The 554,554-nt window shown below is 37.4% G+C and overlaps 4 protein-coding genes and 2 pseudogenes across 6 annotated transcripts; 3 read left to right on the forward strand and 3 right to left on the reverse strand.

The window, feature by feature from the left end:
• Positions 1-25,829: 25,829 nt before the first annotated feature.
• LOC129078853 (proteolipid protein 2-like) lies at positions 25,830-26,240 on the reverse strand. Its single transcript, XM_054583830.1, has one exon. It carries the CDS (start codon positions 26,238-26,240, stop codon positions 25,830-25,832), a length of 411 nt encoding a protein of 136 aa, XP_054439805.1.
• A 55,423-nt stretch (positions 26,241-81,663) lies between these two features.
• LOC129078808 (rho-related GTP-binding protein RhoN-like) lies at positions 81,664-84,125 on the forward strand (annotated as a pseudogene).
• A 33,192-nt stretch (positions 84,126-117,317) lies between these two features.
• On the reverse strand, positions 117,318-117,869 carry LOC129078630 (60S ribosomal protein L23a-like; annotated as a pseudogene).
• A 16,888-nt stretch (positions 117,870-134,757) lies between these two features.
• On the forward strand, positions 134,758-424,558 carry GREB1L (GREB1 like retinoic acid receptor coactivator). The gene is made up of 35 exons (XM_054583433.1): positions 134,758-134,910; positions 275,566-275,664; positions 304,395-304,554; positions 304,758-304,955; positions 313,926-314,102; positions 328,657-328,833; positions 331,032-331,154; positions 351,250-351,378; positions 354,386-354,502; positions 355,046-355,165; positions 356,211-356,348; positions 357,984-358,169; positions 362,318-362,644; positions 363,681-363,809; positions 364,376-364,510; positions 366,822-367,019; positions 381,688-381,868; positions 384,609-384,801; positions 391,169-391,302; positions 394,149-394,488; positions 394,932-394,955; positions 398,497-398,612; positions 399,318-399,562; positions 401,896-402,476; positions 402,686-402,788; positions 405,268-405,423; positions 405,710-405,849; positions 407,636-407,797; positions 407,936-408,140; positions 413,721-413,886; positions 414,792-415,019; positions 415,930-416,071; positions 419,643-419,843; positions 421,647-421,785; positions 422,890-424,558. The coding sequence occupies exons 3-35, from the start codon at positions 304,398-304,400 to the stop codon at positions 423,051-423,053; spliced, it is 5,931 nt and encodes a 1,976-aa protein (XP_054439408.1). The 5' UTR covers positions 134,758-134,910; positions 275,566-275,664; positions 304,395-304,397; the 3' UTR covers positions 423,054-424,558.
• A 4,406-nt stretch (positions 424,559-428,964) lies between these two features.
• On the reverse strand, positions 428,965-498,497 carry ESCO1 (establishment of sister chromatid cohesion N-acetyltransferase 1). 2 transcript variants are annotated; one of them, XM_054583434.1, is made up of 13 exons: positions 498,299-498,497; positions 498,085-498,227; positions 486,808-486,912; positions 474,243-474,342; positions 471,879-473,999; positions 467,103-467,220; positions 465,743-465,803; positions 463,845-463,959; positions 461,004-461,135; positions 438,934-439,023; positions 436,520-436,663; positions 434,551-434,738; positions 428,965-430,292 (listed from the first exon to the last, which is right to left on the reverse strand). In XM_054583434.1, exons 5-13 carry the CDS (start codon positions 473,409-473,411, stop codon positions 430,145-430,147), a joined length of 2,529 nt encoding a protein of 842 aa, XP_054439409.1. In that variant the 5' UTR covers positions 473,412-473,999; positions 474,243-474,342; positions 486,808-486,912; positions 498,085-498,227; positions 498,299-498,497; the 3' UTR covers positions 428,965-430,144. The 2 variants fall into 2 exon arrangements, with proteins under 2 accessions (XP_054439409.1, XP_054439410.1); XM_054583435.1 differs by lacking the exon at positions 498,085-498,227.
• Positions 498,498-498,630: 133 nt separating this feature from the next.
• On the forward strand, positions 498,631-525,162 carry SNRPD1 (small nuclear ribonucleoprotein D1 polypeptide). 2 transcript variants are annotated; one of them, XM_054583437.1, is made up of 5 exons: positions 498,631-498,822; positions 499,155-499,213; positions 514,029-514,105; positions 519,822-520,013; positions 522,234-525,162. In XM_054583437.1, exons 3-5 carry the CDS (start codon positions 514,036-514,038, stop codon positions 522,308-522,310), a joined length of 339 nt encoding a protein of 112 aa, XP_054439412.1. In that variant the 5' UTR covers positions 498,631-498,822; positions 499,155-499,213; positions 514,029-514,035; the 3' UTR covers positions 522,311-525,162. The 2 variants fall into 2 exon arrangements, with proteins under 2 accessions (XP_054439412.1, XP_054439411.1); XM_054583436.1 differs by lacking the exons at positions 498,631-498,822; positions 499,155-499,213 and adding an exon at positions 508,221-508,377 and having other exon boundaries at positions 522,234-525,161.
• The last annotated feature ends 29,392 nt before the right edge of the window (positions 525,163-554,554 follow it).

The following is a 554,554-nucleotide window of genomic DNA, read 5'->3' on the forward strand; positions in this document are numbered from 1 at the left end:
AGAAGCCGACCGAGTGCAGCAAACGGCAGGCGGCAGAGCCCTTGCTTTGGCAGGCTTTGAGGAGCCACTCAGAGCTCCAGGGCTGCTGTGGAGGTCGGGGCGGGGGTGGAGCTCTAGCTGCCTCTGGTCGCGTCCCAGCAGCTGCCTCAGCTCTGCTATGCAATCATCCAGAGAATTCTGACAGAAAAGGGTGCTTGTTACTGTTTTTTGGAGATAAGGGCCCCCCCCCCTTTTTTTTTAAGTCAAGATGCTTTTTCGCAAGCAGGCACCGACATTTTAGCATCAGCAGGGTTTGGTTTTCAACAGTATTTAATAATCGGTCCTCCGTAAACCCCACAATATTTAACCCGTCTGCATTCCACGGGAAAATTAGAAAGCAAATCAGTACTCTGCCCTCCTAAGCTGAGCATGTATGTTAAGGGAGCATTAAAATATAACCACAGAAACTATAGTCAATGAAAGTCATTCTCAATTTATTTTTTTTAAAAAAAGAAAATAATCTCAGAAAAAAATCACTATTTTTAAGTTATTTGTACTAGTTATCCCGCACCATCAACACTACCTTTGTAGTTCTTTTCTTGATGTGTAATACTCCCTTTTCAATTTCAAAACGTTCAGTGAAACAGAATTGTGAATTTACCAGAGCTAATGTACAACATGAAAATAGTAGATATTTCCTCCCTAATTTAATTGCTTCATTGACTGTGGTGTGAAAGGGTGAAAGACTTGTTACTCAATCTGCTGATAAAGTAATGTTCTTCATTGCTTTCAGTAGGAAGTCTACCTTTATTTTTAATCAATGTTAGTTTTTTGCTCATAGGTCAAATTAAGCATTGCTAGAAATAGAAAACGTGGATGCTTTACATCACACTGGAAATGCTAAAGACGAACCAATTTTCTTTCTATATAAAAAGCACTGGATGGCATCTGAACAGTCCGGCAAACTTCTGATGTGAGTCAGAGGTTAGGAAATGTTACATTGTTTGAAAAACTATTCTATTTTCATTTTATTATATACAAAAAAATACTTAGATAGAAAATCCACAGTGTAAATCAAGATAGGAAGTTCACAAGAATCATATCAAAGACAACAACTAGACAATATTCAGGTATTTCATTAAATGCTTTTGCAGTGACTTTTCTTGGCCTCCGGTATTTTAAGCCAGTCATGTGAATTAAATTTATTTTTAAGCATAGGGCTTAAAATAAATCTGGCAGTTGCCCTAAAATTTCCTAAGCCCTGCTCGTGCTTTTTTATTACCATTTTTAGGTATTCTTAGGAATTTTGTTGTTTCACAGAGACTAACATGATGTTTCTGTTTCAACACATATGAAAAAGTGCGGGTAATTAATACATGAGTAACACTGATAAATATAATTGGGACTGAAAACCAATCTGCCAGAGCAGCTAGAAATATATGTGGGGTCAACATATTTTACTTATCTGTAAGGTTAATCCAATAATTGTAACCCCCACTAGTTGTCTTTTACCATAATGTAGATGGACTCTTTATCAATGTTTTGTAATTTTTAAATGAAAGTCCTTACCTTTAATAGGGTAGAATTATATGGCATTAAATTTCCTTCTAACTTTAAAATTTTATTGTCTAATTGAGACTATTTGAGATTACCCTTATAGGAGGTCTGTCCAAAAAGTATCCATCTATGCACTATAAAAAATAGAGACATTTACTGAAGACAAGACAAGAGACACATTGTACATAAGACAATGATGCCTCAGTCCCCTTCAAAGTAGGCACCTTGGGACCTCACAACTTCTCCCAATCACCATCAGCTGCCTTTCATATTTTCCTGTGTCTCCTCTGCAGTCTGAAATCTCTTTCCTTTCAAAGGTGATTTTAGTTTTGGGAAAAGCCAGAAGTTGCAGAGCACCAAATCTGGGCTGTAGCGGGGGCTGAGTCACCTGGATGATTTGATGTTTTGCCAAAACACTGCACTGTACATGATGCATGAGTGGGTGTGTCGTGATGAAGTTGTCAATCACCAGTTGCCCATAGCTGCAGCTGTTTGCATTATATTGCATCTCTCAACCAATGAAGGACATTGAAGTAGTACTCCTTATTAATTGTTTTGCTGGGGGTAGGAGGATGCATACTCATGATGGACAAAACCTTCCCAATCAAAAAACATAGCTAACATGGTCTTGATCTTGCAGAGACTTTGCTGAGTCTTCCTTGGGTGAGGAGATCCAGGAGACATCTATTGGGACAACTGGGCCTTCGTTTCTCGATCATAGCTGTACACCCATCATTCATCTCCAGTTATGACCTTCTTGAGGAAATCTGGTTCATTGGTAGCAGTTTGAATCAAGTCATTAGCAACTGCAATACATTGTTTCTTCTGCTCTAGTAGCAGAAGCAGTGAAACAGATTTTGCTAGGACACATTTCATGCCAAGATCCATTTCATGCCAACATCCTGCATCAAAATCTCGGACACAGTAGTTTTTGGAACTCCCAGATCAGCTTCTCGTAATCACAATATCTGTCACTGACCTTTGTTGATTGCAGCCCCTTATAGGTTCTCAGGTGTTCTGCTTGTTGCAGGCCTTCACATCATGGGTCACTTTCAACAGATTCTTGACTATGTTTGAAGCATTTGTGCCACAGTTTTATTTGTGCTACACTCATTATGTTGTCCCTGAAAAACTTCGAAATCATCCAAATAGTTTCTGTGGAAGAACATTAAAGCTTAATGCAAAATTTGGTGCAGATTCATTGCTCTATGTACTCAGTCATTTTGAATGTAACGGCCACACAGTATACATGCTATGTCAATGGCGTTTACTACCCATCCTGACTAGGACAGTGAAGTCATCATTGTTCATGCATGTGCATTGCAGTCCACTCTCCTTGGCTGCAAGGTTACATCAATGTCACTCAAGCTGTTCTCATTAACAATGGCTGGACTTTTTCTGGACAGACCTCGTATATTAAGATCCTAAATCAATTTCAAAATACTGATATACATTTATGTATATGTATAATAAAATATATTAATTATACATGCTGAGTGCTTATCATGTGCTAGGGACTATTCCATGTACTTTATACGTGTTATTTATTAAAACTTCAAAAGAACTCTGCTATGATTATACCTACATCATAAATGGGGAAACTGAGGTACAGCGAGGTTAGATTTATTTAGGTTAAAGGCTTTTTAACTCAAGGTTATGACAACCCAGATTGGAATAGAGGCAGCCTGATTCCAGAGTCCCCGTTTGTAACTGCTGAGTATTCTAACACTATCCAATCTTAACACAATAACAAGTATTTCATAATTATATTATTTGCATTAGCACAGATTTATTTTTTAGCTTATATATATATATTATTGATTATGCTGTTACACTTGTCCCATTTTTTTCTCCCCTTTGTCCTCTGCCCAGAGCCCCCATTCGCTCCAGCAGTCCTCACCTTAGTTCATGTCCGTGGATCATACATATGCTCTATGGCTTCTCCATTTCCTAACTATTCTTAACCTCCCCCTATCTATTTCGTACCTACCATTTATGCTTCTTAATCCCTGTACCTTTTCCCCCATTCTCCCCCCTCCCATTCTCCCCGATAACCCTCCATGTGATCTCCATTTCTGTGATTCTGTTCCTGTTCTAGTTGTTTACTCAGTTTGTTTTTGTTTTTTTTTAGGTTCAGTTGTTGATACTTGTGAGTTTGTTGTCATTTTACTGTTCATAGTTTTGATGTTCTTTTTCTTAGGTAAGCCCATTTAACATTTCATATAATAAGGGCTTGGTGATGATGAACTCCTTTAAGTTGACCTTGTCTGGGAAGCACTTTATCTGCCCTTCCATTCTAAATGATAGCTTTGCTGGATAGAGTAATCTTGGATGTAGGTCCTTGCCTTTCATAACTTTAAATACTTCTTTCCAGCCCCCTCTTGCCTGCAAGTTTTCTTATGAGAAATCAGCTGATAATCTTATGGGAACTCCTGTGTAGGTAATGCTCTCTTCTCCTCTTGCTCCTTTTAAGATTCTCTCCTTATTGTTAATCTTAGATAATGTAATTATGATATGCCTTGGTGTGTGCTTCCTTGGGTCCAACTTCTTTGGGACTCTCTGAGCTTCCTGAATCCCCCAGAAGTTTAATTCTTTGGCCAGATTGGGGAAGTTCTCCTTCATTATTTTTTTCAGGTAAGTTTTCAATTTCTTGCTCTTCCTCTTTTCCTTCTGCACCCCTATGATTCAGATGTTGGAATGTTTAAAGTCCCAGTTAGAGGTTCCTAAGCCTCTCATCATTTTTTTAAAAAGATTTTATTTATTTATTTAGACAGAGGGGAAGGGAGGAAGAGAAGGAGAGAAACATCAATGTGTGATTGCCTCTTGTGTGCCCCTCCCTGGGGACCTGGCCCACAACCCAGGCATGTGCCCTGACTGGAAGTTGAACCAGCGACCCTTTGGTTTGCAGGTTGGCACTCAGTCCACTGAGCCAACCAGCCAGGGCCTCTCCTCATTTTTCTGAATTCTTGTTTCTTCATTCGGTTCTGGTTGAATGTTTATCTCTTCCTTCTGCTCCAAGTCATTGATCTGAGTCCTGGTGTCCTTCCCTTTACTGTTGGTTCCTTGTATATTTTGCTTTATTTCACTTTGCATAGCCTTCACTTTTTCCTCCATTTTGTGACCATACCCAACCATCTCTGTGAGCATCCTGATTACCAGTGTTTTGAACTCTGCATCTGATAGGTTGGTTATCTCTTCATTGCTTAGTTCTATTTTTGGAGTTTTAATCTGTTCTTTCATTTGGGCCATATTTCTTTGTCTCAGTGTGCCTGTTATGTTGGAAGGGGTGGAGACTTAGGTATTTGCCAGGGCAGGGCAACCCGTCATTGTGTTGTGATGCTGTCTGTGGGGGAGGGGTCAGAGAGGGAACAATGCTGCTTGCTCAGCTCTCTGTTGGCTTTCAGTCACTTCCCCTGCTACCTACAAGCTAATTAGGTCCTTCTGGTGCTGATTCCTGGGTGGGTGTGTTTGTGTAAGTTCTAGGACCCTGTGGATCTCTCCAATGAACTCTCCTGTGAGGTTGGGAGTTTCTACCGCTGCCATATCCTCCACAGATTTTTACAGCCAAAGGTTTTGAGACTTTCTTTTCCCACACTGGAACCCTGGGCTACATAGTCTGTCTCGTTCCCCAGCTGTTCCTCCTGGTTTATCCACATGCAAATGTGGGACCACCCAGTCTGCCAGCTGCCACCTCATCTACCTGGTCCTCCAGCCACCACCTGGCCATGTGTCCTTTCTGCCCTGGCTGCCCATCTCCACCCCTTCTACAGGTCTGGATGAATGTTTCTTTTTTAACTCCTTGGTTGTTGGACTTCCATACAGTTCAATTTCCTGGCAGTTCTGGTTATTTTTTGTTTTTAAATTAGTTGTTGTCCTTTCATTTGTGCAAGGAGGCAAAGTATATCTACTTATGCCTCCATCTTGGCCAGAAGTTGTCCAATTTAGCACAGACAAATGATTCTATGTAAAAGAGGGAATTATAAAATTTGCAATGTGATCAGTATCATTACAGTCCCTAGAGAAGGATGTAAAATGATCTTAGTAAGGCTCAGAATATAAAGGACCTTGACAATGTTCAGCAACAGTGGCTTGACTAGGGGTTCCCAAATAGTAGGTCCAAGGACCAGTGGCAGTTACTGATAGAGTTTCCCTTACCTGCACTAAAATGAGAAGAATAAAGACATGATACTGTATGTTTTCATAAAGTAAGCATTTCTAATTTAAGATTGTCCTTCAGTCTAAAATTCTCTTTATTACTTTTAAAAAGTAATTAAATATACTTTACTTTAAGAAGCAAGAGTAATAGTAAATGGTACAGCTTCTATTGTTCTTACAAATTTAAAAATTACAAAGTTGGCAACTCTGCAAATATATGAAGTTAGTCATACCTTAATTTTTCTCATTTTTGGAATTCAAACATCTGGAAATGTTTAGATGAGACTCATTCTAGGACCTAATGAAGAGACTGCAGTGCTGAAAGAATTTAAATGAGGCATATTTGGGAGAGATCATGGAAAAATCTGAAAGATTTGGGCATAGATTTGGGTATAGTGAAAGACAATTAAGATAAGCATTCTTTTGCTTTTGATTATTTGGTAGGAAATAGACTCAATTTAATGTCTATGGAAATTATTTCATTGATGTAGCTAATCTCTAAAGATGCCCTCAATGAACCATGTCTCCCAATTTTCATGCCCTTGTAGAATTCCCTTCTATGCTGAATATTGGCTGGGGCTAATAACCTGCTTTAACCAATAGAATGTAGCAAAAATGGCACTGTGCCAGTGTCAGGCCTAAACTTTGAGAGTTAGCCTGGCAACTAACAGTTTAGTGTTCTGGGAAGTCCAACTAAATTGAGATCACCCTGGTATGAGGAAACCAGAGCTAACTAACTACATGAAGAGATCACATGAAAGACAACTGAGAAATCCAGCAGACCTTGAAAATAGAGACTCCAGATTTATGACCCAAGTTATGCCATTCCAGCAGCACCTAGCCATTAAAAACATTCTAGATGGTGCTGTGCAGAACAGAAGCAAGCTAATCCTTCCAAGCACTATTGACACAGCAGATTCATGAACAAATAATAAGAGAATTGCTACTTCAAGCCATTAAGTTTTGGGGTAGTTTCTCTGCAGTAGATAACCAAAGCAGTTGGATTTCATGAAACGAATTATTCATATATATTTAACTACATATATATACATATATATATATATGGAGTACCTTTTATACTTTTTAATATTAACCACTATAGAAGAATGCTGTCCACAATGGAGCATTGTAAAGGAATGTCAAATTAACTCATGTTTACTTACTGTCTTTACTTCAACAAAACCTTTTTATAAAAGAAATGTAAATCTTTTTAAACAAATTAAGGAATGCTTCCAGATTTTAAAATTATTATAAAGTTGTCATATCCCCATATAAACATCTTACCTGGTTTTTTATATTTTTCAATTTAATGCATAAGCATATCTATTCTGTCTAAAAATATATACCAAAAGTTCTGTTTCATACTGTAAATTGCATATCAATTATAATTCAGTGCTATAAATTGCCTGTAATTTTAAAAATGCACTGAAAGGAAAAGGAACCAACAGAAACAAGAGGGAAGGGGGAGTGGGGAAAAGGAAAGGAAGGGGAAAGTCAAGGAACATATAGCAAGGACTCATGGACAAAACCAAAGGGGAAGAGCTGAGGGAGGGAGGAAGAGAGGGGGCAAGGGAAAGTGGTAGGGGGTAGGCAGAGACAAATGTATTTGAAAAAATAAATAAATAAATAAAAATACTAAAAAAAATGCATACCACGAATGTGTTAAGAATGTGATGTGGCCTAGTTTCTGTAGAAACTTTAGTTAATATTTCTGAGAAAGTATGATATATATTTTAATATAATATTCCAAAAGGACATTAAATTTTTTTAATGTAGAACAATTTTACTTGATTCTGAACAACTTTAGTAAAGTGGAAGTTGTGAAAATTTAGGTTCATTTCTCTTTTAAGAGGTTGGCTTTATATGATTAATATTTACCTCAACGTAATGTATATGTACTTATTTTTCTATATCTAAGGAGTAAATCAGATAGAATACGTTCCTTTAACTCTTTTGAAGGACACTTGAGCTTGGGAGTCGGTCTATATTGACATTTTGGATGTACTACATCCTTGGTGTCACTCAGGGAGAGCTGGGGATGTATTATAGCAAGGAAAAGTATAGGGTCATCTGTGAGCACAGAGTGCCCTTAGGGCCTTCTCCTGACTCAGCCTGCTGTTCTTCCATTCAACTACAAAAATACTTGCACTGACCCTAAAAACAGAATGGAGAAACAGATTTCTGTAAAAGAACTACTTCCCTGCTCTATGCGATTATCATCTTGGGGACCCTCTTGTTACCACACTAACATATCCAGTCATGAACATGACTGATGTTACAGTTTAGTCCAAGGGTGGAGACTGTTATATTTGTGACCCCCCTGAGATGGGGGCCATGACAACAGTAAGAGAGGAAAGCACAGATCAAGAACCTAATAACAGATACACATAGTTGGTCACATACCTCTCTTATTTTTGCAACAGCTTCCTATTCAAATTTTCCCCTACTACCCAGCACCACCCCACTGAATCCAAGAGTGCTTTCTGGCTCATTGTTTTTAGGTTCTTATATCTTCCTTTTTAGGGCCCTTAAACTGGTGAATTGCCTTTTTGGGCAGGGACTATCTATTCACCCAATATTTTCTTCTCTTTATATTATTCATTACAACTTTTATCACACTTTTCAGTCCAACTTTAAGACTCTATACCAAACACCCGGAAACAGAAAAATGTCTGTCTCTGACATTTCACCATTTCCCCCTTCCCTTCTATCATTCAAACAACTCCTGGATTATGACATCTTCCGCAAAATCTCTGTAACTGGAAGAGAGGCACTGACCCTGTCACCAAACTCAAAGGCTTTGCTGCTTGGGGTACTCTATTCAAAGATGAGACATGGTTATTATAAGGTAGTTTTATTTACTCACAGCAAGTAAAGGAACAGGGGATTCAAACCCAAAGCTCTGCCTCCCCAAAAGGAGGCCTACCTATTGCTTATATATACTATTTGGTCAATTACATGTTGATTTCAATTGGATGTACTTACTGGGTTGCTTTCCCATAAAACTCATCCTGTTACAGCTGTTCTGCAAAATACTGTACTACATTTTAACATTTAGCAAGAAGCATTTAGTAAGAATGCCCCAGACCTTGAGACCCTTGTCCTATCTAACAGTTCCTCCCTGAGATTTTTCACTCCTCATTCTTGAGGGAATAGAGACAAGGGTCAGACAAGGGTTCAGCTTCCTGGGGAACATGAATGGAGTACGTCTTTGAGTTAGAAGTTCTCTAACTAGTTCAAAGTTCTCTGGCTGCCTGATGTATGAAAGCTTTTGGGTCCCCTAGGTTCTAGGGCTCCTGAGAACAGAAGTGCATAAAGAGAGCACTATTCTAATGAGACCTGTGCCATAAGGGTTGAGGCAGAAGCAGGGGGAAAATCGAGGAGGCAGAGATCCTGCCACTCATGAACTCACACTCTGGTTGGGATCTAATGAGCAAGCTGGCCCAGGGTGACAGCCTCCCTAAGGACAAAGATGCCAGCAAGGAAGAGAAAGGGGAAGGTGTTCTCACCTTCGAATTTTCTTCCCATATGATCCAGGACACCAAGCCATGGTTTTTATTCAGCAATCACTTATTGAGCTGCTAGGCCTATCCAGGACTTTGAAGGACAGGTAGGACCTAGTCAGGAAGTGACTGTGAAAGGTCAAACCCAGTGGATGAAGCACAGCTATCCCAAAAAGATACCAGATATCATGCTACACAATGTCCAGTGTCCCATGGTTTCTCAAGCACAAGGATGTGGCCGAGTAAAAACTATACCTCATAAGGCACCTAGGATTGGGAAAGGAGGACAGCTCAGGAGAAGTCCTGCCATGGCCCTCTGCCTTACTTTCGTGGGTCAGTACACCACAGAAAACACCTCCCCATGATGGCAGGGTGCACTCTCAGGAAATGCAAACTCTGTGTGTGTATAATACAAATTCTGTGTATGTGTACATGTATGCACACACACATAGGAGGCAGGTAAGGCCAAATGTGAAGCCACACTCCAGGCCCACACAGCACAAGGTCCTCTGTGATTAGACATCCTGTTTGACATCATCCCCTGGTTAGCTAGCTATTGAATACATAGCTGCAATTCAGAAACTAAAGCCCTTCTGAAAATCAGGATAAAGGGAGAAAGCACCACTCACAACCTCTTTGTTCCCTAAACCCACAGCCCAGTAGGCAGAGGGGTGAGCCTTGAGATGAGCAGATCATCTGAGCTCTATATAACCCACAGTCTCTATCTTTCACAGACTGTCTTCTCCACCCCATCAACAGTTTGGAAACACTAGGAGCTCAAGACTGAAAGTGAAGACAGGAAACAGCTGCAGGCAAAAGTTGTAGTGGAACAGGAGAAAAAAGGAGAGTCAGAGAGGCCATGAGGGGCTGCTCACATGAGGCACTACGTGGCCTTACCTCTTCTCTCTAGGCACAGACAGCCATACTAGCAGAGTCACCTCCTACTGCAGTTACAGATCCTGGCTCTTCCTGGCCCTCTGGCTTCTGGACTTCTAGAGAAGATGGGCTGAGAAGACCTCCCCAAGCCTTTCCCCCATGTCCTAGACAAGTGAGACTGTGAAAGGCAGAGGACAGGCCCAGGATACCTGGTTTAACAGCTTGGCTCACATGCCACAATTCAGACCCAGTCTGCTAAAAAGAAGGTTCTGGGTGGTGTGGCCTCCCTGCACCTGTCTCCCTTGTAGCTCACACCTTAGCAGTGCAGTATTCTGTTCCTAAGCTTCCATGGCTGACTCTGCCTATGACAAAACATGGGGCTGCTCCACTTCGCTGCTTCCCCAGCAGGGCAAGTGCCCAAGTCAGCCCATTCCACTCCCAGTTAGCAGATTCCAGAACTATAGGGACTTGTGCCCAGGCTGAGTGGGGGCCACTCCCCAAGGAGGGGACATAGCTTAAAAGCACCTTGACCTCACTGTGGATGCAGAGAGCAAGCTCTCTCACCTGGACCTGCTATGCCACCCCCAGCCACCCCATAGCTTTGGAGGAGAGAGGGACAACTTGTCCTATCTAACAATCCCTCATACCTACCCATCAACATATAAATATTACCCATATGCACTCTACATATTTCTTTGCTAATAACCATAACACTTCACCCCTTTTTGTTTGCAGATAGTGTACTCTGCTAGTTGAATTTACATATTTGTTTCTGTTCTTTTCATTGCTGCTTCATACATGCCCTAGTACATAAACTAGGACTTTAAAAGCAACAATTATGTTTTTTTTGTTTCATTATAAAAATAGTATGCTTATTTTTAAATGTTTGAAAAAAAGGAAAAGTAAGACAGCAAAAATCACCTATATTCCCACCCCTTACTATTGAGAAACTCCAAGTTTTCCTTCTATTTTTTCCCTTGCAAATAATTGTTTGTTTTACACGCTGTGTGTACAATTCTTGATACTGTTTTTTTCAGCTTACATAATCATAGAAATATTTTTCCTGAAACATAAATTTTAACACCTGCATAATATTCCATTCCAGTTGTTTACCATAGTTTATTTAACCATTACTCTCTTCATCCTATGAATATTGTTCCTATAAACATTTTTATGCATAAGGTGTTTTCTTAATTGAGAATTCTCTCCTCAGAAATGATTCTCAGAACTGGGTCAAAGCATCTTAAACATTCTTGATATCTTTTGCCTAATAGTTTTTAAAAATAGAAATCAAGTTTACATTCCCACTATGAATGTTTATGTCCCTTTTTATCATCCTCTTGCCAGCACTGGATGTATTCGTATCATTATTAGCATTATAATACAACTATAGTTATGCAATATGATTTAATATCAGAAAAGCTATTCCTCCATTGTTAGTTTCCTTTTAAAATAAGTTCCTAAGCTATTCTAAACAGGTATTTTTACATATGATTTATTAGAGTAACTTCAAGTACCTCCCCACTTTTCTCCATTCCATTGACATTTAAACTGAAAACATTTTAAATGTATATTTTAATTGGGAAAGAAAGTCTTTATGATATTCCATCTTCCCAATAAAAATTAGTAACTTATTAAAAATTAAAAAATATATACTTGAAAAAGTTTTACAGATTTTTCTCACCCAGGCCACATATATTTCTCACTGAAATTATTTCTGGGTATTCTAAAACTTTGGTTGCTGTCCTGAATAGGAACTTTGTTTTGATTATTTCATGGTTATTGATATAAAGGAATATTATTGACTATGATATATTTATTATCTTTTCCCCAGACATTTTACAAAGCTGCTATTGGGTCTATAAAATGTTCTTATTTGTTCTGAAATTCTTAAATATGTATTGATAACTACCATGTTTCATTGAGTGTAAAACATCATTGTTATTAATTATAAGATACATAATTATTTACATAGTAACAAAAGGAGGGAACATTAGCAAACTGTGAAAAGTCATTGATTCTAGGATTTACCTTGATTTTTTAAAGATTAAAATGTGAAAATGGGCAGATCATAGATTTGATTAAATATCATACTTTCCAGGTAATGATAATTTGGTTTCTTTCTCACCAATAGATGTGATTACACCTCACATCTATTTCAGGCCTCAGTGTCTTAGCCAGAGCATTAGAGCTAGTAGATGACAGGCATCCTTGTCCTTTGTCAGTTTTCCACAGAGATAACTCATCTTTAAGCATGGCATTAACTTTTGACTAAAATGAACACTCTTTATCATGTTAAGTCATTATCTTTTGACTCAGTAATGTATTGACCTCAGTCAAATACTTACTTTATTTCCACATGTGCTTCTTTTTAGTTAACATTTTTCTTAAATTGTATCACTTTTTAATTGTAAATTTAATTTAAAAAGAAACTTTTTCTCATTATAGAATATAGATAAACAGAATCACTTCCCATAAATAAAAGTTAACCATAAAAATAAATAACACAAAACAATGTTAAAAAATTATGTTTACTTACCTTTGCTTATTTAAGGCTCTGATGCCAACCCTTTCTTATTTAAAATTTTTTATGAGAGTTGGGGGTGGGGCTGGGTGGGCCAGGGAAAAGTGCTGATGGGAAAGTGGAGACAAATATATTTGAACAATAAAAACAATTTTTAAATAAATAAAAATTTTTTTAAAGGACATTAGTAAGTTAGACAAGTGTGAAAGATATATACTGGTTCACCAAACTGAATTCTCTGCTAGAAGTAATTAGAGTACAAGGAGAAGTGAAATAGAATAATCTCTACAGTTAAAACTATGTCTGAGTCATGTAAAATTATCCAGTTTTTTTAAAACTGTTAGGAATGTGTTTCATATATCACATGCTTTTTTGGTATATGTTGAGGTTATAATATAGCTTTGATTTTATGTAATTATTGATATATGTATCATATAAATAAAATTTCTAATATTATGTTACCCCGTAGTCATGGAGATAAACACATGCACACACACATTCATTCAATATACAGTTGAATTCTTTTACTTAAGACTTTGATTTTCCTATTTTATTTATAACTGTATTGCCAAGGTTTTAGGCATTTTGTTATGGTTGTTGAGCAAAACAGAAACTGACATAAGCTGATTTAAGCAAGAGCAGAAAGTCTTAACTAGATGTCAAGAGGGACTGAAACCAGGGGTTGAGAACCTCTGATGAACCAGTAATACTCTCTTAGTCTTTCCAGGCCTGAAGAGTCCTCATCTATGCTTCTTTGTGGGTCTATTTTATACTTTTCCTTGCGTTTGTGAACTAATTTTTTCAACTTTACTCTGCACATAAGCCAAATATAGTAACTTCAGTATCATATACATACAATGACTTGAAGTATTAAAAGAGGTTGAAAGGCATCTTTTGTTCCAATCCACGCTTTACATAATTACTTTTTGAATGGTTAATACATGTATAGGACATATGCATATGAATCCAAAAGGTATAATATGGTATCCAGTGAAAAATAATGCTTCCCCCCATCTTTGTCCTCAGGCCTCTTAGTTCCTTAACACAAAAGGCAAGAGCTATTCAGTTTCTTGTATTCCTTCCATAACACACAATCATTCATGTTACTATATAGATTTTATTCAACCATGCTTTTTTTTCACCTTTCCTAACAATATGTCTTGAAGATTGTCCTGTATCAGTGAATGTAGAAGTCTCATTCTTTTTAGCAACTACAGAGTAGTTCATTTTTTGTATGCACAACAATTTAACCAGAACACTGCTAATGGACATAGAAGTTGGTGAGAGTCTTTGCTATTAAAATGTTGCATTAAATACTTTTATGCATACGTTTCTCCTGAGTTATTTATTCTTATTATTCTCTTTGTTGAATGGTTTATTTATTCAATAATTAATTTTTTTTAAAAGAAGGAGCTCATAGGTACCATGGTTTTCATTCATTTTTTTAAAATTTCTACTTAATCATTGTTTTTGCTTACTAAATTTTTCTATACTATAATCTTGGGCTTATTTTTCCTTTTGCTTCGGCAATGACTTGGATTTTGGAATAAAGAATTCTTGTTTTTAGCCTACTAGTCGTTACCTTTAAACATAAACAATGTTAAATATAAATTTTTATGATTATTAATTTAAGAAATACAATTATAACTATTGAAAACTTTCTGCTTGGATGAGAAACAGCACATTTTCTGCCCAGCTTTATATTCTTGCTTCTTTTTTCTTTCAAGTTTTAAAATCTTACCTTCAGGTTTGTAACTAAATTATAACTAATATTCAGATTTATTTCTGTATGTTTAATTTTTTTTCAAATTTTATTTTTCAACTACAGTTTACATTCAATATTATTTGTGTTGGTTCAGGTATACAGCATACTGGCTAGACAATCATATACTTTACAAAGTGATTCCCCCTAATATTTCAGGTACCCATTTATAGTTAGAATATTTTTGACTTTATTCTCTATTCTATACCTTACATTCCCAGGGCTATTTTGTATCTGCCAATAAGTACTTCTTAATCCTTTCACCTTCTTTACCCAGCCCCACAACCCCTCTTCTCTCAGGCAACCATCAATCTTTTCTCTTTATCTATAGTCTGTTTCTATTTTGTTTGTTCATTTATTTTCTTCTTTAGATTTCCCATATAAGTGAAATCATATGCTATTTGTCTTTCTCTGTCTGACTTATTTCACTTAGAATAATAACCTCTAGGTCCATACATGTTGTCGCAAAAGGTAAGATCTCATTATTTTTTGTAACCAAGTAATATTCCATTGTATATACATACCACCACTTTTTTATCCATGAGTGGATAAAAAAGTGGTGGTATGTATATATGCTTGGTTTGGCACTTGGGTTGCTTCCATAGTTTGGTTCTTGTAAATAATGCTGCAATAAACATAGGGGTGCATGTATTCCTTTGAATTAGTGTTAGGTGTTTCTTTGTGTATTTACCCAGCAGCAGAATCACTGGGTTATAAAAAATTCTATTTTTAATTTTTTTGAGTAATCACCATCTGTGTTTTTTTAATCCTCACTTGAGAATATGTTTTGTATTGATTTTAAAAACAGGGAGGGAGGAATGGGGGGAGGAGGGGAGAGAGAGAGAGAGAAACATTGCTTGGTTGCTTCCCTTACAAGCCCAACTGAGGATTGAACCATGAAATAGGTATGAGCCCTGACCAAGAATCAAACCCGCAACCTTTAGTTATACAACCTAGATGCTCCAACCAACTGAGTTACCTGGCCAGGGCTGTTTCTTTTAATTTCTATATTTGCTTCCAGTTCTTATAGAGAATTTGTTTTCTTAAACTTTAATTTTTACTTTTTTCTGAGTGGCCTGAAGTAAAACCTTAAATAATTTTAAAATGAGGAACACTTAGGCAAGATCTAGCATATGTCTAAGAATTTCTGTTGTCCTCATACATCAATGACAACATGGATAAATGTGTATTTGACTCACAAATTTTGCACTAAAAATTTATTGGATTTACTCTATTATCTTTTTTAGACTTGGTGCTACTGGAATAAAGTAGAAGACAAAGCTGTGTTTTGCTACTTTACAGGCAACATTTTCTTGTATAGCTCATCTAGGATTATTTGTATCTTCTGAAATTCAAACACTTCACCGGGATAATCCTACTGGTGGATCTTTTGTTATAATTCTTTTTTTTCCTGAAAGAGGGTACTCAAGAGTCACGTCTTTTTTCACCTCAGAAAATTTTTCTTGTACTACATCAATTTATTGTCTATGTTCCACTTATCTCATTTTTATTGTTTTGAAACATCTTTTCTCAATACTCAAGATCTCATCTTTGTCCACCTTATTTCTCTTTATGAGCGGGAACCCCCCCAAAACCAGACTTACCTTCTGGAGGGCAGGCCTCTTATAGTATAGCCTTGCCCTCTAGATGAGTGTTTTAGGGACCCATCTGTATCAGTGTACCAGCTGGTGTTGTCGTGAGAGACTGCATTCAGATTTAGTGAATTTTTTTTGAAGACTCATTTAACTCATTTACCCATTTCATGATGGGTGATTTATGAGCATACCTCAAAAAAAAAAGGCATGACCCCCATGCACCACCCTCCCTATTCACTGGATCTTGCCCTGAGTGACCTTTTTTGTTTCCCTGGATGAAAAAAGGCCTTGAAGGGAAACATTTTGCCCATGTAGAAGAGGTGAAACAAAAACTGTCAGAAGCACTAAAATGCATCAAAATCAATAAGTTCAGAACTGTTCTGAGCAGTGGAAAAATGTCTTGATAGATGTATTGCACCAAACGGAGAATACTTTGAAAGTGACTGAAGTTTAAACATGTAAGAATAATACACAATTTTTAATAAATAAATTTTGTTTTTTGGGTACCCCCTCATATTTTTCTTTGTCTTTTTCTTCTACATTTTGGAACACTTCTCAAATTTGTCTTCTCAAACACTGATCTGATTTTTTGCACTGAGAAGTCACCTATATCCAGCCTCCAGAATGGATTTTATCTGAGTTACTGCATTTTAAAATTGTGGTTTCCTTAACCTGTTTTCTTTAAGACTTTTCCTAACCTGTTTTCATCTCAGTCTACTTTTGTTTTAATTTAGCCTGTTTTCTTTTTTTAACAGCCCATTCATTATCAGGGACACAAATTTTTTTAAAAATACTTCATTATTTATTTTTTAAAGAGAGGGGAAGAGGGGAAGAAAGAGAGGGAAAGAAACATCAATGCTAGAGAGAAATATCAAGCAGATCAGTTGCCTCTTACACATTCCCCAACCAGGGACTGAACTTGCCACCCAGGCATCTACTTTGACCAAGAATTGAACCAATGACCTTTTACTTTGTGGGAGGATGCCCAAATGAGCCACATGGGTCAGAGCAGAAGCACAGGTTTTTTAAAAATATAACTTGTATCTAGTAAAATACACAAACCTTAATGTACAACTCAATGGAGTTTTACATATGTATACACCCAGTGAACACTCCCAAATAGTTCCTCATTCCCTCTTCCCATAAATCCTTCAGTAAGGTTAGTCAGTATTCTGATTTCAATCACCATAGATTAGTTCTATATGTTTTAGAATTTCATAGAAATAGAATCACACAATATATACTCCTTTGTGACTGACTTTGTTGATTTTTGTAGATTTGGGGGGCATTTTTTATTGTAAAATATACATAATATAAATTTACTATTTTAACCATTTTAAATCTACAATAAAGTATCATTAAGAATACTCACATTGTTGTGCAATCATCACCACCACCTATCTTCAGAACTTTCTAACTTCCCAAATGGAAATTTTGTGCCCATTAAACACCAACTTGCCATTCCTTGCTCCACTCAACCCCTGGAACCACTATTTTACTTTTGGTGTCTATGAATTTGACTATTCTAGGTACCTCATATAAATGGAATCATATAATACTTGTTCTTTTGTGTCTGGTTCATTTCACTTAGCATAATGTCTTCAAGTCATCCATTGTTGTGGCATATGTAAGGATGATATTCTTTTTTAAGGCTAAATATTTCACTGGACATGTATACCACATTTGTTCATCTATTCAGCAGTCATTGAAAATGTAGATTTTTAAAAAACAATCTTTCTAAAATTTCTTCCTGTTCCCGTAGTAAATTAGCATTAAATGAAGGTTTTTTTTTTAAGTTCTTAGATTATTTTTCTTGTCTTATGCCACAGAAATTTACTCCATAGGTCCCACTTCCTTTCCCCCTCCCCCTATTCTCAACTTTGGGTTGATAGAAAAGTATCTAGGCCTGGAGTTTGAAAACAGATAAGGTTCTGAGTTTTGCCATTTAGGTCCCTTACCATTTAATTTAGGCACTGATGGACTCTCTTTCTTTAATACTCTGTGATTTGATATGTACGAACCATATTTTAGTTTTTATTGCTTAACAGACATTTGTCTTATATAGTTCCTTTGACATGAGATAGAATCACTCCCTGATTCTCTGTTTAGAAGAGAATTTTTAAACCTAGAGACTTTAACTGAATACTCTTCTTTAATTACATTGAGTGGTGCATGACAACCCCTCCCCTGGCTTTCACCATTTTTAGGATTTCTCTATTTCTACCTCACCTGAAGTTTTTTACCTTTAAGAGGACTATATATTTCAAGGTCTCCATTCTCTTTATCCTGTCCTTATTGTGTATGGGAATTAGAGAAACGGAATTGGTTAAGAGGGACTGTTAATGACAGGCAGGTGCACTCTGACCATTCAGAAATCTGCTTCTATACAGTGAAGGCTATGGCTGCTTTGCTTTCTCATTAGTGAAGCCCTGTGATACTACAGGCAGTCAGCGAGGAGGGAGAGGTGTGATACCAAGTTCTTCTTACCTGTTTTCCAGCTATGCTTTCCTAATATAAAAAATGCCCCATGACTCAGATGTCAATTTTGTTTCTTAATTTAGTGCTATTGAAAATGTAATAGAAATACTTCCAGAAATCTCCTTTATAATTGACTTTTATCCTTTATTTCAGGATCGTTGTGCATTTTTATCATTTTGTACTACTACATGGATGTTGGGAGAAGAACTATTAAATACTATTATTACTGAACCATCATAATGTGTAGGACCAAGATTATTTAACTTACTTTTTGTATAACCAGGGTGTTACAAGACACCCAAGAAAGAGCCTCTTCCCCAACTAGCCTGATACCTTAAATGTTAAGAACTTGCTATTCTCAAGAGCCTTGTAAAAGACAAATATTCTCCAAGGAGGTAAAACAGGTCACCATCATCTTGGTTTGAAAACTCTGATGACCGCTAATGTTGCATTTTCCATATAAGCACTTTAAATTAGGGGAACAGAAACATTTTACTGCTCTGAACCTTTCTTAGCGCCCCAGGCAATTCCTGAAAAGTCCTCAGTATTTCCTATCTAGAGTATCTCAGCTGTTTTACAAGCATCAGAGGAGAAAAGTTGGAAAGCGCTATCGCATATGACTTTTGCTGATCAATCCCAGATCCCACTGTAAACTGGTGGCTTTCTATGATTTTTTTAAAGCAATGTAAATCTTAACTGTTATGAGATCTTATGATACAGTCTAATATGAAAAGCGAAAGTGAGAGCTCTAATTGAGGAAGGAAGTAGCACCAGAGTCCAGCCACTTCAAACTACTTTTGGCCCCTGAAAGAGCTTTATGGAATGCATAGAGCTTGGAGTGGCATAATTTCTAAATCACTACCCTATGTGAGCAACTATATGCCAAGAAACTGGATAATCTGGACAAAATGAATACATTCCTAGAAGCATACAATCTTCCAAAACTAAATCAGGAAAAATCAAGAGAATCTGAATAGACAGATTACACTTTGTGAAATTGAAACAATAATCAAAAAACTCCCCAAAATCAAAAGCCCTGGACCAGATGGCTTCACAGGTGAACTTTACCAAACATTCTGAGAAGAACTAACACCTCTCCTTCTCAAACTATTTCATAAAATTCAAGAGGAGGCAAGGCTCCCAAACTCACTGTATGAGGCCAACATTATTCTAATTCAAAACCAGATAAAGACACTATGAAGAAAGAAAATTATAGACCAGGAGTTTCTGGTCAAGATGGTAAGGTAGGCAGACATGGCTTGCCTCTTTGCACAACCACATCAAAATTTCTACTAAAACATAGAACAACCATCACACAAAAATGTCAGAAATTGAGTTGAATGGAAGCCTGACAACTATGGAATTGAAGAAATCACCTCCACCCAGACTGGTAGGAGGGGTATGGACATGGGATGGGCTGGCCCCACACCCATCTGGATAAAAATTCAGGAGGAATTTCTTAGGAGTGAGGAGTCCCAGACCCATACCAGTTTTACAGTGCCAGAAAGATAAGACCACATAACTTCTGGCTGCAAAAACCAGAGGGGATTGAGTGGATGGAGGAGGCTGCTAGAGCCCCTAGGAGTTCCTCTTGGAGAATCCACACACAGACACCTACCTAGACTTGCTCCTTCTGAGCTCCAGCACTAGGGTGGCAGCTTGAAGGGCACCAGTGTTATACAGGGAGAGACTGAAGTGTCTGGCATCAAGGCGAGCAGAGGCCGTTGTCCCTTGGCTGAGCCCTTCCCACCACAGATATGGCTAAGCTAGTGCCATATCTGAAACTCCATCAACCTGGCTACCACTGTGTGACCCGCCTTGGACATCCACAAAGGCTATACCCCACCCAACTTATGAGCCTACAGAAGATGCTTTTCCATCAAAATGGCTGGTCTTGGCTCCTAAATCCTATCAAACAAACAATAGCTGGCTTCAGTGAGCCCTATCAGGCAGCCGGATTAGCATCACTGCTTGGCTTCATCTGGGAATCTCCAAGCCCAACACAAGTAACAGCCATCGCAGATTGCTTTATAGCTAAGGCAGAGTGCCCTGGGAAAAATACAGGTGGGGGCTGACCGTGGCCTATACCACCTGGGAGGAAACACCAGGGCCAGCACACCCAGTGGACAGCTACAGACCATGATGGAGCACCACCACCCTACTCCTGCACAGCTGATCCTCCATGGAGGACAGAGGTTGGTGGTCAGTGGTCAGAGCCATTCCTTGCAGATGACTGGCCTGGGTAAACCCCTCCCATTGACCTGCCAACAACAATGAAGGCTCAACTACAAGAGGAGGGTGTACTCAGCCCACATGAAGGGTGCACCTTGAGTTCCAGCTTGGGTGATAGGGGAAGCTGTGCCATTGGACCCTACAGGATACCTATTATATTAGGCCACACTACCAAGACATGGAATCATAGCAGCTCTACCTAATAACATAGAAACAAACACAGGGAGGCTGCCAAAACGAGGAGACAAAGAAACATGGCAAATGAAAGAATAGATCAAAACTGTAGAAAAAGAGCTAAACAAAATGGAGATAAGCAATCTATCAGATGCAGAGTTCAAAACACTGTTTATAAGGATACTCGAGTAACTTAGTGAAGACCTTGGCAGTTTAAAAAAGACCCAGTCAGAAATGAAGGATACACTAATTGAAATAAAGAACAATTTACAGGGACAACAAGAGTAGAGCAGATGAAGCCAGGAATCAAATCATCATTTGGAATTAAGGAAGCAAAAACAACCAATCAGAACAACAAGAAAAAAAAGAATCCAAGAAAATTAAGGTAGTATAAACAACCTCTGGGACAACTTTAACAGGTCCAACATTTGCCTCATGGGGCGCCAGAAGGAAAAGGGAAAGAGCAAGACATTGGAGATATATCTGAACAAATAGTGAAAGAAAACTTCCTTAATTTGGTGAAGGAAATAGACATGAAAGTTAAGGAAGTGCAGAGAGTCCCAATTATGATGGATGCAAAGAGGCCCACTCTAAGACACATCATTATTAAAAGGCCAAGGGTTAAAGATAAAGAGAGGCTCTTAAAAGCAAGAGAAAAAAAGTTAGTTACTAGAAGGTTGCCATATGGGAGGGGGAAGGAGAGAATGGGTGAAGAGGTGAGAGGATTAAGAAGTACAAATAGGTAGTTACAGAATAGCCATGGGATTGTAAGGTACAGTATAGGAAATAGAGTAGCCAAAGAACTTATACTCGTGATCCATGGACATGAACAATGGTGGGGGGATTGCCTGAGGGAGTAGGGGGCGCTGGGTGGATTTGGCAAAAGGGGAAAATTCAGGACAACTGTAATAGCAAAATGAGTAAAATATAATTTAATAAATGAAGTAAAATTTAAAAAACTAAAAAGAATATACAGATGATGTATTCTAAAATTGTACTCCTGAAACCTATATAATTTTATCAACCAATGTCACTCTAATACATTCAATTTAAAAAGTTAAAAAAAAAGGGAGGTAGGCAGAGACAAATGTATTTGAAAAAATTAATTAATTTTAAAAATTAAAAAAAAAATAAATAAATAACATCAATAAACATTAAAAAAAAGAAAAAAAGAAAAAGTTAAAAAAAAAACAAAATTAGGAGTCAATATCCTGATGAATATAGATGCTAAAATCCGCAAAAAATATTAGCAAACTGAATACAGCAATGCATCAAAAAGTTCATACACAATGATCGGTTGGGATTTATTCCAGGAATGCAAAGTTGGCACAACATTCACAAATGAATAAATGTAATATACCACATAAATGAAATGAAGGATAAAAACCACACAATCATATCAATAGATACAGAAAAAGCATTTGATAAAATCCAGCGGATATCCATTTATGATCAAAACTCTCAGCCAAGTTGAATTAGAGGGAACATACTTAAACATAATAAAGGTCATATATGACAAACTCACTCCAGCATTATACTATGGGCAAAATCTACAAGCATTCCTCTTAAGATTGGGAACAAGACAGGGATGTCTGCTTTCACTTCTCTTTTTCAACATAGTACTAGAAGTTGTAGCCACACCAATCAGACAAGAACAGAAATAAAAGGCATCCAAACTGGAAAGGAAGTAGTATAACCATCTCTATTTGCAGATGACATGATACTGTATATAGAGAATCCCAAAGATTCCACCATGAAACTACAAGAATTGATAAATGAATTCAGCAAAGTAGCAGGATACAAAATAAATAACCAGAAATCAGTTACATTTTTATATACCAATAACAAACTAACAGAAAGGAGAATAAAGAAAACAACCCCATTCACAATTGCTACAAAAAGAATAAAATACCTAGGAATAAACCTAACCAAGGATAAAAGACCTGTGCTCGGAAAAGTGTAAGACACTAAAGAAAAAAGATGAAGAAGATACAAATAAATGGAAGCACATACTGTGTTCATGGATAGGAAGAATTAACATTAAACTGTCCTACTACCCAAAGCAATCTAGAGGTTCAATGCAATTCCTATCAAGGTTCCAGTGACGTGTTTCATGGAACTAGAACAAATACTTCAAAAATTTATGTGGAACCACAAAAGGCCCTGCATAAGCAACAGTGACCCTGAGAAAGAACAAAGTTGGCAGAATCACGCAACTTAATATCAAACTGTACTACAAGGCCATAATAATCAGAACACCCTGATAGTGGCATAAATACAGACAAATAGATCAATGGAACAGAATAGAGGGCCCAGAAATAAATCCACATCTTTATAGCCAATTAATACTTGACAGAGGAAGCAAGCACATACAATGAGCTACAGATAGTTTAGTCAATAAATGGTGTAGGGAGAATTGAACAGATACTTGCAAAAAAAAAAAAAAGAAAGAAAGAAAGAAAGAAACTAGGCCACCTTCTTACACCCAACACAAAAATAAATTCAAAATGAATCAAAGTCTTAAATATTAAACCCAAAATCATAAAAATCCTAGAAGAAAACAAAGACAACAGAATCTTGGACATTGCCTGTAGCAATTTTTTATTGGATATATCTCCCCAGACAAGGAAAGCAAAAGAAAAAATAAACAAATGGGACTATATTAAACTAAAATGTTTTTGCACAGAAAAGGGAATCATCAACAAAATAAAAAGACAACCCACAGAATAGGAGAACATATTCGTCAATGATACATCTGATAAGGGGTTAATAGCCAAAATTTACAAAGTACTTCCAAAATTCAACATCAAAAAACCAAACAACTCAATTAAAAAATGGGAGAAGGACCTGAATAGACACTTCTCCAAAGAGGAAATACAGACTACCAATAGACATATGAGAAGATGCTCAATGTCACTAATCACCAGAGAAATGCAAACTAAAACCACGATGATATACTACCTGTCAGAATGGCTATCATCAGTAAATCAACAAATTACAAGTGCTAGCAAAGATGTGGACAAAGGGGGACACTTTTGCACTGTTGGCAGGAATGCAGACTGGTGGAAAGCAGTATGAAGATACTTCAAAAAATTAAAAATGTACCTGCCTTTTGACCCAGTGACCTCACTTCCTGGAATATATACAAAGGAACCCAAAACACTAATTTGAAAGAACAAAAGCACCCCTATGTTCATTGCAGCATTATGTACAATCTCCAAGATATAGAAGTAGTCCAAGTATCTATCAATAGATGAGTGGATAAAACAAGTATGGGACATTTACATAATGGAATTCTACTCAGCTGTAAATATGAAGAAAATTTTACCCTTTGCAACAGTATGGATGGACCTGGAGAACATTGTGCTACATGAAATAAGCCAGTCAGAGAAAGACAAATACCATATGATTCCACTCATATGTGGGATCTAATGAAAAAACTGAACTAACAAGCAAGACAGAGACAGACTCATCGATGGAGAGCAGACAACAGCTAGTGTCGGTGGAGGTTAGGGGGTGGAGGTATTGAGCAAAAAGGGAAAAGGACTCTTGGATTGGACAGCAGTGTGGTGATTGCTGGGGAGGATATAAGGGGACTAAATGGTAATGGAAAAAAAAACAATAAAGATTAAATAAAAAAGAAAAGTTAAAATAAATAAATCACTATCCTAGACATTAACAAAGGATATTTGTGCAAGGCTGAGGAAGAGTATGAGAAAGGGCATCAAGATATCTCAACATAACTGGAATGTTTCAGCTTTCTCTTCAGGTAGTTATTTTAAGGATAATCTTTATTGTTGTTGTGTAATCTTAGCATTGTTTCCCAATCTTACTCCAGGCAACAACTGAGGGGTGTTCCATTAGACTGTGTGATCTTTAAGACCTCTATTTATAGTTTTACAAAATCCTTTGAAAGTTTTTCCTTACATCAAATATTGAGACATGGTTTCCAATTGTGACAAAGAAAGAATATATAGACTATCTCTTCTCTGTTACAACTAAAACCTCTGGGGAAAACACACACACACACACACATACACACACACACTACCTGAGCACAGTTTTAGTAAAGTCAGGCCAATTGTGAACTGGAATCAAAACTTTAAAAAGCAACATATTTGAGAATGAGTTTTCCAATTATTACCTTCTTTTTTCCTATGACTTTGCCCCAAAGGCAGGTTCCAAGTGCACAACTGCTCAGCAGCAGTCATACAGGCAGTTAAAACTCTAAAAGAAACCTCATATTTTTGCACAGAAAAACTGAGAAATAGGTACTCTGTAGAGCAGAGAGTGTAGGAGGAATTCTGGAGAGAAGTGAGCTGAAGGACAAGATGTCTCAATTGACCATGTAAGAAATTAGACAAGTCCCCAGTTTACCCTTGAGTTGCATATGTATGGGACAGACCAAAGCAGCATAGCAAAAGTTTTGAGAATTGAACTAAGTATTAAACTACCAACCAGGTCTCAGACTTACCTCTTAGAGATGCATATGTTGAACAGACCCAAAACAATATCAACAAGGTTTAAAAACTGAACTGAGGTTGGAACCACTGCCCACAAAAAGTAATTTTTTTTTTTGCTCTAACAATTAGCTCATTATTTATCCCTCCACTGGACCACCTCCCACACTGGGGAGGTTATTTGCAATGGGGTTATAAGCTGGAGCCTAAAGTCTGAAATCAGAGGTGCCTTCCTCATTCATTTTGGGCTTAGGTTGGGGCACTGTTGAGGCAGAATTAGTGTCTTCCTTTGGATACTGTGGAATGGGACTTAGGTACAACCATAAAGGTGGCCAGGAGGGCTGATTGCCAGGCTGGAAGACAATTTCTCCCAATAAAGGCATTTTTATCTAGATAGAGAGCTGGGAGTTGGCTGTAAATATTATAGGAGTGGGAGGAGTTAATTCAATGGAAGAGTTGAAGGTTGCAGAGAGAAATGAAGGGAATTCACTATACTGGGCCATCTGCAGGGTCAGTAGAGGCTGCTGTATGTATTTACTGTCTCAAGGGGAAGGTGACATAGACATCATAGCGAAAGAGGCATGTAGCAATTAGGCCCAATACCCCTTCAGTGATTTTGGAGTGGTTTTCTTTCTCAACAAGGACAGAAAAGGAGGTGATCAGGTAGATAATTGCTGCTGTGAAGGTTTGGAAGAAATCACTCCAGGGCCAGCTGATGAATGGTATCTTGGTGTGCAGGCCACTCGAGTACATGACAAAGAAGAAAAAAGCAAGATTCATCTCAACCCCCAGCAGAGAGGAGTATCCTAGTGCTGAGGCATTGAAGCAGATCAGAATCACCAGGCAGAATATAATAGCAAATAGAAGAATTCCCTTTTGGGTACATGAGAAGTTGGTGCAGGTGGCCCAGCCGCTGGAGACTGAGACATGCTGGGGATCCGCCATGGTGTCAGCCAGAGTCCTTGGGGGGCGCAGAGGATCTGCTCACTTGCTGGCAGGTTTGAGGATGCTGCGTACTCCGATGTTCTTCCTGCTGTCTAGAAAATGATGATAAGAACTTAGAGTCTGAAGCTTACCGGTTTGATTACCTGCTAAAGCAGTAATAATAACATTAATGATAATAATAACCTCCCTTTGAAAATTTTAACAGGATTCATGTCTACAAAATTTAGTATTCAAAAAGTTTATAAAACTATCCAAAATTACTTAATAATTAAAGGACAAGGAAAATGTGACAATCAGGAGAAAAGAAAATCAACAGATATCAAACCCAAGAAGACACAGATGTTGAAATTATAAGACAAAGACTTTAAAGCAGATACTAAAATAAACTCCATGAGGTAAAGATAAACACACATGAAATAAGTGGGAAGATAAAAGTTCTTAGCAAAGATATTAAATTTTAGAAAAAAACAAAATTGTATTAAAACATATGCTCTACTGAATGAGCTCAATAGTAGAATGAAAATGACAGAGAAAAGAGTCAGGGAACTTGGAGAGAGATTAACAGAAATTATTCAATTTGAAAAACAAGAAAAAGGATTGAAAAAACTGAATGGAACTTCAGGGAGTCATAAAACTACATCAAAAATCTAACATTTATAACAATAAAGAAATTGGTGCAGAAAATAATTGCTCAAGAGATATTTGAGGAAACAATGGCTGAACTTTCCAAATTTAGTGAAAGACATTAACTTGAATATTCAAGAACTTCAATGAAAGTAAAGCAGAATAAATACAAAGAAAACCACATCCAGACACATTATAATCAAACTACTGAAAACTAAAAGTAAAGAAAAAAAGTCTTGGGTAGGGTCCAAGTTGGTGGTATAGGAAGACGCTGAATTCACCTTCTACCATGAACACAACAAATGTACACCTACATATAAAGCAGTTTCTTCTGAGGAACAACTGAGGGAGGGCTGATTGAACAGCTTCTGCACAATAAATGAAATAAGGACCACATAGAGAAAGGTTGGAGAGATGGAGACAACATAATAATGAGAACCTTACCCTCCCTGAGTCCTGCAGTAGGGAGGGAAATTGTTGAGGGGCCCATGCACAGACTCACCAGCCCTGGGCACAGTAAAATTTATAAAAATATAAAAACAAACTCCATTAGTTTAAAGGGCACCTAGACTATATATAAAGGATATCAATTTACTAACCCTACAGTGTTTGCCAAAGAAATGGGGAACTGCTGGGATTATCTCCAGGATCAGAGGTGCTAGCAAACATCATGTTTTATGTTCTCTTACCACTTTAACAGCATAGGTGGGAGCACTATTCAGGTATTTGAACTGCCTTGACAAAGCTGCATGAGTCCTAAGCCTCTGGCACAAACCTACTTCAGCAGTTTCCCCCAAGGTTGCCCTAGCATTTCATTTCCCAGGACTCGCTGGCCTGTGCACACCACAGCTGCAGCAATTCTCCCAGGCTGTCCCTAATGTGGAGTGCCCTGAAACCCCTTAACTATGACTGGTCAAGCTCTGGTTATCTCACCATTGCAGTCCCAGTGCTGAGCACCCTTGGACTCACTGACCACTATTGCTCCAGCTTCATCTGAAACCATTTGACAGGTTTGTCAAAGCTGTCTGGCACAAATAGTCTACATAGGAGTTACTGCTCTGCAGGTCACTCTCAAGACTGGGAAAGGTAGCTGTTTTGCCTCATTCATAGAAACAAATACATAAAGTCAAACAAAATGAGGAGACAAAGGAATATGTTCCAAACAAAAGAATAAGATAAAACCTCGTAAAAGCCCTAATGAAACAAGTATATGCAATTTACCCAATAAATAGTTCAAAGTAATGGTTATAAACATATTCACTGAATGCAGAAGAGTGGAGGAACACAGTGAGAACTTAATAAAAAACATATAAGAAAGAATCAATTAGAGTTGAAAAATACCATAACTGAAACAAAAAAAAGCTAGAGGGAATCAACAGAAGATTAGGTGATACAGAAGAACACATCAGTGACTGATAAGATATAACAGTGGAAATGACTCAATTAGAACAGCAAAAATAAAAAGGAATTTTAAAATGAGGTTAGTTTAAGGGACCTTTAGGACAACATCAAGCATACTAACATTTGCATTATAGGGGTCCCAAAGGAAAAGAGAGAGAGAAAGGGGCAGGAAACTTATATGAAGAAATAATGGCTGAAAATTTCCTTAACCTGAGAAAGGAAACAGACACCCAAGTCTAGGAAGCACAAGAGTCTCAAACAAGAAGAGCTCCAAAATAACCACACCAAGACATATTATAATTTAAATGACAGAAGTTAAAGATAGAGAGTCTCAAAGGTAGCAGAGCAAAACAACTAGTTACATACACGAGAAACAGTAATTTAATTAGCTGATTTTTTCAGCAGAAACTTTGCAGGCCAGAAGAAGGTGGCAGGGTACATTCAAAGTACTGAAAGAGAAGGTATCAATTAGAACTGAAGGACAGATTGAGTTCCCAGATAAACAAAAACTGAAGGAGTTCATCACCAATAAAAAGTCCTTAAAAGAGATGTTAAAGGATCTTCTGTAAGTGAAAAATAAAAGAACATAACTAGAAATTATAAAATATATGGCCATGGCCATGTGGGTCAGTTTGTTGAAGTGTCTTCCCATACACCAAAATGTTGCAGGCTTGATTCCCAGGCAGGGAACACATATAACTTGGGTTTTGATCTCCGGTAGGGCACATATGGGAGGCAACTGATCAATGTATCTCTCCCTCCCTCCCTCCCTCTTTCCCTCCCTTCCTCTCTATAGATTATGTTTTAAAAAAATCTATAAACATATCCTTAGGTGAGGATTAAAAATAAATAAATAAAATATATGAAAAAATCTCACTGGTAAATAGAAATATATAGTAAAGGCAGTGGATCAGCTATTTTATAAGGTAGTATAAAGGTTAAAAGATAAAAGTAATAAAATCAGTTATAACTACAAGAAGTAGTCGGGAGATACACAAAACAAAAAGATGTAAAATATGATATCAAAAACGTAAAGTGTGAAGGAGTGGAGTAAAAAATGTCATGCTCCTAGAATGTGACCTAACTTAAGCAATAACCAGCTTTACATAAACTGCTACATATATAGGTCGATATATATCAACCTCATGGTAACCACAAACAAAAAACCTACTTTAGATACACAAAAATAAAGGGAAGGGAACACGAACATAAAGAAAACCATCAGAAGGCAAAAGACCAAGAGGAGAAGAAAGGAACAGAGAGCTACAAAACAACCGAAAAACAATTAACAAAATGGCAATAAGTACATACCTATCAATAATTAATTTAAGTGTAAATAGACTAAATGCTCCAATCAAAAGACATAGTGTGGCTGAATGGATAAAGAAAACAAAGTCTAATCTATATGGCACCTGCAAGAGACTCACTTCAGACCTAACAACACCTAGAGACTGAAAGTGAGGAGATGAAAAAGGATATTTCATACAAAGAAAAACAAAAAGAAATCTAAGATAACAATGCTCATATCATAAAAATTAGACTTTCAAATGAAAGCTGTAACCAAAGATAAAGAAGGGCATTATATAATGATAAGGGGCTAATCCAGAAAAAAGATATAATATTCATAAATACTTATACACTTAATAGAGGAACACCTAAATATATAAACCAATTATTAACAGACATATAGGGAAAATTGACAGTATTACAGTAATAGTAGGGGACTTTAATACCCCATTTACCTCAATAGATAGATCATCCAGACAGAATATCAAGGGGGAAACATTGGCCTTAAACAACACATTACATCGGATTCACTTAACAGATATATACAGAACATTTTATCAAAAAAGTGCAGAATAGACATTCTTTTCAACTGTATATGGAACATTCTCCAAGATAGGTCACATGTTTGTCTGCAAAACAAGTCTCAGTAAATTCAAGAAAATTGAAATTATATCAAGCATCATTTCTAACCACAACAGTATGAAACTAGAAATCAATTACAAGACTAGAACTGGGAAAAATACTAACACAATGAGACTAAATTACATGCTACTGAAAAACCAATGGGTCAATGAATACATTAAAGAAGAAATTAAAAGATACCTTCAGACAAAAGAAAATGGAAACACAACTTTCTAAAATCTATGGGATGCAGCAAAAATAATTCAAAAGGGACATCCATAACAATACAGGTCTATCTCAAGAATTAAGCTAACAAAAAATTCCCAAATAATCTAACTTTACTCCTAAAGGAACTAGAAAAAGAAGAACAAGCAAATCCCAAAGTCCATAGAAGGAAGAAAATAATAAAGATCAAAGGAAAAAATAAATGAAATAGACAATATAATAAAAAAATGAAAAGATCAGCCCTGGCTGGTGTGGATCAGTGGATTGAGTGCTGGCCTGTGAACCAAAAGGTCGTTGGTTCAACTGGCAGTTAGGGCACATGCCTGGGTTGTGGGCCAGGTCCCCAGTAGGGGGAGCTCAAAAGGCAACCACGCATTAATGTTTCTCTCCATCTCTTTCTCCCTCCTTTCCCCTCTCTAAAAATAAAAATTAAAAAAATCTTTAAAAAGAAGTTAATATCTTCACTGTGACAGTTAAAAAAAATCAATAAATATAAAAACTGGTGCTTTGAAAAGATAAACAAGGTATAAATTCAATAAAAAGATAAACAAAATAGGTAAACCTTTAGCCAGACTCATCATGAGAAAAGAGAGAGGACACAAAAATCAAATAAAAAATAAAGAGGAGAAGCTGCAACTGACACCACAAAAATACAAAGGATTATAAGAGACTACTACAAACAATTGTACAACAATAAATTTTTTAAAAATAACCTAGAAGAAATAGATAAATTCCTATAAACACACAACCTTCCAAGACTGAATCATGAAGAAATAGAAAATTTGAATAGATCATTTATAAGTAATGAAATTGAATCAGTAATTTAAAAAATTCCAAAAATCAAAAGTTCAGGGTGAAATGGCTGCAGAGATGAATTCTACCAAACATTTAAAGAAGAGTTAATATCTATCTTTCTCAAGTTATTCCAAAAAAATTGAAAAGGAAGAAATGCTTTTAAACTCACTTTATGAAGTCAGCATTATCCTGATACCAAAATCAGACAAAGACACCCAGGAAGAAAAGAAAAGAAAAGAAAAGAAAAGAAAAGAAAAGAAAAGAAAAGAAAAGAAAAGAAAAGAAAGAAAGAAAGAAAGAAAGAAAGAAAGAAAGGAAGGAAGGAAGGAAGGAAGGAAGGAAGGAAGGAAGGAAGGAAGGAAGAGGGAGGGAGGGAGGGAGGAAGGGAAGAAGGAAGGAAGGAAGGAAGGAAGGAAGGGAAAGGAAAGTACCAGTCAATATCCCTGATGGACATAGATGCAAAAATCCTCAACAAAGTATTAGAAAACTTAATTCAACAACACAATAAAAGGATTATACAACATGATCAAATGGAATTTATTCCAGGGATGAAAGGGCAATTCAATCAATGTGATACACCACACTAACAAAATGAAGGATAAAAATCGTATGATCATCTCAATAAATGCAGTAAAAGCATTTAACAACTAAATATCCAGTTATGATATTTAAAAAAAGCTCTCAACAAAAAAGGTATGGAAAGAATGTATCTCAACATAATTAAGGCAATATTTGACAAACCCACAGCTAACATCACACTAAATGGTGAAGAACTGAAAGCTTTTCTTCTAAGATCAGGAACAAGACAAGCATTCTCACTCTAGCCACTTTTTTAAAAAAGATTTTATTTACCTGTCTTTACAGAAGGGAAGGGAGGGAGAAAGAGAGAGGGAGAAACATCAATTTGCGGTTGCCTCTCACATGTCCCCTCTTGGGGACTTGACCTGCAACCCAGGCATGTGCCCTGACTGGGAATCAAACCAGAAGCCCTTTGGCCCACAAGCCAGTGCTCAATCCATTGAGCCACAACAGCCAGGGCTCACTCTTGCCACTTTTATTCAACACTGTATTGGAAATCCTAGCCACAGCAATTAGGCAAGAAAAAGAAATAAAAGATCCAAATTGGAAAGAAAGAAGTAAAAGTGTCTTTATTTGCAGATGGCATAATACTATATAGAGAAAATCCTAAAGAATGTAATAAAAAACTATCAAGACTAATAAATGAATTCAGTAAAGTTTCAGAATACAAAATTAATATCCAGAAATTGGTTGGGTTTCTATACACTAATAATAAGGTATCAGAAAGAGATATTAAGAAAACAATCACATTTACAATTGCATCAAAAAGAATAAAATACTTAGAAATAAATTTAACCAAGCAGATGAACCTGTACTCTAAACATTGTAAGACATTGCTGAAAAAAATTGAAGGTGACACACATAAGTGGAAAGGTATATTGTTCTCATGGATTGGATGAATTACTATTGTTAAAATATCCATATGACCTAAAGCAATCTACGGATTTCATGCAATCCCCTTCAAAATACTAGTAGAATTTTTCACAAAATTAAAACAAAGAATCTTAAAATTTAAATGGAACCACAAAAACCTTGAGTAGCCAAAGCAATCTTGAGGAAGAAGAAGAACCTGAAGGTATCATGCTCCTTGGTTTCAAAATATAATACATCATTATAGTAATCAAAATAGTATGGTACTGGCACAAAAAAAAGAAACATAGATCAATGGAACACAGTAGAGAGTCTAGAAATAAACCCATGCATTTATGAGGGGGGACCCAAAAAGCTAAGAATTTATTTTTAAAAATTGTATATTTATTCTTACATGTTTAAACTTCAGTCAGCTTCAAAGTACTCTCTATTTGATGCAATATACCTATCAAGACAATTTTCCACTGCTCAAAACAGTTTTTGAATTCGTCAATTTTGATGGCTTTTAGTGCTTCTGCTGTTTTTTGTTTCACCTTTTCCAAAACATTTCATTTTGAGGACTTCTTTTCATCCAGGGAAACAAAAAAAAAGTCACCTGGGCAAGATCAGGTGAATAGGGAGGGTGGGGTATGAGGATGACACCATTTTTGGTCAAAAACTGCTGAATACTCAGCATGGTATGGACAGGTGTGCTTGTAAAAAACCCATCATGAAATGGGCAAACACATTGAAAAAGTCTTCAAAAATAATTTACTGAAGCCAAATACAGCCTTTAACAACACCAGCTGGTACACTGATACAGATGGGTTCTTAGAATATGCACCTAGCTGGGGAAGCCTATACTACAAGGGGCCCACCATCTAGAAGATAATTTTTTTGGTGTGTCCCCGATATGGTCAATTTACCTATGATAAAGGAGACAAGAATATAAAATGAGGAAAGAATAGTATTTTCAATAAATTGTGTTGGGAAAAGTGGACAGATAATGCAAAAAACCCCCAAACTGGATCATTATCTTATACCATATACAAAAATAAATTAAAAATGGATTAAAGACTTGAATGCAAGACCTAAAATGATACAATTTCTAGAAAAAAACATAAGCAGAAAGCTCTTTGAAATAGTCTTAGCAATAATTTTTTGGACCAGCCTCTTCAGGCAAAGGCAACAAAAGCAAAAACAAACAAATGGGATTATATCAAACTAAAAGCTTTTGCACATCAAAGGAAACTATCAACAAAACAAAAATACAGCCTCCTGAATGAGAAGATATTTGCAAATCATATATCTGGTAAGGGGTCAAAATCCAAAATATATAAAGACTTTATACGATTTAATATCTAAAAGAAAAACAAAACCCAACAGCCCAATTAAAAAATAGACATTAGACTTGAATAGATATTTTTCCAAAGAAAATATACAGATGTACTACAGGTACGTAAAAAGATACTAAACATCACAAATCGTTAGAAAAACACAAATCTTTCTGAGACTATAATGAGATACCACTCCATGCCTGTCAGAATGGCTATTATCAAAAAGATAAAAAATAAAATGTAAAATGGTGTAGTCACTACAGAAAACATTATGAATCTTCCTCAAAAATAAAAAATAGAAGTACCGCAAACCCCAACAATGCCACTTCTGTGTATTTATTTGTAGAAAACAAAAACACTATCATATTTTGCTGTGTATAATGTGCACTTTTTTTGCCCAAGTTTTTGAGGGAAAAATAAGGATGCACATTATACATGGGCAGTGCCTGAAATACCTTGCATCTGTTCTTGTGTTCTGTAATTATTTGCTACATAAAATTTCTTGTACCATAATAGGTTCAAAAATAAGCGCTAAAATTCCTTTATAATGCAAAAAACAAGTATCCAAATATAAATAAACAAAACATTGAATTAAAAAATTTAAGAAAAATATTTTTTCCTTGAAAGTTTGGGCCAAAAATGTGGGTATTCGTTATGCACTGGAGCACATTATACAAGGCAAAATATGGTAATTTGAAAAGATATACACATACTTATGTCTATTGCAGCATTATTTACAACAACCAAGATAGAGAAACACTAAGTGTCCATCAATAGATGAATGGATAAAGAAGATGTGATATATAGATAAAGATATAGATATAGATATAGATATAGATATGTCACTACTGAGCCATAAAAAAGAATGAAATTTTTCTATTTTCAACAAAAGAGATGGACTCAGATGGTATTATACTAAGTAAAATAAGTCAGACAAATACAAATGCCACATGATTTCACTTATATGTGGAATCTAAAAATAACCAAATAAATGAAATAAAACAAAACAGAAACAGACTCGCAGGTACTGGACAAAAAGTGCTGGTTACCAGAGAAGAGAGAGGTTATAAGATGAGCAAAATAGGTAATGGGGATAAGAGCTAAAAAATTCCAGTTTTAAAGTAACTCATGGAGTTACTTTAAATGGAATACATAGTCAATGATATCATAACAACTTTGTATAATAATAGATGATAACTAGACTTACCATGAGAATCATTTTGTAATGTATATAAATATCAAATCACTGTGATTGGTAGTCATCTGAAACTAATAGATATTGTATGTCAACTGTGCCTCAAAAATTTTTTTAAGAATGAAAAATTCTTAAAAACAGCTCCGAAAAATTGACACATCACATATAGGAGAACAATGATGTTAATAATGATCGTGGACTCCTCAGCAGAAACCATGGAGGGCGGAGGACAATAGAACATTTTTTAAATAATAGGAAAGGATTGTCAACCTAGCATTCGATATCCAGCAAAAATATCCTGCAGGAATGAGGAAGAAATAAAGAAATTCTCACGGGGCATTTGAGATCTTGCCCCCTGGCATATGTCATCAGTTTGGCTCAAATAAAGTTTTATATAAAATTTGAAAACAACAGCAAAAGAGAAATCCTCAGATGAAGGTAAACAAAGAGAAGACATATATATCTAAAAGAAATGCTAAAGAAGTTATTCAGACTGAAGGAGAATAATATCAGGTTAAACTTGGAATTTTACGAATGAAAGAACAAAATCAATAATATCTGTGAAAATATAAAAGACTGTGTTTTTGTTTAAGGTTCTTTAAAATATGTTTGATTGTTGAGAAAAATTTTAACATTGTGTCTGATGGATTTTCAATGCATGTTGGTTGACTAAAAGTGACCATTATAACATAGAGGGATGTAAGGGACTTACATGGTTGTAAAGCTTCTATGGGATACTTAAATAGCAAAACATTACTGTAAGTAGACTATGACATGTTAAATATTATATTATCATTTCCAAAGAAGAGGTCTTCAACTTGGGGTGACTCTGCCCACCAGGGGACAATTGATAATGTCTGGAGACAATTTTGACTGCCATAATTGGGGGAGAGATGCAACTGGCATTTAGTAGATAGGGGTCAAATGTTGCTAAACACTTATTCCTAAATATTAGGTTATTCCTAAATATTTCACAGGGCAGCTGTCTAGAACAAAGAATTATCTGGTCTGAAATATCAGTAGTATTGAGGTTGTGAAAATTTTTCCTAGAACAATGAAAGAGAGCCAAGAAGCAATAAAGTAGAATAAACTATACAAAAGAAGACGGGAAGGGGGAAAGAGAGGAACAAAAAAGCAGACAGAACACACACAAAATACATAGCAAAATAACAGAAAATCAACGTAGTCATATTGGATTAAAAAATCTACATGCTGGTGTCAAGAAATCCAGTTTAAATATAAGAACTTAGGTTAAGAATAAAAGAATGGGAAGATATGAACCATGCAAACAAAGCTGGAGGGCTATTTTAATATGACAGAGTAGACCTTAGGAAAAGGAATAGTATTAGGGATACAAAAGACATTACAGATTTATAAAATGGTAATTTAACCAAGAAGGCATAACACATCCAAATGGGTATCCACCTAACAAGAGACTTTAAATTCTCTGTTTATTTTATTTCTTTTTATTGTATTATTGCACTGGATTGGCCCTTCAGTACAGTATTGGAGAGGAGCAATGTCAGTGGACAGCCTTTGCTTATACCTGGTCATAGGGGAAAGCATTCATTCTTTCACCATTATGTTAGTTACAGGTGCCCTCTATTAAAATCTGAAAATTTCTTTCTATTCTTGGTTTGATGAGCTTTTTAAAAATTCAAATATAGATGCTTTTTTGGCATCTGTTAAGATGGTTGTATTGTTTTTCTTTTTTATTCTGTTGATATGGTAAATTATATAAATTTAAAAATTTTAAACAAACATTTAACTCCTTGGATAAACCTCCAATTTATCATGAAGTATTATCCTTTTTATATATTACTAGATTCACTTTGCTACCATTTTTAAACGGTTTTTTTTTTTTTTTTTTGGTGTGTGTGTTATGTTTATGTTCTTTTTCTTTCCTCTTTTTATCTTTTTCTTTTTTGTTTGTGTTACAGTCATGGTAATGCTAGCCTCATAAATGAGCTGGGACGAGGTTTTTTTCTCTAGAATTTTTTGGTAGAGTTTGTGTAGAATTGTTATAGTATCTTTAAGTGTTTGGTATAACTCACTAGTATAACCTGGAGTTTTCTTTGTTGGAAGTTTTAAGCCATAAATTCCATTTCTTTTGTACATATTCAGGTTGTTCATCTCTTCTTGAGGGAGCTGTTAAGTAGTGTCTTTCAAAGAATTGTTCTATTTCATCTGTTATTGTATTTCTGGGAATTAATTTTTTTATTATACAGGGTGAGACAAAAGTTGGTTTAAGTTGTTCATGTAGAAAACAATAGCATAATTAATAAATAATAATATAATAATAAACTGTGTTTTGTGTACTCTCAACTGTAACCTACTTTTGCCCCACCCTGTATTTCCCTATTTTTTCTGGAATGTTTGTAGTGTTTCTAATGAGGCCTCTCTTTCATTCCTAATATCAATAGTTTGTATTTTCTGTCCTTTTTCTTGGCCTGTTTGGCCAGAGGTTTATAAAATTTATTGATCTTTTCAAGGAATCAGCTTTTTGTTTCATTGTTTTTTTCTATTATTTTTCTGTTTTCAACTTTATTGATTTCCATTCTTTATTAATTTCTTCTACTTATTTTGCATTTAATTTGCCCCACTTCTTCTAGATTCTTAAGTTGAAAACTTAGGCTATTGATTTTAGATCTCTTTTCTTTTCTAATATAAAATATTCAGTTCTTTACATTTTCTTTTAAGTACAGGCTACATTCCACAAATTTTTATATGTTGTATTTTCATTTGGTTCAACATATTATCTAATTTCCCCTATGATTTCCTCTTTGGTACATGGCTTATTTAGAAATGTGCTGTTTAATTGCAAAATACTTGAGGATTTTCCTGCTATTTTTCGTTTTGTTAATCAGTTCTGTTCTGGTCAGATAATATACTGTGTATGTTTTTTCTCCCAAATATATTTTTAAATTTTTTATTTTTAAATTATGTTTATTCTATTACAGTTGTCTCAGTTTTTCCCCCTTTGCCTTCCTCCACTCATCCCACTGCTCCCTCCTCTCCTACAGTCAATTATCACTTTGTTGTCTATGTCAATGGGTCATTCATACATGTTCTTTGTTTAATCCCTTCCCCATCCTCTCAGATCACTTTCAGCCTGTTCCATGTTTCCATGCCTGTGGTTCATTTTGTTCATTAGTTTATTCTGTTGAATAGATTCTGCATATAGGTGATATCATATGATATTTGTCTTTCCTCACTGGCTTATTTCACTTGGCATAATATTCTCCAGTTCCATCCATGTTGTTGCAAAAGGTAGGAATTCCCTTTCTTTCTTTCTTTCTTTCTTTCTTTCATTCTTTCATTCTTTCTTACTTTCATGTAGATTAATTTTATTTATTTACTTTTTGAAATGTCAAAATCCATTATAAAATATTAAAAAATTTAAATCCATTATAATAAAGTCTCAGCAATTAAAACAACGGCACTGGAATAATCAAGTACATCAATGAAATCAAGTGAGCATTCTAGAAACAAACATATATATCTGTCTAACAATGTATTATATGATTAAATTTATATTTCAAATCAATGGGGAAAATAAGGCTTATTCAACAAATAAGGTGCATGGACCACAATTACTTGAAATAAAACAAATATAGAGCCCTATTTCACACATTATAGAAAAAATATTCAGGTGAGTTAAAAACCAATATGTAAAAGCTAAGGAGTTTTAGGAGAAAAATGCAAAATAATATTTTCCTTACCCTGAAGTAACATATTCAAACCCAGAAGCTATAAAGTAAAATATTGAAAATATGGTTGTCTCCTTCAGCTGTTAATCTAGTCACTCTGCACTCAACAGGCCAGCTTAGACACCATGGGTCGAGGCAGAATCCCTGCTGGGTGCAGGGTTATTGTGTCCTCTCATGCTGCTGCCACTCAGAGGAGTGGTCTGCCTGAGCAAGATGGCTGCTGCTGTATAGGGGAGAGTATGGGATCCCGCCAGCTACTCTCCCCCTTCTCTTCCCAAAGCCTCCTTCCCCAGTCTCTCCTCGGGCGTCTCCAGCCCACTCTGCCCCGACCTTTGCCAGAGACCAGGATAAGTGGCTGCAAAGAAAAATTTATGCCTTGGCCCTTTAAACGACTCTGCGTCTCCAGTGCCCATCTCTGTCAGAGAACAACCCTGCCACTTTTTGCAGCTGGATGTTATCTGTGTACTTTCTGAGTTCTTGTGCTGTAGGCTGGAGATCCCCACTTATGGTTTACACCGCGCTCTTCTCAGAGGGATCCAACTGGCCATTTCAATATCCTTCTGGTGTTGCCGCCTGTGGGCGCTCCACCCACCTTTCCGGTCTGTACCTCACTCCTTACCAGTTAGGTTGTGCTAAAGCTGATTCTTCTGTCTGTCCAAGGTTATAAGGCTCCTCTCTTGCTGTTGTTCAGTTGTCCGTTCCAGGTGATTTCTCCATAATTTAGCTGTAATTCCAGATTGGTCTTGGGAGAAGGTCAGTGTGACTTACATTTGCTCTTCCGCCATCTTGATTCTCCTCCCCCAATTAATTTTTTATTGTAGTAAAATATACATAACATGAAATTTACCATTTTAAACATTTTTAAATGTACATTTCAGTGGCTTTAAGCACATTCGCAATGTTGTGTAACTATCACCATTAGCTATCTCTAGAACTTTTTCATCATCCTAAATAGAAACTCTTCTCCCATTAAACAATAACTTCCCTTTCTCCCAGACCCCATTGACGTCTATTCAACTTTCTGTCTCTATAAATATACCTTTTCTGTGTATGGTTTTAATACTCTAATCTTGTTAAGATTTGTTCTGTGGTCCAGACTGTGGTCTATCTTGGTAAATGTTTCATATACATTTGAAAAATTTGTATATTCTGCTGATGGTAGAATAAATATTGTATAAATGTAACTATGGTCAGGTTGGCTGATAATATTATATTTTTATACAATGTAGATTTTTAAATTAAAATGTTCCACTGATTTCTGAGAAAGAAGTAGTGATGTATCCATGTATAAATTTGGATTTTCCCTTTAGTTCTATTAATTTTCCCTTTAATTCTATTAGTTTCTGCTTCATATACATTAAGCCCTATTGTTAGGTACATACATAGTTAGGATTGTTACATCTTTTTGATGAATTACCCACTTATAATTATATAATGTCTCAATCCATGCTGATATGCTTTTTTTTCCCACACTGCAATATAAGCCTTTCAGTTTTATGAACTGGAAGTATTCCATTTCACACTCCCCAGTCACATATCTTAATCTAATTTTGTCAGAAAACTACAGTAGTTTACATGTTTCTAAAAACAGAACTATTTGAAACAGAGAATCCTAAAGGCAGCAAGGGAGAAAGAGGTAGTAACATATAAGGGAGCCCCGGCATGGCTAGCAGCTGACTTCTCAACAGGAACACTGCAACCCCAAAGGGAATGGCAAGAACTATTCCAAGTCTGAAAAGCAGAGGCCTGCAGCCAAGACTGCTCTACTCAGCAAGGCTCACAATTAAAATGGAAGGTGAAATAAGGCGTTTCCCAGAAAAGGAAGGCTAAAAGAATACACCTCCGCCAAACCAGCATTGCAAGATATGCTAAAGGGACTGCTTTAAGAAGATGAAGAAAAAGAGTCTGTGAATACCCAGTTCCTCTCACAGTCACCAATACTTGATATTACCAATATTTTTAATACTTAGTAATCTGATCGTGACAATGATGTGTTATTTTAATTGTTACTTTATTATTTGTTAAAACGAACCCAGTTTTTGTATATTTCTTGCCTATTTCTATTTTTTAAAAAAAAGCTTTAAATGACTTTTTGATATTCTTTATCCATTTTCTGATTAAATGTTTGTAGAGTTTTATCCCTAAAAAACACACAATTAACCCTTTTTTAGATGTGTTGCAAATACTTTCCTATTCTAGTCCTTGTCCTTTAACTTTTTTACATGAATATTACTGTATAGTCTTAAATGTTTAATATAGTCGTATTGTCAATATTTCACTTTATAGCTTCTGGGTTTGAATATGTCACTTCAGGGTAAGGAAAATATTATTTTGCATTTTCTCCTAAAACTCCTTAGCTTTTACATATTGGTTTTTAACTCACCTGAATATTTTTTCTATAATGTGTGAAATAGGGCTCTATATTTGTTTTATTTCAAGTAATTGTGGTCCATGCACCTTATTTGTTGAATAAGCCTTATTTTCCCCAATGACTTGAAATATCAATTTAATCATATATTACTTTGTTAGAAAGATATATACGTTTGTTTCTAGAATGCTCATTTTATTTCATCAATCTACCTGATTATTTCTGTGCAGGTGTCATGATTGCTGAGACTTTATTATAATGGATTTAAATTTTTTAATATTTTATAATGGATTTTGACATCTCAAAAATAAATAAATAAAATCAATCTGCATTTAAAAGAAAGAAAGAAAGAACTCCTACCTTTTGCAACAACATGGATGGAACTGGAGAATATTATGCCAAGTGAAATAAGCCAGTGAGTGAAAGACAAATATCATATGATATCACCTATAAGCGGACTCTATTCAACAAAATAAACTAACGAACAAAATGAACCACAGGCATGCAAATGTGGAGCAGGCTGAAAGTGACCAGAGGGGATGGGGAAGGAGGACAATGGTAAAAAGAAGAAGAAGGGACTAAACAAATAACATATGTGAATGACCCATGGACAGCAACAACAGAGTGGGAATTGACTGGGGGAGTGGGGGGGGGGGCGGGGTGTGATGGGTGGAGGAAGGCAAAGGGGGAAAGACTGAGACAACTGTAATAGAATAAACAGGATTTAAAAATAAATTATAAATAAATACAACAAAATAATTTTCAATGTAATTCACCATATCCACAGATTTTTTCAAGTATGTGTCATTGACCATCAATACAGAAAAATCAATTGTATTTTTATATGCTAGCAATAAAAATTTTTAATTTAAGAAACAAAAGAAAATACTGAATATATAGAAAGTAACACATTTGCATGTTGTTGATAGCTAAACAAAAAACCAAATGAATACATTTTAAGCAATGCTTTTAATGAAATGTAAGCAGCAAATACAGTAGTTATGTCAACTTCTATTTTAGTAACATGTTTAAAACAGATTACAAATCTCCTAGTAATGATGTAGTCATAGTTCTTTAAAAAAATTTTTCTCTTCAGCTCTTGCTTCTGAAAGACAATGTATTTGTAGAAACCAGAGAGGTATTATTTTGTTGGCAAAGTATGTGAATTTTGACTTGCAGTAAGCTCACTGAAATGCATTTAATTTTCTAAAGGACAGTTCTATACAAGGTTAAATGTGAGGTTTAAATGAAGTTTTAAAGTCCTGCAAAACATTTCCTAAGAGCTCCCATCTCACTTGCATTTTACTTCTGCTTCTCTGTGGTCACTACTACTGTGCAAGAAGCAATTTTGCAAGCATTTAAATGGCTGTAAGCCATGTATGAGTCAATTAGATTGCCTATTTTTTAAATCTCTCTAACAGTTTATAGAACAGACTAACCCCTGTCCTCTCACTGTATCAGGCCTGGATTCTGCCCTTTTGAGGAAGAACACAGTAGAATAACAAAAAAAAAAGGCATCTCAATGAGATCAGGGCACAAAATTAGTATCTAATTCTTCTCTCTCTCCTTCTTTTCAAAATGACATACAAACACCTCTTGAGATCTATTTGAAACACACATGCAAAACTTCAAAAGCAGCAATTCTTTAGGAACAAGGTCCAACAGATTCTCCCATCACTAATACCACTGCCAGCCCCTTTTTCTTCTAAATTTGTTTGTTTTTGATTGACTAAACCATGTTGCTTATCAAAACTGCAAATAACTTGCCATGAGAAACCCACTTTTCGTGAATACAGGTCTCTATAGCCAGAAGAGAAAGTCAGTGACATGAAACATAGTCTGCTCAATATCACTCTAGGCCAGTATTTAATAAAGCTAAATATAATAGACTAATGAAAAGAGTGATATGGGTAATACCAAAAAAAAGGAGGTAGAAGAAAAGGTTGTCTTGCTGTTGGGGGCAGCAGACTTGCCTTCCTTCCTCTTTTCTTCCTTCCTCTGTCCTTCATTCCTGTGTGCTGATGAAGCTAATGTTAGCATTAGTTTTTATCCCTCAGTGCAGGGCAGATACCTAGGCCACTGATGATGAGAAGTGGACTAATAACGTGTTGAAAAAAACTCAACCTAGAGTTTCTGCTTAATGTGTATGCATCATAAGACTGCTTGGCATGCCTTGATAAGATCATTAAATGCTATTTTATTCAACATGTGTGTCCTGTATTAGGTAATACCACAATTGATACTGGCCATTAGCTGCATAGGGGCAGGGATTGGACCTCTTTTTGCTTATCATTACAGCCCTAGAATCCAACAGAGCATGGCATAGAATAGGCATTCAGCAAATGTTGAGGGATGAAGTAGCTTTGGTTTACTTTTTTCTGAGCATTTACAAATGTAAATACAGAAAGAAAACAGCATTGAAATACCCATGCTAAAACAATTACCCTCACCCAAACATACCATGCTCTCTATCTACATCTTTCTTGATTCTGACCCATGGTTACTCAGAGTAGGTTTCTTTTACCAAACACTTTTACCTGTGGATTCCTACTTGTCCCTCAGGTTCTGTTGGAGGAATACACTCTTGTAATGCTTGGGCAGACTCCTGTTTTGTGATTTTTCGTTGTATACACAGTGCACAGCATCTTGTATAAACTGTTCTCTTAATGGCATTGCGATTGCTTCTTGACCTAAATTTCTTAATCGTGCAAAACATTTCTCTTCATCATTGTAGCCCCAATGTCCATTGAATGAAAATCATTTCCTTTTATATCCCAAAAGGAAAGTCAGTTACCTAATTAAGCAATTAGCATATAATGTGAGGCATCTTATACTAGAAATATGATGCAGTGAGGCCCATGCAAGTACAAAGGAAGAGATGGGTATTTATTTCTGGAGGTTTGGATTAGGCCATATAAAGGAGGCAACATTTGACCTGGCCTTGGGACATAAGGAGTTCACCAAGTAAAAATCTATAAGTGACAACATTATAAGCAAAACCAAGAAAATTTTAAGGTACACAGTGTGGCACTGGAGTTCTTCTTATAGTCAAACTGGAGTGACAGAAACCAGATTTATCCTATCTTCTGATCCAAATGAAAAACCAGACAAAATATATGAAATTATGGTTTTAAGATATTATACACAAGAAACAAAGGACAGTGATGGATGCAAGATGGGGAACAAGTAAGATGAGACCTATGGTTGTTCCAGCTTACCTAGAGAGAGTTACTAGGTCACGGCTCAGGGACAAGGAACCCAGAGACCTAAGGAGATTCACCCTGGAGCCATCAGCTAAACACTGATTAACATATGCGTGAGGCTGGGGAAACAATAATCTGGGATTGAAAGGAATAATCCATGGAGTTAATCCATTGGTGGAAATGGCTCCTTTTCCCACAGCCAGAGTGGAAAACTTTTTTTTAATTTTTAAATCCTGTTTATTCTATTACAGTTGTCTCAGTCTTTCCCCCTTTGCCTTCCTCCACCCATCACACCCCGCCCCCCCCCCCACTCCCCCAGTCAATTCCCACTCTGTTGTTGCTGTCCATGGGTCATTCACATATGTTATTTGTTTAGTCCCTTCTTCTTCTTTTTACCATTGTCCTCCTTCCCCATCCCCTCTGGTCACTTTCAGCCTGCTCCACATTTGCATGCCTGTGGTTCATTTTGTTCGTTAGTTTATTTTGTTGAATAGAGTCCGCTTATAGGTGATATCATATGATATTTGTCTTTCACTCACTGGCTTATTTCACTTGGCATAATATTCTCCAGTTCCATCCATGTTGTTGCAAAAGGTAGGAGTTCTTTCTTTCTTTCTTTTAAATGCAGATTGATTTTATTTATTTATTTTTGAGATGTCAAAATCCATTATAAAATATTAAAAAATTTAAATCCATTATAAAGTCTCAGCAATCATGACACCTGCACAGAAATAATCAGGTAGATTGATGAAATAAAATGAGCATTCTAGAAACAAACGTATATATCTTTCTAACAAAGTAATATATGATTAAATTGATATTTCAAGTCATTGGGGAAAATAAGGCTTATTCAACAAATAAGGTGCATGGACCACAATTACTTGAAATAAAACAAATATAGAGCCCTATTTCACACATTATAGAAAAAATATTCAGGTGAGTTAAAAACCAATATGTAAAAGCTAAGGAGTTTTAGGAGAAAATGCAAAATAATATTTTCCTTACCCTGAAGTGACATATTCAAACCCAGAAGCTATAAAGTGAAATATTGACAATACGACTATATTAAACATTTAAGACTATACAGTAATATTCATGTAAAAAAAGTTAAAGGACAAGGACTAGAATAGGAAAGTATTTGCAACACATCTAAAAAAGGGTTAATTGTGTGTTTTTTAGGGATAAAACTCTACAAACATTTAATCAGAAAATGGATAAAGAATATCAAAAAGTCATTTAAAGCTTTTTTTTAAAAAATAGAAATAGGCAAGAAATATACAAAAACTGGGTTCGTTTTAACAAATAATAAAGTAACAATTAAAATAACACATCATTGTCACGATCAGATTACTAAGTATTAAAAATATTGGTAATATCAAGTATTGGTGACTGTGAGAGGAACTGGGTATTCACAGACTCTTTTTCTTCATCTTCTTAAAGCAGTCCCTTTAGCATATCTTGCAATGCTGGTTTGGCGGAGGTGTATTCTTTTAGCCTTCCTTTTCTGGGAAACGCCTTATTTCACCTTCCATTTTAATTGTGAGCCTTGCTGAGTAGAGCAGTCTTGGCTGCAGGCCTCTGCTTTTCAGACTTGGAATAGTTCTTGCCATTCCCTTTGGGGTTGCAGTGTTCCTGTTGAGAAGTCAGCTGCTAGCCATGCTGGGGCTCCCTTATATGTTACTACCTCTTTCTCCCTTGCTGCCTTTAGGATTCTCTGTTTCAAATAGTTCTGTTTTTAGAAACATGTAAACTACTGTAGTTTTCTGACAAAATTAGATTAAGATATGTGACTGGGGAGTGTGAAATGGAATACTTCCAGTTCATAAAACTGAAAGGCTTATATTGCAGTGTGGGAAAAAAAAGCATATCAGCATGGATTGAGACATTATATAATTATAAGTGGGTAATTCATCAAAAAGATGTAACAATCCTAACTATGTATGTACCTAACAATAGGGCTTAATGTATATGAAGCAGAAACTAATAGAATTAAAGGGAAAATTAATAGAACTAAAGGGAAAATCCAAATTTATACATGGATACATCACTACTTCTTTCTCAGAAATCAGTGGAACAATTTAATTTAAAAATCTACATTGTATAAAAATATAATATTATCAGCCAACCTGACCATAGTTACATTTATACAATATTTATTCTACCATCAGCAGAATATACAAATTTTTCAAATGTATATGAAACATTTACCAAGATAGACCACAGTCTGGACCACAGAACAAATCTTAACAAGATTAGAGTATTAAAACCATACACAGAAAAGGTATATTTATAGAGACAGAAAGTTGAATAGACGTCAATGGGGTCTGGGAGAAAGGGAAGTTATTGTTTAATGGGAGAAGAGTTTCTATTTAGGATGATGAAAAAGTTCTAGAGATAGCTAATGGTGATAGTTACACAACATTGCGAATGTGCTTAAAGCCACTGAAATGTACATTTAAAAATGTTTAAAATGGTAAATTTCATGTTATGTATATTTTACTACAATAAAAAATTAATTGGGGGAGGAGAATCAAGATGGCGGAAGAGCAAATGTAAGTCACACTGACCTTCTCCCAAGACCAATCTGGAATTACAGCTAAATTATGGAGAAATCACCTGGAACGGACAACTGAACAACAGCAAGAGAGGAGCCTTATAACCTTGGACAGACAGAAGAATCAGCTTTAGCACAACCTAACTGGTAAGGAGTGAGGTACAGACCGGAAAGGTGGGTGGAGCGCCCACAGGCGGCAACACCAGAAGGATATTGAAATGGCCAGTTGGATCCCTCTGAGAAGAGCGCGGTGTAAACCATAAGTGGGGATCTCCAGCCTACAGCACAAGAACTCAGAAAGTACACAGATAACATCCAGCTGCAAAAAGTGGCAGGGTTGTTCTCTGACAGAGATGGGCACTGGAGACGCAGAGTCGTTTAAAGGGCCAAGGCATAAATTTTTCTTTGCAGCCACTTATCCTGGTCTCTGGCAAAGGTCGGGGCAGAGTGGGCTGGAGACGCCCGAGGAGAGACTGGGGAAGGAGGCTTTGGGAAGAGAAGGGGGAGAGTAGCTGGCGGGATCCCATACTCTCCCCTATACAGCAGCAGCCATCTTGCTCAGGCAGACCACTCCTCTGAGTGGCAGCAGCATGAGAGGACACAATAACCCTGCACCCAGCAGGGATTCTGCCTCGACCCATGGTGTCTAAGCTGGCCTGTTGAGTGCAGAGTGACTAGATTAACAGCTGAAGGAGACAACCATATTTTCAATATTTTACTTTATAGCTTCTGGGTTTGAATATGTTACTTCAGGGTAAGGAAAATATTATTTTGCATTTTTCTCCTAAAACTCCTTAGCTTTTACATATTGGTTTTTAACTCACCTGAATATTTTTTCTATAATGTGTGAAATAGGGCTCTATATTTGTTTTATTTCAAGTAATTGTGGTCCATGCACCTTATTTGTTGAATAAGCCTTATTTTCCCCATTGATTTGAAATATAAATTTAATCATATAATACATTGTTAGACAGATATATATGTTTGTTTCTAGAATGCTCACTTGATTTCATTGATGTACTTGATTATTCCAGTGCCGTTGTTTTAATTGCTGAGACTTTATTATAATGGATTTAAATTTTTTAATATTTTATAATGGATTTTGACATTTCAAAAAGTAAATAAAATCAATCTGCACTTAAAAAAACAAAGAAAGGTTAAACCATTCTAAAGGAATAAAAGTTTCATTTAAATATTACATTTATTTTATGTAATCATTAAAATTATATATATGTAGGGTAGATTGATAGATAGGTAGATAGATAGATAGATAGATAGATACATAGAGTCTGTGCTAGCCTCCAAGAACTTACCCTAAATGCTATGCCATAGTTAGTTCCAATCATTTGAGATTATCTGTGGGGCTCATCCATACTTTGACCTTTTTTTCAAATCAAAACATCTCAATCATTGTAGAATTTAAGGATTATAAATAAAATATGTGCAAAAAGAAAGCTACAACCTTCACTACTGGGATATGTCATAACATCTTTCCCCCAGTCTTAAAACGTAGAGCCAGAGGTGAAATGAAGTTTGGAGAAAATACTGAATTTCTTTACCCAAAGAACTCAGGGGGAACAGGACTGTGAGTCATGGTTTTAGCCACTGCCACCATACTTTTAAATGCTTCCTTTAGAAGAGCCAATTAAAAAAAGAAACTTATGTCTAGCTCATCTAGGCAAAGAATAAATTTAAGTAAACTTAACTCCTACATTGCTGTTCTTTAAGCTTCCAAACTCTAGCTGCTTGGCATGATGATTTAATTTCTCCTCCATTCCCAGGTTTATGTATACAGGCCTAGTTTTGCTCTGAAACAGAAAGGCTGTCACTTTGAGTTTTATGAGTAAGCTCTTTACCTGTGTTGACAGAGCTCCACAGGGCAGGCCAGGCAAATGAATGTGCTTGTTGCTAAGACACAAGGCTGTTTCCAGGGCAGCAGGACATTGCTATTTGCTATTCTCTTGACTAGTAGCACTATACCTGTTCCTTAAGAAATATGTTTGTTTTCCTTCATTATAAAGCAAACACTTAATGAGAAATATAATAACTGCTTGGCTGCAATTTCTCTGTAGATTTCAAGGAGGAATACAATACACCAAATAAAATTTGATTTATGAAAGGGGGATTCACATATCCATACAAGCTAAGTCTTCATATGTGATAACATGTTTATATAATTGTTTGAGCCACTGTTATATTTATAGTCCACTGTGTGCCACAGAAGATGTGAGGTAATAATGCATATTCTTCTGAGGTCACCCCAAGATTTGTCCTACATGTGTTCATGAGGTGATTATCTTTGTATGAGTTGTTCAAAAACTACACATGATGCCTTTCTGTGGAACTCCCCTTTTTTCTTCTCCTATTAGCATCTAGTTATCACCAACAATGCCATTACTGCTGTCTATTACTGTTAACCAGGACTGGGATTAGGGTGTCTAGGCACAAAATTTAATGAAGTCCTCACAGTTAAGGTCATGCAAAGGGCCCTGCTGCCAACATTTACCCAAAGGTGGTAAATACTTGAGTCAAGGATGCCAAGATCAAGAGTAAGTCTCCTGTTACTGATGAAATTCCAAGAGTCCTTAATGTTACCAAACTACAAAAGGGGTTCAGCTACTCATTGCCACAAAGGGCAAACTTAAGAGGCAGAGGCTTATGAGAAAGGAAAAAGGGAAAAAGGTTTTTGTTTAGATGCTGAATGATCTGGGAGAATGGGGGAATTGCCCGTCTCAAACTCACCTCCTTTGCAAAAACCAGCCCAAACACAGCTGTTCTCAGCAAGAACAATACCAAAGCAAGCACCCAGAGTTCCTGCTCCATTTTAAAGTACCATCCTTTGGAGCCTGAAGACGGCTGCTAAGTGGTCATCCAGGTAGCTTAGTTTATTACTAGATGCTGTCCAGCTTCAGGCTCCCTTCTGGAGGCTGCCTGTGGAGCTTCAGCATCCATGCCATGCAGCTTCTAGGGCTGCTAAGGCCACAGGGCCCATGGAGAGGACAGGCCAGTGCACCATCCAGGTGCAGGTCCCAAGCAGCAAGAGATGAGCAAGAGATAGTTTCTTTGCACCCCTGGGACTCTATTTGTTTTGGGCTTGGGACAGGCTAGATGCTTTTTCAGAATGACCAATTAACTTCCCAAATTTTTGTGTTTTGGGTGAGTCCACCTCCCAACCAATCCCTTCTTTCCTCAGGCTAGACTGATGGACCACTTTGGTCTAGCACCTCTCCCAGCCACCGTTCTGTCTTCTATGATGCATGTGCCTGCCTTCCTCTGGTCCCACACCGTCTATCTGCTATTTTTTTACTTAATATTTGTTTATTTTCTATTATAAAAATTGTAACTAAATAATTTCATGCTTATTAAATAAAATTAAGCCACCAAGAAAAAGGAAACACAGGAAAACAAGAATTTATAAAAATCTGTCCATGTTAACATTTTGATGTGGTTTTTTTCTATACAGAGGTTTCCAAAAATATTTTTAAATCATTGTACAAATACCATTCTGTATGCTTTACTTTGTACTCAATTAACAAATTTTTAAAAATTTAATTTTTTAATAATATTCCATAGGTTAGATAGTATCAATTATCCTTTATCCAAATATCTTGCTAGCCCTGTGCACACTCAGTGTAAAAACCTCCCCTTGCTGCCATCACGGCTGATGGAGAAGACTCATGTGGTGCTCTGTCAACTTTGCACCTCCCATGCATGCAATAAGTCCTTGTGTGCAGTAAGTTGCCTGCACCCAAGGCCCTCTGGCAGTGTGATGGAACAAAAGGCCTATGTAAAGAGACCCTGGGAATCCCACCACCCCTCAGGCAGTGCCAGGGGAAGGTCCTCCAGAAGGGGCGAGTCATCTGAAGCCAGGAGCAGGACCTCCACAATGACAGATCGTCAGCAAGGCACATGGTTCAGTTACTTGGTAGCAGGGTCTCACAGTCCTGAGGAAGTACAGCCTGGCACTGTGGAACTCAGTGTTCCCACCATGGTCCTGAGCAGCTTGCAAAGAATTCTTTGTCCAGCTGCCTGCTTTCATTACTCGAACCTCCAACATCTGTCCCCAAAGAGCATAGCTTGGTGCACAAGAGGCTCCCAGGTCCCATTACCATGTCCTAGCTCTATCACCCTTGGCAGCCTCTCCTGTTTCCTGCCCTCAGCCTGCTTCCAGCAATCTGGACAGGCTAGATTGTCTGTAAGTATCATAATCTCTTAACTCAGTTTTAACTACCTTCTGCACCATCTCCCCAGTACCCTAAGACTAAAGCATAAGTCTGTGGCAACTGGGCTGGAGAACCAATTAAATGACTGGCACTGCCTCATTCAGAACCATCCCTCTCCTCCAACACTGGCAGCCCAAAGAGGATTCTTGGTCCTCCATGTAAAAAAACTTCTGTGGGCCAGAAACTGTACCTTGAATCATGATTACATATTCATTTACCTTGAATTCTAGGTGAATAAGATTCAGATTCAAGATGAATCTTCAACATAATATAAGGTTTGCTTTTTGGAAAGCAGCTTCACTTGATACAGTATCTACCTAATGTGGCAATAAAAGCTATTGATGGACTTCCGGTCAAGATGGCAGCATAGGCAGACATGGCTCACCTCTTTGCACAACCACATCAAAATTACAACTAAAATATAGAAAAACCATCACTCACAACCATCAGAAATAGAGTTGAAAGGAAGTCTGACAACTACAGAATTAAAGAAAATACATCCATACAGTCTGGTAGGAGAGGTACAGATGTGGAATGAGCTAGTGTCACACTCATGTGTGGTGGATGAAAATTTGGGACAGATATCTCAGGAGCAAGTAGTCCCCAACACACACCAGGCCCCTAAGCTCAGGGTTCCAGTGCCAAGAAGATAAGTCCCCACAACTTCTGGCTGCAAAAACCAGCAGGGACTGAGTCATCTAAAAGAACCCACACATGGACTCACCTACACAGACTCACTCCCTCTGAGCTCCAGCACAGGGGTAGCAGCTTGAAAGGTACCAGTGGTATATAGGAATAAACTGAAGTGTCTGGCATCAAGGTGAGCAGAGGCCATTGTCCCTTTTTTAAACTGTTCCCCTGCAGAGTTGGCAAGCTAGTGCCATATCTGAGACTCTATCAACTGAGCTAACACTGTTTGACTTGCACTGGAAATCCCCAGAGACTGTCAACCCAACCTACGGGCCCAGCTACGCTGCTTTTCCATATGAATAGCTGGTCTTGGCTCAAGCTTCACAAATTCCTAAATCCTATCAAATAAGCAACAGCTGGCTTCAGTGAGCCCAGGCCTGGCACTAGACTAGCAGCAGCCAGCCTAGACTTACAGCTTGGCATTGCCTAGGAATCTCCAAGTCCAGCACAAGCGGCAGCCATCTCAGATTGCTTTATAGCTCAGGCACGGTGGCCCCGGTATAACATAAGTGGGGGCTGACCTTGGTCTTCACCACCCAGGAAACCCCAGAGCCAGTGTATCCAGTGGGCCGATACAGACCACACTGGAGCACCATCGCCTTGCCCCTGCACAGCTGATCCTCCATGGAAGGTGGAGGTTGGTGGTTAAGTGGTCACAGCCAATACTTGCAGCTGACTGGAATTACTGGCCAATGGTCATCCCTTCCCATTGATCTGTCAACAGCAATCAAAGCTCAACTATAAGAGGAGAGTATACTTATCCCACACAAAGGGCATATCCCAAGTATCCAGCATTGGCAATAGGGGAGACTGTGCCACTGGATCCTTACAGGACACTTACTACATTAGGCCATACAACCAAGACACAGTCAAAGCAGCTCTACTTAATACATAGAAACAAACAGGGCTGCCAAAATGAGGAGACAAAGAACATGGGCCAACTGAAAGAACAGATCAAAACCCCAGAAAAAGAGCTAAACGAAATGGAGATAAGCAGTCCAGAAGATGCAGAGTTCAAAACACTGTTTACAGGGATGCTCAAGGAACTTAGTGAGGACCTCAACAGCACAAAAAAGATCAAGTCAGAAATGAAGGATACACTAATTGAAATAAAGACCAATTTACAGGGAAACAATAGTAGAGTGGATGAAGCCAAGGTTGAAATCAATGATTTGGAACATAAGGAAGCAAAAAACAACCAATCAGAAAAACAAGAAAAAAAAGGAATCTAAAAAAATGAGGATAGTATAAGCAGCCTCTGGGACAACTTCAAGAGGTCCAACATTCACATGATAGGGGTGCTAGAAGGAGAAGAGAAAGAGCAAGAAATTGTAAATCTATTTGAAAAAATAATGAAAGAAAACTTCCCCAATTTGGTGAAGTAAATAGACATGCAAGTCCAGGAAGCACAGAGAATCCCAAACAACATGGATGCAAAGAGGCCCACTCCAAAACACATCATAATGAAAATGCCAAAGGTTAAACACAAAGAGACAATCTTAAAAGCAGCAAGAGAAAAAAAGTTAGTTACATAAAGGGGAGTTACCAAAAGACTGTAAGCTGATTTCTCAAAAGAAACTTTGCAGGCTAGAAGGGATTGACAAGAAACACTCAAAGTCATGGAAAGCAAGGACCTACAGCAAGATTATTCTACCCAGAAAAGCTATCATTGAGAATCAAAGGGCAGATAAAGAGCTTCCCAGACAAGAAAAAACTAAAGAAGTTCATCATCACCAAATCATTATTGTATGAAATATTAAAGGGTCTTATTTAAGAAAAAGAAGGCAAAAATACATATCTATTAACAACTGAATCTAAAAAACAAACTAAGCAAACAAGAATGGAGACGGAATCATGGATATGGAGAGCATTTTGATGGTTGCCAGATGGGAGGGGGATTGGGGGAACGGGTGAAGGGATGAGGGGATGAAGAAGTACAAACAGGTTGTTTCAGAATAGCCATGGGGTTGTAAAGTACAGTATAGGAAATGGAGTGGCCAAAAAATATATACACATGACCCACGGACAGGAACAAGGTGTACGGATTGCTTGAAGGAGTGGTGGTTGCCGGGTGGAGGGAGCAAAAAGGAAAAAATCAGGACAACTCTAATAGCACAATCAATAAAATATAAATTAAAAAGAAAATAGCTCCTCAAAAAGTTAAATGTAGAATTACCACATGATCCAATAATTCCACTTCTAGTATACGAGCAAAAGAATTGAAAGCAGGTACTACAACAGATTCTTTGTACAACAATGTTCACAACAGCATTATCCACAATAGACAAAAGGTGGAAACAATCTAAATCTATTGACATGTGACTGGATAAACAAAATATTGTACATACATACAATAAAATATTCAACCTAAAAAAATGAAATTCTGATATATACTACAATATAAATAAATATTGAAACCATTATGCTAAGTAAAATAAAACAGGCAGAAAGGGATAAATATTGTGTGATCTACTTCAATGAGGACCTAGAAAAAGCAAAATCCAAGAGGCTGAGCGGGGTGGGAGGTATTGGGAGACATTGTTTAATGGGTACAGAATTTCTGTTTGGAATGACAACATAGGTCTGAAAATGAATAGTGATAATGGTTGCACTGTGCATGTACTTAATGTCACTGAACTGTACACTTAACTGTTAAAATAGTGAATTTTGTTATGTATATTTTACTACAATAAAAAGATCAACTAAAAAAAACCTACTGATTATTGGGATATTGATTAGGTAACTGAGAGTTTGACCCAGTTGACAAGATTATATAGCCAAACAGAAGAGATTGCAAAGATATGATGATTACTGTAGCTACAGAACTATTTCAGAAAGAAATGATTCTCCTCCTTTCAGAGGGTCACTGCAGTGCCTGAAAACAGAGCTCAAAGAGCTTCCCTTCTCCTTGCCCAGTCAGTTCATCTTTTAAATGTTTTATTTTGTGGATTTTCTTGGCTTTTCTTACTTCGCTTCAATCAGGGGCAAGACTTGCCTAAAGACATCTGGACTCCTTTCTCAATTCAAATAAGAGGCCCCATGGCTTGTCAAGGACGTATAAAAAGGAAGTGAACACTGTCCTTACAATAAGGGTTTATCCATCTGAGCAGTTAATGCTGTTCCATCTGACTTTGACTTGACCCAAGATTTGTACTTGCTCCAAATACATGACTACCTAAACCAATGACATTCTAATTTACTTTCTAATGATCTGTTGTTGATACTATACTACTCCAATTTGCCTCATTTTGATGTAACCAACATTATGATCAGATCCCTTCCCCTTTTAAAAAACATGAAATGATTTCCTACTGCAGAGGTAAACAAACTATCGCTAGTGGAGCAAATTCAGCCTTCTGTTTTTGTACGGCTTATGAACTAAGAATGGTTTTAACACACGAATATTTGTAATTCATTTGTTGGTAGGGACACTAACTTTGAACACCAATTAAGAAAAATATGATCCCCCAAAAGTATTCCACATAGTAGACCCATATTACAAAATAGTTCTTTCCCCTCCTCCCTGCTCCTCCTCCCCTTCCTCTTCTCCTTCTTCTTTCTTCTTTCTCTTTCTTCCTCCCTCCCTCTCTCCCTCTCTCCCTCCTTCCCTCTCTCCCTCTCTCCCTCACTCCCTCACTCCCTCTCTCCCTCTCTCCCTCTCTTTCTTTCTTTCTTTCTTTCTTTCTTTCTTTTTCTTTCCTTCCGCTCTTTCTTTTCTTTTTTCTTCTTCTCCTTCCTCCCCTTCCTCTCCTCCTCCTACCCCTCTCCCTCCTCCTCCTCCTCCTCCTCCTCCTCCTTCTCCTTCCCCTTCTTCTTCTTCTTATTCCCCTTCCCCTTCCATTTCCCCTTCCCCTTCCCCTTCCCCCCCCTCCTCCTTCTTCTTCTCCTTCTTCTCCTCCTCCTCCTCCTCCTTCCCCTCCTCCTCCTCCTCCTTCTTCCCCTCCTCCTCCTCCTCCTTCTTCCCCTCCTCCTCCTCCTCCTCCTTCTTCCCCTCCTCCTCCTCCTCCTTCTTCCCCTCCTCCTCCTCCTCCTCCTCCTTCTCCTTCTTCTTCTTCATATATTTTGAACCCCATTAGGGAAATTTGTTTTGTCTCTTGTTGTATAAGTACTACTTAAAAAATACCCTTGATTTTGCCTTTTGAACTGCAAAGCCTAAAACATCTGCTATCTGGATATCTATAGAAAAAGTTTGCTGACCTGTGCTTTATTTAGCATATTCAGAGTAAATTCATTTCTTTTAACCTGACCAGAGTAAAGGTCAGGACCTCATCCTCTGTATGGTCCCAACCTATGCTTTCACTGATCTATTTATTATTCTACATTTTCCTGCCTGTTCTCTTTGTGCGTTCTCTTCCCCTGAATGCCCTTCTTCTTCTGTCTCTTGATACTGAAGTCCTCCCTTTTCTATGAGGTTTTCCAGAGTTTCCACTGTCAAATTATATATTCTCTTCATCTGTTCTATTGCATGATATATCTCAGGTATAATCAGTCCTCAGTTAATTAGGGTAATAAGACTATATGTGTGGTGCTCTGGCTGGGTATCTCAGTTGGTTAGAGCATCGTCCTGATATGCCAAGATTGTGGGTTTGATCTCTGATTAGGGCATGTACAAGAAACAACAAATGAATGCATAAATAAGTGGAACAACAAACTGATGTTTCTCTCTTCTACCCCCTCTAAAATCAATAAATAAAATTAATCAAAAATACTGTGTATTTAGGGCAAGAGTGGAGGAGGAGATAATACAAGCTGTCATTGTCAAAATATGATTTGAAGTAAATTTAATGTAATCTTATTTAGCTATAATTACATCTGGTGAACAGAGAGTACATTTATTACTTGCTTTTCCAGCAGCTATTCACCCATCTTGTTACCACAGCCTGATTTCCAGTCTCAGGCCACATGATCTTAGAGGAGCTCTACCCTTGGTCTATGGTAAACTACATGACCTTGGGTTAAGGCAATAAGTGCATTACATACCCTTTGCCAAAGTGGTGGGGGTGGATATATGACCAAGGCTGATCCAGAGTGTATCTTGGGATCTTTCTTGGAATACTTGGAATTACAAATAACAAGTGGAAATATACAGCTCTAGGGCAACCACCTTGCAACAATAAAGTCAGAGTAAAGGAAGTGGAGCCAGAATTGGAGAGAGAAAAAAAGAAACCAGGTAACATTTTTTGGTCCTCTATACCCAGCCACATGTGAAACTACAGTTAACTATAGACCTTAAATTTAGCTAGCTATTTAATTGCTTTTTAAAAATATTATTCTGTATTAGTTTCAGATGTATACCATATAGCATAGTTTAATTCCCTTTCTTGACTAACTAGTGTGGGTGGGGTTTTGGTAACTAGGAATGCTAAAATCCAGATAAAAGAGTATTTATCAGTTTGTAAATGTCATTCAAAAGTATGACAAGAATAAAGATACAGTTGTCTGGATAAGAACATACTGCCAATACATCATGTGGGGTGTTGACTGTGGTACTTGTGCTTCCAACTGTTCTATTACTGCCATTTTTGTCTTTCTACTGAGCAAACTTCCAATGTCATGAAAAGATGACAAAATAAATTTATTGTTTAAATTATAAACAAATGAATTATTTGACCCTCATTCCATATGAAATTCAAGATACATTTAATTGAAAAGGGATGGGTTGTTACTAAGTTGGCATAACATGGCAAGTACTATAGTTTATAACAACATATAAAAGTTTTCACTGATTCATCACTATGTTCATGCTTTTTTAAAATAAGATTTTATTTATTTATCTTTAGAGAGAGAGGGAAGGGAGGAAGAAAGGAAGGGAGAAAGAGAGGGAAAGAAACATTGCAGTGTGAGTTGTGTGAGAGATACATCAACCAGGCGGTTGGGATCCTCTCCATACCACAGGCATGTGTCCTGACTGGGAATCAAACCTGCGACTTTTTGGTTCGTAGGCTGGCACCCAATCCACTGAACCACACCAGCACGGACTATTTTCATGCTTTTAAAATATAGATATTCATTCACACACGTGTGTGTGTATGTACATCTACATTGACCATTTTTGATATTAAAACTGGTTTAAGCCACTGCTGACTTACTGAGAATTAATTGTATTGTATAGACTGGCCATAGGTAGGTGATACATGAGAATAAAGGAAAATACTCTTAAAACTAGAACTTCTTCCAGCCATAATGCAATAACAGAGACTAGATTTACCCTTCTACTTTAAATAGCTGGAAAATTGGGTAAAATATATAAAACAATGTTTTTCAGATGTTAGACAATAGGGAGCACAAGACTGCAGCCCTTGAGATAAGGGAGCAATTTAGATCAAAGTCCAAAGAGCACCCTAGCTCACAGGCCACAAAGCACGGAGGAGAAACAAAAAAATCAAGCCAAATTGCTTCACTGGATTGAGGAGCCAGAGCTGAGAGTTTGAGGAGGCCAAAGTAACTACCTCATGACTAACTCTGATGCTTTGAGTGAGGCAAAGCATCAGAGGAGAGAGAGCTACATACAAATCACCATTGCTCTCAGAGATTTTGCAGAGAAGTCCTCTGGAATTTTATGCTGAGTGTGAGGAAACTATGAAGCTGAGCATAGAACTACAGGAAAGCGGCAGGAAGAAAAATCCCTAGAGGGTTATTTGAACAGGGCTGAGAATAGTTCATGTTCCCACAGGCACTGGGTAAAGAAAGTCCTCAGAAGGGCACTGAGCAAAAGACAGTAATTTGTGTCTCATTGCATCAAAAGGAATAAAGGCTGGGCAAAAAGGGGAAAGATAAAGAGGATGGTAGCATTTTAAAACATATTGTTGTACTTACTCAAAGTATTCTTTCCCCTTTTCCATAGGATATTTTCCACTCTAAAAGGAGAAAAATATAAGGGGGTCTACTTAAACATCCCATTTATAGCATAAAAAAATTAAATTCTTCCCAGAAACTGAAAGATCTACCAAAAGGACACACCTTGTCTCAATCAGATATCAAAACACACATAGAAAAACTCATAAAAAACCACTTCAAATATAAATTGTTCTGACCCAAAATTTTTTGGAGAAAAAATAAAACCAAGAAAACATGACTGTTTTTATGTAAACTAAATTTAAAAATAGGGGATAACTGTGGGCAAAAGTCTTTTGAAAAAGATGGAATTACTTCTGCCACCAAAAACAAACAGATCTTGTCCTGAAGTAGTAAAGAGATGAAAAATGTGTGCTAACATTGCCTGAAATTTACATAGAATACCAATCACCTAGAATGACATTATAGTCATGAATTCTTTGACAGTCATCTTTCTCTTGTGTTTTAACTTCGAACAATTTTTGATACACTACTTTTCTATTCCCCCACCCTCCCCCTTACCACTCTGCTTTCTTCTATTTAGAGAGAAACAAACCTACCTTATTAAAATAATTATCAGAACTTTGAAAATGTCCCCTAGTAAAGCTGGAGAAAAGAATTGAAGGGAAGCTTAGTAAAATAAATTGGGAAGATCCACGTCACAGAAATTGATCCAAATGCTTTCATCCTTAGCAACACTACCTACCTGAGCCTTGTTTGCCAAGAATCTTACTCTGCACTAGTGTTCTCTGCATTCAGACTCCCCACACATTTATTACCAGTTCCTTACCTTTTAGCAGAATAAACATGGCTGACATCAGACTCCTTTGCCTTATTCTATCTTGTGTATTTCTGGTTCTTTACTCCCTCAAATTTTTTTTTAAAGGGCAAAACCCATGGTAAAGTTGCTAAAGTTTTGGCAGGATTCAGGTTGAAATTAGGGGGAAAAATAGGATAACTAGGACTATTCTATTCCATTTTAATATAGTTTGAATTACATTTTCCTTAATAGCACTTACTCAACTTTCCCATTTATTTACAAGGGTTTAATTATGTTATGTACTATGACTTAGAATAATGAGACAAGGAATATGTTAGAGTTCACTTTCACATCAGTTTGCCTTTGTGTCATTTTGTCTTCTCTCTTGCTCCATAGAATTATTAAGTAAATGAAGTTGCTATAAATTTTGCATATTGTACATCAAAATATTAAAAGTAAAGGCTAAAGCTATCAAGGTTTTAAAAAAATGGTGCCCTGGATGGTGTAGTTCAGTTGACTGGAGCTCTGTCCTGTAACTGAAAGATTGCAGGTTCAATTCCCATCAGGGCACATACCTACATTGTGGGTTCTATCCCCAGTCTAGGCACGTATGGGAAGCAATCAATGTTTCTCTCTCTCCCTTCCTCTCTATCTAAAAAGAAATGAAACAATGTCTTTGGGTGAGGATAAAAAACAAACAAATAAAAACAAAACAAAACAAAACCCCTAGAACTTAAGTTTAAAATAAAGACTATTTTAATGTTGCTGTGTTGATTCAAGTATATTTAGTAACTTAGCCTCTTGGCTTAAATGTAGTTACATGTGCGCACATGCGTGTGTGTATGCTTTTATTGATTTTACAGAGAGAGGAAGGGGGAGAGAGAGAGAGAGAAAGAATCATGGGTGTAAGAGAGAAAAACATTGATCAGTTGCCTCCTGTAGGGCCCCAACTGAGGATCGAACCCACAACCTAGATCTGTGCCCTGACCGGGAATCAAACCCACAACTTTTTGGTGTAGAGGATGACATTCCAACTAACTGAATCACCCAGCCGGGGCATGTAGTTATATATTTTGATACCTCATGTCAACTATCCAATAAACTATAGTCATTGAATTCTTTGATAAATCCATGATCTGACTATGTGCACATCACACCATGCAGGCAGGAATAATCTTATATGCAGTTAGGTGACCCTACTTCATGGTATATTTAAGGAGTTCCAGAAAATGTAGCCTTTTTTGAGTACCTTCTCCATGCCTGAAATCCCATTATTCTACTATTAAGTAGTACCAATACTAGTAGTAGCAGTAGTATTAGTAGTAGAAGTGGTGATTACATATTAAGCAACTACTGTGTGAAAAATTGATGCTTCTTACACATTTTATAATTTAACCTAAAAATTTTAAAAGGCAGGGATTATTTACCCCCAATTTATAGACAAGGGAAGTTAAATTCAGGGATATTAAATAACTAGCTCAAGCTTACTCAACCAATGAGGGACAAAGCTGGGATTTCAGCACGTATCTGGCAATCCAAAACTCTTTCCACTGATTCATCTAGCCTTACAATGGTTAGAATGTCCTTCTGTCATCTAAAGATGGAAACAGGTAGTTTGTAGATAAATGCAACTTGCAGGTGTGTTAAACTTAGCCTTCAAACAGTAGAGTCCAATTTTTTTAAACTGAAAGATTTCTCACAGAAATCTGAATTGTAAACAAAATGTCAGAAGACCTTGGAATACTGGAGCCCACACACCCACTTGTCAACAGTGGGCAGGAGCTGGGTGCCTTCTTTGAGAGAGGCCTGGGTTCTCCTATGTCTTGGTCCCATCATCTCCCTGTTTTCCTAAACTGTAACCTGCTTTGCTCATTTACATCATCTGTTCAGCCCCTGTGACATTTGATTTGATTACCACTGCTTTTGGTTTAGGCTTGGATCCCCTAATTACCTCCATGAAGGAATATGTAAAGTTATATTTGCCATTTGTATTTCATTGGGAATATATCTGATATATTCCTGAGGACAGAAAGGAACAGACTGTTGGAATTATGGAAAGGATGAGGACATGAACTAAGGGAAGGGGAGATTGTTGATGTCAAATATAGATTGTCTCTTTCACAAATCTGCCAGAAACTATTAGTACAAGGAAGAGCATTTTTCTTACTGAAACCACTTGTCTATGACAGCTCAAGCACAGAGTTCCTGCCTAGACTGCCCATTCCTGATGGAGCCATGCCTCCAAATCCTCCTCATTCACATTACTAATAATCATGAAATATTACATTAGTAATAATTCCTTCATTTATACATCACCTTACAATTTGAATACACTTTTACCTTCATAGATCAATTAATTTGGTTCTCACAACAACTATGGAGGTAGGCAGGTAGACATTATTACTCCCATACTTCAGGTGAGGAAAACAAATCTCAGGGAGGTAGCTTGTCTAAGATAACACAGCTAGTAAATGATGGGGCCAGGACTAGAACCTGGTTTTCTAACAAGGAGCCTGGCTGCCCTTTTGCATTTTACCTTATTGCCTGCCCTGCCTCCTCCCTAGCAGCATAATGACCATTTCCTCTCTTAAAAAATTAGCCTGGTAGAGATTAATTATACCTATAACATTTATTTGCCTTGTTTTTCCAAGATTTTGTACCATTATTATCTAAAGAACCTCAACCATGAGACATTTTTCTTGGCACTGCACTACTTTTCTCAGGTCATTATCCAAAAGATGAAAAGCACTTGTGTTAAGCTTTGAGAATTCTTGGCTACACATCCTCAATAAGATTATTTCTGGTCTTAAAAACGTTCTGCAAATTGAGTTTACTGCTTAAAAGGTTGAGGTCTGTTTTTGTTTTTATTTTTTTTCAAAGCTTGTCTCTATCCCAGTAAGATTTTCAGATGAACTCAAATGAAAAAGGGAAATACGTTGGCAACACAGCATGTTATACCATAGTGTATCACATGCAAGCCACATGAAAGCAGTTTAATTTCCTTTGGTATCTTGTATGGAAGGGAAAGTCAATATCATTTGCTCTTTGAGGCTTTGGTTCCATTCCACATGACAGGCTCATCAACACACTGAAAAGTGATCTGAGCTATGTTATCACTGGAGAGGGGTGGCTCAAGCATTAATCAAAACATATGAGCATATGTTAGAAGGAAAGAAAACAGATTTCTCGCAGAACATTAGATGAATGCAGTATGCAGGAAAAGTTTTATGATAACTTTAGACTATTCTATCAGAAATTCTATTATAATTTTTCAGTTTGGCATTTTACAATTTAGGAGAAATAGGGAAAAACTTGAAAATATGGAGTAAAAAGTAAAGACTAAAATAGAATTTAGAAAGAGGTTGAGGAGATGGAATGTTAGGGAAGTTTGAAAGTCAATTGAAATGAATTCAAAATAAATAGTCACTATAATTAGGAGTCCTCTCCACAAAAAATTCCTAGCTTGAATTATTTGGTCTATGAACTTTGTGACAATAAAAGTGACTGGCTGCTTCACATTAAAGTAATATTTAAACATAGTTTTAGAAATTATGCTGCTAAATACTAGTTATTGATCAGACTTGGGGTCTATTACTTAGGGTCTGCTACCAGTGATAAATAGTGGAAGACTGTTTCCCACCCTCTAAAGAAACAGTTACTTTGCTTTTTATGCTTGACTTATAACATAAAACCACCTCTAATTTTATACTGAAGAAGTCTGCTCTTACAATCTGAAGTAAAGAGCATGTGGTTACATTAAAATTTTCTTCCATATACTGGGAGAAGATCCAAAATTCTGTTCCAGCATACTGGACTTAAAAACATTTCTACCTTTGAGGAAAGAATAAACAAGTGGGACCTCATCAAAATAAGAAGCTTCTGCACGGCTAACGAAAACATCAGCAAAATGAAAAGGGAGCCAACCATATGGGAAAATATATTCGCTAATGATACATCAGATAGAGGTTTGATCTTCAAGATATATAAAGAACTCACTCAACTCCACTCCAAGAAGACAAACGATCCAATCAAAAAATGGGCAAAGGACCTGGGCAGACGCTTTTCCAAGAAGGAGATACAGAGGGCCCAGAGATATTTGAAAGGATGCTCGGCATCACTAGCCATCAGAGAAATGCAGATCAAAACTACCATGAGGTACCACCTCACACCGGTCAGAATGGCCATCATAAACAGATCCACAAACAACAGGTGCTGGCGAGGCTGCGGAGGAAAGGGAACCCTAGTCCACTGTTGGTGGGAATGCAGACTGGTGCAGCCATTGTGGAAAGCAGTGTAGAATTTCCTCAAAAAGCTGAAAATGGAACTGCCTTTTGATCCAGTGATTCCCCTGCTAGGGCTATACCCTAAGAACACCAAAACGCCAACACAAAAGAACCCATGCACCCCAATGTTCATTGCAGCACAATTTACAATAGCCAAGTGTCAGAAGCAACCTAAATGCCCATCAGTAGATGATTGGATCAAAAAACTATGGTACATATACACAATGGAATACTACGCAGCAGAAAGAAAAAAAGAACTACTAACCTTTGGGACAGCATGGATGGAACGGGAGAGCATTATGCTAAGCAAAATAAGCCAGGGGGCGAAAGACAAATACCATATGATCTCACCTATAAGTGGAACCTAACCAACAATACAAAGATGCAAGGAAAATAAGACCAGCAACACTGAAAGGAAAAGAAATCAACAGAGACAAGAGGGAAGGAGGGAGCGGGGGCGGGGACAAGGAAGGGAAAGGGCAAGTCAAGGAACATATAGCAAGGACTCATGGACAAAACCAAAGGGGAAGAGCTGAGGGGAGAAAGGAGGGAGGGGGCAAGGGAAAGTGGTGGGGGGTTGGCAGAGACAAATGTATTTGAAAAAATAAATTAAAATAAAATAAAAAAACAACAACAAACATTTCTACCTTTGAAATTCAAAAAGGCTAAATGCATTCTGTATATAGGATCACAGTCATTGTCATCTCCAATGCCTTTTTTGACTCAGTGGCTGAATTCTCACTATATCACATTGACAGTAAAACAATGTTTGAGGGTCCAACAGAACATTTTGAAATACCAGCACTGCAGGAACTGCTTATTTGGCAGATGTGAATAATAAATAATAAAGGCAATAAACAATAACTGCATGAGAATCTATGGCTTGTCTCTGACACAGAAGTGAGAGCTGGCACTGTTTGAGGCCAGGGTAGCTAGTATTGAAATGCCAGATCTGTTACTAAGAGCTGGCACTGTTTGAGGCCAGGGTAGCTAGTATTGAAATGCCAGATCTGTTACTAAGAATGCCAAAACTAATTTCTTGAAGAATTAGATTAATTTTTAAGTAAATACTTAGGAAATGTAAAGTAGTATCTATCAAGAGCCATGGTTATATAATGAAGTTTTTTAATGGATAAAAATTTTATTTTATTTTTTCAATCATTTTTTATTTTTCAATTACAGTTGACATTCAATATTATATTAGTTTCAGGTATACACCATAGTGATTAGACATTATATAACTTACTAATTGATCTTCCTGATAAATCTTATACCCATCTGACACCATACATAGAATATTATTGACTATATTACCTATGCTGCACCTTACATCCCCATGATTATTCTGTTACTAACAATTTGTACATCTAAATCCCTTCAACTTTTTCATCTATTCCCTAAACCCCACTCCCATCCGGCAGCGATCAAAATGTTCTCTGTATCTATGAGTCTGTTTCTGTTCTGCTTGTTTATTTGATTTTAGATTCAATTAGTGACACATATATATATAGTAGTTTTATTTTTCATATTTTTAATTTTTCTTCTTCTCCCCCTCCTCCTCCTTCTTCATCTCCGTCTTCTTGTGGAAGACGCTTAGCATTACATGTAATACTGGTTTGAGGGTGATAAACTCCTTTGGATTTTTCTTATCTGGGAAGCTCTTTATCTGTCCTTTGATTCTAAATGATAGTTTTGCTGAGTAGAGTATCTTGGTTGTAGGTTACTGCTTTTCATCACTTTGAATATTCCTTGCCAATTCTTTCTGGCCTGCAAACTTTCTGTTGAGAAATCAGCTGACAGTTTTATCAGAACTCCCTTGTAAGTGACTAACTGCTTTTCTCTTGCTACTTTTAAAAGACTTTCTTTGTCTATGACTTTGGCATTTTAATTATAATGTGTCTTGGTGTGGGATTCTTTGGGTTCATCTTGTTTGGGACTCTCTGTGCTTCCTGTACTTGTATGTCTATTGCCTTTACCAAGTTAGAAAAGTTTTTCTTCATTATTTTTTCAAATTTGTTTTCAATTTATTGCTCTCTCTCTTCTCCTTCCAGCACTCCCATAATGCAAATGTTGATATGCTTGAAGTTGTCCCAGAAGTTTCTTACATTATCTTCATATTTTTGGACTCTATTTTTCATTTTGCTGTTCTGATTGGGTGTTTTTTTGCTTCCTTATATTCCAAATTGTTGATTGGATTCTTGGCTTCATCCATCTACTGCTGATTCTCTATAAATTATTCTTCATTTCAGTTAGTGTATCCATCATTTTTCACTGGTTCTTCTTTGTTTCTGTGGGTTTTTTTTCACCCTGCTGAAGTTCTAACTAAGTTCCTTGAGCATCCTTATAACCGTTGTTTTGAACTTTATATCTGGTAGTTTGCTTGTGTTCATTTCATTTAGTTCTTTTTCTGGAGATTTTCTGTTCTTTCACTTGAGGCCTGATTCTTTGCCTCCACATTTTGGCTGCTTCCTTATGTTTGTTTCTATGTATTAAGCAAACCTGCTATGTCTCCTGGACTTGGTAGAGTGGCCTTGTGTAATAGGTGTCCTGTAGGGCCTTGTTACACAGCCTCCCCAGGCACTCCATCTGGGTACTGCCAGTGTGCCCCTATATAGGTTGTGTGCATTGTTCTGTTGTAGTTGAGCCTTGATTACTGTTGGTCTCACTGGGAGAGATTGACCGCCCAGGCCAATCAGCTGTGAGGACTGGGTACAGCTACAGACTAGGAGATGCTGTGCAGGAGTTGACCTTATAGAGTAGCACTGGCTTCAGTGGGGCTATGGTGATCACTGAGTCCACCACTTGAGTGTGTTACTCAGGGAGGTGGTAGGGGTGTAGTCCAGTGTGTTCTGAAGCTGTGCAATGGGTGCACTAGCTTTGGGGCCTCCAAAAAGGTGCAAAGTCAGCCACTAGCTGTGCCCTGCTTGGAGGCAGCCACATGAGCTACAGAGTTATCTGTAGCTGGCTGCTACTTGTGTTGGGCTTAGAGGTTCCCAGGTGAGGCCAAGCTGTGAACCAAGGTAGGCTACCATTAGTACCAATTCTGAGGACTCTTACTAAGAGGTAGGGGGTATGCAGAGGCCAGATGCTACTTGTTTGAGAGATTTTAGGAAAATCTAAATATGAAGCAAGAGAAACCAGTCGTATGGAAAAGCCATTGGAAATGGTTTAGATGGGCCTGCAAGTTGAGTGGGGCAAGGTCTCAAGGAATCACCAGGGTGGGGCAAACAGTGTGAGCTCTACCTGTTGGCTCTGTAGAGGGTGGGGGAGTCTCAGAAAAGGAACAATGGCCTCTGCCAGCACTTTTTCTGTCAGAAAGCTGTTCCCCCAGCTCTTGCCCTGATGCCAAACAATTCAGTTCCTCCCTGTATGTCCCTGGTTCCTTTCAAGATGTTGCCCCAGCACTGGAGCTCAGAGGGAATGAGTCCAAGTAAGCCCATGAGCGAGCCATTAAGAGGAACTGCCTGGGATTTGAGCAGCCTTCCATCTCAGTCAGCTACAGTTCCTGCTGATTTTCACAGCCAGAACTTTTAGGGACTTGTCTTCCTGACACTAGAACCCTGGGATGGGGGTTCTTGTATGGAGCTGGGACCCCTTGCTCCTCAGAGAGGGCCTCAACAACCAAGATATCCTTCCTGATTGTAAACCTCCACACATGGGTGTGGGGCCAGCCCATTCTGCATCTCCACCTCTCTTACCAGTCTCAGTGTGGCTTCTTTTTAAATCTCCATTTGTAGGACTTCCATTCAGCTAGATTTCAGGCAGTTTTGAATAATGGTTTTTCTGTAGATTAGCTGTATTTTTGATGTGGTTGTGGGAAAATTTGAGTACAGTGTTTACCTATGCTGCCCTTTTGACCAGAAGTCCTCAACAACCAGATGAAGAGACATAGGGCAATGTCATGAACAAAGGAATATCTTTCTTCATGGGGTTTGGGGCCTGGCTCAGAGGCACATGAAAGCATTCTAGTTCACCAACCTGGAAACTCCAATAAAGTTTTTTAAAAATCTTGCAATATCTGGTTTATAAAAAATAACAATTCAGAGAGAAAAGGCCAAGATTCATCAGCCCATCATTAGACTGATACTTTCACAATAAGAAAAACAATGATAGATTATTATCATGGGTGGAATAAAATTTTGCATCATCAGGAAGTTTATTTTTATTTCTGGTCAGGATGGAGGTATAGGTAGACATGCTTTGCCTCCTCACAGGAATTACAACCAGATATCAAAACAACACGCAGAACTGTCAGAAAATCAGCTGTATTGAAGAAGCCACATTCACCCAGATGGGTAGGGGGGAAGAGTTGTGGAGACAGGCAGAGAGTCAGTGCGGTGTGGAGAGGCAGCAGCGGCAGCAGCAACAGAATGGATGGTCCCACATTCACATATGGTGGGTAAAAATCAGGAGGGATACCTGGAGAATGAGCAATCTCAACCCCAGGCCATACTGCACAGCCCAAGGTTCCAGCTCCAGGAAGGTAAATCCCCTTTACCTTTGACTGTAAAGACCAGTGGGGGTTGGAGTGGCAGAAGAAACTGCCAGATTTTCACTGTGAAGGGCCTGCATGCACTTAGAACATACACAAACTCACCCACTCTGAGTTTCACTACCAGGGCAGCAGCTGGGAGGGCACTGGTCCCATATGGGAAGTGGGTGAAGTAACTGGAAATGGGACAAGTGCTGGGCAAATCTCCAGAAGCCAGGCAGCAGCATTGCCCACTCTTTGAGCCCTCCCCCCACACAGAGCCACAAAGCAGTGAAGTGGGTTGCCCTGCCTTGGCAATTACCTAGGGCTCTGCCCTACACAGTTTACAGGTGCCTTTTCTACATAAGCCACATGACTAAAACGGAGAGTAAAAGTAGTTCTACCTCTTACATAAAACAAATACAAGGAAGCTGCCAAATTGAGGAGACAAAGAAATATGGCCCAAATTAAAGAACAGAACAAAACCCCAGAAAAATAACTAAATGCAATGGAGATAGCCAATCTATCAGATGCAGAGTTCAAAACACTGATGATCAGGATGCTCAAAGAACTCATTGAGTACGGCAACAACATATAGGAAGCAATGAAAGTTACACTAAGTAAAATAAAGAAAAATCCACAGGGAACCAATAGGAACCAACCTGGAAGGAGGCCAGGATTCAAATCAATGATTTGGAACATAAGGAAGAAGTAAGCATTCAACCAGAACAGTAAGAAGAAAAACAGAATTCAAAAAAATAAGGATAAGCTTAGGAACCTCTGGGACAACCTTAAATGTACCAGCATCTGAATCATAGTGGTATCAGAAGGATAAGAGGAAGAGCAAGAAACTGAAAAGTTACTTGAAAAAATGAAAGATAACTTGCCTAATTTGGTGAAGGAAATAGATATACAAGTCCAGGAAGCATAGAGAGTCCCAAACAAGTCAGATCCAAAGAAGACCACACCAAGGCACCTCATAATTAAAATGCCAAAGGTTAAATGTAAAAAGAAAATCTTAAAAGCAGCCAGAGAAAAGCAGAGAGTTACCTACAAAGGAGTTCCAGTAAGAATATCAGCTGATTTCTCAAAAGAAACTTTGCATGCTAGAAGGGCCTGGAAAGTATTCCAAGTGATGAAAAGCAAGGACCTACAACTTAAATTACTTTATCCAGCAAAGATATGATTTAGAATTCAAGGGCAGATAAAGTGTTTCTCAGACAAGGTAAAGCTAAAGGAGCTCATCATCACCAAGCCATTATTATATGAAATGTTAAAGGGACTTATTTAAGAAAAAGAAGATAAAAACCATGAACACTAAAAAGGCAACAAATTCACAACTATCAACAACTGAATCTAAAAAAATAAAACAAACTAAGCAGACAACCAGAACAGGAACAGAATCATAGGTATGAAGATCATTTGGAGGGTTATCAGCTGGGAGGGGGAAAAGAGAGAATGGGGGAAATGGTGCAGAGATTAAGAAGCCTAATTGGTAGGTACAAAGTTGACAGGGGGATGCTAAGAATAATATAGGAAATGGAGAAGCCAAAGAACTTACATGCATGACCCATGGACATGAACTAAGAGGGGATTGCAGGAGGGAAGGGAGTAACAGATATGGTCAGGGGCAAAGGGGAAAAAAGTGGGGTAACTGTAATAACATAACCAGTAAGTATTTAAATATACTTAAAAAAAAAAAGGCTGACTCCACTGTATTGCACTTTGGAAATCCTGCTCTGACCGCAGAGGAAGCTCCTTTAGACTGATTCTTCCCCCTGGGAGAAGCCCTCCTACTCTGTCCTCTACCGAGGCTCCAGACCTGGCTCCTGGGAGGGCCTTTCTCCATTCTCCATTTCTCTATTCTCATGGAAGTGAACATCACAAATACACGATCAAGAAATAAAATATGAACAGCACCCCAGACGCCCTCTTTATGTTCTAATATCACCTCCTCTTTGAAGGTTTAAAAACACTATTCTGACTTCTATTGCCATAGCTTCCTTTTACCAGTTTTTGAACTTTATACAAATAGAGTGCTGAAGTCTGCCTTTAAAAAAGAATTTTATTTTTTATATAGAATGACAATCACCAACTTTTAATTTTTTGTACACTTTAATCCTTATGTCCTTCAGGATTTGTGCATAAAGGCATCTGCTGGCATGTTCTTGGGGAACCACTATCTGTATACTCCGTGACATCTAGCTTACTCATTCTTCAAGATCCAAATCAAAGAAAATATGTAAATATAAGAATTCTCTTTATAGTATTACCTATCATAATAGAAAGTTGAAAATAAACCTAAATGTCCTACATTAGAGGCCTAATTAAATGAGAGGTGATATTTTCTTATTCTAGAATACTATATAGCCATTTTTATTGTTTTTGATAGTTAATGATATGGGAAATATTCATGATGTACTGTTGACTGAAAAGAATGGACAACAAAACTATATATACTTGTACTATATGAACTTAATTAATAAACCTGCACACAAAGAAAGTACTGCAGAAAGTTAACAGTGGTTTTCCCAGGGTGGTAAAGCATTAAGTGAGTTTTGTTTTCTTTTAGAGACTTCTAAATTTTGAAAATTCTCCATAATGAATTTGTTACTTAAATAATTAATGAGAAAGACAATAAATAATATTATAAATTTGAATGGATCCAGCTCAAATGTTTCCTCACTGAGACCTCACCAACATGTATTTTCTGTTCCCTCTCCATGTTCACATAACACTCAGTATTTATTACCTCTGATCATTCTCCACTCTCATCCAAAAAAAAGTAAGTCTTATGACCCAGCAATTCCTCTCCTAGATACCTAAGAGAAATAAAAACATATAACCTTTCAAAAATTTGTACATAAATGTTCATAGTAGCATTTATTTATAATAGCCAAAATCTTGGGCAAAACCCAGATATCCATCAACTGATAAACAGGTAAATAAGCGGTGGTATATTCTTACAATGGATGATAGGCAAAACATTGTATTACTATAACTACATCCTAATCCCCAGAATTTGTGAATATTTTATATTATATGCCACGTGGGGGATGAAAACAGCAGATAAAATTATGATTGCTAACCAGCTGACCTTAAAACGAAGAGATTATTTTGGATTATCCATGTGGCCTCAATGTAACCACAAGGGTCCATAAAAGTGGAAGGAGGCAGAAGAAAACATTGGTGTTATGCAATGTGAGCAAAGCCTGCTGTCATTGGCTTTGAAGACTGAGGAAGAAAACCACTAGCCAAGGAATACAGACAGCCAGCCCATAGAAGCTGAAAAAAGCAAGAAAACTGATTCTCCTGTAGTGCTTCTTGAAAGGAATGCATCCTGACACCACCTTGATTTTAACCCATGACCCCAGGCTTTTGACCTACAGAACTGTAAGATAATAAATTTGCATTGTTTTAAGCCTCTGAGTATGTTAAATTGTTATAGCAGCAATAGAAAACTAAAACAAAAAGAATATTATTCAACAATAAAAAGGAAAATACTGATACATGATACAAAATAGATAAACTTTAAAAACATTAAGCTAAGTGAATGAATCTAGTCACAAAAGATCACATATTGCATGATTCCATTTACATGAAATGTCCAGAATAGGCAAATCTATACAGACAGAAAGACTAGTTGTTGTGTAAAGCTGGAGGTAGGGTATGGTTGGGTGTGACTGTTAACAAGTACAGAGTTTCTTTTTTGAGTGATGAAATGTTTTAACCTTGATTGTGATGATGGTTAGCACAATTCAGTGAATGTGTTAAAACCTGTAATGTTATGTGAATTATATCTCAATAAAGTACATATATAAACACATATATATGAAAATATAAGTACGTATGTGTTCTCTGGTGAAAAGCCTTCAATGGTTTGCATAAAAGACAAACACTTAGGAACAGTACACATGGCCCTTCATTATCTGGCCTTGGTTCATCCCAGCCAAATCTCTTGCTGCTTTCCAATGTGTACCCAAGGATCCAGACATACTAAATGATTTGCAGTTTCCCTGATATTTGTACCTTTGCAAAAGTTGCTTTCCTGCCTAAAATTCCCTTATCCCTCTTCTTCCTTTTAGTTTTACAGAACTCAGTTTAAATTTCATCTACAAGGAGATTTTCCCATACCATCCCACAAGGTTAGGTTAGGTACCCTTTGGTAATTTCTTTGTTTGTCAGTGTCCTCTACTAGACTATAAACCCTTAAAATCTTATGTCTTAGTCTTAATAGCTAGTATAGGGTCTGGCACATGCTGGCAGTAAATTCATTAAAAAATACTTATAGATGAATTAATGTCTCAATAAGAGTACTCCCTGTATTGTAATGCTTTTTTATCCTTACCTCTTTGATAGATTGTGAGCACTTCACTCATTCATCTCTGTATTCTTCATGCAACACAATTCCAAGTATATAATAGATACTTGATGATAGAATGGATGAATGGATATTATATATAGTCATTTTTAGGCACCTTAACAAATTTATCAGATGTGACTACCCAGAACACAGTTAAACCTTAAGTATGGTATTTTTTTGCTTTTATAAAGATACATTTTAATGACTTTCTGAAAGCCACAAAAATGTGTTTTTAAAAAATGTATATGCTGCAAGTGTGATTTAAATATATAGAAACGCCAATAATTTAGTTTACCTAATTTATAAAGGAAAATTTTATTCTATAGAAAAATATGGTTTGCAAAGTAGTAGGCTCAAGTTGATTAAAACTCATATATAGTTCAAGTATTAGAATTTAACAATTGAACATCTTTGCCCAAAAGACAACTAATTCAAAACAATCTGTCTTTGTTTGTAGGATATGATCAGATCCTCAGCAGCAAATAAAATTCACTGGCCCATTATACTAACACAAAGGCTGTTAGAATGTGCATGCCTGGTGAGTATTAAGCACTGCCATTCAGGGGTTGGGTATAATGGTGTTTTATAAAGTCAATCAGTCTTTATTACAGAAGCAATAACAAATACTTTCACAGGAATAATCTCCATGCTCATCACATCACAGAGAGTTCGTGTAATTCAAATCCGAATAGCCACATTTGAACAATCAAATGTATTTTCCATATGAGATAATAAAATGTTAATTTTGACAGCACTGCAAGAACAGTTGACTCAAGAAGCCTTGTGGGAAATAATATTATATACCCATTTACAGATGAGGAAACCAGGGCACAGAAATGCTAAATGACTCGCTCAAGGGCACATTAGTAAAGAGTAGCAAATTCCAACTAGTACCAAAGTGATTTGGCTTTAAATCCAGGGTTCTTCTCACTGTATCATGCTGCCTACATCTTTTCAAGACATGCATTGTCTTGAAATGTCATATGAATTGAAGAGATTATAAAAAGGGTATGTGGACACGCCTCCCCACCTCACATCCATTGATTTAGAACCCAGTGACTGATCATCTAACTTAATGATATCAGGTGTCAGAGTAAATGGGCAGTCTCTATGCGTGGACTTCACAGACATTTCTTCCTGACCTCATGGACTGAATCAGGCTTCTTTTCCTCCTTGAATGGCAGTGGCGCAGCTCAGAAGTCAGTGATAGGGGCTAAAAGTGTGTGTTGTCTAGAAAAAAAAAATGTTGTTCTTCCTGACTTTTTAGACTGGCTAAATTCATTCCAGCTTTCATAGCACATGTGCTAATTTACTGAATACTTACTGTGACCGGTCATTTAGTAAGAATTTTACACATTTTACTTTATCCCCACAATAATTCAGTGAACCATGTACCATTCTTTCCATCTCATTTTATAGATGAAGAAACTACAACAGAAGGGAAGTTAAGTAATTTAATTTGCTCAAGATCAGGAGGTACCAAGAGCTGGATGCAGAATTAAATTTTAGAAAGTAAGACTCTAGACCCCAAGGTATTTACCCCCTTGTCTTTGAACGTGAACACCTTTGAGGCAGATCTGTGAAAAAATCCCACCATCATACCTCCAATCATTGGACCCAACATTTAAGACCTCCACAAGGATTTTGTGTGGTTTCAACCTAATAGGTTACAAACAAATAACAAAAGTAAAATATATATTTTGGACTTACATTTTTTCCTAATATTTAACACAATAACAGAATATCATTCAGCAATAAAAATAAATGGACGACTGACATATGCAACAGCACAAATAAGTCTAAAAATCATAAGTGTACTAAGTGAAAGAAACCAGATTCAGAAGACTCCTTAGTGTATGATTTTATTTTTATGATATTCTAGAAAAGATAAAACTATAGGAAACGAAAGATACATCAGTGGTTACTCATGGCTAGGAGTAGAGAGAGGGCCTAACTGCAGCAGAGAACACAGAACTTTTGGAGATGATGAGAATACTGTTTTACATATGTCAAAGTTACAATGATGTGCACCTCCAAGGGTGAATTTACTGCACATAAATTATAACTCTGTAAACCCAACTTTAAATAATAAGTGAATAAATACATTCTATAAAGCAGTGTTTTTCAAATCTCCATTAGTAAGACATAAACCATCAGTGAGCTGTGAACTCCATTTACTGGGTTGTGGTTGGCATTAAAAAAAAATGAATAAATCCCTGTCTGAGTAGCTCAGTTGGTTAGAGCATCATCTCAAAATGCCAAGGTTGCAGGTTTGATCCCCAGTCAGGGCACATACAAGAATCAACCAATGAATGCATAAATAAGTGGGACAACAAATATCTCTCTTCTCTCTCTTTCTCTAAAAAAATTAAACTATATTAAAAATAAATAAAAATAAATAAAAATAAAAAAGTGAAATAGAATAGAATAGAAAATATCAGAGTCACCTCATACAATACAAGAAATTTTGCTAATGACACATTGGCTTCAGGAAATTAATATATCAGGAAAACAGAAACCATTGCCAGTATAATTTTAACAGAGAAAATTTAATACAGGAACTGGTTACACAAATGCTGAAAAAATTGAGAAGCCAAATAGGGGAAGGTGAGGCAACCCAGAGGTCAGCAATGGCAGAAATCACTAATATCTTTAGATTGGAGGGATATAGGGAGGTGACAGTGTTGCTGCATCTGAGAGCTGGGATTGCCCAGCAGGAGATCACAGTGGGGCCTTTTGACTGGAACTGGAACCAGAGAGGAGACTCAGTCATTGTCAAAGACGCACACAGGTAGAGAAAGATGGGAAGAATCACCTTAGCTTTTTTCATTTCTCCATTCTCTGGTGTCATAGAGGGTCGCACATGGGTGGACCTAGACAGTAGTTGATTAACAGAATCTGGGAGCCTCAGAAACACAGCCTCTCGGGATCTGCAGAGGAAGAGCAGGGAATGGATTTGAGAGCCAACAGGCTATGGGCAGGCACAGCTGTGAAGTAAACGCTATCTCTTTTTTTTTTTAACTTTATTTTCATTTATTTATTTTTAAAAAATTAATTTATTTTTCCAAACATTTGTCTCTGCCTTCCCCCCACCACTTTCCCCTGTCCCCCTCCCCTCTCTCCCTCTCTCAGTTCTTCCCCACTTTGGCTTTGTCCATGAGTCCTTGCTATATGTTCCTTGACTTGCCCCTTCCCTTCCTTTTCCCCTGCCCACCCCTCCCTCCTTCCCTCTTGTCTCTGTCGGTTTCTTTTCCTTTCAGTGTTGCTGGTCTTATTTTCCTTACATCTTTGTTTTGTTGGTTAGGTTCCGCTTATAGGTGAGATGATACAATATTTGTCTTTCGCCCCGTGGCTTATTTCACTTAGCATAATGCTCTCCAGTTCCATCCATGCTGTCGCGAAGGTTAGTAGTTCTTTTTTTCTTTCTGCTACGTAGTATTCCATTGTGTAAATGTACCACAGTTTTTTGATCCAATCATCTACTGATGGGCATTTAGGCTGCTTCTAGCACTTGGCTATTGTAAATTGTGCTGCAATGAACATTGGGGTGCATAGGTTCTTTTGTATTGGTGTTTTGGGATTCTTAGGGTATAGTCCCAGCAGGGGAATCACTGGATCAAAAGGCAGTTCCATTTTCAGCCTTCTGAGGAAATTCCACACTGCTTTTCACAGTGGCTGCACCAGTCTGCATTCCCACCAACAGTGGACTAGGGTTCCCTTTTCTCCACGGCCTCGCCAGCACCTGTTGTTTGTTAATCTGTTTATGATGGCCATTCTGACCGGTGTGAGGTGGTACCTCATGGTGGTTTTGATCTGCATTTCTCTGATGGCTAGTGATGCCGAGCATCCTTTCAAATATCTCTGGGCCCTCTGTATCTCCTTCTTGGAAAAGTGTCTGCCCAGGTCCTTTGCCTATTTTTTGATTGGATCATTTGTCTTCTTGGAGTGGAGTTGTGGGAGTTCTACCCACATGACTCCATAATACCCAAAAATGTCCATACTACCCAAAGCAATTTATAGATTCTATGCAATCCCTATTAAAATACCAATGATGTATTTCACAGAAATAGAACAGACATTTCAAAAATTTATATGGAACCATAAATGACCCCAAATGGCTGCAGCAATTTTGAGAAAGAAAAACAAAGTAGGAGGGATCACAATACTGGACATCAAACTATATTACAAAGCCGCTATACTCAAAACAATCTGGTACTGGCACAAGAACAGACCCATAGACCAGTGGAACAGAATAGAAAGCCCAGAAATAAGCCCATGTCTCTATGGGCAACTAATATTTGATAAAAGGGACAGAAGCATAAAGTGGAGTAATAATAGCCTCTTCAACAAATGGTGTTGGGAGAGCTGGACGGCTACATGCAAAAATTGAAATTGGATCATCAGCTGACACCATACACAAAAGTAAACTCAAGATGCATAAAAGACTTAAATATAAGTCGCAACACCATGAAAGTCCTAGAGGAGAACATTGGCAGGAAACTCTCAGATATCCCACGCAGCCATTTTTTTACCGATATGTCTCCTAAAGAAAGGGGCATAAAGGAAAGAATAAACAAGTAGGAGCTCATCAAAATAAGAAGCTCTGCACGGCTAAAGAAAACATCAGCAAAATGAAAAGGGAGCCAACCATATGGGAAAATACATTCGCTAATGATACATCAGATAGAGGTCTGATCTCCAAGATATATAAAGAACTCACTCGACTCCACTCCAAGATGACAAACGATCCAATAAAAAAAATGGGCAAAGGACCTGGGCAGACGCTTTTCCAAGGAGGAGATACAGAGGGCCCAGAGATATTTGAAAGGATGCTCGGCATCACTAGCCATCAGAGAAATGCAGATCAAAACCACCATGAGGTACCACCTCACACCGGTCAGAATGGCCATCATAAACAGATTAACAAACAACAGGTGCTAGCGAGGCTGTGGAGAAAAGGGAACCCTAGTCCACTGTTGGTGGGAATGCAGACTGGTGCAGCCACTGTGAAAGGCAGTGTGGAATTTCCTGAAAAAGCTAAAAATGGAACTGCCTTTTGATCCAGTGATTCCCCTGCTGGGACTATACCCTAAGAATCCCAAAACGTCAATACAAAAGAACCTATGCACCCCAATGTTCATAGCAGCACAATTTACAATAGCCAAGTGTCAGAAGCAACCTAAATGCCCATCAGTAGATGATTGGATCAAAAAACTATGGTACATATACACAATGGAATACTACGTAGCAGAAAGAAAAAAAGAACTACTAACCTTCGCGACAGCATGGATGGAACTGGAGAGCATTACGCTAAGCAAAATAAGCCAGGGGGCGAAAGACAAATACCATATGATCTCACCTATAAGTGGAACCTAACCAACAATACAAAGACGCAAGGAAAATAAGACCAGCAACACTGAAAGGAAAAGAAATCAACAGAGACAAGAGGGAAGGAGGGAGGGGGGGCGGGGACAAGGAAGGGAAGGGGCAAGTCAAGGAACATATAGCAAGGACTTATGGACAAAACCAAAGGGGAAGAGCTGAGAGAGGAAAGGAAGGAGGGGGCAAGGGAAAGTGGTGGGGGGAAGGCAGAGACAAATGTATTTGAAAAAAAAATTAAACAAAGCAAAATAAACAAAAAATAATAATAAAATAAAATAAAACCTCCAAAAAGAAAAAAGAAAAAGAAAAAGAAAACATCAGCAAAATGAAAAGGGAGCCAACTGTATGGGAAAATATATTTGCTAATGACACATCAGATAGAAGTTTGATCTCCAAAATACATGAAGTAAAAGCTATTTCTTACTGAAGGTCAGATTCTAAAAGGGTTAAAAGGCATTGCATTGTTTTAGAGGGCAAAACTATTCTATTTTATGCTATTCTCTCTATATAAAATAAAATAAATAAAATAAAATAAAACTTTTGACCATTAGAGGATGCCAGATTTCCCCCATTTGATGTGCTTGTAGAAGGCAGTTTGAACAAGAGGTTCAGATTGTGAGACAAACCCACTTCTCTAATTAATTTTGGAGTAGTCGTACATAGGTTTCTTAGTAGAGAAGATAAAATTCCTAGAAGATGTATGTGAAATTTAGGCTGGAAACAAGAGCAGGATAGAAATATACAGTGGCAAATATATAAGCAAAGGAACTAAATGCTTCTCTCTGATAGCATACAAGGAAAATAACTTGTTAAAATTGATAAGCAGGGTATCAAATTGTCCCTGTCAGCAGCTACTTGTGTGACAGCTCTATAAAACTGCCTGGGTCCACAAGGAACAGCAGCCAAAATTTATTAATATCACCTTATTCTTAACTCTGATGATGATTTACTTCCTCTAGTTCCAAAGATTTGACCTTGAATCATTTGAGGTTTCTGATCTCAAGAAATGGCTTTCAAGGCTCTCTCATTGAATCAAACTTAACACTCAATCCCTTGTGCCTAAAAAATGGCAGTGCCTACTTTTGGACTTTTCCATCTGTACCAATTGTGCAGGAACAATGTACTTCATTTTTGTGTTGTTTTCTTCAGTTATTTAAAAAAAACAGTTTTAGTGATACTGTTCTAAACTCGTTTAAACCATTATCAAAAGTTCTTTTTAAAGACAATAAATATTTGTTGGATGAACACATGTTTGGATGGACAGATGGATAGATGGATGAAAGTATAAAGGCAATGTGAGTGAATCTTAGTTCTAAGTTTCAGCCAGGCTGCTAGGGAGTCCTCCAGCCAGTTTCCTGGTTCTGATTGACGTGTAGTTTAAAGACCACCAAAACACCACTGCGCTGCCATCTAGTGGTAGCTTAACCTACTTGTATGAAAAGTATTGGAGAGAAATAACTTTGAGTGCAAAACCAAAGTATTGTAATTCTTTTTCTAATTCCAGCTGTTTATGATTGCCTCTCCTCATCTGGCTATCTTTGGTAGTAGTTGTTTTTCATCTTGATTGTTTAACATATGTACAAAGAACATTCACAGGATTATATAAATAGATGTCACTAGCTCAGGCACCGTATGGTAGGGTAGGTCTTCCTTTGTACAATAAATGTTAAACGTCTGTGTGTATTTTGAGACAGTCAATGGGCCCATGGTTTTTTTTAAAATGTGATAACCAGTTTTTTTTAAGAGAAAGCATGATAGTAATTTTATTGCTTCTATACTTTCGTTTCAATTAGACAACTCCCTCAAAGAACATGCTTTTTTTCCCCCCTGTGCAAACACTAATGTCTTCGTTGGTAAAAAGCCATTTATTTCAGAATATAAATATGTAAAAATAAAACAGCTGAGTTTATAAAACCAGGAGTATAAAATAGGACTTTATGCAATAATAAACTGTACTGTATAATAAAGTTACCTTGGTTAAAGGGATTTGAGATTGAGACAAGCTAGCTTGACTTGTTAGAAAGTATCTCCATCAAGGATCTTATGTTTACTCTCAGTGGGATGTTTGGGGGCTGTCAAACATGTACACAGGCATATTTCTACATTTGAATGAAGCTCAAGGGTCCTGTGGGAAAAGAGTTGAACTCTCTTCATAATGGGATGGACTCAGGGATGAGAGAAATATCACAGGAGCCAGATAATGAAGAAAGCAAAAGTCTCTAGGGGAATCCTCATGATCATTAAAGAAGTCTGAGCTGGATAGGTAGCTCAGCTGGTTACAGCATCATCCTGACACGCCAAAGTTGTGGGTTTGATCCTCGGTCTGGGCACATACAATAATCAACCAATGAATTCATAAATAAGTGGAACAACAAATATCTCTCTCTCTCTCTCTCTCTCTCTCATATTAATAAAACATTTTAAAAAATAAGTCTGCAGGGTGGGCCAGGCTTGCATCAATCTATTCAGGGCTTCAACTGATTAGATGAGGCCCACCCACATTATGAAAGACAACCTGCTTTACTTAAAGTCCACCACTTTAAGTGTTAATCTGATCCAAAAATACCCTTACAAAAACACCCAGAATAATTTTTGATCAAGTATCCTTGTTTAGACACCCTGCATCCTAGCCTAGTTTATACACAATATTAACCATCACATGTGCCTTGGTGTGGGCCTGTTTTTATCCACTGAGTTGTGCTTTCAATGGGCTCTAAATTTGTAAACTCATGGGCTTCAGACTTAAGAAATTTTATTGAATCTTTTCTTTGAACACTGTCTTACATATTTTCTTTGTTCTATATTTCTGGAGCTCCTATTATTCGGATTTTAGACTTTTTAGCTGGGCCTCCAATGTTTCTGTCTGCTTTTCTTGTTTTTCATTTGCTTGTCTTTACCTTGTTTTCTGCAGTTTTAAATTTTTGCTTTCATATTTTTAGTTTCTAGAGATTTTTTTTCTTTGCAAGAACTCTTTTAAAAAAATAGTATCCTGTTCTTATTTCATGTGGCAATGTTTTTCCTTATCTCTCTCAGGATATTAAAGGCAGCATTTTTTTAAAAGTATTTTTTTCTTTTGCAAGGTTTGTTTCCTCCAAGTTGTTTGGGGATTTTTTTTCCTGTTTATTTCTTTGGTTTCTTTTTTCATATGGGAGACTTACCTTAGATGTATGGTACTTCTTGGTTGTTTTCATATTCTTAAAAGTAGGGGAGGGGAAAGGGAGCATGCTTTGAATGTGATCTTCACAATGGGGTGAGCTGGTCAGATCATGTAGTTGGGAACCTCCACTGTCAGTATGTTTAGGCTTGTTTTATTGGGCTGGTCAAATTCCTGAAATAAAACTCTTCTGATCTCCTTTCTTAAGGACAGGGCTTCTGGTTGCTGATTTGGAGAACAGGCCAAGGTGTGTCAGGATATAGATGTAGATGTTTCCTTAATCTCTGTTTTCAGTACTATATACCCTACTTTTAGTTATGCCTAGTGTCCCCTGTTTAATCTCTCCTGAGAGTAAACCTCCACAGTCTCAGCAGATTCTTGCCAGTAGCACAGCTGTAGAGTGGGAAAGAGACTTGGGGTTCATTTATTTTAACAGACTCTCAACCAATTGTCCTATTTGCAGCTTCTACCCACTCCACGTCCATACTTTCACATGATGCCACTATCTGAGCCCAATGGAGACTGTGGTGGAAATTGGAATGGGTATAGTTTTCTCTGCTGATGACCTAAGATTCTATTTTTGGGTGATTTGCTATGCCATTTATCATCCCAATATGTTTTCTAGCTTCAAAATCTTGCTTCTATTGCTCATTTCCCTTTTCTTTCCATCCTTGTGGATTTATGCCTTTATGACAATTATTTCATTCTTGTTTCAGTGGGAGTGGTGAGGAGGAGCAAACGTAGATGCCCAAGTGTAATCCACTATCGTTAATTTAAAGGACTTCTGTGGGACCTTTAAAAATAATTTCTGTTTATGAACTTTCTATTCATTTAAAAATTCTTTAAATATTTTTAAAGTACGCATATTGAGTGGAGTTTTTTTGGTAGTCTAACATTAACTTTGTGTTTATTATTTCTTTCATTGTTTCCAAACTTAAGAAATCTTTTTTCTATCTTAAGATTAGGTAAATATTTACTTAGATCTGTCCTAAGTAAAATTGTCAAGTAGCCATGGGTTTTGTTTTGTTTTGTTTTGTTTTTTGGCACCAGCTCCCAATCTCCTATTAGTGATGATATCCTAACCTTCCTTCTGGAGTAACCCCAATGCCTTTCAAAACCCCTATGATGACATCTGTTCACTCACATTCTCAGCTAAGGCCTTTTTTTTCCTTCCATGGAAGCTCCCTGTACTTAGGCCTTTCCCAGTTCCTTCCATTCTTCAAAACTTACCTGTCCAGGGTCATATCATACTTTGCTCTTTCTTAGCTAACAAAAGATGCCCAGAACTGTTTTAGAGGAACTTTACATTCATTATTGATTTAAGTCTTACAACAACCCTGTGTAATAGATATCACTAGTCCCATTTCATAGATTAATAAATTGAGACTACAGAGATTAAGCCTCTCTTTTTCAAGATCTCTAGGTTGGTAAGTCAAAGAAGATTTATATTATAGTTTTTAACTTCTGATACACTCTCCTTACACTAGAAAATATTTACTGTGCTAACTCACACAATGAAACAAAAAAAAATTAATGACTACTTTTAAGACAATATCTTAACCTAAATAGTGAGTCTAATAGTGAAGTTTTCAGATACCACAAAATTTTAAGCAGTGAGGCCTTTCACTGCTATTTAGGGTTACCTTTCTCCTCCCATCCAGCCCAACAGAAAGCAGCCACGATTTGGCATTTTTAACATTGTAGCTTAAGATTATAAAAATAAAGCCATCTATGACCATGAAAAGTTCTGTGGGAGCTATGTTATAAACTACAACACTCAGCTGAGAAAGACTAGTTTTTAAGCACTGTATTTAGATATGTTGATGGGTTACTAGACACATACTTGAGACCATTCTCCATTTCACCCCTGTGTTTTTCAATTCAAAGAAGGATTTTTATTCTTCAAGGAAACAAATGATATCAAAATCACAAGGCATCTTTGATTATTTCCATCTAAGGTTATATAAACACACAGTATTTATATTTAATACACATTTTTTATCCTTACTGGGCTAAATCGCTTTCCAAGAAAGAACAGCACAGTATTTTTTAGATCTTCTCCAGAGGTTCAGTATTATTTTTCCTCTAACCCAGAGCATTCAGCTCTTCATCTCTGACACCAAGTTGTGCAGATTCCTCAGTTTCTCCACACACAGACACACAATACACATTAAAGGAATACTATGTGCATGATATGTAACATAAAAATAGTAAGGCAATAATCCTCTCTTCTAAGAGCTCAGGGCCGAGAGCAGCGATTTCCAAACGGTGTGCCGCAAGAATTTTTAAGGGGCTGGGAGACAGGGCAGAAGGGGAGCCTGGGCCGGTGGGTGTTCAGTGCTGCCCACAAGGTGCTGGTGTGGGGGTGGTGCAGGGGCAACAGGCACGTAGCCCGGACCCTGAGAGGGCAGAGTGACTGCTGCAAGATCATGGCTGGGGAGACGGAGGGCTGCTGCAGGTGTTTGCCATGAGACACTTCATGTTCCTCTTAATGAGACAACGTATGAACCCTGGCCTATACTGATTTATACGCTGTGCTCATCTGCTTCGACACCAGCGAATCTGAAACACTGGACGTTGTCCTCAAAAAGTAGCAGGGGGAGACTTAGGAGTTTTGCTTCAATGACAAGGTTGCGCTGATTGGCTGTAAACTGGACATTTGGATGGATCTTGCCACACTGAGGGAACAGTCCCAGCAGTGGGTCACCCCTGTTACACGCGAGCAGAGCACTGCGCTGGCCAAGCAGGTGGGGGTCATGTCCTACCTGGAGTGCTTCTCCCGGTCCTCTGAGCGCATCATCGGCGATGTCCTCCATGTGGCCACAGTGGCCTCACTTGCTCGTGGCCAAACATAGCTGGGCCATACCGACTCTGCCGGGGACTGCTGCGATCCCCTCAGCTGGCAGGGCAGCTAGGCTGGAAGGGGAAGGAAAGCAAGATACACAGGGATGGAGACAAGAGTCGCAAACTCATGTGAGAGGACAGGGAGGGGCAGAGTGTCAGGAGGGGTGGTGAGGGCACAACTGTTCCCCGGCCTGCACCCTGGCTTCCTGACCTCCGGACTTTGGCTAGGACTTCAGCGCGGGCTGAGCGAGCAATTCTAGTCAAGGGGCCCAGAGGCAGAGGGTGCCACCCTTCATCCCTTCCTCTCCACAGGAAGTTGAGGGGGCTAGCAGGGCAGGCACCTGGGCCAGGAGCTGCGCTGGGCGGAGGGACGCTGGCATCAAGTAGTGACCTTGGTTGAATCTCAGTATATGAAGGGTGCCTTCCCTCCCTACCCCTTAGTCCTCATATCCTGGGCCTGGCTTCCTTCCCTAAGGGAAGTGGCCGTTTGGTGACCTTCCCTTTTCCTCTCCTTTCACTTCTACAGCTGCTTTCACTCATCCTAACCTCTGGGCAACAGGCACTAAATTAAAAAGCAAGATGAGAAGACCCTCCCCAAATATATCTGCCAGTTCTAGCGCCTTCCTCTCTTCCCCCAACAGTCCCCAAATAAAGCCCATGTTTGCGGAAACAATTTTTTTTAATGTAATATCAGACTATTTAGTCTGGAGCACTGACATCTTTTCCCTTAAATTGTCAAATTAAAAAATGACAACAGCCAACACAATAACCATCTGGTGTGGCTGAAGCAAAATTATACCTATTTTTTTTTGTCAGATCAACAAAAGATATAAAATATTTTTTGTTGTGCTGCAGAATTTTAGTTATTAGTTTATGTGTGCCATGAGATGAAAAAGTTTGAAAGTCATTGGTCTAGAGAAGAGATACATACAATATACAATAAGAGTATAAGAAAAAATGTTTAAATCTATTCCTATAGGGAGAAGAATATGAATTTTCTCTTTTATTCTTCTAGACGGAGAATGGAGGTTTCAGACATTTCCTCCCTGACCTCCTCTTCCCCCACCGAAACCCTAAATTTCCTCATAACCCTGCCGTCTCTTCTCAACAGATGGCATCCAGGCAGTTTTTCAGGCCAAAAACTTCTGCTACTTCTCTTCATGTTCATGTCTCTCCCTTTTTCTCTGCCCCAAATCCAATCTATCAGCAGGTACTGTCAGTTCTAGCTCTAAAATACATTCAGCATCCCACCAGTTCCCTTTCTGACTGCTACTACGCTCATTTAAGTACATCATTTCTCACTTAGACTGCTGCAATCCTTCCTGCATGGACTGTTTCCATTTTTGCTCTATGATAATCTCTTCTTCACAGAGCAATCAGAGAGTTTGTTTGTTTGTTTGTTTGTTTATCCTCATCCAATGACATACTTAAAGAGGGGAAGGGAGGGAGAGAAAGAGGGAGAGAAACAGATGTGGCTTGGTTGGTTGCAGCGTTGTTCAGGGAACCTAAAGGTCACAGGTTCGATTTCTGGTCAGGATGCATACCTGGGTTGCAGGTTTGATCTCCAATCAGTGTTTCTCCCTGCCCACTCCCCATGTCCCTTCCTCTGTCTCTAAAAACAATGAAAAAAATGTCCTTGGGTGAGATTAAATTAGAAAATATGTAAGTAAAAGTGCGCACTACCTTCTGTTTCAGTCATAATGTAGTAACAGGGTCTGTATTTACCTTCCCCCATAACTAGAAAACTGGGCAGAACACTATATTTAACAGCCGCTTTCAGATATTGGACAACCGGCATCACAGGACTGTTACCACTGAGAAAGGTAACAACAAGGTGAAACCTATGATTGTTCCTAGTTACCTGAGGTAGTTTCCAGGCTTCGTGCAGGCAGCAGGAACCCAGACGTATCTCAGAAGTCTTACTGAATGGAACACACAGAGATGAGAGCTTAGGGAGGCCAAAGCAGCTAGAGTTTGTAGAGCATAATTTTTTGAAGAGACTTTATTTTCACATCAAATGATCTTGGTACTACTTCACAAATTAACTAACTATATAAGTTTGGATCTATTTCACAACTTTTAGTTTTAGTTCCCTTTATTTATCAATCATTATATTATTACCACAGTCTTAATTACTATCACTTTATACAGTCTTGTGATAAGGTAGTACATGGCTTCAGCTTTGTTCTTTTCCAAGACTGCTGTTATAGGTCTTTTGCATTTACAGAAAAATTTTAGGGTCAGCTTGTCAATTTCTAGAAAAAAACTTGTTAGAATTTTAGTTGAAATTGTGTTGAATTTACAGATCATTCTTGGAAGACTATTAATCTTAACAAGATAATGTTTTCTAATCTATGATCATGATATAATTTTTCATTTATTAAGACTTTCTTTGATATCTCTTACAATGTTTTGTATTTACCACTGTCAAAGTCTTGAACAATTTTTATAAATGTACTCTTAACTAGTTTTTACCTTTGATGATATTGTAAATGGTATAAAATTTCACTTTCCAATTATATGTCAGTAAACAGAAATATAATTGATTTTTGGATGCCAAAATTATATTGGCCTTGTTAAATTTGCTTATTAAAGCTATTAGTCTTTTTATACATTTATTTTAATGTTCCTTTATAAACAATCATATCATCTGGGAATAAAGACAATTTAATTCTTTCTTTCTATTATTTAGTTCCATTGTGGTCAAGGAACATACTCTGTAAAATTTCAATATTTTTAATATTTCATGAGACTTGTTTTATGGCTTAGCATGTGACCATGTTTGTGAATCTTGGAGAGGAACTTTAAAGATGTTTTATCTATTACCTTCTGGTATCCATTGTTTCTCATGAAATATAATTTTGGTGAAGAAATACATCACACTCATGTATCATTGTTCCTCTGTATGTAATGTTTTTCTCTGAATGCTCTTTAAAATTTTTGTTTTAATTTTTTTGTATTTTCCATTACCATTTAGTCCCCTTGTACACTCCTCCCCCCGGCAATCACCACACTGTTGTCCACATCCAAGAGTCCTTTTTCCTTTTTGCTTAATCCCTTCAACCTTCTAGGCTCCCCCTCCCACTGCTATCCTTTGCTCTCCATCTGTGACTCTGTCTCTATTTTGCATGTTAGTTCACTTTGTTCATTAGATTCCACATATGAGTGACATCATATGGTATTTGTCTTTCTCTGGCTGGCTTATGTCACAGAGCACAATGTTCTCCAGGTGCATCTATACTGTTGCAAAGGGTAAAATTTTCTTCTTTTTTATGGCCAAGTAGAATTTCATTGTGTACATGTCCCATAGTTGTTTTATCCACTCATTTATTGATGGACATTTGGGCGTCGTCCGTATCTTGGCGATTATAAATAATGCTGCAATGAACATAGGGGTGCTGATGTTCTTTTGAATTAGTGTTTTGGGTTCCTTTGGATATATTCCAGGAAGTGGGGTTGCTGGGTCAAAAGGCAGATACATTTTTAATTTTTTGAAGTATCTCCATACTGCTTCCACAGTGGCTGCAGCAGTCTGCATTCCCACCAACAGGGCACTAAGGGTTCCCCTTTCTCCACATCCTCGCCAGCACTCGCTGTTTGTTGCTTTACTGATGATAGCCATTCCAACAGGTGTGAGATAGTATCTCACTGTGGTTTTAACTTGCATTTCTATGATGATTAGTGACTTTGAGCATCTTTTCATATGTCTATAGGCCATCTGTATGTCCTTTTTGGATAAATGTCTATTCAGGTCCTTTGCCCATTATTTAATTGAGTTGTTTGTTTTATTGGTGTTGACTTTTGTAAGTTCTTTATAAATTTTGGATAGTAATGCCTTATCAGATGTATCATTGGTGACTATGTTCTCTCATTCTGTGGGTTGTCTTTTTATTTTGTTGATGATTTCCTTTGCTGTGCAAAAATATTTTAGTTTAATGAAGTCTCATTTGTTTATTTTTTCTTTTGTTTCCCTTGCCTGGGGAGATATATTGGATATATATAAATTTTTTATATGTCCAATAAAATTTATATATATCCAATAAAATATATAATATAAATTAATATATATATACCCAGTAAAAAATTTTTATGGGCAATGTCTGAGATTCTGCTGCCTGTGTTTTCTTCTAGGATTTTTATGGTTTTGGGTCTAACATTTAAGTCTTTGATCCATTTTGAATTTATTCATGTGTGTGGTGTAAGGAGGTGGTCTAGTTTCATTTTTCTGCACTTTTCTGTCCAATTCTCCTAATACCATTTATTGAATAAATTATCTTTAGTCCATTGTATGTGCTTGCTTCCTGTGTCTAGTGTTAATTGACTATAAAGATGTGGGTTTATTTCTGGGCTGTCTATTCTGTTCCATTGATTTATGTGCCTGTATTTTTACAACTACAACCTGTTTTGATTACTATGGCCTTAAAATATAGTTTGATATTAGGTAGCGTGATTTGGCCACCTTTGTTCTTCTTTCTCAGGTTAGTTGTTGCTATGCAGGGCCTTTTGTGGTTCCATATAAATTTTTGAAATATTTGTTCTAGTTCTCTGAAATACATCATTGGAATCTTGATGGGAATTGCATTGAATCTGTAGATTGCTTTGGGTAGTGTGGACATTTTAATGATGTTAATTCTTCCTATCCATGAACACAGTATGTGCTTCCACTTATTTGTATCTTTTTCGATCTCTTTCTTCAGTGTTTTATAATTTTCTGAGTACAGGTCTTTTACATTCTTGGTTAGGTTTATCCCTAGGTATTTTATTCTTTTTGTAGCAATTGTGAATGGGATTTTTTTTTTTTAAATTTCCCTTTCTGTTAGTTTGTTATTGGCATCTAAAAATGCAACTGACTTCTGGATTTTAATTTTGTATCCTGATACTTTGTTAAATTCATTTATCAGTTCTAGTAGTTTCTTGGTGGGGATCTTTCAGGTTCTCTATGTATAGGGTCATGTCTCTGCAAATACAGACAGTTATACTACTTCCTTTTCAATTTGGATGTCTTTTACTTCTTCTTATCTGATTGCTGTGCCTGGGACTTCCAGTATATGCTGAATAGGAGAGGTGAAAGCTGGCATCCCTGTCTTGTTCCCAATCTTAAGGGAGATGCTTATAGTTTATGCCCATTGAGTTTGATGTTGGCAGTGAGCTTGTCATATATTGCTTTTATTATGTTTAGGTATGTTCCCTCTATCACCACTTTGCTGAGAGTGTTGATCATAAATTGGTGCTGGATTTTATCAAAAGCTTTCCCTGCATCTATTGATATGATCATGTGGTTTTTATCCTTCGCGTTGAACCACATTTATAGATTTGTGAATGTTGTTATTAAACCCTGCATTCCTGGAATAAATCCCACTTGATCATAGTGTATGATCTTTTTGACGCATTGCTGTATTCAGTTTGCTAATATTTTGTTGAAGATTTTAGCATCTATGTTTGTCAGAGATATTGGCCTATAATTTTCTTCCTATGTAGTGTCTTTATCTGGTTTTGGAATTAGGAGATTGCTGGCTTTGTTAAATGAGTTTGGAACCCTTCCCTCCTCTTGGATTTTATGAAATAGTTTGAGAAGGAGTGTTAGTTATTATTGGAATGTTTGGTAAAATTCTCCTGTGAAACTATATGGCCCAGGGCTTTTGTTTGTTGGGGTTTTTTAAATTACAGTTTTAGTTTAATTAGGTGTAATCTATCTATTCAGAGTCTCTGTTTCTTCCTGATATAATTTTGGAAGATTGCATGTTTCCAGGAATTTATCCATTTTGTCCAGGTTATCCAGTTTTTTGGCAAATAATTGTTCCTAATATTTTCTTACAATCCTTTTTATTTCTTCGTTGTCAGTTGTTATTTCTCCTCTATAATTTCTGATTTTATTTACTTGGGTCCTTTCTCTTTTTTTCTTGATGAGCCTGTTTAATGGTTTGTCATTCTTGTTTGTATCAAATCAATTGTATCCTTCATTTCCTCTTGCTTCTTGTTGATAGTTTCTATGTCCTTTTTCATTCTGATATAGTTTACAGTAAGTTCCTTGTAGTTTCCCTGTAGTTTTTCTTAATTCTCTCTGAGCTCACTGAGCTCTTTGAGCTTCCTTAGAACAGTTATTTTGAACTCAATATCTGATAGTTTATTTGCCTCTATTTCATCTATTTCTCTTTCTGGGGAGTCCTTCTTTTCCTTCAACCGGGGGGGGCGGTGGTATTTCTTTGTATTCCCATTATTTGTGAGACTCTTCTTTTTTGCTTCTGCTTCTTAAATTGATCTGTCTTGATTTCCTGACTTTGTGGTGTGAACTTCTATGGTAGGAGACCACTGTTTTTACTTTTTGGATCTGCCTCTGATGATGTCAGATATTGTCCCTGTGTGACCTTAGGCTGTCTGTTCAAGACTTCCAGGAATCTACTGTCTATGTCTCTCCTTCAGCTGTTAATCTAGTCACTCTGCTCTCAGCAGACCGGCTTAGATAGTTCAGGGAGGGGAGGAGTCCCTCCTGGAGGCAGGGTTATCGTGTACTCTCATGCTGCTGCGGCTTAGGGGAGTGGTCTGCCTGAGCAAGATGGATGCTGTCTTATGGGGGATGAGTCAGCACTGAGATCTCACCAGCTACTCTCTCAGTTCTCTCCCCAAAGCCTCTTTCCCCAGTCTCTGCTCAGGTGGCTCCAGCCCACTCTGCCCCGACTTTTACCAGAGCTCAGGGTATGTGACTACCAATAAAATTATATGCATTAGCCCTTAAATGGCTCTTTATGTTTCCAACCGCCTGCCTCTGGCAGAGAGCAACCCTGCTGCTTTTCACAGCTGGCTTTTTTCTGTGTACTTTCTGGGCTCTGGTGCTGTAGGCTGAAGATCCCTGTTTATGGTTTAGACCTCGCTCTTCTCAAGGGGATCCAACTGGCTATTTCAATATCATTCTGGTGCTGCTGCCCATGGGTGCCCTGCCCACCTTCTTGAGTCTCTACTGCACTCCTTACTAGATTGCGCTAAAATTGATTTTTCTGTCTATCTAATGTTAAAAGGTTCCTCTCTATTGTTCAGCTGTTTGTTTCAGGTGATTTCTCCACAATTTAGTTGTAATTCCAGATGGTCCTGGGAGGAGGTCAGTGTGACTTCCACTCACTCCTCCGCCATCTTGATTCCTAAGTCTATTTGTCAGATATAAGAACTGATACCCCAGCTTATTTTTTCTTTTCCATTTGCATGAAATATCTTTTTCCAACCCTTCATTTTTAGTCTGTGTGTATCTTTTGATCTCAGATGGGTCTTGGAGGCAGCATATATGTGGGTCTTGTTTTCTTATCCATTCATTTACACTCTGTCTTTTGGTTCAAGTATTTTTACATTTAAGGTGATTATTGATATGTATGTATATAATGCCATTTTATTGTTAGACTATTTTACTCTGGTTCCTCCCCCCTTCTCTTTTTCTTCTTCTTCTTATTAAAGCAAGCCCATTAAGATTTGTTGCAGTACTGGTTTGGTGTTAAACTTCTTTAGCTTTTTCTTGTCTGGGAAGCTCCCCACTTTTCCCTTGATTTTAAATGATAGCCTTGCTGCATAAATTAGCCTTGGCTGTAAGTCCTTGCTTTTCAGCACCTTGAGTATTTCATGCCACTCCCTTCTAGCCTGAAATGTTTCTGTTGAGTAATCAAATGTCAACTTAAATAGTACTTCCTTGTAGGTTACTACCTGCTTTTCTTTTGCAGCTTTTAGGATTCTCTCCTTGTCTTTAAGCCTTGTCATTTTACTTATGATGTATCTTAATGTAGGCCTCTTTGAGACTAATTTGTTTGGGCCTCTCTGGGCTTCCTGTACTTGTGTGTCTTTTTCCTTCACCAGATTAAGGAGGGTTTTGGTCATTTCTTCAAATATATTCTCAATCTCTTGCTTGCTCCCTTCTCCTTTTGGTATTCCGAATATGCAGTTGTTGTTCCGTTTCATGTTTTCCAACATGTTCCTTAAGCTCTCCTCATTTTTTTAAATTCTTTTTTCCTTATGCTGCTCTGCCTGGGTGTCTTTTTTCTACCTTGTCTTCCAAAACACTGATTTGATTTTCTGCTTCATCTAACCCACTGCTTATTCCTTCCAGTGTATTACTTATTTCAGATATTGCATTCTTTATTTCTGACTGGTTCTTTTTTATGGTTTCTATGTCTTTTTCCATGCTGTTTAGTATCCTTATAATCATTACTCTAAACTCTCTATCTGATAAATTGCTTGCCTCCATTTCATCTAGTTTTTCTGGAGAATTCACTTATTCTTTCTTTTGGGGTTTCTTTCTTTGTCTTTCCAGTTTGGCTGCTTCTTTGTATTTTCTTTCTTAGTTGTTAAACTAGTCAGCCATTAAACTGATTGGTTGTTAATCAAATCAAACTGTTACCAGCAGCCTGGCTTAAGCACCACAAAGTGGGACAAAGTAATTCCTGCTTTGGGGGGTGGGGTATTGCTTCTTCTCAGGCTGATGCCATTCAGAGAGGAGTGCTCTGCTTGAGAGACATGGTTCCTGTAGTATGAGGAATGACTCAGCACAGGCATCCTGGTAGCTGTTCCTTCAGTTCTCTCCCCAGAGCCACCAACCCCAGACTCTCCTCAAGCATCTCCAGTCCACTCTGCCCTCCCTTTGCTGGAGCTCAGGATAAGTGGCTGCAAATAAAATTCTGTGCATTAGCCCTTTAAGAGGCTCTCTGCATCTCCAGCCATCCTTCCATGGTAGACAGAAACTCTGCTGCTTTTCACAGCTGGATGTTATCTGGGTTCCTTTCTGGCTCTGGTGATATAGGCTAAGGAGTCCAGTTTGGCATTTAGACCCCACACTTCTCAGAGGGAACACCCTGGCCACTGAAATATCTCTCAAAATCTTCAGCTACCTGCCCATGTGAGCCCAGCCAGTCCTCTTGCATCTCCTCTGCACTCCCTACTAGTCACATTGTGGTGAAGTGATTTCTTCTGTCTGTCTGTGGTTATAAGGCTTCTCTACAGCTAGTGTTCAGTTGGTTATTCTGGGTGATTTTTCTACAATTTAGTTGTAATTCCAGATTGTTCCATGGAGGAGGTTGGTGTAGCTTCCACTTACTCCTCCACCATCTTCAATCCTCCTCTTTCATTGTTTTTTGTCTAAATGTTTTCAATACAATTTCTCTTTTTTTATCCTCACCTGGGGATATAAGGGGGACCCCCCAAAAAACTGGAATTATATTCTGGAGGGGCAAGCCCCTTGTAATACAGGCTTTCCCTGCTAGATGGATATTATAGGAATCCATCTGTATCACTGTACCAGCTGGCATTGTTGGAAGAGGCTCTGTTAGGCTCCAGTGAATTATTTTTTAAGACTCTTTGAGGTCTTCCAGCCAAGATAGAGGCATGGGTAGATATGCTACATTTCCTCACACAACCAAAAGAAGGACAACAAATTTAAAAACAAAAAATCAACCAGAACTGCCAGAAAATTGAGCTTTATGGAAGTCCGACAATCAAGGAGTTGAAGTAACATTCATCCAGACTGGTAGGAGAAGTTGAGATGGGCAGCCGGTGTGGAGAGGATGCTGGCAAGGTGGTGGCTGGTAGGCCAAGTTGTCCCATATTCAGGTGCGGATAAACTAGGAGGAACAACTGAGGAGTGAGACAGACTGTGCAACCCAGGGTTCCAGCATGCAAAATAAAGTCTCAAAAAAGGAGAGTCTGTTGGAGGAACCCATGGGGTCCTAGAATGTACACAAACCCATCCACCCAGAAATGAGCACCAGAGAGATTCAATTCACTTGTGGGTAGCAGAGGAAGTGACTGAAAGCCAGCAAGGGCCAAGCAGGCAGCATTGTTCCCTCTCAGGCCCCTTCTCCACAGATAGCATCACAACACAGTAAAGTGGGTTGCCCCGCCATGGCAAATACCTAAAGTTCCACCCCTTACAACCTAGCAGGTGCACCGAGACAAAAAAACATGGCCCAAATGAAAGGACAGATCAAAACTTCGGAAAAAGAACTAAGCAACCAGGAGATAACGAACCTATCAGATGCAGAATTCTAAACACTGGTAATCAGGATACTCACAGAAATGGTTGAGTATGGATGCAAAATAAAGGAAGAAGTGAAGACTATACAAAGTGAAATAAAGAAAAGTATACAGGGAACCAACAGTGAAGGGACTCAAATCAACAATTGAGAGCAGAAGAAAGAGATGACCATTCAACCAGAACAGAATGAAGAAACAAGAATTCAGAAGAATGAGGAGAGGCTTAGGAACCTCTGGGACAACTTCAAATGTTCCAACATGTGAATCATAGTGGTATCAGAAGGAGAAGAGGAAGAGCAAGAAATTTAAAACTTATTTGAAAAAATAATGAAGGAGAACTTCCCCAGTCTGGCCAAAGAAATAGACTTCCAGGAGATGCAGGAAGCTGGGAGAGTCCCAAAGAAGTTAGACCCAAGGAAGCACACACCAAGGCACATCGTACTTAAGTTACCCAAGATTAAAGATAAGGAGAGAATCTTAAAAGCAGCAAGAGGCAGGGAAATAGTCACCTACAAAGGAGTTCCCATAAGACTATCAGCTGATTTCTCAAAAGAAACCTTACAGGCAAGAAGGGGCTGGCAAGAAGTATTCAAAATCATGAAAGGCAAGGACCTATATGCAAGATTACACTATCCAGCAGAGCTATAATTTGGAATGGAAGGGCAGGTAAAGTGCTCCACAGATAAGGTCAAGTTAAAGATGTTCATCATCACCAAGCCCTAATTATGTGAAATGTTAAAGGGACTTACCTAAGGAAAAAAAATCAAAACTATGAACAGTAAAATGACAATATATTTACAACTGTCAATGACTGAACTTAAAAAACAACAAAAACAGACTAAACAAACAAGTAGAATAGGAACAGAGTCACACAAATGGAGATCACATGGAGGGATATCAGTGAAGAGGGGGAAAGGAGAAAATGGGGGAAAAGGTAAGGGAATAAGAAGTATAATTGGTAAGTTCAAAATAGAAAGGGGGGAGTTAAGAATAGTATAGGAAATGGAGTAGCCAAAGAACTTATATGTACAACCCATGGACATGAACTAAGGATGACGGGGGGTGCTGCAGAGAAGGGCTGCACAGGGAAGAAGGGGATAAAGGGGAGAAAAAAGAATGAGACAACTGTAATAGTATATCAATAAAATATTCTTAAAAAATAAAAATTTTAAAAAATTAAAAGACCTTGGTGTGATTAAAAAAAAAAAAAGACTCACTGAACATGTCTGCTTATTCAATGATGGGTGATTTACTACTACACCTGCCAACACTGCATTGAGTGTTCAGCAGTTTTAGACCAAAAACAACATGACCCCCCATACCCCACGCTCCCTATTTACCTGATCTTGCCTGAGCAACTTCTTTTTGTTTCCCCAGATGAAAAAAGCCCTCAAAAGGAAACATTTTTCCAATGTGGAATAGATGAAACAAAAAACAGCAGAAGCACTAAATTAAGGCATTAATATTGATGAATTCAAAACCTGTTTTGAACATTGGGAAAAAGTATTGATAGGTGTATTGCATCAAACGGAGAGTACTTTGAAGGTGACTGAAGTTTAAACATTTAAGAATAAACACAGAATTTTTTATAAATAAATTCCATTTTTTTTGGTGGTCTCTCCCTGTATGTTTATGATTTTTAGAGAGAGAGAAAGGGTAGGGGGAAGAGAGAGAGAGAGAGAGAAACATCAGTAGGTAGCCTCCTATACTCACCCAGCCCAAGGATCAAAACTGCAACTTAGGTATGTGCCCTGAGAAGGAATTGAACCTGCAGTCTTTTCGGTGTATGGGATGATGCTCCAACCAACAGAGACACTTGGCAAAAGCTCAATATAATTTCTTTATTTTAGTTTTTGGTAGCTGGACTATAATGTACCTAGTAGTGACTTTCTTGTATTTATATTGCTTGGCATATGTTGATCTTCTTGGATAGGTAAGTAAATTATTTCCACAAATTTGTGAAAATTTCAACTATTGTTTTCAGTTTTTTTTGTTCCATTCTCTTTCTCTTTTCATTTTTGGATTCAAATTCCACTTGTGTTACATCAGTTACAATGTCCCACAGATTTCTGAGGCTCTGTCCTTCATTTGCAATCTCATTTCCCTTCCTTTTCCAGAATGTAATGGTGTTTCTTCAAGCTCATCGATTGTGGTGGTCATGAGAATTTCCTCTCAGGCCACAAGCTACCAGAAGCATAATTGACTGAGGATCTGAGTGCCATACCATGAAACCACCACTATGTTTGTGCTAAGGGCTACTGACAGTGGAACACCGAGAGTGGCAGAGGTTCGAAGGAATCCTCTGATGGCTCACTTTGTCTTGGCGACTCCTTATTGGCCTTTCTGAACTTTCCTTAGACTAGATGACACCTAACTTTTCTTCCTTCTCTCTTTCACTCCAGGTCAAACTTGCAGTGTGATGTGATGGCTATAAAAAGCATTTCCCTAAGTAAAAGCCTTTTACATTTAATCCAGCCTTAGTGTCTGCTTTGAGGGGACTTCTGGAATAGCACAGGTAAAATCAAGAGTGGTCTAAGAAAATAGGTAATAAGACAAAAACTTGAGACTGGCTCACCCACCACCTGACAGGCAATTAGGATGTGATTCTTTTGGCAGATGAAACAAGGGTGGTCCATGGCACAAGACAGTAACTAAACTGCTGAATATTTTAATGGTGGTGAATTGGGAAAATGTATCAAAGAGAAATGTTGTGAAAGGGTTGACAGCATACACATACATAGAGACTGTGCTGCATTTACATTGAGGGTAAACTGCCATTAATGGTGGCAGAGAACTAAGGAAATCCTGCTCCTGGGTGACACAGGACTCCTCTGATGGGACTTTTAATCAAAGACTCTCCATTGTCTTTTCCAGCCCATCCTTAGATTGATGAACAGTTCATCCATTATCTTCCTTCCCTTTCTCCTTCATTTTGGGGCAGACCGGCATCACAGTCTGATGGCTCTCCCAGCCTTCTCCAGCTCCTTCCCCATTTTTTTCTCACAAGTGTTTCCTATAATAACATTCTTGCACATTTTAATCCTCTCTTGATGTCTACTCGTCAACAACCCAGATGAACATACTGATCCTTCCACTATCTCAAATGGCTGTTAAGCTATTGTTAAGCTATTAAAAGCAGTCCAGGACAGGTGCTTCTGTAGTTCTCACATGTTGTCTGTCTGCTGGCTCACCTCACTGGTGTGGCCCAGACCTGCAATTCTCCACCTTCTCCTGCCTGCTTCTTCAGGTTTCTCACTCCTGGATAGATGTATGTTTAGGTTCAGGATGAAGAGCACCAACTGCTTTAGGCAGGACACCCTAAAATAAAATGACTTTCAAGAAGCTTTTTCCAGTGATAAGATGTTTCTTTCATGGGCTTTCATAGTCTTTGCTTGTATTATAGCATCTACATTCTTCCTCATATCTAAGCTATTTAATTACTAAAGTATGAGTCTTTTGAAGGAAACAATCTTTCCATGTGATTCTCAGAGGGATGCTTAATACACATATGACTTTGTCTTTACTGTTATCATGGTGTGCCATAACCCAGGGTGACCAATCAGAATATGTCATCATTCTGGACATAGTGATGTTTTAAGCAACAGACACATGATTAAAGTCAAGCTGATCAGAGTTCTTTTAGGGAGGTATAATGAGACACTGAAGGGAAGGAGAGGTTTTTCCCCCCCTCTGTTGTCATTAGTTTTACATTCAAATTCATCTCACAATTATTTTTTGCCTCCACATGAAAATTAACTCAACACATGACAATGTATTTTCTACACATGGAGAGAGACCACTGAAGACATGGCATTTGGATTTAGCTGGGCCTGGAGAATCCATCCCCTGAGACTTCAAGTTACATGGTAATATGGTGAGGAAGTCTTTTTACTCATGCTAGTTTATGTAAAGTTCTTATTTTATTTATTTTTTGCTGAATGGCTCTATTTAATACAGTAAATAAATATAACATGTATTCATTTGGTACTACAATAATATTTGTATAGCTTAAAAAGCAACCTCTGCATATTGATCCTTTTTGAAAATAAATGGATCCTTTCTTTCTTATATATTCTAAAACAAATCCAACTCCAAATTTTTCTTTTTTTCACTAAGCATTAGTGATGCCCTTTATATCCATGCTCTTATTTCATACTGTATAACCTTCCTGGGAAATCCTATCCACTCTCATTTTTTCAGCAACTACCTCTAAGCTGATAATTCTCTCCTCAAAGAATCAAGAATGGGAAATCCAATTACCTGTTTGCATTGACACATCATTATTTCCCGTGCACCTCAAAATTAACATGTCATCTTCCCTATTAACTATATTCTTTTTCTTATAATTTAAAAGTATTAATCGATGAACATACAATTTATCTGACCTCTAAAAGGTGACATCATTGACTCTTTCTTTACCATTTAACTTCCATACACAATCAAGCCATGAAGCCCAATTATTGATTTTGTGTTCCAATTATTTATTGAACCTATTTTCTCTTCTTACAGTTACCATCATCTACTTCAATAACATCCAATTTAGTATCTACCCCCCATGCACTTCCATAGCTCTATATGAATCACAAGGCTGTGTCCAGGGTGGCTTCTCATTATGTACAATAGAAAGTACAAACTGTGCTTGATCTTAGCTTTGCCTCCTTCTTCTGCTTCCCTTCTACTCACCGTCCCTTCTTTTATGTGGGTGCAATTGAAATTGCCCCACAATCTCATTCATTACTTAGTTTTCTACTTTGACTCATGCTGCTTTTGTTTGTTTGGTTGGTTGATTTGGTGTGGTTTTGGACAGAAATGCTCTTCCCATCCTGTCATCTGTGATTTTTCCCCTTTTCCTATCAGTTCAGGAGGTAGTTACTTCAGGATTCTACTCCTCAATTTCTGAAACCAGACGAGAGACCCTGAACTCTCAAAAATATATGCACCTATTTTCAATCATTACTATGGCTACCACAGTGGCCTTTTTCATTTGTCTCCCTCACATTTCATTTCTAGGCTATATTCAATATCTGTAGGTAGGGTAAATTAATAAAAAGTGTTACAGATACTCCCAATGAACACTAGAGGTCACTGTTATCTTTTTTTGAACCAAAAGTATATTAAACTCAGTTTTAAAATACCGTCTTTTTTTTTCTGGTTAAATCTTGGAATTAAAAAAAATTTTCTTGCCCTAAGATTTTTTTTAACAAAAATAACTTTTTTAGACTTATGCAGGTTCAACAATGGTTAAATTCCCGAACAAAAACTACTATAGTTTATTTTTTTTCAATCTACCAAATGATGTTTTGAGTTAGCCTTACATTGCCAGCCCAACAAATAGTTGCTGACTGTCTAAAACAATTGATTTTAAAATGTATGTAATTAATAGTATGTAAGTAATTGTACTTATTTGAAAAGTCATGGAACTTGGGGGAAGGGCTGAAAAAATATAAATATTTTTTCTAATCTTCACAAAAAATAAACTTGCAGCGAGTAGTATTTTATCATTTATTATGATTATCTGTAGAACTTTCAAAGCATTAAATAATTTAAGAGTTGTAAAGAATACACCAAAAAAAATTAGAATACGATTTCAAAGGCAAAGACTTCATGGTGCTTTAATTTTTTTTAGTATTTTAAATTGTCTTATACACAGGAAGAGTCACATAATACTAACTTTTATTTTTCTTTTCAGACCTCTCAGTTTACTAGCTTCGTAACTAGCTCCTATCTAATTATTCTAACTTAAAATTTGGTGGTCATCTTTGATTTTTCCTTTTAACAAAGTCTATTGGTTCCGTCTCCAAAATACACCGTCAATCGATATACTACTCTCTTTCTCCTCTGCCACTACCGTGGTCCAACCTACTGCCCGTCTTGACCACAACAGCCTTCTTACTGGTCTTCCTGCCCAGACTGCTGAGCCCTGGATCCCTCTGCTCTTTGGGGGGGAAAAAACAAACACCATTCGAAATCTACTCTGTATAGAGCCCTGAGAAACAGCCCCAGGTAGAAACTCCTTGAAAATTTGAACTAATCTAAGAAAGTTTGTATGCTGATAAGAACTATGAAATACTTTAGGTGACTAATCCTAGGAACACCACAGAGCTAGCTAAGTCAGTGCTTCAAGAAGAAAATTTGTTGCTACCTTTCCATTACAGAAGATGTTACTAGCAATGTTCTGTTCTTTCTTGGATTCTAAATGATCAGAACTGCCAAAATGGGGTTATCTATATTAGTCAAGGAACACTGAGTCTTGAAAATATTTCTCTTGTGGTAAAAATGCTTTTTGTTATACCATGAATGCAGCTTCTGAAAATAATTTAAAATTTTATCTTCTTATTTCAATCAAACAGTTCAACCATTTTGTTGGAGAATATTTGTTTGACAAGCCTCCACTTTCAAGGTCATTTATAGTGACTGAGTTAGAAACAGAGCAACATTTCATTTCTTTCCTTGAAGAGGGGTAATTTCTTTCATACAATTTACAAAGTACAATATAAGGTAGGCCAATCTATTAAATTTTTCTGGAAATTTATTTTTGGCTTTATTTAGCAGATCAAGCCTTGAGCCTGAAACTGAACAAAATTTGTATTTTGTTGCCTAATCTGACAGAGAAACCAAGAATTATATTTTAAAGGATTGGAGTGAAGTGTTCCTGTCATCTTTATTTTTCCTTTGTCTCTTAGAATTTTCTGATCCTAGTTATTTTTTTTACCATGTTCTTTGATTTAATATCTTCTGTCATTCTCAGCTTATCACAGAGAAGGAACATTAAGTACATAAAACTATATGAAAATAACATTTAAGCACCCTTTTAATGCATTGAATATTTTGTTTCTGAATTAAAATTAACTTGTTTTCTAATATTTGTGTAAAACTATTTTTAAGAAGCTTTTATCCTAGTAAAATGGTGGAAACAACCCTGCAAACAAATAAACAAAAAGTTGGGGTAGCAATACCTTTATCAGACAAAATGACTTTAAAACAAAGGCTATAACATGAGACAAAGAAGGACCTAACAATTCCACTTCTGAATATTTAGCCAAAGAAACTCAAAACACTAATTTGAAAAGACATATGCATCCCTATGTTCATTGCATCATTGTTTACAATGAAGCAACATAAGTGTTCATCAGTAGACAAATGGATAAAGAAAAGATGGTACATATATACAATGGAATATTACTGAGACATAAAAAAAGAATGATCTTGCTCTTTGCAACAACAAGAATGGATCTACAGGGAATTATGCTAAGTGAAATAAGTGAGACAGAGAAAGCCAAATACCATATGATTTCACTTACATGTGGAATCTATGAAACAAAAAAATGAACAAACAAAACAGAAGCAAACAGATACACAGAGAACATTTTGATGGTTGCCAGATAGAAGGGGAGTTGGGGATAGATGAAAAGGGGGAAGGAATTAAGATGTGCAAATTACCAGTTATAAAAACATTCATGGGGATGTAAATTACCGCACAGGGGATATAGTCAATACTATTGTAATAACTATGTATGGTGTTAGATGGGTACAAGATTTATCAATGTGATCACTTCATCAGTTATATTTCTAATCACTATGTTGTACACCTAAAACTAATATAATATTGTATGTCAAGTGTAATTGAAAAATAAAAACATTATTTAAAAAAATTATCCTTATTCCAAAAAAATATTTTTTTAAGATTGGATGAAGGACATAAGGAACAATTGTCCAGGTTATGGTAGCCTACATTATAAATAGGAGTCCTACCTTAGATATTTCTTCCCTTCCCTGTTTTAGTATGTTTCTTATAATATCAGTTACTATTTATTAAACATATTCTATGTGCCAGTTGCTGAACTGGACACTTTCTGTGTTTTCTTATTTAACTTATTTAGTCTTTGTATCAACCCTTTGAGTTAGGTATTATGATCCTGTTTTACAGCTTAGAAAACTGAGGTCAGAAATATTAAGTAACTGAATTCAAAGTATGTTTGTTTGTTTGTTTGTTTTTAACCACCCTATAATTTCTTTTATGTCTTTTACCAGAAATATTCCCAAGTAGATAATCACACAAATAACTTCAGGTGTTTAGGAGATTTTGAATTGTAGGCATTTCTGTCATTTTCAATGAGTTAGTCTAAAATGCAGTAAAACATAAGCTAAGTGGACAGTTTTAGAAAGGATTTACTAGATTGTCTTTAAAAATACAAAACCAGACAAGACATACGCACCATTTCTCAAAATTAACCTGAGAGATTAGGTACCCTTTTTAGTAATAGAAAGTCCCTACCCATTATCTACATTCTGTGTCTATGATAAGTGATATAAAAGCCAAAATCTGGTAAAGCATTCAATTTTCATTGTGAAGTAGAAAAGAATTCTGTAGATGTCTAAGAACCCAACAAACCTTGAATTTTGTTAGTCCTCTGCTCAGACTACCAGAGAAAAGTCTGGAAATTTACACTATAGGAGCAGCACCTCTAACCCCAAAATAGACTAAATGCTAAGGGACGGGTGATCACCAGGGAAGTAAGTGGTCTATGTGTTAAGGCCCAAAGAGGTGCTATACTGATTAATGATCAGGTCAGTTTATGACTGTAGCTATTTTCTTTAAAAAAAAAATAAACATTAATGTACTAGCAATAGTTAATTCATTATTTTGCTTTGCAGGACTTTACCCTTAATTTCTGTTATTCTCTGGGCCTGCTTAATTTGTTTAATAAATATTGGATATTAGATGAAAGTTTATTGAAGAATGAGATAATGTTCATTTAAACTGTGACCAGAATTATAGAAACATATAACTCAGTTTTTCATCCCTTATTTTATCCCCAGGGAAAATATTAAAATTATATTTATGGTTGATCACCAAAAATATCTTTACCATATTAGCTGTGATATTCAGTCATAATCCTTCTTCCCAAAAAACCACACAAACAAAACAAAAAACTCACTAAACACTTGAAAACTAGGTGACACACAAAAGGAAATTAATTTTTGTCCTGATTATAACTTTAATTTAGAATTTAAAATTATGCATTCTAAAGGCAAGATCTAAAGAACTTGCAATAACTATTTTGTGGTTCTAATGAGAGCAAACTAAAAACACTACAAACCATCTAAGTAAGAATGAAAGAATAGAACATGTAAAACTATAGGCCTTTAAGAAGTTAGAAGATTTAAGAGGGGAAAATGTATAGGCTTAAAAATAATGGTTGAAGCACTATTAAAGCTACTGAATGAAGATTTAACTTTCCCTTCCTCCCCTCACCAAGCATGGTAGTGCTATTGAGGGAAGTAACACCTATTTAAAGGATGTTAAGAAAGTAAAATTTTGTTTTGTTTCACACACTAGCCTAACATTGCAGCATGAGGTCAGTCAGGTGACACCTTTTGTAATTACGGTAGCAGATGCTGGTCTGTACTGAGTCCCAAGAGAATTTCAGTCTCAGGGCTTAAAATCTTGGCTTCCCTTTGATATGGAGGTCTTGAGAAACCTCTCCCCTTTTCCCAAACTCTTCCTCTCACTGCTCCTGTTCCACAATTCAGGTTCAGCAAAAACCCGTTAAGCTTTTTTCTAATTCTCTCCTTTAATCAACCTTATTTCTTCCAATTTCATACTTCTTTCTTTGTATTTATTTTTTATTGTATTATTCTCCTTTACCCATGTTCTCTTTTATTCTTATTTCCCAATAATTTTTTAGTCAACATTTAATTGTTTAGTAGTTACAGAGTATGTCTTACATTTAAAAGAGAATGAGTCATTTCTCATTCATATTACTTATGTAATAGTTATGTCATTGGAGCCTATTTAAAATTATAGCTCAGTCTCAGTCTGCTTTTTAACTTTATTTGGACAGCCTTTAGCTATTTGTTTAAAGCTATTTTATTTTTTTAATTGCTTTCCTAATGTATGACTTTTTAATGTTGAGGTTTATTGATTAAAGTATATTTATGTCACTTTTATTTGAAAACAAACTCAATGAACATATAAGTAATTTTCTTAAATGGCAGCCAACAGAGAATATACACCATAGTAACACTTGAAAATAAAAGCAACAATATAAAAGGGAAACAAACCTAAGTACTTAAAGTACCTAGTAAAGTAATAAGTACTTACCTGAAGGGACTATGGCTTCCAAAGATTGAGTATGCACTCAGCTGATTTGAATTTGAAAATGAATCATACTTTGAACCTGACCCCAGCCTCATACTCTACTGCCTCATCCTTTTACAAAGCTCAAGTATTCTAAAAGTAACAGTGACATAAAAACCAAGGCTAAAGTATTACCTGATAATTTCTAGGGTTCTTTGTGCTACTAGGATGTTTCCTCCAGGTACGAAGACCCCTTATAGACATAGGTGTTGTTATGATCATGATCTCTCCTTTTCTAGTAACTACAGATTGTTCATAAAATTTTGATACTTAGAGATATTTAGAGAACCACTTTATGGTTTCTGAGTGAACATTATGTTCCTAATAGCATACCCTAGAATCATTCTTTCATTCATTCCATTAGTGTGCCCTGATATAGAGGTGCGTGTGATACAAATGTGAAGGAGACACCACAATCCCTGATTTTACAGAAGAATTCATTTTGACCCTCACCTGCTTAACATCCATAAGGGACTTTGATCACTTTTCTGCTAGAGAATCCAACTAGAATGAGCTTGATTTATGCTTGCAAATGCACTGTCAAGATTTTGAACCCTTTGTACCCATTCAGGTTCTTTTGAGTACTACTCCCACAAAACAGTCATTTTGATGGTTCATCCTTTCCTTCAGAAAATTCACCTTATGAGGCAAAAACATACAATGGGGTAAAGATAGTCTATGCAATAAATGGTGTTGTGAAAATTGGACAGATACGTGAAGAAAAATGAAACTAGACTACAAGAATAAAATCAAAATGGATTAAAGACTTAAATGTCAGACTCAAAACCATAAAAATGCTAGAAGAAAACATAGGCAGCAAAATCTTGGACATTGCTGTGGCAGTCTTTTATCGGATATATCTCCCCAGGCAAGGGAAACGTAAAAATAAACAAATAGGACTTCATTAAAATGTTTTTGCACAGCAAAGGAAACAACCAACAAAATGACAAGACAACCCATGGAATGGGAGAATATATTTACCAATGACACATATGATAAGCTGTTAATATCCAAAATTTGTAAGAACTTATTAAAACTCAACACCAAAAAAACCAAACAAATCAATTAAAAAATAGGCAAAGGACCTGAACAGACACTTCTCCAAAGAGGACATACAGGTGGCCAGTAGACATATGAAAAGATGCTCAACATCACCAATCATCAGAAAAATGCAAATAAAAAACACAATGAGATACTGTCTTACAAGTGTCAGAATGGCTATCATCAATAAAGCAACAAACAACAAGTGCTGGTGAGGATGTGACAGAAGGGGAGTCCTAGTGCACTGTTGGTGGGAATGCAGACTGGTGCAGCCACTGTGGAAAACAGTATGGTGATATTTCAAAAAATTAAAAAATGATCTGAATTTTGACTCAGCAATCCCACTTCCGGGAATATATCTGAAGGAACTGAAAACACTAATTCAAAAAAACATAAGCACCCGTATGTTCATTGCAGCATTATTTACAATCACCAAGACATGGAAGCAGCCCAAGTGTCCATCAGTAGATGAGTGGATAAAACAACTGTGGGACACTTACACAAAGGAATACTACTTGGTCATAAAAAAGAAGAAAATTTTACCCTTTGCAACAGTATGGATGGATGGACCTGGAGAACATTTTTCTAAGTGAAATAAGCCAGTTTGAAAGACAAACACCATATGGTTCCACTCATATGTGGAATCTAACCAAAAAAACTGAACTAGCAAGCAAAACAGAGACAGACTCAATGATGAAGAGCAGAGGACAGCTATTAGCAGAAGGAGGTTAGGGGGTGGATGGATTGAGCAAAAAAGTAAAAGAAGTCATGGACATGGGCAACAGTGTGGTGATTGCTGTGGGGGGGAGTATATGGGGACTAAAAGATAATGTAAAAAATGCAATAAAAAGATTAAAAAGAATAAAAAAATAAAAGTAGAAAAAAAGACCTAGGGTAGCTAACTGGATAATGAAACAAGACCCCATATATATGCTATTTACAAGAGACCCACTTCAGGTCGAAACACACAGAGACTGAAAGTAAAGGAATGGAAAAAGCCATTTCATGCAAATGAAAATATCTTTTAAAAGCTGGGGAAGCAATGCTTATATCAGACAAAATAGACTTTAAAACAAAGACTATAAGAGACAAAGAAGGATATTACATAATGATTAAAAGTTCAATCCAACAAGAGAATATAACACTTGTTATATATTTATGCATATAATATAGGAGCACCTAAATATATAAAGTGAATATTGATGGACATAAAGGGAGAGAATAAAAATAATACAGCCATAATAGAGGATATTAACACTCCAGTGATATCATGGATAGATCTTCCAGACAGAATATCAACAAGGAACCAGTGACCTTAAATGATGCACTAGACCAGATGGATTTAACTGATATTTCCAGAGCATTTAACCCCAAGGCATCAGAGTATACATTCTTCTCAAAAGCACATGGGACATTTTCCAGGACCACATGTTAGGCAACAAAACAAGTCTCAATAAATTTAAAAACAGTAACATTTTTCTTCAATCACAATGGTATGAAAATAGAAAGCAATCAAAAGAAAAAACTGAAATACAAAAAAGGACATGGAGGCCAAATAACATGTTACTCAATAATTAATGGGTGGTTAGTGAGATCAAGGAAGAAATAAAAGATACCTTGAGACAAAAGAAAGTGAAAACACAACAACCTCAAGTCTATGGGATGCAGTAAAATCAGTCCTAAAAAAGAAATTCATAACATTACAGGTCAACCTCAAGAAATAAGAAAAATCTCAAATATCAATCTATTCTTATACCTAAATAAAATGAAAAAGAATAGCAACAACCCTGGCCAGTATGGCTCAGTTGGTTGGAGCCTTGTTCTGTAAACTGAAAGGTCACAAGTTTAAGTCCCAGTCAGAGCATATACCTAGGTGTGGTCCCCTGTTTGAGCACATTCAGGAGTCAACCAATTGACGTTTCTCTCACATCAGTTTTTCTCTCTCTGGCTTTCTCCCTTCCTCTCTCTCTGGAATCAATGGCTATATCCTCACGTGAGGATTAAAAAAAAAAAAAAAGAACAACAACAAATCCCCAATTTGGTAGAAAGGAGGAAATAATAAAGAACAGAGAGGAAATAAACAAAATAGAGTATAAAAAATACAAAACATCAATAAAACCATGAGCTGGTTCTTAGAAAATATAAATAAGATTAGTAAACATTTAACCAGACTCATCAAGCAAAACAAAGAGAGAACTAAAATAAAGTCATATGTGAAAGGGAAGTGACAACTGACACCACAAATATACAAAGGATTATATGAAAATATTATGAACAACTAAATGCTAACAAATTGGACAATGTGGAAGAAATGGATAAATGTCTAGAAACATACACAGAAAATCTGAACAGACCTATTACAGCTAATGAAATTGAAGCAGTAATCAAAACAGCTTTCAAACGAACAGGAGTCCTAGACCAGATGGCTTCACAGGTACCAAACCTTCAAAGAAGAAATAACACCCATCCTTTTCAAGCTATTCCAAAAAATTCTAGAGGAGGGAAGACTCCCAAGCACATTGTACTTGGCTGTCACCATCCTAATTCCAAAACCAAATAAAGACACTACAAAGAAAAAAAATTATAGGTCAAAATTCCTGATGGACAGAGATGCAAAAATCCTTAAAAAAAAAAATTAGCAAACCAAATCCAGCGAAACAGTAAAATGATCATCCACCGTGATCAAGTGGGATTTATTGCTGGGATGCAAAATTAGTACAATATCTGCAAATCAATGAATGCAATACACTACATTAAAAGTTAAGGATTAAAATCATATAATCCTATCAATAGGTGCAGGAAAAGCATTTGTCAAATCCAGCACTGATTTATGATAAAAACTCTCAGCAAAGTGGGAATAAAGGGGATATACCTCAACATAATAAAGGCCATATGTGACAAACCTGCAGCTAATATCATACTCAATGGTAAAAAAAAAAAAAAATTATAGCATTTCTCTTAAGATCAGGAACAAGGCAGGGATGTCCACTTTCTCCACTTTTACTGATTATAGTACTGGAAGTCCTAGCCACAGCATTCAGACAAGAAGAAGAAATAAAAAGCAGCCAAACTGGAAAGGAAGAAGTAAAACTCCTTCTTTGCAGATGACATGATATTGTATATAGCAAATGTGGTGTTGGGAAAATTGGACAGGTACATGCAAAACAAAACAAAACAAAAGTAGACCACCTTCTTACACCATATACATGAAAAAATTCAAAATGGATTAATAACTTAAATGGAAGACATAGACCATAAAACTCCTAGAAGAAAACATAGGTAGTAAACTCTCAGACATTTTTTTAATCCTCACCTGAGAATATGCTTATTGGGGAATGAAGGGAGAAAGAGAAAGAAATGTTGATGTGAGTGAGAGACATCGACTGGTTGCTTTTCGTACACAGCCAAACTGGGACTGAACCCACAACCTAGGCAGGTGCCCTAACTGGGAATCGAACCTATGACCTTTTGGTTTGTGGGACAATGCCTAACCAACTGAGCCACACCAGCCAGGGCTCAGACATTTTTCACAGCAATATTTTTTTCTGTTATATCTCCTTGAGCAAGGGCACAAAAAGATAAATAAATGGGACTATATCAAAATAAAAAGTTTTTGCACCACAAAGGAAACTATGGAGAAAAAGGAAAGATGACCTATTTAATGGAAGAAGATATTTGCCAATGATACATCTGATAAGGGGTTTATATCCAAAATTTATAAAGAACTCATACAACTCAACATCAAAACAAAACAATGCAATTAAAAAAATGGGCAGAGGACCTGAATATCTACTTCTCCAAAGAGGACATACAGCTGGCCAATAGGCATTGAAAAGATGCTCAACATCACTAATCATCAGAGAAATACACATTAAAACCACAATGAGAAACTACCTTACACCTGTCAGAATGGCTACATCAATAACTCAATAAATAACAAGTGTTGGCAGCATGTAGAGAAAAGGGAACCCTCATGCACTGTGGGTGACAATATAGATTGGTGCGGCCACTATGGCAAACAGTATGGAAGTTCCTCAAATAATTAAAAATGGAACTGCCTTATGACCCAGCAATTTCACTTCTGGATATATGTCCAAAGAAACCCAAAACATGAATTCAAAAGAGTATATGCACTGCCCTGTTCATTGCAGTGTTATTTACAATAGCCAAGATATGGAAGCAACACTAGTGCCAATCAATAGACAAGTGGATATAAAAGTTGTGGTACATATACACAATAGAATATTACTCTGCCATAAAGGGATGAAATATTACAGTTTGCAACAACATGGGTGAACCTAAAAGGTATTATGCTAAGTAAAATAAATCATACAGAGACAGACATATGATTTCACTTATATGTGGAATCTACAGAGCAAAATAAACAAAGAAAATAGAAACAGATTCATAGAGACAAAGATCAGACTGATGGTTGCCAAAGGTGAGGGGGTTGGGTGATTGCTGGAAAATGTGAAAGGATTAAGAACTACAAATTGGTAGTCACACAATAATCACAGGGATAAAAGTACAGCATAGGTAATATAGTTGATAATATTGTAATAACTATGTATGGCGTCAGGTGGTACTTGAAATCTAGGGAGCAGCATTTCATAAAGTATGTGATTATCTAACCACTATGCTATACATCTGAAACTAATATAAGATAATATTTAATATAAACTGTAACTGAAAAATAAAATTAAAAAATAAAATAAAATAAAAAGTTTCTGTGATTGGCTCAGGAGTAAGTATATGACACTCTCCAGGCCAAGGAGAGTCAGCCTTGGGTCTTTTTCCAGAAAAATGTAGAAAAAAATATGCATCCTTCCTGCCAAATTTACTCAATTATTTAGATGCAAGTGCCCAAGTTGCTACTGGCTTCATTTGCTAATACTCGTACTTTGCCTGAACTCATTCTGTCAGACAAAATCAGAACCAAGAAATGAAGAGAGATTGGTGACATTTGTGATGACATTAAGCACCTAGGTTCAAATATGCTTCTAAATCCCACTCTTCCCATGGGCTCTTTACAATAAGTAAAATAATTTCCTTCTTTAAGCTAATTTGAACTGGGGTTCTGTCACTGTGACCAAAATAATTCTCACTAATGCAGAGAGTAAAGGTAGAGAGGATCAGGAGTACAGGACATAGTTAACCTGTTCTCAAGGAAATAATAATCTGCTTTGGAAAGGAGACACAAGCCAGCACATATAAAAATAAGGCAGACAATTAAATGCTAAATTATATGGTACAGACACTAAATGTTAAGTAACTTTCACAAACGCAGAGATCAACTTTCTCTGAAGTACCTGGGAGAGGAGGTAATGGAGAAGGTAGATGCTGAGTAAGCTTTAAAGGATAGGTAGGAATTTGAATAAGGGAAAAGGTCAAGGGAGGGAATTCCAGGAAGAAAAAGCCTGAAAGCAAAACACTGAGCAAAAGTGCATGTTGAGAATAGGGGAAATAAAGACATCAGCTAAATTGAAGAGGAGATGTAGTGTTAGAGGTCACTGAAAGTAAAGATGGGACCTGATTTTGGAGGCCTTGAATGTCCAGCAGAAAATTTGCAGTTTTGGGGACAGGCATTAGGGAAGCACTATACAAATTTGAATGGGTGATTGAATATTAAACAGAAACATTAATCTGACAATGTGAATGATGGGTAGATTGGGAATTATAAGAGACTAAAGTCAGTGTGACTAGTTATGGTTAAAACATAATAGATTTGTCAATTTATTATTATTTCTTAATTTGTTTTAAAATAATTTTGGCTCCCAAGAATGATGAGATGATGAAAAGGAAAGCATAATCAAGTTATTTTTGAAGTCCTTAGTCAGTGGTATAACCAGTTCACATTAAAAAACCAACTGAAATGAAATGTAGTCTTGGAGAACATGAGCACATCAAGCATTTGTACCAAGATCAGAATGTTCTAAAGCTTATTAACTAGTTGGAGATATATATATGCTACAAATCACCATGATTTACTTGGCTCCCAGTATGCCTACATCAACCAGTTAAAGCCAGCAATAGTCCTTATAAAGAATTTCCAACAGAGAAAATGCAAAAGCAAATAATTTTTTAAAAAGCATGTTTAACCGTTGTCTCTGAAATATCTCCCATCCATGGTTGCCTTTCAATTTCCACAAATCCCATTTAAGTCCAGGGCGTCCTACCTCTGCCCTGAGTTATTGAATTGTGTTCCTTCGTATTTCCTTGTCATCTTTGTTCCCTCTTTACAGCGTAACTCATTGTATTGCTGTCAGATAATCTCCCTAAATAACAGCTCATACAGTATCAGTCCCCTGCTCAAAGAACTTCATTTCCCATTGCCTTCCAAAAGCTTTCAAGGGGTATTCAAGGTCATCCAAAGGTCTGTCCTCAACTTCCCTCCCCAGCCTTATTTCGCAACCTATCCTGCTTGCACTGCACATTGCATCAAATTAGATCACGCTTTCCTCGTGGACAAGATCACAGCTTTTCTGCTCTGTCTGCCCTTGTCACACAATCCCTTTACCTGGAAGGCTCACCACAAGGTAGGTGCTAAAATCCCTCATTTTCTTCCAGACTTAAATAAAATCTTTATGGAAAATTATTTATCTTTAAAGCCTGTACCTTTTTTCCCTTCATAGTTCCCAGAGTTTTCTATTTTAACCTTTCAGAGCACATGTCACATTTAGTCTCATATGTGATAGTTGAGTATCTCTCTTCTCCCAACTTGAAAATAAGCAATTTGAGAGACCAGATCTTGTTTATTTTTTAATCCCCCATAGCACCAGTATAAACTTTGTTTATACTTTTGTCAGTATTTACATGTATGTAGTTTAAAGATATCAAGAGTTCTATAAGGCGTATTGAGAAAAGTAGTTACCCCCTCATTACTTCCCCTCATATCTAATAATTTTGCTATTTATCTCTATTTACCTAAATAATACACTTATCCTGCTATTTTATGATTTATCAATTTTAAACATTATGAATGGAACCCCATTATGAAGGAATACAATTTAGCTATCACCCTGCCCCCAAATACCCACAACATATTTAGATTCTTCCCATCCCCTATCCTCCCAATATAGTTACATTGTAATATTTGTTAGATTCATATTAAGCATACATATATAATAAACAGATAGGACTCCTGGCCAAGATCGCAGCATAGGTAGATACACTGTGCCTCCTTGCACAACCAAAAATACAATAACAAATTTAAAAACAAAAAAATCCCAGACTGCCAGAAAATTGAACTGTATGGAAGTCTGACAACCAAGGAGCTAAAGAAGAAACATTCATCCAGTCTGGTAGGAGGGGCGGAGACGGGCAGCTGGGGTAGAGAGGACGTGCAGCAAGGTGGCAGCTGGCAGACTGGGTGGTCCCACATTCGTGTGTGGATAAACCGGGAGGAACAGTTGGGGAGTGAGACAGGCTGTGCAACCCAGGGTTCCAGTGTGGGAAAAGAAAGCCTCAAAACCTCTCGCTGTAAAAATATGTGGGGGGTTGCTGAGGTGGGAAAAACTCCCAGCCCCACAGAAGAGTCCGTTGGAGAGACCCACCAGGGCCTAGAACGTACACAAACCTACCCCCCAGGAAATCAGCTCCAGAAGGGCCCAATTTGCTTATGGGTAGAGGGGGAAGTGACTGAAAGCCAGTGGAGAGCTGAGCAAGTGGCTTGCTCTCTCTCATACCCCTCCCCCACAGAGAGCGCCACAACTCAGGGACCTGGGTTGCCCAGCCCTGGTAAATACCTAAGGCTCTGCCCCTTCCAACATAACAGGCATGCTGAGACAAAGAAATATGGCCCAAATGAAAGAACAGATCAAAGCTCCAAAAATAGAACTAAGCAATGAACAGATAGCCAACCTATCAGATGCACAATTCGAAACACCAGTAATCTGGATGCTCACAGAATTGGTTGAGTATGGTCACAAAATGGAGGAAAAAGCGAAGGCTACGCAAAGAGAAATAAAGAAAAGTATACAGGGAACCAACAGTAAAAGGAAGGAAGTAAAAGGACTCAAATCAATGACTGGGAGCAGAAGGAAGAGATAAACATTCAACCAGAACAGAATGAAGAAACAAGAATTCAGAAGAATGAGGAGAGGCTTAGGAACCTCTGGGACAACTTCAAATGTTCCAACATGTGAATCATAGTGGTATCAGAAGGAGAAGAGGAAGAGCAAGAAATTTAAAACTTATTTGAAAAAATAATGAAGGAGAACTTCCCCAGTCTGGCCAAAGAAATAGACCTCCAGGAGATGCAGGAAGATGGGAGAGTCCCAAAGAAGTTGGACCCAAGGAAGCACACACCAAGGCACATCGTACTTGAGTTACCCAAGATTAAAGATAAGGAGAGAATCTTAAAAGCAGCAAGAGGCAGGGAAATAGTCACCTACAAAGGAGTTCCCATAAGACTATCAGCTGATTTCTCAAAAGAAACCTTACAGGCAAGAAGGGGCTGGCAAGAAGTCTTCAAGGTCATGAAAGGCAAAGACCTACATCCAATATTACTCTATCCAGCAAAGTTATCATTTAGAATGGAAAGACAGGTAAAGTGTTTCCCAGATAAGGACAAGTTAAAGGAGTTCATCATCACCAAACCCTTATTATATGAAATGTGAAAGGGACTTATCTAAGAAAAAGAAGATCAAAAACTATGAACAGTAAATTGACAACAAACTCACAGCTATCAATAGCTGAATCTATAAAACAAAAACAAAAACAAGCTAAGCAAACAACTATAACAGGAACAGAATCATGAAGTGGAGATCAGAGGGGAGGTGGAGGGGGAAGAATGGGGGGAAAGGTACAGGAATAAGCAACATAAATAGTAGGTACAAAATAGGCAGGGGGAGGTTAAGAATATATACTAAATGGAGAAGCCAAAGAACTTGTATGTATGACCCGTGGACATGCACTAAGGGCGGGGGGTGGGGAATGCTGGTAGGAGAGTGGGTGCAGGATGGGGGGAGGAATAAAGGGCAGAAAAAGAAATGGGACAACTATAATAGCACAATCAATAAAATACATTTTAAAAAAGAGAGAACAGTATGGAGGTTCCCAGAAAGTTACAAATAGAATTATGGTATGACCCAGCAATTGAACTTCAGAGTATTTATCTGAAGAAAATGACAATACTCATTTAAAAAGATATATACATTCTCATGCTTATTGCAGTGTTATTTTAAATAGTCAAGCTATGGAAGCAACCTAAGTGTCCATGGATAGATGGAATATTACAGAGCCATAAAAGGAATAAAATTTTGCCATTGTGACACTACAGATGGACTCAATAAAACATCTAGCACATAGTGACCATTTTTTTATTTGTTCACAAGCTATATGCATATAACAAATAACTTTAAAGCTAGTAAGCCAAATAATTTCTCTGACCAATAACTGGGGAATGGAGAATTGAACAAATTTAGTGGTCAAAAAATAGACCACTAAAATAAAATGATATTAAAGGTAATTTTTAAAAAAACAATAGCCCAATAATTTAAAGTGTGTTATTCCTCATAAAAGGGCCGTCCAGAGAAATTCCAGCCATTGTTAATATAATGAGAATGGTTTGTGTGACATTAAAGTAGCCTGGCAGCTAAGGAGAGTGGACTGGAATGCGCACGCATGAACAATGAAGACTTTACTGTACTAGTCAGTGGGGGTGGTAGATGCTGTTGAGTGAGTATGTGTACTATGTGGCTATTGCATTCAAAATGACTGAGCGAGTAAGAGCAACAGATCTGCATCAAATTGTGCATTAAGCTTGAAAATTCCTCCATGGAAACCATTCAGATTCAGAAGGCTGCAGCTATGGGCAACTGGTGATTGACAGTTTCATCAGACAACATGCCCACTCATGCATCATGTCTTGTGCAGAGTTTTTTGGCAAAACATCAAATGAGCCAGGTGACTCAGGCCAGCTACAGCCCAGATTTGACACCCTGAGATTTCTGGCTTTTCCCAACTCAGTTCACCTTTGAAAGGGAAGAGATTTCAGATCATTGATGAGATTTAGGAAAATACGACAGGGCAGCTGATGGTGATTGGGAGAACTGTGTGAGGTCCCACAGTGCCTACTTTGAAGGGAACAGAGGCATCATTGTCCTATGTACAATGTTTCTTGTATCTTGTATCTTCTTCAAAAAATGTCTCTATTTTTCATATTATATGGCTGGATACCTTCTGGGCAGCCCTCATATATGTTACGCCTTACAGAATTCAGAAATTGGGGCATCTCAAAGAAGTAACAAAATGATGTTGCCTAAAACTGTAATGGACAGTCTACTTCCTTTGCCTCAAATCTTGTCCCATTTTCTTCATTAAGTCTTTTTTTATGACTAAAACTCCCAGTACTTTCTTCCTTCAACAAATTTCTGTTGCAGTTAAAGTTCCATGCCCTCAAGTTAGCACTGAATCATATAAACCACCTTGTATTGTTCACAGTTGTTTTCAATGTTACTCTTTAATTTAAATTGTAAATCCCTTGAAGGGGAAAACTTACAAGCCTCTGTGCATCTTCTATTACCCAACAGTGTCTATAGCAGTGCAGAGACAACAGTACTCCCACACAGAACACACATTGATTTGTTTGTGGGCAAAAACAATGAGTTAACCTGACAATATTGGTCCATATCAACTCAAGATGTATATGTAACAAAAGTTGTCATTCCTAGGAACAGGAAAATGTCCCATTTTGTGGATACTGGGTTTGTTTAAGTCTTTTTAGTACAGTGCTTGTCTTCTAACCAAAGTTGGCCTAGATCATCACTGACGGGGAGGATAAGAAGTATCTTTTTATTTATTTTCAGCATCTCTGAGGTCTTGCCATAAAACAGACTAAAACATGATTAGCACTACTTTCACTCTAAGATCAGCTTTGTTTTGAGAAAGGCAATTTAACTGAGTGTTGAAAAAGCCACTGACCTAGTCATTTGTGAGTCATTCAGAAGTATTTCTTGAGACTCTATCATGTGTCTAAGGTAACTCAAGAGAAAAGTAAGAATTAGTTCTAGCAGTCTAGGAGCTTGTAGTGTGTTAGGAAGACAAGATATACAGGGAAGGTAAGTAACAATGGAAGGCAGAATTTGATAACATGTGGATCAGAAAAGGGCAAAATCACTGTGAATGAGAGTTTTCAGGGAAAACTTTTTAGGGTAATGGAAAACCTACTGAACCTTGAAAAACCTGTTTACAGTGATATTTTCATAGCTAGGTTATTAACAGGTAATATATCCCACTCCAAATAATTTAATTTTTGTCAGATGCCTAATTACTTGATTTACATAAACCAATTTAAGAGCAGGAAAGAGTGGAGTATATAGTATTTTTCACCAAGAGTTTAGCTGCAGAATCCAAGACAAGTTTAGATTGCTTTTGCCTATAATCACTGACAGTTCAAAGCAAAATTTCAATAGGAAGAAATAATTGAAGTTTATTTTTAAGTAAAAATATGATATAGCTTGCCTACCTAAGAGTCTCTCTAAGTAAATAAAGGACTGTTTCCTTAAGCAAATCAGTTTACCTCTGGGCCCTCACTTTCTATAAAAATGAGGGGATTGGTCTAGAGCATTGTTTCCCAAAGAGGTTCTGCAAAATGTTAATGGATATTATGCAAAAAAGGGCATCATGATCCTGTAAATTTCAGAAACATTGGATTAAACAAAGTTATAATGGGTTCTTATCATAGAATTCTTGCATACTTTAATATGATTATTTGAATAATGTCTTTTCAAGATGAGGGTAGAACATATACTATTTCTCAAACTTATCTGACTTATAGAATAACTTTTTAAGGAAATGTCATGTAGGACTGTATTCTGAAAACTAAATTTTGGGAAATAAAGAATGCCTTTTCTGGCTAAAACAATGCTATAATTCTCCATTTATGCATTAAATATATATTTGTAGATCTATATGAAACCTAATTATTTTGTTAGTGCTAATTTCACTTGGAATTGATAAGAACCATATGATATTTATATACTGCAAACTTAAAGAACTTGCTCATTTTTTCCCGCTCATGTAGCCCAAACCAAATTGCAGTTATGACTAAGTCTGTATTATACTAATACATTGACATGGTGCCAAGTACATAATTTAAGATCAATAATTTATCTTTTGGTATTAATTTTATAGTTTCTTTTTTTTTTAGTATAAAATTTTTATATTTAGAATTAGCCAGCTGGACTCAGTTTAGATGATCCCAATTTTGTTGGCAACATCCAAAGCATCATAGTCTGGAGCCAGTCGAACATACGCCTTCTTCTCCCCATCAGGCCTGATCAAGGTGTTGACCTTGGCCACATCAATGTCATACAGCTTCTTCACAGCCTGTTTGATCTGGTGCTTGTTGGCCTTGACATCCACAATGAACACAAGTGTATTATTGTCTTCTATTTTCTTCATTGCTGACTCTGTAGTCAGGGGGAACTTGATGATGGCATAGTGGTCAAGCTTGTTTCTCCTGGGAGCGCTCTTCCGAGGATATTTAGGCTGCCTTCGGAGCCACAGTGTATTAGGCCTCCGGAAGGTGGGAGATGTGCGGATCTTCTTTTTTTTTGTGGCTGTGGCCGCCTTTTAGCACTGCTTTCTTTGCTTTCAAAGCCTTTGCCTTGGCTTCGGCTTTGGGAGGGGCAGGGGCTTCCTTCTTAGGTTTCGGCACCATCTTCATTGAAAAGGGTTTTCTTAATTTTATAGTTTCTTGATTCTTTAGTGTTTTCTCCAAAGATGCTTCTTTAAATGTAATTTTTGTGCTTAAATTTTTCTATTAAATAGGTTCTGTTTGATATATAGTGGAGAACTATTTGATTAAAATAATAAAGTTTAAGAAAAGTTACTTTTTATTAAATACGATCTGGAGCTTTATTTAATTATGATTTTGCCATCTGATAACTACTGGAGATTTTTTTAAAAAGGAGCAAAAGAAAAAAAGAAAAAAGGAAAAAGCCAAGTCACATTTGTTTGTTTGTTTCAAGAATCTGCAAACACTCACTTCCACATTAGAAAAAAACTTCCCCTGCACTGAGATGTCATAGCCTCTGAGATTTTGTAAGACCCCTGCTGATTGACCCTACCCTTGACCTTAGCTCCAAAGCCCAGTTCCATTCTGGCATGCTGGTGTAGAGAATTTATTTATTTTAACAGTTGGGAGCCAGAATTCCAGGAATATTCTTACAAAAGCCTCAAGATGTATTTACTAAATCTTCAACTCCACATGACTGGGAAGCCTCCACTAATATGTAAAGTGGATGATAGTGAATGGTTGCTGTCAAAGGCTCCATAGATATAGGTCAGCCCTAAGGAATAGGACCTAGAGGGGTGTGAAGAGTTTTTTTCAGAAATGGCCTTTTTGATCAAGGAAAACATGAAAATAGGCATATTTTAATAGCAGAAATCTTCTAGTAAAAAAAGAGAAGCTCCTCTAAGTAGTTCAGGTAATATTTATCAAAGCAGGGAAGCAGTCTTAGGACCAGTTAGAAGAGCTATAAAACTGAGTAGACCTCATCTATCCATCCATCTGCTGAATATTTATTTTGCTCCTTTTCTATGCCAGTCACAGCTCTAGGTGCTGAAGATAAAGCATGGAAAGAAAACCAAAAGATCTTGCTCTCATATACTGCACAGTGTGGTGGAGAAGACAGATAATATGTAAATAAATGAATAATAGAATATAGATAGTAAAAGGTTCCTTAAGAAAAAAAAGCAATGTAAAAAAAAAAAAAGCAGTGTAAACCAGTGATGAGAATGTTATTTATTTTTATGTATTTATGTATTTTTTATGAGAAAGTTTATTTAGAAAATCACAGACATAGAAGTGAGCTATAAGGGCTCACTTACAAGTGGGCTCAGAAAACAAGTTAAAGAGGCAAAAGAAGAGCCCTTGGAACTTAGAAAAGAGAGAGGGGGCAGAGTGCCTGGGGAAGGGGGTGGGGAAAGTGCCCGCGTGCTCCACAGAGGGTCCCTGAGGTTGTTCTTCTAGACAGATTCTCTGAGAAAATGCTATTTAAACAGAGAACTAAAAAACATTAAGAAGTAAAGTGTGTTGCCTTCTGAGTGAACAGATTTCCGGGTAGAGTCAACTGGAATGGAAAAGATCCTGAGGCAGGGCAGGAGTGGGCTTGAAGGAACACCAGGGAGGGGAATGAGTATAAACTGGAGAATGCAATTGGAGCTAAGGGGGAAAGAAATACTATGGTAGGAACTAAAGTAGAAGAGATAGGCTGTACTCAGGCAGAATCACTTAGGCCTTAGACCTACCAAAGAGATTGGTTTTTATTGTGAGTAACACAGGAGAGCCAACTGAGGTTTTTTGATAGGAGGCTGAGGTGGTGAGCCTCAAATTTTAAAAGGCGATAGCCTTGACTACTTTGTGGAATATAGAGTGGGGCAGGAGTCGGGGTGTGGTGGGGCAGAGTTTGGGCTGGGAGAAGGCTGGTGCATGGAAACTGGGAGGCTACTGTCATTGTCCAGGGTCTCAAAACAAGGTGGTAACAGTGCAGGAGTTAGAAGTGGTCAGACTTAGACATATTATTAAGGCAGAGTCAAGATTTCTTGATGGATTGAATGTGGGGTATTAAAGAATAATCAGAATCAAGGATGAATCCAGATTTTGACACTGAGTTATATGGGTGTTTTAGCTAATAGAAAAATGAGCAAAGTTTTATGGCAGCACATTGGACAAGCACTTATTTTTGACTGGGCTTATCAAAAAGAATAAATGAGCACTAAAGTTTGAATAACCTTGTTTCACTTAATGGGCACAAATTTAGGGAGGCCCTCACTCTCAGAGTGGTGGAAACTCAGCGTCAGCACTGCAGACTGAGTGCTTCCTTACATTTTGCAACCTAGGAGTCTTGTTTGCCTCATGCCTAGGACCAGTTCTGGTACTCAAAGAAGAGGTAAGAGCATTTAGGCTAAAGGGACAAAAGACATATAATAGGCCCACTAAAATATTGCTATTATTCTCTGGAAAGAGAAGCTAAAGATGTTAGGAAACCAGAGAGGCTTCTAGGCCCTTAGGCCCAAGCAGCTCCTTATCCTCTCCTCTTATTTATTTATTTGTTTTTGGCAGGCCTCAAGGGCAGCCTTCTTGCCTTTCTTTTTCTTTTTTTACAGGAAAAGATACAATATTTATTATTTCTTTTCTTTTTGGAGTTAATCGATTTTAAATATATATTTTAATGATTATGCTATTACAAGTTGTCCCATATTTTTTCTCCCTTTTATTCCCCTCCACCCTACACTTCTACATCCCCCAGCATTCCCCCACTTAGTTCATGTCTATGGGTCGTACATATAAGTTGTTTGGCTTCTCCATTTCCTATACTATTCTTAACCTCTCCCTACTTATTTTGTACCTACTATTTATGTTGCTTATTCCCTTTACCTTTTTTCCCATTCTTCCCCCTCTTCCTCCTCTTTGTTTTACTATTCATAGTTTTTTATCTCTTTTTTCTTAGTTAAGTCCTTTTAACATTTCATATAATTAAGGCTTGGTGATGATGAACTCCTTTAACTTGTCCTTATCTGGGAAACACTTTACCTGTCTTTCCATTCTAAATGATAACTTTGCTGGATAGAGTAATATTGGATGTAGGTCTTTGCCTTTCATGACCTTGAAGACTTCTTGCCAGCCCCTTCTTGCCTGTAAGGTTTCTTTTGAGAAATCAGCTGATAGTCTTATGGGAACTCCTTTGTAGGTGACTATTTCCCTGCCTCTTGCTGCTTTTAAGATTCTCTCCTTATCTTTAATCTTGGGTAACTCAAGTACGATGTGCCTTGGTGTGTGCTTCCTTGGGTCCAACTTCTTTGGGACTCTCCCATCTTCCTGCATCTCCTGGAGGTCTATTTCTTTGGCCAGACTGGGGAAGTTCTCCTTCATTATTTTTTCAAATAAGTTTTAAATTTCTTGCTCTTCCTCTTCTCCTTCTGATACCACTATGATTCACATGTTGGAACATTTGAAGTTGTCCCAGAGGTTCCTAAGCCTCTCCTCATTCTTCTGAATTCTTGTTTCTTCATTCTGTTCTGGTTGAATGTTTATCTCTTCCTTCTGCTCCCAGTCATTGATTTGAGTCCTTTTACTTCCTTCCTTTTACTGTTGGTTCCCTGTATACTTTTCTTTATTTCTCTTTGCGTAGCCTTCGCTTTTTCCTCCATTTTGTGACCATACTCAACCAATTCTGTGAGCATCCAGATTACTGGTGTTTCGAATTGTGCATCTGATAGGTTGGCTATCTGTTCATTGCTTAGTTCTATTTTTGGAGCTTTGATCTGTTCTTTCATTTGGGCCATATTTCTTTGTCTCAGCATGCCTGTTATGTTGGAAGGGGCAGAGCCTTAGGTATTTACCAGGGCTGGGCAACCCAGGTCCCTGAGTTGTGGCGCTCTCTGTGGGGGAGGGGTATGAGAGAGAGCAAGCCACTTGCTCAGCTCTCCACTGGCTTTCAGTCACTTCCCCCTCTACCCATAAGCAAATTGGGCCCTTCTGGAGCTGATTCCCTGGGGGGTGGGTTTTTGTACATTCTAGGACCAGGTGGGTCTCTCCAATGGACTCTTCTGTGAGGCTTGGAGTTTTTCCTGCAGCCGCAACCTCTAGAATTTTTGAGGCTTTCTTTTCTCACATCGGAACCCTGGATCGTCGGGTCTGTCTCACTCCCCAGCTGTTCCTCCAGATTATCCACACACAAATATGGGACCATCCAATCTGCCACCCAGTCCTCTAGTTGCTGCCTTGCAGCTTGTCCTCTCTACCCGGGCTGCCCATCTTCGCCCCTTCTACCAGTCTGGATGAATGTTTCACCTTTAACTCCTTGGTTGTCGGACTTCCATACAGTTTGATATGCTGGCAGTTCTGGTTATTTTTTGTTTTTAAATTTGTTGTTGTCCTTCTTTTGGTTGTGTGAGGAGGCAAAGTGTATCTACCTATGCTACAATCTTGGCTGGAAGTCCCCTTGCCTTTCTTTTTTTTAATATTGCCATTGTCTTTGCATTCTTCTGTCATTTCTTCCTCCAGAAAACTGGCTATAAAGAGAAGCATAGTTTTCATAAATTCCTTCTAGTTCAAATGCACAAAAGAAAACAATTTGGCCCTTATATTTTATGGTGTTTACCATTCATCACTAAAAATCTAATAAACATAGAAAAATTACAAAGTTCAGAAATTCCTAAATCCAAAATATAGAATAGTCCTACAACTTAATAGTAAAATACCAAATAATACAATTAGAAAATGAGCAGAAGTTTTCAATAGATATTTTCCCAAAAAGGGCAGAGATGGCCAACAGGTACATGACAAGATGCTCAACATCTCTAATCATCAGAGAAATGCAAATCAAAACCACAGTGAGGTATCACCCTCACCTGTTAGAATGACTGTTATAAAAAAGATAAGAGACAACAAGTGCTGATGAAGATGTGGAGAAAAAGGAACACTTGTACACTGTTGGTAGGAATGTAAATTGGTGCAGCTACTATGGAAAACAGTATGGAGATTCCTCAAAAAATTAAAAATAGAAATACCATATGATCTAGCAATTACACTTATGGGTATTTATCCCAAGAAAATAAAATCACTAACTCAAAAATATATATATACCCCTCCATGTTTACTGTAGCATTATTTATAATAGCCAAAGTACAAATACAAACTAAGTGCCCATTGATGGATGAATAAAGAAAATGTGATACACCCACACAGGCATGCACACACACACATACACACAGATATGGATATTATTAGGCCATCAAAAGGAATGTAATTTTGCCATTTGTGACAAAATTAATGGACCTTAATGGCATTATGCTAAGTGAAATAAGTCAAACAGAGAAAGACAAATACTGTATATATTAAATCTAAGAAAACAACAACAACAACACCCAAGCTCATACATACAAAAAATAGATTGGTAGTTGCTAAAGGCAGGGAATGGGGGGATGGTGGTGGAAAGAATGGGTGAAGGGAGTCAAAAGGTACAAATATCCAGGGATAAGATAAATAAGTCATGGGGATATAACATAGAGCATAGTGATTATAGTTAATAATACTGTATTGCATATTTGAGAGTTGATAAGAGAATAGATCTTAAAAATTCTTATCACAAGAAAAAATTCTGTAACTATTTATGGTGATGGTTGTTAACTAGACTTATTGTGGTGATCATTTCACAACATATATAAATATAGAATCATTATGTTGTATACATGAAACAAATGTAATGTTGTATGTCCATTATACCTCACTAAAAAAATGTACTGGCTAAAAAAATTCTTTAAAGTTATTAAAAGTCTTAACTGCACCTGAGGTGGTCAGAGATATGAAGCCTCTTGAGAAACTTCTATATTAGCTTGCACAGGTTGCCAGAGCAAAGTACCATAAACTGGGTGGCTTAAATAACAGAAATTTATTGTCTTACAGTTCTGGAGGCTGAAAGTCCAAATGAAGGTATCAGTGGGGTTGGTTCTTTCTAAGGGATATTGGGGAAAATCTGTTCTATGACTTTCTCTTAGTTTTTGGTGGTTTGTTAGAAATTTTTGGTGTTCTTTGGCTTGCAGACATATTCCTCAATCTTTGCCTTTATCTTCACCTAGTGTTTCACCATTGTGCTTGTCTGTGTCCAGACTTTGCTTTTTATGAAAATTTCAGTCATATTAAACTAGAGGCCCACCCTATTCCAGCCTGACTTCATTCTAACTTAACTAATTACATCTGCAAAAACCCTATTTCCAAATAAGGTCACATTCTCAGGTACTGGGGGTTAGGATTTTGACAAACGCATTTTGGCAGGACATAATTCAACCGACAACAACCACCCTCTGTGATTTTTTTATTCCTGAGGGTATATCATCAAATCTCCACTCCTTCACTTCTGGTCAAGATAGAGGCATAGATAAACACACTTCACCTACTCATGCAACCACAGAAAGAATTACAACTAGACCCCAAAACAAATAACATCCAGAACCGTCAGAAAATCAAGCTGTATGGAAGTCCAACAACCAAGGATTTAAAGAAGCCATATTTATCCAAATGGGTAGGAGGGGTGGAGACATGGAGATGGATGGAGAGGCATGAAGAGGAGGTAGTGGTGGAACAGACTCTTCCACATTCACATGTGGTAGATGAAAACCTGGAGCAATACTTGGGAGTGAGTGATCCGAGCCCAGGCCAGGCTAAACAAACCAGGGTTTCAGTGCCAGGAAGATAAATCCCCATAACTTCTGGCTGTAAAAATCAGTGGGGATTGGAGCAGCATAAGAAACTCCCAGATTTTCAGGAAATTCTGACTAAAGCACCTGTGTGGACTTAAAACATATTCAGACCCACCCCCTCTGGGATTCAGCACCAGGGCAACAGCTGGAAGGGTACCAGTCCCGTATTGGAAGTGGGTGAAGTGACTGGAAAAGGGCAGGTGCTGGGCAAACCTTCAGAAGCCAGGAAACAGCACTGTTCCCTCTCCAAGCCTTTATTCCATTCAGAGACACAAAGTGGTGAAATGGGTTGCCCCACACTGGCAATTACCTAAGGCTCCATGCCCCAAGTGCCTTTTCTACAACAGGCCATGCTACTAAGACAGAGAGTCAAAACAGCTCTACCTAACGCACAGAACAAACACAGGGAGGCTGCCAAATTGAGGAGACAAAGAAGTATGGCCCAAATGAAAGAACAGAACAAAATCCCAGAAAAAGAACAAAATGAAACAGAGATAACCAACCTACCAGATGCAGAGTTCAAACACTAGTGATCAGGATGATCAGAGAACTCACTGAGTATGGCAACAAAATTAAAAAGACCCAGGCACAAATGAATGTTACACTAGGTGAAATAAAGAAAAATCTACAGGGAACCAACAGTGGAGGGGACGAAGCCAGGATACAAATAAATGATTTGGAACATAAGGAAGAAAGACGCATTCAATCAGAACAGCAAGAAGAAAAAAGAATTTAAGAAAACGAGGAGATTATAATGTGCCTCTGGGGCATCTCCAAATGTACCAACATCCAAATCATAGGGATATCAGGAAGAGAAGAGGAAGAGCAAGAAATTGAAAATTTATTTGAAAAAATAATGAAAGAAAACTTCCCTAATCTGATAAGGGTAGACATACAGGTTCAGGATGCACAGAGAGTCCCAAACAAGTTGGACCCAAAGAGGACCACACCAAGTGATACATAATAATTAAAATGCCAAAGGTAAAAGATAAAGAGATACTCTTAAAAGCAGCAAGAGAAAAGAAGTTACTTACCTACAGGAGAGTTCCCATAAGACTGTCAGATGATTTCTCTAAAGAAACTTTGCAGGCAAGAAGGGCCTGGCAAGAAGTATTCAAAGTGATGAAGAGCAAGGATCTACAATCTAGATTATTTTATCCAACAGAGATATCATTTAGAATGGAAGGGCAGATAAAGTGCTTTCCAGACAAGGTAAAGCTAAAGGAGTTCATTATCACCAAGCCATTATTACATAACATGTTAAAGGGGCTTATTTAAGAAAAAGAAGATCAAAATTATGAACATTAAAATGGCAACAAATTCACAACTGTCAACAACTGAATCTAAAAAAAAGTACTCAAACAGCCAGAACAAGAATAGAATCATAGATATGGAGATAATTTAGGGGGTTATTAGCTGGTAGGGACCGGGGAGATTAGTGGAAAAGGTGTAGGGATTAAGAAGCATAATTTGTAGGTACAAAATAGACAAAGACATGTTAAGAATAGTATAGGGAATGGAGAAGCCAAAGAACTTAAATGCATGACCCATGGACATGAACTAAGCAGGGGTGGGTATTACTGGAGGGAAGTAGGGTACCAGTTGAGGAGGGGCAAAGGGAGAAAAATTGGGAAAACTGTAATAGCATAATCAATAAAGTATATTAAAAAAGAAAAACAATCTCCTCTCCTTGAACACATAAGCCTAACGACTTAGCCTCTGTAAGAGGTAAGATGAAAAGAGCAGAGAAGTGATTGTAGTTCATAGGGAAAAGAGCCTGTGACATGGAAGCTTTGCTGAGTATAACATTATCTTCTTGAATGCCAAAAACTGAAAGAAGATGTTCCTATGGGGAAAGGATATATCAAACTTGATGAGAGAGCATAATGCCAAAAACTAAATCCAAACCACAGCTGGGACTGCCAAAATTCATCTTTTTTTCCTTTACCTTTTCTTATCACTCCACACCATTTTTCAGCAAATGAAAGTAACTTCAAACAAAGGTAAGTAATGATTTAAAAATATCATTGTGGAACCTGTGTGTATTAAATAAAAAGGAGAAAATAAACATAAGCAAAAAGGTAAAAGGAAAAATAACCCAGAAAACCTATCAAAGGAAACAGATAAAAAATTCCAACAACTATTTCTGTATAATCTCAAATAAATCATAGATTCATGATCTTTCTACTAAAAGTATCTACAAAGAAATGCAAGCATTTAAAAGAAGATATTATAGAACAACCTAAAGAGCTTAAAAGCAAGTTAGCATAATGTTCTCCAGGTTCATCCATGTTGTAGCATGTGTCAGAATTTTTTTCTTTGTAAGGCAGAATAACATTCTATTCCGTGGATATACCACCTGTTTTTTATCTATTCATCTGGGAATGGACATTTGAGTTGTGTCCACTTTTTTACCACTATGGATAATGCTACTATGAACAACTATGTACAAGCTTTTGCATGAATATATGTTTTAAATTATCTTGGGTATATATCTAAGAGTGAAATTGTTAGGTCATCTTATAACTCTTTAACTTTTTGAGGAGCTGCCAGACTGTTTCCATAGTGGCTACAGCATTTTACATTTACATTCCTACCAGCAATGTGTAAAGGTTCAACTTCTCCATGTCTTTGCTAACATTTGTTATTATAGCTTTTAAGAAAACTTAGAGCCTTTAATAATATGGTAAACTATACACAACATAAAATTTTCCATTTTAACCATTTGTAAGGGTCCAGTTCTGTGGCATTGAATATATTCACATTGTTGTTCATTCATCACCACCATCCATCTCTAGAGTTTGTTTTTTTTTTTCATATTCCCAAACTGAAACTCTAACCCTAACCCTAACCCTAATAACTATACCCATTAAATAATAACTCCCCATCACTACCGCCTCTTCACTTTGGCCCTAGATCAACCACCATTCTGTCTCTATGAATTTGACCACTCTAGATACCCCATATAAATGAAATCAAATACTACTTGTCCTTTTGTGACTGGTTTATTTCACTTAGTATACTGTCTTCAAAGTTCATTGCAGCTGTTGCATGTGTCAGAATTTCCCTCCTTTTAATTTTTTAATTTTAATTTTAATTTATTTTTTAATTGTTCAATTACAGTCATCCCAATTTCCTCCCCATTGTTTTCTCCTGTCCCACTGCCCCCCTCACCATGCTCCCCTAGTCAATCCCTACCCCATTGTCCTTGTCCATGAGTACTTTATACATGTTCCTAGACTTGACCCTTCCCCTTCTTTTCCCTGTTATCCCCTTCATCCCTCCCCTCTGATCACTGTCAGTCTGTTCTTTATTTCCATGTCTCTGGTTCTGTTTTGCTCTTTTGTTTGTTTTGTTGATTAGGTTCCACTTATAGGTGAGATCATGTGGTGCTTGTCTTTCACCACCTGGCTTATTTCACTTAGCTTAATACTCTCCAGTTCAATCCGCACTGTTGCAAAGGGTAGGAGTTCCTTCTTTTTTTCTGCTGCATAGTATTCCATTGTGTAAATGTACCATAGTGTTTTGATCCACTCATTTATTGATGGGCACTTAGGCTGTTTCCAAATCTTGGCTATTGTAAATAATGCTGCTATGAATGTTGGGGTGCATATGTTCTTTTGAATTGGTATTTTGGGATTCTTAGGGTACAATCCCAGCAGTGAAATCACTGGATCAAAAGGCAGTTCCATTTTTAGTTTTTTGAGGAAATTCCATACTGTTTCCCACAGTGGCTGCACCAGTCTGCATTCTTACCAACAGTGCACAAGGGTTCCCTTTTTTCCACAGCCTCTCCAGTACTTGTTGTTTGTTGATTTGTTAATGATAGCCATTCTGACAGGTGTGAAGTGGTATCACATTGTGGTTTTCATTTGCATGTCTCTGATGGCTAGTAATTTGATCATCCTGTTCCATGTCTATGGGCCCTCTGTACGTCCTCCTTGGAGAAGAGTCTGTTCAGGTCCTTTGCCCATTTTTTAATTAGATTGTTTGTCAGAGTCATATGAATTCTTTATATATTTTGGAGATCAAACCTTTGTCCAAGGTATCATTAGCAAATATGTTTTCCTATACAGTTGGTTCCCTTTCTATTTTGCTGATGTTTTCTTTAGCCGTGCAGGAGCTTTTTCATTTGATGTAGTCCAATTTCTTTATTCCTTCCTTTATATACCTTGCCCTAGGGGACATATCAGTGAAAATATTGCTGTATGGGATATCTGAAATTGTTCTGCCTATGTTCTCCTCTAGGACTTATATGTGTTGCAGCTTACATTTAAGTCTTTTATCCATCTTGAGTTTGTTCCGGTGTATGGTGTAAGTTGTGGTCTAGTTTCATATTTTTGCATGTACCTGTTCAGATCAGAATTTCCCTCCTTATTAAAGCTGGGTGATATTTCATTGTATGTATCCTGGTATTTTCTGGGGGGTTTTGTTTGTTTGTTTTGCTAATTGTCATTCTAATTCATGTAAAGTGGTACATTATGGTTTTAATTTGGATTTCCTCAGTGGCTAATTATGTTGAGCACTTTTTTTGTGTGCTCATTGGCCATTTGTATATCTTCACTGGAGAAATGTCTATTCAAATCCTTTTCCTTTTTTCATTTGGACTATTTGCCTTGATTGTTAAGTTGTAAGAGTTTTTTTAATATATTCTGGATGATATCAGATATATGCTTTACAAATACTTTCTCCCATACTGCAGGTTGTGTTCTTACTTTCTTGATACTGTCCTTTGATACACAAAAGTTTTTAATTTTATGAGTTAATTTATCTAGTTTTTACTTTGTTGCTTATACTTTTGGTGTCACATTAAAAAATCATTACCTAACCCAGTATCAAGCAACTCTATAAGTTTTATAGTTTCAGCTCTTATATTACAGTAGCTGCCCCCACTCCCCGTATCTGTGGTTTCACCTTCCCCAGCCTCAGTTACCTACAGTCAACCACAGTCTGAAAATACTAAATGAAAAATTCCAGAAATAAATAATTTATAAAATTTTAAATTGCATGCTATTCTGAGTAGTGTGATAAAATCTTGCTCCTGTGTGCTCCATCCTATCAGGGATGTCAATCATCCCTTTGTCCAGCATATGCATGTTTTATACACTCCACACTCATCAGTCACTTAGTAGTCAACTAAGTTATCATATCAACTGTCACAATATTGCAGTGCTTGTTTTCAAGTAACCCTTATTTTACTTAATAATGACCCCAAAGCCATTCATGTAACTTTTATTACAGTATATTGTTATGACTATTCTATTTGTATTAGTTGTTGCTGTTAATTTCTTACTGTGCCTAATTTAGAAATTAAACTTTATCATAGGCATGTATGTACAGGAAAAAAATTAGTATTTATAGGGTTTGGTATTTTCTATGGTTTCAGGCATTCACTGGAGGTGGGGGTGTCTTGGAAAGTATATTCCCCAGAAAGGGGGAACTACTGTATATCTAAGATTCATTTTGAGTGAATTTTTGTATTCCCTGTAAGGTGGATGTCTGATTTCATTCTTTAGCTTGTGGATATCCACTGTCCCAGCACCATTTGTTGAAAAGACTATTCTCTCCCCACTGTATTGTTTTCACGCCCTTGTTGAAAATCAATTTACGATCGATGCATGGGTTTATTTCTGCATTATTGATTCTATTCCATTGACCTATATGCCTATCCTTATGCCAGTACCACACTGTGTTGATTACTGTAGCTTTGTAATGAGGTTTGAAATTGGGAAGCGCAGTCTCCTGACTTATTATTTCTTTTTATAGATTGTATTGACTATCCTGAGTCCTATGCATTTCCATACTATAGAATTTCCAAATTATAGAATCAGCTTGTTAATTTCTGAAAAGAACACATCTGGAGCTTTGATAGGAATTACATTGAATCTATTATCAATTTGGGGAGTATTGCCACCTTAACAATATTGTCTTCAACTCCAATAACACAGGGTGTGTTTCCATTTATTTAGGTCTTCTTTAGCTTCTTTCAATATGTTATAGTATACAAATACATATTAGTAGACCACAATATAGATGCTGTATATTACAATTATATTAATATGCAATATTTGTTCCATTTCGCTTCTAAAATGCCTGATGTATAAAAATTGGATCTCTGGGATCAACTTTAAAAAATCTTTTACCTTTCTTTTGTTATTTCTATTTATTTATCTTTTTGCTCTACACTCTGAAAGGACTCTTTGAGATGGTTTTATAATTCTTTAATTTAGTTTTATCATATCTTTTTCTATTAACTGCTTCAATAGTTCTTTTCAACTTAAATATTCATGTATTTTTTTAATTTCCAGGAGCATTGTGGTTCTCAAACTGCTCCATTTTCATGACAACCTGCCCTTTCTACTTTTTAAATTTCACTAAGAACATCAACAAGATTTATTTTATCCTTACCTGCGAACATTTTTTTCCCCATTACTTTCAGAGAGAGATGAAGGAACAGAGGAAGGGAGAGAAAGAAACAGTGACCCTAGAGAGAAGCATTAATTGACTGCCTCCCTAGGCTCCTAGACTGGGAATCCCACATGCCAAGATCAGAGATTGAACCTACAACCTAGATGTGTGCCCTGACTGAGAATCAAACCTGCAATCCCTTGGTTACTGGAAGATTCTCCAATCATCTGAGCCACACCAGCCAGGGAAAAATCAACAAGATTTAAAAAAAAAAAAATTTCTCCCATTTCCTGCATAAACCCCATTTTAGTGAGTAATATCTGCTCTAATTTTGTCCTCTTCTTTCAAATAATGGAATTTCTCTTTATGATTAGTGACATTTTAAAGAAAGATATTATTTTTATTTTTAGAGAGCGGGGAAGGGAGGGTGAAAGAGAGGGAGAGAAACATCCACGTGAGAAAGAAACATCAATCAGTTGCCTCTCCTATGCGCCCACCAGGGGACCGAACCCACCAATGTGCTTCAACTGGGAATTGAACTGGTGACCTTTTGTTTTGTGGGATGATGCCCAAGCAACTGAGCCACACCAGCCAGGTCTAGTAATATTTTTTATCTGTTCATATTTATAAGTGGAGATCTAGATCATTCAGCAATGGTAACTGGCCACCCATGTGGAATTAGAGAAGCCACTGTTCAGTTCCCTACAGTGGGTCTTATCTTCTGAGGATGGTGGTGATAGGTTGGAGGTTGGTTTTCCCTTTCAGTGAACTGGCTCTGAGTAGGGAAAGTTGTAGCCTGCCCCCCTCCTTTATAAGGGAGATAATGGTTGATGGTGCATGGGATGAGGCACCAAGCTTCAGACTTTAAGTTGAGAGAAAAAAAGAATAAAGTATTTTAAACTCTACTCAGGAAAGTACCTGAAACTCGGTGGAAGAAACCAAATATGGAATCTACTAAGTGTCTAAAGGAACTGTATGGCCAAACCCACAACAAGCCTGGCCTTTAAAAACCTTTAAATGTAAAAGAACTCTTAGGACCCCAAACTTGTACCAGCAGGAAATGGGCTCTGAAAATCACACTGTCTTCAAGGTGGGCTTTCTTCCCAATTCCACTTCAAATGTGGCTGTGGAAGATAATAAACAAGGAAGAGCTTCCCAGAGTGTGGAGCCAAGGGCCACAGAAATTTATGTCAAAGGGTGTTTATCCTTGAGAGCAGAAGCAGGATATAATCCTAGAATGTCCATTGATGACACAGAGGATCTTCACAATAACTACTTGGAAAGGTTTTATTATTTATAAGGACCTTAACTGCCAGGAGTCACATTTTTCACTGAACTTGGCTTCTAACTCAAGGTATCTTTGGAGAAGCATAATGGTAAAGGAATTACCATTATGGAAAAGAGTGGAAGGAAGGATATGTAGACAATGATAGCTGTTAATATTTTCTAGTGTGCTAGGCACAATGCATTGTCTTAATCCACATAGTTACTCCTTGAAGTTTGTACTATTATATTCTACAGATGGGGACACTAAGGTGGGGGTCAAGTAACTTCATCAAGGTTACATAATAAATAAGTCTTGGAGCCAGAATTCAAAACTGAGGTCTAGCTACAGAGTTTTTACTTTTAACCCTATCAAATTTGATAATCTGTTGGACATGATGAAGGATACATAAACCATGAAGGTGACACAAGGCATATACACAAATAAATTCAGGGCAAGGGAGTTTATTATCTAATAAAGGAGACATCAAAATGTTTCACTCTACCAGAATATAGTAGATTACTATCACTAACTTTTAACTGTGTTAGGGACTTGTTTACTAGTTCTCACTACACCATCTGGCTCACAGTAGGTGTTCAATAAATATTTGTTGATTGAATGAAGAATGAATACCAGAGTCCTGAAATATTAGTCTAAGGTCCTTGAGCAACTGTGTCAAATTTGCCTTCATATCTCCAGAGTCTAGTGTGCTTGGCACTCAGCAAATGGTCCTTGAACTAAAGTGAGAGAAAACTGCACTGTGGTTTTACAATACTTTAAGGCTACTCATTGTTCCCAGTTTTCATATCTTTAAAATGGAAGGTGTCCCTCTCCCTAACTATACAGACCTTGTGAAAGATTGGATTTTTTCAAAAGATTCTCAGCTGCTTTAACCTCTTGTGAGGTAAGTTTACGTTCACCAGATAAACTTGAAGTCTCAGGTTTCTACTGTTTTTTCCACATACATGGCCAGTTCCCATGGTAAGTTTGCCAGACAACATAGGATTCCTTTTTCATATGTTTAGTTATACTGCTAATCATCTGCACCTTTTATGCTGTAGTTACTGAAAAATCATATCAATTTCATTTACTAAACCTGTATTGTGAGCAAGATCCAGAATTGTGGGAATACAGCGGCAGTTGAGAAAGCCAGGTTTCCTGCTCTCGTCACCATAAAAGTGTTTCTATGTGTTTTGAAAGACTGTACAATAGGAATTCAATTGTAAAACAAACAAACAAAAAAACACATTTCTGCTCCTTATCCCCATAAGGAACAAACTGATCCTTTTCTTTTTAAATGGCACTTGAATATGTCTTCTTATTGGAGGAGTGAGAGAAGACAATCCAAATCACAAATAAATCACTTACTTTTGCTACTCACGACTGAACTATGTCTTCAGTTATTTTCTGGATTCCAACCTTCCAGTCAATTCCCTCTATATCTACCGAAAGAGAGGGGGGTGCATTTTGGTTCTTAAGAAAAACAAAACAAAACAAAACAGACAAAACAAGCATACGCAATGTACTGGCTTAGAGATCATAAGAGATCTATTTTAATTAAGGCTGTTTTTTAAGCTATAATTGACAAAAGATACAGTAACAATAGAATAACCAACCCGCAGAGGTAGCGTCCCCACTTTCAAGAACATGCTGAGTATATGGGGCTCTACTTGCCCCAAAGACACTAAAAACAGATCAGCTTTTTTTTTTTACCTGGATTCTTCCACCACACCCAGCATGGAGTTGTTTCTTTCAGAATATGGGCAATCCAGTGAAGGAGTCTAGTCGCTTATCTCTGGCAACAATGACAGTTTAAAAAAAAAAGTGAGAATGAGAAATGAGAAAAACCACCAGCTGTGAAAAGTGGAGCTAAATCTATCACTGTCGGGACGCAGACTCGCTCGAGAGCGTTTGTCCCTGCAGCACCCGTCGAGGTCCAGGGTCCCCTGGAAGGGACTGCCCGTTGGGGCGGAGGATCCCTTTTGGTTCGTGAAGTTCGGAATGAGCCGTGGCGAGCTGGCATCCTCCTCGAGCGCGGGACGGGCATGCTCAGCCAGGAGGTGCAAAAGTTGGCTCTGGCCGGGGCTCGTGGGGTGGTTTGGTTTTGTTCGCGTCCTTCCCGTGTACTAACCCCCTTAATGCAAAAGGCCAGGGTTTTTGACCCACCATTGCCCAGGCGGAGTACAGGCTTTGGGCTCTTTAGTCGCCGTCCTCTCAACAGAGAAAGCAACCGCTCAATGAGGCGACAGCATTCAAGAAAGGCGGAATCAACGAGAAAATAATTTTTCTTCTTGGCTGTGCGCGTCAGCCGCCCTGGGGGGCAATCTCACTTCAGAAAATTCCCTTCACACCCCGCCGTGGCCACACCCAACATTTGTGCCAAGCAGTTTGGAAATTGAGGCGTGCAAACAGTGGACTGAAGGAGCCACTGTATGGGTGAGGGCATTTTAGGAGGGGGCGGGGAAAGCAGCGTGCATCCACGACTCTCCAGGGCAAAGAAGCTCTAAAGGCAACTCGCGGGCGAGGAGGCTGCAAGAGGCCGAAGGACGGGGCGGGGGAGGAGATGCGGGAGTCCCCGCCGCAGAGGTTCGGGGGAAGCGGGAGGGGCAAGCACCTGAGGAATCCGCCTCCGGCCGCAGCGGCCGCCGCCTCGCTCCGCCCCGGGGAACTGAGCGCGCGGCCAGCACGCCTGCCAGAGAGACGCCAGCCACCGGCGGCGCTAGCACCTCGGAGGAGGGTAGCCTCGGCAGCGGAGGCGCAGTGCTGGGACCCGGACTGGGGGTGGGGAGACGAACCCCGGCCGAGACGAGGGCCACCCCCTAGTCCTCTGCCCTCGCGCCACTCCAGGGCCAGGTGAGCGGCTGCGGGGATTCTGGGGCGCGGGCGCGGGGAGGCAGGAGGTGAGAGGTCGCGAGCCGGGCGCGAGCTCACGCCTCTGCCCGGCAGGAGCTGCCCTTTGGCGGGCTGTGGACACCCTGCCTGCGCGGGGAAGCGCTGCGGCAGACTTTTTCTGGAGAGAAGGACTTAGGCAGGCGGAGCGGGGATGTGAGCGCGAGATTGTTTGTATGGCGAGGGCAGGCTCTGGTGCCAGCCCGGATCCGAACCCGTTCTCCCCGCCGCCTCGCGTCAGCTCCCTGAGGGGACCCAGCCCGTGCGGTCAGCGACTGGAGGCCAAAGGCCTGTCACCCCGAGCTCTCCTTGCTGCCTTTGTGGCGGGAGCGAGGAAGCCCGAGCGTGGGATGAAGGAGGCTGCGGCGCGGCTGGGAGCGCCGAGGAGGAGGTAGCCGGGGCGAGGAGCGGGGGGCGCCCTGGACCCGTCTCCCGGAGCCCGAGGCGTTGTGAGAGGCTCGTGGGGGCGGATGAGCGGACAGGTAGAGAGGCGCGGAGGTGACTTGAAGAGGATGGAGAGAGCTCAGCTGGGGAAAGTTGAGAGCGGCTAGCGGTGGCTGGGCGTTTGCTCAGTGTCCCTGGGTTTCTTTGCTCCACATTAAATGTCACTTCGTCACGAGCGCGCGCGCGTCTTCCGGCCATCACTTCCATTTTTCGGTGAGTGGCTAAGGACCACTCACTCTTTTTCTGAATGAGACACAAAGGGTTGTGTTGACAGCTGACCCTGACAGAAGTAGACAACGAAGTGAGTTGTGTGCCCTGGCGGGGCGAGGGTGTGATGATGAGGCGGTTTACTGAAGTAAATCAATTCCTTCAGTCTCTTGAGCTCCATTAAAAGAAATTCTGTATAGATTCAGTTAGTGAGCTCAGTTAAATCGAGCCCAAGTAAGGTCTAGAACACCATCTGCACGGAAACTGCGGCTGAGGTGGACGCGTCCTGGAGAAACTCTCAAGCATGTTCCTTTCCTCTGTGGATGTGACTGCTACAATCCTTACGCACCCCACCCCAGCCGTCTGTCCCCTGTTGAGAAGATAGGAAGCAAATTTTAATTTCTATGTTTCACGCCTTTAGAGTCTCTCCATCTCCTTAAGATGGAAAATCTCACATAAATCTCTTTTAAAAACCTAACCATTTCAATATAGGAAGAGATTTTCCGCAAAAAAGTTTTTGAATTAAATGGCTTCTTAGCACTTTTTTTTTGTTTTGTTTTGTTTTTGTTTTTTATACTTTAAATCCTGGAATTCTGCTTTGAATTTTGTGACTGTGTTGGTTCTTTCTCTTTCTAAATATATTTGTGGTTTTACAAATCGCAATACTGGAAACTTATTTAAGAGAGGAAAATAAATAATTATTTTATTGAAAATATTTAATAGAGTTGTATGCATGTGTTTAAGGGAATTTTTAACTTAATGTGTATTGAAAAGTAATATGCATAGAGTAAAAATTTCTAATTGCATAAAGTAAGCTTGGTCTCTCCTATACTCCCAATACCCTAGTCCTCCTCCCCAGAGGTCATCACTGTTGTCAACTTCTTGTATATCCTTCCATAAACTTCCTATTAAAATAGAATTACACTATGGAAATAAAAAAAAAGGAACTAAATAAAGAATGACCTATGTATTAATAATGATAGCTATTAATTTGATATCCACTCATGATGACATTAGAACCTTTTATTTGGCCTAAGGCAGACTTAGTACAGCTGAAGACCAGTTAGAATGCTAAAAATCTTAAGCAAGTATTTAGTAGAAAGCAGAACTATTAAACTATTATTCCACCCCACCCCCCATTGCCACTTCCTCTATACTTGGTTTTTATAACCTACGTTAATTTTTTCCCTCCATTTGGGAAATCTTTATTATATAAAGAATGAAAACTACAGTTTGTTCTAATGCAGTATATATCTGAAGATATTGGAAGGACATATGTATACTTCTGTTAATATGACATAATATAAAAATTTTAATGGTAAAGGAGAAATACGAAGGCCAAGTTTAAGACATTTATTCACATGTCTTAGTTCCAGATCTGGTTGGGAACTAAGTGAAGTCACTTTTTTAGAAATACTTTTGTTTCCTTCTCAGTTAAAGGATTCAAACTGCAGGGCTTCTAAAGTTCCTTCTAACTTCAAAATTCTGTGATTAAAATTGTAGTTTCTGTAGGTGTCCTAAGACTGGCAAGGATGACTCTCAGTTGGACCTGTGGGTATGAGACCGTAGAGCAAAAATATAAATTCCTGAATAGTAGATTCATAAAGAGGACGTTATTGATGTTTAAACCATATTCCTGTTCTTGTGAAATTGGTATTATTGGAGAACAGCTACTTTACTTTTCCACAAAATGTCTGTTTATGTTACTGAAAGAGGCCAAACCCTAGGCTAAATGGGTCTCCATGCATCATCTTGTATGGCTATGGAGAGTAAATTTTCTTCACAGCTAATGGTACCATTTTGGGGGAAATTACTCTTACAAAAATCTTACTTTTTTTTGGAAAAGTGGTGATAAAGTTCATTTACCTACTTCAACAGGACTTGATGTGACTTAATTAGTAATTCTGATAAGTATTTAGAATATAATATCCTTTATAGCTAAGATATTTTAGTTACTTTATACATATTCACTTAGAGATCATGTTATTAGCAGAAAACTTCTCTAATCTCTAAAACACCTGCAGCCACTGGGCTAATGGTGCATGGATGGGTGCAAGGAGCTGAAGAGTCATTGCAAGGTTATGACAGCAAAAAGAATTAGCTTATTTTAGTCACTATATATGATCTTAATTCAGGGATTTCAGAACACTGTAAGTAATGACTGCAAATATCATTGATGCTAAGACGGAGATCTCATACTTTAAATCTTCAGAATCACCAGTAAAGAATGTTATGTAATTATTTTGAATACATCTGTAATATAAATTATGGTAAAGTTTTAGAAATTGTTATTGGGATGATAGGAATATGAACTAGAAAAATAGAGTTGTAGGAGTGCTTAACCTTGTTGATAAAACTGACAAAAGAAAACTAAGTAATAGTAGTGAAATTCTAAAATGGAATAGTTTTTATTTTTTCCAGTTTTCTTCCCATCTTGACATATGAACATTATTTTTTTACAGATGTCTTATCATATTGCAGATACGTTTTTACTCTGATTTTCTTAAACATTTTGCTATAATTTACTTCATATTACTTGTAATTAGTTTCTCATACCATAATTTACTTAGCTCTTCCTCTATTTTGAGATATTTTTCCTAATATGTTAAAAATATGTAAGGACCATTCTCATGAATGTAACTTTCTTCTCATTCTTTTTAAAAACTTCCTTAGTATTGTTTCCCTAGAGACGCAGTATAGTGCAGTTGTAATTGGGTGGGCTCTGAAATAAAGGTTCAGAGTCCAAAACCTAACTTCATCATTTATTGGCAATATTGGGCACATAACTTATGTTCTCAGAGCTTTCTAATCTTTAAAATGGGTATAGTAATAACTCTCTACAAAGTTGTTAAGGTTAGAAAGCTGCAACACATGAAAACATATATAAATGTTAGCTTTAATTTTTATTAGTAATTTTTCCAATTTCTGGTAATAACCAAATTACTTTCCAAAAGGATTATATGAATTTATACTTCATTAACAATCTATGTGTGCGCTTGTTATTTTAAAACATTTATATTATTGTAGCTAATTTGTGTAATCAGTGTAAAATTGTATCCCTTTGTTTTGATTTGTATTTCTTTGGTCTTGTGAGAAGTGAGAGGAATTTTTTTTTCAGCCATATTGCTATACTTTTCTCCATGGACTGGTGGAAGCATCACCATCTCAGTCATTTTGAACTAAACTATAAGGTGAGCATACAGGACAGGTCCGTTTCAGAACCAAATTTTCTGATAGGTTCTTTCAAGTTAACTGTAGTTTTCTTGTATCCTCATAGTAATTTTTATAGTTATTATTTTTAATCTTAGAAAAGTAGCTGTTAAAATTAATAAATTTTATATATATATATAAATTCTATGTAAGTGGAGATGCAACCCTTTCTCTTTTCCCTTGAAGGGCTGACTTATAATTACCATAACTGTGATCACAATCTAGTGGACTTTTACTAGGAATACTTCTCAAAACTTGGGGGGAAAAATCAGAGAGAAAGTTTCATGATTTTAATCATGTTATCTTTTGGCTACAAATGGATAATGAAGTTAGCCTTCTTACTTGAGTTCTTACATAGTCAAGGTAATTTAGACTATACAAAAGCACACCCTTGTAACTTCTGGAGTTCCAGCAGCCCTGATATTTCTGGCAAACACACACCCAATGTGGATAACAGCAGCCCTTTGTGCTGCTGAGCCCCAGGAGGGCTCCCTATTGTGTACTTTCCTTCCCTCCCATTCTTGACTGACTGGCCATAGCAACTCTTCCAAGTCCAGATGTGAAGCTCCCACAGAGATTCCTCTCTTCTACCCAACTCTCTATTTACCCCTACCACCCACCACCCCTTTGACATATTTGCTTTTGTTTTATGTTGTAGAGAATTTACTATCTTTTCAAGGTAATGGTTTCAGATTTTATTTTTAATCTTTTTCTATGTTGGATGAGTGTCCCTACACTAGAGACTATAGGTCTGTTTAGCATAGATTAACACATAATCAGCGCTTGATAGAAGTTTGTTGCTGTGAACCATATGTTATATGGTCTTCTCTGTTCCTGGGCACAATTCTACTTTTATGGTACCAGCCTGGAGAAGCTAGCTCTACTTGTGTCCCTGATTGCTGTGTTTGCCTATATTACCAAGGTTAGGAGTTAATGAAATTTGTTTGTTCTGGCTCTTTTAGCTACTTCTGTGTTTAGGGGAGATTCTTAATTCCTGTACCTTACTTGTCTTCTGTAAAATGGGGTTAACAATTGCTGCTCTAATTATCAACATTCTGCACAGGATTGTTGTGAAAATAAAGTAAAATAATAAATGTTGGAAAAAGGGCTTACAAATTTATATTACATTGTCAAAATTATACATTATCACTATACTTTCAGGAGTGTCCATATCCTTGAACAAAATCTCATCTCATTGTGGAGCTTAAAGTTCTTGGGGCCCAACCCAACCCCTTCAGTCAGAAACTTCGGGGTTGTGACCTACCGATCTGCATTTTAACAACCCTTCTGATGCTGAACCACTGCTCAAGAGGGTGGGAAATATCAACAACAGCTAGAAAAGTCTTCTGCTAGTCGAAAGTTAGTTTTAAAATATCTAGTCATACCATAACATCAATTTTGAATGGTAAGTATGAAATAAAAGTTAACTATTCTTATTAGCTGCTATTTTATCTTTTAATCTCTTAAAATTTAATTCAGAGCAGGAATTGTAAAACTAGTTGCTTGTAGGGACCAACCAGGTAATCCGAATGAGTGAAGCAGGAACCCTGTCAAATAATAGGGGATGATGAGTTCTGGTGGACAACAAGTCTGAAGGTGGCAGAATTTCTAAGGCTCCACTGATGTTTGCCCAGTGGTGGTTTAGGTTACTGTTGCCAGATCATTTGATTTTTCAAGTGGAGCTGGAAATTTGTTTTTTAAATTAATTTAAATGTTGACAATAAAATTGAAATAAAAATATGGACCCAACATATCTGGATGCCAGGTAATTTTCAACCTCTCATTTGATAATCATGGGTGAGATATTTGCATTTAAATAACTATGACAGAAAAAATAAACTTGTTCAATATTATTAATAAAGAAATGCATATGAAAACTACACAAACATTTTTCAACTTTCAGGTTATAAACATTCAATAAATTGATAATATCTAGTGTTGGCAGCATGGTAAGGAAATGGTTATTTTTATACACTATAGAGTGAAGGCAGAAATAATTCCACTTTTCTGGAGAGCAATTTTGCATCATTTATCACGAGTTTAAATGTCTGTACCTGCCTTGTTCAGTATGCTATTTAAGTTAACATTACGAGGCCTGTCCATAAAAATTCCAACCATTATTAATATAATTAGAATAGTTTGTGTGACATTGACGTAACCTGACAGCCAAGGAGAGTGGACTGGAATGTGCATGCGTTCCAGAACACAGACAACTTCACTGTACTAGTTAGTGGGGGCAGTAGATGCTGTTGACTGAGTATGTATACTGTGTGGCTTTGCATTCAAAATGGCTAAGTGAGAAGAGCAACGAATCTGCATCAAATTTTGCGTTAAGCCTGGATGTTCCTCCACGGAAACTATTCAGATGATTCAGAAGGCTGCAGCTCTGGGCAACTGGTGATTGGCAGGTTCATCATGAGAATGTGCCTGCTCATGCATCACGTCTCATGCAGAGTTTTTTGGTGAAACATCAAATCACCCAGGTGACTCACCCCCCTACAGCCCAGATTTGGCACCCTGTGACTTCTGGCTTTTCCCAAAACTAAAATTACCTTTGAAAGGGAAGAGATTTCAGACCATTGATGAGATTTTGGAAAATACAAGAGGGTAGCCGATGGTAATTGGGAGAACTGTGTGAGGTCCCAGGGTGCCTACTTTGAAGGGAACTAAGGCATCATTATCCTATGTACAGCGTTTCTTATCTTACATCTTGTATGTTCTTCAATAAATGTCTCTATTTTTCATATTACATAGCTGGATACCTTCTGGACAAATCTCATATATACAACTAAAGATTCAGTTTCTCAGTTGCACTGGTCACATTTCAAGGGCTCAATAGCAGCATGTGGCTGGTGACTACCATATTCGACTGTGAAGGTACAGAACATTTCTATCATTAGAGAGTTCTATTGGACAGTACAAGCCTAAACCTTTGACACAGAAAATTGCCTTCTAGGAACGTATTAGAAAGAAAGAATTAGATAAAGTACAAAGGCATATAATAAAAACATCATCTGAAACATTTATAAGAGTAAAAATAGGAACTAAACATCATGTTTTTATTAAAAATTAAGTTTTAGTAAACATCCATGATATATTGTTAAGTGAAAATATTCTTACTGTAGAATCATTTTATTTATTTGAATAGATAGCTTAGGTACACAGAAATTAGAGGAACAATTTTTCTCTCTGATAAATGCATAGAAGTATAACAAAACTTTCCCTTTTGAGCCCACAGCTGTTCTCATATAGTAGAATAGGTTGAATTTCCCCCCAAAACGAGCAGAGACACTTACAGCTCTCAAAGCTGCATCAGTATACCTGGGTTTCTGTTAGAAATTCAGTATTTCAAGCCTCACTGAATCAGATCTCTAGCAGGGACCAGGAATCTGTGTATTAAGCTCTCTACTTACTGGCTATATCTATCATCTATCACTGAGTCTCTCAAGCTTAATTTGTTTTATCTTGGCCAAGTGAAATCCCCTTGAACTCTGTCCAGATAGTGTTCTAGGTATTTCAAATGCCGTAGTGAAGAAAATTAACAAAAATCTCTTGTCCTTATGGGAATCAAGCAGTAAAAAAAAGTAAAGTACATTATATTTTAGATAGTGAGAGGTGCTAGAGAGGAAAATTAAGCAGCAAGGGGAATTTGAAAATTAGATGGGAATTGAGATTTTCTACAAGGTGTCACTGACCAGTGATACTTGGGTGAAGACCTGAGTGCTGCAAGGGACCTAAACCACTGGAAGATTAGAGGAAGAAAGTTCCTGGCTGTTGTGAGGGGGTAACTAGGAGGCCAGTGCTGCAGCTGCAGAGGCAAGTGACTGGAGTGAGTAGGGGATTAGGCCAAAGAGGTAATCTAGATCTTTTGATTTCAAAATTCTTTGTTCTCTCTAGTATACCACACTCCTCGAATTCTTTGGTTAATCAGTTTGTAAATAGATCAGACATCCTTAAATTCACTGTTTTTCAGTGCAATCTTTCAACACCTGCCTTATTTGCCTGGGGTGCTTGTTAAATGCAGATTATTGGTCTCTTGACCTGCTGAACAAGTTTCTGGGGTGGAACCCTGGAATGTGCATTTTAACAATCTATCCAGGTGGTTTTTATGGACACAAAAGTCTTAGAACCACTCCTTAGAGTTATCATTATGTAAATTTAGCTTTTATAGAGCAGGTGTGCCTAAAATTGTCACCAAATTTTAAATTGTCACTGTCTGTAGAAGTCACCACTGTCTTTACATACTGTAAGTCACCACTGTCTTTACATACTGTAAAGAGAAGATATACTTGGTATAATGTTTCATTTAGTTCTTACATTTTAAATGGATTAAATTGACACTACTTACAGTAAGTTTGTGCATATATCTCTATTGGAGTATTCAGGGAACTGTAAAACTACTACCGTAATTCTTAACCAGAGGATGGGGGAACCTTTTCCCTTGAGGGTTCTGTCTCCCCCTCATCTGGTCTGTTCTGTTTTTTGGAAAGGACAACTTTAAATGTATTTGATTTTTTTTCTATCATGTGTTATATTTCTTCTTATCTCTCTTTTTACCTCTTGTTTTGTTTTTTTTTCTTCTTCCTCTTCACTTCTTCCTGAAATTTAACCACCCTAAGTTAAACACCATTAACTTTTTAGTGGACATTCTTTTATGCATTTCTATGAAGATTTATATATATTCACCAACACAAAAAATTTTACATAATGGAATCATATTTTTTTTTAAAAAACTGTAATCACATCTTTTAAAAAATTTAGGGAGCTTAAATTTCCTCTTTAACCTACCTTGTTACACCAACAATGTGGCCAATCTGCAATTTATTTTGTTATATCTTTTTCCATGATCATGTAACCTTACGTATATTGTATATTATCAGTATGTTATATATACTATCTTTTATATATATGTATATATAAAATATGATACATATATAAAATCATCTTTCTTTTTTTTCCTTAATAAATCACAAGAGATATACCTCTAAGAAAGCTGGTGTAGCTCTTAATTATTTTTTAATGACCACATAATATTCTGTAGTATACATATTCCACAGTTAAAGAAGTTATTACTTTATTGAAAGGCATCTGATATAACTAACCAAGAAAATAGAACTATATATTAAAGAACAAACATCTGATATATAATTTAAAACCATTTTTGTAAAGCTAAAAAGAGCCATAAACAAATACCATAGACAAATGACAGATTGGAAAAACAATCTCTGCATATGGAGAAAGAAGACTATCATTTCTGGCATATGAAGAAATCCTAACAAAATATTAAAATATTTTGTGAAACTTAATTTTAAAATATTTTGCAAATGATATGACTAGGTCATTCACAGACACACAGTTCCAACTAGTCGATAACTACCAAAAATACTTAGCCTTATTAGTTGTTCGAAAATGCAAGTTAAAAATAATAAAATATCACTTGACACCTACTTGATGTTAATATAGAACTTTAATGCATATTATATTTTTCAGAACCACTTTGTTTACTCTATGAAAATATATGCAGAAACTTATGAAAGTTATATTAAATCTATAAAGCAATTATTTCCAATGGTTTCTGGTTTGCTCAGAGAAGTTGAGGGAGATTGAGTTTTATTCCCTTTCAGACTCAGTTCATATGACAAAGGATGAGAACAAGGCTTTAAAAATTAAATTTTGATATCAATTCCATGACAGTTTTAAATTTAAAAGCATTTCCTTCCATTTGAAAGCAGAGATTGTTGAATTTTAGGGCTATAGAGCAACCTATCCCAAGAGGAAAACAATGCACCACAGGGTTTACTTGATTTCCCAAGGTCACCCAGCTAGTCCTGCGTGCTTTCTGGTTTATCATATTGTTAGTCAGTGTTTTCTAATACCTTTAATTGCAGCTAATACAGAGAAATATTTTTATAATATTTCAATTTTTCCATTTTCAAAAAAGTATTGAATATACAACATTTAGAGAGACTTTCTGTAATTTGTTTAGATTCAAGTAGAAATAGCATATGAAAACAATATACTTGTATAAAAGCAAAGAAACATCACTTACAATCTTATTACCCTTACAAAATTAGCTGTTTCCCCAATTTTGCTTCAAATATTTATCTACATGCATTAATGATTTTACATAGTAGTAATGTTTCTCTAATTTCCAAAATCTTTTGGTAACTTTGACCTTCAGTCCTTTTAATACAGCTGGTTGGCTTGACTCTGCCTTTTTTTCTTCTGACATTTTTTAATGCATGTTATTTTAAAGCCTTGAGTATTGCTTCATACGCATCTCCATACTTAAGAAAGTGCCTTCAATGGCTATCAATTGCCTACTTCAGCGTTTTCCAGAGGATGTTTCTCTAAATGTTAGTTTCCTGGTATAATGCTGTCAGCTGTATGAAATGGACCAAAAAAAAAAAAAATAAAGATGTTAAACAGTAATGAATTAATTATATGCCCAAAATGTCTGAGGGGAATGGAGGAAGTCAATTCAGATGCCACCAAGGACCCAGGTTCTTTTGGTCCTCTGACGTCCTCAGCTTGCTGGTGTTTGTCTTTCATCCTGTCTCTTCATTATCCCAACTTGTCAACACTCCCAAGCCTCACAAAGTTTTGACTAGAATCAGAAAAAAACGTTCTTTTTATTTAGACTAAACACTTTTTAGATGTCCCCAATCTCACTGGCCAGAATTTAACACACTGGCTGAAGCCAGCTACCAACAAGAAAAATAGATATGCCATGTGGAATAATCAAGGTTCACATGCTCTTAGGTGAGCATGCAAAAGCTCTGGAGTTATTACCTTTAAAGAAGAGAAGGAAATTGCTTGATTAGGCAACCAGCAGTGTGTGTCATGAAATCCAATTTCCTCAGTTCCCTTCAAGGCTCTTCAAAATCTGACCTCATGATAATCTAATACAAAACCTCCATTCTAGGCAAGCCAATCAGTTGCCTCTCCTCTTCTTGTGCATTTCAATATACAGCTTGGCTCACATTTCTCCTAGAGATTTCTTCATATTTTCTAGAGCTGGCTATGGCTATTTAAGTTAACACTAATTAAAATTAGATAAAATTAAAAATTCAGTTCCTCAGGTAAATTAGTTGAATTTCAAGAGCTTAATGGCCACATGTGGTTAGTGTACTAGATGGCACAGGTGTAGAATATTTCTGCTGCTGCAGAAAGTACATTCAACAGCATTGTACTGGGGACTCTTGAAAATTATACTTCTTATTTAACTCAGTTTTTGCTAAACTATGGGTCAGCTATATCAGAATCAACTGGAAATGATGTTTAAATACAGATTTTGAACCCTAGGAGTAGGCCCCAGACAACCCCAAAAGTTGAAGAACCACTGCTTTGAGGTCTAGTTTAGTTTATTTGCTTTAGGGAAATATATTAAATACTGGAGTTTTCCTTAATTTTCTCCTACTCCAAACTTATATAGCATTTATACTTTATATATCACAGTTTTAGAATTTCATTATAGATATTTATATTCTCTAATTATTTCAGAAAGCATTCCTCTGAATATTAGAGTATAAGCCCCTTGAGAGGAGGTACTATAGCGTTTTATAGTCTGTATTTTCCAAAGTGTCTAACAGAATGTTGAGCACATAGTGAATACAAAGTATTGACTGATCAATTACATTTGGCAGAATTGACAGTCTATTTAGTTGGCAGTTCTTTGAAAGTCATAATTCTGTGTGCAGAATTGGAAATAGAAGATGGATGATGGTAAGAGTATTTCCACAATATTTTTCCTCCATTTCATTTGTTGGAAATAAACCTGAAAATTCTGGTTAGATTTCTAATAAATATTACATGAAGATGTTCCCCATAAGGTTTAGATTTGCAGCATTTAAAACAATAGGCTATTTTACTACTTATTTTCTTTATTTTACTATTTTATTGAATTTTTTGGGTGACAATGGTTAATAAAATTATGTAGGTTTCAGGTGGGCAATTCTGTAGTACCATCTGTATATTGTACTGTGTTCACTACCCAAAGTCATGTCTCTTTCTATCACCATTAATCCCTCCTTCATCCTCTTGTACCTCCCCTCACCCTCCTTTCCCTTTGGTAATTAATGTACTGTTGTCTGTGTCTGTGAGTTTGTGTTTGTTTGTATAATCCCTTCACGTTTTTTACCCAACCCCACAACCCCACCTCCCCTCTGTCAGCTGTCAGCCTGTTCTCTATGAGTTTGTTTTTATTGTGTTAGTTTATTTTGCTCACCAGATTCCACATACTAGTGAAATCATATAGTACTTGTCCTTCTTTTATTGGCCTATTTCACTTAGCATAATGCTCTCTAGGTCTACCCATGCTGCTGTAAAGGGTAAGATTTCCTTCTTTTTATGGCCAAGTAGCATTCCATTGTGTAAATGAACCACAGCCTTTTTTATCCACTCATCTACTTATGGGCACTTGGGTTGCTTCCAAATCTTGACTATTGTAAATAATACTGCAATGAATATAGGGATGCAGATATATTTTTTCAAATTAGTGTTTCAGGTTTCTTCAGATACATTCCCAGAAGTGGAATCACTGGGTCATAAGGCATTTCCATTTTTAATTTTTTGAGATAACTCCATACTGCTTTCCACAGCGGCTGCACCAATCTGCATTTCCACCAACAGTGCATGAAGGATCCCTTTTCTCCACATCCTTGCCAACACTTGATTTATTGATGATAACCATTCTGACAGGTGTGAGGTGATATCTTATAGTGGTTTTAATTTGCGTTTCTCTGATGATTAGTGAGTTGAGCATTTTTTTCATGTCCATTGGCTATCTGTATGTTCTCTTTGGAGAAATGTCTATTTAGGTCCTTTCCCTATTTTTTAATTTCAAATGTGTTCTCCCATTCAGTGAGTTTTCCTTTCATTTTGTTGATGGTTTCCTTTGTTGTGAAAAACCTTTTTAGTTTGATGTAGTCCCATTTGTTTATTTTTTCTTTTGTTTTGAGGAGATACATCAGAAAGAATATTGCTATGGGGAATGTCTGAGATTTTACAGCCTTTGTTTTCTTCTAGGATTTTTATGGTTTTGAGTCTAACATTTAAGTAATGAACCCATTTTTATTTTCTGCATGTATCTGTCCAATTTTCCCAACATCGTTTATTGCATAGACTATTTTTTAACCCATTGTATGTGTTTGCTTCCTCTGTCAAGTATTAATTGACTATAAATGTGTGGGTTTATTTCTGGGCTATTCTGTTCCATTGATCTGTGTGTCTGTTTTTATACCAGTATCATGCTGTTTTGATTACTATGGCCTTGTATTATAGTTTGATATCAGGTAGCATTATTCCTTCAACTTTGTTCTTGTTTCTCAAGATTTCTGTGGTTGTTTGGGGTCTTTTGTGATTCCCAATAAATTTTTGGAATATTTGTTCTAGTTCTGTGAACTATACCATTAGTATCTTGATAAGGAATTGCATTGAATCTATAAATTGCTTTGTGTAATATGCACATTTTAATGATGTTAATTTTTCCTATCCATGAACACAGTATATATTTTCACTTATTTCCCTCTTCTTCAATTTCTTTCTTCTGTGTCTTATAATTTTCCAAGTACAGATCTTTTACACCCTTGATTAAATTTATTCCTAGGTATTTTATTACTTTTGATGCAATTGGAAACAGGATTGTTTTCTTAGTTTCTCTTTCTGATAATTCATGATTGGTGCATAAAAATGCAACTGGTTTCTAGATATTTATTTTGTATCCTGCTACTTTACTGAATTTATTGATCAGTTCTAGTACTTTTTTGGTAGAATATTTGGGTTCTCTATGTACAGTATCATGTCATCTGAAAATGATGACATTTTTACTTCTTTCTTTTCTATTTGGATGCCTTTCATTTCTTCTTCTTGTCTGATTGCTGTGGCTAGGATTTTCGGTACTGTGTTGAATAAGAGTGGTGAAAGTGGACATCCCTGTCTTGTTTCTGATACTAAGGCAAAGTAAATACTTTTAGTTTTTGACCATTAAGTATCATATTGATTGTGGGTTGGTCATATATGGCTTCTAGTCCCACTTTGCTCTGAGTTTTCATCATAAATAGGTGTTGGATTTTATGAAATGCTTTTTCTGTATCTATTGATATGATCATGTTGTTTTTATGCTTTGTTTTGTTTATGTGGTATGTCATGTTTATTGATTTCTGGATATTGTACCAACTTTGTGTCTTGGAATAAATCCTATTATGTAATGGCCTATGATCTGTTTAATGTATTTCTTGATCCAGTTTGCTAATATTTTTGGGGGGATTTTAGCATCTATGTTTATCAGGAATATCAGCGAATAGTTGTTTTTTTTTCTGTAGTGTTTTTATCTGGTTTTGGAATTAGGTTAAATGGCTATTTTAAAAGTGCTTTGATCTCTTGATTCTCTTGTGGAACATAAGTTAATCAAACCTCTGGAGCTTTAGCTGATAGAGAAACTTCCTGTTGCAACCGAACACTCCACCTGAATAAGGGTTTATTTCCAGGTAGCTGTTCTACCTACTTTGATGATATAATAATCACCTGATAATTGTTAGAGCAGGAGATTAAAGTCTTGGCATATTATAGAATTGCTAGAGCTATATCTTCACCAGTTGGAGCACAGTGAAGGACCAAGGTAGACTAATAATATAACTATTACCAATAATTGTAATATTAGTAACATATTATCAATAATAGTAATATTTGTAATAGTGGTAGTGTGAGTGGCAACATCATCTCACTTAGGACTAATGTAAGGAATGTTTCTCTTACATCCTCTTTTGTGTAATTTCACAAATTACGCAAGATTCCATGGATTGATGTGAAAACAAACAACTACATTTTCTGGTGGACTTATTACCTTATAACACAAAATCAATCTAATTTATTATTTAAGAAATAAAATTTCTACTGAACAGATGACTCTTTTCCTCTGAAGCTTTTGATATGTATTTTTACTCTAAGACAGTTGATTCATAATTTGATTCCAGAACAGTCACATTTCTAAAATCAACATACCAAGCACATGCTAAGTATAAAAGAGACCCTCAGGAAATGTTAGTTCTTTTTACTCATCAGACTTGTTAAATAACAGCTTTCAGATTTCACCAGAGAGTAACAATTAGTACTAAATTTTCATCTCTGAACTAATACTACCAAGTTCTTCTTTTTCTAGGAAAGATAGACGATGTAAAAAATCATGTTTCACCCCCTTGTTCATGTAAATGGGACAGTGTAATACTAGGTGTGATATTTTCATAGTATTCTTGGTCAAAAGATATATAAGGAATTTTTTTGATATTGGTAGGTATTAAATGGGCCATCTGCACAATCTACTTGAAGCTCTGTTGCAGGTTGGAAGTGTTGTGACTGGGTTATGGTATTTCCGATATTCTAAATGCTTGAAGTTTTTTGCCATCATAAAAACTCCTGAATCAGTGGTATGCCTTATCTCACGTTCTGCCTCCAGAGCAGAAACTGTGATAGAACAGTGTAATAATACATAGCATAGTTGCATATCTGGAATTTCAGAGAGAGTGTGTATATGTAAGGAAATCTGTGGATGCATAAAACTATAATGGTCTTTATGACTCATATGCTTCTCTGCCTAGTCCTTTCCTGCTATTTAATACTTTAATTTATAGCAGGAATTAATAATTTAATTTAATAACTTAGTGAAAATTAATGTATACTATTTTAAGCATTGTACATACATCATTTCTAATGTTCACAACAGTCTTGTAAAGTAGGTGTTATGATCCTCATTTTTTAAAATCCTCACCCAAGGATATATTTATTGATTTCAGAGAGAGAGGAAGGAGGGAGGGAGGGATAGACAGACAGAGACAGAGACAGAGACATCGGTGTGAGAGAGAAACATCGATTGGCTGCCACTCCAATGTGCCCTGACTGGGGACTGAACCTACAACCTAGGTATGTGCCCTGACCAGGATGGAACCCACAACCTTTCTGGAGCACTGGATGATGCTCCAACCAACTAACCCACTGAGCCAGGACTATGATTCTCATTTTTACAGCTAAGAAAATTAAGTTTCAGAAAGATTTAAGTAAATTTCACAAGAGCCCATAGGTAGTAAGCAGAGAAGTCAGAATTCAAACCTACAGGCTGGCTGATTGTAAAGCCTTTCTTTCTTCTTTCCTTTGTGTCATACTCTTGGGCACTTGTAAGTCAACTGGATTGCAAGATCTGAATGTCAGGAATTGTACCTTATTCTTTACTTGTATATTATCCAGCAAGATAACTTATGGCAAATGTTGCTGCTCTTGCTGAAGGTGGTATAGATAGGTGCTTTGTCGACTTTACTCATTACTCTATCTCCCCACCTAGGACAAGTACAGAGTTGCTCTTAAATAAGTACTTTTCAGTGAACGAACGAATGAATGAATGACCTCTTTACTTGTAGGGATTATTAGCTTCCTTCCATGCCTGTGGAATCTATCTGTAATTTAGGCCAAACTTCTTTCAGACTTAAGCCACTGACCCTAAGGGAGCTGGGAGAACGGGGGCAGGGCGGATAGATGGAACAACATAAGCTTATCACCACTCCTGGAGATACCAAGATGAGGCCCAGGTCCTTTGGAAGCTAGGTCAGTAGCATTATCTTTTGAATAAAGGATGCTAACGGGAAAAACAAATACTAAACAATTTTGTGGCAGAGGTAAAGGGAAATGCATTTTATTTTCTTCTTTTTGAGCAATATAAAATGATGTTTTTGTAATCCTTCATGTGTGTTCAGGTTATCATCAGATTTACTTACAAATTTACTTGCATAATTTAAGCATATGGGCTTTAAATTTACCAATAAATATATCTTAGTTAATAAAAAAAATAATTGAATGCCTATATTTCTAAGATATACTGCATAGTGACATAGAACCATGGAATTGATAGCCTAGAAAAGGTGTTTTGAAAAATGTAACAAATTTCTGGTACTGTATAAATGTTTTAATTCATTTTGTTCATTATATTTTAAATTGATAAGATGTCCAAAATCAAAACAGTGTGGGCTTACTTATGGATACTGTTACATGAGAGATTACCAGACATCTGTATGGTGTTTACCCTTGGGAAGCTAAAGTTCACGTATTGCAAACAGACACCATAATTCTATCCTAGAGTAAAGTTTGTGTTTAACCTGTACTGATTTTTTTTAAGGCTTTGAAGTAGTAATTGGCAATAGCAATTATAATATCAAACTGCTTCTTAGTTTTCTTTGGGATAAAAAGTAATCAGTGCATCAAATACATTTCACTTCCTTAAAAATTATTTTTCTTTTCATACTTTTCCTACTGAACAAGAAGTTTATATTCAGTGGGGAATAACAGAATTCTCCACTGGGCAGAAAATTAACAATAAAAGTCAACTTACTAAGTTTTTATCAAGTACCTATAATTAGAATGGTGCTGTGGAGAAAGGGAAAGGAAAATAAAGAACTGTCCTTGTTCACAGGGAAACCTCCAGTCTAGTTAAAACACAGTTATGTGGCTTGTGGTTTTGTAGATTTAGATCTAATTTTATTTAAACCATGTTCCTCAAATCATCACTAATGTAGTAAAAGATTCATATAACATAATATGTAAAGATGTCATTTGTTCTGTTACCAAATACCAAAATTAAAAAATAATTCAGTTGAACTGATATCTAATGGAGATTTAATATCCACTTCATTTTTTGAGCTAAGATACTTTTAACTTTGTTCATGAGGCACTGAATGTAAAATTTGAAACAGTGCTGGTAATGGTAAGGATATCATGGTATGAGCCTTAAGTTTGTTAGTAACATTTAATATACATCAAAGTATATGTCAATATACATCAAGCTATAAATAAAACAAACATTTGTGACATTTATATTTTGAGAGGGCATATTAATTTCATCACAATTCAACTCAGATCACCCCCCTTTTTTTTGACTCTTAGAGCAGAGACTAATTATAGTAAATAAGCTCCTTTTGAGATATTCTTTATGTGGTAAATTTAAGGTATGAGAAAATACAATTTAGACAGAAAGTGAATGAAAGCTTATTTTGACCTTCAGTGTGTTTAAAACACATTTATAGTCATATGAGATTACTTAGTTTCTACATTACTATCTTACTAATGTATATAAAAATAGTAAACATTTGAAGCATAGATCATAGAGCATTTTCTTATAAATGCAATTCACTCTTTAGACATTTAGATTTTCATCAGTGATGGCTATGCACACTCTGATTTGGCCCTTGATTCACATTTCTCATTATATACATTAATAAAAATAAGACTAATCAGTACATATTTATCATAAATATGTTGTCTTTTTACAATTTTTTATATAATTTAATTGAATTAAATTTTCTACTTGATTTGTGGACCACCAGAGAAAGGAAGATATATGTTAAGGAAAGAAAAATAAAAAGAGAAAAGGCTGGTATGATAACTAGAACTCAGAACTTATACAATAATATTTTAGCTTTAAAATCCGTTACTCCTTTATACTAGGGCTTAATAAAGAACAAGGTCATAATTTAGTCTGCTGAATTCTAATTCATTACATTTAGGTAATTTATTGTTGTTGTAAGATTTTGTTTTTATCTTATTTAAAAGCTGTTTTCTAAATTACATGCATGAAAAGTCTCTTCTGAGTCAACTTTCATTAGTAAAATTCTGTTTTGAACTATTTAGATTATGATTCCCTTAACTTTTATATTAAGTTAAATCATTAGCATATAAATCCTATTGCAATGATGTATAACTAAAACTGACTGATTAAAAATAATTGTGTAGTAACAATTTTCTCTCTCCTAAGAATTAGAGATTTAAATCTCTGAAAACACTAATGTGTGTGGGATGGTTATGACAGTCCAGCTTTCTTTGTGTGTGTGTTTCATTCAAATGTAAATTTATCCTAGTGACTCGAAAGATGAGCTCAGAAGGTAGAGAATTTTAATTTGAATAGTCATTTTCTTCTTTTTCATGAACATTGAAATAAAACCCTATTTTACACTAAAGGAAAAAAAAACATGTTAAACAGCCAGTATTTAACTACCTTATTTTAGATGCTCTTAATGCGTTGCTAATTTTTTCATATTAGCAAAATTTTTTCATATTATAAGAAAACATATATGCTATAACAACAGTTCACCAATTTCCAGTATGATGCTGAGTATTGTAGTACTATGTAAAAGAAGTCAGTAGTAGAAATGAGGTTGTAGAAATACATTTCAAATAACTAAATCTGAGATGTTAGAAAAATTACTAAATCTGAGATGTTTCCTTATACTGAGATGTTAGCAGAAGCATACTGACATATGTATCTCACCCGCATGCACATATCTGTATACTGTGTGTATATTTTAAACCAGTGCTTAAAACTTAGTCTGTACTGTAAATATAATTCAACTTCCAGGAACAATTTCTGAGGACAAGATTTTGAAAAAGTTTTCACATCACTATTCTGTTTCAGACAGAAGGTCAAGATTCAAAACTCTGTAATTTGGCTTCATTTTATACTCACTCATTGGCACTGTGTAAACTACCATGAATGTCCTCTTAACGGAGGTTACCTTGTGTTGACTTTAGCAGCTTTTTCTACTTCCCGACAATAAAACAGGCCATTTGTGTGAGGTGCTGTTGATTGCATATTTTGAAGTCATTTTTGTCTTTAGCAGTTGAATTACCAGCCTGTGATTATCTCTTGTAAAATAAACAAACAAATAGACAAAAATCTCTTTGATCTACCCTAACCTTTCTATATGTAAATTTAGGAAAAGTGGCATTGTAGCACGTCAATAAAGTGTACTTCTGCATTGACATTTCCAACAAAATTATTAAAAAGATTATAAAATTTACTAAAGGAATTGCTGTTTGTTGTTTGATAAAATTTACTTTGATAGCATAAATGTAAATATTTCCCTAGCAACGCTGTAGAGTGAAGGGTTCTTTTCAAAGAAAAGACGTTTGTTTAATCTAAATATCTTTCTTTTATACAGTTAGGATAAGTAAAGGAATGTTTTCTGAAGAAATTGAGAGATCCTGAATTTTTATTTATGACATTTCTTTAATATGTATGATTCCATAGCATGCTTACAAATTTTAAGACATAATTTTGTATGTTTTGCTTTAATTTATGGTTGCTGTTTAGAATTTAAAACTGAGTCTTATAGTACCCAGTAGATTCTGTGATATGGGGTCAAGACACATTGGTTTAAAATAAAAATAGGTGATTTCTTTTGTTGGTAGTCTTATCATTGGTAAAAAGTGTTTCTGGGTTAAAAACCACAAGACTCTGCAAGGTGATGACCCAGTAGTTAACATGCAGAAAATGAGTGTAATAAATCATTTTTTCTGGGTTCGTTTCTATTTTGTGTCATGGTGTGAGGAAAAACAATATATGACAACAAATAAATATGAATATTTTTAATCGTTTCACTTGGTAAAACTCCATGTCATGCCTCAGAAACAGACATTGGGTTTTTAGAGGTATTTTCCTTTTAAAAACTGCTGCATAGCAACTTTCTAATTTAACTTTTTATGAGGACATTTTGTTTTAGTTAATTAGATGGTGTTGATGTGTGGGGTGGTATAAGTAACTGTAAAAGGTTTATATCTTACACTCAGGGTTATCACCTAGTAACCAAAAATGATGTCTGGATCCATTTTTGTAGTACCAGGGTGGGTGGGGGATGGGGAGAATGAAACTTGAATCAGTGACCATCTGGCCCAGATTTCGCTGATTTCCTTTGCACTGCCCTTTGTTTCAGCCAGACAATGGATTGTTCCCTTTATAGATAAGAACTCTGTTGATGACTTAGTGCTGAACCAGCAGGTTTGGTTTGAGATTTCAAGCATAGACTCATAATGAGGGTTTTTTTCTGCTATTCTAACGTCACTATCCTTATCTTCATCTAAAATGAAAAATATATTTAAGGTTCTTTTCTATAGTTTAGTAGTGGGGTTGGATCGCATACAAGTCAAATAAAATAATAGGGGATGTAGCTTTCTGGTTTGATATTATCTGTCTCAAACATTGAAATTTTCCTTATTCTTAATTTCCAAAATTATATCTCCCTGATTTTTTTTTTTGATGAAATTTTTTATAGACTCTTCTGTGTCTGAACTTGAATTTTCCACTCAAACTTTTGGTGATTTAAATATAATGTTATCCTAAATGTAGGCTAGGCTTTTATGCTATAGTTATATAAATGTTAAGGTTTCTGTGAATCTGTTGCCACATATTGAAAATTACATCTTAGGATGTTAGAGCTATATTCCTACTTTAAATGCTATATATTCAACATGAGACTGTTAAAAAAAATGGTTGACCAGAAGCAGGGACCTTTGTTGCCCATCATTCTAAGAAAGCCAACCATCAGTTTTAGTAGGTTATCTAGGAAGCCGTAGATATCAGAGTGTGGTTAAATGTTACTTTTCCAGGAGAAAAGAGGAAGTTTCAATGCTGCCTTCTTATTAGGTGGCCAAGAAATATAAAAATAATTCTTTTTTGTAGATGAAGGACTGTTCTTTAGGTAGAATCAAGGGCACTGATTATTAGAAAAAAAGCTTTTTAATAGTTCCACCAGGATCTAAGTATGCAGTAGATGGGACCACACAGAACAGTGCACTATCACTTGATGTAATTAATCTTTGGTATGTATGCAGTGAAAGTAAATGACAACAACTGCCACAAAATCTTAGTTTGCATCCACATGGGGCACAGTCTATTCATGTATGTTGCTCTCTTTCTCTTTAATCGACTGCTTAATTCCAAGGTCATAGGGCCTTGGAATTACTTATTTGGTTTAAATACATGGGTGTTTTGGAATATGAGGATGTTATGGGTCTGAATTGAAAAAAAAATTCAGATTTAGAGAACTGGTTAGTTACATTGTAGAACAGACAGAAGTAAAAACTACAGTGACAACACTTTACTTTCCTGCCTGTTTTAATCAGAGACTAGTCCAGGGAACTAGTTTGAGGTAGAGGGGAAGGTCTGATTCTTTCCTCCCCTCCCCCTCCTTGTTCATCCTTTACCAAACCACCCCCCCCCCCCGCCCCCGCCAACCTCTGACTCTCCTTCAAATCTCACTGAGGAATTATAGTCTCTACAGAGGCTTGGTTGCAGATGCCTGGAAAGTTTACACTGCAGAGAGTTGTTTTGTTTGGCATAGCTAATCAGGAGCCAGGCTGGAATTGCTCATAGCTGTCATTCAGGTTTTGTTTCAAAGTCCAAGGACCTGCTGGGAAAAACAAAAAGCTAATGAAAGCTGACTGTATTTAAGCCTCAAATCTGTGGAATCTGAAATGATGTCCTGACAATGTATTCTTATTCTTCCACATTCTTGCCGTTACTAAGGTAACAGATTTTTAGAAGCTTTCCATCTTCATTGTCAAGTATTTGCTACACTTGTTGTTTTTCAGATTAGAGCATTCAGATTATCTCCTTTTGAGATGAAGGAAAAGAGAAAATAATGGAAATAAAATGTTTGAATCAATTACCTTGAATGCTGGTGAGATCAGTTTTTTCCCCTCAATACCCTAAAATTCTGTGGATTCATAACACATATTAACATTTAGAACAAGATTAATTTCCCCAGATTTTTGAGTGCTGTGTGTCTGTGTAAATCCCATTTTCTTGTGATGTAAAATAGTAAGTATTCATATAATCACTAACAAATACATTTTATGGGAAAAGGCTATATAATGAAATACCCTGTTTTTAAGATCTTCCTTCTTGAATAATAAACCAAATTATATGAAACATCAATGTACTTGGATTCTTTTATCTGAATGGGAAAATTAAATAACATGAGAAGATGGACTTAAATGAACATATTTAAACCCCCCCATCAGTCTTTTTATATTTGTTTTCACAGGATATTTTACCTTAGTGGATTAGCTAGCAGTCATATATCTGAAAATGCTATTGTTTTTATAGTCAGGAGACATTAGGGGCACATATTACAGGTGGTTTGATTAATAATAAACAAAAGATAATTTTTTAGAGGTAAGGTGTTCTTTGAGTATGCTTTAGATATGAGATTTCCCAGGAATACTCCTCAGTAGTGTTATAACCTTTGTAAATCTTCTCGTCAAGGTGTTGACTCATTGTAAGATGACAAGGTTCTTTTTTTTTTTTATCCCACAGATCTATCAAACATCTTTACCAAGTACTCTTCTCCTACGTGGTAATAACTATAATATTGAGAAGATCTAGTTTTAGTACTGATCAGGTCATGTTTTTCATTGGATATCAAGACAATAGACACCTGCATTCATGGAGATAAGATCTGGCTTAATTATTTTCTTCTGAGATATATAGGAGAGTAGGTAGCTGCTGGCTGAATGAAAAAGAACCAGTAAGGGTCTTCAAAGTATGTCATGTGGCCCTCATTTTGACTTCTGTATCTTTGTTCATGCTAGCTTCCCAGCTTGGAATTTTATCTTCTCTTCTCTCCAACTATCTAAATATTACATTTCTCAAGGTTCAGGTCAGGTCCATCTTCATTCACTAAGCCCTCTTCAACGTCTAGTTCTGTCCAAGAGTGTAAGAGACACACAGTGTCCTTAGCTGATCATAATATCTAAAGAATTCTGTACAGATGTGGTTTTTACATTTTATATGAGGAAAAGTAATTATAATGGAAATATGGAGAAAAATGACATAAAAGGAATAGACAATTTTTTTCTGAGCTTCAAGATTTTTTTAAAAATAATTTTTAAAAATTTTCAATTATAGCTGACATACAATATTGTATTAGTTTTATGTGTACAACCTAGTGATTAGACATTTACATAACTTACAAAGTGATCACCCTAGTAAGTCTAGTACCCATCTGACACCTTACCTAGTTATTACAATATTATTGACTATAAGGGAATAGACAATTGGAAAGGGGCAAGTTTAATCCAAGATTTAGAAACAAGACAGCTCTCTTCAAAGGGTTAAGATGTGCAGTTGGAATCAGATTTACTCTAATGACCTTAATGCTCTTAAAACTGTTAATATATTCTTAAAGCAGTTAATATATTCAAATTTTGCTCTGCAGAGTTACAGGCTTTCTGTGGTATTCCTTGTGCTGCTAGGATGTAGAGAAGAACAGGCACTAGTTTTGAAGTCATTACTTTATAGAATAACAGATAGGTGAGAGTTGTGGTTCATCATAAGATAAAACACTTTAAAAAATTAAATGGACTGTTTTGTGAAGTGTGAGTTTCACATTATATCAGAAGCTTAATGACCCTCATAGGGATGTTGAAAGATTTTTGTTTATAGGGAGAGGTTGGATTTGATCCCCCGCCCCCAGGTTTCCTATAGTTCTAAGACTGTGTAGTTGATTTCTTGTCTTACTGTTAATATCAGGTGATTTGTCACTTAGCTGTTCTCAACTGGATTAGGGGAACCCCACCATCCCATTCAATCATGAGGCTCCAGAGAGTAGGAACAATGTCTTCACTGCTTTTGGATTCTTCAGATCCCAGAATTGATGTAGGCGCTCAGTAAATACCTGCTGACATAAGAAATAATTGCAAGAAGCACATGCTTGATAACATTATGCACTCTTCCAATTATAAAAGGTGATAAGGGAAGGTATTTGCAGGAATTTTTTCCCACTATTGCTTTCTGCCCTCCAGGAGTAGTAGAAGTGACAAAGGAGGTTTAAGATAAGCCTTTATTATTTTTTTCTGGCCTGGAGGCCAGAATTCTACTGTATCTGAAAAAGTGAACATGACCTCCCTCCAATTCTTCACACCAACCGCTCAACCCTAGGAGCGCCTGATAGGTGAAATATTGGATGTGTAAATCATGATTCTCTATACATACTGAGAAAAAACTGAGACACGATAGAAGGGAAAAGTGAGGTTTTCAGGTATCCCAAGTACAGAAAGGAAAATGCATTATAAGAGGATCACATCACCAGCCTGGACTTTGTGGAGTCTGGGTGTGGCTTGCCTCAGGATTCAGTTAGTTCTGATGTTATTGAGAACTGGAACTATAGGGTATGAATTACAGGAAAAATTTCCAGAAGCAAGCTTGCAATCTCATCATCATGATAGAATTGATAAAGGCAGACAGGTGCTTGATGAGCACAGTGTAATCTCAAGCAGCCCTTTCACTCATAGGAGGCCTTTTGTACTTCTCTTTTGTACTGGGTAGAGAAGAGCAAAGTGTTTTCCCCAGTTCCTGGCACCTTGCCTTGTATCTAGTAGAAACTCAAGGAGTGCTTATTTAATTGAGCTGAATTTTATTAATGGGACTTTTAGAGCCAATTATCAGTTACAGTACACACTGCAGCTGGTGATAATAGTCATCACTGCTTGAAGTCTCCACTATACCTCTACAAACTCAGGAGAGTTGAAGGATGACAAGTTTTATGATGTCAATATCTTATAGTTCAAATGGGGCAATTGGTCACATATAAAACACAAACAGGCTTGTGAAAGATCTCTGTCCAAGTGGTTTGCTGTTGATAAATGACAAGCGGAATGCCAGGAGCCAGTGATGATGCCAGCATTAAGGAATCCTTGTCCTACCCCCAGGGAGAGGGATGCTTTCATTAGGTGAGTAGTTATAAATTCTAAGTATGTGTGCTGTATAACTGAGCACCTCCTGGAGGGAAGATGTCATAAGCAGACAGAAAACTAGATAAGGAAGGGCTCCCAAAGCAAGTTGGATACCTATGCCTGTGTTACTGATGGAGAAAAAATGGGGCACCCAGAGATAAAGAGTCAGGACTAGAGCATAGGTTATTTGATTCCCAAGATATGTGCTTATTCATAATGGTGAGAGAATGTATTTATCCATTGTGTAAAATTTTTCAAGATACTTCAGAATGGCCTTCCTTTTCAAGACTGTTTTGAAATTTGGAGATCATGCATAATTCTGAAAAGTGTTACTATATCCCTAAAGCTGCTAAACATGTTTTAGGTCTTTAGGTAATATGTCACTGCAGGTGTCAAGATCATCACAAAGCTGCTCATATCATATACCAGATAACATCAAAATGCCTTAGACAACAAATGTCTTATGACCATATGGTTGAAAATACCATAGAAAGCCTATGTAAAATTTTTAAAACAAGACAACCGATTTGGGAAGTGTAAATAAAAGTAAGTATTGTTTAAGCATATTAAAGCATGTTGGAGCCAGTTTTAATCATTTCAGGGAATGTGTTACTTTTAAGGGATATAATAAACTTCAATTGAATGTGCATATTTACATGATTCTTAGCAGCAGTTCATTAAAATGTCAGTTTATCAATCAACATAGTTGAGATAATGCTGGGCGGCTCCAGAGATCAGAAATAGGATTGGGATAAAAGTTTCACAGAGGAAGATTTAAGTATATAACAATAAAGAACTTCAAAACAGATTTTACTTGTTTAATTATTAAATAAACCAAAGAGTGTAATAATTAAAATTAGGTCTTCTTTCACCTGTCTCCCCCATCCAGAGACAACCCCAGCTTTCTGGATATCCTTCCTCAGATATTCTGAGCATGATTATACATCTAGGGAAACATACGGAACATACTGTTTGGTACTTTGCATTTCACTCACTTCGCTGTGTTATTGAGATTGATGAAAACCTTTCTCCTGAGTAGTGCTCTTCAGCAGTGGAACACTCTGTCTTGTGATGTAGCTGTGAAGTGTTAGTCAAGTGTTCAATAAAGGCTGGACGATTAGCTCTGAGGAATATCAAAGAGATTCCCATCCTGGGTAGTAGTTGGCAATAGATGACTTTTAGGGCTCCTCTTCTCAAAATCTATGATATATTTAAGTGCCTATAAGGTGCTGAGCACTGTTGAGCAAGGAAGAAATATAAGGAACTTACATTTTAGTTGGTAAGATAAGATAAAGCTCACGTATGTACCATTAGTGTAAATGTGGAAAATTCTGTAAGACAAAATCAATGATATTGTAAAGCTATAGACAAATAGTTGTTGAATGGCACCAGGTGAATGACAGTAGTACTGAGTTAAACATAGAGTGGAGAAGTCTAAGGAAACTTTGCTAAGGAAATGAGACTGTACCCAATCCTTAAAGAATTGAATTTGGATTCATAGGAAAGAGATAAGGAGATCAGTTTGGCACTGAGGAACAGTGAACGTGAATAGAGGGGTAGTGGTAGAACAGTATAAAATTGGTGGACATAAGAAGTCAATAGAGAGTAAAGCTGTTGGGTTGAGATCATGTTATGGAGTAGGTGAGTTCCAGGCTCTGAGGTACAGCCTACACTGAATGAGTAACAGGGCCCACTGAAAATTTCTGAACAGGAATGCGACAATGTTGCATTTTAGAAAGGTGAATCTTAGCTATTATATAAATATGAGCTCAAGGTAAAATGGATCTGAATATGAACATTGGCAATAAAAGAGAAAGAGACTCAAAAAATAAAATGAAAAGATATATGTGATTGCTGATTGAATTTTGGAGGGAGGGGAGAGGAATGAAAAACTGCTGACTCCTTACTTTCTTTTAATTTTTTTTTATTCTTAAATATTTTACTTATTTATTTTTAGAGAAGGGCAAGGGAGGGAGAAATAGAGAGCGAAACATGTGCCAGAGACATCAATTGGTTGCCTCTGCATGCCCCAGCTGAGGACCTGGCCCATGGCACAGGCATGCTCCCTGACTGAGAATGGAACTGGTGACCTTTTGGTTTGGAGGATGATGTCCCACCTACTGAGCCACACCAGTCAGGGTGATGACTCCTTACTTTCAAGACCAGTTGCCCTAGGGGAAAATGGTGTCATTAACAGAAATAGGGAAAATAGAAATCGGTGTTTTGGGGAGAGAGTTAACAAATTTGATATTACATTAAGGTTTACATGATGGGAGACATTAAGATGAAAGTGTGTAGTTGAAAGAGTGGGGCTAAGCAAAACTATCAATAGAAATTAGAACTGTGGATGGCAGTATCCACAACTCTGTTCCGTTAGACCCATGTTGCCCCAAGTGCTCCATCTTATGATCAGCGAAGGCAATCTGTTTTCTTTCAGCTGAATTCATATCACTGTTTTCCTTCAGCTGAATTCAAATCAAAATAAAACTATACTGATTTATAGTCCCCTGGGGACAATGTAATATCCTCTACAGGGAGATGTAAAAATCAGTATACTTTTATTCTTTTACTCAAACATTACATTTCATGTCTGTGAGATGTGTTTTGTTGTACTGTGAGTGACATTCATTTAAACCCTTGCATACTATTTCAGCTTGTTTAATTCTGGAAAAGAAATTTAGGGTGTTTACTTCCAATATAGAATTATTGTCTGTTGTCCTTAATAAATGTTCTGCTTAGATTTAAGGAGTTTGAAACTTAGTGAACTAGTTTATATCCTATGGCATATTTTACATGCCTCTCTTTTGGCAGTTTTGAGTTTGAAATGTAATTGTTTAAAACCTCTGTAACACACCAAAGAAGAAAGTATGTGATACTTAAGGTTTTATTTGCCTTGAGGAACTGGTATGCATTTTCTCTGTTGATAAGAGAATGTACTGATAAAAGATCATTGTGTTCCCCTTTTTATTACCCTCGTTCCCCAGGAGCTACATTTCATGCTGATCTTCTCTTCTAGCCCTGAACTTTATTTTAAGATTACATAGTGTATACTCTTATTGTAAGTGAGTGCACATCCTGTTTTGGAAGAGAGAGGGTACAAATAAATTCAATTTATTGTAATCATTAAACTATTCCCAAAGAGACAAGACTATGTTCCCTCAGTTATATGGGGTAATTCATAGTAGGTACTTGAAAAATGTTTTTTGAATGAATGAAGCTCAACAAAGGTTCAAAAAGTCAGGCAGACTATTTGAGAGGGTAAACTAGAGATGCTCTCTCGAAAAAGGACGTATTTATGCTAGAGTGAGAAATGATAAGGTTTTGACAGGCTGATGGGTTCTTTAGGGAAGGTAATCACAGGAACAGAGATGTGGTGACAGAAAAATGTGGTCTGTGTCCTTGTAATGGTGAATAATCCATTTTGGAGAAGCAGGGGATGGCGAATGGGGTGGTGGGAGGGGAGCCTGCTGGGATTATTGTCTGTGGCTTTACTTGCTCTTGTCTTTTTATCATCTTGTCTAGGGTGAGGCTCCAGAGTCCGCAAGCACTAGAGTTCACAGGGACAGAGGAGAGCACACAGCCTACTCTTCCAGTGTCCTCTCTCATCCCGCCCTTGACTCTTAGTCATTGACTCTAATCCTTTACTTAAAACAACTTAGTCATGATGTTATTTTAACCCTGTTTAAAACCCAAGGAGTCCAAAGGCTGTCAGGCAACCTTATTCTTTTTGGTTTACTCACAAGGAGGCCCTGGACATAAAGCACTCTTATACACATAGGAAGCAAGTACCTCCTCACAGACAATGGTTTATTTCATTATTTAAAGTTGTATGACTAAAATTTGGAGGTAATAAAAATAAATCTTATATTTTTTATATTGATATTATATATCATTTTATTACTTTATATTGATTGTGTCATTTAATCCTTGTCACTGTCCTAAGCATCTACTATTATTATCTTTACTTTGGTAATAAAAAACAAACAAACAAAACCCAACAGACAGAAGCTTAGTATCAGTTATATTCACAGAATAAGTACCAGAGCTGTGACCTGAATCCAGGTGTTCTGACTTGAAGTCCTGAGCCTTTAGCCAGTACATTTGACTGGTTTAAAGAGCACATTAAGAAAATATGACAGATAAATACTAGATGAGACAAAAAATTAAAAGTCACTGTTAAATTAACATTTCAAATTTTACTGAGTGGCTATGTGCCTATTGAAGTCTTTATTTTGTCATGTCAGTGTTTAAATAAAAAATTATCTTTGGTACACCAACAATGAACTATCAGAATCAGAAATCAGGGGGGAAAAATCCCATTTGCTATAGCAACAAGAAAAATAAAGTACCTAGGAATAAACTTAACCAAGGAGGTAAAAGACCTGTACTCAGAAAACTATACAACACTGAAGAAATAAATTAAGGAAGACACAAAGAAATGGAAGCATATACCATGCTCATGGATGGGAAGAATTAATATCATCAAATTACCCATACTACCCAAAGCAATTCATAGATTCAATGCAATCCCTATTAAAATACCAATGACGCATTTCACAGGAATAGAACAGACATTTCAAAAATTTATATGGAACCATAAACGACCCCGAATAGCTGCAGCAATTTTGAGAAAGAAGGACAAAGTAGGAGGGATCACAACACCTGACATCAAACTGTATTACAAGATCACTGTAATCAAAATAATCTGGTACTGGCATAAAAACAGACACATCGATCAATGGAACAAAATAGAGAGCCCAGAAATAAACCCATGTCTGTATGGTCAATTAATATTCAACAAATTTAAGCAGAAGCTTAAAATGGAGTAAGAATGGCCTCTTCAACAAATGGTGTTGGGAAAGCTGGACAGCTCCATGCAAAAAATTGAAATTCAACCACCAACTTACACCACACACAGAAATTAACTCAGGATGGATAAAAGACTTAAATATAAGTTGCGACACCATAAAAGTCCTAGAGGAGAACATAGGTAGGAAACTCTCAGATATTCCACACAGCAACATTTCATCCATATGTCCCCTAGAGCAAGGGACATAAAGGAAAGAATAAACAAATGGACTTCATCAAAATAAGAAGCTTCTGCATGGCTAAAGAAAATATCAGCAAAATGAAAAAGGAACCAACCGTATGAGAAGATATATTTGCTAATAATACCTCAGACAAGGGTTTGATCTCCAAAATATATAAAGAACTCACATGACTCCACTGCTGGAAGACAAAAAATTCCAATAAAAAAATGGGCAAAGGACATGAACAGACACTTTTCCAAGGAGGACATACACAGGGCCGAGAGAGAGAGAGAGAGATGATAGATAGATGATAGATACATAGATAGATCGATTGATCATTATCTTTGAATGCTTTTAGATGGGGCATGCACTCTTCTTTTCATGCATATCCCATATCAGCCCACGAATTTATGGCATTGGTGAATATGTTATATTAGTTAAGAATGCAGCCCTGATCATGTCAGTTTGAGTCAAGAAGAGGAAAGAAGGGATGATGCAATCCATGTGGGTTCCCTTTTATCAGCAAAGGAAAACCTTTCCCAGGAACCCCTACAGAACACTCCCCTTAGGTCTCCTTAGCTCAAAGGAGGCTGCTTGGTCATCCTTCACTGCAGGGAAGGCTAGGATGATGGGGAGCAGGATTTTTATGATAAACTTAAACCAATCAAAATCCTTCTAGAATTGAATGCATTAGCTCCAAAAACAAAATCAAGGTGCTATTAATGAAGAAGTTGGGGGAATGGGTATTAGAAAAGGGACTGCCCTGACCGGTGTGTCTTAACTTTTTGGGCATTGTCCCACAAAGCAAAGGGTCACAGTTTGATTCCCTGTCAGGGCACATACCTAGGCTTCAGGTTTGGTCCTTGGTCAGGGCGCAAGAGACAGCCAACTGATATTTCTCTCTCACATTGATGTTTCTCACCCTCTCTCTCTCTCTTCCTCCTTCCCCTCTCCCTAAAAAAATGGGGGGAACTAAAAATAGTTGTCATCATCATGTTCTTTAAAACTCTGATTGATTACATACTACTTTCACAATGGAATTATTCATTAGGATAAGGTAACTGCTGTAACAAACATTCTCAAAATTGCAGCAACTTAATTAATTCCTCACTCACATTGTGGTCTGTATCATGGTGAGGAGCTTCTCTCGTGGTGGCTCAGGAATCCAAGCTCCTTTCATCTTGTTTTGTTGTCATCTTTGAATTCCAGCCTACAAAGATTGCTCTGGAAAGGGAAGAAAGTATAGGGAAGGCACACAACACTTAGCTGTCTTGGCCATCATGTCAGGTACATTCCACTGTGAGCACTAGGAGATATTGTTTGGCCATGTCTCCAAGGAGAGTAAGTGGGTTTGGTGAACACCTAGTCAGCCTCTGCTGCACTGTAGTTGAATGAAATTTAGTTGTCATTGAAGATGGTTGACAAAACAGATAAATGAAATCTTTACAAATGTGAAAAGTGAGTTTCATAAGAAGTTATAAGTAAATTGAGTTACTATCTTTTGTAATTTCTTAAAGTTATTCATCTAATACTCTTCTTTATAGACAGTTAAAATATGGATAGTAAAGTCTCAAGCATATCATTTCCCAAAAGACTTCCCTGACCTCTCCAGATGAAAAGCAGCCAACTGTAATTACTTATGTGGGTGAAGCTCCTTGGCTGTAATAACTGGTTGGCATGTATCTTAGTTGGCTGTAAACTCTCAGAGGGCACAGACCATGTAGAATTCATCTTTCAGTCACCAAGGCTTAATGCTTAGAAGGTAATCAAGAAACATGTAATTAAGTGAATGATTGAATAGATAAATGCATGAATGAATGTATTGACATTAGTAAAACATCAATTCGGAGAGAAGGCTAGTTTTGAGTTCACACAAATGTTGATTTATGGAATTTTTATAAAAGTATGTTTGTTTCTACATCATAGATGATCATTTGACTACTGCACACAAATATTTAACATGTGTAGGAATAGCACCTACGTCTATACAGTGCTTATGAGGCAAAGATATTTTTCATGAATAAATTAAACATAGTTTAATATGAGCTGACTTAAATTTCACATCTGTGGAGAATAAGTTAGTGAGATTTTTATTTCACTAGTAATATTCATAATACCATTTTAATTTTCTATTCATTAATTCAACCAGTATTCAGTGAGTTCCTACTCAAACAGAAGATAGTAATAAATACACTAGTCTACTTTTATAACTGTATGACTTTATATTGGAATGAGGGCTAGAAAGGCAAAGAGTCACAGGAAGTGCATAATTTTTATTGCAGATTTAAGGAAGTTTTTGAGGAGGTACTCTCTGTGTTGAGATGGAAAGGAAGAGAGAGACAAAGCTAGAGACCACTGGGGAAGAGTACTTCAGACTGTGTATAGGTTCTGAAGGGAAAGTCTTGATGTGGGAGGAGCTGAGAAAGAAGGCCAAGGCCACCAGATGGGGGGGGATTAGAAAGAGAGCAGATCGTAGGCCATGTTAAGGCATAGGACCTTTGCTTTAAAGCATTAGCTTATGTAATTCAAAACAAGAAAAAAAAACTTGCTGTTTTAGGTCAATATCTAATACGCCTTTTAACCTTACCTTTTAGGCACTGTAAAACATTTTGCAATAAAATGCGTAAATACCAAGTATAGTTGGTTCTTGAATAACGTAGGTTTGAACTTCATTGGTCTACTTATATGCAGATTATATTCAATAAATACCTGTACTTGATCTGCATTTGGGAGTCCGTGAATGCAATGGGCTGACTGTGTGCATTGGTATACAGCATTTTATTTAGGGATCTTGAGTATCTCTGGATTTTTGTATTCATAAATCCTGGAACCAATCCCCTGTGAATACCAAGGACCAATTTAAGTTTGGGGGAGTCAAAAGTTATACACAGCTTTTCTTTTTTTTCTTTTTTTTTCAGTTAAATAATATAAAATTTTTATTTATAGAACCTACAATAATGTCTAACTTTGTAATTGTTTTTATAAATTAATTTATTTTTTTTCCAAATACATTTGTCTCCGCCTTTCCCCCACCACTTTCCCTTGCCCCCCTCCCCCTTCTCCCTCCCTCAGTCCTTCTGCTTTGGTTTTGTCCATGAGTCTGCTATATGTTCCTTGACTTTCCCCTTCCCTTCCTTTTCCCCCTCCCACACCTCCCTCCTCCCTCTTGTCTCTGTTGGTTTCTTTTCTTTTCAGTGTTGCTGGTCTTATTTTCCTTGCATCTTTGTATTGTTGGTTAGGTTCCGCTTATAGGTGAGCCATGTGGTATTTGTCTTTTGCACCCTTGCTTATTTCGCTTAGCATAATGCTCTCTAGTTCCATCCATGCTGTCGTGAAGTTTAGTAGTTCTTTTTTTCTTTCTGCTGCGTAGTATTCCATTGTATAAATGTACCCTTTTCTTTTTTTTAATCCTCACCTGAGGACATGTCCACTTCTTCCAGAGAAAAGGGAGGGAGAGAAAGGGAGAGAAGGGGAGAGAATGACTATTATAAACATATCAACAAACGACAGGTGCTGGCGAGGCTGTGGAGAAAAGGGAACACTAGTACACTGTTGGTGGGAATGCAGACTGGTGCAGCCATTGTGGAAAGCAGTGTGGAATTTCCTCAAAAAGCTGAAAATGGAACTGCCTTTTGATCCAGTGATTCCCCTTAGGGACTATACCCTAAGAATCCCAAAACGCCAATTCGAAAGAACCTATGCACCCCAGTGTTCATAGCAGCACAATTTACAATAGCCAAGTGTTGGAAGCAACCTAAATGCCCATCAGTAGATGATTGGATCAAAAAACTATGGTACATTTACACAATGGAATACTATGCAGCAGAAAGAAAAAGAAGAACTACTACACTTCGCAACAGCATGGATGGAACTAGAGAGCATTATGCTAAGCGAAATAAGCCATGGGGCGAAAGGCAAATACCTCACCTGTAGACATATGAAAGACATATGATCTCACCTATAAGCAGAACCTAACCAACAATACAAAGATGCAAGGAAAATAAGACCAGCAACACTGAAAGGAAAAGAAACCAACAGAGACAAGAGGGAGGAGGGAGGTGTGGGCGGAGGGAAAAGGAAGGGAAGGGGAAAGTCAAGGAACATATAGCAAGGACTCATGGACAAAACCAAAGCAGAAGGACTGAGGGAGGGAGAAGGGGGAGGGGGCAAGGGAAAGTGGTGGGGGAAAGGTGGAGACAAATGTATTTGGAAAAAAAATAAATTAAAAAAACAACAAATTTCTTGGCATATAATTGTTCATACTAGTTTCTTACAATCCTTTGTATTTCTGTGGTATCAGTTGTTATTTCTCCTCTTTCATTTCTGATATATTTTGGGTCCTCTTCCTTTTTTTCTTGATGTGTCTGCTTAAAGGTTTTTCGATTTTATTTATCTTTTCAAAGAACCAGCTCCTGGATTGGTTGATCCTTTGAATTGTTCTTTTCGTCTCTATGTCATTCAGTTCTGCTCTAATCTTGATTATTTCCTTCCTTCTACTTGCTCTGGGATTTATTTGTTGTTGTTTCTCCAGTTCTTGACATTGTAGTGTTAGGTCTTTTATTTGACATGTTTCTATCTTTTTTAGGTAAGCCTGTATTGCTATGAATTTCCCTCTCAGGACTGCCTATGCTGTGTCCCATAGGTTTTGGCCTGTTGTATGTTCATTTTCATTTGTTTCCAGAAATTTTTTGATTTCTTCTCATCTCATTATTGACCCATTCATTGTTTAATAGTGTACTGTTCAGTCTTCATGAGTTTGCAAATTTTTGAGGCTTCTGAGGTTGATTTCCAGTTTCAAGCCCTTGTGGTCCAATAAAAAGCTTGGTATTATTTCAATTTTCCTGAATTTGCTGAGGCTTGCTTTTGTGTCATATCATGTGGTCTGTCTTTGAAAAAGTTCCATCTGCATTTGAAAAGAATGTATACACAGCTTTTCAATGGCATGAGGGTCAACACTTATAACCTCCATATTGTTCAAGGGCCAAAACATGTATTTTCATTAAGTACAGTTTTTGTTTTTAAATTTAAAAATAACATATTTATAGCCCTGGCTGGTATAACTCAGTGGATTGAGTGCTAGCCTGCAAACTGAAAGGTCGAAGGTTCGATTCCCGGTCAGGAAACATGCCTAGGTTGCAGGCCAGGCTCCCAGTTGGGGGTATGTAAGAGGCAACCAATTGATGTTTTTCTCACACATGAGTGTTTCTCTCCCTTTCTTTCTCCCTCCCTTCCCCTCTCTCCTAAAAATAAATATATAGAATATTTAAAAATAGCACACTTGTATTAATTAAAAAAATCTAATAATGTTGGTCATGTTTCATAAAGGAAGGAAGAAAAAACTAAGATTGAGAGAAATATAGTGGGAAATGGATTTAAATAAGTAGGGGGAATAGAATTGAATCTCAATCTCACTTTTTATAAAATTTTTTTTCTTATTTTTCAATGACAGTGGATTTTCAATATTACTTTAAACTAATTTCAGGTGTACAGCATTGTAGTTAGACATTTATATAACTCACAAAGGAATCTTCCTGATAACTCTAGTACCTACCTGGCACCATACACGTTTACTACAATATTATTTATAATATTTCTTATGCTGCATTTTGCATCCCCATGACTATTTTGAAATTGCCAATTTGTACTTCTTAATCCCTTTATCTTTTTCACCCAGCCTTCCACCGCCCCTCCCATCTGGCAATCATGAGTTTGTTCTCTATATCTATGAGTCTGTTTCTGTTTGTTCATTCATTTCGTTTTTTTAGATTATGCATATAAGGGAAATCATATGGTCTGCCTGACTTATTTCACTTAGCATAATACCCTCTAAGTCCATCCATGCTGTCACAAAAGGTAAGATTTCTTTTTTTATGGCCAAGTAGTATTCCATTGCATGAATGTACTACAACTTCTTATTCTGATAGTCCAATGATAGGCACTTAGGTTACTTCCATATCTTGACTATTTTTAATAATGCTGCAGTGTTTTGGATTTCTTTTGAAAAATACCCCAAAGTGTAATTGCTGGGTCATAAGGTAGTTCTATTTTTAACATTTTGAAGAACCTCCATACTGTTTTCCCAGGTGGCTGCAGCAATTTGCAGTCTCACCAACAATGCACGAGGATTCCCTTTGCTCAACATCCTTTCCAAACTTGTTTGTTGATTTATTGATAATAGCATCCTGACAGGTGTGATGTGATACCTCATCATGGCTTCAATTTGCATTTCTCTGATGATTTGTTGAGCATCTTCTCATATGTCCCTTGACCATATCTATATGTCCTTTTTTTAAAAATCTATTTTGTCTAAGTATCACTACCCCAGCTTTTCTTCTGTCCATTTGCACAAAGCATCTTTTTCTATCTCTTAACTTTCAGTCTGTTATGTCTTTTGATCTGAAGTGGGTCTTTGGTAGACAGCGTATGTATGTGTTTTCTTACCCATATCTTTCTTACCCATATCTTATGGAGTACCCCTAGCTACTCCATATCTTTTGGTTGGAGAGCATTTAATCCATTTATATGTCAAGTGATCATTGAAAGATATGTAGTTAATGCCATTTTATTATTACGTCTTCCAATCCATCAACATAGAATGTCTTTTCATTTATCGGCATCTTCCTTAATATTTTTTACTTTAAATAAGTTTTTATTTTTCAATTACAGTTGACATACAATATTATATTATTTTCAGGTATACAACCCAGTGATTAGACATTATATAAATAACTAAGTGATTGCCCTGATAAATCTAGTACCCATCTGACAAATTACATAGTTACTACATTATTATTGACTCTACTCCCTGTGCTGTACAGAATAGTGTACAGCAACTATTGTGTAACTACCAATTTGTACTTCTTAATCTCTTCACGTTTTTTACCCATCCCCCCAATGCCCCTCCCATCTTAAAAGAGACCCTTTAACATTTCTTGTAATATTGGTTTGGTGGTGAACTCCTTTAGCTTTTTTTTTTTTCCTGGGAAAATCTTTATCTGTCCTTCCATTCTAAATGACAGCTTTGGGTGATGTCAAAAGAATGGTGGGTGGTGTGAGAGATCCCCTTGGTTTCTCCCCTTGAAGTTTCAACAATTTGAACAGCTATAATTCAACAAAGGATTCCCTGCTCAACACACAAACGTGTCTGAGAGATCCATACATTGAAATATCTAAAGGTGGGCAAGTGGGAGCAAACCAGGGACGTGAGAAGGAAGAAAAGCTGAGACAAGACACAGGAGGCAGCCCTGTAGCCTGGAGCTCACTGTAGGTCTCAGCCAAGAAAGGGTGGAATCAGGCTGTGGCTGATGCTCCCTTCAGCTGGGAGGAGCAAAGAGATTCAGTGAGCATTTCTGCAAGTGTGGGCAGCACTAGCTGTGACCTAGGCAGGGACAAAGCATGAAGATGAGACAACAGTTGTCTGGCATTCAGTTTTCTAGGCAGAGAAACGAAGCTATGGGCTTGGCTACCTTACCTGAGCCTTCCAGAGCTTGCCCTTGATCATGCTTCATGTTGTGTTGCATAGCACATTATCTGCAAACTCAAGAGCTGGTACTACAGAAACAGTTTCTCCCTAAGTGAAGAGTGCATTTTGACTAATTCCAGAGTCATGTGAAGGTTCAGGGGGACTTCACAGAGGTCTGGGGTTACCATTGTTGGAAGGGCAAAGCAACAAAGGAGGTGGCCATGTTCCCTCAGCTCACCCTACTCTCAACACAGTGTGGGGTGTGTACCCTGGGACCAGGCCATGGGTCACAGGGAAAACTGGATCACAGGAGAGGCTCCCACTTTCCCAGGGAACACAGGCCATTTTCCACCACCCTGCACAGACCTGAAAGCCAGAGAAGTGAAACATAGCTAAAACAAAACAAAACAAAAACAAACAAACAAAAAACAAAACAAAAAAACCTTGTGATTCAGTGCCACCTACTGGAAAACAACAAAAGATGATTTCTTATCAATCTCTTAGTGATAAGTCACTCATACATAGATGCTTAGACCTAGAAGGAATCCATCAAATACCGTGAATAACTAAGGTTACAAGGCAGCTCACAAAGAAAAAGAAAAATCTCCAGAAAATAACTTAAAGACATGGAAATATGTGATTTAAATAACAGAGAACTCAAGATTGCAGTTCTGAAAAAAAACAAGATGTAAGAAAGCACTGGTAGGCTGTTCAATGAACTCAGAAACAAAATCAATGAACAAAATGAGTACTTCACTAATGAGATTGAAACTTTAAAAAAAAGAACCAAATAGAAATTCTGGAGATGAAGCACTCAATAAAAGAGTTAAAGAATGAACTAGTCAGCATAGGAAATAGATATGACCAGATAGAGGAGAGAATGACTGCTATTGAAGCTAGAAATCTAGAAATGGTGCAGAGAGAAGAAGAGAGAGACTTGAGAAGAAGAAAGAAAAGAGAAAGGAAGGAAGAAAGGAAGGAAGGAAGGAAGGAAGGAAGGAAGAAAAGAAGGAAGAAAGGAAGGAAAAAAGAAAGAAAGAAAGAAAGAGAAAGAAAGGAAAAAAGAAAGAAAGAGAAAGAAAGAAAGAAAGAAAGAAAGAAAGAAAGAAAGAAAGAAAGAAAGAAAGAAAGAAAGAAAAAGAAAGAAAGAAAGAAAGAAAGAAAGAAAGAACTCTATGAGAACTATCTGACTCCATCCGAAGAACAATATAAGCATGATAAACACCCTGGTTGGTGTGACTTGGTGGATTGAGCAATGGCCTGAGAATCAAAAGGGCACTGGTTCGAGTCCCAGTCAGAGCACATGCCTGGGTTGCGGGCCAGGTCCCCACTTGGGGTGTGTAAGAGACATCCGATCAATATATCTCTTGCATTGTTGTTCCTCTCCCTCTCTTTCTCCCTCCTTCTCCTCTCTCTAAAAATAAATAAATAAATAAGTAAAATCTTAAAAAAAAAAAAACATACCAGAAGAAGAAGAGAGGGAGAAGAGAACAGAGAGGTTGTTCAAATAGTTGATGAGAACGTCCCACACCTAAGGAAAGAGCTAGATCCTTGAATCCAGAAAGCAAACAGAGCACCTATTTACCTCAATCCTAAAGGCCTTCTTCAAGACACATTGTATTAAAACTGTCAAAAATTAAGGATAAAAGAAGAATTCTCAAAGCAACCAGGGAAAAGAATAAAGTAACCTCTTAAGGAAAGCCCATTAAGTTATTAGCAGATCTCTCATCAGAACCTCTATAAGCTAGAAGAGAGTGGGACCAAATATTCAAACCACTGAAAGAGAAATTACCAGCGAAGAATAATATATCCTTTAGATATGAAGGAGACCTAAAGACTTCTCCAGACATAACAGAAGCTGATGGAATTTATTATCAGAAGACCTCTATTTCAGGGATACTCAAGGTACTCAAGGTGGGTATTCTACCTGAAACAAAGAACAAAAGTCACAAAACTACAAATAAGATCACCAACAAACTCAACAGCATAATAAGGGATAATCTGTGACAACAAAAACATAAAAGGGAAGGGGGGTAAAGGTCTGAATTTGCAAAGGGGGATGGAGATTAGATGCATTCAAAAGCAGAAGGACTACTGTATATATGAAACTTTCTTTGTTATAAACCTAATGGTAACCACGCAAAGTACTCCAGAACATAACTTAAAAAAAAAAGGAGAAAGCAGAGGAAAAAACAATGGAATACCACCAAACAAGAACAACAGACAGAAACACAAAGGAAAAGAACCAATGGAGGCACAGTTACCAGAAAACAAGATACAGTGGCTGTAGGAAATTCTCATACATCAGTAATTACCCTAAATGTAAATGGACTGAATTCACCAATGAAAAGGCACAGAGTAGCAGACTGTAACAAACAAACAAACAAACTCAACCATATGCTGCCTTCAGTAGACACATCTAAGCTGCAAAGACAAAGATAGACTCAAAAGGAAAGGGGGAATATGATTCTCCAAACAAATAGTATCCACAGAAAGGTAGGTGTAGCCATACTCATATCTGACAGAACAGATTTCAAGATAATAAAGGTAGCAAAAGACAAAGATGGACATTTGGTAATGATAAGGGGATACTACATTAAAAAGACATAACACTTCTCAATATATATGCACCCATCAGGGAGCACCAAAATGTGTAAAGCAACTACTAACAACTAAAGGGAAAAACAGACTAAAACACAATCATAGTTGGGGGCCTTAATACTCCACTGACAATTCTATATAAATCATCCAAACAGAAAATAAAGAAAGAAAAATCGGCCTTAAACGACACATTAGATCAAGTGGAAATGATTGACATTTACAGAGCTTTTCATCCCAGACCATCAGATTATACATTCTTCTCCAGTGCACATCATACATTCTCAAGGATAGACCAAATATTGGGACAAAAACTAACCTCACAAATTTAAGAAGATTGAAATCATACCAAGCATATTCTCTGACAACAGTGATTTGAAAGTAAAAATCAACTGCAAAAAGGAAGTAAAAAAATGCCACACATATGTTAAAATTAAACAACTTACTACTAAAAAGTGACTGGGTCAAAGAAGAAATTTTAAAAAGTCTATGATGTTATCAATAGATGCAGAAAAGGCATTTGATAAGATTTAACATCCATTTACGATTAAGATACTCAATAACATAGGTATTGAAGGAAAGTACCTCAGCACAATAAAGGCCATGTATGATAAACCCTCAGCTAATATGATATTCAATGGTGAAAAACTGAAAGCTTTTCCTCTAAGATTAGGAACAAGACAAGGATGTTCACTCTCACCACTCTTACCCAACATAGTAGTAGAAGTACAAACCAGAGCAGTTGAGCAAGAGGAAAAAATAAAAGACATCCAAATTGGGAATGAGGAATTAAAAGTGTCACTTTATGCAGATGATATGATTCTTGATAGAGAAAAACCTAAAGACTCCACCAAAAAAACTATTGGAAACAATTAACAAATACAGTAAAGTTGCAGCATACAAAATGAATGTACCAAAAACCCACTGCATTTCTATATGCTAACAGGGAATTTTCCCAAATAGAATTTTATTCTTTTGTTGCAATTGTAACAAAATAGGAATAAATTTAACAATGCATGGGAAGGACCTATCTACTGAAAACTACAAAGCATTATTAAAGGAGATTTAAAAAGACACAATGAAATGGAAACATTCCTTGTTCATTGATTGGAAGAATCAAGATAATTAAAATGTCTGTATTACTCAAAGCAATATACAGATTTAATGCAATCTCCATCAAAATCCCAATGACATATTTAAAAAAAATAGGACAAAAAAGTCATCAGATTTGTATGGACCCCAAAATGCCCCAGATAGCCAAAGCAATCCTGAGAGGAAAGAATGAAGCTGGAGGTATCATTACCTGACTTCAAATTATACTACAAAGTAATGATAATCAAAACAGCATGTTACTGGCAGAAAAAGCAGACACAGACCAATGGAACAGAGCTGGGAACTCAAATAAAACCACATATATATGGGCAAATAAATTTTGACAAAGCAGCCAAAAACATACAGGGAGAAAAGAAAATATCTTCAATAAATGGTGCTGGGAAAGCGACAGGGAAAAGAATGAAACTAGACTACAGTTTTTCTTTTTTTTTTTTTAAATCATGTTTATTCTATTACAGTTGTCTCAGTTTTTTCCCCCTTTGCCCTCCTCCACCCATCCCCTCTTCCACAGTCAATTCCCACTCTGTCGTCCATGTCTATGGGTCATTCATACATGTTCTTTGTCTAGTCCCTTCCTCTTCTTTCCACCATTGTCCTCCTTCCCTATCCCCTCTGGTCACTTTCAGTCTGCTCCATGTATTCATGCTTGTGGTTTGTTTTGTTTGTTAGTTTATTTTGTTGAATAGACTCCATTTATACGTGAGATCATATGGTATTTATCTTTTACCAATTGGCTTATTTCACTTAGCATAATATTCTCCAGTTCCATCCGTGTTGTCACAAAAGATAGGAGGTCTTTCTTTCTTTTGTTTTTAAAATGCAGATTGATTTTATTTATTTTTTGAAATGTCAAAATCCATTATAAAATATTTAAAAATTTAGATCCATTATGAAGTCTTAGCAATTAAGACAACATGACACCGGCACAGAAATAATCAAGTAAATCAATGAAATAAAATGAGCATTCTAGAAACAAATGTATATGTCTAACAATGTAATTTATGATTAAATTGATATTTCAAATCAATGGGGAAAATAAAGCTTATTCAACAAATAAGGTGCATGGACCACTATTACTTGAAATAAAACAAGTACAGAGCCCTGTTTCACACATTATACAAGAAATATTCAGGTGCGTTAAATATCAATATGTAAATTCTAAGGAGTTTTAGGAGAAAATGCAAAATAATATTTTTCTTACCCTGAAGTAAAATATTCAAACCCAAAGCTATAAAGTAAAATATTGCCAATATGACTATATTAAACATTTAAGACTATACGGTAATATACATATAAAAAAAGTTAAAGGACAAGTACTAGAATAGGAAAGTATTTGCAGCACATCTAAAAAAGTGTTAATAGTTTCTGTTTTTGGAGGAAAAATTCTACAAACCTCTAATCAAAAAATGGATAAAGAATACCAAAAAATCATTTAAAGCCTTTTAAAAATATAATAGAAATAGGCAAGAAATATACAAAAACAGGGTTAGTTTTAACAAATAATAAAGTAACAATCAAAGTAACGTCATTGTCACAAATTACTAAGTATTAAAAATACTGGTAATATCAAGTATTGGTGACTGTGAAAGGAACTAGGTATTCATAGACTCTTTTTCTTCATCTCCTTAAAGCAGTCCCTTTGCATATCTTGCAATGCTGGTTTGGCGGAGGTGTATTCTTTTAGCCTTCTTTTCTCTGGGAAACTCCTTATTTTGCCTTCCATTTTAATTGAGAGCCTTGCTGGGTAGAGCAGTCTGGTTGCAGGCCTTTGCTTTTCATGACTTGGAATAGTTCTTGCCATTCCCTTCTGGCTTGTAGTGTTCCTGTTGAGAAGTCAGCTGCTAGCATACTGGGGCTCCCTTATATGTTACTACCTCTTTCTCCCTTGCTGCCTTTAGGATTGTCTGTTTGTCTTTGATATTTGCCATTTTCATGATGATTTGTCTTGGCGTGGGCCTCATTGGGTTCCTCTTGAATGAGACCCTCTGTGCTTTGTGGACTTGTATGACTTTTTCTCTCCTCCAATTAGGGAAGTTTTCCATCATTACCTTTTCAAACAGGATCTCTATCTCTCGCTCCTCTTCTTCTCCTTCTGGTATCCTTATTACATGGATATTATTACGTTTCAGGTTGTCCTGCATTTCCCTAAATGCCTCTTCATTGTTTTTGAGTCTTTTTTCATTTTCTTGCTCTTTCTGGGAACCTTTTTCTACCTTGTCCTCCAGCTCACTGATTCGATCCTCTGCGTCATCTAGCCTGATTTCGATTCCTTCTCCTGTGTTCTTCAAGACAGAAATTGTATTCTTCATTTCCTCTTGCCTCTTATTGATAGTTTCTATGTCCTTTTTCATGCTGATATAGTTTGCAGTAAGTTCCCTGTAGTTTCCCTGTAGTTTTGTGTGATTCTCTCTGAGCTCACTGAGCTCTTTGAGCTTCCTTAGAACGATTGTTTTGAACTCAATATCTGATAGTTTACTTGCTTCTATTTCATTTAGTTCTCTTATTGGAGATTCCTCCTTTCCCTTTGATGGGGGGGGTGTTTTTGTCTACCCATTATTTGTGAGACTCTTCTTTTTTGCTTCTGCTTCTTAAGTGGACCTGTCTTGACTTCCTGACTTTGTGGTGTGAACTTCTATAGTAGGAGACTGCTGTGTTTTCTTTCTGGATCTGCCCCTGATGTCAGTTGTTGACGCTATCTGACCTTAGGCAGTCTGTTTGAGACCTTCAGGTCTACTGTCTGTGACTGTCTCCTTTAGCTGTTAATCTAGTCACTCTACACTTAGCAGGCCAGCTTAGACACCACAGGGCAAGGCAGAGTCCCTCCTGGCTGCGGGGTTATTGGGTCCTCTCACACTGCTGCCACTCAGGGAAGTGGTCTGCCTGAGCCAGATGGCTGCTGCTGTATCAGGGAGGAGTTAGCACCTGGGTCCCACCAGCTACTCTCTCTGTTCTCTCCCCAAAGCCTCTGTCTCCGGTGTCTCCTCAGGTGTCTCTAGACCTCTCTGCACCCCCTTTAGCCAGGGATCTACTATTTGTGGCTGCCATTCTGTCCTCTGCAGTCAGGCTTTAGCACTACTGGGCCAGGGCTGAGTCCCTCCTGGGGGCAGGGCTATTCTGTCCCCTGAGCATGCTGTTGCCACTCAGGGGAGTGGTCTGCCTGAGGAAGATGGCTGCTGCCCTATGGTGGATGAGTCAGCACCAGGATCCTGCCTGCTATTCTCTCAGTTCTCTCTCCAAAGCCTCCTTCCCCAGTCTCTCTTCAGACGTCTGTAGCCCATTCTGCCCCCGCCTTTGCCGGAGACCAGTGTAAGTGACCATTAGGTTGTGCTAAAGCTTATTCTTCTGTCTGTCTGAAGTTATAAGGCCCCTCTCTTACTATGGTTCAGTTGTTAGTTCCAGGTGGTTTCTCCACAATTTACTTGTTATTACAAATTGGTTCTGGAAGGAGGTCAGTGTGATTTCCACTCACTCCCCTGCCACCTTTATTCTCTGTACCCTAAATCATAGTTTTCCCCATGTACAAAAATTAATTCAAAATATATTAAAAGCCTAAACATAAGATCTGAAACAATAAATTACATAAGAGAAAACATAGGTACTAAACTTTTGGACCTTGGTATTTGAGAAGATTTTATGAATTTGACCCCAAAGGCAAGGGAAGGAAAGGCAAAAAATAAATGAGTGGGACTATATAAAACTCAAGAGCTTCTGAACAGCAGAAGAAACTGCCAATAAAACAAAAAGGCAACAAATTGAATGGGAGAAGGTATTTGCAAATAACAGCTTTGACTGGGTGTTAATATCCAAAATACATAAAAAACTCATACAAAGCAACACCAAACAAACAACCCAATTTAAAAATGGGCAGAAGACCTGAACAAACATTTCTCCCAAGAAGACATACAAATGGCCAACAGATATTTTAAAAGATGCTCAACTTCACCAGCTCTTAGGGAAATGCAAATCAAAACTACAAAGAGATACCACTTCACAACTGTTAAAATGGCTATTATCAATAAGACAGATAGTAACAAGTGTTGAAGAGAGTGTGGATGAAAAGGAATTCTCACTCATTGCTGGTGGGAATGTAACTGGTACAGCCACTATGGAAAACAGTATGGATTTTCCTCAAAAAATTAAGAATAGAATTACCATATGACCCAGCAACCCCTCCTCAGTATCTACCCCAAAAATTTGAAAACATTATTCACAAAGATATATGCATCTCTATGTTCATTGCAACATTATTCATGATGGCTAAGAAATGGAAACAATCAAAGTGTCTTTTGATAGAGGATTAAATAAAGGAGGAGTTGTATATATACAATGGAATACTACTCAGTCATAAGAGGAGATGAAATCTGCCATTTGTGACAACATGGATGGACCTTGAGAATATTATGCTAAGCGAATTTAGTCAGTCTGAAAAAACTAAAAATTATATGATTTCACTCATATGTGGGATATAATACTGAAACTCTTAGACACAGACAACTGTATGGTGGTTATCAGAGGAAAGGGGGTTGGGGAGTAGTAAAGGGGGCCAAATATATGGTGATGGAAGATAATTTAACTTTGGGTGATAGGCATACAATGCAATATACCAATCTCGTATCATAGAAATGAACACTTGAAACCTATATAATCTTATTAATCAATGTCACCCCAGTAAATTTAATTTTTAAAAAAGAGATTAAACGAGAGAAAACACTATTATTCTTTGGCAGTAAACTTTGCTGTTTTAAAATAAAATCTTGTTTCATAAATTGTAAAAGACAAATAAATGATAGCTTTGATGGGCAGAGTAATCTTGGTTGTAGGACCTTGTTTTTCATCACTTTGAATATTTCTTGCCAATCCCTCCTGGCTTGCAAAGTTTGTGTTGAGAAATCAACTGACAGTCTTATGGGTACTCCCTTGTAGATAACGAATTGCTTTTCTCTTGCTGCTTTTGAGATTTTCTTTTTGTCTTAAATTTTAAATGTTGCATTTTAATTTTGCATTTTAATTATGATGTGTCTTGGTGTGAGCCTCTTTGGGTTCATCTCGTCTGGAACTCTGAACGTCCTGGATTTCTGTGTCTTTTCCCTTCACCAGGTTAGGGAAATTTTCAATTTTTATTTCTTCAAATAGGTTCTCAATTCCTTGCTCTCTCTTTTCTCCTAGTACCCCTGTGATGTGAATGTTGTTATGCTTAATGTTGTCCCAGAGGTCCCTTAAAGCATCCTCATTTTCTTTGGATTCTTTTTTCTTTTTGCTGTTCCAATTGGGTGTTTTCTGTTAACTTGATCCTCTGCTTCATCTGGTCTAATGTTGATTCCTTCTAGTGTATTCCTCATTTCAGTTATTGTATTCTTCATTTCTGACTGGTTCTTTTTGTGATTTCTGTGTCTTTTTTAATGCTTATTATCTCTTTGTTGAAGTTCTCACTAAGTTTTTTTTAGCATACTTACAACCAGCATTTTAAACTCTGTGTCTGATAGATTGCTTCTCTCCATTTTTGTTTAGTTATTTTGCTGGAGTTTTCTTCTGTTCTTTTTTTTTGGGTCATGTTTCCTTGCTTCCTTATTTTGGCTGCCTCTCTGTGTTTGTTTCTGTTTATTATGTAAACCTGCTATGTCTTTCAGTTCTGGTAGGGTGGCCTTATGTAGTAGGTGCCTTGTAAGGCCCAGTGGTACAGTCTCCCTGATTACCTGAGCTAGTGCTCCCAGTGTGTCCCTTGTGTGTGCCCTCCTATTGCAGTGGGGCCTTGATTGCTATTGACAGGTCAGTGGGTGGGATTGATCCTCAACCTGACTGACTGTAAGTATTGGCTGTAACCACAGAGTATGAGCTGTTGTGAGGAGGCTGGCCCCACAGAGTGAGATTTGACCCAGTGGGCTCTGGTGTGTGCTAAGACCATCCTTTGTCTGTGCTGCTTATAGAGCTAATTGCACAGTACTTTGTTGTGGTCTGAAGCTGGCCATCAAGTGTGTTGTTTGTGGGTACTCATGGGAGGGGCTCTGGTCTCTAGTGTAGGCCAAAGTTAGCTGCTACCTGTAACTGGCCCTATGCTACCTGGTAGGAGCCACAGAGTGATCCATCGTTAGTTGCTGCCTATGCTGGGTCTGGAGGCATGTGGAAAAGGCCACACTGTGAACTGAGGTTGGCTGCAACCAGTACTGGGCCTCAGACATCTTAGCAAAAGGGCACTCCACGGCCTGCTGCTGCCTGCCAGCTGTCTGTTAAGTCTCAGCCACTGGAAGAGCCTTGGGCAGTATGTGAATTGGATTAGGTGGGATCTTTAGGAGTCACCTGGGTGGAGAAAATGGCGTTCACCAAGTTAATGCAGATTCAGGTTTGGCTGCATTGGGGGAGGGCTCCTATAGAAAAGATGGTATCTGCCTACTGGCTGTGTGGAGGGAGGGATCAACACAAGGACAATGGTAGCTGTCTCTTCTGAAGCCACACAACTCATTTTCTCCTTGTATGTCTCTGGTGCTCCCTGAGCTTCTGTCCCTCCACTGGAGCCCAGGGTGAGTGCCTGAAAGCAAGTCTGCATGGGCCTTTAAGAGAACATGTGTGTTTCCATCAGCCTTCTGTCTTACCCAGAAGGACAAAATTACTGGTTTTCACAGCCAGATCCTCTTCCTGGCACTGATTCTCTGGACTGTGGAGCCTGGGGTTGGGCTGGGACCTCTTGCTCTCTGGGGGGAGGTGGCGGGGAGGAGGGAATCTCTACAGCTGAGATTTCCCTCCCAGTTCTTAGCAGTCACACATGGGTGGGTTCAGCCTGTTTTACATCTCTACTTCTACCAGCCTTGGTATGGCTTTTTTTTAATATTCTTAGTTATAGGATCTCTGTTCAAGGATCTCAGTCTTTAGGTGGTTCTTCAGGTTGATTGTTCTGTAATTTAGTAGTAATTTTGATGTGGTCATGGGAGGAAGCAAGCACAGCATTTACCTACTTTGCCTACTTGACTAGACCTCATCAATCTCACTTTATAAATTAGAATAATTTCCAGATGAGTTAAAGATACCAAATAATAATAGTTGACACTTATTTAGCTTGTGCTACATGTCAATCCATGATTTAAGCATTTTTTTATTATACTGTCCATATTTTATTCATTCAGTTGTTGGAGCAGCCCTATAAATTGAGAGCTATTTTCCTTCCATTTTAGGGCAATGGACACTTTGAGAGATAATTTATGGTGCTACAGGCACTATAAACTTAGGCATCTGACTCCAGAGTATGTTCTGTCACATGCATACTGTCTCTAAAAGTTCTAGGCAGTGGTGTCCAACCCACAGGCTACATGCAGCCCAGGATGGCTATGAATGTGGTCCAACACAAAATCATAAATTTACTTAAAACCTTTTTTTTTTTTTGCTCATCAGTTTTCTTTAGTGTTTGTGTATTTAATGTGTGGCTCAAGATAGCTCTTCTTCCAGTGTGACCCAGAGATGCCAAAAGGTTGGACTTTCCTGTTAGAGGAAAAAAGATCAATTTTTATATGATATTAGTATTGGGAAGATCATTCTAACTGTGATTGTAAAGCCAAAACCAAGGGAAAAGATTGATAGATTTGACTACATGAACATATTTATTTAAACTTTCATATTTCCCCAAATATAAATAAGAAAAATATATTGGCAGTGTATTTCATAGAGTGTTAATATTCTTTGTATATAAAGCTTTCTTACAATCTTTTCTTACAAAAGAACAAATTCTTCCAAAAGGAAATTGTCTAGGGCAGAGGTCAACAGATTAGTCCTGGACTAAATCCAGTTCACCATCTATTTTTGAAGATAAAGTTTTGTGAGAGCGTGGCCATTTTCATTTGTTTGCATACTGTCAGTGGGTGCTTTTGAGCCACAACACATTGTTGAATAATATAACCTGAAAACCTGCAGTGTTTATTATCTGGTCCTTTACCAAAAATGTTACCTAACATCTGATATGAGGAATATCCACTTTCAGTGTTCTTAAAAGATAATATGGAGTCTCTTCCCTTTGGAAGGCTTTGGGTGGCAGAATGGATCAGTTGGCCACTTGAGGTTCCCCTCTTACCTCCATCCTGTTTTATCTTGAACTCATCGTAGGTCAAGTTAGTACACATGAATGCCTGTAGGCCTCTGACCTCTTTTATGTACTTATTTCTGTGGTCTCATAGTGACCTATCTACCCTTACCTTCTTCTGTAACTGCCTCTTCCATGGTAAACAAACTCCAGAGTCCTCAGTGTTTTCAAGAGACATTCTTTGGCCTTTATCAATACCTGACTCCACTTTTCTCTGCTATTGCAATTGGGTTGATGACTTTTGCTGGAGAAATTCACAAAATTAGGGCAATTATAATACAATTACATATAAGGTCTCTCACCTCTGCTAGGAGCTCTGTCCTGAAACCCTATGTAATCCCAAATTTGCTCCTCCTCAATTATGTCTAATGGCTGGTCCACCAAAATTTTCCTCCCTTACTTCAGCATCCATTTCCTTTCCAGCTCTCTAAAAATGAACTTGCTTTCTATTTTACTGAGAAAAAGGAGCCTTCATGTAGTATATACTGAGTCCCAACCTCTTTTGATTCCTCAGAGTGAGGAATGCATTTGTGATACCTTTGTTCTACTTTACTTTCAACCCTTTCCCTCTAAGCTATTTTTATTCCTATAACTTATAGACTAGTTCATTTCTATTATTTCTGCAAGAAAGGAAGAAGAGACAAAGAAGATAAAATAAGAAGATATAAAGACAGAGGAGGAGGATGGAGGGAAGGAGAAAGAAGGAAAGGAAGAAAGGAAGGGAGGGAGGGAGGGAGCAACAGAGAAAGAAGAGAAAAGAAGCTCTTTGGTAATTGTTTGGTCCCTATACTCCACTCTTTAGCAGATGCCCCGGACTTCTCTTTCCCTTCACAGCCCAGCTTCTCCCCTCCACCCTCCCCTACTACTTCAGTTGAAAAATAATAAACATTCTCCTTACTGTAGGGCCTGTTGGTAAAACACAACAAAAACTCATGAGGTCTATTGAAGCTGATAAAATAACTGTGACAGATAACATTTTATTTAGTATTAAAGCCATTTAGACTTGCAGATTATGAATACTGAGGCTACCACAACATTCTCCTCAGAACATGAAGTCTAGTAGTAAACACTGAAAATTCTACATTTAGCACTTAGCATAGTTTCACTTAGTACCTGAATTCTTAGTACTCAGCAGCACTAAGAACACTTAGTGTAAAAGGTTCTGGGTGTAAAGTGTTCTGGCATCAAGTGTTCTTAAAACATTTAAGTTAAAATACTAATTCTCAAGCAATTCATAACACCAACTATAAAAATATGTGTCAGATAAAACAGGAGTCACATTGTATCATAAAGAAATTAGGATCTTCAGAGTACAGATTTGAATTAATAAAGTGGCAATCAGAAATCACATGCCATACTCAGGCCAGAAACTGATCAATTATATACATAAAACTCAAATTGTCTTAATGCCAACAATAATGCTTTATTAAAGAAAAAGTCAACTCAAGACTTTTGGAGATTTGAAATTAACGAACACTGGCATATCCTAATAGTCACATTACAATAATAATAGTAATACAACTGAACACATGTCCTATAATGTTATCTACGACTAAATCCATGTTTCTCTAATGTTTCTGACAAGTATTTTATTGTAAAAATAAATCTTCGATATGGTAAAAAGTATCATTAAGACATTACCAAAGCCAATATATTAAAATAATATTAACAATGTAGTTAGCCTCATCACTTCATACTCCTTCATTGTTCAAGTAAAACATTTTAGAAAGTTTGGGAAACAGAAAAAGAAAATCTATAATCCCACCGAAATGTGTTTTTTGATCATTGTAATTATATGTGTAATTTTGTATTCTGCTTTTAAAATTAGTATTTCTCCAATATTTGTGATGTTACTAAATGGTGATTATAATTTTTGTAGCAGCCTAATATCATCTAATGATATATTATAATTTACTTAACCATTTACCCATTGGATAATTTAGATGAGATCCAATTTTTTACTTGATGTTTATGGGTCCCTCCCCACCATACTTTGCACTTTTTTCTTATTGTAGATTTAAAAAGTAAAGTTGCTCAGATGAAAATTACACTTTTAGATTAGATACATGTTAGCATAATGGTTTCCCAAAAGATTCTTCAAATTTACATTCTCCCTGGAATGTAAACATGCTGATTTTATTTCTAGTTTGGCAGGTTTTTAAAATAGAGTACTTTATTGATTGTTTTTTTGTTTTGTTTCAATTAAGAGACTATTTTTTAAGAGCAGTGTAGGTTTACAGAAAAATAAAGCAGAAAGTACAGAAGTGCTCCCAGATAAACCCTCTGATACACTTCCGCATAGTTTCTTCTATTACTAGTATCTTATATTAGTGTACATTTGTTACACTTAATGACTACTGATATTTTATTATTAACTAAAGTTCTTAGTTTACATTAGGATTCACTCTGTCTTGTACAGTTCTGAGTTTTAACAATATTTAACATCATGCGTTGACCATTACTTTATTGTACAGAATAGTTTCACTGCCTTAAAAATCTCCTGTGTTCTACATATTCATCCTTCCCTCTTTCCCCACAAGCCACTGCAGCACCACTGATCTTTTCCACTGTCTCTGTGGTTTTGCCTTTTCCAGAGTGTTATATAATTGGAATCACACAGTATGCAGCCTTTTCAAACTGGCTTCTTTTACTTGCATTAGTGAATATGCATTAGGTTTCCTCCATGTCTTTTTGTAGCTTGATAGCTTGTTTCTTTTTTTTCATTGAATAATATTCAACTCTATTGATGTACCATTGTTTATCCACTCATCTTTTGAGGAACATCTTGGTCGATTCTAGTTTTGGCAATTATGAATAAAGCTAGTATAAATGTTTGTGTGCAGGTTTGTGTTTGTGTGCAAACATAAGTATTCAACTTACTTGGGTAAAGAATATGTTTATATATCTACCTGTTACTATTTTTTACATGTATTCTCTTTTACCTCTGAATACATTAATGAAATAAATGTTTAAACACTTTTTTATCCATGCAAGTTATCTATTTTCTCCAGGTTGCTCTGTTTTGTTAGTTTTGGTGTCTATTTTCTATGTCTAAGATGTCCCTCTGTTGTCTGATGATCCTGGTTGTTTGCCTCTCATTGAAGAGGTGCGCCCCATAAAGCTGATAAGGGGTTCTGGTCCCATAGTGATGCTTGCCACCTGTGGGCCATTCCACTAAGAAATGCTCACTCTTGGTATGTTAAGTCTTTTCTCTTGGGCTGGTTAGGTTCTCCAGAGAAAAGTCCTCTGACAACTTGCCTTGATGGTATAGGATTGGTTACCATCTTTCTGGAAGCTGAGTTGGAGAAGAGGTATGGAGGTGGGAAGACTCAGCTTTCAGTACATAAAATGTTCACCTTGTCCCCTTGGCATAATGGTACCCTCACTCTCCACTGTGCCTGTCCAGCTTTCTGCAGAATGGGGAAGGTATAGTTGTCTGCTTGGACTTGGGAAAGGGATCTGAGTATTTATCTGATTCTAAAAAGACAATTTCAGTTAATTCTTCTGTTGTTAGCCTTACCTTTATCCTTATACCTAGAACCTAACCTGGAGGTGCCTTTGGGGAGGTATGTGGTTTACTGTGTAAACTGGTTGTGTCTAAGCTTGACTTGAGATTCAGTTTTCTCAATTCTGTGAGGTCATCTGCTTATCCATCTGCTTTCCAGCTTAAAATATTTGTTGCTATTTTCTTTGCCTCTGACTTTTCTGTATGAATACATAAACATGTGATTTATTTTTATTTTTTGTTTGTGTAAAAAATATAATTTTGTCTACAGCGATAGAAAACAGATCAATGGGAAAGGGAATGAGAATTGACTGGAAACAGACTTGAGGGAACTTTTTGGGGTGATGAAGATGTTCTGAGACTGAACTGTGGTGATGGTTGCATAACTCTACAAACTTACTAAAAATTATTGAGGAGTGTATTTTATGGTATATAAATTGTAAAAACAATTTTACTTTAAAAATTACCTACTGACCAGCAAAGCCCTTTGAAACATGATTTTATCATACCATACATCTTTTTTCACTGAAACATTTATTGTGAGTACCTTTTATGTCAGCAAATTTAAAGCTATAAAATAGAAATCATTAAGTATATAATTAACAAATTGTGTTTTCCCCATTTCTTTTTTTGTTCACCTTGTAAAATATCAGGTAACAGCCCTGGCAGGGTAGCTCAGTTTGTTAGGGTATCATCCCGATATGCCAAGATTGCAGCAATCCCCAGTCAGGACACATACAAGAATCAACCAATGAATGCATAAATAAGTGGAACAACGAATCAATGCTTCTCTCTCTCTCTCCCCCCCTCTCCATCCCTTTAAAATCAATAGATAAATATATATATCAGATAAATATATATGGTAAAAATACCCGTTCATAATACACTTTGCTTGCCTGTTTACATTTTTTATTTTTTAAAAGATTTTATTTATTTATTTTTAGACAGAGGGGAAGGGAGGGAGAAAGAGAGGGAGAGAAACATCAATGTGTGGTTGCCTCTTGAGCCCCCACTGATGGAGACCTGGCCCGCAACCCAGGCATGTGCCCTGACTGGGATTTGAACCTGAGATCCTTTGGTTTGTAGGCTGGCGCTCAATACACTGAGCCACACCAGCCAGGGCAACATTTTTTTAATATATGTTGATTCATACTCTTAATTATTACATAGTTTATCATTGTGATTATAAAACAGCCTCTTAATCATTTTTCAATATGCTACATAATTTTTGGCAGTTATATAATACTCCATGGGCACATGTGTCATACACTAATTACAATACCCTTATGCTAGAACACTTAGGCTATTTCAAAATTTATACTGTTAAAAATATGTAATGATGTAATGCATTACTTTATGCATATAGCTTTTTTTTTCTTTTTTTGTTGATTATTTATTTAGGATACATTTTTAGAAAGCCTCTACTACTCTTGAACAAATACAAGTAATTTAAGAGCAAAAGAAATTGGTTTTCATATAATTTTATTTTAATGTATTAGGAAGATTCTGTATATTGGGAACCTATCATTTGTTACTATTACTTTTTAAGTCATTCTACATTATGATTATGACTTGTGATATTTTGCTGAATATACTTTTAAAAAAATCATATATACTGATTTGAAGAAATAAAGAAAGGCAGGAATTCTATGGAAAAAAACCCCCTAGATACTGTTTTTTCTTGCAGAAAGTCAGCAACCTCACAGTGTTTTTATTCCACTTGAATTTTCCAAATAGAGTGGTATAGTATTCATTATAGGTTTGGCAGCCTCAGATTTCTGTGCCTGTTTATTGTAAATAATTGTCTGTGTTAGAATATTTCATCACTGCTTTGCTGCTGTGTTTTACTGGATACATGATGACAAACCTTCTTTTAAACCAAAAACTTACTTAAAAGTTTTAAAGTTAGCGTTAATGGATTACTACTCAGCCACATGGGGAAGTGACTGTTCATTCTGGAGAAGGTTCCAGTTCTCAGCATCCTGTAAGTACACCTCACTCTTTACAGGAGCAGCTACTCAGGCCACCAGAGGGAGGGAGTTAGGTTTTTTTCTCCTAAAATGACCAGTCACCTGCAGGCTGAATTAATTGTCTTTAGGGCACCATGCTCAATGGACAAGTTAGATGGTAAGCTTTCAGGAAGGCCAAGGTCAAGTTAGTTCCCGAGAAACAACACACGCTTCCTGTAATCTTCCCTGCACTTCTCTCTGTGCTCTAACCAGGGCATGACAACTGAGACCTTGACACTAACACTTTAAAAGGTAACTTTAAAAGTTGTTAACATTTTAGTTATCTCCCTTCCTTGACAACAATTTCCCTTTCTCCCCCATCTTTAGTCCTTGGGCAGCCAGGCAAATCCAACAATAGGAGAAGCAGCAGTCCATTTCTTGGCCTTTTGTGTGTGTAGTACCTGTCAGCCTTTCACCCCCAGTTGATTCAAGGGCCGGTTTTTTAAAAACAAACTTATTAAGATGTAATTTATATACCATAAAATTTACTCATTCAAAATGTACTGTCCATGGTTTTTAGGATATAGAATATATCTTAGGATATAGTGCAGTGTCACCACCATCAATTTTAGAACATTTCAGCAACCCAAAAAGGACACTCATACCCATTAGCAGTTTCCCTCATTTCTTCCCAAATCCCCCAGCCCTAGGTACTCACTAATCTACTTTCTATCATTATAGATTTTCCTGTTCTAGACTTTTGATATTTTAATTTCATGTTTTCAAGGTTCATCCATATTTTTTAAATTTTTATTTCCAAACACTATTATTTTGTATGGATATACCACATTTTCCTCACCCATTCTTTAGCTGATGGAAATTTGAAGTGTTTCCTCTTTTTGGCACTTACAGGTAATGCTTAATGTTATATTCATATGCAAGTTTTTGAGTGAATGTATGTATTCATTTCTCTCAGGTGTATACATAGGATTGGATTTGCTGGGTCAAATGCTAACTCTGTGTTTAACATGTTAAGGAACTGCCAAGCTGTTTTTCAAAGTGGCTGCAACATATGTTTCCACCAACAGTGTATAAGGGTTACAATTTCTGCAACACTTACTGTTGTCTGTCTTTTTTATTTTAGCCATCCTAGTGGGTATAGTGTAGTATGTCATTGTGGTTTTGATTTGCATTTCCATTATCTAATGATGTTGAGTATTTTTTTTATGTGCTTATTGACTGTTTCAATGTCTTCTTGGAAAAAATATCTGTTCAAACCCTTTGCCCATTTTTGATTGGGTTATTTGACTTTTTATTGTTCAGTTGTAAGAATTCTTTATATATTCTAGATACAAGACATATATCACATATATGATTTACAAATATTTTCTCCCATTTTGTGGATTGTCTTTTTGTTTTACTCTTTTCTTTTTCTTTTTTTTTATTCTGGTATTATTATTACATCTTTAAAATTAATTTATTTATTTCTCCAAATACATTTGTCTCCGCCTTCCCCCCCGCCTCAATCCTTCCCCACTTTGGTTTTGTCCATGAATCCTTGCTACATGTTCCTTGACTTTCCCCTTCCCTTCCTTTTCCCCCGCCCACCTCTCCCTCATTCCCTCTTGTCTCTGTTCGTTTCTTTTCCTTTCAGTGTTGCTGGTCTTATTTTCCTTGCATCTTTGTATTGTTGGTTAGGTTCCGCTTATAGGTGAGATCATATGGTATTGTCTTTTGCCCCCTGGCTTATTTCGCTTAGCACAATGCTCTCTAGTTCCATCCATGCTGTCGTGAAGTTTAGTAGTTCTTTTTTTCTTTCTGCTGCGTAGTAGTCCATTGTATAAATGTACCATTTTCTTTTTTTAATCCTCATCTGAGGATGTGTCCACTTCTTCCAGAGAAAAGGGAAGGAGAAAAAGGGAGAGAAACATCCATGCAATACAGAACCATCAATCACCTGCCTCCTGTACATGCCCTGACTGGGGACTGAACCTGCAACCTAGGCATGTGCCCCAACCAGGAATTGAACCCATGGCCTTTCAGTTTACAGGACAATGCTCCAACCAACTGAGCAACACTGGCCAGGGCACTGTTTCATTTTCTTGATGGTGTCCTTTGAAACATAAAAGTTTTTAATTTTGATGATAACTAGTTTATCTGTTTTTTAATTTTATCACATGTGTTTTTGGTGTCATGACTAAGAAACCATTACCTAACCCAAGTCACAAAGGTTTACATCTATGTTTTCGTCTCAGAGTTTTATATTTTCAGCTTTTACATTTAGGTCTATGATCCATTTTGAGTTAATTTTTATGTATAGTATAAGGTAGAGATCCAACTTCATTCTCTGAATGTCGATATAGCACCATTTGTTAAAAATAGTCTTCTGTCTTAACTGAATTATCTAGGTACCCTTATCAAAATTGACCATAAAGATAAAGCTTTTTCTTGGACCTTCAATTATATTCTGCTGACCTTATATATCTGGGGTTTTTTTGTTTTGGTTTTTTTTTCCATTTCTAACTTTATTTATTTATTTATTTATTTCAGTTTTTTAAAAATACATTTTTCTCCATTTTCCTGCCACCACCTTCTGCTGTCCCATCCACCCCCACCTCCCACCCTCAGTCCTTCCCCACTTTGTCCGTGGGTCCTTTATACATGTTCCTTGACTTGACCCTTCTTCTTTTCCCTGCTACCCCCTGCCCCCTCCCCTCTCGTTACTGTTGGTTTGTTTTTTCTTTCAGTGTTTCTGGTTATGTTTTTCTTGCTTGTTTGTTTTGTTGATTAGGTTCCACTTATAGGTGAGATCATATGGTATTTGTCTTTCACCCTCTGGCTTATTTCACTTAGCATAATGCTCTATAGTTCCATCCATGCTGTTGTGAAGAGTAGTAGCTCTTTCTTCCTCCTTCCCTCCCTCCCTCTTTCTTTCTCTTTCTTCCTTCCTTCCTTCCTTCCTTCCTTCCTTTCTTTCTTTCTTTCTTTTTTTCTTTCTTTCTTTCTTTCTTCCTTTTTTCCTTCCTTCCTTCCCTTCCTTCCTTTCCTTCCTTCCTTTCCTCCCTTCCTTCCTTCCTTCCTTTCTTTCTCTCTCTTTCTCTGTCACTCTCTTTCTTCCTTTCTTTCTTTCTTTTTTTCTTCTGCTGTGTAGTATTCCATTGTGTAAATGTACCATAGTTTTTTGATCCATTCATTTATTGATGGGCACTTAGGTTGCTTCCAGCACTAGGCTATTGTAAATTGTGCTGCTATGAACATTGGGGTGCATAGGTCCTTTTGAATTGGTGTGTTGGGATTCTTAGGGTGTAATCCCAGCAGTGGAATTTCTGGGTCAAAAGACAGCTACATTTTTAGCTTTTTCAGGAAATTCCAAACTGTTTTCCACAGTGGCTGCACCAGCCTGCATTCCTACCAACAGTGGACTAGGATTCCCTCTTCTCCACAACCCCGCCAGCACTTCTTATTTGTTGAATTGCTTATGATGGCCATTTCGACCAGTGTGAAGGAGTATCTCATTGTGGTTTTAATTTGCATTTCTGTGATGGTTAGTGATGCTGAGCATCCTTTCATATATCTCTGGGCCCTGTGTATATTCTCCTTGGAGAAGTGTCTGTTCAGGTCCTTCACCCATTTTTTTTTACTGGATCTTTTGTCCTCCAGCAGTGGAGTTGTGTGAGTTCTTTAAATATTTTGGAGATCAAACCCTTGTCCAAGGTATCGTTAGCAAATATATTTTCCCATACAGTTGATTCCCTTTTCATTGTGCTGATGTTTTCTTTAGCCATGCAGAAACTTCTTATTTTGATGAAGCCCCATTTGTTTATTCTTTCCTTTATGTCCCTTGCTCTGGGGGACATATGGGTGAAATATTGCTGTGTGGAATATCTGAGAGTTTCCTACCTATGTTCTCCTCTAGGACTTTTATGGTTTTGCGACTTATATTTAAGTCTTTTATCCATCCTGAATTTATTTTTGTGTATGGTGTAAGTTGGTGGTCAAATTTCATTTTTTTGCATTTAGCTGTCCAACTCTCCCAACACCATTTGTTGAAGAGGCCATTTTTAGTCTATTTTATGCTTCTGAGCCCTTTGTCAAATATTAATTGACTGTAGAGACATAGGTTTATTTCTGGGCTTTCTATTCTTTTCCATCGATCTATGTGTCTGCTTTTCTGCCAATACCAGGCTGTTTGATGACAGTGGCCTTGTAATATAGTTTGATGTCAGGTGTTGTGATCCCTCCTACTTTGTGCCTCTTTCTCATAATTTCTGCAGCTATTCAGGGTTGTTTATGGTTCCATATAAATTTTTGAAATGTTTGTTCTATGTCTGTGAAATACGTCATTGGTATTTTAATAGGGATTGCGTTGAATCTATGAATTGCTTTGGGTAGTATGGACATTTTGATGATGTTAATTCTTCCCATTCATGAACACGGTATATGCTTCCATTTATTTGTGTCTTCCTTAATTTATTTCTTCAGTGTTGTATAGTTTTCTGAGTACAGGTCTTTTACTTCCTTGGTTAAGTTTATTCCACGGTACTTTATTTTTCTTGATGGTACTTTATTTTTCTTGTTGCTATAGCAAATGGGATTTATTTTCCTGATTTCTGATTCTGAGATGTCATTGTTGGTGTACAAAAATGCCTTCAATTTCTGAATATTAACTTTGTATCCTGCTGTTTTACCAAATTCAGCAATTAGGTCAAGTAGTTTTTTGGTGGAGTAGTCTATAGGGTTTTCTATGTACGCTATCATGTCATCTGCAAACAATGACGGTTTACTTCCTCCTTTCCAATTTGGATGCCTTTTATTTTTATTTTTTTTTCTTGTGTGATCGCTGTGGCTAGGACTTCCAATACTATGTTGAATAGAAGTGGTGGAAGCGGACAACCTTGTCTTGTTCCCGATCTTAGTGGGAAAGCTTTTAATTTTTTCCCATTGAATATGGTGTTGGCTGTAGGTTTTTCATATATGGCCTTTATTATTTTGAGGTATGCCCCTTTACTCCCACTTTGCTCAGTGTTTTTAACAAAAACGGATGCTGTACCTTATAAAATGCTTTCTCTGCATCTATTGATGTGATCACATAATTTTTGTCTTTCCTTTTGTTTATGTGATGTATTATGTTTATTGATTTGTGAATATTGAACCTTCCTTGCATCCCTGGGATGAATCCCACTTGATGATGGTCGATGATCTTTTTAACGTGTTGCTGGATGTGGTTTGCCAATGTTTTGTTGAGGACTTTAGCATCTATGTTCATCAGCGATATCGGCCTGTAGTTTTCTGTTTTTGTTGTGTCTTTATCCGGTTTTGAGATTAGGATGATGCTGGCCTCATAAAAAGAGTTTGGGAGTCTTCTGTCTTTTTGGATTTTTGGAATAGTCTGAGAAGTACAGGGGTTAGCTCTTCCTCAAATGTTTTATAAAATTCTCCTGTGAAACCGTCCAGTCCTGGGCTTTTGTGTACTGGGAGTTTTTTTTTACCACTGCTTCAATTTCATCAGCTGTTATTGGTCTGTTCAGGCTTTCTGCTTCTTCTTCATTCAGTGTTGGAAAGTTATATTTTTCTAGAAATTTGTCCATTTCCCCCAGGTTTTCAAATTTCTTGACATATAATTGTTCATAGTAATTTCTTACAATCCTTTGTATTTCTGTGGTATCAGTTTTTATTTCTCCTCTTTCATTTCTGATATTATTTATTTGGGTCTGCTCCCTTTTTTTCTTGATGAGTCTGCTTAAAGACTTGTTGATTTTTTTTTAATCTTTTCAAAGAAACAGCTCCTGGATTTATTGATCCTTTGAATTGTTCTTTTAGTCTCTATGTCATTCAATTCTCCTCTGATCTGGATTATTTCCTCCTTTCTACTTGTTCTAGGCTTTGTTGTTGTTTCTCCAGTACTTGAAGATGTAGGGTTAGTTTGTTTATTTGAAATGTTTCTATCTTTTCTAGGTAGGCCTGTATTGCTATGAACTTCCCTCTCAAGACTGCTCTCTCTGTGTCCCATTGGTTTTGGACTGTTGTGTGTTCATTTTAATTTGTTTCCAGAAACTTTTTGATTTCTTTTTTGATCTCATTATTGACCTATTCATTGTTTAATAGCAAACTCAGTCCCCATGAGTTTGAATGTTTTTGACGTTTTTCCTTGAGGTTGGTTTCTAGTTTCAAGCCCTTGTGGCCTGAGAAAATGCTTGTTATGATTTCAGTTTTCCTGAGTTTCTTGAGGCTTGTTTTGAGTTCTATCATGTGGTCTATGTTTGAAAATGTCCCATGTGTGTTTGGAAAGAATGTGTATTTTGCTTCTTTGGGATGAAAGGTTCTACACATGTCAGTTAAGTCATTTGATCTAATGTGTCGTTCAGTTCCACAATATCCTTGTTGATGTTTTGTTTGGAAGATCTATCCATTTTTGACAGTGGGGTGTTAAAATCCCCTACTATCAGTGTGCTACTGTCTATATCTTTCTTGAAGTGCTCCAAGATTTTCCTTATATATTTGGGTGATCCTATGTTGGGTTCATATAGGTTTACAATGTTTATGTATTCTTGATGGATTCTTCCTTTGAGTATTATGAAGTGTCCTTCTGGGTCTTTCTTTATGGACTTTGTTTTGATATTCATTTTGTCTGATATAAGTATTGCTACCTCGGCTTTTTTCCCCTGTCAATTTGCTTGGAATATTTTTTTCCATCCCTTTACTTTCAGTCTGTGTAGGTCCTTTGTTCTGAGGTGGGTCTCTTGTAGGCAGCATATTTGTGGGTCATGTTTTTTAATCAATTCCCTATTAGCCTCCCTATGTCTTTTGATTGGAGCATTCAATCCATTTTCATTTAAAGTTATTATTGATAGGTACTTATTCATTTTTTTTTCTTTTTTACCTGTGTTCCTCTCTTTCTCACACTTTTTCTTCATCTTCTTAAAGCAGTCCCTTTGCATATCTTGCAATGCTGGTTTGGCGGAGGTGTATTCTTTTAGCCTTCTTTTCTCTGGGAAACTCCGTATTTTGCCTTCCATTTTAATTGAGAGCCTTGCTGGGTAGAGCAGTCTTGGTTGCAGGCCTTTGCTTTTCATGACTTGGAATAGTTCTTGCCATTCCCTTCTGGCTTGTAGTGTTCCTGTTGAGAAGTCAGCTGCTAGCATACTGGGGCTCCCTTATATGTTACTACCTCTTTCTCCCTTGCTGCCTTTAGGATTGTCTGTTTGTCTTTGATATTTGCCATTTTCATGATGATTTGTCTTGGCGTGGGCCTCATTGGGTTCCTCTTGAATGAGACCCTCTGTGCTTTGTGGACTTGTATGACTTTTTCTCTCCTCCAATTAGGGAAGTTTTCCATCATTACCTTTTCAAACAGGATCTCTATCTCTCGCTCCTCTTCTTCTCCTTCTGGTATCCTTATTACATGGATATTATTACGTTTCAGGTTGTCCTGCATTTCCCTAAATGCCTCTTCATTGTTTTTGAGTCTTTTTTCATTTTCTTGCTCTTTCTGGGAACTTTTTTCTACCTTGTCCTCCAGCTCACTGATTCGATCCTCTGCGTCATCTAGCCTGATTTCGATTCCTTCTCCTGTGTTCTTCAAGACAGAAATTGTATTCTTCATTTCCTCTTGCCTCTTATTGATAGTTTCTATGTCCTTTTTCATGCTGATATAGTTTGCAGTAAGTTCCCTGTAGTTTCCCTGTAGTTTTGTGTGATTCTCTCTGAGCTCACTGAGCTCTTTGAGCTTCCTTAGAACGATTGTTTTGAACTCAATATCTGATAGTTTACTTGCTTCTATTTCATTTAGTTCTCTTATTGGAGATTCTTCCTTTCCCTTTGATGGGGGGGGGTGTTTTTGTCTACCCATTATTTGTGAGACTCTTCTTTTTTGCTTCTGCTTCTTAAATGGACCTGTCTTGACTTCCTGACTTTGTGGTATGAATGTCTATCGTAGGAGACCTGTGAGATTCCTTGGTGCAGTCTCCTTGATTTCCTGAACTTGCTGCTCTTTGGATACTTTTTATGCCATTTATGTTGGTTCTCTGGAAATAATTGTGTTTTGATTGTTATTTGGTCATTCTTTGTTCGGTCCTACCTTACAGCTGGTTGCCTGAAGATCAGTCTGCCAACCATGACTTGTGTGTTTTTATGCCGGTGCTGCCAGAACAAAATCTCAAAGCCCAGGAAACAAACCCACATCCACAAAAATAACTCCCCCTGCAATCCCACTATCAATAGCAAATGAACCTGTAATAATAAGGCTATAATGAGATTAATATTATTATAAGAAAGGAGAGAAATAAACTATCAGTGTATATCCAGTGACTTAATATACAGAAACTTGATGGACCTGAAATAAATGTTAAAAAGCTGTGTAGTAAAGAAAATATCACAAATCATGAAGCAGACCACAGTGGATTTCATATTGGTAACCTCTAGTATTTACCACTGTTTTTTCTTTCTGGATCTTCCTCTGATGATGTCAGATGTTGACCCCCTCTGACCTTAGGCAGTCTGTTCAAGAATTTCCAGGAGTCTACTGTCTGTGGCTGTCTCCTTCAGTTGTTAATCTAGTCACTCTGCACTCAGCATCAGGCTTAGGCACCACAGGGTGGGGCAGAGTCCCTCCTGGGGGTGGGACTATTGTTTTCTCTCACGCTGCTGCTGCTCAGGGGAGTGGTCTGCCTGAGCCAGATGGCTGCTACTGTATGGGGGAGGAGTCAGCACAGGGATCCCGCCAGCTACTCTCTCTGTACTCTCCCCAAAGCCTTCCCAGTCTCTCCTCAGGCATCTCTAGCCCACTCTGCCCCAGCCTTTGCTGGAGCCCAGGGTAAGTGGCTGAAAATAAACATTTATGCATTGGCCCTTTAAACAGCTCTTTGCATCTCCAGCCACCAGTCTCTGGCAGAGAGCAACCCTGCCACTTTTCACAGCTGGCCGTTATCTGTGTACGTTTTGGGCTCTGGTGCTGTATGCTGGGCATCTCCACTTATGGTTTAGACACCAACCTTCCCAAGGGGCTCCAACTGGCTTCTTAAATATTCTTCGGACACTGCTGCCTGTGGGCATCCAGCTGGCCATCTCAAATCTCCACTGCACTCCTCACTAGTCAGGTTGTATTACAGCTCATTTTTCTGTTTGTCCAAGGTTATAAGGCTTCTCTCTTGCCATTGTTCAGTTGTTTCTTCCAGGTGATTTTTCCACAATTTAGTTGTAATTCCAGATTTGTCCTGGGAGGACATCAGTGTGACCTCCATTCACTCCTCCACCATCTTGCCAATCTCCTATATATCTGTTTTTATGCCAGTATAACACAGTCTTGATTACTGTAGCTTTGGATTAAGTTTTGAAATTGGAAGTGTGAGTCCCCCAACTTTGTTATTCTTTCTGAAGATTGTTTTGGCTGTTTTGGTCCCTTGAATTTCTGTATACATGTTAGGATCATTGTGTCAATTTCTACTAAAAAGACAGCTGGGATTTTAATAGGAATTGCCTTGAATTTGTAGAGCTCAAAGTCTTCTTTTGCGTGGTTTCTTTGGACACTGAATTGGCATCTGTCTATCTTATTCTTCTCCCAGACAACACAGTTACCATAGCCTGAGAAACCTATTCATATAAATGATAGTGTGTTTTTCTCTGCCTCAGTTTCCTCTTATGTAAAATGGGGTTAATAAGTGTATTCGTGTCATAAAAATATTGTGAGGATTAAATGAGAGAATCCCTGTGATGCATCCAGCAAGCACTAAATAAATGTTACCCATAATAACAATTATACTCAAAGGCCTCTTTGCATCTTGAATGATTCTCCTAGTCATATGTGCACTGGCTGTATCTCCCACTACTCTCTTGAGTATGGTCTGCACTCTAGGAAAACCTGCATCTGTCTGATTCTGAAAAACCTATGTTCTTCAAGCTATATTGATAGATGTTTGATTGGTTAAACCATAGAAAATGGGAGGAAAATTTACAATATGTAGGAAAAAGTACACTTTCCATCAATAAAGCTTCAGTGCAAAATAGTAGGTTCTAAGGCAGTAAAGGGTGAAAGTACAATTGTAGGATTTTTTAAAAAATCCTTTAAAAATTCACTTTCTCAGTCCTGGTAGACTGGGATGCTAATGACTCACAACAAGACAGCAGCTAACAGATACAGGAAAACCTTGGAGGTCTGCTGAGATTAAATCGTAAGTAGAAATTATGAATGTAGGTTTATTTTATTGTGACCTGAATCTCCACATGTTCTTGAACTTGCAGAAAGAGTCTTTTATTTTTAATACCCAACTAAGTCTGTGCTCAAGTCCAAGGCCCTCCTCAAGTGTCTAAGAATTCCTAGGTAATACTTAACATGTTTCTTCTTGCTTGTCATCTCTCATTCTGGAATATACCTCTGGACTTCTGCACCTCTGATCAACCTATTGAAGTTAATGTTAATATTTTATAACTAAAGAACCTCATTAATAACATAAATGTAAACTGAAAATTTCTTTGAGTAGACTGTCCTTTTCTTAACATTGGAAGTCTGATTTCTTACCTTCACTTTTTCAGTTAACCACAAAATACAATATAGTCCAGTGATGAGGTAATGGAATTTCTTAGCAGTTTAAAACTTTTATAAATGATATAATAGTGTTTGATACAGTTGCCCTGGACTTTGCAGAACAAGTTTTGGGCAATAAACTAATGATTTTGTGTGTGTGCACACATACACATGCATAACTAACCTCAGGCTCATTTCTCCATTCTTCACTTCATCCTATTAGCTTTTGATGTTATATGCATCCCCGTAAGCGTCCCTCAAATGTGGCAGAATCCATAAAACCTGTCCAGACCCTCACAGCTAGATGTGAGGTGATCTTTTCGAATGTCTATTTGAACAGAGATTTAGAAATCTATCGTAACACCTACTAGATGTCACTTTATATAATAGTTACTTGTGTACTTATATGATTCTCTATCTAGGTTGTAAGCTACTGAAGTCCAGGCACTGTTATTAATCATGGTATACCCTCATATACCTCCTCCTCATACACTTCTTTGAATATAGCAAGTGTTTAAATATGTTTGTTATCTGGCCAAGATGGAGGCGTAGGTAGATACACTTTGCCTCCTTGCACAACCAAAAGAAGGACAACAACAAATTTAAAAACAAAAAACAACCAGAACTGCCAGAAAAATCAAATTGTATGGAAGTCCAACAACCTAGAAGTTAAAGAAGAAACATCTAGAGCAGTAGGAGGGGCCAAGACAGGCAGCTGAGGCAGAGAGGACCTGCAGCAGGATGGCAGCTGGACGACCAGATGGGTGAGACGGCTGCTAGTGGTCCCACTTTTGCGTCTGGATAAACCGGGAGGAACTGCTGGGGAGCAAGACAGACCGCGCAACCCAGGATTCCAGTGCAGGAAAAAGAAAGCTTCAAAACTTCTGGCTGTAAAAATCTGTGGGGGATGTGGCAGCATGAGAAACTCCCAGCCTCACAGGAGAGTTTGTTGGAGGGGCCCACAGGGTCCTAGAATGTACACAAGCTCACCTACATGGGAATCAGCACCAGAAGGGCCCAATTTACTTGTGGGTAGCAGGGGAAGTGACTGAAAGCCTTGGAGAGCCGAGCAAGTGGCATTGTTCCCTCTCAGACTCCTCCCCCACATACACAATGACGAGGGTTGCCCCACCCTGGTAAATACCTAAGCCTCCACCCCTTCCAACATAACAGGTGCTCTGAGATGAAGAAATGTGGCACAAAGGAAAGAACAGATCAAAGCTCTGAAAATAAAGTTAAGTGATAAAGTGATAGCTAACAAATCAGATGCAGAATTCAAAACACTGGTAATCAGCATGCTCACAGAAATGGTTGGGTTTGGTTACAAAATGGAGGAAAAAATGAAGGCTAGACAAAGTGAAATAAAGCAAAATTATATAGGGAGCCAGCAGTAAAGGGAAGGAAACCGGGACTCAAATCAGCAATTTGGAGGGGAAGGAAGAAATAAACATTCAGCCAGAGTGGAATGAAGAAACAAGAATTCAAAAAAATGAGGAGAGACTTAGGAACCTCCAGGACAATTTCAAACATTCCAACATCCAAATCGTAGAAGTGCCAGCAGGAGAAGAGGAAGAGCAAGAAATTGAAAATTTATTTGAAAAAATAATGAAGAACTTCCCCAATCTGGCAAATGAAATAGACTTCCAAGAGATCCAGGAAGCTCGGAGAGTCCCAAGGAAGTTGGACCCAAGGAAGCACACACCAAGGCACATCATAATTACATCACCCAAGATTGAAGATAAGGAGAGAATCTTAAAAGCAGAAAGAGGAAAGAAGACAGTTACCTATAAAGGAGTTCCCGTAAGACTATCAGCTGATTTCTCAAAAGAAACCTTTCAGGAAAGAAGGGGCTGGCAAGAAGCATTCAAAGTCATGAAAGGCAAGGACCTACATCCAAGATTATCCAGCAAAGCTATCATCAGAATGGAAAGGCAGATAAAGTGCTTCCCAGGTAAGGTCAAGTTAAAGGAGTTCATCATCCCTAAACCCTTATTATATGAAATGTTAAAGGGACTTATCTAAGAAAAAGAAGAAAATTAGAAACTATGAACAGTAAAATTACAACAAACTCACAACTGTCAACAACTGAACCTAAAAACAAACTAAGCAAGCAACTAGAACAGGAACAGAATCTCAGAAATGGAGCTCGGGGGTGGTGGGGTGGGGAATGAGAATAGAATAGGAAATGGAGAAGCCAAGGAATTTATATGTACTAACCATGGACATGAACTAAGGGTGACAGAATGCTGGTGACGGGGAGGGTTCAGGGTAGGGGAAATAAATGTGAGGAGAATGGGACAACTATAATAGCATAATCAATAAAATATATATTTAAAAGAATAAATAACTATGTTTGTTAAATTAAATTTTGGGGTCAAGGCAGAAGAAACTTGGCCAACCACCCACTTTGACAGTTAGCCTTTTTTGTGCCTCTGAAGTAGCTGATCAAGAATCTCCAACAGAAACTCACTGTACCTATCTCTGTACCTGGGCTAGGGTTTATAATTCATGTCGAAGGCACTGGTAAGAGTCCTCTTATAGATAAGTAGATAATGTGATTGAATCTGTACTGCTGTTAGAAGACAAAATCAACTACAGCTTCCTCACTGTTGTCCTCAGTGTTCATGCAATGGAAGCACTTATTTAATACATTTTTTGATACTTTTAGCAAACCTGCCCGAAGTTAATGTGTAACTAAAGCATCTTATTTAAAAAGTGAATAAAAACTGGAAGGAGGTCAAAATGGATTAACTCTATATTAAATTACATGCCTTAGTAACTTGTTATCTAGCAAGATTACAATGGGCAAAATTACAACTAACATGTGTATAAAACAGGTGACTATGTTTGCTCCTGACGTAGGGTGAGTTCTTGACAGCTTAGTATTGCCTTCAGTGATCACATTACCTGGAACCCTCCATTTTGGGTAGGGGAGACTGGCTGTGCTCTAGTAGCCTAGGAAGATAGCACTTAATAGAGGAGGACAGTATGTTAGAGCAGGGCTTCTCAAACTGTCCATGGTGAAGCACTAGGCTTTTGGTCCCCGCCCCCCCATTCAGGTAGACTAATCATTTTGTAAAATACAATAAACATAAATAACTAGAACAATGCAATTTAAAAGACATAAAAAATATAACCCCTAATTTTTAGATGTTAGTCATTTAATAGTCAATGGACTATTACTTTGTCAAATAGTTATTCTGTACTTGTCTGATCAGGGACCATCTCCAGTCCATGAACCACAGTATGAGTAGCACTGGTTTAGAGGGTGGACTGTCCTGATATGCCTGCACAGAGGCTTGGGTCACCTGGAGTTGATTAGGATATCTGTTTGACTAGAATGAATTCTCAGGGGTAATAGGGGAAGATGCTAGTATCTTGCAGTGAGACTAGGCCAAAAATTGATCTTATTTTTCATTCTGTAGGGTAAAAATGTCACATTTGAGCAGAAAAGAGAAGGCTGTAATGTAATTAAAATGGTGCCTTTGGAAATAATTTTCATGGTAAGGTTGATTGTAGGGGCAAAACAAAGCAGTGACACTTTCAAGAAATAAGATATGAGGCTATGGGATTGGAAATGAAACATGAGTAGAAATATTTACTGAGCCCCTATTAGGTAGAAAGTACAGTACTAAACCCTTTACATGTATTGTATCACTTAATCTTAATAACAATCCTAAGTGGTGGTATCATTAACCTTATTTTTTTTTCAAATGAGGAAATAGGCTCCCAGAAGTTGAATAACTTGTCCCAAGGTCACATGATTTTCAGGTGGGTGAAGTGTATAACCCAGAACCCAGATTTTTTGGCTTCTAAATGAGTGTCTAAATACAGCAGTTTTGATAAATCTTGCTTGGTATTTTGGGCCATGGACTTGAGAATTATCATTGTCTGTAGATACCAAATAGCCTGTTAACCATGCTTCTCAGCCCTCTGACTACTGTTTGTCTAAATTTTTAGAGATTTGATCTTGAATAAAAGAAATGAAATGGTTTAACAGGAGACAATTCTGAAATTTTTAGTGAGGCCTGGAGCAACATAACCACTTGAAGTGGATTAAACCTGGGATGGATGCTAAGGTTGGCCCAGAGATCCTCAATTCCAATTTTTAAGTAGCATTTCATAAATCTAATTCTAATCATGTATTGATAGTTCTGTAATGGCTCCATTGCATATGATAAAGTATTTTATTTAGGTTGCTATAAACTCTGTTGATGCCATGGTTTTCCAAATGAATAGACCCTCTAAAAAATAATTACATGAAACATATTTTTGGTGCGAGTTGTTTGTTTGTATATTTAAGAACTAGAAAAGAAATAGAGCATGTAATTAGTGATACATGCTATTTTTTTTTCCTACACCAGAATTTGGAACAAGAACTTAAACACATTTTTTTCTGAAGAATTGCACATTTACTGTTCTGTGGGCACTCTGTAAATGTTCAATAGAACTCCTCAGGGAGGGGAAGTCTTTTATTAAAATGAAGTCAAATGTTCATTGCCATTTGAAATACATATTCCCCTTAGTAAGTGACCCAAATATTTGTAATTGGTATTCTCATATATTGAGATTTAGCCCTGTCGCCTGTTATTCATTGAAATTATTGATTTTTCTTACATGTTATTAAAAATTAAATTCTAATTTAAAACATAGACCTAATATTTTTGTTCCCTGTAGCAGCCAAATATCTTTTATATCTTTTGACTCACTCCTACCTTTAATAAGGGAAACACTGCTCTTGGTATAATTCTATATACCAAGCATGAGAGTCAAAAGTTGCCATTTTTCATTTGAGCAGTTATTGGTCAAGTGAAGTGGAGGAAAAGTCTGTAATAGGTTTTAGCAGCCTTTTGATGAGAGGAAAAGAGTATCAAAATCAGCTTAAACCTATCTGCATGAAGTAAGTTAAATTTTATTTTATTTTATTTTTTCCTTATTTATTTATTTGTTTATTTATTTATTTTTTTCCAAATACATTTGTCTCTGCCTTCCCCCCACCACCTTCCCCTGCCCTCTCCCCCGCTCCCTCCCTCAATCTTTCCCCTTTGGTTTTGTCCATAGACCTTGCTACACATTCCCCATAAATTTTATTTTAACTTATTAAAAGTCAGTTTAATATTATTGCCTTCTTTTTGTTGTTGTTTGGTGCATAAGACATTTTTTATTGTGTCAGCTGAAAATAGTCCATAAGGATATCCCCCCGACGCCCCTGATGAACAAGAACACTGTCCAGAAAAAATAAAATAAAATAAAAGCAGTAGTTTTTGTTCCACTTGGGGGAAATGGATGGAAGGAAGTTCTGCCGGTCCCTCACATCTCCAGTGAGCATATTTGTGCCACTGCAGGGCTATGGCCAGATTGTTCCTTTTGGACCACATACTACTTTTCTGAGCTGACCAGTCAGTGCCGCATATTAATGAATGGTGGTGAGCTCAGCTTTGAAAAATGCCTGTGGAGTTATTGCTTCCTTTTCAACATTAAATAAAAATGAAAAGGCTAAATAAAAATGCTTTCTAAAATAAAAGGGTTAAAAAATAAAATAAAAATGAAAAGTCTGTTTTTCATCTGAATTGAATATGATTGTGTTCGTTTATCTCTGAACACACATCTAAGAGATATTTGAGAGCCTTTTATATAGATTCAAATTTTTAGATAAACTCTAAGGATATGTGAGAAGTTATATTTAAGAAAAGTAGTACTCCTTTACTTTTCTGGCATTCTCTGTGTGACATTTTACCTGTCTTGACTTCAGCAGAGAATCACATTATAAAATAGAACTTTGGATAGTATTTAAGAGACTGCTCTTTTGTCACTAAATATTATAGCACTTATGTTAATGAACAATAATAAGCACTATACAGTTGTTTTTTAACAGTCAAAAATAGCTGTGAGGACCTGACTGGTGTGGCTCAGTTGGTTGGGCATCTTTCTACAAAGCGAAAGGTCACTTGTTTGATTCCCAGTCGGGGCACATGCCTGGCTTGTGGTGGTTCAGTCCCTAGTCAGGGCACTTGCAGAGGCAGCCAATTGATATTTCTCGAACAACGTTGATGTTTCTCACATAGATGTTTCTCTCCCTTTCTTTCTCCCTCCCTTCTCTTCTCTCTAAAAATATGAAATAAGTAAAATCTTTATAAAACAAGCAAGGAATAGCTTTGGATACAGAAGTGTCCTAACTTTGTAATATATAGTTTTGGAGATTGATAAAATATAATGCCAATAATGATGAAATAAATGCCTGCTTCAAGGCATTGTTATACTCATAAATAACATTTGAGGCAATGTCTTATAGTTCATGAAGTTTTTTACTGTAAGCTTTTCCTCATAGCAATCCACGTGAGGTAGTTATTACTATCCCCATTTTCAAATGAGGTAACAGAGTCAAACTCAGCTTATCTGTAACAGAGCAATGGTAGCCATGTCAAGAAACTTCTAATTAAATAGAGCACACACACACATCCCCATAACACCCTGTGTCCCAAGGCTGGAGTAATGAGGATGGTGAGGGCCATGTGACAGCATGAGAACAAGTTGGAAATGTACCAGAAGAGAAACATACTTCTCAAGTAGAAAGCACTCTTTCCCTCCTCTGTTGTCATTCTTCCTTCTTTCAGAGGGCAATGGATGTGGGGCACCTTTATTCCTAGACTTCTTCCTCCCATTCCCAATTTCATATCATGCAGGGATTTGGGGAACAGCCCCTGATTTAAGCAGCTTGACTTGATTTTAGAAATAACTAATTTTATCACTTAATATGTGTGAGTAACCATAATTGATCTATGTAGGCTTAGCTTATAGTGGCTTGTTCCTGATGGAAGGAATTGAGACAAGTGACATAGAACTTTGTAAGACCACCATGCTTTCTTTGCCTTTGTTGTTCACTCTGCCAAGGCTGAGGACAAGAAGAAGATTGTGCATCATACCCTTCAGTTAGAGTTTAAGCCACCCAACTGTACACTGAAGGGACTCTGAATTATTGATAGGAAACTACTAATAACCATCTCCCTTTTCTTCTGTCTCTCTAAAGTACAGTGGTAGATTTCCCGGAGAGGAGCTTCAGTGAATATGCTTTTTAGTCTTGTCTTTAATATATGTACCTATTTGAATAGAATGTAAGTAACCATTTTGCTGATACCGGTGTAAATAATTATTTCATGCAGGTTGATTTCATTTCACTTTGCATTCAGTCTTGCCTTTGATTTAGCATAGAAAGGGGAATGATCCATGTTTATCCAGATGATAAAAACAGTCATTTTGATAACCTGGATAATTTTTGACTTTATCTTCCTAGACTATTAGAGCAGAACAGAATATATTTGTCTATGGGTGATAGTTGATAGTGGTATGATATTACCATAGCAACAGGATACATTCTTGGTTGATTCTAATTGCTTCCAAAATAAGGAAGGTTTTCCTGTTGACAGTGCATAATGTTTGTAGAAAATGCAAAAGTGCTTTATCAGAGCTACTTTATTCAGAACCAACAACTCACTGGCTACAGTGACTGAAACAGATGGATTATAAGAGTTTACTAGTGACTTACTGCCCTGTCTTTGTGATTGCTGACAAATGCTATGCTGCAACCTGACTTCTGGGAAATGGAAATGGTAAAGTGGGCTTTGGCCTTGGAGTGTTTCTGTGGAAAAAATAATAGCATGAACACTTGGTTTCCTATCCTACTTCTTCATTTAACTACCAGATCGATCATTTTAATTACCTTCCAGCCAAAAATGAGAGTAGTAAAGAGGCTTCAGTAAATGCTAAGCGTACTACCATATTTCTTTCAAGAATAAAATAAGTTTTTTTAGCCTTTATTTTTCATATAAGTTGCTTGTATTTTGTATGAAACAAATGAGTTATCTTTTGGTATTTAAATCACTCAGTTTGTTTAACCGTGATATCACAATGATATCTAATATAAATGTTGTTACTTTAAAAATTACAGCTTATGTAAGTGCTTACCTAATTCCTAACTTTTGGGCAGATGGCTCCATTTCCCTTTTCTAGGTTTTTCAAAACAAAAGTTTATTTAAAGTAGAACATCTCAAGCTTATGGTGAAGCTTTACTCTAGGCTCAAGGCACGGAATACTTAGCAGACCTGTACAAGCGGTATTATTAGCTGTCATTTATATAGACTTTCCCTTTTGAAAGTGCTTTATGACAGCGATATTTGTTCTGTTGTAGGATTTTTTTTTCCTGTGCAAGCAGTTTATTCTCTAAACAAGTACTTTAAAAAAAAATGTTCCACTGATGTCATTAACTAAAAGTGATTTCTAGGCCAATATTCTTCATCCAGGTGATCACACATTATACTCCGGCATTGTTTCATCTCCTCTTCCACCTCCCCAGGCTGTGCCCTAGCTACACAGCGGACTTGCCTCATTGCTCCTGAATCCCAAGCCTTCTCATATTCGAGTGGCTTTGTACACACCGTCCCTTCTGCTGACCTGGAATGTGCTCCCTGCCCCCACTTGGACTGTTTGCCTGAGGACAGCCTGGCTCAATTCAGGTGCAATGTAACTGTCAGTGGTAAAGCCTTTTCTGACTCACTGTCACCCCCACGTTAGGGAAGTCAGGGGCATTTCCCTGTTGGGCACACATCTTCTTCACCACTACAAAGTCCTTTTTCTCTTTTGTGTTCCCAACACCTGAGGCAGTACCTGGTACTCAATGTGTTTTGGGTAAACGGATAAAGTGTGAGAGACAGCCAATAACATTTTTATTCCTTTATACTGCTAAAGGAGAGAAGAAGGGAGGAGCCCATGTTACTTGAAGATATGTGAACATAATGGTGTTGTATTAAACAACATGCTGAAATTACGAATTAGCCAAACTTGGACAAAACTGTAAAGTAGGTGAAGTGGCTGGTCTCCTAGGGCTTCCCTTATAAGGCTGAATTCATGCATTTCACTGGGGATTAAAACCTTAAAGAAAGAGAATACATTAAGTATGGACTACTTTGAGGGGGTGGGGGGTAAATTGTGGAATTGGTGGGGGCCCTGAAACCACTACCACACCCCAGAGATGCAGGTATCTCTATGTAATGACACCAAATGGGTAAAGTTTCCTTAAGAATAACAGAACCCACACTGTGATGTGAGTCACTTGTCGACATAGTTTACTATGAATATTTCTATAACATGAACTATAAAGTATACAGGATGGATTTTGATGTTTCTTTCAGTTTCTTCTTCTCTGAAAAGCTGGTAATAGCTCTTACCAAGTAGCCAGGGGACGTTCTCTGTGATGATCTGGATTGAATTCTCTTTGCGTCCACATCACCAACTCACAAGTCTGTGTGGGAGATATCTGCCCCTTGCTTGCTTCTTAATTACATCGTAAAGAGTAGAAAAGTCCTTGTTTTTTACTGACTAACTTGCTCAGAGCAGTCTGAATCACCACTCCCCCACAATAGTTTTTAGAGAAGGCTGTCCCATGAGGTGCTTTGCCCACTGCTAGTTATCCTCATTATTTAATGGGGCTGCCCTTCTGTGCCTCTTTTTTTTCCGTGGTCTCTTGGTTAGATGTCATTTTTCTCTGTGGGATTTATGTGCTTTGGGCACTATGGCAATAGGAGGGGTGTTACAGCCATTTCTGAGTACAATGTCATTTCCTATTTGTAGTTGAAAGTTGAAAGTGGATCCCCCATTGAATAGAATCTTAGTATGTCCTGTTCTGCACTATTAGACCTGCTCCAGCAGCTCCTGGGCATCCTTGTTTAACTCTTCCATGCTCAACACCAGCTTAAGATACATATTTTTTTGGTAAGGTGGAGACAAGTGGATGAGTGAAGCTATTTGTACACTGGTTTTAACTATAGACCAACATTTGAAAAATTAAATTACTTGGCAATGTAGTTATATGGTAAAATTTCAAAAGACACAGAACTAATGGGCTCTAGAGAAAAAGGTGAAAGCAACAGACTGAGAAGGAAACAAACTAGGGATTAATATGAATAAGGACAAGGTAGAATGATTTACTTGGGAAGCCTTGTTAGGTGGTACTGAGTTCAATTAAGATAGTCTATCCAAAGTGGTTTAACAAGTTTCCTTAAGATACTGTTTACCTTTGACTCAGAAACTTGTACAGAAAACTGTACTGCCAGTCAAAGGCAAAAACTTAGTACTTTTTAAAATTGAGATATAATTTACTTACCATAAAATTCACCCTTTTAAAGTGTACGGTTCAGTGGTCTTTCATATGTTCACAAGGTTGTGCAGCCATTACCACAGTATAATTCTAGAACATTTTCATCAACCCCAAAAGAAACCCCACACCCATTAGCAGTCACTCTTCATTCCTGCCTCCCACCAGCCTCTGGCAACCACCAGATTCTTCTATCTCTATAGATTTGCCTATCCTGGACACTTCATATAAATGGAATTACATAGTATGTGGCCTTTTGTGTCTGGCTTCATTCACCGAGCATAATGTTTTCAAGGTTCATCCATGTTGGAACATGTATCAGTACTTCATTCTTTTTTATAGCTGAATTGAGAAACATTTGTTACTTTTTGCAATGGAAAATTTTATAGTGTGAAACGAATGCCATTACAGGATAGGTCCAGAAGTTTGATCACAGGGAAAGACTAGGTCTCTTAACTTAATATAGCAAAGGAGAGAGCACAGCAGGGGGGTTGCAGAATATCCAGCAAGATGAAGGTCTTCTTGTAGTATTTGGACTTGTGCTGAATGATTCTCAGGAGGGACTGGGGAAGACAGTGGACTTGGTGGCATCATGAAGCAGGGGAGGTTTAGTAATTGGTTTTCTCAGCAGTCTTTGTTCAGGATAGGGGAGGCACAGAGAGTGGCTGGGAAGTCTTTGGGAAGAAGGCAGGATTCACAGAAGGAGTGGTTTTGCAATTCTGGTTTGGCCTTGGGGGAAATGTTTTCTGTTGTCCATGCCTCTGGCCTTGCCTGAGTCTGTTTTTCATGCTCTCACAGGAGAGTGGTACCCTGTGGTTCTGAGATCAAGGACCAAGTAGACTTGGTGAAACTAGGCAAGTAACACACCCATACTACCAAATAGGATTGACTGTTCACCCATTGCAGTCATGTCCCTTAACATAAAATTTTAATAATCTTCTGGCAGAATAACTCCATGAATTATAAGGAGACAAGGAGTTGGGCTTCTCAACTTGCCCATGATTAAGCACCCTTTATTCATTGCCTGCCTCATGATGGCCTTCATGCTAGGTAGTTGCATATATTTGTCTGTATTATTTTGTAGGTTTTTTGTGTGTGTATAAACTGTTGTTTATACAGTTTTAATTATTAAAATATACATTTCACATTCCATTGAATAATCAAAGGAGTTTGCCTGAGGTTAGAATGTAAGCTTGATCTTTCCATGCAATATATCTTTGGATTTATTTGTAGTTTTCCTTTCTTGTAGGGTTAAATGCTAATTAATAATTTAATTAATCCTTTCTCATTCAGTCAAAAGAATATGTATAAACATGCCTATATTTGTCAATATCATAATTCATTTACAAACTCACTATGGTGAGTGGTAGGCTCTAGGAATGAATAAGATGTGGTCCCTGCCCAAGAGGCTGAAGAGTGCTGTTCAAGAGAATATCCTGTGATGACAGCAATATGCTGTGTGATCCAGCACAATAGTCATAGCCACATGTGCCTCTTGAGCATTTGAAATAATGACTCATGGGACTGAGAAACTGAATTTTAATTTTTAGATATTTTTAATTAACTCAAATATGAATAGTGGCACATGAGGCTAATAGCTATCATGTTCAACAGCTCGGCTCTGGAAGGTCACAGATGAGAGAAGGAAACACATATGCCCACAATTCTGAGTGTGAGGTATACTCCAATACAGGTCCCTATAAAGTACTCTAGCAGCTCAGGAGATGGCCTCTGGTGGTGGAGGTGGCCAAGAAAACATCCAGAGGAAAGGAGACTTAAATACAAAATAGCTGAAATTTTAAAACAAAATAGGAGGAGGTGAAGAAGTTGAGAGGGTTCTTTCCAGGCGAAAGATATAATATGCAGAAGCATTGAAGCATTAAAAATATGTATGCAAGTTCAAGAAAAGTTGTGTGGCTTGGCAGGTCAAAGTGTAGGTTACTGTAATATTACCACTATATCAGGAGTCTCCAATCCCCAGGACTTGGACTGGCATCAGTCTGTTAGGAAGCAGGCCTCCGGCAAAGTTCACGTAAGTTCTGCCCCCTGTCGCCCCGCCCTCCTCCATCTCTCCACAGCGAAGCCAGCAAAATTTACCAGAGCTCGGCCCAGACACCCCCAGTCTTCCCTGAAACCAATCCCTGGTGCCAAAAATGTTGGGGACCGATGTACTATATGACCTGTTCTTATGGTAAAAGCCTGATTGATTAAATTAAACATTAATTTAAAATTTAACATATTTAGCACTTGTGTGGTAAATACATTGTTTGAAGAACTGCCACATTTATTATTTAAAATAGTTTAATAGATTGTCATTATGATCCCTATTCTGTAGGGGGAAAAAAAACCGAGGCTTAGGAAGATGAAGGAATTTGGCTGAGAACATAGTGAATGGAGAGAGTTTGGATTTGAATCCAGACCTATCTGACTTCTGAGATTAATTCTTTGTCAATGACTCTACATCTCCCAATGTAAATTTTTCTCATTTTGGAATTATGATTTCCCCAGGTGCATCTTCCATGATTTGGTCTGACCACCAGAAGTCTTCTGCTAGTTTTATATATTTTTCTTTTTAATCTTCTGATTTTATATTGAAAATGGTTTCTGGCAAAGAGACTAATGTTATAAGATAATCTATTCTATTAACTAAGTATTCATGAACTCATGAAAGTAACTATATTGACAATTTCACTTTTTTTCTGTATTTTTATGGCTAGGAGCCTTTTATATCCTATAATGGAATGGTTGGTGAATTAGTTAAATTGGAGTAACCAGTCCATTCATTTCCAGATTTGAATGGTCCTGTGACCATCATGACCAGAGAATTCTTCCTTCCATGTGGTGGGGAATGGCTTGTTATTTGAGCCTCTCCACATCTTACCCTAAAGGTCATGACCCCAGACTTTGACTTCTTTCTTCCTTTTTGCCCTTTCCTAAAGAGCAAATCTTAGTGACTGGAGAGAGGCTTTGCTTTTCTTAACCGAGAGGAACTAGATCTCTGCACCTGTTTGAGAGGCATGGTCAAGTCCTGAAATATCCCTCCCTGGCTGAGAAAGTACTATGTGCTATGAAGACATTTTTGTTTTGTTCTGTTTCTTTTTGGACTTGAAAGAACTTACTTGCTGTTATTTGCTGAATTTCCTTAAACATCCATGTCAAAGTCATAACAAGGTATTTCTAACATTTGCATGTACTTGCCTTGAGAGTTTGAAGAAGCCCAATAAACAGCCCTGCTTCAAGGGGTACACACTCCACTGCTAATACAGGACAGAGAATCAAGAAGGGGACAGGCAGTGCTAGAAGGTCTGAGAGGTGTTGCCAGTGTCCAGTGTTGGAGATGTCTTCACAGAGGGAGGACTGGCATCAGGACTTAAAAGAGGGCAGGACTTAGGGAGCAAGAGAAAAGGCAGTGTATGCATGGAGGGTACTGGGTAGAGGGATTAATAAGAGAAAGGTTTGGCTGAAATTGAAAATGCAATGTGGGCTGCACATTAAGGTCACCTGGTGAGCTTTAAAAACAACTACCCTAAAGATTCTGATTGAACTGAGGTTATGCCTGGGCATCCAGACTATTTAAGTTACATCGGTGATTTTATGTACAGCTGTGGTTGAGGACCATTGCAATAGAGTCTCGTTGCTCATAGTGTGGTCCTCAGACCCACAGAGCTAGCCCCACATGGAAGCTTGTTAGAAATGCTGAATCTCAGGAATCAGAATTTGCCATTTCACGAGGTCCGAGGTGGCCTGTATGCACAATAAAGTTTGATAAGTACTGGAATAGTGAAAAAATGAGAAATAGGGTTGCAGAAGGCAGATTACCTAACCAGCATTTCCTAGCTCTTGTGCTGGACTAGGAATGAATTACATGTGGGCAGTGGTGTTGCTATCCCCTCAAGCCATTAAGAATGCTTTTTCTGTACTTGTTAGCAAGAAGTCCTCTCTGGATATCTGTGTGTGCTCCACAAATATTCTCACATTTTTCTCTGGGTGCTTTGAGGGAAGCACCAGCTAGAGTTGGACTGTACTCTGTCAGTAGTGGAGATCCCCTGAAGATTTTTGATTGAAGGATGTTATGAGTACAATTTTGTGGTCTAGGAAGATTGTCCTGACAAAGTCATATAGAATGGACGGGGTGGGGTGTGTTCTAGGGTCAGTGAGACATGTTAGAGGACAGTTGCAATAATTCACATTCAAGGAGGGAGATACCAAAAGTAAAGAGCATGGTCATGCTTAAGGATGTAAATGATACTTAAATCCCCATCCCCAAATCTTCAGGTCAAAGCTTGGAAGGAATTTAAAAATATTCCTTTGTACCTTTTTGGAGACACTTTTTAACTTTTTCTTTTGTTTTGTTTTAGTTTATTCTTGTGTGGCATTCTCTCAAAGAGTTAGGGAAGTTTGATGATTAGAATCTACTTCGCATAAATAAGGTCATAAACATTCAGCTCTCACTCTGCAGGATCCCCTAGTTCTTGGTGGGTGGGATCATCTCACTTGAGGGTTATTAGTGATTTCAAAGGAGAAAGGAAAACAATGATGGTCATCATTTGGTGAACAGGCATCGAGGGAGAATTTCAGGAAACAGGAGAGGTTAAAAGTCCAAGTATGAAAGGGTTGCTGTTGTAGGGGACTCAGAACCTTCCATTCTAGTTGGAACAACACTTATAGGGGAAACTGTATATTCCAGGAGGTTATTTTGTTTTTGAAAAAAATTTGAAAGTATCAGTATGCTGAATTACTTGTTCTTCAAGGCCAAGCTTAAGTTGTCCCCGTCCGTGAATTCTTCACTCCACAGGTTGTTGGGGTTTTTTTTTTCTCTCTCTCCCTCTTTCCTTTTTTCTCTCTCTGTATCCTAAAATTCTCTTTAAGTCAACAAGTATTTTTTTAGTCCTGATATTTGAAAAGTACTGTGGTATATACTTATTTTCTAATAATTCACTTAAGTTTTATTTATTTTTCTTGTCAGTGAATGTATTCTGTCTCCCTAAATAGAATATAAGCTCCTTAAGGACATGGACCACATCTAATTCTTCTTTGTCTCCCCTGGGAATTTTTTACTGTTTTTAGGGGTACTCATAATTGAATGAGAGTAATGAAATAAAATAATTTGCAATATAATTTTTGTTTTCCAAGTTGGTTAATTTTTTTTCTGCCAAAAAAAAGGAAAAATGAGTGGAGAAACTGATGGAATACAGAAGAGTCTTCAAAAATACAGTGTGTATTTGAAACTACATTCCATAGTTAAAAATTAAGCCAAAACAATACTATTGGATAAATATTAGAATTTTTATGCATTCCGTGATTCACTTCAAAAGGGGAGGTTTCTTTAAAAAATTATAGAGAAATAATTTCTGTTTTCCTAACCTTTGTATATGGTGCCCATCTTCCTTAGTTGGTTTTCTCATCCTGCCATTTGGGTTTCTTTCTTTCTTTCTTTTTTTTCCTCTTTTGGAAGTGATACCATTTGTTGTAGGAAGGTAACTCCAGGCCATGTTTGTAGTCATGAGTGTCAGTAGTCATCTAGATGTGACCCACTAGCATATTTTATACTGTTAGAGTGCATTTTATGGGTAATTTATTGAACTAAAATCCTTTAACTATTTTACTTAGTTTCAAATCAAGACATGCTATTTTAATGCCTTTTCTTCGAATTAGAAAACCTAGAGTTTGTCCAAATTCAAAAGATAAATATTTTGAAACTTGGGACACTGAAAAATGGTCAGTGTCACCTAAATTTGGGTGGAGTGAGGAATTATTTTAACTGCAGTCTGCCATGATATTTGACATTATGGCAAAAGAAGTGTGTATTACATATAGAAAACCAGCTAGATCTTGACCAAAAAGAGTGAAACTTCTTACCAAGACTAAATTTTTAAAAAATAATAAAGCCTAACATAGGAAAATCTTTTTAAAGATTTCCTTAATGAATCAATCAGTAGTTTGTATTCTTAAAGAATTTTTTATTGTATAATAATGAACATTTATAACAAAACAAAAATAACCCATTTCCTAACATTAGCCTCTGTGCCTACGGAGGTCATAAAACTTGTTAATGCAGATGAGGCTGCCTTCTGTTGTGTGATGCTAATAGGAAATGGATCATTGCAGTTTATGGGGCACTTAGCCATTTTGGTTCATGATAAATGACTGACTTCAAGTGACATTCCTTCACTGATTTCCCACTATTCATCACCTGAAAGAATGGGACCCAAACATGAAGTTGATTTTGAAGTTGTCAGGAGTTTCACTGTGGTGTAAATCCATCATAAGCCAATGTTTTAATTGATTTAGGAAGAAATTGTATGAGTGAAAACACTCATAAATGTTTTATGCTCCAATTTTCCTTCGTTCAGAAGCCAGTTGTGTAACTCTATTTTACTCTACTCTAACTTGATTTGCCTCTTCCCCTCCCCCTCTCCAAACATTCTCCTGTTTTGAAAACTTTTTAGGTTTTATCTTTACAGATGCTTTGATGTAATTACGATGTTTTGTTCTATAAAATCAGCCCAAAATAAGCAGAAGGAATGGAATGTATTTTCAACTGGTATGTCCACCTACATGCCAGGCATTATACAAAACCAGTATGGAAAACTTCTTTTACTACTGTGTTCTTGCTATTATCTTTCTCCCATTTCATTATCTTTTCTCGAAGTACTGCCCCCTAGTTCCCCTTACTCCCAGAACACACATCACTCCTGAGTGGGGAGAAAGAAGGCTGTCTATTTGAATAAAGTCACATTATCCTACAATGAGGCTCTTGTTCTTAAACAATTATCCTCCAACTTATCTCAGGAAGGCTTTGCTGGCACTGTAAGGTTACCCAAGTCATGCCTAATGTATGCCTGAAGGAAGTTTGAGTCTTTCCTGTGTTGTCTCCTTATTTAGAATGTAGGGCCTGTGTTTAATTTAGCACTCAGAATGCTCTCCATGTTGTTGGAATGACCTATTTGGGAAAAAAAATGTAAATGTTCCTAGAATCATTTAGTGTAACTGAGATAACTTGCCATTTATTTCATTGGTTCTTAAAGGAATTTTGACCTCCTTTTATCTATGTGCATTGTTGGAGTGAGGGAGACAACTGGTTATTTTGTTTGCTTTGTAGAACTTAATAGGAGGAAGCCTATCCTTGGCTTTAGTGAGGGGGCAGGTATCCTGGAAGGGAAGTCTGTGAAACTCCCTCCCAGACACTTTCCTTTGACACACGTTTTAGTTCCTAGTCATTTCCCCTGAGAGCCGAACTACCGGCTTTAGCAAATGGAATCGGTATAGACCTTGCTCACAAACTTTAGCCCAAAGAATTGAAAGCATATGAATTATCTGAATTTTTTTCATGCCTTGAACCCTAGATGTTGGTGAAATTTTGGTAGAAAGTCTAGGTAGTGGTGGAACTGAAATATCAGTTAGGTCTCCCATGGTCATTTTCCCTAAATAGCGCATATTTGATTACATGGTTTTATAAAAATCCTATCGGTCTTTTTTAGCTGGTTGTGATATCTGATTTGAAAGAACAAAATAATTTTTTAATTCATTGAATGAGGAATCACTAATCTCGAATATTTATGTAGCCTGGGTCAAACTAATCACCAAATCTTTAAAATGACTAATTCTAATATGCTACACTCACCTATTAAAACTGTTGAAACATATCTGTAATTTTTTTGACCTGCTTTGGCATAGTGTGGCCATTGGTGACATAGAGGCTGGCGCTGGGAGGAGGCTGCTAAAGGGAGGAGAACAGAAGACAGGAGATAGGAGGAGGAAACTACGAGAAGAGGCACTGAAAGGATGGGTGCCCTGATAGGCAAACTTTTGACAGCATTTACCACTTCTTGACTCTGTATTATTAAAGTGAACATTGATACTCTTTTACTTTCTTCCTTCCCTTTTTTTCCTTCTTCTTCTTTTAACCCCCTCTCCTCCATGTAAGATAAGACTAAGATCTTAGATGCACACGTTTTTCAAGGAAGAGGAGGTGGAAGATTGGAAGAACCCATACCTCACCACCCAAAGGATGTCATAGGAATGGATTGTAGTGTTATGCTTTTTTGACAAAGGCGAGGGTTCTGTATTCAGAGTATTATAATTATCACCTTCAGTCTAGTTGCCAAGCCTTTTGAATGCAACTTGTTCTTGAGGTCTGGGTCTTCATGGGTATTCCTTTAAGGTACACCTTGCAGTGCTCATATACTGCGTTCTCACCCCCTGGGTGCAGTGACTGTCATCCATTACACTTTCACAGAAACCACTAAATAATCCCTCAGTATTAAACTGAAAGTAGAAAAAGGAGTTTCCAAATGAAAAAGTATTGTTCTTTGGGACTTTTTTATTCTGAAATTTAATGGAAATAAATTTTTAGAAGGACTAAACTATTAAGCATAAATATAACATTTTTCAGGGACTTTTAAATTGGTTTTGAAATTCTCACTAAAGAATAGGTTAGCTGTTAATGATTTTCGCTCTTCACTTACTGATTCAAAGGTGTGATGTTAGTTTTACCCTGTAGGCTGTTACTTTGCTTCTTTGCACTTCAAAAAGATCTAAGATCACTGATTATGACTTTGCCACTTCCTGTCCTATTGTCCTTAGAAGGGAGTATTATGGGTTTAGGCCTTACTGTAAGGACATCAGCCTAAGTAAAAATTCTTGATATTTGCATGTCTATTAAATTCAACAGGTTTGCTTTTCATTTGGACCTGCTTAATTGTATAATTATAAGATACTACTTGGTGTGACATCAGAGTTTCTCTTACGAGAACTGAAATGCCTTTTGCTTCCTTTTTCTTTCACAAATTGATGAATCATACAGTTGAATAAGAGAGCCAGTCAGCCAGGAGCTGGGACTGCTGGAGAGCAATCCCTGGTAAGGTGTTTAATTTCTATGAAATTTTGTTAACCTATAGTGCCCCCTCCCAAAAAAAGGAATTAGCACCTTTTAGTTAGTTGCCCTTCGTAGAATTTGCTCTTTTGATGTAGCAGTACTGACACATCTTTCCTGCAGTTGTCATGACTCTTCAGAGACATCATCTGTGAGTCACTGTTCAGGTTTGAGTTACCATCCAATGCGTCTGGCTCTGAATTAGTGGAGTATTTCACATCTCCACTAGCTAAGTCACATTACTCTTTTCCTTATTGTGGTAATTCTCTGCTATGAGTAATTGGCAGTCGTATGATTTTTGTTGGAGGAGTACTTGAGCTAAGTTGTAGGGGCATCAAGCAAACAAATCAAGGATGGTATTTCATTTTTTGGTTTTATGGTTACTACTTCACATTGTCCTGTGTTTTTTTCAGCACTTCAGTATGCAAGACACACTAGCTTACAGAGTAGATTAAAAGACTCAGTCCCTACCTCTCTTGAGCATATTTTTCTAATATTTTCATTTGGGTTTTAAAAAACATGTACCTTGCCTTTCCCCACAACTCCATACTACTGTCTATTTTATATCTCCATTTGGATACCTAATAGGTATCTCAAATACTGCATGTACATAATGTAACTCTTCATTCCTCCACATAACCACTCCAGCTATCTCATGACTGCTTTTATACATTTCTTCCCCCTTTCTGTTAATGACAATACCTAGCTTTCTTCTCCTAAACATATCTCCCATACATATTCAGTCTGTCAACAGGCCTACCTCTAGAAGAGGTCTCCAATCTGTCCACTTCTGACCATTTCCATTTTTGCACTATAGTCCCGCCACCATATTCTCTTGAATGTCTGCAGTGGCCTTCTCCCTCCTACAGTCTCTTCACCAGACAGAGCCAGAGTTATCCTTTAAAGTAGAGATCAGATCCTCTCCATCTACAAACCCCATGGCAAGTTCCCATCACTTGAAACAAGATCCAAATTCCTTGTCCTATACAAGGCCCTGCATGGTCTGGTATCTACCTAGCTCTGCTGTCTTATCTCCTATCATTTTCCTCTCAGTTACCAACCATCTGACTTTCCTCCAACATCCTGGCTTGTTCCCATCTCAAGGCTCTTCTTTGTCTTGAAATGCTCTTTCCCCAGATCTTCATGTGGCTGACCTCTTCCTGTTGTTAAAGCCTCACCTAAAATGTCAGTGCCTCAGAGAGGCCTGCCCTGAATATCTCATCTGAATTATGTCCCTCCTTCCTATTTTATTTTATTCCTAGCAAAGATCACTGTCTTTATAAAGTTCTTTTAAAAATATATTTTGTTGATTGTGCTATTACAGTTATCCCAATTTTTCCCCCTTTGCCCCGCTTCTACCTGGTACCTCCCATTCCCTCTGGCAGTGTCCCCCTTAGCTCATGTCCATGGGTCATACATATTAGTTCTTTGGCTTCTCTATTTCCTATACAGTTTGTAACATTCCCCTGCCTATTTTGTGCCTATCATTTTGTACTTCTTAATCCCTGCACCTTTTCCCCCATCCTCCCTTTTCCCCCTCCCAACTGGTAACCATCCAAATGTTCTCCATATCTATGATTCTGTTTCTGTTCTGGTTGTTTGCTTAGTTTGGTTTTTAGATTCAATTGTTGAAAGTTGTGAATTTATTGCCATTTTAATGTCCATAGTTTTAATCTTCTTTTTCTTAAATAAGTCCCTTTAACATTTCATATACTAATGGCTTGGTGATGATGAACTCCTTTAACTTTACCTTGTCTAGGAAGCACTTTATCTGCCCTTCTATTCTAAATCATATTTTTGCTGGATAGAGTAGTCTAGGTTGTAGGTCCTTGCTTTTCATCACTTTGAATACTTCTTGCCAGTCCCTTCTAGCCTGCAAAATTTCTCTTGAGAAATCAGCTGACCGTCTTAAGGAAACTCTTTGGAAGGTAACCGTCTGCTTTTCTCTTTCTGTTTTTAAGATTCTCTCTTTAACTTTAACCTTTGGTATTTTAATTATGGTGTGTCTTGGTGTGGTCATTTTTGGGTTCATCTTGTTTGGGACTCTCTGTGCTTCCTGGACTTGTATGTCTATTTCCTTCACCAAATTAGGGTAGTTTTCTTTCATTATTTCAAATAAGTTTTCAATTTATTGCTCCTTCACTTCTCCTTCCAGCTCCAATATGATTCAAATGTTGGTGCGTTTGAAGTTGTCCCAGAGGCTCCTCAGCCTATCCTCATTTCTTTTTAATTTTTTCTTGTTCTTCTGATTGAATGTTTTTTCTTCCTCATGTTCCAAATCATTAATTTGATTCTTGGCTTCATCCACTCCACTTTTGATTCTCTATAAATTTTTCTTTATTTCATTTAGTGTAACTTTCATTTCTGCTTGGGTCTTTTATTATCCTATTGTAGTAGCTGATGAGTTCCTTGAGCATCCTTATAATCAGTATTTTGAACCCTGCATCTGATAGATTGATTATCTCCATTTCATTTAGTCCTTTTCCTGGAGTTTTGATCTGTTCTTTCATTTGGGCCATATTTCTTTGTCTCCTCATTTTGGCAGCCTCCCTGTGTTTGTTTCTATGTATGAAGTAGAGCTGCTTTGACTCCCTGTCTTGGTAACATGGCCTAAAAGTGCACCTGTACTTGGATGGCATGGAGCCGTAGGTAATCGCCAGGGTAGGGCGACCTGTATGAACCGGATTGATGGAGTCTCAGATATGGTGTCCTTGCTCTGTGGCTCCCTGTGGGGGAAGTCTTAGAAGAGGGATCATGGCCACTGCCTGGCCTCTGGGGTTTTGTCTAGGAGGAAGCTGTACTCTGGCACATGCCCTGATGTCAGATACTTCTCTTTCTCCCCGTAGACTACTGGTGCTTTTCCAACTGCTGTCCTAGTACTGGAGCCCAGAGGGAGCAAGTCGGTATTAAGTCCTAAGTCTGTTTTGGGTCCTTTAGGAGGAGATGCCTGAGGATCCTGCAATTTTTTCCACTGCCCCAACCTCCACTGGTTTTTTCTGCCAGAAGTTAATGGGGACTTACCTTCTTGGCACTGGAACTCTGAGCTGGGTGGTCTGATATGGGGCTGAGGTCCCTCACTCCCCAATTTTTATCCCCTCCCAATTTTTATCTACCACACATTGGTGTTGGACTGCCCATTCCATGTCTCCATATCTCTGCCCCTCCTACCCATCTGGATGAATGTGACTTCTTTAATTCCTTGGTTGTCCAATTCCATACAGCTAGATTTTCTGATGATTCTGGCTGATAACTGTTGTGTAGTTTAGTTGTAATTTTTCCTATGGTTATGCGAGGAGGCAAGCCATGTTTACCTCCATCTTGACCGGAAGTCTTAAGTTCTTATTTATTTACCCATTTATTTAAATTCATCATCTCCCCTAGAATGTCAGCTCCATGAAAGCAGGGACCTTGTCTGTCTTGTTCACTGATATAACCCACTGATATAGCCTGTAACATTATCTGGTATGTGCAATGGGTGCTCATTAAATGTTTATGGTTGAATTAATTAATAAGAATATTTAGAATGGAGAATATAAACTATTGAATCAATATGGATTATATTTTAATGAGAATATTTCCACCAAATTTTTGTGACTATTAAATGGTCCAAAGGCAAGGAAATGGATCTTTTTCTTCTGGTTATTCCATTAATTAGTGACCTGGCAAAAGAAATTGGCAATTGTAGTCAGTTAGTTTTTGTTCTTATAGTATCTGTGCATAGAAGCTAGTCATCATTTATCACTTGTGCATATCTTTTATTTTCAAATTGTTGTGAGTGTTATGTGCTTGAACAACAGTACATAGCGTACTCCTTGCAGATAAGAGTCTTAAATTGTGGTAGGTGCTTATTATGATGAGAACAGCTTGCACTGAACAGATAGTGACGATGCATACATCTCTCAAGAAAGAAAACATCAAATTCCAGGTTGAATGTGGTAAACATCAATTAATTCAACTGTAAATATTTTGAGTATATAATGATTTTCAAAGGAATTGATGAACATATAGATAATGAATACTTGCATATTTATTTCATGACTGTAAATCTCTGCAAATCAAGTACAATGAATTGGATATATGCCTATGATTAAGACAGAAAAGAGGAGCAAATGAAAAATCTTTATCTTCCCCTTACTGTAATGTAGTAATAAATGTGACTAGAACATAGGCCACAGACTCATCAAAATTAAAATATATAAAGATGTTCTTTTCTTTTGCTTCTGAAGCCACATCAGAATTCTCCTTAGCCTCTTCTGTCTAATATTCCATTGTGTTATTTTCTATCACTTGATGGATGTTTTCCTTTCCAATTTCTTAGGAAAAGTACAACCTTCAAAGTTAAGAGCTTTTCTCACCCACTTTCTTTGGAAATTTCCCAGTCCTCAACTGTCTGTGTTATACTACATAGTAGTAAGGAATTTGGGCACCTTTCCTTCCACCTATCCCACTTGCAAACCCCCAAATAATGAGTTCTGTAATAGCCTCTAACAATAGAAGCTTTAGTTATATGCATTGTTACATTACTTCTTTGATCAACTGCCCTGGTAGAAAGAAACACCACCTTCTGTAGCCAGGAGTACAGAGCTGGTGTATTTGTGGTTGACCTTCAAGTATGGCAGAATTAAGGTTCACAATTTCTCTATTGTTTGTACTTAACTTCCTTTTAATTGGGATTTGATTTTTGGCATGGATGAAATTCTCTTTTTAAATTGGAGTGGTAGTCATAACATTCAGATTTCAGTCGATACAGAATAAGAGTTTAAAAATGATTCTTTCTCATTAGATCATGGATAAATTGATCATGAATTGGAATTTTAAAGATTTCCAAACACCACCACTTCAGGGACAGAGCTCACCTACTCTTAAGGATTATCTTCCTTTTGCCCTTTCTGATTTACTCTTCACCCCTCTCTACCCTCCCTCCATCTACCCTGGAGACTACCTGTGAGGGCTACACAAGAGCTCCCTGCCCTCTGACTTCCACTAATGGTAGAGTCCAAGCAGGAGTTCTGAGGGAAGGACAGAGTAAGGTCAGGCTAATTATTCTCCTGGCTCTCTCCTTGTGGGGTTGCCTTGGGCTGCCTGTGCCCCTCACCTAAGGTCATGGTGCATCACTATAAGACTTTCTCCTTTTGGGTTTTTGTAATCAATTCTTCTTCTCATCTCTTTCCACTAGGAGTGTCAGCATTGCCATTGCTACCAATCTCAAATTAATGCAGTATCCTTATAATTCCCCTACACTGTGTCCATATCTTTACAAACAGTTCCTTTCAAATAAGTCTTCTCAGATTATCCTAATTTGAATGTACCATTTTTTTCTCCTGTTGGAATCCTATCTGATGCAGATGTTATCCTTTCCTGATTTTAGTTACTATAAACTATTTTTGATAAAGCATAGGTATCACCTAGATAGGCAATTGAGTGCACACAAAATAATAGAAAAAGTAACTGCCTTCTGGGGGATCTTCTATGTGAGATAGACAAGCCTCTCCTTTACCTTACTCAGTATTCGGTCAACATTTATTGAATAGCTACTGTAAACCAAACAGGGTGTACGGGTCTTAGGTGAACACAAAAGGGAACACTAATTGGTCCCTGCTGTTATATAGCTTTATCTTAATTGTGTATTTATAGGGCGTTCTAGGTGTTCAGATCATTATAATACACAATCCTGGACCAGACAAAGATGAAGTCCCTTAGTCCCAGCCTCACACGTTTGCCCATGTTAAACAGTGGGCTAATTCAACTACCAATACTACCACCACCATCATCACTGGTCCATAGGGAGCTGATCATGAGCTCACGAAGGGCATGGGCTTTGCCTTACTCATCTCTAGAGTGTTAGCAACACACAATGCTTTGCTTGAGCCTGCAGGAGACTTTCACTCTGTGGTTTTGTGTGTGTGTGTGCATGTGCATTGTTGAGTCATACTACTGATTTTGTAAACCTCTCTAATGTCCCAAATCCCTGTCATATCCCTGTCATTGTTCTTTGTGGCCTGGACTGTGTAGGGAGGTGTCGGCCTGATTTTTGTGGCCCTCCAGCCCAAGGTGCTGTAAACCTCATTAGTCCTCAGTAGCCTCCTGCCCTGAGAGCTTGCTAAGAAAGCAGAAAATCACCAGCCAGCCTCATTGTACCTGATGCCTGGTCCTGGCCTGTTCTGTCCTTAGTTCCCAGCAACTGGTTCTGTACAGTGACTTCTGTGATTCTGAAGCATGATTGCTCTCTGAGCCTATAGCAGAACCTCTTTTGTGCTTTTATCTTTCTGTATGGGAGTCCATAGAGTGTTGATGAAATCCTTCCTTTCTTTATGTTAGCATTCAATAAAACGTATTCAGTGGGTATACTTTGGGAGAAGGGGCCTATGGTTAAATAGATTTGGACAATTGTCTTTAAAATTTTTCTTTACTGTGGGATGTCTCTTAGGACTGGTAGCTATTTGGGAGAAACTTGCTTTGCCTAGTTGAGTTGTATCCACTTTTCCAAGCTGTATCCAAGCTGTACTAACTTTTCCCTACTGTGCTCTCAATGCTTGCTAACCCTGAAGAGCTGTTAAAGTCAGAGGACACAGAATTAGGCAGATCAAGAAAGATGTGCCACTCCCTATCCTGTGCCAGGGGGAGGAGTATATGTGAGTGACCTTGTTAGGAGGTCCTCCTGGTTATCTATAACATCATCATGTGATGATATTTTGGCAGCCCTGCACTTCATAATCCTAATAGGAGACATTATCAACCTACACAACAGCAAAAACTCTCTGTGATATTTTCAGTGGGTGGCAAGGGAGCATCATACTTTACAATAACCCTGTTTAAGCGTTCCAAGTGCCATGAGAGTAGCCAGAAGAAAATTCACTGCATCTCACTAAAAGACTAGGACTTGTTATTTAAAAATTGTAATAAATTGCACAAGGGTTTTGTAGTTAGTTTCCTTTTACTCTCTGGCCTACTTATCCTATCTCCTACTCCAACTGTATGTCAACCCTTGCTCCAAGTGCATCTCAACTTTTATTTTCTTCTTCTTTTTTTAATCCTTACCTGAGGATATGTTTATTGATGTTTATAGATAGAGGGAAGGAGGAAGGGACGGAGAACAGTAGGGAGGAGAGGGGGGAGAGAGAGAGAGAAAAAAAAATCAGTGTGTGAGAAGAACATGGATTGGTCACCTCCCTTACATTCCTGGACAGGGGATTGAACCTGCAACCTTTTGGTGTAAAGAATGGCACTCCAACCAACTGAGCCATCCAGCCAGGGTAACTTTTTTTTCTTGACTGACCTTACCTCTTCTCTGTGGGTGAACAAAACACAATCTGTAGCTGAATGGTTTAGTCTAAGCCAGAGTCTGGAAACATCTGGAGACATTTTTGGTTGCTACAACTTGAAGAGTGCTACTGGCATCAGTGGGTAGAGAATAGGGATAGTACTAAACATCCTACAATGCAAAGAATAGCTCTCTTTGCCCCTCAAGGAAGACTCATCTGGCCCAAAATTTCAATAGTCCTAAGATTTAAAAACTCTAATCTGTCCAGTAGAGATTTCTGTGATGATTAAAATGTTCTATATAGTACTCATTAGTACTCATTATTATATGTAGGTATTGAGTATTGGAAATGTAGTTAGTGTGGCTGTTGAACTGAATTTTTAATTTAAAGTTAAGTTAAATAGGTACCCTAGAGTTAGAGGCTACCAGGCTAGACAATAAAAATCTAGACCATAGGTCCCCTGTCCCTTGAATGACAAATGATAGCAGAAATGGTTGGTACCCAAGACGGGGAGGAGCGAAGGAATTTAGAGGATGCTGCAATGGAAGTATGTGCTCAAAGAAGCCATGAGACTGAAGGCAATGTTGGCCTCCTGTGACGAGGAGTTTACAGAAGCTCCATCTTCAGGAAGTTTACATGAGGCAAGGCCCAGGAAGCCATGTGGTACCTTGGGTTGAAGATGAAGCCCATGTTTATTTCAGAATGGACAAAGAGTTGGAGGAAAAAGAAGCTTAAGTTAGTAAATAAAAAGGAATGGATGAGGGAAGAGATGGTGGTGGATAAAGTGAAGTGATGGGGAAAGTAGACAAAGAAACATGGAAGGAGAAGAAGGTAACTTAAGATGAAAGGGGGACTGGAGGAAGAATGCGGCCAAGATGGATGAAGGCATGTTTTATGGAGGAAAATTAGTTATCTTCTCCTATTCTCCCTTTTTATTCTTCTTTCCCTTTCTTTAATTTCACTGAATTTTTTTTCCTGTACCCATGTGTATCAATAAGAGTCCCAGCAGGAAATACATGACATACTTAAATTTGAATGGTTTCAGTAGTTCATAAGGTGACAACAAAGGTGTAGGTAGGAGGTAGAGCAGCACAGAGGTGGTACGGGACCTCAGGACTGGTAACAGTGGTGTCTGCTTACTAGCCGTAAGCCCAAAGTGCTAGTGAGGGGGCCAGTACTACAACCCAGCACCATGGAGAACTGAGGACAGTACTTCCTGACAGAAGCTGTAACCTTCACTGGAAGGTTCAGGCATCCATAAGAGATCTAACGAGTAGGAAAATACTTCACTCTCCCACTTCATCTTTACAGTCTCCCTTCGTCTAGGACTTCCCTAGGCCAACCCCCCCCCGAAGCCAGAGCACAGGTAACCTTGGTGGATGTGTTGCATACAGGTTAGCCTCCCAGCCCAGAGCAGTGCAGAGATGGGTATAGATTGGATCAAAGGGACAAACAGGAGATATCCATCATATCTTGCATACTCTTTTTTTTTTTTTCTTCAACCTTCTTCCGTTCTCACTGGCCCTACATGTAACTTTTTTCTCCAACTGTTACTCAGCCTTCCCTTGTCAGCCCCAATCTGTTCTTTCCAAGCTAAGGGTACTTTAACTCCAGCAAGTGTATTTGTAATGTTGGTGTTATAACTTATTGGGATGATTTCTCAGTATCTCTGCTTTGCCTGCCTAGCATTAGACTCAGGCTCTCTCACATACCAAGGCTTTGCTTTTTCTGCTTGACCTGAGATCAGTTTTTGGTGCTGGACCCTGCACCCATACTCGTGAGAAATGACTGCACAACAGTCTTCAAAAGAACTTTCCAAGAGTGTTATGTAATGCTTACATGCGGGCAGGTGGCATTAGAAGTCATAGGGTCATTAAAAGGTGGTGTTTTTCAAATTACTGAGAACTTGAACTTCTTGGCAATGAGAAAGGATATAATAGCATAGGACAGAAGGCCAAAACTAGTTTGGAAATGGACAGGAGAGTTCTAGAAGTGGAGTGTATAGGCCTGGGCCCCTGGTTAGGGGAGCAATTGAGAAGTGAAAGGTAATCCAAATCTGAATAATCGATATAACTGTGATATCAGTAACTAAGGAAAGACAACAGAATGAGTAGCAGATTTACTTGGGAAGTTGAGGAGTTATGTCTAGAACATGTTGAGCTTGAAGTTATGGCATGACAGTCTATGGAGATATAGGAGCACTTAAAGATGTATGTCTTGGGCTCAAGAGAACAACTAAAGCTAGAGAAACAAAAGAGTGTTTGGGATATGGAAATGGATGAGGTCTCCAAAAGAGAGAGGATTAGAGGCTTCTCAAACTTAAGGTCATCATAAGAATCCCCTCCTGAATATTAAAAAGGTGACTACCCCCTACAGAGACTTGTGATTCAGTAGGTTTGGGGCTGACACAATTATCCTATTAATTAGCACCCTGAATGATTCTGATGCACTTTGAGAAGCACAATATTTTATCAGAGAGAAGTTTCAATGACTAAATTAAAAGAATGGTACCATATCAGGTTAAAGGGAAATAGGAGGAGTGAAAAGTAAGGATGAGATGAGTAAAAGGGAATTCTGTGTTGTTTCATGTTAAGCCAAACCCAGAGTAGGCAGAGTGAGGAAGGAAGAGGTAGGTGAGGATGTAGGAGTATCAAGAATGTAGCAATTAGCAGTGTTAAATGCTGTAAAGCAGAAGTTCCTTTTTTTTTTTTTTTTTTTTTGGTCTTATGAGCTCTTTACATTCTTAAAAATTTTTTAGGATCCAAAGAATATTTAAGTGAGTTATATCTAGTGGTGTTCTGGTAAAGCAGTTCTCTAAAAACATGTTGCATTTGTTGATTTCTGTGGTGTACACTGTCACAATGGACTGTTTCAAGCTATTAGGAGCTCTGTTGCAAACTGGTAGGAGCCACATCAGTGTATACCTATTGAATTTGCCATCATAATATTTAAAAACAAGACTTAAAAATATTTGTTATTTTTAATACAATAGTTATTCATTACATGTTAATATAAATAACATATTCTCATGGAAACCACTTTTTCTAATTCAAGAAGAAATTTAGTGATGAGAACATCGTGGTTTTACATTTTGTACAAGTCCTTTTAATGTCTGGCTTAATAGAAAACAACTGGCTTTTCATAGCTGCTTCTGCTTTCAGTCTTTTGTAATATCACATGTCATGTAGTCTCTGGAAAACTCTACTGTATAATAATGAAAGAGTGAAAAGGATAAATTCCATCTTAGTATTATTATGAAAACAGTTTTGACCTTGCAGACACCCTGAAAGGATGTCAGATAACCCTAAGACTCCTTATTCCATTCTTTGATAACTATTGCTAAATAAGAATGAATGCCCAAATTTTATTGATAATGTATACTATTAATAAGCATTTGAGTAATTATTCCCCACTGTATGGATATGTTGTATGCATTATAAAACATACACAAAATAAAATTTTAAAGTTAAAATTAAAAACATTAATAAAAGTTAAGATCATTTTTCTTCCTGTACCCAAGTACTGTCTTGCATTGCACAAATTTTGTTAGAGACCCGGTGTTGTAGAGGATGTGGGTGGAAATAAGACCAGTTTGGTGAGTAGAAGGCTTGTGTTGTCAAACTTCGAGAAAGTAATATCCATAAAGTAGTAAATGGTAACATTTGCAAGGAATGAAGGAAATGTTGGAGGATGGGAAAGTATAGACGAACTACTCAAACACATAGTGAGGGACAATTGATTTTCTAGGACAGGCAAATAGTAGGTATTTCTATTGGGTTGGCCAAAAAGTCTGTTACATTTTTTTTCCATAAGATAAAAGACACATTTTTCACTTTCACCAATAACTTCACTGGTTTGGATATTTTGAGTATGTTGGCTGTCTCCTGCTATTAGCTTCTAGTGGGCAGAGGTCAGGGATGCTGCTAAACATCATCAAGTATATAAAACAGTCCCACAGAAAAGAATTATTTGGCCAAAATGTCAGTACCAAGAAACTTTATGCAAACCACTTTTGATACATTCAGTCAGTCACAGAACCTTCTCTGTACACTGCACAATTTTTTTATGCGTTTCAGTTGCAGTTTTACCTTTCTTGAAATAATAGAGTATAATACGCCAAAAATATTGCATATTTTCTTCCATCTTCAATATTAAAATGGCTACACAAAAATTCACCAATTTTGGTAAGCTTTTTAAAAAATGCATGGCAATATGACAACTGTCACAATACAATCTAATGAAGTTGTTTTGAATGAAGTTAAAGACAACTAAGCACTACTAGAGCCATCGTACAGAAAAAAATGTAACAGATTTTTTGGCCAACCCATATATCTGAAGCCCTTGAAAAAGAATTTGAAGAAGCCAATTAGCAACGCAAGCACGAGTTATCATTGACTTCTCTCACAAAAGCAAAATAAACAAAATTAAGTCCTTGGCAGATAGTTGGGAGATTTTCTGAAAACTGGGTGTTTTTGTTGTTTTTTTTAAATATCACAGGTGGACAATAGTTGTATGGAGCTTTGTTTATTCTAAGTAGGTCAGAACAAGTCATTCTAATGGTTTTGAATTGGCATGAATAGGCAGAACTGGCCTCTCTTTTTGCAGATAGGTACTCCACAGATGAGCATATTTCCGCAAATGAGCCATTGGAGATAATCCTGGGCAAAATGATAAATTATTACCAAAGTGGTACCCACCCACCTGCCTGCTATACAAGATCTGGCAGAAGTAATGCCATTGAGTGTGGTTGGTAGGGCATGTGAATGTCTCACATGAGATGGACAGCAATTTGAACATTTCACCTAAAATGTCATATGGCGTGCTTGAGTGTGATATTGTTATGTTATAGAATTACATGCTTATGATTTTGTAATAAAAGATTTTATGTAATAAAAAGGGCCATTATTTTTGCCAGGCCCTCTATATTTCTTTCTCTCCTCCATGCATATGTGCTGCCCAATGCAGGACCTTTATTCTGAAGACATTATGCTCAACTAAATACCTTCCATCCCCAAGCAGGGCTCAGCTGATAACATGTTAAGATGTCAACCATGCGGAGGCATGTGCATTTTTTCTGGCCACTCTCAACTCTGAGTGAGTGGGAAGATTTCAATAGCCAAAGGAAGACATCTCTGTTAGAGTTTTAGTGACTGTGAAACAAACATAGGAGCCGAGCAAGTAATTGCCAAGCCAGACAATGGATGCGAGTGTCTACCCTGCCAGCTTCAGAGCTGTTTGGGGGATTTTAACATATATTGTATATTATGACAATAAAAATTATTTTCTTTAGTACCAATTAAATGTCAATAACTGTGTTATGAGGAGACTAATGTTACCTTATTTAGTCTGTGAGAGAACACAGAAAACACAGCAAGCAAGGGGTATTAACAACAAGTTGCAGAGGAGGACACTCTGAAAACTGAGGAAACTTACACAAGGCTGTTGAGCTAATAAGAGGACGGGCATAAACCCACAGACAATCTTTTCTCTTTTTACCGTAGAGATATAATATAGTTTCACCAGCGATGACCCAAGACAACAGAACATTCAAGACATTTGCTTTTGGTTTGTAGTTTCCTAATGTAATTTTTATAACATTAATTGTGTCAACAAAAAGTGAGAAAGTATCTGGGTTGTAAATAATTTCTCCTCCCTTTTATCTTTCCACTAAAACTTAAAAAAAAAAAGTCCCTCCAAATTGTATCTAAACTACATTTCTTTTTAAAAAAAAGATTTTATTTATTTACTTTTAGAGAGAGGGGAAAGGAGGGAGAAAGAGGGAGAGAAACATTGATGTGCGAAGAGGTACATCGATCATTTGCCTCTTGCATGTCCCCACCTGGGGAACCTATCCCACAACCCAGGCATGTGTCCTGACTGGGAATTGAACCAATGAGTTTTCAGTCTGCAGGCCAGCGCTCAGTCCACTGAGCCACACCAGCCAGGGAAAAACCACATTTCTTAGAATCCTTTGAAATACTTGGCCCAGGTTTATGTCCCCTCCCAAAGCCAAATTACTCTGTTATTACCCCATCTTTATGGAGAGTGAAATAATAGCAATGGCTTCTTGGATTTCTGTTTTCTCACTACACACATATAGGCTTTTTCTCATATATAGGAATTTTAATTTTTTAAGTAAACAAAATAACAATTTACCAGTCTCTTGCTTATCCTGGTGTAAAAAAGCGGGCAGTTCTTTTCCCTGACTGGCTAAATCAAAAACATCAAAGAACTTTCTTGGTACCTAGGAATTGTATGAATTGTTTGTTTTGCCTGTTTGCCAGCTCTTCCTGCAGCTACTATCAGTGGTTTTTCACCAGCATGGCTTAATTATTGTGGTTCAAATTCCAAGTTGCTATGGTAAAGGTACTTCTACTCTCTGCCATGCTTTCTTTATAACACTTGCTCTGTACACAATGCATCCTTAGGATCTCAGAGGTGACAGAGATGGTCTAAGAATAATGGAACGATCCCTTTGGCTCTGTGAAAGCTTGAACACACATATTTGGAAAACTGTAAACTTTTTGAGGCCAAAAATGATTAATTGTTCTTCCATGAACCTGGCACAAGAACTGCTTAAAACATAATAGGCACATTTATCAACTTTTTCAGGCCAAAAATGATCAATTATTCTCTCATGAGCCATCAGCACTTAGTACAAAATCTGCTTGAGGACTATCAGTCAGGATGGTGGTGTAGGCAGACATGGCTTGCCTCTTTGCACAACCACATCAAAATGACAACTAAAATATAGAACAACCATGGCTCATAACTGTCAGAAATCTAGTTGCATGGAAGTCTGACAACTACAGAATTAAAGAAGCCACATCCATTGATACAAGTAGGAGGGGTGCAGATGTAAAATGGGCTGGTCCCTCACCCTCACTCACATGTGGTGAGTAAAAATTTGGGAGGGATATCTCAGGAGCAACGAGTCCCAGCCCCAAAAAGCCCTGCATCCCAGGGTTCCACTGCCAGGAAGATAAGTCCCTAAAACTTCTGGCTGCAAAAACCAGGGGGGATTGAGTCAGTGGAAAAAATTGCTGGAGCCCCAAGCAGTTCTCCTTAAAGAACCCACACACTGACTCACCTATTCAGAATCACTCCCTCTGAGGTCCAGGACTGAAGTAGCAGCTTGAAGGGCACCAGTGGTGTACAGGCAGAAACTGAAGCATCTGGCATCAAGGCATGCAGAGGCCATTGTACCTTTTCTAAACCCTTCCCCACACAGCCAGCAAGCTAGTGCCATATCTGAGATTCCATCAGCCAGGCTAACACTGTTTGATCTGCCTTGGAAATCCCCAGAGACTCTGCCCCACCCAATTTACCAGCCCACCCAAGCTGCTTTTCCATGTGAATGGCTGATCTTGGCTTCTGCTTCACCACTTCCTAAGTCCTCTCAAACAAACAACAGTGGGCCTCAGTGAGCTCCTGGTTGGCACTAGCAGCAGCCAGCCTAGATTCACAGTTTTGCTTTACCTGGGAATCTCCAAGCCCAGCATAAGTAGCAGTCATCTCAGATTGCTTTATAGCTCAGGCAGTGTGGCCCCGGGCAAAACACAGGCAGGGACTGACCTTGGCCTACATCACCTAGGAAACCCCAGGGCCAGAGCACTCAGTGGAAAGCTACAGACCATGTTGGAGCACCACCACTCTGTCCCTGCACAGCTGATGCTCCATGGAGTATGGAGGTTGGTGGTGGGTGGTCACAGTCACTCTTTGCAGCTGACTGGCCTGGGTGAATCTCTCCCATTGATCTGCCAACATTAACCAAGGCTCAACTACAAGAGGAAGGTGTACTCAGCCCACACAAAGGGTGCACCTCAAGTACCCAGCTTGGGTAATAAGGGAGGCTATGCCACCGTACCCTACAGGATACCTATTACATTAGGCCACACTACAAGACATGGAGTCAAAGCAGCTCTATCTAATACATAGACATGAACACAGGGAGGCTTCTAAAACAAGATGACAAAGAAACATGGCCCAAATGAAAGAACAGATCAAAATTCCAGAGAAAGAACTAAATGCAATGGAGATATGCAATCTATCAGATGCAAAGTTCAAAGCACTGGTTATAAGGATGCTCAAGGAACTTAACAAGGACCTTAAGAGCATAAAAAGACACAGTCAGAAATGAAGGATACATTAATTGAAATAAAGGACAATTTACAGATAAACAGTAGTAGAGTGGATGAAGCTGAGAATCTAATCAATGATTTGGAACATAAGGAAGAGAAAAATAGCCAATCAGAACAATAAGAAGAAAAACAATCCAAAAAAATGAGGATAGTATAAGCAGCCTCTAGGACACCTTCAAGAGGTCCAGTATTCACAACATAGGGATGCCAGAAGGAGAAGAGAAAGAGCAAGAAAGTGGAAATCTATTTAAAAAATATTGAAAGAAACCTTCTCTAATTTGGTGAAGGAAATAGACATGCAAGTCCAGGAAGCATGGAGAACCCCAAACAAAATGGATGCAAAGAGGCCCACTCCAAGACACATCATAATGAAAATACCAAAGGTTAAAGATAAAGAACCTTATAAGCAGCAAGAGAGAATAAGTTAAACAAACTAAGCAAACAAAAAGAACAGAGACAGAATCATGGATATGGAGAGCGTTTTGATGGTTGCCAGGTGGATGGGGTATTTGGGGGAATGGGTGAAGAGATGAGTGGATTAAGAAGTACAAATAGGTAGTTACAGAATAGCCATGGGGATGTAAAGTACAGTATAGGAAATGGAGTAGCCAAAGAACTTTTATGCATAACCCATGGACATGCACAGTGGTGTGGGGATTGTCTGAGGGAGTAGGGGTTGCTGGTGGGATGGGGGCAAAGAGGGAAAAATCAAGACAACTATCATAGCATAATCTATAAAATATAGTTTTTAAAAATATGCTTGACACATAGTAGACACTTGATAAATGTTTTCTAACTGAAGAAATATTAGCAGCTTGATCAAGACATTTACAGGAACACCAAAACAAAAATGCCAAGCCTACTGAGGCCAAGGACTACAATTTATGAAATGGGTAAGAACCTATTGTAGATTTATGACTACTCAGTATTCTCCAATTTCCTGTCTTGTGGTTTGTATTTTGTGATAATTTTAGATTGGGGTCGAAAATAGATCAGGATCAAACTTTTTCTCTAAAGAGCCAGATAGTGAACATTTTAGGCATTGTAGGCTAGCCATATATGGTCTCTGTGGCAATTACTTAACTGTCACTGTAGTGTGAAAGCAAATGTACACAATCTAGAAACGAGTCAACATGGCTGTCTTCCAATGAAACCTTCTTTATAATAATAGGCTGCGGACTGGATTTGGCCCAAGGGCCATGGTTGCCCATTTCTGATTATAAGGACTGAAACTTAATGGATTAAATTAGATAAAAAATATCAAAAGCATATCAAAAGATACTTTGTGGATGTTAAGTAGACTTATTGAGATTATCATGTTGCAAATTGTATAAACATCGAATCATTATGCTGTATACCTGAAACTAATATAATGTTTTATGTCAATTATACCTGAATTAAAAAACAAGGTATTCTGTGAGTCAGCTTCCTATCTGGAAACCAAATGACCATATATAAAAGTCTTTTAAAAATAGACATGCCTCTGTAACCATTAAAGTAGGTCAGTGGATTTGTCATGTAGGAGACCATAGAGTGGTAGGGGCTATATTCAAAGCAATCTCCCATTATTCTAACCATTTGTTGAAGATGTTGGTTAAGAGTTTGTAACCTTTGGCCCAGTAATTTTTTTTCTTGAAGTATATTCTAAGAAGTAATCAATAATGAAGGAGAATATTTATGTATGGATATTTAACATATATCATTTTAAATAAAAATTTAGGAACCATTAAAATGTTCAATGCTAGAAGAATGGTTAGTTGTATTATAACATGAAAAAAATATACCCATTACCAGCCTCCTGCCACAACATTTCGGGGTCCCAGGGCATGAGGACAAATGGAGGCTCACATAACATATCTAAATATTTAAAAGTTGTAAATACAACTACTAAACTGTTAGAATATGTTTCATCCTCTTACTTTGACAAATACACCTTCTAAATCACCTGGAAGGTCAGATTTAAATTTGGAATTCTTGGACTCTGGAATTCCATGCTAGAATGTGGTGGCATGGGGAAAGCCAGCCCCCTACACCTCCTAGCTCTCCTTCAGTCCCACACCAAGAGGAGCCTTACGCATACTTGTGAGGATACCCAACCCTCACATGCAAAGTCCATCAACACGCTCTGACCACTTGATCTTCTTTGGACCTTGCAAGTACAGTGCTGCACAGTCAGCTCTCAGGGATGGGCCTGCAGAACAAATCTAGGCAGGGCCTTTTGCTCATGGGATTTCAGGATTTTGCATACCTCAAGAATGGTCCAGAGGAATGACAGACTCTGTGTGGATATATCATCCTTTCCCAGTGGACCCCTTTCCTCTTATGGAGAGCAGTGTGGCAAGAGGTGGACAAGAGCAGGGTGGCTATAAAATACTGGCAAGACATCCTTGGCAAAGATGCCTGTGCCTGGTTACAATGCCTAGTAATGGGCTTTAAAAACATGAGAAATATCTTTAAATGATTTTAGATGAAAGAGGTTTAATAGTAAGTATGCAGAGTGATCTCAATTATGTGAAGAGAAAAAGCAGAACTAGAAGAAAATATGCCAAAATTTTAAATACAATTGTCTCTGAGTGCTGCAATTAGAGAGATTTTCAAAAAATACTTGAGCCCTGACTGGTGTAGATCAGTAGGTTGGGTGTCGTGCCACAATTCGAAAGGTCACAGGTTCACTTCCAAGTCAGGGCACATGCCTGGTTTGCAGGCCATGCCCCCAGTTCTCTTTCTCTCTTTCTCACTCCCTTCCCCTCTCTCTAAAAATAAATAAATAAAATCTTAAAGAAAAAAAGAATCATGGTCTAAAAATTGAACTTTAATTTAAAGAAAAACTTGAACTTTTATAATAAAAAAGCCCAAAGCGAGTACAAGAAATGAAATAATAAAGATCAGAGAAGAAATAAAGAAAATAAGAGTCTAAAAACAGGACAAAAGATCACTGAAACCAAGAGCTGGTTCTTTGAAAAGATAAACAAGATTGACAAACCTTTAACTAGGCTCACCAAGAAAAAAGAGAAAGGACCCAAAAAAATAAAATCAGAAATGAAAAAGGAGAAGTAACAACTAACACCAAGGAAATACAAAGGATTGTAAGAAAATATTATAAACAACTATATGCCAAAAAAAAATTGGACAATCTGGACAAAATGGTTATATTTCTAGAAACATACAATCTTGCCATACTGATCAGGAAGAATCAAAGAATATAAATAGACAGATTACAACTAGTGAAACTGAAGCAGTAATCAAAACCTCCCAACAAATAAAGTCCTGAACTGGATGGTTTCACATGTGCATTTTACCAAATATTCTGAGAAGAAATAACACCTCTCCTTTTCAAACTATTTCAAAAAGTTCAAAAGGATGAAAGGCTCCCAAGTTCATTTTATGAGGCCAGCATTATCCTAATTCCAATGCCAGATAAAAGTACTACAAAGAAAGAAAAATACCATACACCATGATCAAGTGGGATTTATTCTAGAGATGCAAGGTTGGTACAGTATCCATAAATCAATAAATGTGATACACCACATAAACAAAATGAAGGAAAAACTAACATGATCCCATCAATAGATGAAGAAAAAGCATTTGATAAAACCCAGCACCCATTTTTGATAAAAACTCTCAACAAACTGGGAATAGAAGGAACATACTTCAACATAGTAAAGACCATATATGACAAACCCACAGCCAATATCATACTCAAAAAGTGAAAACTACAAGCTTTTCCTTTAAGATCAGGAACAAGACAAGGATGTCTGCTTTCGCCACTCTTATTGGTACTGAAGTCCTAGCCACAGCAATAAGATAAGAAGTAAAAGGCATTCAAATTGGAAAAGAGGAAGTAAAACTGTCATTATTTGCAGATGACATGATACTGTATGTAGAAAACCCTAAAGATTCCACAAAAAAGTACTAGAATTGATAGATAAATTCAGTAAAGTAGCAGGATACAAAATAATATGAGAAATCAGTTGCATTTATATACACCAGTCATGAACAATCAGAAAGAGAAACTAAAAAACAATTACATTTACAATTGCATAAAAAAAAATACCTAGGAATAAACTTAATCAAGTATGTAAAAGACCTGTACATGGAAAATTATAAGAAAAGAAATAAAGAGAGAGACAGAGAGACAGAGAGAGAGAAAGAAGAAAGGGAAGGAAGGAAGGAAGGAAGGAAGGAAGAGAGGCAAGGAGGGAGGGAAGGAAGGAGGGAGAGAGGGAGGAAGTAAGGGAGGAAGGAAACAAATACAGTAGGCAGAAGCAGATTACCATGTTCATGGATAGGAAAAGTTAACATCATTAAAATATCCATACTACCCAAAGCAATCATTATCAAGATACCTATGGCATATTTCACAGAATTAGAACAAATATCCCAAAAATTTATATGAAACCAAAAATTTATATGAACCCAAATAGCCACAGGAATCTTGAGGAAAAAGAACAAAGTTGGAGATTTCATGCTACTTGACATCAAACTATACTACAAGGCCATATTAATCAAAACAGCATGGTACTGGCATAAAAACAGACATATAGATCAATGGAACAGAATAAAGAGCCTAGAAATAAACCCACACCTTTATGGTTAATAAACATTTGACAAAGGAAGCAAGCACGTACAATGGGTTAATGATAGTCTACTCAATAAATGGTGTTGGGACATATACATGCAAAAAAAAAAAATGAAACTAGACCACCTCCTTACAATGTACACAAGAATAAACTCAAAATGGATTAAAGACTTAGATGTTAGACTCAAAACAAAAATCCCAGAAGAAAACATAGGCAGTAAAATCTCAGACATTTCCCATAGCAATTTTTTTTCTAATATGTTCCCTTGGGCAAGGAAAACAAAAGAAAAAATAAACAAATGGTACTACATCAAACTAAAAAGTTTTTGCACAGCAAAGGAAACCATCAACAAAATGAAAAGACAACCCACTGAATGAGACAACATATTTGCCAATGATAAAGTTGATAAGGTGTTAATATCCAACATTTATAAGGAACTTATAAAACTCAACACCAATAAAACAATCCAACTGCAAGCAGGCTGACAGCTCTGAGTGAGGGGGTAGGGGGATGGAAGGATCAAGTTAAAAAAAAAAGAGAAAAAACTCATGGACAAGGACAGCAGTGTGGTGATTTGGGGTATGGGGTGGGGTAGATGGTGGAAGAGGATATAGGGAGGATAAATGGTAACTGCAAAAAATACAGTAAAATAAAAATCTTTAAAAAATGGGCAAAGGACTTAAATAGATGCTTCTCCAAAGAGGACATACAGATGGCCAATAGATGTTTAGTGGCATTAATTATCAGGGAAATGCAAATTAAACTACAATGAGATATCATCTCACGCCTCACACAGAATGGCTTTCTTCAATAAATCAACAAGCAACAAGTGTTGATGAGGATGTGGAGAAAAGGAAACACTCGTGTACTATTGATGGGAATGCAGATTGGTGCAGCCACTGTAGAAATCAGTATGAGGTACTCCCCAAAATTAAAAATGGGTCTGCCTTATGATCCAATGATTCCATTGCTGGGAATATATTCACAGAAACTTGAAACACTGATTCAAAAGAATATATGCACCCTTATGTTCATTTAAATGTTATTTACAATAGCCAAGATTTGGAAGCAGCCCAAGTGCCCACCAGTAGATGAGTGGATAAAAAAGATGTGGTAAATTTACACAATGGAATATTGTTCGGTCATAAAAAAGAAGAAAATCTTGTATTTTGTGGCAGTATGGGTGGACCTGGAGAGTAGTATGCTAAGTGAAATAAGCCAGTCAGAGAAAGACATGTACCATATGATTTCACTTATATGTGGAATCTAATGAACAAAATAAACTAACAAACAAAATAGAAGCTGACTCATAGACACAGAAAACAGACAGATACCTGTCAGGAAGCAGGGGATTTGGGGGACTGGGTAAAAAAAGTGAAGGGATTAAGCAAAAAAACCTCTCATAGACACAGAAACAGTTTGGTGATTATCAGAGTGAAATGTGAATGGGAGGAGGTAGAAGAGGATAAAGGGGGAATAAACGGTGTTAGAAGGAGACTTGGGGAGGTGAACACACAAGACAATATACCGAGGATATATTTAATAGAATTGTACACCTGAAACCTTTATAGTTTTATTAACCAATGTCACCCCAATAAGTTCAGTAAAGAAAAAAAAATACTTGAACACTTGAACTTTTTCTTTACTCATATTTCCCACAATGAACATGTGTTACATTGATAATCAGGAGAAAAATAATATAAAACACCTCCTACAATTTTGACCAAGAGTGTTAATAAATGCAGCATAATACTACAATAATTGATTTTCTTTACCATAGTTCTCAGGAGGCTGAAAAAAATACTTTTTTACCCTCTTTTTGATCTTTGAAATTGCATTTATTGCCTTTCTTATAATAAAAGTATTCACAATGAAGGTTGTCTTAAAAATTGGTGATGAAGTCAGAGTGAGACTGTGAGGGTAAATCTTGGTTTGTTTGCATTCTGACTGTTTACTGGCTGTGTAACCATGAGGAAATCTGTCAACTTCTCTGAACCTCAGTTTGTTGTTTTTGTTTTTTTTTTAATGGGGGATAAAATAGCTAATTTCTAAGATACTGTGGGGTGTCATGGTAACAACACAGCAACTTGGTATGCGGTAGGCCATTGGCGTCACTTTTCTACTAGTCACCCCCCCCACCCCGACCACCAATTCTATGGCTTGTGAGCCAGAGTAGAACAGAGATAAAAGTGCAATGTCTCTCGGGATGTTTGCACATTAATGGAAAACACATATAGCAGATGATGGTATGAATAGCTGAAAACAGTATTCAAACTAAGTACCAAGAGTGAAACTAAGGTAGACGTATTTTGCTCTGGGGACAATTGGCAATTCATTTTTTTGGTCTGGTGGGAGTGTCATCCAAATAAATGGTATTTGAGAATGTACGTTAAAATAACTCAAGCCAAAACATTGGAATAACTCAAACCAGAACTCCCCAGATGCAATAATTGGAGTTTTTATTATCTTGGAAATATTTGTTACCTGGGTAGAAAGGCTCACACAATAGACAGAGACTTTCAAAATTCACTTAGAGGCTGGGGTGGGGGGTGTATTAATTTTACTACAGAGTGGATTCCTGGCTATAGTCTGCTTATTGCAGTAAGCTAGGGAAATGTGTTTGTGACAAGCAAAAAGCAAATCTGCCCACGTTTAGCTCTGGTGTTATTGAAGGCATCAGCAAAACTAGGACATGAGCAATTTCCTTTTGTTCCAGTCTTTGTATAAGTGACTGAAGAGAGAGATCTGGCTCAAATTACAGAAAGCCTGAAAAAGTACAATATTATGTTTAGAATGCCCTTAAGATTATAGCTGATATTTTTCTTCCAGATCTTTTTTGTTGCTGCCAAATGACAGTGACTCATTTTGATGATGGCTGATGATAGAGTCAGGATTATTGGATAGAACACCACATGCTGCTGTGTTCTTGGAACTTTTTGAGCTTGCTCTCTTCTGTTCTAACTTGCAGCATCGACCATGTCTTGCTACTGGTCTCTTGTAAAAAATAGTAGGTAATGTTTCCAGAAGTTGTTTTAAGTTGTTGAAGAGAGTATCTACAGAAATACAAAATTATATTGCCATTATTGTTAGTATTACTTATTACTATGACTTTTTTAAAAAATGATCTTGTTATTACTGTTTCTTTGCAACTTTTTAAAAAATATTTTATTTATTTATTTTTTAGAAATAGGGCAAGGGAGGGGGAGAGAGAGGGAGAGAAACATTGGATGTGAGAGAAAAACGTCCATCGGTTGATTGGTTGCATCTTGCATGCCTTCAACTGAGAACTGGCCAGCATCCAAGGCATGTGCCCTGACTGGAAATCAAACTGTCAACCTTCTGGTTCACAGGTCGGTGCTCAGTCCACTGAGCCATACCAGCCAAGGTGCAACTTTTTAAAATAAAAAATATATAAATATTTAATATATATTACATATATTTAATATATATTTAATATAAACATTGCATGGGACACACTTATCCTAAAAAATAATGTTGTCCATTTGAAATTCAGATTTACCTGGGCACCCTTTTTTGTGTATGCTAAATCTGGCAGCCTTGTTCCTGTCCCCAAAGCAAGTTCCCAGACAGCTCAGATAGGATGTGTGGTAGCTCATCCTAATGAGGATTAAGTTTATTGTGACGGTAGTTGTATTCCTCCTGTTCTGGCAAAAGACCCTGAAAGTTCACTCCATAACCCCTCTGCAACAATGGACTTACTCCTACCCCACCCAGGGTGAGGCAGGGGTGAACAGGCCAGTGCCTGGGACAGTCAGGGAGCCCTCTCAGGAGGCAGGGTGCCAGCTCCAGGGAGAAGGAGCTAGGTCCTGGGAGCGGGGACCTAGTCAGGATTTGGGGTCGAGGAAATAGTGATGCCCAGGCCTCTGTGACTCTGAGTGTCTGGGGCCTGGCCGGTGGTCGTAAGGGTGCCGGTGGAGATCTTTAGCAACTTTTTTGCTAATATATTTTTAAAATTCCCCTGTCCCAAGTTGTATAATATTTTTAAATAATTGTAAATTCATTATATAACAATTTTGTAACTGTAAAACAAATTTCAGATCATCAAGTGTTTCTCATTCAACTAAGAAGTATGATCTCCTCCTCATATTCCTTTCAGCTCTGAAGTAAAAAGCTATTGAGCCGATGAGGAGTCAGTTTTTGCCCTACTGCTTATATCTGGGTAACCTTGGTTAAGTTTCCAACCCCCACTTATCTGCTTCCTCATATAGATAATGGAGATAAATCATGTCCTTCAGGATTTGTGTAAAAGTTAAATAAGATAATACCTGTGCAAATAGCCATTGCAGAGCTTAGTATGTAGTAAGCATTTAACAAATGTCTAGAGAAACTAAATCTGTTTGATAAGGCCACAGCTAAAGAAGGAAGTTAAGGCTAAAAACAATAAGTAATAGTGCACTAGTCCTTAAATTCAGATGATGTCCCCATGGTCCCTACAGCGTTTTATCAGATTGTTTGCTTTTTCCCAGATATAAACAACATACTGATCTTAAAGCTCTGCCTTATCCTTTCTAGATTCTTTTAATTATATGCCTCTTATAAAGCAGTCTGGATTCTTCCAAGGAACTACTGTGACCTTGACAAGGCTCACATCTATGGGTGGAAACCCAGTTGTAATTGGTCTATACCTTCCAACATCTAAAATTTAGAAAACTCAAAATAATATAAATCTAATTAGTATGAAATTCAGATACTTTTTCTTGCATAGTCTGTCCTTTACCTTCATGAAGAGGGAGTAAATGATAAGGAAACCTATCAATGTTAGAGATTTATTCCAAAAACAATTTGTGGGATGTATCACATTCAGATTATAGTGATAACTCTTTAAACCTAATAGGTTTGGCCAGGGTTCTCCATTCCATATGTGAAACATGTTCACCAGATGCCCATGGACAGCACTGATGGCTGAAGGATCGTGGCCATTATCCGGTAGCCCAGGCATTTCCCCTTTCAGGAGTTATTTATGTTTGTTCCCAATCATGTATTTGCCAGGTGTTGTTGTAAATGCACAATTTAATTAGACATTAAATAACCAAAGAAATGTAAATTTAAAAAAACAAAGTTATTGTTTCTGTGAGAACTAGGGTAAACAATTTGGAAAAGACTTGATAAAGGTCATTTGCAAAAAACAATTCTTATTGAAATAGGTGTGGTGAAAGTACTGTAAAAGATATTCATAGAAAGAATCATGAAAATCTACAAGTATTCTGAACTCGTTTCACAGGTGTATTTAAATCCTTATTTCACGCTAAACAAAAGACTACTAGAAATTATAGATAATATATTATGGATGTGGTACATCAAAGGAACCTCCAAACAGTTGCCTCATACCCAAAACAAAAGCATTCATTCTTCATTCACAGATTAGCAAATGAATTCACATTTATATATTTCAAGTTAAATGTATAAATGGATCTTCGTGTGTCTGCGTGTGTGAGTCCCCACTTTAATCAATGTTCAATGAGGGAAACAGAGCCACTATAAATATGGGAATAAGGAATTTATTTTAGGAATTAGAAATGACACAAATATGGGAGGATCTGAGAAAATGAAGTTCTAAAAGTGGGGAGTAAGAGGCTCATGGGAAGTCACCATTCATTCTGAAGCCCTGCTCTGTGTGCTGGTCATGGCCTGCTCTCGATCTATTGGAAACTGTTGCCTGGGTGTAGCTGTCTCTGTGAAGCCATGGCCAGCACTGGGGGGCCAGCCTGGAGTCACTCGTTGCCAAGAGTCAGGAAAAAAAGCTAGATGTGGCAGAGAAGAGCAAGAACAAGTGGGGATCCACTTTGTCAACTGTGACAGTCTGTCATTGCTTCTAACTACAGTGACAACTCCAGATGTTTTCATAAGACAATTCTATTAAACTTCTAAGAAATAAAAAATTTAGTTCTATTTAAACTATGGAAAGAAGAAATTCTTTAATATACTTTTTATGATACTATTATAACAGTGGTATCAAAACCCAGCAAAGATAGCATACGACAGACAACTACAGATAATTCAAAAGTATTCTAAAGCAGTGATACACAATTACCAAGTGAGGCTTATTCTAGGAATTCTAGAGTCATTTGAATAATTTTCTGCCTGAATGAAAAAGCATAAAATTATGTTGATAGATGTTTAAAAGTCACTTTGTAAATTTAACATTTGCCCTTGTTTAAAAACTCTTAAAAAATTGCAAGAGATGAATATTTCGTTTGCATGATACGCTATGTATCCAGTCCCAAACCAGCATCATGCTTAATGGGGAAATATTAGAAGCATTAAAAATAAGGTTTTACCCTGTTACCACTTGATTTATCACCACTGTGGACTACTAGACAATGCAGGTAGAAAAGAGAAAAGGATAAAAATTTTAATAGAAAAAGAGGAGGTGAGATTACTGTTTCACAGATGTGATTATCTTCCTCATAAACTCATTAGAACTGAAAAGCTCTTAAACAAGAGAATTCAGGAAGTGGCTGGATATATAGTTTAAATGTGAAAGTAAGTTGTATTTAAATTACAAAACGACTAACTTAGGTGACATAATTAGAAGAAAAAATACCATTTAAATTAGCAAGGAAAGGAAAAAAACTCCTTGGCATTAAACCTAAAGAGGAGTATGTGTCATCTAGATGAATGGTTCTTACCTGGGGCTGATTTTGTCCCTAGGGGACACCTGGCAAAACTAGAGAGACATTTTTGATTGTTCTATGTCAATAGTGCTGAGGTTGTCAATAGACCTGATCTAGGTGAAGACAACTTTAAAATGCTGCTTAGAACTTTAAAGGAAAGCTATTCCATATTCTTGAATAAGAAGCTCTGAAATGGTGAAATATGTAAATTTCCCTAAATTAATGTACAAATTTAGTAAGATCTCAATAAAAAATTTTTGAACCAGAAAAGCTGATTTGAAATCAAATTCATATATAAAATTAAGTGAGAAATTCAAGAAAACTTCTGACTAAGAACAGCAGCAGTGTGAAGGACAATCTGTCAAATATTAAAACATGAAGTTATAACAAACATAACATTGAAGTCATTATAAGAGAATGACATATATACTGGAATTTAGGATATAATAAAGACCTTTCAACGCAGAGGGAGAAAGATGCAGTATTCAGTAAATGGGCTTAAGTTAGTTGGATGCAGTTGGAAAAAATAAAATTATCCATGTTCCATATCTTACACCAAAATAAATTAGAAATGAATTAAATATCTATATAAAAATTACAGTAGTACATACGGGATTTTTCTTAGTCTAAGTTAGAGAAGTCTTTTAAAAAAAAATCATGTTTATTCTATTACAGTTGTTCAATTTTTCCCCCTTTACCTCCTCCACCCATTCCACCCCGACTCCCCACTCCCACAGTCAATTCCCACTCTGTTGTTCATGTCCATGGGTCATTCATACATGTTCTTTGTCTAATCCCTTCCCCTTCTTTCCACCGTTGTCCTCTTTCCCCATCCCCTCTGGTCACTTTCAGTCTGCTCCATGTTTCCATGCCTGTGGTTAATTTTGTTCATTAGTTTATTTTGTTGAATAGAGTCCATTTACAGGTGAGATCATATGGTATTTGTCTTTCATCAACTGGCTTATTTCACTTAGCTTAATAATCTCCAGTTCCATCCATGTCGTCGCAAAAGGTAGGAGTTCCATCTCTCTCTCTTTCTTTCTTTCTAAATACTGATTGATTTTATTTATTAAATGTCAAAGTTAATTACAAAATATTAAAAGATTTAAAACCATTATAAAGTCTCAGCAATTAAATCAACATGACACCAGCCTGGAAATAATCAAGTAGGTCAATGAAATATATTGAGCATTCTAGAGACAAATGTATATATCTAACAATATAATATATGATTAAGTTGATATTTCAAGTCAATGGGTAAAATAAGGCTTATTCAACAAATAAGGTGCATGGACCACTATTACTTGAAATAAAACAAATATAGAGCCCTATTTCACACATTACACAAGAAATATTCAGGTGAGTTAAAAATCAATATGTAGAATCTAAGGAGTTTCCGGAGAAAATACAAAATAATATTTTTCTTACCCTGAAGTAAAATATTCAAACCCAGAAGCTATAAAGTAAAATATTGACAATATGACTATCTTAAACATTTAAGACTGTACAGTAATAGACATATAAAAAAAGTTAAAGGACAAGTAATAGAATAGGAAAGTATTTGCAGCACATCTAAAAAAGAGTTAATGGGTTTTTTTGTTTTTGTTTTTTGGGGGAAAAATTCTACAAACCTTTAATCAAAAAATGGATAAAGAATACCAAAAAGTCATTTAAAGTTTTTTAAAAATATAATAGAAATAGGCAAGAAATATACAAAAACAGGTTTACTTACAACTAATAATGAACAATTAAAATAACATCACTGTCACACTCAGATTAATACATATTAAAAAAATATTGCTAAAATCAAGTATTGGCAACTGTGAAAGAAACTGGGTATCCATAGACTCTTTTTCTTCATCTTAAAGCAGTCTCTTTAGCATATTTTGCAGTGCTGGTTTGGTGGAGGTGTATTCTTTCAGCCTTCTTTTGTCTGGGAAACTCCTTATTTTGCCTTCCATTTTAATTGAAAGCCTTGCTGGGTAGAGCAGTCTTGGTTGCAGGCCTTTGGTTTTCATGACTGGGAATAGTTCTTGCCATTCCCTTCAGGCTTGTAGTGTTTCTGCTGAGAAGTCAGCTGCTAGCCATATCGGGGCTTCCTTATAAGCTACTACCTCTTTCTCCCTTGCTTCCTTTAGGATTCTCTCTTTGTCTCTGATATTTGCCATTTTAATGATGATGTATCTTGGAGTGGGCCTCATTGGGTTCCTTTAGAATGGGACCCTCTGTGCTTCCTGGACTTGTGTGACTTTTCTCTCCTCCAATTAGGGAAGTTTTCCATCATTACTTTTTCAAACAGGTGCTGTATCCCTTCCTCATCATCTTCTCCTTCTGGTATCCCTATTATACGGATATTATTATGTTTCAGGTTGACCTTCATTTCCCTAAATGCCTCTTCATTCTTTTTGAGTCTTTTCTCATTTTCTTGCTTCTTCTGGGACCTTTTTTCTACCTTGTCTCCAGCTTGCTGATTCAATCCTTGGCTTCTTCTAGCCTGCTTTTGATTCCTTCTGCTGTGTTCTTCAATTCAGAAATTGTATTCTTCATTTCCTCTTGTCTCTTCTTGATAGTTTCTATGTCCTTTTTCATGCTGATATAGTTTGCAGTAAGTTCCTCATAGTTTCCCTGTAGTTTTTGGTAATTCTCTCTAAGCTCACTGAGCTCATTGAGCTTCCTTAGTACTGTTGTTTGGAACTCAATATCTGATAGTTTACTTACCTCTATTTCATTTAGTTCTCTGTGTGGGGATTCCTCCTTTCCCTTTGAGTCGGGGTATTTCTTGGTGTTCCCATTATTTGTGAGACTCTTCTTTTTTGCTGTGCTTCTTAAGTGGATCTGTCTTGATTTCCTGACTTTGTGGTTGGAGACCGTTGTTTTTACCTTCTGGATCTCCCTGATGATGTCAGATGTCATCCCTGTCTGACGTCAGGCAGTCTGTTCAAGACTTCCAGGAATCTACTGTCTGTGGCTGTCTCCTTCATCTGTTAATCTGGTCACTCTGCCCTCAGCAGGCTGCTTTAGACAGCTCAGGGCGGGCAGAGTCCCTCCTAGAGGCAGGGTTATCGGGTCCTCTCATGCTGCTGCCCTATGGGGGAGGAGTCTGCACTGGGATCCTGCCGGCTACTTTCTCCATTCGCTCCCCAAAGCCTCTGTCGCCAGTCTCTCCTCAAGCATCTCCAGACCTCTCTGTGCCCCCTTTAGCCAGGGATCTACTATCTGTGGCTGCCACTCTACACTCAGCAGGCAGCTTAGACAGCACAGGGCAGGGTAGAATCCCACCTGGGGGTGGGGCTGTTGGGTCTTCTGACAATGCTGCTACTAGGGCAGAGTGGTCTCTGCCTGAGCAAGATGGCTGCTGCCGCATAGGGGATGAGTCAGTACTGAGATCCGGATGACTACTCTCTCAGCTATCTCTCCACAGCCTCCTTCCCTAGTTTCTCCTCAGGCATCTCCAGTCCACTCTGCCCCTGCCTTTGCCGGAGCCCAAGGTATGGCTGCAAATACAAATTTATGTGTTGGCCCTTTAAAAGGCTCTTTGAGTCTCCAGCTGCCTGTCTCTGGCAGAGAGCAACCCTGCCGCTTTTTACTGCTGGCTGTTTTCTGTGTACTTTTTGGGCTGTGATGCTGTAGGCTAGAGATCCCTGCTTTTGGTTTAGACCCTGCTCTTCTCAGGGGGGTCCAACTGGCTGTTTCAATATCCTTCTGGTGCTGCCGCCCATGGGCGCCCCACCCACCTTCCTGAGTCTCTATCGTACTCCTTACCAGTTAGGTTGTGCTAAAAGCTGATTCTTCTGTCTCCGAGGGTACAAGGGTCCCCTCTCGCTATTGTTCAGTTGTTTGTTCCAAGTGATTTCTCCACAATTTAGTTGTAATTCCAGGTTGGGAGGAGAGCCGTGTGACTTCCACTCACTCCTCTGCCATCTTGATTCTAGGAAAGGCTTTTTAAAACATATTTTATTTATTTTTAGAGAGAAGGGAGACAGCGAAAAACATCGATGGGCTACCTCTTGCATGCCCACCACAACCAGGAACTGGCCCACAATCCATTTCAGTCCGCAGGCCAGCACTCAGTCCCCTGAGCCACACCAGCCAGGGCAGGAAGCACATTTTTTTAATCCTCACCTGAGGACTTTTATTAGAGAGGAAGGAAGAGAGAGAAACATCGATGAGAGAGAGATACATCAATCGGCTGCCTCCTGTACACACCTGGACTGGGGATCGTCTGCACCCACACCAAGAATGGAACCTGCAACTTAGGTATGTGCCCTGACCTTTTGGTGTATGGGATGATGCTCCAGCCAACTGAGCCACACCAGCCAGGGCAGGAAGGACTTTTAAAGTTTGAAAAGAAAAGAAAAGATTGATAAATTCAACTACATAGAAATAAAAATTGCATAACAATATAGTTGAAAGTCAAAAGAGAAATGATAAACTGGGAAAAATATTTGCAACTCATCAGACAAAATGGCTAATTACTTCAACAAAAAATAGGAAAATAGGTAAAAAAACACAAACACATTTGATGGAAAGGAGTTTAAGTGGTTCTTAAAATCAAGAGCATGTTTAACTTCACTCATAATAGAGGAGTACAAATTAAAACTGCAGTGGGCTACTGTTTTCCCAATTTGTTTTTTCATTTGAATTTCCAATGAAATAGTACTGTATTTTTTTTCAACTCAACCTCTAATTAAACAGTCAAAGATTTAAGAATTATAATTCTGGCTGTGGCCAGTGTGGTTCAGTTGTTTGGAAGGTCATCCCGTACACCAAAAGATTGGGAGTTTGATTCCAGATAAGGACACATACTTAGGTTGTGGGGTCAGTTCCTGGTTGGGGTGCATATAAGAGACAACCAATTGATGTTTCTTCTCACATAGATGTTTCTCTCTCTCCCTTCATTTCTCTCTTAAATCAATAAACATATTTTTAAAAATTATAATTCTGTGGGTAAAGGTATAGTGAAACCTCATACATCATTGTTGGTGTAGATTAATTTCTATGAAGAGCAATTTGACAATATCTATTACAATTTTAAATGCACATAACCAGCAATTCCACTTACAGGAATTTATCCTACTGAGATACATGTTTGAAGTGGTTGTGTATATAATTACTCATTGCATTATTCTTGGTAATAGCCAAAGATTGTATAGTCACTAGTGACTGGTTAAATCAATCATGGAATATTATACAGTCACAGAAAAGAATGTGGAAGCTCTTTATATTCTGATATGTAAAGATATCCAAGATTTATTGTGAAGTGAAAAATTTAAGATACAGAAGAGTGTTTATAGTGTGCTATGATTTGTATCAATGCATACATACATATATACATGTATATATTTATATTACAATTATATTCCATCTTTCTTTGGAAGAAACTGATAATAATGGGTGTTCCTAGGGAGGTATACTGGATGCAAGAAAAGTTTCTTTTCATTATATATATTTAGGCTGTGTGTGTGCACTACCTACTAACTTCTTTTTAATTTTCAGAGAAATAAACAGAACCTACATCATTGGAGAATAAAGAGTGCCTGATTTTTTTTCAGAGAATCATGAATGCATAGAGTTTTTTAGTTGCATAGGACCTTTAGAATTTATCCCTGAGATGCTTAGATTTTTAAAAAGAAGCAACTTTATAAAAATCTTCCTAAAGGTGATTACAGACTAATAATTACTTAATAAGTATAATTTTATCTTGATTTTCTGGTTATTTTCAACATCTTACTTTTAGACCAAACTGTAGACAAGAACCAGGTATTCCTAAAACAAAATGGTTCCAGATTGTTACATATTTTAAATTTCTCTTGTCTCTTTTTTAAAATTAATTTTTGTTTTCATTGTCAGTGTCAAATTTCAAGCTGCTTCTCCTTCTTCTCCTTCTCCTTCTTCTTCTTCTTTTACTGTCTTTGCCCTTGCCTTTGGCATTTGACTCCTTTTATCTGTAAAAAGCTTTAAATTATATTAGCAGATTTCTTCAAATTGACTCTAAAGTAAGAGCAGACAAGTTTGGGTGAGTGACTGAGTGGCCCCTCTTGAGTAAAGTGAAAATACTTTTAAAATAAAATGTGTGGTGTGTGTTGTATCTGTATATCTACATGCTTACTCTTATTTTATTTTTTTCATTTTTAAGAAACCTTTTATTTTGAAATAACTTAGACTCACACACGAACTTGCAAAAATAGTACACGAGGTCTATACATTCCTCTAGCTTCCCTCAAAGTTAACATCTTACATTATTACAATATGAGCACATTGTCAAAACCCAGAAATTGACATTGGTACAACAGAACTAACTAGTCTACAATCCTTACTTGACTATCACCCCATTTATATGTACATATTATTTAAAAAAAAACAAATGAATTGCTTTGACCTACAAAAACAACATATCTATATCTATATGAAGATAGATGTAGATAAACATATATTCTGTATATCTTTATATGTCAGTACTCTTATTGAATGTACTAGGGTTATATTGGTAAATAAAATTATGTAGGTTTAAGGTGTACAATTCCATGATACATCATCTGTATATTGTATTGTGTGTTCACTATCCCAAGTCATGTCTCTTGCTATCCCATTTATCCCACTTTTACCCTCTCCTGCCACCCCCACATGCATTTTCCTCTGATAATGACCATTCTGTTGTCTATGAAGTTTCTTTCCTCCCTTCCTCCGTCCCTCCCTCCCTCCTTCCCTCCCTGCCTTCCTTCCTTCTCCCTCCTTCCCTCCCTCTCTCTCTTTTTCTTTCTCTTTTTTCCCCTCCCTCCCTTCTTTCTTTCTTTCCTCTCTTTATTTTCTTTTTAATCCCTTCACCTTTTCCCCCAGCCCCCCCATCCTCTCTACTCTGATAGCTATGAGAAATGTCCAAGATTTTACTGCCTATGTTTCCTTCTAGGAATTTTTTTAAATCCTTACTCAAGGATTTTTTTATTGATTTTAGAGGGAGAGGAAGTGGGGGTGGGGGTAGAGAGAGAGAGATTGATGTGAGAGAGAAACATCAATTGGTTGCCTCCCATATACACTCCAACTGGGGACTGAACCTTCAAATTAGGTATGTGCTCTCACTGGGAATCAAACCTACAACCTTTTGGTGTACAGGATGACACTTCAACTAAGCCACCCAGCTAGGACTCTTCTAGTATTTTTATGGTTCAAGCCTAACATTTAAGTCTTAATCTATTCTGAGTTTATTATGGTGTATACTATATGGTGTAGGAAGGTGGTTTAGTTTCATTTTAAAAAAAATTTATACATACCCAGCCATGTAATATGAATAGAGACATTTATTGAAGAAGATACAAGTTAGAAGAAACATTGTACACGGGACAATGACCCTTTAGTCCCCTTCAAAGTAGGCAGCTTGGGATGTCACACAGTTTTCCCAGCATCATTAGCAACTACAGCAAGATGTTCCTTATGCTCTGGTAGCAGAAGCTGCAGAACAGATTTTGCCATGACACATTTTCTACCAAGATCCTGCATCAAAATCTCAGACACAGTAGTTTTTGAAATCCCTGTATGAGCTCCTACAAATTTCTCACACTGTCAGTCACAGATCTTTGTTGATTGCGGCCCATATGCGTTCAACAATCTCAGGTGTTCTGCTTGCTGCAGGCCTTCCAGAATGTGGATCACTTTCAACAGGTTCTCGACCATCTTTGAAGCATTCGTGCCACACTTTAATTTGTACTGTACTCATTGCTTTGTCCCTGAAAGCCTTCTGAATCATCCGAATAGTTTCCATGGAAGAATGTTCAAGCTTAATGCAAAATTTGATGCAAATTCATCACTTTACTTGATCAGTCATTTTGAATGTGACAGCCACACAGTACACATGCTCACTCAGTAGCATCTACCACCCCCACTGACTAGTACAGTGAAGTCATCATTGTTCACACATGTGTACTCCAGTCCACTTACCTTGGCTGCCAAGTTACAATGATGTTGCACAAACCATTCTCATTATATTAACTATGGCTGGACTTTTTCTGGACAGACCTCATATGTCCAGTATTCCCAGTGCCATTTCTTGAATAGACTGTGTTTACCCAATTGTGTGTTCTTGCCACCTTTGACAAATATTAATTGACTATAAAGGCGTGGATTTATTTCTGGGCTCTCCATTCTGTTCCATTGATCTATATTTCTGTTTTTATGCCAATACCATGCTGTTTTGATTACTGTGGCCTTGTAGTATAGTATGATATGAGGTAGCATAACTCCTTCAGCTTTGTTCTTCTTTCTCAAGATTTCTGTAACAATCTGAGGTCTTTTGTAGTTCCATGTAAATTTTTGGAATATTTGTTCTAGTTCTGTGAAATATGCCATTGGTATCTTGATAGGAATTGCTTTGAATCTATAGATTGCTTTGGGTAGCATGGACATTTTAATGTTAACTTCTCCTATTCATGGACATGGTATATGCTTCCACTTATTTATATCTTCTTCAATTTCTTTCTTTAGCGTCTTATAATTTTCCAACTATAGGTCTTTTACACCCTTGGTTAAATTTATTCCTAGGTATTTTATTATTTTTGAAGCAACTGTAAATGGGATTGTTTTCTTAGTTTCTCTTTCTGATAGTTCATGATTGGTGTATAAAAAATGCAACTCATTTCTGGATATTTATTTTGTGTCCTGCTGCTTTACTGAATTTATTTATCAATTCTCATAGTTTTTTGGTGGAATCTTGAGGGCTTTCTATAGAAGTATATAGTATCATGTAATCTGCAAATAATGACAGTTTTACTTTCTTTTCAATTTGAATGCCTTTATTTCTTCTTGTCTGATTGCTGTCCTAGGACTTCCAGTACTATGTTGAATAAGAATGCTGAAAAACATCCTTCTCTTGTTCCCAGTCTTAAGGGAAACATTGTAGTTTTTGCCCATTAAGTATGATATTGCCTGTGGGTTTGTCAGATATGACCTTTATTATGTTGAGATATGTTTCCTCTGTTCTCACTTTGCTGAGAGTTTTTATCAAAAATGGGTACTGGATCTTATCAAATGCTTTTTCTGCATTTATTGATATGATTACGTTGGTTTGCTTCATTTTGTTTATGGGATATATCACATTTATTGATTTGCGGATATTGTGTCAACCTTGTAGCCCCAGAATAAATCCCACTTGACTGTGGTGTGTGGTGTTTTTAATGTATTGCTGGATCTGGTTTGCTAATATTTTGTTGAGGACTTTGGCATCTATGTTCATCAAGAATATTGGCCTATAATTTTCTTTCTTTGTAGTGTTTTTTATCTGATTTTGGAATTAGGGTAATGCTGTCCTGATAAAATGAGCTTGGGAGTCTTCCCTCATTTTCAGTTTTTGGAAATAGTTGGAGAAGTATAGGTGTTAGTTCTTTTAATGTTTGGTAAAATACTTCTTTGAAGCCATTAGGTCCAGGATTTTTGTGCGTTGGGAGTTTTTAGATTATTGCTTCAATCTCACTAGTTGTAATCTGTCTATTCAGATTCTCTGATTCTTCCTGATTCATTTTTAGAAGGTTGTATGTTTCTCAAAATTTATCCATTTTGTCCAGGTTGTCCAATCTGTTGGCATATAATTGTTTGTAATATTTTCTTACAATCCCTTGTACCAGTTGTTACTTCTCTTCTTTCATTTCTGGTTTTGTTTTTTTGGGTCCTTCCGCTTTTTTTCTTGATGAGTCTAGTTAAAGGTTTGTCAAGCTTTTTTATCTTTTTAAAGAACCTGCTCTTGGTTTCATTGATCTTTTGTGTGTTGTCGTCATTATTTTTTTTAAATATTCTATTTCATTTATTTTGACTCTGATATTTGTTATTTCCTTTCTTCTACTCAGTTTGGGCTTTGCTTGTTTTTCTTTTTCCAGTTCATTTAAGTGTAAAGTTAGATTGTTTGAGATTTTTCTTCTTTCTTGACAGACTTGTAATACTATGAATTTCCCTCTTAGGACTTCTTTTGCTGTGCCCACTGATTTTGGGTTGATATCTTCTTATTTTCATTTGTTTCAAGGTATTATTTGATTTCTTCCTTTATCTCATTGTTTAAGAACATGCTATTTAGCCTCCATGTCTTTGTGTACTTTGTAGTTTTTTTCTTGTGATTGATTTCTAGTTCCATACCATCGTGGTCAGAGAAGATACTTGATATGATTTCAGTCTTCTCAAACATATTGAGACTTGTTTCATGTCCTAACATGTGGTATATCTTAGACAATGTTCCATGTGCTCTTGAAAAGAATGTTGCTTTGGGGTGAAATGCTCTGAAAATATCATTTAAATCCATTTGCTCTAGTGTGTCATTTAAGGCAAATGTTTCCTAGTTGATTTTCTGTCTGAGAGACCTATCCACTGATGTCACTGGGGTGTTAAAATCTTCTGTAATGACTGTATTGTTGTCAATCTCTTTCTTGATGTGCAGTATCTGCTTCATATATTTAGGTGTTCCTGTGATGGGTATATAAATGTTTACAAGTGCTATATCCTCTTTTTGGATTCCCCCCTTTATCATTCTGTAGTGTCCTTTTTTGTCTCTTACTATACCCTTTGTTATAAAGTCTGTTTTGTTGGATAAAAGTACTGCTACTCAGCTTTTTTTTTTTTTCATTTCCATTTGCATGCAATATCTTTTCCATCCCTTTACTTTTAGCCTGTGTGTATTTTTCATTTTGTGGTGAGTCTCTTGTAGACAGCATATATATGTGTCTTGTTTTCTTATCTATTCAGCTACCTTAAGCCATTTACAGTTAGAGTGATTATTTATAGGTATATATTTATTGCCATTTTAGTCTTTATACCTATGTTCCTCTCTTCTTCTCCTCTTCTTCACCCCACCTCCTCCTCTTCCTTCTTCAAGAAGACCCCTTAACATTTCTTGTAATACTGATTTGGTGGTAATGAACTCTTATAGCTTTTTCTTGTCTGGAAAGCTCTTCACTTCTCCTTCAAATTTAAATGATAGCCTTGCTGCGTGAAGTAGTTATATGTCCTTGCTTTTCATCACTTTGAATATTTCATGCCATTACTTTCTGGCCTGAAATGTTTCTGTTGAGAAATCAGCTGACATCCAAATGTGAGCTTTCTTGTAGGTAATTAAATGTCTTTCTCTTGCTGCTTTTAAGATTCTCTCTTTGTCTTTTACTTTTGCCATTTAGTTATGATATGTCTTGGTGTGGGCCTTTGGGATTCATATTGTTTTGAATTCTCTGCTGCCTGGACTTCTATGTCTTTTTCCTTTACCAGGTTAGGGAAGTTTTCAGTCATTACTTCTTCGAACAGATTCTAGGTCCCTTGTTCTCTCTCTTCTCCTTCTGGCATCTTTATAATCAGATGTTCTTGTGCTTCATGTTGTCCCAAAGGTCCCTCAAACTATCTTCATTTTTTAAAAATTCTTTTCTCTTTTTGCTGCTCTGATTTGGTGGCATTTTTCCCCTTGTCTTCCAAATCGCTGATTTGATCCTCTACTTCATCTCCCTGTTGTTTATTTCTTCTAGTGTACTCTTCATTTCAGATATTGTATTCATTTCCTACTTGTTCCTTTGTCCTTTTTTAAGTTTACTACCTTTTGAGGTAAGTTCTCACTGATTTTATTCATTTTTCCTCTAAGTTCCTTGAACATTCCTATAAACATTGGTTTAAACTCTGTATCTGCTAAATTGCTTGCCTCCATTTCATTTACCTCTTTTTCTAGAGATTTCTCCCGTTCTTTCATTTGGGGTATTTTTTTTGTCTCCTTATTTTGGCTACCTCTTTGTGTTTGTTCCTATGTGTTAGGGTGGCTTTAATGTAGCAGGTGTACTGTGGGACCCTGTGGCACAGTCTTCTTGATTACCTGTACTGATTGCTCCAGGAATGTCCCTCATGTAGGTTATATGAGCCCTCCTGTCGTAACTGAGTCTTCACTGCTTTTGGCCCATTCATATGTGGGATCAACCCTCAGTCTGGCTGACTATGATAATCAAACCTGATCACAGTGTACAAGCTGCTGTGCAGGTGCTGACCACTCAGAACAGAGTTTGCCTCAGCAATGTTTGGTGACTGCTGAGATCTCTGTTTGGATAAGCTACCTGTGAATCTATTAGATCCTTTCTTAATGTTGTCTGAAGCTGGCCACTGCATGTGCTGGTTCTGTGGCCTCTTGGGAGGGACTCTGGTGCAGGACAATGTCAGGGGCTGGCTGTGACTGGCCTGGACAACTTTTTTGGAGCTACAAAGCAATCCAAAGTTTGTGGCTGTCTCTACTGGGCCTGTATATGCACAGGAAGGACCTAGCTGCACACCAAGACTTGCTTTTACCAGCTCTGTACCTGGGGGCAAGTTAGCAAACATCCCTAGGAACACTGAGTCCCACCTCTTCCTGACTCCATCTGCCTGTTAGTCTCAGTCACTGAAAAAACCTCTGGCTGTACTCAAGTTGCATATAATAGATTGTCAGTGAGTCACCAGGTAGGGCCCAGAGGTATTCTCCAGATCCGTATGGATTCAATCTTGGTGGCAGTGCTGGGTCTGAGGCCACTCAACAAATATCTTAGAGGATACCAAGCCTAGCTTCCACTTGGGTGTTGGCACACTTTTGTGGGGGGTTGGTGTCTCAGGGAATCATCAGGATGAGGCCAGCAAAATTTATCAGGCCTAAAAAGACCAAGATTTAGCTGTGTAAAAGTAAGACTCTGCTCCAGTGGGGTATGTGAGGGAAAAATTTCCCCTGTCCTAGTACCACGCAACTCAATCTGTCTCAGATTCTGCCAGGAGCCCCATCTCAGCAGGGCATGGCCACTGGGAATCAGTGGGGGAAGGTGCCTTTCAGGGAGACTTTGGGAGGTGTGGCCCCCATCTCAGAGCCACACAATTCAGACTGTTCTGGAATCTGTCCAGATCTTGGCAGGGTGGTGGCACCAAGAGTCAAGAGAGTGGGCTGCTGGAAGCTTGGAGAGTGGGGCTAGCAGATTTATCATATGAGGGAGGTGCCAGTCAGGATCACAGGGAAGTGGGGGAAATGGCCCCCGCCCCTAAGCCACACAACTCAGTCACTGACACCCCTCAAGTCTGCTGAGATTTCTAGACCCCAGCCCAGGGCCACTGACTCCTTATCAGGGTGGAAGCTTTGCAGCATTTGGTCAATAGGGAGACCAGAAAGTGGGGCAATTGCTTTCCCTCAGGCTGATACCACATAGATGGGTATGAGCTCCACCCAATAAGGAATGGCATCTGCAGTATGGTAGAATGACTCTGCACAGGGGTTCCCAGAAGTTGTCCCCTCAGCTTTCTCCCCAGAACCACAAACGCCAGTCTCTCCTTGCATACCTCTAGTCTGCTCTGCCCTCCCTCTACCAGAGTCCAGGGTGATTGGCTGTGAAAGAGATTTTGCTCATTGGCCCTTTAAGAGAGTGTCTGAGTTTGTAGGAGACTTCTGTCTCTCCCTGGCAGACAAGAATCCTGCTGCTTTTCATAGCCAGATGTTATGTGGGCACCACTTCCATGCTCTGGTGTTCTGGTTAGGGAGGCCGCCTTGGGCTTGAGACCTCACACTTACCAGGGGGAACTCCCATAGCTGAGATAATACCTCGGGAACCACAGCCACAGCCTGTGGGAGTGGGGGTTGGCCTTTTTCATGTCTCTATCCTTCCTACTAGTCTTGATGGGGCTTCTGTAAAACCTTGGTTATAAGATTTCTCTTCAGCTAGTCTTAAATTGGTTTTTCACGTCTATTGCTCTATATTCTAGTTGCACTTCCAGTTTGGTCCTGGGAGGAAATGAGTGTAGGTCCCACCTCCTCTGCTGCCATCTTGGAAAATTCTTTATTTGCTTACTTCTAGATAGTGGACTGTGTTTCCAATATCTAATGCAGTTGAGAATTCTGAGTCAATGACCCCTAGAAAGAGGAGTTGTTACTCTACTTGAATGTTGGAAAAATTGGACCTGTATGTACTTATGTTTCTTATAAATACTATTTAATGAATTGACTGTACACTCAGCACACAGATGTTTAATTCATGTTTACTGAACCTAAATGAAGAAGCTCTCTATTATCCTATCATTATGGATAAGAGTGAAAGCTGCATGAGGGAGCTTAGTTTGCGGGAGGTAGAGTGCAGATATGTCCTTATTTCTATGGTGTCATTTGGCTCATAGGGGAAAGTTAAATCTTGATTAAATATGAAAGGCATTATTCACATGATGAAATAACAAGTAACTGGAAATTCTAGATAACTGGCAATTTCTGTGTCTCTATAAATCAACCAGAAAACAATTTTTGTTTTAACCCTTATTTTGCAAATGTGCCTCAGGGGAATTACTCCACTTTTCTGCTCTAGAAGGAGACCATATCTGGCATAAGCTAATTGCTGCATGTGAGGATCCTCCTGGGTCCTAGGGTTATAGTTATCAATAGCAGTTCTCACTACATCATAGTGAAATTTTAGATTCTGATGACTTGATACATAAAACTGACTTTTCATCACTCTTAGCATATCACTGGAAGTTGAGGACAATTTTAAATAAAATTATTGATAAGAGTTTATTTTATTGCTCTTTATTTTTATGTAAGGTTTAAACATAATTTTATAACTTTTGAGCTTCCTAATGTCACCAAAGTCTCTTTAATAGAGAACTTTCACCTGTCTTATCTGTTTCTGCCCAATTAGACAAAGAAGTTGCCATAGAGCTTATAAAGATAGTGTTTTCATGGGAGTGAAACTTTTTTCTAGTCTGAAGCTTTTTGGTAAAATGATAGTACAAAACAACCTTACAATATAAATGTTAATATTTTCTTTTGTAAGATGAAAGTGGAGTGCTAGAGAGATTAAAGAATTTTCCAAGTCTATGTAAACATTAGTAGCATAGCAGAGTTTGAACTTTGGTTACTCAACTCTAGAACTGTACCTTTCAAACACTTACCCTGTGTCATACGCTGGTCACATCAGAAATAAGTGAAATATAGAGAATAGGTTCACTGGGGAAAATGTTAGTTATAGTAAGTTTACACAAATGGCAGCATTATCTATTGTTAATCCCTGATAGGCAAAAAACCAAGTATCTGCTTGTACCTCTTTTCTGTGCTCAAATGCAACCTAGAAATTGAATTGAGTGAAATAATGACCACACTGCTCAACACCATATGGCAGAGAATATTTATTATGCTGGCTTGTTGTGAAGGTATAGCTGTATAATTTTTGGCCTACTATTAGCTAATAAATTATAATAAATTGAGAGAGCCATTGATAAGTTACTTAATAAATATCCCCAAACAAGGAACTGGTAATAAATTATGGTACATTTATATGAGAGAATTCTATAATAGTCTTCAAAGATTGTCATAGATTTTTTTCTAATATAAGAATATATAAATTGATAAATAAAAAACAACAGTATATATAATAAAATTTTTACTTTTGTGAGAGAAATTACATACATATACCAAAACAACAAAAACTAAGAAACCATAGGAAAAATTTTTTTAAATTTTTTAATTTTTTTTTTTATTGTTCAAATACATTTGTCTCCAGCTGTTTTTGTTAGAATTAGGTTTGGCAGTGAGTAACAAACAGGTAAGAAATAGTGGCTTAAATAAAATAGGTCTTATTTTTCTTTCACTTTTAGAAAATTTCAGGGGAGACAATCTAGGCCCTAAACGGTCTCAAGCTCTTTCCAATCTTCTGCTCCATTATGCTTAGCTTCCATTCCTAAGTACATATTATAGACCAAGACTGATCAAGCTCTCCAACCATATTGCCCTCAGTCCTTTCCCATTCTCAGTAGTAGTTTTATATTCTTTTTATAAAAATGAATATTCTGGGTAATATGTAATTTAGTGAATAAACCATGTTGTTTTTCTTTAAAATATCAGGCTGATTTTATTTATATTTGTAACAGTTTAGTTAATTGTTCACGCAAATCAGTGTTTAATCTGATATAATAGATGCCCATAAAACAATAATATAAGAATAAGACTGCTGCTATCTTTTAAAAAGGAGTTGTGTTCTCTTTGACCTGATCATTAAACAAGTTCCTCCCATTTAGAAACTTCCCTAGCAGTAAAAGAGTAGCATTAACCAGCCTGTTGTTTCTCTGAACAGGATCTCATTTCCCATTTGGCACATGTAGCCTTTTGGCAGATGTCTGTTCTTTTTTTCTTTTTGCACCTAGCTGTCTCATACTTACAGACTGACCTAGCCACAAAATCAAGTAGGCTTTCAGTTTATTAAATAAATCATAAAATGTTGACTTTCTGGGGCAACTGTTAAAAGTTAGAATTTGTAAGGGGGGCCTTGGATTCCTTTGAAAGGAAGTAGAAGAATACCTTATTAAAATCAAATTGAAAATCTTATTTTCCTAAGGTGTCAATCTATTCTTAAATTCCTTCCTGTGGGGTCCAGGAGTTAGTGAAAGATCATAAAAAAATAAATAGATAAGACCTTCAGTCTGTGATTCTACAAAATTATACATACAGAAACAAGGCAACACCTTCACTACCATATCCAAATAAATAGCACAATATTTACTCAAGTGCTCAAACAAAAAACTTCCCAGTTACTCTAGGTTTCTCCTCCCCTCCTTACATCTTACATATAGTAGGTTACTAAATTCCATCATTTCAACATCCTATATAATTCTTGAACAAATAGTGTTTCGTTGTATTTTGCCAGATCATTTAAATCATCTTCTTCCCAAGCTCTCCAATTTTTGTCTCTTCCTCTTCTTTTCCCATTCTAGTGTCTTCCATTTGGTCCAATAAATTACCTTTTTGAAAACCAAATTCAATCATGTCACTCTTTTGCATACAATTTTTAAGGACTCCCCTTTATCTGTTAACAAAAAAGTTTTTTAAAGCCTATGCCTTTCTTAGCTTCATTCTCTAGACTGATTCGTGCCATTCTGCCTTCATGCACTCTAGGATTCAGACATGCTAAGCAACAGCTACTTCTTTTGCCCCACAGTTCCTTTAGGTGGAATGTCTTCAACCCCATCCTTTCTTTGTCATATAAATTTTGGTTCAACTTTCAAGTCCTAAGTGCCACCCCCACCTCACTCCCAGGCTTCTTCTGTATTCTCTGTTACACTGTGCTCTCTTTTACACAGTACGTGGTTTTCACATCACTCCCTCTAAGCTGTGAACTTCAGGATGGTATGGTCTTATTCACGAATGTATCCTCGGTATCTCTCAAACATGCAAATGTATGCTTGGCATCTCTCAATGTTTGGCACCTATAGGAACAGAATAAGTATTTGTTGAATTCAGTGGAAATAAAAACAAGTACAGAATGTGTCTTGTGTATCCCATTAAGGCTCTGACCTGCAAAAAGAGCCAAGACAGTCAGGAAACCAGGAGGCAAAGCTGTGCTAGAGGGGGCAGAATGAGGCACATACAGGCCTGCAGTAGTTTAAATAGATGCCTGAGAAATTGTCTGTTTCCAGCCTTGTATCACCCTCACCAGCCCTATTCTTCTTTGTTTGTTCTGCCTAATTTCCTCATTCTTTTTTGACAGTCGCTCAGAAGAGTTCATTTAGCTCAATGTATTAGGCCTGTTCCTTTCTCAGCACCAAAGACCCCCAGGTTGCATGTATGTGTGTGCATGTGCATTTGTGTGTGTCTCAAGATAAACTCCCAGAAACAGAGCTGGATGTTCCCACTTAGGGAACTGAAGTGGGGAGGGGCAACAGAGAATGAACAATAATCAGCTGCTATGTTCTGAGTGTTTGCCAAATGCCAGGATTTACATTTAATCCTTTACAACACCCTGCAAGGTGTAGGCATGATGAGGTAACTGAGGCAAAGGGAGATTGAATTACATACACTTTTGGAAGTGAAGAAGCTGGGATTCAGTCAATACATGTCTTAATCCAAAGTAAATTTCATGAACACAATTATAAATATTTGTCATGGATCACATTAAAACTGATCCTTTTCTTACAAAGATATCTCTGAAGGGCAAAGGAATGAAATGTTTGTTTTTCCTTTTTTGTGAGCGCTAGTAGGTTTTATTTTGTTTTGCATTTGGCTTTTTTGTTGAAGACTTGAATTTTAGAGCAGTCTTAGATTTATAGCAATATTAAGAGGAAGGTACAGAGATTTTCCATACACACTGGTGGGGTTTTCTCGTTAAGGATTATTATAGGCCAGAGAATATTCCTATTGAACTTGGACTTGAATTTCACTGACCTCATTGCTTTTTTTCCCCCAAGGGCCTCTGGGGTGGGTGGGAGGGTGGGGAGAGGAAGATCTGCCTGACCCTTCCTGGGCCTTACACAACTAACTGGCCTTAGACAGCACCTAATAACCTCTTACTCAAGTTCCATTCTAACCAGTTAAGTGTTTACTGACCTTGACAAGATGCTATATATATTGTACAGTAGACATGGCAAGGATTAGTTCTTGCTTCCCATTTCCCACCAAACACACACACAATCATGTTGGGAAGACCAGCCTTTCACAAATGCGCTGTTAGCAACAATGTGGAGTTGTTGATGATATGAGCCTTTGAGAGATTTCTGGGTCCTGAGCTAGAGAAGGAACACTTTAGAGTCCCTTCTGGGATGTCTCCCTGCATTCGTCAGCTTGCTCTCTCTTCCATGTTACTTTCACTACTAGCTCATTCTCTGTTGGTTTCCAGCTTCTGTTTATGTAAACACTGTTATATGTTTATGTGTTATATTCTGCATTCAAAATGCTTAGCATCCCTGTTTAACCACAAGGATTTTCCCATGTCTTTACCCTGGATATAACTCTTTTTTCCCTCCGTCTTGAAAGGGGTAATCAATCCCGAATACAGCTCTGTAATTTAAGGAAAAACAAAACTAAGCCACATTGCACAACATGTGGGTCTGGCTATAGGCCAGCCATCAGTTGCTCTCCTTAGCTGGAGGAGCAGCCCCAGGATAGGTCAGGCAGTGGCAGTCTGTCCTAATAACCATGCCAAGGGGAGCCCCAGTGTGAGGGCCAGCTTCACTGTTTGGGGATTGGAAGGATAAACAAATATTTTCACAGGGCCGGTCCAGAACTGAGTAGTCAAGGTCATCGTGGTGCAAACAGAACTCATTGTGTCAATGTGTCCTGGCATCTGGGCTCCAGTGACCTTTTTTTGGCAGCATCTATAAAGAACACAGAGCATGCTGTAACCTCTGCTGTTGATAGTGGGTGTGCACTTACTAATCTTAGTGAGATTTCTAGATTTGTTTCTGTTTCCCATAGATTGCTTTGAAAATGGAACCAGGCTTGAATTTTCAATGGATTAGACCTTTGCCCATTATGCTTTGCTCCTCCACTTGAAACTGACCTATGGTGCTCTGGTTCGATTCATTCAACCCAAGGAAAAGGCAGGTACTCACAGGAGCTCTCAAGTGGGCTCTGTTTTGTTTTGTTTTCACAGATGGGGGAAACAAGACATAGACATACCTAAATCTCTCTTTGAGAAAACGTTACTATGATGAGTCTGAAAAATAAAAATTTAAGGAAGTGTTGGGAGCTACTTTGTTCTTTGAAACACCTGATATTTTTGGAGGGCAACATATATAGTTTTGGTGGTTTTCCCCCCAACATCTATGATGTAGATAACAAGTATTAAAGGACTGTGAAGATAAAAAGTACCAGATTTCTCACCCTGGCTGGTATGACTCAGTGGATTGAGCACCAGCCTGAGAACCAACAGACTGCTGGTTCAATTTCTAGTCAGGGCACATGCCTGGGTTGCAGGCCAGGTCCCTGGTTGGGGGTATTCTAGAGGCAACTGATTGATGTTTAATCTCCTTCTCTTTCTCCCTCCCTTCCCCTGTCTCTAAAAGTAAATAAATCTTTTTTAAAAAAAGTTCCATACTTTTCTTGTTTTTTTTTAAATGGAAATGTTCTTCTATGTACAATATAGCATCTAACACTTCCAACAGTATATATTACTGTTGCATGGCCTTGCGAATTTTCTTCTTTTAAAGTAGACATCAGGTTAATTTATCTGTAGAGTTTTTATCTGGCTTCAAAATCAGTGCCTTGTCATTAGCAAACTTCACTTACTAGTTTTAGTCAAGTCTAAGCTACACAATGGTTGAATTGGTGACTATTATATTTGTTTAACTGCTGTAAAGTAAGTTTGCAACAATAGATGCTTGCACTTAAATAGGCCCGGAGAGCACTGGGGCCCTATCAGTCATGCAGAGATTTCCCTCCTGCTGTCTCTTCTGATGGACAATTCTGCTGATGTGGATATTCAAAAAGAAGGGATCAGGAAGAACAGATGATGGATAAAGACAATCTTCTGTCTTGAGAGGAAATCAGAGAAATCCTTTTAAGGAATTTCTTTGTCATGGTGTCAGAAGATTAATTATGCTCGTGTGAGAACAGCTTTCTCATTGGGTGAAAAGAGACATTACCCTTCTGACTTGTGACAGAAGACTTTCAAAGAGAGTTAAAGATTTCGGCTACTGTGAAATCATCTTATTCTGTTGTCTTCTCAACATTCTCCAAGACTGGTGGATCACATCTATGATGATGTGATACTCAACAAGTAATTAGTGAATCAGAAATTTTTATTTCAAGCAACTCCTTCTGTTCCTCATGCATATCTGTTCAAAGACCTTAATACCTGAGTTAGTACATCAGATTTTAAAATAACATGATAATAGCTTAGATGAAACTTATTACAAGCCAGGAATGGTATCTGGTTATAATAATGTACAAGAAGAGAGACTGCAGTACAATCTATTAGTAAACACAGTTTTTAACAAGGTAAAAAGATGTCCTTAAAAAATTCAACACTTCATTGTATAATCTAGGTGTAAATAGTGATAATATTTAAGATACTACATTCCTTGTAACCTCTCTAAGCATAACAAAGCAGTATTCAGAAAAGCCTTTGAAAGTTACAGACAAAACATATTGCATAAAACATAACAATAGTAAAGTTATTTCAAATAACTTTATTTTCCAGATAACTGAAGCCTTAAAATTTTTTAAAAAATTATTAGTTTAGTGAAATATATTCCTATAATACATTACTTAAAACTGTCTTTTAAATCAGTGGTCCCCAACTTTTTTGGCACCAGGGACCGGTTTCATGGGAAAGTTTTTCCATGGACCAGGGATGGGTGGGGGGAGATGGTTTTGGGATGATTCAAGTGCATTACATTCAAGCTTATCTCCAGCTGTGTGGCCTGTTTCCTAACAGGCTGGACAGGTACCAGTATGCGGACTGGAGGTTAGGGATCCCTGTTTTAAGTAGTGCACATTAACTGACCCAGGGTTCTAATTATAAAGATGTGCTACTGTGCTACCCTGAAATGCAATGGTGTCCTCAGTGACTGAAGTACTGAGTGCAGGGCTCTTTGCTCCTATGCTAACTAGACTGAGCAGCCATATTTGTGTTTTTACTGCCTACTTCTTGTAGATATGGAGACTGTTACCTTCAGATAGGTTGTCACTTCTGCTGGAATCTGTGTCATGTTGCTGGTAAACTGCTATTTTGCTTCATGTTTGAAGGTCACCCTGTCACTGAAATCCAAATCAATTACATTTCTTTTATTAACTCACTGTATTTTTCTCTTATTTCTCGGTACTTATTTCCAAGTCTAGGCTAGGCAGTTGAGGTGTCCCAGAGTCTGATGTCTGAAAGCTTGCATTACTGTGTACTTGTATGCATGCACACACATGTACATATACATGTGTTCATTTATTAATTATATCAAATGTTAACACTGTGTATAATGCATTATTTTAGTAGCTCTGTGAATATGTGTCACCAGTTGCACGCTTTTACATTCGAGCCTTAAAATAGATCTGCAGTGACTATCCCACTCTAGACGCTCCTTGCCTACTTACCTGGGCCCCCAACACTACTGTGAAATGGTAGCTACACTAAATAAAAATCAAGTACTAGATTGCAGGGGGAAAAATCTTTAAACTGAGCATTAAGTATTAACTGATGTTAGTAATCGTAAGTTTGGAAGGAAATGTAGTAATTGTAGGGCAGGATTCAGATTATTGTCAGTCACAGACAAGGTCAGATGAGTGAGTGAGTCTTATTTTAATTCACACTTGATCATGAACTCAGAATAGATTTAAGTTCAAACTTTAGGAGTCTTGAGTTTCAAGCAGGATCTAAAATTTGATAAATTATGAATTCTATTTTCAGTTTGAATTTTGAAGATGATAAAGGGATAATTTTTATGAAATACACAAAGTGTTTAAGAAATAATTCTAGAAAATGAAGGTCTGGGAGTAGATGCAATCCCCTTTTGGCCTTCTTTATAAAGAGAGAACATTTTGCATTTTGTCTTCCTGAAAGAAAAATCATCTTGTTATGCAACTCTTGCACTCTTAGCAGAATGAGTAAACTTTTGAGAGGCCTTTAATTAAAACTGGTGGTGATTCATCCTGATGACATACAACATTTGAAGACAAAACTGTTTATTAATTAATAAAAAATATAGCAAGTTATAGAAAATGCTTCTCTCTCTTTGTCTTTCTCACTCTTCCATTAAAGGACAACAATCGATTTATCACCACCAGCTGCATGGATTCAGTAGAAAAGATCTTCAGTGTTTCTTCTTCCTAAACCCTGGCCAAATTGTTCTGGCACTACATAATAGTGGGTCATTTGTACCTAAAATATATAACCAGTGCTCCATTAATCTTAGTGGTGGTATTCTCTCATTTCCTGCAAGAAGCAGGATGAGGAGATATTATGAGGGAAGAAGAGAAAGTACGCGATTTTAAAAATGGATGTGTAAATGAATAATAGAGGAAAGTCATTTAATATTTTGTAGCCTGGACTGTTTTATAATGCATATATGATTGAAATATGAGTAATTGCTTTGTGGTGTGTTTTATACTATTTGCTAGTAACATATAATAGCTTCAGCATTAAGAGGAATGTTTCAACAGTTTGTGAAAAAGACATCGTGTCTTTGGATATACACGAAGAAGATCTTCAGTCGAGAAACAAATGGTGTGTCAGACCAAAATAATGTGAGAATATAGATGAGTCAAGGACAGAAGATGTTTTTCTTTGGTTATGTTGTTTTAAATGTAAAAGCTCTATCATTCTGCTTCTTATACACAATGATTAAAAGAGAAAATAAACTAATCTAAGACTTGAGAGGTTCTCAGATATTAAACAAATCTTAGGAAGACCTTGATTTTAGTCTCTATAATTGATTTGCATTTCTTAAAATAATTTCCTTAATAAATCGTTTTCCATCTAAACAGGGAGAGAATGCTAGATGGGCAAGGCTGCATTGACCTTCCCTCTTGATCTTCTCTGTTGATTGGCAGGTTTCAAAGGTTAAACTAGCTACGGATGAAATGTAATCATTAGTGACTTGGTTCCTTTCCAGATCTCTCTGGAAACTGCAATAGCCAACTTTGTTCATTTATAAAGAAAGGAAAAAAAAAGGTCATTCTCTGAGAAGTTTGGAATGGGAAGCAGCCACAGTCTCCTTCCTTCTTACTTAAATAAACAAGCTAAATGGAAAAATAAACTTTGCTTCTTCACATCTGGTACAAAGCTTCCTCTTTTGTTGAAAGTTCACATACTCCCTTTGCTATGCCTGGTCGTGTGAATCAGGTGTCTTCCTTCCTTCTGTAAAGTCACTTGTGTAGCTACAATAAGGAAAAGCCCTGACTGTTTTAACATCATTATAAAGCCCTTGTATTGGGAGTGACATCAGATGAAGTTCAGCCCAGCCTTTTACACATCTGTTAGTAGGAAAACAGCAGGACCTAATGACAATGATAAAGCCAAAAAAACTTAAGCAAACAAATTCTGCTATGTCCCCCCTACATAGAGTCATTATTATATTTATTTATTTATTTATTTTTGCATGAACTCTATGTGACAAACTTTTAAATTTGTGCCCATTTATGGTGTACACCGACTTTGGCAACCCAAAGCAGGATGTTTCAAGCAGCAGTACTGTGATTTCTGACGCACTGCCATTTATTAACCACCAGGATACTGCAAGTCATCAGGACTTATCCCTGCAGATTTCTCAGGACTCTCCTTCCTTCTGGCATCCATTCTCTAATAAAATACTTTCATAATTGGTACTTAATAATATTGCAACTTTTTGTCTAACTTTTCCATGAAATAGGAGTATCATTTGCAGCCACCTTTAGCTCAGAATTTTACAGACTAGATGGCTCTTATTACATAGTTGAACATTCCACAATATGAATGTGAAGAAACAGACCCTTCATGTATCACAGAGTCCAATTATCACTACTTAAAACTTGATTAGAAGCCATTTTTGAGGGAAAAAGTAGAATACAAAAACTAGAAGAGCTGGGGGTTTTTCTTTGCCTTTTAAGCATAATGCCATCCCAATTATTTTTATGAGAACAGCACTTCTTTGGAAGTTATTGGAATTCTTGTTTGTTTTTAGTGCTCCAAATGATTTTTAAAAAGGTTTTACAGTTAAAACCTAGTTGATAAACAATGTTTAGTTTTTTTTAATGCTCCAGTTTCTCCATAGGGCCAGCCTGGAAGGAACAGATAAAGGTCAAAGGCCACAGGCACCCAAGAAGTAGTGGGAGGTGGATGTGATGCTTATCCCAGGAGCAAGTTGCTGTTGTCATAGCAACATATCCTTTCCTAACTCTCTTGTGCTCTGAAGTACCTCTTTGGCAATGGGGTTAGTAGGTACCATTATTGGTTTGTTTACATTTTCTCAAGGAGGAAATTGAAGCACAAGGTAGACAAGTATCTACTCCTAAAATCAGACTGCAAAGGTTTTCTTCCCTTTTTTTATCTTTGGTTAATTGTTAGAAGCATCCTGTTTAATAATCATATACAGTTTTAATCTCTCCTCTTTTTTTAATCCAAATAAGTGGTTTTCAAACTCTAATGTCATAGAATCATCTGGGGTTAGGGTTGCTAAATCTGGCAATTGTTTCTGTGTTATTCAAAATGCAGGTTCCTGAGTCCTTCCTTAGAACCAGTGACTCATAAACCTCTGAAAGAGAGGATAAGGAATCTATGCATTAATCATATTCTTCAGGTAATCCTGATCCAGCTTTTGAATTAGACTTTGTGCAAAACACTGATCTAAATGATTCTGAACTCAAAGGGTGTCTCAGTATCCACACAGGTTTCATCAGGAAAAATCAGTAGTCATTGCAATCAGGTTTTCTATTTTGTTACATTGAGGTCAAATACAGCAAATGCTGCAGCAGTTGCTGAAAAAAATGGGAACACTTCTATTCTTTCTCCACTATGACTCCTGATTCATCATTCAGCATGTTCCACCACTTCGATCCTTACCATCTGACCAGCAGAATGACTTTCAGATCTCTCTGATCACCCAAGTCAGCAGGACTTACCCACTCAACATCACTTGACTATAGATTGTCTCTATCCATAGCTGTGACTGCTGTTTCTTCATGCTGTTTCTTCTTAGGATTCCCCTTGGTTTCTTAATTTTTTTCCAAAACTAAAGAGTACTTTGTCTTCCAATTTATGCTATTGGTCCTCAGACCTATCTCCATTTGGAGGTTCCTTAAATTTTGCTTCTCAACAAAAATTTTCCCAAGGTAGGTAATAGAATGAAAGTTTATAACAGAGAGTAAAGATCTTATTCTTGGATGAAGCTTTGTTATTCTGGGTTAAGTTTTAAATCTATCATATTAGAAAATTTAAAGTTTAAAAAATGCCAATAGTAAAGTTATAATTTATTTAATTATATAGAATCATATAAGAATGAGGTATAAATCCCAGTTGCTTTTAGTTTGACTTATATAATAGAACAGAAATTATTTAAAAATTATTTCAAATCAGCCCTGTCCAGGTGGCTCTGTTGGTTGGAGCATCATCCCATATACCAAACAGTTCAAAACAGCATTATAAAACCCTACACCAAACGGCTGCAGATTCAATTCCTGGTTAGGTCACATACCTAGGTTGTGGGTTCCATACATGGTTGGGGAGCATATGGGAGGAAACCAATAGATGTTTCTCACATCAGTGTTTCTCTCTCCCTCCCCCCACCATCTCAAATCAATAAAAAACATATCCTTGAGCAAAGATTTTAAAAAATTGTTTTCAACCAATTCTTTTTCAGTGTCAATCTGATCTCAGAAATCTCTATTTAGGGATTTTTACAATTCATATAAGTAAACTCATGTTTAACCAACTTAAATAGTCATTAATTCTCTCTTGAGTTTTAAATAAAATTATGATTATAACTTGGACCATTTCACATATTCTTTTCTAGAGAACATAGTGTAACTTAGCCTGAAAAACACAGGGTTTAAAGCATGTAGGTTTGAACCTCAGCACTGCAAATTTTGTTAAGTCACTCAATTTTCTCGAGTCTGTATTCTCATGTAATGAATACAATATATATCTCACATTGTTATTTTGAGGATTAAGTGAAGTATATCAAAACTCCCAGTATAGCTCTAAGGTGTTGTTTAGGAAATTTTGGTCAATTTAAATGTTGGTTGCATCAGATGACAGTTAGGAAAGCTTTCTCAACCTTAGAGGAATGTAATATTTTGTAGATCTATTATTTTCATAAGTTTTTCTTTGACCTAAAGTGAGCACATTCCTATAAAGAACTAGACCCTAAGACATTATAATTGTTTCATTTTTATTCTCATTGACTTTTTTTGATTCGTAAAGGATACTTTATTGATGAAGCCCAAGGGCAGTTTATCCTATTGGCAGTTGACCTATTAAGTGGTATGGGTTCATTTGATTGTATATGTATATTTTGCTTCCTTTCCATGCTTATAAGATCCCTGCCAGTTCCACTCGTGCTCCCCACTGCCACCCACAGGAGCTTACGATATAGAAATGTCATGTGGTCTCCACCACTACAACCCCGCACACAGCAGCACAATGGGAAAAAACATTGGTTCTGGAGTCAGGGAAATGCATTTGAGTAGTTGGCTACTTATGAATGTAGTAATCTTATAAAGATTAACTCAGATAATTTGCATGAAAGAACTCTATAAAGTATAAAAGCATTATTTTTCCTGTGGTTAAGAATTTCTATAAGGAAGAGTATAACATTTATTGTATGCCTAATATATGTCATTACCTTCTCTGTTACTCTATGAGATAGGAGATATTAACCCCATTTTAGAGATAACTAACCACAAGACACATGATTGTAAAGAAGTAGAGCATGATTTTATTCAGATTCAAAACCCTGCCTGTTTTCACTGAAGCACCAAAGGTCAGGCCATTCTCGGTCTGCCTCTTGGCTATCAAGTAGAGTGGGAAGGAGCAGATGAGACAATGAAAGGAGACACTCTGAGTATGCAGTCAGCAAATAAGGAGCTACCTGAGAAAATACACTGCTGCTGACTTGATGGGGCATATTTCTGCCACCTTCTATGTGACAAAACTGAAAAGGCCAGAAAGGCCACAGCACTGAGGAGGGTTTCTCCGGATGAGAGGTTTTGGTTGTGGTTGGCTGGCAGTGAGCGGGGGTGGGAGTGGGGGTTGCTCTTCTGTAACCAACTTGAAATGTCGCTCAGCCACGTGTCCCTTTATCTCCATACTTCCTTTTTCCTCAGTCAAACAAGGAAGACTGACTTATATTTTTAAGTAAATAATAAAAGAAATTTAAACTTTATTATAATTTTATTATTACATCATTTTAAACCTAGAGGAGTGGTAAAGCCAAAAAGTTTTTCAGGGTTCAGACCAATTAAGCCTTTCCAGTGTTTTTCCACTTGAGCACAAATGAAGTCAAAGTTCTCACCTAGCCTGAAGGCCCCAGGTGACATCAGCCCCATTAGATGTATGTCCCTGTTAGGATTTGACAAAATAATGTATCAGAGGGAAAGTGGGAGCTAAATTATTTTTGTTCTTGATGAGGGGTGATTATTATAATCAAACAAAACTGAGGAGGTATGATGAGAAATTAATTTTCAAAAAGTAGAAATGCTAGGGAAAGGTTCTTACTATTATACAATACCTCAGTTTTGGCTTTAGCCTTTTAGGACTATTTAAATTATCAGAACCATTTTTGTCTATCTGCTTACCTGTTCCTGATAAGGGGGTCTCTAATTACATTTGTAAAATTTCAGGATATATACCTGAAAATGTTAAGTGGAATACCATTTGATTGAATATTACACGTCAGTGCCAATGTCTTCTTACAGGACTTCCAATAAGTAATTATTTACATTTTACATCAGCGTTATTTGACTTAGCAATATGGATACCTTAGTGAATAAAACTGGCAAACAATATTGGAAGTTACTAAATTTATTTAACATAATCCCCTAACCCTCCTTCCCCGAAAAAGAAAAGAAAACCAAAAAACAACAAATGTCAGCCATCTCCTCATGAAAATAAAGGTTTTTCTTCCACATTTTCAAAATTAAACATCTAAGTTGTTTATGAGTTTAAACTTTGTACCAAAGCCTAATGTTTTGCTTCTTTTTGTTTTGGCAATTCATAACCTAAAGTGTTACTTACTTTCTTTGTAAATGATGCAACAATGTGGAAGAAAAATCACTTACAGTTGGAGAGATCTGAGTTTTTCTGGTTTGTATTTAAAAGTAACACGCTCAGAGTGGTAAAATTGAAATGATGGGTGTAACAAATTTTAAAATCTTTACAGGTCTTTAAAATATCAGAAAGATTAAAAGGGAAAAAGGCTGGTTCATGAATTTTGGTCATGAACACATTCTATTCAAGAACCATTTTTAGGTCCCTGTTCTTCTAGGCCTCACTACTTTAAACACAATTTAGGTGGAATTTTTCAAAAATAATTATACTTAAGTACCTGATGATCTAATGAAGATAATTTCTTACTGTGTCAAAAGCAGTTCTTTGTATCTTATTTGAATCTTTTGTTGCCTTCAGCAAATCTGCTTTTGGATTCTGAAATCCAGGCATTTTACAATGCAGACTCTAGCAATGGCATTCATTTGGAATGCTGCCTTTTGTTTACTAGCTTTCCCAGACCCTCCTGGCTTCCTTCGGTCATCTGGTGTCTTCACTAATGTGATTGGTACTCCTAGGCTCTGCAGGTAGCCGTGAGCCTTTATAAGTGGGATTTACAATGGGACTCACCACCCTGACTGCTAATGAAAAGAACCACAGGGATTTCGTTTTTTGGTTTTGTTTTGTTTTTTCTCAGTCTGTCTTCCAAAAGAGTGAAGGAAAATTGTGTGCTGGGTTTGCTAATTCTTCTTGTATTCAGTTTACTTAATTTTTACAGTTAATTTACTAACTGTGGTGCAAAAACACAAATATTTTTGTTTAGGAGTCAGAATGTTTCATCTGCCAGCCTTTTACACCAATCACTAGAGTTGTTTATTATTGAACCTGGAAAGAACAAAGTAGAGTTTCTGTTTAAACTCAACCAATTGGCATTTCATCTTCATCTGTTTTTGTCTTTCAGGAGATTTTTGACCAATTTGGTTGTTTTAAAAAGAAGTCTATGACTGGGAGCCCTGGACACTAGTATCAGCTCTGAAACTTCGTATTTCTGTAATCTTGAGTAAGTCACTTACACTCTTTGATTTCCCATCTTAAAAAAAAAGGAAAGTGTTACTAAGGTACATATGAGATGCAAGATGATGTTTCATATTTTTCCAGCTTTCTGCTCTTTTTACTTCCAAAGTGAACTGTGGTGCCCTTTCATTTGATTTTTGGATAAACCTTCCATGGAAAAACAAACTTGCATCTGATAAAATGCTTTGAAACCAGCAGTCAAAACAATAATTAAATATTAAGTATCTGTATTATCATTTTCAAAGTGATATGTGCTTTGTAGATTATAACTCCATTTTATAGAGAGAGAATTTATTTCCTTGTTTTTCAATAATGAAACATGGAGCCCATGTTTTAGTTGCTCTTTATAAGGCAGTAGTTTCCAGGTGTAGGTTAAAGGTCTTCCAGAGGTCATGGACTCTTTGGATTTTAGAATGATAAGGGACATTGGCAATAGTCGCATCCAATCACTTGAGTTTTACTCACAAGGACTCAGAAGGTCCAGAAATACTTAGTAGCTCATCCATGGTCACAGAGTCCATAGAACTGCCAGTAAGGCCCAAACTCCAAAGACAAAATGGCACATACCAGGGTGGTACTGCCCAATTTTCTTTTAATGAAAAGCAGAGAATGAAAGGTTAAGAGAAGGGAATGTTTATTTCAAGTATGAAAGCTTTAAAAAAATCACTGCTTAATAGTATTAGATAGTTGGTTAATTTCTAGATTTTTAGCTTCCAGATTAAAGTCAGTCCAATCCCACAAATGTTTAATGAGGACATACTGTGCGTGAGACAGTGAACTAGGATGATGCTTCTGCAAAACTGTGCAGTCAAAGCTGCTGCCCCTCAGAGACTTACAGTTTAACCTGGAGATAGAACAAGTGTACAGATAGTGCTGTGCAGGTTACTGAAATAAAAATGATATAAAAAACAGGTTTTCAAAGTCTCAAAGGACTTTTTTAGGATATCAAAGTCCAAAGGGAGATAGACTTAAGTAGAACCTGATAGGTCAAGTGTTAATTAGCAGGTCAAAGGTAAATTCAGGATGCTTTGGGAACTCACAGGCAAAGCCTTAAGTCAGGCTGGGAGAAAAGAACTAGTAAAATAAAATTTTGGCAAGTTTTCCTATTTTTGAGTTAATGATTACTACTGCGGAAAATCTCTCAACCACACAGATTGATATCACTATAAATTCGCTGACCCTAACCCTAAATACAACTTAATTGTATCTTTAACTGCCCTTGGCTGATTCCCTTTCCTTTCCCTCTGATCAGTTATTCCAAATCTGCTCTATTCTCTTCAGGCCTGTCCCCACTGCTCTTTTCTCAGCAGGGTGCTCCTCTCTTTTCTAGAAGCCCCTAAAGAGTCTCCGTAATTGCCTTGATTCAGCTGAACTCTAAGGGCTAGTGATGCCAAGTGCTTTTAACTCCAACCCTGCTTCCCCCTCAACTTCAGATTCATCTATGAAATTACTGCTGGACATGACCATTTGGATATGTCACAGCCATCTCAAAATCAATATATCTAAGACCTGAATGCATCACCTTCCATTCAAAACCTCATCTTCCTCCTCAGAGTACCCTTAATATGAGAAAGAGCCACCATCCTCCTCAATTTGCATTTTAGAAAAACCGTCTGGCTGGAACATGCTCAATGTAGAAAGAATGTCCAGTTAGAAAGCTGCAGCAATCCAAACCACTGTACTCCTAGCCATAGTACTTAACACATCATATGCAATTGCATGAGAGATAACAGTGATTAATCAAGTGATTAAAAATATGCTTTGAAGTAAGATGATTCTGTGTCTGATTCCTGGCACCACCAATTATCAGCTAGCTAGCCATGCAACCTTGAGCAAATTATTAAACTTAGTAAGACTGAGTTACCTCACCTGAAATATCAGGACAACAATAATAATTATATTTTAGGGTGTTCTGATGATTAAATGAGATACAACATATGACACTTTCAGCACTGGTATCCTTAACTAAGATCTTTGAAGACAAAGACCATTTCTAGCTTGTTCACCATTGTATCTGCAGGACCTAGCACAGAAGAGGCACTCAAAAAATATCTGTTGAATGAATGCGTGAGGTAATGAATGGTATGCTTGAATTGGGTACTAACAGAGAGGGGAAGAGAAAAGCAATGCAGAGACCTAGGCTTCATCGTGAATCACCTTCTCCTGTCAGTAGTCACCAGTTCCTAAAGATCCACTTCCAGCCTGCAACTAGAGGAATCTATTCAAAGCCCAATGGGAACATGTCATTCCTTTGCTTAACACATTTTTGTTGTGGCTACTTTTTATCTACAGAATCCAGTCTCAACTCCTCACACCTGGGCCTACATTTTCATCTTCCTTTCCTACCACTCCCTCTCTCACTAGTAGTAGTCTAGTAGTACCAGGTTGGTCTTGTCTTCTGAACATCCTATGCTATTTCAGAGAGGTGCTTGCCTATTTTTTCAACACCCTTCTCTACAAGGTAGTTAGGGTTACATGTGTCTGCAATGACAGGACACACCAAACAGCAAGTTGGAAGTTTATTTCTTCCCCACGTAAACAAAGTTTGGAGGCAAATTTCTAAGGCTGATAAAGCATCTCTGATATCATCAGGGACCCAGACTCCTACCTTGTAGTTCTGCCATCCATGTGTGGCTTCCATCCATTTCCTCTCTACCTTCTTATCCCTTCTAGGGTCTTTTCCCATTAATCATCTCCTCTCCTCTGTACCATCTGTTTTCTTTGAGGGAAGAACCTTACCCTTTAATCATCCCTCCTTCTAATTAATTACTCTTTTTCATACAGCTACCAACTTAATACCACCCTAGTTCACCACACTTCTTGAAAGAGTAAATGCTACATGCCATGACACATTTTCATTCTTGATCCTATTTTACCTCTCTTACCTGTTGAAAATGTTGACCACGTCTCATTCCTCCAAACTCTCTTGTCTCTTGACTTTCGCAAGCCTGTTAATTTCTGGTTTTCTTCCTGCATCTTCTCCATCTTCTGCTCTGGGTTTTCATCTTCCTTTTTTTACTCTTTAGTGACAGTGTTTCTCAGACTTCCCTGCTTGACCTTCTTACTCCACATCCTTTGTCTACAGAGGCAATTCCTAGGTAACCTCACCACTACTGATATCATCTATCTTTGTGGCAGCTGTCTGTCTCCAGGGTCTGTTTGTTCAGTCCCTACCTCTAGCTGGAGTCCTCCATTTCTAAATGCCTACCAAAAGGGCATCTCTTCTCTGTTTCTTTCACCCCCAATGATGTGCAATCCCTTCACCTTTTTCTAGACTCTTGCAGAAATCTTTGATCTGGTTTCTAATTCAATTTTCATAGCATCCTTAGAGTTACCTTCTATTTTAAAAAACTCTATTATGTTAATTTGTTTTTTGAAAACTTCCATTGGCTTTCTCCTGCTTTTAGGATTACATTTAAAATTTTGATTTTGCATTTAAGGTCCCTTACAGACTGACCCCAGCCTACTTTTCTATTCTCCTGCAACTCAATCTCCCACCCCCAACAGTGAACGCAGTATTTCTAAGATACACCATACCTTTAATATTCTGTTCTGTTGGTATGAGGTCCTCCTAATTGTTTGATGTATCCTTTAAAGCCATCCAAATGTATTCTCTTGTCTGATATTTTCTTTATTTCTCCTAACAGAATTACTACATTCTCTCTGCTTTTATAGTACTTTGTTCCTACATCTAGTGAATATTTGCACATTTGTCGATGTGTCTTCACCTCTAGATCGGGATCCCTTTGAGATTAGGGACTGCCTTTATCATCCTTCCTAGCACATTTCACAGTACTTTCTAAGTGATTCAATGAAAATAATGAAATCAGGAAATAGGGATAGCTTTTACTCTAAGAATAATGAGTTTTGTTATGGACATATTTTGGAGCATGTTGAGTTGACTTATGGAGGTCAAGGGGACAGCAGCAACTCAGAAAAAACTTAAGAGCCAATCATACAGATGTAGGAGTCATCAGCAAAGACAATAACAAACAACTGATTGGATCTCATGTTTTTCAGGCAAGGATTAAAGAAGGTAGAACATTTGTAGTATGTTGGGGAAGCATAGGTAGTAGGAATTTGGGGTGTGGAGGGGGAAAATTCATTAATATCCTTGCTTGGAAAAGACCATATTTGATTTTTCTTTTTTGTACAAGGTCTTCCCACCTCTAACAGAAGTATGCAGCTCTTTAAATTCCAAACTTTAGACTAATTTAAAGTCCAAAATTTAGAAAAAGAATGGCTGAAAAGATATTCTTTCTATTTCCTCTAGGATTAGAAGCTACTAAATCAAAAACTTCATCCCAGGCTTTGGCTGGCTAAAACTTCAGACTCACCTGTCCATTCTCCATCTCCAATCTTCTCCTGTTGTGCGTGCATGCATGCGTGTGTGTGTGTCTATGTGTGTCTGTGTCTGTGTTTATGTCCTTTGCAAAAGCTAGAGTGGGTAGGGTAGGGTGGAAATACTTATTTTGTTCCCCTTACAAAATGATCAATAAACTGAAAAAGCCTTAGAATTTTTTTTTATTTATTATTGACACTATTACAGATGTACCCATTTTCCCCACCTCTGCCCATCTCCACCCAGCCCTCACCGCGCCCCTTCCCTTTGGCCATCACACACTGTTGTCTGTTTCCAAGGGTTATGTATAATTGTTCTATGGCTAATCCCCCTCCCTTCTGAGAGTTGTCAGTCTGTTTTATATATCCCTGCCTTTGTTTCTATTTTGTTTATAGAATCCATGTTTTAAACTGAAAAAAAATATTTTGGGATTCTGTTTGTTTAGATAGATTTGTTTTTCTTACCTCTCTCCCCTTCTATTCCACTTCTTTGCTTTCTTAGTGCCTCTGGGAAATATAACAGTGATTAATGTAGATTACTTAAACAGGTAAAGTGAGATCTGTGTTTTGATGCAACCACTTGACATTTAAAAATTTAATAAATATAATTATATGAAAATTGAAACTTCATGGAAAAATAACTAACACCATAACAAAGCCAAAAGGCAAAATGGCGAACTAGGGAAAATGTTGCAACTCATATACACAAAGGAAAAAATTCCTTAATACATAAAGAGATTCTACAAATCAAGTATAAAACCAACAACCAAATGGATAAAGACTGGATATTTCAAGAATGAAATTCAAGGAATTTTTTTTAAAGATTTTTTTTCATTTACTTATTTTCAGAGATGGGGAAGAGAGGGAGAGAAACATTGATGTGTGAAAGGAACATCAGTTGGGTTTCCTCTTGTACGCACCCAAACTGGGGACCTGGCCCACAAACCAGGCATGTGCCCTGACCAGGAATTGAACTGGCAACCTTTTTCTTTGCAGGATGATGCTCAACCAACTGAGCTCACCAGTCAGGGCTTGAAATTCAAGAACTTTTAAACATTTGAAAAGGTATTATTTCATTGATAGTGGGAAAAATGCAGATTAAAACTACATTGAGATATCATTTTTCATCTGTCAAAGATTCAAAGATTCAATTGAGATTGACAAAGATTCAAAAGTAGATAATATTCTATATTGTTGAAGGTGTGGGGATACATAAATTGCTCATGGGAGTGTAAATTAATTCAACCCTTAGTTCAACCCTCACCTAGTGCCACATAACCAGAATTCCCTCCAACCCAGTTTTCTGTGCTCTTGGCATTTTACCACTTGATGTAGACCTTAGAGGAGCTGAACTGTAATTTGAAATGTTTCTAATGTATGGATGAAATGAAGACTGCTTTGTGTCTGCTAAAACAAAACAAACAAAAACAACAGGGCAGTTTGGCAATATTAACAAAATTAAAACTGCATATGTCCTTTTGACCCAGCAATTTCACTTCTTAGGCATTTAACTGACAAGTGCTAAATTAGTGTGTATTAATCAATGCAGAGTTGATTATTCCAGTATCTTCAGTAATAACAAATATTGGAAATTAATTTTGTGACATTAAGGGACTAGTTTAAACTAATCATGGTATATACATGCCTGGGAATTTTATGAAGCCACTAAAGAGAATGAGGAAGATTTTTACATGCTTATGTAGAGAGCTCTCCAAAATATTTTTTAAACTTAAAATAGCAATGTCCAAAAGAGTGATTGTGTTTATCTTTACTCATATATGCATTCAGAAAATCTTAAGTATATATATTTTAAAAACCAATGAAAGTGGTTTTCTGTGACAGGAGACTGGGACAGGAGTTGGAAGAAACACTCTCTATTACATATTCTTTTCTACTGCTAGATCTTTAATCAGGTAAGCATATTATCTACTCAAAAAATATAAAAGGAAGAATTTTTTTAATCCTTAAAATAAAAATATTCTAAGTACCCACAGAGGCAAAGTTTCCATGCTGATTCAATATTGGTAGATTTTACCTTGAAAATATTTGTTATATCATAATGTCTCACATGCCAGCTGTACACTTAGAACTGTGCTAGGTGTTGTGGGGGTTAAAATAATAAAGATAAGAGAAAGCAAAGTAAGAAATGGATTAGGACTGGCTGAAAAGTTAAGTGAGGAGTAGACAGACAACTTGAACAAAGGCGATGAGACGGATGTGGGCTTATTTGTAGCAAACCAGCAACAAAATCTAATTGGTAGAAATAGGTTCCATGTTGGGGTATAATGAGAGATAAGTCTGAATAGACACAGAAAGATAATTAATGAAAGTTTTCAAACACTGGTCATGAAATTTTTGTTTCATCTTAAGAGTTATCAGTTTGGACTACTTCCTATATTGTTATGGAGATTTTTTTTCAAAGTTCCATATAAGCAAGTTATTATAAATACATTTAAAAATTCACTGTCTTATGATAGTAAAAATGATATCTGCAGGCATATTAAAAGCAAGTTGTATTTATTTGTAGTCTTTACTATGTGCCTCTGCATAAACTATGTATCACTGTACATTTACCTACAATAAACCTACAATGTGAAAAGGTGTTATGCTACTTGTCAAATGAGAAATTTAATGTCTCATAACTACCAAATATTCAAAGTCATCTAAAATAATAATAGTGATGATGATAATAATAAAAGAATATAGGGCTTAATTAAGTTTGCAATGTATATAAAATTTTATTTTAGAAAATTGAAAATAAAAATAAGTATAAAGAAAAATAATACATTCTGTAATCACATCACTGTTTTTGTGATTTATATCATGCTGCTTGGATTTATCTCTGTCCTTTTATGTTATGTATGTGTTTTTTTCCTTAAAGAAATGGGACCATATTGGTTTCTTTTAATTGAGGTATAAATGACATATATCAGTTAGGTGTACAACATAATGATTTGATATTTGTTATATATACTGCAAAATGGTTACCACAATAAATCTAGGTAACATTCATCACCATACATAGTTATAAAATTTGTTTTTCCTTGTGATGAGGACTTTTCTTTACTCTCTTAGAAACCTTTAAATATACAATATGGTATTATTAATTATTGTCACCATGTTGCACATTATATATTGTTTTATGTATAAAATGAAATAACCTATAATGTTTTATAACATTTTCCATTTCATATATTATGTATATATTCTATGTCAAAAATATGATTCTTATAGCTTCATAGTATTCCATTATGGATGAATTTGTGAGAGTCAAGTGAGAACATGTATGTGAGGTACATGGTAGGTGTTCATTAAATGCTAGTGGTTATTAATGTTACTATAATGTGCTTAATTCTTTTCCTATTAATGGGATATTAAGTTGTTCCCAAGGGTGGAGGAATTAATGTTTTACTTTATTATAATCATAATAGACATTAACTTTTTTATTAGCTAGAAACAATCAAATCTGCCTATCCATTCTTTGTGATTTATAGGCTTAGAAAGCTAATTTCTCACTATGATATTATAATAAATCTTGATACCTGATAAATATCAGTACAATAAATTTTCAGTTCTGCTTCCTCTTAGTTTTTATGTGGTTTGATATGGGTGGGCATGTAAATGTATTTAGGTATAGATATTTAATATTTTTCTCCCTGGAATTTATTACTAGTGTTTAATATAAGTTTTAATTAGCTGTTACATTTTAAATTGTTAACCATTATTTCAATATCATTAAATGAATAATTTCTTCTCTTTATTTTAAATGCCTCAATTGCCATATATTAATTCTTATAGATAATATAAAGTGGTTTAGGACTGTTACCAAGGAGTTTCTCATTCTTGTGCCAGCCTACACTTTAAATTATAAAATTATTCAAACAATATTTTGAATGCCTACTGGGTAGGAGGACATAACAGTAGGTTCTATGATTTCATAATAGGCAAAACAGAAAAACGTAGTCCCTACCTTCATGCCTAACTTATGGATTTAATGAGAAAGACAAACATCAATCAACTGATGATACAAATTATATAGCTTCAAAGTGACTGAATTATTAGAAAGGAGATGAATAAGATTCTATGAGGGCTTTTAGCAAAGGGCTGAAGGAATTAAGGGAGCAGTGCTTGAACTGAGATCTAAAGAATGAAGGGGGTGTGGAGAAAGGGGAGCCCCTTTGTATTGTTGGTGGGAATGCAGATTGGTGCAGCCACTGTGGAAGGCAGTATGGAAATACCTCAAAAAATTAGAAATGGAACTGCCTTATGACCCAGTGATTGCATATCTGGGAATTTATCCAAAGAAACCCAAAACAGTAATCCAAGAGAATGTAAGTACCCGCATGTGCATTGCAGTATTGTTTACAATAACCAAGATTTGAAAGCAGCCCAAGTATCCATTAGTAGATGAGTGAATAAAACAACTATGGGATATTTACACAATGGAATACTACTTGGCCATAAAAAAGAAGAAATTTTTACCCTTTGCAACAGCATGGATAGACCTGGAGAACATTATGTTAAGTGAAGTAAGCCAGTCAGAGAAAGACAAATACCATATGATTTCACTCATATGTGGATTCTAATGAACAAACTGGACTAACAAGCAAAATAAAGACAGATTCATAGATAAGGAGCAGGCTGACAGCTGTCATATAAAGACAGATTCATAGATAGGGAGCGGAGGGGGGTGAGTAGGAGTTAAGGGGTAGGGGGATGGAGCAAAAAAGAAAAAGGACTCATGGACATGGACTACAATGTGGGGATTTTTGGGGGAGGGGTTGGGTGGAGGTTGAAGGAGGTAAATGATAATGGAAAAAAAATACAATAAAAAAGAATTTAAAAAAGAATGGAGGAGATTTAACTAGCTAAAAGTAAAAGATAAGATGGATTGTATTACAGGCAGAGAGAGCATAAGTATTTAAAGGTTGGTCAGCATTGCTGAAGCATAGTGTTTAGGAAGAAAACAAAGCAAGCTAAGTCTGAAGAGATAGGCAAGGATATTTACAATATTGATTTTTATTCTCAGACCAATATAAAATCATGAAAGGCTTTAGCAAAGAGTTGACATGCTTATATTTGCACTGTAATGCAGATAAGTGATTGAAGGGTGCCAGAGAGGAGGCAAGGAAAACAATTAGGCAAGTCGGTGCTGGCTCCTGGCAAGAGGCCTCAGTTCCTACCCATAAGGACCCCTCCATAGAGCTGCTTAAGTGTCCTTACAGTATGATGACTGCCTTCTCTTACAGCAAGTGATCTAAGAGGCCAAGGCAGAAACTGCAACATTTTTTTATGACCTTGGGAATCACACAGTCACTTGTTCAATATTTTATTGATCACACAAGTCAGACCTGATTCAGCATGGGAGAGGTTACTCAGGAAGTGAAAATCATTGGGGCCACCTTGGAAGATGGCCACCACAGACAAAACCCTGTGAACACCAACATTTCATTGCTGGACATTGTATTATGGGAGTGCAGAGGAAATTGAGCAGCAACATAGGGAAGGAGGAAATCCTGAAAACTTGTGAGATGAAGTCCGGTAGAAGGAAAGAAAGTTTCAAGAAATCTACCAAGAGAGCATCTTAGATGAGAACTGAAATGTGTTCACTGAATTTAGTAACATGATTGTCATGTGGCCAGAAGCTCTTTCTTTGTAACATGATTGAACATTTATTTTGATTCACCTCCTCTTAAAATCTTTTTGGAAAAGTTTTTTCCATCTTTTCTTTGAGCTTTCTTATGAATTTATGGATGTTTTAATGATGCTCCCCAAAAATTCTACTGATACTTTGATTGGAAATGTGTCGTTTATTATTTTGTTTGAGAAAGATATTTTTACAGTGATTAGGCATCTCTTTAGGAAACCTAGCATATTCTTTTAGTAAGTTTTCACTTAGATCACCTACATAAAGTTTGACAACTTAGAAAATGATGTTATCACATTTATGTCATGAAGAATGATTCCTGGGTGTAGTTTTGTTGTTGCTATTGCGAATGGGATCACTTTCCCATTCGCATTATCATCATAGTACTTTCAATCTAGAAACATATTACTTTTATCTCCCATTTTATGGGTAAGGAAACAGGCTCAAAGAAGATCGATGAGAAGTACATGTAGAGTAGAAGAGTTAGTAACTACAGGCATTGAACATTGAAATAGAAAAATCAGAAATTTGAATATGAAAGAACCAACATGGTGGAGGAATAAGTGGAAGTCACACTGATCTCCTCCCAGGACCAACCTAGAATTACAAATGTGGAGAAATCATCTGGAACAAACAACCGAACAATAGTGAAAGAGGAACCTTATAACCTCAGACATAGAGAACAATCAGCTTTAGCACAACCTAACTGGTAAGGAGGCAGGCGGGGTACCCACAGGCGGCGGCACCAGAGGGATATTGAAACGGCCAGTTGAATCCCCCTAAGAAGAGCAGGGTCTAAACCATAAGTGGGGATCTCCAGCCTACCGCACCAGAGCCCAAAAAGTATGCAGATAACAGCTGAGCTGTGAAAAGCGGCAGGATTGCTCTTTGCCATAGATAAGTGGTTGGAAACACAAAGAGCCATTAAAAGGGACAACGCATAAATTTTTATTTGCAGCCACTTACCCTGGGCTCCAGCCAAAGAGAGGTCAGAGTGGGCTGGAGACGCCTGAGGAGAGACTGGTGAAGGAGGCTTTGGGGAGAGAACTGAGAGAGTAGCTGAGGGGATCCCAATGCTGACTCATCCGCCAGATAGCAGAAGCCATCTTGCTTAGGCAGACCACTTCTCTGAGCAGCGGCAGCAGCGTTAGAGGACACAATATCCCCACCCCCAGGAGGGACTCAGCCATGCCCTGTGGTGTCTCTAAACCAGCCTACTGAGTGCAGAGGGACTAGATTAATAGCTGAAGGAGACAGCCACAGACAGTAGATTCCTGGAAGTCTTGAACAGACTGCCTAAGGTCAGACAATGTCAACATCTAACATCATCAGAGGCAGATCCAGAGAGAAAAAAACTAGCAGTTTCCTGCAATAGAAGTTCACACCACAAAGTCAGGAAATGAAGACAGATCAATTTAAGAACCAGAAGCAAACGAGAAGTGCCCCATAAATAATGGGAAGACAAAGAAACACCCCCAAGTCAAAGAGAAAGGAGGAATCCCCAAAAAGAGAACTAAGTGAAAAAGAGGTAAGTAAACTATCAGATATTGAGTACAAAACAGTGGTTCCAAGGAAGCTCAATGAACTCAGTGAGCTCAGAGAGAATTACCAAAAACTACAGGGAAACTACAAGGAACTTACTGAAAACTATATCAGCATGAAAAAGGACATAGAAACTACCAATAAGACACAAGAGGAAATGAAGAATACAATTTCTGAATTGAAGAACACAGTAGAAGGAATCAAAAGCAGGCTAGATGAAGCAGAGGATCGAATCAGTGAGCTGGAGGACAAGGTAGAAAAAATCTCCCAGAAAGATCAAGAAAATGAAAAAAGACTCAAAAAGAATGAAGAGGCATTTAGGGAAATGCAGGACAACCTGAAACGTAATAATATCCATATAGTAGGGATACCAGAGGAGAAGAAGAGTAGCAAGGGATAGAGAACCTGTTTAAAAAAGTAATGATGGAAAACTTCCCTAATTGGAGGAGAGAAAAAGTCACACAAGTCCAGGAAGCACAGAGGGTCCCATTCAAAAGGAACCCAATGAGGCCTACTCCAAGATACATCATCATTAAAATGGCAAATATCAGAGACAAAGAGAGAATCCTAAAGGAAGCAAGGGAGAAAGAGGTAGTAGCTTATAAGGAAACCCCGATATGGCTAGCAGCTGACTTCTCAACAGAAACACTACAAGCCTGAAGGGAACGGCAAGAACTATTCCCAGTCATGAAAACCAAAGGCCTGCACCCAAGACTGCTCTACCCAGCAAGGCTCTCAGTTAAAATGGAAGGTGAAATAAGAAGGTTCCCTGTCAAAAGAAAGCTAAAAGAATACATCTCCACCAAACCAGCATTGCAAGATATGCAAAGGGACTGCTTTCAGAAGGTTAGAAAAAGAGTCTATGAATACCCAGTTCCTTTCACAGTCACCAATACTTGATATTACCAATATTTTTAATACTTAGTAATCTGATCATGACAGTGATGTGTTATTTTAATTGTTACTTTTTACTTGTTGTAACTAAACCTGTTTTGTATATTTCTTGCCTATTTCTATTATTTTTAAAAAGCTTTAAAAGACTTTTTGGTATTCTTTATCCATTTTTTGATTAAAGGTTTGTAGAATTTTTGCCCTAAGAAAAAAACCCAAACCTATTAACCCTGTTTTAGATGTGTTGCAAATACTTTCCTATTCCAGTACTTGTCCTTTAACTTTGTTTATATGTCTATTTCTACATAGTCTTAAATGTTTAAGATAGTCATATTGGCAATATTTTACTTTATAGCTTCTGGGTTTGAATATTTTACTTCAAGGTAAGAAAAATATTATTTTGAATTTTCTCCTAAAACTCCTTAGATTTTACATATTGATTTTTAACTCACCTGAATATTTTTTGTATAATGTGTGAAATATTTGTTTTATTTCAAGTAATAGTGGTCCATGCACCTTATTTGTTGAATAAGCCTTATTTTCCCCATCGATTTGAAATATCAACTTAATCATATATTACACTGTTAGACAGTTATATACATTTGTTTCTAGAATGCTTATTTTATTTCATTGATCTACTAGATTATTTCTGTGCTGGTGTCATGTTGTTTTAATTGCTGAGACTTTATAATGGATTTAAATTTTTTTGGCTTTTTTTATAATGGATCTTGACATTTAAAAATGTAAATAAATAGAATCAATCTGCTTTTAAAAAAAGAAAGAGAGAAAGATCTCCTACCTTTTGTGACATCATGGATGGAACTGGAGAATATTATGCTAAGTGAAATAAGCCAGTTGGTGAAAGGCAAATACCATATGATCTCACCTATAAGTGGAATCAATTCAACACAATAAATTAATGAACAAAATAAACCACAGGCAAGGAAACATGGAGCAGACTGAAAGTGACCAGAGGGGATAGGGAAGGAGGACAATAGTGGAAAGAAGAAGAAGGAACTAAACAAAGAACATGTATGAATGACTCATGAACATGAACAACAGAGTGGGAATTGACTGTGGGTGAGGGGGGTAGGGTGGGATGGGTGGAGGAGGACAAAGGGGGAAAATTGAGACAACTGTAGTAGAATAAACATGATTTAAAAGTAAAAAAATAAATCAAAAAATTTTTGAAAAAAAGAAAAATCAAGTTGCTTATCCTGTCTAACCTTGTTAAAATTAATACTGTCCTAAGTATCACTTTGTATCAAGATTTCAAAGTAGTAATATACATTTTATAGCACATCTTCAATTTTTAGCATTGTCATTTTAAATATAAGGTTATGACTTGAGGAACTGCTTCTCATCTCCATTCAATTCTCTCAAGACCTGATTCCTACCAGGCAGGAACTATTTCTTCTTTGATGTCTAAATAGACCTACCAACCTATTGCATTGAATAAATATTTAATGCAGGTTGAATATTTCCTCTGTGGTGAATCAATTATTCTTGTTGATTCTCTAAGGAAAACTTTATTTAAAAATGTCATGTAGTAGGTTAAGAAATTTGTTTTCCTGAATATTGTTATTAGTGCCAAAGTTTGTTTATGTGACATAAAAATAAATGAATGTCCTTTAGGGTTTTTTCCAACTATTTTTCCTGGTTTATATAAACACTTTGAATTTTTATGTTATCTCAAATACAAATCTGAGATTCATCAACCTTTGAGCATGCAATAAAGTCATTTGCTGTGAGGGTTGAATTTTTAAGAATTTGTAATATTTGAAGCTCTGAAAATGGAAAATATTTGCTAATGAGGTATAAGAATGTTACTGGTGTGGTTTTAGTGGAAGAAATATTTTATTGGTAAATAACTCTAAAAACATAAATAATTTTTTCTTTTAATTGACAAAAATTTGCATTTCATGTACATTTAACTATCAGCCATATATTTAACTTTATTCTTTTAAACTTTTTAAACTGATAATTAGGTTTAAAAGAAATACATTTATATTTGCCTGTGGACTCTCTGATTTATGAAGTTAGTGAAATAGCTTTAAAAAATTTCAGCTTGTAAACTGTAATCACTATAGTGGGATCAGTTAGTGCAAATTGGCATTCAGATGGAATTTAGCAAGAGTCAATGAGAGAAACAAAACAGTGAACAGGTAGGGAAAAGGATGCATATATTTTTCATTTTCTTTTTGTATTAGGAAGCACATGAACATAATTTTGAAATAGAGAATCCCTGCCTCATGACAAAATATCCTTCATTTTTAAGGAATAATTTATTTTACTGTGCTTCACATTAGATAACTTCTGAGACCTGTATTTCTATTTAAATAACTGTTGAAATCGTTTGGTGTTTATTTTGCTAGAGGAAAATTGTGTGTGTGATGACAGTTGTAGTACATATTTGATAACAAGGGTATAATAAATCAGTTGAGTCATAGTGGTCTGTTATCTGTTTTTAAGGTCTTTTTGACCCAGAAGTATATGACCTGTGAAATGTCCACTTTTTTTGATTAATATATTTTACAATGCAAGGATTTAAATTTAAATGAACACCACTGCAGGAAGTTGCCTCATATGGCTGAAAATGTAAAGGATATGAAATTATAAACTGGAAAACATTTAAGAAGTTCTCATAACAATTAACAATGTGAGAAGAGATAATCAAATGTTTGGGAAGTTTCTTTTCTTCTTTAACTTGTAACAAAGAGAACTTGAAATTTAACCTGGCATTTCAACGCTCTGATTACTTAGCAGTGAAGCATTGTGAGGAAAATGTACCCAACTCTTGAGTTACAGATTGTTCTTGCATCTGATTGGAAGGGGCATATGAGTTGTTTATAAGGTATTGCAGATCTAAAGCTGCACAAATGAAGGTTGAACCTTGGGGGAGGGTTCGAGTCAGTGAAGGGAAGCTTGGTAGACATTACAGCTCTGTCCAGAGGCCAAATGGGAGATAAATCACTGCTGGCCACCTCTCTTATTATTGAAATGGTTCAGCCCTGGGGTTTAACTGAAGGACTTACAGGTTTTTGAAGTGCAAATAGGATGGTGAAGGGTAAACCCTTTTAGGGTTTCATTTTGATGGATTTTTTTTTTCCTGTGTGGATTTCTGGCACTGACTGATCTGGAAGAGGCCCTTAAAAAGGAAAAGTTTTGTTTTGTTTTTGATCAATCAGGCAGTAAGAACTTTCCACTTGGGTGTACTTTTCCAGCATGCATATCGATCCTATTGTATTTAAAAGTAGGTCATTTAATTGGGTCTTTTTTGAGCCTTCTGCAGTGTAACTGTCATTCCAAAGTTACCACTCTTTCTTGGTATTAATGCCAAAATTTGAGAGTGTTAAGGTTGTGATACTTTTGGATCAGGTGTTTTGGGGTGTTACTTAGGGTCAGTGTGTTCAAGCTGTCTAGTTAAAGATCAAGTCCATCATATTAGAACAAGTCCTTTATATATCAATAAACAGTCTATAATTATTTAACCGTTTCCCACTGATTTATGTAATTTTACATATTCACTTAATTATTTTATATGCATTCTGTTTTGTCAAGACTAAAATAAAAACCAGAAAATTTTGAGTAAATATTTGTAGTATCTTATTTGTTCAGATACACTGAAATGTTTAAGGAAATAAGGGAGACAAAAAATGTTAAGAAAGAGATATGTTGATTTATCAAGTTGAAAATTTTTCTTTTACTCCAAAAATAATCCAAACACAAAAGATAAAATATATTTTAAATTTTATTATTGTTAGTAAAATGAGGATGAGAGGAGCCATTAGTGACTCCAAAAACATTACAACTTAAAGCCTTTTTGTATATTTTAAAGAAAAATCTAAATATTTGTTTTAAAGAAATGCCATTGTAAATTCTTATATTTCTTCTTAGAACTATAGTTGACAAAACTTTTCATGAGCATTTTACTCTTTTAGATTTAACAGATGTGTGTATCATTTACCCTGTTTGAAAATGATAATGTATTTAGCTGCGTCAGAGATTTTCCTGTATGGTGCTTGATATCCTTTGTAAAAATGGGTTGTTAATCTCCATAATTGACATTGATCACACAATACTCTTAATTGCCTTCCAAGTCAGTTTTTGTTTTTCTGTTCTTCAAAATTTTCCCTTCACTGTACTTATCTAAATGTTAGGGTTAAAAATAAATGTTAGGGTTTAAATTTTCCTATTGCTGAATGAAGACTTTAAATAAGATATTTTAAAAAACAAAAACAAAGAACACTAGATAGCATCAAGCAGAGTCCTCTACATCTACAGCGTCCCTGTCATTAGTTTGTTGCTGGGAGATGTTAAAATGACCTTTCCTTTGTTAGAGAAGAGATCTGTAGTCCTTCCCAGAATCCTCTTGTTAACTGTCTTTTTAACCCAAGTTGGAGGCTGTCTGATGAATGAATCGTGAACTTTTTTTATGAGCTACACATATTGTTGACATTTTGTCACATGTTGCTTTTTAATTTCTAATGTATTTTTAATTTGCAAAGCATATATATGCCTTTCACAGCAGTAGAATTGGGTCAGCATTTCTGAGTCCAGGTATTGCTTTATGTGAACAAGACACATCAGGTTTAAGAATGCTGTATCGTAAGCCTTAGATTAACTGAAATACACATGTGAATGAATTTCACTTTGAATATTGCTGAATAAAAGAAGGTACTTGAGAAAGGCTTTTTTCCACCAAGAACTTCTCTTGCCTCTTGGCAAGTGAATTGCCCCAATATAAAAGCATTGAGGGGGGAAAAGTGAGCCACATAGTGAAAAGGCAATCCACAAATAATCACTCTTTTCTGCCTTTGATTGTGTCAGATTTTTTTGTGTGTGTGGCAATTGTTTTCTTTTTCTCTTAGGAGAGGTTTATGGTCCAATGTCTGTCAAGTCAGCCCCTGTCTTGAGGTTGCAGTTGTATTTCTCTCCGGAGTTCCTAGAGGTGATGTTATCTTTTGTTCACTCAGCAGTGTGGTGGTTCCTGAGAGCATCTGTCACTTTAGGCATTAAAAGATGGATGGGTCTCCAGTGAACTGCTGGTTGAAGCAAATGGTGAAAATAAGAAAAGACAAGGGGCTTCAGGGGCTGCAGAAAGGACAGACAACAAGGAAATACTGTTTGTTAGAAATCAAGAGTAAGCTGAGCAATAGAGGAAGAGAGCAAAGACGGATCATATGTCATTTTATAAGCAACTTGAAAAATCAGAGTCTTTTGGTGGCTGCCGTGCTCTGAGGGGGCAGCTGCATCATGGTAAACAATTCTGGGTTTTGGATTTGCAAAATGTGTTAGGACATTAACAAAAAAGTCTGGGGAAGTGTTGGGGAATTATGATGATATGGGCTTTTTTTGTGCAGATGTTGCTGTTTGGAGAATTAGTAGTCTTTTAAAATGGAAAGATTTAAACATTTTTTAATCTTTAAAATTCTCTTCACTTTATTTTCTCTTTTTTTTTTCTTTCCTTCCTTTATTTTTTTCTTGTAAGCAGCTGTAGATATTAAAATGTTTGAAAGGCTTTAGCCACATAACTAACATTCTTACTGTTTATATTGCAGCTTCCTTGACATTTTTGCAGGGAGATTCTGGAAATTCTATGCCTGTGCCTTAGGGAGGCAGTGGCAGATTTTAAGTTATTTTAAGGAACCTTCTATTTAATTCAATGGGCTTTTGATGAAAAAAATATATATATAATTGTTATTGATCTGTCAGAACAAGGTGGAGATTTTCCATTATATTTAGAAATTAATTTTGTTGGTGAAAGTCCAATTTGTAAATCCTGACTGGTACAGAATCCCTCTTGTGTGAGGCTTCGAAGGAACAGGAAGGAGCTTGGTCAGAGTGTAGGAAAGGGGAAGAAGGGCTTCAGGGGAAATGTGGTTGAAAAAAAATGATTTTGTCAAACTTGTTGGCATTCGTCTATGAAAAAGACCATAGGTTTAAAGGCAAAGAAATTAAGATGATTAGAAGCTTTAAGCTATACAAATGGTAGAGTATCTTTCTTCTCTATGGGTGTAAATAATAGATGAAAGAGTAAGAATGACAACAAAGGATCAGGTCGTTTAAGAGACTGTGTGCAGCTTGAATAGGGGTCTGTGGCCCAGGGCCAAAGGTCTTAGCTTTGAGTGTAATTAGAAGAAAATACAAAAATGTCATTACTAGCAGGTGAAGTGTGCAGCACGTGGCTAAAAATTAGCAATTTTAGACTCTGAAGCTATTGGAATTGGATTACTGACCTTTTTTTTTTAAATCATTAAGGTCCTTGTGGAGTCATATAGTTTCATTGGCAGTAATGCAGTTTGACCTTGTTGACCATATGGGGTAATCTTGGGTTTGGATGTAGGTAGCAAAACTCTACTTACAAAAGGATGTCTATTTGTGTGTGGATAGATGGGAAATACATGAGTTTGAAAATCTGAGTCTTGCATTTTTAATTTTTCTTATGCCTGAAGACATTCTTCTGACAGTAAGAGAGGTAAGATAAAGATTCTTATTTTAAACTCTAAAGTGGTGCTTTTCTCTTTTTCCTTTCTTTTGAATTGGCATACATGGAGAATAGAATGAAAAGTTTTTTCTGGAAAACATAAGTATTTTAAATATTTTAGTGCTATAAATAAGCATATTGAAATTAGTATATTCTTAGGAAAATCTTGTTTTCTCTTTGGACACAGTAATAAATAGAAATACTTCTAGGTTATATGTAAAAATCAATGACAAATAGTTTTTATTTCACTTGATGCTTTGTGACTATTTTCTGCACAGTAGTTTATATTGACCATAATCTACCTAGAGAACAGGATAATAATGTAATTTTCACCCAGTTATATAATTATAATTATTTAATCTAATTTCTTCTAATAATGCGCCACCCAAAAGGGTAGGAAAACAGTAGCTCTTTTTGCTTCTGGCAGGCTTTTTTTCTTGGAAATGATTAAAGCATTAGTTTAAAAAAGTAAAGAATAATTTTAACCAACATTAGCTATGCTTAAATTTTTTATAGTTCTTTGAGGAGGTGAATTCTGAGAACCATAAGAGATTATAGAACTTAAACTTAGAATAAGAAAATTATCTTTCACTAATTTTATTCCCAAAAAGAAAATAAAAAGGTCTGTGGGCATTTAGCATTACAGTAACACGTCAAAAATGCAGACTTGACAGATTTATTCATTTTACCTTTAGTGGAGGAAAATCTTAGGAACAACAGAAATTACTTTTTTAATATATACTTAATGATTATTTTGGGAGCATTTAAGAAGGAGGAATATCTGTATTTGGCAGTTATGATGTATATGGGGTTGTGTAAGATTTTGATGATTTCTCTTTATAATTTTTGTAGAATCAAATATTTAGATTACTGTATTCTGGAATATAATATATTTGGAAATTAACTCATTTTTATGTATATATTTTTATTTTTTATGTTTTTGCAGGTGCAAAAAAGCTTTAAACAAGTAAAATCTAGGCAACAGGCTCTCTGAAGTGTTGACATCCCAACTTAATCATGAACGTGATTCAAAAATGTTAATAAATAAACCAAGGTATTGTACAATTATAATATGCCCCCCAAATTTTTCAAGAACAAATTCGTGTTTGGAAGTTATATTTAATATTTAAATAAAGCTACTATATTTGTTCCTTAAACTGATTAACCAGATATTTCCATGAACTCTTCTTCCATTTCCTCCCTTCTGCTTTCCTCCTCCCTCCCCCATCCTCTCCACCAAAAAAAAAAAACAAAAAAAAACAACAAACTATTCAGCAATAAGTCTTTTTTCTTACAACAGCATCTGTGTTTTATTTCCCATGTACCTAAATTAAGATCATAAGAATTCACTTTTTGATTCCCCTTTGTTGATTCTGGTTTTATCTTTCAAACTGTCGAATAAGAGATTACTATTAATTATTTATATTATTCCCCTCTGCAGAAAAACCCAGATATATCTAATGACCACATATATTTAAAATTTTTATCATACTACACACTATCCTGAAATGTATGTTTTTAAAATTTTACAAAAGTATTTTTTCTATTTGTAGAAGGCTTAAAATTTGGAAACGAAAAGATAGTGATATTGCCTTTTTTCCTCCTATGTAAAAGAAAATCAAAAGTTTACTTAGGATTGAGCATTTAGAGTTACTGCTTCAGCTAACCCTCATCTGTGAGGACATAACCCAACACTGTTTCTCTCCTTTTGGAAGTTACAATGTGCTTAAATAGCCTGGTATTTCCAAGAAAGTCCAAAGATCTTTTCCTCTTTTATGACCTGTCGTATCCTTTTGAGGCCAGAAAGAACAAGAGGGTCATTGCCACTTGAGCCTGGTCCCTGTTTGTTCCCTCATGGTGACCATGCAGATCCTGAAAACTAGTATTGGCTTAACATTTGGGCCTGGAACATCTGGAAAATGGTCAGAGAGGGAGCTGAGGAGACACAAGAGGGAGAACTGTTGCGTTTTGTTACACCAGGTGCTAGGAGGAAGCAGCATTCGCCTTTTTGATATGGGAGGCAAATTCTGTGGGCCCTGGAGTTAGGCTTCAACAATTGAAGAGGTCAAAGGACAGCTGAGTGGGGTCAGTGAGACACCATGGGGTGTATTTTGTTACTTAGTAAAAGGAGCAGCCTCCTAAAACCTTAAAGGATTCTCTTGAAAATCTGTGTTGTGAAAAGGTTTTATGAGTCTCACGCAAAAACTCCTGATTTATCTAAGGAATGCTTGCTTTTGTCTAATGGAAGGATAATCCTTACCAAATGTTGGCAACTACTATATGAGTCAATATAGGTCTCAAAGAACAGTTAGGGTTTGAGGTGTACTTTGCTTGCCAAAATGTTTATCATTTTCATGTTTATCTCTCAGTGAACAATTTTGCACTGTTGAAATAGCACCTTTTTCTTTTTTGGGATCAGAAAGTGGAGGAGAGAGAAGGGTAAAGAATGAGCTTACATTAATTTAAAAATTCTAACAAGCTTGTGACCCACAAACAGGATATTATAAACCTTTAAAAACACCAACACTTATGAACTCTAAAAAGTTATCTTTGAATTTATTTTAATGTGTGAAGGGAATAAATGGCACATGAAGTTTAGTGTTTCTGGATTATAGAAGATTTTTTTTATTTATGTATATTTCATAGACATGGGAAACAGTGATGAATAACCTTAAACCTTGTGTTTTTCCCTGAATGTGTTTCTTGCACATTTTATAGTTTAAGAAGAAAATAAATACTAGAGACAAGAATAGAGAATTTTAAAAAACAAATATAATAAAGAATTTTCTCTTTAAAGGGAAATGGAAAAGAGGGGGGGGGGGGAATCCGCATGTTGTAAGAGCTTTCTTTCCCGCAGCCGTGACCTCAATATACCACTTATATGATTGTGGACACCTTTGAAAGGTATTAGCCACTGGTAGATAGGCAGTGAAAGCGGACTGTTAGAGGAATTTGGCAACTGTTCCAATTTATACACTATGTATATGTGTATAAAGAGCATGTATTACGCTATGTACTAATAAGAGAAAAGTGGTAAAATGATGAGAAGTATACTCTAGGCTTTCTTTAGCATTTTCTTACTAATTTATACATTTACAATATGTGAATTACTTGTGCATGTGATTTTTCAATTATTTTTAATAATTAATGATTTTAAAGCCACATATACTTAAATGTAAGGCTTAGCGTGCAGTGTGTTCTATATCTATTTTCTCAAGGTTAAAGTGCCTTTCAACAACTAATTTAGAAACCTAAGTGTAGTGACTGATAATTGCCCAAAGAAAACCCACAGCTGTTTAAGTAACATTGAAATTGTGGCAAAACTGACAAGTACAATTAGCAATGTTAATAAGAGGATGGAAAGACAGGAACAGATGACAGTGGAAAGATGAAGGTAGTAATAGTAACAAATCCATATAAGAACAGAATGTTCAGTTTGGTTTGAATTTCCACTGCTTTTTCTTTTAAGCAGAATGGGTGTGTTGTTTTGTTTTTGCAAGTTAAATAATACAGATGCATGTTCAGTCCCTAACTCACATCTGATTTTGAAAGATGAAAAACAGCTATTTACCAGTAGTGTGTAAGAAAAACAATCAGATTTTGCTGATTCTAATTTGACTGTAATTACTTTCAGTGGAAATTCCTTTACCCTTCTTTGCATCCTAATAATTATTAGTCATCCAAATACATTACAAAGGAGACCAAAGCCTCGTTTCTAGATTTAGTGACCCGGTATTACCAAAATAAAACCTGCAGAAGTCTTTAATGTGTTATTACTAATTATCTGGAATGTTCATAGCTCACCTTCCAAACAACTTATTAGGAAGTTTAAATGGGGATAAGTAAATATGAGAAATGAGATGAATATTATATGAAAACTATTTCATCATCTTTGCTCTTCCCATGATGCTTTTAAAGCATCCAGTGAAATGTGGAAAATTATTATAGTATCTTTTGAAATTTCTCCTTTTCATTTGGGAAATTGGCTTTTGCCTCTGGTGTTTTATGCAGATTTAACAATTGTTGTGATAAAGCCCCAGAAGTTTGTTCTCTGAAACCATAGAAACTGGGAACTCTCTAAATGTGGCAGCCTTGATGGATGTGGTAAGCCACACTTTGGAAGCATTTCTCGTTATTTAATGTTTTCTGTTCTGGATTATTGACTCTTCTCCCTGTTGAAAAATTGGTCTCTGGTGACATGGTAGAGGTCACACGTTGCCTATTATTGTTTTGCTTCTTTGATCTTACACAGGGATTGCCTCTGGTAATTATACCAGTTCCAGAGAGTCTTGACAAGATGTGTTTATTTTACAAAAGAATTTCTGGTATTTCAAGGAGGAAGAAAGTAAAGATTTCGGGTAGTAACATGTAACTCTTCATTACAAAAAAAAAAATGGCATCGTACTTTATCTTTTAATTATGACAGTTTTTAATAACAATTATTAAGTTAGTTGGCATACTATAATTATTTCTGTAATGACAAGATATATTGCATATATGTATGTATATTGGTTAAAATGGTTAATTATAGAATTAAGTTATTAGAGCTGGGTTTTTATTTCAATAGCAAAAGTACTTTTGCCTTCAGAAATTGTCAAAAGAGATTCATCCACACTTAAATGTATAGAACTATTAAAAGAGATTGGAAATTTTACCTTTTAATCTGTTTGCATTTTCTAAAGATTTTTAGTAAGGAGAATGAATAAAAATAAAATAAAACTCTTTTGTTTTGAATACATGGTTAGCTTTGTGTTTTTTGGAATGTGTTTGGGAAGAGATGAGATCTCTTCAAACCCTCTTAATGTATAATTGGATAAGACACAAAAAAAGCTCAATGTGTTCATTTTCTTAAATTCAGTTCCCATCTTTAACAAAATATTTTTCCCCAAGAACTCACAATCCAGTAGGATAATCAGATAAATACAGACCTAACTATGTATTAAGAGTGACAAATATCAATTTAAAGAATAAATGAAATGCAAAAACAACACAAAAGAGAACAGTGAATATACGCTTGTTTTTAATTTTGGATTATAGATTCTACAAGAACTTGCAAGAACTATGTTTGATTTCTTTGTCTAGTAGTCACACATTATCACTCTTGTCAGTGAATATTTTTAAGAGAAAGGACATGTAAGCAGTGATGCCTCTAGCAAGGAATTTTCTTACACAGAGTCAAAGAGTCTGCTGGCTAGAAGGGACAGTAACGTTGTGTATATGTAATTGCAAAATGTCCTAATAAATAAATTGTATATAATATCAAATAGCTTTTGAAACTCTTACATTGATGGTTATTTGTTCCTAGAACAATACCCTAGAATCTACTGTAGTGCCCAACACATGCAAGAGAAGACATGTATCTTACTTGTTTTAGTATCTTCAACACTCTTTAAGAAACTTACTATTACTTGTATAACATTTTCTGCATCTTTATTTTGTGCCAGGCACTTTCAAAAAGGATTCTATGTGTATAAGATCTCCTGTATTCTCACAGAAACCTATGACATTGTTCGTATTACCCCATTTTACAGATGAGAAACTAAGAAAATTGCCCAATATCATGTAGGCTAGTGGGTGTAGGATTTGGATTAAGATCATCTGACTCGAGAGCTTTTGCACTTAACCACTTCAATAGTGGGATTTCTATAAATGTTGCCTGGCTGGGTGGATGATTGCTAAAGTTTGGAAAGTGGGTGGCAATAGCTGTAGTGAAGAAGGTTAACAGAAAACTGGCAAGTAGTACTATGTCTGGCACATAGACAATAAGTTGTGCCTTTAAAAAAATCCTCAAACCCAAAACAACTACACACACACACCTCACACACAGAATTTATATTTTCACTTTCACCTTTTTTTTCTATTTCAAATAGCATGTTTTAGTGAAAAAACATGAGCACTTGAATCTAAATTTGAACCCTCGTTCCATCATTTACAAACCAAATAGCTTGGCCTATTGCAGAAATTGGATCGCTTGCTCTGCCCACCTGTTCTCATTCTCAATCTGCTTGTTTTCTTGTGGTTTCATTTACTTGTTCCTCAGTACTACATGTAACAGTTAGCTCTAGAGATTGGGCTATAATCATTACACCTATTGGCAGGAATACATCCTAGGTAGTGTGTGTGTGTATTTCATATTATCTCCCATGGAGAGGCACACAGACCTGTCATTGCCTCACTTTTAGTGATTCTAAACTTGATCAGTAGGTTCAGGAGGTATCAGCCTGATCCCTTCGTATAAAGGTCCCCATCAACTTTGTATCTAATGGTATCACTTATTATCGTTGTCAAAATGAATTTTGCATTAAGGGTTGCAAATTGGTAATTTTATAACTGTCATTCTTTCCACATTTATTATAGCTAGAATTCTTCATTAAAAAATTTTTTTAAACTCAAAAACCAGAACTACTCGGTTACTTGGAAGCACAGGAAGAGCAGGATAAAGGCTTTACTCTTTCCTTTTTCCTAATAGTAGGATTCAATTAGGTACATTGTTTTGTTTTGTTTTCCAAAAGGAGTGTTCTCCTTTTCTCCTTGAATGTCCAAATTAATCTGTGAGTTTTTACATTTTAAATATGCTTCAGTCCTTTGCATTTGTTTTCTTTCATGTTGAATTTCTCTAATCTTTGGCCCATGAGAACAATTCATGTTGACTCCTATGTCTTCTGACATGACCGATTAGTCCTTGATAGCTTCTTTGCTTTTTGACACAAGATGTTCAAGGCTCATCTTGTGTATTTCCTGCCCCAGACCTGGAATTGGCCATACCTTCAAGGAGCCTGGACTCTTTTCATTGGGAATGGTATTAGTAAACCACAATCAGGGTACTAGGAAATGCATATTGTTATTGAATTGTCTCTGCTTCTTGAACTTCGCAGTAGAAAAAGCTTGGAAATATGAATTTGAAACCTTTTAAAAAATGAATTATTACTATTTAGGGTTTCCTAGATTAACAGCTAGTTAGGCTATATATGCATGTATATCCCCAGCTCCGTTCTCTATAGCCTAACTAGCTGTTCAACTAGGCAACCCTAAATAGTGTCTTAGATGGAGGTCCTTTTCTTTTAGCATGTACATGATTTTTTAAATTAGTGTTTGTCTTGTTCTTTCTTATCACTAACTGTGATGATCCTTTTTAAAATACTTTTTAAGAATTAATGTTTATCTCCTCCAGATTAAAAGTTTTAGTTATTAAAAGTTAATAACTTTTAATTAACTAAAAGTTAATTAAAAGTTATTCAAAGTTAACTTTTACTAATAGTCTATGTGCAGTACCTTGAAAATATATTTGTATTTGGTCAAAAGAGAAACTTGTTGAGGGAGTACAGTTGAATTAGTACAAGTGTACCATAACTGGGGGAAGTAGTTTGGAGTATTATGCTAGAAGGCTGTAGTATAAATTATAACTCTTAATGAGAGGTTCTCATTCCAAGCACTGGAATTAATTTTTTTTCCCTGGAATCCTGAAGAACTACAAGGGGTGGAGGGGTGATTACTTTGCAAATTTACTTGTTTCTACCATCTTTTTGAGTAATAAGTCTATTTTTCAAAACTGCAAAATAAACTAACAAATAAAATAGAAACAGAGTCTTAGAGAATGGACTGACAGCTGTCAGAGGGGAGGGGCTGTTGCAGGGCTGGGTGAAAAAGGTGAAGTGATTAAGCAAAAAGCAAACAAACAAACAAACAAACAAAACCAACCCTCATACACACAGATTATAGCATTGTGATTACCAGAGGGGAAAGGGGATGGAGGGAGTTATAAGAGGGTATAGGGGGGATTAATAGTGATGGAAGAAGACTTGATTTGGGGTGGTAAGCACACAATACTACATATAGTTGATGTATTATAGAATTATATACCTGAAACCTATATAGTTTTATTAACCAATGTCACCCCAATAAATTCAATAAAAAATAAAATAAAGAATAGCAAAACAAAACAAAACCCTGCATGTTCAAGGATAACGTTGAACTGTCAATGGGAAGGGACAGAGCTTCATAGCACTAAAGAAGTCTAGGGTCAGTTCTGTAATTCTTCACATTGCCCTCACCATTTTTCACAATGCCCAGTTATGTTTTCATTTGGAATAAAGTCAGTCAGCTCCTTTTAGTCTACCAAGTCCCTTCATGGTTACTTCTCTTTGTCTTCATCTGAGTTATTGCTAATGTTCTTGTAGGATTATGTGTATCTTCAGTGAGTCATCACCACTGGATCTTGGTTCCTCCTGCAGAGCCCAGATGCATAGGACTGAGTGTCCTTCTCAAGCAGTACTCCAGGGACTTCCTTCAAGGAGCCAATCAGGGCTGGAATTCTAGATGAAATTTAATATGTATCCCTTTGTTGGGAAAAGTGGGGCTAAGATACTCTCAAAATTACTTTTTTTGAAATGAATTTACCCAAGCTGAACCTATACAGTACTCTAAGAGTTTTTGTCATTACAGGATTTGTCATCACATGGCTAAATATTGAGTCCTTTTTCCAACCCTTACCAGTTGGGTGATAGTGGGCAAGTCACTTTGCCTTTCCAGCCTTTAGGTTTCTTTAATCTATGAAGTGGGGAGAGGTCATACCTACTTCAGAATACTGAGGATCAGATAAATAATCTTTAAAAAGTGCTTAGTGTACTGCCCAGCCCAACAGTTCTCAAACATTCCATCTCCAAAAAAACTGAGTTTTATTTATGTGGATTATATTTATTAGAAAACAAAACTAAGAAATTTAAAAATATTTATTAACTTTAAAAAATAATAAACCAAATATGTTTCAACACGTTTTATGAAAATAACTAATTCTTCAGAAAAAGTTAATGAGAAAAGTAGTCTATTTGCATTCAGTCTGTTGCAATGTCACACATCATGTAGCCTCTGGAAAATAAAAAAGAATGATAGTTTTAAAAAGGCAAATAATTTCCTAGTAATAATTTGAAAAAAAAAATTGACCTCATGGACCCCAGAAAGGGTCTCAAGGACCTTGGACCATACTTTGAGAACTTAGCCAATAGTTAGCATGTGGTAAATTGTAGTTATTGATAAACATGGAAAATTTTATAGCTAATAAGTTCTATACAGTTATTAGTGATGAAAATTAAAGGACATAACTTCAGAATTTCTTACTATAAACTTTTACTGAAAAGTCTCAAATAAGATTGTGATTCAGATGGAGTAAAAGGCACAACAGTGTTTTTCAAATAAACGCTGGTAATACATAAGTGAGTCTTCTGAGCTTAAAAGGCTCAAACCTTGCTTTCAGAAATTTACCAACAAAATAGGTCATCCTAAAGCTTTTGGTTTTTGTCCCTGCCCCCTAACCCCACCCCCGCCCAGAGAGGATTCTTTCTTCCCCCCAAGGGTAAAAAGTTCTTAGTAGACAGCGAAAAGTAATTAGAGATTTACACTGAAACCACTGATAGAGTTGGTATGAGGTTATGGTACTGCAGCAGTTTTAAGGTAGAGGTGTGGCCCAATTGTCACCAGGTTGGACTTCACAATTGACAGGTCAATCTTGATTTACTGGTTGGAGAACCTTAACTTAAAGTAGTTATTACTATTTGATTCTTAGATACAGGATCCTTTAAAGTGGCTTTTCTAATGTGTTGGGATTGTAAAAACAAAAAGCAAACATGATGTGATAACATAATTTACACAAATTGTTGTAACAAGAAATATATGTGTAGTTCATATAGTTTAAATCTTAAAATACAGGAATGAAGTTTATAATAGCTATGCTGTGTACTTTGCAGATATATGGTCCTCTAATTATATGAATTTTCTCCTTTCTTCCTCTTTTTCTTTGGGGGTGGTGGTACAGACCATGGGGAATTCATATGCTGGGCAACTGAAATCTGCTCGATTTGAGGAAGCTCTCCACAATTCCATAGAAGCCTCTCTGAGATGTAGTAGTGTGGTACCACGGCCAATTTTTTCACAGCTGTACTTGGACCCTGACCAGCATCCATTCTCATCTGCAGGTAAGTTTCTCAATCCCACACATTCCTAGACTCCTTTGGAAAGAAGTGGGCCTTCCCAATGGGAGACCTCTGAAATAAACTGGTTAATTGTTAGAAAATGCTTGTCTACTTTTCTTCAGATGTCCTTCAGACCTGTGAATTCTTTTTTAGTTATTCCTAAACATCATTTTATTAAATTAGCTATGATTTATTTGCTTACCCAGATGTAAAACCCAAGGTGGAGGATCTGGATAAAGACTTGGTACACCGCTACACTCAAAATGGAAGCCTGGATTTTTCTAACAATCTAACAGTTAATGAAATGGAAGATGATGAAGATGATGAAGAAATGTCTGATTCAAATAGCCCACCAATTCCCTATTCACAAAAACCTGCCCCAGAAGGGTCTTGCACTACGGATGGTGGGTTTCAATTTTGGTGTTTTTTTTTTTTTTCAATCCCTCTGATATTGCCTGGCTAGTTTCCAGTCAATCATTAGATGTGGTGCTCAAGGCTAGAAACCAGTAATTACAGTAAGGAATGAGGAGTAATTATGCTCTTACTCACATTATCTCCTATGACTTCATAGCACGTGTCTATGAGAAAGTATTATCACCCCATCATATAGATGAAGAGACTAGGATTCACAGCAGTTGATGACTTTTTGAGATGGTATGTGGCAATGACAAGCCTAGATCCAGGTGAAGGTTTTTCCAGTACTTCAAGTACTTCCTGAAAGATTGGTACTACTTTAGGAACTTTTTTAGTGTTTTCTTTTCCTACTTCTTTGTTTTCTTCCCTCAAAACAATAACAGAGATATCAGATGGTTTATATTTACCTTTTCCACTTATTCTGAACACTCGTCCAGTATATTGTTATCTATAGAAGAGAAAAATGTACATATTTTGATAATCCCATTTTATTTATTTTGTCAACCACCTCTTCTACGAAGGCTATAACCATACTTTTAAAAAGAAAATCCTAATCCTAATATAAAACATTTTCAGTATTTCATGGTTTTGGTGATGTCACAACTTAAATTATACTCCATTCCCTCCATTTTGTGGTATACAGTGCTGTTTCTTGGCCTTCCCACCCTAATTAGTATGTGGACTCTACTTTATCCATTATTAGCCAGATTATAACTTTTATACCCAAACTGACTTGGACCTGGGGTGATTCCACTGCATGAAAGTCTTGGGGGTGGAGGAAGAAGAGAAAGAGAGGGAGGGGGTAAAATTTCAGGACATTTCCTCTACATAGCTTGAAGTGCAAATAATTTGGATAAACTAGAGATTCAAATATGCAAAGCCAGATGAATGAGTTTGCACTGTTTGGAAGTTTTTCTCCTTGATTTCTCTCCCTCCCTCCCTTCATGCTTCCCTCTCATCTGATAAACTACCTAGGGGATTTGGAAAGCTAAATAATCTTCCTTGTAGTTTATCTATGCCTGCTTCACTAAAGGTGGTCTCTAGCAATTAAGTACTCCTGCTCCTGGAGTTGGGCCTGCTTCTAGCACATCATTCCTTATGAATTTGCTTCCACATGATTGGTTTCTTTGGCCCAGACTCAATATAGTACAGTATATATCTATTTACTCGTTGTTGGTGTAATGCTGGCCTTTAAACCTGTGGAGATGTGGGAAGTGACTGGCATCTGGTTTCCCCTTACCTGTTTTATATCCATTTTCATGCCTTTTATTTAATTGACCAGTCAAGTAACAGCTACATGTGGAAATAGTGCATAAAATATTGTTGGCTTGTCATCAAGAATCTTGTTCTAGGTAAGAATTAAATAGAACCAGAGTAACAGCTTTAGGGGATCATTAGGAAATATCAAATTTTACACCAAAAATGGAGGAAGGGTTCCCTTGTTTTTCCTGTGCCTTTGGTATGTTTTTAGGTATATTGCCAACTATGGAAAGTTGTGTCGGGCTCACCAAGGTATGAACTTAGTGATCTAGCAGATAGCAAATGATTCTGTGAAGTATAAGGGAAGGGTAATGGTTATTTTAAAAATAATGAAATTTAGAGGCACATTTTTCTCCTAAGTAAAAAGATCTTACCTAGGCATAAGATTCGTACTCTAAAACAACCCAAAAATACTGGCTACACTTAGATTCTATCAGCTACCTTGGTTCTTATAATCAATTACATGTCCAGTATTTGTTTTCCCCCTTTAATTCACAGGAGGGTGGCCATTAAAAACAAAAAACATAGTTTATAATTTATAGTTTGTCTATGAGTCTTTCAACATGGCTCATTCTAAGGTAGTTATGAGTCTTCTCACTCAAAGCCCTGAAATTTTCTTTATAAAAATGTCAGTGAAATAGGGAAATATAATGCTGGACGTGCTTCAGTGGACCACCTTCCTGTCTTGGGAAATCCTCTATTTACCTAAGGCTTAAAGGAAGCTGAGCTATTTTTAGAGGCAATTTAGATAAGCAGATACTTAACACCTGATGGGCTTCTGTGGGTTACAATTCAGATGTAAATTTCAGTTGCTAATTTCTTATGTAAATTATTGGAATAGTGTAGGATTCCTGCCCTGCTGGGAGACAGTTGATTGTCTAAAACAGTGAAGAGCAACCAAATTTTAGGCCTGCAAATACTGCCTTGATTACTTTAGTTTGTGTTTACAGCTGTTTTAGTAAACTTTCCCTCCCCCCTCCCATTTAGATTACTCCTTAACCTTCAAGTTGGAGATAATTGGAAAATGCAAATCTGGTCTGTGAAGTGAAAACTTGGCTATTTTCTTAAGGAAATGCAGATAAAGTTTATAAAGAAGAGCCCTTTACTTTTAAAAATTAAAATAATTTGTTGCAAGTGTCTTGGTTTTAGGCAACATTTTATTTTACTCTCAGAAAATGAAACTATTTAGGGAGCACATTTGTCAAATAAATTGTTATTTGTATGCTCACCTCAATGATAACTTATTTTTCTTGCGTACTCTTTCCCAGACCTTCTAGTAGCTTCTAAAAGAAAGATTACATCTTTCTTTCAGGATTAGTTCAGAGGTAATTCAGAATTTTCCTACAGTGAGGTTTCTTTGCATTTTATTTGAGATTTTAGCTAAGATTTAATATTTGATCTTTATTAGGTGACTAATTGAACATATTTCTAATAGTGGAAAAAAAGAACCACCTGGTACAACAGATATTTGGATCCTGTAGGTTTTGAAATATAAATCATGTTTCACAGATTCTTCAACTGTCCACTCTTTACAGACACAGCTAATTTTCAGTCTGTAAAAAAAATAAATATTGCTCTTTGCATAATATTTTTCTTAATTGGGGATCGCTGATGGTATATTTTGTATATAATTAGCTGATCTGAATTCCAAGAATGAGGGTTTTGAGGAAAGTCAGGTAATAGGTATCACAATAAAAGGCCAGACCCTTGGCAGGTGTCCATGTTCTCAGAATAACTTTGAATTTAGGTACTTTTGTTTGATTTTGCAACCATTTTTTACCTTCAGTTGATTTCTTCCTGACCTGTTCTGAGGCTTAGCCTTGCCTTCTCTTTCTCACCTATTCTTTTTTCTCTTAATTAAATTGCCTGTGCAGCTTATTTGGTAATTAACTAGAAGGCAAAAAGATAAAATAGGACATTTTAAAAGTAGACTTTTTAAATAACAGTTTTAGATTTACAAAAAAAACTGAAAGAAATAGTAAGAGTTTCCACATATCCCTGCAGTTCCTCCTGTTGTTAACATCTTACACTAATTTTCATAATAACTGAAGTCCATAGTTTATTTGGGTTTCTTAGTGTTTACCTACTGTCATTTTTCCTGTTCCAGAATCCCCTAACAGGTTACCACATTAGATTTAGTTGTCATGTTACCTTACCTTCTTCTTAGCTGTTTCTCAGAATTTCCCTGTTTTTGATGACCCTGACAGTTTCAGGAATTCTTGGGCAGGTAGATAATGTTGTAGAAGACCCTCTGTTGGAATTTGTCTGGTGTTTTTCTCTTGATGAGATTGGGGTTATGGGTTTGGGATAGGAAGATCACAAACGTAAAGTGCCATTTTCATCATATTTTGTCAGGGGTACATGCTATCAACATGATTTATATAACTGTTGATGTTAACCTAGATCACGTGGCTGAGGGAATGTTATCTTCACTCTCTCCCCACCCCCAGCCCTGTCCCCTTTCCAAACCATGAAAGGATGTCACTATGCTCTAACCCACACATAATGAATAGGGACTTACACTCCACCTCCCTGAGGGTAGAGTATCTACATACATTATTTGGAATTCTATTACATGGGAATGTTTTTCTCGTTATTTATTACTTTATTCAATCATTTATTTATATTATTATGTACGTAATAGATATTTATTTTATGTTTGGGTTATAATCCAGTACTATTTTATTTTGTTGTTCAAATTTTTCCATTGGGAATAATTTCAGTTGATTCCCGTGCCCCTTTTACATACTCCCATCATTGTGAGGTTTTTAGCATAAAATAAAATATTTCATTTTTGCATTGTCACAAGTACTTCTTGAAAAAAGTTTAAGAGGAGTAAACTAAAATACACACTTTTCATAGAATCTAGTCATTGTTAAATAATGATTACTTATGACCTGTTGGTGTTCCTATCATAAATGAGAAAAACCTCAAAGTCTGTAGTACTAAAAACTATGTGATTCTTAATTTGAATGGACTGTGTAGTTTTCATTTTGCCACAGAAATCACTTCAAAATAATCATGATAGAAAATTCTGCTTTTTTTCAGGTATTTTCACATTGTGTCTTCTTGACTTTCTGTTTAGCCCAGAACCAAAATTGCTCTGTTTCGCAGTAATTTCCCTTTGCTGTGATATATTCCATGGAGGAATCTCATCAGAAATGTCACTTTCTAATCATGAGTCACCTTTCTGGCCTGCAAAATCATGAATTTTAAGGATTTATCAGCAAGTATGAGATAGGCCAATGCTGTCATAGCCCATTGCTGGCAGGGGCAGGTATAATCAAGTGCTCCCAGGATACAGCCTGTAAAGTTGGGTGAAAAGACTCAGCAAAAATAGGCAAGGAAGAAGCTATAGGAGTATGTCCCACACCAGATGGCAGGAAGGTGGCTCATTATATCAGCCAGAGAGGTGTCAGTGAGGATGAAGGAACATCTAACTTGAAGTCAAGAGACCTGAGTACTATCCCCACCTTTTCTACTTGCTAGGTATTTAACTCTGGGCCATTTTCTTTCATTAAAAAAAAAAAAAAGACTTCATTTATTAATTTTTAGAGAGAAGGTAAGGGAGGGGAAAAAAAAGGGGGAGGAAAATACCAATGTGAGAAAGAAACATCCATTGGTTGCCTCCAGTACACACCCTGACCAGCAACCTAACCCACAACCCAGGCACATGCCCTGACTGAGAATCAAACCAGCGACCTTTCCTTTTGCAGAACAATGCCCAACCAGCAGAGTCACACGGGTCAGGGCTGGGCTATTTTCTTAACCTATGTAGGTCCTAGTTTTCTCATTTACATGCTAAAGAGATTGGAGTAGTTACATAATCTTTAACCCACAAATCTCTCTTATAATAATATGTAATCTTTTTAAACCCTTGGGGATTTAATGACTAAAGATCATTGTGTGGTATGTGATAAAGAACTGATTTTAAGTAAAAGTAAGTATTTTATCAATTTATATTATTCATTTATACAAAAATGTCTATATTTTAACATGCAATAATTGCTGTTTAATTTAATTCGGTTGTGTAAGAAAAAGTATGTTTCGTTGACAAATTCAAAGATGAAATGTGCCCTGGCTGGTGTGGCTCAGTGGACCAAGTACCGGCCTGCAAAATAAAAGGTTGCTGGTTTGACTCCCAGTCAGGGCCCCAGAAGGGGGTGCGCGACAGGCAACTACATATTGATGTTTCTCTCCCTCTCTCTTTCCATCAATGTTATACTTTTTTGTGGGGGTGGAGAGGAAGGTAGCCAAGTGTATTTAAATGTTTTCCAGAATCAAAAAATGTCAAAATCTATTTTTAATACCCAAATTTTGGAATTTCTACAGTTTATGATTAAAAGGATATACTAGTTTGCATTTTTTATAATTTATGCATTTTTGCTCTATGTGATGAAAAAGTTTCAGGCTGGTGTTTGTAAAATTTCTCTACAAACGACATGTTTCTCTCTCACATATGAAAAAGCAAATTGAAATATAATCACTAATTATTTACCTTAACATTACTTTTCTTGTGTGTGTCCTAGAAACTTGCTGGTGCATTTTTTAAAAAGACTTTATTCATTTATTTTCAGAAAGAGGGGAAGGAAGGGAGAAAGAGAGGGAGAGAAACATCAAACTTCCAACCAGGGACCTGGCCCAAAACCCAGGCATGCACTCTGACCGGAAATCAAACCTGCAACCTGTCAGTTCACAGGCCAGCATTCAGTCCACTGAGCCACATCATCCAGGGCTACTGGTGTATTTTATATAATTTTATTTGATGAGTGGGGATCTAACTTTCATGTCTAGCAAATAGCATCCTTAGGCACATTTATAAAATTACATTTTTATGTTCATTAACAGAATCAGTGTTCCCTGAGCTTTCCAACAAAACATCATGGGTGTAAACTAAGCAACATTTCAATACATATGACTTACTATAAAAACAACTTAAAATTATACTGTAGCAAAAACCACTCACTGATGTAGTATTTAACAGAGTGAATCTTGGGTTCATTTAACATGTGCAGAATGGAAGATCCTCAGAACATTCTCTTTTAAAAATAGGATATTAGAATAGTTATTTATTAGGTTTGAAAAATTGGTAATGATATCTATTTAAGTTTCACTTGTAATTCTCAAGTACTTGGAATACCTTGAATCCCTGGGAGTTTGATAATCATTTGTTGGGGAATGTAGTATCTGATGATCTTGGGATTCTACATAGCTCTGATGTTCTAAAAAGGCTTATAATAATTTGCAAATTGGTATAGACTTGTGGTTCCATCTAGTTCACTCTTTTTAATATAGGGTAGAAAGGTTGTATTATTACTTAGCAAGAGACAACTCCCCAAGCATTCTGCTTTCTATCAATAGGCAATTGTGAACCTCTCATCACTGAATTTGGGAAGATATTTTATATATTCTGCCTTTTGGAGCAACTCATAATAAAGGTGATACTCTCAGGGAAAATGTGTTTCTAGGTTTATTGTCTATATGTAAAATAATAATTCTTTTGATTAAAAACGTAGCGCTCCTTTTAGGACTTGAAAATGCCTCCTAGATTTAATATTTGGTGGGAAAGTTTGTGTTCACCCCTCTGGACTATAACTGTTCTTAGCTTTTCTTTTGCTAAGTTGAATAGTATGCTTTTCGTCTGTTTCTATACAATAAACTTCCCATATCTTAACATCATTAAACTGGACTCATTATGTAACCTTGGGCTAGTTCCCTAAACATTGTGAGCTTTAATTTCTCTATGAAAAGGAGATAATAGTACCCACCTAGAATTGTTGAGAAGATTAAATGACATAATCTAAACAAACAGTATTTAGTACCTGACTTTTGTTAAGTGTTCCATAAAATTTAACTGCCATCAATAGATGCCACAATCCTCTCATCATCATAATCATCATTATCAATATCCAACTTCCAAAATTCAAAACAAACTGTGCATCCTGTCCTTTAATGAGGGTGGGGGCAGCAGAATTTTTTTCAGGGGGTTTATGTATCCATAAGCTCTAAAAAATGTTTGGAGACTGAATAAATAATATGATTGACATATATATATGACTATTTTTCAAATAAACAGATGGTATTGTGAATAATAAAATATAAATTCATTTAAAATTGTTAAAGAAGTCACAAAAACATTTTGATGTATTTCTCAATTCATGAACACTAAAAGTTAAATTTGATTTTTTTAACGTTAAAAGGGTATCTATAATCTTGAAATAGTTGAACTGTATTGTCCTTTTCATTTTAGCCTTCTGTTGACTTTTTTCAATTTTATTATGTCTGCTTTTGCAGTTTGGTGGTCCAGACCATATAGTAACTTTATATGCACTACAGCTTCATACAAAGTTTTGATGGGGTTTTTTTTTTCATTTCTTATGCACTAACTGATGGCATCCAATTGTTTGTTGGCATTCGGTTAATATCATAATACAAATCGATGATGGCAGAATCAGACATGGTTCTTCTCTACTTCCTGTTGGTCAGTGATGATAGTGGTCACCTCCAGATTGTATGTAAAGTTAGGTTTCCATCTTCCCTCTCCCACAACTCCCTCAAATAGCACCTTTCATACTTTTATTCAGCCTTATTTGGCTGCAAGTGACAGAAACCCACCTCAGACTCGCTTAGGTAGAATGAAGAAGTTATTGGGAAAATTCCAAAGCATAAGGTGTCTTGATCAAACCATGAGAAAGGCAGGCACAACAGGGTTTCAGGGATCCAAACTCTACCAGATGTTCCTCCCGTCCATCCTGTCTCTGCTGACACGCTTCTCTCACAGGGCAAGGAAGGGAGCTGCCACAGAGCTAACCAAACCATGCTCTCTCTGGTTCTATCAGAATTCTTAAGGAAAAGGCTTTAATTGGCCTAGTTTATGTCAGGTGCTCATCCCTGGACTGACCAACTATGGCCAGAAAGGGAGATATTACAGTGGCTCGGCTTGGGTCAGGAATATCACAACTGTCTCTCCTCCCCTAAGATATGGAGATCCTCCACTAGTAGCAACAAATAGCAGTCATCTGTAACATTATTTTGTGATTATCAGTTCCTTATACATTCTTCCAATTACCTACAATATGAGTTTTTAGAGAAAGATATCTTTAGCCCCAGGCCTAGGACAGCATCTCTTGTAAATGATTTTTAATAAATCATGTACTAATGAATTACTATGTGTTATGGTACTCAAAGTAATTATATAAGATTTTTTGGTCATATCTTGTCATTTCATATAATAACCAGTGAAAATAACCTAACAGTTCTGAATTCTAGTTCTGGCCCATTCATTTACGAGTCACCAAACTCTGAGTTTCAGTCTCTTCTTATGTGAAATGGAGTGCATCTCTGTTCTTTGATCATTCCTGTTTAGAGATGTGAATTTGCATTGAAAGTTAAAATACTATATTACATGCACATAAAAATTACATACATTTTTTCAAAGTTTGCCGTATATTTATTATGTCCTTACTTGTGAACAGAAAATATAAAAGTTGTAACTATTGGCTGCACAAATCAGAACACCTCCTTTAGTGTTTTTTCAGCTCTACTCAGAGGGGCACATACGATAGTGTCGTCTAGTTGGAGTATCTGGACTTTAAATTCAGTCCTTAATAATGATTCCTACAGGTAAATATACCTTCCAAATGGGTTATAAAGCATTTTAACCTCCCTAAATATTTCTGTGACCTTTTCCCGGTTTATAGGTTTTTGTCAAGCGGGAAAGGATTTGCGTTTGGTATCTCTCTGTATGGAACAAATCGACATCCCAGCAGGATTTCTTCTGGTGGGTGCAAAGTCTCCCAATCTTCCTGAACACATCCTAGTCTGTGCTGTAGACAAACGATTTCTACCAGATGATCATGGAAAAAATGCACTTTTAGGTGAGTATTTTCCCCAAAATTCCTAATGAGATGAAGGAATTAAAATACAAGTTTATTTTAAATATCACAGAACTTTTTTAAAAATGAAGAATTAGTTGAGAAATATTCTATAGTTTAGTGTCAGTATGAAACACTTTTTTAGTAACTTCTTAAAAGTTATTTTTCATTCTTTATTCACTCTCAAAATATTTGCTTTAATAAGGAGACTTTTAAAGGACAGCATGTAATTTATAAAAAATTAATATTTTATAAAGCTAAGTAGGATTCACTTTCTATAGAATCATTGATCTGGACCTGATGTCAAGTCAACAGTCAATTATTCACCTGTGGGTTTTCTACTTTTTAATTTATTTGTAGTTTTCTCTACCACTCCTTATTTATAACTACACTTAGTTGATGTGATTTTCATTTTATATTTAGCATTAGTTCACCCAAAACAAATAGGAATATATATTTATATATACAGTGTAAAATTATGTATATCTTTATCTCAGAGTTGTTGTACTTTCTGGTATGCTGTACTTTACACCCCCATGACTATTTTGTAACTACCAAATTGTACTACTTAATCTCTTCACCTTTTTTACCTAGCGCCCCAATTCCCTACCCATCTGGTACCCTCAGTTCATTCTCTGTATCTATGAGTTTATTTCTGTTTTGTTTGTTCTTTTATTTTGTTCTTTAGATTCCACACATAAGTGAAATCATATGGTATTTGTCTTTCTGCATCTGACTCATTTCACTAACCATAATACCCTTTATACACATCAATATTGTCATAAATGGTAATATTTCATTCATATTTATAGCCAAGTAATATCCCATTGTACATATGTATCATATCTTCTTTGTCCAGTCATCCACTCATGGGCACTTCAGTTGCTTTGATATCTGTGCTTTATGGACTTGTGTGTTTTTTTCCTTCACCAGGTTAGGGAAGTTTTCAGTCATTATTCCTTCAAATAGGTTTTCAATCCCTTGCATCCTTTCTCTTCTCCATCTAGTACTCCTATGATACAAATGTTGTTATGCTTGATATTTCAGATCCCTTAAACTATCCTCATTTATTTGATTCTTTTCTTTTCCTGTTCTGAGTGGGTGTTTTCTGTTATATTGTCTTTTATTTTTATTTTTTTTAATTCTAATTTAATTTATTGGGGTGACATTGGTTGATAAAATTATATAGGCTTCAAGTGTACAGTGCTATGATATATAATCTGTATATTGTATTGTGTGTTCACCACCCAAAGTCATCTCCTTTTGTCACTGTTTATCCCCCCTTTACCCTCTTCTATCTCCCCCCACCCACCTTTCCCTCTTGCAATTGCTATACTGTAGTCTGTGTCTAAGAATTTTTTATTTTTATTATTATTTTTTGGACTTGAACCTGATTTTTATTTTATTTTTAACTGTATTTTATTGATTATACTATTACAGTTGTCCTGATTTTTCCCCCTTTGCTATTCTCCACCCAGCTTCCCCCACTCCCTCAGGCAATCCTCCCACTCTTGTTCATATCCACCACTCATGGACTCATGCATGTAAGTTCTTTGGCTACTCCATTTCCTATATTGTACTTTACATCCCCATGACTATTCTGTAACTACCTATTTGTACTACTTAATCCTCTCACCTCTCATCCATTTTCCCACAACCCTCTCCCATCTCTTTATCTTTAACTTTTAGGATTTTAATTATGATGCTTCTTAGGGTGGGCCTCTTTGCACCCATCTTGTTTGGAACTCTCTGCACTTCCTGGACTTGCATGTTTATTTCCTTCACCAAATTAGAGAAGATTTCTTTCATTATCTTTTCAAATAGATTTCCAATGTCTTACTCTTACTCTTCTTCTGACATCCCTATGATGTGAATGTTGGACCTCTTGAAGTTGTCCCAGAGACTGCTTATACTATCCTCATTTTTTTGGATTCCCTTTTCTTGTTGTTTTGTGTGGTTGTTTTTTTCTTCCTTATGTTCCAAATCATTGATTTGACTCTCGGCTTCATCCAACTCTACTGTTGTTTCCCTGCAAATTGTCTTTTATTTCAATTAGTGTATCCTTCATTTCTGACTGGGTCTTTTTTATGCTCTTAAGGTTCTCACTAGTTCCTTGAGCATCCTAATAACCAGAATTTTGAACTCTGTCCCTGACAGATTGCCTATCTCCATTTTGTTTAGCTCTTTTTCTAGAGTTTTGATCTGTTCTTTCATTTGGGCCATGTTTCTTGGTCTCCTTTTTTGGGCAGCCTCCCTGTGTTTCTATGTATTAGGTAGAGCCGCTTTGATTCCAAGTCTTGGTAATGTGACCTTAAGTAGTAGGTGATCTGTAAGGTCCAGTAGCCGTGACCTTCCCTGTCACGCAACCTGGATACTTGAGGTGTGCCCTTCATATGGTCTGAGTACACCCTTCTCTTGTAGTTGAGCCTTGGTTGCTGTTGGCACATCAATGGAAGGGACTTACCCAGTCCAGTCAGCTGAAAGGATTGGCTGTGACCACTTACCACCAACCTCCTCCCTTCATAGAGTATCAGCTGTGAAGGGGCAGGGTGGTGGTGCTCCCTCACCTGGTCTGTAGCTGTCCACTGGGTGCATAAGCCCTGTGGTTTCCTGGATGGTGCAGGCCAAGGTCAGCCTCCACCTGAGTTTTACCTAGGACCAGCCTGCCTGAACTATAAAGCAATCTGAGATGGCTGCTACTTGTGCTAGGCTTGGAGGTTTTCAGGTGGAGTCAAGCTATGAATCTAAGCTGGCTGCTGCTAGTGCTGGCCAGGAGCTCACTAAGGCCAGCTGTTGTTTTAGGAAGTGGTGAAGAGGATTTAGGAAGTGGTGAAGCATGAGCCAAGACCAGCCATTCATATGGAAAAGCAGCTTGGACGGGCTGGTAAATTGGGTGGGGCAGAGTCTCTGGGGATTTACAAGGCGTCTCAAACAGTGTTAGCCTGGTTGATGGAGTCTCAGGTATGGCATCAGCTTGCCAGTTCTGTGGAAGAAGGGTTTAGAAAAGGTACAATGTCGTCTACTGGCCTTGATGCCAGACATTTCAGTTTCTCCCTCTATGCCACTGGTGCCTTTCAAGCTTCCATCCCATTGCTGGAGCTCAGAAGGAGTGAGTTTGAATAGATGAGTCAGTGTGTGGACTCTTTCAGTGGAACTTTTTGCGGCTCCAGAAGTTTCTTCAACTGACTCAACCCCCACTGGTTTTTGCAGCCAGAAGTTGTGGGGACTTATCTTCTTGGCACTGGAACCCTGGGCTGGGTCGTCTAGTGTGGTGCTGGGACTCCTTGCTCCCAAGATATCCCTCCAGAGTTTTTATCCACCACACATGGGTGTGGGACCAGCCCATTCCGTGCCTGTGCCCCTCCTACAAATCTGGATGGATGTGGTTTCTTTACTTCCATTGTCAGACTTCCATTCAACTCGATTTCTGTCAATTCTGTGACGACGGATTTGACAGATGACAGATGACAGATGACAGAGTGATGGTTGTTCTATATTTTGGTTAATTTTGTTGTGGTTGTGCAAAGAAGTGAACCATGTTTGCCTATGCTGCCATCTTGAATGGAAATTCTGGTCTTGCTTTTCACCTCAGAGAATAGGCAGAGGAAAAGATTTTAAAAAATACCTCACACTAATCTTTTTTATTTTTAAATACATTTGTCTCTGCCTACCCCCCACCACTTTCCCATGCCCCCTTCCTCCTTCCCTCCCTCAGCTCTTCCCCTTTGGTTTTGTCCATGAGTTCTTGCTATATGTTCCTTGACTTGCCCCTTCCCTTCCTTTTCCCCGCCCCCCCTTCTCTCTTGTCTCTGTTGATTTCTTTTCCTTTCAGTGTTGCTGATCTTATTTTCCTTGCATCTTTGTATTGTTGCTTAGGTTCCACTTATAGGTGAGATCATATGGTATTTGTCTTTCGCCCCCTGGCTTATTTTGCTTAGCGTAATGCTCTCCAGTTCCATCCATGCTGTCGCAAAGTTTAGTAGTTCTTTTTTTCTTTCTGCTGCATAGTACTCCATTGTGTATATGTACCATAGTTTTTTGATCCAATCATCTGCTGACGGGCATTTAGGTTGCTTCCAACACTTGGCTATTGTAAATTGTGCTGCTATGAACATTGAGATGCATAGGTTCTTTTGTATTGGCGTTTTGGTATTCTTAGGGTATAGTCCCAGCAGGGGAATAACTGGATCAAAAGGCAGTTCCATTTTCAGCTTTTCGAGGAAATTCCACACTGCTTTCCACAGTGGCTGCACCAGTCTGCATTCCCACCAACAGTGTACTAGTGTTCCCTTTTCTCCACAGCCTCGCTAGCACCTGTTGTTTGTTAATCTGTTTATGATGGCCATTCTGACCGGTGTGAGGTGGTACCTCATGGTGGTTTTGATCTGCATTTCTCTGATGGCTAGTGATGCTGAGCATCCTTTCAAATATCTCTGGGCCCTCTGTATCTCCTCCTTGGTAAAGCGTCTGCCCAGGTCCTTCGCCCATTTTTTGATTGGATCGTTTGTCTTCTTGGAGTGGAGTTGAGTGAGTTCTTTATATATCTTGGAGATCAAACCTCTATCTGATGTATCATTAGCGAATGTATTTTCCCATACAGTTTGCTCCCTTTTCATTTTGCTGATGTTTCCTTTAGCCATGAAGAAGCTTCTTATTTTGATGAGGTCCCACTTGTTTATTCTTTCCATTATGTCCCTTGCTTTAGGAGACATATCAGTTAAAAAATTGCTGCGTGGGATATCTGAGAGTTTCCTGCCAATATTCTCCTCTAGGACTTTTATGGCATTGTGACTTATATTTAAGTCTTTTATCCATCTTGAGTTTATTTTTGTGTATGGTGTCAGCTGATGATCCAATTTCAATTTTTTGCATGTAGCCATCCAGCTCTCCCAAAACCATTTGTTGAAGAGGCTATTATTGCTCCATTTTATGCTTCTGCCCCCTTTGTCAAATATTAGATGCCCATATAGACCTGGGCTTATTTCTGGGCTTTCTATTCTGTTCCACTGGTCTATGGGTCTGTTCTTGTGCCTGTACCAGATTGTTTTGAGTATAGTGGCTTTGTAGTAGAGTTTGATGTCCGGTATTGTGATCCCTCCTACTTTGTGTTTCTTTCTCAAAATTGCTGCAGCTATTCGGGGTCGTTTATGGTTCCATATAAATTTTTGAAATGTCTGTTCTATTTCTGTGAAATATGTCATTGGTATCTTAATAGGGATTGCGTTGAATCTATAAATTGCTTTGTGTAGTATGGACATTTTGAAGATATTAATTCTTCCATCCATGAGCACGGTATATGCTTCCATTTATTTGTGTCTTCCTTTATTTCTTTCTTCAATGTTGTATAGTTTTCTGCGTACAGGTCTTTTACCTCTTAGGTTAAATTTATTCCTAGGTACTTTATTGTTCTTCTTGCTATATCGAATAGTATTTTTTTTCTGATTTCTTCTTCTTCTATTTCATTGCTGGTGTACAAAAATGCCTTTGATTTCTGAATGTTGACTTTGTATCCTGCTGTTTTGCCAAATTCACTTATTAGGTTGAGGAGTTTTTTGGTAGAGTCTACAGGGTTCTCTATGTACACTATCATGTCATCCGCAAACAATGATAGCTTTACTTCCTCCTTTCCTATTCAGATGCCTTTTATTTCTTTTTCTTGTCTGACCGCTGTGTCTAGGACTTCCAATACGATGTTGAAAAGAAGCTGTGAAAGCGGACATCCTTGTCGTGTTCCCAATCTTAGTGGGAAAGCTTTGAGTTTTTGCCCGTTGAGTATGATGTTGGCTGTAGGTTTTTCATATATGGCCTGTATTATGTTGAGGAATGCCCCCTTTATTCCCATTTTGCTGAGTGTTTTGAACATAAATGGATTCGGTACCTTATCGAATGCTTTTTCTGCATCTATCGAGAGGATCATGTGGTTTTTGTCTTTTATTTATGTGATGTATCACGTTTATTGACTTGCGTATATTGAACCATCCCTGCATCCCTGGGATGAATCCCACTTGATCGTGGTGGATAATCTTTTGAATGTATTGCTGGATGCGGTTTGCCAATATTTTGTTGAGGATTTTAGCATCTATGTTCATCAGTGAAATTGGCCTGTAGTTTTCTTTCTTTGTAGGGTCTTTATCTGGTTTTGGGATCAGGGTGATGCTGGCCTTATAGAAAGAGTCTGGGAGTCTTCCCTCCTATTGGATTTTTTGGAATAGTCTGAGAAGGACAGGGGTTAGCTCTTCCTTATATGTTTTGTAAAATTCTCCTGTGAAACTGTCCGGCCCAGGGCTTTTGTGTGCCGGGAGTTTCTTGATGACTGCTCCAATTTCCCCAGCTGGTATCGGTCTGTTCCAGCTTTCTGTTTCTTCCTCCTTCAGTGTTGTAAGATTATACTTTTCTAAAAATTTGTCCATTTCATCAAGGTTTTCAAATTTCTTGGCATATAATTGTTCATAGTAGTTTCTGACAATCCTTTGTATTTCTATGGTATCAGTTGTTATTTCTCCTCTTTCATTTCTGATATTATTAATTTGGGTCCTCCCCCTTTTTTTCTTGATGAGTCTGCTTAAAGGCTTGTCAATTTTATTTATCTTTTCAAAGAACCAACTTCTGGATTGGATGATCCTTTGAATTGTTCTTTTCATCTCTGTGTCATTCAGTTCTGCTCTAATCTTGACTATTTCCTTCCTTCTACCTGCTCTGGGATTTATTTGTTGTTGTTTCTCCAGTTCTTGAAGTTGTAGTGTTAGGTCTTTTATTTGAAATATTTCTATCTTTTTTAGGTAAGCCTGTATTGCTTTGAACTTCCCTCTCAAGACCGCCTTTGCTGTGTCCCATAGGTTTTGGACTGTTGTCTGTTCATTTTCATTTGTTTCCAGAAATTTTTTGACTTCTTCTCTTATCTCATTATTGACGCATTCCTTGTTTAATAGTCTACTGTTAAGTCTCCATGAGTTTGCAAGTTTTTGAAGTTTCTCTTTGAGGTTGATTTCCAGTTTCAAGCCCTTGTGGTCCGAGAAAAAGTTTGGTATTATTTCAATTTTCCTGAATTTGCTGAGGCTTGCTTTGTGTCCTATCATGTGGTCTATCTTTAAAAAACTGCCATGAGCATTTGAAAAGAATGTGTATTTTTCTTCTTTGTGATGTAAGGTTCGATATATGTCAGTTAAGTCTCTTTGATTCAGTGTGTCATTCAGTGCCACAATATGTTTATTAGTGTTTTGTTTGGAAGATCTGTCCATTTTTGACAGTGGGGTGTTGAAATCCCCTACTATCAGTGTGTGGCTGCCTATATCTTTTTTGAAGTCATCCAACAATGTCCTTATATACTTGGGGGCTCCTCTATTGGGAATATATAAGTTTACAATGTTTATGTCTTCTTGATAGAGTCTTCCTTTAAGTATTATAAAGTGCCCCTCTCGGTCTATTTTTATGGCCTTTGTTTTGAAATCTATTTTGTCTGATGCAAGTATGGCAACCTCGGCCTTTTTCTCATGCCCATTTGCTTGGAATATTTTTTTCCATCCCTTTATTTTCATTCTGTGTAGGTCTCTTGCTCTGAGGTGGGTCTCTTGTAGGCAGCATATGTGTGGGTCATGTTTTGTTATCCATTCAGTTACCCTGTGTCTTTTGATTGGGGCATTTAGTCCATTCACGTTGAGAGTTATTACTGATAGAAACTTACTCATCTTTTCTCTTTGTACCTGTGTTCCTCTGTCTCTCATTCTTTTCCTTCATCTGCTTAAACCAGTCCCCTTAGCATATCTTGGAGTGCTGGTTTGGTAGAGATGTATTCTTTTAGCCTTCTCTTGTCTGCGAAACTCCGTATTTCCCCTTCTATTTTAATGGAGAGACTTGCTAGGTAGAGCAGCCTTGGCTGTAGGCCCTTGCTTTTCATGACTTGGAATATTTGTTGCCATTCCCTTCTGGCTTGTAGTGTTTCTGTTGAGAAGTCAGCTCCTAGGCGTATCGGGGCCCCCTTGTATGTTACTTTCTCCTTCTCCCTTGCTGCCTTGAGGATTCTCTCTTTGTCTTTGACATTTGCCATTTTAATGATGATGTGTCTTGGAGTGGACCTCCTTGGGTCCCTGTTGAGTGGGGTCCTCTGTTTCTCCTGGATCCATGAGACCCTTTCTCTCCTCAAATTGGGGAAATTTTCCATCATTACTTTTTCGAGGAGGTTCTCTATCCCTTGCTCCTCTTCTTTCCCTTCTGGTATCCCTATTATACGGATATTATTGCATTTCAGGTTGTCCTGCATTTCCCTAAATGCCTCTTCATTCTTTTTGAGTCTTTTTCCCATTTCTTGTTCTTTCTGGGAGCTTTTTTTCTACCTTATCCTCCATCTCACTGGTTCGATCCTCGGCTTCATCCACCCTGCTTTGGATTCCTTCTACTGTGTTCTTCAATTCAGAAATGGTATTCTTAATATCCTCTTGTGTCTTCACGATAGTTTCTATGTCCTTTTCCAGGTTGATATAGTTTGTTGTAAGATCGTGATAGTTTCTCTACAGTTTCTCATAGTTATCAAACTTATTTTTGATGTTTGTGTGCGGAGCGCAGAAAAGATATGGCTGAGCTCATTGAGCTTCCTTAGAACCAGTTTTGAATTCAATATCTGATAGTTCCCTTGCCTCTATTTCATTTAGCTCTCTCTGTGGGGAGTCCCCTTTTCCACTCATTTGGGGGGAACTTCTTTTTCTTCCCATTTTTGTGAGAGTCTGTTAAGTAATTTACTTACTTATTTATTTATTTTTGCTTCTGCTTCATTTGGGCTGTCTAGATTTCCTGACTTTGTGGATTAAACTTCTATGGTAGTAGGTGGGTTTATTTATTTATTTATTTATTTATTTATTTATTTATTTTTCCCTTTACTTTTCTTCTGGGCCTGCCTCTGATGATGTCAGTTGTTGACCCTATATGACCTTGGGTCATTTGAGCCTTCCAGGAGTCTACTATCTCTGTCTGACTCCTGCTTGGGGCAGCTCTGTGACCCCTTCAGTCAGGGATGGACTATTTCTTTGGATCGCTCTGCACTCTCACACCGGCTCCTTAAGCGCACTCACTGGCGCGGCAGGATCCCCCGCCTGCCTGGGCTCCCGCGTGCTTGCCCCTGACCAGGGGCCTTATTCACGATCTCGTGTACTCGTCTGGCCCCCCTGGCCAGTGGGCACCCCGGCACTGGTCAGTTTATGGTCTTCTATTGTGTGCTTTCCCCGCTTTTGGCTCTTTGGGTGCATTGCTTGCCCTCACCAAATGGAGACTACGGAAATGGGAGGAAGTCAGCTCCAGGACTTTCCGGTTAACCCTGTCTCCGGTCTCTCCTCCAGGGACTCTGGGAAGCTCTATGACCCCTTTCGGTCTGGGATCTACTAATTCTGTGAGCCGCTCTGCAGTCGCAGGCCGCACGCGGGTCAATTTACACCTGCCCTCACCGCTCTGCGCACTCCCTCACAGGCCCAATTGGTGCCAATCTGTGGGAGGCCTTGCCAGCCCGTGCGAGCCCTTGCCAGCCCATGAGGGTCCACACACACACTCGCCAACCCTCGCTGGCCACTCGGCACAAGTGTGCGTGCCTGCACTGGGTGGTTTTGGGGTCTCTATGTGTGCTTTTCGGCTTTTGGCTCTTTGGGGGTGTGGCCTCTTCCCACACAATGGAGACTACAGAAAGGAGAAAGAGTCGAGATTCCCCTGTTCCTCCTCCCGTTCTTTCCCCAACGTCTCCATTTCCAGTCTCTCCTCAGGGGTCTCTGGGCAGTTCTGTGACCCCTTCAGCCAACGATGTACCACCTGTGTGGACTGAGTTTCAATCGTGGGCAGTCTGGTTCATGGGTGCCCCTCTTCTGCCTCTTTGGGGGTGTGCCTTTCCAGCCCACAATGGAGACTACGGAATGGGGAGGGAGTCGGGACTCCCCGGTTACTCCTCCTGTTCTTTCCCCAACGCCTCCATCTCCAGTCTCTCCTCAAGGCTCTCCCAGCCAGTCTGCACTCAGCCCCACAGCTCACACGCACACAAGCTGTGTGTGGAGCGCACAAAAGGCAGGTTAATTGATTCCCTTATGCCTGAGCGAGATGGTAGCTGCAGAGTGGGAGGTGCGTTATCACCGGGACTCCACCGGCCACCATCTCAGTTCTCTTCACAAAGTTTTCTTCACAAGTCTTTTCCCAGGCACCAGCCCACCCTGCTGCCGCCCCTACCCAGAGATCAAGGAGGGTGGCGGCCATTGCAATTTTTGTGTTGGCCCTTTAAATGTCTCTTTGCATCCCCAGCCACCTGTTTTTGGCAGAGAGCGCCCCTAAGCTTTTCGGGGTTGCGTTTTGTCTGTATTTTCTTGGTTTTAGCTGCTGTAGTTTAGGGGTCCCTGTTTATGATTCAGACCCCATTCTTCTCGGGGGGAGCTAACTGGCTGTTTCAATGTCCCTCTGGTGCTAGTGCCCATGGGCACCCAGCCCACCCTCTCGAGCCTCCACTGCACTTCTCACCCGTTGGGATGTGTGAGAGTTGAATCCATTGTCTGTCTGTGGCTCCAAGGTCTCTCACGCTAATCTTTAACAAACTACTTGGGCATATCAAATAAGCTTCATTGTTTTGACACTGTCTTTAATTATTTTGGCTGAAAGATTTTTATAGCTTTTACTATGTTTCAGTATACTACATATTGCCTCATAAGTCAGTCAATATTCCATCAAGGCATAAATGATCACACCTCAATGTAAGTTATACACAGGTAGTGGTTTTGTCTTCCTTTTTCCATGCTAAAAACCTGGTACCTGAAACAGTGCCTAGCACATAGAGTAAACAATTATTTGTTGGATGGATGGATGGACAGATAGCTTTAGACAATTTTTTCCCTTGGCTTACAGCTCAAGGGTGTTAGACAAATAGCCAAATGCTCTCAAATGCAATCCATCTCTGTTTAACTTAACCAGAGTTATATCAATGTTTATATTGTATATAGTAACAATAATAAACTAATTACATAGAATTACTAATTTTATAGAACCGATCACAAGTTATTACTATGTCTTGTTCACCATTATTATTTCAGTGTTTAGCATAATGCCTGGAATGTGGATAGGTGGTCAATAAATAATAATAAATTGGATTGCCATAATTAAATGCTCTGAATTGTCAGCATTCTGAGATTGGAACATTAGAACGTATTCAGTTTTTAATATTGGTGGCCTTTCTCTTCTCTCCTTATCTATATTTGTTAATTATGTAATAGGTTCATTTGGGGGTTTTAAAAGACTGTATCACTTCATCAGTAAATTTATTTCCAGTTAGTAGTTATTCCATATAGACATACTGTACTTATGAAATTTGGAATGCCCTTTCTCATTAACAACATTTTTGTCCTCGTTCACTGTATGATAGTTCATGTGCTATGTCCTAATCAGTCACAGCCAGAGGAACTCATTCTCTTCCTGTCTACCTTTTCCTCTGTTTATTAAAGGGACTGAAAAATTCATTTCCAATAAAGCAAAGCATGGCCTCTCATCTCTGAAGCTTCTTTTCTTCTTCTTTCTATGTCCCCTGCTCTAAGCAGGTCAGTGAAAGTTTCATTTTGTTTGATTAGTCTGAGTGAGAATTGTTTGGATGTTAGCTCTAAAGGGATCATAAGCTAGTTTGAGTAGCAGCGTTGAATAAAGAGGAAATGGGACTCTCAAGGAGCTCATGACAGATAGTACAGCTAGATCTCAAAGATACTGGGAAGTTGGCAATGCCCTGAATTTACACATCGCTGCCCATGCTCCTCTGTCCGCAGAAGCTTCCTCTTCATATTTCTGTTTGTTCTCACCCACACTTCAACTGACATGTGGTTGACACAGTTCCAACTTGGGTTCCAATTTTACAAAGCCTCATAAATTCAGGGTCCACTGCCATCTGACTGACTTTGTAATTATTTCAAAATTTCAGGAGACACTGACTGTCACAGATTGAGTCACATATTGGCCCACAGCCTGATTAGGCAATTATACGTGGTGGGCAGGGCAGAGAACCAGGGCCAGCAGGTTCTCTGAAAAGGGAGAATGTAGAGAAGAAATAAGGGACATTGCTAGGACCAAACCTATTCCTATTTTTATCTCAATTTTATAAATTCTTTCTTGAATATATTTTATTGATTATATTCCCTCATTGCCCCCTCCACCCATTACCCCCCATTCCCTCCAGCAATCCCCCTATAGTTCATGTCCATGGGTTATGCATATAAGGTCTTTGATTACTCTATTTCCTATACTGTTCTTAACATCCCCCTTTCTATTTTGTACCTACCAATTTGTACTTCTTAATCCCTTCACCTTTTTCTGCATTCTCCCTCTTCCACCTCCTAACTGATAACCCTCTGAATGATCTCTGTATCTATGATTCTGTTTCTGTTCTGCTTCTTTGCTTAGTTTGGTTTTTAGATTCAATTATTGATAGTTGTGAATTTATTGCCATTTTAATGTTCATAGTTTTGATCTGCTTTTTCTTAAATAAGTCCCTTTAACGTTTCATGTAATAATGGCTTGGTGATGATGAGCTCCTTTAGCTTTACCTTGTCTGGGAACCACTTTATCTGCCCTTCTATTCTAAATTACAGCTCTGCTGGATAGAGTCATCTAGGTTGTAGGTCCTTGCTTTTCATTACTTTGAATACTTCTTGCCAGTCCCTTCTAGCCTGCAAAATTTCTTTTGAAAAATCAGCTGACTGTCTTATGGGAACTCCCCTGTAGGTAACTATCTGCTTTTCTCTTTTTCCTTTTATTTTAAAGATTTTATTTATTTATTTTTAGACAGAGGGTAAGGGAAGGAGAAAGAGAGGGAGAGAAACATCAATGTGTGGTTGCCTATTGTGCACTACCCCACAACTGGGGACCTGATCCACAACACAGGCATGTGTCCTGACTGGGAATCAAACCAGCAACCCTTTGGTTCACAGGCCAACACTAAATTCACTAAGCCACACCAGCCATGGTTCTTGCTGCTTTTAAGATTCTCTCTTTATCTTTAACCTTTGGCATTTTAATTATAGTCCTCTTTGAGTCCATCTTGACTGGGACTCTCTGTGCTTCCTGGACCTGTATGTCAATTTCTTTTTCTAAATTAGGGAAGTTTTCTTTCATTATTTTTTTCAAATAATTTGTTGATTTCTTGCTCTTTCTCTTCTCCTTATGGCATCCCTATGATGTGGATGTTTGTATATTTGAAGATGTCCCAGAGGCTCCTTAGCCTATCTTCTCTTTTTTAGGTTCTTTTTTCTTCTTGCTGTTCTGATTGAATGTTTTTTCTTCCATATGTTCCAAATCATTGATTTGATTCTCAACTTCCTCCCCTCCACTGTTGGTAAACTACAAATTTTTCTTTATTTCACTTAGTGTAACCTTCATTTCTGCCCTCGTCTTTTTTATGCTGTTGAAATACCCAATGAGTTCTTTGAGCATCCTGAGCACCAATGTTTTGAACTCTGCATCTGATAGATTGCTTATCTCCATTTCACTTAGTTCTTTTTTCTGGAGTTTTGTTCTGTTCTTTCATTTGGGCGATATTTCTTTGTCTCTTCATTTTGACAGCTGCTCTGTGTGTGTTTCTGTGTATTAGGTAGAGCTGCTTTGATTCCCTGACTTAGTAGTCTGGCCTACTGTAGAAAAATAAGTTGGATGGGGTGGAACCTTAGGTAATTGCCAGAGTGGGGCAAACTGTGTGGCTCTTTCTAGGGCAGGGCTCAGAAAAGGGACAGTGCTGCTCTCTGACATCTGGTGTTTTGTCTGGGAGTAGAGAGTCTCTCCGCACTTGCCCTGATGCCAGTCACTTCAGTTTCTCCCCCTATGCCACTGGTGCCCTTCCAACTGTTGCCATTGTGCCGAAGCCTAGAGGGAGTAAGTCCTTGTAAGTCTAAGTCTGTTGTGAGTCCTTTAGGAAGACACCCTGAGAATCCCACCGTTTCTTCCACTATCCCATCCCCTACTGATTTTTACAGCCAAAAGTTATGGGGACTTATCTTCCTGGTGCTGGAACTCTGGGCTGGGCAGTCTCTGGTGTGGGGCTCAGATCCCTTGCTTCTCAGGTATCCCTCCCAATTTTCATCCACCACACATGCGTGTGGGACCACCTGTTCCACATCTCCACCCCTCCTACCTATCTGGATGAATGTGGCTTCTTTAATTCCTTGGTTGTTGGACTCCCATACAGTTTGATTTTCTGATGATCTGAGTGATATTTGTTTTGTAGTGTAGTTGTAATTTTTGCTGTGTTTGTGAGAGGAGGCAAGCCGTGTTTACCTGTGCCTCCATCTTGACCAGAAGTCAATTATATAAATTCTATCACATGATATTATCTACTCTGCTTCCCAAGCTATTATCTTTTTAGAGCATTAAACATTCTTTAAATTATTTTCAGTATTTAACTATTATGAAATACTCTGCTAAAATATTGTACTTTTTTTTCCTTTGGATTATTTCCTTGAAATTAGGAAGTTATTGAGTAAAGACTGTTGATATCTTCTGTGCTCCTTATATGTACAGGTATTGTGCCAACGTACAAGGACACCAGTAACTTTGGTTTTCCTCCTTTCAGGGTTTTCTGGAAACTGTATCGGCTGTGGAGAAAGAGGATTTCGGTATTTCACAGAATTTTCCAACCATATTAACTTGAAGCTCACCACCCAGCCAAAGAAGCAGAAGCACTTAAAGTACTACCTAGTCAGAAGCTCCCAGGGTGTACTGTCGAAGGGACCTCTTATCTGCTGGAAAGGTATCATCAACTTCTGACAGGAAAAGGTCGGGGAAGGGAATGAGGATGCTACCATAATGACAAATGGCCCATGGAGGGTTCAGACTTCAGGGGTGATACAGATAAACATCCCAAGTTCAGAATGCTATCCAAAGATCCAAAGCCCTCTGGAAGGTTATTTGACTTGATTTTGATCTTTTAATAGAGCCTATTCAAGTTTAGGAAAGTGCATATCTTTATGCATTTGTCTCTTGGGAGTATAACTCTTAGAGGAAAAAAAAGGACTGTTTCTACCTATTCTGTCATTTGGAGAGGTCCTCCGAAAGTCAGTTTCCTGATTACATGCTTTTTCTATTTTATTTAATAGATCTCTTTGGTAATTTTCAAGCATTTATATTTTCCTGTTTTAATTAGAACTAGGCATACTTTAGAATAAATAATACTTTCTTCATAATACCTGGGAAAATGCACTGTTCAGTTGACAAAGTTATATTTCTTTTCAGTTAGGAAGAACTTAACTAACTTATTTATAGAAATGAATCCAGTTGAAACTTCACATCTTCACATGTTTGATAGAATTTAACACAAGTCCTATTCATTATTCTAATGCAGTGGAATATATAATCCTTCTTCCTCTGAGCAGTTTCTTAGATGCTGAGATTTTTCTGTTATTCATATTACTATTTTAAATACAATATAATAATTGTCTTTAACATTTCTTTTTGTTGTCTGGGCAATATTTTCACCTGATCATGAAAAAATAGCGTACTAAATCCAAGTTATAACTGCAGATTTGCCTCTGTGTCTTTCACCATAATTACTCTTTGTTGCATTTGAAATGACATATAACTCCTCTGGAAATGGCTCTAAGTTCCAAACCAGATCATCAAAACTTAAAGCTTATGGCTACTGAATCATAAGCATCATGTATTATAAATAACTCCATATTCTAATTAAATGTGAAGAATTTTACTCCAGAAAAATTGTTTTAAATGCCATGAAACCTAATAAAAGAGCAAAAATAGGATAAGTGTTGCGTCCCTGCCTCTTAACTGCCTTTTTAAGCTTTGGTTTTGGTTACATAAAATATTTTCAACTTCTGAATATTTTGAACTGTCATTTAGTGCTCAATGAAAATTCACCTTTCTGGGAAAGAATATCTGTGAAATAGTTACTGATACAATGATCCCAGATGGCTTCTGAAGTCTCACATTTATGGCAGTTACTATTTTGGAATTGGAATTGTATAGGTCTATGTACACATATATACAAACATATAACATCAATTTATAAATATGCATATATACATATAATGTGGAAATATCCTCTTAGGCCAAATACAATAGCTCTTCAAGGGAGGTCATAGCATAGAAGGTCGTACTCAGAAGGTGATAGAAAACTGCCTCCAACCCTTGCATGTATTAGACAAACTTTGAAACTCTCTAAAGGAAACTATAATTAACTTTGTCATTTAAAACTATTTATATCTCTTTAAGATTTACTACCTTTAAGACTAATGTGGTATAACACACAGTATAATTTGGTTGGAAGTTACAGCCCCACACATTGTAATAGTACCTGTTATCTATCTGAATCAGTACAAGATATTATTAAAATATATTGAAGACCCATATCAGTTTAGTTGAAATGAGGCTTGGTATAAGCAACTTGAATATTGACTACCTATTTCTTCTAAAAAGAACTGAGACTAATAATAATTTGGTCACTTCTAATTTTTTCTTTGCTTCCACTTTTGAGCATAAATTAGGGTTGAGGTGAGAAGGTTGAAGGTAGTGTAGATGTACTCCACACTTCAATCAATCCTGGATAGCAGATTAATTGGGATTTGAAAGTTTATTAGATTTTTATAAATTATTGATAGTTTAACTTCAGTCTTACCCATAAAACTAGTATGATTATGTGGTTATGAGTAATTTTTCCCCTGGGAACTAGTCTGTGGGTTAAAAAAGCCCCATTATTCTTTGTAACCATTTCTTTGCCTTCTAAATGTGACATCTGGCCCTAGGCAGGCAAACTGTGCTCACCATGTTGAACATTCTGTTTGAGTCAGGATTAAAGTAAGGGGAACCTCAAATGAGGAAAATGGTTGACATTTAAGGAGCAGCAAGTTATTTTAGAGTTTGTGTATTGTGTTTCCATCACCTGTTTTAACAGACTTTTGGGTCTTCTCACGTAATGTGATTTGTACTCTTTTACAGAATGTAGAAGCCGACAATCCTCTGCTACTTGCCACTCAATTAAACCAAACTCTTCAGTGTCATCAACTGTGACCCCAGAAAATGGCACAACTAATGGATACAAATCAGGATTTATTCAGTCAGGTAATGGGGTATTTTAGGGGGAATTTCAAGCAGTAGACATATATTTAATGAGGCATTTAAAACTTATTGTCTGCTGGTTTGATAAAAATATTTTTAAATAGAAATAAATTTCTTTAGTGACTATTAGAATCATAACTCAGCATTGAGATAGGCCAATCTGTGGGTGACCAAACCCCATGTCCTGCCAGTTCTAGGACAGGGATGGAGAAAGGAACTGATAGTTGATAGAGAAATGAGCTCAAGCATAGGGCCCATTTCTAGACGAGTCTGACAGGAGGCAATAAGTAGAAACCCAGACATGAGGAAAATCTGTCTCATAACTGTCAGGTGGTATATACTGGGGACATACTCATGAAGACTCGAGTTCCAAGGTAGGGCTCTAACTAAGCCCACAGAACATTATAGGGAGTATTGTCCCAACTGGGACACACAGTAAGATCCCAGGGTAGGACTGAGGATCACAGAAGAATCCAGGTTCTAGTTTCTAATGGTTCAAGAAAGGAGCTTGGTTACGAATAACCAGATAAAATTTTAGTGCCTGAGCAGAGGTTACAGTATCAGAGCATGATCAGCAGAGTGGACAATCTGATACTGATCAGATAAGTTACTAGTCTAAGGCTTCTAAAAATTCCTTCAGTAAACAAAGGACCACATTGGCCCAGGCCCTGGGGTCAGAACACGGTTCCAGGTGAGAATTAATGTTTCCAGGTGGCTCAAGGGCGGTAACCAAAAAGATCACTGCAGATAGTATTTGAGAAAACTATTCAGAAGCAGTCTCGGTTATATCTTAGGCAAAAGAATTTGTGAATTTATTTTAGTTTCCTTGTATTTTGTAAAGTACCATTTTACTCACTTGATATGCAAATTTCATAGCATATGTGCCTTGCCAGTGTCCTGGCCACCACTCAAACTGAAAAGAAGGCTGTATTCATTTATTTCAACTTGGCATTCCTTTTTCAAATTTATGTGAAATTCTGATGAGCTGGTAAATTATTTCTATTTATTTTCAATATATAAGTAGTTATTATTAGAATATGTTAACAGCAATGATAATAAGGCTGATTTAATATGGGACATTTCTTTCTGTGTGTCCACACTCAGCTAAGTCCACTTAATTCTGGATTTACAAGTCTAACTTTGATCTGTCAAAGAGATGTAGCTAGAAGTTGTGATTTAAAAAAATACAGCATTTCTCTTTAGCATAAGTGAGAGAATATCCTGTTGCTAGGTATTCAAGAAAGAAAAAAGTTGGCACATATCTCTCAAAATTGAAAGACTGGCCTTCATTACAATATGATAAACCTATGTGTCTCTCCCAGAATATAATTTTAGTAATTTGATTGATTCTGTGGTATAGTTTCTGCTGTTAGACCGTGGGGCCAGTGAAATGCAATTTTAAAACTGAAACATTAAAAATGAATATTTACGTAATTCCAACAAAAACTTACCAACTGTTTATTATGTTCTAGATCCTTGTCAAATGCTGTAAGGCAGGGTTTCAGTACTTGACCGATGGCTCTGTCATTTAAAAACCACTCATATGAGGGATGGAAGAACAATAAAGCAAGCTACATTTCCTAAGAGGGAGAGGAAGATATATAAATAACCAGTTATACATGAAAATATGTTAAAGTGTTAATAAGTAGTAATGCAAAAGAAAGGCAGTAATGTATTTTAATTACAATCATATACCACATGACATTCCAGTCAATTGCAGACTGCATTTATGGCAGTGGTCTCATAGATAATGGATTATAAACAAAAAGTTTGTTTGTGATGTTGGAAGAAAAGGCTGGCCCCAACTATGATGTTGAATTTACTCCTAGCTCTGGTTAGTTTGAATAGAGGAGGAAGCTCAGCATGCTGTTTACCTACTTGCCTTCCGCCCTCCTGGACACATGCTAACATGCACACACTCATGCACTTGTCCCCTATTCCCTACTCCTGCTCCCTCCTTCATTCCTTCTCCCCCTCTCCTTTTTTTACTTCTCTGGGTCTCTTGATTTCTGCTCTTCCTAACTCTCTCCTTCTCTCCCTTCCTCCCTCCCTTCTCCTGATGACCACTCTCTCTCCAACAGCACCTCCCTCCACAGCCCTCCTTCTATCTGCCCCCCATGCATGCATGCACACATAGGCACACTTTTATCTTTCATACTCTATTTTTTACTGCACCTTTTCCATGTTTAGGTATTCTTAAATACCATTGTGCTGCAATTGCCTGCAGTATTCAATTAATAACATGCTGCTCAGGTTTGTAGCATAGGAGCAATAAGCTATAGCATATAGCTCTAGGTGTGAGCTATACCGTCTAGGTTTGTGTAAAAGCACTTTGTGATGTTCATACAACAACAGAATTTCCTAACAATGCATTTCTCAGAACATCCCTGTCGTTAAGCAACACATGATTACATACCAGGAAATATATTTTGAAAACAAATATTGCTCTGATACAAAGGAAACCAAGATTCAGCCCTTAGCACAAGCTCTATCAGTTGCTCTGAAGAGACATGGGCAAGTCACTGACCAACTCAGAGTGAACACCAGTGGCCAAGATTTATGCCAGTATTCTTGTGTATCCCTTGTGGTAAAAGTGGCATTTTGATCATGAAATTAGCTATTAACAATTTCAGGTGCAACCCAGAGAATTTAATAGAAGAAAGTGCCTTTAAAAAGGAGGCTTTTATCTAAAACTTTCTTCTTAATGAATTATGTTTATAAAATTTTCAACAATTCCTTTCTTCCTACATATGTTGAAAGTAATAGTCTATAAGAATTTCATGTTAACATTATGAAATCATTGCAAACATCAGAGTATGAAGCATCTCCTTAGCTAATAGAGATTCATCGTTCTATAGGAGATTGCTGCTTTCTTAATCTGCAATCTGTGACTGCCTACAATCAGCAATCATTAGCCTGAAAACCAAGCGCACACACATACACACGTTACATAGTTATTTAAAGAGGGGATTACTGACTGTTTACACAGCTTTATCTTAAATTCCACCTGCCAAACTCTGGGTGTTCTATTCTGTCTGGCTTGCAGTTTATCCTTGCATATTTTCTTTCAAAAATTTATGTCATTGATAATTCAAATTTTAGTCAACAATTCAGGTAAAATGTTTTACTTTAACTGAAGGTGGCTTTACAGTTATCTGTCTACATTATGCACATATAACACACACACACGGATTTATTATGTTTAATCTGGACAAGAATTTAAGAATAGATGAAAAAATTCTTTGCCTAAATTCATTATTTTTGCATATGGATATTCAATGACCTCAGCAGCATCTTTGTTTTTTCCTTTATATTGATCTTATTAGGATGACACTGGTTAACAAAATTATGCAGGTTTCAGGAGAACAGTTCTGCAACACACATCTGTACACTGTATTGTATATTCACTGCCCCAGGTCAAATCTCTGTCCATTAGCATTTATCCCCCTAATACCCTCCTTCACTTCCCGCCGCCCCCAACCCCTGGCAGTCACCACACTGTTGTCCATGTCCACAGTTTTTTTTTTCCTTTTTTGCTCAATCCCTTTATCCCCTACCCATTCCTACCTTTGACAGCAGTCATCCTACTCTATCTATAAGTCTGTCTTTTTTGCTTGTTAATTCATTTTGTTCATTAGATTCCACATATAAGTGAAATCATATGGTACTTGTCTTTCTCTGACTGGCTTATTTCACTTAACATAATGCTCTCCAGGTCCACACATCTACTGATGGGCACTTGGACTGCTTCCAAATCTTGGCTATTGTAAATAATGCTGCAATGAACATAGGAGTGCGTATATTCTTTCAAGTTAGTGTTTTGAGTTTCCTTAGGTAATTTCTCAGAAGTGGAATTGCTGGGTCATAAGGCAGTTTCATTTTTAATTTTTGAGGTAACTCTATACATCTTTCCACAGTGGCTGCACCAATCTGCCTTCCCACCAACAGTGTATGGGGGTCCCCTTTTCTCCACATCATCACCAACACTCATTTGTTGATTTATTGACCATTCTGAAAGGTGTGAGGTGATATCTCATTGTAGTTTTAATTTTCATTTATTTAACAATCAGTGACATTGAGCATCATATGTCTAATGGCCATCTGTATGTCCTCTTTGGAGAACTGTCTATTCAGGTCCTTTGTCCATTTTTAATTGGATTATTTGGGTTTTTTGGTGTTGAGTTTTATAAGTTCTTTATAAATTTTGACAGCTGTCAAAGGTAGGAATGGGAGGGGGATAAAGGGATTGAGCAAAAAAGGAAAAAAAGAATTTATACATTTCATATGTATCCCCCAAGAGGGATGAAGACATATGTGCTCACAAAAACTTACACTCAAATGTTCATAGCAGCAGCATCCATTGTGGTTTATAGCTAGGAACTACTTAAATGTTAATCAGCTCCTGAATAGATAGACAAAAATGTGGTGTGTTCACACAATATCATTGAACAATAATAAGAAACTACTGGTATGCTAAATCATGAATGAACCTCAAAAATGTTGTTTTGCTGGGTGAAATAAACCAGACATAAGAGATTATATATTATAAGATTTCACTTTTTTATATATCCAGAAAAATGCAAATTTATAGAGACAGGAAATAGATTAGTGGTTGCCTGGGACAAGGGGTGGGAATGGAAATTAACTGAAAATGGACATGAAGGTTCTAATTGAGAAGATGAAAATGTTTTGAAACTGATTTAGGGTGATGATTTCAGCACTTGGTAAAGTTACTAAAAATCATTGGACTGTACATTTAAAATGGGTATGTTTTATGATATATAAAACATACTTAAAGAAAGGTGTGAAAAAGACTACAAAGCTACTCTGGAAGGTGAAATCCTTTGGAGTGGCACTGTATAAGTCACAATCCAATTTATTGCATATCTACTATGGAATGAGCACTGTGTCAAAACAGAAGGTAAACAACACAGGGCTTGGCATCAGAGTCCTGGTGTTTAAATACTGCATCTGACATACACAGGGTCCAGAAGAAGTAACACCTGCTTGAGTGTAGGTGGTAGGGTAATAATATAGGTGTAATAAATTATAGTTTTAATTTGAACATTTCACCTAAAATGTCATATGATGTGCTTGAGTGTGATATTTTTATGTTACAGAATTACATGCTTATGATTTGTAATAAGAAAGGGGCGTTATTTGTGCTAGACCCCTATATTTGCTGCAGCCTGGAATAAGCCACTCAATTGTTCTGTGCCTTGATTTCCTCATTTGTAAAACCCAAAATAACTACACCTATTTTGCAACTAAGGATTAATTCAGCTTTGCAACCATGCTTATACTTATGTGACATTCTTGCCAATTATAATTGGTAATCATCTATATCATCTTACATGCTAGAAGCTCTGTGTTTATTTTATTTACCTCTGTACCCCCTAGTACCTGGTAAATGCCTGGAAATAACTTTTATTTGAATTCCATTTGTAATTTGAAGTTAGCATTTGGGGAATTAATAACTTACTGATGTGTACTATTTTTCTAAATAAAAATTATAAGCTCATCTACCATTAGAAGGAGACAGGTTTTTATGCCCTAGCCTGTAGGTCAGAATGGGGATAAGTCACCTAAACTGAGCCCCTGCAGCTGATAGGATAATTTTTTTTAACAAAGAAAAGGATTTGACAGAATAATTTTTAAGGAGACTCTGTCATGCAGGGCCACTTTATGACTTTTTGGGCCCAAGGTACATTTGTATATGTGGTCCTTTCTCCCTAGAAAAGTATAGATACTATTTTCATGACTGTGTTGGTATAAAAATGAATATTTAGTATTACATTTTAAAATACTTTCTTTGACCAGAAGTTCATTGTTTTCTTTTTATTTTAAAATTAATTGAAACATTTTCATGAGCTCCTAAAAGTATTATGGACCCTGTGCCTAATGGAGAAATTGGCCCTGTTACTGGAGATAGAAGTGTTGTCCATGAAATGGAATTTTTCTCCCTGTGAGCCACAGTAGGCTCAAAGCAGTACAAACCCCTTTGTGTCTTATCCTTGTGTGTTAAAGAAGTAAGAACAGTAACAAATGAAAGGACTTGCTCTATCATATATCAAGCTCATGAAGCTTTACTAATAAAGAAAGGGTGGAGTAGGCACAGGAATAGGCACAGAGTAGAAAATTCAAAAACAGATTCATATAACATATGGGTATTATATACTTAAAAAAATGACTTGCAGATCTATGGGACCTTTCATTTCAATGAATGAAGCTCAGAAATTGGATATTCTATGTGGAAAGAATGAAACTGGGCCTCTAATTCACACTATATGCAGAAGTCAATTCCAGGTGTTTGGAAGATCTAAATGTAAAAGGCAAAACTGTTGAACTGTTAAAATTTTTAGGATACCTTAGATATTGTAGGTACCTTAAAAGTAGATTAAAAAGTGCCGATCATAAAGGAAAAGACTGATATTTCACTACACTAAAATTACCACTTCTAAGACAGTGAAAAATCAGGCCATAAACTAGAAGACATGTAATATGTGAAACTAAAAAAGACCAGTATGAAGAACATATAAAGCATGTCTGTGAATTAACAAGAAAAAGACATTAATAGAAAAAAAAATGAACAAAGACTTTAATAAGCACTTCATGAAAGAGGAAGTACAAGTTACCAGTAAATAACATGGAAAGATGATTAACCACCTTGGTAGTTAGGGAAATTTCCTTACAAATACCATGAGTTACCATTATACACATACCAAATTGGTAATAATTTGAACTGGGACAGTTGTAAAGTAGAAAACATGCATCCTGTGATCCAGCTATTCCGCTCCCTTGCACATGTGCTATTCATAGCACTGTTCTTCACAACTGGCTCAAACTGGAGACAATTCAATGTTCATCAACAATGGAATGGATAAATAAGTTGTGATATATTTATATAATAAAATACCATTTGGCACTGAAAAACAAATGATACCTACATACAGCACAACAAAGGAATCTTCAAATGTTGAGCAAGAAATCCATTCACAAGAGTCCATCCAGTATGGTTTCATGTCTATTATGTTCAAAAGCATGCAAAACTAAATTATTTTAGGAATATGTGTGTAATCCAGTGGTTACTTCTGGGGAAAGGGAGGGAGAAGGGATGTGAATAGGCACAAAAGAAAAGGTTGTTGGTAGTGGTTTTCTTTTTTCTCCTGACTTGGATGGTGGTTAGTTCCATAGGTATTTGCTTTATAATTTTCTTTTAAACTATACACAAATGTTTTGTGTACTCTTCCATATTTTGATCTCAATAGGGAAAAGAGTGGATTTTATCAAACTACGCACATGGCACGAGGTGGTCCCCGCCCCCGCCCCACACCCAGTGCAGGCCCCTTGTGGCACAGGCTTCCCCTACTAGGTAAATGTTTTGTACTAGAGTACAAGCTGGTATTGTGAGAAGCTGCATTAGTCTTCAGTGAATTGTTTTTTTTGAAAACTCAATGTGTTTGCCCATTTTGCAATGGGTGATTTACAAGCACACTTGCCCACACCACACCGAGAGTTGAGCAGTTTTTAACCAAAAATGGTATGACCCCCATGCCCCATCCTCCCTATTCACCCAATCTCACCTCCAGGTGACTTTTTTTTTTGTTTTCCTATATGAAAAAAGTCCTCAAAGGGAAACATTTTGCTGATGTGGAAGAAGTAAAACAAAAGACGGCAGAAGAACTAAAAAGCATCAACATTGACAAGTTCAAAAACTGTTTTGAGCAGTAGGAAAAAAGTCTCAACAGGTGTATTGTATCATCAAATGGGGAGTGCTTTGAAGGTGACTGAAATTTAAACATGTAACAATAAATATGCAATTTTTAATAAATAAATTCCATTTTTTTTGGTTCCCCCTTCATATTATATGCAGTCTTTCACACTTCAACAGCAAGTGGTATGATAGGCCAGGGATGCTATGGTGTAATAATGATGTTTTGGTCCTTTGGAGTTTTTGTATTTCCGACTGTGGCGATTCTCTAGGGAGGTTGTTGCTGCAGTAGCACAGCTGCAGTGGGGAGCCTCACAGCTGACTTTGGTCTCCAAGAAAGGAAAAGGCAGAGCCAACCCTAATAGAAATCTCTTAAGTGCTCAGTATTTTTCATTCCCTGCTACCGCTGGCTTCCTCTCCTTGCTTCTTGTGCTTCCCTCTGTCTGTCCAGAATACTTCATGTTGTGCCATGTCTGACCCAGGCCTGCCTTGCTCACACAGTCTTCTTATTTTTTCTCTATTCCCTTCCTGTCTGCCCCCTCCCCCGACCTAGAACAACTCCTCTGTCCCTGGTGACAGCCATTTAGAAAGCAGTTTCCATTAAAATGTGTCATTTAAATGTAGGTGTCTCTTTCCTCTTTGGATTTGTCTTCCTTAGCCCTAACCTTCTTTGATTTCAGGATAATCAAAAATTTCTCCTGAAGGTTTTTAAAAAACTTAATTCCTCATGAACATTCAAATTAATCCTTTACCAAAAACACAGTCTCCTTTTCCCAGATGTGGTGGTAACCCTTTGGCTGGTGTATTTGCCCACTCCCAACCAGACATTGAGAACATGTAGGCTCTTCCTTTACATGTAAACTCCTTGGGTGGCAGTTGTGTCTGCCTCCTCTCCCTATTCTATCCCTGAAGCCTAGCATAGTATCTGGCCTGCTGAAAAGGCTCAGTAGACATTTCATGAATGCGCGCATGGGTGGAAGAGGGAGAAAACCAGTGATCACAACCTTGTGAGGTAAGGCAATGAATGTGCTTCAGAATCTTCTCTTCCTACCCTACAAAAGAGAAAATACCACTATTTAGCATGTATAGGGAATAATGGTCCACTTTTTGGAAATGAAACTGTTAGTAATAATAAAAATCATTTTCACTAATAACATTAGCTACCTCATTCCACTTAAATAATAATATACAGTGCTGGCAAAGATATAGTAAGACTGATGCTCTCAGCCAGGCTGGTGGAAGTGAGCAGTGGTACAACCTTTTAAGAAAGCAGTTTGGCGTCCTGGCCAGTGTGGCTCAGTTGGTTGGGCATCATACCACAAAGTGAAGGGTCATTGGTTTGATTCTGTCTCCTGGGCTGTGGGTTTGGGACTACATTTGACAGGCATTTAGTTGATGTTTTTCTCTCACATTGATGCTTCTCTCACTCTTTCTCCCTTCTCCTCTCTCAAAAAATAAATATTTTTTTAAAAAAAGCAATTTGGCATGTATAACAAGAACATTAAAAACATTTATATCTTTTAGTCTAGTAATCTTCAGGGGCTTAGCTAAGAAAAAAAGCTAAAAGAAAAGTCAAGATTTCACTGCAGTGATTCTTTATATTAACTAAAAAGGGAAAGCAATCTTAAAGAAACAATTGAATAAATCATAGCATATTCACATAGGGAAGATGTTAAAAGAGGTAATTATGACACTATGTACCCACATAGGAAATAATTCTGTTAAGTAAAAATAAGTTATATCAATTCTGTATACTTTTGTTATATCGTGTAAGAAATATAATGTAGATGCAACATACAAGGGCATATACTAAAAAAAAAAACAATAATTTGTGGGAGAAGTGAGATTTTATCATGTTTGTTTCTGAGTTTTCTTTGATGTTATATTTGTCATAGTTATACATTTAAATGATCTCAGGGTTAAGTCAAATGGATAGCTCAGTAGAAAATATCTGTGTCTTACTTCAGAATTCTTTACATGTAGGGGAATAAGGGCCAGTTCTTAACATAGTCAAGTCCAAGAGACAGCTAGAAGATAACAAAGCCAGAATTTGAACTTTCTCTGCTCACTGCTAACAATTTTATTGGGCAATTACTGGAATCTAGATTCTGGGGATACAAAGATGATTTGATCTCTACTTAGAATTCTATAAAGTGTTCATGCGTCTCAGATTCCAAAGAACAGAGTAAGGGGGCAGGAGGAGCGGGGAAAAGGAGAGGTGGAACAACAAGACTGAAAAATCAACAGCAGATCAACTCAACATCTGCTTCTCGCCAAAATTAATAAAAATGGAATGAATTTACCTTCTCATCTAAAACAATGAAAAAAAGTAAAAAATACATGAAAAACAATGTTTAAGATACTGTATATCAGGCAACAAAAGACAGTGATCTGCCCCACACAATTTATGGTACCTCTTCTACAATAGGCCATGCTACTAAGACAGGGAGTCAGAGCAGCTCTACCTAATATACAAACAAACACAGGGAGGCTGCCAACTTGAGGAGACAAAGAAATATGGCTCCAATGAAAGAACAGAACAAAACTCCAGGAAAAGAACTAAATGAAATAGAGATAAACAACCTATCAGATGCAGAGTTCAAAATACTGGTTATCAGGATGCTCAAAGAAATCATTGGGTACTGCAACAGCTTAAAAAGGACCCAGGCAGAAATGAAAGTTGTATTAAGTGAAATAAAGAAAACTCCACAGGAAACCAACAGTGGAGGTGATGAAGCCAATAGTCAAGTCAACGATTTGGAACATAAGGAGGAAAAAACCATTCAATCAGAACAGCAGAAGAAAAAAGAATTAAAAAAATGAGAATATAATAAAGAGCCTCTGGGACATATCCAAATGTACCAACATCTGAATCATAGGGGTGCCAGAAGGAGTAGAGGAAGAGCAAGAAATTGAAAACTTATTTGAAAAAAAGTCATGGAAGAAAACTTCCCTAATTTGGTGAAGGAAATAGACATACAAGTCTACGAAGCACACAGAGTCCCAAGCAAGATGGACTTTAAGAGGACCACATCAAGACACATCATAATTAATATGCCAAATGTTTAAAGATAAAGAGAGAATCTTAAAAGGAGCAAGAGAAAAGCAGATAATTACCTATAAAAGAGTTCCCATAAGACTGTCAGCTGATTTCTCAAAAGATACTGTACAGGCTGGAAGGGACTGACAAGAAGTATTCAAAGTGATGAAAAACAAGGAACTACAACCTGGATTACTTTATCCAGCAGAGCTATCATTTAGAATTGACGGACAGATAAAGTGCTTTCAAGACAATGTAAAGCTAAAAGAGTTCATCATCACCAAGCCATTATTATATAAAATATTAAAGGGAACTATATAAGAAAAAGAATATCAAAACTATGAACATTAAAATGGCAACAAATGCACAACTATCAATAATTGAATCTAAAAAACAAACTAAGCAAACAAGCAGAACAGGAACAGAATCATAGATTTGGAGGGTTATCAGTTGGGAGGGAGGGGGGAGAGTGGGGAAAAAGGATCAGGGATTAAGAAATACAAATTGGTAGGTACAAAATAGATAGCGGAATGCTGAAAACAGTATAGCAAATGGCGTAGCCAAAGAACTTATATGCATGACCCATGGACATGAACTAAGGGAAGACATTGCTGGAGGGAATGGGGGTGTGGGGCAGAGGGGGACAACAGGGAAAAATCGGGACAACTGTAATAGCATAATCAGTCAAATTTTTTTTTTCAAAAAGCGTAAGAAGAAGCAGTGACCACCATTCACACAGGACCAGGAGCAGGGGCGAAATTTCCCCACCAGTAGATAGGAAAACCTCATAATTCATCAGGCATTGGGTAGAGTACTTAGAATCATCTTATCTTAATTAGTAAGGGAGGATACTAGATTGAGCACTGCTTCAGACCTGCCTAAAAATATGAAAAAACAAAACCAAAAAGGATCATATTGTTTCTAAGTATTTTACCTGCAATCCAGAACAAAGTTCATGAATATTTATAGAATACAAAAAATATTCAGAATTTAACACAATAAAATTAATAATGCCTTAAATCCAATCAAAGATTACCAAACATGTCAAAGAGGCAGGAATATATAATTAATCTTGAGGAGACTAATAAAGCAATCAAAGCCAACCTTGAACTGACACTGATGTTAGAATTAGCAGGGAAGGACATCAAAACAGTTATAACTATCTCATATGCTCAAACAGTTAAGTATACTTGGAGGATATAAAAAAGAACCATATTGAACTTCTAGAGGTGACAACAACAATGTTTGAAATGAAAAAATACAATGATTGGAATCAAAAACACATCAGTCATTGCAAAAGAAAAGATTAGTAACTTTAGGGCATAGTAGTAGAAACTATCCACAGTGAAACACAGAAGGAAAAAATAAAAGAAAATTTAAAAAGCATCAGTGAGCTGTGCAACTACCACAGGCAGCCTAATATCCTTATAATTGGAGTGCCTGAAAAAAAAATATTTGAAGAAATAATGGCCAAAAACTTCCCAAACTTGATGACAATTATAAACTCATAGATCCAGGAAGTCCAATGAACCCCAAGATAAGAAACATATAGAAATCTCCACCAGAGCACATCATAATAAAATTGCTTAATACCAACAATAAAGAGAAAATCTTAAAAATAGCAAGAGAAAAAAAGACATGTTGTATGCAGAACAAAAGTAAGTGTGACATATTCCTAATAGGAAACAATATAAATAAAAGGACAGTGGCGTAACATCTTTAAAGTGCTGAATGCTAAGAATGATCAACCTAGAATTCTATACTCAGCCAAAATATGTTTTAAAAAGGAGGATGAAATAGATACTTTCAGACATGTAAAAAATGAAAGAATTCACTACTAACAGTTTCACACTATAAGAAATGCTAAAGGAAGCCATAAGGTAATTTTAGAGAGAGGAGTATATTCATGTTTTCATTAGATGCTAGTTCAATTGAGTCAAGAGTAAAACATAGCTGATATATATAACTAATGCAGCCTCAGATTGTATTAATAGAAATATGGTATCTTATTGGAAAGACATTAATTGCAGTCAGAAGGTAAAAATAGGTCCAGTATACTTTACTTAGGGAAGAAGCAAATAAGGAGTTGAATTGGGCTTCCTGGACCCAATTCCAATGTGGAGAGGAGTTTCCCCCAACACCAACAATTAGCAGACACCAGCAGGGTGTCTGCAAGAATTCAACTCAACTCTAACACTATCTACGTGCGAAGCGTCAGATCCCATAGGTTAATGGTTCAGCCCTACAAGAATGCTCGCTCTCTCTCTCTCTCTCTCTCTCTCTCTCTCTCTCTCTCTGTACCAGCCACAACCTCAGACTCTTACTTGTGCTTCTGACCAGAAATAAGTCAGACAGAATAAGTCAGAGATTGGAGGTTCAATCTACAACAAACCCCTACAATTCAGAATGCCCATTGCGAGGTCAGGTTATTACTTGTATTTCTACAGACTGGCCATAAGCTAGAGGTTCCCACAACCTCTTCCTTGGGTTTAATTAATTTGCTATAATGGCTTATAGAACTCAGAGAAACATACTACTTATTAGATCACTGGTTTATTGTAAAAGGATATATAACTCAAAAACACCCAGATAGAAGAAATGCATAGGGCAGGCTACATGGGAAAGGGCAGGGAGCTTTCATGCCCTCTCCAGGTGACACATTCTCACCAAATCTCCCTGGGAGCTCTCTGAACCCTGTTGTTTAGGGATTTCATGGAGGCTTCATTGCATTGTCATAATTAATTATAATAATGGCTGTTAGCAATTGATTCAACCCTGGCTCCTCTTCTCAATACTTAGAGGAGGTCCACATGTCGCCTCATTAACATAACAAAAGACACCTTTATCACCCAACCCTTAGGAAATTTCCAGGGTTTTAGAAGCTCCAGTCAGGATCTGTAACAAGACCAAATTATCTTATAAATCACAATGCTGCAGTAGTCCGTGCTTTATACAGGTGTCTAGGGCAAACACAACTTGAAAAAATTTAAGCTCTTATCATCTGGAAAACCCTTAACAAGATTTAGCAAAGCAAATATTTATGAATGTATACTGTGTTCTGGGCACTATGCTAAACATGCTAATTGTTGCTGTGAGGAAAGTTTTAGTACCATTTTGCATATCATGAAACAATCTCAGAAAAGGTTAGTATTTGCCAAAAAAAAAAAGAGCTCGTAAGTGACAAAATCAGAATTCAAACTCTTTCTACTTCACTACTTAAATGGCTCCCTTTTATTTTAAATTTTTTTTAAAAATCTTCACCTGAATATATGCCTATTGATTTCAGAGAGAGGGGAAGTGAAGAGGAAGGGAGAGAGGGATGGAGGGGAGAGAGAAAGAGAGATCAATTGGTTGCGTCCCATAGGCACCCCAACTGGGAATTGAACCCCCAACCTAGTCATGTGCCCTGACCAGAGATCAAACCCGCTAACTTTCAGTGTACAGGATGATGCTACAACCAACTGAGCCACCCAGCTAGGGCTTAAATGGCTCCCTTTTTAAAATTTTATTTTAATTTTATTTTTAAATTACAGTTTACTTTCAGTATTATTTTTGTATTAGTTTCAGGTCTACAGCATAGTGGTTACACAATCATATACTTTACAAAGTGGTACGCTGATATTTCAATACCCACTGGCACCATACATAATTATTACAATATCATTGATTATATTTGATATTCTGTATTTTACATTCCTGGGACTATTTTGTGAATAAAAATCTGTAGTTCTTAATCTCTTCACCTTTTCACTTAGTCCCCCATCTGCTTTCCCTCTGGCAACTATGAGTTTGTTCTCTATATCTGAGTCTTTTTTGTTTATTTGTTTACTTTGCTCTTTAGAGTTCACATATTAGCGAAGTGATATGGTATTTGTTTTTCTGCACCTGACTTATTTCATGTAGCATAATATTCTTCAGGTGCATTCGTGCTGTTGCAAGTAGTAGTATTTCATTCTTTTTTATGGCCAAGTAATATTCCATTGCATATATATAACACCACTTTTTTATCCACTCATCTACTGTTGGGTCCTTAGGTTGCTTTCATATATTGGTTATTGTAAATAGTGCTGCGATGAACATAGGGGCGCACATATTCTCCCAAATTAGTGTTTTTGGTTTCTTTGGACATACACCAAGCAAAATCACTGGGCCATAAGGTAGTTCCTAAATGGATCCCATTTTTTACGAAGCATTTTTTCCCCAATGGATTTTGGGCTAACAGAAAGTTATTTAACTACTTCAAAAAGAAGATACAGAGATTGTTTTGGCTTTTTTCCCCCATTTTATTTATTTTGTCAGCATGTGATAGACACTGTGCCAGGAACTGGAAATACCTTCAAGGAGCTTGTGATCTAGTGGAAGAACAAAAAGTTACAAACTACTACAATACTGAGAGCAGAGCTGTCACTTACTTGTTCAAGGAACTTTCCCAAGTTTATGAATCCGAGAATCCTCCAGTGCTTAGAAGTTCCTCCTTTAAATGGATTTAAAATCACTAGTCTAGAGAATCAGGACTTAGAGAGATACAGATGCTGCGCAATCAGCCACTTATTCACTATCAGAGTACCAGCTTCTGCACAAGCGCTCGCTCACAGTTCATGTTCAAGTCTGAGAAAGATCACAGGCTATCATATTTTGGGCATTTGGGGCTGCTCCAAAATAATCAGAACCACTGGTGTTAAATATGTCAATGCCATCGTATATGATAAACTAAAATATAGAAACATGTGCAAGGTGGCAAAGATTAGGGAATGAAATAATAAGATTGACATTTAGGAATGTTCACTTTGACCTTATCTAATGTTCATCTGTGCTTTCTGACTATTCTCTAATTGACATGTTTCTTTCTCTCTTTTTTTTTTAAGATTTTATGTATTTATTTTTAGACAGAGGAGAAGGGAGGGAGGGAGAGAGGGAGAGAAACATAATTGTGTGGTTGCCTCTCGCAAGACCCTTATTAGGGACCTGGCCCGCAACCCAGGCATATGCCCTGACTGTGAATCGAACCAGGGACCCTTTGGTTCACAGGCTGGTGTTCAATCCACTGAGCCACACCAGCCAGGGCAGTAATTGACATGTTTCATAATGTATATGTTAAAGAAATGAAACAAGACAATATAAATGAAATAAATTTTCAAAAATTAAAAGTTAAACCATGGAGTCTGAACAGATTGTCTTGAGATAAACAAAAGGGTTGGAGAACACTGACAGTTAGTTGAGAGAGGAAAATTTAACATAAGAACAGTGCTTGACTTGTTCACCATTTTACCCATAGATCCCAGCAAGGTTGTTGACATGGTAAGTTCTTGATAAATAATTGCCAAATAAATAAATAAATAGTTGCAGGATTCAGTATGACTTGACAGAGACTGAAAAGTTTCTTCTGCTTTGGGAATTAGGTCGTTGATAACTTTGCAAAAGCAATTTCATTAGAATGGAATTAACCTTTAAAATCCCTATGTGTAATCTAATGCTGAAATAAACAATCACCTTGTGCATTTAAGAAGTACATTTGATACCACTTGTTTATCTCCATGTATCTATTTTTATGCTTATTTTTAAAAATTTCATTTATTCCCCTATTTTGAAACACTTTTCTAAAATTATGCTTGTGCATGTGTGTATGCATACATATATATTATATTCATACATAATACAGTGAAAAGTTGCTCTTCCAATCCATGTCACTACTACATGCCTCCACCAAACAGATAACCAATGTATGAGTAATTATTTTCTTGTGTATCTTTCTACATTTTTTATATCACCTCAAGCAAACACAAATATAGGTTCTTATTTTTACACCTTTGTTTCTCCAAAGGCAACATTTTGTGCATACTGTTATGCACCTCATTTTCTCGTATTGCTGTTTCTTGGAGATCTTTCCAAAGTGATAATTTCTTCATTAATGTTTTACTACTGCATAGTTTTATACTGTGCAAATGTGTCATAATTTATCTACCCTGTCCCCTATTGGTGGGCATTTATATTGTTTCCAAACTATGCAGCAATGAATAAATAACCTGAACATATATCATTTGTCACATGTGCCAAAATGCCCAGAAATTGCTGGGTCATACATGGACTCATTTGTAATTTCCACAAATGCTATGAAATTACTCTCCATTGGGGTTCTTCCAGTGTTTGTGTGTCAGTATATATTTCTACAGAGACTCATTAACAAAGTTTATTATTGAACTTCTGGATTTTTGTCATTATAATGGGTGAAAAGTACTATCTGAATGTGGTTTTAATTTGCATTTTTTATCATCGATATTGAGCATCTTTTTTCTTCTAAAAATGTTTCTAAAAACTTTTTTTTCTATAAACTCTAATTTATATCCTTTACCATTTAGCTATTAGTTATTTGTCATAGTTGGGGTCCTGCTAGAATCAGAGCCTAAAGGAAGGACTTGGGTGTAACTAGTTCATTTGAGATGTGATTCCCTGCAAGCAGGACTAAGCCAGCACCAGAGTGTGTAGTTGGTATAAACCAGATCCTCTAAGCATGCAGAATGCCTTGCAAAATTATCATTCTAAAGGATGGAAGTTACCTGGCACCATTATAATTTTGTTCAGATGACCAAGGAACCTGGAAAAGTTCTTGCTGCTATTGATGCATAACATACTGCTATTGGTCTTTTTATATAAATAAACATATACACATGTATATACAATTTTAATTTTTGGAAACTTTAGCTGTGCTGTGAATTTTGCAAAAAGTATCCCAGTTGTACCTTGCTGGGTTGACATTATACAGAAATTAACGGCCATAGTGGTCTAGAAACAATAACCGTAAGTTTTCCATACGTACAGGGGTAATTAATGTGCTATATTAAATATGTAAGGTCTTATCTACATGGGTTTGATCACAGAAACAAATAAAGTATTCTCTAAATTAAAAAAAGAAAAAGAATGGAAGGCTGGGGTGTTTCTTTATGTCCCCCACTAGTGGCCAGCTTTCCAGAAGTGTCACACTTCCTTGCACTCCTGGACCACACACAGAGCTGAGAGCTTTGTGGTCTTGGAGAAGGCCCTGAGACAAATGAAGTAACTTCTTTTAACAAAAGAAGTTAGATGTGAGCCTGAGGTAAGATGCAGCCCCAGGAATCTAAGCTCACACAGCACTGTTCACCATTGCTCCTGCTGAAATCAAAGATGGGCCAAAGGGATATGATATGGGGCAACAAAGTGTCTGCAATAGTAGTCTTTTTTTCTTATTGACTTGTGTTGACAGGAGCAGAGTCTAATTGTCTATAAGTTATAAATATTTTCCCTTGTTTATAAGGGTATATTAACCCCTTATCAGATGTATTGGCAAATATGTTCTTCCATTCAATGGATTGTCCTTTCATTTTATTAATGTTCTCCTTTGCTATATAAAAACTTTTTAGTTTGATGTAGTCCCATTTGTTTACTTTTTCTTTTGTTTCCCTGGCCTGAGGAGATATAGCAGAAAAAATATTGCTATGAGCAATGTCCGAGATTTTACTGCCTATGTTTACTTCTAGGATTTTTATGGTTTTGAGTCTAACATTTTTAAATTATATTTTATTGTTTACACTAATGCAGTTGTTTCCATTTTTCCCCTTGTCCCCCTCCATTCAGCCCCTGCCCCCACTCTCTCAGGCAATCCCCACACCGTCACCCATGTCCACGGAACATGCATGTATGTTCTTTGGCTACTCTACTCTCTGTGCTGTGCATTACATCCCCGTGATTATTCTATAACTACCAATGTGTACTTCTTATTCTGTTCACTCTTTTTGCACATTCCCCTGGACTCCCCTCCCAAAAGACAACCGTCAAAATATTCTATGTATCTGTGATGTTTCTGTTCTACTTGTTTGTTTATTTTGTTTTTTAGATTCAATTCTTGATAGATTGTATTTATTTCCATTTTATTGTTCATATTTTTTATCTTCTTGAGGAAGACACTTTAACATTTCATATAATAGTTGATGGTGATAAGCTCCGTTTGCTTTTTCTTGTATGGGAAGCTCTTTATCTGTCCTTTGATTCTAAACAATATCTTTGGTAGATAGAGTAATCTTGGTTGTAGGTCCTAGTTTTTCATCACTTTGAATATTTCTTGCCAATCCCTTTGAGCTTGCATATTGTCCTGGAGAATTTTCCCTGTGCACTTGAGAATGTGTTGTCTGCCATTGTTCAGGGAATGGTCTGTTGATGTCAGTTAGACCTAGTGGGTTTATATGTTGTTCAAATCTTTTATTTCCTTGCTGACCTGCTCCCTAGTTATTCTATTTATTAATGATATCAGGTTATTGAATAATAATAGTTGGAGATTCTAAAATCGCTCCCTGGTGGAATGGTAGGCCCTTAGAGAGGCACATTAACTCCTCTAAGCCAGTAGAGGACTATTTCAATCTTTTGAATTCTTATGAGAAACACTGATAAGATGTATTAGGAATCATGTTGTGGTGTGAATACTAATTTTTAAAATAATTTCCAATATAGCATCATCAGTATCCTAGTCTTTAGAGTGTCTGTTTGTTTGTTTGTTTTTTCCAAACTCTCAGAGAGTTTTAAGAGCCCCTTTTGATACTTTCCTGTATAAATTGATTAAGCTGTTCTGCTGGAGTTGAGTCCGGGATTTTGGTTTTATACTCATTTTGGAACTCAGTTAGTCTCATTTGAGTCTTTCTCTCTCCCATAGCGTGAAATAGTACTAAAATGATACATATTTTCTTGGCTGAATTATTTTCTGAATCCAAATAGGAGCTTTCTGTGGGATTATCTGGTATCACATAGGTAATTTGATTTTAGTTTATTCCAAAAAATTAAAGCACTTTTCTGTGAAGCACTAAAGAGAAAGAGGAATTTCCTCTTTCCTTCAGAGGAAAGTGCTTTCTCCTAGGTTTCAGTGACTTAGTTTGCATGATACCTGTTAAATGACAAACTCAATGGATAAAGATAAATACATCTCATTAAATTATGGGTTTGAGGGGAACTGTAGAGACAATTTTAATATGACACGTAATGACATCCTTGATGCCACATCATCTGCTTTTGACCAAGTAAAATGACTACCATTATTAAAGATAATAGTATCTACCTCACTGAGTTTTTTAGGGATTAAGTGAATTGATATATTTAAAATGCTTATACTAGTACCCAGCACCTAGTAACTTCTAATGAGAGTTTGTTAAATACATAAAAAAGAAAATAAAACCTGAATACTGAGAAATTAACTTTCCTAAAATAGGTCAAGGAAAAGACTAAAATTCTACAATCTGCTTTCTCTCACTTCACACTTGTTGAATTAACTTCCTTCCTATATATCTAAATAGTTGTTGCTAATTTGAACAACCTCTTTCATTTTAAAGATTCGCCGGTTCTCAGTCCCGCTAATTCTGCAATCAATTTAAGTGGAGCTCAGGACCTGACACGGAATAAGAATGTTGTGAAGCCACTGGCTTTATCTTTGCAGGTTGTAGGAAAGACTTTTGCTGCAGGTGATGTTTTCCTCACTTACATTTCTTTGGTAAATATATAGCTTATAAAAGACTTGGGTGAAATTTAATTGACAACTTGATAGAAGAAAACAAAAGCTGCTGCTTTGCCAATTGAGGACAGAAGTGGGGCTGTCTATAATATATTATTATACAAAGCTTTGTATTCTCTGTGTTCCAACCAGAAGAGTCAAAGAATGACATTTGGCACACAGGGGACACAGAGCAGGTTGATTCATTCAATAAACATTTTGAGGCACCTGTTATGATGAGGAACGGGGGATATAAAAATTAAATAAGTTTCAACCCCTGACCTCCAATATACTTGTAACCTAGTCAGGGAGATAGACCAGTAAGAAGAAATTTTCAGTGTACTGCAGTAAATACAACAGTATGCTAGGGGAGCACAGAAAAAGGGGTTTTAGCCCAACATTTTGGGAGCTAATAAAGAATGAGTTATTGGAGGAGCTTGGTCTTTGAACTACGGGGAGATATTTACTGTACAAAGGAGTTGCAGAAAGATTTAAAATTCAGAGAAAAACACAAGCAAAGCTTGAAAAGTAAGGGAAAGGAAATAAGTAGTGTAACGTGTGCAGGAACACACAGCAGTCTGGACTTGTTAGAACCATAAAATGTAAAACTCAGGGAGTGGCAGGAGGTGAATAATTGTGAACAAGAGAGAGGTCACAGGAGGCCAGGCTAAGGAGCATGTATTTTACTCTATAACTTAGGGAACAGAGTGACATGATCTTATTTGAACTTGAACTAGGTCATTCTGGCAGCCAAGGAAATAAGAGGTAAGAGAACTAGTTGAAGGTCATTTCAGTAATCTAGGTGAGAAATGATGAGGTCCTTGACCAAGGGTAATAATAGGTTGGAGAGGCAGAGACAGATTGGAGCACTACTCAGGAATTAAAATCAGCAGGACTTGACTGATTAAAGAGAGCATGAAGCAGAAGGGGATCTTGGTTAACATCCATCTTTCTGAGCTATTGCTGATGCCATTACTTGAGACAAAGAATAAAGAAAAAGCAGTAGGTTCCCGTGAAAGAGATTGTGAGTTCGATTTTCAATATATTGAGTTTGAGATACCCATGAGGCATCCAAGTAGAGAGATACTCAACAGTTGTTTATTTATCATGGAGGAAATCAGAATTGATGGTATAGTATAAAGTTGAGTCACCAGTATGTGATTAAACACCTAGGTAAATAGCATCAGCTAAGGAGTTAGGTGGGGTAAGGCTGGCTATGAACTAAAGATAGAAACTGAGAAAATTACATTGTTTAAGCAGGGAGTGGGGGTGGGGAGAGTTCAGCATGGGAGAAGAATGAGGAGAAAGGGAAAGGGAGCATACCATTCTTCAGAAAACTTTCCAAGTTAGGCATCACAATTTATCCATATCACTTTTGTTCTTATATGGTCCAACGATTCTTGAAGGATCTACTTTCTGGTTAAATTATAAACTTGAACAAACTGAATCCAAATTTTTGCCGCATTAAAAAAATTAATGAAATTATGGATCTTGGCAGTAATTTCATGGTTGCTAAAACCATCAGATGAAAGGCTGATGAACAACTTTATAATTCAAGAATTAGGCTAACAACTCTTAAACCCACTGACAAATCTTAACATCATAAGAGAGAAAAACAGCCATTCTGTGTCTCCTGATGGAAGTATCCAGCAGTACTTCTGAGATACTCTAGCCAAAAAAAAAAAAGAAAAAGAAAATTAAACCTGAATCTGAACAAGCCTTTATATTTAACAATTGGTTTATAAGAAATAGGGGAGACATTAAGTGACACCATGGCTACCCAATAAGCAAAATCCAAAAACTGAAAAATTCTGCCAAGTTTTCACAAATTAATTGTAAAAAAGAAAAAGAAGGGAGTCCTACATATTAAAAGAAGTTTAGGGACAGAGGAACCAAATTCAATGTGTGGATCTTTTTTGAATCCCAGTTCAAACAAGCCAACTATAAAAAAAACCCATTTGTGAACAAATTGAAGAAATTTGAATACTGATGGAATATTTGATATTAAGAAATTATTGCCTTGGCTGGTGTGTCTCAGTAGATTGAATGCCAGACTGCAAACTGAAAGGTCGCCAGTTCGATTCCCAGTCAGGGCACATGGGAGGGGGCCAGATCCTTAGTTGATGGCATGCAGGAGGCAACGGATCAATGCATCTTTCATACAGTGATGTTTCTCTCCCTCTGTTTCTCCCTCCCTTCCCCTCTCTCCAAAAGTAAAAAAATAAGTCTGTTTAAAAAATTATTAATCATTGTTAATTTTAAGTATAATAATATTATAGTTGTTTTTAAGAGGTTTGTTTTTTTTTTTCATTTAGAAACACATGTAGACTATGGATGAAATGATATAATAAGTGAGTTTCCTTTAAAATAATCCAGAGCACACAAGTGTGTATGTGAAGTGGGGGGAAGAGATAGGAAGTATAGGTAAAGCAAGACTGACCATGCACTGATAAATGTTGAAGCTGGGTGGTAGGTACATAGTTTATTACACAGTTCTCTCTACTCTCGTATGTGTTTGAAAATTTCTATAATACAAAGTTTTAAAAAAGTTATCTCCCACCTACCATCTCTAAAGACTTCACTGAAAATGATTCTAAAAGATCTCTTGAGGTAATACAAAATTTTTTTTAGGTGACATTTCATTTTTTTTCTATTATAGTTCAAACTTCTGGTATCCTTTATTTATTTATTTTTTGGTTTTGAATCCTTTTAAATTTTTTTATTGTTATTCTATTACAGTTGTCCCAATTTTTCCCCCTTTGCCCTCCTCTGCCCAGCCTACCTTCCTCCCTCCCACCATGTTCCCAAAGACATTTCATTTTAATGAAGGTACTACTCTGATGGTTGTAATTGGCTGTCTCTAACTAGATGTCCTGTCAGTGAGATTTCTTTTAATCCTGGAGTGTGAGGTTTACCAGAGAAAGCTGTGTCCTTCCTACCTAGTCTTTACTCTGAGTGGTCCCTCTTGTGTCCTATAGATGCTGCTAATGGAAACAGTAGCCACGGGGGGAAGAGCAGTACATCTAGCTCCACTCCAGCCCACCCAGGAAATTTCTCTCTTTCACCAAGACCTAGCTATGCATCAGGAGACCAAGGTACAATACTCATAATAGAGTTTTGAAATAATGCAACTTCATTATGGAAGAAGTGTTACAGAGTTTAAAATAATGAATTATCTGGCAGTGTACTTTCAGTTTTTCTTTAGCTTCACACACACAGTTTTGAAAGATTATGATTGGTGCGAGCAGTAATGATTAAAATCTTGGTGATTCTACAGGATGAGCACCTATCTAATAAATAATGTTGAAACCTATGTATAAGGAAGTGTCTTAAAAACCATGGGTTTTGGTAACCAAAGTACAGCATTCAAAATTCATCTCTTTTGTGACCCTGGGCAAATCTGAGCCTTCCTTTTACCATCTACAAAATGGGTATAACAATGTACTTGTCCTACAACCTCACAGGGCTATAGATAGAATGAAATGAAATAATCTGAGCTAAATTGTAAAACAGCATACAGATGTTAAGTGATATTGTTAGTATGATTTTCCTAATCAAATTAAAGGTTCTGTGTTTCTTTAGTTTATTTTCTTTCTTCCATTGCTAAGGAAAAGGCTTATGTTTCTTTTTGCCTTCAGCTACCATGTTCATTTCTGGGCCACCAAAGAAACGACACCGGGGATGGTACCCTGGGTCACCTGTCCCCCAAACTGGTTTAGTTGTACCTGCTCCTACAGTTCAGCCTCTTTCAAGAGCTGGTAAGATTTCAACAGATGATGGGTTTTAGTTTTATTGAATTAGCAGAAGTGTCTCCTACTCTTGTTCTTTCCTTGAACCCTTGAAGATAAATCTCCTTAACTGGCCATTATGTCCAATATTATATAAGGATGTTGATAGTAGCTAGTATTTGTCCCCATCACAGTGGCCTTCACTAGAAGCACATGTGCTCTCACAACAGATCTTAATTCATCATCTGGTTTTGTTTTAGCCACTGTATCAATAAGTCATTCTTTACATAGTGCATAATGCTACCAACCCATGATCCTAGAGCACAACTGAACTTGCTTTGCCAGTAGTGGTATTAGATGTGTCCTCCAATGATCTGGTACCTTATGTGACCCATATTTATTATTTCTGGCCTGGATAGTTCAGTCTGTGACTAAAATCCTGAAAAACCAACTGGTTCCTCTTTAACCCAAGTCGTGGTCTTTTGATGCTATGGTAAAATGTTCAAATGCTATCTACCTTACTATACTAAACACAGACAAATGTAAATATACCAATTTTAAGACACAGATGTAGTTCTTTTAAAATTTAAGTTTTTTTAAATAAATGATTTTAAAAAGAGATACAGAAGTATATACAAAGAATTATGCCAATGTTGTTACTGTGGTTGCCCATGGGTAGTACTGATTAATGATTAGTTGATCCTTCTTCACACTTTTCTATACTTATCAAGTATTTTGTAATGAGAACATATGCCTTGATATTCTGGTGGGGAAAGAGAAAATACAAAACAGAATCCAAAAGAATACATGTGGAAAAATAACTAGCAGGAAAAACTACCAAAAATGCTAAATAGTAGTTATCTCCAGATGATTATGATAATGGTTGAATTTTTTTACCTTTTGTTTTTCTTCTAATTTTATATAGTAAACACGAATTACCTTAGTGAAAAAAAACAACAAACCATTAGACTTCTAAAACTTTCATGTTAAAAATGTTAACACTGCATTGATTTCGATTGTATTGCCTTTAGCTTTTATGTCTAATCCTTCTTGTTAAACAACTTTTTTTTTCCAGAGTCCCTTCTCTCTGCCCCAGTTGCACAGACCCCATTAACTGGAATTTTACAACCTCGACCCATTCCTGCAGGAGAAACTGTAATTGTTCCTGAAAACCTGCTGAGTAACTCAGGAGTTAGACCAGTAATTCTGATAGGTAAGACAAAGGAATTTCAAATTGCTTGTGTCTGCTGGAATCTAGGAATGTTTCTCCATTGCCTTGTTTGTGCATTTATTCATGTGTTCATGAATATATTTATCTTTCCAAGTATTGATTCCTTTAGCTTTTATTGATCAGCTCCATGCTACACTAAACATGTGACTACAAATTGGGAATAAGGCCAAGTCTTTTGGTCAACCGGGAGCACTGTTCAGTGAGGGAGTGTGCCATGTAAATAACCATTGCAACACTGTGATACTTGAGCTGGTAGAGGCTTGCAACCAAGAACTACAAGAGCTCAAAGGAAAGGGAGCACAACTCTGCCTGAAGGAGGGTCTGAGAAGACTTCTCAGAGATGATGTTTCAGCTAGATCCTGAAGGGTGGGCAAGAATGGACAAAATAGGGAAGGGGACATTTCTGTCAGAGGGAGCCAAACCAGAGAGAAAAGAAACAAGCTGAGCCAGTTAATAGGCCCCACTCAGCATAACCAAGAGGTCCCAGAGTGGCAGATCTGAACCATGGGGAAGCATCTGTGAATCCGTATCGTTAAGGAGTCTGAGTCTTTCCAAGCTGTCTGTAAGTGGAGGTGTGGAAACGTAGGGGTCCCTAGATTCCAAGACCAATTTAGTGCTTTCATACCCATTCTAGAGTCCCCTCATTTGGGGGCTTATCTAGACCAGAAGGAGGCTGTCTGTTTTACCTTTGGGGCTTAACAGATAAGGGTGTTTAAGCCCCCGTTGGTCTTTAGGGTATGTCTATGTGAAGTGTTACCTGTTTCTTACCATTGGCTTGAACCTACTGACATGAATGGTTTTGTTTGATGCTTTGTACTTCATCAGGCTTCTCTAACCTCTCATCCTAGACCCTTAGCCACTGGGAAAAATCCCAGATATTTAAATTCATATATTAAAAAGTGTTTATTGAGCATCTGAGCTGCATGCATAGTGCAACTAAGCCTTGGAAAGATATGTAGAACATGGGGACACTTTGGTGCCTGTCTTTTAGAAAAACTCACAGAGAGACAGTCCTCCTAGCCACACCACCAAAACAGCGTATTTTTAATATATGTTTTGTGATATCTACTTTTAAGATAATTTGAGACTTTTACTGACATTAGGAAGAGAACATAAAAATAGCTAAGAAAGTAGAAGGAGTATAACTTCCAAGGACCTGTGACTGGTGAAATATTAATGTTGATCAATGAGTTTAGGTTAAAAAGTTTTTAAAGAAAACCTCAGGAAGTGAAAAATGTTATTATAGTTTGTTTCTTTTATGACTTATCTGAATAAAAACATGATCAGGAATTTTATGGGAAAATATTTTATTATTGCTGTTTTACAAAAGATACAGGGATGTTTTGCCAACTCATCAATCATGTTCTTTCTGTGAGAAACAGCAAGAGTATAATTTTTTAGTATTTTGCTTCCTGTTCATCTAAGATAATATAAGGGTAGAATTTGGAGCACCTGAGTGAATTCCCGGGGATTGCTGTACTTAAGTGATTTTGTATGGTAACCATCTTAGAGGGCAGGGAACTTTGTGAAGCACTTTTTATCCTAGTTGAGCAAGTGTACCTGATTGGACCTCCGAATGATATATTGAACTTTATTGACCTTCTTCCACTGGGACAGGCTATGGCACTTTACCCTATTTCTATGGAAATGTTGGTGACATTGTTGTGAGTCCTCTGCTGGTGAATTGCTACAAGATTCCACAGTTGGAAAACAAAGATTTAGAACAATTAGGGTTGACTGGTAGCCAACTCCTGAGTGTGGAAAATATGATTCTTCTGACAATACAGTATCTTGTGAGGCTGGGTAAGTTATTTTCAAGAATCATTTGATGGTGACAATTATTATTCATTTTTGTAACATACTTTTTTTCCTTTCTCTGCTTTCTTACATTCATCCATCTGCCTATCTCTCACTTTCCCTCTTTCATTTCTAATATTCTTTTCCTTCAGTTCGCTGCAACTTTCCCTTTCCTCTCCTCCATTTCTTTTCTACTCATTTTATTCCCTCCCACTACTTGCCTATTTCCTTTTTCTTTTTCCACATTTCAATTAACGTAACTTCTCTGAGTCCTAGAAGAGATAAATTGCTCCACCTAGTGTCCAGTTTCATGACGGACCTGAGGTCTCCAAAGTAATGACAGAACCTCAAAGGGCTGTGCCATGAGCACCCCTCTTTGGCCAGGTCACCTTTCTGAAGGCGCAGGTACCATGTAAAATGCAGATGTAGCCATTGACAGTTATTTTTTCTGTTTTCCACTTAGCCTTTTTATCTTGTTTATCCACTGTCCCTACACCCATTCTTTTTCTTCAGCTACACCTCTTTGATGTAGTCCCATAGTGCTTTCCTTCATTGAGGTAGTAACTAGACCGCCTTAGAAGCCTCTCTAGGCTGTAGGGTAAGGGGGATACATAGGTCATGAACCCTTCACTTCCTCTATTTGATATTTCCTCTGAACCCTACAGTGGGTGTATGCAGGTGCTTTGACAATACTATAGTGATTCAGCATCATTTACATTGCAATGTCTTTTATTTTGCAAACTGCAGTAGGTCATCTAACATGCAGCCTAATTATACACTCACTCTAGGACTTCAAGCCACTGATTTACTTAGGAAGATGTTCAAGATGTAAAATGACACCTAAAAATTTTTATCTGCACTCTTGTGAATTTTTCACATTTAAAAATATTTTGATGTTGAAGAATAAAAACACTGGGCTCAACAATGTTAAAAACAAAAACAAAAACAAAAACTTCAGCAGCCAAATTCAGTCTTGGAAGCATCAGCTAGCATTTGTCGCTGTAATTTGGTGCAGTGAGAGCCCAAAGACCTGCTTTGACATGGGATCTGTTTTGACACGAGCTTTTGAAACTTGCAAGACTTCAGATACTTCATGAGCCACTTCCATGATAAATCTAGGACATGTAAATCTTGCTTATTAGTGTGTAATAAAATTATAAAAAACACCTATGTGTGCATCTCATTTGATGTCATAATTTTCATTTCTACGTACAGACTTTTGACTGTATTCCAAGAACTAAAATGAGCTTTAGATATATCTAGAGTCAGTAAAACAAGGACATATAGTAAATGCAAACCAAGCCAATCACTATAGAATTTTTTTTCAGTTTTAATAACAGTTAAAAAAAAATCAAAATCCAAGTTAATCAAATGCACTGAATGGTCAGAACAAAATATCTTCTCGTAAATAACTAAAAGCTCTTATCTTTAAAAATAGAAAAAATGTCCATTCAATTAGATAAAACTCTTCTCTGCCCTGCAGGATCAGCTCTCTCCAGAGTTTTACTTGCAGCCAATTAATTATGTCTCTTAATGTGCAACATGAATAGCCATTTCTTTTTTTTAATCTAAATTTTGTATGTTGGGACATTGCTTCTCCTCAACAAGTAATTCTTCTGGAGTCATTGAAAATTGTTCTTTTGCCTTTGGAAAAAACATATTTTTCCCATATCCTGTAGATTATATGAGTGGATAGGCATTTTTTTTAAAGTAAACCCAAATTTCTAAAAGGACAGTCTAAAAATTTGATGGTTGAGTTACCTGGAGGTAACAAAAGAAGAAAAGCAAGATTCTTCAGAAAGAACAGGCCTTTCAACTACAGTCCCTTAAAAAAGAAATCTCTGTTATTTCACAGTCTGAAAATCTTTTGAAAAAGATAATGAAATCAGCAAATCCAGAGTTTCTTGGATGGCTCTGAGTCTGTTAGAACCTTGTCTTTTCCTGTTAAGGTAGTTCTATCTGAAAAGCCATCAGAACTGACGCCTGATTTCCAGTAACTCAGCGGAGCAAATTACTATTATCAAGTTTGGGAAAAGTAGAGTAAAGGCTCCTGCAATTTAGCTGTAAATGCTGGGGATGAAAAGATAGGAGGTGATTGGAAGCAAGGCATTTTACTCTAAGTCTCTTACCTCATTTAAACTTTGATACATTTTTCCATTTCCCAATTCCTAACAGTAATTCAGTCAAAACTCTGTAAAAGTGATTTTAAGGCCACAGAGAATGCTATGAACATGTTCAAAAGTTCTGTTTTCCCAGAATGTCTTTATATTTGGAACTAATTATGCTATCTAATAGAACATGTTACTCAATTATGGTTTGGAGTGGGTCTTACGGACATACATATTAACCAGTTCTCTGAGCATTCAGGTTGTCGGTGAGAGGCAGTAGGGAAATTGGAGACAGTCAGAGCCACGTGCTTTTGAGCTGTCATTTTTTTTGTGATGGAAGAAAGCTGAAAGTAGATGACTACCTTCCCTTTATCTCATACAGTCAGTGTGTATCTATCCACTTTGAATTCACTACCAAGTGGGTACCTAGAGACCATTAACCATGATGCTAATTTGATAAAGCCAAAGGAAGATGAGATGCCCTGGTGGCTCCCAGATGATAAGGCATCCACGTCCCTCTAGGAAGTAACTGGGGAGGACATAAGAAATATAAATAAAATGTCAGCATTGCAATATTCTGGCCCTCTTTCCATGTATAGGAGAGAAAAATCTGTCTGTTAGGATTTCACTCTCCTCCTTTCCTCTGGCTCTCAGCCAGTCCTGAAAAAACTGTATAATATTAAAATATATATATTTTATTTAATTTTTCTTATCCTAAAAAATTACTAAACCTTCATTTTCTTACTTTGCCAGAGAAGATGGGTAGGGGCCAGGGAGGCCACTTCAACGCCTGTTAGAGGAAGGAAAGATTTCTGACTTGCTCGGGGTGCCTCCTTCCCATACAGAAGTCCAGTCCCTTATTCCTGTATTCTTTTGCAAGGGGCTTTTAGTGCTGAGTTCTGAGACTATTCTTTGATTTCAGATTGCAGACTCTGAGGAGTCTGTATCTGTGTACTGGAGCCTTAGTTACAAATCTCAGGTCCACACAGCAAAAGTGAGAAGGAAAGAAAGAAAGAAAGAAAAAAAAGGAAGGAAGGAAGGAAGGAAGGAAGGAAGGAAGGAAGGAAGGAAGGAAGGAAGGAAGGAAGGAAGGGAGGAAAAGAAAGAGAAAGAAAGAAAAAGAAAGAAGGAAGGAAGGAAAGAAGGAAGGGAGGAAAAAGAGAGAGGGAGGGAGGGAGAAAGGAAGGAAGACAGGACAGTGGAAGTGACCACAGTTTCACTGGTTTTAATTTAAACTAAATGTAGGAATTCATTTGTGTCACTTGGATGCCAAACATTGACTTGCTTATTTTGTCCTAAAGACTAATTGAGTTTCTAAAGAGAATAAAGGAAACAAAATCTGCCTAATTCCAGAAGCCACAGGTCACCTGTAGAAACTTAGCCACAGCCACAGCTAGGGGAGAGAGCTACATGCTATACCTAACCACTCAGAATACTGGGAATAACCAGGTGATGAGAGCATGCTCTAGCTGGGGAAAGTGTGAGGATGCCTAAATATAAATTGGGAGTGAAAATAATTAAACTTAATTTTCCTGTGGACAGTATTCTCAAAATTAGTTATAGAGGTAATACATGAAAGTGTTTTACATCATACCTATGAATCAAATGAGAAATGACTGAACTCTAAGGTTGATTATAATGAGCCAGTAGGCTAACTTCTTACCTCATTAGTCATTGACTGTTTCCATAATGCTGAGTTTAATAGGCCAGGCAATATGCCACTTTGTGACCATCTCCTAAGGCATACAACGGAGTTAATACTATGTCTCCATACAACCTCTTTTAAAGATACTAAGAATAAAGGAGAACAGAAGCCTGCATTTAAGAAAAAAAAAAAAACTATTGAGGCAGAAAGAGAAAAGAGAAGGTAATTTCACAATGGAAAATGATGAGTAGGGACTGTATACTTGTGGCCACTAAAGGAAAAACCTTATTTGCCAGTTCGAGTATGTATGGTAGGCTTAGAAGAACTGCACACTGATATGTGTCTTTCTTTTCTAACTGTGATTTTTAAAAAAATTCTAGCTGTAATTCTCTTCAATTTAGGTCCTGATCAGATACCTCTCAGGGAAGAATTTGAGCAAATTATGCTGAAAGCTATGCAGGAATTTACTCTGAGAGAGAGAGCCCTGCAGATGGGTGCTCAGTGCACACCTGTGTCCCCAGGACAACTCCCCTGGCTCGCTAGATTAATTGCCAGCGTGTCTCAAGACTTGGTTCATGTGATTGTGACCCAAAACTCTTTGGCGGAGGGCATTTCAGAGACATTGAGGACTCTCAGTGAAATGAGACACTATCAAAGGCTACCAGATTATGTGGTGGCAATTTGTGCATCAAAAATAAGAGGAAATGAATTTTGTGTGGTAGTATTAGGTGAGTAATATTTCTTGTTTTGTTGTTTTTTAATCCATTCATTTGATCATTTGAAAAATATATATTTTGTGTGTTTCAGGTATCCATGCAATTAATCTCTGGCTAAGTGCTCCCACTTGGGTTCTTCCTCCTAATTTTAACTTTTCATTTCCTCCTCAGATCAGGTTTTTGTAGCCCTTACTTTGGCTGGTGTCCTTGTCAGCTGGTTGTGGGAGCATTATTTCAAAGCATACCCTCGTAACAGATACCCTTGTCTCATGTAACTTCTGTCCTTAAAAAGTTTTGGAAATGTTACCACTCTAGCATGTGATGAAGCCACTGCCACAGGTGGCCTAAGCCAGTTAATCAAACTTGCCAGGAACTTAGCTCATGTTCCTTCACCTCCTCACACTGAAGAGGATAAGGTTGACTCTCAGTTAAAAGTTTAGAAAATTAGTTTGTTACAAAATACATATTTTTTTTGTTTGTTTCTTGCCCTGATTTTCTATCAGGCACCATCCTAAGTAGCCATTGGGACTGAATTTTGCCATCCTTTTCTAGTCAGTGCCTCTCAGCTCTTCCTATCAAAGAGGCCAAGCACCCTCACTTTGACAAAGCCTGCCTGCCCATCTGTCTACATGATATATGCCTCTTTCAGAAAGTGTAATACATTAAGTTTTTTTATTTTCATTTGTAAAATCAACTTAATAACATTAAGTTAATTTTTTTAAAGACATGCTATCACCAAGCAAACACAACTTTTAAAGGTTTTTCACTTTCTAGTCTTTAAACACAGGTGTGGTATGTTTTCAGAGTTAGAAATATGAGATATGTCATCTTTTTCCTTGATTACTGAACATCATACTATAAACATTTTATGTTTAGAATTGTCATTTCAAATGCTGTTGATTTTGTATCTTTTGATGTGCCATAATTGTTTTAACAAAGTCCCTACCATTCTATACTGTAGTTCTTGTCGGTTTTTGCTGTTGTAAATCATGTTGCAGTGAACATTTGCTCACTGGCCCATCCTCCTCCCTCCCTTTCTGTTCCTCAGGTCAGCATCAGTCCAGAGCTCTGGCAGAGAGCATGCTCACCACAAGTGAGTTTTTAAAAGAAATAAGTTATGAGCTCATTACAGGAAAGGTCAGTTTCCTGGCGTCGCATTTCAAAACCACATCATTAGGTGAGTAGATTTGGGACTCAGCCACATTGCCAACCCTGGCTGTGTGATTTCTGAACTTAAATCTTTGCCTGTCAAGGACACAAGTGTGGAGTTTAAGCTTGCCTGCTGAGCCTCCTTCAGCCTCCCTTCATTTGGAATGGTTTATCCTCAGTATTTTATGACTGACACAGCAAAGGGGTCCAGAGGAAGGAACCGAGTACCAGAATGGTAGACCTCAGCTAAGCTACAACTTTGTTGTCTGACCTGGGGCAGGAATCTCTCTCCCCAGATCTCAATTTTTTAATATGTCAGGTGGAGATATAATGATCCCATTCTGCCTGCTTTAACATTATGGAGGTCAAGAGAGATTCAGCCTGTGAGAGCATGTGAACTGTAAGCACAATATACAGGAGGATAGTTCTGGCCATGGAGACTCTGCTGCAAGGATGGCCAGGTGTAAACTTGGACATGAAAATCTGGCTGACTGACAAATCTTGATCAGAACCCAGCTTAACTGCCCTACTTGAAGAAGGATGAAAACACATCATTTCTTGTAGTCTTCTTATCTCTGCTTTATTTTGTAATAGGTGATGACCTAGACAAGCTCCTAGAAAAAATGCAGCAAAGAAGAGGAGACAATGTTGTTACCCCTTTCAATGGAGGCCTTAATGAATATGTGTCAACTCAGGAGGCTGCTGCTATGATTCCCACGCAAAACCTGGGTAATGTCACCTCAGACCAAAAGCAGGAAATCAGCCCTCAGGACAGACATTATTGTCATTCTGAGAGTGTGGTGTCTCATCTTCAAATCACAGACTATGACAGGCTTTTCCTCATTATTTACATGATAAATCTGGCTCAAATTAAAAATGACTTTCCAAGTAGCATGGATCAAGCACCTTGTTCTTAGTAAATATCTCCTAGAATTTAAATCAAAGTCAAAGACTTTTTTTTTAAGCATTCTCTCTTTTTTTCCCGGAAAGATTCTTGGGTCCTTGGTGTACTTTCCTTAGGTCCCCCAGCTGTGCCCAGAGAGCTGTTGGTGCTCACGGAGGCCTTCAGAGAACTGCTTGAAATAGTCCAGACTGCAGTCTGTGCAGGGCTCCTGGCTCTCGATTCCCTTCATTTACTCTCTGACTTGAAAAACACACATAATCAGGGGTAAGAAGGCCTTCCTGGGAGATGGAGCAGCAATAGCAAAACATCACCTGCCCTATCACAAGATCCTGGGATGCAAAGGGGGACGGTGGGGCCAGGAGTGAGGTTTAGTCCTTATATTGGATTCTTTTCAGTTCAGATCCTTTCCCCAATTCCCTGTCTGATAGGGACATCATAGGAAAGGATGGAAAAAAAGAAGAGGAGAAAGTATAGATAGAAAACAGATCCATATATGCTGCTGCCGACAGCCTTTTGGCCTCCACTTGATAGGAATGCATCATATACATATTAGGATTGCTTCAGCAATAAAAGTAGCAAGGCCTGGCATCATTTGGGCCAAAAACAAGTGCAAATACAGGCAATACAATTTTTTTACTTCTGGACATTATTTGGTAATAAAGTGATAATTCAGGTGATCTAAAATGTGTTTATACTGTTTTGAATTACTAACAAAGTTAGAATTTATAGTTTCTCAAAGGACTTACAGATTCTCACATATATATCCTTGATTCCCTGTTTAAGAAACATTGCTTAAAGATATTTTTAGGTTTCCTCAAACTTCAAAATTTGCTAAGTCAAATTCTACAAAATTATGCCATTTTCAATGGAAGTCCTCACGATCTAACTAGTGAAATGAAAAAAAAAAGATGACCTAGTGGTCAAAAGACAAGCTATTTTGATTGATAATCTTTGTGGATCAGAAACTTTTGGGGCTACTATTAAAAGCAGCAGTTTTGGGCTTTTCTAGTGGGTTCTCTCAGTCAGGAGAGAGACCCAGCTGTATAAATCTCCACTGATTGTCAGGGTTCTATGGTGTCTGAGGCACTGTGGCTACCATCTTTGTTTTGGCCATATTGCAGTTTGATTTTAAAGAATGTTAATTAGCACAGGTTAATTGGGCCCCTGTGTATGCCAGTCAGGCTCCCACATGTGTTCCTGATAAAAAGCAGCCCTTTAAAGAAGTATTGGACGGTGCCTACCCAGGCATTTAGTGGACTAAGCCTGTCTCATTGTGTGAGTGCATACATGCACGTATAAGAGAGACTGATTGCTTGGTTATAACTTGTTATAAAAAGCTACTGACATACTGAGTATCTGGGCAGTGTTTTCCTAATACGTCACCTGTTGAGTGGCCAGCTGGCCATGTCATGAGTCGGGTCTCTTCAGATAGTACAGGCGTCAGCACTGGAATTGACCACAATCACCTAGACCTGTCAGGTCACAAGTACTGGCAAAGTCAAGTGTGAAAAGGTGAAGGTAGAGTCTCTGTGACCTACGTTATGCAGTCACAGGGAGGAGTATTTTAAGTCATGTTGCAGTGGACTTGCTGGAGAGGAAATGTTTGATGTGGTACCATCCAGAAAAGCTCAAAGGAACTCAGTATCATTAAGGTCAGGACATTGCCTCCTTGCCTGAACTGGGTCTGGATTGGGGCACCTGACCTGTGATGATAGTGCTAAAGAAAACTGGAAACTCTTTCCTCCCCTTTCCAAAGATGAGTCCTGGCTCCAGCTGAGAGTATGTGGTCAGTTCCCCACTCCCCACCCCTTTCTGGGTTGGTGAGGCGGGGGGGCTGTTGAGTTAGTGATTTGTGAGGCAATCAGTTTTAAAATAATACATTTGTAAAATTAGAACACCACTCTTGAGCACATCCTTTCAGCGAAGTTTTCAGGGAAAACAGGCAAATCTAATAAAAAGTAATAAAGAGTGAAAATAGAAAGTGAGAGCTCTTGGTGATAGAGCACCACTTCTACGGGGGGTGTGTGTGTGTGTGTGTGTGTGTGTGTGTGTATATGTGTGTGTGTCCCTATGATGGATTTGCAGTGATCATCACAGAAGTGAATTAATCTTCTTTTCATGACTTTTTAATTTTAGATTTAGATAATGAAAACTTCCAAATTTATCAACCACAGCTTACAGTTGCCAGAAAACTCTTATCCCAAGTGTGTGCTATAGCAGACAGTGGCAACCAGAGCCTGGACCTCGGCCACTTTAGCAAAGTGGACTTCATCATCATTGTCCCAAGATCAGAGGTTCTGGTCCAGCAAACTCTTCAAAGGATTCGACAATCAGGTAAGATTGAACTTTTAAAGAGGATTCAGCCTTAGATTCTGTCTTTTTTTTTTTTCTTAATCCAAATCTTTATAAAACAATTCCACCCTTTATTACAGTAAAAAAAGAGCACTTTAAATATTACTTGAATTTATCTGTAAGCTTTTCCTCAAAGTACTCTAGCCTTTTCCCCCCTTGGCCAAGGGGAAATTGATGTACATGTTTGCCTGATAGTGGCATCAGTGGACTAGAAACTGGTTACTCATTTTTGAAGAGAAATTTTCTCAAGGCAAGAAGAGCCCAGCATGAGATGATGGGGTCTATGCCACCTGAACTCCTTCTATGGCTCAGATAGGTCAAATGCCCCTAGGTAATTTAGCACACTACCAGCACATTTTCAACCTTCACACCAGAACACAATCCTCCATGTCAACAATGAGAAGCCTTGTTAAAAAATAGTTGGAATTTCTCCTAATTAGGTACTTCAAGAGAATAAGTATAGAGGAAAAATATTTTCCCAGAATATATGAAATGGTAGAGAGCAAAACTCTAGAAATCTGTGGAAAATAATACCCCTTTCAAACACATAAACAAATAAAATTTGCTTAGAAAGATAAGAAGCAGTAAAGAATTTAGAAAATTGGGACAGCTGAAAATGCTTGCCTTTGTAAACGAGGTTTGAAAAGGAAACTATAAATGTCAAGTTGTTTCTGAGTACCTTGGCTAGGGAACACACACACACACATACACACACACACACACACACACACACACACACAGATTTTAGCGGGAGAAGGAATCTTTGCCACAGTAATAAAATAAAATAAAATAAAATAAAGTATTTTCAATATATTTGCAAACAGGTTTAGGAAACAGAAGAATTCAAAGGAGCCTAAAGTGTAGGTTATGTTTCATGCTTATTGTACAGTTTCTCCTTAAACATTAGAGTGAATACAGATCCCTCTTCAGTGGATCTGGGTGGACTATAGATTCTGCATTTTTGACAAGCTCCCAGGAGATGCCGGTGCCACTAGTCAGAGAACCACACTTGAGTAACACAGCCCTGTGAGAAATTCTTTGTTGTTAGCTCCATGGGCCAAATAAGCTGACTGACAGTAGATTTTTCTGTCTTTAACACTGACATATATAAAGCCCATGCCTTCTGGAGGCCCAAATGCCTGGTAACAGTGCAGTCTTCTTTTTAGCCTCTAAAATTCTGAATGTCAAGTTTCAAAATGACTTGTTATCCTGTCACAAAGTCTGTTGAATTGACTTATAGGTGATTAGCCAGAGAAGATCTAATACCTTCTCTAATAGCTCTCTCAGAAACTAGAGTGAGTCCTAGACATCCTCCCCTACTTACTGGCCATTTCTGTATTTTCCTTCTGCCCCCTCCATGGAAGGAAATGGGTGGGCTTTAGTCACACCAAGCATTGACCAGATGTTTAATTTCTTATGGATTTTCCACTTTTATAACATGGAGGGAGCATCTTCTCTTATAGGTGTTTTACTTGTACGAATTGGCATTTGTGGCTTTCCTGAGTTTGTGATCTGATATCCCAAATTGTGCTTGAGCAAACTCATAGCACCTATTTCACATGGTGAAGTCATCCATGGTCAGCAGCTGTGTTCTCTGCGGAACGTTTTCCTGAAATAACCTCTTGATGACCTGCACTTACACTTCTCTTGATAAGTGCAAGACCCTAAATAAAACTGTGCATTTTTGACAGGTCAAGAAGTTATATAGGTCTTTCCTTTTCCCTTCTCAATGCCCTTAGATTTTTCTAACTTGAGTATTTTAAGATTATCACACCTCAGAAAGGCAACAGAATTTGACTAGTTATATAAGCTTGGAGTCTAGAAAAATCAATGTTATGGATAGATTTGGGAAATTCAAGGCAAAAACATATTTTAAAAATCATTCATATCTGGCTTTGACATACATATTGAAATTTTTGCTGCCAAAACAACACCTTCTATATATTTTGAAATAACTATATTCATTTTTATTATACAAAACTATAGTTACAGTATTCTTTATTTTGAAAAATAAAATTAAGTAGAAACATTTAAACATTTATAATCCCACCTTTCAAGGATAGCCACTGTTAAAATCTAGGTGTTAGCAAATGACTTAATAGCTGGTGTTGCAGGCTTTCTTCTCTGCCTGCGTCTGTTTTTTCACTCAACATTATAGCATGCACATTTTCCCATGTCCTGAAAAGCTCGTGTAAGCATCATTCTTAATGAATGTGTAATATTTCATATCATAACACACCAGAATGTATTTGCTTTGATACTTAAATACCTTCATATTGTTGGAACATATTACAATTGATAGGAAGGATCACAATAACATTAAGATGTAAAAAAATTATCAGAGCAGAGCAAATAGTTAGCAAGAGATTATCCACTGAAACAACTCTTAAAACTCACAGCTATATGCCCTGGCTAGTGTGGCTCAGTGGATTGAATGCCAACCTGTGAACCGAAAGGTTGCCGCTTGAATTCCCAGGCAGGGCACATGCCTGGGTTGCTGGCCAGGTCCCCAGTTGGGGGCAGATGAGAGGCAACTGAATGATCATCAGTCTTTCTCTCCCTATTTTTCTCCTTCCCTTCCCCTCTCTCTATAAATAAATAAAATCTTTAAAAAAAACAAAGCCAAAAAGCTCACAACTGTAAAAACAAAGGATTCTCAAGAAATCATCTCACTCACTTTCCTCATATTTTGCCATGTGAATCAAGGAGAGCTTCATTTGCCTAAGGTCACAGAGGATAGGACCTTGGGGAAAAGAACAATTTTTGCATCTCCGTTTGCCTAGTTCCTGATAGGTGCCTCTCTCAGGACTGGCAGCAGGTACTCAACTAATGTTTGAATGGAGGGTTGATGAAGGAGGTGGAGGTTCCTCTCTCTAGCCCTCCATTTGCCTTTCCCTCCGGGAAGCATTTCAGCAGCTGGTGTGCCAGGAAAAGCACCGGGCAGGCAGGAGCAGCCAGGGCCTGCAGAAAGGCCACATCCTTGGCAGCCTTTGTGTAGCTGAAAGAAAAGGTGAAAATAGAAACCACCACATTGCTGCAGACCCAGCACCAAGGCAAAGCACTTGATAGCTCAACTACTTTCTAATTAAGGAAGGGGGGCAGGGAGGAAAAGAAAATGTTATGAAAAGAATTTGAGGGTAAAAAAAAATGAAATGTGTTAAACATTTATAATTTTGCCCAAAATGAACTTGTAACTGCTGAAGTGATCAGTGGAGAAGGAGTATAAGGAATTTTAGACTATAGGAAATGCTTCTGTTTCAGTGTCATTTTTAAATTTTTGATGTTGTGGCATAATTCTTCTAATTCAGGAAACTATAAATTATAATGCTAAGTTCTATAAATTAGGGTACTAAGGTGTCGGTACATTAAAAATGCAAGCCACTTTCAATTTAAGGTGCGTGGGATAAAAACAGGAAGTATTACTGACTGATCACACTTTTCTCCTTCCTGCTTTTAAAATGGTGTAGGTGGGAGCCCCCAGCAGATGGGAGTTGATCTGGCAGTATCTAGTCAAGGAAGCTTTATCATGCTCAGGGGAATGACACAAATTCAACGCCTTAAACACATGCCTGATTTTAAAAGAACCAAAGAGACATTTTCATCTGCTGATAGGTACATAGATTATTCTATCCAAATAGATGTAAGGAAGTTTCAAGTTGAGGGTAAAAGGGGAGTGAGAACATATCCGAAAGCATTTTCACATTCTAAAATAGATTTTTCTTGGTAATATCAACTTCCTACCTCCTTGTTGGTTACCTAAAGTCTAAGCAGTATTTAGGCAGGGACAAAGGTGGTAGGGAGCAGATCCCAGGGAAAAAAGTGCTAGGAAATTACTTTTTTTTTTTTTTACAATGAATACAATAAATATTTATTGGATATATAACTGATCATTTTTTAAGTGCCTTATACAGATTCTGTCATCACACGACCAATCTAAATTCTAGAAGTTTAACATTCCACAGCGACTTCAGGACCATCCAGGAGCCTTTGGCTCAATTTAACAGAGGAGGGCCCACAGTGGGCCATTTGATCTCTCTTGGTCTCAGTTATGTCTTCTGGAAAAGGGGCCTAAGACCATTTCCTTTTCCAAACTCCGGGCTTGTTGTAAAGACCAAAAACAACCATGTAAAACAATTAGTCAACTGTGAGCATTTACATACTGATTTTCAAACTCACCCAAACATGTTTAAGAACCCATATAAAACATCTTACATTAGGCCCATGTATAAAAATATGTATATATATTCAAGTGCATTTTTATTCATATTCATGAGGTGAAACAGGGAAACACTAGAGACTCCTTGTACGAATATAACTGAACAAGTACCTCAAGTTAGCATTTTTTAAAAGATTTTATTTATTTATTTTTAGAAAGAGAGGAAAGGAGGGAGAAAATGAGGTAGAGAAACACCAGTGTATGAGAGATACATCTACCGGTTGCATCTCAAAGGCACGTGCCCTAACCCGGGATTGAACCAGGGACTCTTCATTTCACAGGCCAGCACTCAATCCACTGAGCCACACCAGCCAAGGCTTAAAGTTAGCATTCTTAAAGTCATTTTCAACTAAGTAGTTAGCTGCCCAGTGCCCATCCCAGTTTATAGAAGATGTTGACACCTTGCTCACAGTCTTCTCTGCTTCCCACTCTGCTTCCTTCTAGAGGGACTTTCTATCCAGGTGGATGACCAGCCAATATCCTAATTTCTCAGGAGCTTACGCTCCTCATCCTCAAACACCTTTACCTGCATTCCTCCTCAGTCACCTGCCCCCCAGTCATATCCAGACCCTGCTGGATTCTGGAATTCTTAATTCTAATATTCCCAGTGTCAGACCACAGACTCCTTTTCTACACACATTGGGTGGGGGCAGAAAATCAGTCTTTCTAATTGATCCCATCATAAATTCTTTTTTGGCTCTTTGCGGGGATCTCTCCCCATTCTCCACAGTAGCTATTTGCAGACTCTGTGTTACTCACTCAAACTTCTGACTTCATCCTTCTCTCTTAGCAAATGACCATGCCACCAACTCCCCTCCTCCCCCACCCCAATAGAAGAAAACTTCAGTTAGCTGTATACACATCCATCTTGTCCTTTCCCTCTTGATCATTGAAAGAACCATCCTCCTCTATTTCAGCGTAATTCTCCTACCTTGTTCTAAATGCCACTTCTCCTTCTAATGGAGCTCTCTATTATTTCTTCTCGCATTGTCACCTTCAACTTCTTTCTCTCCTGGGGCTTCTTCCATCTGTTTAAACTGGCCCCACTGTCTGGAAGACAAAACAAGCCTCTGTTAATCCTCCCTAACCCTCCAGCTCATCCTCCTCTAGTTAACTGCCAAACTTACTGAGAGAATTGCCTTTTGTTAGTTATCTCCATTTCCTCATCTCCCAGTAGCTCCTCAACACCCTGGAAACTGGCCTCTACTTTCCACCCCCACCCTTACAGGACTCTCATCAATATTACCAATGACCTTTTCAGTCCTCTGAATTCTTGACAGCATAGGTGGCCCCCAGTTCTTCCCTGCAGTATCTCGAGTTTCTAAGACACACACTTTCTCTGCCTTTCCTCAACTCGTATTCTGGTGCTCATTTGCCCACCCCCCTCCCCCCGTGGTTCTCCTGCCATGGTGCTCAGCACTGCGCTGCAGCTGTGTGTTTAGTAATGCTCTTTCTTTTCAACTGGAAAGTAAAAGATTCAGGAAACATCTCTATCTCATCTATGACACAGTAGACACAATATTTATTGAACTAAGTTTTTTATAACATTTTGTTGAATTTTAAGTTAAAATCTATTTTAAAAAAGAAAACAGAAGTAATATTTAAGATTTGGTAGTCCTCTGGCAAAAATATATTAAGTCATTAAAACCACATTCTAGAAATCTACTTTGCCCAAGGGTAGAGACCTTAGATACGTAGGTATTAGATGTATCTGTCGGCCACACAGGGCTCTGAAGTTGCATCTGTGTGTTTAGAATGGTGTTCTGTGCAGGTCTAGTGCTGCTTCCCTCCTTGACTGAAACAAAACAGCATAGGACACACACCACACAGGCAGGTCTCACCAGACCCAGATTAAAAACTCTCCGCCATTGGAAAGACAGAAGGAAGCCAGCTAAGCCACCAGAAGACAAAGGGACCTCCAATACAATGGGCACTGAAAGTGATTAGCAGAATTTCAACCAGCTATTTCAATTTCCAGCTTACTTATTTGATGAAAAGAGATTGCCAGAGTGAAGGAATAGCCATTGTTATCATAATGCTTAAAAATCTTAGCATGCTGTAATGATTTAATATTTCCTTGATTTTTATATCCTTTTAAGCATTAGAATATTGTTTGCATAACACACCTTTGGAGAAAGTAATTTGATCCACAGAGAAGATGAACAGCTAAAACTGAGAGTTTTATTTTCTTTAGGATATCTTCTTGATCAGAAAAACAAGAAGTAAAAATTAGAGAAAAAAAATTTAGAAATAAAATTCTTTATTTAAAAAAAAAATCAAGGGATAAGAACATTCAAGTTAGAACACACTGTTCTCTCCAAATAAACAGGCACAGTAGTGGGGCATTGAGATGAGTACTGGATCACCTTTAATGATACCTGGACATTTTGGATTTCTTTGATCATTATCAGTTTTACTTGATATCTGAACCCATTAGCTCCTCCTAGTGATGGGTTCTGGCCACACATTCGGACTTTTGATCTCTGTGGAAAGGCCTTTGACAAAGTGCTCACCAGGTACTGGGGACTTGGCGTGTGTATTCTTGTTTTTATTCCCTTCAAGGCCCTTAAATAGTTGAAATTGTGCTGTTGTCAAGTTTTTAGAGGAATGGCCTCCGAGGACAGGATGTCGTTTTTCTCAAATCCCATAAGGACTCAGGCTTAAGTGTTCCTGAGCCCATCTGGATTCTGTAGCCTTCAGTAAGGAAAAAGGGGCTCTGGGAGTTACAGATGGGCTGCTTGGAGTCTTTGGCTCTCCATGAAGGTTCTCCAGGGACCTTTCAAGTTAATTATTTCTGTGGAAGATGTCCATGATGGGGGCTCCACCTATGTCACCTCTCTGGGGTCAGATTAATCACCTTTAGGGAACACAGTGATTCTTAACCATGGTGGGTTCTGTCCTAGAACTCAGTGAGTTGCAAAATGTCATAAAAGAAGAGTTACTGTTGCCTCCTATGTTCCCACCCAGGTCAAAAGTAAGGTTCAGTATTTAGGAAGACATGGCCTTGAATCTTGGTACCACCATCAGTGGCCCAGGTGGAAACTGCTCATGTCCTGCTCAAGTTTTTATTGAGTTGGAAAAATGTGACAGATTTGCTTATAATTTATTAGAATATAAACTTTTATTTAATCCTGTAGCACTCTGATAAATTATCTAGAAGACAGACAGTGACCTCAGATAAGTGGTTTTGCAGTACTTCTAACCATTTCAGATTACACCCCTCTGTGCATATTTTTATAAAACAAAACATGAAAACTAAACAAGAAACTAATGAAAAAATTTGTCTGTATGGGGTGGAAGAGATACAGATGGGTATAACTTTTTATATAGTTTTAACTTTTTATCCTTATAAATGAGTTTCATATTCAAAAAATAAATTAAAATGATAGAGAAAAACTTAATATTGAATGCAAACAAATAAGTGAACCTAACTGCATATTAAATTGATAACCACACACACACAAAAATTAATTCAAGTATTTTTGGAATAAACTTTCTTCTGTATAATCTCAATGTGATCTAGCCTAAGGGCAAAAAGAATTGCAAATCTTGAATTTTAATAATTATGTTATTGGTAGTGGTATTAATCATTTTAAAGCTATTTTGTGTATTTCATAGGATATAGCAAATGGATAAATATTTTAATGTTGTTGAACAGCAGAGTTTTCACATGAAAGAAAGGAGCCTCAAATATGGAATGGGGAAAAGTAAGGAATATTCCTTATAGATTTAATTAGAGATCTAAGTATGAACTCATAACTTGAAAAAAATTAAAAGTTTCCTATAGCTCTGTCACAGTGATATCTCAGGATCAATGTGAACATTTAGCATCTAGATCTTGGTTTATAAATACTGTTCCTGACTGTACTAAGTCTGAGATAGAATATCTTATTCTAGAAAGCGAGGAAGTACTCAAAAATTGATAGGGACATTTCAAAAGGACATAACAGCCTGCTTGAAGGGGATTTCATTGGCCAAATTTGGTAATTTGGGGTATCAAAGAAAATGATGGCAATGGATTGCAACCTATTAAACCATGAATCCATAGTAATACTAAAGAAATAAAAGGGGCAGGAGATGTGAGGGGTGGGGGGACAAGCCTTTCTTTACAAAAGAGTACTACCTAATAAATGTAGGAAAATGATAGAATTAGAGAGCCCCTATTTTACAATGTAATTATTGATTCTGACAAGTATTATTAATGGATACTAAAACCATTGGGTAAAATGTCATTTGGGAACAAATATTCACACAGTCTCAAAGTATCGTCCACATATTAAAAATTACAGAAAGGAAAAAATATATTTATAGTGGAGAGATCTGGCAGTAGATACTACCATCACCAATAACCAAACTTTGCCATCTCTAGTCCTGAGACAGGTTGACATGATGAGCAAAGGAAGTACACAATGTCATGTATGAGGCATAACTGCCAAAAATGTTTATCTTCAGGCTAATAACAAGGACACCCCCAGAGAAAGTCAGATTCTGTGGCATTCTACAAAATAACCTGCTTTTTAAAAAAATGAAAAAAACAAAAAGAAAAGAGGCAGGGGTATTGTTTTAATTATGGAGAATAAAGAAACATGGCAATCAAGTGCAGTGTTTAACTACTGCTTAGATACTAGACCTAAAAATAAAAAATTAAAAACACAACTCTGGGACAATAAGTGAAACTTGAGTGTGAGCTGTGTATTAGAGAACATCATGTTGACATTAGTTACTACCAATGGAAATTTAAGTTGTTTGTAGTTTTTCATTATTTCAGACAGTGCTGGTACACGTACACAAGAGTTTCTCTGAGAGTAGAATTCTTGGAGCATAGATTATATACTTTTTCAACTTTACTAAATAATGTTAGGTTTTTCTTGTACTTTTTCAACTTTACTAAATAATGCAAAAATTTTTTCTAAGCTGGTTATATTTACACTCTCATCAACAATATATGTGTTTTAGTGCAAATATTTGATGTGGGCATGCTTCTTTTAAAAATTTTTATTGTACATCTACAGAAAAGTCACAAAAATGGTACAAAAGATCCAAAAATATAATTAATAAACCATTTCCATTTATAATAGCATGAACAAGAATAAAATAGTTAGGGATATATCTGACAAAAGAAGTGTAAAGCTTATACGCTGAAAACTACAAAACATTGTTGAAAAAAATTAAAGAAGATCTAAATAAATGGAAAAATATCCCATGTTCATGAATTGAATGAGTAATTAATATTTTAAGATGGCAGTATTCCCTAAATTGATCTACAGATTCAATGCATTCCCCATCAAAAGCCCAGATGGCTACCTTGCAGAAATTGACAAGCCGATCCTACAATTCATATGGAAATTGAAGGGACCCAGAATACTCAAGAAATACTGAAAAAGAAGAACAAAGTTATAAGACTCTCATTCCCCCATTTTAAAGCTCAATACAAAACTATATTTATCACAACCATGTGGTACTGGCATAAGAACAGACCTATAGATCAATGGGATAAAATTGAGAAAGTCTGGGAAAAAATCTTCCTATTTATGATCAATTGAATTTTGTGGGTGCCAAGACTGTTCAGTGGGGAAGTAATAATCTTTTCAACAAATGGTGCAGGGGCACCTAGATATCCACACGTGAAAGAATGAAGTTGAACCCTTACCTCACAAACAAGAAGTAACTAAAAATAGATCAAGGACCTAATGTAAATACTAAACTATAAAATTATTAGAAGAAAATAATGCTATAAATCTTTGTGACTTTAGATTAAGCAATGATGTTTTAGATATAGTATGAACAATAAAATAACTAGACACCATCAAAATTAAAAGTATTTACTCTTCAAAGGATACTACCTCAAAAATGAAAAGAGAATGCACAGAATGGGAGAAATTATTTGTCAATCATTTATCTGATAAGGGACTTTTACTTACAATATTTGAAGTCCTATTACAACTCAATAATAAAAAGACAAACAGCCTAATTAAGATATGGGTAAAGGATCTGAATCAGCATTTATCCAAAGAAGACATACAGTCAGCCAATGAGCACATGAAAAGATGCTCAGCATCACTAGCTGATGGGAGAAATGGAAATAAAAACTACATACTACTTCACACCTGGTAGGATGGCTATAATCAGAAAGACAGACAACAACAAGTGTTGTTTAATATGTGGAGAAATTAGAATCCTCCACACTGCTGATGGGAACGTATGAGGAGGGACCAAAATAAAAAACAGAACTGCTGGAATTATCTTCTAGAGGGCTAGTCCCTTATAATACAGGCTTCCCCTGCTAGGTGAGTGTTCTAGGAACCTATCTCTATCAGAGTGCCAGCCGGCATTCTTGTGAGAAGCTGCATTCAGCTTCAGTGAATGTTTTTAAGATTCTTTCAGTGCATTTGCCCATTTCATGATGTGTGATTTACAAGCGTATCTGCCCACAGCATGATGAGTATTCAGCAGTTTTTGACCAAATCTTTGTGTACAGATTTACTCTACCCTCCCTATTCATTCAATCTCGCCCTGAGTGACTTTTTGTTTCCCTGGATGAAAAAAAGTCCTCAAAGGGAAAAGTTTTGCTGATGTGGAAGAAGTAAAACAAAAACTGGCAAAAGCACTAAAAGACATCAAAATTGATGAGTTCAAAAACTTTTCTGAGCAGTGGAAAAATATCTCCATAGGTGTATTGCATCAAATGAAGAGTACTTTGAAAGTGACTGAAGTTTAAACGTGTAAGAGTAAATACACAATTTTTTATAAATAAATTCCAGGTTTGTTTGGGTCCCCCTCATAAATGATGTAGCCACTTTAGAAAACAATCTCACAGTTCCTCAAATGGTTAAACACAGAGTTATCATATGATCCAGCAATTCTACATTTAGGAATGAAATGAGAAAGGAGGGTAAACATGTCCACACAAAAACCTGTACACAAAAGTTCATAGCAGCATTATCTGGAAACAATCTAATGTTCATGAACTGATGAATGAATAGACAAAATGTGGTATATCCATATAGTGGAAAAATTACACAGCAATTAAAAGAAATGACATATTTGTACATGCTACCCAACATGGATGAAACTTGAAAACATTGTTCCAAGTGAAAGAAGCTATTCATGTAAGATTACAAATTGTCATGAGTCCATTTACATTAGATGTCTAGAATGAGCAAACCTATAGAGAAGGAAAGTAGATTAGGCTGGGGGACCAACGGGGGAATTGAGGGCTGATGGTTAAAAAGTATGAGTTTTTTTAGGGATCATGAAACTGTTATAAAATTGATTGTGGTGATTGTTGTAACACTGTGAATATATTGAAGACCATTAAATTGTGCATTATAAATGGGTGAATTATATATGAACTATATATCAATAAAGCTATTAAAATGTGTACTCTTCACCGGCTTCCCTTAAAGCTAACAACTTATATAACCATGGTAAATTATCAAAATAGAGAATCCTGGAACAACACTATCAACTAAAAACCTCACCAGTCTTTCCCTTAATGCCATGATTCTGCTCCAGGATCCCATGCAGGATCACACACTGCACTCAGCTCTGTGTCCTCTGATAAGATTTATTCCTAGACTCTTAATTTTTAAATTTTATTATAAATGTCTTTAAATACATTTCCTCACTACTGCTGGTATATGGAAATGCAACAATTTTTATACATTGATTGTGAATCCATCAACTTAACTAAATTCTTATTAATTTAATTTATTTATCTGGACTTTTTCTGCTTTCTACAAAGACATATATTAGTAAATTATAAAAGTTTTGTTTTTTTTTAAGTTTTGTTTTTTATTTTACAGTTTTAAGAGAAAAAATCAGGATATACAATTATAGAATATGACCTAAGTCATACAATATACCTAGAAAACACACAGGAAGGAATGCACAAAAATGTTTGCAGTGGCTTGAGTTAAAGAATTATGGATAACCTTGGCTGATGTGGCTCAGTGGATAGAGTACCAGCCTGCAGAACAAAGGGTTGCTGGTTCATTTCCCAATCAGGGCACATGCCTAGATTGCAGGCCAGATCCCCAGTAGGGGACACACAAGAGGCAACCACATGCTGATGTTTCCCTTTCTCCCTCCCTTCACCCTCTCTAAAAATAGAAATCTTTTAAAAAATTATGGATAAATTTTTCTTTTTAATATATCTCTATACTTTTCAGTTTTTCCTATAAAGGTAAGTATCTCTCACTCTCATAACCAGGAAAGAAACAAAACTTAAAAACAAAAGCAAATCTAAAACAAAATGTAAAGTTAAGGATGATCTACTAAAAATGCCCAGTGAGGAACAAAACAATCAATTACCTCTGATGTGCCTGCTCCCAACCCAAATTCACCACTGCAAAACACACTGGCTGCACAGTTACGGACTAATAGACTATGTTATATCTGAGATAACTACTTCATGGATTCAACCCGTCAAAGGTCTTTATTTCATTTGTTTTTAAATATAGTCAACTCTTAATGGTCCGCAAGATATTTTTCCTCTTTATGAATTAATCATGGTCTTTACATATTAGGAGGTCCTTAACTTGTACTCCTTATTTCCTAAGGGTAAACTTAGGAAATATCTACTAAGTTTCAACTGATTCTACTCTCCCCATTTTACAGATAAGGGAACAGAAACCCCCAGAGATTAAGCAGATCCCATCTGCCTCTGCTCGCCTCTGCCTACCTCTGCCCCCTAGTACTTTGTCTGCCATGATGATACTTGTCAGAATTATCCATCTTCTCCATCATGAGATTCATGAGCTCTTTGGCCTGCTGTCCTCTGTATTCCCAGGTCTAGCACAATACCTGTCAGGCTACCTGATACAAACTAGATGCTCAATAAATCACCATCAAATGTTGAATAAGTTTTACAAGCAAACCACGTTCAGAAAAATCAGAATGACTGCCAAATTGTTTGATTGCTTTTTGGAATTAATCATTAATGTTTGACTACATTTGGGTGGAAACTGAAAACAATCTCTGAGGAGCCTCCTAATGAAAAATGTTTGAAAGCAAAATTACCTTCTGTTCACCTTTTTTTATAGAATGAATTTTTCATATAGTAAAACATTTTTCCTTTTTAAAAAATATCACTTAGAGCTATTTGTATTATAGCATCTAGATGTTGATTGCTCATGGTTGTTCACTGAGCTGGTTTTATACTAAAAGAAAAGCTAGGTAAATAAAATTAAGTCAATAATTAATTCAAGTCTCTCTGTTTTATTTTTTAAATTCATTTTCTTAATTTTTTTTCATATAGTTCAGGCTGGTAGGGGTGACTGATACTAGATTCTAAATAGGTGTCCTTCAACCCTTGAAATCCAGGCTGGTCCTCAAGGACCATATCTAATCCCCAAATCAATCCAGTTCTTTCTGCTGCTTGTAGGGCCATGGGCTTGAGTCACCAGCTCCCATCTCAGATGGCTTAGCCCGCCCTCCGTGCTGCTAAGTGTCTGGGTGGGGAGGGGAGTTGTGTGCCCATATTTTCTTTGTTCCCCACCCCCACCCCCACCCCCGCAAGCTTTATTGAGCTACAATTGACAAATAACATTGTATAAGTTTAAGGTGTACAATGTGATGATTTGATACATGTATATTTTTGATATATTTACACACTAAGATTAGTTAATACATTCTTCACCTCACATAATTACCATTTTGTTTCCATTTTAAAGGAGAATTTGGTGCTTCAATTAGTAATCCCAACAACAGTTTCATGTGCCTAGAGCTATTTTAGATGTTTATATGTAGAAGTAAATTTATTATATACAAAAATAAGGATACAGTACTGAAGTTTCACAAGTTCTAACATTTTGATAATTTATTAATCTTGGGTAATTTAGTTCATTTTATTAATTTGATACATAATTCAACATCATTGAGGGCTTCCCATACTCTAGATACTGAGCAGAATGTCACTGTATGAAAATAAGTAAAATACTAAAAAAACCCTCATAATCTAGTTTTGGTATCTTTAAACCTCACATGGTATTTTCCTTTTTTGTTACATTTGTTTTGTTGCTAAATTTAGTATAAGGAAGGCCTATATTATTTTATTAGTTTGGCCAAGAGCTATACCCTGGTTTCACTTTTCCGAGTGACCTGTATAGTATTTGTTAGCTGCAGCACCTCATATGTAAATAGAATTTAATTAGACAGAGGGCTTATACTTTTAACTGTTTCTACCTAATGTATTAGATCATTTCCTGTTGTCATTTGTAGGAGGTGTGGGAGGAAGGGTGGGGTGTTCTCAAGAAAAGGAAATCTGGTATTTCCTTCTCAAAATTGTGGTGAGGAATATAAAAAGAAAAATATCTGCTCTGTAAACCTCTCTAAATGATTAGTACCCAGTATATCAGTTGACACTGAACTTAAATTTATCTCATTTATCTATATGTATGTAAAAATGCAAACTCTTTTTTTTCTTCTTGGTAGGTGTCCTTGTAGACTTGGGTCTGGAGGAAAATGGGACGGCTTATCAGAGAGCAGAGAAATATGTTGTTCGTCTAGACAATGAGATTCAAGCCAAGTTTGAAGTTTTCATGAGAAGAGTGAAACAGAACCCGTACACACTGTTTGTGCTAGTTCATGACAACTGCCATGTGGAACTAACGAGGTGATTGCTTCAGAGTGAGCAAATGCAATGTTTCTTCTACTGCAACAGTAGTTACATAATAAATTATTTAAAAGGTGATAATTTGAAAATCCAAGGACCCTAGCATTTGGCATCCTTATTTATTTATTCCTAACCTTTTTTTGTCTTTTAACTTTTCTTACCACTTTAATGTTGATTTTATTTTAATTATACTGTGGGTGAATTTACACTTTACTATTGAAAATACAATCTTATGAGCACTGTGAATATTGGCAGCTTCAAACATCAAGGAGGTTGAGGTCCGTGGGCTCCCAGCAGGGCCATGGGCTTGCCTCCTCACCCCCCTCACCCCAGTTCTTTTCCTGTTTTCCTTTTCCTTCTCTTCTATTCCTACCTCTGCTATTTCTTTTTCCTTGCCTTTTTTCTCCCCTCTTACCATTAACAGCAAGTAGAAATGCCACTTTAATGAGAGCTTGTTAATGAAAGAACAGTCCATGTGGCATGATGGAGCCAGTTTTGCTCCCAGATCAAATTACAGTAATGATCAGGTAGGGGGTATCTTTCCTCCTATGGATTAATAAGGCAAAGAATTTAAAGGGGTGGGGATAGTCCTCTAAGTGTTTATAGATTTTCTTTTTGGGGGGGACACAATGAGGTTAAGAATCTGGAAGTGTTTTTGTCTGTGCTTGAAGTTGCAAAAGTGCTTGTTCAGAAGCCAGAATGTGTTTGGCACTCCACAATACAAAATTTAGAGCCATGTGTAGATATAAGCAAGATCTTGCATAACTTGTTAGATTTTGCAGGAAGGAAGGGGGGGGAGGAAAGAGGGAGGGAATGAGGAAGGAAGGGAGAAGAAAGGGAAGAAAAGGGAAGGGAAGGGAAGAAGGAGAAAGAGAAGGAAGAAGGAAAAAGGAAGAAATTTTGCCCACATCCTGTTTAGTTACTGCCAGTGTTCTGTTGGGTAGGCCAAAAAGTTTGCTTAGTTTTTTCCATACGAAGGTTCAAATAGTGCTTAGTTGTCTTTAACTTCATTCAAAACAGTTTTGTTAGATTGTATAGTGACAACTGTCATATCAGCATGCATTTTTAAAAAAACTTATCAAAACTGGTGAATTTTTGTGCAGCAATTTTAATGTTGAAGACAGAAGAAGATACACATTTTCAGCATATTATGCTTTATTATTTCAAGAAAGGTAGCCCTGGCTGTGTTGCTCAGTGGATTGAGTGCCAGCCTGCAAACCAAAGAGTCGCTGATTCGATTCCCAGTCAGGGCACATGCCTTGGTTGCAGGCCAGGTCCCCAGTAGGGGGCGCACAAAAGGCAGCCACACATTGATGTTTGTCTCCCTTTCTTTCTCCCTTCCTTCCCCCTCTCTAAAAAATAAATAAATTTTAAAAAAAAAGAAAAAGAAAGGTAAAAACGCAACTGAAATACAAAAAAAGATTTGTGCAGTGTATGGGGAAGGTGGTGTGACTGTTCAAATGTGTCAAAAGTGGTTTACAGAGTTTCTTGGTACTATTGACATTTAGGCCAAATAATTACTTGCTGCGGGGATATCTTATACATTAAAAGATGTTTAGCAGCACCGTGGGCCTCTACCCACTAGAAGCCAATAGTGAGAGATAGCCAACATACTCAAAATATCCAAATCAATAAAGTTATTGATGAAAATGAAAAAGTGAAAAATGTGTCTTTTATTTTATGGAAAAAACTAAATGGACTTTTTGGCCAACCCAATATAAGCAGAATAGCTCACTGATGTTATGTACCTAGTCCTTGAAAGTTTGGAGTAATAGCTCTGAGGATTATGCATTGGGTCTCTCAGTATTTAATTCCCCAGGGCAACTTGGTACACCCAAATTGAACACAACTAAAGATGATTCAGAGATGTGAAAATTTTGGTCATGGGGAGGGGATAGGAGGAACCCTCCCTACAATCTATCAAAGTAATTTTCAACCTTTTTCATCTCATGGCACATGTAAATTAATTACTAAAATCCTGTGGCACACCAAAAAACATATTTATTGCTAATCTGACAAAAATAAGTATAATTTTGCGTCATTCACACTGCATGGCTATTGTTGTGTTGACTGTTGTTATTTTTTTTATTTGACAATCTGAGGGAAAAGAGGTCAGTACCCGTCACTAAAAAATCCCTTGCAGCACACCAGTTGAAAATCACTGGTCTAGCAACCTCGAAGGAAGAAAGAAAGTGGTATTAACACATGGGGGATCCCTGTGGCTTTGGAGCCTCTCTGGGGGTACAGAATATTGCACAGTGATAAGCATTACGCTTTGTTAGAGAAGCTCCCTCACTCAGGTGAGCTTTCAAACTGAAGTGATCCATCTCAGCTACAGATTTAGATATCCTTGGCTTAGATAATTGAGTTTACACTTTGGATAATAGATCAGGGGCAATTTGAAAAGGTGGGAGGAGATGCCTGAAATCTTTGTGAAAGAAGTAAGAAGGAGTACCCTTTCTGGTCTTCCAAATCAATTATTGTTGCTTCTACTCCTCCTCCCAAAAAACTAGAAAAAAAAGGAGCTAAAAAGTTACCTCCATTTTGATGTCTGCTTCTGTGTCTCATCAGTTTAATCAGGATGTTTTTGGGGTTTTTTTTTAATTAATTTATTTTTTTTTTCAAATACATTTGTCTCTACCTACCCCCGACCACTTTCCCCTGCCCCCCTCCCCCCACTCCCTCCCTCGACCCTCCCCCATAATCAGGATGTTTTAATGTGACTTTCAATATTTTACAGTGTTATTTCGGGCTCTCTGTCACACGGTGAACCTAGTCATGGATTGGCTGATAGAGTCATTAATTGCAGAGAAGTTCTGGAAGCTTTCAACCTCTTGGTGCTCCAGGTTAGCTCCTTCCCATACACTCTACAGACCCAGCAGTCTAGAATCAGCTCCAGCAATGAGGTTCACTGGATACAGCTGGACAGCACGGTAAGTCCTTGTTCTGCTCTCAGATACACAGCCATGATCTTAGTTCCCTGGGGGCAGAATCTTATAATAGTCATAGGTTTGTAAAATATCGCACACGAGTTCAAGAATCTGACTACATAATGCTTTATCTTCTAATAATTACAATTATGATAACATTAAAAACTAGAGAATAGTGTCTTACATAAAATTGATTAGGTGGTTCTCTTGTAGGATATCATCAGATACAAAATTACGCATCTTACATAGTTTGTCCCCCCCAAAAAAATGATGTAACCTGACACCATCACCAATATTATGGATTGTCTTTGTGCCTTAACTGATTCATTTCAATATGAGACCTGGAAATTTCATTGGCCTGCTGGGTGGCATCTCTGTCGTGTTTCTGTCTTTCTCATCTGCTTCACTGTTTAGTTACTCTCACGCTCCCCCACCATTTAGGTTTTTCCTTTTAATCAGGCTTCTTCTCAACATTGTATATATCCAGATCTTTATATTTTCTTACTTCAGTCCCAGTGACCTATAAACTATATGCTAAATATATCATCAAAGAAAAGAAATAAGAGTCTCACTTAAAAAACAATAAAGATTAGCCATTAAGCAATGGATCCTTTGTTTTAAAATATTGACATATTGGATATTAAAAATAAACATGTTTAAGTAAAAGATGCCAGAAATGTCTTACATAAGAATAGCTATTTATTCATTAACCCAGTGCATTTCACTACTATGAAGTAGGTAAGTTTTCCCTGACTTAGAACTCTTCTTTCTGAGTATTAGTTTTTCCTTGCTTGAGCAGTCAAGCAAGCTCAGGTCACTGATTCCCATTGCCATCAACAGTCCCTTCCTTCTGAGAACTGTCACAATGTGTTCACTATCACATACAAGTTTCTTTGAGCTTTCACTTTGCTGGTCACTTCTCCACCCAAGCTCCATCCATTGAATAGGTGGTCAAGTTATGTGTAAGGTAAGTGGCAACCACAGTTCTTTGCCTGTAAAGTGTAGGGCATGCCTACAGGCTACCCAAGAAGTTTCCCTGACACAGCATGGATTGCCAATAAAACTGATGAAAGGAAAAATTGTTTTTTAATCCAACAGATAGATCTCCTATTAAGTACTAAGTTTCAATATATTGTTGGCGAGGGTGCAGGAGAACTATCCTAATTTACCTTGTGGGTTCAGTCTTTTCCAGAGGGATTACACCAATGATAGGAAGAAGGACTCAGCTTCTGCTTTTATCTTCTCTTCAATAAAATAATAAGAGAAACAGGCTCAAATTAATTTTTCTTAAAATCATTGCTATGGTTTATGGTTAATTTTTAGGTATAATAATGGTAGTGTGGATATATTTTTAAATGGTTCTTATCTTAGAGATATCTAGTGAAATATTTATGAATTAAAGACATGATACCCAGGATTATATTCTAAATAATTGAGGGATGGAAGTTATTATACTCTAAAGTTTAAAAAGATCATTCCTATGAAATTGAGATCAACATAGAAAAAAGGTAAAAGATTGGATCTAATTTACAACTATAACTTTACACATTTAGTGGAGAAGATCCTAACATTTACCCTCCTTTAGTTTTCCTAAAGCAAATGGCCCATAGAAGGAATGACTGGGAAAACAAATTCAACTCAAAAAAATATTATTGAGCACTTGCGGGCTTGTTTTAGATTTTTCTAAGAACACACAGAGAGCTCATGGTTTATAGAAGAAAGCAAGGTACACATCAAAATCACTATTGTCCAAAGTAGAATAAGACATACGTAGGGAAAAGAGATTGGGCAGAGGCGGGGGGTTGTGGGGTAGGCAAAATGGGTGAATGAGGTCAAAAGGTACACACTTCCGTTATAACATAAACAAGTCTGGAAGATGTAATGTACAGATGGTGACTATAGTTAACAATACTGTATGGTATATTTGAAAGTTGCTAAGGAAGATCTTAAAAGTTCTTACCACAAGAGAAAAAATGTTCCCTGGTTGGGTGGCTCATCTGGTTAGAGCGTCATCCTGTATACCCACCAAAGGGTTGCAGGTTCAGTTCCTGGTCAGGGCACGTACTTATGTCGCGGATTTGACCCCTGGTCAAGGTGTGTACGGGAGGCAACAGATTGATGTTTTTCTCTCACATCGATGTTTCTCTCCCCTCCCCCCAATCCCTTCCTCTTTCTCTAAAATCGATAAACCTGTCTTTGGGTGAGGAAAAAAAAAATGAAGAAAAAGTTGTAACTGTGTGGTGATAGATGTTAAATAGACTTATTGTGGTAATCATTTCACAATATATATAAACATCGAATCATCACATTATACTAATATAATGTTATATGTAATATAATGTTATATGTCAATTATATCTCAATTTTTTGTATAATTTTTATTTGTCAGAAAAAAGCATAAAACAAAATAAAGTAAATAAGATAATTTTTTAAAAAACCAACAAAATTCTCTGGGAGTTAAAGGGAGGGAGAAGTCCCATCTATTGGGGAGCACCAGGAAAGGTGACAGAGAGGAAGGACAGAGCCGACCACCCAGGAGCAGCCACTCTGGGCAGCAGACAGCTGGGACTGGGCCACAGAGGAGAAAACACCAGTGTTTTTCAGAGGATACTTAGTGGAATTAAAAGGAATCTGGAAGTATACATATGGAGGCTAAAAGTAGAAGGCTGGCAAAGTTTACACTTCTTATACAAGCATTAGCAATTTCTTATCGTAGGCATAGTATTGTTAGAAATATCAGAATATACATATTTCTTTTTTTTTTTAAGATTTTATTTATTTATTTATAGATAGGGAAAGGGAGAGAGAGTGAAACATCAGTGTATGGTTGTATTTCGCATGCCCCGTGCTGGGAACTTGGCCTGCCACCCAGGCATGTGCCCTACACTGGGAATCAAATTGATGACCCTTTGGTTTGCAGGCCAGTACTCAATCCACTGAGCCACACAAGCTAAGGCAGAATATACATGTTTCTTTTATTTTTATATTAAGAATGTAAATGTACAGCTTCATGAATTTTCACAAACTTAACACACCCTTGAGACCAGCACCCAGATGATGAAATAGAACAGTACCACCACCTCAGAAGCCAGGCACTCACCCACCAAGGGAAAATCTTGTCTGGCCTCTTACACTATAGATTTGGCTTACCCAGTTTTGAACTTCATGTAAATTAAATCATTCAGTATACACTCTTTTGTGTCTGGTTTCTTTTGCTCCTTGTTTGTGAGATTCTTCTATATTTTGCATGAGTCATAAACAGTCGTTCTTATTGCTGTATATAGATTTCACTGGGTGACTTCACCACAGTTCCTTTATTCATCCTACTCATTTGTTTCAAATAGTGCTGCTATAAACATGTTAGCACATGCCTTTTAGTAGACATATGTATGCACTTCTGTTCTGTACCTGGGAGTGAAATTGCCGAGTCTTAGGGTACGCATGTGTTCAGCTTTGGGAGATACTAAGAGGCTTCATTTTAAAGCAGTACATTAACTGTAGAGGCTCAGTCAACATGATTAGAAATAGGGAGGTCATTCATCTGGCTTTTCTGATAATTTGGGTTAGAATTAATAAATATAATAATCAGAATAATGGTCCTGACAATAAAAAAGAATGGAAGAAATGGTAAATTTTCTAGAATTTGCTTATTGGGGAAGAGGGAAAAATCAGAGGTATCTTTGAGGTGAAGTCTTTAGTTGGAAAGAAGTCAAGAGGAAGAGTGATCATGGAGGGCAGATGAGACAGATTTTGAATGAGCTAAGACAGATGCGAGAGCATTGTAGCAAAAGCCAAATTGTAGGTTGGGTTTTTATGATGAGGATTTGGAATACTTTTCAAAATCAGTGATCACAAAAGCAGCTTGTGTAAATAAAATCATGAAAGAAAATAAGAAAACCTCCAAGATGGCAGTGAGGCCAAGAACTAACATGTGAAGGCTGTTGGGTTCGGCCTCTAGAGTCGGATGAAAAGCAGAGGCAGCAGTGGAAAAACAGGGAGCATTGCTGCAGTGGGTCACTGAGTAGATAGAACACTGGGAGGGGGGAGATTTTTTTTTTAAGATTTTATTTATTTTTAGAGAGATGGGAAGGGAGAGAGAAATAGAGAGAGAGAAATATCAATGTGCGAACCATACATCGACCAAGTTGCCTCTTGCACATCCCCATCCAGAGACCTGGCCTGCAACCCAGGCATGTGCCCTGACTGGGAATCAAACTGACAACCTTTTGGTTCGCAGGCCGGTGTTCAATCCACCTAACCACATTTCTATCTTATACACTTTAAGCTATGGTATTACCTTTATGAAACCAATTGGAGAGTGCTTAAAGAAAAATGTCAATACATAATAACTAAAATGTATATGCAACATGACAAGAAGAAATGACTGAAAAAGTAATGTGCAAAAGAGGAAGGAAAGCTATTTAAAAAAAAACAACAGATACATGAACTCAAAAATCTTATTAGCTTAAAGACAAGTGACTTGTCAGACATTTCAGGGTCTTTTGAGGAGACCTTTGTGTCACATCCCAAAGTAATTATTCATTTTCACAGTGATGACTGAGTCATTAAGAAGAGGGATAGATTAAATAATGTGTATTCTGTTTAAGAAGGCAGGAAAGTATACATTCTACTTTTAAAGTAAATTTTGTTTCTAAAAGGATAAGCTTTTAGGAATTACCATCATTAAATTCTGTCAGAAGAGTGTTCTGTAGTGGAGGAGTTTATTAGTTTGTTGATCTTCACAGAGTTTTATAGATAGCATACGTATCAGAGAGCTGCTTCAAGAAGGGGGAAATTTTACCTGTGATAGTACCAGCCTTAAAAATGCCATATTTCCAAAAATGTCTGAACAAAAGAAAGAGACAACAAACCATCTATATAATTACCCTCTGCCTTAAGAAAGCATGTCAACATTCCACTAATCACATATTAAGTTTATTTGAAGTGAAAAGAAATTTCAGTTATACCTCAGAGATGATTGTAGAGTTGGTATCAGGTTATATAATGAAACAAATTTTTTCAGCTTTATTGAGGTATAAGTGACAAAATTGTAAGATATTTAAAGTGTACATTGTGATGATTTGATATATGTCTGTATATATTAAAAAAGGATTCCTCCAATTAGATAATTAACAACAACCATCACTCTATATATTTCATTAAGGACATTTGAGTTCTTCTTCCTTGAAATTTAGCACATAGGTCATTAGATCATCATTCATACATTAGATCCAGAAACACTCATACGAAGTGTCCTTTTACCAACCTCTCCTATCACCCCCCCATACCCTCTGTTTCTGTGGGTTTGCTGTTTTTTTTAATGTCCCACATATAGGTGATACAATGCACTATTTGTCTTTCGCTGTCTATCTTATTTCACCTAGTGTAATGCCCTCAAGGCCCATCCATGTTGTTGCATGTGGCAGGATGTCCTTCTTTTTCATGGATGAATAATATTCCTATATATAGGTATATATCTGTTTATGTACATACATATATACAGGGTGGGGCAAAAGTAGGTTTATAGTGTGTGTGTGCACAGAACAGTTTATTCTTGTATCATTTATTAATGACTGTATTATTTTCCAGATGACAACTGTAAACCTACTTTTGCCCCACCCTCTATATCACATCTTTACTCATTCTTCCATTGACAGACACTTAAGTTGATTCTATACCTGGCTATTGTGAATAATGCTGCAGTGAAGAAGGGAGTGCAGATATCACTGACACCCTGACTTAATTCCCTTTGAATATATACCCAGAAGTAGAATTGCTGAAAGATGGTAGTTCTATTTTTAATTTCTTCAGGAATCTCCATACTGTTTTCCACAGTGGCTGCATTAGTTTATGTTCCCACCAACAGTACATAAGGGTTCCCTTTTCTCCACATCCTCACCAACACTTACTGCTTGTCTTTTGATGACCGCCATTGTAGCACGTGTGAGGTAGTGCTCATTGTGGTTTTGATTTGCAGTCCCCTGGGGGTTAATGATGTGAATCACCTTTTCGTGTACCTGTTGGCCATTTGTAGATTTTCTTTAGAAAAATGTCTATTTAATTCCTCTGACCAGTTGTTACTTGGATTTTTTTGTTACTGAGTTGTGTGAGTTGTTTATATATTTTGAATATCAACCACTTCCTCATCAGGTGTATGATTTGCAAATATTTCCTCTCATTTCATAGGCTGCCTTTTCATTTTGTTGATGGTTTCCTTTGCTGTGCAAAGCTTTTTAGTTTGCTGTAGTCCCACTTGTTTATTCAAATTTTTTAACCTTACAGGAAATAACCTATTACAGGATTTTCCCCATAAAAACCAAGACACATTGTATCCTGTCCTCACTGGGTTTTGCTCTGTATTTTGAATCAGGAGGACATGAGCTGCGAGGAAAAGCTGTACTTTGGCTTGAATGAGTACAGTAAGTCTCTACAGTGGGGGATCACAAGCCCACTTCTGAGATGTGATGAGACTTTTGAAAAAATGGTGAACACGCTCTTGGAGAGGTAAATAACATCTTCAAACTTTTCTTTAGCTGTACTTGCATATCTAAAGTAGCCAAAAGTCTTTTGTGTCAGTGCCACAGGGAGTGCGCAATTGTTGCAACAGCAGAATAAAAATAGCCTTTCCTAAAATGACCTTTTACTCATGTGGGTTTTCAGTGATCATCCAAGACCAACAAAGGAAACTAGAGACTCACAGGGAGACTTAGAGCCGCTCTCCGTGCCTTGAACCATCTCCCAAGCATGCTTCATTGCTACCACCCGGAGGTTACAAGGGCAGAGAGGGATTTGCTTATAAAAAGCCATTCCTCTGACGTGTGGCCTTCCCTACCATACACCACACACTTTTATATTTTCCCCTTTTTTCTCCTCTGTCCACCACAGGCAAGCATCCTTAGATGACCTAGTAAAAACTAAGTTTCACTGTGAGACCTTTGGAGTATAGACTGGAGAAAATTAAGGAACAATCAGATCTCTTGAGTTCAGTTCCTAGTGCTTCTTTTCCAGCCCCTGACCTTGGAAATTAAGGATCATGACTCTTCTGTCTCCTCTGCCTTGTTTTTATTCCCTAATTCCAGGTCAAACTCTGATAGAGTAAAGGGTTTTCCTGTTTTTTCATCTCTGATCTTGAATCATGGACTCAAAGAGCAGGTAGAGGCATTAGAATTCACCAAACCCAAGAGAGGTCCCTCCTCACCCTCCACGATATTCTTCTGACCACCCAATGATGGGTCAAGTAGCTCTTTTTTGATGATGCACATTCTAAGTTTTAGCAGCTCTAGTTCTTAAAACTTGTTCCAACTGATCACAAACCATCTATGTAACAACCTGCCCCATAACTTTGCTAAGAAAACAGAAAGAGAAATAAAAACGAGGACAGGTGGATGCATCCTATCCAGAAAGTTAAAATGCTGTGTCAGGAAAAGGAGCAGGCTTGAAGTAGGATTTTATATTTTTCACAGCTGCTAGATTTGAGAAGACTTAACTGACACTGTGACATTAATCCTTTCACAGCACATGTGATCATAGATTTCCAAAATCAGCTCATGAGCTTCCCCTGGAAGTGTTTCCCACCCACCTGGTACATCTGCCGGCTTGGAGTGTATCTTCAAGTAACATCATTCAGAGTTTCATAACTTGTATTTTAATGGGTGATCCCATCAACTTACAACTTTGTATTATAACTTTGGTGATGCAAAACTACAACTGCAGTTTAATGCAAACATAACAGATTGGGAAAACTGTTCACTTCTGCATTTATACTTCTGTCGGAGTGTGAAATCTAAAATGCTTGTATATGAAGGTTATTGTTTGTTCTGACTTTGGCTTTCCTGCATGGCCCAGCAAAAGATATTCAGCTTTAAATCAGATTGTCTGTGCTTACTTCTTCCAACCCAGTCACCCAAGCTAATAATGGCTATAATTTATTGAGTACTTGAAGGGACTGACCCAGGATTGACTGAACTGAAGGATTTCTTCACTTTTCCACAGTCTACTAAATCCTTGCAATGTAAGAAGCCATTGTGAGAACCCTGAATGAAACCTAGGCCCAGCTGTGTGTCTGAAGTTTGGACGAGCTTGGGCAAGTAGCTGAATATCTCTCCGCCCCTTTAACTCATTCTCATTCTATGAGAAGGTGGAGTGGTCAGCGCCCAGGGCATCTATGACCCTTTCCAATTCTATACTACTTCAAAACCACACAAATCAGTTGATCGCCCTCATTGGTATTTGCCCTAGGCTTTTCTGTGCAAGTCCAGTGAATCACTTGTTTTACTTTAAATAGAATTATAAAGTAGAACAAAGGTGAAGTCCTCCATTGGCCTACCCAGCTGCTAAGCAGCTATGTGTGCTACCAGCTGGCAACCAGAAAGAAAGTTCACAGACTCACCCCCATTTTGCCAGCACCAACTTACTTGACCAGCAGCTCTTCATGCCTTCAAGTGGGTCCTCTTTGCCCATGTATAGTCATTTTAACAGTAGGCCTGGCTTTCTGAGGCATAGCACAAAAATGAGAGATTTATTTTCTGCCTGCTCTGTTCTTGTAAAAACTGCCGATTTGAACAAAGTGGTTCTCTTACGTGGCAGTGCAGGCTGGTGGTTGGGGGTGGGAGGGGTGGTGATATGTCAAAGGGCATTTGAGTGAAGCCAGGACACAGCCCTGCTCCTTGCCAGGCTCCCTTTACTGAGCAGGCTCCAGTGATAGGGGAGGCTCTACCACTAGGGGGTGCTGTTTCTCCAGTCAGCTCCAAGTTTCCTCCAACACCAAGGCACAATTGCTGCTATCTGTGGGGCTAACCTCAAATTAGTAATAATAATTACTCTTTTTATGTCTGGTACTCTACAGACATGATATTAAAGTCTCAGTTTCCTTTAGCGCAATCATAAGAGACAAGCAGACAACATGCCACCATTCTAACTCAGTGCCACCAGCAAAAGGCAAGGATCCAGGATTAATCCATTATGACAATCTGACTAGACCAGTGCTTCCCAAAATTTAATGTGCATAGAGATCACCTAGGAATCTTGTCAAGGTGCAGATTCTGATTCAGTACATGTGGGGGGACTTGGCATTTCTAACAATCTCAGGTGGTGCTGCTGCTGCTGCGCAGGCCACACTCGGGGAAGCTGGGGTTGCATGACCGTCCCTAAACTTCTTTAACTTACTTGCCTACCCTAACAGGTTCTGACTCAAAGGCACTGGAATCTCAACTTTTCCTTCCAGCTCTGTGGGCTCCAAGGTTATCCTAGAGCTCAAGTCCACCACTGATCACTAACCCCTCCCGCCGTGGTTGGTCTGCATGCTGGCCAGCCTGTGGCCCGAGTGCCTAGCCCCCTGTGTTCTGTTGAAGGTACCCCAGGCTGCACAGCATGGTTGTCCGCTGCTACCTTCTCATCCAGCAGTACTCAGAGGCTCTGATGGCTCTCACCACTATGGCGTCCCTCCGAGACCACAGCACACCGGAGACACTCAGCATTATGGATGACCTCATCACCTCCCCAGGAAAAACCAAAAGTGGGAGGGGACACATGCTCATTATCAGGGTGCCCTCAGTGCAGCTGGCAATGTTAGCCAAGGAGCGGCTGCAGGAGGTGCGTGACAAGCTGGGGCTGCAGTACCGCTTTGAGATCATCCTTGGGAACCCTGCCTCTGAAGTCAGTGTTGCAACTCACTTTGTGGCGCGATTAAAGGTTAGCAATGGACAGACGTTTCTTCTTCGAAATTCCATTTGTTTCTGTTTTCCAGGAATCCCACGTAGGTGGCTCAGAAGCCTGAATTTTACAGGGTTTTGCACCTGTGTCAGTCTGATCTTCATGACAATGTTAAGGCTAAACTAAAGGACATGTTCACTTCCCTAGTTGAGACCAATTAAGATTCTGTCAGCCTCCCCACCCCCCGACCCTGCCCCAGCCCTTTTTAGCACGTGCATGCAGTTGGTCTTCCATACTCTCCAACTGCAGGTGCAAAAATGAGATGACCCAATTTGACCCCATGTTTATTGACCTTATTCGAGATGCATCTAGCCCACGGCCATCTCTTTTCTCAGTAATAATAAGGTAAGTTGTTGTCTCAGACCTCTGTGGGGTACACCTTTAAGAATCATCAACTCACTAATTCTTTTCTGTCCATCTAGCTTGTCTGCTCATGTCTAGAGTTGGTAAAGTATTCTGTTTTATCTTCAGTACTCATGTAGAACTATTCCCCACCCTCTTGCATGTGAATTTTTCCACAGCTTGTTGTTTCTTTGAACCTGCTTTGACCCTCAGCCCCAACACTTGGGCTGGAGTGAAACTCTCCCAGCACCCTGCACAGGGCCTCAGTGCATGAGCAAGCTCATTCCCCTCTGCACAGCCAGGGGATGCCTGCTTTTCCTCAGCACCTGCTGTTAGGCATGGGGAGTGAAGGAGAATTCGTAGGTCAACTAAAATGCTACTTTATGCTCTGCTCCTTATGTCCTGCTTGGGTTTCTCTGGGAACTTTCATAATCCAGGGTATCCTAGCCATTTAAAAGCATTTAATAAAATATTGCATGCGTGTCAGTATGGCACTGAGATAGGTATTGTATGTCTGACTTAGACCAACATGGTATCTGTGCCCTGCACACTAAATATAGAACTAAAGTGAGTTTACAATTCTTATTGTAAATTGAGCTTACAATTCTTATGAAAAGAATCATGTAGCCTTGAGGGATTTGCATTTTAATGCTGGGCTGAAGCTTTTCACCTGCAAAATGAGAGAGTTAGACTGTAAGATCTCTAAGGGCTCTAATTTTGGGATTATTATTTAGTGTTCACAAAGCATTTTGCAAATATAAACTTTTTACATTCTATAGCCAACCCAAATTGAATAAACCAAAATGCAAACAACATCTTATATTAGCTTGATAAGCAACAGGAACAAATATTAAATATAGAAACCCCTATATTTAGTGGAAATTGTAACATTTCTATTTCATCTGTAGAACGTTCACCATTTTAAATTATAGTCGACCACATTGCAGTGGAATTCCTAGGATGACTAACAAGTAAGAGTCCTGAAACTCTTCTTACAGTATAACTCATTGAGACATAGGTCTTAAGACAACATGAATGGTGCTAATGATGAAGAATCTGGAAAGGCAAATCCCCCACACTTGTTGCAGGGAGACCATTTTAAAATGTGAGGCTGTGGGGTCTTTGGTGGGTCTCAGTTGACACTGATCAAATGTAGCTATTACTAGAGTCTCAGGTCACTTGTTCAGACCCTTCAAAAGTGCCAATTACTAAGTCAGTATAAATCAGCGTATCCTAGTAATTTGCCCCTCTGAGCCATAGTTTTAAACCTGCAATCAAGACCTGAGGCTCTGAACCTGCCTGTCAGCACCTCAGAATCACCTGCAGGGCCTAGGAGGGTGATCAGTCTGCACAGCTGCTGTTCCAAGAGCTGCCAGAGTCAAAGGGGGTCTAGAAGCTGCTCTGTCTCAATTTGTGTGAGTACCTGCTGGACACCAACAACACAGAAGAGATTTCATATTTCCAAAACCACTGGATTACATTAATCCATCCTGTTAAAACTATGTAGTTGTGTGGAAGTGAAAATATGAAATCCTGTTATGTTCACATACTAAGCAACACTGTCATTTGCCAGGTGGTCTTGGCTTTACCTGTTGATTTCTAAGTTACCAGTCTCCTTGCCATGGTTAGGATGGCGTGGATATATATGCCTTTTATCTCTAGCCTTGGTTACAATCCCATGCCTCCTCTTCTATTAGATGGTCTTATTTTTCTGTTTCCCTCCAATTACCCTTTATGTATTTTGGTTAACTTGGAAGCAACGTGGTGCACTGGAAGGATACAAAGTTTAAGTCTAAATCAGTTCCCCTGGAAGACCTGTGAAGCTCCCTACTTCCCTTGAACTCAGCGCTCACCCAGCCCTCCATGCTGTGTGAAATGCCCCTGCAGCACCGTCATGCTGGGCGTGGTCAGTGGCCCTAAGAACCGCCGCCGTCATTCATTTAGGAGTCGCAATGTGATAGAAAAGCACTTCAGAGTGGTTTGGCTAACTCTGATTGGTCAAGAGTAAAAGCAAGATTTGTTTGATAAGCTTTTGAAAGTAAATCTTTGGTAATAAAACATAACAATCTGTTATCCCGTCATCGTGACCTGACCTCATTATTTGTGGAGGGACCCAGGCCTATGGATGGTTCCTGGGAGATAAAATATGTTCAGGGAGAACCCCACGTCAGGATGTCGTAAGTCCAATGTGATGACTATAAGTGAAATGAGTCCTATTTCCAGAATTGTTTGTTTTAAATCAGGTAAAGTCATGGTTCCCTTTGACATGAAAATGTATGAAAAACTGAATTCTAGTAGAGACATTTCTTCTAATATATTTTTAAAATCTTTTTGATAGATTGATTTTCTAAGACATTAAAAGTCTCAAACTTGTGAACAGTTATGTAGATCCACTGATTTCCTCTTAGTATGCAAATATGTAATAAAAGATTTATCAACAAGGTTATGGTTCTTCCAGTTTTACAAATTACATACATTTTATTTGAATAATTGCAAATACATTTATTTCTCAAGACTGGTAGTTCTAGATATCAACAAATTGTTAATCAAACCCTATCGTATTATTTCTTGCCTGTTGGATTTCTTTTTATCTCATGCTGTGTTTTGCAAAGGAAATACCAGTCTATTTTAAAATAAAATTGCATGCATTACATAACACCTCACTTCTTAGTCCTTGATCTCCAAATCAGTGTGAGAAATGTCAATTTGTTTCTTACCACTCATGCTAGAAAGCTGATACAAAACATAGTTAGATGCTACAAAATTTATAAATAGGAACCACCTTGACTACTTAAGAGGTGGTCTGTTATTTTCTGCTCTCAATTAGAGGAATCTATAAGATCTTTTCACTTTTGAACATCTTTCAGGTTGGTGAGATTTTTTTCATTTCATTGAAATATTTGTGCTTTCAAGATTTACATTCCATTTATTAAAGATAAATGTGTGTATATGTATATATATGTTACTATATATGAGAAGTTGATGCTTAATAGATTCTTTGTGAAATTGTGAGCTAATTGCATTACTCTTCTAAGGAAGGGACAAGTTTTTTTCCTTGGCCCAGGTTTGGTTCTATTTTTAGCCTTCTTGAGGAAGACTTTTGTGGCCATAAGCCAGTTGTTACTTGTCAGTTATTTTGAAAATCAATAAAGGGAAAAAGAGGAAAAATAACTATCAGGGGTGTCTAACCTCATGATTTTCTTGGTGAAAATGTCTGTTTTTGTGGAGTTTTGCTGAGATTCTTTTATTAGTTGTTCACAATTGAAACTATCTTTTTTAATCAGTCTCAACAGTCTGTTTATTATATGAAGAATTTATATTTAGGAGCCTTGAATCAGGTGGTTTAAGCAGGTTTTTTGCTGTAGGGTTTGTGGGCTATTTCACATCGCTTCTTTGGCCTCTGTGGCTAATGCATGACGTAGACCAAGAGCTCCTGTTTTATCCTACTGAGATAAAACTAAAGGCCACATTCTTCCAGAGCATTTTGTGTGTGCTTTTCAGTAGCAACTAAAATATGTACACGCACTTACTAGCAGTCATTCGGAAGCACAAATGTGTATAAAAAAATCTGGACCTAGAAATCTTTAAAAAGCTAGAAACTTAAATAAGTCGTTTTAATTTTATCATATGGGTCCCTTTCTACAGACCTGGAGAGGGAATGAACCAGAAGAATGGGTCCCTCGGACATACCAAGATTTAGAAGGTCTGCCTTGTATTGTGATATTAACTGGCAAAGATCCTCTTGGAGAAACCTTTCCCAGGTACAATGTAAATAATTAGTTTTCATTTTTTATTAGCTGCCCAGCTGAGCTGATGGTTAACACTGGGCTGATGCTTCACTATAATATTCATTTGGCAAGTGGGAAGAGAAATTTTTGGGGGGGAATGTAAGAAATATAGCCTCCCTTGGTTCCTTCTTTTGACTTTTCAGAGATCACCTAGCAATTTTGGGAATGGAAGATAGCCACCATTGAGAAATGTTTATTTATTAAAGCAGGGCAGCCAGAGAGGCAGAGAGGAAAAAACTCTACCTGCAACCAGGACTTTTTTTTTTTTTGGATGAATACTCTTTGTCTGCTGTTCCCAACCCCTTCAAGGTCCTAAGGCCTGAAGATTGGAAGGCAACAACAACAATAATAATAGAATTAATTGAATACTTACTGTGTATTCAGTACATATTAATATAGCATTAATTGAATACTTACCACTGTAAATGCCTTACATGTGTCTTGCCATTCATTGTTTACAATAACCATTTTAGCCAGGCACTGTTATTCTATTTTATACTTAGGTCATAAAGTATAGGGTAAGGTCATAATAGCTAGAAAGTGACAGAGCTGAGGCTTAAATCAAGGACTACCTGGCACAGAAACCCGTGACTTTTAACTGCCAAGATAGAGCCAGCTATCAACACTGCATGCATGGCCCAATGGACTCAACGAAAAAACGTCATTACTTTTGTGCAGATCTTTGAAGTACTGTGACCTCCGGTTAATTGATTCAAGCTATTTAACTCGCACGGCCCTGGAGCAGGAAGTGGGTCTGGCGTGCTGCTATGTCTCGAAAGAGGTCATCCGGGGGTCCACTGTTGCCCTAGACCTTAGCGGGAAGGAGCAAGAGAGAGCCACTATGAGTGAGAATGACTCCGATGAGCTGCTGATCGATTTGGAGAGGCCCCAGAGCAACAGCAGTGCTGTCACTGGAACCTCGGGTCAGTACTCTCATTTCTCTTTTGAGGGACAAGGGACAGGAGCGAGGAGGTAAGTAGGCATGTGGAAAGCAGAGGCATCTACTGACACCCCTCAAGGCTGTCTGAGGAGCCTTTGGTGACTGAGGCACCCGGTCCAGACCTCAGTTCCCTGGAAGGATACTTCCCTGAAAGCATGATGAACAGCCACAAAATACTTCTCTGGGTAAGCATTTAATGAAGAGCTTGGTAATAGGCTAAATATAGTAAATGAATTTTATCAACCTTAGTCTGCACATTTCCCCTACTCTCTCCCACCCTAATCATCTCATGAATATTATTCACCTGATATTTGCAGAGGCCCTTTCTTCCTTCCAGATCCTGAAGCTGTAAGTTTGTGTTAGTTGACTTAGTACCTGGCGCAAGGTGTTTGGATGGATGGATGGATGGATGGATGGATGGATGGATGGATGGATGACTTTTCTTAGTACTTAATGGCAAGTGTTCGTATCCTAGAGGCTCCCCTGGGGCCACCAGCTGAGCCGGCTGAGTGTGAGGACGCACATGCTGCCCGCCAGCCCCTCTTGCGGCATCCCTGTACGGCCTCTGGCCGTGTTCCCTGGGCATTTTCTTCTGATAAATTGTATTGCAGCAGATGATGCAGCAGCATTTCCATTTGTTTCTGACTCTGAAAGTAATAGAGCTTAACATAGAAAACTTGGAGAATGTAAAAAAGTGTAGAGAGTAGAAGTGAAAAGTCTCTACCAGAGGGAACAGCCAATCATGTTCCTTCTGTGCCATGTTTCCCTACTTCTGTCTCTGTGACACAGACACACAAACACACAGATTTCGTGACAGAAGCAACACTGGTCTTTCTCTTTGTTCTGTCAGCCCTTGTTAGATGGCTCCTTGAGGGAACTGAAGAGGCCGTTATCTGTGGTGTTTTCTGTCTTTCGATGGTGACCCCCAGCCTGGAAGAGCACGAGGGTCCTCAGGCAGGGGTCGGGGCTGGGCCTCCCTGCCCCTCCACCACAGGCTCCCCCAGGTTTCTCTGAGACCAGGTCAGAATAAAGGCAAGAGGTTTAGAGGGCCAGAAAGGGTGACAGAAGGGAGGAGGAATGTCACATCTAGGAGCTCTGGGATACCAGCATCAGTGAGGGAGAATCTAGGAGGAGGGGGGACTTCACCTTCCTTCCTGTGGCTCTTTCATCAGACCCCCTCCTGTCCCTGGCTGCCAGAATGGCCTGCGGGGCTCGCTTAGCCTTGGCCTTGCTCTGATCAACTCACACAAAGGTCGTGTTTGCCTTCTGCTACTTAGAGTTTCTCTCTGGGGAGGACCTGATGTGCGGGCTGTGCTCACACCACGGAGCACACACCGCCCAGCCGTGGGCTGACTCCAGTGGTCCTCAGGGAGGCTCACTGCTCAAAGTGCGCAAGTGTGTGGACTCTGAGGTCAGGGCCATGAGGGAAAGATGGCCCTGATGAACATCAGATGAGTAAGTGGAGTGACTTGGTTTCAATAACCTTGGTTTCCAGTTATTGGCTATTCGTCTAGAATCTCCCAACCTTGGGATTTGATCTACATGCCCAGGAAGCCCCAGTCTGAGCCCAGGGAAGGCCTTATGTCCAGAATGTAATGAGCTTTTGGTTTGTCCTCAAACCAAAGAGTGGCTGCCCTGTTAGGAGGAAAACACATTTGCAGTGAATTGGCCAAATGTGCACGGCTCTCTGGACAAGAGCAACTCCTCACTGGAGACATTCCCCATGCTGGTTTGGGCATCCATGGAAGTGGCCACAACCTAGGAAGTCACCCACAGCCTGGGAGGTTACCCACAGCCAGCAGTGTGAGGTTACTGATCAGACTGCAGAAGGTGGCAAGTGTCCCTAGAGCAGGACTTGAATGTGGAGCCCGTAGTGGTCAGGGTTCTGGAGTGACTCAGATGATCCAAATGAGGTATAATGGGACTACTCACAGAGATGTGGTACAGTTAGCCACAGGGTGCCCTGACCACTGCAGGGCCTGAAGAAGCCAAGGAGCCGGCATGACATATGCCACAGCCCTCCTAGAGAAGGGCAGCCAGCCCTACTGACCATGCAAGGAAGGAGCTCAGGGATAAATACCTGGTTTCCTGCCAGTGTCTCCCAGTGGCCAATCCCACCTGACCCAACAGGCAGGGCAGCAGAGAGAAGCATGGAGAGGGAGGGCAAAGGGAAGATTTCTAGCATAGTTTCTGGAACTGGTGCACAGAGCCTGGTTTCCTGGCCTTTCCCTCCTTCCCAGAGGCGCCAGGAGCCCAGGGAGCACACCTTGGCATCGGTAACAGGGTGGGTACAGGGTGGGCTTTGTCCTCTTTCAGGCTCCATCATGGAGAATGGGGTGAGCTCTTCCAGCACGGCGGACAAGTCCCAGAAGCAGCCCCTGACCCCCAGCTTCCAGAGCCCAGCCAACAGCATGGGGCTGGAGGAAGGGGTCTCCACTGGCACAGTGGGAGCTGTGGAGAACCTGAGGCAGGACTGTGATTCCCTGGGCCCCCAGATGGCCAGCAGCACCACCTCCAAGCCTTCATCCTCCTCCTCCTCCTCCTCGGGTCCCCGGGCCCTCCCGTGGCCCAGTCGGCCTGTCCAAGGTTGCAGGGGCCTGCACGCCACCCTGCCCCCAATAGTGATCCTGTCCAAAGCAGCCTACAGCCTCCTGGGCTCCCAGAGGGGAGGCAAGCTGCCATCCTCCTCATCCCTGCTGCCGCACGCCGACGTGGCCTGGGTGAGCTCCCTGCGGCCGCTGCTGCACAAGGACATGAGCAGCGAGGAGCAGTCCCTCTACTACAGGCAGTGGACCGCCGCTCGGCAGCACCACGCTGACTACAGTAACCAGCCGGACCCCAGCTCTGGGGCCCAGGCCTGCCACCCCCGACGGCTGTTGCTGACTGGGCCCCCCCAGGTAGGGCTGGGGCAGGCCCTGTCCTAGGCTGGGGTTCCCAAGAAGGAAAGAAGCCAGGGAAGCTCTCAGGGCGGGCAGGGTAGGGGGGAGATGTGGTGACCCAGAGCAATGAGGACCTCACTCGGCTCTCAGAGCAGGAGAGGCTGAAGAGCCCGGGTGTGAAATCTCTTTTCCTTCCCTCTCTCCCCAATTAAAAATACTTCCACCAGGTGGGAAAGACCGGCTCCTATTTGCAGTTCCTTAGAATCCTCTTCCGCATGCTCATCAGGCTCCTGGAGGTGGACGTGTATGATGAGGGCGAGATCAACACAGGTGAGTCTGAACCTGGGCGGGGCAGGGGCCAGATGTGGGACATCAAACGCCAAATCCGAGGTTTTCTTTCCCTCCTGGGATTTCTGCGACACCCAATGTGCAGGGTTCCTGTGAGATTAAAGGTAACGTGCCAGCACATGGGTGTAAGTAAACTCTGCCTCTGTTCTTTCCTTTTGAGGCCAGGAGTGGCATCTTCCCCTTTTCTTGGCCTCTCCTTCTCGGGGTACATCCAGACACTGGGCAAAAAAGACATTTTATGAAGCCCTGTTTGGTGGATTAATTGCTTAGGTGGTTAAATCATTCAGGTTTAAAGTTCAGTTGTGGTCCTGTGCTTAATGGCCTGGGGCATGTTGTATGTTCTGGATCCTAGGATCTTGCTGGTGAGCCAGTGTATCTTCTACGTTAACTGCAGGCTCTAGGTGAAGATATGTGCATTACTCTCATGAAATGAAAACTTCTATGTGCAGAACAGAACACTGAGCCATAAACAAACCCCTTCCCACTGGCAGTGACACGCAGGGACTAGTGCCTCACAGGTCTGCGGGCTGATTTTCAGGAAGATCATCTCCAGCCCTTGTTGTCCTACACGCCTTTCCCCAGCTGTCCCCGGTGGGACAGTCCCACTCTGCAGCCCATGCAGCACAGCCACAATGCGGGGGTGAGTGGGGATCAGCCAGCGTTAGCTCTGTGGCTAAGGACAGTGTGGCCTCATCATTGGCTTCAAGTCTCAGAACCATCGGCTGTGCTGGAGCGAAAGTGGGCGTGGGGGTAGGCAGTCGAGGTGAGTAGAGGCGATAGGGTCTAGCTGGAAGGCATCTTCTATCAGACTGGCCTTGGAGATCTCACCTCACTTGCTTTTCCTAAATAGCTCACCTGTTCTGTGACAAGCCAAAGGAATAGTTTAGCCCAGAGCAAGACTAGGTAAAATCAGCCATATTTAATCATTTTAATCACTTTCAGCCCTATTTCTATTCCTAACCAATTCACAAGCATGATTCCACACACAGAGTCCCATCCTCCCATCCACATCTGCTTTTTTGTGGCCCCAGCTGAGCTGCACCAGGCCCACCATAGAGGGGACCCAGAGCTCCCGCTTGGCCTCAAAGCGCCTTGGCCACGTGGAGGGGGCTGGAACCAAGACAGCCAAGGCAGAGCCAAGCAGACCAGGAGTGAGGGACCCTCAGTGGCACCACAGAGTGCAGCCCCTTTCATTTTCTCCTCAGAGACCGTGGCCAGTGCTCATGGGCCTGACTCTGTGCCACGAGCTGAGAGACAGTCCCACAGCCCGTGAGAGGCAAGCTGGCCCCTGCAGGGAGAAGTGCTGTCAGTTCAGCCTTATTCCTTCTCCCTCATTTTTGTGTGATGAATGTGATGGTGCTCTGGGGAGGCACAACGACACTTATTTTAAAAACTAAAAGGAGCATTAGCTTTGAAATAAAATGTGCCCTGGCTGGCACGGCTCAGTGGACTGAGTGCTGGCCTGTGGACTGAAATGTCGCCGGTTTGATTCTCAGTCAAGGAACATGCCTGGGCCGTGGGCCAGGTCCCTGGTAGGGGTCGTGCGAGAGGCAACTGATCCGTGTTTTCTCTCCCTCCCCCCTTCTCTAAAAATAAATAATATATTTTTAAAAAATAAAATGCAAACTTCAGCTCAGGGACATAAAAATACATAGTATTGTGTTAAGAAGGTAAGAGTTGTACTCCTAATACTTAGACTTTTCTTTGAAAGTTTCTTCTTTTCTTCCTCTCAAAGTTGTCAGGCTTTTTGAGCTTGCAGATTTTATTAATAACAATAAATGTCATCTGTTGCATACCCACCCTGTGCCTCCCACCATCTGAGCACTTTAAATTCACCGATCAGGGGACCCGGAGAGTTAGGGTTGGCACCTGCAGGAGAGAATGGGAAGGGGCAGAACCTGAATTCAAACCCAGGGCTACTGGCTCTCAGCCTTGACTGCGTGTCAGGTCTGCCTGAGGGGCTTTAAGCACCCAAAGAGGTGCCTGGTTATTAAGGAGACAGGAGGAGCTGTAGCCTAAGCACAGGGATTTTTACAGCTTCCCAAGATTCTAGTAGGAAGCAGATGTTGGGGGTCTTACTCAACATGACCCTAAAGTCTGATAGGCTGTCAGTGTCTGAAAATCCCACAAATAAAACTCTTAAAAACTCAGATCATCTAAAATTAAACAAACTTTTTGAGAAGCTTCGAAGGGAGACTAGTTGATCTCATCAGTGTGGGAGTTCGTGGCCTGGGTGCGTAGAGGCCACTGCTGGGGGCCAGTGAGGGCAAGCATCCCTCCCAGCACAGGTGTGAAGGGACAGTTCTAGTTCCCTCCACCGTGGGACACAGGAGCTCGTTATCCAGAAATGCCTTTGTCCCCCTCATGTGAGCTTTATATTTCATAAAACCTCTGCTCCTGACACTTGGGAGGGAGGCCAGTCCATCTGCCTGCTCTGTACACTTTCGTTCTTCTTGTCTAGATCACAGTGAAGGCAGCGAAGTGAGCCAGTCAGAGGGAGAGCCCTGGCCCGACATCGAAAGCTTCAGTAAAATGCCCTTTGACATCAGTGTGCATGATCCCAAGTACAGTCTGATGAGCTTGGTCTATACTGAGAAGCTGGCGGGGCTCAAACAAGGTCAGTGCAAGCGGAGCCTGGCTTATCTCCTCTGAAGGTCAAGGGGGACCTTAATGGGACAGGAGGCCCGGGACAATTCACTCTTTGAGGGCATCTTAAGTAATTCTCCCCTCTGCTTTTCTCTTCTCTTACACACATACATGTCACCTTTTAATTTCCATACCTGCCTCTCAGAGTGTAAATTACAGAATTCTTGGAAAAACCCTTTCACGGAGTCAGAGACTTTCTCCCAGGTGGAGGGGCTTTATGCATATGATGGGAAGGTGTTCTGCCTCTTTATACACAGAAGCAATAAAGGAATCCAAAGCTGAAGAGCCCAGGAGGCGAGGAACTGTGTCTATGATGCTGACCAAATACGCAGCCTACAACACCTTCCACCACTGTGAGCAGTGCCGCCAGTACATGGACGTCACCTCCGCCTCCCAGGTGCGGCCCTTTGCCATCGCCTCTGTTACCCAGCAAGGCTTTGTATTGTATATAAGGGACGAAAAGTAAGACTCCCAGTTTCAGACCCTAGACAAAGAGTAGTTTTTTGGAGATGGAGCCACTCATTTGGGCTTTCTGGGTTGTAGAAGGCAGGGAAAGGGAAAGGAACTAAGTTTTAGTGTCATAAGTCACTTCCTCAAAATGGTTACACGTCAGAGAATAGCTGAGATCCTGAAAAGACTGGATATTATAGTATAATTGGTGAATCCTCCTTTGGGTTGTTGATGAAAGTGATGCTTTGTTTAGCAAATCCATATGTGTGTACTTTAAGCTGTAAACAAGTTGTTGATTTGCACCAACCTAGTTGTATCTTTACTGTAACGTGGCATGGTTTTGACCACTAGCACACCAAGGAGTCAATGTTTGCTCTTTTATTTAGAAAGGACTGAAAGGTAGGAACATAGAAGGTGAGCCAGTGCCCCATAGTATTTGGCTTGTTTTCTGCCAGAGCCTGTTTTGGCACAAATGATGGGAAAGGTAGCAAATGAGAGTAGCCTCCAGTGTCTCTTTGGGGGATAAGTTTGGTGTTGTTTTCTCCTAGTTTATCCTCTTGATTTTTATTACTTTGCTCTGAGCACCTAGAACGGCTCTTCCTTCCTCTAGACTATGCTGCTGGGTGTCCCCAAACTCGCTCCTGCTCTCAAGAATCAGGTCTTCACCTTTCCCCACAGGGAACTGGAAGGGGCACATACTGCAACAATGGATTGACCATTCTGCCCTTCTGATACAAGCTCCTTTTCAGACCCCATTTGCTCACTTGGTGTCATTGAAAACTTTTGGCGGGCTAGTTGGAAATCAGCTCACCATGCTTTACAGAATATGGAAGATTCAGTCCACTGATGTATAAATCATAGGCTTTTAGAAATTTTCTTTATTGAAAACCCTCTACTTACGTAAGTTCTATGATTGCAGTACTCACTATGTAGTATATTCCCACACTTATGAGGTAGAGTGAACTAGGGAAGAGATTTAAGGGAAGAGTTACAATATTGTTTTTCTGTGAAATGTAATATTTACGTTAAAACTCCTGGGAAACCTACCTGGATACTAGTTGCTGCTGAAAATAGATGCTATCCTTTCATTCCACAAAGTATCGTCTAAATTGTAAAGTGCATGAGGCCTTTATGGCCATTCTTCACTGAGATGGATTACTGAGAGTATGTGAACTTTCCAGCAATTTAAAGAATAGGTTAGATTTGACTTCAGTGAGTCAAATGTTCCTAGAAGTGGAAGTCAGACTTCTGGGCTCAATGACTATTCAAACCTTCAGCTTCCACTGTAGCCAGGAGAGATGGAGCTACAGAGGTATTTTAATTACGTCAGTCTGAATATTGTACTTGGAAAAATGAGGTTCATTTGACCTGACCTGCATAGAGACATGTTCTCCCCCTAGGACTGGGCACGTTTGGGAAAGTTTATATAGCAGGACTTCCATAGGCACATTTAACCTGGGCATGAAACGGAGCAGTAACGGTTCTGAGAACATACAGAACCCACGGAGAAGCTGTGCAAGGCTAAGATACCTGGCTCTCGTGTCAGTGGCAGCTAATAAAAGATGAAGCATTTGCCTTTCCAACCCCTTCCATGTTGCACACACAGCCAGTTCCTGTGGCAGGTATAAATAAGCTCAGGTTAGTTTGCCTCTCTTGGTAACAATGTTAACAAGGGGCCTGGAAGTTTGCAAACTGAGCTTACGTTCTTTCCCTTTCTCCTTTGCAAATCATAGATGCCTGACTCCACCCTTCATGCATTCACGTTCTCTTCCTCTATGCTGGGAGAAGAGGTGCAACTCTATTTCATCATTCCTAAATCCAAAGAGAGTCATTTTGTCTTCAGCAAGCAAGGCAAACACTTGGAGAGCATGAGGCTGCCCCTGGTCTCAGACAAGGTGGGTGATAGTGTCTGGACACAAGGACTTACAGGCCTTGGGTATTATATATACTAGGTTCTCTCAGCTTCTTAAACCTAAGGGTTTTAATTTCCCTTTTTGGTCTCTGGTTTTTGTTTTTGCTTTTTCTTTCAACAGAACTTGAATGCAGTCAAGAGCCCCATTTTCACACCTTCCAGTGGTCGCCATGAGCACGGACTCCTAAATCTTTTTCACGCCATGGAGGGAATCAGCCACCTGCATCTTCTAGTGGTCAAAGAATATGAGATGCCCCTGTATCGCAAGTACTGGCCCAACCACATCATGCTGGTGCTTCCCGGCATGTTCAATAACGCAGGCGTGGGTACGTCCACTCTGCCCCTCGCATCTCAGGTGGGGAGAAGGGTTGAAAGATAAACCGAGTTCCACTCCCCAGGTGTGGCACTTTCAAAGGTTTCCCTGCCTCTGGAAAGTACCCTGCCCTCCTGACCAAAGGATTTTGACTCCTCTTTAAATGTTTATTTGTCCTTTATCTGCAGTTGTGCAGAACTTTTAACTACTAGTAACTAAAGAAGTCACTGGTATATTGAGACCCTAGGAAGGGCTTGAAGTGCAGGTGTTCCTGGGCTGGGCACGCCAGCAGCAGGAATGTTAACAGGGGAAGGGTGGTCTGAGGAGGCGGAAAGGTAATAAATCACTCCGGGCAAGAGGCCTCTGGAGGGGTCTCTGAGACATCGCTCATCATTGTAAAGACAACATGGCAATTCTAGGGGGTCCTATACAATGGGGAATTGGAAGCATCATTTCTGCCTGTGGCAGTCGTTTTTAAAGTTCCCGGAAGAAGTCTTTCCTGCTTTCCCCCACAGGGTTTAAGTGCAATGGGCTGACCGCTCCCAGGGGAGCGCGCTGGGTTGTTGAGTGCCTGGCAGAGCTGTGGGAGCCCCGGAGGAGATCGGAGCTCCTTCGTCTGCCTCACTCAGGCAGGAAAGCTCGAACTGGATCCGTGGCTTAGGGCAGTACCGTCCAGTCCCTTCTTGTATCACAGTTCTTAACCACCTTTCCCACCCGCGTCTGTGCGCGTCTGACTCAGTGCAGACTGTCAGGAGGGGAGGATCGAGAGCTGCTAATCGACACGTTAGCCCGTTAGGGGGAAGTAACCCAGCCCGGAGCCGCAGGGGACAGCAGCTGATACCGGGGGCTCTTCCTAAACCTCCACGGCCGTCCTCCCCAGGCCCTCTCACTTGCCCTTCTTTTCCCACTTCACTTCTGCCTCTCCCTCCTTCAGTTCACTTCTCTCTTTTCCTTCTTAGGTCTCTTCATTTCTTGTTCTCCTTTCCACCCCTTTTCAGCCTCAATATGGGATTAAAGTATTTTTAAAAACTGGTTTATTATTTTGATACAATTGTATTTTCTGTTTATCACTTCATATCAAGTGAATTAAGACTTTTACATATATCTGGTCCTTTATTCTCCCCCAGACCACATAACTCCAAACTAACTAAGAAAATAGTACTTTTTTATGAATATGACACTCAAGTTACCCGCTTCTGTGCCTTACTGACCTTTAGGTGAAAAAGGTTCCTCATCCCAAATCAGCCTGAATTTGCTTAGTGCTAGTTTTGCCATTTTTGAAAATTTGGGGAATGAGAAACCAACATATATTCAAATGAAATAAATGCACATTACTTTTTAAATTACTTGTGGTAAGAAACACATAGTTTAAAATGTGCCGTCTCAGCCATTTTTAAGCATACAGATCGTTAGGGTGGTTGGTGACGTGGGCTCTGAGAAGAAAGTGTAGAGAGTAAAGTTGTTGTTTTTTTAAAGATTTTACTTACTTATTTTAGAGAAGGGAAGGGAGGTAGAGAAGGAGGGAAATATCGATGTGTAGTTGCCTCTCATGTACCCCCTACGGGGACCTGGCCCGCAATACAGGCGTGTGCCCTGACTGGGAATCGAACCAGCAACCCTTTGGTCCACAGGCCAGGGCTCAACTACTGAGCCACTCCAGTCAGGGCTGAGAGTAAAGTTTTTATTCACTCTCCAAGAAAGGAGAGGAGCATGATGTGGAAGATACATCAGCCTTGAGGGGTTGGAGCTTTGAGCTTTTATTGGATTATAATAGGATTAAAAAAGCGTGGGGTGGGGCGGGGGGTAGGGGGTCACTGCTGTGTGGCCCCTGGGCAGCGGAGGGGTTGTAACAGAGGCTGCAGTTTGTTGCAGTGTTGTCTTCTGCCTGTGGCTGTAGGGAGTCGTTAGTTCTGTTCTTGCTTCCAGTGACCTCCAGTCCTGCCGACAAGCTCAGAAGAGTAAAATGGCAGGTCATCTTTAAAAATGCCATAGGCCTGCTAGGCAAGTGGTGCCACAATAGCAAATGGGGCTGGCGTTGTCCTTTCACAGATCGTCAGTGTTCAGTATATTCACAGTGTTCAATCAGTCTCCAGAACTCTCTCCTAGTCCAGCAAAAGTGAATCTCAGTACCATTCATTCATTTTTAAGGCTGAATAATATTCCATTGTACGTCTACACATGTTCTTGACCCATTCATCCATCAGCAGACACTTGGGTTGCTCCTCACCTTTTGGCTACTGTGAATAATGCTGCTATGAACATGGGTGTACAACTATCTTTTCAAGATCCTGTTTTCAGTTCTTTTGGATATACTCAGAAGTGGAATTGCTGAATCATATAATAATTCCATTTTTAATTTTTCAAGGAATTAGTATACTGTTTTCCATAATGGCTGTACCATTTTACATTCCTACCAACAGTGCAAAATGATGCCAGTTTTTCTATATCCTCACTAACACTTTCTTTTTTGATAATTGCCATTCTAGTGGGTATGGGGTGTATCTTACTGTGGTATGATTTGCATTTCACTAATGATTAGTGATGTCATTTATCTTTTCATGTATGTTTTGGCCATTTCTTTGGAGAATCTATTCAAGTGCTTTGCCTATTTTTTAGTCAGTTTGATTTTTTTATTGCTGACTTGTTCTTTACATTTTCTGAATATTATCCCCCTCATCAGATACACGGTTTGTAAATATTTTCCCCCCATTTGTATGTTGTCTTTCCACAGTTCTGTCCTTTGCACAGAAATTTCAAATTTTTGTATAGTCTGGTTTTCTATGTTTTCTTTTGTTGCCTGTGCTTTTGGTGTCACAGCCAAGAAATTATTGCCAAACCTAATGTAATCAGGCTTTTCCTCTATTTTTTTCTAAGAGTTTTATAGTTTTGGCTCTTGCAGTTAGATCTTTGATCCATTTTAATCTTTTTATATAGTGTGAGGTAAGGGTCCAACTTCATTCTTTTGCATGTGGGTATCCAGCTTTCCCAACACCATTTGTTGGAGAGACTGTTCTTTTCCCATTGATACTATTATCAAAAATCACTTGACTGTATATGCAAGAGTATAGTGCTGAGCTCAGTAGTTTTATTCCATTTGCCTATATGTCTGTCTTCATGCTACTTACCACATTTCTTTGATTACCGTGGTTTTTTTTTTTTTATTTACTTTTTAAATACATTTGTCTCTGCCTTCCCCCCACCTCTTTCCCTTGCCCCCTCCCACCTTCCCTCCCTCAGCTCTTCCCCTTTGGTTTTGTCCATGAGTCCTTGTTATATGTTCCTTGACTTTCCCCTTCCCTTCCCTTTCCCTGCCCCCCCTTCCCTCTTGTCTCTGTTGATTTCTTTTCCTTTCAGTGTTGCTGGTCATATTTTCCTTGCTTCTTTGCATTGCTGGTTAGGTTCCGCTTATAGGTGAGATCATATGGTATTTGTCTTTCGCCCCCTGGCTTATTTCGCTTAGCATGATGCTCTCCAGTTCCATCCATGCTGTCGCAAAGTTTAGTACTTCTTTTTTCTTTCTGCTGCGTAGTATTCCATTGTGTATATGTACCATAATTTTTTGATCCAGTCATCTACTGATGGGCATTTAGGTTGCTTCCAAGACTTGGCTATTGTAAATTGTGCTGCTATGAACATGGGGGTGCATAGGTTCTTTTGTATTGGCGTTTTGGTGTTCTCAGGGTATAGTCCCAGCAGGGGAATCGCTGGATCAAAAGGCAGTTCCATTTTCAGCTTTCTGAGGAAATTCCACACTGCTTTCCATAGTGGCTGCACCAGTCTGCATTCCCACCAACAGTGGACTAGAGTTCCCTTTTCTCCACAGCCTCGCCAGCACCTGTTGTTTGTGGATCTGTTTATGATGGCCATTCTGACCGGTGTGAGGTGATACCTCATTGATTACCGTGGTTTTGTAATACATTTGAAGTCAGCAAGAGACTTCCAACTTTGTTCTTTTTCAAGGTTGATTTGGCTAGTCAGGGTCCCTTGAGATTCCATATGAATTTAAAGATGGGCTTTCCTATTTCTGAAAAACAATTATTGATATTTTGATAGGGATATTATTAAATCTGTAGATTTCTTTGAGTAATATTGACATCTTAACAATATTATGTCTTCAAATCCATGAACATAGGATGTCTTTCCATTTATTTTCATCTTCATTAATTTATTTCTGCAATGTTAATGATTAAACATTTATTTTACTAAGCTTTCTTTTTGATACTGTTGTAATGGAATTTTCTTAATATCCCTTTTAGATTCATTGTTATAGAAACACAACTGACGTTTGACTGTTTTTGTATGTGCTAACTCACTTTACTTCTAACACCTTTGTGTGCGTGATATCTTTCGGGTTTTCTACATACAAGATCCCTGCAAACAGGGATACTTTTTTCTACATATGAAATCCCTGAAAACAGGGATACTTTTACTTCTTCCTTTCTAACTTGGATACCTTTTCTGTTCTTTTTTTTTTTTTTTTTTTTTTGCCTAATTGCTCTGGCTATGATTTCCAGGACCATGTTAAATGAAAGCAGTAATGGTGGGCATCTTGTCTTATTCTTGATGTTAGAGGACAAGCTTTCAGTCTTTCACCACCAAGTATGATGTTACTTGTGGGCTTTTCATATATGATCCTTACTATATGTTGAGAATGCAAACTATTACATTCATGCTTTTGAAAGGTAAATTTTCCTAAATCCTATTACTGTTGATCTATTCAAACTATTTTCCTGGTTCTTCCATAGACTTAATAGTTTTATTAGCCTCTTTATTTCATTATCTACATTTTGTTTTCATTTTAGGGTGGCCCACCCATAAAATTTGGCTAATGACTGGTGATAATCATCTTAATGACTAACATTCATTGAGTATTTAGCACATGGTAGGAACTGTCCTACACCATACAACTCGATGAGGTAGATGTCATTTCCATCTTATAAGTGGAGGAGCCAAGGCACAGGTGTCACAGCTAGAAAGTGCTGGAATCAGGGTTCAAACCTAAGCAGCTTGGCTCCTGTCTTTTCTATTACTCATTATACCACAGAGTCTCTTGCCAAAAAAAAAAAAAAGAACAAAAGGCAGATCTAGGGAAAGGATGCCAGTGTCCAGAATCATCTTCAGAGAAGATGCTGCTACCAGTTTCCTAAAGGGACACCTTAGTGTAAGTGGCATACCCATTTGTTGCAGGCCTGGCTACTCCCTAGTGCAGGACATGTAAGAGGCTGCTTCTGAGACTGACAGAGCTTCTTAACATGGCTTTAAGGAACTAACCAGTAATAAGAGTTTCCTGCACGTGGCATCGTTTGTCCTATCAGGGAAACTGGATTCTTGCAGTATTCCTCAAAGCATAGCTCATGAATCATCTGTATTATCAAAGACATTGCTGGTTTCTGTCCCCTCATCAAACCTACTCAAGTGAATCTCTGGTGAAAGACTTCCTTCTGAGACTTATCTACACTAAAGTTTCCCCTAAACATTTGGTTGACCGCCCCCCTCCGCCAACTGGCTGCCCAGTGAACAGGGTGCAGCTGTCTGTGGGGCTGCAGCCAAGCTGGTGTGAAGGATGTGTAGCTGTGGTAATGTTGCCTTCCAGGTGCTGCCAGGTTTCTCATTAAGGAGCTGTCATACCACAATCTGGAACTGGAGAGGAACCGCCTGGAAGAACTGGGAATTAAACGCCAGTGTGTCTGGCCTTTCATCGTTGTGATGGATGACTCATGTGTCCTGTGGAACATTCACAGTGTTCAGGAGCAGAGCAGGTAGTGGTACTTCCCAAGCAGTTCTAGAGGAGGATGGCACATGCTGTTGAGAAGATACTTTCCTGGGCTGCATTTGTGCATGGAACTAAATAAGAGAGGTGTAGCTTTCCAGAGCAGAAAGGTATTCCATGAGACCACCCTCACTAGCACATTTTTTTTTTTTTTAATTTAAAGATTCAGCATGCCATTAAATTCCTGGACCATTTCTGCATCCTAGTTTTGGTCAACTGTAAACGTCCAATTTAGCCCAGCTCTGCTATGTTATCTGGATGCAAAGGAAAAAGTGATTTCACCTGTCTCGATTCCATCACCTGTAAAATTATGGCTGGGCCAAAATCAGTGGTTTTCCTCTTAGGGCGGTGGTGAGCGGGTCAATGAGAACCAAGGAATACTAAAACTGGAGAAGTCCACCACGAGAAATGGCCCCAAAATGTCAGTAACTCCCTCATTGAAACATTGAACCAGACCTCCAGGCCCTTCCAACTCAAACACTGTGATTTTGTGTCCTTGTTTCTGCTGTAGATTTGAAGCCAGCAAAATTCTAATATATTTCTTTATTATACCATAATTACCAGAGCTGGGAAGTATAATTGTATGCTTCTAACCTCTGGCTGCCTCTCTTTGGTAATTCCCTGCTCATCATTCACTTTGAAACAAGGGCTAGATTTCTATCTCAGCCTTGAAGTGATAAGTCCCAGCCCCAGAAAGCAGCTTCCTCAGGTTAGCGGTGTCAGCAGCATGAAAACTGGGCCTGACACACTCTTCCATTCCAGGCTAATAGAAAGTAAATGAGCTGACTCTATCTTACAGTTATTAATACTATATAGTAGTGTTGGTCCTTCATAAACGACCCTTTCTTCTGTAATATTTACTGATCTTCCATCAACTGACTTTACATTTCATAGCCAGCCCATAGAAGCAGGAGTTTCCAGTAAGAATGTGTCCTTGAAGAGTGTCTTACAGCACATTGAAGCGACACCAAAAATCATCCACTATGCAATCCTGGGTATACAGAAATGGAGCAGCAAGCTGACTTCACAGAGTCTGAAGGCCCCATTCTCTAGGTGCCATGTGCATGACTTCATTCTCCTCAATATAGACTTGACTCAGAATGTACAGTATGACTTCAACAGGTGAGTCAGGCCTCCAGGCGGCAAGTGATCCTTGTCATTGTTTCTGCCCAGCTCTACGCTCTGTAATGCTTTTATTCCTGTTTCTATTTTTAACTGAAAACTGAGAATCTCTTTATATGGATAAGGAGAAAGTGGGGCAGTCACAAGCCCCAAAGTGTCCCTTCATCATCCTTCAGATTCAAACCCTTAAAAGGTTTTACAATATAAAGTGTTTAGAAAACATATGTTGGTAATCTCATTATTCAACAAAAACTAAAACATGGACAAAAATTGTTGAATCAAAACCAATCAGTGTGTGGACCATAAATTCACTGAAGGTTAATTCTTCATTCACCCTCAAAACTCAAAAAGTAATCACTTCCCCCAAATGTTTGTAAGACCCTGAGGTCTGGATCCTGTAGAGAAAAGCCAGTAGATGGGAATAAACTAGGTAATGATCTTGGCCTTGCCTCCTGAATAAATTATGTCCATGCCAGGGACCATAAAGTCCCTCCTGTGTCAACCCCCAACCTTGCAGAATACAAGGTTGTATTCTGTAGCTATTTCACTTGTTTTAAATTTGGCAGATGCTTCATCCCATTTGCAGCCAGGATTTAAAAACTGAGAGCACCTATACGCTCACGTCTTGCAGGAGTATACAGAATGTGCCATCCAGTTCAGTTCAGGAACGCCCATGGCCCTATGGACAGCTCTGTGGGATGTCTAGGACCAAAGTCACCTCCTTCCTCCTTCATTTAATGGCGCTAATACCCAAATCAGGGGGTTCTCACAGGCCAGGGTTAAGAGTGCCAGCTCCATGAGAAGGCAGGGTTAATTCCATTTGAGGCTGTCTCCTAACATGTCCCATACACTTATTTCTCTGTGTAATTATGGTTGAGATGTTACAGGTTGAGATGTGATTATCATTTAGGTATTTCTGTGAAGACGTTGACTTTAACCTGAGAACAAACAGCAGTGGCCTGCTCATCTGCCGCTTTAATAACTTCAGTCTCATGAAGAAATACGTTCAGGTTGGAGGACAAAGGGACTTTATCATTAAGCCAAAAATCATGGTAAGTTTGCAAGTTTGATTTTACTGTTGAAATTAAGACAATAATTTCTCATTAATATCTTTGTTATATACTGACATTAAGCACTTGCCACTTGTTTAGAAAGTGGGGTAACACAAAGGAGTTGGTTCCTACGGCCAAATTTGCAGTCTCATTTCCCTCACTGAGGATTCATCTACAGCAAGGCATAAAATTTGAAAATTCAACAAAATCACCTCTCTTTAGATTTAAGGCTTAACAATTCCATCAAAGGTTGTTTCAAACTTAACATTCTGTTTTCTTAAACTGGCAAAGTTAACATTTTTTATATTCTTTATATAGTGCATGAGAAATATAAACCAAGATGCTTGTCAAGAATGTAACAGTTCGGAGACTTCTGGCCACGATGGTGGCATAGGTGGCATAGGTACTCGAATCCTCCCACAACCACAAAAAATTACAGCTCAACTACAGGACAGCCATCATTCAGATATACACCTGCAGTCTAGCTGAATGGAAGTCCCTCAACTAGGAATTTAAAAAAGAAGCCACATCAAGACTGGCAGGACAGGCAGAGAGGCCAAATGGGCTGGTCCCACACCCATGTGTGGTAGATAAAAATTGAGAGGGGCTTTTTGGCTGCGGAGGTCCCCCTGAGGAGTGAGTAGTCCCAGCTGAACACCAGGCCCTCCAGCCCAGGGTTCCAGTGCCAAGAAGAGAAGTCCCCATAACTTTTGTCTGTAAAAACCAGCAGGGATTATAGCTGAGGGAAACAAAGGGCTTCTGGAGTCCCAGGCAGTTCTACTTAAAAGGCTCACACATGGGTTACTTTGACTTACTTCCTCTGAGCGCCAGCACTGGGGCAGCAGCTTGAAATAAACCAGGGACATACAGGGAGGAACTGAATTGTCTGGCATCAGGGTAAGAGCTAGGGGGACAGCTTTCTGTCAGAAAAAAGTGCTGGCAGAAGCCATTGTACCTTTTCTGAGACCTCCCCCTCCCCAGAGAACAGGCATGCACCATAGCTGAATCTCTCCATCAACCTGGCCCACACTGTTTGTCCCACCCTGCTGATTCCCTCAGACCTTGCCTCGCCCAACTTGTAGGCCCACCCAAGCTGTTTCCAGTAGCTTTTCCATATGAGTGGCTTGTCTTGGATCATACTTCAGACTTTCTTAAAATCTCTCAAACAAGCAGCATCTGGTCTCAGTGTGTCTCATACCTCTTGCTAAGTAGCCCCAATATTGGCACTAGAAGCAGCTGAACTTGGTTCACAGCTTGGCCTCTCCTGAGTACCTCCAAGCTCAGCACAAGTAGCAGCCATCTCCAGGTTGCTTTGTTGCTCATGCCAGGTAGCCCCAGGAAGAACACTGGTGGTTGCTGACTGTGGCCTGTACCTCCTGGGAGGTCCCAGAGCTAGTGTACCCATGGGCAAGTTCAAACTACATCAAAGCACCACCCAACCACCTCCACAAGATATACGCCCAAGGGGCCAACTCAGCGGGTACCAGAGGCCTGCTGAAGTAAGTCCTGCTCTTTGGGGTGGGCTCCTGCACAGCTGTTTCTCTATGGTGGTAAGTGGTCACAGCTAGTCCTTGCAGCTGATTAGCCTGGGGATAAATCCATCCCATTGATGTGCCAACAGCAATCAAGGCTCAACTACAACAGGAGGGTGCACACAGCCCACACTGGTTCATACCTGGAGTACCCAGCTTGGGTTATCAGGGAGGCTATACCACTGGACCCTACAGGACACCTACTACATTAGGCCACTCTACCAAACCTGGGAGATGTAGCAGCTCTACCTAAATACACAGAAACAACACAGAGAGGCTGCCAAAATGAGAAGAAATGTGTTCCAAATGAGAGAACAGAACAAAAGACCAGAAAAAGAACTAAACAAAATGGAGACAATCTACCAGGCACAGAATTCAAAACACTGGGTATAAGGATGCTCGATGAACTTAGGGGAATAGTAGATGAAATCAGAACTTAAACAAAGAAGTAGAAAACATCAAACCATAATTGGAAAACATAAAAAGAAACCAGTCGGCAATGAAGGATACATTAACTGAAATAACACATCACAGGGAATCAACAGTGGAGTAGGTGAAACAGAGCATCAAATCAGGGATTTGGAGGATAAGGAAGCTGAAAACACCCAATCAGAACAGCAAAAAGAAAAAAGAATCCAAAAAAAATGAAGGTAATGTAAGGAGCCTCTGGGACAACTTCAAGCATTCCAACACTCACGTCATGGGGTTGCCGAAAGGAGGAGAGAGAGAGCAAGAAATTGAAAACCTATTTGAAAAAATATCAAAAAAACTTCCCTAACCTGGAGAAGGAAATAGACATACAAGTCCCAGTCAAGATGAACCCAAAGAGGCCCACACCAAGACACATAATAAAAATGCCAAAGGTTAAAGACAGAGAATTTTAAAAGCAGCAAGAGAAAAGCAGCTTAGTTGCTTACAGGAAGCTCCCATGAGACTGTCAGCTGATTTCTCAACAGATACTTTACAGGCCAGAAGGGACTGGCAAGAAGTATTCAAAGTAATGAAAAGCAAGGACATACAACAAGATTATTCTATCCAGCAAAGCTATCATTTAGAATGGAAGGACAGATAAAGAGCTTCCCACAGAAGAAAAAGCTAAAGGGGTTCATCATCACCAAACCAATATTATATGAAATGTTAAAGGGTCTTTAAAAAGAAGAAGGGGGAAAAAAGATCAGAAATATGAATAAAATGGCAATAAGTACATATCTATCAACAATTGGATCCAAAAAAACAAAATAAATAAACAAGCAGAAAATAGATTTATAGATACAGAGAACATTTTGACAGTTGCCAGATGGGAGGTGGTTGGGAAGATTAGTGAAAAAGGTGAAGGGATTAAGAAGTACAAATTGGTAGTTACAGAATAGTCAGGGGAATGTAAACTACAGCATAGGCAATGTAGTCACTAGTATTCTAATAACTATGCATGGTGTCAGGTATGAGGTTTATTGGGATGATCACTTAGTAATATACTGTCTATTCAATGGAGTGTGTACACCTGAAACTAATAATTTTGTACATCAACCATAACTGAAAATTTTATAAAGATTTTAAAAAGAAAAAGAAAGTAACAGATCAAAACCTATTATGGATGTGAATTCCATGAACCTACCCTTTTCTGTTTAAGAGACTCACTGGTATATAATCATTTACAACATATGGACTGCCCAGGGGAGCTTAGGCATTTTTTTTTCCAGTTGTGGTGGGATTTATCTCAACAACATCTAGAGCACTATAAAAGGCTTCCTGTTGGTCCTCATGATGTGCTTGCCAAATGCAGTAACTTTCAATGTAGCCTACTTTTCCATCGACTGCTGTTTTTGCTGTGTAAATTACGTTAGATCTGACAGTACTGTTCTGTACTAAGTGAAAAAAAATTTTCAGAACCCAATAATGACAGACTTATATTTGAGCCTAGCATTTGTCACTTGTGTACTGGTAGTATTTGGGGAGTTTTAGGATGCAGTGCAGTGTTTCCTTGCCTGTTTCATCCAGTGACAGACACATTTCCCATGATATCTTGGCTCTGCTTTCAGGTGTCAGAGAGCTTAGCGCCCATCTTGCCCCTTCAGTATGTCTGTGCTCCCGACAGCGAACACACATTACTGGCTGCCCCTGCACAGTTTCTCCTGGAAAAGTTCCTTCAGCACGCCTCACCCAAACTGTTCCCCAAGGCCATCCGCAACTTCAAGAGTCCTGTGTTAGCTGTTGACTGCTACCTTAACATTGGACCAGAGGTAAAGGGGGAGTGGACTAGTACTGTGCTTTACCTGCTTCCATCTGTTGTTTTTTTTTTTTCCCATTTTAGCTCCCATTTGAAAGCTTAAATGGAGAGAAAAAGGAGCCTGTGACAAATGTTTATGCAAAGGCTCAATACACTGGTAATCATCCCTCCCCCACCTGTTTCACCTCTCCACTTAAGTGAGCCAGTGAACACTTAGAGCTGAGCTCAGAGGTCAGCTGCGCTGAGAAGCCTATCTCGTCTGGGCAGAAACAGTTGCTTGCTCCTCCCTCTCGTAACATCAGTTGGTATTTTAATCATGTGATGGTGTTTCTCCCCAAGACTGAGTTCTTCAAGAGGCCCTCTATGCCTTCACCACTGCTTTAGGCATATAAGGAGCTCCATGATTGCAGAGCAACTTAAGATATCATGGGAGACCTTTATAGCTCTCATTTCTACTCCTGGACTTCTTTTCCATGATTTCCTTATTTTTTTATTCTTTCTCTTCTCTCTCTCCCTGTCTCAAGTTCTCCATCTCTTTTAGTTTTTGAAAGAGTTGCAACTTGTACCTTTGGGCTTCTGACCAGATATCCTTCAAGACTTTAAGGGCTTCTGCCACTAAGCTTTCCCTTAGGGTTATTGGCATTGTTTTTTAAAATATTCTATTCTATTCTATACCATGTTCTCCTTGTAAATAATTTAAAATAAAATGTACAAATTAAAAAATGAAACGACCCGTAATAGGAACAATAACATTTTGGTATACTACATTTCTGTCTTGGATTTTTTTCTTTGAATGTATTGACAATCTCGTAAGACTGAAATCCCATCATATTCAATTTTGGAAACTGACTTTTTAAATTTAATAGTATAAACATTTCACATTCTTACAGTCTACACTGTAGACTGGACATGAATTGTAGAATTTTAGAAGCAGAAGGAACCTAACATTATTACATCAAATGTAATAATGCCTTTCATGGTATCTATGTAAGTTACAGGTCTGGCCAAGGTTCTCAATTCCTCCATCCAGGGATCCAGGGTCCCAGGTGTTGGACAACAAAATCTCAATGCCACTACTACTAACAGCATCTAACATTCACTGAATAATTACTAAGTGTTTGTACTAGTTAATTCACAAAATAGTGCTATGAATCAAGTACTACTGTTACCTCTACAAAGAAGGAAAATGAAGTACGGAGAAATGCAGGAAAACTGCTCACACAGCTACTAAATAGAGGAACCAGTGTTTGAACCCAGGCATTCTGGTCCACACTTTAAGCCGTTCATTCTATCATTCTCAAGGTCTCCCAACTGTCTCATTCATGTCCCTATAATTTTTGTGAAGTTTTTTTCTGTACACAGAAGCCATATAAAGCTAAAAATTTAAATTCATGCAGTTTGAAGCTTCTATCCAATTGAAAATTTAAGTATATCTACATGAAAAGCTGATTTAAAATTTTTATTCTTATTAATAAAGTAATCTAAACGAATCTTTCCTCAGTATGTTTTTTTGTGGAAGGTGTTTATTTTAAATTTTGTAAACACGCTTAGATGGAGGAGCTTACTTTATTACTAATTCTTTCATAACCATCCTTTATTATGAGAAAGAAACAAGAGCAGCTTTAAATATGTTAAAACTCAGCACACTAAATAGAGGTGCAAAGCTTAACCAACCCATTTAAGTTTCAATACAAAATTTATCTCCTTTACCTCACCCTGAAATAGCTAAAAAGGAAGATACTGACTCATTCAGCTACAGCGCAGTCATTTTGCTTGCTTTTGAATTGCCCATGCTTGTTCTGTTTGATTTTTCCAGGTGACCATATGCTACATCAGCTCCAGACCCCACTCCATCAATGTCAACTGTGAAGGGGTGTTTTTCAGTGGACTCCTCTTGTACCTCTGTGATTCTTTTGTTGGTGCTGATCTTCTTAAGAAATTTAAGTTTCTAAAAGGTAAATCAAAGTTAGTATCTTGCTTGTGAATGCTATTGTGAAATATATATTTTAAAAAGCACTTTAGCAGTCATTTTTTTTGCCAGTAAATGGAATGTCTTGGTTTTAACTGAGGAAACAAGTCATTGATATACTAAGACTAAATGTGGAGCCCTGGCTGGTGTGGCTCAGTGAACTGAGTGTGGCCTGTGAACCAAAACGTCACTGGTTTGATTCCCAGTCAGGGCACATGCCTGGGTTGTGGGCAGGTCCTCAGTTAGGGGCCTGTGAGAGGCAACCAATAGATGTTTCTCTCCCTGTCTTCTTCCCTTCCCCCTTTCTAAAAATAAATAAAATCTAAAACAAACAAACAAAAAAAAGGGCTAAATGTGGATGCATAGCCAGATTTGTGACATTAAATGTTTTTACCACTATTAACTTTAAGAAGGAGTCAATGCAAGAGAAGTAATGCTTCTCATATAATCTAATTTTAATAAAAACCAGGTTAATGAGTTATGACATGTATGTTCTATATAGTTAGATTTGCTGAAGAACTGTAGATTTAGGCATCATGAATAATCCTGACAAGATGAAAAAAGGTTCAGAGTACTGTGTATAGCATGCTACAATTTTTATGAGTACAGGTGAAATTATGTATTTATACACACAACGTATCTGGAGTAGTCAGGGTTGGAGGGACTGCCTTGCAGGGGACATTTGGCAATCTCTGGAGACATTTAAGGTTGCCACACTGCTGCAGGTGGCAATTCAGTGGATAGAAGCCAAGGATGCTGCTAAACATCCTACAAGAACAGAGCAGCGCCCCCAACAGAGGGTAATCCTGTCCAGCTGTATTGAAGTTGAGAGGGACACATGAGAAACATCATAGCACTGGGGGGAAGGGAAGGTGTGATTGGGAGATTTTTCACTTTACATTCTTTTACACTTTTTAATCTGTAATACTACTTACTCAATAAAATAAAATTAAAATGAACTGATAGGTTAGTTACCTAGCATGTTGATTCTCAAGTGTGTTAGCCTAAAGGATTTAATCATAGAGAGATGGTAATGTTCTTTTATCACTTCAGTTCCTGAGCCTAAAATGCACTTTTTTTTTTCCTGAAGGTGCTACCCTGTGTGTCATATGCCAAGATAGAAGTTCCTTACGCCAAACAATTGTCCGCTTAGAACTAGAGGATGAGTGGCAGTTCCGCCTCCGGGACGAGTTTCAAACTGCTAACAGCAGTGACGACAAGCCCCTTTACTTTCTTACTGGACGTCATGTATGAGCTTTTGAAAAGACCAAAAATAGCAGAGGGATGCCTAGGTGGGGTAGGGCAGAAAATTATTTGGGGTTTTTTTCCTTTAAAGTACAATCACTGTGGAGCAAAGTGCAACGTATTTGTCTGTTCTCCAAAGAACGCCCCAAATCTGACCCAGGTTTTTGGGGGCATCACTCTCCTTCAGTTCCGTTTAAGGACTGTACATTCAGGTTAACTCCACCCTAGGCAGTTTTACCTAAGGCATGGTCTGCCCACAGAGCCTGAGGAGGATATGCTTTGGAGAATGAACATGGAGTTTGCATTGTCTTTTTCTACTATGCTGTTAGGGGGAAAACCAACTCAGCATTAGCCTGAATGTGTTACATGAGACACCGTTGGTGTGGATTTAATTGAAGATTAATGTTTGAGGCCTGAACCTCAGTTTCTCTTCAGATCTGTACTTTGGTACAGTATTACTCAGGGGTCTGAAATGATAGAATGTAGAAGATATTTGTATTTAAAAAAAGTAGCTTTGTCTTTCTCTGTGCAGTGTTAGTTTAATAATCTTATATGTATTGAAGCTTTTGGCAAAATTTCCACAGGAGTTAAAAGTTTACTATTCAAACTGAACAAATCAGTAAATGCAGAGCAGGACTTGTGTATATACAGTAGCTTCTCCTTGCTTAAATTCTTTTGCTTTTCCCATTCTTTAAAAACATTCCCAGCCTCTAAGCATGCCATATCTATGAGAATATGGAACAGTGATTAACCTTGTACAAGGAGAACCTGATTCAGTACTTGAGCCAATTAAGAAACTTTTGGCAGTCACACTATACCCACCCTATTTGATTGGAATCAAGCAGTTGGCACCAGCAAAGCTAAATGTCAAGCTAAGGTTCTGTGTAGAGTGGAACTAGTTTTCTTCCTTCCAGCGACTCAAGCAAAGCTTCCTTTAAAGATACACTGAATGAATATTTTAGCTGCCTTATACTGACCACAACACAGGAATTGCTGAAATGGGAAATGAGCCATAAAAAAAAGAAAGAACTGTTTTTACTTAATCCTACCAATGATTGTTTTGTGAGGAGTAAGGAAGATTCCATTAAAAAATCTTTGACTCATTAAAATCAGCAAGGGGTGTTTGTTCAATATCAACAGTAGGAGGCGTTAAGTTCTATAAATCTCTCACCCTATTTTTTTAATCAAAAACATTTTGGAAAATGTTCTAGAACACACTAAGTCTATTGGAAGTTTACTCTTTAAATTACTCCAATTCTCATCACACACTCTGTTGACATTTTTCTCATTATCCCATACATACTACTTTAACCCCACTTAAAATGGCCATTTTTACTTGAATTGGTATCTTATTGGTGGCCCGAAACTACTGGGGGGCGGGGGACAGGGTCGGTCTACCAAACCAGCATTTACTTAGAACAAATAGTGTTACTTTACCAGTTTTATTGGCTTGTGATATACAAGTTTACAGCTAATGGAAAGATATAATGTACTAATCTGAAAATCATTTGCTGATCTCCTGGTTTTAATATAGCTACTTATGTCTTTAAACATATTTTGAACGAACAATTCTTTTAAAACCCATTTTTAATTATCCTTCAAAGAGGATCTGCCTTATATATGCTTTAAAAATATTCCTTAATTTTAGTACAGCAGAATTTTTGGCAGAGGTATGTTTTGAAGCAAGTTGATTTAGATATGAATGTATTTCAATTGTTCCTGTTTGGTTGAAAGGGCCTAATAGAGATGATATGAAGAAACCCACTATTTGTGCAATATTCCAATAATTTTACTACATAGGGCAAATAAAATACTTGAAATAATTCTAAAACAGTTGTACCTGGGGCAGTTTGCCTCTCAGGGTTTCTTCTGGCTTTATGACTTCAATAGTCTGAAGAATATTTTTTAAAGTAGTTACTGTAGATGCAGGTACTCCATATTACTGTAGTTAGGGCTGCACTCTGAAAATCAAATGATTATAATCTCTTAAATGCTATTTAACCCTGTGGAAGAGAAATACCAGAATAAAGCCAAAAGACCATCACCCCAATGATAGACAATTTAAATTGACCTGACTATACTTTTCAATGCTTATCTTACTAAAGTTTGGATATTTTAAAATCACCTTATTATTCTTTAGAGAATGTTTAGGTTCTTCTCCTTTAAGGATAAAATTGCACAAGCACAGGACACCATGATTTGTTAATATATACCTTGATGTGTTCAGCTTTGAGCCTTGCCATTCCTTAGAACATTGTGGTATGAATGTGTTCTCTAGGACTCCATAATAATTAACCTATAGACCTATTGAACCTTGCCATGTGTGACAGTTCACGCAGGTTAATACTGAATGTAAACTAAAATTAGAATGAGAATTGTTGTATTCAATTTTTTTGGCTGTAATTTATGCAATTGCTTTATGTGATTTTTTAGAAAAGGAGGCACCTGTGTTAATTTTATTACTGTAAAATTTCTTAACCAAAATTTGGTGAATTTCACTAGTCAGTCTACCTCACATTTTGTTTATGATTTTAAATTGTCTTAAGTTTTGTCTACTGTATGTTCTTGTCCTTCCATTTAATTTGGTCAATGTATTAAAATTCTCTCACACCCAAAATATAAAAAGTATGTCTTCTTTAAACTAATTTTCTTGTATAATCACAAATGGAATGAGCTCCCTGACACTGACAATGCCCAAGAAAGGCTGGAAGTCCACGTATTACAGGTTTGATGACTCTTAAGATGCTACTATCCTGGCATAACAGTCCATGAAAGTGGTAAGTATTTGTTGAATGAAAACCCATAGCTTATACAAAGGCACAAAGTATCTACGCACCATACCCATTTGCAGAGTTCCACATAGTAAGACAGATCTAGAAATAATTATTAAAGAGATGTTAGAAATATTCATTGTATACACCTCCCCAATCTTTTTATAGATGGCAGCTATACTAACTTGGTTGTCCTTAGAAGCAGAACTTTGGGTGGCAAAACTGTGTAGTTAAGACATATTGTTAATCTCCTATTTATTTCTGAACTCTATCTGATATTACCAACTTGTGATAATAACTATTATTCCAGGAAAATACTTTTCAGTTCTAAAGAGTGCTAAAGTAATAGACTTTTGATACAGAACCATGAAAACACTCTGTAAGCCAAAGGCGCCTGAGTTACCTCGGGAGGAGCCATAAATATGTACGTATGATGACAAATTCAGGAGCAAGTAGAAACTGCCAGTGTTCCACTACGTATTCCAAAGCAGCTGCCTTGGAAAGACTAAAAGCCATGAAGCTCTATCATACCTTCCTATTCAGCTACCTAGACCTGGAACAACATCCAGGGAACAAACATTCCTCAGAACTCTTTCAGTCACAGAAACTGGCCCTTAGGCTTCCTTTGGGTCTAAGAGAATATTGCTCTAACACTGAAACTCTGGCTTCATTGAAAAAACTATCACTAAAGATGATTCCAGGAAGGGTCTCTGGAGCCAAGGAAAAAGCCATTCACACAATAAATTCTTTGTATTCTTAACTGTCAAGTACTTAGCTAAGAAAAGTATTTTCTTCAGTGATTATGACAAAAGATGGAGTAAGTTATATAAAAAAGAAAAACCAACAATAAAAAGTTTTCTGGCCATTTCTTTGTTTTGCAAGCACTCCAATGGATTGTTTTTACTGGAAGGTGAAGGGGCTCTTTTAAGACAGAATCTTCCTTTTACCTGCCACAGGCTCAAGAGCCATGAGAATTTAAAGTGTACTATGTAATCACTGCCCCAGAGATTAAGTCAGCACTCTGAACCCCTGATGAATTATGGTCAGGCAGGAATATGGCTGTGTTCCTATCCAAAGGCCCGACCTGGGAAGCCATGCCAAGTCAGCAAGGATAATAAAATATCACTGCAGGTCTATCGTACCTACTGTACTTATGATAGTCATGTTTTCATTATATACACCAAAGTCACTATTTTGTATTATGAACTGGTAAAACAGTGATTTCCATAGTTCATACAAAATAAAAAATCATTGCATGTCCATGCAGACAAGAGCATTCCCCATGTGAAATCTCATGGTTCCTCCATCTATACTTGATTCCTATAATGTCAATAAACGGTATTTTGCCATGTACCATGTGTACCCATGTTCTAGCACTACCCATGTATAATAAGCATCCTTATTTTCCCATAAAAAATTTGGGCTAAAAAGGAGCGCATTATACACAGCAAAATATGGTACTAGGCATTTTTATAATGAACCAACAACTATTCAAAGGCAGCTGATAAAATTTAAAGGCACATTTATATAACCAGCCATTACAGAATCGATTGCTTTTAAAGCTCGGTTGTGGCTGTGAGAGGATGCTGTGTCCAAAACTGTCTCCACCACTCAGTAGAACACTATTCTTTTTTCTAATGTCACTCTTCAGCCTTCAATTGTGGTGTAACAGTGTTGACCATTCTTTGATTCTTCAAAGTCTTCCTTGGTTTCATCACTTTCTTCTGGTTTTCTTACTTTGGACATGCCTTCTCAAATACTTTTGAGACTCTTAAATGATGGTGTCCCTCACAACTTTCTCCTACCCTTTCATTTTATAAACCCAAGAGAGGTAAGCTCTTCTAAACCTTTAAGTAACTAAATTTATAAATTTCCTTAGTTCAATCTTCTCCTACACTCTACATCAACATATCTATATATCAAATAAGTTATCTCTACTTGAAGAATATTCAACTGCCTTAAAATCTTTACCAAAATTGAGCTCATCCTTCCCCATCCAACCCTCCCAACATAATTCTCCAGTATTCCCTTCTCAGTCAATCCATCTAGTCAATTACCCAAATCAAAATTCTCAGTTATCTTAGATTGTTTGCCATGACTCTTCTCTGGCCAGTTACCATACCAATTCTTCCACTGTATCATCTAAAGTTTATCCATCTCCTCTCATCTTCACCTATACATCACAGCTTTAGTCCAGTGTTTCAAAATTTTTCACACAGACTGCTATTGTAGACTTTTAATTACCTCCTAAGTTCCAGATTCCTTACTTGTAAACTCTTACCTCATAGGGCTGTCATGACGACAAAATAAAATAACGCAGCACCACAAAGAGGGTGTGACATAAAAACCTCAAATGTTAGATATTATTATTACTACTACTAGAAAAATACCTAGATTGTAAAAGTTATTTGAAGGACTGCATCTTCAATATAAACAAAATAAACTGCTTTCCTAATAATGGTAACATTTAAAACAACCAATCAATATATCCTCTCTATCCCCATGTCTCCTTGAAATTACCAAGTTTGACTCCCCAAAGAAGCATACTATGGCTTGTATGGACACTGGACCTATATTATGAGATTAACAGTTACTAAAGGAGCTATACTATACCCAAAAATTTTATCCTATTTTAAAATAATTATGGTGCGTGTCAGGCAAACAATGAGACCAAACATAACCACAAGTGTCTCAATCAAGCCCAAATGGAAAGGGAGTGCTGGAAGTCAGAGCATCATGATAAGTTAGAGGAGAATAGTTACACTGCCTTATCATTACACCCTAACAAGTACAGAGCCTTACACCACTCTATAAATTTAAAAGCACACATCTAAAGGGGGATAAATGTACAACTGTCCATTAATCTTAATTGAAGGCCCAAGATTTTAGTCATTTTTTAATGGAGATGAAATATTTTCAGCTCATAAAAATAATGTTAAATCATGGTGTTGCTTCATTCTTGGACTGAGGCTCTTTATATCTTCATATTCTCATGTCAGGACTTTGCCTTTTACTAGAGATAAGTTCAGAGGAATTATTGCTGACATTCTGATCCTTTGGCAAACTGGTGAAAACGCCTTTTTAGAAGCCAATGTTTTAATCATTTTTCAATGTATCAAACTCCTTGAAAAAGCACAAACAACACACCATTTATCACTTAGAAAAAGCTATCAAGTATTTTATTTTATTCTACATTATATACAAGTCATAAAAGGCCACAGCAGTTTTTCAACATTTAAACCCTTTAAAAGTAGAGGGCACTATGAAGGATTGACAAGTATCAAAATGAAGCCCAGTAATGAGGGCATATACTCAGTGTAGTGTTTCTGAGGAATAACAAAGCAGATACCGAGTCATTAATATTTAGCCTGCAACTATTCCATAGGTTTTTATAAACCTCTTTGGATTTTGTTAATAGTCTAAGTCTGTCCAGTTGCCATTTAAGAAGTGAAACCAGAATGAAAGAATAATATACTTTTAGAGGGTATCTTCCTAATTCTAGTCATTTATAGATCTCCAAGAAGGAAAGACTCAATTCTTTACCACCTTCCACTTCTTTATGTTATCAAGAACAGGAAAGAGAAATGGAAGGAAAAGCTTAACATTCCAAATCCTCCTGTTTATCTGGAACTTCGCTTTTTGGTGGGGTTCCATCAAAGCATATTTCAGCCCTGGCCAGGTGGCTCTGTTAGTTGGAGTGCTATCCTGCACACTTGAAGGTTGCGGGTTTGATCCCTGGCCAGGACACGTACAGGAAGCAGCTGATCAATGTTTTAAATCCTAGGGTGAGAATTTTTCTTTTAAGTGTATTTCAGGCCCTTCAGAATTAGCTTTGAATTCCTAAACATGTAATACTGCACCCTCCTTGAATCATAGCTCTAAAACACTGGTTTCCACTTAGTGAAAATACAATCTTTAAAACTGTAACTGGTATCAGCAGATCAATATAGAAAAATACAGTACCTAACTACACTGGTATATTTCCACATTAAGAACTTCAAAATATACTTATCACTGAGACCATAGTCCTTGCATTAGTTTTCAGTCCACTATGAACAATTATCTGCTGCATGTAAACATGTCTAAATAACTATAGATAAAATACATTAATCATAAATTTCTGTAAAAGATAATAAAATATCTTCTTTAAAAAACAAAACAATAATAAGCTATTACTGCATTGTTTCCAATTTTATGAAAATGGAACAACCTTATGGTTGTTGCCAGTCCTGAGTTCTTTGTAACAAAAATGGCCCTAGTTCCTGGTTAAAGTCAGCAACCAATCCATTCTTCAGTAGATGTCTTCTAGTACTGTAGGCAAGAATTTGCTTAGGTGCTATTTTGTCCATTAATAAAATTATATACCAGAAACTGTCCAGTGCCACAGTATTGTGTTGCAAACAGTTTTCCATCAGGAGTGGGATCTGAGAAAGCAATTTCTTCTTTACTCAAATATGAGCCATATATAAAGTTACTCCTGTTAAAAAACAAAAAGGGCAGGGAAATGGAAGGGTAAAAAATTATTAATATTTTTATTCATTAAAATTAGAAAAACCGGTCAAACACAACTTGGCTAGAAAACACTTTAGGTAATGTATGTGCTGAAAATTACTGAAAATAATTATTCAACTAAAATATTATAATCTGAGATAAAAAAAATTTATGAAAGAATGGTTTTAAAAACATTTACCCAACACCTTTTCATGATAGAAATATTCAATAACCCTGAGGTGAAGAAACTCCCTCAGACTGATAAAGAGCAACAAGCAACAACAAAGTTAATGCTGAAAGAATGAAAATTGCCTTCCAGAGATTAGGAACAAGGTAAAACTATTTCTGCACATACCTCTACTACTCAAAACAAAATACTGCAGATTCCAGCCAGGGCAATCAAGGCAAGGAAAAGGAATAAAAAGAAACCAGTTTGAAAAGGAAGAAGTAAAACTATCTTTTTGGAAATGACATGATCTTGCATTTCCAAAATCTTAAGGAATTAAAAAAAAAGTATTAGGTCAAATTAAAAATGAGGTCTGCAAGATTACAGGATACAAGATTGGTATTTTAAAATATTACTTGTATCTCTATATACTCATGATGAATAATCCAAAAGCAAAATTTAGAGAGGACATTCACTTACAATAACATCAAAGGAATATTTAGGATTAAATTCAACAAAAGAAGGACAAGACCTGTAAAATGCAAATTATAAAGCACTGCTGGAAGAAATCAAAGGATATTTAATTAGAAATACATCCCCTGTTTATGAGTTGGAAGACTTAATATTAAAATGGCATTATTCCCCAAAATGGTCTATTGCTGGCTTCTTTGCAGAAATTGACAAGTTGGTCCTAAAGTTCATATGGAAATGCAAGAGTCACCAAATAGTCAAAAGAACTTGAAAAAGAACAAAATCAGAGAATTTACACTTCCTTATTTAAAACATACTACAAAGCTACATTTAAGAGTTCCATTCAAGGGTTCCAAACAGTGTGCTACTAAAATAAACATAGACCAATAGAATATAACTGAGAGTCCAAATACTAACCTTCACATTTACAGTCAATGATTTTGACAAGGTGCCAAGACCATTCAATGAGAAAATACTCTTTGTAACAAATTGGTGCTGGGACAATTAGATACCCACATGCAAAAGAATGACACTGGAGCCTACCTCACATCATAAAATAAAAGTTAACTTAAAATGGATCAAAGACCTAAATGTAAGAACTAAAATTATAAACTCTTGGAAGGAGATACAGTCAATAAATCTTTGTGACCCTAGATTAGGAAATGACTTCTTAAATATGACACTAAAATCACAAGTGACAATATTAATCTGGAGTTCAAAATTTAAAATTTTAGTGTTTCAAAAGACACCAAAAAGATGAAAATACAACCATGAAATAGCAGAAAATATTTGTAGGTCATGTATTTGATAAAAGATTTATCTCCAAAATATATATAAAGAACTAGTAAAACTCAACAAGAAAAAGAAAGAAACCAATTTAAAAATGGACATAGGATTTGAATAGGCATTTCTCTAAATAGGATAATTGGCCAATAAACACATGAAAAGATTCTCAACACCACAGCCATTAGGGAAATGCAAAGCAAAACCACAGTGAAATGCCTCTTCACCCCACTAGGATGGCTCAAATTAAAAAGACAGACAATAACAAATGTAGATGAGGATGAGGAGAAATTAGACTCTCATACATTGCTTGTGGGATTGTACAACAAAGTAGCCACTTTGGAAAACAGTTGGCAATTTCTCAAAATGCTATACAGTTACTATATAACCCAACAATTCTTCTATGTATATACCAAGAAAAATAAGAACATGCAATTGTTTATCTATTTACCAAGAGAAATTAAAATTTGTACACAAAAAATTGTACATGAATGTTCATAGCATTATTATTCATTACTATTCATTATTCAATATATGAATTATTATTCATATATTAGTGGAAATAACCCAAATATAAATGAATGAATGAATGAATGAATAAAATGTCACACAGTATAATATTGCTTGGCAATAAAAAAGGAATAAAGCATTGATTTATGTTTTTAAAGGATAACTCTGGCCCTGGCTGGTGTGGCTCAGTGGACTGAGTGCCGGCCAGCGAACCAAAGGATCACCAGCCTGATTCCCAGTTCCCAGTCAGGGCACGTGCCTGCATTGCAAGCCAGGTCCCCAGTTGGGGGCACGCTAGAGGCAACCACAGATTGATGTTTCTCTCTCCCTTTCTCCCTCCCTTCCCCCTGTCTAAAAATAAATAAATAAAATCTTTAAAAAAATAAAACAAAAGGAGTGATGCACATGAATACATTCTACAATGCTAAGTGAAAGAAACCAGTCACAAAAGGTCATACGTCATAGATACCCATTCATACAAAATGTTCAGAATAGCCAAATTCATTGAGGCGGAAAGTAGATTAGCAGTTGTCACAAGCTAGGGAACACGGATATGGGAAGTGAATGTTAATGGGTATGGAGTTTTTTGGAGGAATGATAAACATTTCCTATAATTAAATGGGTGATAGTTGTAAAGCCTTCTAAATATACTAAAACCCACTGAATTGCATCACTATGTTAATTGTATCTCAATAAGATGTCATTTTAAAAAAAAAATATTTTTAATGTAGCTAGGAAATAGGCTATTTAGTAGCATTTTCATAATGTAATCTTTTTTTTTTTTAATCCTCACCCAAGGACTTTTTTTCATTGCTTTTAGAATAAGAGGAAGGGAGAGAGAGAAACAGCAACGCGAGAAAAAAGCATCAACCAGTTGCCTCTCATACACACACACCAAGACCAGGGCATCACATGCCTGCTCCCAGACCAGGGATCACCCCGACCAGGAACCAAACCCCCAATCTTTCAGTTACGGGGCAATGCTCCAACCAAATGAGCCACACCGGCCAGGGCTATAATGTAATCTTAACAAGGTGTGCTGGGTACATAAAAGGATCAATAAATGAAAAAAGTAAAAACTCTTATGTGCTTTAACAGGAAGCTTATGGTGTCCACCTATCACAGAATGAATACAATGACTATACTGTTTTACGTTTTTATAAAGGAGAACAATCTTATGATTGTCGTATAACATAAACCTGGGTTTAGTTCTTAAAGAGCTCAAAACAGCCTCTTGTGATGAAAACGGTGGAGAGATCTGAGCCCTTCTCACTTCTCAGTGATAAAATAAGGAGGAGATACCAGAAACACATTAAGGTTCTGGAATCTTAGAGGCCTTAAAATCTTACTTAAACTAATGATGGATTATTTTGAAAGCAATATCCTCAGAATAGACAAAAACAAGAGACTGACCTCATTTGCATGATAATTTTAACCTACTCCATTAATCCTTTAGCAATGGTGCTTTAAAGAACAAAAACCAAAACATGCAAGTTGAGTCTTTTCTTCAGTACCTTTGATTAAAAAATCAAGTGATAATAGCAAAAGAAAAACTAATAAAAGTTTTAGATAATTTATAAATAATACAATTAAATTAAGGCAATTTTTCCTAAAAGTTAAATTCCTAAGAAACTTCTCACATTTATTTGGTTGTCTTTAAAATTCTCCAGTATTAAGTACAATTTGAAGTAAATGTGTTATTTTGGCTTAATCGTAGTTACAAGTAATTAATTTTATTTCATCTTTTTATGAATAAGTAATTTTAAATGGTTTAATATTTAACCAACACTGCTTTCTTCCCCCCTCAGATTAACATCACATAAAAAGTACTAACAGATCCGACTCCTTGTTTTTTAAACTTTTGTCTAAATTATCTGTGAGGGGTATTAGGAGCAGCTTACACCAAACCCAGAAACAAACACTTAATTGGTAAAAGATAAAAAGAAGCCAAGAAGAAACTCCTGTTGAAAGTAATGGAGCCCAAAGTTTTCTTGGACCAGCAAGGAGGGGTGGGCAGGGTGGAAAGGAGTAACCAGAATAAATTTGCCATCTTGTATACTTTATTGCTTAGTAAAGAGTCCAATTCTGTTGTTGACTCATTGATTCTATGTGATGAATAAACGTTGCTATTTACCCAGGTGTAAAAAAAAAAAAAAACACTAACAGATCCAATACACTGACAATTTTATGTGAATTTAAATTAATTTAAATAGAGGTTATACATTTAAGAGTAATTAAATATTGATCTTTATACTAAAACTGTTTAAATCCTAAACTACTGAAAAGGATTTGAAGGATTACAAATTAAAGTTACCTTAGGCATTCAATCATGCGAGAAGCAATTTTCTTCCGACGCATCATGCTGAATACCCATATTCGACTGATCCCACATATTGCAGGCTCTGGCAATGTTGAACAGCACCAGGCTTTTTGCCTTTCAAATCTGACTTTTTCTTCTTCTGACCTGATAACTGGAAGCTTCTCTTCTATGACTCTGTAGCCCTACAGGTATCAAAATGGGGAAAAAACTTTAAAGTAAGACTAGTACTCAGCAATTTTCTAGTGCTGACCTTAGGGAGGAGGTCACTACATTTGTCTGGCTTCTTAACAAACTTATGGAGACCATGTATACTTCCACTCTCATTTTAGGGAATAGATTTGGATCTACATTCTGTTCTAATTTACTTCCTAGTAATGTGATCATGAGAGGAAGTTTTACTTAAACTTTGGGTTCCTTACCTATAGGTAATATATACAAAATACCTTGCCATCATGGCTGACCCATAACAGGAACTGATGTTAGTTTTCTCTACCTCCCACATTCTAAGGACCAGCAAAAATACATACTAAGAACTCAGTAGTCCTAACAACTGTTTCTGTGATTGCTGCCACAGTCGAAGATTCATAGTTGTGTGGGAACTAGGAACATGGATGGCAGAGAAATCAAGAATTTAGAAAGGTCCTTTCCTCACAATCCCATCTCCTTAAAAAATAAAGTGCTTTAAAAAACATACATCTCTGCCAGTAGAGATGCAAAAAGGACTCAGCCAGCCTTCTGATGGGACATAGTATTAAAACTTAAAATAACTGGACAACAAAATTAAGAATTAACAACAACATAAAAAGCAAGCACTATCTTCTAGTATAAACACTTCTACAAGTCATTTTTGGAACTAGGATAGAAAAAACCCCCAAGGGTTATGCACTATGTAAAATTAACTCAATGTTAACATGGCAAACTCTCATGAATTACTCATTTTATATCACACTTATATCCCCAACCTACCCTACCAGCTATTGATATAAGTCAATTTTGTTACATAAAGAGCAAGATTCATAAAACGACACAATTTCAGGCTGAATTTTCTTAATAAAAAAGTAGTTTCACATATAGAAATTAACTCACACAGACTTATTTTGACTTTTTACTTTACTGGAAAATTTCATGATGAAACACATATTTGCAGGCAAACTATTAGTATACTAAAAGATACCAAATGAATAGAAGTCAAGTCCAATGTGTACTGAATTATTCAGCTGAAAGAAGACAGAAGACAAATGGAGCACACTTCAAAGTAGCATGACTCGGGAATTCAGAATCTTCTGTTCTCTTAAGTTGGCCCGTTACTACTTAACTCTCATAATGTGAGCATATCTATCCCTTCTACTGTGATTCTATTGTTTTGTTTTGTTTTTTGTACAGTTTGTATCCTAAACACAAGGCAACTACTCAGCTAGAGCTCAACCAAAGAAGGGGTGGCCTACTCAGGAGGTAGGCAACTTACAATAAAAGGCCAGAAAATAAGTATTTTAGGCTTTGTAGCCCACCTGGTCTCTGCTGCAACTACTTAACTCAATCTTTATAGTGTGAAAGAAACCATAGGCAATATGTAGGCAAAAGGACGTGGCTGAGTTACAATAAAAGTTTATTTACAAAAATAGGCTGAATTTTTTTTTAGGCTATAGTTTGGCAACCCTTCATTTATTCCAATGCTGAAGGGACTAGTTGAGACAGACATTATCTTAGCATGCAACATAGAAACTTCCTAAATAAAATTTAACAGTACTTTTGATTTATAGAATTATTCACATACTAACTTGAGAAACTAATTCCCATAGAAAATACAGCTTTACTATAGTAAAGAATCACACACAGGAATTCTTGCACTCGCAGCCTTCCTTTCATAAAATGTTGAAAAATTTACAAGGATTATGTTATTTAATATTGCACAGTAAATTCTTCAAATGCTGAACTATATACGAACAATCTAAAAATCACTTACCCACTGGATATGTTCTGCAATTAGGCAGCCAACTACTTTTTTGTCATTAGAAATAAAGAGAAGTGTTTTAGTTCTGGAATAGCACATTAGTGGAGCCTGTTGGAAACCTAAATCATTATCAACCATCTCTCTAATTTCATCAACCTGCCAAATAAAGAAAAGATTTTTTTAAAATAATGAAAGCATTGCATATATGTAAAAACATACAATTTAAATTCTGTAAGTTGAGTATATCATTCCAAGTAGGAATAAAAGTTCTTTTCAATGACTGCACTACCAATTACTTTTTCAAGCCCTGTGGACAAATATGCAAAATGAGGGAAGTAACGCAGAGTGAAGCCCAGCAGTCTAGGGGGCAAGAGAAGTGAGTGGTCCTACAACAGGCAGTAAAACCATTAGGGCTTCCTGTCAGAAGCATCACAGAGAGAACTTCACAGGAACCTTGGGCAGGGAAGTCACTTTTATTCCCAAGCCTTAACTGGTATTCTCATCAGTAAAATGGAAGGGGGCACAGAGGAAAGAAACACATTTACTCCTCATCAGTCATTTATAGGCTGGACACTATGCAAAGGGCTTTATGAATATTATCTCACTTAAATCCAACATCTCTTGAAGGTCTATGGTTCCTCGCTTTACATATGAAAGCAATAAAATTCAAAATTAAGTAACTTTCCCTGTCAGATATTGGATATCTAGAAAAACCAACCAAGAAGCAGAAATTTGAACCACTAATATTAATATAGCAAACTCTGCTTCTTCTAGTTTACCTCCTAGAACTGTAATCAAAGTCAATGACAAGCTCAAATTTTTGTAGGCACTCAAAGTTGAGATTTTTCTGGGCACTTAAAACTTTAGTTCCTCCTCTAGTTACAAAATAATCTGCAAATATTCAGTGCAATAAACATGGATTTGTGTTATCAAATTTAAAACGCAAAAAACCCCTAAGAGAACTAAGTATTCATACCTCTGACATGCAGAATACTCTATAATACATCATTTTTTCAATGATGAAAATGCAAATCCTCCTGTTCCTGGAACAGTATCCCATAATACACATCCTGATTTGATTCCTAAAGGCCTATGACTCACAATACTCTAGATTTTAATTTTTAACCTATTATGGGTTACAAACTAGTAATATACTGAAATGTAGGTTATTAAGATTTTGCCCTGAGAGACTAAAATGAGGAAATCAGCATTTACTGAGGATTCTTACTAATAAAGTCTGAGCAATGCATATGGTAGTTTAGCAAATTCCCATTGTGTATTTCCAAATGATCGTAGTTGGAAATTCCATAATATATTTTTCAATGAGTCAATCACCAAACCAACATTAATTCCACAAGCATTTGTTTTTACACAAGGAACAATGTTTCAAATACAAGAGGGATGGTATGTTTACATGTCATTCTAAATGCTACTCTATATTTATCAGGCAGTGGTAGCATGGAAGCTTATTTGGGCATCTGGGATTGTCCAGTCACATATATAGTGTTATCTAACAAGTAAGGAATTACAGAATAAACTTCAAGGAGAATGTTAGCTAAATTTTCAAATAATAGTTCCAAGTATTTCCCTTCAAGTTCCCTTTCAGATGAAATATTCCTAGATTTAAAGAGGTCCAATTGTTAACCTTAAAAAAAGTATATTATTTTCCTTTTATTTCTAGACAGTTTGGGCACACTCTAGTGTAATAAAGTTTTTCAGAAAAATGACTGGACTCATTGCTTTACATTATGAGGCAATTCTCAAAAAGTATCTGGAGACTGAAAAAAAACCATATTATTTAAAAATAAGTTTATCCTATGGTTTCCTGATTTGTAGGATACTCTAGACAGTAAAATGGCTCCAGATTTCATTATCTCTCTGGTTCATTTCTCTGAACTCTTAAGTACAGAATTCTCAGTTGGACTAAAACTTGACTCACATTAGATATGAGGATTTTCTTTAAGTTTTCTGAATAAATAAAAAAAATCTCGTTTTATTTCCCTCTTAACCTTATGACTACCTCATGCTTAATTTCAGGATTACTAAAGCCTTCTGCAATAACTTTTTATTTAGAAATTTATTCTCAAAATGAAACTTTCATTAATTTTAATTTTCTAAATTATGAGTCAAATTTTAATCCTGATTTTTGTAATCATTTATGTAACATTATTAATTAGTATGCCTTCTACACCATCACTCAAATTACTGATAATACAAAGTAATTAAGTCACTAGAAATTCATTTCACACGTGCTAAACATGCTACAAAGTTGAAGCATGATTTTTTAGTTGAGCTGTATTCCTTAAATGCTTATTTGTTTTCAGAATTGGTGTTTAAGTTGTGCTAAGCTAGTAATGTGTTATTCTCTTAAAATTGGCTGCAAAATTATTTTATCTATTCTACATGAAATTTCACTAGAAATTTACCTTTTTCAGGGCATACTTTGGGTCTTCAGGAAGAACCATTATTATCCTGCCATCGGGATATTCAGCCAGAATTCTTTCTTTTTTCCAGCCCTAGATTAAAAAAAAAAAAAAAAAAAAAAAAAAAAAAGGATTTTATGTATATTTCATTCATCATTTCATGTACAAGAAAAAAAATATATCAATGTGTCTAAAAATTGCAAACATGAAAAATATATGCTCATTTGTCATTTAACTAATGACAAAATAAATCAGCAATTTTGTTAAGCATACAATAGGTACAATGCAAGCTAATTTATTTATACTACTCACTCAGAGATACCACAGGAATATTTTTAATTTATCATTTCCCATTTAATTAACTTTGAAAATCACACACCAAAAGCAAGCCCCTTAATGTCAGTGATTCCCAGAACCTAAAGGATAACTCTCCTACTTTGCTGATAAAAGAAATAAACTCTAAAATTTCTTTGGAACATGGTTACCTCCACAGACAAACACTCATGGTTTTATGTCTAGCATGCCAAAGACCTCCAGGAGGTTTTAAATGAACTGATTTGCATGCAGTAGTCCAACATGGAAGGAATAAGTGTTTATTCTTATTGATCACAACTATCAAAGTCACAAGAATGAGACTATAAAAATATAACTACCTTCTAAGAATCTAATAGGGAAGGAGAGGCTACGTTGTGTGTATCTGAAGTTAAACATACTCAAAAAAAGAGGTAATAAACTCTTCTTCAGATCCACACTCGTGGTGATTAATGAGCAGAACCTGCATGAAAAAAAAACAAAACAAAAGCCACTTAAATCTAGTAAGATGGGACTGAACCAGAGGTTAAAACTAGGAGCTTTGAGGTTAATAATAAGCACAGAAGGAATGAGCTTAACTGGTTGTTCCAGTTGTCTTACCCAACCAACTTTACATAAAAAAGCCTTTCAAGAAGCAATTATGTACTTCTCTTAGAGAGAACCATCATCTTTTTTCTGAAATATTCTTTTAAGAATAAAAGCTCAATGAAACCAAGAAAAGGCAACTACACTTAAAAAAAAAAACCAAAAAAAAAAACATGGCAAGTGTGAAAGAAGGTTGATTTTCTTAAACAATTCAAAACAATTATTTTGGGAGAGGGGTAGATTCTTAGCTGGGGCAGAAAGTCCAGTCACAAGCTTGATATATGTAACAATTTGGATTTAAGTATTTAAAGTCAGAATTTCTTTAAAAAAATGAAACATCCAAAGATAAAGTGAAATTCAGGTGATTAAAAGTGTTCCAAGACTTGAAAAGAAGAAAGGAGAAGCAGTAATAGTCATGGAAGTCATATTTTTCAAATTAGAAACTAAATCATAACTAAACCGAAATATAAACAATTTTTGAAAGGCATAAAAAATATCACCTCTTTAAAAACAAATTTATGTTAATGTTATTTTGGGAAAAGCTTTTAAAATAAATCTATGTTCCATAAAATGGAAATGGAGACTTTTCATTTTGAAAGTTAAACTACAAATTTTTCATTGAAGAACTGGAAATTTAAGTAATCCCAACTTTTAAGTAGTGATACCTGAACTGAATTATCTAAAGATAATCTGATATGCTATTTTCCTAATATCTTTAAAAACAAAAACACTTGTATAACATCATTATATTGCACCATAAGGACTAAATTATTTTGCTTTACTGACTTTTTAGTACAAAATTTTCCCTTAAAACACCCCGAGACGTGCATGTTCACAGAGTAAATTTTATCACAATTGGATCTGACATAATTTTATGTTTTAAATGATTGCTTTTTCATGTACATATAAGAAGTAGGAATTGCAAAGGGCAGAGTTACTACTGCTTAGGTTTCTAATATCCATGAAGGCAGAATATTTTCATGAAAACTTTTTAAGAGTTCTGGAGCAAAAATTCAAGACTTAAATTCCTATTCATTGTTGTCACTAGCTATAGAGCCTTGGGCAAATCACTGGAACTCTCCTTCTGAACAAGGCCATGTACAAAATGGCTGCCATCACTTCCCATCACTTAGTAGTTAAGATCACCTCCATCACTGTGTATTTAAGATGATTCTTCACACAGGAGACACCCATTAAATCTTAGTTAACTTCCATTCCACCTTCCTACTTTTATCAAACTAAGGTCAATGCACTAAGAAAATACAAGTTAATTAATAAAGTCCCTACAGTTAAAAGCAATAATAAATTCAAATTGTGGAAAGAATGAAAAAAACAAGATGGCTTATGTCTATCCAATAACATTACTCAAGACATTTACATGCCTCAAATGCAGTTAATAACCATATGATCATCCTGACTTCAGATAATTGAGAGAAGCAGCCCCCAAGGTTTTTTGGCACGGGTGGCCAGTTTCGGCAGCTGGTTCCATGGAAAACAATTTTTCCAGGACCTGGGCGGTGGGGGTGGGGCACAGGAGGTGGTACTCAGGCGAGCTTCGCAGGAGGACCACTTCCTAACAGGCCACAGCCCTGTACTCCCGGTACTGGTCCACGGTCCGGGGATTGGGGACCCCTGATTTAGAGGATATGAAGTTTACTTCTTGAAATTGAAACAGAGATGGAAGTTGCAGGGAAGGGTATACACAATTCAAGGGAATAACCACACAGCCACAGCTTTTTGGTTAAGATATAAATCCCAATGCAGTGTATTTACACTTCTCACCTTTAGTTATAAATGTTACACATATCTCTCTTCTAGCTACTAGTATTTTCCAAACCCCAATTTTATTAATTCACCCACTGGCTGCTGAAAAGCAGAAATCTTTATAGTTCTAACAGCAATCAATGATTATTTTTTGTTCCATGCTGTTATAGTTACTCTAAACTTAAGAATCTAAAGAATGGAAGGGATTTATCCTCTTTTTCCATTTTAAAAAGATAACAACTGAAAACAAAATATATTGAGTGGTGGATACACTGGTGTGTACAATTCATCAATCATTTAAAATCTATATGTTTAAGTGTATGTAAATTATATCCCAATTTTAACGGTTCATACTAATTACTATCATAAAAGGTTGAATGAGAACAGCCATGAAAGTATACCCTGAGAAATAAAATGAACCAGCTTTTAAAAATAATTAACAAATATTGCAAGAAAAAAAAGACATAAGGGTATACCATTCAGATTAAAAAAAAAGACAAGAGATATACCAACCAATGCAATGTATGAACTTAATTCAAAAGAACAGTATAGAAAATTATACTTAGAGTTTCAAAGACTGAGGGAATACTTGATATTAAGGAATTAGCTAATTTTTGAAGGTGTGGTTATATTATTTAAATCATTTTATAAAGTAATATTTTCATTTTTTAGAATACATATTTCAAAATGTTTACTAAAATGATGTGATACCTGAGGTTCACTTCAAAATAATTGGGAAGACTGTCCATGAATTAACTGTTGAAACTGGGTGATAAGTACATGCACTATGTGTGCATGCTGGGCAATGAGTACATTATGGAGGGCAGGGCAGATGCTCTGTGTTTGTGCACTGTATTTAACTTTATTTTGAAAAATTCAAATCACCCATCATCAAAACTATGCCAATAGCCCAAGGCCATTGCTCAAACACCATTTATTTAGAGGTGAAAAACAAACACAAAATGAACCTAGTCAGCAAAGCAGTTAGACCTGAGGTGGGGGAAAGGAGTGACTTCAATGGGGCAACAAAGGGGCTTCTGAGATGCTAGTGATGTTTCTTGTTTTTAGTGTTCACTTTGTCAAAATATACTATTAAGCTTTGCACTCATTATTTGGGTACTCTATATGATATTATTTCAATAAAATTTTTACTTAAAAATAATTACTAAAGGAATTTGAAAAACAGACATTTTAGTCCAATAGCAAGTCTAATAGCTGTTGTATACTGAGATAAATATTTTTAAAACTATATCTTTTAGAATTGTAAATTTTCCAGAACAAAAGTAAATTAAAATTAGCTCATTCAAAATTCAGTCATCAGCTCTATTTGACATTATCCAAGGCAGAAAGCAGAAAAACTGCATAAGAGCAATGGACTCCTGAAATATAAAGATATTTTGTTGAAATGGATTTTAAATGTAAATATTTTTTAAAAATCAGCAAGGATATACATCAAAATATAAGTAGAAGTTATCTAAGTAATTTCTTTTCCTTTTAGCATATTGTATTTCCTTTTTTTTTTTACTTTAATAAAATGATATAATGAAAGTATTAAATTTAACTATCCCAAGCAGCTGTTATTAGGGCATGGTTGGACGTTTCTTTTCAAAAATAACGCTGAATGAACAGTAATGATAAAGATGTAGCCCTGGCTGGTGGGGCTCAGTGGACTGAGTGCCAACCTGGGAACCAAAGAGCAGCCAGTTCATTTCCCACTCAGGGCCCGTGCCTGGGTTGCAGTCTAGGTCCCCCAGTCAGGGGGCGCATGAGAGGCAACCACACATCAGTGTTTCCGTCTCTTTCTCCTTTCCTTCCCCTCTCTCTAAAAAAAATTAATGAATAAAATCTTTTAAAAAAAGACAATAATGATAAAGATGTTGTTTCTAGTCAGGGTGACCTTAACTGAACTTTAAAGTGATGAAAACAAATAATTTAGATGGAAATTAGATGGAAAAATTCAGTGAATTCAAGAAATACGTATGCACTGACCACCTGCCATGTGTTGACACCACTGATCTAGGCAGTATTGCACAAAAGGTAAAGAATACTTTAAAATAAATCAGAAAGACCTAGATTCAAATCCAGACTCTACTACTTGTTAGCTGTGTTGCCTTGGATCAATTATTTAACCTCTCTAAATGCTGGTTTCCTCACCTAAAAAATGGATATAAAAACAACTACAACACAAAATTATTGAGAAGCTGAGAAAACACTAAAATATTAAGCATAGTACCTAGCACAATAGTATGTACCCAGTAAATAACAGCTCTTATTATTATCATTATGGTAACTAAGCATTTTCCTATAGGTTTTTAAATCTTCCATACCATATCTTACAAGGTCACTGAACATCTAGCCCCCACCTACCTCCCTCTTCAAGCTTCCTCTTTAGAAGCTTTCCCAACACATGATACAGTCATAGGTCATAATGAAATATTTAAAATACAACCTTTACACATACTACTTCTCTGGCCCAATATGCCTTTCTAGGCACAAGGGAACTCCTACTTTTCCTTTCTGACTCTATTCAGGTGTTTACCTCATTTTTCCAATCCTCGTCAAATATCCTTGCTCTATGTTCAGTTTCACGAGTATATATAAACTATTTTAACATTTTATATACATTTTAAATGTTTACTTATTTTGTCTCTTACACGACCTGTGATCTTACATAAAGGAAAAAGCTTATGTTTTTAATAATAATTTTTAAAAACCGCTGAGGCCTGGAACATAGTAAGTAGTTAATAAACATTTCAGTAAATAAGCCTAGAAAAATTATCTCATATTATATTTTTTACAGATTTTTTAAAAGCTAAAGTGATAAAAGTTGGATAACTCCCTACGGTCGTATGACTAAGCAGCTCAGTAAAAAATAACAAACAAAAAAACTCACTTCTTTCTAGTTTAAGTTCATATTCTTTTCTATGATTCCACACTAAGCTCGAGAATCTTTCAAATCTAATAGAGAAATAAACAGTACTCAAATGTTTGTAGTACAAGGTGCAGTCCATACACTTATATGCTTCAAAGGAAGTTTTTTTTTAATACAAACTAAGCTTTTTTAATACTTAGTTGTTTCTGAATCTAGAATTAGTGTTACAATCAATGTGTGTAATGTCTTTCTTAATTGTCAAAAGAATAGTTATCAAATTGAAGCAGGAACCTTCAAGAGAAGACAAAAATAATATAAGTGAGGAGTTACAATAATTTTAAAAGGAGATAAAACCTTTAGTGAGTAAAGGCAAACCCAAAAAAACTTTCACAGAACAAACCCTGAGCTTGATGGGTACAGATGAGAATGGGAAGGCATACCTGGCGATGAAATGCTACCTATAAACTAGCAGAGCAGTTTTACATGTTTTTTTAGACATATAAAAGCAGAGGCAGAAAATTATGAGCCTTGCACAAGGCAGTGTGTGGATTAATTCTGCTTAGAGAGAAAAAAATTTATAATTATCAGAAATACATTAAGAAGGACAGACAAAAATTATAAATACAGAGGGCCATGAATGCCTCGGTGAAATACAGAGAAATCAAGCAAGGTTTTAGACAGGCAGATTTCATGACTATAGTTGAACCTGATGAAGATGTATTTAGGCCAGATATACAGTGGCAAAAATACATCATGACTTTGGTTTTAAGTTCCAATTAAAAGTGCAAGAATATTCTAAAATGTGTCAACTGTCACTCAAAACCTTGGTACTACTTTTAAAAATTCAGAAGAATTTTATTTGAGAGGACTAGGCCTAAAAGTAACTGATCAATTTATTTCTATGAGCTAAATTATATTGTACACACAACAGAATTTGTTGAAATCCAAATAAAATAGTAAAAACCCAGTTTTCCCTCAATGACTCTTGAGCCAACTCCATTACTTACTAGCTATATGACTTTAGGAAAAATAGACATCCTTTCTGCCTGTTTCCTCATTTATAAATTAATTGTAACTACCACATGATTTGCTAAAAGAATTAAGAGGTGTTTATTATATGTAAAATGCTTAAATCAGCCCCTGGTACACAAAAAGCCCTAAATTAATGTCACTTGTATTATCATTATTTTGTCTACCTGTAAAATGAATTTGTGTAATTTATTTACCACTCCCCTTTCCCCCCCAAATCTCTTTGGGAATTTAAAAAACTACAAAAATATCTTATTTGTTGATTCATGTTCAGCCAACAAGGCATGAAGGATAAATTAATCAGTCTATTTAAGAATAATTAAGTCCAACTGCTATGCTGTATACCTGAAACTAATAAAAAGTTCAATGTAAACTGTAATGGAAAAATAAAATTCTTTAAAAAAAAAATAAGAACAATGCTATCTAAAGTTACCCTTCAAATCTGTTACATATTTATTATCCTACAGTATTTCCAGATTATAGTTTCCCATCCCAAATGATTTAACCACTAAAAACAAACCTGTTTAAATTAATTTTTCATAGTTTGGAAGAAGATATTCAGAAAAACAAAAGTCCCCCTGGCACAGAGGTTGTTTTAACTCAATATAACTCCTTTAAGTTATATTTTAGGCATATCTGACTCAATTCTAAAGATGTTTATGGTCTTCTATTTTTAGTTATGCTATGATAGCAAGATCTCTTTCACTAATAATTCTCTGGTTCTCTGCAATAGTTAAAAGGAATGAACAGAAGCTAGGACCCCTAAAAACTTTGATTCTTCCAGTAAAAGTGTTTTGGTAAATTCTGTATCCTAGAACTATTCTCTCTGATCCAAAATTAATGAAAACTAAAGGGATCTGAAGTTTTATAATGATTAGAACATCCAGATACAAAATGAGACCTACTATACAGACCATGTGCTCCAAAAGCACAAAGAATTTGACACACCAGTATCTCAAGCTCATAGCATAAATTAAGTATCCAATAAATATTTATTTATGAAAAGCATGCTTGAAGGACTAAAGCCTGTATTTATAAAACCAAGAACTTAACCTATCTGTGCCTTAGTTTTTGCAACCAAGAAAAAGGAAAACTACATCACTGGGTTACAGTGAATTAAATAAGTTAATACATAACATTTAAAATACTTAGTTACAAGTGAGAAATTTGTAGGCAGAGAGGGCAAGAAGGCAAGTGGAGAGGAATCAAATGTCATTTATAAATATTAAAAACAATCACCAAAACTAAACATAAAAATATAATAAAAATTAGGAGAAAGGAAAATTTTACACATTTATATATATATAACTTGAGATACATAAAGCTATACGTGCATAGCTTGACTTAAGTTATGCTGGAAACAGACTAAAGTGCTTAACCACAGAACAATGGGACTGGAAACAGGGTGGAGGAAAGGCGGCTTTTTTTCATTTTATACCTTACAATACTGGTTAAGTTGTCATTTCCAGGTACATACACTGTTTTTATACTTTTTTTTTTTTAAAGACAAGCTGAAGAATAAAAAACTTGAAGGCTACCTAAGTTAAACATTTTTAAAGAAAAGAATGTGAAAAGAAATTTTCTCAACAGGTAGGTTTGAAGAGAAGACCAAATGCTCTGTAAAAAAATGTTAAAAGGGAAGAATTTAAATGTTCGTTCTTGTCGATAATACAATAATATATAATAGAATTTTTTCAATAATGCTTTTTCATAATTAAAAGATCATATGATACTAAAATTCAATTTTAAAAATTACTCTGAAAGGAACTCAATATGCATGATTAAGAGAGCAACAGGTATTTTTCAAAAGTTATTTTTCCACCCTTCAAACATCCTGTATTTTTTAATGATTATCTCACCATTCCCTGTGAAAAATTAAGTCCTGAGGAATAGGTTTTCATGAGAGACACATAGTATGTTTTGTTCTTAATAGCTTCTGCTTAAGAAAAACAAAAAATCTAAGTGATGAAATCTGGTCTTTATTGAAGTAACCCAATGTACCATTCAGGAAAAAGTCTAGAGCTCAGTTTGTGCTATTAGATATTTTAATATATGGCAGTAACATTCAAATGTTACTTAGTATCTTAGTATTTTAGTTACTTAGTTACTTAGTTGATTAATATCCACCTAATCAATTTACTGGATTAACCAATGCTCACTTTTCTCTGGGTAATAAAAACAGATGCCTGGAACACACCAAACAACTCATGACCAATAAATTACTTCTGTATTCCACAACTGAGTGACATAATTACCAGTAGTCATTTGTCTGTTCCTGGACTTGTTTACACCAATTTATTCTTTTAACTATATGATACAATAAAATATTATCTAAACCCAAAAAAATAAAGTGCAAATATAGTTGTTTTAGTGAAAATGGTACAATACTCTGGAAAAAAATCAGAACTATAAAAAGAATTATTCTGTTCCTAGACTCTTAAGATTATTTTGCAATGTCTACATTCTTGCTGTATTTCTTTTTTAAAGTACATCATAAAGGACATCTGTGTAATTTATTTACATTAGAAGAAACAAAGCTAAATTAATCAGGGGATCCATACTCAAAGAAACAGTTTCCAAACATCAATTATATTTAATATACATTTATATGTTTCAAGTTATAATATGTTTAAATTGTGTAATGACCATATAAAAGACACTGTCCTTTGCCTATCCCACGGCCATTCCTCCCCCTCCCCCTTTTTTTGCTCCATTTTATTTGGGTGGTAATATATGCATTTCCAACAATAAATTAAGATTAGTGTAAGCCAGAAGCCAGTACTTAGTAACAGAGCTATTACTGACATTTTAGGTTAGACATTCTATCTTCTTTGAAACTGTCAGACTGCATTACAGAATGTTTAGCACCCTCAGCCCCTGCCCACTAAACGTCAACAATACTCTTCACATGCTCCCTAATAGAAGTTGTTACAAATATCCCATCGCCCTACCTTGACAACCACTGCCATAAACCAATCATCATCTTATTTGTTTTTGCCAGATTCTTGCTTTCCTAGCTCTTTGGAGCTAAGGATGGCTACCAGACCCAGCTGTGGTATAGGAGACAAAGAGAACTTTTCAGAGCTTCAGAAAAAGCTGTCCTTCACTGACAGAAGGCAAAAATCATTTGAAGGACACTGTATGAAAGAGTACTTATCCCAACCAACAATCCTGTTTTAAATTTAAACATGGTATCTGGACTACAGCAGCCTACTCTAAGGACCATGAGGTTACAACTGGAAGCCAGAAAGTCAACACAGTAAGGAGAGATCACCAAATAAGAAATAGCGAGCATTCATAATACTACTGTTGAATTTTTGCACAGAACAACCCTAAGACTATGTACCTACAGACTTCTTGTTAAGAAAATGTAGCCTTGTGATTTAAAGCTGCCATTAGTTGGGTATTCTGATAGGGTTTCCACTTGAATCGGGTTTTTAAAATTAACTGATGCCATTCACCCAATTGTGTCAGTTAAGAGAACTACTGTAATTACTTAAAAATCTATTACTATAGGAATAATATATCTCACAAGATATACTTGCATTGAATCTACTAAAATGTCAAATAAGAGGAATTATGAGATTCTTTTCTCTCCTGTCATTCTCAAATACTAAGGAAACCTAAACATCTCTGCATTAAGATGCACCAATTAAGCACTTTTCAACTTATAGCAGTAACTTCCTAGTATATAAAAAAATATTTTATTTGATATAAATCTCATCTCAAGGGCATTTGGGGCATAGTGAGCAAATCTACTGACCTCATCAACATTGCTCATGATTTTTAGTAACTCATGGACCAAACTCCATTCCACCTCTACATCCAAAAATATAAAAGCAGCCTCCAAATCCATTGCTGAAAAATGTTCTCAAAAGGTACATCTTTGGGAGCAGTACTCCCAGTTAGGATAAGATTATCACAAGAGATCACTGTTTCTGTTGTAACAAGAAAACACCCAACAAACTGAAAGGCTTGTTTTTTTTTAAAGGCACTCAAGAGCTATGGACTGATTTCCCAAGATGAGCTAGCCATTCCTAGGAGAGCAGAGACACTGACCAAATCTGGGAGTATGGGCAAAAGGCAGAAATGCCATAGGTAGAGACAAGAAGAAGAGTCTTCTGCTCTGGTACAAGGAAAAAATAATTGAATTCCTAATGGCCATAAATGAGCAGGCATGTCAGTTTTCTCCAAACACCAACTCTCTCTAACATGGGATATCTGCCAAGTTGGGCTGGAAGGTAGAGAGATAACTGCACCCTATGAAGTTTTAGATCCTCAATTCCTGCTGGAGAGAGGTGCTTGATCCCAAACTCAAGACATTAAACACCGAGATGGCCCTGGCTGGTATGGCTCAGTGGGTTGAGTGCCAGTGTGTTGAGTGCTCGCCTGTGAACTAAAAGGTCATCAGTTCCATTCCAGTCAGGAAACATGCCTTGGTTGTGGGCCAGGTCCCCTGTTGGGGGGAGTGCGAGAGGCAACCAATCAATGTTTCTCTCTCACAGCAATGTTTCTCTCCTTCCCTCCCCTCCCTCTAAAAAGTAAATAAATAAAACCTTTTTAAAAAAATTTTTTTTAAAAATGGATGGGAAAACTAAAATGTCAACCCAACTCAATTCCTATTTAGATCTAAGAGATCAGTCCCCTTACCACAGTTGATGACAGAAAAAAAGAAAAGATCTTACTTAGGGCGAGGGAAAGAGATTATCTACTTCAGTATTTACTGTTCTTTTACACACAACGTCCAAAGTCCAATAAAAACTTATGAGATCAGATAGGATGACCCAATATTGTCAAGAGGTCAGTTCTTTCCAACTTGATCGACAGATTCCATGCAATCCCAGTGAAATTCATAACAAATTATTTTGTGAGTATCAAGAGACTTTGATTCTAAAGTTTACATAGAGAGGCAAAGGAGACAGATGGTCAATATAATATCGAAGGAGAACAACATCATCACAGGATTGACACTATCTCATAACAAGATATACTACTATAAAGCTACTTTAATTGAGATGATGTTATATTAGTAAAAAGAAGAAACAAACAGATCAATGAAACAGAATAGAAAGCCCAGAAACAGACCCACATAAATACAGTCAACTGATCTTTGATAAAGTAGCAACAGCAACACAGTGGAGATATTTTTAAACAAATGGTGCTATGACAACTAAACATCCACATGCAAAAGAAGAAAAAAAGAACTGAGACAAAAACCTGACATTCTTCAGAAAAATTAACTCAAAATGGATAGACCTAAATATAAACTGCAAAAGTATACAATTCCTAGAATAACAAATGAGGAAACCCAGAAAACCTTGGGTTTGATGACTTGTTACATTCAACACCAAGGCACATTCCATGAAAGAAAGAATTGATAAGCTGGACTTCATTAAAATTAAGAACTTCTGCTCTGCAAAAGTCAATGTCAAGAGCATGAGGAGACAAGCCATGAATGGGAGAAAATATTTACATGGACCTCTCAGATCAGTGGTTGTTACCCAAAATTGTAATACAAAGCATTCTACAAATTCAACAATGAGAAATTAACAGCCCCGGCTGGTGTGGCTCAGTGGACTGAATGCCCATCTGCAAATCAAAGGGTTACCAGTTTGATTCCCAGCCAGGGCACATGCCTGGGTTGCGGGCCAGGTCTCCAGGAGGGGGAGGTTTGAGAGGCAACCATGCATCGATGTTCCTCTCCCTCTCTTGCCCACTTCCCCTCTCTAAAAATAAATAAAATCATTTAAAAAATTTTTTTTAAAGAAAGCTGATCAGCCTGTTAAAAAATGAGCCAAAAACCTAACCAGATACCTCACCAAAAAAGATACGCAACTGGCAAATAAGCATGTTAAAAGATGTTCCACAACAGCTTCCAGTCAAGATGGTAACATAGGCAGATATAGCTTGCCTCTTTGCACAACCACATCAAAATTACAACTAAAATATAGAACCACCATCATTCAGGAACGTAAGAAATCCAGTTGAATGGAAGTCTGGTGGAACTGAAGAAACCACATCCATCCAGACTGTTAGGAGGTGTGTGGACACAAAACAGGCTGGCCCCACACACATGTGGACAAAAATTCGGGAGGGATATCTCCAGAGCAAGGAGTCCCAAACCCACACCAGGCCTCCCAGCCCAGGATTCCAGTGCCAGAAAGATAAGTCCCCATCTTCTGCCTGCAAACTTCTGTCTGCAAAAACCAGAGGGGATTGAGTCGGTGGAAGAGGCTGCTGGAACCCCAAGCAGTTCCTCTTGGGAAACTCACACACAGATTCATCCACTCAGATTCACTCCCCCCGAGCTCCAGCACCAGGGTGGCAGTCTGAAGGGCACCAGTGGTATAGAGGAAGAGACTGAAGTGTCTAGCATCAAGTCGAGCAGAGACCACTGCCTTTCTGCTGAGCCCTCCCCCGAGAGTTGATAGGCTGGTGCCAGTTCTGAGACTCCATCAACCTAGCTAACACTGTGTGACTCACCTTTGAGATCGAGACTCCACTCCACCCAGCTTACAGGCCCACCCACGGTGCTTCTCCAAAAGAACGGCTAGCCTTAGTTCCAAAATCCTAACAAACAAGCAACAGCTGGCTTCAGTGAGCCCTAGCGGCAGCCAGATTAGATTCACAACTTGTCTTCACCTGGGAATCTCCAAACCCAGCAAGTAGCAGGCATCCCAGATTGCTTTATAGCTCAGGCAGGATGCCCTGGGCAAAACACAGGTGGGAGCTGACCTTGGTCTGCACCACCCGGGAAGCCAACACACCCAGTGGACAACTACAGATCATATCAGAGCACCACCACCCTGCCTCCTGCACTGCTGATCCTCCATGGACGGTGGAGACTGCAGCTGACTGGGCTAGATAAATCCCTCCCATTGATCTGCCAACAGCAACCAAGGCACACAAAGGGCACACCTTAGCTTGGGTGATAGGGGTGGCTGTGACACTGGACCCTACAGGACAACTACTACATTAGACAACACTACCAAGACATGGAGTCATAGCAGCTCTACCTAATACACAGAAACAAACACAGGGAGGCTGCCAAAATAAGATGACAAAGAAACATGGCCCAAATGAAAGAACAGGTCAAAACTCCAGAAAAAGAGCTAAATGCAATGGAGATAAGCAATCTATCAGATGCAGAATTCAAAACACTGGTTATAAGGATGCTCAAGGAACTTAGTAGGACTGCAACAACATAAAAAAGACCCAATCAGAAACGAAGGATACACTAATTGAAATAAAGAATAATTGACAGGGAAACAACAGTAGAATGGATGAAGCCCAGAATCACATCAATGGTTTGGAACATAAGGAAGCAAAAAACAACCAATCAGAACAAGATGAAAAAAGAATCCAAAAAAACAAGGATGGTATAAGCAGTCTCTGGGACAACTTCAAGAAATCCAACATTCGCTTCATAGGGATGTCAGAAGAAGAGACGGAGCAAGAAATTGGAACTCTTATCTGAAAAAATAGTTAAAGAAAACTTCCCTAATTTGGTGAAGGAAATAGACGTGCAAGTCCAGGAAGCACAGAGAATCCCAGTTATGATGGATGCAAAGAGGCCCACTAGGGACACATCATTATTAAAAAGCCAAAGGTTAAAGATAAAGATATAACCTTAAAGGAATGAGAAAAGAGGTTAGTTACCAGAAGGTTTGTCAGATAGGAGGGAGATAGGAGGAGAATGGGTGAAGAGGTGAGGATTAAGAAGAACAAGTAGGTAGTTACAGAATAATCATGGGGGTGTAAAGTATAGTATAGGAAATAGAGTAGCCAAAGAACTTATATGCAGGACCCATGGAGATGAACAGTAGTGGGGGGACTGCCTGAGAGAGTGGGGGGTGCTGGGTGGAGGGGGCCTAAGAGGGATAAATTAGGACAACAGTAATAGCCTAGTCAATAAAATACCATAAAAACTTAAAAAATAAATAAATAAATAAAAGATGCTCCACATCACTTGTCACCAGGGAACCACAAATTAAAACAACTACAAGATACCACTACACACCTATGAGAATAGCCAAAACCCAGAACACTGACACCAAATGCTGACAAGGATGAGGAGCAACAGGAAATCTAATTCACTGCTGGAGGGAATGCAAAATGGTACAGCCACTTTGGAACACAGTTTGGCAGCTTATTACAAAACCAAACATAAGCTCCAACAGTCAAATTCTGTGGCATACATACAAAACTAACATATGTTTCAGCAATTACACTCCTTGGCACTTACAAAAAGGAATTAAAACAGGGGTGCCCAACCTTTTGGCATTTCTGGGCCACAGTAGAAGAAGAGTTGTCTTGGGGCCACACATTAAATACACAAAAAGCTCTATCTGGTGTGGCTCAGGGGATTGAGCGCCGGCCTGAGAACCAAACGACTCCTGGTTCAATTCCCAGCCAGGGCACATGGCTGGGTTGCAGGCCAGGCCCCCAGCAGAGGGGCGTGTGAAATGCAATCACACATTGATGTTTCTCTCCCTCTCTTCCCCTCTCTAAAAATAAGTAAATAAAACCTTTTAATAAATACACAAACACTAACAAAAACTAACTAATGAGCAAAAAAAAAGGTCCATGCATAATTTTTGTGATATCTGCCACCACAGATAAGCAAAAAAGTCCTCACATAATAACCAATTATGGAGCGGCCCTTTTGATAATCTTTTAAAACCATCAAGCAGGTCCCAAATTTGTGATCACTAATATAGGAAATGTACATATCTAAGTTATAAAACTTAGTATAAAACAAATGTTTTACGTAAATTTACAATTTTATGTTGGGCTGCATGCATAGCCATTTGGGCCACTTGTGGTACACAGGCTGTACACCCAAGTTAAAAACATGTCCACACAAAAACTCGCATATGGATGTTTACAGCAGCTTTATTCATAATTACCAAAACTTGGACACAACCATGATGTTCTTCAGTAGGTGACTAGATAAATAAATTTAGATATATCCAGGCGATGAAATATTAATCAGCACAAAAAAAAACAGTGAACTATCAAACCATGAAAAGACATGGAGCCGTTTTAAATGCATTACTAAGTGAAAGGTATCAATCTGAAAAGACTACATACTGTGTGATTCCAACTACATGACATTCTGGAAACAGCAAAACTATGGAGATGGCAAAAAGATCAATTGTGCCAGGAGTTGGGAAGAGGCAAGGATGAAAAGATGGAAAAGAGGATTTTTAGGGCGATCACACTATTTTACATGACACATTTCTCAAAACCCATGGAATCATATACATGGAACGTACAATACCAAGAGTAAACACTAATATAAACTATGGACTTTGAGTAACGATGATATGCTAATGTAGGTTGGTCAGCTGTAACAAATGCACCACTCTGGTGCAGGACACAGCATATATGGGTGTCAGGGGTATTTGGGAACTCTCTTCTTTCTGTTCAATTTCACTATAAACCTAAAACTGTTCTAAAAAACAGTGTCTACTAAAAAAAAAAACTTAATGAGACCAAGGACAGAAATAGGAAATTATGACTCCAAAATCAAGAGGAAGCAAGTCAACAGAAACAGGTCCCATGATGACCCAGATGTTTAAGTGGCAGGAAAGCTTTACAATTTCTATTATAAATGTGTTAACGATTTAAAGGACAAGACGATCACACTATGTAAAAAATAGGATTCCAGCAGAGAAACTGAAACTCTGAGAGATTAGAAACATTATTTTATAAAATGTTAAATACAAACTAAAGAAAAACCACTAGTATAAAATGACGTATTATAACCTCTTACATCTTAGAAAGAAAAAGCATTATTTTGACTATTTTTCTAAATGAAGAATGAACCACTTTAGCACCTAAATTCAGAAAAGTATATAATTCTATATGCAAACCTAGTTACTAAACCTCTAATTGTCACAATAAATTCAATTTGAGGCTGCTTTACGTATTTTGAAGTACTCTACTAATTAATTTTATTTTACCTAACCTGTATCGAATACAGAAAATATGTTCTATATCACCCAAAAGATATTTATAGTAGTAATTCTCAATGATTTAAAATAAATAGAGCTGCCAAAGTCCTGAAAAATCTTCTGGCTTAATTTCATTTTTATATTAGATAACGGATCACTCTCCTGTGGTTTTGGATCAAATTTCACTCTTTTAAAAAAAGATTTTATTTATTTATTTTTTAGAGAGAGGGGAAGGGAGGGAGAAAGAGAGGGAGAGAAACATCAATGTGTGGTTGCCTCTCGAGCACCCCATACTGGGGACCTGGCAGTCAACCCAGGACCGCACCCTGACTGGGAATCAAGGTGGCAACCCTCTGCTTCGCAGTTCTGCACTCAATCCACTGAGCCACACCAGCCAGGGCCTCTCTTTAATTCAATGTATTTGTTGCCCTGGCTGGTGTGGCTCAGAGGACTGAGTGCCGCACTGCGAACCCACTGCGAACCAAAGGTCGCTAGTTCAATTCCCAGCCAGGGCACATGCCTGGGTTTACAACCAGGTCCCCAGTTGCATGTGAGAGGCAACCAACAGATGTTTCTCTCCCTCTCCTTCTCCTTCCCTTCTCCTCTCTCTGAAAATAAATATAATCTTAAAAAAAAAATTTCAATGTACTTGTTGAGACCCCACTGCTCACTGGCAGGAGCTCTTCTAAGAACAGAAGGAAAGGCTATATTAATGTAGTGTATCAAGTAAGAAGAGTGTTAGAAGAAGAGGTAAGAGGAGGGGGAATACGTGAAGCCTGGATGCCACAGTAAATACCCAGGATTTTAAACTATGTGTAATCAGAGTTCACTGGAGTATAAATAGAGAAAGGACATAATTTGATTTAAGTTTTTAAGACTGCTATGGACACCATGGAGAATGACTGCAGGGAAATAAGGAAGCTAGGAGTCCAGTTAGGAAAGCATTACATGAGTGGCCCAGGTAAAAAATGGTGGCAGCTTGGTTCAGAGTGGTAGCAGTGAACATGACAAAAATGGGAGGACTTGAAATCTATTTTGAAAATGAGCTTTACAATTGTAATGAGTATAAGGGGTAGGTAAAAAGAAAATGAAAAGATATTCTGAAGTTTCCAGCTTGAAGTAATGAGTACAGGGAAGTAGAGAAAAAACAGATAGGAAATGTTTTTTATTTGCCACTATATATGTTACAGATATTCCTTTCCCAGAGTTTGTTAAGTCTTTCTAAAAATGTAAAAATTTGTTGCAACACTTATTCTAAGGCATTTTTCCTCCATTATATACCCTTCCATCCCAAAGCAAAATTACTTTGTAAGATTTAAAGTGCTGCTCTCATCCTATATCTATATACTATAATATTTTAAGCCTTTAACACACAATGAAGTAGAAAAATGAAAAATCAGGGTCAGGGAAGACAGAAACAAAACCAAGATATAAAATGTTTGGTAACTTTTATGTACCAAATTCCTACCGTTTCTAAAGACTTTCTCTATTTTCAATAGGGTATCATAGCCTTACCTTCAAGCAGGGAAACTCGAACCAAATTCTCTGACCTGGCTCTGAGTCCTCCTACCTGCTCCCTATTCCCCAGTGGTGCCAAAGTATAGTTCCAAGGGCCAAGGCTATTTTGCTTTAGATTCCCTTTCATTTCCAACATGTTAAAATCTCTATTCCTACTCTACTATTTACTTCTCTTTTCTCTAATACCCAGTTTTGTTTTTTATCCTGATTACCTTCCAAAGGAAGATAGAAAAAGTATTCAGGAATAAATTTATATGTATTCAAATTTCACATAAAAGGAATTAAAGGTTAAGCAAGAGTTACTGGTTTCCTTGACTCAACTTTCTGCAGCAGCACTGTCAACAGAGCTCTCTCTGGCAATACAAATGTTCTACATGTACACTAATATGGTAGCCTGATCACTGGCTAGCGTAACTAAGGAACAGCATTTTTCATTTTAGGCTTAGCGCTACTATAATGGATAGTACAGCTCTGGGCCAATCAGGGATCTGTCAAACCTTTCTTCAAAGTTTTCCTTGTCATAAACTTCTCCCCATTTCCACCAATGCCATAATTCAGCACTACACACAGCTTGTACTACTCTCCCTATATGCCACTGAAATATTTCCCTCCTGACACCAAAATATTATTTCAACATTATTTAAACTTAACTGTCTGATTCACAATGCTCAAAATTCTTCAACATCTAAGAGAATGGAAACAATTAAGTCCACAGGGCATTCAAAATGAAAATATCACAATCTGACTTGATGCATTTTTCTAGTGTTTTAACCTATAAAAATCTCTGATTCAGTAAAAAAGATCTACTCATTATTCCCCACCATGATGTTAAGCTTTCTCATTAGTTATACAATGCTACTAACCATAGATGACATCCTTATAAACTATTTTTAAAAAAAATCAAATCTTAATTCCTCTTCACCCATGGAAACAAACTCCCCTCTCTCATTACTGTTCTAGTGAAGTAATTATCACTTCTAAATTGCAAAGCTAATTTACATTTTATCTAAATTGTTAATACTAATCTATAGTTTTAATAGTCACTTAAATATTTTATTGTTAACTTTTCACTTCTTTCATATTTTGTTCCTAAACTTGAAGGCAAGGGCATTTCATATACCCTAAGAGTAGGGCCCTCCACTGCCACAGAGCATCAGTCAGATGTTAATTCAAAAAAGGTAAGAACAGACAAAAAAGGATTAAGTTATGAGGATCTTTGCAAAGAACCCAAACATTATTCCTCTTCTGCATTACTAAAAGCTCAAAATACAGTTGAGGTCTGGATAGATTCTTGGCCTGACGATATGACTCAATGGTCTAGGGAGAATTTTTTCTGCTTTCTCTTCACACCTTTAGGAAACAGTATCTTAGTTCATGAAGGGAAACTGAAGTGTTCCCAGGTCTAAACCAGAGTCCAGGTCTCCCTGAAGTATTAAGAGGTTCTTTCCTCAATAGCTTCTAGTTAAGTCAGATAAAATGCATTCCCTCCAAAACCCTGACCAGTGTGGCTCAGTTGGTTGGAGTGTCGTCCCATAGAGAAAAAGGTCCCAGGTTCACTTCCTAGTCAGGGCACACACCCAGGTTTCAGGTTCAATCCCCAGTTAGGGGAGGAGAAGGCAACCAAAAGATGTTTCTCTCTCTCTAAAAAGCAATGAAAAAATATCCTCAGTTGAGGAAATGGTGTCAATGAAGCAAATGGAATACAATAAAGGAACAAAGAAAGAGCAACATCACTCTCTCCCCTACCCCAGACCAACGAGGATAAGGAAAAAAAGAATATATTTCAGTCAACAAAAAATAGGTTTTGTGGACATTAATTTCTACTATGACTATATAATTTAAAATTGTTTTAATTTTTTGAAAACAGGTCTTTGGCCATTTTTACCAATCATAGACATTTACCCATGTCTAAGGGAAAATTTTTACTGTAAGGAAAAGCTATTTAACTTATTTTCTGGAGTGTTTGATTAAAACTTTAAAACTCTTTTAGTAAAACTCTTTGTTCTAATTTATTCTATTTTATATAGTCTTAATATAACAAAATTTCACTTCAGGTCCCTGAACACTGTTTAAAATGCATTAAAGCCAGGGCACCATATGACTTCTTTTCTATGTGCTTCTCTCCAAGAAACAAATATAAGATATAACTGGCATTTAAAAAATGTAGTTTGTTAAACACTTAAGAGTGCTTAATAGTCAATTATACCTTAACAAAAAAATGGGGGGAGACACAATGCTAAAACACAATACTAGGTACCCAGTAAGTGTTTAATGTCACAACCAAAAATCCAGAGCTGTGATCACAGCAGAACATCTTTAATATGGGTATGTTTTTATTCTCTTTCCATACACTAAAAAGAATGTTACAATGCTTTGGAGTAGTTTCTACCTTAGACTCTATGTATACCTACATTAAAAAAAAGAACAACAAAGATTATGACCTTGATGTTAGCAAAGGATGGCCAATGGCTAAACTCAATTCCTTCTCTTCAGCTTATTTCAAAAACAAATAAAATAACCCATAGCTCTGTCCCATCAAGGGAAAAGGGGGAGGAGGAGGAAAACTGGGGCACAAATCAGTTTTCCCTAAACTGCTACATTTCTTTATAGTTTACAAGACCTAGAATTTGTTTGGAAGATGACTCCACCTTGTTCCATAAACCATTTCCCTTGGTACTATGGAGAGTAGAGTACATATTTTCTAATTGATTTTTTTAATGCTTCTCAGAAATCAAGAAATTCCTTGAGATGCAGAATTAAGCCTTTTAAGCCTAATCTTTTATAATATTAGGAAACTGATGATAAGAATCAAATAAGGTAAATTAAGCAGAACTCATTTAACTAACTTATATCAGATTCAGGTATGTAAAATAAACTGAAATCATTTTTATCCCTGAAGTATACTATAATTTAGCTACCTGACAGAAATATTTTTATTTTCAAGTTGTAAGGATATTAATATAGGCAAATCAGAAAAATACAATTTCAAAGATTAATCAATATCTAAGCTATAAATATTTTTTGTCCACACACACCTTATATTTTATTTAGTTAAGTGGTAGGAGGTGGTATGTGTGAAAAACGTAGATGAAATAAGAAATATAAATGATTGCCATAGTAAGGAACCATAAAAAGAAAACCCCCACCTATCTTGGGTAGAAGTAACTGGATAAATGAAACAATGAATATGAACCCTTCAACCAAAGGTAAGGATACAAATTTAACTGAAGTCAATAAAGATCTTTAAATAATCCAACATTTGGTGCCTATAAAAGGCCTACATGAAATGAATTGGTGATCTCAGTTCAGATATCCTGGAGGTCTTATTAATGTGAGTGTACAGACTGAAGGTAACATGTATAGAATAAAAATAGATCCCATTTCAGATACAGGTAAACAGCAATTACAATTTTCATAAAATATATAAAATGGTTCAAATTTGTTTAAAACAGCTATTTATTGAAACAAATAGTAAATAATGCTTATGCCTCAAGTATACATACATTAAAAAAATAAACTAGAACTTATTTACTTTGTGGGATTTTTTTTTTTTTTTAGTATACTACAAATTCTTACATCTTAACCTTCTTTTTAAATTTTATAAAGAAAACCTCTCATGATACCAAAGAAGGTAAAGGAAAACCCAAAACCATCTTTTTGGTATAATCATATAGCTCAACCAATCCCCAAATAAAAAGTTGTGTCAAGTTATATAATATTAAACAGACTGATCAATAGCTAATAATTATTAAAATCAAAAGAAACTTTAAAAAATACTGAGTTGAATAGTATTACTTGTTAGAAGAGCTACATTAACTACCTTAAAAATACAACAAATAAAAAATCCCACAACATAAACCAGACAGAACAAATTAGCTGGTTTTTATGTTTAGCTTTGTTTTACAATGAGCCCCATATATACAAGAGGTTTATATATATTACCATTTCCTAAAAAGAGAAATTTTTCAATGACTTAAATTTGGCAGCTCATCTCCTTAAAATTCTGCATTTTAGAAATCATGAATTGCACTTACCACATATTTTACAGCACTTATAAACTGGTTGTGGAAGAGCAGATGCTGTGTTTCATCTTCTGGATTTGAAGCTGTATAAAGCATGCCACAAACATTACAGGAAACTGCTCCAAATCTTTTTTGTCCTGCATCCTATTTATAAAAAACAAACAAAAGGTTTTTTTCTCCCAAAAGAATAATTGTAGGACTTTACCCTCTAAAGCTATGGTATGAAGATAAAATAAGAAGTATTTAATCTATAATAAATAACATACAATGTTGATTACAAAAATGAAGATGTTAATCTTTGAAATCTGTCTGCAATTTTATCACAAACTGTCTCCATTTTAGTAATCTCATCACTCACTCCACAGCATTTAGTAACAATTGAAAGGAACCAAGAAATATCTTTAACACTAACTACAATCTTAGTCCTTAAATCCCCCAAATACCAAAATACTCTACAAATAAGTATTTTTTTTATCTGCAATATTTATACTGCTAAAGTTTAGAGAAAATAAGTGTTGTACACACTCTTTTTAATACCTTAAAAGTCTGTTCTCTTTAATGATTTTATTCTAGCTTGTAGATATTAATGAGTATTTTGATGTCACCTGAAAATCTTGACAAAATCTAAAATTAAATCTTTATATTAAATACGTACCGAAGACTGACGACAATCACCTATTCTCCAGTAATTCATGCCTGCACTGTGAACTAGTAATTGTTTACAAAATGTTTTCTATTCTTGACCTTATTCAACAAGAAAATTTCAGCAAAATGATTTAACTTTAAGAATAAATTTTTTTTAATCCTTTTTACCCTTTCTGGTCTAAAACTGTGGTGCTATTTGAACTAATTACTTAAAAAAATAAAATAAAATCTAAAATAACAGTATCTTTAGTGCCTTAGAACTAGGGTCAAATAACAAAGAGAAATGAAATGGTAAAGAAAAGATTGTATATGAAACTAAAGGGGAGTTAACTGTAAATGACTCAAACTATCGCAAAAATTAATTATCTGCAAAATTATTTCAAGCAGAGAAAACAATTTGTAACTGTGATTAAGACATACATATACAACATAGTATTTACCATATTAACCATTTTTAAGTGCACAGTCCAGTAATATTAAGTACATTTACAGTGTTATACAACCAATCTCCAGAATTCTTTTCATTTTGCAAAACTGAAACTCTATACCCAGTAAACAGCTCTCCAATCCCCCTTCCTACCCAGTTCCTGGTTAACTACCTGGTTCTGGAAGACTTCCCTCAGAATAATGATTCAAAGGAGTGTCTGCAGTGAAGGTGCTCCAGGGACTCTGACCTGCACAGTTTAGCACAGACTTGCCCTGCCGGCTGTTCTCTCCCTCCAGCCAGTTAATGTGATCTGGGCCTTTCTGTCTCTATGAACTTGACTACTCCAGCTACCTCACAGAAGTGGAATCACACAGTCTTTGTCTTTAATGACTGGCTTATTTCATATAATATCCCCAAAGTTCAACCATGTTGTAGCACGTGTCAGAATTTCCTTCTTTCCTAAGGCTGAATAATACTCCATCCGCATTTTACTGCAATATACACCGCATTTTGTTTATTCATTCATCCACTTACTTTTCACAGTAATGAGGTAAGCATTTCTGCCCCAATTTCCTCACTGATCAATGGGAAATAATAGCTGCACTGATCTCATGCTTTTAAAATATGAGTGGAGTACATTGAAAAATATATTAAAAAAGCCTAACTGTTATTATCATCACCACCACCACCACCACCACCACCACCACCACCACCACCACCACCATCATTTCCCAAGCAGCACCACCCAACAGAAATGTGATCCCAAATGTAATTTTAAATCTTCTAGTAGCCGCATTAAAGAATGCAAAAGCAAAGTGAAATTAATTTATAACATATTAACAAAACATATCTCAAATATTAGTTTTATCATGTATTAAATATTTTAAAAACTTATTAGTGATTTACTTAATATTCTTTTCTGTACCCATCTTTGAAATGCAGTATATATATTTACACTTACAGCATATCCCAATTCTGATGAGCCACATTTCAAATTCCCAAAGCCAGATATGGCTATTATATTGGACAGTACAGTCCTAGGCTCTACTTGTCTAATCATGTTTCACTATCATACTAATTTGACAACAGAAACATTATTAAACTAGGTAAAACAAATCTTTCCCTCACTAATCCTTCTCAAAAATTTCTAGACAATTCTTGCAAAGTTGTTCTCCCCTATTAAACTTAGAATCAATCATATAGTCCCCCAAAATCCTATTGATCATGTTGACTGAAACTACATTAAATGCCCCTATTATTTTGGTCCCTTCATTTTTTTATATTGTGTTTACTCATTCAAATTAGATTTTTAATTGATGAAAAGATCATCCTCTTTTCCACCTTGCAACCAAATTGTAAAGTACCTATGTTCTATTTCAAACTAACTACTGATTTATCTTCCTGTAAAATATGGTTTTAAAATTATGTCTACTAAAATACAGATATTTAAAATCATTTTTATGTATTAAGACCCATGTTATTTTAATATGTAAACCAAGTACTAAAAGATAAAATGACATATTTAAAGTAACAAAGTATCAATCTGTTACAAATAAAACTAAGTATATAAATTTCAATTTTTATCATTTTATTATTTGTTATGATGGACTTACTACTTGGGAGTTGAGGGGAAATTTGATACAATTATTGAGAATTTTGCCATAATGAAGATTTAGGGTGACAAAAAGAAAAAAAAAAGAAATGAATTCATTTTCTAACAATGTGCATAAATAAAATTCTTACGACAACACTTCCCCCAAAAGGTCAAGTTGTATACTTACTATGATCAACTGTTTTTCATCAGCTTTCTCTGCTTCTTTTAATTTCAAGTCTTTTGGAATTGTTATCTCCAAATGGGAATTACTCTTAGGCCAAGAGTGATTTAGTGGTGTCTCCCTTTAAGAAAACAAACAAAAAAAAAACTATTAAATGTTACAGATCTGTATCACTTCAAATTACTGGAGGGGGAAAAAATAATATTTTCTACATAACACTGACAGATTTTAACTCAAAGGGGGAAAAACTAACCTTTTAAATATCAGGGATGAAAAGCCCAAAGAACACTAAGGTTCAAAAATAAATAAAAAACTGCAGCACTTTCTACAGTTGGAATAAGTTTTATAGTTTTAGCCACTGGAATAACTACAGTTTGTCCTAAACATTGTTTTCAGTAATCTGTAAAGTAAAATAAGTCAGATTTAATTTAATTCTGACATTAAAAATGAAACAAAAAGCTTCTGAGCTACTTAAAACACAGAATTTCAAGGGGTTTGAGTAAAGGAGCTTTCTCAATCTGCTCCAAGAATAAGCAGATACAACCACTTGGGAGAGAAATTTGGAAATGGAGGTTAAGTCCTATAGCTATGAAATTTATCCTAGAAGTAGATTACCTAAGTGCATAAAGATAAATGTATTTTTTACAGGACCCTTTTTTTTTAATAGAAATAAACCAGAAACCACCAAAATGTCCATAACATGAACTGTTAAGTAAGGAATGAAATCTAATGCAGATTTTAAAAGAATGAAGTAAGATGGTAAAAAAAGATGCCCATAATACATTAAGTAAAAAAAAAAGAAGAGCAAAGCTGTAAAACAGTATATATAGGCACAGGAAAAATACACAATGAAAAGAGAATTTGTGAATATAACCATCTCTCTATGTGAAAAACAGGGGGTAACAAGCACAACTTTTTAGGGGCAAAAAATCTCTCAAACTTAAACTTAGAGGTTAAAATCCTTAAATTATGTAAAAACAGGAAGGCAGACCAAAATCGCAGTGGCTTCTGCTTAGCCTCAAGTCATCAAAACAGTTTTGGCTCTCCAAGAAATAGAATATTAAACAATCAGGAATCCTCTGATCTGCCTGATAGACCCCTGCCATCCCTGAAGGAAAGTAACTGCATAACCAACCCACCTTTTTTTGCCCACTGTCGTTTCCACTCTCTTTTGTCTATAAAAGTCTATCATTTTGTACAGCTCCTCAAAGCTCCTTTCTATCTGCTAGATTGAATGTTGTTCAATTCAAAATTACTTTGCTCAAATAAAATTAATATGCCTCCGTTTATCTTTTAGCTGTTGTCATATTTACCCTTATAAAGGGGGACCCGAAGGAACCCAAAATATCTTTTGGAAGGCAGGCTCCTTGTAGTAAAGGCTTCCCTCCTAGATGAGTGTTCTAGGAACCCATCTGTATCAGAGTACCAGCTGGCGATGCAAGCGGCTACATTCAGCTTCAGTGAAAATTTTTTTTTTGACAACTCAACACATTTGCCCATTTCATGATGTGTGATTTACGAGCATGCCTTCTCAGCTGCACTGAGTGTTCACCAGTTTTTGACCAAAAAATAGCATTACCCCCATTCCCCACCTTCCCTATTCAACCAATCATGCCCTGAGCAACTTCTTTTTTGTTTCCCAGGAGGAGAAGAGTCCTCAAAGGGAAACATTTTGTCGATTTGAAAGAGATGAAACAAAATAGCAGAGGTACTAAAAGGCATCAAAAATAGATGAGTTCAAAAACTGTTTTGAGCAGAGGAAAAAATGTCCCAATAGGTGTACTACAGCAAATGGAAGTACTCTGAAGTGATTGAAGTTTAAACATGTAAGAATACATAATTTTTTATAAATAAGTTCCAAGGTTTTTGGGGGACTCCCCTCATATATTAAACAAATACCTTACCTGTTATCACTGGTCTTAGACGTTTGGTTATTGAGTATACTGTGCTGTTTGGGAGGTGAACCTGTAATTTAATCAAGATGGGTTATGCATTAAGCTTTGTACTAGCTCTCCATCTAATAGTTCAAAATCATTTTATAGATGAAAGTTCAATACATTAAATGCTTTACTTTTATTAAAGATCACTTGGTATGCCTCTAGTTTCACCAGTAACTACTAGCACTGAACAATAAAGGAAATTATTTAAATGCCTGCATAAATCTATAACCTCTAAATGAAAATTAATAAAAACATGTCTGCCCTGGCCAGTGTGGCTCAGGTGGTTGGAGCATTGTCCCGTAACCAAAGATTGTGGGTTCAATTCCCTGTCAGGGCATATATGCCTGGGCTGTGAGTTCAATTCCAGGTCCTGGCATGGACAGGAAGCAACCAATCGATGCTTCTCTCGCACATCGATGTTGCTCTTCTCCCCTCCTTTCTCTCTAAAAAGGCAATGAAAAAAATTTGCCTGGGTAAGGGTAAAAAAAAAAAAAAAAAAAAAATTCTTTGTTTAAAAAACTGCAGCCTCTGTAGTTTTAATCACATTAATAAATAATTTAATAAATACATAAATAGATAATCCATTCATTTTATTTTGTAGTGCATAAATGCATTTGTCATGTTCATAGTCTATATACTGCCCCTTCTCCCACTAAGAGAAAGGGTTAAATGACATTCAATGGAAGAAATTATCTGACCTCAATATTTTGCTCCAAGTATACATTTCCTTTAGCAGAGAGAAATAACATGAATTAGGAATTTCTTTTCTAGATCCCCTGGTGCTTCATCTGCTATAGGTGAGCAAATCCCCATCAACAGTTGAAATAATATATAGTCAAAAATTTTTCACAAGGTTACAAAAATAAATTTTCGTATGGTATAAGTGAAAAATTACAGCATTTATTAAATCTTTAATTCAAAGATAGAATCACTAAAATGGAAAATTGAGTAACTGAGGGTTGAAGATAAAAACCTGAAATGGTAAAGCACAATCATTTATATCTGAGAAATAAGTAGCTACCATTAACTTAAGCAATTCATTAAGTAACACTTCTCCAGAGAGTAAGTCACAAACAAAACAAAAGATTTATTAAAACAAAACAACTTTTGGTAGGAAGTCAAAGAATTATACTTAAGTTCTTTAAATAAGTCAATCAACAGAAACAATTTTCCCTCAAATAATGGTGATAATCACACATTTGAAAAACATAAGCAATGGTTAAAAATGATTTAACAAGCCTATCTGGTAGCCCATCTGGTTTCCTGTTATACTGCAAAACGTATCTCTGAACACTGTGAAATCCAAATATTTTCAAAGTGTTACCTGGAAATTTACTCTCCCCTGTATTAATTTTTGCTTGACTGAGCAGAGTTCTTGAAACAGTAGTGTTATTTTCCACTGGATTGTTTTCCAGCTTAGATTCCAAACATGAGCTGAAATTCTGAACACATAATTCAAAATGTTAATAATACTGCTTTTACATCAACTTTTAGGTCTTACCCCAATATACTTTTGGTGATTTTAGCACACTAAGAAAATTTAAGGTAATTCTTTTTATTTGAAGTAATTCACCTAGATATGCCTTAAAAGTCCCTTCATGATCTCCCCACAAGCCACTGTCTCAGCATGAGCTCCCATTATTCCCCTTCATGCTCAAGGAAAAAACTCACCTCTCCCACAGTATGTTCCTATTTAGTTGGCTCTATACTTTTTCTGAGTTTTACCTATCTAAACCTGCCTTGCTCAATATAGTAGCTACTGCCACATATGACTACTGAGCACTTAAAATGTGATTAGCAGATTGATTTGGGATCTTATAAATGTAAATCAAACACTGGATTTTTAAGACTTAGTACAAAAAATAAAGGTAAAATGTCACGATTTTAAAAAATGATTACATGTTAAAACAACAGTGTGTTTATATGACAGTAAATATATTAATTTTGCGAGTTTCTTTTTTCTTTTTTTAAAGTGGCTACTGGAAAATTTTAAATGATATATGTGGTTCACATTATATTTCTGCTGGATAGTGCTGATCTAGAACACCTTTCTCCCTGTATAAACTCAATTCATTACTTAAAATATCAACCTCTTCCATAAAACCTTTTCCAAGCTCCTCCATCCCTGTTTCAAAATTTGTAATCATTCTCCATTTACTTCATGTCTTTCTGGCCCTTACTGAGGCAGGATAAGAAGCAAGGAAAATTCCTAGGCAAGTGGAATGGGGAAACTGGGATAAGATAATTAAACAAGACCAAATAACCTGAACAACTTACAGCCAACTAGTGAATCATAAGACTTTATCTTCCCTATCCAAGGACACTTGAGAGCAAATGGTTTATACCTCCCCTCCCTAACCAGAGAATACAGCTTAAACCACCCTGGTCAGGGCGATAGAGGACAGAGACCCAAATAATGCCATTTGTGCAAACCAAAGCAAAGGATGAAGTCGGGGGACAAATAACAGAAACTCAGTTAGAGCTAGACAGACCCAAGATAAATGTAAAACAATAAAGTAGATCAAAGAACAATACCAAATACCCCTATATACTCATTTTGATGTATCAGTGTATTAAAAATGCACACGGAAAACTGATGAATATTCTGCTGAAACCCTCCTCAAAGATTCTCCCCCATAGGAGATAAAAGCCTCAAGACAAAGGATACCAGTGTGGGCTCACTCTAGAGCACACCTATACCCTTTCTTGGGCATGAACTTTTTTACTTCCTCCTAAACTCTAACGGTTCCCATGAGACCTGCAACCAGCGGAGCAGTGGGTAGCAGCATTTAGTCCCAGGCTTACCCGCAATCCTATCTCCAAGGCCATTTTTCTGACTTCCAGTAAGCATTTTTTAAAAAGCAGCCCCACTCTGGCTCACTTCTGTCACTGTGACTTTCACTTCACAGTGACCTAACAGCAGCCCCACCTTGGTTCACTTCTTTCCTATAACATTTCCAGGGAGCCAAAGCAGAACGCCACCTATGCTCTCTCCTCTTGCTTCTTCTACCCTAAGTCCTTCCTTTGTTTCACTGTCCCCAGCCTTAATAAACTTACTCTCAAAATCACCTGGACTCATACAGTGAGATCTTTCCTGCACAAAGTCAAGAACCCATACACAACAGGCCAGCCTTAGGCAGACCCGCTCCTAGCCTGTACCTGCCCAGTGACATTATCATTCCTGTTCTGAATCAGTTATTTGTTTTTTATTCATCTCCTGTAACTCTTAAGAGCAAAGACCATTATTATATCTATCTCTCTATGCCTAAGAGCCCCTAAATCAGAACCCTGACAAAATAGGTACTCAGTAACTTCCAAAAGAAAATGAACTCCAATCTCTATTAACACTATCTCAAAAATAATGGAAATAAGGAAAATAATTAACTTTCTGTATGTGTGCATTATACATCTATCTGTATTGAGATTGTTAAAATGAATATGTAACTTTATTTTGTAACATTTTATTTTTTTTTAAAAAGATGAACATTTTTTTCCCTGAAAAAGCAGAAAAATTAAAAACAACAAAAACAGTATATTACTAATTAATCTGCATTAAAAGGAAGTTAGTAAGTTACTGGTTTAAAAAACAAATCAAAAAATAATTGAGCTTTACAATCCATACTGTCTGAATAATTTATATTCAGCCCAAAGAATTCACAGAAGGCCCATCAGATGAGATGCTTAACTTTAACAATCATCATTTCCCAGTATAGCTGTGACCGACACTGTATAATTAAAAGAGCAAAATTACAGAGAGCCATAGAAAACGTTTTCAAATTATCTAAGGCCTGTTTTTACATTCTTCTACACACACAAACTGTTAGCATTTATATCAACATTTAAAACACACAGTGCTGAGTATTCTTTATGGCTCTGTACAAATACACAGTAAAATCATAAAAATAAAAGCACAAACATTCACACCAACTTCAGGAACACGTTTAACTCTGGGAAGAGAGTTGAATGGAAAGGAGGAGGTATGGTCTTTTATCTGTAATGTACTTTTCTTACTTTAAAAGACCCAAATTCAATAAAATGTTAACTTTTGTCAAATTATGATGGTAGAAATGAGTGTAATGTTAATCTCTGCAGTACTCTGGAAATTTTGAAATGTAACATTCAAGAGTAAATATAATTTTTAACATAGTTTTATAGGACTGTTTCTCACAATGTTCAAGACAGAGGTTCTGTGTAAATCCAAAGCACATTTTAGTAAAATCAATAATATAGGTTAAAATAATGTGGTCTAAGTAAGCATCTCTACTTCAGTACAGTTTAGTCCAAAGAAATGAACTACATTTCTTATTCTTCAATATATTCTACATAAACTGCCTGCTTTTCAAGTTTGGACAGGTATTTATGCATTAAGAAGTTAAGATGATACGCTTTCCAGCAACCCGTGGAGTGTAAGCTGTAAGTTTGCAGACAAAACATGCCGAATAAAAAAAGCCACCCCGTCTCTACAAGTAGCCACACTTATTACTCATACTACCACTCACTTCTTTCTTCTAATTACTGGCACTAAATAATTATCTTTTAATTGATGCTTTCAGTCCCACTTGTACAGAAAATAAAATCTAAGCATACCATATGGTGTCTGTTCCCTTTAAGTTCACTTTGATTTAGTACATGAGAATAGGCAATGATCTGCATTTTCATGGCTTCTGGCATAAAGCCCAGACTCCTCACTCATTCAGATTTGCTCCTAGATCAAAATGATTCTTAAGAGAACTTTAAATTACTCTCAAAACTTTAAGATGACATGACTTTTTTCTCTATTCATAATTTTTTTCTCAAATCTTCTAATGCTCAGAATATGTTGTATTCAAAGAATTCTGGGCTGAGATTCAGGACACCTGGATTCTAATCCTATTTGTGCCACCAAACATGTAACTTAATCTCATTCCTTTATTACTCCCAGTTTTCTCATTATAAATTTAAATAAATGAAACAAATTAGTGTTTTTAGAAATCATATTAAAGAGCTCCATGACTCTATGAATATGTCTTCTCATTGGTTTTATATATTGATATTTTACCTATGATTTAATTTGAAAAGAAATGGGCTTAGCTGCAGTTAAAGATAAATACCATATGACCATGCTTATATGTGGAATCTAATGAACAAAATAAACAAATAAACTGACATCCAAGGGAGAAACAGAGGCATGGATACATGGATCAGACTTAAGCTGTTAGAGGGGACACAGGAGAATGAGGAAGGGAGGGGGAGAGGGAAACTGGATGAAAGAAAGTGAAGGGATTTGCCAAAGAACCTACACTCATAACCCCTAGACACAGATAACAGTGTAGTGATGGCTAGAGGGAAGAAGGCATGAAGGCTAGGTGGAGATGGGCAAAGGAGGAGAAAATGAAGATACCAGTAATAGTGTCAACAATAAAGTTTTAATAAAGAATGGTCTTAGCTGCTTTTATAAAGTTTGAAAACTACCGCCTTAGATAATTCATTAAAGTTTCTTTTAATCAGATTTTCATTTATTTTTCCATTTTAAAAATTCTAAGCCACTATACTTTTATTCTTAGACTGAAGATTGAATTATTTACATCTTTCAGACATATTCGCCAACTGTTTAAAATGGCAAACCAAAAGCATCCCTACCAATAGAAATGTTTAATTTTTAAATTTTATCAGGTGAGGAACATAGGTTGATTTGTGCCAGCTAAAAGTAATTTTAATAGTTGGTCAGAATTGAGCCCATTTTTAAGTTCTACATTTTAGTCACTATGAAACATAGTTTCTATTGTTACAAGTAACATAAAAATGAAACATATTACTGTGTTAAGTGAAAAAGAAAAGCTAGAATTTAAAAGGTTTATGCCTCAAATAAAGTTAAAATGGAGGGTGAAAATGAGGAAACAATGAGAAGCATTCATGTAAATGAGAGACATCTAAAGAACTCATTAAGTTCTAATACTCACTACAAGATTGGGTCAATAAAATTCTTGCTAACAACAGATAGGATACATTAACAAATGACTCTTCAGTCTCGTAATGATTCCCAAGATAAAATGTTGTAAACACTTATTTCTTAATAGAAAGTACTCAGACACCTCTATTGTGCATAATAAAAATAGATTACCTTATCTGGTGTTGATTCAAAATAATCTTTCATCTGGTTATCCAATGGTGAGTCAGGTGGTTTTATCTGATTATCCAAATGACAATTTTCAGGAGCCCTTTTTGTGGTTTTATTAATTTCAGCTGTGATATCACTAATTTTAACTTCCTCAGAATTAATTTCTTTCATTTCTTCCTGCTGGCAAGCTCTGTTTTTATCATGTGGTTTTGTCCCTAAAAGCGTACTCTGAGTCACTGGATGAGCCATTTCTAATGCTGGTAATGTAAAACTAGTTCGTAATAAGCCCAATTTAGGAGAAACTTGAGAGTCCAACTTATTTTGCTGCACAGAGTTAAATTTTGAGAGTTTAATTTTTGTCCAGTTAGAGTTCTTTTTAGTTGAGCTGTTTATTCCATTTAGTATACATTTCACAGGCTTTGTTTTTCTACTGGGGAAGAAACGATTACATTGAACATCCTGATTTGTTTCCTTCTGATGAAGTATTTGTGTTTCAGTATCAGACTGTTCTAATTTTATTTCTGTAGGCCTTTCTTTTACACTTTCTATTTGTGAAGATTCCTTTTTCACTTCTACAGTATCTGACTCGATTTCACCAGCAATTTCTTCACAGAGCTGGAGAATGCTAACTCGTTTGCTCTTTCCTGCTTGGTCATTATCTACACTTTGTTCAGGCACTGATGGCTGCGGACTTTTTTGAGATTTTGAACTAATATTCACTTGTGAATGAACTGACTTCTTCATCTCATTCTTTTTAGAGACCACTGTAGTAACCATTTTTGATCTTTTTATCTCAGAAGTTACAGGCACAGAGTTTGTTTCCTCTTTTTTAGCATTCTTCTGAAGACGGTTTTCAGATCCTTTTGTGCACTGAGAACTACAAGCAGAAGCTGTCTGATGATCTACTTTGCGTTTTTTTCCTTTTGGGGAATTTATCACTTCATTAATGACTGGATTTTCATCCACTCTAGAATCAGACTTTATTTCCAGCACTTTTCTTTTCACATGTTTTTGACTTGTTTTAACATTATTAGATTTACCTTGAGTATTGCTACAGTACTCTTTTCTTGTCGGCGGCAAACTCTGCTTAACTGCTTGAACTTTACCCTGAATTTCTCTACTACGCAAAGACCTTGTTGAAACCTCTGTTAGCTGTTGTAGTCTTTGTGATCTCCGGTTAAGCTGTTCACTCGATTTAGGGGTCTCATGCATTGATTTTTTCTTAGATTTCTTCTTTTTTGTAGATTCTTGTTGTGAATGTCTCTTCACAATTACCGTATTTTTATTAATGGACTTATTAGCTTTTTCATCATTGAATGCTGCCGTTGCTGATCTTGTACTCATACATATCCCTAATTCAGGCTGATTAATTTTACTTTCACTGGAAAATTTAACCAGTGATTTTATAGCTTCCTTTGGATTTGATTTTTTAGCTACATTCTTTTGAGAACCTTGGATTTGTGCTTCTAAATTCTTATCATCGCTTTTTTTAATAACATTGGAGGGATTTCCTTTTGATTTCTCCTGAATGGACATCTTTCCTGAGTCAGATCCTCCTGTTCTAAGTAGCTTCTGAGAGGATTCTCGTATCCTGGTACGTGAGAATGCTGAATGTCCAATATATTACTGAGGAGCAGATCTTAGAAATTGACTTTGATGCTGATACACATTTTCAACAAAATACTAGTTTGCTTCAAGTAAGGTTTCTGTCATCCCTTGGATATGAGAAAAGCTGGCATCAAGGCTGAAAGATATCTACTTTGCTCTGGGCAAGGCAGTATAAATTTGAAGAAAATTTAATTCAAATTTGATATTTTTAGAACTTTTTATGAAAAAAATTTAGTTCAATCTGTTTTGTTAATTTTTCAATTAATATTGGATTTCAGGCCTAGCCCTATTACTGGAGAAGTTATTTATCACTGACCTGTCTGTTTTGAAAATGTTTTTGAAAACTTTTGTCTTCTGGAGTCTACAGATATTGGACTTTGATTCATTTGAAACATGTCTTACAGCTAACACGTTTCTTCCCTCGTTTGCTGAATTTGCTGGTTCAAAGTTCTTATATAATCTCTTTCGTTTAATAAAATATTTTATTGATATAGATTTCCTTTTGTGCTGCCGTTTCTGAAAAGTTAAAAAAAAAATTAAATTTTGTACACTTCAAGAAATATGGCAATGCTAATACTATACGGAAATAATCATTTTATATAAAATCTAACTTCTCCTTTTGATTTATTTAGTCTGTATAATTAAAGCTAACAGAATTAAGTATCTTAAATACATTCCTATGAATAATCAATAATGTGTCTTATATAAGCATAGATGTTAAAAATCAGTCTGATGAATTTGTTACTTGAGATTACTTACAGTTCTTTTCCCACAAGACAGAACTGATCTTTCAGCCACCATAACTCATGAAAATTTGACAAAATCATTCCTTATTATAGCTCAACACATTATATGGCACCTAAAAGAAAAAGTATTTTAAGGTTTAAAAGGTACAAAAGAAAAATGTAATCATTCATTCACCTCTCATTAAATATAACACTCTATAATTTTACCATCCTATCATTACTCTTCAGAACTCACTTTACATACACAACTAATTTCAGTATTTCTAACATGAAATTAACTGATGTTACATGCATCCAAGAGAATACCATGTATCCATTCTATGTTGAAAAAAAAAGTCTTAAAATACAGAAAAAAAAATTGTCATTATGTGCATATAATATGTTAGCTGGTGAAGTAAAATCCTATTTTGAGGAAAATCAGTGCTACATAAATAACTCTATATATAAAAAAACACAGTTAAAAAGGCAAATTTAAATACACACATTAATCTTTACTCTTGTGTAAAACCTACTAAAAAAGCATACACTAAAATAAGACAAAACCACAAATCCAAAGAAAAAAGAACAAAAGAGAAAATAATAAAATAAAAAGTATGGAAGCTACAAAGAAGGACAAATAATTAACCTCAGACTCAAAGAAATGTGAATCCAAGCTTGAAATGGGGAAAACTGAGACACAGCTCTAATCCTCCAGGACTTAGGAACTGGCAGTACCAGGCTCCATAAGAAATGGGAATAAAAACAGGGACTCAAAAAAAAAAAAAAAAAAGGAAAGGCTCTGCCTTTCCAATTACTAGTACCCAGAAGACCAACCTGCATCACTACCTTAAAACTGGAGGTATAAATCTCTGGAAGAAGTAAAACAAAAGTTCATCTAGGGGCTCAAGGGTCACAGCTCACACAAGAAATATCAAAGTGACACCAGAGGAATTAAGTAGGAGTACATAAGCTGATTACACCAGAGGAATTAAGTAGGAGTACATAAGCTGATTGCTGAAACCCATTCCCTTCACCCAGAGCCCTCTTTGTCTTCTCAGAGACTCTTGGAAGACAGCAGCCAAATCTATGCCTTCTACAAAGAAAACTGAAAGATTACAGTATTCTATAATGAATTTGACAAGCCTAGCAGAAAGACCTAAAAAATACTGATAGGTTCCATAGTCAGTAAACACACACACACACCCCCCCACACACTAGTCAAGATGGTGGCACAGGTAAATGCAGTCCTCGAATCTTCCCCCAACCACATAAAAATTACAACTAGACTACACAACCTCTATCATTCATATCTGCCTGAAGACTACCCCACAGTTAAGTCCTACAACCAAGAATATAAAGCAGCAGCCACATCAAGGCCGGTAGGAGAGATGGAGACAAGGAACAAGCTGGTCCCACACTCAGGTGTGGCAGATAATAAGGAGCGATATCAGGGGTGCAGAGGTCCCCCCAGAGGAGTGAGGGGGTCCCAGGTCCACACCAGCCCCTGATTCCAGACCAGGAAGAAAAATCCTCGTAACTTCTGGCTGTAAAAACCACTGGGGTTTATGGCTGAGTGAGTTGGTGAGTGGCTCGAGACTCAGGCATTCCTCTTACAGGGCTGTGCACAGACTTACTCGGACCCGCTTGCTCTGAGGTTTAGTGCTGGGGCAGCAGCTTAAACAAAGGCACCAGGAACATACAGAGAGGAACTGAATTGTCTGGCAATAGGACAAGGGCTTGAGGGGCAGCTTTCTCCCAAACAGAAGTGCTCGTGGAGAACATTGTTCCTTTTCTGAGCCTCCCAGCACAGAGCAGGCAGGCGCCAGATCTGAGTTTCCATAATCCTGGCCAGGGCTGATAAGCCTGCCGTGTTGAATCCCTGAGATCCCACCCCACCCAACTTCCAGGTCCAATTTAAGCCATTTCCAGTGGCTTTTTAACACTAACAGCCTGCTTTGGCTCATGCTTCAGACTTTCCTAAAATCTCTCAAACAAGTAGCATCTAGCCTTGGCATGCCCCATACTTCCTACAAAGCGGCCCCAAGCCTGGTACTAGCATCTGGCAGCTCTGGTTAGCAGCCTGGCCTTTCCTGTGCACCTACAAGCCCAGCAAAACTAGCAGCCATTTGCAGATTGCTTTGTAGCTCATGCTGGTGACCTTAGCCTGCACCTCCCAGGAGGATTCAGAGACAGCTTCAGACCACATCAAAGCACCACCCAACCACCTCCACAAGTGACACATTCAAGTGGCAAACAGTGGGCACCAGAATAGAGCCCCACTGCAGTCCCATTTGTGAGCTGAGCACCTTCAAGGTGGTCAGCCAGTCCTTGCAGCCAACTGGCCTGGGGCTAAATTCCTCCAACTGAGGTGCCAACAGCAATTAAGGCTCAACTACAGGCCACACAGAGGGCACACCTGAAGTGTTCAGCTCTAGTGAATGTGAGGCTCTGCTACTGGGGCTATAGGACACCTAACACCTACTACAAAAGGCCACTCTACCAAGCCTGGGAGATGAAGCAGCTCTACCTAGTTCACTGAAGCAAATACAGGGAGGCTGCCAAAATGAGGGGACAAAGAAATATGTCCCAAATTAAAGCACAGAACAAACTAGAAAAAGAACTAAACAAAATGGAAACAAGCAATCTTACAGATGCAAAGCTCAAACACTGGTTACAAAGATGCTTAGTGAACTTAGGGGGAGAGCAGATGAACTTAATGAAAACTTCAACAAAGAGATAAAAAACATAAAAAAACAAAACTAGAAAACAAAAAAGAACCAGGAAGAAATGAAGACTACATTACAGGGAATCAACAGTAATATAGGTGAAGCAGAGAATCAAATCAGAGATTTGAAGGAGAAAAAAACAGAAAGCACCAAACTAAAACAGCAAAAAAGAAAAAAATGAGGATAGCATAAAAAGGCTCTGGGACAACAACGAGTGTACCAACATTCACATCATGGGGATGCCAGGAGAAGAGAGAGCAAGAATTGAAAACCTATGTGAAAAATATAATGATGGAAACATCTCTAAACTGGTAAAGGAAACAGACATACAAATTAAGGAAGCATAGATAGTCCCAAACAAGGTGATCCCACAGAGGCCCACACCAAGACACATCACAATGAAAATATCAAAGATTAAAAAGAGAGAATCTTAAAAGCAGTAAGAGAAAAGCAGTTAGTATCTACAAGGGGGCTCCCATAAGATTATCATCTGATTTCTCAACAGAAGCTTTGCAGGCCAAAAGGGACTGGCAAGAAATATTCATAGTGATGAAAAGCAAGGACCTACAACCAAGATTACTCTATATAAAGAGCTTCACAGACAAGAAAAAGCAAAAAAAGAAGTTCATCACCATGACACCAGTATTCAGGAACATTAAAGGGTCTTCTTTAAGAAGAAGAAAAATAAAAAATATGACTGATAAAATGGCAATAAATACGTATTTATTAACAATTACTTTAAATGATGAAATCCTGCAATCTGCAACACCATGGATGGACCCAGGGTATTACTGTGCTGAGTGAAGTAAGTCAGACAGAGGAAGAAAAATGCCATACGATATTACCTTCAGGTAGAATCTCAAAAAAAAAAAAAAAAAAAAGGAAGCAGAACAGACACAGACTCATAGAGAACATTTTGCCAGATGAAAAAGGGGATTGGAGGAATGGGTAAAAAAGTGAAGAGATTAAGAGAGGTACAATTTGGTAATTACAGAATAGACATGGGGATGTAAAGTACAGCATAGGGAACGAGTCAACAATACCATAATAACTATGTAAGGTGTCAGATGGGTACTAGATTTACCAGAGTGATCACTTAGTAAGTTATATAATGTGTAATCACTGGTTGTACACCTGAAACTAATATAATACTGTACACCAACTGCAACTGGAAAATATAAATTACTGAAAGCCAAAAAAAAAAAGACATACACACTCACTCACACCCTATAATCAGACTACCAGCCTACCCACCATTTCAACACAGAGAGCATACAGTCAGTTTTTAGAATCTCAATTGTAACCATAAGCAAATAAATAAGAATTTCCACATACATGAAGAAAACCTTAAAATGAAAAAAAAAGAAAAAGGAAAACAGGAATCAAACAGCTTGGAAGAAACAAACTAGGCAGTAACAAAAACTTTGAAAAAAAATAATTTGTCCATGAAATACACAAAAACATCCACAGTACAAGAAGGATGTCTTTAAAATTAAAAACTATGCGAAAGAAATTCAAAGGTCAAAAGAATCATTACAAGATTAAGACTCAGATGGCAAATAGGAGACTAAAAGATAGGAAAATTAAAGGACCATCAATGAATGTCCAATAATCTAGTAACTGGGGTTGTAGAAAAAAGAGAAAAGTACTAAAAAGAATGAGAATGTAAGAAATTTTCCTACAACTAAAGACATGAGTTTCTGGATTAAAATGGCCAAAAGCATCTAGCACAGTGAGAACAAGATTTTTAAAAACATAAGAAAAAAATATTAACCTCAAGTTTCTAAAGGGAGGAAAAAAACTTCAATCATATACATTAGATTAAGGATCAGAATTACATCAGACTTCTCAATACCAAGAGAATAGAGATAATGGGAAAATCTATCAAAATGCAGAAAGAAAAGTATGTCTAAAGTAGAATTCAATGTCCAAATAATTAAGTGTGAGCCTTGAATAAGGATACTTTCAAACATGCGGAGTTTCAAAGGATTTACTTCCCATATATATTCTAGAAGTTAACAAGAGAAAGTGCAGCAAAAATGAATATATTAAAATGAATCAGAGAAAAAGAAGAAAACAGGAGTTCAGAAACAAAAGAAGAAAGATAACATGTGCCCTTACTGAATTCCCTATGAATAATTAGATAATTAAAAAGATTTTATAAAAAGAATTGCTATTGGCAATAAGAATATGCTTACATACCCACTCTTGATTCTCTACTCATGCCAATAAAAAGAATGAGTTGGTAATTGAAGTACTGAAGATATTTGCAAATATTTCTTTCTTAGCACTATCAACTTTTGGAGTATACAAGCCAAAAAAGCAAGTATCATGTTATATGGGGTAACACAAGAAGTCTCCCACTAAGTTCAACAAATATTTTTAAGAATGTTGCAGAGACGATACAATAAAACAAGGAGAAATAACAAACAAAAGTTTGAAAGACAGAAAATTACTTGCAGAAAAAAAAATCCAAGACAATCAACAGAAAAACTATTAGTATGTGAATTCAATATGGTAAAAAAAATTTATTTAAATGCTTTAAATAAACAACTATTAGCTGAAATACATAACAGAAGAAAATATCATATACTAGTTTCAATACTACACACATACATAAATAAAAAAAAATGAAACAGGGAGTAGATTTGTGCTTGCTGATATTAAAATACATTTAGTTGTAATAATTAACCATTTAGTTTCAACATATCAATAAGACAGACTCTAAAAACAGGCCCAAATGCATAACAAAACTTAGTACATATTGAGGAGAGAAAGATGGCGGAGGAGTGACTGGGAGTCACGCTGACCTCCTCCCAGGACCAAACTGTAATTGTGACTAAATAGTGGAGAAATCACCTGGAAAACAAAGGAAAGATAGAGGGAGAGGGGCCTGCTGTGGACAAACAGTGAAATCAGCTTTCACACATCTCAACAGGTGAGAAGTGCGGTGGAGCTGCAAGAGGGTGGGCTGGGCGCCCATGGGCACCAGCACGAGAGGGACATTGAAATGGCCAGTTGGATCCCCCTGAGAAGAACAGGGTCTGAATCATAAACAGGGACCCCTAGACTACAGCAGCTAGAACCAGGAAAACGCACAGACAAAACGCAACCCCAAAAGCTTCCAGGCGCTCTCTGCAAGAGACAGACGGCTGGAGATGCAAAGAGATATTTAAACGGCCAACGCAAAAATTTGCAGTGGCAGCCGCCTTCCTTGATCTCTGGGTAGAGGTGGCAGCAGAGTGGGCCGGTGCCTGAGGAAAGATGGGTGAGGAAAACTTTGTGAAGAGACCTGAGACAGTGCCCAGCTGAGCCCCAGTGATAACTCACCTCCCACTCTGCAGCTACACATCTCGTTCAGGCATAAGTGGGTCAATAATCCTGCCTTTTGTGCGCTCCGCACACAGCTTGTGCACGTGTGGGCTGGGGGCTGGGGGCTGAGTGCAGACTGGCTAGAAAAAATAGAGGATCCCTGGCCAAAAGGGACACACAGCTGTCTAGAGACCCTTGAGGAGAGACTAGAGATGGAAGCGTTGGGGAAAGAACTGGAGGATTAGCTGGTATTCCTGGGGCTGACTCCTTCCCCATTCCATGGTCTCCATTTTGTGCAGGCAGGCAGGCCACGCCCCCAAAGAGGCAGAAGTGGGCACGTGAGCCAGTCCACCCCCCGATCACAAAATGATCTGCAGAAATAGTGGATCCCTGGCCAAATGGGGTCACAGAGCTGCCCAGAGACCCTCAAGAAGAGACTGGAGATGGGGGCACTGGGGAAAGAACTGGAGGAATAACCTGAGAGTCCCAGTGCTGAATCTTCCCCCTCGCCCCGCCCTCCCCCCACCTCCATGTTTGCCATCTTGCTCAGGCAGATTATTCCCCTGAGTGACAACAACCTATAAGAACATGATAGGCCCGCCATCAAGAGGCACTGCTCCGCCCTGTGGTGCCTACGCCTGACAGATGAGGACAGAGTGACCACATTAACAATTACAGGAGACAGACACAGACAGTAGATTCCTGGACCGCTCAAACAAATGACTCAAGGTCAGATAGGGTCAAAAACTGACATCATCAGAGGCAGATCCAGAAAGAAAAGAAAATTTAAAAGAAGACCCGCCTACTACCATACAAATTTAATCAACAAAGTCAGGAAATCTAAACAGACCAATTTGAGGAAGTAACAAAAAAAAAAAAAAAAAAAAGCAACAAAAAACCAAACCCAAAATCTCTCTCACAAAAATAGGAAGAAAAAGAAGTTCTCCCTAAATGAGGGAAAAGGAGGAATCCTCACAGAGAGCTAAATAAAATAGAGGCAAGGGAACTATCAGATAATGAATTCGAAACAATGGCTCTAAGGAAGCTCAATGGGCTCAGTCAGCTCAAAGAGAACTATGAGAAACTGCTGAGAAACTTCAGAGAAACTATCAGGATCTTACAGCAAACCATATCAACCTGGAAAAGGACGCAGAAACTATCAAGACACAAGAGGATATGAAGAATACCATTTCTGAATTGAAGACACAGTAGAAGGAATCAAAAGCAGACTAGGTGAAGCAGAGGATCGAATCAGCGAGCTGGAGTACAAGGTAGAAAAAAGCTCCCAGAAAGAACAAGAAAAGGAAAAAAGACTTAAAAAGAATGAAGAGGCATTTAGGGAAATGCGGAACAATGTGAAATGCATTAATATCCGCATAATAGGGATACCAGAAGGAGAAGAAGAAGAGCAAGGGATAGAAAACCTGTTTGAAAAAGTAATGATGGAAAATTTCCCCAATTTGAGGACAGAAAAAGTCTCACCGGTCCAGGAAGCACAGAGGGCCCCATTCAAGAGGAACCCAGAGAGGCCCACTCCAAGACACATCATCATGAAAATGGCAAATATCAAAAACAAAGAGAGAATCCTAAAGGATTCTTTAGCAAGGGAGAAACAGGTAGTACCATACAAGAGAGCCCCAATACGGCTAGCAGCTGACTTCTCAACAGAAACACTACAGGCCAAAAGGGTCTGTATTCCAAGGGCAAGAAATATTCCAAGTAATGAAAAGCAAAGGCCTACAACCAAGGCTGCTCTACCCAGCAAGGCTCTCAATTAAAATAAAAGGTGAAATAAGGACTTTCACAGACAAAGGAAGGCTAAAAGAAAACACCTCCACGAAACCAGCACTACAGGATATGCTAAAGGGACTGGTTTAAAAAGATGAAGAAAAAGAATGAGAAAGAGAAAAACACAGGTACAAAGGGAAAAAAATGAGTAAGTTTCTATCAATAATAACTATCAATGTAAATGGACTAAATGCCCCAATCAAAAGACACAGGATAGCTGAATGGATAAGAAAACATGCCCCACACATATGCTGCCTACAAGAGACCCACCTCAGAACAAAAGACCTACATAGACTGAAAGTAAAGGGATGGAAAAAAATTATCCAGTAAATGGGCATGAGAAAAAGGCTGGGGTTGCCATACTTGTATCAGACAAAGTAGATTTCAAAACAAAGGCCATAAAGAGAGACCGAGAGGGGCACTTTATAATACTTAAAGAATCCATCATGAAGACAAACAGTGTAAACTTATATGCACCCTACATAGGAGCACCCAAATATATAAGGAAAATCTTGGACGACCTCAAGAAAATTAAGACAGCAACACACTGATAGTAGGGGATTTTAAACCCCACTGTTAAAAATGGACAGCTCTTCCAAACAAAACATCAACAAGGATACTGTGGAGCTGAATGACGTATTGAATCAAATAGACTTAACTGACATATATAAAACCTTACATTCCAAAGAAGAAAACTACACATTCTTTTCAAATGTGCATAGAACTTTTTCTAAGATACACCACGTGATAGGACAAAAAGCAAGCCTCAGCAAATTCAGGAAAATTGAAATAATATCAAACTTTTTCTCGGACCACAAGGGCTTGAAACTGGAAATCAACCTCAAAAAGAAACCTGAAAAACTTGCAAACTCATGGACTCCGAACACTATTAAACAATGAATGGGTCAATAATGAGATAAGAGAAGAAATCAAAAAGTTTCTGGAAACAAATGAAAATGAACATACCACAGTCCAAAACCTATGGGACACAGCAAAGGCAGTCCTGAGAGGGAAGTTCATAACAATACAGGCCTACCTAAAAAACACAGAAACATTTCAAATAAAAGACCTAACACTACAACTTCAAGAAATGGAGAAAAAACAACAAATAAATCCCAGAGCAAGTAGAAGGAAGGAAATAATCAAGATCAGAGCAGAACTGAATGACGTTGAGACAAAAAGAACAATTCAAAGGATCAACCAATCCAGGAGCTGGTTCTTTGAAAAGATAAAATCGACAAGCCCTTAAGCAGACTCATCAAGAAAAAAAGGGAGAGGACCCAAATAAATAATATCAGAAATGAAAGAGGAGAAATAACAACTGATACCACAGAAATACAAAGGATTGTCAGAAACTACTATGAACAATTATATGCCAATAAATTTGAAAACCTTGATGAAATGGACAAATTTCTAGAAAAGTATAATCTTCCAACACTGAAGGAGGAAGAAACAGAAAGCTTGAACAGACCGATAACAGCTGGGGAAACTGAGGCAGTAATGAAGAAATTCCCAGCACACAAAAGCCCTGGGCCGGACAGTTTCACAGGAGAATTTTACAAAACATTTAAGGAAGAGCTAACCCCTGTCCTTCTCAGACTATTCCAAAAAATCCAAGAGGAGGGAAGACTCCCAGACTCTTTCTATAAGGCCAGCATCACCCTGATCCCAAAACGAGATAGAGACACTACAAAGAAAGAAAACTACAGGCCAATTTCACTGATGAACATAGATGCTAAAATCCTCAACAAAATATTGGCAAACCGCATCCAGCAATACATTCAAAAGATTATCCACCATGATCAGGTGGGATTCATCCCAGGGATGCAGAAATGGTTCAATATACGCAAATCAATAAACATAATACATCACATAAACAAAAGCAAAGACAAAACCACATGATCACCTTGATAGATGCAGAAAAAGCATTCAATAACGTACAGCACCCATTTATGATCAAAACACTCAGCAAAATGGGAGTGAATGGGGCATTTCTCAACATAATAAAGGCCATATATGAAAAACCTACAGCCAACATTATATTCAACATGCAAAAACTAAAAGCTTTCCCACTAAGATCAGGAACATGAGAAGGATGTCCGCTTTTACCACTTCTATTCAACATACTATTAGAAGTCCTAGCCACAGCGGTCAGACAAGAAAAAGAAACAGAAGGCATCCAAACAGGAAAGGAGGAAGTAAAGCTATCATTGTTTGCAGATGACATGATAGTGTACATACAAAACGCTGTAGACTCCACCAAAAAACTCCAACCTAATAAGTGAATTTGGCAAAACAGCAGGATACAAAGTCAATATTCAGAAATCAAAGGCATTTTTGTACACCAGCAATGAAACAGAAAAAGAAGAAATCAGAAAAAAAATACCATTGGATATAGCAACAAGAAAAATAAAGTACCTAGGAATACATTTAACCAAGGAGGTAAAAGACCTGTATGCAGAAAACTATACAACATTGAAGAAAGAAATTAAGGAAGACACAAATAAATGGAAGCATATAACATGCTCATGAATTGGAAGAATATCATAAAAATGTCCATACTACCCAAAGCAATTATAGATTCAACGCAATCCCTACTAAGATACCAATGACATAGTTCACAGAAATAGAACAGACATTTCAAAAATTTATATGGAACCATAAACGACCCCGAATAGCCGCAGCAATTTTGAGAAAGAAAAACAGAGTAGGAGGGATCACAATACCAGACATCAAACTATACTATAAAGCCACTATACTCAAAACAATCTGGTACTGGCACAAGAACAAACCCATAGACCAGTGGAACAGAATAGAAAGCCCAGAAATAAGCCCAGGTCTATACGGGCATCTAATATTTGACAAAGGGGGCAGAAGCATAAAATGGAGCAATCATAGCCTCTTCAACTAATGGTGTTGGGAGAGCTGGACGGCTACATGCAAAAAATTGAAATTGGATCATCAGCTGACACCATACACAAAAATAAACTCAAGATGGATAAAAGACTTAAATATAAGTCACAACGCCATAAAAGTCCTAGAGGAGAACACTGGCAGGAAACTCTCAGATATCCCACACAGCAATTTTTTTACCGATATGTTTCCTAAAGCAAGGGACATAAAGGAAAGAATAAACAAGTGGGACCTCATCAAAATAAGAAGCTTCTGCGCGGCTAAAGAAAACATGGGCAGAATGAAAAGGGAGCCAACCGTATAGGAAAATATATTTGCTAATGATACATCAGATAAAGGTTCAATCTCCAAAATATATAAAGAACTCACACGACTCCACTCCAAGAAGACAAATGATCCAATCAAAAAATGGGCAAAGGACCTGGGCAGACGCTTTTCCAAGGAAGAGATACAGAGGGCCCAGAGACATTTGAAAGGATGCTCGGCATCACTAGCCATCAGAGAAATGCAGATCAAAACCACCATGAGGTACCACCTCACACCGGTCAGAATGGCCATCATAAACAGATCCACAAACAACAGGTGCTGGCGAGGCTGTGGAGAAAAGGGAACACTAGTACACTGTTGGTGGGAATGCAGACTGGTGCAGCCATTGTGGAAAGCAGTGTGGAATTTCCTCAAAAAGCTGAAAATGGAACTGCCTTCTGATCCAGTGATTCCCCTGCTGGGACTATACCCTCAGAATACCAAAACGCCAATGCAAAAGAACCTATGTATCTCAATGTTCATAGCAGCACAATTGACAATAGCCAAGTGTTGGAAGCAACCTAAATGCCCATCAGCAGATGATTGGATCAAAAAACTATGGTACATTTACACAATGGAATACTATGAAGCAGAGAAAAAAACTACCATACTTCGCGACAGCATGGATGAACTAGAGAGCATTATGCTAAGCGAAATAAGCCAGGGGGCAAAAGACAAATACCATATGATCTGACCTATAAACGGAACCTAACGAACAAAACAAAGATGCAAGGAAAATAAGACCAGCAACACTGAAAGGAAAAGAAACCAACAGAGACAAGAGGGAAGGAGGGAGGGGTGGGCAGGGGAAAAGGAAAGGAAGGGTCAAGTCAAGGAACATATAGCAAGGACTCATGGACAAAGCCAAAGTCGGGAAGGATTGCGGGAGGGATGGGGGGAGGGAGGCAGGTAAAAGTGGTGGGGGAAGGCAGAGACATATGTATTTGAAAAAATTAATTAATTTAAAATAATTTATAGTAAAAAAAAGTACATATTTATAGAGGTGGCAGTAACTTCATTAATTTCAAATTAATGAAGAAAAGTTTATTATTCAACAATTGGTGTTAAGAAAACTCAGTAATCATCTTAGTAATTTTGATTTAAGAATGAAATCATATCCAGGAAAAATTTAATCATTAAAAATCAAACCATTAAAACTGTGTGAGAATTTTAATACTTATTTTCAGAGAGGGAGAGCTTTTGAGCCTTGTCACAAAATTCAGAAGCTAAGTTTGAGAGATAAAACTGGGGAAAAATACTGGCAATAAACAGCAAAAGCTAATACATACTTTACCCACAAGAAAGAACCCACAAATGGCTAGTGTGGTAACAGAACAATATAAATATAAAAGAACTAAAGGACCAAGTGCCACAAGTGTGAAAAAAGCTTCCTCTTCACTACATACCTACATAAATATTTTATTATGTAGACATATAATCTTGGCAAAAACTTAAAAACATTAATTATATTTCTCTCTGAAAATATAAAGTGTATTTGGGACACTGACTAGTCATCTTGGAAGGCACCAAATTATAAAAGTATAAGCCACTTACCTTTCTGAAATGGAAATCACATATCGCTTTTTTCTTTAAGTTGACTGATGCTTCTAATAACTTCCTGTGTATTTGGGAATTAATCTTTAAAAGAAAAATCTATAGCTAAGAAAAAAATAATTATTAAAAAACATGATAATACAAAAACAATATTATCTTTTAAATGATATATTAAAACAACTTAAACTAAGCAAGACTAAGTAAACAATGGCTTAATGACAATTTTCATGATTATATGCAAAACATCACACAGCTGCAATGTGGGCACCATCTCATTTTTACACTGTTTAATAGATGTGGGTTTTCTTCCAAAATAATCACTACATCTTACTCCAAACCCCACCTCTGTAGGAGTGTATTTTCCTTCCCAACTGATGCTGAGCTTGGTCACATGCCTTGTTTTGGCCTCATGGTGGGCAAAGTGTATTTCCCTGCCCCAAAGCCTTGGCCATGACTTGTTGTGACTAATGGGATGTCAGCAGAAATGATGCAAAGGTTTGCAATGTCTTTGTGCAGTTGGGCTTGCCCTCTTGTATCTCTGCCATCACCATGCTTCACCAGGCAGAAACTGCCCCTTCCGCCTAGGCCCCAGAATAAACACAAGGAGTAGAACTAAGCAAAACCCCAGGTAAGATGCCAAGCCCAACCTACAATGAGAAGTAAAGCACACCCACAGCCACAGATGCCCTGATAAGCCTAACCTAAATCACCTAATCCACAGCAGCTCTACAAATGTGTAAGCAAGATTAATAAATTGCTGTTTTAAGCCATTAGTTCTAGGACAGCTTCTCATACAGCAATACCTGTTAATCCACATATTGCTGTTAATTTTTATTTTCTGGGAAGCTCCAAACTTACAGTACTGAAGATTAAGCCTCTGAGGGGTTATAACTTGAAAAAACAAAGTTTATTTAATTTCCTTTATTACTTTAGCATTAAGAATACTATTTTTTTAAATGACAAATTACATCATTGTAATTCTTTTCCCCTCACTTTTAAGTATTTAATACATTTGGCAGTTGGCACCTACCTTAGAAAAGATGTAATTTCATACACAAATCTACAGTAATTGTCAATAACCTGTTCAGGTATGCTAAGGATAACTTTAGCTTGCCCTACATGCTAAACCATTATGAATCTTGCATTATAAAACTTAATAACCCCCTTTCTATTAAATAAACCTTGCAATCAAGGACCAAAATGCATTCTCTAACCTGCTAACAGATTGAGAACACCCCCTCCAGCCATAGGTAGCTTATTAATATAATCCTAATAAAATCAATATTGGGACCAAAATACAATAATCAAACTTTACATAAAATGATCACTTTAGAAAACCCACAATAACATTTTTATTTAACTACAGAAAAATATTTACAAGATACAAGTTAGAAAGTACCCAAGAATTTAAGATTATATCCAATTTCCCCACTGTGCTCTACAATAAAAAGTAATCAAATTTTAATCAAAATATTTACACTGTATATCACATTTTAAAGTGAGTTTCTGAAAAACATTTTATAATTGAAATAATTCCTATACCATTAAATTCACCTCTTTATAGTATACAACTTATTGGTCTTTAGTACATTTGGAATTGTACAATTGCCATGATCTAATTCCACAACATTTGCAGAAAGTGTCTCTAGGGTGTTAGACCACACTGTAACCGTGCAGAGTGAGGGGTCCCAAAGTATAGGAGAAATTCCCCACAGCCCATGGTTGGGGGAAGGGAAGAATGGGATAACACTGCTTTAGATACTTTGCCTATCTATGGCAGGTTGATAGCTAGTTAATTGTTGTACTACAGCCCCAGGCAAAAGGACTAAGTGATTTTAAGAGTATTCAGGGACTCCTGACACAGGGGAGGTGGAGGTCCCTGTGTCATAGTCACTCTTGTCCTGACTAAAGATGGCAGTCGAAAAAAATGTAAATATACAGGAGAACTAACAAAAGCAGCAAATTGTAGCAGGAGACAGATATGAGGTCATGTAGGCAGCTCTGGGTCATTTAAAATAAGGGCAGGTTCACTATGGGGTAGTCAGGAAGCAACAAGTAGCCATACTGTTGACAGGATTCCACCATGCAGCCTGCTATAGTAAGAAAGAGGCAGCTATGAGGAGATGCAGCCATGCAGGCTGTAGAGTAGGAAGTAGGCAAGCCTGTCGGTAGTGAGTAGGAGCTGGAGTGAGAAAGAGGAGATCCATCGGGAAGCCTCCCTGAAGAAGTCCCCAGCAAAGCTGATGGAGCTGAGAATTGTGGGAACCTGACTAATCAAGCACAGATTCATGGGTGGAGCCTGGAATGCTGAACTGTGGCCAGGAATGCTAAGACTGCAGACTTTTGGTTCTCTGAAGGACATACAAAGAAGCCACTTTCTTGGGATGTGTGCCTTCCCAGACTTTACCATGATCTAGGATAACATGACACATGTTTTCCGGGACTACTACATGGAGGACAACATACCCCAGATCCTGAAGGAGAGAGGTCTTGTGAGAGAATAGCAATTCTGAAACCCATGAGTGTTTCCAGAAGGAATGGAGAACTGTTTGCACAGCTGGCTTAAGAACAGATAAGGATATAAGGAATTTTGGGGCATGTTTTTGGTTTATAGCTTGGTGGGGAGTAAAGGAAGTGCTGCGTCTCATGGGAGGACAATGCTCTGAGCAGGAGTGCTCTCAGCCCTCACTTCAAGATTGGAATCCTGTAAATAAAATGTTTCCCTCAACATTAATTGTTGGGTTATGCATCAGGGCGCCACATGGAGGTGGCCAGGTTTGCTCAGTTACAATACCACCCTTAATGTACCTGATCTCCAGAATATTTTCATAACCCCTTTAGCAGTCATTCCCCATTTCCCAGTCCTTTGAGCCCCCAGCAACTACAAGTCTACTTTCTGTCTCTACAAATTTGGTTATTTTAGATGTTTCATACAAATGGAACCATAAAATGTTCAGCCTTTTGTGACTGGCATTTACTTAGCGTAACGTTTTCAAGGTTCAAGTAATGTTGTAGCATGTATTAGAAATACCTTGTTTTTTATGCTGAATACTATTCCAATGTACGAACCTGCCACTTTTGCTTACCTATTCATGAACTGATGGAATGTTAGATAGACTGTTTCTACCTTTTGGCTCCCATGAATAATGCTGCTATGATTAATCCTGAATGAGTTTCTGTGGGTATTTTAGGTCTCTTGGGTGTATATATCTCTCTAAAACTGCAATTGCTGGGCCAGATGGTAACTCTATGTTCAACTTTTAAGGGAATGTTTTCCGAACCAGCTACATCATTTTAAATTTCCACCAGCTTTGTATAAAGGTTCCAATTTTTCTACAACCTTGTCAGCATTTGTTATTATCATTTTTACATTTTAGCCATCCTTCTGGGTGTAAAGTACTACTGCACTGCAGCTCTAATTTGCATTTTCCTAATCACTAATTACATTGAGTATCTCTTCATATGCTTATTGGCCATCTGTATTTCTTTTATGGAGAAATGTCAGAATCCTTTTTTCATTTTTAAAATTTAGTCATTTTCCTTTTTATTATGGAGACATAAGAGTTCTTTACCTATATATTTGACTTTCATCATATGTATGATTTACAAATATTGTCTTCAGTATGTCAGTTTTCACTTTCTTGATATACAGGTCCTTCCATACAGGTAACTTTAATTTTCATAACATCCAATTAATCTATTTTTTCTTTGGTTGTTTGTGATTTAGGTGTCATGTCTAAGAAACTATTACCTAATCCAAGACCATGAAGGTACACATTTATCCAGTTTTAGTTTACATTTAGATCTTTTAATTCATCAAGAGTTCATTTTGTATACGGTATGAAGTGGGGTAAAATCTTCAGTGTTAAATATGGATAACCAAATGTTTCAGCACCATTTGTTAAAAAGACCATTCTTGCCCCAGTGGGTGTAACTCAAGTTAGTTGGAGCACCATCCCATAACCAAAAGGTTGCAGGTTCAATTCCCGGTAGGGGGCACATACCTAGGTTGCAGGTTTGATCCCCTGTTCAGACAAGTACTACCCCCAGTCCAGGAGCATAAAGGAGAAAACCACTCGATGTTTCTCTCTCCCCCTTCCTCTCTCTAGAAGCAATGAAAAAAATGTCCTCGGGTGAGGATTTAAAAAAAAAAAAAAAACAACAAAAACCATTCTTCTTAACCACTGAATTATCTTGGTACTCTTGTAGAAAATCATTTGCCAACCTGGCATGTGAGACTCATTGGTTTGAGTACTGGCCTGCGAACTGAAAGGTCACAGCTTCGCTTCCTGGTCAGGATACATGCCTGGGTTGTGTTGCAGGCCAGCTCCTCAGTAGGAAGCATGCGAGAGGCAACCCATACTTGTATCTCTCGCATTTTTCTTTCCCTCTCTTTCTCTCTCCCTTCTGGTCTCTCTAAAAATAAATAAATAAAATCTTTGGGGAAAAAAAAGAGAAGAAAATCATTTGCCCATAAACATATGGGATGATATCTGTACTCACAATTCTGTTCCACTGATCTTTATGGTCTTATGCCAGTACCACAAAGTCTTGATTACTGTAGCTTTGTAGTAAGATTTTTTTTTAACTGAAGCACATTGTACAACATGGTTTGACATTTTCACTGTGAAATGATCACCACAATAAGTATGATTAACATCTGCCATCTTACATAGTTATGAAAAAAATTTTTTCTTGTGATGATAACATCTAAGATGTACTCTTAGCAACTTTCAAATATGCAATACAGTATTAACTACAGTCACCATGCTGTATATTGCATCCCCATGACTTATTTATACCCGGGAGTTTGTAGTTTTTGACCTCCTTCACCCATTTCACCCACCCCCATCTGACTCTGGCAAGCAATCTATTCTATCTATGGGCTTGTTTTGTTGTTGTTTACAGGTTTTGTTTTTTCTTTTTTTAGATTCCATATATAAGTGAGATCATATTGTACAATATTGTTATTTAAAATAAAAAATCAGGATTAGGCAAAACTACGTTTACACTTATGAATACTCAAAACAGAGTTTATTCTTGCATTATTATTATTGTATTATTTTCCACATGAACTGTAAATCTACTTTTGCCCCACCTGCATTTATTTGGTCTTCATCCTGGCTCACAGCTCTCAAAACCCTTGGAATTTCCTAAGTGTTGAGAGTGATAATGGTGTCTTTTGATACGTTAATTAGGTGACTTTTGGAAAGTACCTAAGGATGGGAGCTGGTTGCCACTAGAGCCGACCATGCCATTAGAGGGTTAGAACTTTCAGTCTCACTCCCTGGACCTCCAGGGAAGGAACAGGGGCTAGAGGTTCAATCAATCACTAATGGCAATGATTTAATGACATATGCACATGTAATGAAGCCTCCATAAAACCCCAAAAGAACAGGGTTGAGAGCTTCTGGGTTGGTTAATAACATGGCAATTTGGGGAGAGTAAGGTGCTCAAGAGAACAATGGGAGTACCACACCCCTGTTCCATACATTGCCCTATGCACCTCCTCCATCTGGCCGTTTCTGAGTTAAAATGGTTCCCAGAGTTCTGTGAGCTGCTCTAGCAAATTAACTGAACACAAGGAAGAGGTCATGGGAACTTCTGATTTATAGAAGTACAGGTTAACAACTTGGACTTTGCAACTGACATTGAGTCAAAGAAGGTCATTGGAACCTCCAGTCTGTAGCTGATAATTCAGAAGCACAGGTAACAATCTGGGCTTGTGACTGGCATCTGAAGTGAATGTGTTGAGAGAGAGAGAGAGAGAGAGAGAGAGAGAGAGAGATAGTTTCAGGGACAGAGGGGAGGTTAAGACTGAATCCTTCACCTGTGGGATTTGACACTATCTCTAGGTAGATAGTGTCAAAGTTGTGTTGAACTGTATGACACCTTGGTGGTGTCTGAAATTGTTTGGTATTGTACAGGAAGCCCCTCAACAAACACAAATACACAGAGGCACACATACAGATATTGGGTCCAAGAACCTAACTGATACAGCATTTGTCTTTTCTCTGTCCAACTTGTTTCCCCTAGCATAATGCCCTTCAGGTACATATGTACTATAGCTTCCTTCTTTTTTATGGCTGAATAATATTCCACTGTATATATGTACCACATCTTTATCCATTCATCCAAAGATAGAGACTTAAGTTGTTTCCATATCTTCGCTATTGTAAATAATGCTGCAGTGAACTGCAATGAACATGGGAGTGCATATATCATTTTGAGTTAGTATTCTTCATTTTCTTTGGATAAATATGCAGAGGTGGAATTGATGGATCATATAGTAACTCTATTTTTAATTTTCTGGGAAACCTCCGTACTGTTTTCCAAAGTGGCTACATCAATTTACATTCCCACCAACAGCACACAAGGCTTCCCTTTCTTCCACTTCCTCACCAACACTTGTTATTTCTTGTCTTTTTGATAATAGCCATTCTAACAAATGTGAAGTGATATCCCACTGTGGTTTTGATTCGCATTTCTCTGATGATTAGTGATGCTGAACATCTTGTCCTGTACCTGTTGGCCATCTGTATGCCTTCTTATGAAAAATGTCTAGTCAGATCTTCTGACCATTTGTAACTGGATTTTGTTTTGTTTTGTTTTTTGCTATTGAATTCTATGAGTTCTTTATATATTTTGATTATTAACCCCTTATCAGATATGTCATTTACAAATACTTTCTCCCATTCAGTAGGTTACCTTTACATCTTGTTGGTTTCCTTTGCTATGCAGAAGCTGCTTAGCTTGACATTGTCCCCACTTGTTTATTTTTGCTTTTGTTGTTTTTCCTTTTGGTGTCAGATTCAAAAAAATCACCACCAAGACTAATATCAAGGAACTTATCACTGATATTTTCTTTTAGGAGTTTTATGGTTTCAGGTCTTACATTCAAGTCTTTAATTCATTTTGAGTTAATTTTTATGCATGGTATAAGACAGGGGTCCATTTTCAATTCTGTTTGTGGCTTTCCAGTTTTCACACTATTTACTGAAGAAACTGTCCTTTCCCTATTGTACATTCTTGGCTCCTTTTAAAAAAAATTTATTGATTGATTTCCAGAAAGAGAGGAAGGGAGAAGGGGAAGCAGGGTGGGAGGGAGGAAGAGAGGGATTCACTGATTGCCTGATTTGTTATTCCATTTATTTATGCATTCATCGACTGATTCTTTTATGTGCCCCGACCAGGATCAAACCTGCAACCCTGGCGCGTTGGGACTACGCTCTAACCAACTGAGCTACCTGGGAAGGGTTCTTGGCTCCTTTTGCAGTAAGTTTTTTAATGAGGAAGTGTGAGTCCCTCAACTTTTTTATTGTTTTTTTAAGATTGTTTTGGCTATTCTGTATGAATTTTAGGACGAGTTTGTCAATTTCTGCAAAAAAGTTAGCTAGGATTTTGGCAGGGATTGCACTAATTCTGTAGATCGATGTGGAATATTGCTCCTTAATGTTAAGTCTTCCAATCCTTACACATGGATATCTTTCCATGTACTTAGCTTATCTTTAATATTGTAAGCAATGTTTAATAATTTTTAGTGTCAAGCCTTGCACTTCTCTTGCTAAATTTATTTGTAAGTATATTAATGTAACATCGTCATTAGGTTGAGCAATGTTAAGGGAAACAATGTAAATGAAACCAATTTTATCATAGACATAGTTTAATTGGTGTAAAAAAGGGTTAAGTTCTCATGGTACCCCAGAAACATTGTTTAATAAGAAAACTATATTGAATGAAATGACATTATCGAGGACCTACTGTATTTTATTTTTTTATTCTATTATAAAAGGAATTCTTTTCTTAATTTTCTTTTTGGGTGATTCATGGGTAGTATACAAAAATACAATTGATTTTTGTACATTGACTTCGTATTCTATAACTCTATTGAATTCATTTATTAGTTCTAAAGCTTTTTTTTGTGGATTCCTTAGGATTTTCATCATATAAGATCATGTCATCTGCAAGCAGAAATAGTTTTTTTATTACTTTCTAATCTGGATGCCTTTATTTCTTTTTCTTGCCTAATTGTCCTGGGTAGAACCTCCAGCACAATGTTGAATATAGATGGCAAGAACAGACATCCTTGTCTTGTTGATCGTAGAAGGAAAGCCTTCAGTCTATGGAACTATATTTGTGTTATAAAGAATAATGTATGTAGGGAAAAATAAGTTAAATTATATTTTCCTTTCTCTTATCCATCCATCACTAAAGATGACACAATAGAAACATTTCCAAATATAAAGTCCTTAAAACAGCTCATGGCACAGCAAAAACACTTACTCAGTATTAGCGATAATAATAATAAGCTACAATAATATTACTGATACAGTAACACTTTTGATGAAAAGAGAATATAAAAAAGAATATATTTACCTTAGTTACTCCTGGTTTTACTGAACTACCCGACAAGTTCATTTCCATATTATCACTATCCTTTTCAGCTTCAATAACTACATTAATTCTAAACTATTTATTTAAATTAAAGCAGTAGTTTTCTAAATGTGCTAAGGGACCCTAAGGATTCCAGAGACCCTTTTGGAGGGGTCCTTAGATCAAAATCATGCATAGGTAAAAGATCAATGAAAAGTGCAAAACAGACCAATGAGTTTTAATGCAGTATTACAAGAAAACTGTATGGATATGGTTTCAGATTCCACACTGCAACAAACATTTAAAAAAATTACCATTTGTTGAGTTTTGTTGTGGAATCAGACTATTACAATTATCTAAAATGGTTATTAAAGTACTCCTTCCAACAGTGATGCTAGGTTTTCATCTATTTCAACCAGAACAACATATAACATAATAAATGCAGAAATTGATATTAAAGAAATTCACCAAAAAAGTAAAACATATGCCATTTTTTAATTTTTTTGTTTTGGAAAGTAGTTGTTTTCCATTAAAAAATGTTACTTATATTAACCTGTAATTAGTTTAGTTATTCTTTCATGAATTAACACATTTTATTTCAAATACAGTAACTATCAATGAGAATAACCCATTAAACAAAATCTATTTGGAGTCCTACATAATTTTTAAGAATATAAAGGGATTCTGACTAAATAGTTTGAGAACCACTCCATTTAATACCCCATTTTTATTTATATCCTGAGTTATTTCTGTTGACTCTCACACATGCAGCCATAAATGTTTAAAGTAAGCTGGAGAGCACAGCACGTAAATTTTGTTTTCAGGTGTACTGTAATCCAATTAAGCATAAGATGTAGTCCCCTCAAAAAAGACAGGATGATTAGGTTAACACAATGATATATTTGCCAAAAGTAACTACAGTAATATAATGTAACTAGAACTTACACAGAAAAGAGACAAAAGAACTTTCATTGAGCAACCCCGCCAAAAAAAAAAGTGCACAGAAAACAGTCTGGGCTTCAAGAACTTTCATTGAGCCCCCCCACCCCCCAAAAAAGTGCACAGAAAACAGTCTGGGCTTCAAAGAGTTAACATAGTCCTTTAGAGAATTACCTGTGGTAACGATTTTACTGGAGTTGGTTTCTAAACTTATCACCTTAAATAGAGGTTATTCAAAGATCTCTGAAACATAAATCTGCCAATAAAAGTCATGAAAAAACTTTTACTTAAAAATCTATTATTTTCAATTGTGCAATGTTAGTCACCTTCGTTATTAGAGTAAATACAATATGCTTTGTCCTGTAATAAATTACCAACCTACAAAATGCCATCCAGCAAAGGGAGTTAATGGCATTCATTAATTGGGGTCCTTTTTCAGTTCTTTTGTAGGCATAATTTATTGATTTAAATGCCTACCTAGCGCAAAACCTTGCATGGGGCTGGTGTTAAAAAAAGTTATTGTTTACTACAGAATTACAATGCTGATCAATGAGGAATGGCAGTATATGCCAGGAATGATTAAGGCAGGCAGAAGCTTATAAGCCAGGGTAGGTTTTGTTCTAAAAAAGGTACTTCCAAAGTCACACATTTGATTGTAGGAGGTATATACTTCATTCTCCCTAAAAGGAGGAAGTATCTGTTTTCTTATTTCCTCACGTACTTTAAGGCCTGAATTTGCAACTTCCAAAATAAACATTTTAAAGGACTTTTTACCCTATTCTCATATCTAATTCCATGGTGAGAATTTTCAAGTTTTTCAAATTAAAAAAAAAATTCCATTGGTGTTAGGGCCCCGTGTAAAGCAGAATTTAAGTACCAAGTCAGAAGAAAGGACAAATACAGCAAAGTTCACTGCAACCAGAATGTCTTAAACTGAAACCAATGTTTTACCCAGTTTTTTAAAATGTATTGTTTAGGTGGGAAAAACAAAACCCACATTCTCCTATTCCACTAAGTAGCATCGTTTACTGGTTTCTACAAAAGTCAATTATTTATTAAAATATCATTTGATAACAATATTTAAATACTGTGTGCTGCAGCTACTTCCTGCTGGAAATATCCCATTTCAGGGATTTAAGTGCTGTAAAAATTAAGTACTTCTCAAATCTCAATAATTTAACTCCTTCCTCTTCCCCCACTGCGTGCCCCACCCCCACCCCGCCCACCCCACCCCCACCCCGGAAAACACTGTACGTGCTGGGTTTTCAGAACTCGCCGTTTAGAGGTGGTAGTGGGGGAGGTAGGGGATGGACAAGGAGATTGGACTTGCTATCCCATTCTGTCCAAATAAAACAAACATTATTTGTCAAATCTTCTTATGAATAATGACAAAAATCGAGAGCCCAGTCCCCTTCTGCTCACATCTCTCTCTCTAAACTTCATTATGGCCTTCACTGCACCTATATCTCCTCCCGGGGGAACTCTACCTGTGCCCAAGATCTTCACATCCAACCCAAATTACTCTATGACCTTGGACTCAAGCCACCGCTCCCGTCACAGGCTAAAGACTGTGAAACCAAGATCCCCACATCCCCGCCCCCGCACCGAGTCGTCCCCCCACCCCAGACTGCAGAGGCCTCAGGGTTCAGGCCGGGTCAGTGGGTGGCGGCGGGGGCAGGGCAGCAAGCCGCTAGAACCGCAGCTCCGCGAAGGCTCAGGGGAAACACCGAGAAGGAAAGCCGCCAGGGGCGAGAACAAGGCCCAGGGCTACCTGCAGACCACCCCCGACGCCACTCGTAGTTTCACTCAATAGATGCACGCCACCTCGGGGCTCTGGCGCTCTAGCGGCCGCCGAGAGCCCCAGCTGGTCCTGGATCATTGCCCCTTCTTACTGCCGACCGCCCAGCAGGCAGCAGCAGGTGATGCGGCGACTGGGCAGCCGAGAGGCGCAGGTTGTTTGCTTACCTCAGGCCGACGGCGTGTGGGAGCTGCCCACTGTCTCCCAAAGGCGCGAGGAGCTGGGACAAGAGGAGTAGGAAGAGGCGTGCGGGGCAACACGACACGAGGGTGAGACAGGAAAGGGGAGAGCCGTCCGGCCCTTACAGGGGCTGGCAAAAGAGAAATGAGGACGCAGGCGGCCCGACAGCAGGCAGCGGAGACGGTCAGGACGCTCGCGTACCTTTTTCACTCCTGGCCGAGGGTTCAACGGGAGCCGGCTGTCCGCCTCACATCCGGGTATCAAGAGACACTCAGCTGCTTCTGCCGCGACAGCCACCTCCCCCGCGGCGCATAAACGCCAAACTTCCGGCGACGACGGCGACGCCTCGCCCGTCAGATGGGAGTTACCTGTGACTGTCTTGGGCGCGCTTGCGCAACGCTCCTCTTCAGCCCTTAACGGGCTCAGCTGACGTATCCTTAAGAAGATGGCCGCCACGCTCGCTGCGTGTCACGCAGTTTTTCACCCCGGCCTGGACGGCGGGGAGTCGGGGAAAGGCGAGCCAGCGTCCATCCTAGGCGCAGGCGCGGTGGGAGGCCTCGCGTGCGCGCACCACGGGTGGGCGCCTCGCAGGGAGGCGGCTACGCCCTCTGGCGGTGACCGCTTGCCCTTCCCGGGGTCGTCTCTTGGAATAAAGCCACTCGCGCCCCCAGCGGTGGTGGTTTGTTTTGGAAATCCGTTGCCGCAGATTCCTATGCCAGTAGCAGGTACTGTTCTCTGCGACCTCTATCTAATTCAAATACCTTTAATATTCTAAATGGGCCAATGTGAAGACAAAGGGAGGTAATTGATCCTTCTCTCTCCTTCCCCTGCATTGCATTCCACCGCCTCCAAATTTACTGTCCTCCTTGTGAACGGGAGCACAAGAATCCACAAGAAATTGTAGATTATTCCACTAGGTGTAGTCATGGCGGGTTCAAACAAAGCTTTGGTTCTTCGAAGTCTCCAAAGATAGAATCTAGAGTTCTACCACTAGGATCCGTGGTTCCCATACAGCCTTTGAACACTCTTTTCTATGCTACTCTTTCTTTATTTGCAGAACTGTAAGGATGGATAAATCGGTACTTTTGCCTTTAAGAATCTGAAGAGGTGACATAGGTGAGTTCTTCCCTTCCTGACCTATTCTGAAACCCAGTCCAGCCAAAACGTGCTTTAAGTTTTTCAAGCCTGATGTTTCCTGTCAATTTAATCTGGCGAGGGTCTATGGTTTAAAAATAAAAACAAAAATTGGTTTTAATTGCCCACATTACTGTACATTGTTGCTTGTCAAAAACGTGCCTACTCTCCCCACTCACATCCTCAGTCCCTGATAAATATATTTTAATGGCATATGCCAGATGGCTTAAAATGGGAGGAAAAAAACTCAGTAATAGACTGCCGACCTGGTTAAAGGTGATTATCTACCAGAGTATGGGGCCTATGTTTGCCTTTACCTTTAGACTGTCAGACAACTGGTGGGATTTCTTTTCTTTTGTAAACCACTTTATCTTTAGTAACTCAAAGTCTGCCATACAGACACACAAACCATATTTACAAGTTTACCTTCCCACAAAGGACTCTGCTTCTCAGTGATCTATTATACATTGTTTGTTGTATTGGCCACAATCAGGAGCATGAGATACAAATGTCAGACCATAGGAAATCATATGTACTTATTTTTGTTTTGTTTTGTTTTTAAAAGATTTTATTTATTTACTTTTAGAGAGAAGGGGAAGGAGGGAGAAAGAAAGGGAAAGAAACATTGATGTGTGAGAGAAACATTAATAGGTTATCCTCCCAACTGGGGACCTGGCCCACAACCCAGTCATGTGCCCTAACTGGAAATCGAACTAGCGACCTTTCATTTTGCAGGCTGGCACTCAATCCATTGAGCCACACCAGACAGGGCTGTACTTATTTTTGATACATCATACTTGATGTATAATTCATGTCTGCAATTTATTCTATATTTTCTTTTCTAAAACTAAATATGATCAGCTTCTTAAACATCCTGTGAAAGTATAAAATAGTTTGCTTTTACAATACCCTATAATAAACTTTGAAGCAGCTAAAATACTAGATCTTAATTGTTCCTACCACAAAAAAGAAAAATTTTGTGGCCTGATGGATGTGTTGGATACCATGGTAATCATACTGCAATATAGAAATGTATCAAATCAACATGTTGTATGCCTTAAAATTATACATTTTAAATGCCAATTATACCAGTTAAAATACATTTAAAAAATTTTTGCTTTTTGGGGAAAAAGTAACCTTCTCAAGTATTATTCTTTCTCATTTTAGAAGACATTTTTCACTGATTCATTAATGCCAAAGGTCTCAATTTGTAGTTTGATTAAATCTTAATTCTGTAATATCATGTTTTACAAAATTTTTTTTGCCTTCCATCAATGGTTTTCTTTTAGAGCTGTCTGAGAACTTTAGAATTTAGTTCATTTGATTTGGCTGGCTACTAAAAAATAATCATGATCAACTGAATAAATTATTTTGCTTGACCGAACTTTCAAAAATTCTACAAGCTCACAGTGAACTGATCCCAGTAAAAAGAGAGGCCCCCCTTCCTAAGAGCTAAGAAGGTCTTTGGAGAGTGCTCTGATTGGTTCAGTTTGCCATGTGCTCATGGTAAAAACAAATGCTGTGGCCAGATGACGTATCTTGGTATTTAACATATGGTTCTGTAAATTGTAGTATTCAAATTGCAGTGATCCATTTTCACAATCCCTACACAAAGAACTGAAAGTCCTTACTTGTAGGTTCTCTTGCTAAATTCAAAATTAAAAATGTCATCTCCTGAATTTAAGATATTTGTTTTCCTTCCTGACTCCAAACTGCAGAATGTACTTTTCTACACGTGTTAGAACATCTACTTATGAAATCTAATAATAGATTAGTTGCATTCTCCCACACATAACGTTCTCATTTTCTTGTCCCTCTTCTTTCTTGTGACCAATCTCTAACATCTATAATATATAAAACCTCTGCTAACTCCCAGAAGATAGGGTAGTCTTACTTTCAGACTGACCCTCCTGCTAACAAAAGCAAATAAAGGCTTTTTCTTTGTTGCTTCATTCTTGTTAATTTTATTTCAGGACTCTTCATTGTTTTATAAAATGAGAGTAAAAATTCTAAAAAAAAAAAAATGTAGAAAATAAAAACAGAAAAATTATACCAATTTGGTATAAATCACCTGAGAGTAACATTTAATTTTGCCATCTTCTGGGAGACCTACTGACAGATACAAGTAATAATGCTAGCCTCACATACTTGAGGGGGATAAGTAGGTGTTAGCCAGATTAAAGAACTGAATGTTCAAAAGTCTATAAAGGACAGTGAGCATAGTGAGCTGCTAGAACTCAAATATTCCAATTCTATTAAGGGGAAAAGGGATTAAGAGGTAGGCAGAGCTCAAAGTAGGAAGAACATAGGGAGAAGTACCCTGTGCTCAATACTAGGAATACTGCAATAAACAATACATACTTGCAGCATGCATTCTAATGAGGGAAACATTTAGTTATTTCAAAAATATTTGAGGAATCAAGATGGCAGAGGAGTGAGTGGAAGTCACACTGACCTCCTCCCAGGAAAAACCTGGAATATCAACTAAATTGTGGAGAAATCACCTGGAACAAACAAATGAACAAAAGTGAGAGAGGAACCTTGTAACCTCAGAGACAGAAGAATCAGTTTTAGCTCAATCTAACTGATAGAGAGTGTGGTACAGACTTGAGAAGGTGGGCGAGGTGCACACAGGCAGCAGCACCAGAAGGATATTGAAGCAGCCAGTTGGATCCCCCTGAGGAGCGGGGTCTAAACCAAAAGCAGAGATCTCTAGCCTATAGCATCAAAACCCAAAAAGTACACAGAAAACAGCCAGCTGTGAAAAGCAGCAGTGTTGCTCTCTGCTAGAGACAGGCAGCTGGAGACTCAAAGAGCCTTTTAAAGGGCCAATGCAAAATTTTTATTTGCAGCCACTTACCATGGTCTCCGGCAGAGGTCGGGGCAGAGTGGACTAGATACACCTGAGGAGAGACCGGGGAAGGAGGCTTTGGGGAAAGAACTGAGAGTAGCCGGCCGGATCTCGGTGCTGACTCATCCCCTATGTGGCAGCAGCCATCTTGCTCAGGCAGAGACCACTCCTCCTGAGCAGCACCACTGACAGAGGACCCAATACCCCGCCCCCAGCACCCTGTCCTGTGCTGTCTAAGCTGTCTGCTGAGTGCAGTTGGCAGCCACAGACAATAGATCCCTGGCTAAAGGGGGCAAAGAGAGGTCTGGAAACACTTGAGGAGAGACTGGAGATGGAGGATTTGGGGAGAGAATGGAGAGAGTAGCCAGCACGATCCCAGCACTGACTCCTCCCCCATACAGCAGCAACATAAGAGGACCCAATAACCCCGCCCCGAGAAGGGACTCCGCCCTGCCCTGAGCTGTCTAAGGCAGCCTGCTGAGGGCAGAGTGACTAGATTAACAGCTGAAGGAGACAGCCACAAATAGTAGATTACTGGAAGTCTCGAACAGACTGCCTAAGGTCAGACAGGGTCAACATCTGACACATTCTGAGGCAGATCCAGAAAGTAAAAACAGTGATCTCCTACCATAGAAGTTCATACCACAAAGTCAGGAAATCAAGACAGATCAACTTAAAAAGGAGAAGCAAAAAAGAAGAGTCTCACAAATAATGGGAAGACAAAGAAATATGCCCCACTTGAAGGGAAAGGAGGAATCCCCAGAAAGAGAACTAAATGAAATAGAGGCAAGTAAACTATCAGATAATTAAGTTCCAAACAATGGTTCTAAGGAAACTCAATGAGCTCAGTGAGCTCAGGGAGAATTACAAAAAACTACAGGGAAACTATGACGAACTTAACTGCCAACTATATCAGCATGAGAAAGGACATAGAAACTATCAAGAAGACACAAGAGGATATGAAGAATACAATTTCTGAATTGAAGAACACAGTGGAAGGAATCAAAAGTAGGCTAGATGAAACTGAGGACTGAATCAGTGAGCTGGAGGACAAGGTAGAAAAAAGCTCCCTGAAAGAGCAAGAAAATGAAAAAAGACTCAAAAAGAATGAAGAGGCATTTAGGGAAACGCAGGACAACCTGAAACGTAATAATATCCTTATAATAGGGATACCAGAAGGAGAAGAGGATGAGGAAGGGATAGAGAACCTGTTTGAAAAAATTATGATGGACAACTTCCCTAATTGGAGGAGGGAAAAAGTCACACAAGTCCAGGAAGCACATAGAATCCCATTCAAGAGGAACACAAAGAGACCCACTCCAAGACACATCATCATTAAAATGGCAAATATCAGGGAAAAACAGAGAATCCTAAAGGCAGCAAGGAAGAAAGAGGTAATAACATATAAGGGAACCCCAATATGGCTAGCAGCTGACTTCTAAACAGAAACACTGCAACCAGAAGGGAACAGCAAGAACTATTCCAAGTCATGAAAAGCAAAGGCCTGCAACCAAGGCTGCTCTCCCCAGCAAGGCTCTCAGTTAAAATGGAAGGCAAAATAAGGTGTTTCCCAGACAAAAGAAGGCTAAAAGAATACACCTCCAGCAAACCAGCACTGCAAAATGTGCTAAAGGGATTGCTTTAAGAAAATGAAGAAAAAGAGTCTATGACTACCCAGTTCCTTTCAGAGTTGCCGATACCTAGTATTACCAATATTTTTTAATATGTATTAATCTGATTGTGACAATGATGTGTTATTTTAATTATTCCTTTATTATTAGTTGTAACCAAACCTGTTTTTATATATTTCTTGCCTATTTCTATTATTTTTTAAATGCTTTAAATGACTTTCTGGTATTATTTATCCATTTTTTGATTAAATGTTTGTAGAATTTTTTTCCCCTAAAAAAACCAAACAAACCATTAACCCTTTTTTAGATGTGTTGCAAATACTTTCCTATTCTATTACTTGTCCTTTAACTTTTTTTATATGTATATTACTGTACAGTCTTAAATGTTTAATATAGTCATATTGTCAGTATTTTACTTTATAGCTTCTGGGTTTGAATATTTTACTTCAGGGTAAGAAAAATATAATTTTGTGTTTTCTCCTAAAATTCCTTAAATTCTACATATTGATTTTTAACTCACCTGAATATTTCTTGTATAATGTGTGAAATAGGGCTCTATATTTGTTTTATTTCAAGTAATAGTGGTCCATGCACCTTATTTGTTGAATAAGCCCTATTTTGCCCATTGATTTGAGATATCAACTTAATCATATATTACATTGTTAGACAGATGTATATGTTTGTCTCTAGAATGCTCATTATATTTCATTGATCTACGTGATTATTTCTGTGCTGGTGTCATGTTGGTTTAATTGCTGAGACTTTATAATGGTTTTAAATTTTTTAATATTTTATAATTAACTTTGACATTTAAAAAATAGATAAAATCAATCTGCATTTAAGAAAGAAAGAAAAAAAAGAGAGAGAGAGATGGAACTCCTACCCTTTGCGACAACATGGATGGAACTGGAGAATATTAAGCTAAGTGAAATAAACCAGTTGATGGAAAAAAAAATACCATATGATCTCTCCTATAAGTGGACTCTATACAACAAAATAAACTAACAAACAGAATAAACCACAGGCATGGAAACGTGGAGCAGACTGAAAGTGACCAGAGGGGATGGGGAAAAAGGACAATGGTGGAAAGAAAGGGAAGGGACTAGACAAAGAACATGTATGAATGACCCATAAACATGGACAACAGAGTGGTAATTGTCTGTGGGAGCAGGGGGTGGTGATGGGAAGGGTGGAGGGAGATAAAGGGGGAAAAATTGAGACAACTGTAATAGAATAAACATGATTTATAAATTAAAACAAATTCTTAAAGAATCAATTAAAAAAACTGAGGTCACACTGTGTGCTAGACACTATTCTAAATGATGGGAATGCAGAAGAGAACAGAACAGATACAATTCCCTGCCTTCATGCAGTTTACATTCTTGTGCCAGACAATAAATAAGCAAATAATTAAGTACAAAGAAGGAAATAAATACGGTGATTGACAGAGCAACACCGTTTAATCAAACTTTCTTTGAGGATGGAAATTACGTATATCTGCACTGTCCAAAAGGGTAACTGTAGCTACATATGGCTATTGAGCACTTGAAGTGAGATTATTGTAACTAAGGAACTGAATTTTTAATTTTACTTAATTTTCATTTAAATAGCTACATCTACATTTAGGCACTATTTTTAATCAAGGGACTCATCATGGGTTTTGTTTTTTAAAAACGCTGAAGACCAATTCCTCTCTTAGAGAGTTTCTAATAACTCCCTTTCCACTCACATCCAAAAGGAGAATATTCCCTGCAACGGTCTGATTGATCAATTTATATCCCAAGGCCACTGTGGTCAAGTAATGGAATGTAGGTATTAACGTAAGAGTAGAGTCAGCATCCTAAGGACCTCATGAATCACCAGGAGATTATTGGAAACTATTGGGAAGAGAAGGGGATAGGAAGAGAAGGGGAAGGGGAAGGAGAAGACAGCACACAAATGCTCTCTGCAGTCTTGCTAATCAATTATGGCCCATGGACTAGGGGCACCTTCGTCAATTTGAAAGCTTGTTAGTGTTTAAAATAATTCAACCAAGTAAATTTGAAGGTTGAATTGGCTTTATTAACCATGTGGAGGTCGCAGCTGATCTGAGACATACAAACAAACTCTTTTCTCAAATATTGTTACATATATTGGGTGTATAGGTTCAAGGTCACGACTAGCTGCACACTGTAGTGAGTAATGTTAAGCCATAACCTTTAAGCCATCAGTTTGGTTATAACTTTCGTAAAGGTGTATGATATTCAATAGTAGACTGAGAGAAACCGCAAACTCTGAGGTCAGTGTTGGGGTAGTTGAGTTTTTTTCCATGAACTTCGAAGTTAGTGTTGTGTTGGGTTTTTTTTCATGTACTGTTGAAAATGGCTGGAAAAATATATCGATTCGCTAATCCAAGACATGTTGAAGAACTTTAGTGAATGCTACTTGAGTCATTTATCATAATATTTTTGCAAGTGTTGTGAAAAGTATTTATGCCTTGACCATAGCAGTATTGTTTGCAATAACTATTACAAATGGTTTGCAAAACAAACTATTGAAGATTCTGACTGCTAATGTTAAAGACTTTTTTTGTTTGTATTTTGTAACGGTATCCATATTTCCATGTTTTGAAAAGAAAAATTTTTATTCTTTATGATTTCATTTTTCTTTCTATAATAATTTCTAGATTGTAACTGAAAATAAATTTTAGAAATCATGTATTTTATTATATTAATATGGTAAATGTCAATTTGTAGTGTTTTTTTTCTCATTTCAGCACATACTAGTAACGAATGTATCTCTCAGATACATGCAACATATTCTATAATTTTTTTGACTGCAACCTCTGCAGGGTTAAGTGATTCATGAATTGGGCATTTTGTACGGCTTAGCAACTAGAAGGGCACCGGCTTAGCAACTAGAAGGGCACCGTACAAAATGGAAGCGGATTGGGGCAAAGAAGCTATTTGTAAAAGAAAAGAAGCCAGGACATCTTTGGGGGAAGAGAAATGGGAGTGTTGTTAACATGTAGATTGCCTCTTCTTTCCCCAGTGGAAAATGGAAAGAGCGTAGGTGACAGGACAAACTGCTGATGCTTGCCCAGAAAATTCCAGGCTGGTTAGTGAAGATTATGTTACTGGTAGACGTTGAAACTGCAGTTAGATCAGGTATTAAATCTATGTTTGGTATTATAGGCTGTTAACACAAGTGACTCTGTTTTGGGCCTGTGGTTTTTTTCTTTAACATTAGAAATGCAGAATTTCAGATCCCACACGAACTGAATCAGAATTTTCTTTATAGAGTTTCGTCCAGGTGAGTCCTATGCACATTAAATTTCAATGAGTACTGATTTACAACATCCAAGAGTTTCAATGATAAATGATAAAATCCAGGCTGAAGATACAAATTAAAGCCATGGCTTTGGAGATCACCTGGGCTAAAGGAGAAAGGACCCATAAGGAGACCACCTAGTGTAGCCCTGAAGCATCCCAACATGTAATGGCTCAGTAGAGGATGAGGCAGCTGAGATATAAAAAGAGTAGCTAGTGGGATAGGAATAAAACCAGGTAAGCTTAGTATCCTGGAAACCAAACAAGGAGGGCATTACAGACAGGGTGTGTTGAATGTTGCTGAGATATTGAGTAAGATAGATAGAAGTTTGTCTTGGAGGGTTTTGATAACCTTTAGATAAGAAATTTCAGTGTAGTTTGAAGAGTGAACTAGAAGTGATAAAAACAAATATAGACAGCTCATTCAAGATGTTTTTCTGTGAAAGAAATCTGGCAGCAGTTGGAGTTGCATCGGAGAAGAACTTTGTATTGTTAGATAGATTTGTATGCTGACGGAAAAAATCCAGTGGAGAGGGAGAAAGTGATGATTCAGGTTAAGTGGTGATAAGGAATGGAATTTTTGAGGAAATGGGAGATGGGATCCATACTACAACAGAGAAGTTTGCCTTGGAAAGGAGTACTAATAGTTCTGCCCTTTATAACAGCAAGGAAAACAGGATGGCTTCCGTTTTATCAGACTTGAGAAACATTAGCGGAGAGTGTTTTGGAAAAGGACTGTAAAATGTTGGAGAGGGACAGAAGAAAGGAGTTGAAATCGTTTTTGAGCTCATTAGAGGAGAATAACACGATCTCCGGGCACTGAAGGGACCCTTTAGAAGTTTGTGACCAGAATTTAAAGTTAAAAATAATTAGCTAAATTGTGTGGTTTTCTTTAGGTACATTAAATAGTGTTGAAATTCCTGCCTTTGTAGCAGAATTTATGTAGTCCTTTGGGCTTCTCTCAGAACTTCCTTTCGCTCACGGGTATACTTAGTGCTGCATGATACGAGGTGGACTGCCATGCCGAAGAGCCCACTGATTGAATTTAAATTCCTCAAATCTCCCTCGAACAGGCGATTTCCTCCTACGGCAGCCCTAAACGATTTCAGCAGTCGTAAGGCACACCTCCAGCCGCCAGGGGCCGCAGTGGCGCTCCTCGCAGCCGGAAAGGAGGGCGACCCAGCTCGGCCTCTGCGTTTCCGCTGTGCGGCCGCTCCACTCTGCGCGCTCTTTACAGCGGAGGCCTTGGAGTAGGCATTTCCGGCCATTCATACTCCAGTACGTGGGCCATCGGTTGTTTTTTTGTGCGCTCTCGGACTGAAAACGTGACGGCTCCCTTAGGATGAAGCTCGTAAGGTGAGGAGGTGACCAAGTGGGTGGAGGCCGTGAAGGGACAGTTTGGCCCGGTAGCGGGAGGATTGGCTACCCCCCTTGTAGGAGGCGCGAAAGCCGCGTGCGCGGCCTGCTAACTGCCTCCGGCGCCCGCCTCTCCCGCCCTGTCTTGGCCGCGCCGCCGCCGGCACTCGGGCCTGGTGTTCAGACTGGTAGCGAGGGGATAAATTCATGTCTTCTGGGAGGTGGACGTAAAGGCCAAACCCTTTCTTCCTACCCAGTTTCTTAGGCCTTAAAGATACAGTTTCAGGTTTACAAGGTCTTGATTTCTGTTACTTACGATTTTCTAGTTTAGGCTTTCTAGTTTCTCTTTTTGGGGCTCATCTCAGCGCTCAGGAACCCGCACGCTCCCTGAGAACGTGCAAGATATAAAAATTGCATGCCCTGCGTAAGTAGTTCAAATTAATGCGCTTTTGAAAGAGTACTTAGAAGCTTCAGGAGGTTATCTGGGAAATAAGCCAATTTCTTAAGTATTTGAAGTCTGACTTAAGTTTTTTTTTCTTTTTTAGTTCATTTTTGATACTCTAGAATTAAGACTATTCAACCTACATTTCCCTGTAACGTAGGCCTTTCATTTAGGAAATTCCGCCCAGCTTGGGACAGAATCACTTTCCCTATTTGTGATGACGCGGATAATCGTTATTTCTTCCTTTTTACTTCTTAGACTTCGTTGATTTAAACCTACCGAAGACTTGTTTAAATAACCTAAAGGCATCTAATAAATAAGCCAGCAGTTATATATGTTTAGCCTGTTGAGTCAAGGATTGGCGGTGTTGACCAAACAGTTATTGGGCACCTGTTAGACTGTGTGCTGATAATGGACTTTTTTTTTTAAGTAGAGTCCCTACCTTGTTGGAGGTTTCTGTTTTGTGGGGAAGACAGACAAGTAGATAATTTGTGCTATGTTTGAAATAACATGTAAAACCCTTCAAGTTGGAGTGTGTAGAAAAGGCATTTAAGGTTAACTTTTAGTCCATTTTTATTTGAACTATAATTCTGGACATAACTGTCTCAGAATTAAAAGTATATTGCATTTTCTCAATACCTGGCAGTCTGAATTTATTTAATTTTATGTGATATTCTTTGGAATTAGTTTGTGTTATTTAAAGATTTCCGTGTTGTTAAAATTTGCTGTAAATTTTAATGACTCTTGAATCCTATTCCATGTCTTAGAATATAGAAACAGTTTCTTCTAACTGGAGAATGTATTTTGCACCGAGTGTGGGTGTTTGTCTAACTGATTGGCATTTCAATTGACTTCTTTCTGTACCTTAGTTGGTGGCACTATCGTTCTTGTTTTACTGCTACCCCAAACAAAAACCTGAGAGTCTTGACCTCTTTCTCGGTAGTCCTGATGTCTGAAAAATTTGGCATTTTTATCTGCCTTATGGAAGTATCTCTCTCTGTTGAATTCTCTTTGATTTTTGAACTTAAATAGTGTGGGTTTGTATACTGAAGGGTAGGTACCAGTAGGTAGAAAGATTTCTGATAGTAAAGGATTCATCAGGAAATAATTCCAGTCTATTTGGTTTCCAGGCTCGGATTATTATGTCTGTTTCTCCTGCCCCCGTACCATTCTAGTTGCCACCACTGAACTGTTTAGGCTCTGTTTTTCACCCCTGGTGTTTGTTTTTTTTTTCCCCAAGAAGTAATAACCTCTTGAGGTAAATATTTCATGCTATGAAATATAGTATGAAATATAGTTTATACAAAAATGTATAAACCTGTGTAACCCAAACCCCTGTTAAGATATAGAACGTTACCAAAGCCTTAGTTTTCGCAAGCCCTTCCCCGTCAATTTTTGGCCCTATACCTACAGAGGCAACCAGTTCTTCCACCATAGCTTAGTTTTGCTTGTACTAGAATTTCCTATATTTGGAGTCATGGAATATGTATTCTTGTTGTGTAAAATTTGTTTTACTCAGCATATTTTTAAGATTCATCTACATTAGGCTTGTATACGAAATTTGTTTCTTTTTATTAGTGAATAGTAGTCCATTGTATGTTTAAAAGTTACGTATTTAAAACTGTTTTGAACTTTATTGTGCAAGTCCCACACCTGCTTTGGGTAATTAGGAGTATTGTTGGTGGATCATGGCATTGATACACGTTTAGTTTTGTAAGAAACTGCCAGACCACTTTGAATAGTGGTTGTACCATTTTACACTCCAACCAGCAGTAGCTCAGAATTCCAGTTGCTCCATACCCTCATCAGCACTTGTTGGTTTAATTTTAGCCCATTTTAGTGACTATGTAGTAGTGTCCTGTTATGGCTTCGGTTTTCATTCTCCTAATGACTACTGATGGTGAGCACTTTTTCATTTATTTATTGGCCATTCACATGTAGCTGTGAAGAGTTTGATTTTTCTTGTGTTCTTTTAATTATAGGAATTCTTTATATATTATGCATACTAGTCCTCCTTTGTCAGATATAATTTTTCTCTAATGGCTTGTTTGTTCATTTCCTTAATGTCTTTGGTGACCAGAAATTATTTTGAGGAAGTCTTAACTTACCATCTTTTTCTTTTGAGGTGGTTATTCTCGATGCTGTCAAAGGAACTTTTGTCTAATCTCAAACCATGAAGTTATTCTGTTTGCTCTAAAAGCTTTATAATTTTAACTTTTAGGTTTAGGTTTAGATTGTGATCTACCTTCGATTAATATTGGTAAGTGGAGTAAGCTGGCAGCCCAGTTTCATTTTTTTTTAAATAGGGATTTCCAGTTACTCCATATTATTGAATATAAATCCCTATTGTTTCAACAAATTTCATCATTTGTTGAAAGGCATTTTCTTTGCCCATCAGACTGCTTTAGCAGTATAGAAGGTACATTTCTATAGTTTACAAAATAGAATATATAAATGTGGGTCTATTTCTGGACTCTATTGTGTTTCATTGATCAGTTTGTTGTTCCTGTGTCCTGACTACTGTAACTTTAATCTATATACTGCTTAGCCACCTGATTTGTCTTTCAGTGTAAATGTAACCGAGGCATTCCACTTAATTGATGAAAACCCTTCAGTTTTTAGTTCAGGGAATTCTTTGAAGGAGCTTGGGCTCTCCATGAAAAGAACCTTCCTAACTTCCCTATTCATTTTCTTGGACCTATATTCCATCAGTAGTACCTGGAATTTCTCAGTGTTGTGCTATTTCTTATTACCATATCTTTGCTCTTTTTGCTGCATATTTCCAACTTTTTAGACACCTTAGTATAAATCTATGATTTGATGCCCTTCTCCCCATGCTACATTATTTGCCTCGTAAAAATCTGTGCATATCTCCATTGATTTTCTAACTTAGTTACTTTTTTTAAAAAATCTTTTGTGTCCTTTCTACTGGAATTTGAGCTCATAGGTGGCCTAGTTTTACTTTCAAAAATGATTTGAAAGAATTTTTATGAAAGTAAAAATTATTGAGTGGGTCAGTTAAAATAAAAGTTGTATTTTTTTTTAACCCCAAAACTTGATAATGGGAGTAAACTAGTAGGTGAAAATTCTAGGCTAATATAGTTATAAGTGACTATTAAATTTAGAGCTCAGTTAAAGAATTCTTGTCTGGTGAAATAAAGTATTAGCAATTCATTGAGAGACTTCTTGACAGCAAACAAAAAAGAAGGGAGAGGATTCAACACATCAGTCTTTATATGAGGACATATGAACTGTTTAAAGTTTGGGCCCTGGCAAGATTAGATCAGTTTCTTAGAGCATAGTTCCAGTATGCCAAGATTGTGAGTTTGATCACCTGTCAGGGCACATTCAAGAATCAACCAATGAATACATAAGTAAGTGGAATAACAAATCAATATTTTTTTTTCCTCTCACCTCCTTCCTCTCTTCTAAAATCAACTTAAAAGGAAAAAAAAGTTTAGGACTTGATGTATCCCAAACCAATTATTTCCCCTTTTTTGATGGCTGACTATACTGCTAAAAAAGTGGTATTTTAAGGATGCCTTCCCTTTAATTGAAAAAGTCAGCCAACTATTATTCAGTGCCTTTTACAATCCAAGATTAGCTTAAAGATCATAAACCTTATCCTCAGCAGCAGTCTAATAGAGGAGGAAAATAGGTAATCCTACCTGTACAAGAAATTGAGAATGTGAACTACGTATTAGATCATATTGTGGAATTATTGTCCATTTTTCTAGATTGTGGTATTATGGTTATGTGGAAGAATGTCCTCATTAGAAAATGCATGAAGTGTCTGCAATTTATTTTTAGATGATTTGGTGAAAGTGTAAGTTTTGTGTATAAAAGGGGCACGCACACAAATGGCAACATTTCAATAATTTGTCAACCCTTCAACTTTTCTTCCTCTGCAATATTTCATAATAAAAATTAGGGGGAAACAAAAGGCTAGATGAAGTGTACTAAATACAAAACTAAATGAAAACAATCTTAGGATGGGAAATGTCTCCCTAAACATACCTAAGAAGGATTCACAAATTTAATAATATAAAATAGGGGGAAAATTGTATGACTAAAGAAAACCACAAACTTGAATGGCTGTAGCAAACTGGTAGAAAATAAAATAAAAATTTAATCTAATTGAAAATGTGTGAATCATGTGACTAGGTAATTCACAAAAGAAATACAGGTTTCCCCTATTTATGAAAATATATTCAACTTCACAACTAATAGGAAAAAAGCAGTGGGTAGGGCAGGGGAGAGTAATGGGGACAACTGTAACTAAACAACAATAAAATAAATAAAATAACTTTTTAAAAGGCAGGTTGACTTTTTTTCCTATTTGACAAAATTTAGAAGATTGGTAACAGTGTTTGTAACAATTTGCAAAAATGGATTTGTGATAATATATAATGGAAATGTCTCTAATATAATCTGCTAAATGAGAACTACAAATTAGAGGCGTTATTAGAGTTTTACCCAATTATGTAAAAAAACTTTATGTATATACTTATAAATGCATATAAAATGGTCTAGAAGAATATCCTTATGAACAAGGAGGGGGTTAGAAAGGTAAACTTCTACTTTATCATTTATTGTGTAAAAATAATTACTGTAATCTTTTACTACCAATTACAACTTATTTTTTATTCACTGAGACACAATTTACATACAGCGTTATAAGTTTAAGATGTATAACATAGTGACTTGACTTACATATATTTCAAAATGATTGCCACGGTAAGTTTAGTTAACAACCATCATCTTCATATAGATACCAAAAAAATAAAAAAAGATTTCTTTCCTGTGATGTGAACTTTTAAGATCTACTCTCTTAGCAACTTACTAATACACTACACAGCAGTGTTGACTATATTCAGTATATAATTGGGAGTTTGTACCTTTTGACCATCTTCATGTCATTTCTTGATTTCAATTTAATGGCTTATATGACTTTAAGATTTGTATGTATGGATGCTGTACAATGGTTTTGAAAATCAGAAATGTCGAAATGACTATTGTTATGCTCCTTCACAAATGTTAAGGTTTTAATTCAGGGAAACTTGAAATTGTTATGCAGACTATTAACAGGAATTGATGCAGATAACTAAGCAGATCTTCAACAATGAGAAATTTTACCTTTTGACTTAATAAACATGACTTTAAAGTTTTAAAGGTAAAAGTTATCATTTTATTCTTGCTGTCTTTATAGATTTTTGATGAAATTGAGTCACGAAACTGTAACCATCGAATTAAAGAATGGAACACAGGTCCATGGAACAATCACAGGTATGGAGGTTGGGCTGCTTATTTTCCACCTATCTCTTCTACCTACAGGCCAGAATTCTGTTTTGGTTCCTTAATGAATATTCTTGTAATAGGAATCTCATTCTTTTTGTCTGGATTATTTCACTGACTTACTTTCTTTAGCCTCACCTTAAGTACTTGTGCTAATACCAAACTGGGTTCCCCAGATTAGTCTATTATGTGACCCATTTCTTGCTTTTATGTCTTTCATGCTTTTGTGTCTGTGTGCCTGGAATGTTGCAACTCCCCAAATACATGTTATTTCTTTCATTAGAATTTTGTGTCCCTTGTTAGATTATAAAGACTTTGAAGATAGAGGATGGACTTCCATGTTTGGTTATCTTAGGTAAGAATATATGTGGGAGGTGAAGAGGGGGCAGTAAGGAACTATAAAACGCATAGATCTCTTCTGGTCAAGATGGCGGCATAGGCAGATGTGGCTCACCTCTTCACACCACATCAAAATTACAACTAAAGCATAGAACAACCGTCGCTCAGGAACATCAGAAATCAAGCTGAATGGAAGTCTTGACAACGATGGGATTAAAGAAACCACATCCATCCAGACTGGTAGGAGGGGCACAGATGCAGAACAAGCTGGTCCCACACCCACGTGCGATGGATAAAAATTCAGGAGGGATATCTTGGGAGCAAGGAGTCGCAAACACATACCAGGCCCCCAGCCCAGTGTGCCAGTGCCAGGAAGAGAAGTCCCCACAACTTCTGGCTGTAAAAACCAAAGGGAATTGAGTCCAAGGGAGACACTGCTGGAGCCCTAAGCAGTTCCTCTTAAAGAACCCACACACGGAGTCACTCACTCAGACTGACTCTGAGCTCCAACACCAGAGTAGTAGCAGCTTGAAAGGCACCAGTGGTATATGGAGAGAAACTGAAGTGTCTGCCATCAAGATGAGCAGAGGTCATTATCCCTGTTGTATATCCTCCTCACTCAGGGCCTATAAATTGCTGCCATATCTGAGACTCCAGCAACCTAGCGAACACTGTTTGACCCACTGTGGAGATCCCCGGAGGCTCTGTCCCACCAAAGCTGCCTTTCCATAGGATCTTGGTTCCTAAATCCTATCAAACAAGCAATAGCTGGCTTCAGTGAGCCCTAGCAGGAGCCAGCCTAGATTGACAGCTTGGCTTCAGCTGGTCATCTCCAAGCCCAGCAAGTAACAGCTATCCCACATTGCTTTACAACTCAGGCAGGGTGCCATGAGCAAAACACAGGTGGGGGCTGACCTTGGATTGTACCACCTGGGAAACCCCAGGGCTAATGCACAGCTACAGACCACTTCTGAGCACCACCACCCTGCTCTTACACAGCTGACCCTCCATGGATGGGGTGGAGATTAATGGTCAGTGGTCACAGCCAGTCCTTGCAGCTGACTGGTCAAGGTAAATCCCTCGCATTGATCTGCCAACAGCAACCAATGCTCAACTACAAGAGGAAGGTATACCTCAAGTACCCAGCTTGGGTAATGGGGGAGGCTGTCCCACTGGACTCTACAGGACACCTACTACATTAGGCCACAGTACCAAGACACAGAGTCAAAGCACCTCTTTGTAATAGAAACAAACACAAGGAGGCTGGCAAAATGAAGTTACTACAAAACATGGCCCAAATGAAAGAACAGATCAAAACTCCAGAAAAAGAACTAAACAAAACGAAGATAAACTATGAGATGCAGAGTTCAAAACACTGGTTATAAGGATGCTCAAGGAACTTAGTAAGGACTTCAGCAGTATAAAAAAGATCCAATCAGAAATGAAGGATACACTAATGAAATAACAATTTACAGGGAAACCACAGTAGAGTGAATAAAGTCAAGAATCAAATCAGTGATTTGGAACATAAGGAAGTAGAAAATAGCCAATCAGAACAACAGGAAGAAAAAGGATCCCCCCCGCCACCCCTCCCCTGCCGCTGCCAATGAGGGTAGTATAAGCTGTGTCTGGGACAATTCAAGCATTCCAACATTTGCATCGTAGGGGTGCCAGAAGGAAACATGAAAGAGCAAGAAATTGGAACTCTATCTGAAAAAAATAGTGCAAGACGACTTCCCTAAAATGGTCAAGGAAATAGACATGCAAGTCCAGGAGGCACGATTATGATGGTTGCAAAGAGGCCCACTCCAAGACACATCATAATTAAAAGGCCAAAGGTTAAAGAGAGTGACTTTTTTTTAACATCTCATCTGAGGCTGACCTTTTTTTAAAGATATTTTGTTGATTATGCTATTACAGTTGTCCTTTTTTTCCCCTTTATTACCCTCTACCTTGTATCCCCACTCCCAGGAGGAACCGCGCCCCCCCCCCCATTAGTTATATTCATGGGTCCTGCCTATAAGTCTTTTGGTTTCTCCATTTCCTATACTATTCTTAACCTCTCTCTATTGCGTACCTACTATTTGTGCTTATTCCCTGTACCTTTTCCCCCATTCTTCCTCCCCTCCTCTCTGATCACTATTTCTGTGATTCTGTTTCTGTTCTACTTGTTTGCTTTTTTTTTTTTTTTTTTTAGGTTCAGTTGATGATAGTTGTGAGTTTGTTGTCATTTTACTGTTCATAGTTTTGATTTTCTTTTTCTAAGTCTCTTTAACATTTCATATCATAGGGGCTTGATATGATATGAACAACTCCTTTTCATAAAGGTAATGATTAACTCCTTTAACTTGACCTTACCTGGGAAGCACTTTATCAGCCCTTCCATTCTAAATGATAGCTTTGCTGCATAGAGTAATCTTGGTTGTAGGTCCTTGCCTTTCATGACTTTGAATACTACTTTCCAGCCCCCTCTTGCCTGTAAGATTTCTTTTGAGAAATCAGCTGATAATTTTACGGGCACTCTTTTGTAGGTAACTCTTTCTCTTGCTGCTTTTAAGATTCTCTCCTTATCTATAACCTTGGGTAATGTAATTATGATGCACCTTGGTGTGTGCTTCCTTGGGTCCAGCTTCTTTGGGATTCTCTGAGTGTCATGGACTTGATGGAAGTCTTTTCCCTTTGCCGTATTGGGGGAGTTCTCCATTACTTTTTCAAATAAGTTTTCAATTTTTTGCTCTTCCTCTTCTTCTGGTACCCCTATAACTCAGATGTTAGAAGGTTTAAAGTTGTCCCGGAGGTTTCTACGCCTGTCCTCACTTTTTTGTATTCTTGTTTCTTCTGTTCTTGTTGAATATTTATTTCTTCCTTCTGCTCCAGATCATTGATTTGAGACTTAGTTTCCCTCCCTTCACTGTTGGTTTCTTGTATATTTTCCTTTATTTCGCTTTGTATAACCTTCACTTTTTCCTCTATTTTGCAACAGTACTCAACCATTTCTGTGAGCATCCTGATTACCAATGTTTTGAACTCTGCATCTGATAGGTTGGCTATCTCTTTGTGACTTAGTTGTATTTTTCTGGAGCTTTGATCTGTTCTTTAATTTGGGCCATATTTTTATCTTGGTGCACCTGTTATGTTGGAGAGGTATTCACCTTAGGTATTCACCAGGGCAGAGCAACCCAGGTCACTATGTTGTGGTACTGGGGTCAGAGAGGGAACAATGCTGTTTGCTCAGCTCTCCAGCAGCTTTCAGTCACTTCCACCACTACCCACAAGCAAATTGGCCCTTTCTGGAGCTAATTCCCGGGTGGGTGAGTTTGTGTATGTTCTGGGACCTTGTGGGTCTCTCCAGCGGACTCTGCTGTTTGTCTGGAAGCTTCTCCCACTGTCATAACCCCCATAGGTTCTCACAGCCAGAGGTGTTGAGGCTTTCTTTTCCCGAGCTGGTACCATGGGTTGCATGTGTGTCATGCTCTCCAGTTGTTCCTCCTCGTTTATCCACATGCAGATGTAGCGCTACCTTGCCTCACGTTCTCTCCTCTCCGACCAGGCTTCCCTCCTACTGGTCTGGGTGAATGTTTCTTCTTTAACTCCTTGATTGTCGGACTACCATACAGTTCGATTTTCTGGCAGTTCTGGTTGGTTTTTTTATTTGTTTGTTTTTAAATTTGTTGTTCCTCTTTTTGGTTGCTGCAGGAGGCAAAGTGTATCTATCTGTGCCTCCATCTTGGCTGGAACTGAATCAAGAGAGACTCTTAAAAGCAAGAGAAAAAAAGAAGTTAGTTACCAGGTGGTTGCCAGATGAGAGGGGGAAGGAGGAAAATGGGTGAACAGGTGAGGGGATTAAGACGTACAAATAGGAAGTTACAGAATAGCCATGTTGATGTAAAGTACAGTATAGGAAATGGAGCAGCCAAAAAACTTATACACATGACCTGTGGACCTGAACAGTGGTGGGGGGATTGCCTGAGGGGGGAGGGTAAAGGGGAGAAATTAAGGATAATTGTACTAGCAGAATGAATAAAATACAATTTTTAAAAAAATGCATAGATTGAGCATCTTGAGTAAACCAAGAAAATGTACTGGATTAAATTGATATTAATTGTGAGTATAGTAGATCTTCACAAGACCAGTTGCTTTGAAAGGAAATCAGTACAATGTAGGATTTTGTTTGCTTTCTCCTGGGGTCTGTTTTTTAGGAACTCAGAATCTAGTGATGGAGACCACACTCAAAAACATAATGTAATGCAAAGTTTGCCTAACATATAGTAGGTACTTAATAAGTGATGTTGGGAGGGGGGGAGTTAAAGTGAGTTGGGAAAGCAAAAGATGTAATTACGTCTTCCACTGACCACCATCATTACAAGCTTTTTGTATCCTTTATGAATATGTATTTTAGTTTTCATAGTAAGGATAATCATACTGTCTACCTGTTGGGATTTTGAGGATTAAATTAAAATGTCTTAGCATGCAGTTCCTCGAACACAGAAAGAGCTTATAATTTTTTTTTTCATGTTGATAGATCAAGGTCCCCAAGGAGATGGAATGTATCAAAAGTATGTTAATTTTGGGAAAAGAGAGAATCTTCTATGACGGGAGTAAAGGGAGGAAAATATTAGTAATAATTAGTAAATTTGAGATGGATATTGGGAAAGTTGAGAGAATGTATGGTTTTGGGTCTTAACTCTATACGACAGAAATTTACTAGCTCTTCAGTTATCCTGTTTGTTCAGATGTATTGATAAGGGCTCCGAGAATTGAGTATTCCTGTTGTCCTAAAAAACTTTGCTTTTTATTTTCTAAAATCTCATACTAAAAATGACTAATGGGAAAAAAAGTTTGAGGAATGCCACTCAAAACCTGTGCAACTTTAGTAATCAAAGTGGTAACAAAAAACAGTAATGCTCATTTTAAAAAAACACTTAAAAAGACATACTAAGTTTCTGTAATAAGAAAAAAATAGTACTGTGCATATAGGACTTTATTCTTAAAGCAAAAATGAAGATAGCTTGGTGGAACAGGATATAAGGAAGTTATGGAAACAGTGGGAGAACTGTGCAGTAAGCATTGCCTGAGGGTCGAGGACACATGGGGACAGTGAGAATAGACGTGTGTACCAGGTTCTCCATTGCTTACTGCATTTGCTTCTGTAAGCAGTTCTAACATGGTAGTGAACATCTCTGTAAAGGAAAGACTTCTGATTTGTACTAACAGTATCTCCCATTTACCAGTGGACATAATCATGTTGTAGATACTTGCACTGTAGCAGAAAAGTACTTTGTAATATGGTGTACACTGTGACTTGATATATTAATTGGTTGTCTTCCTTATGGTGCTAATAATCGCTCTTTTTTTTTTTTCCTTCTAGGTGTAGATGTCAGCATGAATACTCATCTTAAAGCTGTGAAAATGACCCTGAAGAACCGAGAACCTGTACAGCTGGAAACGCTGAGTATTCGAGGAAATAACATTCGATATTTTATTCTACCTGACAGCTTACCTCTGGATACACTACTTGTGGATGTTGAACCAAAGGTGAAATCTAAGAAAAGGGAAGCTGGTAAGTTTGAAGGATTATAAATGTTTTTTTCAATGTACTTATACTCTAATCCACTATTCAAGCTATAAACATTTGCAAACAACTCAGGGTTTTTTGTTTTTGTTTTTAATTGTCTATTTGCCATGAATGTATATAGTATTATTATTACTGGTGGTATCATTAAAAACATGGATGCTCTTCTTGTACATTTGTTCATGGCCATGTCTCCCATGTTATACGTAGTTTGGATGATTTGGAGATGGGCTCTTTTATTCCTGGTATTCTGAAATTTCTTTATGACTTGGTGTAAGATCTTTGCTTGTCCTCCATTTTTTTCCTTCATTTTGTTTGGGTATTTGGTGGGCCATTTCAGTACGGATATTTTTTCTTATTTTTCTCTTTGTTCTTGAGAAATTTCCTTGACTTTATTTTCCGGTATATTTAATTTTCAAACCTCCTTGTTCTATGATAACTTTTTAGAGAATTCTGTTGTTTTAGGGATGTGTTTTTAAGTTGTTTTCGGTATTCGGCATTATTTATTTTCTCTTTTCATTTGATCTTTTTGTGGTCTTTACAATAAAGGCCTTACTTAAGTATCTTGCTCTTTGGCCATCTGTTACTTGACAAGGACCCAAAAAGAGAAGTTCTGAGAAGGTGGCTAGACTCCTCAGCTGGTGGGTATCATTGAAGGATGGTTCAGGAGTTGGCCTCTTCACTGAAGACACCCAGATTTCAATATATGGAGGTCTTTTCTGGAGCTGTTTTTTTCACAAAAAGATTCCAGTCACCTGCCATACCTGACAGCATTATAAAAACAGGAAGGAGAAAGGGACTGGGTGTTTTGTAGACAGTCACTTAATGTAATGATTTCCAGACTTTCCTTCCACTCAAACTAAAAAATGTGCCTTACATCATAACCCACTTATACATATTATTAAAACAAAAGTTTCAGGAACAGTAATTAGCCTTAATACATGCAAATGCCCTTAAGTTTTCTAACGTATTGTCTTTGAGTTAAGAAAAATTTCAGATTACAACCTATAACTTAAACACTGACTTAATACCCCTCTCCCTTCCTGTCAGCTCTGTGCCTCTTGCTGCCATTTACCTTGCAAGTGTCTTCAAATACGAAGCCTTTCGTTTCGGTGTCTTCAGGTTCATTTCATCTATTTTTTCCTACCTCCCTGTTAGGAAAATAATCAGTTTTTCAAGGTGGGGAAGAGGACTTAGACAGTCGACTGCTCCACATGGAATTGTCAACCTTTTTTTTTTTTTCCTATTTTCAGCCCAGTGTTCTCATCTTACCCTTGGTTCATAACGTCCTAGGTCTCTTGGAAGTTATTCTTCCTTTATTGAACATTTGCTGTTCTTAGACTACTGTCTAACTTTAAAAAGTTGATGAAACCTTTCAACCACTGTATTTTTCTCTGCTTTCTTTTTGTCTTTTTTTTGTCTTTATAGGTATATACCATTGTTATTCCTTTTCTATCATGAACAGTGTTTCAGAAGGAATTAAAGGTGTCTGCTTAATCTGCCTTGTTTTAACAGAAGCCCTAGACCTCTTTGTATTTCTTTGAATAGTAAAACTGAAAATAATAGGTATAAATTTAGAGTGTGACTGACTTGACTCCATGTCAGGATTTTACAACATTTATAGCTGTCCAAGGTGAAATTAAATTCATCTGGACATCAGTTTTCTGTCACTGATACTCAAGTAGAGTTAGGATGACCAGGTGACACAGAGATAATGCTATATGGATTAAAGTACTAGGTTATGCTTGTATCAAATAATTTAAGATTATGAACAGCTATGAGGTTGTTGCTTGATATAATACATTTTTAAATTTGGCTTTGAACTAACTTGCTTGGATTCTAATCAGTAACAAAACATCTGGCACATGGTGGTCATGTTCTGTTCCACTGATTTGGTATCTCTTCCGTCTTTGCGAGATTTGGGTACCAATTTGCATTTCATTTTGTTGTGAATTTGAGGCATGATACAAAGAAAAATACTTTGAAACTGGATGAATTTCTTAGTAAATATATTAAGACAAACAAATATAATAAAGTGCCTTTGTAGGCCAGCAGTTCTTGGTTCTGCATGGTAATCTGTCAAGAGGGTGACTATGAGGTTACATTTGAGAGGAGCCAAGTTTTCTAAACTATAGATACTGTTTGAGGTGGCCAGGCAACATCAGTACAGAAGAGAATTTACCTTGCTTTATTTTTCTCTTTCCTCAGTTGCAGGAAGAGGCCGGGGCCGAGGAAGAGGAAGAGGACGTGGCCGGGGCAGAGGAAGAGGGGGTCCTAGGCGATAATGCCTCTCAAGATTACTGTTTCAAAGTGCTGTGTCCATTGAGATATTATTTGTAAAGGTTTTGTCTTTTTATGTCAGTTTTTAATAAACATAAATGTAGGCCAGCTGTCTATTGACTACATCAAGTTTAGTTTTAATAATTCATGTATATTTGTGACATTAACACAGTAATAGCTGAATATTACTACATGGCCATCCCAGAATAATTATTTTGTTTGTTTTACTTTTTCACTCCATGAAACCTAACAGGTGAAGTGGGTTTTGTTACTTAAGAAGCTGAAGTCCTGTGGAGTGGGGTCTAAAATTGATCCTCCTTTCCTGAGTTTTTCTCCATGGAGACTTGGGTACTTAGTAAAAGGTGATAGTCATCTTCATTGGTTTTGTTGTGATGAATTTTTTTGGTTTTAATTTTTTTTCTACAGTTTCTCAATAGTATATAGTTTTACATTCTTCTGCATTGAAACTTCAGATGATGTTCACTAGGTTGAAATGTGTTAATGTGGAATATACCTGTCAGTGGCTCCTTTATCAAGTACTTTTACAAGAAGTCCTTTAAGAACAAAAGGAAAAAGACCTTTTTCATGTGATGGCAAAACTGGATTCATTCCAGTAGTTAAGGATTTTTTTTAATTGTTTCAATTAAGCTTAGAGAAAAATACTTCTCAGTTTATACAGTTCCTTGTAAAGCTTACTACCATTTGTTTATATGCTAAGGGAAAAAAACTTTGAGGATTGGGAGGAATTACATCTGTATTTTGACTTAATGATGCTTGTGGAGTTTTGTTTTTTAAATGCGGAAATTTCCTGCAAAGACTAAAAAAGTTTTAGGCCCTGCAAATTGAGAGATAGCAAGAGCATTTGTGTGTGGTATGTGAATGTGCATTTCAGTCTCTTCCACCCACTAATGTTGGTGTTCCTATTATTTGAACTTAAGCAGAAGACAAGCGAGCCCTATGAAGCAGCAAGGTTGAGAGGAGATTTAAAGTGAACAAACAGAAAAGACCTGTCACAGGTGAACGAACATAAATTGACTCCTGCCCTCATGGACCTTGTAGGCTAAAAGGGAAACAAAATTAAATAAACACTGATAAATCACTGCAAATTGTGGCAACTCTGGTAAAGAGTACTTCATGTTATCTGTTTTAAAAGCAGTGTACATAGGCTTCTCATGATTTTAAGTCGTGCGCCAACATAACAGCAAATGTATTTCATTAATTTGTGATTTTTAACGTGTAGATGTTTGCAGCATGACACCGGTCTAGTAACATAGTTTAAATGTAAGATTAAACCATAGTGGTTACTAGATAGAGTTTATTCCACTAGAGACTACTATTTCATTTTTATGTGAAAAATTTTATGAAGAAAAAGTTGTTTGAATTGATTGCCATTATTAGCTATAAAGGAAGCACTGCAGTATGAGTAGAAAATAAACCAACATGCTTCTCTTGCCTCACTTCCCCCCAAAAAAGTATGTAAGGATCTTAGTCCTGCTGCATTTTGTACACATCTGATAATCTTTTAAAGCTTAAGATTTTGTGGAGTTCAGTTTTCCTAAAGAAACTTATGCATTTGGGTAGAAAACCATAAGTGAAATAGGAAATCAGATTTCTATTATAATTATGTTCATTATGCAAGGATTGCTTAGTATTTTGAAATGTATTAATGTAGTCAGCAAACAAAATTTATACGATTATACTGTTGAAATGACATTTTATAAGATACAGCACTTATTTCTGAAAACCTAAACTGGAAGATATTTCCTTAACATGATGAAAAAAATCCATCTTAAACCAATAGCAGACATTTTCTAGAGACATACAATTAAAACAGCCAAAAAATATGTCTGATATTGGTCTTTATTATTTAAAGTGAAAATTCTTGTGGTTCCAAAAAATTAAGGGGCATACTTTCGAAAAGGAAGGGAAATTTACTGTTACCATGTAGGAACATGGTAGTGTTACATTTTGCTGAACCAGCTTTTTCTCAGTAAAGCATTAAAGTGTATATTTTAAATTTTGGGTAAGGTCAGTATACATATGAGATTCAATTTAGAAAAGAATAACAAAGGCTCTAGATGTCAAATGCAGTGGATTTTAGTTATTCACGGTAGTTACGTTCTATAAAGTTGCCGCAAACCATGAATTAGTGAATACTGAACCAGTGTTCCTAGGGAAAACACAGGGTTAGATTCCTATGAGTCTCTGGTCACATTTTCATCAACTGATCAATACAAAACCTTGTTTTATGTGATTCTGTTTAGACCTAATTTAATATATATAGTTTACATTGAATTCATGACCAACAGCACTGTAACTTGTGCCCAAATGAAGCTTTTCTAACACATGTATTTTCTCCAAAAGGCACATGACCATCTTGTGCATGTTTAAACACTGTGCTTATGGGCCATTTTTTGAAAATCACAAACAAAAGAAAAATGACAAATATTTAAAATGTGGTGCTAAATAGACCATTAAAAGAACATTTGTTTACAGTATGAGAGCTGAACAAGACAGAATTTCTTCAGTCTCAGCTGGGAACATGCATATCAGGTGACAGACTTTGCTGCTCTGTGTATGCATGACCATGAAGGCACCAATGAGTATTGATTTTGGAGTTACAAATTTTAGCAAGTAGCTGACTTCCCACATATGGACTCCCAGGATAATGAGGATTGATTATACCTATCATTTTGGTAAAATTATACCAAAGTATTTTATATACTTTGTTAACTATAGTGAAGGGGTACTAAGGTGGATTTCTTATATATGTTTTAGTGTCTTTGAAATGAAGATGCACCATAAAGGGAATAAATTTAGATCATATATCAAATCAAGTTTCTTTGTTAATACATAAAATGAGTGCATCTAAAAATTGATGTCTTAGATTTGATGAACTGCTATTATAGTGTCATTAGCTGTTAAGTAGAGCCACATAATTATAGCTATTTTTAACTAAAAGTTAATAGGGTCCTGGCCAGGTGGCTCAGTTGAAGCATTGTCCCTACACCAAAATGTTCAATTCCAGGTGAGGGCACACCTAAGTTGTGGGTTTGATCTCCAGTCAAGGCGTGTGCAGGAGGCAACCAGTGTTCCTGCCTTCCTCTCTAAAATCAATAAAAAACATACTTGGATGAGGATTTAAAAAGATAATGTGCATTGTGAATCTGCAAGAAGAAAGGATTTTCATGTTTTCTAGATCTTTGTAATTTTTTCCTCATTAAGCATTTATGGAACCATGGCAAAGTTAGGTCTGGCTTTTAAAAAAATTCTTGAGTCAAAGTCAATAACTCTACTATATTCTGGGGTGGGAAGACTTAAATAATGTAGATCAATGACTGTGCTGCCAGAATTTTTTAAATAATGCAATACCTGAGTTTAGTCAGGGGCACTGATCTCTTTTCCCTTAGACTGTCAAAAAATGACAATAGCCAACACATCAATGGTCATCTGGTATGAATGAACCCAAATTATACCTGTTTATATGTGCCATGAGAAGAAAAAGGTTGAAAACTGCTGGTAGATAAATGAATTCTCCCAATTGATAGGTTTAACAGCATTATCCTGATGAATTTTTTAGTAATTTCTTGAGTTTAATGCTTATTCCATGCCAGGTTTTTCTCATAGGTGGACTTGCCAGAAAGATTTTTTTAGTTGACAATATTAACTACTCTTGTAATTTGACAAACATTGGTTGGAGTGTTTATTTTACTCTGTGCCAGGGTCTCTAAGCCCTTTATGTGTTATATCTTTTAACCCTCAGAACACTTCTGTGTAGCAGATGGTGTTTTCAGAAAGAAAATTTGCCCAGAGAGGTTAGATAACTGCCAAAGTCCCAGTTTTTAATCAGCAGACCTAGAATTTAGAGGCAAGTCTATATCCAAGAACCCTGTGTCCTTAAACTGTATATTGACTTTGCTGTTCATTCTGAAGAATGAAGAGCCTGTAGGAGATTCTTCATTTCTTTTTTTTTTAGGACAGAAAAAAGTGGGAGAACTTACCTTATGAGATAACAAACATTATGAGATATTAAAAGCAGAGAAATTATACTCTTCCAGTTTTCATTTCATTTTTGTATCAAGTAATTTTTAAATAGTGTTTGTTGCTATGTAGGTAGACAGTTTGGAGTAGGCTGATGGAAAGATGAATTTAAAAACATTAAGCAAGTTGTCAGGGTATCTCAAAAGCCTTAACTTTTTTTTTTTTTTTTCTGTTCTTTGATTCAGGATTTCATTTGAGACTTCACGGGGGGGAAATTGAGTCATAAAGAAGTTCACCTTTTTATTTTAAATGTATTTTTTAAATTTTTAAACCATTTTTATTGTACATTTTCCTGTATTGAGATTTCTATTTAATCTCATACTCCCTAGCAATCACCACACTTGTCCGTGAGTCCTTTTTCCCTTTTGCTCAATTCCTCTATCCCCTAACCCCCCAATAAACACACAGCTGTCCCAAAACACTAAAAGGATATGAGCACCCCTATGTTCATTGCAGCAGTATTCATAATTGTCAAGATAATGGAAGCAGCCCAAGTGTTTTACCAGTAGGTGAGTGGGTACCAAGCCACTGTAGGACATACACACAATGGAATATACTCAAATATATGTATGGACCTGGAGAACATGCTAAAGTGAAATAAGCCAGTCAGAGAAATACCATATGAGTTAATTCATATGTGGAATCTAATGAACATTTCTTGGTGAAAAGAAAAACCATCCTGTGTGAGGAATGGTTAGGTAAATTACGGAGTAGACTAGAAGTCACCAAGCTCACTGTGGGTCAGACAGTATTTTAGATGTAGGCCAGTGATTCTCAACCAGTGTGCCCCAAGAATTTTTAAAGCATGCCATAACCTGACTAGTCAGGGGCACTGACCTCATTTCCCTTAAATTATTTTAAGCCAACGAAATAGCCATCCTGTGTGAGTCAGAGATGTACCTATTTTGTCAGATCAGCAGAAAATACATTTTAGTATGCCACAGTTTCAGTAATTCATGTGTGCAATGAGATGAAAAAGGTTGAAAATTGCTATTGTAGACCATGTGGTGTCTAAGCTCTTGCTTAAATCAGCTGTAGACAATGGGTAAACCAATGGTCATGGCTGTGTTTCAGCAAAACTACTAAAATGGGCAAAAGGCTAGATTTGGCTTACAGACCGTATTTTGCAAGCCACTGAGATAACACTATAATGCCATTGTAAAGAAAAAAAGTTGTTTGGAAGCCAACTGGGAAAAGATAGTTGCATAGCATAAGACAAAGGATCAATATCCACAATATTTGATATAGTGGATATATTTGGATACCTCATTTTTTTGTGCTTTTTGTTGCACTTGACAGATGGTATGTTTTTTACAAATTGAAAGCAAGACCCTCCACTGACAAAAGGATTACAGCTGACTTTATTGTGGTGGTCTAGAACCAAACCTGCAATATCTGTAAGGTATAGTTCTTTAAATTATTAAGAGAGCCAATAGAAGTAAGACCATCAACTTATATCAGAATAAACTCAAAGTGGATAAAAGACATATAAGTCATGATACCACAAAAATCTGTGTGGAAAACAGGCACTAAAATTTCAGATCTCTGTAGCAATATTTTTGCCGATGTATCTTCTAGGGCATGGGAAATAAAGGAAAAAATAGACAAATGGGACTACATTAAATTAAAAAGCAGCGCAGCTAAATCATCAAAATGAAAAGGGAACTGACTCTATGGGAGAACAGATTTGCCAATGATAACATTGGACAAAGGTTTAATCTCCAAAATAGATTAAAAAAACTCACATGAATCAACACCAGGAATACAAACAATCCAATTAAAAAAAGGCAAAGGACTTAAATAGACACTTCTCCAAGGAGGACATACAGAGGGCCCAGAGACATGAAAAAAAATGCCCAACATCACTAGCCATCAAAGAGGTGTGAATTAAAACCATAATGAGATTATCACCTCACACCTGCCAAAATGGCTATCAGTAAATGAACAAACAAGTGCTGGCAAGGATGTGGAGAAGAGAATCCTAGTGCACTGTTGGTAGGAATGCAGACTGGTGTAGCCACTGTGGAAAATAGTGTGGAATTTCCTCAAAAAATTAAAAATGGAATGGCCTCTTGACCCACCGATTCCACTGCTAGGAATATACACTAAGAATCCCAAAACACCAATTCAAAAGAATTTATGCCCCACTACGTTCATAGCAGCGTTATTCACAATAGCCAAGATTTGGAAACAATGTAAGTGCCCATCAGTAGATGAGTGGATAAGAAACCTGTGGTACATTTACACAATGGAACACTGCAGCCAAAAAAATAAGGAATTCCTGCCTTTTGCAACAGAATGGATGGAACTGGAGACTATTACAGTAAGTGAAGTAAGTCAGTGGGTCAAAGACAAATATCATATGACCTCATTTATAAGAGGAATCTAATGAACAAAATATACTAATGAGCAAAATAGAACCAGAGGCATGAAATCATGGAATAGACTGAAAGCTGTAAGAGCAGAGGGGAGAGATAGGGACTGACTGGAAGAAGGTGAAGGGATTGGTCAAAGAACATACATGAAAGACCCATGGACATGGACAATGGTGTGGGGGTTGACTATGGAAATGGGGGAGAGACTGAGTGGAGGGGGATGAAGGGGGAAAAATGGAAAAAATGTAATAGCATAAACAATAAAAAGTTAACTAAAAGAATATAGACAGGTAATGTACACAAGTGGAAAGTCCAATAAAAGGTGGAGGGCAGATGCCTACTGTCCCTAAACTTGGGGAGTCCAAAGATCAAAATTTGCTGCCACAAGGGGACATGAATTTTGCAGTAAGTAGCCTTTATAATAGTTTTTTTTAACCTATCTACCTACACATTTAATCACTAAAACAGGTGGCCAGAGATAGCAGAATGGTTAAAACTTAGACTGTAGAAGCATCAAGAGGATGAGAACATAGGTTGTCCTTTGACAGTCAGTCTTAAGAAAATTTGGGCCAGGAAGTCAAAAATTGAAAGCTGTCCAGAAAGCCTATACATGAAGACCATGTGAACCACTTAGAGCTAGGATTTTATTGGTTTCTATACCCATCATTGTAACTCTCCCAGCTTGTGTCAATCAACCACCCCAAGTTTATCTCCAATTCTGCAGCTTTATCCTGTCATGACCATAGCAAAAGAGGTCTAGTTTACCAATCCATCTATGAACAAAGAGCTGTTTACCCTTCAAGCAAGAACAGAGAAAAACTTTTTTTCACCCCCAGGGAAGCTGGAAAGATTATAGTGGTGTGCATTACCTGTATACAAGGCTAAGTCTCAAAATTTTATAGAAACGTTGAGCTGGTTAATACCATGTTGGTTGTTTGAAAATGCCGTGGTAGAGAAGTCAGCAAATGCTCCAAATTATTAAACATTTACCAGCACACCACAGGCTGACAGTGGATGGCCTCTGAAACTTTTCCAGCAAGTTTGACATTAAATATAAATGTGGCAAATGTCCACCTCCTGTGCCCACTCACCAATGTCATTTTCAGAGATAACATAGATGAAGTGGTAATACTTAGATTAATATTTCTTTTCCTTTAGTCAAATGTTCAAGTATAGCTTCAAAAATTATGTAATATTTTATATAAAAAATGATGTCAAGCTGCATGTATTCTGCTACTCGCATTATTTGCTCAATATTGAGACATCCATGTTGATACATGCAGCTCTAGATCATTTTTGTTATTTTACTGTATAAACAACTCTTTTCTGTTGAATAGTGACAGAGAGGCAAAAAGTGGTATCTTTCACTTATGTTGTAAGTGTACCAAAGTTTATATCGATATATCTGCTGAAGCACAGGATGACAAGAAAACTTTCTTACACAGTATTAGAAAGTTTTGTTTGAATTAGTTATTTTTATTAAATATTGGGAGTGACATTCCCGCAGAATGTAGGGAAATTGGCCATTTGAGAATAGGCCCTGTGGTTCCATGGGTGAATGACAAACTCCCATAGAATGTAGACTTTTAATTAGTGTTTCTTTCTGGTGAGTACTTGTGATAACATGTTGCAATTGATGACTTAGTAGACTTGGTATAGAGAATTCTATTTGTCAGTGTTGGAGATACATTGTAGTTCAAGGTAATACAGCAGAATATATAATTTAAAGTAATTTTTTACAACATTTTCCTCTAGATTTTAAGACATTTTTCCTGAAATTTCAAGTCTTTGAATATACTTGAATTTTTATTGAGATTGGATTGTTAAAGACAGCTTTCGGAAACGTAATTCATATCATACAGTTTGCCCAAATTATATAATTTACTGGCTTTTAGTATATTCACAGAGTTGTGCATGTATCACCACAATCAATTTTAGAACATTTTGTTATAAAAAAAAAAAAAAGAAAGAAATCTTATCACCTTTAGCCATCAATCTGTAATTTCTCCTTGTCCCCCTATAACCTTAGGCAGCCACTAATCTACTTTCTGTCTTTATAAATGTACCTGTTCTGGGCATTTCATATGAATGGAGTCATAATGTATGGTCATTTGGGATTGCCTTTCTTTGATTTAGCATGTTATCAAGGTTTATCCAAATTGCAGCATGTGTCATCACTTCATTCATTTTTATTGCTAATAAAATTTTGTGGTCTGGATATACCACATGTTATTTATCCTTTCATCAGTTGATGGACATTTGGGCTATGAAGAATGAATATTTGCATAAGAGCTTCTGTAAACATATTTAAATTCTCTTGTGTATACACTAGGAATAGAACTACTGAATCATATGGTAACTATGTTTAGCACTTTAAGGAACTGCTAGACTGTTTTCTCAAGTGGCTGCACCATTTGACATTCCCACGAACAATGTGTAAAATATATAAGGGTTCCAATTTCCACATCCTCACCAACACTTAGTTATCTGACATTTGGGTTTTCTTATACTGTGTTGCCAGAAGAAGAAATGCAATACCCATGTGCCAAATTAAAGAGGCTAAACACTGTACCTTCCAGGTTTGAATGGCAATTTTTTCCTCCAAGAGTATTGCTACAATTTAAAATATGACAATTATATTAAAACCACTGTAAGCCAGCATTTCCACCTGCATAAAGTGAGGTTCAGGAACATTAACGTAAGTTAGATTTTTACCTACATCTACCCCAGGACTACTAGTAAGGAACACACCACACAGGGTTGGCCTGGTCCTGGAAGAGAAGGTGGAGAAGCCATCCAATATCTTGAAGACTGAACTAGGATTCTAAAAAGCTATATGCTTCTAGAAACAAAGGCTCCCTATCAGCCACTGCCCCAGATCACTGCCATAATCTCATAATAATTGTCCTCTGTACCGACTGGATGCAGGAAAGAAGTAAGTCCCAGATGGTGGGAACTGCTAGGCAGCTGAGGCCATGATCGTTCTGTCTTTTTTTATAAAAAGCCTTCATAGTGGTAGAGCTGGCCATTTGAAAACAGAGCTGTCACTGAGCCTTCTACTCTGGGGAACATCTTGGATTGATTTGATGCATTTGAAAAAATCAGGCTTTCCACAACAAGGAATCATTTTCATTCTAGAAGCCAAAAGACATGAAAAAACAACTGATAAGTTCCAAGGCTAGAGCTTCAATTTTCTTGATCTGTGGGGAATTTAATGGTCATTCAGCAGCTACTTTTTTTTTTTTCCCCCAGTAAGACCCTTCTAAATCAAGGAGGAGATTTAGGCTCCAGAAGAATGTTTCCAATTAGACAAGAGTCACCTCCACATCTGCTTGATGCAGACTGATCTACAGCTCTGCATGGTCTAACTCTACATTCTATTCTTCAGTTTTGAGATTTGAACCAGGGGCCTGGCATTTACTTTTATTGGGTATTTCCTCTTAACTGCACAGATAAAGCATTTGACAATTGTTTTTTGTTTCTTCCTGCTGGAAATAGTGTACATCATCTGAGGGATTTGGGTAACATGAATCTTAATGTACTGATAGATTAAAGGAACCTAATAAACTTAGAGAACTACATTGGGGTTCTCCAAAGAAACAGAACCTACAGGATGTGTGTGTGTGCGCGCGTGCACGTGTGTCTGTCCATAAATTATCCATCCATATAATATGAAAAATTACATTTATTGAAGAAGATACAAGAAACATTGCACATAGGACAATGGCACCTCAGTTCCCTTCAAAGTAGACACCTTGGGACCTCACACAGTTCTCCCATCTGCCATCAGCTGCACCTTCATATTTTCTAGAGTCTCATCAACAGTCCAAAATCTCTTCCTTTTCAAAGATGATTTTAGTTTTGGGAAAAGCCAGAAGTTGAAGGCCACCCAGATTGAGGCTGTACAGGGGCTGAGTCACTGTGGTAATTTGATGTTTTGCAAAAAAATCTGCACAAGATATGATGCATGAGTGGGTGCCTTGTGATAAAGCTGCCAGTCACCAGTTGTCCATAGCTGCAGCCTTCTGAATCACTCATCTAAATAGCTTCCATGGAGGAATGTTCAAGCTTAACACAAAATTTGATGCAGATTTTTTGCTCTACTCACTCACTCAGTCTTTTTGAGTGAGACAGCCACACAGTACACATGCTCATTCAACAGCATCTACTGTCCACATTGACTAGTACAGTGAACTCATCATTGTTCACACAAGCACATCCCAGTCCACTCTCCTTGGCTGCCAGGGTACATCGATGTCACACAAGCAGTTCTCATTATATTACCAATGGTTGGACTTTTTCTGGACAGACTTTATATGTACAATGATTTGCTATAATGAACTGGTTCATAATTATGGAGACAAAGAAGTTCCTTAATTTGCCATCTGCAAGCTGGAGATTCAAGAAATCCAGTGGTGTAGTCCCAGTCTGAGTTAAAGCCTTGAGAACCCATGGTGTAAGTCAAAACCCAAAGACCTGAGAACTGGGAGAGCTGATGGTGATGCAAATTCCAGTTTGAGGGCTGGAGAAGACTGATTGTCAGCTCAAACAGTCAGAAAAAAGCAAATTCTGTCCTGGCTGGCGTAGCTCAGTGGATTGAGCACTGGCCTGCAAAGCGAGAGGCCGCCAGTTCAATTCCCATTCAGGGCACACACCTGGGTTGCTGGTCAGGTCTCCAGTTGGGGCCATGTGAGAGGCAACCTATCGATGTTTCTCTCACACATCGATGTTTCTCTCCCTTTCTTTCTCCCTTCCTTACCCTCTCTCTAAAAGTAAATAAATAAAATCTTAAAGAAAGAGAGAAAGTATTACTTAAAAAAAACAGGAAAAAGAAAATTCTGTCTTCCTCCACCTTTTTCTATTTAGGCCTTCAATGAATTGGTTGAAGCTCCCCTTCATTGGGCAGGGCAATCTGCTTTACACAGTCTACCAAACTCAAATGCTAATCTCATGCAGAAACATCTCTACAGATGCATCCAGATATAATGGTTAATCAAATATCTGAGAACCCCATCACCCAGTCAAGCTGACATAAAATTAACAACCACAGGGACCAATTCTTTACATCTATCTTGATCATCTCCTCACTTGCATATTTAGTTTTTACTGCTAGTCACCTTCATCTCAAATCCAGTTTCTCTCATCCACTAAATCGCAATCTTCCCTTTCCAAGTGTATCTTCTATGTGTATAGTTATACTTTTTTTTTTTTGTGCAACATTGACAATCTGTATGCATAGATCTTTTGTTGGCATCCAATTTAGAAAAAAAGAAACATTCTACTAAAAACATTGTACTTCAATGAGAAGCATGTTTATATAGGCCAAGTTCTCTTTGGATTACTTTTTATGTCAGATTCATTGTAGATTATATTTTAGTAAGAAGTAAAAAATGTACTTGAGCTTCCTAATCATATTTTTTTAATAGGTTGCCAACTTTAACTAAATGCTCTTATAAAATGACAATTCATAGGAAATAGCCATGAAAATTTTAACCTAAAAATTAGGCACAGAATTTCTCTTCCTCTTTCCACATTCCTGCCTGAATCCATAAAATAGAATAGAGCTCATAAAACATTGATGGTCAAAGAGGCTTGGTCATTTTGTTTACCTGACTCCTGAAGGAGCATGTTTTCTGGTGACATTCCTTCTGGGCATCTGCTGAAAGGAAGACATGGAGGTCTTCCCCACTATGTGGTTTTCTGTTCTGTGTGGGATACACACAATAGGTAAACTGTTCTTTCAATCTACCTTTACCATTAACGAAGCAAGTAATCTGACCCTATCTGTTTTCTCAATTTGATTCAAAACTCAGAGGTAAGGTATGGTTAATTGGTACTTTTGAAACCCCAAAGCATCCCAATATAGATATGGATCGAATACTAATAAGTGAATTTAGTTGCAAATTTCATATGTGTATTTGTGACATACATACATACAAACATCTACCTGTCTACTCATCCTCGCTTTCTTTAAAAATGGATTGAGGTCAACCATGGGCCAGAAAATTAGAAATCTGAAATTTTGGAGATCTCAGGTGAAATGGGTTCTGTTACATACATTGTGAGTTACCAACCCAATATCCCTTCTGTGTGTTCTTACTAATAGAACCCAATTTTGGAGGGATCAAAACGTGTATAACTTCAAAAGCTTTATTTTCCTACCCACTTCACTGTGCTTAGTGAGAACCCTTTAACCAATCAGTAATATGTAAATGGAAGTCTTTTATGAGGCCTTCTGAAAAAAGCTACTATTTTCAGTTAAAAAGGTACATATTCATCTGAGTTGGGCCTTTACTTTTTAATTTTTAATTGAAGTATAATAACAGACATTATATTCATTTCAGTTGTACAACATAATGGATTGATATTTGTACATAGTATTGTGAAATGATCATCAGAAGTCTAGTTAACATACATCACCATAGAGAAATTTTTTTTCTTGTGATGAGAACTTTCAATATTTATTCTCTAAACAACTCTCAAATATGCAATACAGAATTCCTGACTATAATCACCATGCTATATATTACCTCCCTTGACTTATTTAATTTATAGGAAGTTTATACCTTTTGACTCCCATCACCCATTTCACCTATTCCCCACCCCCTGCCTCTGGCAACCACAAATTTGTTCTCTGCATCTATGAACTTGGTTTTCTGTTTGTTTTTTTAGATTCCAGAAATAATTGAGATTATATACTATTTGTCATTGTCTGACTTATTTCACTTATTGCTGCACTGACTGCTCTCAGCAAGATTTTGAAGAAGTTTGTAGATGGTGATAATTATATTTGGTTTAAAATAGGTATCTCCTAGAGGACATATATGCCATTTTCATTATTACTGTACTTTTCCAAAATATGCAAAATAGAATGGTACACTGAGCCCCCATATAATTACTACCGACCTTTGACAATTTCCAACTTCCAGCCAAGCTTGTTATATCTATACTCTCACCCATCTCCCCTGCTCTCCACCATGATTCACTGGATTACATTGAAGCAAATCTGAGATATTTCCTCTATAAATGTTTCAGTATATATTTCTGAAAGATAATGGCTGTTTTTAAAAATGTAACCACAATATCATTCTCATGCACAAGTACACTATTAAATATCCAGGCAATGTTTTAATTTCTCTAATTATTTTATAAGTGATATTTTTGCAATTGATTTGCATTTTTTGCTCCATTTCTTATTTTTTCCTTGTAATTTATAAAGTTTCCTTACTTCTTCATTGTGTTGATTGCACCCATATGTGAACTTTTAACATTGTTCCTTTGTCCCATGTATTTCCTATAAACTGACGTTTCAAACAAGTTGGATCGATCAACTTCAAGTTTCATTGTTTTGTCAAAAATGTTTTGTAGGTGGCATTCTTATTCTTTTTCATTCTTGTGTTCTTTACAGTTTTTTTTCTTTACAGCTTCTTAAGCAGTGTCACATGGTCATTAAAAAGGGGAGTCCTAGAGCTACAGTTTGAATACTGGCTCTATCCTTCACTCTTTGAGTGACCTCGGGAAAGTTACCTAAACTTGCTGTGGGCTCAGTTTCCTCATTCATCAAACATGATAGGTGTATTAGGAGGATTTGAAGTAACATATACATGTAAAAGGTTTTGAATAGTATTTAACACAAAGTGAGAGGTCAATAAAAATTATACATTCCTTTTCTTAAAAAAATGACCCTCAGAAAGTAAGGCTAGTAAGTATTAATTTTTGGAGTATTAATACTTTAGTCTCAATAATGGTAAGTTATAATAGGTTGTAAGGAAAATATCTTACAATTTTCATATCACTTTGTTGGTTAATAAATATTTTCAGCCCTGATTGCTGTGGTTCAGTTGGTTGGATATCATCCCACAGAGCGAAAGTTTGCCAGTTCAATTCCTGGTCAGGCACATGCCTGGGTTGTGGGGTCCCTGGTTGGGCACCTGTTGAGAGGCAACCAATTGATGTTTCTCGCACCTATGTTTCTCTCCCTCCCTTCCCCTCTCTCTAAGAGTAAATAAATAAAATATTTAAAATATAAACATTTTCATGTACTTGATAGAATTTTATTCTCATAATGATTCTCAGTGACAACATGGCATATTATGCCCATTTTTAGAAGACAAAACTGAACTACAAAACTGAACTTTAAAGAGGTTAAGTGTCTTTTCCTAGGTCTCACATTTCATAAGTGAAAGGGACAAATCTATCTGATTTCTAATTTCAAGATCAGGATGCTTTTTTCAACACTGTCTTAGTGTTCAGACGAAAACAGATTCCAGTAATTAATTGATAGGCTATTTTGTCACATATTTGGCCATGAATGGAGAGTTTTTAGGAACTGTAGAATCAATCATATGATCCCTCTCCAAAACAACCCGCCCCCCCTAAAATGGCTGGTAAACATTATGGTTCTTTCAACCATCTCTGACCTTTAAGTGAGTTATTTCAAATTCAGAGCAGATGCTTTAACCTTTCTACTGTTAGAGTAGATTATAGGTCAGCTACTGTGAACTTCCTTCAGAGGAATTTAGGAATGGAAGCAGAAACTTTAGAACCATAGTAATTCACCTTTTACTATTCTCTACCCCATTCCCAAAGATTCAGGTAAGGTGAAAACATGATGGAAATATTCCCATCTAATAATTTCCATTCCAGTAATTGAGTTGTACAATAGGTAGGCATTATTTTTGTCTATGTAGAAATAGGGTTTAAATAGAATTTCAAGATGGTAGAGGAGTGAGTGGAAGTCACACTGACCTCCTCCCAGGACCAATCTGGAATTACAACTAAATTGTGGAGAAATCACTTGGAAAACAACTGAACAATAATGAGAGAGGACCTCGGGCAGATAGAGAAATTGGCTTTAGCACAACCTAACTGGTAAGGAGTGCAGTAGAGGCTCAAGAAGGTGGGCTAGGCACCCATAGGCGGCAGCACCAGAAGGATATTGAAATGGCCAGTTCGACCCCCTTGAGAAGAGCAGGGTCTAAAACATAAGTGGGGGATCTCCAGTCAATAGCACCAGAGCCCAAAAAGTGCACAGACAACAGCCAGCTGCGAAAAGTATAGTGGTGCTCTCTGCCAGAGACAGGTGTCTGGAGAAGCAAGGAGCTGTTTAAAGGGTCAAAGCAAAAATTTGTAGTGGCAGCCACATACCTTGGCTCTGGCAGAGGTGGGAACAGAGTGGGCTGGAGCCGCCAGAGGAGACACTGGGGAAGGAGGCTTTGGGGAGAGGACTGAGAAAGTGGCCGGCGGGGTCCCAGTGCTGACTAACCCCCCCCAACAGCTGCCATCTTGCTCAGGCAGACCACTCCCCTGAGCAGCAGCAGCGTGAGAGGACCCAATAGCCCCACCCACAGGAGGGACTGTGCTTAGTCCTGACTGCTGAGGACAGAGTGACTAGATTAACAACTGGAGGAGACAGACACAGACAGTAGATTCCTGGAAGTCTCTTAAAGACTGCCTAAGGTCAGATAGGGTCAACAGCTGACATCATCAGAGGCAGATCCAGAAAGTAAAAACAGCAATCTCCTATCATAGAAGTTCACACCACAAGGTCAGGAAATCAGGACAGATCAACTTAAGAAGCAAAAGCAAAAGAGAAGAGTCTTGCAAATAATGGGAAAACAAAGAAATACCTCCACTCAAAGGGAAAGGAGGAATCCCCAGAAAGAGAACTAAACGAAATAGAGGCAAGTAAACTATTAGATAATTGAGTTCCAAACTATGGTTCTAAGGAAGCTCAATGAACTCAGTGAGCTCAGGGAGAATTACAAAAAACTACAGGGAAACTACAAGGAACTTACTGTAAACTGCACCAGCATGAAAAAGGACATAGAAACTATCAAGAAGAGACAAGAGGAAATAAAGAATACGATTTCTGAATTGAAGGACAAAGTGGAAGGAATCAAAAGGAGGCTCAATGAAGCAGAGGATCGAATCAGTGAGCTGGAAGACAAGATAGAAAAAAGCTCCCAGAAGAGCAAGAAAATGAAAAAGGACTCAAAAAGAATGAAGAAGTCTTTAGGGAAATGCAGGACAACCTGCAATGTGATAACATCCATATAATAAGGATACGAGAAGGTGAAGAGGACCAAAGGATAAAGAACCTGTTTGAAAAACTAATGATGGAAAACTTCCCTAACTGGAAGACAGAAAGAAAAAAAGAAAGAAAAAAGAAAGGAAGAAAGGAAGGGAGGGAGGAAGGGAGGGGGGGAGAGAGAGAGAGAGAGAACGCTACTACCTTTTGTGACAGCATGGATGGAACTGGAGAGCATTATGCTAAGTGAAATAAGCCTGGGGGTGAAAGACAAATACATGATCTCACCTATAAGTGGAACCTAATCAACAAAGCAAGCAGACAAGGAAAAATATGACTAAGAACATTGAAAGAAAGAAGAGACCGACAGGGATGGGAGGGAGGGAGGGAGGGAGGGAGGGAGGGAGAAGGGTAGTGGGGAGGGGAAGAGGAAGGGTCAGATCAAGAAACTGGTGCGGACGCATGGACAAAGCCAAGGTGGGGAAGGATTGAGAGGGGGAGGTGGGGGTGGGTTGAGAAGAGGAGAGTGCTGGCGGGTAAATGGAGGCAAAAGTATTGGAATAATAAAAAAATTAAAAAATTTAAAAAAACAAGGAAATAGGGTTTAAATAAGCAGTCAGATCTCTTACAAGAACAATGATTTATTAAAGGAGAAATGGAGTGGGAAGCCTATCTAGGACCAAAAAAGCCCCTAAATATGAATGAAAATAAATTATTTAATGTCACTTCCTAATGCTTTCAGCTTCAGTTTTAGGGATGAGAAAGAAGCTTTCTAAAAGCCAGGTTTTCCTGCACCATTTGCCAGATCCCTTGTAAGTGGCTCAAAATATATAACTACAAAATATTCTAATATTCCAGTAAAAAACTAACTCTCTTTACTTCAGTAGCTTGCCTTTTGTTCAAGCAAATGTATAGATTCTAAATACTCTGATTTGGGCAAAAGATATTATTTATACTATAATAAACCTAAAAAGCATATTTATGAGTTTATGAATCAAAGAAATGTTTTGTCCTGCCCACACTTCCTGGTGACTGGTTCTCTCCAGTAATGGTACTGATGAAACCATGATTACAGATAACCAGTGGAAAAGGGAATTATAGGGTACATTAAACATACCTGATCAATTCATTCTCAACAAGTAGTGTTTGTCTTCTTTCTGCCTATATGGCTTGACTTAGGCATGGGAGAAGATATGCATTAATTTTTAAATGGTGTTTAAAATTTGGTTATGTTTTATGCCTGATATCAATCTTTTCCAACTTTCAATTTAGGTTGCTCTTTTTTTTTTTTTTATTTTTAGCAGTAGAATAAGAGGAAGGACAAGTAGGGAACTAATGAGAAACTACAACAAATGAATTTCTGCCTCCAGAGAGATTTGCTAAATCTTGTGCTCTGCGTTCTCCAAAGGTATTCATCCCCCTGTTACTCTGAGGAGCTAGAATTTCATTTATACTGTCCTCCGTTGTGCAAGAAGCTACAGAAAATCACCCAGAGGTTACTGAGACATGGTTGAGACTGAAACATCCTCTTCTAAAGTCAAGTTGGGTGAATAGTTAATTAACATATGGGAGTTGGGAGAATAAAATTGCTATGGAAGGAAATGACTTAAATAGTTTTGTCTTTAATTTGCTTTCTCCCACTTTCTTATAACATAGCTTAAACATTCCTTTGTGAATCCTTTTGCTTCCATCTATACCCATCAAAAATATATTAAAGTATTAACTTTCCTTTAGGTTTCATCTAAATATTACCTTCTCAGTGAAGCTCCTATTAATCTTTGCTCATATCTAATTTTAGTCTCTGTTCTATATTCTCAAAGCACTTTTATTATCTGCTATAATATTTATCAAAATCTACCTTGTAGCCATCATCAAAGTGTTGTCTGTGTCGATGGGTTATACATATATGTTCTTTGGCTAATCCCTTCACCTTACGTCATCCAGACCTCCCTCCCCCCTCTCCTGTGACAGCTATCTGTTGCTTCCATGTATCTATGCTTCTGTTCCTATTTTGTTCATTGGTTCATTTTGTTCATTAGATTCCACATATAAGTGAGATCATATGTTATTTGTCTTTCTCTGACTGGCTTATTTCACTGAGCATAATAATTTCCAGGTGCATTTTACTCTTGCAAAAGGTAAGACTTCCTTCTTTTTCATGAGTAGTATTGAAGGGGATAGCAGTAGTGGGAGGAAGGGGGCAAAATGGGGAAACGAGGACATCTGCAAAAGTGACAACAATGAAAATAAAGAGGAAAAAAACCACAAAAATCTACCTTGTAAAATGGAAATGTATACATGTGTCTAACTTTACCATTATTATGGTCTTAATATCTATCATGATGTAATACGATATCCTCCTGTACATATGTTAAAGTCAATAAATGCATATTAAATTAGAATGATTGCTAATCTTGCATCTTCTTGAGTAGTATGAGACTGGACATGTCAATAAAAAGATTTAGAGGCTTAGGAGCTTTTAGAGAAATAGGAATATTAGAAAGGGAAGGGAAAGGGGGACCTATGGATTAACTACATTGAAGTAGAGAAGAATTTGGGACAGAGAGGTTTTAGAAAAGAGAAAAATAAACTCTATTCCTTGCTCTGCATATTCTCTCTCTCTCTCTCTCTCTCTCCCCCCCATCCCCATCTCTCTCTCCCTGCCTCTCTCCCCGCAATGATAAGGGTGCCCCTTTCCTTCTTTCTCTGGTCAAATCCTGCATTTTTTCCCTGGATTGTGTTCTCTTTCACCTCTTCAGAGACCTAAATCCATCTTTAGTCCCCTCTGTACCTGCTTCTTCAACCTCTTTTCCCCTATACTAAACTGTCTCATATTAGTACACAAGAGTCCTTTAAACTTAAAGCTGGATATTATTTCATTGTGAGGATGAATCATAATTTAATTTATGTATGAATATTTATAGTTTCTAATATCTTGCTATTATAAACAGTGCTTTATTAAATAACTTATGCTTTTGTTGTTTTACATATGTCAGTGTTTTCCATAGGATAAGTTGCTAGAAATGGAATGCTGAACCAAAATGTTGGAGGGGTTCTATCAATATATACATTTTCCAGTAGTATATGTGAATGACTGGTTCTTTACATTGTCACTACTACATAGTATTATCAAAATCAAATTTTTTAGCCTTTGCCAATATGATAGATTAAAAATATTTCATAGTTTTACTTACCATCCGTTAATGAGGTTAAACATTCTTATTGTATTGTTGTATATTTTTGTGTAAACTGTCCATGTCTTTGGCCATTTTCTCACTGTGCTTTTGGTTACTTAAATTCTAATATAAATTAAGGTCTTATTCTAGTTCTTTTCTCTGTTTGAGTGATCTAACAAATTTTGCACCAGTACCTGTTTAAGGATATTGCAACCTAATTCAGCTTTCAATATCTGTAGAACATTATCTCCCTCCTTTAAAAAATGCTTTTGATTATTCTTTCTGTTTCTTCTTGTAAATGACTTTTAGAATTATTTTATTGATTTCTAAAGAAAACTTACTTGGATTTTAGTTGGGATTTCATCAAGCTTATAAATTAATTTGGAAATAATTTAAAACATCCTTTTTTTGCCATGCTGAAACATATTTCTTGGTTTATTAAAGTCATTTTTCCTATTTCTTAGAAAGTTTTATAATTTTCTTTGCAAAAAATCATTCCATTTAACACTTATTTTCTCAGTGTAGCCAAATACCAATAAAAAACTACTTAAATCATAAGAGAATTTAACTTTCTTTTTCATTTAATTCTTGACTGAAACCAAAGATGAAATAGAAGGCAAGGCACATAATAGAAAGGAAAATCAGGTGGTTGGCAAAAATTTTTCATCAGCCTACCATTCTTTTTTTTTTTCTTCTTCATATGACTTGCTTTATTTAATTTATTTTTTTAAATTATATTTTATTGATTATGCTATTACAATTGTCCTGATTTTTCCCCATTTGCCACCCTACACCCAGCACCCCACCCACTCCCTTGCAATCCCAACACCATTGTTCACGTCTATGGATCATGTGTGTAAATTCTTTGGCTACTCCATTTCTTATACTGTACTTTACATCCCCATGGCTATTCTGTGACTACCTATTTGTACTTATTAATCCCCTGACCTCTTCACCCATTCCTCCATACCCTCTGACAATCTGGCAACCATGAAAACACTCTCCATATCCATGATTCTGTCTCTGTTCTTGTTTCCTTAGTTTGTTTTTTAGATTCAGTTGTTGAGATGTATTAATTGTTATTTTATTACTCATAGCATTTATCTTCTTCCTTTTCTCAAATAAGTCCCTTTAACATTTCATATAATAATGGTTTGGTAATGATGAATTCCTTTAATTTTTTTCTCTTCAATTAACTCCTTTAATTTATATCTGCTCTTCAATTCTAAATGATAGCTCTGCTGGGTAGAGCAATCTTGGCTGTAGGTCCTTGTTTTTTATGGCTTTGACTATTTCTTGACAAACTTCTACCCTGTAAAGTTTCTTTTGAGAAATCAGCTGACAGTCTTATTGGTACGCCCCTGTAGGTAACTAACTTCTTTTCTCTTACTGCTTTTAAGATTTTTTCTTTATTTTAACCTTTTGCATTTTAATTATGGTGTGTCTTAGAGTGGGCCTCTTTGCATCCATCTTGTTTGGGACTCTGTGCTTCCTGGACTTGCACATCTATTTCCTTCACCAAATTAGGGAAGTTTTCTTTCACTATTTTTTCAAATAGATGTCCAATTTTTTGCTCTTTCTCTTCTTCTGCTCGCACCCCTACAATGCAAATGTTGGACTTCTTGAAGTTGCCCCAGAGGCTGCTTATACTACCCTAATTTTTTTTTGGGGGGGGGGGATTCTTTTTTCTTCTTGTTTTTCTGTGTGGTTGGGTTTTCTTTTTCTTCCTTATGTTCCAAATCATTGATCTTGGCTTGATCCACTCTACTGTTGTTTTCCCTGTAAATAGTTCTTTATTTCATTAGTGTATACTTCGTTTCTGACTGGATCTTTTTTATGCTGTTGAGGTAGTCACTAAGTTCCTTGAACATCCTTATAACCAGTGCTTTGAATTCTGCATATGATAGATTGCTTCTCTCCATTGCGTTTAGCTCTTTTTCTGCAGTTTTGATCTGTTCTTTCATTTGGGTGACGTTTCTTTGTCTCCTCATTTTGGTAGCCTCCCTGTGTTTGTTTCTATGTATTAGATAGAGCTGCCATGACTCCATTTCTTGGTAGTGTGGTCTAACGTAGTTGATGTCCTGTAGGGTCCAGTGCCACAGCCACCCCTCTCACTCAAGCTGGGTACTTGAGGTATGCCCTTCGTGCAGGCTGAGTACACCCTCCACTTGTAGTTGAGCCTTGATTACTGTTTGCAGGTCAATGGTAGGGATTTACCCAGTCCAGTCTGTTGCAAGGACTGGCTGTCACCACTGACCACCATTCTCTACTCTCCATGGAGGATCAGCTGTGCAGGGGCAAAGTGGTGGTGCTCTGATGTGGTCTGTAGCTGGCCACTAGTAGTGCAGGCTCTGGGCTTTCCCAGGTGGTGCCAGGCCAGGTCAGTACTTACCTGTGTTTTTTCCAGAGCCACCTTTCCTGAGCTATAAAGCAATCTGAGATTACTGTTACTTGTGCTGGGCTTGGAGATTCCCAGGGGATGCCAAGCTGTGAACTTAGGCTGGCTGCTGCTAGTGTCGGGCCTGGGCTCACTAAGGCCAGCTGTTGTTTGTTTGAAAGGACTTAGGAAGTTGTTCATCATGAGCCAAGACCAGCCATTCATATGGAAAAGCAGCTTGGGTGGGCCTGTAAGTTGGGTGGGGGAGAGTTTCTGGGGATCTCCAAGGCAGGTCAAACAGTGTTAGCCAGGTTGATGGAGTCTCAGATATATGGCACCAGCTTGCTGTCTCTATGGGAGCAGGGTTCAGAAAAGAAACAACAGCCTCTACTTGCTTTGATGCCAGACACTTCAGTTTCTCCCTGTATGCCACTGGTGCCTTTCAAGCTGATATCCTGGTGCTAGAGCTCAGAGGGAGTGAGTATGAGTAGATGTCATGTGTGGGTTCTTTAAGAGGAACTGCTTGGGGATCCAGAAGTTTCTTCCACCAACTCACTCCCCACTGGTTTTTGCAGCCAGAAATTGTGGGGACTTACATTCTTGGAGCTGGAACCCTGGATTTGGGGGTCGGATGTGGGTCTGGGACTCTTCATTCCTAAGACATACCTCCTGAATTTTTATCCACCACATGTGGATGTGGGACCTGCCCATTCTGCGTCTGCACCCCTCCTTACAGTCTGGATGGATGTGGTTTCTTTAATTCCATAGTTATTAGATTTCCATTCAGCTCAATTTCTGATGGTTCTGAGTAATGGTTGTTATATGTTTTAGTCGTAATTTTGATGTGGTTGTGGAAGGAGATAAGCCATGTCTGCCTACTCCACCATCTTGACTGAAAGAGCCTACCATTCTTTTTTCTTTAGTTTTTAAAAAATTTTCTCCTATTTTTATAAAGATTTTATTTATTTATTTTTAGAGAGAAGGGAAGGGAGAGAGAGGGAGAGAAACATCAATGTGTGGCTGTCTCTCATACACCCCCAACTTGGGACCTGGCCTGCAACCCAGGCCCGTGCCCTCACTGAGAAATGAATCGATGACCCTTTGGTTCTCAGGCTGGCACTCAATTCACTGAGCAACGCCAGCTAGGACAGAGCCTACCATTCTTAAGTGTCAGGAATTTATATATAGTTTGATGTAAACATACATACTGAAAAGTACACAAACCATATATGAACCATATGTAATCAGGTCAAGAGACAGATCATTAACAGCAACCCAGAAGCCCCCTGTGCTCTCCCAGTCGCTTTTCTTTCAAGAAGGGTAAACAGTATCCTGCTTTCCAACAGCATACCTTATGTTAACCTGTTGTTGAGAGTGGTATACCACTTTTATTAGTGGTTTGGGTATTTCCACTTTTATCTGATAACATAGGGATAACATTTATGGAAGTTCTCCCCCACACCCCTCTACCCCAGAAAGTGTCACATGTTGCCTATCTTATGTAGGCAAAGTCCAGTGATAGGTGTTGTAAGAAATTAGGGAAAATAGAAAATGGGCTTAAATTTAGCCTTCCTGCTGTTACTGAATGTTTCAGATATTTGTACATTTAACTCAATTTTCTTATCTTTTTATATAGAGTGACTTGCCTATTATTTACCATATTTTGCCACGTATAATGCACAATTTTTTGCCCAAATTTTTGAGGGAAAAATAAAGATGCACATTATACATGGGTAGTACTAATTCCATATCTCAATAAATGTTTTAAAGTCTTTTATTTATGCTTATGCATTAAAAGTATACCTCTCAAAAGCAATAATGACATCCATATGCAAAATAACACCCTGGAATACAGTAATCGGCCTTATTTCTAAATATTAATAAAGAAAAATTGAATTAAAACATTAAAATGAAAGATTTTTTTCCTGAAAGTTTGGGCCAAAAACATGGGTGGGTGTGCATTGTACACAGGAACATGTTCATTCTACATGGTAAAATATAGTGATTATAAAGATATCATTTATCTTTCCAGCAGCTTGAATATAAAAGAAAATAAGAGTATAAAAATACCTTAAATTAACTATCTCATTACATTTTTATGCCTCAGTTTCTGATATTTTAAAGGTATTTTCACACTTTCATACACTTGAAGTAATGGCAAAATTCACATATCTACGTAGTCAGAATATCTTGAGCTGACTTATTTAGTTTTAATATCTACCTTTTTAACTATCTTAAATTCTTTTAAAAAGTGGGACTACCAAGTGCTGTGAAGATGCAGTGACTAGAACCCTCATAAATTCTTGGTGGGAATGCACATGGTACGGACAGTTTAGAAAATAGTTTGTCAGTTTCTCATACAATAAAACATACATTTACCATATTATCTAGCAATATCACTCCTAGATATCTTCCCAACACAAATGAAAACTTATGTTTACACAAAAACCTGTATGCAAATGTTTATAGTGGCTTTATTCATAGTTACTAAGAATTAAAAATAACACAGATGTCCTTCAACCAGTGAATGGATAAGCAAAGTATGGTACGTCCATAGAATGGAATACTACTCAGAAATAAAAAGGAATGAACTACTGAATACACACACACACACACACACACACATAAATTTTAAGGGAACACATGAATTTTATATGAATTATATGAATATAGATGAATTTTAAATGCATTTTGCTAAGAGAAGCCAGACTCAAAAGGCTTAAACAATGAATCATTTAATTTATATAACACTCTGGAAAAGCAAAACTCTAGGGAGGAAAATAGATTCATGGTTGCCAGGGTTTGTAGGGGTGGAGGAAAAGGTTTTCTGTAAGTATCATGGGGTAATTACGCAGGTGATAAAAAGGTTGCATATGAAACTGTGGTAGTAGACACACAACTCCATGCATTTATTAAAACCTATAGAACTGTTTGTGACAAAGAGTAAACTTTATATAAATTTTAAAAATCCACCAGGATGTGGAGAGGAGGATGGAATGCAGATGGTGACAAGTGAATCTAAACTGTATTACATACAGATGAGTCATATAACCACACAAAAAGGAGTTGAGTAACTTTGAAAAACTGTTTTGACTGAATATTGTGAGTCTAAAGACTAACAGAATAGTACACAAATAATACTGTGGTAAGAATATTTGTTTTTCACAGGGATGTAGTTTAGGAATCCTGAAACTACTTTATTTGTAATCTACTTTCATTTGTGTTGTTCAATAAGTAAATACATACATATATTATAATCAGAACCAGGTTTCTCACTGGGAGAAGTTACAAATAAGGAAAGGGGGGAGGTTAGAATTCATTTTGTGTTGCTAAATTGGAATCAGAGGTGTCATTATTGACTCATGTTTATTTATAGATGATAGATACAGATGTCTGTGCATTATATATATATATAATTTTTTCCTAACTCCACTGCAAGGGGCAGTAAGTAGTGGGATGCCAGTAGCAATGAGCATTTGTAGTAGCCAGGTTTTGGTTTTTAAATGCCATTATTTAATTAAAAAAACCAGGGCTCCTTAAAGAACTAATTGATTCCAGGCCTGAAATAGGGAAAATACAGTGGTGCCAGAGGGCTTCCTGGGGGAGGGGTAGAGCATATCAAAGGGACATAGAAACCAACCAGAGAGAAATCCCAAGTTGAAACAACTTGTCTGTTGACCTATTCTGTTGATTAACCAAGACATTCAGATGTTGAGTGACATTCCGCAAGGCTACATAACATATCTTCACCAGAACTAAGCATTTCATATGCCTCAGACTTTTATATTGTTATCTTGAACGAATCTACCATTTCTGCTTTCACCATCAGTGAGAGAGCTGAGCCTCTGATAAAAACCTATTTTGACTTTTGTCTGATTCTACTAGTCAATAGCGGAGCAAAAATTTGTATTTCAGGGCAGAGTTCGCAGTCTCAAAGACCAGATTTAAATAGAATTTGCGGTGGATAATGTGTAAAACTAAAATCTTTAAAGTATTTAAAATGAAAAGAAATGGACAATTTGGACATTTTTTTTCTACTTGGAATACTGGAATTGCTTTGCTTCCAAAACCAATCTCTTTTCTAGGTATATTATATTTTTATCAAGAAGATTTTGAGCTTCTAAATACTTAAAAAAAAATTTTTTTTTTGGCTGGTATAAGAAATAAAAAATAGCAAGTAAAAAAAAGAAACAACTTCAACAACAAAATAATGATAGTGTTGAATAATAACTCAAAGACAAGAGAAAATTCATGAGTCTATGCCAGTGATTTTCAACCTTTTGCATCCAATGGCATACATAAACTAACTACTAAAATACTGGGGCATACATCAAATAATATGTTTTTTGCCAGTCTGACAAAAAATAGGTATAATTTTGACAGATTTTGGAAAAATAATAATAATAGTAATTGTCTACCCTTTATGCTCAAAAGTGACTCTTTAAAAAACTCAGATGCCTATATTTGTATATAAGGATTTCTGGCACCAGGAATTGACAAATCAGATGCAAACTTATTATGCAATGTGACCAATAAGATGCAACTTTACTATATGACCTATATATTTATGGTTCAAGACAGGGCATTGACATCAGACAGCTACTGTTGTTGTTGGCTGTTATTATTATTTTATTTGACAATCTAAGGGAAAAGATGTACATATCCCTGACTGAAATAGTCAGGTATTCCATGTTTTAAAAATTCTTGTGACATACTTGTTGAAAATTGCTGGTATGCTGATATATCAATAAATTAATAAAGAAAGAAATGGGTAGGGAGAGAAGTGACAACTCTTCCTTTAAGAATTCCAGTTATAAAAATAGAGGGAATGTGGGAAATAGAAGATAACCATCAGAAGACCACAGTATTTGCTGCAATACTGGATGTATTTGCATCACTGCATCAATGTTGTTGCAACATTGGTAGAATAACATCTACCAATGAATAGGCCAAAGTTTAAAAAGAAATATATGGGATATTTGCATAGTTTCCAAGTATCTCCCTCCCACCCAAACTTTAAGTAATTACAAAAGGAAAATTAGTAACTTTATGGTGGCAAATCCTGGCAGGCACCAACTTGGCCAAGGGTTCAAGGTGAGTGTCACCATATAGATTAACATGTACTTTTTCTCCCTCCCCTGAAACCAATGTGTTTTTGATAGAGAAAGCTACTTTAGTAGTAAAAACATCATTTGGTTTTGATTTGGTTTATAAAAGTAGAAATCTTCTCATAGTAACTTTTTACATTTCTATAGCACTTTATTGTTCACAAAGCGTTTTCACATGTGTATTTCTCTTTAATCCTCATGCTAACACTGTAACACTGATATTACCATATGCCTTTTATAGTTGAAGAAACTGAAGCCTAGAAAGGATAAATGATTTGTCTCAGGTCAAATGGTAGATTAATAGCAGAGCTCAGAATCAAACTTAAGTGCTCTGAATTCCAGTCCAAATTTCTTTTTCAATAAATGATCTTTAAAGTACTAGGAACTACAATTGATGATTATTAAGAAATCTAGAAATATAGAGAATGTTAGGCATTTTATATATACATATAATAAGAGATATAAATTATAACATATTTCAGAATATATCATGAAAATATTAATATATAATAGTTTATTCTACATTATATTTCTCAAAGGTAAGAAAACCTAGGGGTTTCAAAGGCAATACTGGAACTTGTCTATATGGCTTTAGGAGAAATAAACTATATTCAGAGTCAAAAAATTCAGTAGTATGCATGTTTGATTTTGAGCTTGGAAAATAGAGAAAAAATATGAACTGCTTGTGTCTGCCCATAGGTAAGGTAAAGGAGATAAATGGGGTACTTAAAATTTACAGGTACCAAATAGTAAATTGACAGGTAAAGCAAAATAATGCTCTTTTGTGATCATTCAGATCTGTTATTATACTGCTAACCTGTCTATTCATATCCAGCTGATGTTGAGTCCTTGATAATAGGGTCAACAGTAAACTTGAAATACAGATGGAAAAGGTGATCATTGTAGTACTTGCAAAATTTGGTTACCAGTATCTAACTCTGGGGGAAGATAACCCTTTATAGAGGTGTAAATACACAATTGTAATGTAATAATTTAATATCGTATCATGGTCTTAACTAACAGTGAAGTCTTAGTTAATCAAAGTTATTATCTTTATTTAAAAGAGATAGTCAGAGATGTAAATTATTCTTGTCAAATTCTTGCCTTTCACTATGTTCAAAGTAATTCCCACATTTAGGTAGTTGAAGGGTAGAGCCAGGAAAAGTATCTCTTAATTTCACTATTGAGAATAGGAATAATGAGCACTGTTGAATAACTTACAGTTTTATAATGCATATGACAAAAGTAGAAACACCTTTATCATCACAAGGACTATGAATATATAAAAATGTCTTTGCTTAGCAATAAAATTTAAATGCAAAAGAATAAAATCAATTACAGACAGCAATTTTTTACTGATCTAGGTCTCAATGCTGACGTGAACATTGTATTGTAGAAGTAACACCAGGTTGTATCCAATAGTTTGGCTGGCTTGTACAATAGAAAAAGTTAGGGCCAAAGCAGTCGTTACAAGTAAGAACTGGAGTTACAATAGCACATTTCCTAAGTATTCTTCACCAGCTGACCTTGCCAATTGTCTTCCTTGACATCAAATTAAATTCTAAAAAGTTGAGTGCTTGCCTTATGACCAGTGCTGTTATGTTCAGAGTAACTGTGATATTTAATAAATTACCATTTGACTCAGAAGTCTTCAGGGAAAACAGGCTACTCTAACAAATGTTCTGATCTGGAGAGAGCTTGTAAAAATCCCACCTCTCCCCGCTCCTAATTTGTATGTAAGTTTTATCATTCTCTCAGTGTTGGGGTGGAAGATTCAACTCTTATTAAGCATTATTAATTAATAATAAACCTAAGATGAGGCAGATACTGTCCTGGTCTCTGGATAAAATGGAGAGCAATGAAGATATGTTTCCTGTCTTCACTGCGCTTGCAGTTTGTTGGAGAAAAGCAGGCAAGTAAAGAAACTATTACAACCAAATGTGACAACTGCCATTGACAATAGTGACTTCTTTCTTTAACTTCTAGAATTCCAATGTTTTTCAGATTGCAGGTTGCAACTCATTAGTGGATCTCAAAAGTGAATTTTTAGAGGAATATTTTAAAAATAAAAAATTATGCACAAAAGTAGAAAATAATGTGATGAACCCCCTATATACCAATTATTCAAATTTAATAATCAACAAGATTTTGCGAGCCAGGTCCCACATTGGGAGCATGCAAGAGGCAAGTGAATGATGTTTCTTTCTCTCACATTGATGCTTCTTTCCCTCTCTTTCTCCCTCCATTCCCCTCTCTATAAAAATAAATAAATAAAACCTTTTAAAAAACAGGATATCTAAAAGAATAAAATACAACAGAGTAGAATAGGATGGGCTACAAAATACAATGGTGTATTGGATAAAAAGAGAGTAAGTATTGTTGCACAAAATTTGTATGTATGTGTTTGTGTGTATATTAACTGGGTTCAAGATCTACAAAAAATGTGGAACTGTCAAGAAGGAAAGAAAAAGAAGAAAATCATTCTATTAATTTGTATCCCTATTGGAAATACAATGCTCTGTAAGAAGGCTTTGGGTAAATGATAAATGATGACAATAACAAACAGAAAGATGAGGAGATAGAAAACTCCAGGATATACACATAAAATTAACTTTTCAAAACAGGAAGCCGGCTTACAAGGTAGAATTTTCTTGTGTATACTACTATTACTCAGTTAATGTGGACTAAAGACTTACCCTGTTCCAGGCGATATGCTAAGTGCTTGCGATGTAGAAACAATTCAAACATAGCCCTCCTTTCCTAGAGCTTACTACAGTGTGGAGAAGCAGCTGGGGAAAACAGTCTGTCCTCCATATAAAATAATCATCACTTGAAAATATCACCTCATTATAATTAACACACATAAATGACAAGTATGTATAGTTGTAATTTATTTTTATTTATACTGAGATCATATATACATGAATCAGTAAATATTTTCATTAAGTAATTTTTCAGAAATACCTTTATAAATCAGTGTAGTGCTACTTTATTCTTTTTGATGACTACATAATGTGAATGTCACATAATCTACCCATTCCCCTACTAAATAAGTTTTTATACTAAATGTCCAGGGCCACAATGAGTCTCTATCTTTATAAACCCTTGCTAGCTTTTCTATAGCATAAATTCTTCAAAATGGGATTGCTAGGCTGGCCGGTGTGCTCAGTGGATTCAGCACTGGACTGCAGACCGGACCGAAAGGTGCCAGTTCGAGGTTTCTCTCATACATCAATGTTTCTCTCCCTCTCCTTTGCCCTCCCCCTTCTCTAAAAAATAAATAAAACATTTTATTTTATTTTTTAAAACTTTCAAAAAGATTTTATTTATTTATTCATTTTTTAGAGAGTGGGGAGAGGAAGAAAGAGGAGAGAAACATCAATGTCTGAGAGACACATCAATTGCCCCCAGCTGGAGACCTGGCCCGCAACCCAGGCAAATACCTTTGATTGAGAATCAAACTGATGACCTTTTAGTTTGCAGGCCAGCACTTAATCCACTGAGTCACACCAGCCAGGACAAGTAAAATATTTTTTTAAAAAAGGACCAAAATGGGATTGCTAAATATAGTTGCTCTTGTATTTTTTTCTATTTTTTAATTTTGTTTATTTATTTTTAGGGAGAGGGGAAGGGAAGGAGAAGGAGAAGGAGAGAAATATCAATGTGTGGTTGCCTCTCACATACCTCCTACTCATGACCTGGCTCACAGCCCAGGCATGTGCCCTGACTGGGAATCGAACCAGGGACCTTTCGGTTCGCAGGCAAGTACTCAGTCCACTGAGGCACACCAGCCAGAGATGGTTACTCTGTATTTTAAAACTGTGAAATATTTTTGCCTTCCAAAAAATAATTGCACCAACAATTTAAATAACTATTTCCTTACACTATTACCATTTTATAAAATCAAGCCCGCATGTCATTAAACTTGCAATTTCATAGTCACAAAAATTTTTGGTTTTAAATTTTATATTTCCTAAATTACTATGAAATTGTACACTTTTAAATATACAGGTTTGGCAGAAGTAATGCCATTGAATGTGGTCGGTAGGGTACATGAATGTCTCGCATGAGATGGACAGCAATTTGAACATTTCATCTAAAATGTCGTACGATGTGCTTGAGTGTGATATTGTTATGTTTCAGAATTACATGCTTATGATTTTGTAATAAAATATTTTTATGTAATAAAAAAGGGGCATTACTTGTACCAGACTCTGTATTTACTGGCTTTCAGTCTGTGAGTGTTCTTTGTAACATTAGCCTTTTATATATTGCGAATATTTTTCTCAGCAAATTGTATTTAATTTTGTTTATTGTGATTTTGTAGAACTGAAAACTTTCTTCTTTATATAATCATATCTGCCACTTTTTTCTTTATAGTTTCTTATTTTTTATATTTTGTTTAAGAAGGCCTTCTCTGCTCTAAAATTATAAAAATAATCTTCCATAATGAAAATAACCTTTCAGCTAATACTTCTTATACAGTATTTATTTATCTCTTAACCTATCTAAAATCTAGCTAGAATTAATTTTTGCAGTAGAGGGAGGTGAGGCTGTACTTCCCTTGTTCTGACAGTGACCGGTGGATAAACAATTTTCCTGATAAAATTTCTTTAAAATCTAGAAGATGATTCTGAAAGGCAAATTCAGCCCCACCTGAACCATACAAACTGATAATGATTCTTACTCCTGAATCAGAATATATACGGAACAGACCAAGAATCACTGGTATTATCACTGCTATCATCCCAGACATAATCATAGGGGAGTCTACAAGCACTATCAGGAATGCTAATAGAAACTCTTTAACTGGTGGCATATTTAGTAAACAATTTTGTGTTACTATGTTTTTTTTCTACCTGGTTCTCTTAATGTGTGTGATACCTGGGGCAAAAATATACATATTTTATAAACAGATTGGAATAATAAAATACGAGGGAAAAGATGTTGAATAGTGTGAAAGATATTTCTATTGGCTGACTAGCCCAAAAAGCATTGCTAACCCCCTCTCCCTGGACTGCCTCCACAATTGGAAAAGTTTACATACTTGATTTCCCAGCCCCTTACTCAGCCAGGGTGGCCATGTGACACAGTTCTGGCCAAAGGATATAAGGGCAAATCTGGAAAAGCTGTCACTTTCCC

Source organism: Pteronotus mesoamericanus, unplaced genomic scaffold, assembly GCF_021234165.1.
Source record: "Pteronotus mesoamericanus isolate MK-2021 breed Mesoamerican mustached bat unplaced genomic scaffold, CSHL_Meso_final contig_74, whole genome shotgun sequence".
NCBI classification, from domain to species: Eukaryota; Metazoa; Chordata; class Mammalia; order Chiroptera; family Mormoopidae; genus Pteronotus; species Pteronotus mesoamericanus.

Excerpts from the sequence above, each read along its gene's own strand:
- LOC129078853 (XM_054583830.1), bottom strand. The coding sequence starts at position 26,240 with ATGGCGGATCCCCAGCATGTCTCAGTCTCCAGCGGCTGGGCCACCTGC.
- GREB1L (XM_054583433.1), top strand. The coding sequence starts at position 304,398 with ATGGGGAATTCATATGCTGGGCAACTGAAATCTGCTCGATTTGAGGAA. Across the intron at positions 328,834-331,031 it reads ACCTCTTATCTGCTGGAAAG|AATGTAGAAGCCGACAATCC; the intron begins GTATCATCAACT and ends ACTCTTTTACAG. Across the intron at positions 398,613-399,317 it reads CTTGGAGAAACCTTTCCCAG|ATCTTTGAAGTACTGTGACC; the intron begins GTACAATGTAAA and ends ACTTTTGTGCAG.
- ESCO1 (XM_054583435.1), bottom strand. The coding sequence starts at position 473,411 with ATGTCCATTCAGGAGAAATCAAAAGGAAATCCCTCCAATGTTATTAAA. Across the intron at positions 439,024-461,003 it reads TAAGTGCTGTAAAATATGTG|GGCTGGAAAAAAGAAAGAAT; the intron begins GTAAGTGCAATT and ends TTTTTAATCTAG. Across the intron at positions 436,664-438,933 it reads CAAAGTATGCCCTGAAAAAG|GTTGATGAAATTAGAGAGAT; the intron begins GTAAATTTCTAG and ends TTTATTTGGCAG.
- SNRPD1 (XM_054583436.1), top strand. Across the intron at positions 514,106-519,821 it reads GGTCCATGGAACAATCACAG|GTGTAGATGTCAGCATGAAT; the intron begins GTATGGAGGTTG and ends TTTTCCTTCTAG. Across the intron at positions 520,014-522,233 it reads ATCTAAGAAAAGGGAAGCTG|TTGCAGGAAGAGGCCGGGGC; the intron begins GTAAGTTTGAAG and ends CTCTTTCCTCAG.